Source organism: Phyllobates terribilis, unplaced genomic scaffold (genome assembly GCF_046119375.1).
Source record: "Phyllobates terribilis strain yellow unplaced genomic scaffold, ASM4611937v1 Scaffold_5__5_contigs__length_657084704, whole genome shotgun sequence".
Classification (NCBI taxonomy): Eukaryota; Metazoa; Chordata; class Amphibia; order Anura; family Dendrobatidae; genus Phyllobates; species Phyllobates terribilis.
The window spans coordinates 262,349,890-262,876,906 of record NW_027362765.1 but is presented as its reverse complement, the minus strand read 5'-3'; the positions used below and the strand labels follow the sequence as shown (position 1 = coordinate 262,876,906).

Genomic DNA, 527,017 nt, shown 5'->3' with positions numbered 1-527,017 from the left:
CATTTGTTTTTGGTGTTACTGTAGTAATAAGGATATGATTTTGTTTACACAAACTCACTATATTCAATCAGGGTTTTTTACAGAATGGGATGCTATGAACTAAAGGTGTATTCTCAAGTTGTCACTTGAGCAGCTCACAGTTCTGCAGTTTTTTTATTTTCAGGTTTCTGCACAGCTGGCACTCCTCCTTGAGTGGCAGTTTACATCTGTAGCTGAGTTGTAGCATTAGCAGAAAGTGTTCTGAGTTTTATAGTTCTAATGTAACACATTCAACTATAAGTTGTTTGTTCTGGAAGGTACACTGCTATCACTATATTTACATATGGAGATAACAGTGTATTTGAAAAAGTACTTTGCCCAGGAAAGTATTGATTAAAAGAGCTGCTCTGAAAGCAGCTGATGGTGGGGACTAGTAATTTTGAAAGATTTCTAACAGCAGCTTGTTAGAAGCTGTGATGGAAGAGGAGGGATGTGAGCAGTTAACTGCTGTATAGAAATGAATGGACTGGAGAGTGATGGCTGGAATGTTAGGAGTTAACTCTTCTCTTGGAATATAACTACTGCACACACTTGGCCAGACTCTGGTGGCCGAGCTCCATGGAAACAAGCTTTACATGAAGATGAAAGCTCTCACAGCAGGAGAATGACAGCAGATAGAAAACTCGAGTCAATGCAAACTTGCTTATGTTCATGCGGACTAACTAAAGCGTTTAATAACTTGAAAAGTTCAAGTTAAGTGATATTGCAGTTGTGAATTACATTGAGCCCATTGGGGCTCAAAATCTAAACTCTCTCTCAGTATGTCTTTGGAGTGTGAGAGGAAACCAGAGTACCGGTAAGAGGCATTTACTAGGCTGTCAACCAAGCAAGCATTCCACAGATAGTCTTTTGTCTGCCCATATACCTTAGAAAATTGTGTAATGAATGATCATTTGTTCAACAGCTATCTTTTCTGATTACCCAATATACAGTGATGAGTAAAAAGGTAACAATGTTTTGAACTTTTGAATTTCAGGCTCCATAGCTCACCATCCACTACTGCTTCAAACATGAGACTACCTTAATTTTATAGACAATCATCTGGGCTATCTCATATATAAATTTGACTCACAACTATTTAGGATATAATTAGTTATGCAGATTCTTGTCATGTCACTGCATTGTTAAAGTTTTGCTCCAGGTGGTGGAAAAATCTTTTTCTTCCTGTATACTACAAAATACCACCTGTTCTCACATTCCCTAATAGCTCAGTGTGTTATTAAGTTGATTCTCAAGTGAAAGGTCACTGGTTCGAATCAAGGAGCAGCCGTGGAGAAGATTTCCCAAGAAAAGAGAAAAAGCATCATCCAGCTCATCGATAATGGTCTCTCAATCAAGAAAATTGCCAAACTGCATCATGTGAGTGCCATGACAATAGGAAGAATACGAAATGATGTCTGTCCATCTATTCAAAAGCCAAGAGGGTGACGTCCAGGCAAAATATTGGAATCAACAAGACTGCTCATCACAAGGTTTATCAGCTCTGGTGCAACAAACACGGCAATGGAGATGGCTTGTATGCTTTGCAATCGTGCAATCACAGACGTCCATGCAAGCACCATGCAGTGCACAGTACACAAGTCTGGAATGGTGGCCTGAAAAAAGGTGATTTGGAGCGATGAGACGAAAGTCAATAGATTAGGCTTTGATGGGTACAAATGGGTCTGGAAGAAACAAGACAAAAAGGGGCTGATGGATCGAGAAATTGAAGAAACTGTGAAGTTCAGTGGGTTTGGCATGATGAAATGGGGTGGTTTCACAGCCAAAGGCATTGGATACTTGACCAGTATCGATGGTCGTCTCAATGCTGAGCTATATGTGAGTATGCTAGAAGACGAGTTACTTCGTACACTTGAGTACTATGGATATGAAAAGTACGACATAGTATTCCAGCAGGTCGATGACCCGAAGCCTACGTCGAGATTGATGAAGAAATGGTTCAATGACAATGAAGTAGAGGTGCTGCATTAGCTCCCTCAGTCTTTAGAAGTCAAGCCAATCGAACACTTGGTAGAGTTGAAGAAAAAACTGTATATATACCCAAGTGAGTCGACCAGTATGCACCAACTTTGGGAACGTGTAGAAGAGACCTAGGATCTGATTTTGGTCGAGACATGTTTGAATCTGATCAAGAGCATGCCCAGAAGGATTCAGGCAGTGTTGTAAGCCAAAGGTGGATTTACAAGATACTAACAAAATAATAAAAGTTTAAATTTAGATTTTTAGGAGCAAAACAGTAACAGTGCAGTGACAAGACAAGAATCTGCATAAATAATGATATGTTAAACAGTTGCAATTCAAATTTATATATGAGATAGCCAAGATGATTGTTTATAAAATGATGGTAGTCTCACATTCAAAGCAGTACCGGTGGATGGTGAGATATGGAGCCTGAAAATCACAAGTTTAAAACATTGTTACCCTTTTGCTTGTTGCTGTACACTACATGTATACTCAATTCAGCAGAGCTTTTACACACGTGGTCAAAATTGTTGGTACCCCTCGTTTAATGAATGAAAAATCCACAATGGTCGCAGAAATAACTTGAATCTGACAAAAGTAATAATAAATTAAAAATCTATGAAAATGAACAAATGAAAGTTAGTCATTGCTTTTCAACCCTGCTTCCATAGAAATTTTTTAAAAATTAAACTCATGAAATAGGCCTGGACAGAAATGATGGTACCCCTGAAAATAATGTGACAAAAGGGACATGTTAAATCAAGTTGTGTCCACTAATTATCATCACAGGTGTCTACAATCTTGTAATCAGTCAGTGGGCCTGTATATACTGATACTCACTGTGCTGTTTAGTGACATGGTGTGTACCACACTCAACATGGACCAGAGGAAGCAAAGGAAAGAGTTGTCTCAGGAGATTAGAAAGAAAATTATTGACAAGCATGTTAAAGGTAAAGGTTATAAGACCATCTCCAAGCAGCTTGATGTTCCTTTGATTACAGTTGCACATATTATTCAGAAATTTAAGATCCATGGGACTGTAGCCAACCTCCCTGGATGTGGCCGCAGGAGGAAAATTGATGACAAATCAAAGAGATGGATAATACGAATGATGACAAAAGGTCACACAGGATAACTTCTAAAGAGATTAAAGGTGAACTTCAAGCTCAAGGAACATTAGTGTCAGATCGCACCATCCATCATTGTTTGATCCAAAGTGGACTTCATGGGAGACGTCCAAGGAGAACACTGTTGTTGAAAAAAAATCATAAAAAAGCCAGACTGGAATTTGCCAAACTACATGTTGACAAGCCACAAAGGTTATGGGAGAATGTGCTATGGACAGATGAGACAAACATGGAGGTTTTTGGCAAGGCACATCAGCTCTATGTTCACAGACAGAAAAATGAAGCATATCAAGAAAAGAACACTGTCCCTACTGTGAAACATGGAGGAGTCTCTTTTATGTTCTGGGGTTGCTTTGCTGCATCTGGCACAGGGTGTCTTGAATCTGTGCAGGGTACAATGAAATCTCAAGACTATCAAGGGATTCTAGAGAAAAATGTGCTGCCCAGTGTCAGAAAGCTTGGTCTCAGTTGCAGGACATGGGTCTTGCAACAGGATAATGACCCAAAACACACAGCTAAAAACACCCAAGAATGGCTAAGAGGAACACATTGGACTATTCTGAAGTGGCCTTCTATGAGCCCTGACCTAAATCATATTGAACATCTTTGGAAAGAGCTGAAACATGCCGTCTGGAAAAGGCAACCTTCAAACAGGAGACAACTGGAGCAGTTTGCTCATGAGGAGTGGGCCAAAATACCTGTCGAGAGGTGCAGAAGTCTCATTGACAGTTACAGGAATCGTTTGATTGCACTGATTGCCTCAAAAGATTGTTCAACAAAATATTAAGTTAAGAGTACCATCATTTCTGTCCAGGCCTATTTCATGAGTTTATTTTTTTTTACATTTCTGTGGAAGCAGTGTTGACAAGCAATGACTGACTTTCATTTGTTCATTTTCATAGATTTTTAAATTATTATTTCTTTTGTCAGATTCAAGTTATTTCTGTGACCATTGTGGGTTTTTCTTTCATTAAACGAGGAGTACCAACAATTTTGACCACTTGTGTATATGTTTTTTCACTAGAGAAAGTTATGTAAGTAACTGTCAGACACCTCTGGCAATTGCTTATCTAATGAGTGAACAAAACGTTTGGGCATTTGAATTCAGAGTCAAGATGCCCCCATACACATTAGATGGTTGGCTGGTCCAGTCGAAAAGTGTGGGTTCAACTGAATTTAATGTATATAGTGGCCTTAAAGATAGTGATACACATTAGTAATTTGGGTGACCTCTATCTCTCCTGACTAGCTCACACACAGAAATGGCTTAGTCAAGCTTTCCTCTGTTCTGTTCTCAATGAGAGAGCCACTGTCAGAATAATCTGACAGCAACTCGTCTCCCCACCAAACAAAATGATTGGTAATTGAACAGGCTTGCATTCCTTGTTCCCCTGACATCATATGTTGGGGGAGAGTCGGTAAGCTCCCATACACTCTAGCGGAACTACACATCCCCAAAAACTGTCTAGTGGCTGGGTACTGCATAAACACACCTATTATTTTGAATAGTAGTGAATCTAGAGTACCCTGCTGTGGCCACTTTAGTTGACAAAGCTGTGTAGTTATGATCTGCAACTGATCAATTCTGGCCGGCTGAGCACATAGAACAGGTGATTGGCGAGGGTGCCAGGTGTCGTAACTTCACCAGTCTAATATGGATGTCCTATCCTAAGGATAATTAATAGTAAAACCTCGGCACACCAATGATTGGAATATTTTGCTGATTTATTTTAGCAGTCCATATTAATGTGGACTGCTAAAATAAATCAGCAAAATATTCCAATCATTGGTGTACCGAGGTTTTACTATTAATTCTACGGTCTTGGATCCTACTCGTGCACCCTGGTCCAGTTGTGCTGCGTTTTTCACTTCATTATCTATCCTAAGGATAGACCATCAATATAAAGTACAAGAAAACACCCTTAAATAAAAAAAAAAATCTATGCAAGTTTGGTATCGCTGTAATTGTACTATCTTTGTAATAAAACTGGAGACTCATTCTGCCAAGTAATTTTTACCATACAATGAACACAGCAAGAACAACATCCCAAAAAAACAATGGCAGAATTGAATATTTTTCCCCATTTTAGCCCTCTTAGATTTTTAATATTTTTCAGTACATTATTTGGTAACAATGAATGATGTCATTCAAAACTACAACTCATCCACCAAAAAGCAAGCCCTCTTCTGGAAATTTCACAAGGAAAAAGTAAAATAGTTATGACTTTTGAAAGAAAGGGAGGAAAAAACAAAAGTGGAAAAATGAAAATTGCCTGCTGAGGCAAGGGTTAAGGGTAGATGACCTACAAAATAAATTATAGTGGTTTAAATTATTTCACTGTCTATGATCAAATATTAACCCTTTGTGCAAAATGATGTTCCTGTACGTCAGTACTGGGTTCTGTCTTTGAGGGGGGCTTAGGACCTAATCTCTCTCCACACGCAGTAGATGCCGGCTGTGTTATATTGGCCCCGGCAAAGCAATCTTGGGGCATCAATGGATTGCCAGGTTGCTATGGCACCTAGGGGCCTGCTAAAGGCCCTCATTGTTGCGGCCTTTGTACTCCTGTGAAGCTCAGTCATGTGCAGAACGCGATTTACACTATATGCAATAATGTAGTATGGTAGTTGATACACACATGGACAAACTTCTCTGTGCCCTTATGTTACAAAAAGAAAAACCTACAATGTTCACTGAAATAACTTGAAACTGACAAAAGTAATATTCAGTTGTAATTTACTGAGTATCAACTAATGAAAATCAGACATTGTATTTGAATTGTGGCTCAACTGAAAAATTTAAAACAAACTAATGAAAATGGCCTGGACAAAAATGAAGGTACCCCTGGAAAAGATTAAAAATAATATGACCTTAGGGACGTGTTAAACTAAGGTGTATCTGTTAGAACTTTCCTGTTTGTTTTTTTCTATCTTGCTGGTCACATGACCTTGTTTGCCTATTTAATCCTGCTCCGCCCTCCTGGCCTTGCTGGACTTCATTGTAATTTCTACTCTTAAGTTAGCCTGGTGCTTAGTTACCTTTCTCAGTCAGTTTAGCTTGGTCTTCGGACCTTTATGTTCTATGTTGTGTGTTTGTCTTTTACTGCTACTATTTCTGCTAGGAGGTGCCCAACTTTATCCCAGTCCCTAGTTCTTGTAGGGATCCCTCCCTTGCATCTATAGGTCTTCGTACAGACTAGCCGAGGACTTTAGCGGGTCTGATCGCAGGATCAGGTTCCCCGTTACATCGTAGGGATCTAGCTTAGTTCTATTGTAGGGACAGATCTCCTTTCTTTCATTAGTGCTTGTAGCAGATCATAACAGTAAGTCCAGCCTAAAAAATATCTCTAAGGAAAGACTTCCAGTTTCCATCATGGTGTCGGTTCAGGATTTGGCTCAACGCCTGCAGGGACTCTCTCTGGAGGTGGCCGAGCTCCAACAACACGTGAGTAGCTGTTCTGGAGCACATTTTGTGGAGCCAAAGGTACGTTTGCCTGATTTATTCTTTGGTGATCAACAGGAATTTTTTTCCTTTAAAAATGCTTGTTTATTGTATTTTCGTTTGAGACCCAGATCCTCTGGTGATGAATCACAGCGCATAGAGTTCATAATGTCACTTTTGCGCAAAGAACCTCAGGGATGGGCCTTTTCTCTCCAACCTAGTGATCCATGCTTTAGATCAGTGGATAGTTTTTTTTCTGCTTTGGGTTTGTTGTATGATGATCCTGATCGTGTCTCATCAGCTGAGACTGAATTAAGACATTTGAGGCAGGGATCAGGTAATGTGGAAAAATATTGTTCTCACTTCCGTCGGTGGTCTGCCCAGGTGGGGTGGAACGATTCAGCTTTGAAAAGTTTGTTTCTTGCGGGGCTAGGTGAAAGGGTTAAGGATTTGCTGATTGCTTATCCCACACCTGGAAACTTGCAGGAGGCAATGCAATTAGCTATACGGGTGGACAGGAGACTGCGTGCAAGGGTTAATGAAAGTAAATCTTCTGCCATGTGAGCTCCGAGTCTTGAGAGGGTCTGTACTGACATTGGAGTGCCGATGGAAATTGGGGCGATGGCACCCCGCTCTCAGGAAAAAGTTTAAAGGGAACCTGTCACCAGTTTTTTAGTGTGTGAACCAATGCCACCAGCTTTCTGAGCGCCTATACTTCATTACACAAATGTGTCCATCACCCTCTAACTCCCCCTGTATACCACAAAAAATACCTTTTTATTTTCCCCGTGCTCTATGTAAATGCCTTTGGTACGGTCCGATGGTAGTCATCTCCTCGACATCTGTGCAGTCTCCTTATCCCCAAAAGTCGTCCTCCGGCTTTGATTGATGTGGATGACATGTCCTGCATCATCCAGATAGCTGAAAGAAATCACGTGCCTGCACATTAGCATTGTTGGCTCGCATAGATGCACTTTGCTCTGCCCTACTGTGTGTAGCACACAAAGTATTACTGCACATGCGCCCAGGAAAGGTTATTCAGGCTCCTTTTACCCAGAAACTATTTGCCAAAATGACGTTTCCTGGGCGCATGCACAGTGATGCTTTGCAGGCTGCCCACAGTAGGGTAGAGCAAAGTGAAAATGCTTGAGCAGACAATGTTAATGCAAATCAAAGCAGGAGGACAGCCTTTGGGGGTGGCACAGACACCGAGGAGATGATGCCCATTGGACTGTACCAAAGGCATTAACATAGGGTGCGTAGAAAATAAAAAGGTATTTTTGGTGGTATACAGAGGGAGTTAGGGGGTGATGGACACATTTATGTAAAGCTGTACAGGCTCTCAGAAAGCTCGTGGCATTGGTTCACACAGTAAAAAACTGTTGACAGGTTCCCTTTAAGGTCTATGGGACTGTAGCCAACCTCCCTGGACGTGGCCACAAGAGGAAAATTAATGACAGATTGAAGCAACAGATAATACAAATGATATCCAAAGAGCCTAAATCTATGAGCCCTGATCTAAATCCTATTGATCATCTGTGGAAGGAGCTGAAACAGCAGTCTGGAGAAGGCACCTTCTCTCCTGAGACAACTGGACCAATTTTCTCACAAGGAGTGGGACCAAAATACCTGTGTTGTGGATAGGTGCAGAAGTCTCATTGACAGTTACAGAAATCATTTGTTTGCAATGATTACCTCAAAGGTTGTGTAACAAAATATTAAGTTAAAGGCACCATCTTTTTTGTCCAGGCCATTTTCATTAGTTTTTTTTTTCATTTTCTGTTGAACCACAATTCAAAAGCAATGTCTGATTTTCATTAGTTGATATTCAGTAAATTTTAAATGAAAATTACTTTTGTCAGTTTCAAGTTAGTTCAGTGACCAAAGTGTTTTTCCTTATTTTAGCAGAAGGGTAGCAATAATTTTGAGCAAGTGTGTAGGTATAAGTCCTTGGAGTGAACTAAATAAAATAAAAAATAAAGTTTTGAAAAATATATATGAAAAAAAAAATTAATATCACCCTTCTTCCATTATAAATAAACTAAAAATATAAAAAATAGAAACATATTTGGCATTACCTTGTCTGTAAAAGGCAAATTTATCAAAATGTAAAATTAATTAGCCCATACAATAAACACCATAAAGGAGAAGAATAAAATCAAATTGTGTTTTTTCGGTCACCACATCTACCTAAAAAGTGCAATAAAAAGCAATCAAAAATTCAAAATGTCATATGTGCTACAAATTGGTATCAATAAAACACTCATACCACTCTAAAAAACAAGCTATCTCTCAGCTCTGTTGATGGAAAAATAAAACCATTACAAGTCTCAAAAAATGGTGACGCAAACAACATTTTTTTTAGAAACATATTTTTAATGTTTTATATAAATAAAATAAAAATCTATTAAAGTTTGCTATCACCATAATTATACTGACTAGGTGATCCAAGTATCCAAGACTATTGTAAAAACAAAACTCAAAAATCAGTGGCAGAATTGCATTTTTTTCACCATTTCCTCCCACTTGAAATTTTTTTCCAGTTTCACAGTTAAATTCTATGGTAAAATGGATGGAGTCATTCAAAACTGCTACTCACCCCACAAAAAACAAGCCAACATACAGCTATGTTGTGTTACGCATCTGCCTCCGTTAGATTTTCTTGTGCTCCATGTTGGGCTTTCTAAGTAGCCCGACATGCTCCCATGTGTTGTATTTCCTAGGCCTATATAAGGCCTCCGAAGACACACACCTGTTTCTTGGTATATTATGAAGAATTGCTACTAACTCTTTTAGTTGTCTGTGCACAGTTCTAGGCCACAGTTATCAGGACATCTCCTGGCTGTTTGTGCTTTCCCGTCCATGAGTTACTTGCCTATGACGCGCCCCCTGGGCTTGTGCTGTGCAGGGGATACCCGGAGCCAGATCGCTGGGGGTTGTAGTCATCCGTGGCTGTGACCCGGTCCGTGCCCAGGGTGGTCAAACCAGTGGCAGTCTGAGTGTGATAACAAATGTCAGACTACGCCACCCGTGGATTGCGGTCAGTGGGGACCACCGCTGCGCTGCAGACCGCTGAGGCTGATGTTGTATGCGCAGCCAAGTATGGGATAACTCCCCACAGGAGAAGTATTGCCTCAGGGCAGCTAGTGTGGATGATGGGAGCGATGGTGTGAGCGTCCCAATATTGATGGTGCTGGTGCGGCGATGAAACACATAGACGTGTGGTGCAGTTCAGGGTCTTTACTGATGGAATAACACAGACCCTCCCGGGAGTACTGGTTAGCAGTAGGGGCCTGGTCAGTCTGTAAGCAAGTAGGATCTCCCCTGGCCAGGTGGAGTTGTAGGCCTCCCCGACTATCTGCACTCTTTCCTGGCTACCTTGCTCTATGCGGGTAGAAGTAGCCCACGTCCCTGAGTATACCGTGTGGTGCTCACCCGTATGGCCGGTGACTTGGGGCCTTCCGTTAGCCTCCGCTTCACGATGGCGGTGCTGGTCCCTTGCTTGTGACCGTGCCTCCGGGCTTCTATGGCCAGAGGACATGGAATCCCCTGCCGGTTGGATTCTGCTGCTGGACCTGGATGTCCCCACAGCCTCGGACTCCGTGTCCGAGTTTAGTGTCTTCAGCCAAGGCGACCTTTCTAGCTTCCAGCCTCTGGCACTCGCTCCTGCTCCTACAGAGCTCCTAGTTCTTGCTTTCCCTGTGTCTGCTGTCCTCTAGACCAGACTGCGTCTCTGTCTGGGACTCTCTCTCCTAATCCCGCCCCAGACCCAGTTTATAAGGGCAGATTCCTCCCCTCCCAGGTCTGGGCGGGCAGTGTTGCATGCTTAGGGCTCCTGACCAGAGAAACCTCCCACTTGCTCTCAGACATAATATTTCTATTACTGTGGCAACCAGACCCCTGGGGTGCCACATTCCCCCCTAGTAAATTTTAGTACTCCGGGACTAAACACATTTTTAAAAAAACATAAATACAAGGTATAACAATAACACATTTGCAAGAAGCTTTAGTTCTTTAAAGGTCACGGCGTGTCCGCAACCGGGTGTCCATATCACCCAAGGTGAAGTTTGTGAAACAAGATGGTGTCCATGTCACCCAAGGTGAAGCTTTAAGCGAAGAAGGGGACCTGTCCAAAGCAAACCCCTTGCGTTGGCCCTGGGCGTGGCTGCAATGCTGAAGCTAACTACTTTGGGCCGCAAGGAGGCCACGTCAGACAGGTTTTCTTTTCCGCGGCCGTCTTCGCAAGAGGCACCAAGGTGCAACTATCTACAAAAGTGTTCCGGTTATCCAGCGTCCATAACCTGTTAGTCCATATAAATCTGCAGGGTAACTGAGAAACATAATTAATAACAGGCAACAACAAAAACCATCAACATTTCTCAATAAACAGGTAAATTTACAGTGCATTACTTTATATTTTCCAGCGAGCGGGCATCTGACCTCTAGTGACTCTAGTGGACCTACGGAGTTCACTAACTGGTTCTGCACTACAGGGTGTAGGAGGTGTTATGGGTAAGCTGGGCAGCTGTCTGCGCACTCTTTGGCTCACTAGGGGCACGGCAGGCTCACTACTAGCAGAGGGTTGATCCTCCTGCGCTGCTGGTGTGGACTCTTCTGCCTCCTGGGCCGGCTGCTCTTCCAGCTCTACCTGGTCTTCTGTAGGCACTTGAGGGGCTGGCTGGAGAAAGGTGAGGACGGGCACCACGATAGCGTTGTTTACTTGTGTCCAGGACCGGGGAAAGTCTCCGAGTACGGTGCTGATCATTTCCTCCTTTTCCTCTACGGGTTGAGGGTCTTCCTGATCTTCATCCGTGCTTTGCAACTTCTCGGGGCACTTTTTCAGGTGGTCTCTGGAGACAGTGGCTGTGGTCTCTCCTCCATCCTTGCTGATGACGTACACCTTTGGATTATTGCGGCTTGAGGGCAGTACGGTGTACGGGTCCTTTTCCCACTGGTCGTCCAACTTATGGAGCCGCCTTTTTCTTTTCAAGACCTGCTCTCCAGGTACCAGGGGAACAGCGGGAGCATGTTGGTTATAAGTCCTCTCCTGCCTTTCTCTTGATTGACAGAGACTTCGCTCGACGCTCTCCTGTACTTTCCGGTACTGCTGCTGCCGTTCTGTATCCCAGTCAGTCTCTGGCGAGGTGTCCTCGGGTATCAGGACTCCCATATCCAGGTCAACAGGCAGCTTACCAGGTCTTGCTCGCATTAGGTAAGCCGGGGTACAGTTGGTGGAACCTACCGGGATGTGGTTATACAGGTCCACCAGATCGGGCAGTTTCTCAGGCCACAGACTGCGTTCTTCCAGGGGCAATGTTTTTAGCTGATCTATCACCACCTGGTTCATCTTTTCGCAGAGTCCATTGGTTTGGGGGTGATAGGGCGTTGTTCTTATCTTCTTGCAGCCATACAGGTTGCAGAACTCCTGGAAGACCTCCGCTTCGAAGGCTGGTCCTTGGTCCATCAGCACTTGGTCCGGGTACCCGTGTGGGCGGCAGAAGTGCAGCTGGAAGGCTCTGGCTGCTGTCTGAGCCGTCAGGTCTTTGACAGGGACCACCACCAGGAACCGGGAGTAGTGATCCACGATGGTTAGGGCGTAGACATACCCGCTTCTGCTTGGAGCCAGTTTCACAAGGTCCAGGGCTACCAGTTCCAGTGGCTGTCTGGTGATGATGGGCTGCAGGGGAGTCTTCTGGCTGGCACGGTCCTTTCTTCTTAGGTTGCATGGGCCACAATCTCTGCACCACCTCTCGATGGCTCCTCTCATGCCTATCCAGTAGAACCGTTCACACAGCAGGAAATCCAGCTTCTTCCATCCGAAGTGCCCTGCCCCATTGTGGTAGGCCTCCAGCACCATAGCTGCGTCCCGTCTCGGTACCACAACCTGCCAGATCAGTTCATGTGTCCGGGAATTGACCATTCTGCGGCACAACTTCTCCTTGTAGAGAAACAGTCTGCTCTTCTCCGTCCACAGTTGCTTGGTCTCTTCCGGAGCGTCTGTGTCCAGGCGGGCATCAGCCTGGGTCAGCATCTCCTTCACCAGACGGACTGCGGGGTCACTGTCTTGCGTCTCCGCCCAGTTGTAGTGGGGTAAGGGGTTGAACGTAGCGGATCGCTGGCCCCTCACACTGTGGGAATACTGGGTAATCCCATGACGGTGAAACGCAGGGAGTTCGATCTCTTCCAATTCTTCTGGATCCTCCCCTTCGTCCGGTAGGTTTGGCATCCTGGACAGGGCGTCCGCGTTGGTATTGGAGCGCCCTGCCCGGTATTTGATTGTGAACTCATAATTGGACAGGCGGGCCATCCATCTCTGCTTCAGGGCACCCAGTCTTGCAGTGTCCAGGTGTGTCAACGGGTTGTTGTCCGTGTACACGGTGAACCTGGAAGAGGCAAGGTAATGCTTGAAACGTTCGGTTACTGCCCACACCACTGCCAGGAACTCTAGCTTGAACAAGCTGTAATTCTCAGAGTTTCTTTCCGTGGGTCGCAGTTTTCGGCTGGCGTAAGCAATTACCCATTCTCTGCCCTGCTGGATCTGGGACAGTACGGCTCCTAGCCCGATGTTGCTTGCGTCCGTGTGGAGGATAAAGGGCTGGCTGTAATCAGGGTACGCCAGGATTTCATCCCCCGTGAGGGCCATCTTCAGCTGGCGGAATGACTCCTCTTCCAGCTTTTCCCATCTGAAGGGTGGCTTCTGGTTTTTGGCCTTCCTGGACTGGCCTATCAGGAGGTCCTGCATAGGAGCTGCCTTCTTGGTAAAACCGGGAATGAATCTTCGGTAGTAGCCTACCAACCTGAGGAACTGCCGCACTTCCTTTATGCTGGATGGTCTTGGCCAGTCCTTAATCACGGTGATCTTGTCTGTGTCGAGGGCTACTCCGTCAGCACTCACCACGTGTCCCAGGTACTGTACCTTTGGCTTCAGTAGATGACACTTTGAGGGTTTTACCTTTAAGCCATAGTTTGCCAGGGCTTCAAACACTTCTGCCAGGTGTTCCAGATGGTCCTCATAAGTCTTGGAATAAACGATGACATCGCCCAGGTATAACAGGACCGTCTCGAAGTTCCGGTGTCCCAGACAGCATTCCATCAACCGTTGGAAGGTTCCTGGTGCGTTGCAGAGCCCGAACGGCATACAGTTAAATTCGCTGAGTCCCATCGGGGTGGTGAATGCGGTCTTCTCCCGGTCCGCCTCTACCACAGGAACCTGCCAGTATCCGCTAGTGAGATCCAAAGTAGAGAAGAAGTTAGCAGATTTTAATGCAGCTAAGGACTCTTCTATCCTTGGTAACGGGTACGCATCTTTGTGTGTGATACGGTTGACCTTCCTGTAGTCTACACACATTCTCATGGTGTTGTCTTTCTTTTTCACTAAGACTAGTGGAGCTGCCCAGGGGCTACAGCTGTCCCTAATTACCCCAGCCTCCTTCATGTCCTTTAACATCCCCTTGGCGTGCTGATAGTGTGCAGGGGGTACGGGTCGGTATCTCTCCTTTATGGGAGGATGGTCTCCCGTTGGGATGTGATGTTCTACCCCCTTTACTCGCCCAAAGTCTAGCGGGTGTTTGCTAAACACTGTCTCGTACTCCTGAAGCACCCGGTAGACTCCCTGTTTTTGGTGTGAGGGAGTGGAGTCGGTACCCAAATGCAGTTGCTGACACCAGTCCTCCATTGGTTTCTTAGAGCCGTTACCTTCCTCTGGTTGAGATGGAGGCAAGGGTTCCACGGCCTGTACAGAGTTCTGGTTGATGGTGAACAATTTGGCTAGCGTTGCATACCGGGGCAGGTATACTTCTCTCTCCCCGATATTTATGATGCGGACGGGCACCCTCCCATGGCGTACATCGACCACCCCCCGTGCTGTCAAAATGGTGGGCCTACTGTCTGAGTAGACGGGTTCTACCATTGCTTGGTAGTCTCTACCTCTTAGACCAATAGCTGCCCGGCACCAAATCATCATCTCACTCTTTGGGGGCATGGCAATAGGGAACGGGTCACACATTCTCACGCTACCTATCTCACCACCAGATAATTCCACTTGTTGCCGCTTCATCAGTGCCCGTATCTCTTTTTGGAGCACACGCTGCTGGCTGGAACTGGCATTCTTGCCAACCTGCTGCAAAATAAGAATCACCTCTGCAAGACAGTTTTCAATTACGTTAGTACCTAGGGTTATTTTTGGGTGACTCTCGCGACGGTCAATGTCCACAATGATCAGTCCTTGTGCCGGCAGTTCAACTTTACCGACCTTGATGGTCACTTCCTTAAATCCTATCTGTGGCACGGGCTGATCATTGCTGGCGATAATGCTCAGGTCGTCATCTGGGTAGCGGGTTATGTCCGAGTCATTCCAGTACCGCTTAAAGAGCACGTACGGGATGGTGGTGAACTGTGACCCGGTGTCTAGTAGGGCACTGGACGTTGTACCTGTCGCTGGGTCTCCCTCTGGCCGGTGGGGTCCTCCTCAGTCGGCGCCACAGGACGTCCTCCGGTCCGGATGCCAGCTGGATCTTTCCTGGAGAAGAGACCTGTAAAGACTGCACAGTTCTGGTTAGCGCGGCAACGCTCTTAGTCAGCTCTTGGACCTGATGGTGCAGGTCTGTAGCCGGGTCATTGTTCAAAGCCTGCGCATCAGCTCCTACAGGCCCTGCAGACAAGGGCGCCGCGTCCTGGTGATAAGTGATAGCAGGGCACCTGTGGGTCACAGCGCCACCTGGTGCCGGTTCTCGGAGCACCCGGATGGCTCTGTCCTTGAACTGTGCAAAGTCCAGGTCAGGGTCCTGTAAGGCCATTCCCCGCAACTGGGTTCGGTGGGCATTGCACAGTAGACCCTCAATAAACTGTTCGGTCAACAGCTTGTCTTCATTTCCCACGCTGTCAGGGTCTGCCTGCTTAATGGCTCTCAGGACCTCTTGTAGGTTTAGAGCATAGTCTCTTATACTTTCGTGTGCCCGCTGTTTGCACCCGTAAAATCTGAGTTTTATCTCGGCTGAGGTTCGGGTGTCAAATGTGTCTTTCAGCAGGGCTAGTATTTCTCTGACAGTCCTCTTCTTCCCAGGTGACCAGGACTTTACCTCCCTTTGGGCTGCCCCGATTAACTGGGCCACCAGGATGCTTACTTTTTGCTCTTCCGTGAGGGGGTATACCTGGAAGAGGCTATCCAGTTTTTCCCTAAAGTCACTCAGGGTATGTGACTCCCCTGAGTACTGGGGTAGCCAGGTTGCCCCCGGGATATAGGGCATGGTGAATGGCATGACCGCTGCAGCGGTTGCGCTGGCGGCCGCTGTGGCAGTGGAGCTCCCCTCGGTATCCGACATCCTTCTACCCCCCTAGTGGACCGTGGCCTACCTTGCGATGCTCTTCTTCCGTAGGCCGCGGCTCCGCAGTCAATCGTCGGGGAAGAGGACCTGGCGTCGCGCTCCGATGACGTCAGCGTCGCTCTTCCTCCCTTCCAGGACCTTGCTCAGCGTCAGTGCGTGGGGCGGAGCTTCGGATCTCGCGCGCTTTCGGCGTCCACGCCCCTCTTCTTCCCGTGCGGCGTCCCGAAGATGGCGTCCGAAGGCGGGAAGCAGCTGCGGATGGCGGGAAGACGGCAGAAGACGGCGGGAAATAACCCAAGATGGCGTCCGATGGCGGGAAACGTCTCCGGACAGCGGGAAACTTCACCACAGGTAAGTATAAAAGTCTTTTTCAGGCGCGCAGTACCCGGTGGTTGCGGGCACGAAATTCTGCCGACTAAGCCAAAGTTGACGCGCCCCCTGGGCCTGTGCTGTGCAGGGGATACCTGGAGCCGGATCGCTGGGGGTTGTAGTCCTCCATGGCTGTGACCCGGTCCGTGCCCAGGGCGGTCAAACCAGTGGCAGTCTGAGTGTGATAACAAATGTCCGACTACGCCACCCGTGGATTGCGGTCAGTAGGGACCGCCGCTGCGCTGCAGACCGCTGAGGCTGATGTTGTATGCGCAGCCAAGTATGGGATAACTCCCCACGGGAGAAGTATTGCCTCAGGGCAGCTAGTGTGGATGATGGGAGTGATGGTGTGAGCGTCCCAGTACTGATGGTGCTGGTGCGGCGATGAAACACAGAGACGTGTGGTGCAGTTCAGGGTCTTTACTGATGGAATAACGCAGACCCTCCCGGGAGTACTGGTTAGCAGTAGGGGCCTGGTCAGTCTGTAAGCAAGTAGGATCTCCCCTGGCCAGGTGGAGTTGTAGGCCTCCCCGACTATCTGCACTTTTTCCTGGCTACCTTGCTCTATGCGGGTAGAAGTAGCCCACGTCCCTGAGTATACCGTGTGGTGCTCACCCGTATGGCCGGTGACTTGGGGCCTTCCGTTAGCCTCCGCTTCATGATGGCGGTGCTGGTCCCTTGCTTGTGACCGTGCCTCCGGGCTTCTATGGCCAGAGGACATGGAATCTCCTGCCGGGAGGATTCTGCTGCTGGACCTGGATGTCCCCACAGCCTCGGACTCCGTGTCCGGGTTTAGTGTCTTCAGCCAAGGTGAGCTTTCTAGCTTCCAGCCTCCTGCTCCTACAGAGCTCCTAGTTCTTGCTTTCCCTGTGTCTGCTGTCCTCCAGACCAGACTGCGTCTCTGTCTGGGACTCTCTCTCCTAATCCCGCCCCAGACCCAGTTTATAAGGGCAGATTCCTCCCCTCCCAGGTCTGGGCGGGCAGTGTTGCATGCTTAGGGCTCCTGACCAGAGAAACCTCCCACTTGCTCTCAGACATAATATTTCTATTACTGTGGCAACCAGACCCCTGGGGTGCCACACCTACCTTTCCAGTTACCTTGTTACCTGTCTGTGGCGGACTTTACCTGCTTGTGTATGGTATCCAGTAACTTTGCTGCCTGTCAGTGGTCTTCAGGACTTCACCTGCTTGTCTGCGGTTTCCAGTGACCTTACTTCTTGTCAGTGGAGGGCTTCACCTGCTTGGTGGCATCTTTCAGGACGACTTCTTTCTGCTTGCGGCTTCCAGGACCCCTTTAAGACTTTATGCCTGCTTCTATTTGTCCTCCTCTAGCTTTCAGGATTTCAGGACATCTCCTATCCACTTGTGGCTTCCAGGACCTTTTTAAGACTTTCAGTTTGCTTCTACATGTCAACATGTAGCTTCCAGGACGTCTCCTGTCTGCTTGCAGTTTCCAGGACCTCTTTAAGACTTTCCGTTTCTCTTTATGTGTCCGCCTGTGACTTCCAGTAACTCCTGTACTCAAGTGCTACACACGCCTGCTGCACTGACGCTGTGGCCCGAGTGCTCACCTGGACCTTGGGCTTAGAGGATCCACCTCACCTAGTGAGCCCGCATTATGTAACATGTTGAAGGAAAAATTAAAAAGTTAAAAAAAACAAAAAACTTTTGGATGAAGGGAAGAGAAAAATGTAAATGTGATAACACAAATTGGCTTCTTAGGCATGGGTTTAAATTATTTTGTTAGATGAACCTTTAACCCCCTTCCTAACATTCAAGGCATTCTAAATGCTACCCTAAATAAAGAAAAGGTTGAAGCATTTGTGATTAATAGTAGTGCAAGTTTCAGTGAAATAAAATCATTAGTGGAAGATGTTACATGTTTCTATCTGTCTCTCATGACATCAGCAGATATAAACTTATCTTGTCTGGCCTTGTACGTGTTCATGACTCTATAGTTCTTGTTTACATCATTCTAGAAATTATCTCCAGTCTACTGTCCTGCCTTCTATTTCATATTCCAATTGGGTTACAATTGATTTACAGGGAACAATAAATAGAAGAGATAACAAATACCTGAGAGATGGACTCTGTTTATGCCAATTATCTCCTGTCACTTACAAGGTTTGTGTGCAAACCTTGATCTTCATATGTGGTTACGTACTGTTGAGATGGGTTTAAGATTGAGAATGAGAATATTGTGGCACCCCGAGGTCTGGTTGCCACAGTGGCAGCAATGTCATGTCTGAGAGCAGGTGGGAGGTTCCCTGGTTAGGGACAATTAGCATGCAGCACCTCCTGCCTCAGTCCGGGGAGGGGAGAATTCTGCCCTTTATAAACTGGATCTGGGGCGGGGTTAGACTGAGTTCCAGGAGTCCAGAGAGAGATAGGGACAGGTCAGCAGCAGGCTGAGGAGTCCCTGTAGGCAGAGGGGGAACACGAGGCCAGGAGGGGAACTAGCAGAGTTCGTCCTGGCCAGAGACTTGCAAAGCCGGACACTGGAGTCCGAGGCTGTGAGGGTTATAAGCCCAGCAGCAGAAAACCACCACGCAGGGGACTTAAAGTCCTCTGGCCCAAGGAAGCCCGGAGGCTCAGCCACGCGAGAGGGACCACTACTGCCCTGGAGGGGTGAGAAGCACGGAAGGCCCGAGTCGCCAGTTATACGGGTGAGAACAACATGGTACACTCATCGACGTGGGCTACCACCATAATACAGCGGGATAGCCAAGAAAGAGTGAAGTCAGCACGGTAGGCCTACAAACTCCACCCCGACCAGCGGGATTTCCCAGTTGCTCTCAGACTGACCAGGCTTCCATTGTTAACCTGTATTCCGGACGGGTCCCTTAATACCACCAACAGTAAAGACCCTAACTTGCATGACAGACTCCATGTGGTTACTGCTGCTCCCGTGCACCATCACCACCAAAATCCCTACTTTCTGCCCTGAGGCTATACTCCTCCCATGGGGAGTTATACTACACTCTGCTGCACCCACAACACCAGCCTCAGTGGTCTGCCCTGCAGCGGCAGTTCACCCTGACCGCAATCCACAGGTGGCGTAGTTGGACATTAGTATATAGACTGCCATTTAGTTTGACCACCCTGAGCCACGGGACCGGGTCACCGCCATGGTGACTACAACCCCCAGCATCTACAAAAAGGCCCGGTTCCGGGTTCCTCACGCGGCCCAGGGGGTGCGTCTACTTTTGGCATAGTCGGCAGGATTTCGTGCCCGCCACCAACTGGTACTGGGTGCCTGAAGAAAGACTGTAAAACTTACCTTGGTGGAGTTTCCCGCCATCCGCAGCCGTTTCCCGCCATCCGCAGCCATTTTCCTGCCATCGGGCGCCATCTTTGGGACGCCGCACGCGAAGAAGAGGGACGTGGATGATGAAAGCGCGCGAGAACTGGAGCCCCGCCTTACGCACGGACGCTGCGCAAGGTCCTGAAAGGAGGAGAGCGGACGCCGACGTCACCAGGACGCGATGCAAGGTCCTCAACCCTGACGATCGCTTGCGGAGCCCCGGCCTACAGAAGAAAAGCAATGGAAGGTAGGCCACGGTTGACTAGGGGGGAAGAGGATGACGGAAGCAGAGGGAACTGTCACCGCCAGCGCGGCCGCTGCCGCAGTAATGCCGTTCACGATGCCTCATATCCCTGGAGCGGCTTGGTTGCCCCAGTACTCAGGGGAGTCGCATACCCTGAGCGACTTTAAAGAGAGACTGTATAGCCCATTCAAGGTATACCCCCTGACGGAGGAACAAAAAGTGACCATACTGATAGGCCAGTTAACCGGCGCGGCCCAACGAGAAGTAAAGTCCTGGTCAGTCAGCTAGTGTGGATGATGGGAGTGATGGTGTGAGCGTCCCAGTACTAATGGTGCTGGTGCGGCGATGAAACACAGAGACGTGTGGTGCAGTTCAGGGTCTTTACTGATGGTATAAAGCAGACCCTCCCGGGAGTACTGGTTAGCAGAAGAGGCCTGGTCAGTCTGTGAGCAAGCAGGATCTCCCCTGGCCAGGTGGAGTTGTAGGCCTCCCCGTCTATCTGCACTCTTTCCTGGCTACCTTGCTGTAAGTGGTTACAAGTAGCCCACGTCCCTGAGTATACCGTGTGGTGCTCACCCGTACGGCTGGTGACTTGGGGCCTTCTGTTAGCCTCCGCTCCTGGATGGCGGCGCTGGTCCCTTTCTTGTGACTGAGCCTCCGGGCTTCTATGGCCAGAGGACCTGGAATCCCCTGCCGGCTGGTTTCTGCTGCTGGGTGTATATCAGGCCCCACAGCCTCGCCAGGGCGAGCTCTGCTCAGCTCCAGCCCCTGGTCTTCAGCTACTGTTCCTACAGAGCTCCTGCTGTATCTTTCCCTCTCCAAGCTCTAACTGACTTAATCCCGCCCCAGACCCAGTTTATAAGGGCAGATTTCTCCCCTCCCAGGTCTGGGCGGGCAGTGTTGCATGCTTAGGGCTCCTGACCAGAGAAACCACCACTTGCTCTCAGACATAATATTTCTATTACTGTGGCAACCAGACCCCTGGGGTGCCACATAACCACCATCCCCTATGTGCTTTTCAAGCGGTATTGGAATGACACGGATATTACCCGCTACCCAGATAATGACTTGAGCATCATCGCTAGCAATGGTCAGCCCATGCCGCAGGTGGGGTTCAAGGAGGTGACCATCAAAATTGGTAAAGTTGAACTGCCGGCGCAGGGACTGATTATTGTGGACATTGACCGTCGTGAAAGTCACCCTAAAATAACCTTGGGTACTAACGTTATCGAAAATTGTCTTTCAGAGATAATTGTTATCCTACAGCAGGTTGCTATGAATGCCAGCTCCAGCCAGCAGCGTGTCTTACAAAAAGAAATCAGAGCCCTTATGAAGCGGCAACAGGTAGAACTGTCTGGTGGTGAGATTAGTAGCGTTAGGATGAGTGACCCGTTGCCTATCGCCATGCCCCCAAAAAGCGAAATGATGATCTGGTGCCGGACTGCAATCGGGTTAAGAGGTAGAGACTACCAAGCTATGGTAGAACCAGTTTACTCAGACAGTAGGCCCACCATTTTGACAGCACAGGGGGTGGTTGATGTCCGCAATGGGAGGGTACCAGTCCGCATCCTAAACATTGGGGAAAGAGAAGTATACTTGCCCCGGTATGCCACTCTAGCTAAATTGTTCACCATTAACCAGAACTCTGTAAAGGCTGTGGAACCGTTGCCTCCATCTCAACCAGAGGAGGGTAACGGCTCCAAGAAACAAATGGAGGACTGGTGTCAGAAACTGCATGTGGGCACCGACTCCACTCCCTCACACCAAAAACAGGGAGTCTACCGGGTGGTTCAGGAGTACGAAAGAGTCTTTAGTAAACACCCGCTAGACTTTGGGCAAGTAAAGGGGGTAGAACACCAAATCCCCACAGGAGACCATCCACCCATAAAAGAGAGATACCGGCCTGTACCCCCTGCACACTATCAGAATGCCAAGGGTATGTTGCGAGAGATGAAGGAGGCTGGGGTGATCAGGATTAGCTGTAGCCCCTGGGCAGCTCCTCTAGTTTTTGAAAAGAAGAAAGATGGCACGATGAGGATGTGTGTAGATTACAGAAAGGTCAACAGAATAACACACAAAGATGCGTACCCGTTACCTAGGATAGAGGAGTCTTTGGCTGCATTAAAATCTGCTAACTTCTTCTCTACTTTGGATCTCACTAGCGCGTACTGGCAGGTTCCTGTAGCAGAGTCGGACAAGGAGAAGACTGCCTTCACCACCTCGATGGGTCTCAGTACATTCAACTGTATGCCGTTCGGACTCTGCAACGCACCGGGGACCTTCCAGAGGCTGATGGAGTGCTGCCTGGGGCACAGGAATTTCGAGACGGTCCTACTCTATCTGGACGATGTCATTGTATATTCTAAGACCTATGAGGACCATCTAAAGCACCTGGCAGAGGTGTTCGATGCCCTGGCAGGCTTCGGCCTAAAGGTAAAACCCTCCAAGTGTCATCTACTGAAGCCAAAAGTACAGTACCTGGGACACGTGGTGAGTGCTGACGGAGTAGCCCCAGACCCTGACAAGATCACGGTGATAAAGGACTGGCCAAGACCCTCCAGCATAAAGGAAGTGCGGCAGTTCCTCGGGTTGGTAGGCTACTACCGAAGATTCATCTCCGTGTTCACCAAAATGGCAGCCCCCTCCTGTTAGGTCAGTCAAAGACTAAAAGTCAGAAGCCGCCCTTTAAGTGGGACAAGCTGGAGGAGGAGTCTTTCAGCCAGCTGAAGATGGCCCTCATGGGGGATGAGATCCTGGCCTACCCTGATTACGGCCAGCCTTTTATCCTCCACACCGACGCCAGTAATGTGGGGCTAGGAGCCGTACTGTCCCAGATCCAGCAGGGCAGAGAACGGGTAATTGCTTATGCTAGCAGAAAGCTGAGACCCACAGAGAGAAACCCCGAGAATTATAGCTCCTTCAAGCTAGAGTTCCTGGCAGTGGTGTGGGCAGTCACCGAACGCTTCAAGCATTACCTGGCTTCTTCTAAGTTCATTGTGTACACGGACAACAACCCGTTGACACACCTGGACACTGCAAGACTTGGTGCCCTAGAGCCGAGATGGATTGCCCCGCTGTCCAATTATGAATTTACCATCAAATACCGGACAGGGCGCGCAAATGCCAACGCAGATGCATTATCCAGAATGCCTCACTTGCAGTACGGGGGAGAGGATCCAGAAGAACTGGAATAAATTGAACTCCTTGCATTCCACCGTCATGGGGTCACCCAGTGTTCCCACTGCATAAAGGAGAAGTGTTGTGCCACCGCTACGTTCAATCCCTTACCCCACCACGGCTGCGCAGAGACACAAGATAGTGACCCCGCAGTCCGCCTGGTAAATGAAATGCTGACCCAGGCTGATGCCCACCTTGATCCGGTTCTCCAGAAGAGACCAAACAGCTGTGGAAGGAGAGGAGCAAGCTGTTTCTCTACGAGGGGAGTCTGTGCCACAGAACCGTCAACTCTCGAACACACGAGCTGATCTGGCAGGTAGTGGTCCCAAGGCGGGATGCGGCTATGGTCCTAGAAGCATACCATGACGGCGCAGGGCACTTTGGATGGAAGAAGCTGGAGTTCCTGTTGCGTGAGCAGTTCTTCTGGGTAGGCATGAGAGGGGCTATAGAGAGATGGTGCAGAGACTGTGGCCCGTGCAACCTAAGGAGGAAGGACCGCGCCAGCCAGAAGACTCCCCTGCAGCCCATCATCACAAAGCAGCCCCTTGAGCTGGTGGCCCTGGACCACATAAAGCTGGCTCCAAGCAGATCGGGATACGTCTACACCCTCACAATCGTAGATCACTACTCCCGGTTCCTAGTGGTGGTCCCTGTCTAAGACTTAACAGCTCAGACGGCCGCCAGAGCCTTTCAGCAGCATTTCTGCCATCCACACGGGTATCCGGAGCAAGTGTTGACTGATCAAGGTCCAGCGTTCGAGGCTGAATTCTTCCAGGAATTCTGCAACCTGTATGGCTGCAAGAAGATAAGGACAATGCCTTACCACCCCCAAACTAACAGGATGTGTGAGAAAATGAATCAGGTAGTAATAGACCTGCTCAAGACGTTGCCCCTGGAGCGCAGCCTGTGGCCTGAGAAACTGCCGGATCTGGTGGACTTGTATAACCAAATCCCAGTGGGTTCTACCAACTGCACCCCGGCTTACCTAATGAGAGCAAGACCTGGTAAGCTGCCAATTGACCTGGAGATGGGAGTCCTGACACCCGAGGACACCTCACCAGAAGCAGACTGGGACACAGAACGACAGCAGCAGTACCGGAAAGTACAGGAGAGTGTGGAGCGAAGTCTGTCTCAGGCAAGAGAGAGGCAAGAGAGTAATTACAACCAGCATGCTCCCGCAGCTCCCCTGGCACGAGGAGAGCAGGTCTTGAAGAGGAAGAGACGGCTCCACAAGTTGGATGACCAGTGGGAGGAAGACCCGTACACCGTACTGCCCTCAAGCCATGAAAACCCAAAGGTATGTGTCATCAGTAAGGATGGAGGAGAGACCACAGCCACTGTCTCCAGAGACCACCTGAAGAAGTGTCCCGAGCAGCTGCAAATCGCTGATGAAGACCAAGATAGCCCTCAACCCACAGAGGAAAGGGAAGAAATGGTCAGTACAGTGCTCGGAGAATTTCCCCGGTCCTGGACACAAGTCAACAACGCTATAGTGGTACCCGTCCTTACCTTTCTCCAGCCAGCCCCTCAAGGGCCTGCAGAAGAGCAAGTAGTGTTGGAAGAGCAACCGGCCCCGGAGGCAGAAGATTCCGTACCAGCAGCCCAGGAGAATCAACCCTCTGCTAGTAGCGAACCTGCCATGCCCGTGGTTAGCCAAAGAGTACGCAGAAAGCTGCCCAACCTACCCGTAACATCTGCAAACACCTCTAGTGCAGACACGAGCACACCCCATACACAGGGGGTGGAAACAGGTGACCCGAGTAGAGTACCACCAGACAGTGGGTTACGTAGGTCCACCAGGAGCACTAAAGGTCAAATGCCCGCTCGCTGGAGAATCTAAATGCAATGTATATATATACCTGTAAATTGCTAATGTTAAAATGTTTAATGTCTGTGTTGCCTGAATATTAATTATGTTTTTCTAGTTACCCGACAGAGTTCATGGACTAACAGGTTATGGACAGTGAATAACCGGAACTACCTTGTAGATAGTTGCCCTGGTGCCCTCTTGTGAAGATGGCCACAGAAGAAAAACCTGTCCGGCGTGGCCCCCTTGTGGTCCAAAGTAGATAGCTTCAGCCTTGCCGCCACGCCCAAGGCCAGGAACTTGGGGTTTGTGGGGACAGGTCCCCGCACCGTTCAAGACTTCACCTTGTTGGGTGACATGGACACCCGGTCACGGAAGCGCCGTGACCTCTAAAGACTAAACTTCTTGTACATATGTTGCTGTATTATTGTTTATACCGTTATGTTGTGTTTTTGCAAAATGTGTTTAGTCCCGGAGTACTAAATTTCACTAGGGGGGAATGTGGCACCCCGAGGTCTGGTTGCCACAGTGGCAGCAATGTCATGTCTGAGAGCAGGTGGGAGGTTCCCTGGTTAGGGACAATTAGCATGCAGCACTTCCTGCCTCAGTCCGGGGAGGGGAGAATTCTGCCCTTTATAAACTGGATCTGGGGCGGGGTTAGACTGAGTTCCAGGAGTCCAGAGAGAGATAGGGACAGGTCAGCAGCAGGCTGAGGAGTCCCTGTAGGCAGAGGAGGAACACGAGGCCAGGAGGGGAACTAGCAGAGTTCGTCCTCGCCAGCGACTTGCAAAGCCGGACTCTGGAGTCCGAGGCTGTGAGGGTTATAAGCCCAGCAGCAGAAAACCACCACGCAGGGGACTTCAAGTCCTTTGGCCCAAGGAAGCCCGGAGGCTCAGCCACGCGAGAGGGAAAACTACTGCCCTGGAGGGATGAGAAGCACGGAAGGCCCGAGTCGCCAGTCATACGGGTGAAAACAACACAGTACACTCAGGGACGTGGGCTACCACCATACTAAAGCGGGATAGCCAAGAAAGAGTGGAGTCAGCACGGTAGGCCTACAAACTCCCCCCCGACCAGCGGGATTTCCCAGTTGCTCTCAGACTGACCAGGCTTTCATTGTTAACCTGTATTCCGGACGGGTCCCTTAATACCCCCAACAGTAAAGACCCTAACTTGCATGACAGACTCCGTGTGGTTACTGCTGCTCCCGCGCTCCATCACCACCAACATCCCTACTTTCTGCCCTGAGGCTATACTCCTCCCGTGGGGAGTTATACTACACTCTGCTGCACCCACAACACCAGCCTCAGTGGTCTGCCCTGCAGCGGCAGTTCACCCTGACCGCAATCCACGGGTGGCGTAGTCGGACATTAGTATATAGACTGCCATTTAGTTTGACCACCCTGAGCCACGGGACCGGGTCACCGCCACGGTGACTACAACCCCCAGCATCTACAAAAAGGCCCGGTTCCGGGTTCCTCATGCGGCCCAGGGGGTGCGTCAATATGAATAAGGATATTTTACCCAAAATAGTCTTATATTAGTTTATCTTTAATTTGCTTATGCTAGTAATAACGCAGTTTGTATTATATAATTAAAAATGAATTTAGATGCCACTGTTCATTTTTATTTAAGTGGTGAAAAAAAATCCAAAGTTTGTTAAAAAAAAAAAAAAAAGTTGCCGTTTTCTGTGACCCTTACCGTCTCCGTTTTTCGGGATCTGGGGCCAGGTGAGGGCTTATTTTTTGCGTGGCGAGCTGATGTTTTTACTGATACCATTTTGGGGTAGGTATGATGTTTTGATCACCCGTTATTGCATTTTATTATTATTTATGTTGCGGCGACCAAAAAAAAACTTAATTCTGGCATTTTCATTTTTTTTTCTCATTAAGCCGTTTACCGACCGGATTATTTCTTTTTATATGTTGATAGATCGGGCGATTCTGAACTCGGGGATACCAAACATATGTACAGTACAGCCCAAAAGTTTGGACACACCTCATTTAAAGATTTTTCTGTATTTTCATGACTATGAAAATTGTACATTCACACTGAAGGCATCAAAACTATGAATTAACACATGTGGAATTATATACTTAACAAAAAAGTGTGAAACAACTGACAATATGTCTTATATTCTAGGTTCTTCAAAGTAGCCACCTTTTGCTTTGATGACTGCTTTGCACACTCTTGGCATTCTCTTGATGAGCTTCAAGAGGTAGTCACCGGAAATGGTCTTCCAACAATCTTGAAGGAGTTCCCAGAGATGCTTAGCACTTGTTGGCCCTTTTGCCTTCACTCTGCGGTCCAGCTCACCCCAAACCATCTCGATTGGGTTCAGGTCTGGTGACTGTGGAGGCCAGGTCATCTGGCATAGCACCCCATCACTCTCCTCCTTGGTCAAATAGCCCTTACACAGCCTGGAGGTGTGTTTGGGGTCATTGTCCTGTTGAAAAATAAATGATGGTCCAACTAAACGCAAACCGGATGGAATAGTGACGCGCCCAGGGGATAGGGGCGACTCGGCACCCGGGCCTTGTTGTCGGTTTTGGGGGATGCAGCGTTTGCCGGCTCCCGGGGCCGTACCCTGGGGTCACTCTTTAAAAAGCAAGGAATGGTGGGAAAGGTGTATGGGATAGGGAAAGTTTGTGACGCCACCTGTGGTGTCTGGTGAGGATCACCAGCGCTGCTACAGTCCTCTGAGGCTGGTAGTCGGGCAGCTTAGTTGGTTCTGCTCCCCACAGGTGGAGCGGGGCCTCAGGGTAGCGTAGGAGAAGGGATGCAGGACAGGGGGGACCCAGCTGGGTCAGAAGAAGAATAGGCACACACACGACAGTTCACTTCAGTACCTTTACTGGTGGTGTTTCAGGCACGATCCAGGGCACTGTAGGGTGAAGGGTGCATTTCAGGACTCTCCCCAGTGAGCGGGTGTGGGGCCTCCTGTTTCTTGCCTTTTCCTGTTAAGTTTATGACCTGCCTGAAGCTATGCCTAACTTGGTCTCTGTCTTGCACCTGCTGACCTGGTGGTAGGGCCTTCTGTTGGAGAACACACTCCCTGGTCTCTTGGGCCTCTGTGATTCCTGACCCTGGTATAACGGTCAGCTTCTGGTGTTCCTGGGACATGTAGTTCGCCAGGGGTTCCGGTTGTTTCTGCTGGTCCTAGAGATCCTTGCAGACGCGGACCCAGTGTCCGGTATATGGCTGTGGGGTGTACTGGTTAAGCTCCTCTGCCCCCTACGTAGCTCGCTACTCCACTTGCCTTCGGCCGCGCTCGGGGCACTCACTAGTCTTCACACTGGCAGTAGGCCTCGCTACTCTTCACCGCTCTTATGGCGTCGGCACGCCTTAGGCTCACTAGTCTGAGCTCTCTGAGTCTGGGCTGGACTGCCAACCTCTCTGGCTGCAGCAGACTTTAGACTTAGACTGTAGAATCCAGACTTAGACTGTAACTGGACTCCTTACAGACTTCAGACTTACTCCAGACTGAACTGCCTAGCTCCATCTTCCCTTTTTATATCCCTAATGGGCTCCCTCTGGTGGTCTGAGGTGGAAGGTGGAGGTGTGTGTATGCTGTGAGGGCCTCTTGTGGAGGAATCCGTCCATGCACCCCTCTAGGATCTGTGGCACCAATGCGCAGCAGGGGCGCCACAATAGCATGCCGCTGCAAGATGCTGTGGTAGCCATGCTGGTTCAGTATGCCTTCAATTTTGAATAAATCCCCAACAGTGTCACCAGCAAAGTACCCCCACACCATCACCATCACACCTCCTCTTCCATGCTTCACGGTGGGAACCAGGCATGTAGAGTGTATCCGTTCACCTTTTCTGCGTCGCACAAAGACACGGTGGTTGGAACCAAAGATCTCAAATTTGGACTCATCAGACCAAAGCACAGATTTCCACTGGTCTAATGTCCATTCCTTGTGTTCTTTAGCCCAAGCAAGTCTCTTCTGCTTGCTGCCTGTCCTTAGCAGTGGTTTCCTAGCAGCTATTTTACCATGAAGGCCTGCTGCACAAAGTCTCTTCTTAACAGTTGTTGAAGACATGTGTCTGCTGCTAGAACTCTATGTGGCATTGACAGGGTCTTTAATCTGAGCTGCTGTTAACCTGCGTTTTCTGAGGCTGGTGACTCGGATAACCTTATCCTCAGAAGCAGAGGTGACTCTTGGCCTTCCTTTCCTGGGGCGGTCCTCATGTGAGCCAGTTTCTTTGTAGCACTTGTTGATTTTTGCAACTGCACTTGGGGACACTTTCAAAGTTTTCCCAATTTTTCGGACTGACTGACCTTCATTCTTAAAGTAATGATGGCCACTCATTTTTCTTTACTTAGCTGCTTTTTTCTTGCCATAATACAAATTCTAACAGTCTATTCAGTAGGACTATCAGCTGTGTATCCACCAGACTTCTGCACAACACAACTGATGGTCCCAACCCCATTTATACGTCAAGAAATCCCACTTATTAAACCTGACAGGGCACACCTGTGAAGTGAAAACCATTTCCGGTGACTACCTCTTGAAGCTCATCAAGAGAATGCCAAGAGTGTGCAAAGCAGTCATCAAAGCAAAAGGTGGCTACTTTGAAGAGCCTAGAATATAAGACATATTTTCAGTTGTTTCACACTTTTTTGTTAAGTATATAATTCCACATGTGTTAATTCATAGTTTTGATGCCTTCAGTGTGAATGTACTATTTTCATAGTCAGGAAAATACAGAAAGATCTTTAAATGAGAAGGTGTGTCCAAACTTTCTGTCTGTACTGTATATGTGATTTTTTTTTATCGTTTTATTTTGAATGGGGCAAAAGGGGGTGATTTAAACTTTTTTTTTTTTTTTAATTTTTTTATATTTTTAAAAACATTTTTTTTTACTTTACACATGCTTCAATAGTCTCCATGGCAGACTAGAAGCTGCGATTTTCTGATCACCTCTGCTACACACAGGCGATGATCAGATCGCCTTTATGCTGCAGAAATGCTCACTGGCTATGAGTGCCGACTGCTCATAGTTTCCCGGCAAGGACAGCCGCAGGGGTCTCATGCAGACCCCGGGATGTCATGCAAACCCATTAGCTTCTCGCAATTTACAGTGTATACAGAAAGATATCAATCAGTGGTGTGGACGGGGATACACAGAGCTCAGCATTCAGAGAACTGCTAGATCTGCAGCAGATAAAATATGACAGCTGATCAGATCAGCTGTCATGTCCCCGGAAAGGTGTGGGCTAACCGCCGGAGCTCTCATCAAAGCGAGAGACCCGACATGTGCCGTACATGTACAGCACATGTTGGAAAGGGGTTAACACATGGCTAATTTTGCACTAAATTAGTTAAAAACAATATAAGGCCGTTATTGGCTTCACCACTTCAATTTAAAAGGAATCTGTCACCAGGTTTTTGCTTCCTAATCTGAGAGCAGAAAGATTACAGAGACTCTGAATCCAGTGATGTGTCACTTACTGGGCTGCTTGCTGCTGTTTTGATGAAATCTCTATTTTATCTGCTGCAGATCTAGCAGTTCTCTGAATGCTGAACTCTGTATATCCCTGTCCACACCACTAATTGGCAGCTTTCTGTGTACACTGTAAATTGCAAGAAGCGAATAATCAGTGGTGAGAGGGTTACACAGAACAAGAGGACTACAAGCCACAAAACAACTAGTCCTCTAGTGATAATCTGCTGCTGATAAGTGATTTTATTGAAATTGCAACAAGCAGCCCAGTAAGTGACACAAATCTGACATCAGGGTCTCTCTCTGCCCCTACACTCTGCTGCTCTCAAATTACATGGCAAAAACCGGCTGACAGATTCCCTTTAAAGCTCTGCCTGGCCCTTTCATAGCCATCATACGGATTCCCTGCAACTTCTTTTCCAATGCTGTTTAGGTACCCTGCTGGTCTCTATACTTTCTTTTTGATCTGGAATGCTGTACAGGCATGTGACCGCTGCAGGCAACCACTGCTCACAAACAGCAAAGTTCTTGTCACCACATTAAAAAATGTAATTGATTTTAACCCCTTATCAACATCCTCAGTACATGTATGGCGCAAGATTGCGGGTTTTTTTAATCGCTGCAATACCAAAAAAAATGCTGTATCATATGTATCCCAAAATGGTATCCATAATAATGTTGTCTCGCCCTGCAAAAAATAAGCCCTAACACAGCTCTATCAGCAAAAAAAATGAAGGCGTTATGGTTCTCGGAATATGGTGACACAATCAACACAATCACAATATTTTTTTTTTTTCAAATTTTTGATTTTTTTTTCACCATTAAAATAATAAATAAGAAGATAAGTTTAATATCGCCGTAATCAAACTGATGAGAAGAATCATATTGCCAGGTCATTTTTACTACATATTATACGCCAATAAAAACAATTCCCATAAAACAATGTCAGAATTGTGGGGTTTTTTTTGCAATTTCACCGCACTTGAAAATTTTTTGCTGTTTTTCAGTACAGTATATGGTAAAATTAATGGTGTCATTCAAAGGCCGGTGTCCCGCTAGCGTATGGCATTCGATGCAAGAGCATCGGATACGATATGCTGATGACATTCGGCTCCTGCTCTGCTGCGAGTGTGAGCTGAGTGTCAGTGCTCCGTGCTCCGATCCTCTCGCACAGAGGGGATCGCAGCACAGCTGCGGAGGGGACGGAGAGATCAATTTTTCCATCTCCTCTGCTGCTGGTATCAATGGCAATCGCACTGCACTCGGGTGTTATCCAAGTGAAGTGCAATGTTTCACAAGCACCCATAGGCTTATATTGGTGCTTGCGATCCAAGTTGAGGATGCAATTGCAGCATGCCGCGATTGTTTTTGCATGCCGAGTCGTCATGAGAAAATAATCACAGATGTGCCCTGCCCCAAAGGGTAACATTGGGGAGTGTCCAATCCATTTTTTTTTAACGGATTAAACTCGTCCTATTGTATCGCAAGTGAGAGCATGCCCAAAAGGAGAAATCGCCCTGCAAAAAAACAAGCCCTCATGTGTCTATGTGGACAGAAAAATAAAAAAAGTTATGGCACCTGGAAGAAGAGGGGGAAAAAACAAAAACACAAAAATGGAAATTGGTCATTTCGACAAGGAGATAAATCTACTGAATTATTATGAACCTTATAGTGGGTCAAGTAATTACTCTTTGTAACCTTTCACATATAGTATATAAATAATAAACTTTCCATGGAATGCACAGGTCTTCTTTACTAGTGATGAGTAGTGTTGAGCGATACCTTCCGATATCAGGAAATATCGGATCGGATTCGATCGGGCCGATACCCAAAAAGTATCGGATATCGCCGATTTACGATACCGGAAACCAATGCAAGTCAATGGGACACAAATATCGTAATGAAAATAAACCCTTTCTTTCCTTGTAGGTTAATTCTACATGAAGGAAAACAACTAACAATAATGTAGACTGTATTGGGGGAGGTGGTTGCCCAAATCAATGGGAACAGTGCTCACAGTGAAACATGAAAAGCCGGCAATTCAGCAGCGGCATACACCGGTACCCGACAATTTAGAACAGAAAGAATAGAGCTTCACACATAGATTAGACAGATAGAAACATGTCAGTCACATATATAAGAAGTACAGTGACAGTGTTGCTTACTGTACTTGTCATTTAGTGTAAAGGATTTATTTAAAAAAATATTAGTGTTTTCATGCACCGTCTCTTTAAAAAAGCCGGCCGGCAATTCAGCAGCGGCGTGGGGTTCCCCGTAATTTTAGTCTCTAGCGGAGGTTAAGCAGACAGCTGGGGCAGATGTTTGAAGCCTGGGAAGGGGGTAATACCCACGGAGCTTCCCAGGCTACTAATATCAGCCCCCAGCTGAATACCTAGCCTTTACTAGCTATTAAAATGGAAGACCCCCCCCCAAAAAATGACGTGGGGTCCCCCCTGTTTTAATAGCTAGCAAAGGCTAGACAGACAGCTGGGGGCTGATATTAATAGCCCAGGAAGGGTGCCATGAATATTGGCCCCCTCTCAGGCTAGAAACACCAGCCGTCAGCTGCCCCAGAAATGGCGCATCCATAGGATGTGCCAATTCTGGCATTTAGCCTCGCTCTTCCCACTGCCCTGTAGCGGTGGCAGTGGGGTAATAGGACTGGGGTTGATGTCAGCTTATAATGCCAGCTGACATCAAGCCCAGGTTAGTAATGGAGAGGCGTCTATAAGACACCCCCATTACTAACCCCATAGTGAAAGTTAAAAAAAAAACACAAACACCCAGAATAAAGTCCTTTAATTGAAATAAAGACACAATTCTTTATTGTTCTAAATTAAACCATACTTACCATCACGCCCATTCCAGCTGAAGCCAACGATCTCCTGCAATAAAAGAAAAATAATAAAGCAACATCATCCTTACCTTTCGATGGTTCCCAGGACAGCTCCAGCTCTGCTACATCGAGATGACAGGCTGGAGCGCAGCAGAAAGCTGCCATCCAGCCTGTCATCCTGCAGACACTGAGAAGCGCAGGCATGCTTGCGCTCCTCAGTGTCAGGCTGTGAAGGCATCCAGATGAGCCGAGTCTCTCACGCTCACCGCTTGCGCAGGAGAATTCTCCCACGCTGTCAGTGACGTGCATGAGGTGAGCTGAGTTAATTGTCGGCTCATCGGGATGCCATCACAGCCAGACACTGAGGAGCGCAAGCATGCCTGCGCTTCTCAGTGTCTGCGGGATGACAGGCTGGATGGCAGCTTTCTGCTGCGCTCCAGCCTGTCATCTCGATGTAGCAGAGCTGGAGCTGTCCTGGGAACCATGAAAAGGTAAGGATGATGTTGCTTTATTATTTTTCTTTTATTGCAGGAGATCGTTGGCTTCAGCTGGAATGGGCGTGATGGTAAGTATGGTTTAATTTAGAACAATAAAGAATTGTGTCTTTATTTCAATTAAAGGACTTTATTCTGGGTGTTTGTGTTTTTTTAAAATACTTTACTAGAAATTCATGGCGGTCATGTCTAATATTGGCGTGACCCCATAAAATTCGGCCTTAGGGCCAGCTGATAATGCCAAGCTGGCCCTAACCCCTTGATTACCCAGTGAGCCACCACACCAGGGCCCTGGATGAGTTGGGTACAGCGCCAGAAGATGGCGCTTCTATGAACGCGCCATTTTCCGGGGTGGCTGAGGACTGCAATTTGCAGCGGGTGGGGCCCAGAAAGCTTGGGCCTCCCTGCGCTGCAGATTCCAGTCCCCAGCTGCCTAGTTGTACCTGGCTGGACACAAAAATAGGGCGAAGCCCCACGTATTTTTTTTTTTAATTATTTCATGAAATTCATGAAATAATTAAGAAAAAAAGGGCTTCCCTATATTGTTGTGTCCGGCCAGGTACAAATAGTCAGCTGGTGGTTGGGGACAGCCCGTTCCTGCCTGCTGTACCTGGCTGGACACAAATATAGTGCGAAGCCCCACGTCAATTTTTTTTTAAATTATTTCATGAAATAATTAAAAAAAAAGGGCTTCCCTATATTGTTGTGTCCGGCCAGGTACAAATAGGCAGCTGGTGGTTGGGGGCAGCCCGTTCCTGCCTGCTGTACCTGGCTGGACACAAATATAGGGCGAAGCCCCACATCAATTTTTTTTTAATTATTTCATGAATTTCCTGAAATAATTTAAAAAAAATTGCCGTGGGGCTTCGCACTATATTTGTGTCAAGCCAGGTACAGCAGGCAGGAACGGGCTGCCCCCAACCACCAGCTGCCTATTTGTACCTGGTTGGACACAACAATATAGGGAAGCCCTTTTTTTCTTAATTATTTCATGAATTTCATGAAATAATTAAAAGAAAAAATACGTGGGGCTTCGCCCTATTTTTGTGTCCAGCCAGGTACAACTAGGCAGCTGGAGGCTGGAATCTGCAGCGCAGGGAGGCCCAAGCTTTCTGGCCCCCCCCCCCGCTCCAAATTGCAGTCCGCAGCCACCTCGGAAAATGGCGCGTTCATAGAAGTGCCATCTTCTGGCACTGTACCCAACTCATCCAGGGCCCTGGTGCGGTGGCTCACTGGGTAATAAAGGGGTTAGGGCCAGCTTGGTATTATCAGCTGGCCCTAAGCCCGAAATTCATGGGGTCACGCCAATATTAGACATGACCGCCATGAATTTCTAGTAAAGTATTTAAAAAAAACACAACACCAGAATAAAGTCCTTTAATTGAAATAAACACACAATTCTTTATTGTTCTAAATTAAACCATACCTACCATCACGCCCATTCCAGCTGAAGCCAACGATCTCCTGCAATAAAAGAAAAATAATAAACCAATCTCATCCTTACCTTTCGATGGTTCCCAGGACAGCTCCAGCTCTGCTATATCGAGATGACAGGCTGGATCGCAGCAGAAAGCTGCCATCCAGCCTGTCATCCCGCAGACACTGAGAAGCGCAGGCATGCTTGCGCTCCTCAGTGTCAGGCTGTGACGGCATCCAGATGAGCCAAGTCTCTTACGCTCACCGCATGCGCAGGAGAATTCTCCCACGCTGTCAGTGACGTGCATGAGGTGAGCTGAGTTCATTGTCGGCTCATTGGGATGCCATCACAGCCAGACACTGAGGAGCACAAGCATGCCTGCGCTTCTCAGTGTCTGCGGGATGACAGGCTGGATGGCAGCTTTCTGCTGCGATCCAGCCTGTCATGTGACTGTAGCAGAGCTGAAGCTGTCCTGGGAACCATGGAAAGGTAAGGATGATGTTGCTTTATTATTTTACTTTTATTGCAGGAGATCGTTGGCTTCAGCTGGAATGGGCGTGGTGGTAAGTATGGTTTAATTTAGAACAATAAAGAATTGTGTGTTTATTTCAATTAAAGGACTTTATTCTGGGTGCTGTGCTTTTTTTAAATACTTTACTAGAAATTCATGGTGGTCATGTCTAATATTGGCGTGACCCCATGAATTTCAGGCGTAGGGCCATCGGATAAAACAAAGTTGGCCCTAACCCCTTTATTACCCAGTGAGCCACCGCACCAGGGCCCTGGATGAGCTGGATACAGCGCCAGAAGATGGCGCTTCTATGAACGCAACATTTTCTGAGGTGGTTGCGGACTGCAGTTCGCAGCAGGGGGGTCCACAAAGCTTGGGCCACCCTGCGCTGTGGATTCCAGCCCCCAGCTGCTTAGTTGTACCTGGCTGGACACAAAAATAGGGCGAAGCCCCACCTATTTTTTTTTTTTAAACTTATTTCATGAAATTCATGAAATAATAAAAAGAAAAGGGCTTCCCTATATTGTTGTGTCCGGCCAGGTACAAATAGGCAGCTGGGAGTTGGGGGCAGCCCGTTCCTGGATTCTGTACCTGGCTGGCATACAAAAATATGGCAAAGCCCACGTCAAAATTTTTGGGAAAAATTAATTAAAAAATAAATAATAATTTAGGGACTGCATCTTTACTAACCCCTCAAGTGTTATTTAGTGTTAAAATAAAGGATTTATTAAAAAAAAAAATTGGCGTGGGATCCCCCATAATTTTAGTCTCTAGCGGAGGTTAAGCAGACAGCTGGGGCAGATGTTTGAAGCCTAGGAAGGGGGTAATACCCACGGAGCTTCCCAGGCTACTAATATCAGCCCCTAGCTGAATACCTAGCCTTTACTAGCTATTAAAATGGGAGACTCCCCCCAAAAAATGACATGGGGTCCCCCCTGTTTTAATAGCTAGCAAAGGCTAGGCAGACAGCTGGGGGCTGATATTAATAGCCCAGGAAGGGTGCCATAAATATTGGCCCCCTCCCAGGCTAGAAACACCAGCCGTCAGCCGCCCCAAAAATGGCGCATCCATAGGATGCGCCAATTCTGGCACTTAGCCTCGCTCTTCCACGCTGCCCTGGTGCGGTGGCAGGGGGTAATAGTGGTGGGGTTCATGTCAGCGCCAGCTGCCATTAAGCCCAGGTTAGTAATGATGGGCGTCTATAAGACACCCCCATTACTAACCTACAAAGTATTAAAAAGAAAAAACACACACTACACCCAGAAAAAAATAATTTATTTGAAATAAAACACACCATTTTATTTAATTCTTAGTTTACTAAAAAAAAATAGTTACCTGTCCATGTTCCTGCGCTGATCTCCCATGCACAGCTGTCACATCTGGAGATGGTGACAGCTGTGCATGGTTGCTGTAAGCTCACACTGCCGGGAACACGTCCACTCCCGGCAGCGAGAGCCACTGACTGAGGTCACCGGAGTGCATTCAGTCTGCGCAGCTCCGGAGACCTCCTTTACGGCACTGCTGTACCGTGGGAATTTCTCACGGTACAGCAGGGCCGAAAAGGAGCTGACCGGAGCAGCGCTGCCTGAACTCCGGCGAACCCGCTTATGCAATGACGGGGCTGCTTTATGGCCCAGTCATTCTAGCGGCGGCAGCGGTTCAGAGCGGTCACATTCTATGTGGCTGCTCTAAACTGGAGATCATCGTGGGACACTTGTGGACTACTACGGAGGGTTAAGGATAAGGTTGTGGTTTATTATTTTATATTTTATTACAGGAGATCGATGGCTTCGGGAATTAGGTGTCTAGGTGAGTATAGGTGTATTTTTTTATTTTTTACTTTATTTTAGGTGGCGATCGGTGGGGACAGGTAATGTACAAACTAATTTATTTTAGGTAACCACTGGCCACTAGTGTTGAGCATTCCGATACTGAAATATCGGGTATCGGCCGATATTCACTGTATCGGAATTCCGATACTTAATTCCGATACTTTTATAATATCGAATACCGGAATCGGAAGTTCCCATAATGCCTGCGCTCTGCAGTGTCTGTGAAGGATGACAAGCTGGATGGCAGCGCTCAGCTGCGATCCAGCTTGTCATCAGAATGCCATCCCAGCGTGGGAGAATTCTCCTGATTGTTTAAAAGCCGGCGCGCGGTAAAAAGCCGCCGGCTTTTAAACAATCACGCAGCCCCATACTGCTTCCCCGCAGCCTCCCACCCCGATCCTCCGCTCCCCTCGCCACCTCCAATCCCAATCGTAAATTAGGACCGGGCGGGGAGCGCAGCACCAAGGAGCGAAGGACCCGGGCGGGGAAGCCGGCAGTGAAAAGACTTCACTGCCGGCTTTCCCGTTCTGTGCTGCGCTTTCCCGCCGGTTATTTCAAATGAACAGCTGAGGTATCAGGTGATGCCGATCAGCTGTTCATTTGAAGTAGCCGCGGTGCCCTCAGAGGGTTCATGTGAGTTCATGCTTGACTGCATGAACTCACATCAACTTTCCCACGGCCGCACAGGTCAGCCACTCCTCCCAGACCCGTCATGATTAGTGTGTGCGGGGTGTGTGTGCGGGGTGTGTGTGTGTGCGGGGTGTGTGTGTGTGCGGGGTGTGTGTGTGCGGGTGTGTGTGCGGGTGTGTGTGCGGGGTGTCTGTGCGTGCAGGCAGACATAGGCCGATGTGACACTACTACTCCCATCGGCCTATGTCTGTCCCCCGTCCACTCCTGCCAGCAGGATCAGCTCGATGGGAGCAGTAGTTCCCATCAGCCTGATCCTGCTATTTAAATTGCCCTACTGTGTCCCCAATAAATTTTAAATACATGTCATTGGTGGCCAGTGGTTACCTAAAAGAAATTAGTTCATACATTACCTGTCCCCGCCGATCGCCACCTAAAATAAAGTAAAAAATAAAAAACTACACCTATACTCACCTAGACACCTAATTCCCCGAAGCCATCGATCTCCTGTAATAAAATATAAAATAATAAACCACAACCTTATCCTTACCCCTCCGTAGCAGTCCACGAGTGTCCCACGATGATCTCCAGTTCAGAGCAGCCACATAGAATGTGACCGCTCTGAACCGCTGCCGCCGCTAGAATGACGGGGCCGTAAGGGTTCACCGGAGTTCAGGCAGCGCTGCTCCGGTTAGCTCCTTTACGGCACTGCTGTATCGTGAGAAATTCCCACGGTACAGCACTGCCGTAAAGGAGGTCTCCGGAGCTGCGCTGCCTGAATGCACTCCGGTGACCTCAGTCAGTGGCTCCCGCTGCCGGGAGCGGACGTGTTCCCGGCAGCGTGAGCTTACAGCAGCCATGCACAGCTGTTACCATCTCCAGATGTGACAGCTGTGCATGGGAGATCAGCGCAGGAACGTGGACAGGTAACTATTTTTTTTTTAGTAAACTAAGAATTAAATAAAATGGTGTTTTATTTCAAATAAATTATTTTTTTCTGGATGTAGTGTGTTTTTTCTTTTTAACACTTTGTAGGTTAGTAATGGGGGTGTCATATAGACGGCCATCATTACTAACCTGGGCTTCATGGCAGCTGGCGCTGACATGAACCCCACCACTATTACCCCCTGCCACCGCACCAGGGCAGCGTGGAAGAGCGAGGCTAAGTGCCAGAATTGGCGCATCCTATGGATGCGCCATTTCTGGGGCGGCTGACGGCTGGTGTTTCTAGCCTGGGAGGGGGCCAATATTCATGGCACCCTTCCTGAGCTATTAATATCAGCCCCCAGCTGTCTGCCTAGCCTTTGCTAGCTATTAAAATAGGGGGGACCCCACGTCATTTTTTTTGGGGGGGTCCCCCATTTTAATAGCTAGTAAAGGCTAGGTATTCAGCTGGGGGCTGATATTAGTAGCCTGGGAAGCTCCGTGGGTTTTACCCCCTTCCCAGGCTTCAAACATCTGCCCCAGCCGTCTGCTTAACCTCCGCTAGAGACTAAAATTATGGGGGATCCCACGCCATTTTTTTTTTAAATAAATCCTTTATTTTAACACTAAATGACATTTGAGGAGTTAATAAAGATGCAGTCCCTAAATTATTATTTATTTTTTAATAAATTTTTCCCAAAACTTTTGACGTGGACTTCGCCATATTTTTGTATGCCAGCCAGGTACAGCATCCAGCTTCTATGAACGCGCCATTTTCCGGGGCGGCCGCGGACTGCAATTTTCAGCGGGGGGGGGGCAGAAAGCTTGGGCCTCCCTGCGCTGCAGATTCCATCCCCCAGCTGCCTAGTTGTACCTGGCTGGACACAAAAATAGGGAGAAGCTCCACGTTTTTTTTTTTTTAATTATTTCATGAAATTCATGGAATAATTAAGAAAAAAAGGGCTTCCCTATATTGTTGTGTCCGGCTAGGTACAAATAGGCAGCTGGTGGTTGGGGGCAGCCCGTTCCTGCCTGCTGTACCTGGCTGGACACAAATATAGTGTGAAGCCCCACGTCAATTTTTTTTTAATTATTTCAGGAAATTCATGAAATAATTAAAAAAAAATTATGTGGGGCTTCGCCCTATATTTGTGTCCAGCCAGGTACAGCAGGCAGGAACGGGCTGCCCCCAACCACCAGCTGCCTATTTGTACCTAGCCGGACACAACAATATAGGGAAGCCCTTTTTTTCTTAATTATTCCATGAATTTCATGAAATAATTAAAAAAAAAAATGTGTGGCGCTTCGCCCTATTTTTGTGTCCAGCCAGGTACAACTAGGCAGCTGGGGGCTGGAATCTGCAGCGCAGGGAGACCCAAGCTTTCTGGGCCCCACCCGCTGCAAATTGCAGTCCGCAGCCGCCCCGGAAAATGGCGCGTTCATAGAAGCGCCATCTTCTGGCGCTGTACCCAACTCATCCAGGGCCCTGGTGCGGTGGCTCACTGGGTAATAAAGGGGTTAAGGCCAGCTTGGCATTATCAGCTGGCCCTAAGCCCGAAATTCATGGGGTCACGCCAATATTAGACATGACCGCCATGAATTTCTAGTAAAGTATTTAAAAAAAACACAAACACCCAGAAAAAAGTCCTTTAATTGAAATAAAGACACAATTCTTTATTGTTCTAAATTAAACCATACTTACCACCACGTCCATTCCAGCTGAAGCCAACGATCTCCTGCAATAAAAGTAAAATAATAAAGCAACCTCATCCTTACCTTTCCATGGTTCCCAGGACAGCTTCAGCTCTGCTACATCGAGATGACAGGCTGGACCGCAGCAGAACGCTGCCATCCAGCCTGTCATCCCGCGGACACTGAGAAGCACAGGCATGCTTGCGCTCCTCAGTGTCTCTCTGTGACGTCATCCAGATGAGCCGAGGTCATGTCCAATGAACTCAGCTCACCTCATGCACGTCACTGACAGCGTGGGAAAATTCTCCTGCACTCAGCGCTTCAGCGTGAGAATTCTCCCACGCTGTCAGTGACGTGCATGAGGTGCGCCGAGTTCATTGGACATGACCTCACCTCATGCACGTCACTGACAGCGTGGGAAAATTCTCACGCTGAAGCGCTGAGTGCAGGAGAATTCTCCCACGCTGTCAGTGACGTACATGAGGTGAGCCAAGTTCATTGTCGGCTCATCTGGATGCCGTCACAGCCAGACACTGAGAAGTGGAAGTATGCCTGCGCTTCTCAGTGTCTGCGGGATGACAGGCTGGATGGCAGCGTTCTGCTGCGGTCCAGCCTGTCATCTCGATGTAGCAGAGCTGGAGCCGTCGTGGGAGCCATGGAAAGGTAAGGATGAGGTTGCTTTATTATTTTTCTTTTATTGCAGGAGATCGTTGGCTTCAGCTGGAATGGGCGTGATGGTAAGTATGGTTTAATTTAGAACAATAAAGAATTGTGTGTTTATTTCAATTAAAGGACTTTTTTCTGGGTGTTTGTGTTTTTTTTAAATACTTTACTAGAAATTCATGGTGGTCATGTCTAATATTGGCGTGACCCCATGAATTTCGGGCTTAGGGCCAGCTGATAATGCCAAGCTGGCCTTAACCCCTTTATTACCCAGTGAGCCACCGCACCAGGGCCCTGGATGAGTTGGGTACAGCGCCAGAAGATGGCGCTTCTATGAACGCGCCATTTTCCGGGGCGGCTGCGGACTGCAATTTGCAGCGGGTGGGGCCCAGAAAGCTTGGGCCTCCCTGCGCTGCAGATTCCAGCCCCCAGCTGCCTAGTTGTACCTGGCTGGACACAAAAATAGGGCGAAGCTCCACGTTTTTTTTTTTTAAATTCATGAAATTCATGGAATAATTAAGAAAAAAAGGGCTTCCCTATATTGTTGTGTCCGGCTAGGTACAAATAGGCAGCTGGTGGTTGGGGGCAACCCGTTCCTGCCTGCTGTACCTGACTGGACACAAATATAGGGCGAAGCCCCACATCAATTTTTTTAAATTATTTCATGAATTTCCTGAAATGATTTAAAAAAAATTGACGTGGGGCTTCGCACTATATTTGTGTCCAGCCAGGTACAGCAGGCAGGAACGGGCTGCCCCCAACCACCAGCTGCCTATTTGTACCTGGTTGGACACAACAATATAGGGAAGCCCTTTTTTTCTTAATTATTTCATGAATTTCATGAAATAATTAAAAAAAAAAAATACGTGAAGCTTCTCCCTATTTTTGTGTCCAGCCAGGTACAACTAGGCAGCTGGGGGATGGAATCTGCAGCGCAGGGAGGCCCAAGCTTTCTGCCCCCCCTTCCCCCGCTGAAAATTGCAGTCCGCAGCCACCCCGGAAAATGGCGCGTTCATAGAAGCTGGATGCTGTACCTGGCTGGCATACAAAAATATGGCGAAGCCCACGTCAAAAGTTTTGGGAAAAATTAATTAAAAAATAAATAATAATTTAGGGACTGCATCTTTATTAACTCCTCAAATGTCATTTAGTGTTAAAATAAAGGATTTATTTTAAAAAAAATTGACGTGGGGCTTCGCCCTATATTTGTGTCCAGCCAGGTACAGCAGGCAGGAACGGGCTGCCCCCAACCACCAGCTGCCTATTTGTACCTGGCCGGACACAACAATATAGGGAAGCCCTTTTTTAAAAAAATTATTTCATGAAATAATTAAAAAAAAATTGACGTGGGGCTTCGCACTATATTTGTGTCCAGCCAGGTACAGCAGGCAGGAATGGGCTGCCCCCAACCACCAGCTGCCTATTTGTACCTGGTTGGACACAACAATATAGGGAAGCCCTTTTTTTCTTAATTATTCCATGAATTTCATGAAATAATTTAAAAAAAAAATGCGTGGGGCTTCGCCCTATTTTTGTGCCCAGCCAGATACAACTAGGCAGCTGGGGGCTGGAATCTGCAGCGCAGGGAGACCCAAGCTTTCTGGGCCACCCCCGCTGCAAATTGCAGTCCGCAGCCGCCCCAGAAAATGGCGCGTTCATAGAAGCGCCATCTTCTGGCGCTGTACCCAACTCATCCAGGGCCCTGGTGCGGTGGCTCACTGGGTAATAAAGGGGTTAAGGCCAGCTTGGCATTATCAGCTGGCCCTAAGCCCAAAATTCATGGGGTCACGCCAATATTAGACATGACCACCATGAATTTCTAGTAAAGTATTTAAAAAAACACAACACCCAGAAAAAAGTCCTTTAATTGAAATAAACACACAATTCTTTATTGTTCTAAATTAAACCATACTTACCACCACGCCCATTCCAGCTGAAGCCAACGATCTCCTGCAATAAAAGTAAAATAATAAAGCAACATCATCCTTACCTTTCCATGGCTCCCACGACAGCTTCAGCTCTGCTACATCGAGATGACAGGCTGGACCGCAGCAGAACGCTGCCATCCATCCTGTCATCCCGCAGACACTGAGAAGCGCAGGCATACTTCCACTCCTCAGTGTCTGGCTGTGACGGCATCCAGATGAGCCGAGGTCATGTCCAATGAACTCAGCTCACCTCATGTACGTCACTGACAGCGTGGGAAAATTCTCCTGCACTCAGCACTTCAGCGTGAGAATTTTCCCACGCTGTCAGTGACGTGCATGAGGTGAGCTGAGTTCATTGGACATGACCTCACCTCATGTATGTCACTGACAGCGTGGGAGAATTCTCACGCTGAAGCGCTGAGTGCAGGAGAATTTTCCCACGCTGTCAGTGACGTGCATGAGGTGAGCTGAGTTCATTGGACATGAACTCGGCTCATCTGGATGACGTCACAGAGAGACACTGAGGAGCGCAAGCATGCCTGCGCTTCTCAGTGTCTGCGGGATGACAGGCTGGATGGCAGCTTTCTGCTGCGGTCCAGCCTGTCATCTCGATGTAGCAGAGCTGGAGCTGTCCTGGGAACCATCGAAAGGTAAGGATGAGGTTGCTTTATTATTTTTCTTTTATTGCAGGAGATCGTTGGCTTCAGCTGGAATGGGCGTGATGGTAAGTATGGTTTAATTTAGAACAATAAAGAATTGTGTCTTTATTTCAATTAAAGGACTTTACTCTGGGTGTTTGTGTTTTCTTTTAACTTTGACTATGGGGTTAGTAATGGGGGTGTCTTATAGACGCCTCTCCATTACTAACCTGGGCTTGATGTCAGCTGGCATTATAAGCTGACATCAACCCCAACCCTATTACCCCCTGCCACCGCACCAGGGCAGCGTGGAAGAGCGAGGCTAAGTGCCAGAATTGGCGCATCCTATGGATGCGCCATTTCTGGGGCGGCTGACGGCTGGTGTTTCTAGCCTGGGAGGGGGCCAATATTCATGGCACCCTTCCTGGGCTATTAATATCAGCCCCCAGCTGTCTGCCTAGCCTGTGCTAGCTATTAAATTAGGGGGGACCCCACGTTATTTTTTTGGGGGGGTTCCCCCATTTTAATAGCTAGTAAAGGCTAGGTATTCAGCTGGGGGCTGATATTAGTAGCCTGGGAAGCTCCGTGGGTATTACCCCCTTCTCAGGCTTCAAACATTTGCCCCAGCTGTCTGCTTAACCTCCGCTAGAGCCTAAAATTAAGGGGAACCCCACGCCAATTTTTTTTTAAATAAATCCTTTATTTTAACACTAAATGACAAGTACAGTAATCAACACTGTCACTGTACTTCATATATATGTGACTGACATGTTTCTATCTATCTAATCTATGTGTGATTCTCTATTCCTTCTATTCTAAATTGTCGGGTACAGATGCTGAATTGCCGGCCGGCTTTCTTAAAGAGACGGTGCATGAAAACACTATTATTTTTTTAAATAAATCCTTTACACTAAATGACAAGTACAGTAAGCAACACTGTCACTGTACTTCATATATATGTGACTGACATGTTTCTATCTATCTAATCTATGTGTGAAGCTCTATTCTGTCTGTTATAAATTGTCGGGTACCGCTGCTGAATTGCCGGCCGGCTTTTTTAAAGAGACGGTGCACGAAAACACTAATATTTTTTTTAATAAATCCTTTACACTAAATGACAAGTACAGTAAGCAACACTGTCACTGTACTTCATATATATGTGACTGACATGTTTCTATCTATCTAATCTATGTGTGATTCTCTATTCTGTCTGTTATAAATTGTCGGGTACAGATGCTGAATTGCCGGCCGGCTTTTTTAAAGAGACGGTGCACGAAAACACTAATATTTTTTTTAATAAATCCTTTACACTAAATGACAAGTTCTGTAAGCAACACTGTCACTGTACTTCTTATATATGTGACTGACATGTTTCTATCTATCTAATCTATGTGTGAAGCTCTATTCTGTCTGTTATAAATTGTCGGGTACAGATGCTGAATTGCCGGCCGGCTTTTTTAAAGAGACGGTGCACGAAAACACTAATATTTTTTTTAATAAATCCTTTACACTAAATGACAAGTACAGTAAGCAACACTGTCACTGTACTTCATATATATGTGACTGACATGTTTCTATCTATCTAATCTATGTGTGAAGCTCTATTCTTTCTGTTGTAAATTGTCGGGTACCGGTGTATGCCGCTGATGAATTGCCGGCTTTTCATGTCATTCTACATTATTCTTAGTTGTTTTACTTCATGTAGAATTAACCTACAAGGAAAGAAAGGGTTTATTTTAATTCCGATATTTGTGTCCCATTGACTTGCATTGGTTTCCGGTATCGGAATCGGCGATATCCGATATTTTTTGGGTATCGCCCGATCCAATCCGATACGATATTTCCTGATATCGGAAGGTATCGCTCAACACTACTGGCCACCAATGAAATGTATTTAAAATTTATTGGGGACACAGTAGGGCAATTTAAATAGCAGGATCAGGCTGATGGGAACTACTGCTCCAATCGAGCTGATCCTGCTGGCACGAGTGGACGGGGGACAGACATAGGCCGATGGGAGTAGTAGTGTCACATCGGCCTATGTCTGCCTGCACGCACACACCCGCAGACATCGCACAGACACCCGCACACACCAATCATGACGGGTCTGATGGTCTGCGAGGTGTGGCTGACCTGTGCGGCCGTGGGAAAGTTCATGTGAGTTCATGCAATGCAGTGAAGCATGAACTCACATGAACCATCTGAGGGCACCGCAGTGACTTCAAATGAACAGCTGATCGGCATCACCTGATACCTCAGCTGTTCATTTGAAATAACCGGCGGGAAAGCGCAGCACAGAACGGGAAAGCCGGCGGTGAAGTCTTTTCATTGCCGGCTTCCCCGCCCGGGTCCTTTGCTCCCCGCTCCTTGGTGCTGCGCTCCCCGCCCGGTCCTAACTTACAATCGGGATCGGGATGGGAGGTGGCGAGGGGAGCGGAGGATCGGGGTGGGAGGCTGCGGGGAAGCGAGTATGGGGCTGAGTGATTGTTTAAAAGCCGGCGGGCGGTAAAAAGCCGGCGGGCGGTAAAAAGCCGCCGGCTTTTGAACAATCAGGAGAATTCTCCCACGCTGGGATGGCATTCTGATGACAGGCTGGATCGCAGCTGAGCGCTGCCATCCAGCTTGTCATCCTTCAGAGACACTGCAGAGCGCAGGCATTATGGGAACTTCCGATTCCGGTATCCGATATTGTAAAAGTATCGGAACTCAGTATCGGAACTCCGATACCGCGAATATCGGCCGATACCCGTATTACAGTATCGGAATGCTCAACACTAGTGATGAGCGAACGTGCTGGGATAATGTGCTATCCGAGCATGCTCGGGTGTTATCCAAGTATTATGGGTGTGCTCTGATGATATGTTTGAGTCCCTGCGTCTGCATCAAAGCATGCGGGGATTGCCTAACAAACAGGCAATCCCTGCAGGTATTGTGGCTGTCTAACACGGAAAAACATGCAGCTGCAGGGACTCAAACATATCAGAGCACACCCAAGATACTTGGATAACACCAGAGCATTCTCGGATAATAAGTTATCCGAGCACGTTTGCTCATCACTAGTCTTTTCCTTGACAAAGATCAAAACACTGAAAAAGTTTAATGACCAATTTTAAAACAATGCTTACATTTCATCTTGACCCATGGGTGGTGAAAAGGTTTGCAAATTTTTTCATAGATCAACTTGAAAGATAGATACTGTATATTTTGTCCAATCAAAAATAGTAACCAATATCACACATACCATGGTATAGCATGAGAGAAACATAACCTTTCATTTTATGGAGGGGTAATAAACATAAGGAAAGATAGCAGTAGTATGTGAATAAAATATCATTTTTATTGGTTTAAGTTTTTAAAATGGTGTGCTTACATCAATCATAAAATTAGACGCTATATCCTAGTAATTTATCCAGGTATATATCATGTGTTGCGGCAATGCACCAAACAAAACTGATTTATTATAGGGCAGTCACGATCCAATGTTAAGTCCTGACTAGTGTTGAGCGATACCTTACGATATCGGGAAATATCGGATCGGATTGGATCGGACCGATACCGAAAAAGTATATCGCCGATTCCGATACCGGAAACCAATGCAAGTCAATGGGACAGAAATATCGGAATGAAAATAAACCCTTTCTTTCCTTGTAGGTTAATTCTACATGAAGGAAAACAACTAAGAATAATGTAGAATGTATTGGGGGAGGTGGGGGAGACAATAAAGGCATAGAGGTTTAGCCCAATCAAATGGAATAGCAGGAATTAATATTTTTTTTAAGACGTTCTGAGTTACGGAAATATTGACTATGTTAAGTATTTTTATATTTTGTCAGATATTTATGTTTCACTACTTCCATGCTCTTCACCTTCTTTTTTACGTCTCCCACACTTTCTCCTTCATCATCCTCAGCATCTTTTTCATCCTCTTCTTCTTCACCTTCTTCATCTTCTTCTTCTTCACCTTCTTCGTATTATTCTTTTTTTTTAAATTCTTCATATTCTACTTCTTCATCTTCTTCATATTCTTCTTCTTCATCATATTCTTATTTGTGACAGGCATTCCTGTAGTTGTTATCTATAAAAGGTTGGACATTACACTTTTCGTTCTGCCCGTCACAAAAGATTTACAACAGGATTTGTCCGCGTTCAGTTTGGCCTGCAGCAGCAGGTCTTTTCCAGGGGCACCACGAGGAGGAACGGACTCACCCCCATACACTGCTTAGTCATCTTCTGCTTATAATTTAGATATTATCTTTTGCTCTGATTTTTAGTCTTATGCTTAATGTTCTTCCGCTTTTTGTCCTGCAGCTTCTTGTATTTCTGCTTCTTGGTTTTCTGTCTCTTGTTCTTCTGTATCTTGGTGCTTGTCTTCTCTTCTTTGTCCTCTTGGTCAACTTCTTCAGGGTCATCTTCTTGGTCTTCTTCGGGGTGGTCTTCAGGGTCGTCGTCTTCGGGGGTCCTCGTCTTCGGGGTCCTCGTCTTCTTCGGGGTGGTCTTCAGGGTCCTCGTCTTCTTCGGGGTGGTCTTCAGGGTCCTCGTCTTCAGGGTCATTGTCTTCGGGGTCCTCGTCTTCTTAGGGTTGGTCTTCAGGGTCCTCGTCTTCAGGGTCCTCGTCAGGGAGATCCAGAGTGATTACCAAGAACCATTTCAAAAAGCTTGAACTTGGAAATGTAGCAGAAGGAGCAAGAAAGCTGAGGAACTACCGAGAACCAGCTGACGGTACTGGAACCCGGATGGGTAGCAGAAGGTACAAAAGCCAATGGAACTGCCGAAGACCAGCTGACGGTACTGGAACTCGGTTACTAAGCAGGAGGTACCTGTGCCAGAAAGCACTACCAAGGACCAGCAGACGTTGGTGGAACTTGGATACCGAGAAGGAGGCACCTAATCCAAAGGCACTGCCGAGAACCAGCTAACGGTACTGGAACCCGGATGGGTAGCAGAAGGTACCCATGTAAAAAAAAGTTCAAGGCCGCGAGCCGGCCGCAGTTACCAAAACCCACAGTCCTACAGGGGGTGCTTATCCTATTGGCACTATGGAACCAGCCTTCATTGCCTGATCCCGCAGCCCACATAGGAATCACCTAAACTGCAGGCACCATAGAGTCGACTAACCCGACCGCAACACGACAGGACAACGCATTGGAGGCAAAGTGACGTTGACACTACCCGGAAACAGCTGGCGTGCTGGAACCAGGCTGGGCAGGAGGGAGTACCCGTGCCAAAGTCACTGCCGAGAACCAGCTGACGGTACTGGAACCCGGATGGGTAGTAGAAGGTACAAGAGCAAATGGAACTACCGAGGACCAGCTGATGGTACTGGAACCCGGATGGGTAGCAGAAGGTACAAGAGCCAATGGAACTGCCGAAGACCAGCTGACGGTACTGGAACTCGGTTACTAAGCAGGAGGTACCTGTGCCAGAAAGCACTACCAAGAACCAGCAGACGTTGGTGGAACTTGGATACCGAGAAGGAGGCACCTAATCCAAAGGCACTGCCGAGAACCAGCTGACGGTACTGGAACCCGGATGGGTAGTAGAAGGTACAAGAGCAAATGGAACTACCGAGAACCAGCTGGCGGTGCTGGAACCCAGGGTAAATACTAAAAGCAGAGTGGAGCCAGAGGTGTAATTGGAGCAAGTTTTAAATCAGTAGTACAGTGGATGTGGACAAAGCAGGAGAATTTGCCGGACACACAGCAGGGGCACAGCTGACGTTACTGAACCCCAATAACACTGGAGCAAGCGTTGACTGTGCAGACGGCACTTCTGAGCAGCAACTAGCGGTATTGGAGCCCAGGGTAAATACTAAAAACAGAGGAGCCAGAGGTTTATTTGGAGGAGGTTTTAAATCAGTAGTACAGTGGATGTGGACAGAGCAGGAGAAATTGCCGTCCGCACAGCAGGGGAACAGCTGACGTTACTGAACCCCAATAAAACGGCAGCAAGTGTTGACTGTGCAGATGGCACTTCCGAGCGCCAACTGGCGGTGTTGGAGCTCAGGTATAATACTGAAAACAGAGGAGCCAGAGGTGTAATTGGAGCAACTTTAAAATCTGTAGTAGTGAGAATGTGGACAGAGCAGGAGAAATTGCCGTCCGCACAGCAGGGGAACAGCTGACGTTACCGAACCCCAATAACATGGCAGCAAGTAGTGACTGTGCAGACGGCACTTCCGAGCGCCAACTGGCGGTGTTGGAGCTCAGGGATAATACTGAAAACAGAGGAGCCAGAGGTGTAATTGGAGCAACTTTAAAATCTGTAGTAGTGAGAATGTGGACAGAGCAGGAGAAATTGCCGTCCGCACAGCAGGGGAACAGCTGACGTTACTGAACCCCAATAACATGGCAGCAAGTGTTGACTGTGCAGACGGCACTTCCAAGCGCCAACTGGCGGTGTTGGAGCTCAGGGATAATACTGAAAACAGAGGAGCCAGAGGTGTATTTGGAGAAAGTTTTAAATCAGTAGTACAGTGGATGTGGACAGAGCAGGAGAAAGTGCCGTCCGCACAGCAGGGGAACAGCTGACGTTACTGAACCCCAATAACACGGCAGCAAGTGTTGACTGTGCAGACGGCACTTCCGAGCGCCAACTGGCGGTGTTGGAGCTCAGGGATAATACTGAAAACAGAGGAGCCAGAGGTGTAATTGGAGCAACTTTAAAATCAGTAGTAGTGAGAATGTGGACAGAGCAGGAGAAATTGCCGTCCGCACAGCAGGGGAACAGCTGACGTTACTGAACCCCAATAACACGGCAGCAAGTGTTGACTGTGCAGACGGCACTTCCGAGCACCAACTGGCGGTGTTGGAGCTCAGGGATAATACTGAAAACAGAGGAGCCAGAGGTGTAATTGGAGCAACTTTAAAATCTGTAGTAGTGAGAATGTGGACAGAGCAGGAGAAATTGCCGTCCGCACAGCAGGGGAACAGCTGACGTTACTGAACCCCAATAACATGGCAGCAAGTGTTGACTGTGCAGACGGCACTTCCAAGCGCCAACTGGCGGTGTTGGAGCTCAGGGATAATACTGAAAACAGAGGAGCCAGAGGTGTATTTGGAGAAAGTTTTAAATCAGTAGTACAGTGGATGTGGACAGAGCAGGAGAAAGTGCCGTCCGCACAGCAGGGGAACAGCTGACGTTACTGAACCCCAATAACACGGCAGCAAGTGTTGACTGTGCAGACGGCACTTCCGAGCGCCAACTGGCGGTGTTGGAGCTCAGGGATAATACTGAAAACAGAGGAGCCAGAGGTGTAATTGGAGCAACTTTAAAATCAGTAGTAGTGAGAATGTGGACAGAGCAGGAGAAATTGCCGTCCGCACAGCAGGGGAACAGCTGACGTTACTGAACCCCAATAACACGGCAGCAAGTGTTGACTGTGCAGACGGCACTTCCGAGCACCAACTGGCGGTGTTGGAGCTCAGGGATAATACTGAAAACAGAGGAGCCAGAGGTGTAATTGGAGCAACTTTAAAATCTGTAGTAGTGAGAATGTGGACAGAGCAGGAGAAATTGCCGTCCGCACAGCAGGGGAACAGCTGACGTTACTGAACCCCAATGACATGGCAGCAAGTGTTGACTGTGCAGACGGCACTTCCGAGCGCCAACTGGCGGTGTTGGAGCTCAGGGATAATACTGAAAACAGAGGAGCCAGAGGTGTAATTGGAGCAACTTTAAAATCTGTAGTAGTGAGAATGTGGACAGAGCAGGAGAAATTGCCGTCCGCACAGCCGGGGAACAGCTGACGTTACTGAACCCCAATGACACGGCAGCAAGTGTTGACTGTGCAGACGGCACTTCCGAGCGCCAACTGGCGGTGTTGGAGCTCAGGGATTACAGTTCAGGTGGTAGAAACATGAACAGAACCGGAGACCTGGATACTTTTGCCAACAATTATTTATTCTGGAAGAGGACTGGCAAATTCATGAGAGATCCAGGCCTTGTTCATTTTGAGAAAAGTAAGCCGGTCAACGTTATCGGAGGATAGTCACATGCGACGGTCTGTTAGTACACCACCTGCGGCACTAAAGACGCGTTCCGATAATACACTAGCAGCAGGGCAAGCTAGCACCTTCAATGCATACTGACTTAGCTCTGGCCATGTATCTTGCTTACAGACCCAAAACTTGAAGGGAGAAGAGCCGTCTGGGAGTACACTAAGAGGGCAAGACATGTAGTCTGTCACCATCTGACGGAAACGTTGCCTCCTGCTGACTGGAGCCGTCTGTGATGGTGTAGACATTTGTGGCGGCGGGGACACAAAACTTTGCCACATTTCGGCCATACTGGTCTTGCCTTGTGCTGAGGCGCTGCTTCTGCTCCCTCTTTGTGCAGAGCTTCCTCCACTGCCTCGACGCACTGAGCTGCTTTGTAAAGCACTAGCAGCACTGCTCTCGGTTGGAATGGAGAACATGATGGAATGCACCAGTGCGTCTTGGTACTCCCGCATTTTACGCTCCCGGTTCAACGGTGTTATGAGGCTTTGTAAGTTGTCCCAGTAGCGAGGATCTATGAGGGTGGACACCCAATAATCAGCCGTGTTGAGAATGTGGGCGATGCGGCGGTCGTTTCGAACTGGCCAAGAAACGCTGTCCCCTGCTTGAGGCATGATCTCTGCCTGCTCTGCATCACCCCACCCTCGCTCTAGATACTGACTACTAGAGCATTGTGTACCTCCCTCCTCTGGACAGATGTCTTCCTCATCCATTGACTCCTCCTCATCCTCCTCACAAAGTGTCCCCTGCCTAGGCCTTTGTGAGGAACCACGTTGCGCAGACTGTAGAGAAGCAGATGGCATTTGTGACTCCTCATCCTCCACCTCTTCCAAAACCTCGTCCCTTAGTGCTTGCAGTGTTTTTTCAAGCAGGCAGATAAGGGGGATAGTCATGCTGACTAGTGCATCATCTGCACTCGCCATCCGCGTGGAATAATCGAAGGCACGCAAAACGTGGCAAATGTCCTTCATAGAGGCCCACTCAGTGGTGGTGAAGTGTGAACGGCGCGCACTGCGACTTGTTTGCGCCTGCTGCAGCTGGTACTCCATTACTGCTGCCTGCTGCTCACACAACCTCTCCAACATATGTAACGTTGAATTCCACCTGGTGGGTAGGTCACATATCATGCGATGTTCCGGAAGACGTAATCGGCGCTGCAGAGCTGCAATGCGTGATCTTGCATTGCTGGAACGCCGCAAGTGAGCGCACTCTATGCGGACCTTGTGAAGCAGTGCATCAAGATCCGGATAGTCCCTCAAAAAACTCTGCACGACCAAGTTGAGCACATGTGCCAGACATGGGATGTGAGTGAGGTTGCCTAGGCCCAGAGCTGCCACCAGATTTCGGCCATTGTCACACACTACCATGCCTGGCTGGAGATTCGCTGGCACAAACCACACGTCGCTCTGCTGCTTGATGGCATTCCAGAGCTCCTGCGCTGTGTGGCTTCGATTCCCCAAAGAAATTAATTTTAATACGGCCTGTTGACGTTTGGCCACGGCTGTGCTCATATTGGTCACCATAACAGGTAACCATTCATGGGTCGATGTGGAGGTAGACCGTGACGGCTCCTGCAGTGCTGATTCAGAGGAACTGGAGTATGAGGAGGAGTCAATGTGTACAGACTGGATTCCTGCAATCCTTGGAGTTGGCAGAACACGTACAGCGCCACTCTCAAGATCTGTACCCGGCTCCACAACATTTACCCAATGGGCAGTGAGGGAAAGGTATCGTCCCTGTCCATGCTTACTGGTCCACGCATCGGTGGTCAGGTGGACCTTGCTACTGACGGCGTTTTGTAGCGCATGTTTAATTTTTCCCTCCACATGATGTTGCAGGGCAGGGACGGCTTGCCTGCTGAAATAAAATCGGCTGGGCACGTTGTATTGTGGGACTGCCAATGCCATAAAGTTACGGAATGTGTCAGTCTCCACCAGCCTGAATGATAGCATTTCAAGGGCCAGTAGTTTAGCAATGCCAGCATTCAGAGCCTGTGCTCGGGGGTGGTTTGCCGAGTATGGGCGCCTTTTCTCCCATGCCTGTGCTAACGATGGCTGTAGACTGGCCTGGGAGTGTGAGGATGACTGGGAAAGTGGTGCTGTGGGTGGAATTACACTGTGTCTCTGTACAACAGTGCCAGAGATTCTTCCATGGCGATCCTGTGAGGAAGCCAAACCAGCTGTGTGTGAGCTGGAGGAAGAGGCTACAACACGAGCTGAAGAGGTGGTAGGTGGCGCTGTAGGTTGGCCTAGGTCTTCAGTGTGCTTTTGTAACTCCACCACGTGCTTGGTCCGCACATGTTTCCACATATTTGTGGTATTGAGGTTGCTGACACTTTTCCCTCTTTTCACCTTCTGATTACACAGCTTGCATTTGACAAAGCAAATGTCATCTGCAACTGTGTCAAAAAAGGACCAGGCACTGCAAGTCTTGGGAGCGCCCGCTTTGGATTTTGGAAGAACCATGCTCCTAATGGGTGCCGAAGTGGAGGCTACAGGCAACCAAGTCTGCCCCCTCCCTCTCCCTCCTTTTTGGGCTGTTCGGGGAATCTCTTCCTCAGAGCTGCTCCCACCACCTTCCTGTCCCTCACGCCATGATGGGTCAAGGACCTCATCATCTACACCACCCTCTTCAAACAACTGCTTCTCCTGGGTAGTCTCGACAGCACAGTACGCACCAGAAAGTGGCACCTGAGTCTCATCATCAGATGCGTACTGAGGTGTGCTGCTGACCATAGGCACTGGCCCACCCGCCTCTTCAGATTCAGAGAGACAAAACGGTTGCGCATCACTGCATACTACCTCTTCTTCAAATTCTCGAATTCTGCTTGGCTGGCCCCCTCTTTCCAAGCCAAGAGATTCAGAGAACAGAAGTAGAGATGGCTCCTGTCCAGGGCTCTCTGACTGCCTGGGCAATTTGGCAGGTGGTGAAGAGACAGATGGGTGCTCTTCAGTGCTCAGGACCTGAGAGGATCTGGAACTAATTGAAGTCGATGCATTAGCTGCCATCCATCCGACAACGGCTTCAATTTGGTCCTCCCGCAGCAGTGGGGTACGGCTAGCTCCTACAAAGCTGCGCATAAAGGACTGTTCCCTGGTAAAACTGGTGCCCGCAGCAGGCACAGAATCCCCACGTCCTCTCCCTGCAGGCACAGAATCCTCACGTCCTCTCCCTGCAGAAACTCCACGCCCACGCCCACGCCCACATGCCTTACTCCCTGCCTTCTTCATCTTGGTTTACTGATAAAGATAGGCAGAAAAGTACTAAGGGCTTAGTGTGCTTATTCCTGAACAGCTGCTAACAGGTATAAGAAACACTAATTTTATAAAGTGTGGACTAGACTTTAATATGAGCTAATGTGGCCTACACAACTGTAAAGTGGAGTGTTTGGTGAACTTTATTTAGGTTTTTTTTGTCACAAAAAGACACTGGATGTGCCTAAAGATGTAATAACGATAGTATCACAAACTTTTTGTAGCTATTACAATGTAGGAAGGTAACCTACAATGCAATAGATGAGGCTGCAAAAAATAGGCTAATACTAATCTGGCTGGAGCTGCAGGGCCCAATGCTGCAGAAAGGCTCCTCTAACTACTCCTATATAGTGTGTTTGGAACCAATTTAGCTGAATACGGATGGAACCACCACACTAATAGGAGAAATCAGGAAAAATTATGAATTGGCAAAAAAGGACAATGTATGAGGCAGTGACACACACTGAGTGCACTACAACCAGACGTGGTTGAAGCACACACTACAGGGTGAGCTGCACTCACACACCAGACCTTGCAGACAGCGGTGAACAGTACAGATGCAGAGCACTGTGCACTAGCGCTGCAAGACCAAAAAAATTTCTCTATCTACTCCTATATAGTGTGTTTGGAACCAATTTAGCTGAATACGGATGGAACCACCACACTAATAGGAGATATCAGGAAAAATTATGAATTGGCAAAAAAGGACAATGTATGAGGCAGTGACACACACTGAGTGCACTATAACCAGACGTGGCTGAAGCACACACTACAGGGTGAGCTGCACTCACACACAGAGACCTTGCAGAAAGCAGTGAACAGCACAGAGAACTGTGCACTAGCACTGCAAGGCACAGCGATTTATAAAGTAGCTTGGGTAAAGCAGAATAGACCAAATAGGTAGCTAAAACTGTCCCTCAGAACAACAGCATCCTATCCCTAACTGAATTCACAGCAGAGTGAGCTCAAAATGGCGGCGGCGGCTTTTATAGTGCATCATGACATCATTTCAGCAGCCAATCACAGCCATGCCATTAGTTAAGATGCCTACATGCCTAACAGGATGTGCCCACACTTCTTAGGATCCTCATTGGCTGAATAAAATGAAAATGGCTCATTGCATTATGGGAACTTCCGATTCCGGTATACGATATTGCAAAAGTATCGGAATTAAGTATCGGAATTCCGATACCGCGAATATCGGCCGATACCCGATATTTCAGTATCGGAATGCTCAACACTAGTCCTGACATGTAGTGGGCAGTAAATTAATCAATTACTGTAACCTGTCCAAGAGGGATTAATAGCCAAGGTCCTCTTAGTAAACATTTCTGTAATGCTGTTTCCTTATGTGACGCGCCCCCTGGGCCGTGGGGTACTCGATAGCCGGGCCGGTCGATGCTGGGGGATGTCACGGTGGCAGTGACCCGGTCCGTGACTCAGGGCGGTCAATTAAAGGAAAAGGTAACAGGGGAATAAAGTTTTTAGAGATAATGTTCGTGACGCCACATGTGGTATGCGGCTATATGGGGCCGCCGCTGCGGTGCAGATCGTCTGGTGCTGATAGTGATGCAGCACAGTTGGTTCAGCTCTCCACAGGCAGAGCTTAGCCCCAGGGCAGGATATAGTGATGCTATGAGGTAGATGTTGTTGGTGCGGTGTAGTGCAGGTGATGGCGCAGATAATGACCAGTCCACAGCTTAATGACGGTTTCCTCTTATCTTAACTTGCGGTTTGTTAAGCAGACCGGGGCACGGGTACTACCTGGTAGTAGAGGTCTGGGCGGCCTGGAAGCAAGTTGGGGATCCAAGTTGTAGTCCTTCCCTCTGCGCTAATCTCTTTGGCCCTGCTGCTTGAGCTTTGCTGCGGCCCTCGTCCCTGAGTAAAACGTCTTTATTCTCACCTGTATGACAGGCAGCACGGGCCTTCCTTAAGTGTCGCTCCCACATGGCGGTGCTGGGCCCTATGGTGCTGCTGTGTCGCCGGGCGTCTAATGGGGCCAGGAGACCTGCAGTCTCCTGAAGTCTGGATTCTGCCGCTGGGCCTTCAGTGCCCCACAACTTCGGACTCTGGTGTCCGGTCCTTCTGCGCTTCTCTCTGGGGTGAGCTTGTACACAGCTCCACTCCCCAGGTCCTTCCTCGTCGCTGTCCAATCTTCAACTCCTCTCAACTCACTCTAACTAACCCCGCCTCCAGATTCCTGTTGCTAAGGGGAGGAGCTCCCCTTTCTGGTCTGGAGCCAGGAAAGTGTTGTATGCTGGTAAACCTGATTAGGGGACCCCTCCTTGCTTCCAGGCATGGCAATGCCACTGTGGCAACAGGACCCTTGGAGTGCCACATTCCCCCCTAGTTAAATTCAGTGCTCCCGGACTGAGGACACCTTTAGAATTAAATAATTAACAACAATAACAATTCACATTTCCAACAATTTACAAAGTCTCAAAAAGCAAAAATCACAAAAACCCAACAAAAAATGGTAGCAGTCATTGCGGCGCTTAGTCTTTACGCCACTGTCCGGGAATTGTCTTTTTCCGGGTAACTGAAGTTTGGTTGGTGGGAACCGCCTCAACCCACTTCATGTATCGTCCCTGGGCATGGCTTCAGGGTACTCTGCTGGTGGGCCTGGTTTTCGGCCACGCCTGCGGTTTATTTTCAAGGCCAACAATTAACTTTATTCAACATTGTCCTGACCACACCTAGTCCTGTGGTCCATTTGTCCATAAATTAAATAACTATATATATCCAGGATTACTTAACGGTTGCAACTATATAACATATGCTATTATTTTACTACTTTTTAGTCCCTATAACGGGCAGGGAGCTCTAGGGAGCTAGAGTCTCTGCGGCTTCCGGTGAGGCTACTTGGGGAAAGGTCAGGACAGGTACCACGATTGCTTGGTTCACCTGCGTCCAAAACCGGGGAAATTCTCCAAGGATGGTTTGAACCGTTTCTTCCACCTTTTCTGTCTGCTGGGGGCTGTTTTGATCTTCCTCTTTGTGTCTCAATTGATCAGGGCATATCTTCAGGTGGTCTCTTGAGACTGCCGCTGAAGTCTCTCCTCCATCTTTACTGATGAGGCACACCTTGGTGTTGTTGAAATTTGAAGGTAAGACGGTGTATGGCTCAACCTCCCACTGATCATCCAATTTGTGAACTCGTCTCTTCCTTCTGAGTACATGTTCTCCAGGTGACAAGGGAACTGCAGGTGCGTGCTGATTATAAGTTCTCTCCTGCCTCTGCCTCGCCTGGGACAAACTTTGTCTCAGGTGTTAAAACTCCCTTGTCTAAGTCAATGCGTAGCTTGCCAGGTCTTGCCCTCATCAGGTAGGCGGGTGTACAGTTGGTGGAGTTTACCGGGATATGGTTATATAGGTCTACCAAATCTGCTAGTTTCTCTGGCCACAGGCTATGTTCTTCAAGGGGCAACATCTTCAACGGGTCTATTACCACCTGGTTCATTTTTTCGCACAACCCGTTGGTCTTGGAATGATACAGTGTCGTCCTGATTTTTTTGCAGCCGTACAGGTTACAGAATTCTTGAAACACTTCTGCTTCAAAGTTTCGACCTTGGTCGGCCAGCACTCATTCAGGGTAACCGTGCGGGCGACAAAAGTGTTGTTGAAACGCTTTGGCTGCCGTCTTAGCCATCTGATCTTTCACTGGCACTACTACCAGGAATCGAGAGTAGTGGTCTACTATGGTGAGAGCGTAGACATAGCCTGACCGGCTTGGGGCTAGCTTCATGTGGTCCAAGGATACCAGTTCAAGTGGTTGTTTGGTGATTATGGGCTGCAGGGGAGCCCTCTGGCTATCACGGTCTTTCCGTCTCAGGTTGCATGAACCACATTCTCGACACCATCTCTCGATTGCATTCCTCATGCCAACCCAGTAGAATCACTCATGTAGCAGGACTTCCAACTTCTTCCACCTGAAGTGTCCTGCTCCATCGTGGTACACCTCTAAGACCATTGGCGCATCCCGCTTCGGTACTACCACCTGCCAGACCATTTTGTGTGTCCGGGAGTTGATGCGTCTTCGACACAGCTTTCCCTTGTAGATGAACAGCTTGCCCTTCTCCTTCCACAACTGTTGGGTCTCCTGTGGAGCATCTGGGTCAGGGTGCGAGTCAGCTTGTGTCAGCAACTCCTTTACTAGGTGGACAGCCGGGTCACTATCCTGCATCTCTGCCCATCCAAGGTGGGGCAATAGGTTAAACGTGGCCTCTCTGTTGGTGGAGCTCTTGTCCCTCACACAGTGGGAGTACTGGGTCACCCCGTGACGATGGAAAGCGAGTAATTCTATCTCCTCCAGCTCTTCCGGGTCTTCTCCCCCATCTGGCAAGTTGGGCATCCTGGACAACGCATCAGCATTAGCGTTTCTATGCCCCGCCTGATACTTGATGGTAAACTCGTAGTTGGACAGTCAAGCCATCCATCGTTGCTCTAGGGCACCGAGCTTCACAGTCTCCAGGTGCGTCAGCGGGTTGTTATCCGTGAAGACTGTAAATCTGGAGGAGGCGAGGTAGTGTTTGAAGCGCTCTGTTACAGCCCAGACTATGGCTAAAAACTCCAACTTAAAGGAAGTATAGTTGTCGGGGTTCCTTTCCATAGGACGGAGCTTCCTGCTGGTGTAGTCAATCACTCTCTTTCTGCCCTGCTGTACCTGGGACAGCTCCGCTCCCAATCCCACATTGCTGGCATCCGTATGGAGTATAAAGGGTTGGCCATAGTCGGGGTAGGCCAGGACTTCATCTCCCGTAAGAGCCACTTTCAGTCGAGTGAAGGATTCGTCTTCTGTTTTACTCCACGTGAATGGAGGATTTGGGTTCTTGGCCTTCTTGGACTGGCCCACTAGGAGGTCCTGCATGGGTGCCGCTATCTTGGTGAAACCCTTGATGAATCTCCTGTAGTAGCCTACCAGCCCGATGAACTGCCGCACTTCCTTAATAGTGGAGGGTCTTGGCCAGTCCTTGATTACGGTGACTTTTTCAGGGTCTGGTGCTACACCTTCGGCGCTTACCACATGACCTAGGTACTGCACCTTGGGCTTCAACAGGTGGCACTTGGATGGCTTTACTTTCAGGCCATAACCAGATAGGGCTTCGAACACCTCGGCCAGGTGCTCCAGGTGGTCTTCATATGTCTTTGAGTAGATGATTACGTCGTCTAGGTACAGCAGGACGGTTTTGGAGTTTTTGTGTCCTAGGCAACACTCCATTAACTGCTGGAAGGTTCCTGGGGCGTTGCAGAGCCCGAATGGCATGCAGTTTAACTTGCTGAGGCCCACTGGTGTTGTAAACGCGGTCTTTTCTCTGTCCGCCTCTGCCACAGGAACCTGCCAGTACCCATTGGTGAGATCCAAAGTGGAGAAATAGTTAGCAGATCTCAATGCTGATAATGATTCCTCAATTCTGGGTAATGGGTAGGCGTCCTTATGTGTAATGCGGTTAATCTGCCTGTAATCAACACACATCCTCATTGCACCATCTTTCTTTCTAACGAGAAATAATGGAGCTGCCCAGGGGCTACAACTATCTCTGATCACCCCAGCCTCCTTCATCTTCCGTAACATTCCTTTGGCACATTGATAGTGAGCTGGGGGTACAGGCCGGTACCTCTCTTTAATAGGCGGGTGATCTCCCGTGGGGATATGATGTTGGACCCCTTTTACCTGCCCAAAATGTAGTGGGTGTTTGCTGAAGACTCGCTCATATTCTTGGACCACCCGGTATACTCTATGCTTTTGGTGCAAAGGGGTGGAGTCAGTGCCCACTTGTAGCTTCTGACACCAATCCTCCATCTGCCCCTTGGAGCCATTATCCTCCGCCGCTTTGGATGGAGGCAAGGGTTCCACTGTCTTTATTGCGTTGTTACTGACAGTGAATAGCTTAGCAAGGGTAGCATACCGGGGTAAATGGACCTCTTTCTCCCCACAATTCAGGATGCGTATCGATACTCTCCCCTTGCAGACATCGACTACCCCCCTGGCTGTCAAGATGGTGGACCTACTATCAGAGTACATGGGTTTTACCAGGGCCTGATAATCTTGACCCCTGAGACCTATTGCTGCCCGACACCATACTAACATTTCACTCCTAGGGGGCATTGCAATGGGGAATGGATCACTCATTCTGACACTGCCGATTTCTTCTCCAGACTGCTCTACCTGTTGTCTTTTCATCAGGACTCTGATTTCCTTCTGCAGAACTCGCTGCTGACTGGAACTGTTGCAACAAAAGAATAATTTCCCCAAGACAATTCTCTATCACATTGGTGCCTATAGTTATCATAGGATGACTTTCTCGGCAATCAATATCAACAATAATCATTCCTTGTGATGGCAATTCTACTCGGCCAACTTTTAAGGTCACCTCTTTATACCCCACCTGAGGCAAGGGCTGACCATTGCTGGCATAGATGCTAAGATGTTCATCTGAACAGCGAGTAATGTCTGAATCAGTCTAGTATTTTTTATAAAGGATATATGGCGCCGTTGTCACCTCGGACCCAGTGTCCAGCAGTGCGTTCATCAGGATGCCATCAAGCACAACAGGTAGGACCGGTCGTCCTCCCACGTTCTTGTCTCGCCAGCTTTGTGGGCCTGGTCGTCTTGCTCCTGGGGGTTGGCCCTCTGCCCCAGAGGTTGCTCGTTTTAAATCGCAGAATCTTGCAAAGTGCCCCGCCTTTTGATAGCGGCGGCAGATGGGTTGTCCGTCCTGGTTGTAGCGATCGGTGGAATTCTTCTCTGCCGTCGCCACGGGACGTCATCTGGACTGGAAGCCAGCTGGATCTTTTCCTTCGGAGACACTTGCATGGCCTGCACGGTTTTGTTTAGTGTAGCCATACTTTTGGTCAGCTCCTGGACCTGAAGGTGTAGGTCTGCAGACGGGTCATTATCTAGGGTCTGCGCGTCAGCCTTCACGGTTGCTGGGGAAAAGGACACCACCTCCTGGTGGTATGTGATAGCTGGGCGCCGAAGGGATGCAGTGCCACCTGGGGTTGGGTCTCGTAGCATCCGGATGACTCAGTCTTTAAATTGCCCAAAGTCCAGATCAGGGTTTTGTAGAGCCATAATGCGCAGCTGTGTCCCGGTGGGCGTTAGACAGGAACTCCTCGATAAATTGCTCAGTTAGCAATCTGTCCTCGTCTCGCACACTGTCGAGGTCTACCTGTTTAATGGCCCACAGCGCCTCCTGCAGGTTTAGAGCATAGTCCCGTACACTGTCCTGCACCCTTTGTTTGCACCCATAGAACTTCATTTTAATCTTTGCTGCTGTGCGGGTGTCAAAGGTATCCTTCAACCGGGCCAGTATTTCCATAACAGTGCCTTTGTCCCTGCCCGGCCAGGACTTCACCTCTCTCTGGGCTGCACCGATTAGCTGGCCTATGAGGATGCTGACTTTTTGCCCCTCAGAGAGGGGGTACACTTTAAACCAGGGGCGGACACAGACTGTAGTGGGCCCCTGTGCAAGAATTTTTTGGGGGCCCCCCTGCTGCCCTTCATAGGGGGCATGAAGGGCCCCCCGTGCATCTCTCACCCCCCCGTGCATCTATGATTCCCCCCACTCCTAGTTAATTAATTGTATTTAAAAAAAATAAAACTTGTTATACTTACCCCCAGGGCCGGTTCCAAGTTTTTGTGGGCCCTGGGCGACAAAGTTTCAGTGGGCCCCTTTAACACATACCATGATTCATGATGCACAGATACCACAGAGAAATATATACATATAGTACAAGGCCAAGGATTTCACTTACTACATTACATGAGCGATATCCTCAGCGCACAGTGCAGACCGGACAGTATAGTCCTCCATACAGTATTATGGGCACCATATAATGCTCCATACAGGATATTGACCCCCTTATAATGCTCCATACAGGATACTGGTCCCCATATAATGCTCCATACAGGATACCGGTCCCAATATAACGCTCCATACAGGATACTGGTCCCCATATAACGCTCCATACAGGATACTGGTCCCCATATAACACTGCATACAGAATACTGGCCCCCATATAACGCTCCATACAGAATACTGTCCCCCATATTACGCTCCATACAGAATACTGACCCCCATATAACGCTCCATACAGAATATTGTCCCCCATATAACGCTCCATGCAGGCTGTTCCCCTCTTATAATGCCCCATTACACGAGCGATATCTATTGTAAATTTTACAATAGCTCAGAAACCGGCGAATCCTCACAGCGCACAGTGCAGACCGGACAGTATAGTCCTCCATACAGTATTATGGGCACCATATAATGCTCCATACATGATACTGACCCCCTTATAATGCTCCATACAGGATACTGGTCCCCATATAATATTCCATACAGGATACTGGTCCCCATTAGAGATGAGCGTTGTTCTACTCGAACTGTTCGCCAATCTCAAATTCGAGCTGTTTTGGGCGGTGTTCGAGCCGGTCGGCGAACACGAACAATTTGAGAAAAATTCGGCTGTTCGAGGTTATGTTCGATAACTGTTCGTGCACCAAAATCATAACTGGATTTTTTCTCAGTAATGATGAAAATTAATGTTAATACGCAGTTTGAGTGTACAGCGGGGCGGGGGGAGGGGCAGGGGATGGATCTCTGCAGGAACAATGAAGATCTCCATTTTTTTTTCTCTTTCCCGCATTTGCAGTGGGGAGGTGCAATCTGTCAGCCTATCAGCAGCGCACACACGGAGCGAAGTGCTTTTTTTCACACAAGCAAGGGCATGTGTGATTGGCAGTGTATGTCACATGTCCTTGCCCTATAAGACCAAGCCATTTTCCCCGTCGCCACCATTTTCTCACTGCTGCAGCTGCGTGTTAGACGGCACCGCTGTTGCTGTGTGCGCTATACCTTGTTAATTTCAAGCCAATTTTCGCACAAATATACAGATAGCTTGGGAGTAGGGAATAGTTGTGATTGCAGTCCTTTTAAGGACTAGGTTACAGCATTTCCTACGACTTTTATCAGGCAGGTCTGTGCTCTTAAATAGATAGATTGTGGGAGTAAAGACTAATTGTAATTGGAGTCCTTTTCAGGACTAGGTTACATCAGTTCCTATCAGTTTTTGCCAGGCAGGTCTGTGCCAGTGCTGTGCAAGTTTTTTTCACAGCATTTGGCTGAATCTAGCAAAGCTAATCCTTTTTGGCCTATTGCAGAGTGTGTTAGTCAGTGGAGTAGCCTATCTGTGTTGCAAGATATACCACCTGTGTATAGAATACCAATTTTTTTACTGCACCTAGTGAAGTAAAATCTTTTGGGCATAGCATCATTCTATTAGTCCATCTATACTGACCTCCATCAGGTTGCAAACTGAATATAATTTTTTTCTGCATCTAGCTCTGAAAAAATATTTGGGCTTCTAGCAGTGTGTGGGACTTGGTCTATTAGTCCATCTATACTGACCTCCATCAGGTTGCAAATTAAAAATAATTTTTTTCTTCATTTAGCTCTGAAAAAATATTTGGGCTTCTAGCAGTGTGTGGGACTTGTTCTATTAGTCCTTCTATACTGACCTCCAGCAGGTTGCAAATTGAATATAATTTTTTTCTGCATCTAGCTCTGAAAAAATATTTGGGCTTCTAGCGGTGTGTGTGGGACTTGGTCTATTAGTCCATCTATACTGACCTCCATCAGGTTGCAAATTAAAAATAATTTTTTTCTGCATCTAGCTCTGAAAAAATATTTGGGCTTCTAGCAGTGTGTGGGACTTGGTCTATTAGTCCATCTATACTGACCTCCATCAGGTTGCAAATTAAAAATAATTTTTTTCTGCATCTAGCTCTGAAAAAATATTTGGGCTTCTAGCAGTGTGTGGGACTTGGTCTATTAGTCCATCTATACTGACCTCCATCAGGTTGCAAATTGAATAAAAAAAATTTCTGCATCTAGCTCTGAAAAAATATTTGGGCTTCTAGCGGTGTGTTGGACTTGGTCTATTAGTCCATCTATACTGACCTCCATCAGGTTGCAAATTAAAAATAATTTTTTTCTGCATCTAACCCAGCCAATAGTTTTGGCCTAATACCACAGTTTGGCCACTCAGCTCTGCTCGGTTACCATCCATTGTTTTTTTGTGCAAACAACTCCAGAGTTGTGAATTAGTTAACCACCAAAATGAGTGGAAAAAGGCCTGCTGCTGGTGGAAAGGGGAATAGGCATGTTGGGAAGGGGAAAAAAGGTTGTGTCCGTGGGGTAGGTGCAGAAGAAAGACCATCTTCCAGCCAAACTAAAATGTCTACTTCTTTTAGCGGACAATGTGATAAGATCCCTTTCTTACGGCCACGCCAATCGCTACAAATTCCAGATGAGGCACAAAAACAGCAGGTGCTTCAACGGATATCAAGTGCTCCTTTAAGTGGGCTCTCCTCCACATCAACTTCAACATCACAAATACTCCAGTCCTCAAAGGTGTCACCCAAATCGCACTTGCTTCCTCACAGCTCCCAAATCTCCAGCTGCCCGTCTGAGTATGAGGTAGAACAGATGGTTGAGTCTGCAGAGCTGTTTACTCATACTATAGCCTGGGAATCAGAGGTCGACTCCAGCGCTTCTGTGAATCCAGACGAGGAAATGATCTGCACTGATGCCCAGAATCTTTATGAGTCGGATCCAGGACCAGACGCAGAAGGTTCTGACCATAATGTAGACCCTCATTCCCAAACTGTAACTCCTGTTGGTGGAGACAATGAGGAAGACGATTATAAGACTCAAATACCTGATTGGAGCGACAACTTTAGTTTTTTGTCAGGGCAGGAACAGGTTGGCTCTGAGGACGACGGGTGTGATAACGCACAGGGTGATGATGATGAGGTCGGAGATCCCACTTACTGTCAACCCACAGTCAGCCAAGAGATGAGGTCAGCAGAGGAGGTGGAGGAAGATGCTAGTGACGACGAGGTCAGGTTGCGCCTTCCTGGACAGAGACGTAGTACTGGAAGCACGTCAACAACTGCATCCTCAAACACAACTCTGCCTCTCACCACAAGTCGTGGTGGCTCTTCAGGTCGCATGGGTGCTAAGCCTTGCATAGCCTGGGCATTTTTTCAGATCGATAAAGATGACCCAACTCGTGTTATCTGTAACATTTGTCAGCAAAAGCTAAGTAGAGGCCAAAAAATACATAGTTTGAGTACTTCATGCATGAACCGGCACATGGACATGAAGCATAAGTTGCAGTGGGAAGCTCAGTGTGCTACAATGCGGTCTAGCCGGCCGGGCCAACCACCGTCTGCCATATCTTGTGCATCCGCGGCCTCTTCATCCTCTGTGACTGGGGGGACAGCAGTCACACCTGTTTTGGGGCGCAGACCTGCCACCTCTTTACCCGCAACAGCCAGCGTGATTGGCAGGTCATCATTTTCTTTGGAGGTGGTAACACCAGCTGGTCTTGAGCGCTGTCCGACATCGATAGCACCACCTTTGGATCAAGGCAACCTAACATGTCCGCCTGCATCTTCCTCACAGACCGGCAGTTTGCCGGGGACACCCTTATCAACCCCGTCTAAGCACAATAGCCAGCCCTCGGTCCCTCAGATGTGGACAAGTAAAAGACCATTTCCTCCTAGCCATGAGAAAGCTAAGAGGTTGAATTTCACCATCTGCAAGCTCTTGGCTACAGAAATGCTGCCTTTCCGCCTGGTGGACACAGAGGATTTTCGAGACCTTATGTCCGTCGCAGTGCCCCAGTACCAGATGTCCAGTCGGCACTACTTCTCAAAGAAAGGTGTGCCTGCGCTCCACCAGCATGTCGCACACAACATCACCGCTTCTTTGAGAAACTCTGTGTGTGACAGGGTGCATTTCACCACAGACACTTGGACGAGTAGGCATGGACAGGGGCGTTACATGTCGCTGACTGGGCACTGGGTAACTATGGTGACAGCAGGACAAGGGGCTGCTGTCCAAGTCTTGCCGTCCCCACGAGTTGTGCGTCAATCCTCTTTATGTCATTTTTCCTCCACTGCTTCTGCCTCCTCAACCTCCTCTCGGTCTTCCACCTGCACCCAAAGCCTGTCTGGTCATGCCACAAGCTTTCTAACTGCGCAGAAGGGATCCTGCACACCTCCTTACTATGCTGGCAGTAGGGCTCAACGTCATCAGGCGGTTTTTACATTGAAATGTCTGGGAAATGTGAGTCACACAGCTGAGGAGTTGTGGTCAGCTCTGGAGAACCAATTTCATGAATGGTTCTCTCCACTGGACCTGAAACCAGGGAAGGCCGTGTGCGACAATGCTGCAAACCTGGGTGCGGCCCTTCGCCGGGGCAATGTCACACACGTGCCTTGTATGGCTCACGTGTTGAACCTGGTTGTCCAGCAATTTTTAGCCCACTATCCCAGACTAGATGGCCTTCTGCAGAGGGCACGGTCGCTGTGTGCTCAATTCCGCCGTTCGCATCCCGCAGCTCAGCGACTTACATCTCTACAGAAGTCGTTGGGCCTGCCACTTCACCGGCTAAAATGCCATGTGCCTACCCGGTGGAATTCAACTCTGCACATGTTGCAGCGACTGTGGCAGCACCGACAAGCCCTGGTGCAATACGTTCTGACGTATAGCCTGGGCCAACGAGATTCAGAGGTGGGGCAAATCACGCTGGAGGAGTGGTCTCAGATCAGGGACCTATGCACCCTTCTGCACAGTTTTGAAATGGCGACGAAGATGTTTAGTGCTGACGATGCCATTATCAGCATGACTATTCCGGTGATTTACATGCTGGAGCACATGTTAAACAGAATTCGGAGTCAGGTGGTGGCACAAGAGGAGGTGGAGGAAGTAGAGGAGGAGGAGTTGTATGCGGAAGGGCTAACATCTGCAAGGTCCAGACGGTCGGCAGCACCAGGGCGGCAGGCATGTGAGGGTGGGGGAGATGATTTTACCAGGGCGCATGGTAGCAGCCAAACTAGTGAGGAAGGTGCAGGAGCCCAGGAAGAAGTGGAGGACGAACTGATGGAAGACTCATCAGATGAGGGAGACCTTGATCACATTTCTGTTGTGCGAGGTTGGGGGGAGAGGACAGAGGAAGGAAGCATGATTGTTACCTCGCCACCAACACAACAGGGACTTGGTGCTCCTGGATGCGCAACACACATGAGTGCCTTCTTGCTGCACTACCTGCAACATGACCCTCGAATTGTGAGAATTAGAAATAATCCTGACTACTGGGTTGCCACACTGTTAGATCCCCGGTACAAAAGTAAATTTGCAGAAATTATTCCTGCCATAGAAAGGGATGCACGCATGCAGGAGTATCAGCAGAGACTGTTGCAGAATCTTACATGTGCTTTTCCACAAAATACCAGTGGTGCACGTAGTGAATCTCACAGTTCCAACTTGCCAACCGTGGTCTGTATGGAATTGTTCAATAAAGGGCCCAAAATTAAGATAACATAGATGGGAGAGGTCTCTATGAATAGGAATTCCTAAGTATTTGATACCCTGTGAGGGCCAGGCAAAGGGAAAGTTGGACTGGATGGAATCCTATATGGATTTAGGGAGGGAGACATCGAGGGCCTCAGACTTCGCTGCATTGATTTTAAAATTTTACCATGTAACAAAGTGATCTATTTCAGCCATAACAGCAGGGATGGATATATGTGATTGAGTGATATATACTAGGACATCATCAGCAAATAGAGAGCACTTGTACTCGGTGCCTCCCACCTCAATCCACCTAATATTGGGGTTATGGCGAATTGATGAGAGCAGGTGCTCCGTCACTAGGATGTATAAGAGAGGGGACAGAGGACATCCCTGCCTTGTCCCATTGGTGATTGTGAAAGGTGATGAAAATGTTCTGACGCACCCCCTGGGCCTTGGGACACCCGGAGCCGGACCCTTTTTGGTGGATGCTGGTGGTTGTAGTCTTCGTGGCGGCGATCCGGTTCCGTGGCTCAGGGCGGTCAAACCAGTGGCGGAACTATTTATGTGGTTTTGATGTTTAAATGTCCGACTACGCCACCCGTGGATTGCGGTCAGAGTGAACCGCCGCTACAGGGCAGACCGCTAAGGCTGGTGTTGTGGGTGCAGCAGAGCGTAGCATAACTCCCCACGGGAGGAGTATAGCCTCAGGGCAGTGTATGCGGAGGATGGGGGTGATGGTGCAGGGCAGCAGCAGTAACGACACGGAGTCAGTGATGCAGCTCAGGGCCTTTACTCACAGTTCTTATTATCCAGACCACGTCTGCAGGTAACGGCTGCCCACGTCGTACTGTGCTCACCAGGTGAGGGGCTCAGACAACTCCCAGATAACTTTGGAGCGCTTCACAGGACCCCCTTTGTGTGTCCTTTGTCTGGCCTTTCTTACCAACACTTCTGTCCGGCTGCCTCGGGCCTCCTCTTGGTAAACTTGGCGCCAGTTTCCCTGACCCTATGTGGTGCCTTCCTAGCGGGTGGAGCAAGGGGCTGCGCCACATAAAATGTCAGAGCCTCCGGTTTCTAGCTGAGGGTCGTTTCCTGCCTCCACTAGTTCGGGGACCGGTCTCCCCCTTTGGCCTGACCCCTCCACGCAGGTGGATTCGGGCGTGCGGTGGCGACTCGCCCGTCCGCACCCCTGGGATCCCTTCATTCCTCGTTCCTGGAGCCTTCTCCGCTCCTCTTCCTTCCTTCTCCCTCTTGCAGGCCTGGGCCTCTGTTACTAGGCCCGCCTCCGGAGCAGAGCTCATGCAGAGCCCCTGCTCCCTGCCACTTCTGCTCAGACTTCTCTGCACTGAACTAAGATGGTGCCCACCTTTTATACTCCCTTCTCAATGCACCCAGGAACTGCTTCCTCCCTGCTCCTGCACTGCAGGGTTCCCCTTCCTCAGTGTTCCCTCCCCCCACTCCAGCCAGGGACAGGGACTGTCGTGCCCATCTCAGGGGCATATTGGTCGCCCTGCCCCACGGCAATGTGGTGTAATGCATGCAGGTGTCGGGTCCTGATCCACACTCCATCCTTATCTGAGAGTGAGATATCACACCTCTGGGTGAGGTGCAATACGTCTGTAGCAACCGAGCCCTCGGTGCTACAGTTCCATTTATCTTCAGCCTAGGTGACGTATTGTGATACAGGGCCGTGATTTTGGCTATAAAAGGGTCCCCTAGACCCCTACCCCAAGCTTTTTAAGAGAATCATATATGGCGTGCCAGGAGACTCTATGGAATGCTTTCTCAGCATCCAACGAGAGTATCTACTTACAAATTTTTAACTGCATCTAGCCCAGGAAATACTTTGTGCCTAGTAGCAGTGTCTGCTAGTCAGCGGATTATCCCGGCTGTTAAGCAAGCTACACCACCTGTAGTTTGGACACTTAATTTTTTCAAAGGAAATGCTTCGGGACCACGGGATACTTAGTGAAGAGCATCAGGAGGCACCCCAAGGCATAGGGGCTGGGACTGGCACTAGGATGCCTTGCGGTGGACAGCCGAGCTCGATCCTTATAAAAGCTTTTTAACTGCAGCAGCTTTAGTGGACGCTACTGGAGCTGGAATTACGCGGCTGCTGGCATGAGACTTGCCCTCCAATAGATCCTTGTAAATGGATTTAAAGTGTATTCATTCAAATTAGAGGGACAATTTAAATTAAAAAGCTTAGAGCTGCCTCCACCACAGGGGGGCTCTCTCGACCCACCAGCGGACAGGCACCAGTATTGGGAGAGGGGGGCTGGCCGTCAGGGTTCACCGCGGCTCTGGCACAAACCCGGCGACACGGAGGTGGCACGGGCAGGAGCGGACTGGCCGTCTCGGCTTCTCACTTTTTGGATTTTAGAAGGGCATGACATGCCTATATCTGTGTCTCCCCCTCCTTTTACTCCTCCACCTCTTTTCTTTTCGCATGACTATATGTACTTGTCACTTTTCCATGTGTTAGTTGTGTCTTCTGAGCAGTTTGTCAGCTTTTGGACACCTTTGAAGGTGTTTTCTATGTGTTTCTATGTGTTTTTGTTTGCCTGCCATTGGTTTTAACGGTGTTCGAAGGTGTTCGACGAACAGTTCGACGAACAGTTCGGCGAACACACGGGTGTTCGACGAACCGAACCGAACTCGAACACTACGGGGGTGGCTCAACACTACTTATCACCTGCCCAATACAATCCCAACAATGAAACATAGTGGTGGCAGCATCATGCTATGGGGGTGTTTTTCAGCTGCAGGGACAGGATGACTGGCTGCAATTGCAGGAAACATGAATGCGGCCAAGTACAGAGATATCCTGGATGAAAACCTCTTCCAGAGTGCTCTGGACCTCAGACTTAGCCGTAGGTTCACCTTCCAACAAGACAATGACCCTAAGCATGTGGTACCCTAGTGGTCCGGTTGCCACAGTGGCATTGCCTCCTTCACAAGGGGTGATGCCATGCCTGGAAGGAAGCAAGGGTCCCCTAGTCAGGTATACTAGCATGCAACACTTTCCTGGCTCCAGACCAGCAAGGGGAGCTCCTCCCCTTAGCAACTGGAATCTGGAGGCAGGGTTAGTTAGAGTTAGTGAGAGGAGTTGAATACAGGACAGCGACGAGGAAAGACCTGGGGAGTGGAGCTGCACGGCAGTTCACCCCAGAGAGGAGCGTAGAAGAACCGGACACCGGAGTCAGAGGTTGTGGGGCACTGAAGTCCCAGCAGCAGAAACCGGAGGGCAGGAGACAGCAGGTCTCCTGGCCCCATCAGACGCCCGGAGGCTCAGCAGCACCATAGGGCCCAGCACCACCACATGGGAGCGACATTCCAGGAAGGCCCGAGCTGCCTGCCATACGGGTGAGCACAAAGACGTTTTACTCAGGGACAAGGGCCGCAGCACAGCTATAAGCAGCAGGGCCAAAGAGATGAGCGCAAAGGGAAGGCCTCTAACTTCACCTGGCGAGGTAGATTCCCAACTTGCTTCCAGGCCGCCCGGATTTCTACTACCAGCTAGTACCCGTGCCCCGGTCTGCCTAACCACCGCAAGTAAAGATAAGAGGAAACTGCCATTAAGTTGTGGACTGGTCATTATCTGCGCCATCCCCTGCACTACACTGCACAGCAACATCTATAACATCACCATTTCCTGCCCTGGAGCTAAGTCCCAACTCTGCTGCAGAGGATCTGCAGAGGATCTGCACCGCAGCGGCGGCTCCATATAGCCGCATACCACAGGTGGCGTCACGAACATTAAACTATAAGGCTGGGTGCCCACGTAGCGTTTTTCAAGCGTTTATGCTGCGGAATTTCCGCAGCGTAAAAGCTTGTTAAACGCTAGGTAATCCGCACCCTATGCTCCCCAAGGGGATTCCGCATGTTCTATGCACATGCTGCGGATTTTTCCGCAACGTTTATGCTGCGTACAAAAATCCGCAGCATGTCATTTAATTTTGCGGTAGCGCAGCGGAACTCCCGCCATTGACTTGCATTGAAACGCATAGAAACCGCGACTGTACATTTCTACAAGCGGCTTCTATGCGTTTCTATGTGCGGATGGTACCCAGTTCTGGAGGAGAGGAGACTCTCCTCCAGACCTGTGTACCATTGTACCTGTAGAAAAAGAATAAAATAACAAATAAAGTTATATTCACCTGTCCGGCGTCTTCTCTCTGAATGCCGGCATCGCTTGAGGACCTGCGGTGACGTCACAGTCATGTGACCGCAGGCCCTTCACCGCTCTGTCTCGCGATATGCCGGCAGCCGGGAACCAGACAGGAACAAGCGCTGCAGCCACGCCGGGGCCTCGGGGGTGAGTATAGCTTTATTTGTTTTAATTTTTACGGTTCACACTGTATAAATCCATGCTGGTTGCATGGATTTATACAGTGTGACCTAGTTGTCAAGCACTTTCCAAGTGATGCTAATCGCCTGGAAAGCGCTTGTCAATCTGCATGCGGAAACGCATGTGAATCTGCATGTGGATCCGCATGTATTCTGCAGGAAAAACGCATGCACAATCTGCATGTGTTTTTTCTGCCAGGGAGATGCAGAAATGCTGCAGAAATTTTCTGCTTCATTTCTGCATCGTGGGCACATAGCCTAAAAACTATAATCCCCTTTTATTGACCGCCCTGGGTCACGGACCGGGTCACTGCCACTGTGACATCCCCTGCACCGACCGGCCTGGCACTGAGTACCCCACGGCCCATGGGGCGCATCAACTTGGCGTCACGAACAGGATTCACGAAGCCCGGTATAACCGGGTCCTGTGTGCCACAAAGACTGTGTATAACTGTATAAACTGCAGCCATTACTGTAGCACATGCGAAGGTAATGATATGTGGGGTGTCCCATCGTGGGCGGAGCCTCGGAATAGATGCCAAAATAGGCCCCTCCCACTTGCATAGACTGTATCAGAGTTGTCTGTCACTGAGGCTGAAAGGTGCCAGCCTTCCCCTTTGCATCAGACTGAAGGGGGAGATTGTCACCTTCCCCTGCAGAGGGCTGTGTGATCCCATCCATCCATCCATCCATCCCAGCTGTTGCAGCTCTGTGCTGTGTGATCCCATCCATCCAGCTGCTGGGGCCCTCTGCTGTGTGATCCCATCCATCCAGCTGCTGCAGCTCTGTGAATACAAGTGTAAGAAGCTGTGCAACAAGAGTGCAGCTGTACAGTGACCTGCAGAGCAGCGGACTGGTACGTCAGCAGAAACCCAGGACCTGGCTGAGGTTCACTAGGGGGGAGGAAGATGCCCAACCTGGAAGAGGATCTAGCTGTGGGCGCGGCCGCCGCCACTGTGATGCCGTTATCAATGCCATATATAACAGGCGCGGCATGGTTGCCCCAGTACTCAGGGGAGTCACACACCCTGACCGACTTTGGGGAGACACTGCGCAGTTTGTTTAAAGCAGGGGCGGACCTACGGCCTGTGCAGCCGGTTCATTGAACGGGGGCCCCCAAGGGAGAGGGGGCCCCTCCAGCCTCCAGCAGGGCCGCCATCAGGGCATGACTGCCCTGACTCCATCATGGGGCCCGGCCGGTTGGGGCCCCCCTCTTGTGCGTCTCCTCATGGGGCCCCCCCGCAGGACCCCCCACCGTCACATGACCGGAGATGTCCCTGCGCTCAGCATGGGCCCCCGGCCCCATGCTGAGCGCTGGGACATCTCCGGTCATGTGACGGCGCCGGCACAATACTTACCACTCCCCGTGCCTCCGCAGCGTCTTCCGCGTCCTCTGACTGTGACGTCTCAGGTCAGAGGACGCGGTGATGTCTTTACACCGCGCGCGCTCTCTCCTGACCTGTCACAGTGCAGAGCGGGAAGACGCGGATGACGCTGGAGTCCGAAGCAGCGACAGCAGCAGGTAAGAAGTGAGGTGAGTATTGGATTTTTTTATTTTTTTCATGTATGGGGGCATGGGGCATTATATGGTGGGGGGAGAGTGGGTGTGACATCCTGCATGGGGCATTATATGGGGGGGGTGACATCCTGCATGGGGCATTATATGGTGGGGGGAGAGTGGGTGTGACATCCTGCATGGGGCATTATATGGGGGGGTGACATCCTGCATGGGGCATTATATGGGGGGGGTGACATCCTGCATGGGGCATTATAAGGGAGGGGGGTGTGACATCCTGCATGGGGCATTATATGGGGGGGTGACATACTGCATGGGGCATTATATGGGGGGGAGTGTGACATACTGCATGGGGCATTATAAGAGGGGAAGGGGGGAAGTGACGTCCTGCATGGGGCATTATAAGGGAGGAGGTGTGACATCCTGCATGGGGCATTATAAGAGGGGGAGGGGGGAATTGACATCCTGCATGGGGCATTATATGGGGGAGGGGGAGGGGGGAATTGACATCCTGCATGGGGGCATTATATGGGGGTGGGGGGAGGGGGGAATTGACATCCTACATGGGGGCATTATATGGGGGTGGGGGGAGGGGGGAATTGACATCCTACATGGGGGCATTATATGGGAGTGGGGGTGTGTGACATCCTGCATGGGGCATTATAAGGGAGGGGGTGTGACATCCTGCATGGGGCATTATAAGAGGGGGAGGGGGGAATTGACATCCTGCATGGGGCATTATATGGGGGAGGGGGAGGGGGAAATTGACATCCTACATGGGGGCATTATATGGGGGTGGGGGTGTGTGACATCCTGCATGGGGCATTATAAGAGGGGAAGGGGGGAAGTGACGTCCTGCATGGGGCATTATAAGGGAGGGGGTGTGACATCCTGCATGGGGCATTATAAGAGGGGGAGGGGGGAATTGACATCTTGCATGGGGCATTATATGGGGGAGGGGGAGGGGGGAATTGACATCCTGCATGGGGGCATTATATGGGGGTGGAGGGGGTGTGACATCCTGCATGGGGCATTATAAGAGGGGAAGGGGGAAGTGACATCCTGCATGGGGCATTATAAGAGGGGAAGGGGGAAGTGACATCCTGCATGGGGCATTATAAGAGGGGAAGGGGGGAAGTGACATCCTGCACGGGGCATTATAAGGGAGGGGGGGTGACATCCTGCATAGGGCATTATAAGAGGGGGAGGGGGGAATTGACATCCTGCATGGGGCATTATATGGGGGTGGGGGGAGTGTGACATCCTGCATGGGGCATTATATGGGGGTGGGGGGAGTGTGACATCTTGCATGGGGTATTATAAGAGGGGAAGGGGGAAGTGACATCCTGCATGGGGCATTACAAGGGAGGGGGGGTGTGACATCCTGCATGGGGCATTATAAGGGAGGGGGTGTGACATCCTGCATGGGGCATTATAAGAGGGGGAGGGGGGAATTGACATCCTGCATGGGGCATTATAAGGAGGGTGGGTGTGTGACATACTGCATGGGGCATTATAAGGGGGGGGTGACCTCCTGCATGGGGCATTATAAGGGAGGGGGTGGCCTGACATACTGCCTGGGGCATTGAAAAGGGGGGAAGTGACATCCTGCAAGGGGCATTATATGGGGGGGAGAGGTGACATCCTGCATGGGGCATTTTATGGGGGGTAGAGGTGACATCCTGCATTGGGCATTAAAAGGGGGGTGTCATCCTGCATGGGGCATTATAAGGGGGAACAGCCTGCATGAAGCGTTACATGGGGGCCAATATTCTGTATGGAGCGTTATATGGGGGTCAGTATTCTGTATGGAGCGTTATATGGGGGACAGTATTCTGTATGGAGCGTTATATGGGGGTCAGTATTCTGTATGGAGCGTTATATGGGGGTCAGTATTCTGTATGGAGCATTTTATGGGGGCCAGTATCCTGTATGCAGTGTTATATGGGGACCAGTATCCTGTATTGAGCATTATATGGGGACTAGTGTTGAGCCACCCCCGTAGTGTTCGAGTTCGGTTCGGTTCGTCGAACACCCGTGTGTTCGCCGAACTGTTCGTCGAACTGTTCGTCGAACACCTTCGAACACCATTGAAACCAATGGCAGGCAAACAAAAACACATAGAAACACATAGAAAACACCTTCAAAGGTGTCCAAAAGCTGACAAACTGCTCAGAAGACACAACTAACACATGGAAAAGTGACAAGTACATATAGTCATGCGAAAAGAAAAGAGGTGGAGGAGTAAAAGGAGGGGGAGACACAGATATAGGCATGTCATGCCCTTCTAAAATCCAAAAAGTGAGAAGCCGAGACGGCCAGTCCGCTCCTGCCCGTGCCACCTCCGTGTCGCCGGGTTTGTGCCAGAGCCGCGGTGAACCCTGACGGCCAGCCCCCCTCTCCCAATACTGGTGCCTGTCCGCTGGTGGGTCGAGAGAGCCCCCCTGTGGTGGAGGCAGCTCTAAGCTTTTTAATTTAAATTGCCCCTCTAATTTGAATGAATACACTTTAAATCCATTTACAAGGATCTATTGGAGGGCAAGTCTCATGCCAGCAGCCGCGTAATTCCAGCTCCAGTAGCGTCCACTAAAGCTGCTGCAGTTAAAAAGCTTTTATAAGGATCGAGCTCGGCTGTCCACCGCAAGGCATCCTAGTGCCAGTCCCAGCCCCTATGCCTTGGGGTGCCTCCTGATGCTCTTCACTAAGTATCCCGTGGTCCCGAAGCATTTCCTTTGAAAAAATTAAGTGTCCAAACTACAGGTGGTGTAGCTTGCTTAACAGCCGGGATAATCCGCTGACTAGCAGACACTGCTACTAGGCACAAAGTATTTCCTGGGCTAGATGCAGTTAAAAATTTGTAAGTAGATACTCTCGTTGGATGCTGAGAAAGCATTCCATAGAGTCTCCTGGCACGCCATATATGATTCTCTTAAAAAGCTTGGGGTAGGGGTCTAGGGGACCCTTTTATAGCCAAAATCACGGCCCTGTATCACAATACGTCACCTAGGCTGAAGATAAATGGAACTGTAGCACCGAGGGCTCGGTTGCTACAGACGTATTGCACCTCACCCAGAGGTGTGATATCTCACTCTCAGATAAGGATGGAGTGTGGATCAGGACCCGACACCTGCATGCATTACACCACATTGCCGTGGGGCAGGGCGACCAATATGCCCCTGAGATGGGCACGACAGTCCCTGTCCCTGGCTGGAGTGGGGGGAGGGAACACTGAGGAAGGGGAACCCTGCAGTGCAGGAGCAGGGAGGAAGCAGTTCCTGGGTGCATTGAGAAGGGAGTATAAAAGGTGGGCACCATCTTAGTTCAGTGCAGAGAAGTCTGAGCAGAAGTGGCAGGGAGCAGGGGCTCTGCATGAGCTTGCTCCGGAGGCGGGCCTAGTAACAGAGGCCCAGGCCTGCAAGAGGGAGAAGGAAGGAAGAGGAGCGGAGAAGGCTCCAGGAACGAGGAATGAAGGGATCCCAGGGGTGCGGACGGGCGAGTCGCCACCGCACGCCCGAATCCACCTGCGTGGAGGGGTCAGGCCAAAGGGGGAGACCGGTCCCCGAACTAGTGGAGGCAGGAAACGACCCTCAGCTAGAAACCGGAGGCTCTGACATTTTATGTGGCGCAGCCCCTTGCTCCACCCGCTAGGAAGGCACCACATAGGGTCAGGGAAACTGGCGCCAAGTTTACCAAGAGGAGGCCCGAGGCAGCCGGACAGAAGTGTTGGTAAGAAAGGCCAGACAAAGGACACACAAAGGGGGTCCTGTGAAGCGCTCCAAAGTTATCTGGGAGTTGTCTGAGCCCCTCACCTGGTGAGCACAGTACGACGTGGGCAGCCGTTACCTGCAGACGTGGTCTGGATAATAAGAACTGTGAGTAAAGGCCCTGAACTGCATCACTGACTCCGTGTCGTTACTGCTGCTGCCCTGCACCATCACCCCCATCCTCCGCATACACTGCCCTGAGGCTATACTCCTCCCGTGGGGAGTTATGCTACGCTCTGCTGCACCCACAACACCAGCCTTAGCGGTCTGCCCTGTAGCGGCGGTTCACTCTGACCGCAATCCACGGGTGGCGTAGTCGGACATTTAAACATCAAAACCACATAAATAGTTCCGCCACTGGTTTGACCACCCTGAGCCACGGAACCGGATCGCCGCCACGAAGACTACAACCACCAGCATCCACCAAAAAGGGTCCGGCTCCGGGTGTCCCAAGGCCCAGGGGGTGCGTCAGAACATTTTCATCACCTTTCACAATCACCAATGGGACAAGGCAGGGATGTCCTCTGTCCCCTCTCTTATACATCCTAGTGATGGAGCACCTGCTCTCATCAATTCGCCATAACCCCAATATTAGGTGGATTGAGGTGGGAGGCACCGAGTACAAGTGCTCTCTATTTGCTGATGATGTCCTAGTATATATCACTCAATCACATATATCCATCCCTGCTGTTATGGCTGAAATAGATCACATTGTTACATGGTAAAATTTTAAAATCAATGCAGCGAAGTCTGAGGCCCTCGATGTCTCCCTCCCTAAATCCATATAGGATTCCATCCAGTCCAACTTTCCCTTTGCCTGGCCCTCACAGGGTATCAAATACTTAGGAATTCCTATTCATAGAGACCTCTCCCATCTATGTTATCTTAATTTTGGGCCCTTTATTGAACAATTCCATACAGACCACGGTTGGCAAGTTGGAACTGTGAGATTCACTACGTGCACCACTGGTATTTTGTGGAAAAGCACATGTAAGATTCTGCAACAGTCTCTGCTGATACTCCTGCATGCGTGCATCCCTTTCTATGGCAGGAATAATTTCTGCAAATTTACTTTTGTACCGGGGATCTAACAGTGTGGCAACCCAGTAGTCAGGATTATTTCTAATTCTCACAATTCGAGGGTCATGTTGCAGGTAGTGCAGCAAGAAGGCACTCATGTGTGTTGCGCATCCAGGAGCACCAAGTCCCTGTTGTGTTGGTGGCGAGGTAACAATCATGCTTCCTTCCTCTGTCCTCTCCCCCCAACCTCGCACAACAGAAATGTGATCAAGGTCTCCCTCATCTGATGAGTCTTCCATCAGTTCGTCCTCCACTTCTTCCTGGGCTCCTGCACCTTCCTCACTAGTTTGGCTGCTACCATGCGCCCTGGTAAAATCATCTCCCCCACCCTCACATGCCTGCCGCCCTGGTGCTGCCGACCGTCTGGACCTTGCAGATGTTAGCCCTTCCGCATACAACTCCTCCTCCTCTACTTCCTCCACCTCCTCTTGTGCCACCACCTGACTCCGAATTCTGTTTAACATGTGCTCCAGCATGTAAATCACCGGAATAGTCATGCTGATAATGGCATCGTCAGCACTAAACATCTTCGTCGCCATTTCAAAACTGTGCAGAAGGGTGCATAGGTCCCTGATCTGAGACCACTCCTCCAGCGTGATTTGCCCCACCTCTGAATCTCGTTGGCCCAGGCTATACGTCAGAACGTATTGCACCAGGGCTTGTCGGTGCTGCCACAGTCGCTGCAACATGTGCAGAGTTGAATTCCACCGGGTAGGCACATCGCATTTTAGCCGGTGAAGTGGCAGGCCCAACGACTTCTGTAGAGATGTAAGTCGCTGAGCTGCGGGATGCGAACGGCGGAAGTGAGCACACAGCGACCGTGCCCTCTGCAGAAGGCCATCTAGTCTGGGATAGTGGGCTAAAAATTGCTGGACAACCAGGTTCAACACGTGAGCCATACAAGGCACGTGTGTGACATTTCCCCGGCGAAGGGCCGCACCCAGGTTTGCAGCATTGTCGCACACGGCCTTCCCTGGTTTCAGGTCCAGTGGAGACAACCATTCATGAAATTGGTTCTCCAGAGCTGACCACAACTCCTCAGCTGTGTGACTCACATTTCCCAGACATTTCAATGTAAAAACCGCCTGATGACGTTGAGCCCTACTGCCAGCATAGTAAGGAGGTGTGCAGGATCCCTTCTGCGCAGTTAGAAAGCTTGTGGCATGACCAGACAGGCTTTGGGTGCAGGTGGAAGACCGAGAGGAGGTTGAGGAGGCAGAAGCAGTGGAGGAAAAATGACATAAAGAGGATTGACGCACAACTCGTGGGGACGGCAAGACTTGGACAGCAGCCCCTTGTCCTGCTGTCACCATAGTTACCCAGTGCCCAGTCAGCGACATGTAACGCCCCTGTCCATGCCTACTCGTCCAAGTGTCTGTGGTGAAATGCACCCTGTCACACACAGAGTTTCTCAAAGAAGCGGTGATGTTGTGTGCGACATGCTGGTGGAGCGCAGGCACACCTTTCTTTGAGAAGTAGTGCCGACTGGACATCTGGTACTGGGGCACTGCGACGGACATAAGGTCTCGAAAATCCTCTGTGTCCACCAGGCGGAAAGGCAGCATTTCTGTAGCCAAGAGCTTGCAGATGGTGAAATTCAACCTCTTAGCTTTCTCATGGCTAGGAGGAAATGGTCTTTTACTTGTCCACATCTGAGGGACCGAGGGCTGGCTATTGTGCTTAGACGGGGTTGATAAGGGTGTCCCCGGCAAACTGCCGGTCTGTGAGGAAGATGCAGGCGGACATGTTAGGTTGCCTTGATCCAAAGGTGGTGCTATCGATGTCGGACAGCGCTCAAGACCAGCTGGTGTTACCACCTCCAAAGAAAATGATGACCTGCCAATCACGCTGGCTGTTGCGGGTAAAGAGGTGGCAGGTCTGCGCCCCAAAACAGGTGTGACTGCTGTCCCCCCAGTCACAGAGGATGAAGAGGCCGCGGATGCACAAGATATGGCAGACGGTGGTTGGCCCGGCCGGCTAGACCGCATTGTAGCACACTGAGCTTCCCACTGCAACTTATGCTTCATGTCCATGTGCCGGTTCATGCATGAAGTACTCAAACTATGTATTTTTTGGCCTCTACTTAGCTTTTGCTGACAAATGTTACAGATAACACGAGTTGGGTCATCTTTATCGATCTGAAAAAATGCCCAGGCTATGCAAGGCTTAGCACCCATGCGACCTGAAGAGCCACCACGACTTGTGGTGAGAGGCAGAGTTGTGTTTGAGGATGCAGTTGTTGACGTGCTTCCAGTACTACGTCTCTGTCCAGGAAGGCGCAACCTGACCTCGTCGTCACTAGCATCTTCCTCCACCTCCTCTGCTGACCTCATCTCTTGGCTGACTGTGGGTTGACAGTAAGTGGAATCTCCGACCTCATCATCATCACCCTGTGCGTTATCACACCCGTCGTCCTCAGAGCCAACCTGTTCCTGCCCTGACAAAAAACTAAAGTTGTCGCTCCAATCAGGTATTTGAGTCTTATCATCGTCTTCCTCATTGTCTCCACCAACAGGAGTTACAGTTTGGGAATGAGGGTCTACATTATGGTCAGAACCTTCTGCGTCTGGTCCTGGATCCGACTCATAAAGATTCTGGGCATCAGTGCAGATCATTTCCTCGTCTGGATTCACAGAAGCGCTGGAGTCGACCTCTGATTCCCAGGCTATAGTATGAGTAAACAGCTCTGCAGACTCAACCATCTGTTCTACCTCATACTCAGACGGGCAGCTGGAGATTTGGGAGCTGTGAGGAAGCAAGTGCGATTTGGGTGACACCTTTGAGGACTGGAGTATTTGTGATGTTGAAGTTGATGTGGAGGAGAGCCCACTTAAAGGAGCACTTGATATCCGTTGAAGCACCTGCTGTTTTTGTGCCTCATCTGGAATTTGTAGCGATTGGCGTGGCCGTAAGAAAGGGATCTTATCACATTGTCCGCTAAAAGAAGTAGACATTTTAGTTTGGCTGGAAGATGGTCTTTCTTCTGCACCTACCCCACGGACACAACCTTTTTTCCCCTTCCCAACACGCCTATTCCCCTTTCCACCAGCAGCAGGCCTTTTTCCACTCATTTTGGTGGTTAACTAATTCACAACTCTGGAGTTGTTTGCACAAAAAAACAATGGATGGTAACCGAGCAGAGCTGAGTGGCCAAACTGTGGTATTAGGCCAAAACTATTGGCTGGGTTAGATGCAGAAAAAAAATATTTTTAATTTGCAACCTGATGGAGGTCAGTATAGATGGACTAATAGACCAAGTCCAACACACCGCTAGAAGCCCAAATATTTTTTCAGAGCTAGATGCAGAAATTTTTTTTATTCAATTTGCAACCTGATGGAGGTCAGTATAGATGGACTAATAGACCAAGTCCCACACACTGCTAGAAGCCCAAATATTTTTTCAGAGCTAGATGCAGAAAAAAATTATTTTTAATTTGCAACCTGATGGAGGTCAGTATAGATGGACTAATAGACCAAGTCCCACACACTGCTAGAAGCCCAAATATTTTTTCAGAGCTAGATGCAGAAAAAAATTATTTTTAATTTGCAACCTGATGGAGGTCAGTATAGATGGACTAATAGAACAAGTCCCACACGCTGCTAGAAGCCCAAATATTTTTTCAGAGATAAATGAAGAAAAAAATTATTTTTAATTTGCAACCTGATGGAGGTCAGTATAGATGGACTAATAGACCAAGTCCCACACACTGCTAGAAGCCCAAATATTTTTTCAGAGCTAGATGCAGAAAAAAATTATTTTTAATTTGCAACCTGATGGAGGTCAGTATAGATGGACTAATAGACCAAGTCCCACACACCGCTAGAAGCCCAAATATTTTTTCAGAGCTAGATGCAGAAAAAAATTATATTCAATTTGCAACCTGCTGGAGGTCAGTATAGAAGGACTAATAGAACAAGTCCCACACACTGCTAGAAGCCCAAATATTTTTTCAGAGCTAAATGAAGAAAAAAATTATTTTTAATTTGCAACCTGATGGAGGTCAGTATAGATGGACTAATAGACCAAGTCCCACACACTGCTAGAAGCCCAAATATTTTTTCAGAGCTAGATGCAGAAAAAAATTATATTCAGTTTGCAACCTGATGGAGGTCAGTATAGATGGACTAATAGAATGATGCTATGCCCAAAAGATTTTACTTCACTAGGTGCAGTAAAAAAATTGGTATTCTATACACAGGTGGTATATCTTGCAACACAGATAGGCTACTCCACTGACTAACACACTCTGCAATAGGCCAAAAAGGATTAGCTTTGCTAGATTCAGCCAAATGCTGTGAAAAAAACTTGCACAGCACTGGCACAGACCTGCCTGGCAAAAACTGATAGGAACTGATGTAACCTAGTCCTGAAAAGGACTCCAATTACAATTAGTCTTTACTCCCACAATCTATCTATTTAAGAGCACAGACCTGCCTGATAAAAGTCGTAGGAAATGCTGTAACCTAGTCCTTAAAAGGACTGCAATCACAACTATTCCCTACTCCCAAGCTATCTGTATATTTGTGCGAAAATTGGCTTGAAATTAACAAGGTATAGCGCACACAGCAACAGCGGTGCCGTCTAACACGCAGCTGCAGCAGTGAGAAAATGGTGGCGACGGGGAAAATGGCTTGGTCTTATAGGGCAAGGACATGTGACATACACTGCCAATCACACATGCCCTTGCTTGTGTGAAAAAAAGCACTTCGCTCCGTGTGTGCGCTGCTGATAGGCTGACAGATTGCACCTCCCCACTGCAAATGCGGGAAAGAGAAAAAAAAATGGAGATCTTCATTGTTCCTGCAGAGATCCATCCCCTGCCCCTCCCCCCGCCCCGCTGTACACTCAAACTGCGTATTAACATTAATTTTCATCATTACTGAGAAAAAATCCAGTTATGATTTTGGTGCACGAACAGTTATCGAACATAACCTCGAACAGCCGAATTTTTCTCAAATTGTTCGTGTTCGCCGACCGGCTCGAACACCGCCCAAAACAGCTCGAATTTGAGATTGGCGAACAGTTCGAGTAGAACAACGCTCATCTCTAGTGATAAGCAGTGCCTGGTTTTCTCCACACATACCGCTTAGAACTTTTTGGTGATAATTCTATCTTCGTCTCATCAGACAAGAGAATCTTATTTCTCATAGTCTGGGAGTCCTTCATGTGTTTTTGAGCAAACTCTATGCAGGCTTTCATATGTCTTGCACTGAGGACAGGCTTCAGTCTGGCCACTCTGCCATAAAGGCCCGACTGGTGGAGGGCTGCAGTGATAGTTGACTTTGTGGAACTTTCTCCCCTCTCCCTACTGCATCTCTGGAGCTCAGCCACAGTCATCTTGGGGTTATTCTTTACCTCTTTCACCAAGGCTCTTCTCCCACGATTGCTCAGTATGGATGGGCGACCAGGTCTAGGAACACTTTTGGTGGTCCCAATCTTCTTCCATTTAAGGATTATGGAGGCCACTGTGCTTGTAGGAACCTTGAGTACTGCAGAAATTCTTTTGTAACCTTGGCCAGATCTGTGTCTTGCCACAATTCTGTCTCTGAGCTCCTTGGGCAGTTCCTTTGAGCTCATGATTTTCATTTGGTCTGACATGCACTATGAGATGTGAGGTCTTATATAGACAAGTGTGTGCCTTTCCAAATCAAGTCCTATCAGTTTAATTAAACACAGCTGGACGAGGATCACAAGGAAATGGAGAGCATGTGACTTAAATATGAGTGTCTGAGCAAAGGGTCTGAATACTTATGACCATGTGATATTTTAGTTTTTCTTTTTTAATAAATTTGCAAAAATTTCTACATTTCTGTTTTTTTTTCAGTCAAGATAGGGTGCAGAGTGTACATTAATGAGAAAAAAGTGAACTTTTTTAGAATTTACCAAATGGCTGCAATGAAACAAAAGAGTGAAAAATTGAAAGGGGTCTGAATACTTTCCGTACCCACTGTATATGGTAAATAACATCTAGTATAGATTACAAGAAGATCCTATTCCTAAATCCAATACTTTGTTGTATAAATATTGTTTTATGATTTTTTTTCAATTTATTTGGCTACACACAACACCTCTAACGGAAACAAAAAATAATGCTTCATAATCTTTTCCATAGACCATATATCAGTGTTTTTTTCATAGTGTCTATGGCAAAGGTTGCTGTTATCTAATGATTTTCTGATTATCTCAAGATAAAATATAATAAGCAAACAACATTTTATTAATGGATAACTAAATAAATTTAAGGATTTTCAAGACTATTGGCAAGTGTTATCATATCACTTAGCATTCTTAGATTTATCTATAGCTCATCCTTTTTTCCTAGCAGACTTCAAAAATGCCTTCTTATAAGAAAGATGGATTGTGAAATATTGATAATCAAGGCAGCATTGTGTAATGATAATAATAATCAGGGCTGTCATCGGTACAGGGTGTGATGCAATGAGAGGACTTGGCAGGTTGTTAAAGCATGAGACATTTTCCATGCTTTAGCAGGCACCATGTACAGACCTTTGTCACACTAATGGTGGATGGAGATCCTCATCACAGAGTTGAGGAAAGTATCTTCTGTAGAAAATCAATGTGCAGCTATGGGTAGAAGTTGCAAAAAAAAAAAAAAAAGATTTTACTGCGTGTCTTTACACCTTGTCCAAAAACAAGGTTTTAAACATTTTGGTTTTAGTCATCTCTCTATGGCTCTCTTGCTTCACATCTTCACTGTACTCACAGACTCTAAGCTTTACTAAAAAACAGACACATAAAGGGAAGAAAAATAAGCAGTGGAGTGTTTAGTGTGTATTCTTACATCATTATGATCAAAAATCACTGCAAATACACAGTGGATTTTACAAAATCATGATGAAAATTGGGATTTGTGTGTCACATATGAACATACCCCAGTCATCTGCATCACAAATGGTCCATTTGTCTCTGATGTTATAGTCTTAGCAGTTTGTGAATAACCCTGCTGAACTGACTTTTTTCCCCTACCTGAAAAGCTAATATATGTCCTTAAAACATTTCATAAACAGCATGAGGTCCTAGAAACAATAGAAAGTGCCACATGGCAAGAAAGTTGTGTAAGGCAGCGCTAGTCATCATACTGGGGGATACTCACTGCATCGGGTCAATTAAGCACACCAGCCACGTTTTTCAGTTTTCACACTTCAGCAGTTTATTGCACTTCATAACTGCTTATCACACAGTCCATCTTAGTGGCTCACCGGCATATTACATACATAACATTCGGGAGCCTTTCCAGCGACAGACATGTCCACTTGGCTCCAGTTACAGCCCTCAGCTAGGCAACAACATAAATGTCCATATAACGCAGTGTTTTTACCTTGGCGGGTTTTTAGATGCTTCAGGTCTATTCTGTCACTCCTGTGGCTTTATGGCTTCCCAGATGGGGGGCTCCAGCCCTCGTACCATCCAAGGCTACTGGTATGCTTACACAGCCAACATCCAGCCTCTGCCTTTCAGGCTTCAATAGGCCTCACTCTCTAGTGGTGTCCCACACAGGAACAGACCTCAAGCCTTACACACACCTGTGTCAAGACAACCAAGGTTTATATCCTGTAGTACACACCCACAGGACCTGTGCTGATGTCACAGTCATGTGATCAGACATTCTGTGCATACAGGACCTGCACTATGTCACAGTCATGTGACCAGTCACCTGAGGGGGAAGGTACATGGTCAGGCAAAACACATCCTGAGCCATTACCGTAATGCCAAGCAAGCCGCTGCATTACATATCCCCCCCCTCTGTTCATACTTGTTGGGTTGAACACATAGTATACACAATTACCTCATAACCCACAGTTCACACCAAGTCCATGTACTTGACAATTGCGTTGCTCAGTCCCTGGAACATTAGTCATCGACATTAGCCCATCCCTTAGGAACCTATCATCCGTCATTGTCACCGACTTCGTCACGTCACATTTCTGGGTCATAACCTTGTCAGACCTCCCCCGCTCCCAGCGGTCAGTCATAACCTTGTCAGACCTCCCCCGCTCCCAGCGGTCAATCCAGCAGTGTGACTCACATGCCCTGGTATCTAAGGTCTGGTTCGACTCCGTACTGTCCCGTCCTCTATTGGGTCGTTTGTATGGGCCCCTCAAACCTGAGTTACTGGAGGTCTCACTACCTCTAAACCCACGCCCACTACTCTCAGGACATCTTGAAAGGTCCTAACTTCAGCTGTAGCTGTTCTGTTATTTAGGGGGCCCTTTCTCTGTCTGGTCTCACAATTTCTAGACGGCTGCCATCTTCTGCTGCTCAGATGATGCTGTCTATCCACTCGCAGTCTAGCAAGATTCAACTGTTCTACCTCTCGCAGGTAGGTCATTCGGTACTCCATCAGCATGCGCATATATTCCAGGCTTTCTTCCGTTCCTACAGCGGAGAATGACACCATGCCGTCTTCATCTGGCATCCAGTCCTGACGATCACGTGGACTGCTTACTTTCATCACATCAGACTTCTTTACCATCATCTGCATGGCTCGGCCATTTCTCCCAATGAGCTTTCTCACCAGAACATGAGGCACCCGGATGACCTCTTCCCGCAGACTGTTAACTTTTCTCATAAGCTCCAGTTGTCTAATGGCTTGTTCCGTCTTCAACCGGAGAAACCGCTTCGTGCGAATACATCGCCAGTGCATGTCACTTAGGATCGCCACACTCTTCGCTGTGACTTTGGTCGTGGACAGGACCCCCAGCTGTTTAGCTTCTGAGGTAGAGTACACCTTACAGGCTCCCACGGCCTTCTTAAACTCTTCTTGCCCGGACTCACTTGTGCATTCTTCCCTCAAATCCTCAGGTACATCTATGAGGCATTTGTACCGGGACATTTCTGTCTCACCAGTGGTCCCCAAAAGAACATCTAGCTCAGGTTTCAGGGGCAACTGACTTTCAGCTTCTTCACCCTGTATGCTTCCCCTGAGCTGACTCACAGCTACAAACTCAAGAATTTCCATCTTGACCACTTCCATCTCATATTTATCATCTGTTGACACACTCTTAGCTCTCCTCAGGTCCACCTTCTCATGGTATAAGGGAGTGAGTGCGACTTGTTGGCCCTTCTCCTTCTCCAAGGTGGCCTCGTTCACTGAGTGATACTTTGCTAGGCGACCTTTGAGCTCGAAAACTTCTTCCTCTAGCTCAGCTACTCGCCTCTTAGAAGCCCATCTCTGAAGCTCTTCCTGCTTCAACTGCTCCTTTAACAGTAGAGTTCTCTCAGACCTCTCTGTCTCCAATGCGCCCACTCGGCTCTCAACAGCCAGTCTCTCAAGCTTTTCTTGCTTCAAATGGGCTTGTAGCGACTCCTTGAGCTTCTTGATCTCGGCTCCTATATCCACCGAACCACCCGAGCTCGTATTATTCAAGGAGGTATCTGTTTCATACCTCCCATCTCCAGTGGCCAACTCCTGGCCCTGGTCTGTGGCTTCTCCGATAGACTCCTCCATCTGTTTCTGCTCAGCTTCCATCTTGCTGATTCTTTCCTTAAGGCAAGACTCTGCCCTCTGGAGATTATCACAGAACGTCTGCAGCTCCTTCACCTGAGCTTCCAGACCTAGGGTCTTTCTGCGGAGATCACCATTTTCATCACGGGTGTCCTGCAGAGTGGTCTCAACCACTTGGCGCCATGTGCTCTGCATCCGCCTTATCATCCTCTAGTTTTTCTTTAACCCTGAGGAGATCCTCATAGTCTCTCTTGATTTGTTGCAGTTACCTATTGAACTTTTCATGCCTCTTTTCTGCCTCTTTCAGGGCGGATAGCTCCCAGTCTCGCTGGTACAGAGAATCGACCAGCCGCTCCTTCTCCTGCCTTAGAGGCTTTACTTGGTCCTGGTGATGCGCCCCCTGGGCCAGTGTTGTTTGGGGGATACCCGGAGCCGGATCAGATGGGGGTTGTAGTCTCCGAGTGTAGGTGACCCGGTCCGTGCCCAGGGTGTCAAGCTCAGTGTGTGGCAGTCCTACAGATGTTGCTGGATGTTCTTTAGTGTCGACTACGCCACCCGTTGATTTGCGGTCAATACGGCCGCCGCTGCAGCAGGGTCCGCTGAGGCTGGTGGTGTGTGTGCAGCTTCTGGTAGTATAACCCCCAACGGGAGGGGTATAGCCTCAGGGGGTCAGCTGTAGAGGGTGGTGGTTGTGGTGGTGCAGTGAGGATGGTAATAAGACTCAGAGTCGGGCTGTGCAGTTCAGGGTTTTTACTTACTGCTGTTGTGCTGGTCACTCCGGCCTTGAGTGACCGCCCGAGCCGTGCTGCGTCCACCAGGTCCTGGACTCGGCCAACCCCCAGGTAATTCTGGAGCGTGATCCTGAGCTCCCTTTCTGACGTTCCTTTTCTCTGGCCTTCCCCACCAGGGATCCACTTATGTCCGGCTCCCTCGGGCCTCTTGTTGGTAAAACCCTTGTCTCTGGGTTCCCTGACCCTATACTCGGTGTGCCTTCGCAGTGGATTTAGTGAGGGGTCGTGGCAGATCCTGCCCACAACCTCCGGTCTCTGGCTGAGGATTAGTGCCCTCCACCAGCTTGGGATCCGGTACCCTTGTGCCAACCCTTCACCCTTCTGGTTGTATTTGGGCTCTTGGGGTTCCCTCTTCTTCCCCTCTGGGTCCTTCTCTTCTCCTCTCTCTCTTCTTTCAGGACTGCTTGACCCTCTACAAAAGACTGACTGGTAACTGTCTGCCTGTCTGACCCTGATCTAAGATGGTTCCCACCTTATATACTCCCTCTATGTGTGAGCTCAGGTGACCAGCACCCAATGAGCTCCTAGCATTACCCAGACTGCTCCCCCTATCTGCCCCTACACTACTGGGATGTTCCACCCCCCTCCCACTCCAGCCAGGGACAGACACTGTCGTACCTGCACATATACCTAGTGGGAGTACCATTGATCTGTCCCCCGGAAATGGGATGTATGTAGTGCATGCAGCCTACTGAGCTCAGTTCCACACTCCATCCTTACCCGGGAGTGGAATACCACACCTCTGGCTTGAGGTGCAATACCCCTGTAGCAGCCGAATCCTCAGGGTGCTACACTGGCATTGCTGCAGCTCCCTCATGAGTTCACCATATTCCTTCTTGGAGTCACACAGCTCCCGGTTGAACTCTTCGCGCAGTCGTTTTAGGTTTTGGTCACGCCCAGAAACTTCATTCTGCAGTGCCTCCTTCTCACTGTGCTGTCTCTGTATCTCCAGGGTTTGCACCACAGTCATCTTCTCTTTGATCGTCAGTTCTGTCTGGTGTGACGTCTCACCGAGTTCTTCCGCCTGTTTCCTGAACTTCTTGGCATCTTCTTCAGCTTCGGCTTGGGCTTGACTCATTTCCATCACTTGTATTTTAAGGCGTTCGGCTTCAGCACTTATGTCAAGCTGTCGTCGATGTTCGGCCTCTAGGGTCTTTTGGAAGCCTTCGGTCTCCTCAGCTAGTTGCTGCTGCATCTGCTCCTTGTCTTCTTGGAGTTTCTTAGCTTGCTCCATGGCCAGTTCGTTCTGTTTCTGCAGTATCTCCGCTTCGGCTTTCAGACGGGTGGTTTCTTGAACAGCTTGCATCTTCTCTTTGAGCATCTTTTCAGCTAAGGCTCGCTGCTCATTTAGGTTGTCCTCGGCGAGCTTGCGTAGTCGGGCAGCCTCCTGGGCCTCTACGCTCAGTCAGGCAGCCTACTCTGCTGCCTGTTTCATCTCCTCGGCTTCCTCGACAAGGAATTTTTGTGTGTTGTCTTTGTCAGTCTCTAATTGAAAAACCTCCTCCTTGATTTTGTAGAACGCTTCCTTCCATTGGTTAACCTCCTCGTCTGCTTCTACAGGAGGATCCACACTTGGAATAAAGGCACACAGTACTACATTTTCTTTATTTTCACTTTCAGCAACGACTACAGGAGCAACCTTCCTGTGGCCCTTGCGCCGTCGACAACGAGAGGGGGACTCTCTTTCTACTTTTGTAGTGTCACCGTCAGTTGTAGGTTCTGCATCACTCCCTATTGTGTCGTGGACCAACAAGTCACCTTCCACCTTGACGTCACCCCCTTCTACTGGAGCTACTCCATTATCAACGGTCACATTGTCATTTTTAGGCAGTACCAACCCACCACCAGTAAATTTTTTTGATTTTCTATACTCCACGCTGTTTTGAACAACCTCCCATTTTTAGACTCCGCCCCCTTTTAAACAACCACACCGGTAGGGGAATTTTTACAAGAAAAATCAACAATAGTCTTAGAACTCAGTTCACAACAGCTCTTACCACATCCCCGGGCACTCTGGGACAACAAGGGCGCCCCCGAAGAGTTCAATGAATGGTCCGCTGCCGCCTCTCTGTAACGGGCCAACAGCTCCTGCCCTTCCTGCACCACGACCTCTTGTCGTTTCTCCCATACCTGCTGTTGTTTCTCAAATGCCTGCTGCGAGTCCTGTTGTTGTTTCTCAAATGCCTGCTGCGAGTCCTGTTGTCGTTTCTCAAATGCCTGAGGCGAGTCCTGTTTTCGTTTCTCAAATGCTTGCTGCGAGTCCTGTTGTCGTTTCTCAAATGCCTGCTGCTGCGATTTTAACAGGCACTTTAATCGCTCAATAGCTTCAGACTCATTTGCTGCTCCCTTCACAGCCATCTTTATCTGCACCTGCATTTCTTCAGGACACTCCATTTTCCTGCAGGACGCTTGCAGCCAGTCATCTAACCCCTTCTCCATTCCGTCTGGAGATACTGCACCATTCACACTAGACACTGCTCTCCCCAGAAAATTTTCGTGGCCCTACCGAGCCACAGCAAACCAGGTTTGAGTGCGACGACTATTTTCGTAACCCCTGCCGAGTTACTGCAAGATACTTTAATCTTCGTGAGCCCGCCGAGCCACAGCAAAACCGGGTTTGAGTGCGACGACAATCTTCGCAACCCCACCGAGTTGCAGCCAGATGCTTTAATCTTTGTGACCCCGCCGAGCCACAGCAAGATGCTTGCATCCACACGCGTCGTTCAATGCCGTTACCTCTAGCAACAAGGCTGCCGTTGCCCCTAGCAACCGGGCTGCAATTGCCCGCATTCTCGAACCACATGTAAGGCAGCGCTAGTCATCATACTGGGGGATACTCGCTGCACCGAGTCAATTAAGCACACCAGCATCGTTTTTCAGTTATCACACTTCAGCAGTTTATTGCACTTCATAACTGCTTATCACACAGTCCATCTTAGAGGCTCACCGGCATATTACACACATAACATTCGGGAGCCTTTCCAGCGACAGACACGTCCACTTGGCTCCAGTTACAGCCCTCAGCTAGGCAACAACATAAATGTCCTTATAACGCAGTGTTTTTACCTTGGCGGGTTTTTAGCTGCTTCAGGTTTATTCTGTCACTCCTGTGGCTTTATGGCTTCCCAGATGGGGGTCTTCAGCCCTCGTACCATCCAAGGCTACTGGTATGCTTACACAGCCAACATCCAGCCTCTGCCTTTCAGGCTTCAATAGGCCTCACTCTCTAGTGGTGTCCCACACAGGAACAGACCTCAGGCCTTACACACACCTGTGTCAAGACTACCAGGGTTTATATCCTGTAGTACACACCCACAGGACCTGTGCTGGTGTCACAGTCATGTGATCAGACATTCTGTGCATACAGGACCTGCACTATGTCACAGTCATGTGACCAGTCACCTGAGGGGGAAGGTACATGGTCAGGCAAAACACATCCTGAACCATTACCGGAATGCCAAGCAAGCCGCTGCATTACAGTTGGTACACGACTTCACAGTTACTGATGAATGCCAGATAGCCGGTGCCAGCAGTAGCTGCTCAGTCAGTCACCTAACCTCTACAGTCTCCTCTAGGATCCTCCACCTTCCCATTAAGCTGTACTTTCTTACCATAAAGCTATAGTTCCAACCATTTCTTTGCAAACTGCAGAGTCAGCACACAGGAGGAATATGCTATGTTTTCAGATTAAAAATGGAGGGATCTACAGCCTGATGAGTAATGCTAATTTATCACAATGCCTTCATTACTTAGCAGATTTACAATTTCCCAAGTTGAGTGACTCTCAGAGGTCTTTTTAGATGCCGATATTACCTTGGATAGAGTGAGTGCCGTTATTCATGATATGGCCTCTGGTAAGGCTCCAGGAGCACCTGATGGACTATCGTTGAAGCTATATGATAAAAACCATGAGATTCTGGAGCCCAATCTTTTCAAGGTCTTCTAATGGGCCTTGTTTAGGGGAGCTCTGCCTGACTTCTGCTATGATGCTAACATTATAGTCTTGTTGAAAGATGGAAAAGATCCCATACATTGTGGTTCTTACAGACCTGTCTCTTTAGTAAATGTTGATTGTAAAATTCTTACTAAAATACTAGCTATGAGGATTAACAAAGTTATTTTAGACCTGATACATCCAGACCAAAGTAGCTCAATGCCAGGTAATAGCACCTTGATTAATATTAGAAGGGTTCAATCAATTGTCCAATACAGTGCATTAGTGCCAAACAATACAGTAGATTCGTCTTGGTTTCCTTAGATGTTTTGAAAGCATTTGATTCATTGAAGTCACCTTTCTTCTTTGCTTGTCTCCAAAAATTTACATTCGGCCTTGAATTCTATAAGTGAATTCACATGTAACATGTTTACCTTAGAGCCATGGTCGTAGTGAATAATACTCCATCCTCATCCTTTTCATTAAAAAGGGGAACCAGCCAGGCCTGTCCCCTATCCCCAGCCTTATTCACTCTAGCTATTGAAGCCCTAGCAATAAGAATTTGCTGCTCTCCATTAATAAAAGGCATTTCCATAGCTGACCCAATTGATACCATCGGCCTGGATGTAGATGATATGATTATCTTCTTGGATCTGGTTAGCAAAACGGTATCTTGACCATTGACAAATTCAGTAGACACTTTGGCCTTTTTATAAATTGTCAGAATTGATGCCCTTTGCCCATAGATCTTTCCAATACCTGGACATGCTTTCACCTCTATCTGTAGTAGACCATTATAAATATTTGGGGATGAATATCCTAAAAGATAGTGGAAATGACCTGTCACCTAATATTTTTCCTTTGCTTAACTATGCTAGACTCAAATTTAATGTTTTGGGGTAAATTACCACTGTCAGTGCCGGGTCATATACAGTATATCTAATTAAAATGATACTACTCCCAAAATTTAGCTATGCCTTATGACACTGTGCAGTCTCAACTCCTAGATCCTTCTTTACAGCACTTAACATGCTGTCATGTACATTCATACGGGGAAATATGTTTTGGAAGCCCCAAACTCAAGTTGTCCATTGTCCAGATACCTAAAAATTTGGGAGGAGCAACCTTCCCAAATTAATTTTATTACTTTGCAGGTCAACTGATGGATTTGGGTATCTGTCTGACTGACAGGTAGATGCTTAACATTGAATACCACCTATCACAAGTGGCAAAAGCAAATTGCTTGCTGGGCTTTTTGGAATCGTCTAAACCCCCGCACCCCCAGATTAGTGTCTATATATAAATTGGCGCTCCTGGTTTAAGACAGTTAAATGGATGTAAGAGCTGGAATACCTTCATGGCAGAACTTATTCTTCACTTCACTGACATCCCAGTCATACTACAAGTTTTGGACTAATAATATACTTTCATTAGGTAACTTTTATGATCAAAATATATTTTTATCCTTTGAGAAACTACGAACCAAAACACAATGTACCACACTCCCAGTTTTTTAGATATCTTCAACTCAGGTCTGACCCCCAATCACATTTTCAGTGTCAAGGAACAGAAATATTGATATCAGCCTTCTCCTTAATGGGGATCCTTAAATCAAAGGGTCCACAAGGACTCACATCTACGACATAAACATATGTCAGTCAGTGTATCATCCACTCCTTTTTCAGTAGAAGACAAATGGAAAATCATTAATCCTTACTATGCAGGTGAAGTTTGGGAAGCTGTAATATTCTTCTCCTTATGTATATCATTACACATATAATGCAATGATCCAACTCTATATTATTCACTAATCCTACCTATCCCCACTAAGGTTTTTTCAGACTGGTAGATTATCCACAACCAAGTCCCTACGTTGCCATGCTTTGAACGTAGATTCTTGGCCCATGATATGAGCCTATCCAATCATTTCTTCCTTTTAGCTGGCTGTAGTCTCCTTTTTACCTTCCTTAAAGAGGTTCACTGAGAATGAGATACAATGGCGTCCCAAATATAATTCAAACTGCAGCCCGTCCTAGTCAAGTATCAGCACAGACTGAAGACTGAAGACATACAGCTCCCGAGACCTGTGTGACAAGAACTGTATCACTCATACCTCAGTCAGCTGCCAGGAGCATGGCTGTCATATGTGAAGAAATATATTCCTTTTGGGCTTAGTCAGTCTCAGTGCACTGCTATAACCTGTCAGATTGACGGGGGAGGAGGAAGAAGCTGGAGATCTTGCCGAACACAACGTTGGTTAAAACTTATTTCTTCACATATCGCAGCCATACTCTTGGCCACCAAAGGCCTATATGTGATACAGCTCTTGTCAGTTGAGACGCATCTCTGGAGCTGCATGTCTTCAGTCTGCAGCCTGTCCTTACACGTGGCTAAGACGGGCTGCAGTTTGAACTCCATTTTATCTCATTCTTGGAGAACCACTTTAATAACCATCCCCATTCGATTTGATTTAAAAATGTACCTATTTGGTATATTTGAGGAAGAAACATGGCAACACCTTACAAAAACATTATTACGAGAGGATCTGTTCCTATGAAATTGATAGCTATAGCTGGAAGGGTGATTCCTCTCCAATCTTACAATCCTAGATTGGTTTAGGTAACACAATAGTCCCACATGAGAGAACAATCTATTACAACAGGCATTGTCCACAGAAGTTTTTCAAGGTATGTAGTCTCTGGAATTCCTTACTCCTGACAATCACCTCAGGCTGAACTTTCAGTTATTATTGTGATACATCAACTGTTAGAGGCCGTAACATCCTTTATCTACTCTATTTATCTAACCTAATCTACAAGTTGTAGGCTACACTTCTCCACCTGAGAAATATATTGGAACAGTATAGCTCTGGCAGCTTGTGTTAGAGTTTATGTTTTTATGTTTTATGCTTTAGGTTTCTCCGTGTGGAGACCATCCAGTTGACATAGGGTGACTTATGGACCATACAATGCTCCTCGTGTGCCTCCTGAGCGCCGCCCTGCTTACCATGGTCAGTGTGCGGCGTCTCTTTGCATTAGGTTGGTTCGCTGAGGTTTGTTTTCTGCTGCACTCCTTTGCACTGCCACAAAAGCATGATGTTTCCATCTGGCCTTGATGGAGTGTGGCTGGGATCTGCAGGAATCCCTGTTGTGTCCTGCAAAGATTTGACTCCCCGGCCTATCCCATGCGAGCAGGCTCTATTTATAGCAGCTCCTCTCTTCACCCCTTGCTCGAACATGGTTTCTGCTCTCTTAGTCTATGTGCATGTGACGCGCCCCCTGGGCCATATTCGTTAGTGGGAATATCCGGAGCCGGATCAGATGGGGGTTGTAGTCTTCCGAGTGGCTGTGACCCGGTCCGTGCCCAGGGTGTCAAACTGAGTTGTATGTGGCAGTCATACAGATGTTATAAGTTCTTTATTGTCGACTACGCCACCTGTTGTGTTGCGGTCACTGTGGCCGCCGCTGCAGCAGGGTCCGCTGAGGCTGGTGGTGTAGGTGCAGCTTTGGTGATATAACCCCCAACGGGTGGGGTATAGCCTCAGGGGGATCAGGTGCAGAGGATGGGAGTTGTGGTGATGCAGTGTAGACGGCAATCAGAGACAGAGTCGGGTTATGCAGTTTAGGATGTTTACTCACTGCTGATGTTCCGGTCACTCCAGCTTCGAGTGACCTCCCGAGCCGTGCTGCGTCCACCAGGTTCTGGATCCAGCCAACTCCCAAATAAGTCCGGAGCGTGACCCTGAGCTCTCCTTCTGTCCTTTCTCTGGCCGTCCCCACTATTGATCCACCCAGGTCCAGCTCCCTCGGGCCTTCTGTTGGGAGACCCTTGGCCTTGGGTTCCCTGACCCTCCTCGTGGTATGCCTTCATGGTGGATGTGGTGGGTGACCGTGGCAAACGCTGCCCACGGTCTCCGGTCTCTGGCTGGGGAGTGTTTTTGCCCCCACCAGCTTGGGTTCCGGTACCCTGATGCCGACTCTTCACCCGGGGATTTAATTTGGGGTCTTAGAGTCCTCTCTTCTGCTTTCCCCTCTGGGTCTCTCTTTCTCCTCTCTCACTCTGGGTCTCTCTTCTCCTCCGCTCGCTGACTTTCTCTCTGCAACTGACCCTGTTCTTAGTTGGTGCCCACCTTATATACACCCTCTATGTGTGAGCTCAGGTGACCAGCACCCAATGAGCTCCTATCTTTACCCAGGCTGCTCCCCCTATCTGCCCCTACACTACTTGGGATGTACCACCCCCCTCCCACTCCAGCCAGGAACAGACTCGGTCGTACCTGCACATTTCTAAGTGGGAGTACCGTCGGCCTGTTCCTCGGAAATGGGATGTATGTAGTGCATGCAGCCTACCGAGCTCAGATCCACACTCCATCCTTACCCGGGAGTGGAATATCACACCTCTGGGTTGAGGTGCAATACCCCTGTAGCAGCCGAATCCTCAGGGTGCTACATTCCCCCCTGGTAAATCACAGCACGTCCTCGGGCTGTAAGACATAAACAACACCAAAACATACAAATTTTTGCATAAAATATAAAACATATAAAACAACATATATTAGCATATAAAACATTCTCGTCGCCTCTGGCTCCTCCTCCGGTCACTGTGCAACGTGTGACCGGGTAAAGTGCGACAGTCTCTCTGGAAAACTGGTTTTCCTGTAAAACCGGTAGGGGGCGCTTTAGGACGCGCAACTATTTACAAGGATATGGCCGCTCTCAGTCCTCGGCCAGGTAAGGAGGGAAAGGGAATGGCTGCTCACAGTCCTCAGCCTGTGGGATTAAGGGTAAACGGGTAAACAGTTCACTCAGCTGGTCCCAACGGGGACTATATTTGCAGTAACAGTTTCTTTATACCCCGATCGGGTAACTATTTACAGCACCTACTCCGCTGTACTCAACAACGTCTTCCTCCTGCTCCTTCTTTGGGGATCTCAGCTTCAGACCCGTCCGGATCCTCTTGCTCCTCCTCCTCACATCGCAGCTCCTCCTCTGTCAGGCGATGCACATGGAGGGCGTAAGGTCCTTTGGCACACTTGTGCCGGGTAAAGGTGACCTCGTCCCCGATATAAAGGTCACGACCTCTGTGCCCCTCCGGCAGATGGGACTCCACATCTCTGCGCGTGACAAAGACGTCGCCGGGGGTGTTGTGGTCTCTGATGAAGCCCCACCCATGCTGCATGTTGAACTTAATTACAGTCCCGGTGGTGCGGGGACTGTGCGCTGCACGGGGGTCCCTCCTGGTTCGGCTCTTCTGCTCGGCGCTCCTTATTTGGGCCTGTTGTTCCCGGACCCGCCTCTCTCTCCGCTCCCTCGCAAACTCCTCGAGCTGCTGTCGGCAGCACGCAGCACGCTCCGCTGCAGCTGCCCTGGTTTCTTGAGTGAACCCCATTAGGTCTTCTCCGGTGGGGTCCCACTCAAATTGGGTCTCTTCAAGCGGGGGCGAGATCCTTATCACGGGCTTCGGAGCCAGAATCAGGGGTGCACACATGGCCCCAACTCTCCTCTGGTGCTCCAGTTCATAATATCTCTGGGGCCAGATGAAAGGCTGCCCGTCCGGCCACGTGTGCTGGGCAAACAAGTCCTCTCCCAGACGCGGCACCCTTGGTTTTACGGGTGCGGGCGCGGTGGTGGTGGCGCCCGGGTTGCCCAGGCCTTGCGGCCAGGCCTGGGGCACCTGGAAGGTGAAGGGCACCGTCAGGACGGCGGCGCCCTGGGCTACCTGGCCTTGCGGCCAGGCCGGAGGCTCCGCGGAGGTCGGGGGCGCTGTTGGTGATGCGACGCCCGGGAATTCTAGGCCCTGCGACCAGGCTGGTGTTACTTCCTGTTTTGCCACGCTCGGGGTCGGTGCGCATGGCGTCACAGGGGTCGCGGCGGCGGCTTCCGGTTGGGGCCTAGTCTGCGTCGGTGACATGGCGTTTTCGGGCACAGCAGGGGGACTTACGGGCTCTGCGACGGGGAGCTGGGGCAGGTAAGCGGTGTCCTGGTTTGGGGTATAGACGTCCCCTTTACCTGCCTCCATGCGTTCGGCTCCCTTCTCGGCGCCGTCTCCGGCCTTGGGTCCTCCCGCGCCATCCTCAGAGGCGGTTTGTCTCCTCATCTTGGCTGGCGTGCTCCGGGTCTTGGTTTGCTGGGCCATCTCTCGGCTCCACTCCGCCAATGTCTCTCGCTGTACCCGGGCCATCCTCCGTGCGAGGCCCTCCAGGGCAGTCTGTGCACACTCCCGGTCTCGGGGGAGCTGTGCGAGGACCTCCACTAGGCCTAGTGGGGTCGTGGTTTCCAGCAGGCTCCTGACCAACGGGTCGGTGCTGCTCTGCTCTTCTTCCAGCAGGCTCCTGGCCAGCGGGCCGGTGCTGCTCTGCTCTCTGGCCATCTCCGGGTGAGCTTCTCTGCTACTCCTCTCCAGGCTTATTGCCTCCGGGTGCGCTCGCTCTAGACTGCTCCAGGCGGCACCCATCTTTGTTCTCTCCTTTCGTCTCCTCCCACCTCGAGGGCGGTCCCGGGGCCACTTGGTGATTGTCAGCTCCAGGGGCGGTTCTTTCACGCTGACAGACACCTCTAGCATCACAGTCTCTGTTGGTGGGGGCGGTTTCCACTTTTGGCGCCATTTTCGGTCCTGGCCCACGATGGGAGGTGGCCTCTCGCCACCCTCTGGCACGCCCATAATGGCGTCCGCTCTTCCAAGGTGAGAAACCTTTGGAAATGGCGGGAATCGCTTCCCCTTGGCGGGAAACTCTGCAGATGGCGGGAAAACGCTGTTAATGGCGGACAACCGGCTGGAATCGACTGGTGATGGGGTCCGATGGCGGAGACCCTCCGGAACCGGCAGGAGACTTCTTTTTGAGGTAAACTCGCACTTTTCTTCAGGCACGCAGTACCCGGGTGTTGTGGGCACGTAATCCTGCCGACTACGCCAAAGTTGACGCGCCCCCTGGGCCATATTCGTTAGTGGGAATATCCGGAGCCGGATCAGATGGGGGTTGTAGTCTTCCGAGTGGCTGTGACCCGGTCCGTGCCCAGGGTGTCAAACTGAGTTGTATGTGGCAGTCATACAGATGTTATAAGTTCTTTATTGTCGACTACGCCACCCGTTGTGTTGCGGTCACTGTGGCCGCCGCTGCAGCAGGGTCCGCTGAGGCTGGTGGTGTAGGTGCAGCTTTGGTGATATAACCCCCAACGGGTGGGGTATAGCCTCAGGGGGATCAGGTGCAGAGGATGGGAGTTGTGGTGATGCAGTGTAGACGGCAATCAGAGACAGAGTCGGGTTATGCAGTTTAGGATGTTTACTCACTGCTGATGTTCCGGTCACTCCAGCTTCGAGTGACCTCCCGAGCCGTGCTGCGTCCACCAGGTTCTGGATCCAGCCAACTCCCAAATAAGTCCGGAGCGTGACCCTGAGCTCTCCTTCTGTCCTTTCTCTGGCCGTCCCCACTATTGATCCACCCAGGTCCAGCTCCCTCGGGCCTTCTGTTGGGAGACCCTTGGCCTTGGGTTCCCTGACCCTCCTCGTGGTATGCCTTCGTGGTGGATGTGGTGGGTGACCGTGGCAAACGCTGCCCACGGTCTCCGGTCTCTGGCTGGGGAGTGTTTTTGCCCCCACCAGCTTGGGTTCCGGTACCCTGATGCCGACTCTTCACCCGGGGATTTAATTTGGGGTCTTAGAGTCCTCTCTTCTGCTTTCCCCTCTGGGTCTCTCTTTCTCCTCTCTCACTCTGGGTCTCTCTTCTCCTCCGCTCGCTGACTTTCTCTCTGCAACTGACCCTGTTCTTAGTTGGTGCCCACCTTATATACACCCTCTATGTGTGAGCTCAGGTGACCAGCACCCAATGAGCTCCTATCTTTACCCAGGCTGCTCCCCCTATCTGCCCCTACACTACTTGGGATGTACCACCCCCCTCCCACTCCAGCCAGGAACAGACTCGGTCGTACCTGCACATTTCTAAGTGGGAGTACCGTCGGCCTGTTCCTCGGAAATGGGATGTATGTAGTGCATGCAGCCTACCGAGCTCAGATCCACACTCCATCCTTACCCGGGAGTGGAATATCACACCTCTGGGTTGAGGTGCAATACCCCTGTAGCAGCCGAATCCTCAGGGTGCTACACATGCAGCCTTCCGTTTCCAGCTTCCCGTTAACGACCCAGCCTGTTTACCCGTCGTGGCTGACCTCTCCGCTCCTGATTTCGGTTACATTTTCTGATCCTGTGCTGCCTGTCCTGACCTCGGACCATCTGACTTCACCTCTGTCTCACCCCTCCCCGTATCTGACGCGCCCCCTGGGCCGTCGGGTACTCGGTGCCGGGCCGGTCGTTGCTAGGGGAGATGTCACAGTGGCGGTGACCCGGTCCATGACCCAGGGCGGTCAGTAAAAAGGGGATATTTACAGGGGAATTAAAGTTATTATATACAGTTTGTGACACCACTTGTGGTATGCGGCTAAAGGGAGCCGCCGCTGCGGAGCAGGTCCTCTGGAGCTGTTGTTAATGCAGCAGAGTTGGTTTAGCTCTCCACAGGTAGAGCTTAGCTCCAGGGCAGTGTAGACGTTGCTGTTATGGTGTAGTGCAGAGGATGGTGCAGTTAATAATCAGTCCACAACTTAATGGCGGTTTCCTCTTATCTTTTACTTGCGGTGGTTAGGCAGACCGGGGCACGGGCACTAGCTGGTAGTAGAGGCCTGGGCAGCCTGGAGGCAAGTTGGGGGATCCACCTAACCAGGTGGAGTTGTAGGCCTTCCTTTTGCGCTACCTCTTTGGCCCTGCTGCGTATAGCTATGCTGCGGCACTAGTCCCTGAGTAAAACGTCTTTATGCTCACCCTTATGGCAGACAGCTCGGGCCTTCTTGGAGTGTCGCTCCCACGTGGCGGTGCTGGGCCCTATCGTGCTGCTGTCTCCTGCCCTCTGGTTTCTACTGCTGGGCTTTCGGGCCCTACAACCTCGGACTCCGGTGTCCGATTCTTCTGCGCCTCCCTCTGGGGTGAATTGCCATGCAGCTCCACTCCCTAGATCTTTCCTCGTCGACGTCCTGTCTTCAACTTCTTTCTGTTCTCCTCACACTAACTAACCCTGCCTTCAGATCCAGTTGCTAAGGGGAGGCGCTCCCCTTGCTGGTCTGGAGCCAGGAAAGTGTTGCATGTTAGCAAAACCAGATTAGGGGACCCCTCCTTGCTTCCAGGCATGGCATCACCCCCTTGTGATGGAGGCAATGCCACTGTGGCAACCGGACTCCTGGGGTGCCACATATCCATGCTTCGGGCCCCATGGTCAGCTGCTGCAGTCCCGGGCACTGCCCTGGAGTGGCTCCTGGCAAGTGCCTGTGGCCAAGCCTAACCTCACCACCAGAGGCTCTAGTGAACACCAGGTAGTCTCTTATCACGCCCCTCTAGGGTAAGCCCGGCCTATGGTGCAGTGGATCCTCACCCACCAAAGTTACAAGAAGCAACATCAGAAACTCCATTTGCAGATATGTGTATCAGGGCGATTGCTCCATTATGAGTGTGTCGCGTCCCCAGGGCAATGGGGTACTCGGAGTCCGGGCCGATAGATGCTGGGGGAAAGGGATATCTCACAGTGGCTGGCCCAGTCCGTGGCCCAGGGTGGTCAACTAAAAGGGGGGAAAGTTTATAGGGGGTTTATAGTTCGATCATGATGCCACCTGTGGTTTCTGGTAATTTGTACCAGCGCTACTGCAGACCTCTGAGGCAGTAGATAAGGCAGCTGGGATGGAACGACTCCCCACAGGTGGAGCGGGCCTCAGGGCAGAGTAGAGTTTGATGGTGGGTGGTGATGCTAGGACCAGTAGTGCAGGCGGAATGGCGCAGCAGGAGTAACTGACAGAGACAGGGGATTCGCTTCAATACCTTTACTGGTGCAGATGTCAGGTACGGTCCAGGGTACTCAGTAGGATGGGTGCACTTCAGGACTTCTCCCCAGTGAGCAGGTATAAGGCCTCCTGGTCTGTGTCTGCCTCTCTGTATGCTCCTGGCCAGCCTGCAACTGGGCCTAGCTTATGAGTCATGCTGTTTCTTCACCTGTCGCTTGGTAGTAGTACCTTCTGCTGGCAACCACTATCCCTGGTAACGCTGGGGCCTTCGTGGTTCCTGATCCTGTTAAGGGTTTAGCTTCAGGTCGGCCAGGGACTTGTAGTCCTCCTGGAATGCCGGTGATCCCTACTGGGTATAAAAGACCCTGTAGGCGCGGACCTGGTGTCCGGTTTGTATATTCGGGGTGAGCCTATGATGCTCCTCTGCCCCATCAACTCCTCTCTCCTCTCCTCCTCGCCGTTGGCCACACTTGGGGCCCTCAGAACATAGCAGCAGACGTGCTGCGTCTTCGCTGCTCTCAAAGTCAGCACGCTCTCAGACTCTCTGACTCTGTCTGACTGACTGAACTGCCTGGCTCTACCCTCCATATATATATCCCTAACGGGCTCTCTCTGGTGGTATGAGGTGGAAGGGTGGAGGTGTTTGTATGTAATGAGGGCCTCTTGTGGAGAAGTCCATCCATACACCCTGGGTCCCGTGGTACCTGTGAACAGCAGGGTGCCACATTTCCCCCTAGTACAATTCAGTACTCCCAGACTGAAGCATTTTGTAAAACAGGTTAACAACAATAACAACAATAATAATAATAGAATTACAGTATGTCCCCTAACCAGGTGTCCATTTCACCGGGTGTCCATTTCACCGATGATGTAACAAGAGTAACATGAGGGACCCGCCTGAAATCCCTCAGCGTAGGCCCTGGGCGTGGCTACAGGGCATAGTTGATCCAGGTGCTGGACCACATCTCGGCCATGCCAAACGGGTTTTTGTTCTGTGGTCAAATAAGGGGCACTTTGATAAGTGCAAACTATATACATGGACAGTTTTTGGCTGCTCACAGTCCTCAGCCTACAAGTCTTTGTACCCTGATGGGTAACTAAATGCACACATATTATTGACAGTTTACATAGCAAACAATAGGCAATAACCAACTAGGTAACTATTTACATGGTAGACACTTCCTGCTTATTCCCTAAACCTGGCAGGGATTTGTCCTTGTGTGCTGGTTGTGGACCTTCGTAGCACTGGGGTGTCACTAGTGTCTGTGAATGCACTCTCTGTTAATCTAGCAGGTGTACGTGCTGGTAGATTATAAAACTGCCTTAATCTCTCGGTGGGACTGGCAAATACACTGTCCACTGGGCCTTCAGGCTCTGTCTCAACAGGTGATCCTCCTCTTACTGGGGACTCTTCCTGTTCCTGAGCAGGTTCTTCTAGAGCGCTCACAGGTTCTTGTGGCTGATAGAAGTGTATTATGGGTATAATCACTGCTCCATCAAGTTGAGGCCAGTCCGCAGGGAAATCTCCTAGAACTGTGTGAAGCACTTCTTCCTTGGGTTCTTCCGGTGCTATAGGAGGTACTTCTTCTTCCGTTGTCTTCAGTAGACTTGGGCACACTTTCAGGTGGTCTCTTGAGACTGTTGCAGTTGTTTTACCTCCATCTTTGCTAATCAGGCAAGTTTTACTGTTGTCAAACTTGGAGTTCAGTACTGTGTAGGGCTCTCTTTCCCACTGGACATCGAGCTTGTGACTTCTTCTCTTCCGCTTTAGCACTATCTCTCCAGGTGCCAAGGGTTCTGCTGGTGCATGTTTATTGTACTGCTCTTCCTGTCTTTCCCTTACTCTGTTCAGACTGTCTTCGACACAGGCCTGTACTCTCCTGTACTGCTCTTGCCGATTTGTATCTCAGTCTTCAGTGGACATATCTGCTTCTGGTTCCACCACTCCGAGTTCCAGGTCCATGGGCAACTTTCCGGGTCTTGCTCTCATGAGGTACGCTGGGGTACAATTAGTAGAACTCACAGGTATGTGATTGTACAGATCTACCAGGTCAGGTAGTTTGTCTGGCCACTGGTTCCTTTCTTCCAAGGGTAAGGTTTTCAGCAGGTCTATGACGATGTTGTTTATTTTCTCACACAAACCATTGGTCTGAGGGTGATACGGCGTAGTCCGGATCTTTTTGCATCCGTACAGATGACAGAATTCTTTAAACAGCTCGGCTTCAAAGGCAGGGCCTTGATCCGTCAGCACTTTGTCCGGCTATCCATGGGGCCTGCAGAAGTATGCTTGGATCATTCTTGCTGCAGTTTCTGCTGTCAGATCCTTGACAGGGGCTACCACCAGGAACCGGGAATAATGATCTACCATGGTCAGTGCATAGGAATAGCCTGACCTGCTGGGTGACAGCTTGACGTGATCCAGGGCGACGATCTCCAGGGGCTGGGTTGTCTTGATGGACTGCAATGGTGCTTTCTGGCTGCCATAGTCTTTTTTTCTGAGGCTACAGGGCCCACAATTCCGGCACCACCTCTCTATGGAACTCCGCTTTCCAACCCAATAAAACCGGTCCTTCAGCAGGGTTTCCAGATTCTTCCAGCCAAAGTGACCTGCTTAGTTATGGTAGGCCTCTAATACCATCTGGATGTCTGTCCTGGGTACTACGATCTGCCACACCATTTCATGGGTCTTGGGATTGACATACATTCTGCACAGCTTCTCTCTGTAGATGAACAGCCGGCTTCTTTCATTCCACAGGTGTTTGGCTTGTGGAGGAGTATCCTTCTCCAGGTGAGAACCTTCCTGGGTGATCAGTCTTTTGATAAGGCTGACAACCGGGTCACTGTCCTGGGTCTCCTTACAGCTGTGGTGGGGTAGAGGATTCAGCGTCCTTCCCTGACGTCTTCTGGTGACGTGTTGCTCATGGACCACTCCGCTTTGGTAGAAAGCAGGTAATGCAACTTCCTCTAAATTATCCACTTCATCCTTGGTGTCTGACTGGTGAGGCATCCTTGACAGGGCATCCGCATTGGTGTTCTTGTGACCTGCCCGATACTTGATGGTGAACTGATAATTTGACAGTCTGGCCACTCAACGCTGTTCCATGGCTCCCAACCTGGCTGTTTCCAGGTGTGTCAAGGGATTGTTGTCAGTAAAAGCTGTAAACTTAGTTGAGGCTAGGTAATGCTTGAATCGTTCAGTGATAGCCCAGACCAAGGCCAGGAACTCCAGCTTGAAGGAGCTGTAATTCTCCGGGTTCCTCTCAGTAGGGCAAAGCTTCCTACTGGCATACGCAATTACCTTCTCTCTGCCATTTTGCTTCTGGGACAACACAGCTCCCAGTCCCTCGTTGCTGGCATCGGTGTACAGCAGAAAAGGCTGGCTGTAGTCAGGGTAAGCCAGGATTTCTTCACCAGTCAGGATTTCCTTCATTACTGCAAAGGATTCAGCCTGCTCTTTGCCCCACTGGAATGGGGGACTCTTTCCTCTTTTGGACTGTCCTACCAGAAGGTCTTGTAGAGGTGCTACCTTTTTGGTATAGTCCTTTATGAACCTCCTGTAGTACCCGACAAGTCCCAGGAATTGCCATACCTCTTTGATGCTTCTCGGTTCAGGCCACTTCTGGATGGCAGTGACCTTTTCCGGGTCTGGTGCTACTCCCTCCGAGCTGACTACGTGTCCCAGGTACTGAACCTTCTGCTTGAGCAAGTGGCATTTAAAAGGTTTTAGTTTCATCCCATACCGGGACAATGCTTCAAAAACTCCGCCAGGTGCTTCAGATGGTCTTCATACGTCCTCGAGTACACAATAACGTCATCCAGGTACAGCAGCACTGTCTCAAAGTTCCGGTGTCCAAAGCCACACTCCATCAGCCTCTGGAACGTTCCGGGGGCGTTGCAGAGCCCAAACGGCATACTGTTGAATTCACACAGTCCCATCGGTGTGGTGAAGGCCGTCTTCTCCCGGTCTTCCTCAGCAACAGAGACTTGCCAGTACCCGCTAGTGAGATCCAATGTAGAGAAGTAATTGGCAGATTTTAGTGCAGCCAGGGACTTCTCTATACGGGGCAAAGGGTATGCGTCTTTATGTGTTATGCGATTAATTTGTCTATAATCTACACACATCCTCATGCTACCGTCCTTCTTTCTGACCAGGACCAGGGGAGCTGCCCAGGGCCTACAGCTATCCCTTACTACCCCTGCCTTTTTCATGTCACGCAACATTTCCTTGGCTTTCTGGTAGTGTGCTGGTGGTATGGGTCGGTACCGCTCCTTAATGGGTGGATGGTTACTGGTGGGTATGTGATGTTGTACCCCTTTAACCCTTCCAAAATCAAGTGGGTGTTTACTAAACACTTGTTCATATTCCTGAACCACTCTGTAAACACCGTGTTTCTGATGGACAGGAGTGGCGTCAGTCCCAACATGGAGCTGTTGACACCAATCCTCAAGCTGAGCTTCGGAGTCATTGTCCTCCACTGTAACTGGTGGGGTCAAGGATTCCACTATGTGTATGGCATCATTATTTACAGTATACAATCTGGCAACAGTGGCGTATCGTGGCAATTTAACTTCCTCCTCCCCACAATGTAGGAGACGTATGGGTACCCTCCCATTGCGTACATCAACTACCCACCCAGCATTTAAGAGTGTAGGTCTGTGCTCTGAGCTAATGGGCTCCACTACCACCTGGTAGTTCTGTCCCTTGCGACCTATTGCTTCCCTACACCAAATCAGCATCTCACTCATTGGGGGAATCACAATGGGTATCGGGTCTGTCACCCGTACATTACCAATCTCACCACCTGTTAGCTTTACCTGTTGCTGGTACAGGAGGGCTCGAATCTCTCTCTGGAGCACCTTCCTCTGCTCTGGTTTGGCAGTGTCAGCAATCTGTTGGAGTAAAAACAACACTTCTCCCAAACAGTTACCAACAATATTTGTACCAAATATGATATACAAGTCAGTATCACCAGGGTTAGATTCTATGACAATTAGTCCTTGGTCCTTTAGTTCCACTCTCCCCACCTTCACTGTCACGTCCTTAACCCCTACTAGGTTAAGAGGAAGGCCGTTAGAGGCATACACAGAGAGGTTCGGGGCTGGTGGGTGGAGTTCATCTATGGACCAGTACCTTTTGTAGAGGACAACAGGTATGATGGTTACATGTGAGCCGGTGTCCAGTAACACAGGTGTTGCTATGCCGTCCAGCATGATGGACAGGAAAGGCCTTCCTCCTACGAACCGGTGGTACCAGCTTGATGGGCCTGGTTGATTTACTCCTGGGTGTCGGCCCTCGGCCCCAGGGTTTGCCCGTTTAAAGGACAGTTCTGCGCGGTGTGGCCTGCCTTGTGGCAACGGTAGCAGATGAAGTCTCCTGGAGGGCGATGTTGGTCGTTGGTCTTCCCACGGGGTGGCGTTGTCCTCCTACGGGGTGGTGTTGTCCTCCTTCTTCTCCTCATCCAGGGGACATCCTCAGGACTGTCGGCGAGTAGGATCCTTCCTTCCGGCTCAGGCTCCGTCTGTAGCTGCAGGGTGCTCAGGACAGTGGCCAGGGTTTTACTTAGCTGACGCACTTCAGAGCGCAGGCTGTCCAGCTCGCTAGGGGGCTCTGTTTGCATCTTTGCTTCAGCCGTTAATGAAGGAGCAGTGGGTGCTGCGGGAACTGGAGTGGACCCACCCTGATAACGCGGGATAGCAGTCCCTGATGTTTCCAAGGGCTGAAGGCCCTTAATAGCCATGTCCTTCAGGGTGTCAAAGGTGGCATTTGGATGATCTAAGGCCCACCACCGTACGGTTCTGCTCTCCTCCTGGGACCTCAACCCCTGGATGAATTGTTCTATCAGCATTTTATTCTCATCTTGTATGCTGGCTGGACTAACCTGTTTCAGGGCCCGCAAGGCTTCCTGTAAGTGCCATGCATAGTGTTAGAACCCTCCTGTTAGTTTTTTCTATCTTGTGTTTTGCGGTCATGTGACCATCTGCCTATATATTCCAGCTCCGCCCTTCTGGCTTTGCTGGACTTCAGTGTTGTTTGACTGTTTTGCTAGCCTGGTGCTTTGATGCCTTTTGCTTGGTCCTCTGGGACCTCTAGTACTTTTTGTCAGTTTGTCTTTTGTTTTCTACAACAATTTCTGTTTAGGAGGTGTCCCAATTTTGTCCCAGTCCTTAGTTCTTTTAGGGACCCCTCCCTTAATTCTATAGGTCTAGCCGAGGACCAAGGCGGGTCTGTTCACTAGGAACAGGCAGCCCGCTACATCGTAGGGATTCAGCTTAGTCTTACTGTAGGGACAGCTTTCCCCTATCTTTCCTTAGTTCTTGTTGGAGATCATAACAGTATGTCCAGCCAAGCCAAAAGGGCGGAGCTGGAATATATAGGCAGATGGTCACGTGACCACAAAACACAAGATAGAAAAAACTAACAGGAGGGTTCTAACACATAGTCCCGGATACTGTCTTCAGGTTTCTGGGTGCAGTGGTAGAAACTCATCCGGAGATCTGTCTCAGTGCGGTTTTCAAAGACAGTTTGCAGTCTCTTAAAGATAATGGATACTGATTCCTGGTCTGCGGCTGGCCAGGTTTCAACTTCCCGCTCTGTGGCACCAGTCAATTGTCCCAGCACAACAGCGGCTCTCTGTTTACCAGTCATTGAGTACATATCCAGTACACCGCATATTTTCCGTTTGAATCCAGACAGGGTGTCTGGTTTGCCGTCATACTGGGGAAGCCATTTTGCTCCAGGGATATAAGACAGGGCCATGGGTATCAACGGAGTCACGACCCCTGCTGCCGCTCCGGCCTGTGCAGCGCCAGGCATCAGGAGCGTTATCCGGTGCTCCAGCGTCTCGCTGGTCGTCGGCCATGGTTGCGCCCCCCTAGTGAACCGTAGCCTACCTCCTGTTTCTTTAATTGGGTAGGCCGCAGCTCCACAGACGACGGTCTCCTTCCAGGACCTGACGCTTCCTGGTGCTGCGTCAGAGCGAGAGGCAGGGCTTGAGCTTCGCGCACTTCCAGCAGTCACGCCTCTCTGATTCCCGCGCGGCAACACGGTAATGGTGGCGATGTTCACCCCAGTTAAAGCACAGTTCAAATACGGCACACAGTACCCGGTGGCAACGGGCACGAAATCCTGTTCGTGATGCCAGAAGTTGTCGCGCCCCCAGGGCAATGGGGTACTCGGAGTCCAGGCCGATAGATGCTGGGGGAAAGGGATATGTCACAGTGGCTGACCCGGTCCAAGGCCCAGGGCGGTCAACTAAAAGGGGGGAAAGTTTATAGGGGGTTTATAGTTCAATCGTGATGCCACCTGTGGTTTCTGGTAATTTGTACCAGCGCTGCTGCAGACCTCTGAGGCAGTTGATTAGTGTTGAGCCACCCCCGTAGTGTTCGAGTTCGGATCGGTTCGTTGAACACCCGTGTTTTTCGCCGAACTGTTCGTCGAACACCTTCGAACACCGTTAAAACCAATGGCAGGCAAACAAAAACACATAGAAACACATAGAAAACACCTTCAAATGTGTCCAAAAGCTGACAAACTGCTCAGAAGACACAACTAACACATGGAAAAGTGACAAGTACATATAGTCATGCGAAAAGAAAAGAGGTGGAGGAGTAAAAGGAGGGGGAGACACAAATATAGGCATGTCATGCCCTTCTAAAATCCAAAAAGTGAGAAGCCGACACGTTCAGTCCGCTCCTGCCCGTGCCACCTCCGTGTCGCCGGGTTTGTGCCAGAGCCGCGGTGAACCCTGACGGCCAGCCCCCCTCTCCCAATACTGGTGCCTGTCCGCTGGTGGGTCGAGCGAGCCCCCCTGTGGTGGAGGCAGCTCTAAGCTTTTTAATTTAAATTGTCTCTCTAATTTGAATGAATACACTTTAAATCCATTTACAAGGATCTATTGGAGGGCAAGTCTCATGCCAGCAGCCACATAATTCCAGCTCCAGTAGCGTCCACTAAAGCTGCTGCAGTTAAAAAGCTTTTATAAGGATCGAGCTTGGCTGTCCACCGCAAGGCATCCTACTGCCAGTCCCAGCCCCTATGCCTTGGGGTGCCTCCTGATGCAATTCACTGAGTATCCCGTGGTCCCGAAGCATTTCCTTTGAAAAAATTAAGTGTCCAAACTACAGGTGGTGTAGCTTGCTTAACAGCCGGGATAATCCGCTGACTAGCAGACACTGCTGTAACATACCTGGCGGCGTCCTTGCATAGTGGTCCATCTCCCACTGTGCAGGAGCGCGCACTTGATCTCCTGTCCAGAATGTCTCTCTGGCTTCCCTCCATGCTGTCTTGTTTGTGTCTGTGTCTGTTTCTGCTGCTTAAGGGCGGCGCCCGATCACTTCCTGCCTTTTGTACCTGCTGTGGGTCACACCCCTTGTGCGTCCTCAGCCTATCGCTGTCTGTCTCTTGGTATATAGCTCAGCAGCTCCCTTCTATCCCTGCCTGAGCATATGTGTTTCTTTCAGTGTGTGCTTGCACTCTGAAGGTGCCAGGTCCCGTCTTTGTTTCCCTGTCCGCCTTTCCTGGAGGCTTGTTTCCAGGCCTGTCTGAACTAAGTCCTGTATGTTTCCTGCCTTGCGGTGTCAGCTCCCGTGTCTGAACTGTGTCCTGTATGTCTCCTGCTTTACGGTATTAGTTCCCGTGTCTGAACTAAGTCCTGTATGTTTCCTGCCTTGCGGTGTCAGCTCCCGTGTCTGAACTGTGTCCTGTATGTCTCCTGCTTTACGGTATTAGTTCCCGTGTCTGAACTAAGTCCTGTATGTCTCCTGCCTTGCGGTGTCAGCTCCCGTGTCTGAACTGTGTCCTGTATGTCTCCTGCTTTACGGTATTAGTTCCCGTGTCTGAACTGTGTCCTGTATGTCTCCTGCTTTACGGTATTAGTTCCCGTGTCTGAACTAAGTCCTGTATGTCTCCTGCCTTGCGGTGTCAGCTCCCGTGTCTGAACTGTGTCCTGTATCTTGTCTGTCCTGTCTGAACACGCTCCTTGCCTGTTCGTCCCGCCTCTCTGGGGGCAGTATTCCCAGACCCGCTCCTGTATCCCGCTGCAGTGTCGGTCTCCTCCGTACACTCAGTTCCAGTCTGAACTCTCTCCTATCCTTTACCTGTTTTGTCTATGTCCATTCCCTTCCTTTTCCTGCAGAGTCTGTACTCGTACCTAACTCCTGCTTGTTGTCTCTGTACTCCCGTTTGTGAGTTTTTGGTCCACTCGCTACTTCACTGCAAGTACCCTGTGGGTGTCTGGCTCTGTCTTTCCCTTCCTGTCTGTTCCGTGTGAACAGAGTCCTGTCCTGCCCTGCTTCTGCCCGCTGCTCCTGCAGTCCTGTCCTGCCCTGCTTCTGCCCGCTGCTCCGGCAGTCCTGTCCTGCCCTGCCTGTACCCTATCCTGCCTGTATTGTTCCTGAGTCCCAGTGTGTACTGGGCCCTATCCTGCCTGTATTGTTCCTGAGTCCCGGTGTGTACTGGGCTCTATCCCGCCTGTGTTCCTACCTGCTAGTGCCTCCCCGTCTGCACTCTAGCTGTGCTTGCCTTTACCCGCCTGCCTGCATACCCGCCTGCCTGCATACCCGCCTGCCTGCATACCCGCCTGCCTGCATACCAGTCTGTTCCTGTATTTCCCTGTGTGGGTCAACAGCCGTGTCCGGGGTCTGTCCTGGAGTAGCACCTGGTCCCTCTGCTCGGTTCCTCCTTGGTGCACTGGCGTCGTATGCCGTCGTGCCACCTTGGTCGGATCGGGTAGATACTTAGTTACGCCCCTCCAGGCATACACTCTCCGGCACGGTCCAGTGGAATCACTACCAATCACATGCACACGCCGCTCTAGCCCGGGCGTGTGCATAACAGCATGCTCAGGCCATGGTTCCCGTTGAGCCCCACGGCCTTCGCTCTCTGAGAAGTTTCCAGCGAAGACTTGCATTAAAATAAATAAATAAATTTTTTTTCCCTTAGCTGAGTTCCAGGCGAATTACGCACCGTCCAGATGGATCTATCAGCTCTCGTTCCTGCGGATCCGCCACGTTACTATGGGGATCCAAGACAGTGTCGTGCATTTGTGGAGCAATGCATGCTACACTTTAAGGCCTACCCTCTTTATTTTCCTTCCGATTGGGCTAAAGTGGCCTTTATTATGTCTTACCTGGCGGGGGATGCCTTGGAATGGATCAACCCCCTATATGAGACACAGGATCCGATCCTCCGGGACCTAATGGCCTTCCTGGTGGCCTTTCTAATGGTCTTCGATGATCCTAACCCGGAGGCTCCTGCTGAAGCTTCACTTCCCAATATCCCGGAGCAGCCCCAATGGGTAATGTGTGTGGGTAGCGTAATAGTTCTCCAGCCCAATGAGACTACTGCCCACCCAGAATCCGCACAGGGTGACTACGCTTTCCGGAATACTTCTTCCAACCTCAAGAGGCAGTCCAGACGTGCTAGACTTAGAGGCAAGCAGTCACGCCTGGGTCTGTTCTCCCTGAGACCTCCTGAACCCTTCGGGGTGCTACCTGGTAACGAAAGGACAGAGACTCTCCTATACTCTGTACCTGATACCTCGCTCGCTTCGTCCAGTGAGTCCAACCTGGTGTACTCCGAAGCAGAGGTTACTCCCGAGTCTCTACACCCCTCCGACCAGGCGGAGGACCTCCAGTTGTGTTTAGAACCCTTCGGGGTGCCACCTGGTGGTGAATGGACAGAGACTTTCCTATACTCGGTACCCGATACCTCGCCTGCTTCCTCCAGTGAGTCCGACCTAGTGTTCTCCGAAGCAGAAGTTACTCCCGAGTCTCTACACCCCTCCGACCAGGCGGAGGACCTCCAGTTGTGTTTAGAACCCTTCGGGGTGCCACCTGGTGGTGAATGGACAGAGACTTTCCTATACTCGGTACCCGATACCTCGCCTGCTTCCTCCAGTGAGTCCGACCTAGTGTTCTCCGAAGCAGAAGTTACTCCCGAGTCTCTACACCCCTCCGACCAGGCGGAGGACCTCCAGTTGTGTTTAGAACCCTTCGGGGTGCCACCTGGTGGTGAATGGACAGAGACTTTCCTATTTCCTGTACCTGATACCTCGCCTGCTTCCTCCAGTGAGTCCGACCTAGTGTTCTCCGAAGCAGAAGTTACTCCCGAGTCTCTACACCCCTCCGACCAGGCGGAGGACCTCCAGTTGTGTTTAGAACCCTTCGGGGTGCCACCTGGTGGTGAATGGACAGAGACTTTCCTATTTCCTGTACCTGATACCTCGCCTGCTTCCTCCAGTGAGTCCGACCTAGTGTACTCTGAAGCAGATGTTTTCTCTGAGCCTCAGTACTCTTCTGACCCGGCGGAGGACCTCCAGTTGTTTCCTGAATCCTCCGGGGTACCACCAGATAACAAAGAGACAGTGACTTTTCCTCATTATGTACCTGATAACCCGTCTATTTCTTCCTGTGAGCTTGACAAGATGTACCTCGAAGCAGAGATTACCCTCAAGTCTCTGTCCCCCTCCAACCCAGTGAACGACTGGTCCTCGAATTCCCTGCGGAAGATTCTGGCAGGCCTGAAGAAGAGGGGGCGTAAGGGGGGAGGTACTGTAACATACCTGGCGGCGTCCTTGCATAGTGGTCCATCTCCCACTGTGCAGGAGCGCGCACTTGATCTCCTGTCCAGAATGTCTCTCTGGCTTCCCTCCATGCTGTCTTGTTTGTGTCTGTGTCTGTTTCTGCTGCTTAAGGGCGGCGCCCGATCACTTCCTGCCTTTTGTACCTGCTGTGGGTCACACCCCTTGTGCGTCCTCAGCCTATCGCTGTCTGTCTCTTGGTATATAGCTCAGCAGCTCCCTTCTATCCCTGCCTGAGCATATGTGTTTCTTTCAGTGTGTGCTTGCACTCTGAAGGTGCCAGGTCCCGTCTTTGTTTCCCTGTCCGCCTTTCCTGGAGGCTTGTTTCCAGGCCTGTCTGAACTAAGTCCTGTATGTTTCCTGCCTTGCGGTGTCAGCTCCCGTGTCTGAACTGTGTCCTGTATGTCTCCTGCTTTACGGTATTAGTTCCCGTGTCTGAACTAAGTCCTGTATGTTTCCTGCCTTGCGGTGTCAGCTCCCGTGTCTGAACTGTGTCCTGTATGTCTCCTGCTTTACGGTATTAGTTCCCGTGTCTGAACTAAGTCCTGTATGTCTCCTGCCTTGCGGTGTCAGCTCCCGTGTCTGAACTGTGTCCTGTATCTTGTCTGTCCTGTCTGAACACGCTCCTTGCCTGTTCGTCCCGCCTCTCTGGGGGCAGTATTCCCAGACCCGCTCCTGTATCCCGCTGCAGTGTCGGTCTCCTCCGTACACTCAGTTCCAGTCTGAACTCTCTCCTATCCTTTACCTGTTTTGTCTATGTCCATTCCCTTCCTTTTCCTGCAGAGTCTGTACTCGTACCTAACTCCTGCTTGTTGTCTCTGTACTCCCGTTTGTGAGTTTTTGGTCCACTCGCTACTTCACTGCAAGTACCCTGTGGGTGTCTGGCTCTGTCTTTCCCTTCCTGTCTGTTCCGTGTGAACAGAGTCCTGTCCTGCCCTGCTTCTGCCCGCTGCTCCTGCAGTCCTGTCCTGCCCTGCTTCTGCCCGCTGCTCCGGCAGTCCTGTCCTGCCCTGCCTGTACCCTATCCTGCCTGTATTGTTCCTGAGTCCCAGTGTGTACTGGGCCCTATCCTGCCTGTATTGTTCCTGAGTCCCGGTGTGTACTGGGCTCTATCCCGCCTGTGTTCCTACCTGCTAGTGCCTCCCCGTCTGCACTCTAGCTGTGCTTGCCTTTACCCGCCTGCCTGCATACCCGCCTGCCTGCATACCCGCCTGCCTGCATACCCGCCTGCCTGCATACCAGTCTGTTCCTGTATTTCCCTGTGTGGGTCAACAGCCGTGTCCGGGGTCTGTCCTGGAGTAGCACCTGGTCCCTCTGCTCGGTTCCTCCTTGGTGCACTGGCGTCGTATGCCGTCGTGCCACCTTGGTCGGATCGGGTAGATACTTAGTTACGCCCCTCCAGGCATACACTCTCCGGCACGGTCCAGTGGAATCACTACCAATCACATGCACACGCCGCTCTAGCCCGGGCGTGTGCATAACAACTGCTACTAGGCACAAAGTATTTCCTGGGCTAGATGCAGTTAAAAATTTGTAATTAGATACTCTCGTTGGATGCTGAGAAAGCATTCCATAGAGTCTCCTGGCACGCCATATATGATTCTCTTAAAAAGCTTGGGGTAGGGGTCTAGGGGACCCTTTTATAGCCAAAATCACGGCCCTGTATCACAATACGTCACCTAGGCTGAAGATAAATGGAACTGTAGCACCCTGAGGGCTCGGTTGCTACAGAGGTATTGCACCTCACCCAGAGGTGTGATATCTCACTCTCAGGTAAGGATGGAGTGTGGATCAGGACCCGACACCTGCATGCATTACACCACATTGCCGTGGGGCAGGGCGACCAATATGCCTCTGAGATGGGCACGACAGTCCCTGTCCCTGGCTGGAGTGGGGGGAGGGAACACTGAGGAAGGGGAACCCTGTAGTGCAGGAGCAGGGAGGAAGCAGTTCCTGGGTGCATTGAGAAGGGAGTATAAAAGGTGGGCACCATCTTAGTTCAGTGCAGAGAAGTCTGAGCAGAAGTGGCAGGGAGCAGGGGCTCTGCATGAGCTCTGCTCCGGAGGCGGGCCTAGTAACAGAGGCCCAGGCCTGGAAGAGGGAGAAGGAAGGAAGAGGAGCGGAGAAGGCTCCAGGAACGAGGAATGAAGGGATCCCAGGGGTGCGGACGGGCGAGTCGCCACCGCACGCCCGAATCCACCTGCGTGGAGGGGTCAGGCCAAAGGGGGAGACCGGTCCCCGAAACTAGTGGAGGCAGGAAACGACCCTCAGCTAGAAACCGGAGGCTCTGACATTTTATGTGGCGCAGCCCCTCGCTACACCCGCTAGGAAGGCACCACATAGGGTCAGGGAAACTGGCGCCAAGTTTACCAAGAGGAGGCCCGAGGCAGCCGGACAGAAGGGTTGGTAAGAAAGGCCAGACAAAGGACACACAAAGGGGGTCCTGTGAAGCGCTCCAAAGTTATCTGGGAGTTGTCTGAGCCCCTCACCTGGTGAGCACAGTACGACGTGGGCAGCCGTTACCTGCAGACGTGGTCTGGATAATAAGAACTGTGAGTAAAGGCCCTGGACTGCATCACTGACTCCGTGTCGTTACTGCTGCTGCCCTGCACCATCACCCCCATCCTCCGCATACACTGCCCTGAGGCTATACTCCTCCCGTGGGGAGTTATGCTACGCTCTGCTGCACCCACAACACCAGCCTCAGCGGTCTGCCCTGCAGCGGCGGTTCACTCTGACCGCAATCCACGGGTGGCGTAGTCGGACATTTAAACATCAAAACCACATAAATAGTTCCGCCACTGGTTTGACCACCCTGAGCCACGGAACCGGGTCGCCGCCACGAAGACTACAACCACCAGCATCCACCAAAAAGGGTCCGGCTCCGGGTGTCCCAAGGCCCAGGAGGTGCATCAGAACATTTTCATCACCTTTCACAATCACCAATGGGACAAGGCAGGGATGTCCTCTGTCCCCTCTCTTATACATCCTAGTGACGGAGCACCTGCTCTCATCAATTCGCCATAACCCCAATATTAGGTGGATTGAGGTGGGAGGCACCGAGTACAAGTGCTCTCTATTTGCTGATGATGTCCTAGTATATATCACTTAATCACATATATCCATCCATGCTGTTATGGCTGAAATAGATCACTTTGTTACATGGTCAAATTTTAAAATCAATGCAGCGAAGTCTGAGGCCCTTGATGTCTCCCTCCCCAAATCCATATAGGATTCCATCCAGTCCAACTTTCCCTTTGCCGGGCCCTCACAGGGTATCAAATACTTAGGAATTCCTATTCATAGAGACCTCTCCCATCTATGTTATCTTAATTTTGGGCCCTTTATTGAACAACTCCATACAGACCACGGTTGGCAAGTTAGAACTGTAAGATTCACTACGTGAACCACTGGTGTTTTGTGGAAAAGCACATGTACACTGTGTTCCAAATTATTATGCAAAAAGTGTTTAGGAGTGATAAGGGAAGAATTTGTTTGTTTGTCAGTTAAACTCATTGATGGTGATGTGTGTCAGGGCTCTTTCTTTATATCACTGTAAGCAATTGCAGACACCTGTGCTAATTAGTTTGGCAGGTGTGTCCAATGAAATGCAAGACTACTTAAGAAGGCTGTCTCACATTATTAAGCAGCCTACATTTTCTGCCAAAATGGGAAAGAAAAAGGATGTGTCGGCTGCTGAGAAGCAACAAATTGTGGAGTGTTTAGGTCAAGGCATGACTACAATCAACATTGTGCGATGATCAGGATGAAGTGTCTTGGCAATCAAGAAGTATGTAGCTGATTCACAGTACACACGTGTGCGTGCTGATAAGGGCAAATTGAGGACTCTTTCCTACAGGCAATTACGTCAGGTTAAAAGAGCAGCGGCAAAAAAGCCTTGTCATAGCAGCAGACAAGTTTTTGAAGCTGCTGGTGCCTCCAACGTCCCCCGAACAACAAGATGCAGGGTCCTTCAGAGGTTTGCAGCTGTGCATACGCCATCCTGTCGACCTCCTCTATCCACTTCACACAAGCAGAAACGGCTCCAGTGGGCTAAACATTACATGAAGACTGATTTCAAAACTGTTTTGTTCACGGATGAGTGCCGTGCAGCGCTCGATGGTCCAGATGGATGGAGTGGAGGATGGCTGGTTGATGGACACCCCACGCAAACACGGCTACAGCGCCAACAAGGAGGAGGTGGAGTAATGTTTTGGGCTGGAATCATGGGGAGAGTGATTGTCGGCCCCTTTAGGATCCCTGAAGGCGCTAAAGATGAACTCCATAATGTATGTGGATTTTCTCAAACAGCAGTTCCTGCCATGGTTCAAGAAGAAGAACCGTGTATTTCACAGCAAGATCATTTTTTTGCATGATAATGCACCATCTCATGCTGCACATAAAACATCTGCATCTCTGGCTGATATGGGCATAAAAGGGGACAAACTTATGGTGTGACCCCCATGCTCCCCTGACCTCTACCCCATTCAGAACCTCTGGAGCATCATCAAAAGGAGTGTCTATGATGGCGGGAGGCAGTTCACATCTAAGCAACACCTCTGGGAGGGTATTCTGTCCTCATGCAAAACAATTGAAGCAGAAACCATCCAAAACCTGACAAATTCAATGGACGAGAGAGTTCAGAAGCTCCTTTCGAACAAGGGGTCCTATGTGAAAATGTAACATCACCTAGAATAAAGTTTTGAGTTGAAAACTGTTTGATTTCAGTTTCTAATAACCTGCTAATGCTTATAATTTCAAAAATGACCATTTTTTTGGTCTTTATTAAAATGAAAAGGTTGATCGAAAAGTTTGGGGGATCTAAGAGTGTGGCAACCCAGTAGTCATGATTACTTCGAATTCTGACAATATGAGGGTCATGTTGCAGGTAGTGCAGCAAGAAGGCACTTATGTGTCTTGCGCATCTCGGAGCCCCAAAATTATTTTCCGGGCTAGATGCAGCTAAAAATTATTATTAATTTTAAATCTGGTGGAGCTTAGTATAGATGGCCTAATAGGATCAGTGCTGCACACTGCTACAAAGCCCAAATTATTTTCCAGCCAAGATACAGATAAACATGATTAGTAATTTTAAATCTGGTGGAGCTTATTATAGATGGCCTAATAGAATCAGTGCTGCACACTGCTACAAAGCCCAAATTATTTTCCAGCCAAGATACAGATAAACATGATTAGTAATTTGAAAGCTTAAAACGGTTGGTAGGGTGATTTTAACCAATCATCAAGCTTTTACTCTCCCCAGGATGACACAGGGGTAGAAAAGTCGTTTCGGATCCATGATTTGTTCATCTTTATGAATGTGAGTCTGTCTACATTATCAGTGGAGAGCCGCGTGCGCTTATCTGTCAGCACACCACCAGCAGCGCTGAACACACGTTCAGACAGAACGCTGGCTGCGGGGCATGACAAGATCTCCAAGGCGTAAGTGGCTAGCTCCGGACATTTATCCAGATTGGAAGCCCAAAAAGAGCAAGGGTCCAGTGACACAGTCATGGCTTCAATGTTTACTTGGAGATACTCCTGTACCATCGTCTCTAGGCGTTGACTATGTGTCAGACTTCTTGTCTCCTGTGGCCTTGCAAAGGATGGGCTAAAAAAGTGGTGAAATGATTCCGCAAAATTGATGTTACCAGCAGATACTGTGGTTCTGTTACGGTTTGAGTGCTGAACACTTGACGGTCCCACGGTTGGCAAGTTGGAACTGTGAGATTCACTACGTGCACCACTGGTGTTTTGTGGAAAAGCACATGTAAGATTCTGCAACAGTCTCTGCTGATACTCCTGCATGCGTGCATCCCTTTCTATGGCAGGAATAATTTTGGCAAATTTACTTTTGTACCGGGGATCTAACAGTGTGGCAACCCAGTAGTCAGGATTATTTCTAATTCTCACAATTCGAGGGTCATGTTGCAGGTAGTGCAGCAAGAAGGCACTCATGTGTGTTGCGCATCCAGGAGCACCAAGTCCCTGTTGTGCTGGTGGCGAGGTAACAATCATGCTTCCTTCCTCTGTCCTCTCCCCCCAACCTCGCACAACAGAAATGTGATCAAGGTCTCCCTCATCTGATGAGTCTTCCATCAGTTCGTCCTCCACTTCTTCCTGGGCTCCTGCACCTTCCTCACTAGTTTGGCTGCTACCATGCGCCCTGGTAAAACCATCTCCCCCACCCTCACATGCCTGCCGCCTTGGTGCTGCCGACCGTCTGGACCTTGCAGATGTTAGCCCTTCCGCATACAACTCCTCCTCCTCTACTTCCTCCACCTCCTCTTGTGCCACCACCTGACTCCGAATTCTGTTTAACATGTGCTCCAGCATGTAAATCACCGGAATAGTCATGCTGATAATGGCATCGTCAGCACTAAACATCTTCGTCGCCATTTCAAAACTGTGCAGAAGGGTGCATAGGTCCCTGATCTGAGACCACTCCTCCAGCGTGATTTGCCCCACCTCTGGATCTCGTTGGCCCAGGCTATACGTCAGAACGTATTGCACCAGGGCTTGTCGGTGCTGCCACAGTCACTGCAACATGTGCAGAGTTGAATTCCACCGGGTAGGCACATGGCATTTTAGCCGGTGAAGTGGCAGGCCCAACGACTTCTGTAGAGATGTAAGTCACTGAGCTGCGGGATGCGAACGGCGGAAGTGAGCACACAGCGACCGTGCCCTCTGCAGAAGGCCATCTAGTCTGGGATAGTGGGCTAAAAATTGCTGGACAACCAGGTTCAACACGTGAGCCATACAAGGCACGTGTGTGACATTGCCCCGGCGAAGGGCCGCACCCAGGTTTGCAGCATTGCCGCACACGGCCTTCCCTGGTTTCAGGTCCAGTGGAGACAACCATTCATGAAATTGGTTCTCCAGAGCTGACCACAACTCCTCAGCTGTGTGACTCACATTTCCCAGACATTTCAAAGTAAAAACCGCCTGATGACGTTGAGCCCTACTGCCAGCATAGTAAGGAGGTGTGCAGGATCCCTTCTGCGCAGTTAGAAAGCTTGTGGCATGACCAGACAGGCTTTGGGTGCAGGTGGAAGACCGAGAGGAGGTTGAGGAGGCAGAAGCAGTGGAGGAACTTTGACATAAAGAGGATTGACGCACAACTCGTGGGGACGGCAAGACTTGGACAGCAGCCCCTTGTCCTGCTGTCACCATAGTTACCCAGTGCCCAGTCAGCGACATGTAACGCCCCTGTCCATGCCTACTCGTCCAAGTGTCTGTGGTGAAATGCACCCTGTCACACACAGAGTTTCTCAAAGAAGCGGTGATGTTGTGTGCGACATGCTGGTGAAGCGCAGGCACACCTTTCTTTGAGAAGTAGTGCCGACTGGGCATCTGGTACTGGGGCACTGCGATGGACATAAGGTCTCGAAAATCCTCTGTGTCCACCAGGCGGAAAGGCAGCATTTCTGTAGCCAAGAGCTTGCAGATGGTGAAATTCAACCTCTTAGCTTTCGCATGGCTAGGAGGAAATGGTCTTTTACTTGTCCACATCTGAGGGACCGAGGGCTGGCTATTGTGCTTAGACGGGGTTGATAAGGGTGTCCCCGGCAAACTGCCGGTCTGTGAGGAAGATGCAGGCGGACATGTTAGGTTGCCTTGATCCAAAGGTGGTGCTATCGATGTCGGACAGCGCTCAACACCAGCTGGTGTTACCACCTCCAAAGAAAATGATGACCTGCCAATCACGCTGGCTGTTGCGGGTAAAGAGGTGGCAGGTCTGCGCCCCAAAACAGGTGTGACTGCTGTCCCCCCAGTCACAGAGGATGAAGAGGCCGCGGATGCACAAGATATGGCAGACGGTGGTTGGCCCGGCTGGCTAGGCCGCATTGTAGCACACTGAGCTTCCCACTGCAACTTATGCTTCATGTCCATGTGCCGGTTCATGCATGAAGTACTCAAACTATGTATTTTTTGGCCTCTACTTAGCTTTTGCTGACAAATGTTACAGATAACACGAGTTGGGTCATCTTTATCGATCTGAAAAAATGCCCAGGCTATGCAAGGCTTAGCACCCATGCGACCTGAAGAGCCACCACGACTTGTGGTGAGAGGCAGAGTTGTGTTTGAGGATGCAGTTGTTGACGTGCTTCCAGTACTACGTCTCTGTCCAGGAAGGCGCAACCTGACCTCGTCGTCACTAGCATCTTCCTCCACCTCCTCTGCTGACCTCATCTCTTGGCTGACTGTGGGTTGACAGTAAGTGGGATCTCTAACCTCATCATCATCACCCTGTGCGTTATCACACCCGTCGTCCTCAGAGCCAACCTGTTCCTGCCCTGACAGAAAACTAAAGTTGTCGCTCCAATCAGGTATTTGAGTCTCATCATCGTCTTCCTCATTGTCTCCACCAACAGGAGTTACAGTTTGGGAATGAGGGTCTACATTATGGTCAGAACCTTCTGCGTCTGGTCCTGGATCCGACTCATAAAGATTCTGGGCATCAGTGCAGATCATTTCCTCGTCTGGATTCACAGAAGCGCTGGAGTCGACCTCTGATTCCCAGGCTATAGTATGAGTAAACAGCTCTGCAGACTCAACCATCTGTTCTACCTCATACTCAGACGGGCAGCTGGAGATTTGGGAGCTGTGAGGAAGCAAGTGCGATTGGGGTGACACCTTTGAGGACTGGAGTATTTGTGATGTTGAAGTTGATGTGGAGGAGAGCCCACTTAAAGGAGCACTTGATATCCGTTGAAGCACCTGCTGTTTTTGTGCCTCATCTGGAAATTGTAGCGATTGGCGTGGCCGTAAGAAAGGGATCTTATCACATTGTCCGCTAAAAGAAGTAGACATTTTAGTTTGGCTGGAAGATGGTCTTTCTTCTGCAGATGTTACTGTTGCTTTAACACCTACCCCACGGACACAACCTTTTTTCCCCTTCCCAACACGCCTATTCCCCTTTCCACCAGCAGCAGGCCTTTTTCCACTCATTTTGGTGGTTAACTAATTCACAACTCTGGAGTTGTTTGCACAAAAAAACAATGGATGGGAACCGAGCAGAGCTGAGTGGCCAAACTGTGGTATTAGGCCAAAACTATTGGCTGGGTTAGATGCAGTAAAAAATTATATTCGATTTGCAACCTGATGGAGGTCAGTATAGATGGACTAATAGAACAAGTCCCACACACAGCTAGAAGCCCAAATATTTTTTCAGAGGTAGATGCAGAAAAAATATATATTCAGTTTGCAACCTGATGGAGGTCAGTATAGATGGACTAATAGAGAAAGTCCCACACACTGCTAGAAGGCCAAATATTTTTTCAGAGGTAGATGCAGACAAAAAATTATTTTGAATTTGCAACCTGATGGAGGTCAGTATAGGTGGACTAATAGAACAAGTCCCACACACTGCTAGAAGGCCAAATATTTTTTCAGAGCTAGATGCAGAAAAAAATTATATTCAGTTTGCAACCTGATGGAGGTCAGTATAGATGGACTAATAGAACAAGTCCCACACACTGCACCTCCCCACTGCAAATGCGGGAAAGAGAAAAAAAAATGGAGATCTTCATTATTCCTGCAGAGATCCATCCCCTGCCCCTCCCCCCACCCCGCTGTACACTCAAACTGCGTATTAACATTAATTTTCATCATTACTGAGAAAAAATCCAGTTATGATTTTGGTGCACGAACAGTTATCGAACATAACCTCGAACAGCCGAATTTTTCTCAAATCGTTCGTGTTCGCCGAACGGCTCGAACACCGCCCAAAACAGCTCGAATTTGAGATTGGCGAACAGTTCGAGTAGAACAACGCTCATCTCTACAGTTGATAAGGCAGCTGGGATGGAATGGCTCTCCACAGGTGGAGCGGGCTTCAGGGCAGGGTAGAGTTTGATGGTGGGTGGTGATGCTGGGGCTTGCAGTGCAGTCGGGATGGCGCAGCAGGAGTAACTGAGAGAGACAGGGGATTCGCTTCAATACCTTTACTGGTGCGGATGTCAGGTACGGTCCAGGGTACTCAGTAGGATGGGTGCACTTCAGGACTTCTCCCCAGTGAGCAGGTATAAGGCCTCCTGGTCCGTGTCTGCCTCTCTGTATGCTCCTGGCCAGCCTGCAACTGGGCCTAGCTTATGTGTCGTGCTGTTCCTTCACCTGTCGCTTGGTAGTAGGACCTTCTGCTAGCAACCACTCTCCCTGGTAACGCTGGGGCCTTCGTGGTTCCTGATCCTGTTAAGGGTTTAGCTTCAGGTCGGCCAGGGACTTGTAGTCCTCCTGGTATGCCGGTGATCCCTACTGGGTATAAAGGACCCTGTAGGCGCGGACCCGGTGTCCATTTTGTATATTCGGGGTGAGCCTATGATGCTCCTCTGCCCCCTCAACTCCTCTCTCCTCTCCTCCTCGCCGTCGGCCACACTCGGGGCCCTCAGAACATAGCAGCAGACGTGCTGCGTCTTCGCTGCTCTCAGCGTCAGCACGCTCTCAGACTCTCTGACTCTGACTGACTGAACTGCCTGGCTCCACCCTCCATATATATATCCCTAACGGGCTCCCTCTGGTGGTATGAGGTGGAAGGGTGGAGGTGTTTGTATGTAATGAGGGCCTCTTGTGGAGAAGTCCATCCATGCACCCTGGGTTCTGTGGTACCTGTGAACAGCAGGGTGCCACAAGTGGGCTGTGACATGGGAATTTAAGGGGTAAAGTTTCTCCTTGTGAAGAGCTCCAAGTTGGTTTATAAAGAATTACTGGTCATGCAATGTTCCCCTAGGAATTTAAGTTGCAAATAGCCTCTTCAGAGAGGAATAGGACAGGAATACTAGTGCCACCTGTTGGAGGATGCAATCTTAAAAATCAATATCAGCTCTTTAAGTGGCCAAATGATTTATTATAAGAAGCCAAACCAGAAACTTCTTTGCTGACACATGTTTTGGGATCATTGCACCCAGTGGGTAAAATAGGAGAACTGGTTTGGCTGAGTGAGTGCAGCTGTAATTACTCACCTGCTTTCTGATTGACAGAAAACAGGCTGATTAATGATGCAGGGGGAGTGATTATTGCCATGCTGAATGTATAATGAGGGATATTTGCTCCCTACACTGCCCAGATGACTAGAAGCGAGCAGCCACAGTGAGGATATAAGTTAGATTTCTCTCTGTTTCAGTAGCGCTGGTAAGGCCACAGCCCCACTATCAGTATTTGGTCAGTATTCGGTCAGTATTTCTTCTCAGGAATGGAAGCCAAAACCAGGTGAGGAACAATCAGAGAAAAGGTATAATAGAAACAAGTGCACCAATTCTGCATTTATCACCCACTCCTGGTTTTGCTCCCACTCCTGAGAAAAAATACTGACTGAATACTGACCAAATACTGATAGTGGGGCCGTGGTCTTAATAGCATTTCAGGACGGAGAGGTTCTGTTTAAGGCCACGGCCCCACTATCAGTATTTGGTCGGTCAATCTGGCACACCTTGGATGCCTATTAATTTGCTATAGTGAAGGTTATTGCAAGGATATTGAAGCCATTTTAGGCTCAGAGAAAGAGCCACCACTAAGGAACAGCAGCAGCTGAGATCAAAAGCAATGCACCAGTGCATTAGTTATGTAGAAATTTTTTTTTTAATCTAGGCTGGATGATTGATTTACATCTGTTAGCCAATATCTTGGCAAGGCTTCAACAGTCCATGTTCAGGAGAGAGACAAAACTCCTGCTTTGGGTCGATGATCTGATCTTCATTGAAGAGAGGTCGATGTAGAATTCTCTGAATACCCCACCACTTCCCACTTTTGCAAAATGGTTTCAGCTCATAGATCAGTGAATGGAAATCATTTTCCACTATCTTCCATGTTCCCCACTTTGAGGAGAAATTTAGACTAATTGTATTCTATTCCAAAGTATCTTTTCGTATTCAAATACAGTACATAACATGCTTTGTTTATCATTGTGAAGAAATTAAATATAAAAGATGAAAGTGAAAAACTTCAATATGGGTATGTGCCCATGATCCGGACGAGAAGCGCTTTGGATGTATTCAATACATTTGTTAGGATCATTCAGCCATGGAGGGTCCTTGTTGGAGTCGGGGTATCCCCGTAACAAGAAATACACAGACACGTAGTGTATAATCAAGTACTGGGAAGCCCCTGAGCGCGTCTCCCTCTATGGGTGCTGTCCCTTTATTTATAATAATAATCATTTTTTTTTTTTTTTTTTTTTTGTCAGACATGCGCAGTAAAATGCCTTTGTTTCACAGGCAGCGAAATGATGATTCATAACAGTGGAATGTTGATAAGAAAGTTTCATAAACAAAAAAGTGATAATTAGTAGAAGGTTGCTGAGACAGCTAAAACAAGTTACAATCTAGTTTCTGGGCGTCAGTCCAAATGTCCAGATAAGGGAAGAATAACTTCATCTGTGTCTTACATCGTAGTCTTGCGTGAAGTACAACTCCCATCATCCTCTCAGTCCCCCCTTTGATTCTTCCTTATGGACTTTTGGTAGAAAACCTGGTCCGGGAGTTCTTTTCTTTCATATTCTTGAGTCCGTGTTACAAAGCTTATTTATGCATATTAAAATAATTTTTAATCCTATTTTAAACACTACATATATGACTACTATAATTAGCACAATCTGTAATATACCTTGCAGAATTCCAGCCACCCAACCTCCAATACCCTTAAACCAGTTCTTTGGGTTGAGAAAGGAGAAGGTGTCTGACCACCAGCTATCTTTATTTTGGTCATTGTGTCTGTCATATTCATCCCGTAATCGTTGTATATCTGCCAGCTTGAACCTCATACTCATTGTACTGTTTGGATCTATGTAATGACAACAGGTTGGACCAATAATTTGACACATTCCTCCCTGGGCCGCAGTTAGGTAGTCTAACACTACAGTATGTTGATTAGTAACAATTATAAGTTGATTTTGTACAGCTATACTAGTATTAAGTATATCCATAATATCCCATATCTGATCATCTAGATAGTCGGTGGCCTGAACTAATTTATCCCACATCTGCATCAACATTGGATACACAAAGAAAGTGCTGAATATTTTATTAGGAATTCCCATTTGGACCACATGTGGCCTACCTGAAGGTCTAGGCGAGTTGTCGGCTGCTCTTTTGTATAGTGTGTGTTTAGGTACTGCTTGCATATCTACCTGCTGATTCTGAACTATAAATGTGGCCGGTGTTAAGCGTCCTAGAGTACATGTACCTTTTATTCCTACTGGGAGCCATTTGTATGCTCCATTTCCACAAATCCAGAAGGTTCCTTCAGGCAGATCCCATATTGCAGAGTGTTGGAGCACCAACCTATGTACCAAATCTAAAAATTTAGATACATTCTGAAGTATACACCAAGGGGGTTTTTGACCTAATGGACTACAATATCCTGCATCTGGATTTTCACAAGTCGGTGTACCTGGGTCATATGCACTTGACTCATTACATAATATATTACCTGGTATCTTTGAACATGTATCATTGTTTCCATCGGGGAATAATTGTGAATATTTCCAACCATTATTGTGTATGTATTTTTCTACTATATCAGGTTTAAAAGGTTGAGAAGAAGATACTGTGCTACTAAAACTGAGTTGTATATTTTCTGTAGGAATTAACCCTAAGTCTGTTAGTCCCGTCTTATTTCTAGGAACCCATACACCTCCTTTAAACGCTAAATATTGTAAGTTGTTTATTTTTCCAGTCATATTACCTTGCCACCAGGGAAATCCCACCCACCCCACAACTGGGATGGCAACAGTGGTGTTCCATAATCTAGAATTAACGGTTTGGTTATTTGCTAATTTGTCTGAGCAATTAGTCCATGTAAACACTTCCTCAGGGGTCATGGGTACGGCCAGGAAGGGTATGCTCGTGGCTGATATTGGAGAATGCGTACAAATCCAACAGTCTGCTATTTTCTGTCCGCCATCGAGCAGCCCGTTTACCAATGTCTCATGATGTTTTATAAATTTATTATCTGTAGGTTTTGGGGAACTTAGTTTATCCCACAGGTCTCCCTGATCTATCGTTATAGCTAACACAAGTACAATCACCACTATTTCTTTTTGCAATGGCTTGCATGTACCCATGCTGATTTTCCTTCCAATTTTACTGCAGTTGGAGTTGTCAATAACACCTGATATGGACCCTCAAATCTGGGTTCTAGCGTTCTTCTGTTATGTCTTTTTACGTAGACTTCGTCTCCTGGTTGCAGCTTGTGCGTTCCCTCAATGGAATCTGGATCTGGAATGGAAGAGAACACTAAAGAGTGTATTTTAGACACATGCTTACATAAATTTTGTACATAAGCAGTTAAGCTTTCAGTTTCTAACATTAAAGTCTGTGGGAAATACAATCCTGTATTGGCAACTCTACCAAACAATATTTCATGGGGGGTGAGTTTTCTCTTTCCCTGGGGGGTGTTTCTGACTGAATACAATGCTATTGGGAGACACTCAGTCCATGGTTTCTGTGTTTCTGCCATGGCTTTCTGTATTTTTAACTTAAGTGTTCCATTCATTCTCTCAACCTTACCAGAACTCTGTGGGTGGTAAGGGGTGTGTAGTTCACTTTTTATACACAACATTTTCATTACATTCTGAAAGATCTCTCCAGTAAAATGTGTACCTCTATCTGACTCGATCACTTCTGGGATACCATAACGGGGTACCAGTTCATGTGCTATTTTTACTGCAGTGACTTTAGCCGTGGCTGTATGAACTGGATAAGCCTCTGGCCACCCCGAAAACATGTCCACACATACCAGTACATACTCATAGTGTCCATGCTTAGGCATCTGGATGTAATCGATCTGAAGTCTCTGGAACGGATATAGTGGTCTTACATGGTGCTTCTGGGGGGTCTTAACAGTCTGTCCTGGATTGTGGGCTAAACAGATTTCACAAGAACCACATTTTGCTCGAGCTACCTGGCCGAACCCTGGGGCTAACCACTTCTGTCTGACCCTCTGTATCATACCGTTTGCAGACACATGTGTAGGTCCGTGGGCTTCACTGACCACAACAGGGTACCATGCTCGGGGGAGACAAAGCTCATCTCCTTTTCTCCATAGTCCTTCTTTTTCTTCTGCCCCCTGTTTCTGCCACTCTTCTTTTTCTTCTCTACTCACCTGCTGGTGGGCTTCTTTGAGCCGTGTAATTAAGTCAAATTCTGATACTGCACTAATAGTGTGGTCAGTTGTCAGAGGTTTTACTGCAGCTCGCTTAGCAGCCTTGTCGGCTCGGTCATTACCCCTAGCTATCTCGGTGTTGAGTCTTACATGTGCAGGTACTTTTATTACTGCTACTTGTTTGGTTGAGGCAGCTGATTCTAGGATTTGTCTAATCATTTGTCCATGTTTTACTGGTTGACCTGAAGCTGTCATGTAACCTCTAGCTCTCCATATACATCCAAAATCATGTACAATACCATATGCATATCTAGAATCGGTAAAAATATTAGCGTTTTTTTCTTTTGCTAACTGTAATGCTCGTATTAGAGCTAATAGTTCAGCTTCCTGGGCTGAACAGCTGGCCTGCATTGGCTCAGCTTCAATAACATCATAATCTGATACAATGGCATAACCTGTGTGAAAGTTACCAGTTTCATCTGCATACCTACTACCATCTATATACATATGTAGGTCTGGATTGTCAAGAGGGGTGTCCTGTACATTAGGTAGCCCTTGTGTTTCTTGTTCTATACACTGTAAGCAATCATGTATTATATTGTCTTGTTCGTGGTATTGTAAAAAATTTTCATCTTCGTCTTCCTGACCTCCTTCCACTCCCCCCTTTGTCTCTAGTGGTAACAGAGTGGCTAAATTTAGAGACTATATGCGGCGAAAAGTGAGGTTTGGTGGCATTAGTAAGGAGCATTGTAATCTAAGATGTCTAGCCATTGAAATGTGTTTTGGCAATACCTGATTCAGTATGCCATGTACATCATGTGTAGTTTGTACTATTAGGGCATGGTCTAGTACTATTTCTGAGGCTTTTTCTACCAAAAGAGAGACAGCTGCTACTACTCTGACACATGATGGTGCAGCTTTGGTAACATTATCTAATTGAGCAGAATAGTATGCGACAGGTCTTTGTTTATTTTCATGTTTCTGTGTTAGTACTCCTGTAGCATGATTAGACATTTCCGCAGCCATTAATTGGAATGGTTTGGCGTAGTCTGGGATTCCCAAGGCCGGGGCTGACATGAGACCTTTCTTGAGGTCTTGAAAGGCTATGAGTGCTGATTCAGTTAACTGGAAAGGTTCGATTTTTAAACAATCATATAGAGGTTGCATAAGCTGACTAGCATGTATAACCCATTGTCTGCAGTGTGATACTATTCCCAAAAATGCTCTTAATGTTTTGTAGTTTTTGGGAGGAACAAGATCTCTAATGATTTTTAGTCTGTCGGCGGTGAGGTGCCGAATACCTTGTGAAATGCAGTGTCCTAGAAATACTACCGTAGTCATACAAAGTTGTACTTTTTTCTTGTTAACTTTACAGCCCATGTCTGCTAGAAATATTAACAACCTTATTGTGTTGCTGTTTGCGGACTCTTGAGCAGGGGCGCATAACAATAGGTCATCAACATATTGGAGAATTACAACCTCATCCGTAGGTTTGAAATTTTGAAGAACTGATCTCATAGCTTCTGAGTACAAGGTAGGTGAATGTATCATACCCTGTGGTAATCTTGTCCATGCTAATTGTCTATTCTTAAATGTAAATGCAAACAGTTTGTAACAGTCTGGGTGTAATGGTACTGAAAAAAATGCATTTGATAAGTCTATGACAGAAAATACTCGTGCTGTTGCTGGGATCTGTGATAGCAACGTGTGTGGATTTGGCACAACAGGAGTAATAGGTTCCAAAATTTTATTTATCTCTCTTAGATCATGTACCATCCGGTACCTAGCAGCTGACCCCTCAGTAGATTTCTTTTTTACGGGGTACAACGGTGTATTGGCTGGTGACTTTACTTCTATCAGTACTCCAGTTTTTAGATAATCTTTTATCTGTTCTCCTATGGCGTGTTCTTGTTGGGCACTAATAGGATACTGTCTCAATTGGGGTAGTGTCACACCTGGAACAGGAGTGACTTTTACTGGAGCTATTGGCATTAGTCCTACATCGGTGTCATGTTGTGCCCATAATTTTTCTGGTACCTCAGAAAGATCTAAAATAATTTGGGTAGGGGCAGGATCTTTCTCATCCTCTAAGGCTTGGACTTTTACAATGTTTTCTAGAGACTCTTGGTCATCAGGCACCAAAATTTGGACTCTACCATCCTCCAAAAATTGGATATTCATTTCTGTCTGCTTTAATAGGTCTGTACCTAGAAGACAAGTAGGTGCCCCTTTGACAAAAAGAAATTTAGATAAAAATATTTTAGATCCTATCTTTGTTTCAAGGGGAATACTATATGGGAGTGGCCTGATTCCTCCATCATACCCTTCGGTATAGGTTACATCATCTGATAAACAATCAGCATTTGGTAAGGCGTCTTCATTGAGGACGGAGGAAGTTGCTCCGGTATCTATTAGAAAAGGGCATTGTTTTCCTGCTACTTTTACCTGAATTATTGGGCGCCTTCCAGTCAAAGTGGTTTGCATCACGTCTAGTCACTCGCTTGCTGCAGGAGCAGAAGCCTGTACTGTCTTTTCTTGTGATTCTCTTGGGACATAGGTACCATCTTCTATATCCCTGGCTTTTTTCCTGCATTCTCTAATCCAATGTCCTGGTTTCTTACAGTAGTGACATGGATTAGTTTTCTTATCCAAATTCCCTTTGTCATAGGTCTGATTTGATCTGTTGTTTTTATTGACCAGACTATTATTTGCTGCTACTCTGATGGGTTTGGATGCTGCCTCACGCATATCCATTTCTATCCCTAATAGTTTTTGTCTGACTATCTGGGGATCATCTAGGGTTCTCCAATCAGGAGTTGCAGCCTTGAACTTTTCCCTAAGTTTTGGGTTAAGATTCTCTATAAAAGTTTTTGTCATCAGTCGAATGACTCCTTCATTGGTAAGGTCCATTACCTCGTCTCTGTAACTGTTTTCTACCGCTAAGTAGTATTCATCTACAGGCTGTCCTGACTTCTGGGAGACAGTTCCTGAAGTCCCTCTCATTCGTTGTTTAGTTCTCATAAACTCCATAAGTCTGATCATAAAATTCTGTCCTGACAGTGCGGTATTTGGATCCTCACCATCTACTGGTTGAGGTCTATGAGGTTCTATAACTGTCATCAATTCCTGATACAACCCTGGTGTCATTTTCATTCTACATAATTCTGTCCCATCTGACCATGTTCCATTATGGGTGTGTATTATCTGCTGTATGTACGTAGCAAATCTTAGTGGGCATTGTATTGGATCTGGTGCATTCTGAAGTAGGGACATTCCCTCAGCGGGGGTCCATGGAAAATATTGTCTAGTCTGATGGTATCTAGTTACTCTACGCGGTGGATTGCCACCATCTTCTTCTCTGTATGGTCGACTGAGGATACGCACTGGTGCCAACATATCATGTGGTCGTGGTGCTCCACATCCTGCACATGTGTCTCTCCAGTCTGGATTCTGGAGTCCACAGTTTGTACATGTCCATCCACCCGGACCCCGAAAATCAGGATACGGTGTGGGTTCTGACCTGGGCTGATATGGTGGTGCCAATGGGTTCATTTGTTTACTGTTTTCTGTTTGTACAATGGGACCCTGTCTGACTGGAGTTCTCCATAATCCATTGTCTTTATTAAAAGTCCAATGGTCTGTCTCTGCTGTTTTTGATAGTTCGACCATGGCCTCTACTTGTTCCTGCCATCCTTTGTCTCTTATCACTCCTGCTTTTCTAACCCGAATGTCCTCCCATAGTTTCCTGTTAAACCTGTCATGCCTTGCTACCTGAAAAGTTTTGCAAACTTTCCCTAAATTCTTAGTTGCTTCTACACCACACCTTTCTTTCACGATTGTATAGACATCTTGTTCATCATTTGTGGTCTTAGTCTGTTTGTTGCCCATTTTTCCTGACTATTCTTACCTTAGGAGGCTTTTTGGGTTAGATAAAATATATTCTATATTCTACCTTTCCTCGTTACCTATTCTGTCCTAAGGAGCCAGTATCTGAAACGGTTTCTCTGGACCGTTTTGTCTGAAGTGTAGAGTAATTCTAACACACATATATATGGCAACAAGGGCAAGACCAACAATACATAAAATGAACCATACAGTCTCCATTATATATCGTGTCCCTGGAGTATTATCATTACTTCCATGGGCTCATTCTGTCAATCTCTTATCCGTCAAAAAGGAGGACAAAGGTTCGGGAGTTAAGCGTGAGCGAAGGTTTCCCCGAAAGGACACAACCTTATGACTCAGTTAGGCAATCTCCGTAATACTTATGTCATCTACCTTAGTGCGGCTTATGAGGCTATTCCCGACATCCACATCTCTTTCATACCATCCGTTTCATAACCTTCTCTGACCTCTCCTTCGGCAGATCCTACAGTATATACATGAATGACCCGAGCTATAGGTATCCTTCTCTACTAGTTCCTCAATCCCAACACAAGATATGCATGAAATTTACGGACTATCGCAGAGCAGATGTAAGAGAACTAACAGTGTCTCTTACCTGGCCAGGTTTGTCATCTGCTGTTCCGATGTCCCAATCTCAGCGGTTACTCGTGCCGGTCGATGAACTTGAAGGAATACGCAGACCTCGGGTCCCTGTTTCGGGCGCCAGGAATTGTTAGGATCATTCAGCCATGGAGGGTCCTTGTTGGAGTCGGGGTATCCCCGTAACAAGAAATACACAGACACGTAGTGTATAATCAAGTACTGGGAAGCCCCTGAGCGCGTCTCCCTCTATGGGTGCTGTCCCTTTATTTATAATAATAATCATTTTTTTTTTTTTTTTGTCAGACATGCGCAGTAAAATGCCTTTGTTTCACAGGCAGCGAAATGATGATTCATAACAGTGGAATGTTGATAAGAAAGTTTCATAAACAAAAAAGTGATAATTAGTAGAAGGTTGCTGAGACAGCTAAAACAAGTTACAATCTAGTTTCTGGGCGTCAGTCCAAATGTCCAGATAAGGGAAGAATAACTTCATCTGTGTCTTACATCGTAGTCTTGCGTGAAGTACAACTCCCATCATCCTCTCACATTGTAGTGATCAAATTTCTCTTGCGGACACTAGCGACTCCGCAAGAGAATTTGACATGCTGCAGTCCTGAAAGATGCGCCGCATGTCCGTGTCCGCGGGTGATTCACAGTCTCAGATGCACGCATAGTGGACATGGGACTGCTAGAAATCTCATCCACTATGCTGTAACATCTAGCCGCTGCGGGTTTCATGCTGCATAAATACGTAGCTTCAAAACCACAGCGGCTCCTGATCATGGCCACGTACCCTAACTGTAAATTGAAATGCCAAAAATGTTATATATAAATAAAACGCAAAGAAATAGTTGCATAAAATATACACATTTTTATTTCAGGAATTATTGACATGGCTGTGTTACATTTGAATTATCCCCCCAAAGAAGAAGCAAGCCGCGAAACATGCGCGTCGGGGTGTTTTCATCAGCCAGGTCATATAATGATTTATTATTAATGATTAACTTTATTATTCTTTCCACCATTTTTTGATCACTGTTATTGTTTGTTACCTTATTCTATGGCCCTATGGAGGTGCTAGCATTCTGTGATTTCATTGATTGCACTTTATATACAGTATATGGCAGCTTATTTGCACACTGGTTCATATGCACTGTATATAAAAGTATATTTTGCACTTGCAATATCTGTGGCCTTGAGAAGGCGCTTGCATTACTTGCACTATCAATTGCACCTTATAATTGTAGCTTGTTTGCACCGTTGCCCATATGCACTGTATGTAATTTGATTTTGATACATTTCTCAATTCTTATAATTCGATATATTTAATCAACATAATTATGGTTCAGTGATTTTTGTGATTTCGAGCACTTGCTATATATGGTGGATATATCATGTTATAACTGGCTTGTGCAGTTCTTTTCTGTTCTAGTTTCCTTCCCACTTTTTATGTATTTTATGTTGTATTTTAAGTATATGTCAATAAAAACTCCATGTTTTATTATACTGGCGCTAATCTTCCAAGTCGTTTATAGGTTTATAATGCTTTATATGGAAGTGCTCTTGAAATTTTTGGGCTAAAAAATTTGGGGGGATTATTTATCTTTTTATATATATTTTACCAAATAATTTCTTACTAAGAAAGGGGCATAAGATTGTGCATTAGAAGTTAGTGAAAAAACTATGCAACCTGGCTTTTTAAAGTAAGTTACTGTATGTATTTTCTGTCTTAATCAAAATTAGTGCCATCCTTGCTACATGTTTATTACATATCACAATTTATTAAAGGAGTCGCTAAGGCATCCAATATTGGTGACTTATCCTCAGGATAAATCATAAATCTTAGGTCGGCGAGGTCCAAGACCTGCCCAACACCTCCACCGATCATCTGTTTCCAGCCGCGGTAGGAGACAGATGGAAACAGTGAATGGGGCTGAACAGCATAGCTCTGTGTAATGTGTAGAGGCAGCTGCCAAGAACTGCATATCAGCTCATGTTCAAGAGCATAGGAGTTGATGTGCAGTTCAGGGCAGTGGCAACTACACATTGAAAGGAGCTGTGCTTTTCAGCTCCATTCACTTTTTGCATCCGGCACCCGATGGAGCCAATAACAGCTGACTTGTGGAAGTGCTGAGTGTTGAACCTTCTTTCGATTTGATATTGAAAACCTATCCTGTAAATTAGATGACAGACTACTTATAAGTGGGTTCTCAATTTATTAAGAAGCAAACACATCTTTATGAATTTGGTGGATCCTTTGTTGGATTTAGGAAACTGAAATCTTCAACTTCTGTCATCTATGTATTATTAGCTGAATTATTAGGCTGTAAAGTACAACACATGGGAAGCAATAAAGATTAGCAACATGAACCTGGATAAAATAAAAGGCTTGAAATAAGTATATCCATCACAAGTCAGAATTTTTTTTATATATCTTCAGATACATCTTCAAGGTTAAGACCATTTGATTTCAAACTTTTTTCCAACCGATAAAGAAAGGTTCCAAATCTTTAGAAGCTGAATAAAGACAAGGAATGGGAAATGTATTGCATTAACACTTATTACTAAATATAGTATTGGGATACCATTACAGATATTACACATTTTGCTGGATCATTACTGAGCCTAATGTACAAGACTAGATTCACCAAATGTAGGCCGAACCTCCAAGTTGTACAAAGTTGTAATATAGCACCCCGCCTTATCTAAGCCTTTTATTTCATATTGGGTCATTTGGTGTTTTTTGTCCAATTCTTAATGCCATATTGCAGAGTTTTTCTCCTCCACAAGTTATGCTTTTAGGTGGAAATATCATTACTATTGCACCACACTAAGCTCAATACAGTGGTATTCAGAGTTTCTACTTCTCTGCCATGTGCATGGCGTCTTAACAGAGATGGATAATTTGGGCGGCACTACTTTTTCTTTAAATCCATGTATTTTTGGCTATAAAGCAATAGGGTATTGTAAGGTGGCTAATGGTTGCATGGTCAATGGGAGGTATGTGTCACAGAGATGGCTGTCCTCTGATGTAACCCAGAGTGTTTCTCTATGCACATAAACACTAAAAGGATCGTTTGGTGCACCTGGGACCGGGTAACGGGTAGTTTAGAGAGATGGGTGGGTTCAGGTGCCCACATACCTCACCTCTGGGTGTGGTTAACAGCCTATAAAATGGAGGCTGTTGTTTGGCACATGCCTCCTGTTTGCCTCCCATCGCAACCAAGTGAGTACGATCCCTACAGTATTATTAAAAATATAATTTTGTTTGGCTACTTGTGCTTCCATGTATATCAGTGCATCGCCAGCTGCAGAATGACATTCACAGTGAAAACCAATACAGATCTCACATGACATCCTTATCTGTGATCTACTGAACAATCTTCTGAGATGATTTACAAACAAATTTAAAGTTGATTCTCATTTGGTCATAATTCAGTGTTAAAAAGATTGTTTAGGAGAGCTGAGATAAGGACCAGCATAATTAGATGAGTTTTCATGGATTTCACTGAGAACAGCATTCTGCGGCTGAGAATGTACTATTTACAGCATTAATGGTGGAAAAATTAAAGGCCTGAATCAATGATTGACTGGATCCTGCTTGAGGGCATATGTTTGGTTGGGGGGCGCTTGCTACTTTACAATTTACAATCACATGCTCTTGACCAGTACAATAAATACCTTTGTCTTTGGGATGTACTTGAAATTCTCATAGGCCACACCATTAACCAGAACTTTTGTAGGAACAACTGGTACACCAAACACTGCTGCATCCTTCAGTTTCAGTCTCTCTGCTTCAGGTTTTATTTGTATCACTTCATTTTTAAGAATATTCTGTGATTTAGAAAAGAGTGTGAGAATAGTAAAAATCAGCTGAAACAAAAAAAAGTGAATTAATCCATTGAAGCATTGTAAAAATATATATCTTACATTTTGTGCCATGAAGAGAATTATGCTATAATCGCCCTTCTTATGTGTGTCTAAACTGTCTCCATCATCCCAGTATAGATCTCCTTTAGCAGCCCCATTTGCTGTAAGTGCTACAAATAGGAATAGACTGTTCTTGCGGGTTTCTTCTGTAGTCATTCCTGGCTCCTGTGGATCAAATATGATAATGCATATAACAGGAAGAAACATTATTTTTGTTAAATACTTAAGCAGGTTAGTCATATATAGCTGCAGTAGTATGAAAGCCAATACTGAGCAGTCACAATATGGGACCAGTGACCATGAATAAATAATTATTAATGAATCAGACATTTCAAGGGGTAGACGGGAACCTGTGTAGCAGGGCATGTAAAAAAGTTGCATTTTCACACAATCAGATTTTGGTTCAACTGACCTTTTATTTTCAGTTTTTAAAGCAGGAATAAAAGAAAATAAGTGAAAGAAAAATATATGGTTCATAAAAGTATCCTCATTAATGTGTACTACATGGCACCAAACTGTGCTGTAGTTATAGCTGATGCTTTCATAGTTTTCATGTATGCCATTTTACACTATGGAAGTCACTGGTAAGTAATAGTCATAGTAATGACTATCTTTGTCAGTGTTTCCCTTGCCACTTCTCTCCACTTCCCTTGATTATGTTCATGAGGCTAAGACAGAACTAGGTGGGAATGGGGGATGCCGTCCGCCAGTGTTGAAATCACCTATCTTCTAGAACTTAATTAGGCTTCTATACCCCTTTAAATGTTATTGCTATAACCGGGGTTTTCTCAGTAACTGAACAGGGAAAGGTGGCAGTGGTCTAAGTCTACATTGAAAGAGGTGAAAGCAATTTATGAATTTCAAAAATATTTTTGCATACATTTGTGGGAGTGGTGAAGATGGTGTTCCGCTTTCTGATGCCCCAGGTGGTTAAATGTATTTTATAGTAATGTATGTGATCTGAAAGAAAACCTACTGGGGCTGTAGTATAGCCTAGATAGGGTTAACTGTAACGGCTGGCCCAGATTGGAGAGGGCAACTGAGAGTTGGTGTCAAGAACAGGAAATTCAAGTTGTGGGCTGCTAGGGCCAACACGAGCCTGTTACTTGGGGCAGTGGATTGCCATATAACCATTCCGTGCGAATCCATCTGTTGGCCCTGGGACCTCGAGAAGTATGTTGGGGCCTTTGGGCCCACTAAGCCCAAAACTGCAGGGAATGATGGACTCAGTCACTCAGAGGTGGAAGGTACTGGAATCAGGGAGCACTGCTTTTTGTGGAGAAGAATTCCTAGTGCTAGATGAGTTAGCAAGAGGGATGCTCTACCCAGACCGAGTACTAAGGCCGAAGGTATGTCCGGTACCTATGGGAAAGACTGTAGCCTATTGTGCCCTATCCTACACACTTTATTGTAATGACTAGTGTTGAGCGAGTATGTTCTATTAACCCTTTCGCAGAGTATGCTCGGGCCGAGCTCCGAGTATTTACAGCTGCTCGGTGATATGGTTAAATCGCTCCCGTGTGCATGATTTGCTACTGTTTGACAGCTTTATTACATGTGAGGAATGTCTATTTCTTACACATTCCTCACATGTAATAAAGCTGTCAAATAGTTGCAAATCATGCACACGGGAGCGATTTAACCTTATCACCGAGCAGCTGTAAACACTCGGAGCTCGGCCCAAGCATACTTGGAACAGAACATACTCGCCCAACACTAGTAATGACCGCAAACTGCTCAGTAAATGTTTAACTATTATAAAGTATTTGGTGTCCTTTGGATTGTGTGCTGCGGTTTTGGAATATGGAAGCCTGGAGTCAGTGGAGGCCTATAGCCCACAAGTAAGTGTGATGCACCCCACTCATAGCTTCACACCTGGACTGGAACACGATTTTCCTGTAGGGTACCAGAGCGTGCAGAAGCAGCAGCTCATCCACTACTACCCCACTCAAGCACCTTACACATTCAAATGGAGTGGCTGATAATGCTGGAAGAAATAGGGTGCTGTGCATATCACCTGTCACCTGTCACACAGATATGTGATAGGGTAACCCTGTATTGAAAGTACACCTGACACAGATAATAGGGAAATAATGAGAGATATGTATTATCATTAGGAATGCTACGATTGAGTGCTCTGTGTGAGCCTTCAACTTACCTGTGAAGGTATAATGTAGCCACCTCTAATATGTGTGTTTATTGTGTCCAAAGGTGCTGATAGAGTAAACCATTCCCCTTTACTTTCAATCGCAACAGCCTGTAAAATAAATAAATGTCAAAATTGAAAAATAACAATATAAAAAAACTATAAAATTATTTGACTTTGATGGCGATGAGCGCATAAATTCACTATTCAGACAAGGTGCCTTATATGCTGGTAGATAGTAAGTGGTTCATAGGGGTCACAAACAGCAGCCACTGGTTACCAATGTGGCCACGAGACAAGGGTCCTGCAAACCAGTTCACTAATCTCTAGACTTCTGTTGAAAAACATATACAATTATTATTTAAAAATAATGTATTGCTTATATTTTTAATTAGTAAAAGCAGCAAGTAAAAAAATATATATTTTTTTCTGTTTTGAATTTCAGTGCATTGTTATGAAGACTGCCATCTTACCTGAGCTTCTGTTAACCCCTTTCCCACCTAGGACGCACTCCTAAATACTAGGTGGGATCCCCGAACCCTATGCGGGCTCCGGCACTAAGCCCACATGTTACCGGGCACATGACAGCTGATCTGTACAGGTGTCATGTGCCCCTAACAGCCACAGATGGAATCGCGATCCACCCATGGCTGTTAACTAGTTAAATGCCACTGTCAATCTCTGAAAGCAGCATTTAACATGGCCGCGGCTAAAGGACGTCATAAGTCCTGCCGCACATCGGCGCCCGTGTCACATGACAGTGGGTCGCCGATGGGTTGGCATGACAACCCGGGGTCTGCAGGAGACAACATTGCAATAAAATGCAATAACAGGCAATCAAAAGATCATATCTACACCAAAATGGTATCAATAAAACGTCAGCTTGGCGCACAAAAAATAAGCCCTCATCAGGCCCCAGATGCCGAAAAATGTAGACAGTACGGGTCTTGGAAAGTGGCGTCATTTTTTTTTTTTTTTGCAAACTTTGGATTTTTTTTCTTCAGCTATACATTTTTGTTATCTATGAACTCATAATGACATGGGGAATCATAATGGCAGGTCAGTTTTAGCAGTTAGAGAACATGGTGAAAAAAAAAAAATTGTGGAATTGCACTTTTTTTCACCGCACTTTGAATTTAGATAGACAAGAGGCCCACAGACCTCTTTCCTTCCGACGTCACCGGCACTGCATTTGATTTGTCAGGGCAGGCACAATGCCATCTGTGCGACGTGACGCATAGACGACATCACGCCAGTCCTTGCTAATTCAAAGCCACACTGAAAGCTAAGAGATTTGCGGGCCTCTCGTCTAGATGCCAGGTACCACTGACCCGGACAATGGACCGTAATGCAGCAAATCGATCCACACATCTCAAAAAGCTTGTAATTGCTCAGGAAATACATATAGGGTAGAGGAGAGAGAGAACTCTGCATGCCATAAGAGCTTACACTCAATAGGAGGTACAGAGAGAGGGGACCCTGCTGATCATAAGAGCTTACCCTCTATGGCAGAGATAGAGAGAACCCCGCTGACCATAAGAGCTTACACTTTACAGGAAAGAGAGGACCTTGCTGATCTTATAAGCTTACACTCTAAAGGAAAGAGAGAACCCTGCTGATATTATGAACTTACACTCTAAAGGAAAGAGAGGAACCTGCTTACCATAAGAGCTTGTGACTCGCCCCCTGGGCCGTGGGGCACCCGGAACCGGGCTTCGGTGCGATGATGGGGGTAGTAGTGGCAACCCGATCCCGTGGCTCAGGGTGGTCAAACCAGTGGCAGTCTTTATAGGGTTTTTATGGTTTAATGTCCGACTACGCCACCCGTGGATTGCGGTCAGGATGAACCGCCGCTGCAGGGCAGACCGCTGAGGCTGGTGTTGTGGGTGCAGCAGAGTGTGGTACAACTCCCCACGGGAGGAGTATAGCCTCAGGACAGTGTAGAGTGATGATGGTGGTTGTGGTGCAGGGCGTCCCAGTACTAGCAGTGCTGACGCGGTGAGAAAGCACAGAGACAAGGTGTTGCAGTTCAGGTTCTTTACTCACAGTTCTCATCCAGGTCACTTGTGCACAGATAGGACCGCCCGAGCCGTGCTGCGTCCACCAGGCAGGGGGCTCGATTAACCCCCAGGCAATTCTGGAGTGTGGCACAGGACTCCCTTCTATCCTTTCGTCAGCCGTGCCCCACCAGTGACACTACCTCTGTCCAGCTGCCTCGGGTCTTCTCCTGGGAGGACTGGGTGTCCACTTCCCTGACCCTATGTGGTGTGCCTTCCTAGTAGGTGTAGTGAGGGGTCGCACCAGTAAATGACCAGGACCACCGGTTCTTGGTTAAGGATTAGTCACCTCCACCAACTTGGGATCCGGTACCCTGTTCTGCCAACCCGTCACCCGTAATCTCCTGGGTCCTTAGGGTTCCTTCCGCCTTCGTGTCTCTGGGCCTTTCTACACTTTGGGTACTTCTCTTTCTTTGCTGTTCCTTTCTGTTTCTGTTCCTTTCTTTTCCTTTTAGTTTATGTTCTTCTCTTCTGGCTCCGGCCTTCACCCTAGGCCTGCCTCGTGGAGCTGGGCCCAGACTGAGCCACAGCTCCCTGTCAGCCCTCTCTGGCTGAACTCCTTCTCTCCCTCCACTGACTGAACTCAACTGAACTAAGATGGTGCCCACCTCTTATATATCTCCCTCTCTGTGTATGAGCCCAGGTGACTTGCAACCAATGGGCTCCTGCCTATGCCCAGAAACCGTCCCCTCCTGCTCCTACATCACTGGGTTTTCCTCCCCCCTCCCCACTCCAGCCAGGGACATGATCTGTCGTGCCTGCATTACTGTACTAATGGGAGCACCGTTGAGCTGTCCCCCGGAAGTGGGGTGTGTGTGATGCATGCAGCTAACTGAGTCCCGGTCCACACTCCATCCTTACCCGGGAGTGGGATATCACACCTCTGGTTGAGGTGCAATACCTCTGTAGCGACTGAACCCTCAGGGCGCTACACTTGCACTCTACAGCAGAGAGAGGACCCTGCTGACCATAAGAGCTTACACTGTACAGGAGAGAGAATCCCACTGACCATAAGAGCTTGCATTCTACAGCAGAGAGAGGACCCTGCTCACCATAAGAGCTTACACTCTATAGAAGAGAGAATCCCACTGACCATAAGAGCTCACACTTTACAGGCGATGGAGAGAGAAGACCCTGCTGACCATAAGAGCTTACACTCTACAGGAGAGAGAAGACCCTGCTGACCATAAGAGCTTACACTCTACAGGAAAGAGAAAGACTTATCAGTGACTCTGGAGATTGAAAACGACTCCGCTGTACAAACTGTGCTCTGCTGGGAACTGCTGATCTGTGATGGCTGAGATACTGACCACCACTGCACAAGGTATTATAATCCGTAAGATGTTATAGCTGTAGAGTATTATGGGAAAGTCTGCACAGCCACACAAAAAGACATGTGCTTGCTCTCTGATGCTTCAGCAGTGTGGGAAATGGCAAGTTTTTTATCTTTGTTTTGTGAACTGCAAATCGAATCTCAGTGTTAGAATTTGCATGAAACAGAATCAAACTCGAACCCCTCGGATCGATCTGGTCTTCTCTACAAGTAACCTGAGGCATCTTGGGTCATACAGTTGGCATTAAAAGAATATCAGAGGGAATTTCTATAGTTGTCTCATTAAAATCTTACTTAAGAATAAGGATATGTGTAGATTTTTAAACATAATCTAGCATTATTCTAAATATAATGACTGTAAATATTACCTTCAGAGGAAAATGGTTAATCACAATTTAAGACCAATTCTGCAATATAATTACTGCTACAGATATTAACCCAACAAAGATATTTATAATATACATGTCCAAAGAGCGGCCTTTTAATTTAATTTTAAGTCCTCATCTGTATGCCACAGACCTCCTTACCTTGCACATATTATTCTAATAGTGGAGGTCCCAGACTCATTCTGCCAGCTTGCAATGTCAAACCAATGAGTGCCAAGTCATCCACAATTAATTCACATATTATTATAGATTTTGGAGAGGAACTACAGATATGTTTTCTCTTTACAAACCTAATATTAAAATAGACTTTCCTTTTCAAACATTTATGACAAATCATTTTATCTGATATGGTAAAACGTTACTAAAATTTTAAGTCCAAAATTGTTGAAAAACTAAAATACATACCGTAACCAGATTATACCACACCCCAGCAGGAAAATATCCCTTTACGTCAGTTTTTCCCTCTTCCAAGACAGGAGTGATATATAATGCTTCTCCCCAAAGAAACTGGCGATCAATTGTCCAGGTATTTCTATCAGTGGGAAACCTAGTGAAGAAATGCAAACCATTAATGTATGTTACTTTTCAATAAGTATAATAAGGAAAATTCCAAAATCCCAGAAATGTAAATGTACTTACTCCATAAAAAGAGCTCTCGCCACAGTATCTCCTAAAGTATGAGCCTTGTGGAATAGTGTGTACAGATAGGGAAGCAGCCTATAGCGCCTTAGCACAGCTCTCCTGATAGCTTTTTGGGATTTTTTGCTATATACATATGGCTCCTGTGACTGAAAATACATAAATAAGAGGAATGTTACCATTGTGCATGTTCAGGGTAAAGCCAGGGGATCTCACAGAGATCCCACCGTAGCCACCAGGTTGTCAATGAGCGGCCAGGGCTGACCAGCCAGAGGATCTTGCAGAGATCCCACCGCTGTCTCCTTTTTGCCATGAATCAGCACTCTGCTGCCTTCGATCGTCAAGACAATTACGCAATTGACTGATGAATGATGGACGATGCCACGGCTGCTTTTGCTTCTGGGCAGGTTATTGTACACTTCACTTCCTAGTTAATGTATAATATATACACATCCGATTCCAATGATTGGAATATATATATAGTTCGGTATGGTCACCCTTAAGCTCTTCAATAACCCAAGAAAAACGAGCTGCCACAACCAATCGTTTCTACAGGTTGATTGAACACCTGTTACCGGTAACGTATGGCCTTACGAGGCTTCAGGGATGCAGTTTATAGAGCAAGAGGAACAAAGCTATTCAATTTTATATAATTAATTCGAAAAGTAGGCAGTGTTTATAAAAATATACAAAAGACATTACAAAATGGGGTAAAATAATACAGTATATACAATCACATAAAATAAAAGGGGATAACAAAAGAAAATACTAGACCTGATGTCACAGAAATGGTGCAGATCTTAGCAGAGTGAAGTGCTCCAGTTGAAATATGGAACAAACCTATAGCGAGCGGTATCTCTCAGAACTGAACAATGATTATAATTCAGAATCTGCTTTTATTATATAAAAGTCACTCCCACACCACATACCTCCCCTTGGCAAGCTCAGATTGGGGCTGGTCAATGTGATACGGCTAGGTCCCAAAAATTGTGGGATCCCCGATTTACAGGATATCTACCCACCTGGAGGTCCCAAGCGTGATACATTAATGCCATATTTCCCATCATGCTGGTGTTGATGTAATGCAACCAATGTATTTTTTAGGCAGATTCAGACGTCATGTACACATACCCTCAGGGTTTGTGCACAAGACGTGTTTTTCAGGCGGATTCCACTGTGGAAATGGAAACAGTCTGAAAAATCTACCAGAGGACGCTCAAAAGAATGAACATATTAATTTCTATGAAAGAACGACTTGCTGTTCAAGATTTGAATGTCTTAATTGCTTCAAGTTTCTAAAAGCCTGTGGTTAAAAAAAGTAACATGTCCATTCTTCTGCCGTTTTCCATGCAGAAAACTATCTCTCACCTCTATGAGCTGTTATTGCACGTTCTTTCTTTGCACAAAGAGTGCAGAAGCTAGAAATTCTCTAAAATTTTGCATACTGCAAAAGCATACTTTGACTATCTTCTGTGGATTTGGCTGCAGAAAATCTGGAGTGTATTAAAATATCAGCGAAACAGATAAGACCTTTAACAGATCTTATATTAAAGAGATTGTCCACTACTATATCATTGATGACTTATCTTTAGGATAGATCATCAATGTCGGATCGGTCGGGGTCCGACACCCGGCACCCCCTGCCAATCAGCTGTTCTGCCGCAAGCCGCAAATGCTTAATTGCAGAGCTTCTCCGTCTTCTGATAGTGGCCACGGCTGAGTACTACACATCTGCCTCCAATTCAAATGAATAGGAGCCGGAAGTGCAGTACCCGCTGCGGCCACTATCAGAAGACGGAGCAGCTCCGTAATAGAGTATTTCCAGCCGCTGCTGACACCCAGAGCAGCTGATTGGCAGGGGTGTCGGACCACATGCGATCAGACGTTGCTTACATATCCCAAGAATAGGTCATCAATGATATGGTACTGAACAACCTCTTTAACATTGTCAATTTCCATCCCAAAATTTTCTGCATACAGGGCAACTTTTAGGTAGATTACCACAAGTAGAAAATTCAGTAGATATTCGGCTGCATATTCAAGTGTCAAAAATCTACACAACTTCTCTGCAGAGTTCCTTTAAAAACTGTGTGCAAGTTTAACTTGAAAAATTGAGGTTTTGAAGGCGAAGAGCGGTCAAACAAAATATGGATTTGATTTAGATTTCTCTTTTGTTCTTTCACTTTGCATTTTGTTAATTGGAAAAATAAAATATTAACACTACTATTTTTTAAAGCATTCTTGCTTTGCAGCATTTTTTCCAAATCTGCCTTCTGCACAGTACTGTATGTCAACGTATTTTCTTACCACTGCATCCATTGTGTTGTGATTCCTCATAAATGGATAAAAAGCTCCAACTTGACTCCACCGCACACAAAGTTCTTCTGTTACATCTCCCACAAATCCACAAAGATCAGTTCCAACTAAAGGAACCCCGTACATATTAAACAGTAATATAGCTGCAAAGCAACGAAACAAAAACCCACATTAGAATTATTACAGCAAGCAGGGTCTTTTCATGTCCAATGTCAATTCAAGGAGAGAATGCCTAGACAACCCCTTAAAGGAAATATCAGGAATAATATTAAAAAACATCATACCAGGTATAGAATAATACAACTGTTCCCAGGTGCTCTCAACATCTCCTGTCCAATGACCTGCATATCGACCATGACTGGCAAATGTGGATCGAGAAATCACAAAGGGACGTTTTCCTCTAATTTTTATCAAAGCACTGCCATAATAGATGAAAAAAGCACAATTAATTAAACACATGTAAATTTTGATGCACGTTTGCAGCCTATTTATGTAGTTCATACTTCTTAAACATTGATTTGTTGAGACCCAATACATTAAGACTGGCATTTCTTATGCCATTCGTCTTAATGACGACTGTAGGAATAAGATGTGCCAAATTCATCGAAGGGCATTTTTCAGTAGGATCAACCCTCCTAACCAGTTTAAATGGGCATGCAGGTTATAGAAAGTTGAATCAAATGATACCTTGACAATTGCAATCCAATGCCTTATTCAAGATAAACCCACATTTTTCTTATTATATAAATGAGCTGATAAGATCTATGGGTGGGACAATGATCTCACCAAAATTCTGCCTCCAGTATCCAGTGTCTTCAGCTACAATAATCTTTTCAAATTCCTTTGATTTCTACAACTTGCATCTACTGCTCCTCAGACCTGCTGGTTAACCCATCGTTTGCTGTAAGCATTGCAAGCTGTTATTTAGTGACTAGTCACATAAAGCTGCATTCGCCTTTGATTTCTGCAATCTGCATCTCCTGCTACCTGTTATTTAACTCATTGTCTGTTGTATGCCTTACAATTTGCAATCTAGAGACTGTTCACATTACGATTAATCATCTCCACAAACAACCCTTATCTACATCCTAATTCAGACCTACCATTTAAAAAAAAAATCAGATAATTTTTATTGAAAAAAAACACTTTGTTACATTTTCCATTTTCCAAAACGTAACAAAACAATAACACGAAAAGGGAATATAATAATACTCAATGCACTAACCATATAACACAATTTGAAAGTTGCATTTTTCTTATGTGTACATCGTGAGTCAAGCCTATTATCAAACTAAATGCGAAGTAACAATATTTACTATTTTTAAGGAAAGAAAAATTGACAAATTTTATTCCCTCTCCTCAGTAGTTAATGATGGGCGGACCTGTGGATGTTTGGGTCCGTCAGGTGCAGCCGAACATTTAAAAAAAGAATGGTACCCGAACTCGAACCCAAGCCTGGACCCCATTCAAATGAATGGGGGTCCTGAACATCCAGTGTTTCTCCGGTTACCGCCGATCAGAGGGCTGCGATTCCCATCCTGTCCCATAGATGACAGCGTGTGAGCCAGCTGCTCTAATAGATGCGCCTTTTCTGAGGCGGCTGTGGGCTGCTATTTTTAGGCTGAGGAGGGCCAATGTCCATGGCCCCTTCCCAGTCTGAGAATATCAGCTCCCAGATGTCTGCTTCAGCTTGGTTGGTTGTCAAAAATGAGGGGGGAACCCATGCCGTTTTTTTTTATTATTTATTTAGATAATTAACAAAGCTGGCATGGTACTGTCTATTTTTGATAACCAGCCAAGATAACGCTGACAGCTGGGGGCTGCAGCTCGCAGCTGTCAGCTTTAACCGAGCTAGATAGCAAAAATAGAGAGACCGCACGTCATTTTTTTTTTTTACACAGTGTGACAGGCCAATCACAGCCATGCCAATACTTGACATGGCTGTGATTGAGCCAGAAGTGGTCACACAACTCGAACAGTAGCATGGATTCCAGGAGAAGTCCTTGTTCTGCGTCCATGCACGAACACTAGGTGTTCGGTACAGACACCAAACGTTACTGTTCGGGTTTGCCCATCCCTACCAGTAGCATATATTTATATCCAAAAGCTATATTCTGCCTCTACTAATATTCATTTACAGTAGATATATCATAAAAGTGCTAAAAACATCAGCATTATCTGTTCTCTTACACCTACCATATTACATTTCACTGCTGTCCAGTGTTTAGCTACACTCCTGGCTCTGAGGCTTTTGGTATGTTCTGTTCTGCTTGCTTGCCTGCCACCCATCATAGCCCATTATCTAGGTCCTTGCTGCTGTACAATCACCCTCAGTCCATATGTACAACCTGACCTGAGGCTCATTGGATCCTCCTCACCAAGAGAGCCCTAATAAACTTATTGTGGTGTTAAGCTATTGGAGTAGCACTGCTGGAATCCAGTGGCCAGAGGAGCACAAGCAAGAAATGGCAGGCAGTAGTAGAAGTTCTTGCAAGTAGCAGTAGGAGTTGTAGCAACAATCCGTAGTGAAGTAGAAACAGTCTAGGTAAGACAGTTCTTAGAACAAGGAACTGGAGACTGAAGTAGACTAAACAGCTAGACACAATACTCAATCAATGAGTGAGGGATCCATGTGGCTTTAAGTAGGCACAAACAGGAAACAAGATGGATTCCACAGGTTCAGAATCTGTCATCTTAAAAAAGGGCAATTTTAGGACACAACAGCAGCCTCCAGTGGTAAGAGGTGAAATTGCAGCATAAGATCAAGGTGAACAATTGCAGCCAATGGTGGTCAAACTGAAGAAGGACAATAGGAATCCTGACAAGTGGTCCCCATCACGGTTTTTTTAACCATCCCTAAACTTCTCTACACCTCTCCATACATCATGATTGGATAAAACCTTCTGGAAGCTCTACTTTCCAAAAGGTTTTGGGAGGTCTCAGCATCAGCCAAGAGATATGCATATTTTCTGGGAACCTTGAAGGTTTCCTATTTTTCCAATAGCCCACCAATTTCCTGGAAAGTTGGTAAGAACAGTGCTTTGAAAAACTTTTCCACATTTTTTCACGTTACACTCACAAGCTTAAATGTTTTCCAGTTAATTTTATGTGATATGCCAACACAAAGTATTTGTGAACGTGTAAAAGAAATGCTACATGGTTTTCTAAATATTTTAAAAATATAAATCTGAAAATTGTGATGTACATTTGTATCCAGCCCACTTGAGTTAATCCTTTGCAGAAGCACCTTTCTCAGCAATCACTGCTGCAAGTGTTTTGGGCTATGTCTCTACCAGCTTTCCACATCCAGAGGCTGAACTTTCTGCCCATTCTTCTTTGCAAACCAGCTCTAGCTCATTGAGATTGGATGGAGAACATCTGTGACCAGCAACTTTCAAGTCTTGTTACAGATTCTCAATTGGATTTAGGTCTAGACTTTTTCTGGAACAATCAAGCATGTGAATATGCTTTAATCTAAACCATTCCATTGTAGCTCTGGCAGTATCTTTAAAGGGAATCTGTCACCCCCCTGGGCGATATCAGACCACTACTATGGCCATACCTGTATGGCCATAGTAGTGGTCTGAGTACTGAGAAATCTTCTTTAATAAAATCTGTTTTGCAGAGGCTTGGCGTCTGGGGGAAGCCAAGCCAACCCCTCCTATCTGCGTATTCTACACGCAATTTGCCACCTCTTTTGGAAATTAATATATTCCCCCCCTCTCCCCGTAACGTCACAGGGCGCTGTGACAGGCCCTGTGATGTTCCCTGCGCTGATACCCATCCCGGTCATGCGCAAAGCGTGGCTCCTTTGGAGCCGCGCTTTGTTTCCCTACGGCGCTGTTTGGCTGCGCCCTTGTGTAACTGTGACGAAGCCTCGCATTGTCATACAAGTGCACAGCCAAACGGGGCTGGAGGGAAACAAAGCGCGGTTGCAAGGGAGCCGCGCTTTGCGCATGCGCGGGATGGGTGTCAGCGTAGGGTACATCACAGGGCCTGTCACAGCGCCCTGTGATGTGACGGGGAGTGGGGGGAATATGTTAATTTCCAAAAGACGTGGCGAATTAAGTGTATGATAAGCAGGTAGGGGGGGTTGGCTTGGCGTCCCCCAGACGCCAAGCCTTTGCAAAACGGAAAAGAATTAAAGAAGATTTCTCAGCACTCAGACCACTACTATTGGCCATACAGGTAAGTATAGATTCACTTTTCTATAACCTGTATGCCCATAGTAGAGGTCTGATATTGCCCAGGGGGGGTGACAGATTCCCTTTAAGGTCGTTGTCCTGCTGGAAGGAGAACCTACGCCCCAGGATTGCCCTCTATTTAGCTTGATCCAAAGTTCTACTGTAGTTGTAAGGGGAAGACCGGGGTGTAAGTACTTTCAGAGCAAGGGATCCGGAACTGCTGGGGCCATACCTCTTGTTACAGGGGGAAGACAGACTGCAAGCAGAGGAGTCATGTGACAGGGAAGCAGGGGGTGTGTCGAGAAAGAGAGCTGGGAGGTCAGGTGACAGAGGGACTTCTGGTGTGACGAGAGAGAGGGAGAGACGAGGACGTTTGCGCGGGAAAGCGGAGCTGAGTCCTGCGGAGCAGAGCAGTGTGTGAGGGTCCAGGTTCCTGGCTACAGGACTTGGAGCAATGGATCCGAGTGCAGTGGACCGGAGGAGTCAAGCTGACTGTAGGGAGAAGAGACGCAGCGTCCGTGGAGCTGAGCACGTGAGGTGCCGTGTTATGGACTAGGGGCTCAGCGGGTAAAACCGGAGACCGCCCCTGCCGCCAGAAGACGGAGCATTGTTTGGGAGGTGAAGCCTGAAGACAGCATCACCAGCACCAGCTGGCAACTGCCTTGTAGAGGATACAAGTCAGCTAAGTGAAAAAACTGTCGTTTGTTACCGGTTTGACTCTGCTACATCTAGTGAAACTATAAACTGTCAGTTACAGACTAATACCTGCTATTTCCCCATATTTTCCCCTGTTACTCCCTGCGTGGAGATTCATCTTGTTATCATAAACTTTCCCTGTTTATTAACCCTGTATTGGCTGCTCTGTGCTTCTGTGTCGCTGCATCTAAAGTACCTGTGTTACATTTGGCGTAGTCGGCAGGATGCAGTCGTTAGACACAGACACTGCAGAGCAGTCCATCCTGGGAGACCCTAAATCTAGCTTGCCGCTGGGGCCCATGCTCAGCAATCTCCCAAAGTTCACCGGGGACAATATGATGCTGTGGGACTGGATTGAGAGAGTTAGGAGTATGTTACGTATGCACCCGATGACCCCAGCTATGCAAGCCGAAATAGTCTTACTGGCCCTGGACGGCGAGGCCCGACAGTCCGTGATGTACCGCCCTCCCCATGACCGGGATACTGTAGAAAAAGTGGTGCGTATACTGGAGGAAATGCATGGGAATCCCACCAATGTAGGAGAGCTGAGGATACGACTGTTTCACCAAGTGCAGCAGGAGGGGGAGACTGTGATGCAGTTTGTTAATGCCTTACAGAGGGTGCATGCCTATGTCAGTAGAAAAGACGACATGGGGAATTTGGGAATGGGCCCCCCTGACGTGATCTTAAGGGACCAGTTTGTGGCAGGCCTCAAGGATGTGCAGCTGAAGCAGGCCTTGCGGGAGCGCCTGCGCGCTAACCCACGTATGACTTTTCTAGAAGTGGGGGCAGAGGCACGTATGAGAGAGCAGGAGATGGGGGTGACGGCCCTGGCAGGGATGGTCCGGAGTAATGAGGTACCCACCCCGCCTGCAGCTGAACCGGAATGGGCTCGAGAGATGGGGAAGGAGATACAGGAAATGCGGGATGAATGGTCCAGTCTCAAGAAGACCCCTGCCCAGACACCAGAGATACCCAGATCGATTGCCCCAGTTATGGAAAGAATTGAATTCAGGACCCCCCCTGCAGGAGAGTTCCATAGAGGAGGGAGGCAGCCCTACACAGACAGAGACACGACCTGCTGGAAGTGTGGAGGCGCAGGACATTACGCCAGGGGCTGTGCTAGCCGAGAGCGGCCCCTGTCGCGACAGCCGTTAAACTAGCAGGCTCCGTGTTCAGGGGACACAGCACGGAGCCTGAGGAAGGGGAAAGAAAAAAAGGAAGTCCCAAGGACCTAGTCTGGGCCGAAATAAGCAGTCGGGCTGTTCACTGTCTGGTTGACACAGGATCCCAGATGACTACGATGACAGAAGCCTGCTTTCAACAGCGATTTCCAGAGAAAGCGCGGCCTGAATGGGGACCAGTAATTAGACTCACGGCAGGTAATCAATTACCCATTCCGGTCGCAGGGGTGGTGTGGATGAAGATACGAGTGTGTGGAAAAGATGTGGGAAAAAAAGGAGTCATCCTGGTCGCAGGGGGAACCGGAAGTGGATCGGGCAAATTCTGCTTAGTGAGCCAAAGGAGATTCCTCTAGACCAGTGGGACCCGCAAACTCCCCAAAGGAGGGTCTTTCAACAACTAATCCGAGCTGCCCAGGCTCAGGAGACGTCGAGTGAAGGGAAGATCCTGGGGAAAATAATAGTGCCAGCAGCTACGGCGCTCACCTTACCACCCGGACAAACTGTACTCACATTACCCGCACGGGCCTGCACACCTCTTGAGGGGGTCGAAGTTCAGATAGGATCAACATCGATGGACAAAATACCCCCCGGACTCTTGGTGGCTCGGATACTGGCCACCGTCCAGGGTGGCAATGTTATAGTGCGGTGTGTTAATCTGGGCGAAGATGATCTCACACTCCCTCCCAGGGCAGAAATAGCCCAGATTCTGGGAATGCCAGAGAAGTTGGTGCGACCTGATGTTATACAGCTGTGCGCTGTACGAGGACACCCCTGGACTCTGGAGGTCACCGTGCCGCCGGAACACCACCGGGCTAGTGCAAAGGGGTTACAAAGAATGGTAGAACGAAAGCGGGCTGAATTGACGGGACTTACACCTCGACAGGTGCAGCAGGTTGAGGATGTGCTGGAGCGGTACCAGGAAGTCTTTGCTCGCCATGAGGATGATTTTGGTTGCACCGAAGCCATTACCCACGAGGTTCCTACTGGGAGGGCTGCCCCAGTGCGGGAGAGATACCGGCAGATACCTCCCCAGATGTATAAAGAGGTTAAGGAGATGCTAGCCCATATGTTACAGAATGGTGTGATACGGGAGAGTCAGAGTCTGTGGGCAGCCCCGATTGTCCTGGTCCGGAAGAAAGATGGGACCCTGCGGTTCTGTGTGGACATTAGACGACTGGATGCCTGTACAGTACGGGACTCTTACCCACTACCCCGAATAGAAGAGTCCCTGTCGGCCTTAGGGAAGGCAAGATACTTCTCCTTGGATTTGGCCAGTGGGTACTGGCAGGTGCCCGTGGCCGAACATGACCGTGCGAAGACGGCGTTCATATTACCCATGGGACTGTTCGAGTTCAATCGGATGCCCTTCGGCCTGACTAACGCCCCCGGGACGTTCCAGCGTCTGATGGAGAGGTGCCTGGGCTTTTTGAACTTCGAGGCGACACTGATTTGCCTTGACGACATAATTGTCTATGCCGCCACCTTCGAGGAGCACCTCCAGCGACTGGAGCAAGTACTGAGTCGCTTACAGAGTCATGGCCTAAAGGTGAAGCCCCAGAAGTGCCACCTGTTTCGAATATCTCGGTCATACTGTGTCCGGAGAACGAGTCATGCCCACCCAGGAAAAGATGGCCGCCGTACAGGAGTGGCCTACCCCAAAGACAGTGAAGGACCTTCGGGCCTTCCTGGGACTTGCCGGGTAGTACCAAAGATTCGTGAAGAACTTCACCCGCATAGCCAACCCATTGCTGGAGCTACTTAAGGGAGTGCCGGTGGGCTCCAAGAATCAGGCGATTCGGTGGGGAAGCAGCCAGGAAGAGGCCTTCCATGCCCTAAAAATGGCCCTGACTGCGACCCCAATACTTGCCTATGCGGATTTCTCCCAACCCTTCATACTCCACACTGATGGGAGCCTGCATGGTCTGGGAGCCGTGTTATCCCAAGTACAGGATGGGAAAGAGCACGTGATTGCATACGCCAGCCGCTCCCTTCACGACTCCGAGAGGAACCCAGATAATTATAGCTCTTTCAAATTAGAGTTGCTGGCTCTGGTTTGGGAAATGACCGAGAAGTATGCGGAGTATTTGTCCGGGTCCGAAGTACTGGTGAGAACAGATAACAACCCGCTGGCCCACCTGGAGAATGTGAAATTGGGGGCCCTGGAGCAGGGGTGGGTGGCCCGCATGGCCAGGTATCGGTATAAGATCGCCTACCGGCCTAAGGCAGAGAATACTCACGCCGACGCCCTCTCCAGAGTGACATATGAATGGCCTGATCATGACCGCGATGAAGATTTGGAGGCGGATGAGACCCCTAGCTTGCAAAGTTTCGTGGGACCGCTGGCTGCGGTGCAGGGACAGATCGGAGAGACGGCGGAAGAACAAGTGCTAGGATGGCCAAGAGATGACTGGATCCGACTTCAACAGACTGACAGAGAAGTTGCTCAATTACGTCAATGGGTGGCTTTGCGGCAAGTCCCCAATCGAGAAGAGAGGAGTACCCTGTCCTCGGGAGCACTGAAAATGCTGGGACAATGGGAGAGACTGTGTTTGCGAGACGGGCTGTTGTACCGACAGGTGCAGCTACTGCGAGAGTTCGGAACCACCTGGCAAGTGGTGATCCCAGAGAAGTTGGTCGGAGTAGTGGCTAAGGAGGCTCATGAACGAGGGGCTCACTTCGGACCAGAGAAGATGTTTCAGTGGTTGCAGAGGCTGGTGTATCATCCCCGACTGCGAGCAACAATAGAAGACACTTGTCGAAGATGTCGGAGCTGTGAGCTGGTAAAGCCCCGGAGCAGCGGGTCCCCATACAAACTATTGTGACTTCTTCCCCCTTGGAGGTGCTGATGATCGACTATTTGACTGTTGGACCGGCGCATCTCGGGTATGAACATTGCCTGGTAATGACAGACCACTTCGCCAAGTTTGCGGTAATGACCCCGACCAGAGACCAGACAGCCGAGTCAGCTGCACAGGCCATCTGCCGAGACTTCATTCGGGTGTACGGATGCCCAAAGAGGATTCATTCCGATCAAGGCACCTGCTTCCAAGGCCGGGTGATGGAAGAGCTGCCCCGGTTGTATAAGATTGAGAAGTCACGGACTACTCCTTACCACCCTCAAGGAAATGGGGCATGTGAACGCTTTAATCGGACACTGATCCAAATGCTCCGCACGTTGGAGGAAGATCGGAAGGTATGATGGCCTGAGTTTGTGGCCGAGCTGGTGTGGGTCTACAACAACCGAGTGAATAGTACGACGGGGTTCACTCCTTAAACCTAGCTGTTCGGATGAAAGGGGCGAGAGATCACAGAGTTAGAGCTGGACCCCGAGGAGGACTACCCACGGGACGGGGGTGTCTTCCTGGGTCCGAGAACATCGGCATCGACTGCAGACCCTCCGACGGTTGGTACAACAAAAGTTTCAGGAGCTCAAACATCATGAGACATTGCCTCTTCGAGGGACAGCTCTGAGGCCCAGGGAGCAGGTGTTGGTTCGGGACAGGCGGCCCCGGGGCAAATTGAGTAGGCGGTGGGAACTGACCCCGCACCGAGTGAAGCGCAGGATTGGCGCTGAAGAACCTGTGTATGAAGTTCAACCCGAGGGGGCTGAAGGAGCCCCTACCAGAGTGGTTCATCGTAGTATGCTGCGACCTTGTCTGTCTAAAGATGAAGGTGGAGAAGAATCACCTGCTTCTAGAGAGGGACCAGTCACAGTTGCCCCAAGCCACGATGTGGACGAAGAAGAGTTGTTGATTCTACCTCCGAGCCCCAGCACTCGATTACCTGCAGTCCCCAGTGCAGGCGGTGAGGGAACAACATCGGTTGAAGCCACCGGGCAGACGGAGATTGGTAATCCGAGTGACCCTGCACCCCCCATCGGTCAAACTGAGTTACGCCGGTCAGAACGGACAACAGCAGGAGTGCCTCCTCACAAGATCAATTCATATGGTACCGTATCATCTAGGAAGTCCAAGAATGTGAACGTTTGATGAAGGAACTCTCGCCCGTGGAATGGCGAGTTAAAGGAGAGTGGGATTGTAAGGGGGAAGACCGAGGTGTAAGTACTTTCAGAGCAAGGGATCCAGAACAGCCGGGGCCGTACCTCTTGTTGCAGGGGGAAGACAGACTGCAAGCAGAGGAGTCATGTGACAGAGAAGCAGGGGGTGTGTCGAGAGAGCTGGGAGGTCAGGTGACAGAGAGACTCCTGGTGTGACGAGAGAGAGGGAGAGACGAGGACGTTTGCGCGGGAAAGTGGAGCTGAGTCCTCCGGAGCAGAGCAGTGTGAGAGGGTCCAGGCTCCTGACTACAGGACTTGGAGCAAGGGATCCGAGTGCAGTGGACCGGAGGAGTCAAGCTGACTGTAGGGAGAAGAGACGCAGCGTCCTTGGAGCTGAGCACGTGAGGTGCCATGTTATGGACTAGGGGCTCAGCGGGTAAAACCGGAAACCGCCCGCTGCCGCCAGAAGATGGAGCATTGTTTGGGCGGGGAAGCCTGAAGACAGCATCACCAGCACCAGCTGGCAACTGCCTTGTAGAGGATACAAGTCAGCTAAGTGAAAAAACTGTCGTTTGTTACCGGTTTGACTCATCGGTTTGCTACATCTAGTGAAACTGTAAACTGTCAGTTACAGACTAATACCTGTTGTTTCCCCATATTTTCCCCTGTTACTCCCTGCGTGGAGATTCATCTTGTTATCATAAACTTTCCCTGTTTATTAACCCTGTATTGGCTGCTCTGTGCTTCTGGGTCGCTGCATCTAAAGTACCTGTGTTACATAGTCTCATCTGACCAGCGCACATTCTTCAACATGCTAGTGTAAAGGACATATTGATATTCATGCCATAGTTACTTCACTTTTGTTGCTTGCTTCTAAAATCATGTTATTGTACTCCTTGCATTTTCACAGAACATTCTGAAGGCTACACTCTGCTCCTGTTCTAACTAGGTTACACCGGGATGTGTAACCTTGTGTAACTTTCCATCACGCGCCCAGCTTATGATAATATGACCATGTGTGTTTCCGTAATAATTGTACTAACATTGGCTTAAGCTTGTAGCTTGGCTGTAGGTGATTGGTTATTGATATACTCAAAACAATATTTAATGATAAGAAGAATAAACTGGGTTAGAAATTCTCCGAATCCTCCCATACAGAGCTCTGTCTCCGTCTGGTTTTCTGTTGGATTGCGCAATCAACCTTGTAACATAGAAATTTGACACTCACTTGGTCATCCCCCACAAAAGCCACGGTAAGTGCACGAGTTCTTTACTAGTGATACTAACCGTTTGGCATGGTTTCCACGTGGTGTGTGGTTGCTTGCAGTTTCTCCAGAAGTCTTGGTTGGATATAGTCAAAGGTGAGACTATAGGGGTGTAGTCCCATTAGGGGTCTGATATTGATTACTTTTAAAACAATAACACCTCGGATTGACAAATGAATATTGTATGAATATCCCTTAATTTCTGACAAAGATTCTTAGGAGACTGAACACTATTAGTATCATTCACGGCAGGTGATCGAAGATTGGGTAGGACACGTACATAGATATTGTTATGTTCTGCTACCAAAGCTAAGGAAAGAGAGGAGATCTGTCCCTACTATAAGACTCAGCTGAATCCCTACGATGTAACAGGGAACCTGATCCTGCGATCAGACCTGCTAAAGTCCTAATCTAGTCTGTACGGAGACCTATAGATTTGGGGAGGGAATCCCTACAAGTACTAAGGACTGGGAGGAATATGGGACACCTCCTAACAGAAATAGTAGCAGACAGACGAACAAACAAAATAGATAGAACCTAGAGGTCCGTAGACCAAGCAAACTAACAGAGTTAGATACAGAGCACAGGCTAGCTAGAAAGTAGATATACAATGAAGTCCAGCAAAGCCAGAAGGGCGGAGCAGGATTAAATAGGCCAACAAGGTCATGTGACCAGCAAAGGAAAAAAAACCTAACAGCAAGGTTCTAACAGTACCCCCCCTTCTAAGAGGATCCTCCGGATCCCCTAGGACCAGGCTTATCAGGAAATCTCCTGTGAAACGCTCTGATAAGTCTGGACGCGGAAACATCATCTGACCTCACCCAAGAGTTATCCTCGGGTCCGAAACCTTTCCAGGCCACAAGATACTGCAAACTACCTCTATACCGTCTAGAGTCAAGGATGCGAGAAATTTCATATTCCCCGTCCTCCACCACCGGAGGAACAGAGGCAGAGGCGTCACCATCCGACACAACAGCTTTTTTTAACAGAGAGACATGAAAGACCGGATTAATTCTCCAGGAGGTAGGAACCTCCAACCTAACAGCAGATTGGTTGACAACCTGAAGCACCTTAAAGGGCCCTACAAACTTGGGACCCAATTTCTTAGAAGGAATCCTCAACCGCAGATTCCTAGAGGACAACCAAACCATGTCACCAACAGCGAACAAAACCTCCTGTCGTTTCCTATCAAAGTAGTCTTTAGATTTTCTGTTGGCCTCCTGAAGATTACCACGCACATCCGTCCAAACTCTTTCCAAATCACCGGAAAAATTCTCCTCCTCAGGCACGGCAGATCCCAACTTGGAGAACGACCCAAACGACGGATGTCTCCCAGAACAACAAAAAAAAGGCGAACAACCAGCAGAAGAAGATGTATGATTGTTCAGAGCAAATTCGGCAAGTGGCAGAAACTCAGACCACCCCTCTTGATTGTCTGCCACAAAACAACGCAAGAACTGCTCAACATCCTGGTTTTTCCTTTCTGTCTGGCCATTAGATTCAGGATGATATCCGGACGAAAACGACAAATGAATTCCCAACCTGTCACAAAAGGCACGCCAAAAACGAGCCACGAACTGAGGACCCCTATCAGAAACAATGTCAGTAGGAACGCCATGAAGTCTGACAATTTCCTTGACAAAGGCCTTAGCGAGAGTTTTAGCGCAGGGCAGTTTGACGAAGGGAACCAAGTGACACATCTTGCTAAAACGGTCCACGACCACCCAGATGACAGTAAAACCCTCAGAGGGGGGAAGGTCAGTTATAAAGTCCATAGCCAAATGTGTCCAAGGAGCACTGGGGACCTCCAAAGGACAAAGCAACCCCGCAGCAGGAGTATGTGAGGACTTAGATCTAGCACATATAGTACATTGGCGCACCCACTTAATGACTTCCTTCTGCCATCCAGGCCACCAAAAACTGCGACCCACCAGTCTCTTGGTCTCAGAGATTCCGGGATGACCTGCCAACCGAGATTCGTGACACTCAACAAACAAATCTCTCCTAAAGGTCCCAGGCACAAACAACCTCCCATGAGGAGTGTTAGATGGGGCATTCTCCTGAGCTTTAAGAATCTCATCTTCCAAAACGGAGTCTAAAGCAGCTATCACAACACCTTCTTGTAAAATGTTTTCCTCTTTCTCAGCACCGACTATGGGAGAAAAACTGCGAGACAAGGCATCCGCCTTAACATTCTTAGTACCAGGGATGTAAGTAACGGAGAAATTAAACCGCGAGAAAAACAGTGCCCACCTAGCCTGACGGGCATTCAGGCGCTTGGCAGCGTCAAGATATATCAGATTTTTATGATCCGTAAGAACCTGAACGGGAAATTCCGCACCTTCCAAGAAGTGGCGCCAGTGTTCAAATGCGAGTTTAATAGCCAATAATTCCCGATTACCAATATCGTAATTCAATTCAGTCTCCGAAAATTTTTTTGAAAAAAATGCACAGGGATGTAATCCATCCCCGTTATCCTGAGACAATACTGCGCCAACCCCCACAGAGGAAGCATCAACCTCAACCAAAAACGGCCTAGTAACATCAGGCTGCATAAGGATGGGAGCAGAGGTGAACCTCTCCTTGAGATACACAAAAGCTTCAATGGCCTCAGAAGACCACTGAACCGCATCAGCACCTTTCCTGGTGAGATCAGTCAGAGGTTTGACAATACTAGAAAAATTTTTTATGAATTTTCTATAGTAATTGGCGAAACCCAAAAACCTCTGTATTGATTTCAAACCAATAGGCCTAGGCCATTCCTGCACAGCCTGAACCTTAACCGGATCCATCTCAAAACCTTTGCTGGAGATAATGTAGCCCAAAAAACTAATTCTCTGTACAGCGAACTCACATTTCTCCAGCTTAGCAAAAAGCGAATTGTCCATTAATAACTGTAATACCTCACGTACGCTCCGCCAATGAGACTCCAGATCTGGCGAATAAATCAAAATGTCATCCAAATACACAACCACATTTTTACCGATCAAAGGTCTAAGGATGTCATTAATCAGATTCTGAAAAAATGCAGGAGCATTAGTAAGACCAAAAGGCATAACCAGATTCTCAAAATGACCCACAGGAGTGTTAAAAGCAGTCTTCCATTCATCACCCTCCTTCATGCGCAACAGATTGTATGCCCCCTTAAGGTCAATTTTAGAGAACCACTTGGCCCCCAATAACTGGTTAAACAGATCAGGAATCAATGGCAGTGGGTAAGGATTGCGTACCGTAATTTTGTTAATCTCACGAAAATCCAGACAAGGACGTAAACCGCCGTCCTTTTTTTTTACAAAAAAAAATCCAACCGCCACAGGAGACTTAGAGGGCCTAATGTGACCGGCGGCCAAACTTGTCTGTATGTATTCCTCCAAAGCCTTCCTCTCAGGAATAGTAAGGTTAAATAAACGACTTTTAGGAAGAGTCGCTCCAGGGACAAATTCAATAGAACAATCATAGTCTCTATGGGGAGGCAAAACCTGCGATTCTTTCTCAGAAAAAACTCTCCAAAAATCCTGAATAGGAACAGGCAATTCTCCCCTATCCAAAGCTGCAATACGCCCGTTACAACACTTGTCATAACATTTATGGCTCCAGGATTTAATTTCACTGGTAGACCAATCCAGTACAGGATTGTGAAATTTTAACCAGGGCAAACCCAATATTACTGGAGAAGGCAAGTTATTCAACACTACCAAATCCAATTTCTCATGGTGAACACCATTAATAGTGAGAGGAAATTCACTGACCTTGAGAGTAATATTCTTCAAAGGGGAACCATCCACCGAAACCACAGCAATGGGGGATGATAAAGGTTCAGGTTTTAAATTGAGTTTTTCCACGAATCCCCCATCAATAACATTCAGTGTAGACCCGCAATCAACAAACACCCGAAATTCCATTAATTTTTCCTGAGCAATCGTGGAAGCAGCTAAAAATATACCCTTGGAATTTAAACAGGCAATACGGGCATGACTGACCATTTTTTTTTCTTTCTTCATACGAAGCTCACAGCCTTTAATCAAATGACCAGATTTCCCGCAATAGAAACACAAGCCTTCAGAAAAACGACGGTGTTTTTCTTGAGAGCGAGGTGCCACCGATCCAATCTCCATCGGTTCACCACTGTTAGTACACACATTATCATAACCAGAAACTGACATAGCAGAGGATTTGCTCTCATTAACCCTTGCACGCAGTCTCCTATCCACCCGTATAGCTAATTGCATAGCCTGTTGCAAATCCTCAGGTGTAGGATAAGCAATTAGCAGGTCTTTAACCTTTTCACTGAGCCCAGCAAGAAATAGACTTTTCAGAGCAGAATCGTTCCACCCTGTTTGAGTGGACCAACGACGAAAATGTGTACAATATTTTTCCATATTACCTGATCCTTGTTTTAAACGTCTCAACTCAGTCTCAGCTGATGCCACACGGTCAGGATCATCATATAATAGTCCTAAAGCAGAAAAAAAACTATCCACTGATCTGAAGCATGTATCACTAGGTTGCAAAGAAAAGGCCCACTCCTGAGGCTCTTTGCGCAAAAGTGACATTATGAACCCTACGCGCTGGGATTCATCCCCAGAGGACTTGGGTCTCAAACGAAAATACAATAAGCAAGCATTTTTAAATGAAAAAAATTCTCGATGTTCACCAAAAAATAAATCCGGCAAACATACCTTAGGCTCCAAGAAATATGCTCCAGGACAGTTACTCACGTGCTGACGGAGCTCGGCCACTTCCAGAGAGAGTCCCTGCAGGTGTTTAGCCAAATCCTGAACCGACACCATGATGGAACAAAAAAAAAAATCTTTCCTTAGAGAATTTACAGGCTGGACTTACTGTTATGTTCTGCTACCAAAGCTAAGGAAAGAGAGGAGATCTGTCCCTACTATAAGACTCAGCTGAATCCCTACGATGTAACAGGGAACCTGATCCTGCGATCAGACCTGCTAAAGTCCTAATCTAGTCTGTACGGAGACCTATAGATTTGGGGAGGGAATCCCTACAAGTACTAAGGACTGGGAGGAATATGGGACACCTCCTAACAGAAATAGTAGCAGACAGACGAACAAACAAAATAGATAGAACCTAGAGGTCCGTAGACCAAGCAAACTAACAGAGTTAGATACAGAGCACAGGCTAGCTAGAAAGTAGATATACAATGAAGTCCAGCAAAGCCAGAAGGGCGGAGCAGGATTAAATAGGCCAACAAGGTCATGTGACCAGCAAAGGAAAAAAAACCTAACAGCAAGGTTCTAACAGATATACGTATATCGAGTGTCCGGAGGGTTGCAGACGCGGGCCCACCTCCTTTCACCTAGTTCCGTACGTGACTTCTCCAAGGGTGGACGAGTCAGTGGAACAGCTGAGACCGGCCGGACTCATACTGTGCACAAATCAAGGATCTTTGTCAGTCGGAAGGCAGTAGTGATTAATCAATGTTTCCGTGGAGCAGAAAGAATGTGTCTCCCCCTCAGGAGGGAGAGGATGTGATGACCATCATGGTCGGTCGAGAAGGGAAAAGATCATTTAAGAATGCACCGAAAATGTTTAAGTTGTTAAACTTTCCCTTGGAGGGGAGACTTCAACCTACATTGTGGGACGAAGGAATCCAGGGGAAAAGGGGAAGACTAGCTGACTGTGGATTGTTGGATGATGCTGAAAAATTTAGGAAAGTTGCACATGAGATTTGTGGTGAAGGATATGTTGAAATAGAGGAGGAGATGAAGCCTGGTTATTTTAATTATTTTTATGTCAAGAAGGGTAAATTATCTAGCACTGTAACAGAGACTGGCTGTTTTGTGCTACAAAATGAAGCTGAGGGGGAAAAGGTGAAGGAGGAAGCAGATTCCCCTTCCCAACTTATGTGTCCACAGACCGAATCTGAAGCCCCTAAAGAAACATCCCCTACCCCCACTAAGGTAGCCTTACCACAGCCTTTGAACCCAGAAACTGAGCAATTTATACCTAAGGAGATTAAATACCCTACACTTCCCACTGATGGCCAGCCACCACCATATAACCCAGATGGCTGGCTTTGTAATGTGTGCTGGGTCACTAATCCGGGATGGCACGAGATGTGTTATAATTGTGGAGCACGCAGACCCGGAGATGTAGCACCAACTTTCCCATTACTTAATGCTGACGGCGGGTATTATAAACCATTGCCCCCACCTGCTCCCGCCATGATTCATACTCCATTTAGAGAGACCCAAGGTCCTCCGAACTCTACCCTATTCACCCTCTCCCAAACTGGGGAAATAAAACACGGACACGAGTACCAGGAAGTGGCGTCTGTTTTACTGAATGGTCCCTCGGAATATTCCACTATATTGAGAATAGGCATAATGAGTATACCAAAACAGAAAGTTGGGATCATTGTAAACGCAGCAAATGCAAAACTACAGCATGGGGGGGCTAGCTGCAGAAATATGTCGTATTGGGCGACCTATAATACAAACCGCATCCAACGATCACATCCGTGACCACGGTCCGTTAAGGGAAGGAGAGGTGATGGCTACGAGAGCGGGACAGCTATCATGTCAGTATGTTATACATGCAGTGGGACCAAGATATGACCCCCTGGATCTACCCAGGTCACAACACCTGCTAACAGAAACAATTCAGAACATTGTAGCATACGCATCACAGCTTCATGCGGTCCCAACTCTAGCCCTGCCATTTATTTCCACTGGTATCTTTGGATATCCGAAACGGGACGCGGCAAAAATAATAGTTGGGACTATAAAGCAATATATCGCCATGAATCCAACTAAACTAAGAGAGATAAGACTCTTGGCCATCGACAGGGATCTCGTCGATTATGCCGCTCAACTAATCAAACCCAATATCTGGTCTCCCCCTGCGTTCCCCTACCTCCAAGATCTCCCAACAATCAGTATTCATGATGATTTCCCTCCGCCTCCACCTCCACATCCTCTCTCAGAGATGGAAGAAGCGGACCAGAATACTGGCCCACCCAAATATACCCCGTTTTCCCCAGCACAGACGGATACTCTGTGTAACCTTCTCACGGATCCCGAACACTCCCCCATGGCTTTTTACAGGGGCATGTCTGCAAATAGAGAGATATATTCTACAACAAGGCAAGATCTTCTACACCTGCTCTATGTAAAAGCCGGTGAAGGATATTATCCGATGGTAGAGGCTGCTATCCCATATAACAGAGCATTAGACGCCAATACGTACGAGAGTGGGGTTGACTTTTGTCAAGCCCTTAAAATATGGGCTCAGGATAAGTTGGCTGATCAATCCACTACCCTCACAGACGTCAGTCAAGAGAAGGGGGAGTCGGCTGAAAAGTTTTATGGGCGCCTTATGCAGGTCTATAAGGACCTTGGGTTCTCCTTACATACTAAAACTCATTGCCAGCTGTTAGTGTCTGCCTTTATCCAGGGTTTACGTACTGAAATCAAGGATGCAATATTGGCTGTAAGACCAGATGTTTAGTCAGCCACCCCAGGAGATGCCCTAAAGGTAGCAAAAAGCTTCCAGAAAAATGTCGCCCGGTCCGCTTCTGCAGTTAAGCCTAAATCCAAACCCGCTGCAGTGGCAGTTGCGACACCCGCAGTACCCGTAACACAGTATCCTCCCTTACAGCCCCACTATTATCCCATGGTGGTGCCTAATCAACAAGTAATGTATCCCGGGAGAAGACCAGTAGTGAATTCCCGTCTTCAATGTTGGAGATGTGGCCGGACAGGACACTTCCAAAGGGACTGTCACACCCCTGCTAGCCAGTGTACCGCCCAAGCCCCCATATCCAGAAATAGGACGCCCGGCCCACGAGACTCACAAGAAAATGTCCCCCAAGACCGTCCATACTGAAATGGAGGCCAACCAGAGTCTGCCATCGTGATGTCCGTAACCACCCCCGGGCTCTTTTTTCATCTGTCATTCTCCCAGTAGGAGGAAATCCGGTGAAGTTCATGGTAGACACTGGGGCGGCCAACTCCATTCTACAATCCTCTGAACTGCCCCAGGGTCTCCCGGTCCAATTTTCTAACGACAATCTAATATTGATCGGTGTGGATGGCAGACCTAACAAACATACTCTCACCAAACCTATTCCAATTGGCCCATTCCCGGAAGTAATGGCACAATTTGTCATATCCCCGACCTGCCCAGTGAATCTTTTAGGGGCAGACCTCTTGTCTAAATTCCGATCCCGAATTCAATACCAGGGACAATGGTCAGATGATCCTTACTATAAAGGATCCAAATTCTGATACACACATAGAGGAGGTCTGCATCTTACGAGCACTACCCACGGTTATGGTTAACGTATCAGATACGAATGAAAATCTCCCAAACGATCCCATACATAGGGGAAATTCCATCTCATCTGTGGTCACAAGGCCCAGACAACATTGGGAGATTGCCGGCAGAACCAATACAGGCGTACCTCAAGCCCGGAGCGCTCTTTCCCAAGGTTCGCCAGTACCCGCTCAAACATGCACAAGAACAAGGTCTACACCAGCAAATTCAGACCTTGTTAGAGAAAGGGGCACTAATTCCCTGCGTCTCCCCGTGCAATACGCCGTTGTTCCCTGTAAGGAAGAAATCCCAACCGGAGCAGCCGCTCGCTTATTGATTAGTGCAGGATTTGAGGGCAGTAAATGCAGCTACAGTCTTGGAAACTCCTGTGGTGCCTAACCCACATACGCTTCTCTCACAAATACCATCTACCGCAGCCTGGTTTACAGTAATCGATTTGGCAAACGCCTTTTTCAGTATTCCACTACATAAAGACTGTCAGTTTCTGTTAGTATTTACATATCAGGGTAGGCAATTGACTTGGACGGTGATGCCGCAGGGAGCACAGAATAGCCCCAATCAGTTTACAAAGAACATGTCCAGCTGTCTGCTGCCGTGGCAGCTGGACAACCCTGAGGTAGTGCTATTACAATACATTGATGATCTTCTTTTGTGCGCCCCCACGGAGCAAATGTCCATCAGGACCAGTGTTAGCCTCCTCAAGCATCTAGCAAAACTGAATTGTCGAGTCTCAGCCTCGAAACTTCAGCTTTGCCTTGGTCAAGTGGTTTTCTTAGGCCATTGCCTTACTCAGGGTGCCAGACATCTCACAGAAGAAAGAAAAATGGCCATCTATCTACTACCATTCCCAAAGGATCCCATAGAGCTGCAATGGTTCCTCGGACTATGTACATATTGCAGACAATGGATCCCAGACGCCTCACGTCTGATGCAACTCCTATATGATGCACTAAAAGAAGACACTCTGGCTGATGTAAACAACAAGGACCACCAAGAACTGCTGCAACAAGCCTTTGAGCAGCTAAAATCAAGGATAATGACAGCCCCTGCACTTGGAAACCCGGATTATGCTCAACCTTTCCATTTGTATGTCTCCGAGACAGGAGGGCATGCAGCCGGGGTACTCACACAGAGACACTGTACAAAGCAGCGCCCGGTCGGTTATTACTCAGCGCGTCTGGACCCGGTAGCCAGGGCCTCCCCCAGCTGTCTACGAGCGATTCACGCCACACAACAGTTACTTAAAAAAATGGCAGATATCACCCTGGGACATGAGACTCACATTTATGCTCCACACGATATTGCGGCTGTTTTAGCTTTACAGCAACCTAAACATCTGTCCACACAGAGACAGCGGCGGCTGCAGTGTTCGTTGATTTTACCAGAAAATGTGAAGTTACATCGGTGCACCACCATCAACCCGGCCACCCTGCTGCCAGCACCTGAAGGAGAGGGGAAAGAGGCTCCACCACATGATTGTCTGGAACAAATTACTGCGGAGTCAATTCCACTTGCTTTAGTGGGGGAAGTACCCTTGGACGACCCAGAACTCACATTATATACGGATGGATCCAGATATGCTGATACCTCTGGCAGGTTTCATACTGGATATGCTGTCACAACTGAAGATACATTGGTAGAGGCTGCAGCCTTACATCCCAGTATGTCAGCACAGGAAGCAGAGCTCAAAGCTCTGATTGCTGCTTGTTAACAGGCCAAAGGAAAACGTGTGAATATATTTACCGACTCAAGATAAGCCTTCGGGATTGCACATGACTTTGGGGAGATCTGGGCAAAGAGAGGCTTTGTCACGACTGCAGGTTCTCCTGTAAAAAATGCTGAAAGCGTCAGACAATTGATGGAAGTGGTACAACTACCAAGACAGTTGGCTGTTGTAAAGGTAAAAGCTCATACCCGACAAGACGCCCCTGAAGCAAGAGGTAATGCACTTGCTGATCTCCATGCTAAACAAACAGCTCTTCTCCAGACATCCATGTCCATGGCTGTTACACGACAGCAGACCAAACAGCAAAATTCAGTGCCAACTCAGGATCAACCTGCAGAAAATAATCAACCGGTCCCTCCAATAACAAAACTACGCTCCACACAGCAGAAAGTCTCTAAAGAGGAACGCCAGTCATAGAAGGAAGCAGGTGCTAAATTGATAGATGGGCTATGGAAAAAGGAACAACTATATTGTTTGCCTCGACTCCTATATCCTGCCATTGCAGCCTGGGCCCATGGACCGGTGCATCGATGGAAAAACCAAGCTTTGCTACTGGTACAGAAACTTTATTGAGCCTGTTTATACTTATCTGCAAGCATGGCTAGTATGTAGATACATATATACATGTACAACCTAGGACACTTCCCTTTACAGAGCCCCAGGAATTTCCACTGTGTTGAGCGCAGAGAACAAAGGTTGCACAATATGCCAAACCTGCAACCCAGGTAGATTACAGAATGTACCGACAAAACACCTTGCTAAACCAGAGTATCCGTTCCAACGATTACTGGTTGATCATATCACTCTCCCTAAAGCAGGACGATATGAATATTGCTTAGTGGTAGTGGATATGTTTTCCAGCTGGCCAGAAGCATTTGCCGTTCCAAACATGACTGCCAAGACCACCGCCAAGAAGCTGGTCTCTGAAGTTGTTTGCCGGTATGGAGTCCCAGAAGTTGTCGAGAGTGATCAGGGACCAGCCTTTTCCTCATGTGTATATAAAGAAATACTTACCATGATTGGATCAACAGTGGCATTACATACTCCTTACCATCCACAGTCAAGCGGCAAGGTGGAGAGATTGAATGGCACACTGAAAAGGCAATTGACCAAAATGATGCAGGAGACTACGGCCCAGTGGCCTGAGCTCCTTCCCATTGCACTATACCACATACGTACCACCCCCATAGGGAAACATAAATTGTCACCCTATGAGATACTATTTGGGTCACAACCAGCTATAGCTCGATTTACCCCACAACAATTATCAGAAGAGACGGATTATGTTGTACAGTATGTGATTCAGCTTGCCAAAGCACTAACTAACACCCATGCGTTAGTATCATCTTCTATTCCAGATCCAGCTGATGCAGAAGGTTGTCATACTCTCAGGCCTGGAGATTATGTGTATGTGAAGAGGCATGTTCGGAAACACAGACTAGAACCATTGTATGACGGACCATACCAAGTGCTACTGACAACCCCAACAGCAGTAAAACTTGAAGGGAAGTCAACATGGATCCATGCTTCACACTGCAAACGCCAACCATCCTGAGATGTTTTATGATAATATGTATGGTTAAATCTGTCAATATCTGGAATAGCCTACAACAGAATACTGACCTTTTTAATAACAAGTTCATTACTCACCACCAGATTTTGGTACAAGAATTGAGTCAATTAGAGAACAACCAAATCAGTGACTGTTGGATATGTACTCACTCACCAGTTTCAGCCACTAGTATGCCCTTTCTGGCGGTCCCAGTCACTCTAGAAGAAATACTAAACTGGCCCAATTGTAGCGACATCCTTGCTGATAATGACGCGCCCAGGGGATGGGGACGAGTCGGCGCCCGGGCCTTGTTGTTGCCTGACCTTGGGGGATGTCGCAGTGGACGGCTCCCGGGCCCGTACCCTGGGGTGACTCTTAAAAGAAGGGGAAAGTTATATGGGATAGGGGAATGTTCGTGACTAGAGATGAGCGTTGTTCGACTCGACCTGTTCGCCAATCTCAAATTCGAGCTGTTTTGGGCGGTGTTCGAGCCGTTCAGCGAACACGAACGATTTGAGAAAAATTCGGCTGTTCGAGGTTATGTTCGATAACTGTTCGTGCACCAAAATAATAACTGGATTTTTTCTAAGTAATGATGAAAATTAATGTTAATACGCAGTTTGAGTGTACAGCAGGGTGGGGGGAGGGGCAGGGGATGGATCTCTGCAGGAATAATGAAGATCTCCATTTTCTGTCAGCCTATCAGCAGCGCACACACGGAGCGAAGTGCTTTTTTTCACACAAGCAAGGGCATGTGTCATTGGCAGTGTATGTCACATGTCCTTGCCCTATAAGACCAAGCCATTTTCCCCGTCGCCACCATTTTCTCACTGCTGCAGCTGCGTGTTAGACGGCACCGCTGTTGCTGTGTGCGCTATACCTTGTTAATTTCAAGCCAATTTTCGCACAAATCTACAGATAGCTTGGGAGTAGGGAATAGTTGTGATTGCAGTCCTTTTAAGGACTAGGTTACAGCATTTCCTACGACTTTTATCAGGCAGGTCTGTGCTCTTAAATAGATAGATTGTGGGAGTAAAGACTAATTGTAATTGCAGTCCTTTTCAGGACTAGGTTACATCAGTTCCTATCAGTTTTTGCCAGGCAGGTCTGTGCCAGTGCTGTGCAAGTTTTTTTCACAGCATTTGGCTGAATCTAGCAAAGCTAATCCTTTTTGGCCTATTGCAGAGTGTATTGTTAGTCAGTGGAGTAGCCTATCTGTGTTGCAAGATATACCACCTGTGTATAGAATACCATTTTTTTTACTGCACCTAGTGAAGTAAAATCTTTTGGGCATAGCATCATTCTATTAGTCTATCTATACTGACCTCCATCAGGTTGCAAATTGAATATAATTTTTTTCTGCATCTAGCTCTGAAAAAATATTTGAGCTTCTAGCAGTGTGTGGGACTTGTTCTATTAGTCCATCTATACTGACCTCCATCAGGTTGCAAATTGAATATAATTTTTTTCTGCATCTAGCTCTGAAAAAATATTTGGCCTTCTAGCAGTGTGTGGGACTTGTTCTATTAGTCCATCTATACTGACCTCCATCAGGTTGCAAATTAAAAATAATTTTTATCTGCATCTACCTCTGAAAAAATATTTGGGCTTCTAGCTGTGTGTGGGACTTGTTCTATTAGTCCATCTATACTGACCTCCATCAGGTTGCAAACTGAATATAATTTTTTTTCTGCATCTAGCTCTGAAAAAATATTTGGCCTTCTAGCAGTGTGGGACTTTCTCTATTAGTCCATCTATACTGACCTCCATCACGCTGCAAATTCAAAATAATTTTTTGTCTGCATCTAGCTCTGAAAAAATATTTGGCCTTCTAGCAGTGTGTGGGACTTTCTCTATTAGTCCATCTATACTGACCTCCATCAGGTTGCAAATTAAAAATAATTTTTATCTGCATCTACCTCTGAAAAAATATTTGGGCTTCTAGCTGTGTGTGGGACTTGTTCTATTAGTCCATCTATACTGACCTCCATCAGGTTGCAAACTGAATATAATTTTTTTTCTGCATCTAGCTCTGAAAAAATATTTGGCCTTCTAGCAGTGCGGGACTTTCTCTATTAGTCCATCTATACTGACCTCCATCAGGTTGCAAATTAAAAATAATTTTTTATCTGCATCTAGCTCTGAAAAAATATTTGGCCTTCTAGCAGTGTGTAGGACTTTCTCTATTAGTCCATCTATACTGACCTCCATCAGGTTGCAAATTCAAAATAATTTTTTGTCTGCATCTAGCTCTGAAAAAATATTTGGCTTTCTAGCAGTGTGTGGGACTTTCTCTATTAGTCCACCTATACTGACTTCCATCAGGCTGCAAATTAAAAATAATTTTTATCTGCATCTACCTCTGAAAAAATATTTGGCCTTCTAGCTGTGTGTGGGACTTGTTCTATTAGTCCATCTATACTGACCTCCATCAGGTTGCAAACTGAATATATTTTTTTTCTGCATCTAGCTCTGAAAAAATATTTGGCCTTCTAGCAGTGTGTGGGACTTTCTCTATTAGTCCATCTATACTGACCTCCATCAGGTTGCAAATTAAAAATAATTTTTATCTGCATCTAGCTCTGAAAAAATATTTGGCCTTCAAGCAGTGTGTGGGACTTTCTCTATTAGTCCATCTATACTGACCTCCATCAGGTTGCAAATTAAAAATAATTTTTTGTCTGCATCTAGCTCTGAAAAAATATTTGGCCTTCTAGCAGTGTGTGGGACTTTCTCTATTAGTCCATCTATACTGACCTCCATCAGGTTGCAAATTCAAAATAATTTTTTGTCTGCATCTAGCTCTGAAAAAATATTTGGCATTATAGCAGTGTGTGGGACTTTCTCTATTAGTCCATCTATACTGACCTCCATCAGGCTGCAAATTAAAAACAATTTTTATCTGCATCTACCTCTGAAAAAATATTTGGCCTTCTAGCTGTGTGTGGGACTTGTTCTATTAGTCCATCTATACTGACCTCCATCAGGTTGCAAACTGAATATAATTTTTTTCTGCATCTAGCTCTGAAAAAATATTTGGCCTTCTAGCAGTGTGTGGGACTTTCTCTATTAGTCCATCTATACTGACCTCCATCAGGTTGCAAATTAAAAATAATTTTTTGTCTGCATCTAGCTCTGAAAAAATATTTGGCCTTCTAGCAGTGTGTGGGACTTTCTCTATTAGTCCATCTATACTGACCTCCATCAGGTTGCAAACTGAATATATTTTTTTTCTTCATCAACCTCTGAAAAAATGTTGGGCTTCTAGCTGTGTGTGGGACTTGTTCTATTAATCCATCTATACAGACCTCCATCAGGTTGCAAACTGAATATAATTTTTTTCTGCATCTACCTCTGAAAAAATATTTGGGCTTCTAGCTGTGTGTGGGACTTGTTCTATTAATCCATCTATACAGACCTCCATCAGGTTGCAAACTGAATATAATTTTTTTCTGCATCTACCTCTGAAAAAATATTTTGGCTTCTAGCTGTGTGTGGGACTTGTTCTATTAGTCCATCTATACTGACCTCCATCAGGTTGCAAACTGAATATAATTTTTTTCTGCATCTAGCTCTGAAAAAATATTTGGCCTTCTAGCAGTGTGTGGGACTTTCTCTATTAGTCCATCTATACTGACCTCCATCAGGTTGCAAATTAAAAATAATTTTTATCTGCATCTAGCTCTGAAAAAATATTTGGCCTTCTAGCAGTGTGTGGGACTTTCTCTATTAGTCCATCTATACTGACCTCCATCAGGTTGCAAATTAAAAATAATTTCTTGTCTGCATCTACCTCTGAAAAAATATTTGGGCTTCTAGCTGTGTGTGGGACTTGTTCTATTAGTCCATCTATACTGACCTCCATCAGGTTGCAAACTGAATATAATTTTTTTCTGCATCTAGCTCTGAAAAAGTATTTGGCCTTCTAGCAGTGTGTGGGACTTTCTCTATTAGTCCATCTATACTGACCTCCATCAGGTTGCAAATTAAGAATAATTTTTATCTGCATCTAGCTCTGAAAAAATATTTGGCCTTCTAGCAGTGTGTGGGACTTTCTCTATTCGTCCATCTATACTGCCCTCCATCAGGTTGCAAATTAAAAATAATTTTTTTCCTGCATCTAGCTCTGAAAAAATATTTGGCCTTCTAGCAGTGTGTGGGACTTTCTCTATTAGTCCATCTATACTGACCTCCATCAGGTTGCAAATTCAAAATAATTTTTTGTCTGCAACTAGCTCTGAAAAAATATTTGGCCTTCTAGCAGTGTGTGGGACTTTCTCTATTAGTCCATCTATACTGACCTCCATCAGGCTGCAAATTAAAAATAATTTTTATCTGCATCTACCTCTGAAAAAATATTTGGCCTTCTAGCTGTGTGTGGGACTTGTTCTATTAGTCCATCTATACTGACCTCCATCAGGTTGCAAACTGAATATAATTTTTTTCTGCATCTAGCTCTGAAAAAATATTTGGCCTTCTAGCAGTGTGTGGGACTTTCTCTATTAGTCCATCTATACTGACCTCCATCAGGTTGCAAATTAAAAATATTTTTTTGTCTGCATCTAGCTCTGAAAAAATATTTGGCCTTCTAGCAGTGTGTGGGACTTTCTCTATTAGTCCATCTATACTGACCTCCATCAGGTTGCAAACTAAATATATTTTTTTTCTGCATCTACCTCTGAAAAAATATTTGGGCTTCTAGCTGTGTGTAGGACTTGTTCTATTAGTCCATCTATACTGACCTCCATCAGGTTGCAAACTGAATACAATTTTTTCTGCATCTACCTCTGAAAAAATATTTGGGCTTCTAGCTGTGTGTGGGACTTGTTCTATTAGTCCATCTATACTGACCTCCATCAGGTTGCAAATTGAATATAATTTTTTTCTGCATCTAACCCAGCCAATAGTTTTGGCCTAATACCACAGTTTGGCCACTCAGCTCTGCTCGGTTCCCATCCATTGTTTTTTTGTGCAAACAACTCCAGAGTTGTGAATTAGTTAACCACCAAAATGAGTGGAAAAAGGCCTGCTGCTGGTGGAAAGGGGAATAGGCGTGTTGGGAAGGGGAAAAAAGGTTGTGTCCGTGGGGTAGGTGTTAAAGCAACAGTAACATCTGCAGAAGAAAGACCATCTTCCAGCCAAACTAAAATGTCTACTTCTTTTAGCGGACAATGTGTCTTACGGCCACGCCAGTCGCTACAAATTCCAGATGAGGCAGAAAAACAGCAGGTGCTTCAACGGATATCAAGTGCTCCTTTAAGTGGGCTCTCCTCCACATCAACTTCAACATCACAAATACTCCAGTCCTCAAAGGTGTCACCCCAATCGCACTTGCTTCCTCACAGCTCCCAAATCTCCAGCTGCCCGTCTGAGTATGAGGTAGAACAGATGGTTGAGTCTGCAGAGCTGTTTACTCATACTATAGCCTGGGAATCAGAGGTCGACTCCAGTGCTTCTGTGAATCCAGACGAGGAAATGATCTGCACTGATGCCCAGAATCTTTATGAGTCGGATCCAGGACCAGACGCAGAAGGTTCTGACCATAATGTAGACCCTCATTCCCAAACTGTAACTCCTGTTGGTGGAGACAATGAGGAAGACGATGATAAGACTCAAATACCTGATAGGAGCGACAACTTTAGTTTTTTGTCAGGGCAGGAACAGGTTGGCTCTGAGGACGACGGGTGTGATAACGCACAGGGTGATGATGATGAGGTTGGAGATCCCACTTACTGTCAACCCACAGTCAGCCAAGAGATGAGGTCAGCAGAGGAGGTGGAGGAAGATGCTAGTGACGACGAGGTCAGGTTGCGCCTTCCTGGACAGAGACGTAGTACTGGAAGCACGTCAACAACTACATCCTCAAACACAACTCTGCCTCTCACCACAAGTCGTGGTGGCTCTTCAGGTCGCATGGGTGCTAAGCCTTGCATAGCCTGGGCATTTTTTCAGATCGATAAAGATGACCCAACTCGTGTTATCTGTAACATTTGTCAGCAAAAGCTAAGTAGAGGCCAAAAAATACATAGTTTGAGTACTTCATGCATGAACCGGCACATGGACATGAAGCATAAGTTGCAGTGGGAAGCTCAGTGTGCTACAATGCGGCCTAGCCGGCCGGGCCAACCACCGTCTGCCATATCTTGTGCATCCGCGGCCTCTTCATCCTCTGTGACTGGGGGGACAGCAGTCACACCTGTTTTGGGGCGCAGACCTGCCACCTCTTTACCCGCAACAGCCAGCGTGATTGGCAGGTCATCATTTTCTTTGGAGGTGGTAACACCAGCTGGTGTTGAGCGCTGTCCGACATCGATAGCACCACCTTTGGATCAAGGTAACCTAACATGTCCGCCTGCATCTTCCTCACAGACCGGCAGTTTGCCGGGGACACCCTTATCAACCCCGTCTAAGCACAATAGCCAGCCCTCGGTCCCTCAGATGTGGACAAGTAAAAGACCATTTCCTCCTAGCCATGAGAAAGCTAAGAGGTTGAATTTCACCATCTGCAAGCTCTTGGCTACAGAAATGCTGCCTTTCCGCCTGGTGGACACAGAGGATTTTCGAGACCTTATGTCCATCGCAGTGCCCCAGTACCAGATGCCCAGTCGGCACTACTTCTCAAAGAAAGGTGTGCCTGCGCTCCACCAGCATGTCGCACACAACATCACCGCTTCTTTGAGAAACTCTGTGTGTGACAGGGTTGTTATGTTCTGCTACCAAAGCTAAGGAAAGAGAGGAGATCTGTCCCTACTATAAGACTCAGCTGAATCCCTACGATGTAACAGGGAACCTGATCCTGTGATCAGACCTGCTAAAGTCCTAATCTAGTCTGTACGGAGACCTATAGATTTGGGGAGGGAATCCCTACAAGTACTAAGGACTGGGAGGAATATGGGACACCTCCTAACAGAAATAGTAGCAGACAGACGAACAAACAAAATAGATAGAACAAAGAGGTCCGTAGACCAAGCAAACTAACAGAGTTAGATACAGAGCACAGGCTAGCTAGAAAGTAGATATACAATGAAGTCCAGCAAAGCCAGAAGGGCGGAGCAGGATTAAATAGGCCAACAAGGTCATGTGACCAGCAAAGGAAAAAAAACCTAACAGCAAGGTTCTAACAGTACCCCCCCTTCTAAGAGGATCCTCCGGATCCCCTAGGACCAGGCTTATCAGGAAATCTCCTGTGAAACGCTCTGATAAGTCTGGACGCGGAAACATCATCCGACCTCACCCAAGAGTTATCCTCGGGTCCGAAACCTTTCCAGGCCACAAGATACTGCAAACTACCTCTATACCGTCTAGAGTCAAGGATGCGAGAAATTTCATATTCCCCGTCCTCCACCACCGGAGGAACAGAGGCAGAGGCGTCACCATCCGACACAACAGCTTTTTTTAACAGAGAGACATGAAAGACCGGATTAATTCTCCAGGAGGTAGGAACCTCCAACCTAACAGCAGATTGGTTGACAACCTGAAGCACCTTAAAGGGCCCTACAAACTTGGGACCCAATTTCTTAGAAGGAATCCTCAACCGCAGATTCCTAGAGGACAACCAAACCATGTCACCAACAGCGAACAAAACCTCCTGTCGTTTCCTATCAAAGTAGTCTTTAGATTTTCTGTTGGCCTCCTGAAGATTACCACGCACATCCGTCCAAACTCTTTCCAAATCACCGGAAAAATTCTCCTCCTCAGGCACGGCAGATCCCAACTTGGAGAACGACCCAAACGACGGATGTCTCCCAGAACAACAAAAAAAAGGCGAACAACCAGCAGAAGAAGATGTATGATTGTTCAGAGCAAATTCGGCAAGTGGCAGAAACTCAGACCACCCCTCTTGATTGTCTGTCACAAAACAACGCAAGAACTGCTCAACATCCTGGTTTTTCCTTTCTGTCTGGCCATTAGATTCAGGATGATATCCGGATGAAAACGACAAATGAATTCCCAACCTGTCACAAAAGGCACGCCAAAAACGAGCCACGAACTGAGGACCCCTATCAGAAACAATGTCAGTAGGAACGCCATGAAGTCTGACAATTTCCTTGACAAAGGCCTTAGCGAGAGTTTTAGCGCAGGGCAGTTTGACGAAGGGAACCAAGTGACACATCTTGCTAAAACGGTCCACGACCACCCAGATGACAGTAAAACCCTCAGAGGGGGGAAGGTCAGTTATAAAGTCCATAGCCAAATGTGTCCAAGGAGCACTGGGGACCTCCAAAGGACAAAGCAACCCCGCAGCAGGAGTATGTGAGGACTTAGATCTAGCACATATAGTACATTGGCGCACCCACTTAATGACTTCCTTCTGCCATCCAGGCCACCAAAAACTGCGACCCACCAGTCTCTTGGTCTCAGAGATTCCGGGATGACCTGCCAACCTAGATTCGTGACACTCAACAAACAAATCTCTCCTAAAGGTCCCAGGCACAAACAACCTCCCATGAGGAGTGTTAGATGGGGCATTCTCCTGAGCTTTAAGAATCTCATCTTCCAAAACGGAGTCTAAAGCAGCTATCACAACACCTTCTTGTAAAATGTTTTCCTCTTTCTCAGCACCGACTATGGGAGAAAAACTGCGAGACAAGGCATCCGCCTTAACATTCTTAGTACCAGGGATGTAAGTAACGGAGAAATTAAACCGCGAGAAAAACAGTGCCCACCTAGCCTGACGGGCATTCAGGCGCTTGGCAGCGTCAAGATATATCAGATTTTTATGATCCGTAAGAACCTGAACGGGAAATTCCGCACCTTCCAAGAAGTGGCGCCAGTGTTCAAATGCGAGTTTAATAGCCAATAATTCCCGATTACCAATATCGTAATTCAATTCAGTCTCCGAAAATTTTTTTGAAAAAAATGCACAGGGATGTAATCCATCCCCGTTATCCTGAGACAATACTGCGCCAACCCCCACAGAGGAAGCATCAACCTCAACCAAAAACGGCCTAGTAACATCAGGCTGCATAAGGATGGGAGCAGAGGTGAACCTCTCCTTGAGATACACAAAAGCTTCAATGGCCTCAGAAGACCACTGAACCGCATCAGCACCTTTCCTGGTGAGATCAGTCAGAGGTTTGACAATACTAGAAAAATTTTTTATGAATTTTCTATAGTAATTGGCGAAACCCAAAAACCTCTGTATCGATTTCAAACCAATAGGCCTAGGCCATTCCTGCACAGCCTGAACCTTAACCGGATCCATCTCAAAACCTTTGCTGGAGATAATGTAGCCCAAAAAACTAATTCTCTGTACAGCGAACTCACATTTCTCCAGCTTAGCAAAAAGCGAATTGTCCATTAATAACTGTAATACCTCACGCACGCTCCGCCAATGAGACTCCAGATCTGGCGAATAAATCAAAATGTCATCCAAATACACAACCACATTTTTACCGATCAAAGGTCTAAGGATGTCATTAATCAGATTCTGAAAAAATGCAGGAGCATTAGTAAGACCAAAAGGCATAACCAGATTCTCAAAATGACCCACAGGAGTGTTAAAAGCAGTCTTCCATTCATCACCCTCCTTCATGCGCAACAGATTGTATGCCCCCTTAAGGTCAATTTTAGAGAACCACTTGGCCCCCAATAACTGGTTAAACAGATCAGGAATCAATGGCAGTGGGTAAGGATTGCGTACCGTAATTTTGTTAATCTCACGAAAATCCAGACAAGGACGTAAACCGCCGTCCTTTTTTTTTACAAAAAAAAATCCAACCGCCACAGGAGACTTAGAGGGCCTAATGTGACCGGCGGCCAAACTTGTCTGTATGTATTCCTCCAAAGCCTTCCTCTCAGGAATAGTAAGGTTAAATAAACGACTTTTAGGAAGAGTCGCTCCAGGGACAAATTCAATAGAACAATCATAGTCTCTATGGGGAGGCAAAACCTGCGATTCTTTCTCAGAAAAAACTCTCCAAAAATCCTGAATAGGAACAGGCAATTCTCCCCTATCCAAAGCTGCAATACGCCCGTTACAACACTTGTCATAACATTTATGGCTCCAGGATTTAATTTCACTGGTAGACCAATCCAGTACAGGATTGTGAAATTTTAACCAGGGCAAACCCAATATTACTGGAGAAGGCAAGTTATTCAAAACTACCAAATCCAATTTCTCATGGTGAACACCATTAATAGTGAGAGGAAATTCACAGACCTTGAGAGTAATATCTTTCAAAGGGGAGCCATCCACAGAAACCACAGCAATGGGGAATGATAAAGGTTCAGGTTTTAAATTGAGTTTTTCCACGAATCCCCCATCAATAACATTCAGTGTAGACCCGCAATCAACAAACACCCGAAATTCCATTAATTTTTCCTGAGCAATCGTGGAAGCAGCTAAAAATATACCCTTGGAATTTAAACAGGCAATACGGGCGTGACTGACCATTTTTTTTTTCTTTCTTCATACAAAGCTCACAGCCTTTAATCAAATGACCAGATTTCCCGCAATAGAAACACAAGCCTTCTGAAAAACGACGGTGTTTTTCTTGAGAGCGAGGTGCCACCGATCCAATCTCCATCGGTTCACCACTGTTAGTACACACATTATCATAACCAGAAACTGACATAGCAGAGGATTTGCTCTCATTAACCCTAGCACGCAGTCTTCTATCCACCCGTATAGCTAATTGCATAGCCTGTTGCAAATCCTCAGGTGTAGGATAAGCAATTAGCAGGTCTTTAACCTTTTCACTGAGCCCAGCAAGAAATAGACTTTTCAGAGCAGAATCGTTCCACCCTGTTTGAGTGGACCAACGACGAAAATGTGTACAATATTTTTCCATATTACCTGATCCTTGTTTTAAACGTCTCAACTCAGTCTCAGCTGATGCCACACGGTCAGGATCATCATATAATAGTCCTAAAGCAGAAAAAAAACTATCCACTGATCTGAAGCATGTATCACTAGGTTGCAAAGAAAAGGCCCACTCCTGAGGCTCTTTGCGCAAAAGTGACATAATGAACCCTACGCGCTGGGATTCATCCCCAGAGGACTTGGGTCTCAAACGAAAATACAATAAGCAAGCATTTTTAAATGAAAAAAATTCTCGATGTTCACCAAAAAGTAAATCCGGCAAACATACCTTAGGCTCCAAGAAATATGCTCCAGGACAGTTACTCACGTGCTGACGGAGCTCGGCCACTTCCAGAGAGAGTCCCTGCAGGTGTTTAGCCAAATCCTGAACCGACACCATGATGGAACAAAAAAAAAAAAAAATCTTTCCTTAGAGAATTTACAGGCTGGACTTACTGTTATGTTCTGCTACCAAAGCTAAGGAAAGAGAGGAGATCTGTCCCTACTATAAGACTCAGCTGAATCCCTACGATGTAACAGGGAACCTGATCCTGTGATCAGACCTGCTAAAGTCCTAATCTAGTCTGTACGGAGACCTATAGATTTGGGGAGGGAATCCCTACAAGTACTAAGGACTGGGAGGAATATGGGACACCTCCTAACAGAAATAGTAGCAGACAGACGAACAAACAAAATAGATAGAACAAAGAGGTCCGTAGACCAAGCAAACTAACAGAGTTAGATACAGAGCACAGGCTAGCTAGAAAGTAGATATACAATGAAGTCCAGCAAAGCCAGAAGGGCGGAGCAGGATTAAATAGGCCAACAAGGTCATGTGACCAGCAAAGGAAAAAAAACCTAACAGCAAGGTTCTAACAAGGGTGCATTTCACCACAGACACTTGGACGAGTAGGCATGGACAGGGGCGTTACATGTCGCTGACTGGGCACTGGGTAACTATGGTGACAGCAGGACAAGGGGCTGCTGTCCAAGTCTTGCCGTCCCCACGAGTTGTGCGTCAATCCTCTTTATGTCAAAGTTCCTCCAATGCTTCTGCCTCCTCAACCTCCTCTCGGTCTTCCACCTGCACCCAAAGCCTGTCTGGTCATGCCACAAGCTTTCTAACTGCGCAGAAGGGATCCTGCACACCTCCTTACTATGCTGGCAGTAGGGCTCAACGTCATCAGGCGGTTTTTACTTTGAAATGTCTGGGAAATGTGAGTCACACAGCTGAGGAGTTGTGGTCAGCTCTGGAGAACCAATTTCATGAATGGTTGTCTCCACTGGACCTGAAACCAGGGAAGGCCGTGTGCGACAATGCTACAAACCTGGGTGCGGCCCTTCGCCGGGGCAATGTCACACACGTGCCTTGTATGGCTCACGTGTTGAACCTGGTTGTCCAGCAATTTTTAGCCCACTATCCCAGACTAGATGGCCTTCTGCAGAGGGCACGGTCGCTGTGTGCTCACTTCCGCCGTTCGCATCCCGCAGCTCAGCGACTTACATCTCTACAGAAGTCGTTGGGCCTGCCACTTCACCGGCTAAAATGCGATGTGCCTACCCGGTGGAATTCAACTCTGCACATGTTGCAGCGACTGTGGCAGCACCGACAAGCCCTGGTGCAATACGTTCTGACGTATAGCCTGGGCCAACGAGATCCAGAGGTGGGGCAAATCACGCTGGAGGAGTGGTCTCAGATCAGGGACCTATGCACCCTTCTGCACAGTTTTGAAATGGCGACGAAGATGTTTAGTGCTGACGATGCCATTATCAGCATGACTATTCCGGTGATTTACATGCTGGAGCACATGTTAAACAGAATTCGGAGTCAGGTGGTGGCACAAGAGGAGGTGGAGGAAGTAGAGGAGGAGGAGTTGTATGCGGAAGGGCTAAAGCATCTGCAAGGTCCAGATGGTCGGCAGCAGCAAGGCGGCAGGCATGTGAGGGTGGGGGAGATGGTTTTACCAGGGCGCATGGTAGCAGCCAAACTAGTGAGGAAGGTGCAGGAGCCCAGGAAGAAGTGGAGGACGAACTGATGGAAGACTCATCAGATGAGGGAGACCTTGATCACATTTCTGTTGTGCGAGGTTGGGGGGAGAGGACAGAGGAAGGAAGCATGATTGTTACCTCGCCACCAACACAACAGGGACTTGGTGCTCCTGGATGCGCAACACACATGAGTGCCTTCTTGCTGCACTACCTGCAACATGACCCTCGAATTGTGAGAATTAGAAATAATCCTGACTACTGGGTTGCCACACTGTTAGATCCCCGGTACAAAAGTAAATTTGCAGAAATTATTCCTGCCATAGAAAGGGATGCACGCATGCAGGAGTATCAGCAGAGACTGTTGCAGAATCTTACATGTGCTTTTCCACAAAACACCAGTGGTGCACGTAGTGAATCTCACAGTTCCAACTTGCCAACCGTGGGACCGTCAAGTGTTCAGCACTCAAACCGTAACAGAACCACAGTATCTGCTGGTAACATCAATTTTGCGGAATCATTTCACCACTTTTTTAGCCCATCCTTTGTAAGGCCACAGGAGACAAGAAGTCTGACACATAGTCAACTCCTAGAGACGATGGTACAGGAGTATCTCCAAGTAAACATTGAAGCCATGACTGTGTCACTGGACCCTTGCTCTTTTTGGGCTTCCAATCTGGATAAATGGCCGGAGCTAGCCACTTACGCCTTGGAGATCTTGTCATGCCCCGCAGCCAGCGTTCTGTCTGAACGTGTGTTCAGCGCTGCTGGTGGTGTGCTGACAGATAAGCGCACGCGGCTCTCCACTGATAACGTAGACAGACTCACGTTCATAAAGATGAACAAATCATGGATCCGAAACGACTTTTCTACCCCTGTGTCATCCTGGGGAGAGTAAAAGCTTGATGATTGGTTAAAATCACCCTACCAACCATTTTAAGCTTTCAAATTACTAATCATGTTTATCTGTATCTTGGCTGGAAAATAATTTGGGCTTTGTAGCAGTGTGCAGCACTGATTCTATTAGGCCATCTATAATAAGCTCCACCAGATTTAAAATTACTAATCATGTTTATCTGTATCTTGACTGGAAAATAATTTGGGCTTTGTAGCAGTGTGCAGCACTGATCCTATTAGGCCATCTATACTAAGCTCCACCAGATTTAAAATTAATAATAATTTTTAGCTGCATCTAGCCCGGAAAATAATTTTGGGGCTCCGAGATGCGCAAGACACATAAGTGCCTTCTTGCTGCACTACCTGCAACATGACTCTCATATTGTCAGAATTCGAAGTAATCATGACTACTGGGTTGCCACACTCTTAGATCCCCCAAACTTTTCGATCAACCTTTTCATTTTAATAAAGACCAAAAAAATGGTCATTTTTGAAATTATAAGCATTAGCAGGTTATTAGAAACTGAAATCAAACAGTTTTCAACTCAAAACTTTATTCTAGGTGATGTTACATTTTCACATAGGACCCCTTGTTCGAAAGGAGCTTCTGAACTCTCTCGTCCATTGAATTTGTCAGGTTTTGGATGGTTTCTGCTTCAATTGTTTTGCATGAGGACAGAATACCCTCCCAGAGCTGTTGCTTAGATGTGAACTGCCTCCCGCCATCATGGACACTCCTTTTGATGATGCTCCAGAGGTTCTGAATGGGGTAGAGGTCAGGGGAGCATGGGGGTCACACCATAAGTTTGTCCCCTTTTATGCCCATATCAGCCAGAGATGCAGATGTTTTATGTGCAGCATGAGATGGTGCATTTGTAGCACCCTGAGGATTCGGCTGCTACAGGGGTATTACACCTCAAGCCAGAGGTGTGGTATTCCACTCCCGGGTAAGGATGGAGTGTGGAACTGAGCTCAGTAGGCTGCATGCACTACATACATCCCATTTCCGGGGGACAGACCAATGGTACTCCCACTAGAGAAATGTGCAGGTACGACAGCGTCTGTCCCTGGCTGGAGTGGGAGGGGGGTGGAACATCCCAGTAGTGTAGGGGCAGATAGGGGGAGCAGTCTGGGTAAAGCTAGGAGCTCATTGGGTGCTGGTCACCTGAGCTCACACATAGAGGGAGTATATAAGGTGGGAACCATCTTAGAACAGGGTCTTTTGTAGAGGTTTGGTCCGACAAGCAGAGCAGCTCAGCCAGCTCCAAGGCCAAGAGAGTGAGAGAGAGGAGAAAAGAAGGACCCAGAGGGGGAGAAGAGGGAACTCCAAGAACCCAAAATTAGACCAGAGGGTGAAGAGTTGGCACAAGGGTACCGGATCCCAAGCTGGTGGAGGGCACTAATCCTTAGCCAGAGACCGGAGGTCGTGGGCAGGATCTGCCACGACCACCCACTACATCCACCCGGAAGGCAAACCAAGAATAGGGTCAGGGAACCCATAGACAAGGGTTTTACCAACAAGAGGCCCGAGGGAGCCGGACTTAGGTGGATCCCTGGTGGGGAAGGCCAGAGAGAAGGACAAGTCAGAAAGGGAGCTCAGGAACACGCTCCAGAATCACCTGGGGGTTGGACGAGTCCAGGACCTGGTGGACGCAGCACGGCTCGGGTGGTCACTCAAGGCCGGAGTGACCAACACAAAAGCAGTAAGTAAAAACCCTGAACTGCACAGCCCGACTCTGAGTTTCATTACCATCCTCACTGCACCTCCACAACCACCATCCTCTGCAACTGACCCCCTGAGGCTATACCCCTCCCGTTGGGGGTTATACTACCTGAGCTGCACACACACCACCAGCCTCAGCGGACCCTGTTGCAGCGGCGGCCGTAGTGACCGCAAATCAACGGGTGGCGTAGTCGACACTAAAGAACATCCAGTAACATCTGTAGGACTGCCACACACTGAGCTTGACACCCTGGGCACGGACCGGGTCACCGCCACTCGGAGACTACAACCCCCATCTGATCCGGATCCGGGTATCCCCCAAACAACACTGGCCCAGGGGGCGCGTCACATTATCATGCAAAAAAATGATCTTGCTGTGAAATACACGGTTCTTCTTCTTGAACCATGGCAGGAAGTGCTGTTTGAGAAAATCCACATACATTATGGAGTTCATCTTTAGCGCCTTCAGGGATCCTAAAGGGGCCGACAATCTCTCTCCCCATGATTCCAGCCCAAAACATTACTCCACCTCCTCCTTGTTGGCGCTGTAGCCATGTTTGCGTGGGGTGTCCATCAACCAGCCATCCTCCACTCCATCCATCTGGACCATCGAGCGCTGCACGGCACTCATCCGTGAACAAAACAGTTTTGAAATCAGTCTTCATGTAATGTTTGGCCCACTGGAGCCGTTTCTGCTTGTGTGAAGTGGATAGAGGAGGTCGACAGGATGGCGTATGCACAGCTGCAAACCTCTGAAGGACCCTGCATCTTGTTGTTCGGGGGACGTTGGAGGCACAAGCAGCTTCAAAAACTTGTCTGCTGCTATGACAAGGCTTTTTTGCCGCTGCTCTTTCAACCTGACGTAATTGCCTGTAGGAAAGAGTCCTCAATTTGCCCTTATCAGCACGCACACGTGTGTACTGTGAATCAGCTACATACTTCTTGATTGCCAAGACACTTCATCCTGATCATCGCACAATGTTGATTGTAGTCATGCCTTGACCTAAACACTCCACAATTTGTTGCTTCTCAGCAGCCGACACATCCTTTTTCTTTCCCATTTTGGCAGAAAATGTAGGCTGCTAAATAATGTGAGACAGCCTTCTTAAGTAGTCTTGCCTTTCATTGGACACACCTGCCAAACTAATTAGCACAGGTGTCTGCAATTGCTTACAGTGATATAAAGAGCCCTGACACACATCACCATCAATGAGTTTAACTGACAAACAAACAAATTCTTCCCTTATCACTCCTAAACACTTTTTGCATAATAATTTGGAACACAGTGTACATGTGCTTTTCCACAAAACACCAGTGGTTCAAGTAGTGAATCTTACAGTTCTAACTTGCCAACCGTGGTCTGTACGGAGTTGTTCAATAAAGGGCCCAAAATTAAGATAACATAGATGGGAGAGGTCTCTATGAATAGGAATTCCTAAGTATTTGATACCCTGTGAGGGCCAGGCAAAGGGAAAGTTGGACTGGATGGAATCCTATATGGATTTGGGGAGGGAGACATCGAGGGCCTCAGACTTCGCTGCATTGATTTTAAAATTTGACCATGTAACAAAGTGATCTATTTCATCTGCATCTCTGGCTGATATGGGCATAAAAGGGGACAAACTTATGGTGTGACCCCCATGCTCCCCTGACCTGTACCCCATTCATAACCTTTGGAGCATCATTAAAAGGAGTGTCTATGATGGCGGGAGGCAGTTCACATCTAAGCAACAGCTCTGGGAGGGTATTCTGTCCTCATGCAAAACAATTGAAGCAGAAACCATCCAAAACCTGACAAATTCAATGGACGAGAGAGTTCAGAAGCTCCTTTCGAACAAGGGGTCCTATGTGAAAATGTAACATCACCTAGAATAAAGTTTTGAGTTGAAAACTGTTTGATTTCAGTTTCTAACAACCTGCTAATGCTTATAATTTCAAAAATGACCATTTTTTTGGTCTTTATTAAAATGAAAAGGTTGATCGAAAAGTTTGGGGGATCTAAGAGTGTGGCAACCCAGTAGTCATGATTACTTCGAATTCTGACAATATGAGGGTCATGCTGCAGGTAGTGCAGCAAGAAGGCACTTATGTGCCTTGCGCATCTCGGAGCCCCAAAATTATTTTCCGGGCTAGATGCAGCTAAAAATTATTATTAATTTTAAATCTGGTGAAGCTTTAGTATAGATGGCCTAATAGGATCAGTGCTGCACACTGCTACAAAGCCCAAATTATTTTCCAGTCAAGATACAGATAAACATGATTAGTAATTTTAAATCTGGTGGAGCTTATTATAGATGGCCTAATAGAATCAGTGCTGCACACTGCTACAAAGCCCAAATTATTTTCCAGCCAAGATACAGATAAACATGATTAGTAATTTGAAAGCTTAAAACGGTTGGTAGGGTGATTTTAACCAATCATCAAGCTTTTACTCTCCCCAGGATGACACAGGGGTAGAAAAGTCATTTCGGATCCATGATTTGTTCATCTTTATGAACGTGAGTCTGTCTACATTATCAGTGGAGAGCCGCGTGCGCTTATCTGTCAGCACACCACCAGCAGCGCTGAACACACGTTCAGACAGAACGCTGGCTGCGGGGCATGACAAGATCTCCAAGGCGTAAGTGGCTAGCTCCGGCCATTTATCCAGATTGGAAGCCCAAAAAGAGCAAGGGTCCAGTGACACAGTCGTGGCTTCAATGTTTACTTGGAGATACTCCTGTACCATCGTCTCTAGGCGTTGACTATGTGTCAGACTTCTTGTCTCCTGTGGCCTTGCAAAGGATGGGCTAAAAAAGTGGTGAAATGATTCCGCAAAATTGATGTTACCAGCAGATACTGTGGTTCTGTTACGGTTTGAGTGCTGAACACTTGACGGTCCCACGGTTGGCAAGTTGGAACTGTGAGATTCACTACGTGCACCACTGGTATTTTGTGGAAAAGCACATGTAAGATTCTGCAACAGTCTCTGCTGATACTCCTGCATGCGTGCATCCCTTTCTATGGCAGGAATAATTTCTGCAAATTTACTTTTGTACCGGGGATCTAACAGTGTGGCAACCCAGTAGTCAGGATTATCTCTAATTTTCACAATTCGAGGGTCATGTTGCAGGTAGTGCAGCAAGAAGGCACTCATGTGTGTTGCGCATCCAGGAGCACCAAGTCCCTGTTGTGTTGGTGGCGAGGTAACAATCATGCTTCCTTCCTCTGTCCTCTCCCCCCAACCTCGCACAACAGAAATGTGATCAAGGTCTCCCTCATCTGATGAGTCTTCCATCAATTCGTCCTCCACTTCTTCCTGGGCTCCTGCACCTTCCTCACTAGTTTGGCTGCTACCATGCGCCCTGGTAAAACCATCTCCCCCACCCTCACATGCCTGCCGCCTTGGTGCTGCCGACCGTCTGGACCTTGCAGATGTTAGCCCTTCCGCATACAACTCCTCCTCCTCTACTTCCTCCACCTCCTCTTGTGCCACCACCTGACTCCGAATTCTGTTTAACATGTTCTCCAGCATGTAAATCACCGGAATAGTCATGCTGATAATGGCATCGTCAGCACTAAACATCTTCGTCGCCATTTCAAAACTGTGCAGAAGGGTGCATAGGTCCCTGATCTGAGACCACTCCTCCAGCGTGATTTGCCCCACCTCTGAATCTCGTTGGCCCAGGCTATACGTCAGAACGTATTGCACCAGGGCTTGTCGGTGCTGCCACAGTCGCTGCAACATGTGCAGTGTTGAATTCCACCGGGTAGGCACATTGCATTTTAGCCGGTGAAGTGGCAGCCCCAACGACTTCTGTAGAGATGTAAGTCGCTGAGCTGCGGGATGCGAATGGCGGAAGTGAGCACACAGCGACCGTGCCCTCTGCAGAAGGCCATCTAGTCTGGGATAGTGGGCTAAAAATTGCTGGACAACCAGGTTCAACACGTGAGCCATACAAGGCACGTGTGTGACATTGCCCCGGCGAAGGGCCGCACCCAGGTTTGCAGCATTGTCGCACACTGCCTTCCCTGGTTTCAGGTCCAGTGGAGACAACCATTCATGAAATTGGTTCTCCAGAGCTGACCACAACTCCTCAGCTGTGTGACTCACATTTCCCAGACATTTCAATGTAAAAACCGCCTGATGACGTTGAGCCCTACTGCCAGCATAGTAAGGAGGTGTGCAGGATCCCTTCTGCACAGTTAGAAAGCTTGTGGCATGACCAGACAGGCTTTGGGTGCAGGTGGAAGACCGAGAGGAGGTTGAGGAGGCAGAAGCAGTGGAGGAACTTTGACATAAAGAGGATTGGCGCACAACTCGTGGGGACGGCAAGACTTGGACAGCAGCCCCTTGTCCTGCTGTCACCATAGTTACCCAGTGCCCAGTCAGCGACATGTAACGCCCCTGTCCATGCCTACTCGTCCAAGTGTCTGTGGTGAAATGCACCCTGTCACACACAGAGTTTCTCAAAGAAGCGGTGATGTTGTGTGCGACATGCTGGTGGAGCGCAGGCACACCTTTCTTTGAGAAGTAGTGCCGACTGGGCATCTGGTACTGGGGCACTGCGACGGACATAAGGTCTCGAAAATCCTCTGTGTCCACCAGGCGGAAAGGCAGCATTTCTGTAGCCAAGAGCTTGCAGATGGTGAAATTCAACCTCTTAGCTTTCTCATGGCTAGGAGGAAATGGTCTTTTACTTGTCCACATCTGAGGGACCGAGGGCTGGCTATTGTGCTTAGACGGGGTTGATAAGGGTGTCCCCGGCAAACTGCCGGTCTGTGAGGAAGATGCAGGCGGACATGTTAGGTTGCCTTGATCCAAAGGTGGTGCTATCGATGTCGGACAGCGCTCAACACCAGCTGGTGTTACCACCTCCAAAGAAAATAATGACCTGCCAATCACACTGGCTGTTGCGGGCAAAGAGGTGGCAGGTCTGCGCCCCAAAACAGGTGTGACTCCTGTCCCCCCAGTCACAGAGGATGAAGAGGCCGCGGATGCACAAGATATGGCAGACGGTGGTTGGCCCGGCCGGCTAGGCCGCATTGTAGCACACTGAACTTCCCACTGCAACTTATGCTTCATGTCCATGTGCCGGTTCATGCATGAAGTACTCAAACTATGTATTTTTTGGCCTCTACTTAGCTTTTGCTGACAAATGTTACAGATAACACGAGTTGGGTCATCTTTATCGATCTGAAAAAATGCCCAGGCTATGCAAGGCTTAGCACCCATGCGACCTGAAGAGCCACCACGACTTGTGGTGAGAGGCAGAGTTGTGTTTGAGGATGCAGTTGTTGACGTGCTTCCAGTACTACGTCTCTGTCCAGGAAGGCGCAACCTGACCTCGTCGTCACTAGCATCTTCCTCCACCTCCTCTGCTGACCTCATCTCTTGGCTGACTGTGGGTTGACAGTAAGTGGGATCTCCAACCTCATCATCATCACCCTGTGCGTTTTCACACCCGTCGTCCTCAGAGCCAACCTGTTCCTGCCCTGACAAAAAACTAAAGTTGTCGCTCCAATCAGGTATTTGAGTCTTATCATCGTCTTCCTCATTGTCTCCACCAACAGGAGTTACAGTTTGGGAATGAGGGTCTACATTACGGTCAGAACCTTCTGCGTCTGGTCCTGGATCCGACTCATAAAGATTCTGGGCATCAGTGCAGATCATTTCCTCGTCTGGATTCACAGAAGCGCTGGAGTCGACCTCTGATTCCCAGGCTATAGTATGAGTAAACAGCTCTGCAGACTCAACCATCTGTTCTACCTCATACTCAGACGGGCAGCTGGAGATTTGGGAGCTGTGAGGAAGCAAGTGCGATTGGGGTGACACCTTTGAGGACTGGAGTATTTGTGATGTTGAAGTTGATGTGGAGGAGAGCCCACTTAAAGGAGCACTTGATATCCGTTGAAGCACCTGCTGTTTTTGTGCCTCATCTGGAATTTGTAGCGATTGGCGTGGCCGTAAGAAAGGGATCTTATCACATTGTCCGCTAAAAGAAGTAGACATTTTAGTTTGGCTGGAAGATGGTCTTTCTTCTGCAAATGTTACTGTTGCTTTAACATCTACCCCACGGACACAACCTTTTTTCCCCTTCCCAACACGCCTATTCCCCTTTCCACCAGCAGCAGGCCTTTTTCCACTCATTTTGGTGGTTAACAAATTCACAACTCTGGAGTTGTTTGCACAAAAAAACAATGGATGGGAACCGAGCAGAGCTGAGTGGCCAAACTGTGGTATTAGGCCAAAACTATTGGCTGGGTTAGATGCAGAAAAAAATTATATTCAATTTGCAACCTGATGGAGGTCTGTATAGATGGATTAATAGAACAAGTCCCACACACAGCTAGAAGCCCAATATTTTTTCAGAGGTAGATGCAGAAAAAAATATATTCAGTTTGCAACCTGATGGAGGTCTGTATAGATGCATTAATAGAACAAGTCCCACACACAGCTAGAAGCCCAATATTTTTTCAGAGGTAGATGCAGAAAAAAATATATTCAGTTTGCAACCTGATGGAGGTCTGTATAGATGGATTAATAGAACAAGTCCCACACACAGCTAGAAGCCCAATATTTTTTCAGAGGTAGATGCAGAAAAAAATATATTCAGTTTGCAACCTGATGGAGGTCTGTATAGATGGATTAATAGAACAAGTCCCACACACAGCTAGAAGCCCAATATTTTTTCAGAGGTAGATGCAGAAAAAAATATATTCAGTTTGCAACCTGATGGAGGTCAGTATAGATGGACTAATACAACAAGTCCCACACACAGCTAGAAGCCCAATATTTTTTAGAGGTAGATGCAGAAAAAAAATATATTCAGTTTGCAACCTGATGGAGGTCTGTATAGATGGATTAATAGAACAAGTCCCACACACAGCTAGAAGCCCAATATTTTTTCAGAGCTAGATGCAGAAAACAATATAGTCAGTTTGCAACCTGATGGAGGTCTGTATAGATGGATTAATAGAACAAGTCCCACACACAGCTAGAAGCCCAATATTTTTTCAGAGGTAGATGCAGAAAAAAATATATTCAGTTTGCAACCTGATGGAGGTCAGTATAGATGGACTAATACAACAAGTCCCACACACAGCTAGAAGCCCAATATTTTTTCAGAGGTAGATGCAGAAAAAAATATATTCAGTTTGCAACCTGATGGAGGTCAGTATAGATGGACTAATACAACAAGTCCCACACACAGCTAGAAGCCCAATATTTTTTCAGAGGTAGATGCAGAAAAAAATATATTCAGTTTGCAACCTGATGGAGGTCTGTATAGATGGATTAATAGAACAAGTCCCACACACAGCTAGAAGCCCAATATTTTTTCAGAGGTAGATGCAGAAAAAAATATATTCAGTTTGCAACCTGATGGAGGTCTGTATAGATGGATTAATAGAACAAGTCCCACACGCAGCTAGAAGCACAATATTTTTTCAGAGCTAGATGCAGAAAAAAATTATATTCAATTTGCAACCTGATGGAGGTCAGTATAGATGGACTAATAGAATGATGCTATGCCCAAAAGATTTTACTTCACTAGGTCCAGTAAAAAAATTGGTATTCTATACACAGGTGGTATATCTTGGAACACAGATAGGCTACTCCACTGACTAACACACTCTGCAATAGGCCAAAAAGGATTAGCTTTGCTAGATTCAGCCAAATGCTGTGAAAAAAACTTGCACAGCACTGGCACAGACCTGCCTGGCAAAAACTGATAGGAGCTGATGTAACCTAGTCCTGAAAAGGACTCCAATTACAATTAGTCTTTACTCCCACAATCTATCTATTTAAGAGCACAGACCTGCCTGATAAAAGTCGTAGGAAATGCTGTAACCTAGTCCTTAAAAGGACTGCAATCACAACTATTCCCTACTCCCAAGCTATCTGTAGATTTGTGCGAAAATTGGCTTGAAATTAACAAGGTATAGCGCACACAGCAACAGCGGTGCCGTCTAACACGCAGCTGCAGCAGTGAGAAAATGGTGGCGACGGGGAAAATGGCTTGGTCTTATAGGGCAAGGACATGTGACATACACTGCCAATGACACATGCCCTTGCTTGTGTGAAAAAAAGCACTTCGCTCCGTGTGTGCGCTGCTGATAGGCTGACAGATTGCACCTCCCCACTGCAAATGCGGGAAAGAGAAAAAAAAATGGAGATCTTCATTGTTCCTGCAGAGATCCATCCCCTGCCCCTCCCCCCACCCCGCTGTACACTCAAACTGCGTATTAACATTAATTTTCATCATTACTGAGAAAAAATCCAGTTATGATTTTGGTGCACGAACAGTTATCGAACATAACCTCGAACAGCCGAATTTTTCTCAAATTGTTCGTGTTCGCCGAACGGCTCGAACACCGCCCAAAACAGCTCGAATTTGAGATTGGCGAACAGTTCGAGTAGAACAACGCTCATCTCTAGTGATATATACTAGGACATCATCAGCAAATAGAGAGCACTTGTACTCGGTACCTCCCACCTCAATCCACCTAATATTGGGGTTATGGCGAATTGATGAGAGCAGGTGCTCCGTCACTAGGATGTATAAGAGAGGGGACAGAGGACATCCCTGCCTTGTCCCATTGGTGATTGTGAAAGGTGATGAAAATGTTCTGATGCACCCCCTGGGCCTTGGGACACCCGGAGCCGGACCCTTTTTGGTGGAAGCTGGTGGTTGTAGTCTTCGTGGCGGTGACCCGGTTCCGTGGCTCAGGGTGGTCAAACCAGTGGCGGAACTATTTATGTGGTTTTGATGTTTAAATGTCCGACTACGCCACCCGTGGATTGCGGTCAGAGTGAACCGCCGCTGCAGGGCAGACCGATGAGGCTGGTGTTGTGGGTGCAGCAGAGCGTAGCATAACTCCCCACGGGAGAAGTATAGCCTCAGGGCAGTGTATGCGGAGGATGGGGGTGATGGTGCAGGGCAGCAGCAGTAACGACACGGAGTCAGTGATGCAGTCCAGGGCCTTTACTCACAGTTCTTATTATCCAGACCACGTCTGCAGGTAACGGCTGCCCACGTCGTACTGTGCTCACCATGTGAGGGGCTCAGACAACTCCCAGATAACTTTGGAGCGCTTCACAGGACCCCCTTTGTGTGTCCTTTGTCTGGCCTTTCTTACCAACCCTTCTGTCCGGCTGCCTCGGGCCTCCTCTTGGTAAACTTGGCGCCAGTTTCCCTGACCCTATGTGGTGCCTTTCTAGCGGGTGTAGCGAGGGGCTGCGCCACATAAAATGTCACAGCCTCCGGTTTCTAGCTGAGGGTCGTTTCCTGCCTCCACTAGTTTCGGGGACCGGTCTCCCCCTTTGGCCTGACCCCTCCACGCAGGTGGATTCGGGCGTGCGGTGGCGACTCGCCCGTCCGCACCCCTGGGATCCCTTCATTCCTCGTTCCTGGAGCCTTCTCCGCTCCTCTTCCTTCCTTCTCCCTCTTCCAGGCCTGGGCCTCTGTTACTAGGCCCGCCTCCGGAGCAGAGCTCATGCAGAGCCCCTGCTCCCTGCCACTTCTGCTCAGACTTCTCTGCACTGAACTAAGATGGTGCCCACCTTTTATACTCCCTTCTCAATGCACCCAGGAACTGCTTCCTCCCTGCTCCTGCACTACAGGGTTCCCCTTCCTCAGTGTTCCCTCCCCCCACTCCAGCCAGGGACAGGGACTGTCGTGCCCATCTCAGAGGCATATTGGTCGCCCTGCCCCACGGCAATGTGGTGTAATGCATGCAGGTGTCGGGTCCTGATCCACACTCCATCCTTACCTGAGAGTGAGATATCACACCTCTGGGTGAGGTGCAATACCTCTGTAGCAACCGAGCCCTCAGGGTGCTACAGTTCCATTTATCTTCAGCCTAGGTGACTTATTGTGATACAGGGCCGTGATTTTGGCTATAAAAGGGTCCCCTAGACCCCTACCCCAAGCTTTTTAAGAGAATCATATATGGCGTGCCAGGAGACTCTATGGAATGCTTTCTCAGCATCCAACGAGAGTATCTAATTACAAATTTTTAACTGCATCTAGCCCAGGAAATACTTTGTGCCTAGTAGCAGTGTCTGCTAGTCAGCGGATTATCCCGGCTGTTAAGCAAGCTACACCACCTGTAGTTTGGACACTTAATTTTTTCAAAGGAAATGCTTCGGGACCACGGGATACTCAGTGAAGAGCATCAGGAGGCACCCCAAGGCATAGGGGCTGGGACTGGCAGTAGGATGCCTTGCGGTGGACAGCCGAGCTCGATCCTTATAAAAGCTTTTTAACTGCAGCAGCTTTAGTGGACGCTACTGGAGCTGGAATTACGCGGCTGCTGGCATGAGACTTGCCCTCCAATAGATCCTTGTAAATGGATTTAAAGTGTATTCATTCAAATTAGAGAGACAATTTAAATTAAAAAGCTTAGAGCTGCCTCCACCACAGGGGGGCTCGCTCGACCCACCAGCGGACAGGCACCAGTATTGGGAGAGGGGGGCTGGCCGTCAGGGTTCACCGCGGCTCTGGCACAAACCCGGCGACACGGAGGTGGCACGGGCAGGAGCGGACTGAACGTGTCGGCTTCTCACTTTTTGGATTTTAGAAGGGCATGACATGCCTATATCTGTGTCTCCCCCTCCTTTTACTCCTCCACCTCTTTTCTTTTCGCATGACTATATGTACTTGTCACTTTTCCATGTGTTAGTTGTGTCTTCTGAGCAGTTTGTCAGCTTTTGGACACCTTTGAAGGTGTTTTCTATGTGTTTCTATGTGTTTTTGTTTGCCTGCCATTGGTTTTAACGGTGTTCGAAGGTGTTCGACGAACAGTTCGACGAACAGTTCGGCGAACACACGGGTGTTCGACGAACCGAACTCGAACACTACGGGGGTGGCTCAACACTATTCGTGACGCCACCTGTGGTGTCTGGTGAGGATCACCAGCGCTGCAACAGTCCTCTGAGGCCTGTGTTCAGGCAGCTTAGTTGGTGCGGCTCCCCAATGGTGGAGCGGGGCCTCAGGGCAGTGTAAGTGTAGGGATGCAGGACAGAGAGGACCCAGCCGGGTCAGAGGAAAAATAGGCACACACACGACAGTTCACTTCAGTACCTTTACTGGTGGTGTTTCTGGCACGATCCAGGGTACTTCAGGGTGAAGGGTGCATATCAGGACACTCCCCAGTGAGAGGGTGTGGGGCCTCCTGCTTCTTGCCTTTCCTCAATAAGTCTCTGACCTGCCTGGAGCTAGGCTTAACTTGGTCTCTGTCTTGCACCTGCTGACCTGGTGGTAGGGCCTTCTGTTGGAGATCACACTCCCTGGTCTCTTGGGCCTCCGTGACTCCTGACCCTGGTATTACAGTCAGTTTTTTGGTGTTCCTGGGACATATAGTTTGCCAGGGGTTCCGGTTATTCCTGCTGGGGATATAGGCCCCCTGTAGGCGCGGACCCGGTGTCCGGTAAATGGTTTTGGGGTGAGCTGGTTAAGCTCCTCTGCCCCCTATGTTGCTCTCTTTCCACTCGCCTTCGGCCGCGCTCGGGGCCCTCACTAGGCTTCACACTGCAGCAGGCACACTGCGCTTCACCGCTCTTTTGGCGTCGGCACGCCCTAGGCTCAATAATCTGAGCTCATTGAGTCTGAACTGACCTGACAACCTCTCTGGCTGCAGCAGACTGACTAACTGCCTAGCTCCACCTTCCCTTTTTATATCCCTAACGGGCTCCCTCTGCTGGTCTGAGGTGGAAGGTGGAGGTGTGTGAATGCTATGAGGGCCTCTTGTGGAGGAAGCCGTCCATGCACCCCTCTGGGATCTGTGGCACCAATTCGCAGCAGGGCGCCACAATAACGCTACTAAGTTTAGTAAATTATGGAACACCACTATAGGTATACCAGTAGGTGGGTGGGTGGATCTCCCCTGGTGGCAAGGAAATCTTACTGCCACCAGTAAACACCTACAATATCTTGCCCTTAAAGGAAACACATGGGTACCCAGGAAGAAGTCTTCCTTGACCAATTTAGGCTTCATACCAACTAAGGGTCTACAAATCAGTTTTAATGCTACCTCTAGTACGGCAGATGCTTTTAAACCGTCATTATTGGAAAGATACATTCATAATCACTCATGGGTACATGCAAATCTGTTTATAAAAGGCACGAATGACACGTTATGAAATATCTGGTAACGTCCCTTGTAATGAATCTTCTGAATATAAGCCTAGTGATCCAACATGTGACAATCCGGATGTTGGATATTGTAGCCCCCTGGGACAAATGCCTTCATGGTGTATGTTGTCAAATATCACTGTTCTTATCGATTTGATACATAAATTAGTATTACAGCACTCTGCTTTATGGGATCTGCCACCAGCCACATATTGGGTCTGTGGAAATAATGCGTATAAATGGCTCCCAGTCGGAGTAGGGGGGACTTGTACGTTGGCCCGACTAACTCCAGCCACTTATCTTATTCCCCATAGTAAAGTAGATATGAGAGCCATCCCTCTTCATACCATCTATAAACGTGGCAAGAACAATACCCCACGCCCATCAGGAAGACCTCATTTGGTACAAATGGGTATACCCAATAAGATAGTTAGTACTGTTTTCCTCTACCCTATGGTAACATAAATGTGGGACAAATTAGTGGAAGTCACAGACTACTTAGATGACCAAATTTGGAGTATATTGGAAGTAATTAATACTACTGTTGCGGTGCAGAATCAGCTTATTATAGTGACCAATCAATATACCTTAGTGCTGGACTATTTGACAGCATCTCAAGGAGGGATGTGTCAGGTTATAGGTCCAGCCTGTTGTCACTATATTGACCCCGACTCTACCATACGGTTAAAGACTAAAATGGAAGACATTAGTAAACTCAGGGAAGAATGTAACAAACACAACGAATTGACCAAAGACAGTTGGTGGTCTGATACATTCTCCTTTTTGAATCCTGCTAATTGGTTTAAAGGGATTGATGGATGGATTGTTGGAATTTTACAAGGAGTGTTGCATATTGCTGATTGCATTTTGTTAATATATGTCTTACTAAAACTAGTCTTTTATTGTATCCCAATTTGCATGAGGAAAACCTGACAGTCGTCAGAGAGCAAGGAGGACACTGTCAACCGACATCCAGGGTTACTATACATAGATTTTCCAGATTTAACCAGCATTGAAGGCCTAGACGGCAAGGGAATGATGACCTTTACCCGCTCGTCCCGACCATCTTCACGTCTGAAGTTCAGAGCTCTACAATTATATCAACAAACAAGTGGGATGGGCATGCCGCAACGGCCTCAATTGGTAACATGGGCACTAATTGACTGAAGACCAATGTCCCTCAGGCTCTACATGACCTTGGGAAAGCACCTCTATTGTTGACAATAACATAATTTTTAGGGGGGAAATGTAAAGGACATATTGATATTCATGCCATAGTTACTTCACTTTTGTTGCTTGCTTCTAAAATCATGTTATTGTACTCCTTGCATTTTCACAGAACATTCTGAAGGCTACACTCTGCTCCTGTTCTAACTAGTTTACCCAGGGATGTGTAACTTTGTGTAACTTTCCATCACGCGCCGAGCTTATGATAATATGACCATATGTGTGTTTCCGTAATAATTGTACTAACATTGGCTTAAGCTTGTAGCTTGGCTGTAGGTGATTGGTTATTGATATACTCAAAACAATATATAATGATAAGTAGAATAAACAGGGTTAGAGATTCTCCGAATCCTCCCATACAGAGCTCTGTCTCCGTCTGGTTTTCTGTTGGATTGCGCAATCAACCTTGTAACATAGAAATTTGACACTCACTTGGTCAACCATGAAGGGTCGTTGTTGCCCTCCCCACAACACTAGTTTGTCTACCCACATAGCTTTTTGCAAACTGCAAACAGGACTTCTAATGACTTACGTTCAAAAATGGCTTTCTCCTTGCCACAAAGGACAGATTTATGGAGCATATGACTAATAGTTCTGTGGACAGATTCTCCAATCTGAGCTGTGGATCTCTCCAGCTCCTCCAGAGTGACCATGGGCCTCTTGGCCGCTTCTCTAATTAGTGCTATCTTTACTTGGGCTGTCAGTTTAGATGGACGGCTATGTCTTAGTAGGTTTGCAGTTGTGCCATACTCCTTTCTTTTTTGGATTATGGATTGAATAATGCTCTGTGACATGGGCTACTGTATTTTATTATAACCTAATTCTGCTTTACTCTTCTTGACAACTTTATTCTTGACCCATCTGGTGTGTTCCTTGGTATTCATGATGCTGTTTGATCCCTAATGTTCTCAAATAAATCTCTGAGGTCTTCACGGGACAGCTGTAGTTATACTGAGATTACATTACACACAAATAGATTCAATTTGCTAATTATGTGACTTCTTGGGGTAATTGGTCATTTAGGATTTTATATAGGGGTATCAGACTACAGGGGGTTAAATACAAATGCACGTAACAATTTTCAGATTTATATTTTAAAATAATTAGAAAACCATATATGACTTCCTTTACACTTTATAAATACTTGCTACATTGTGTTGGTTTATCACATAAAAACATGTGGAAAAGTTCATTATGAATACTTTTTCAAGGTACTGTATAACCCATTATGCATTTTATTATCACTAAAAGCTTAGAGATTGAATCTGTGGTCTAATTAGATTGTAAATGCTACGTGGTATTACCATGGGTTTAGTTTCTGTTATGTAGTGTATTTTTTTCCATATCTCGTTAACTTACTTATGAGATGCTATGGCTTCATGGAACCCATACATGTTATGAAGGTTGTAGTGTGATGAGAGATATTGGTTACTGGAAGCACAGATTGTAGTATCTCTTAGTACACCTCCTACTACCCCTGTAATTAAAGTGAATAGAGAAAAATTAATGTAAGATACCTGACTATTTCCAACCAGTTCTCACACCTATTTCATTGGTATAAAAGTGAGAGTTAAGTGTATACTGTATATCACAAATTGCAAGATAATGTTACCTGCCCGCTATAGGAGAAATAGGCCAAGAGAGCATGCATGTGCATCCCTGAGGTATGGGGTCTTACAGAGAGTCATTCATTATTCTCTAACATCTTCACAAGTAGCAGTATACATCTTAGCCTGCTATCTTCAGCTTCTGACCTCACAAACAAGTTCATTGCCCTAAACACAAGATCATACTTGACAATCATTGTAAGGGATAGAGGAAAGAAAGAGAATGGATAAAAATACATTTTCTTCCTTTCTGGAACACATACGAAAGCTCAAATTTATTTTATTCATACAATGATAAAACCTGAGGAATGAGGAATCTTAATAAAAAAAATGAGGAATCTTTAAAAAACTTTATTAAATATGTTCTTTTTCTGGTGACTTGTCTTTAACTACATAATTGAATAGTATTAGAGGGTTCTTGAAAGGACCATGCCACTACATAGATAGTTCTTATGTATTAGAGTTTTTTCCTTATTTAAAATAGTTGCTCAAGCTGGTTACCTATAGGAACACATTTTTTTATTTACATAATGTAACTTAAATGGCGGTTGTTAATGCAGAAAATGTTTGGGCCTTCAGTTTTTTTTGTCATCAAACTTCCAGGCTGTTCTGTATTGTGGAGAGTGAAGAACCATTATAGCCCACTATAAACATTGGATCCCCCTAATGAAAGGTAATTATCCCCACTGTCTCCAATGATAATATTTTAGCGGCTAATATAAAAAAGCACCACCTTATTTACATATGTTGAAATCTAAAACCTCATGCATATGTGAAACATATATATTTATACAGGTGCATCTCACTAAATTAGAATATCATCAAAAAGTTTATTTATTTCACTTCTTCAATACAAAAAGTGAAACTCATATATTATATAGAGTCATTACAAACAGAGTGATCTATTTCAAGTGTTTATTTCTGTTACTGTTGATGATTATGGCTTACAGCCAATGAAAACACAAAAGCCATTATCTCAGTAAATTAAAATAATTAACAAAAAACACATGCAAAGGCTTCTGAAGTGTTTAAAAATGTCCCTTAGTCTGTTTCAGTAGGCTCCCTAATCATGGGGAAGACTGCTGACTTGACAGATGTCCAGAAGGCAGTTATTGACACTAAGTAAATGCAAAGTAAATTTTGCATTTCATTGGGAAATCAAGGTCGCAGAGTCTGGAGGAAGAGTGGAGAGGCACACAATCCAAGCTGCTTGAGGTCTAGTGTGAAGTTTCCACAATCAGTGATGGTTTGGGGAGCCATGTCATCTGTTGGTGTAGGTCCACTGAGTTTTATCAAGAAGACCAAAGTCAGCGCAGCCATCTACCAGGAAATTTTAGAGCCCTTCATGCTTCTCTCTGCAGACAAGCTTTTTGGAGATGGAAATTTCATTCTCCAGCAGGACTTGGCACCTGTCCACACTGCCAAAAGTACCAATATCTGGTTTAAAAACAACAGTATCACTGTGCTTGATTGGCCAGCAAACTCGCCTGACCTTAACCTCATAGAGAATCTATGGGGTATTGTCAAGAGGAAGATGAGAGACACCAGACCCAACAATGCAGACGAGCTGAAGGCTGCTATCAAAGCAACCTGGGCTTCCACAACACCTCAGCAGTGCCACAAGCTGATCGCCTCCATGCCACACCGCATTGATGCAGTAACTGATGCAAAAGGAGCCTCGACCAAGTATTGAGGGCATTTACTGAACATACATTTCAGTAGGCCAACATTTTGGATTTTAAAAACATTTTCAAGCTGTTGTTATAAAGTATTCTAATTTACTGAGATAATTACTTTTGTGTTTTCATTGGTTGTAAGCCATAATCATCAACATTAACAGAAATAAACACTTGAAATAGATCACTATGTTTGTAATGACTCTATGTAATATATGAGTTTCACTTTTTGTATTGAATTGAAACAAATTAACTTTTTGATGATATTCTAATTTAGTGACATGCACCTGTATGTGTATATATATCTTTCTGTGTATCTATAATATAACCGGGGATGCGTCCCTCTGTCTGAAGCCTCGATAGACTGCGCAAGCTCGACACGCCTGCATAGTCTGGACCCCACAGAGGCACGCATCACCATCCTAAATGAAGATGTGGATTGTGGCGCCGGAGATCGCGGTGTGCGTAAGCACTGAGCGCATACCGCAATCTACAGCACCATAACAACTTACCTATCCGGGAGGCCAGTTGCCGCGGTGTCTCTTCGGGCAGAAGGCCGGGATCCACTGTCGGTACTGCTGCATGCGCATAGCGCGCTTCCGGCGCCGTTTCATTGAAGACACATTGCAAGTGTCACAGTTCTCCCCCGCCCTCTCATGACATCACTTATAATTTAAATATGTAACGTACCACCACACTTCGCTGCCATTTTAAAGACGGAAGATTTCTGCGTCACACAGTGCCTCCAGTCTCTATCTTAAAAAAAAAACATTTTGTACTATATATAGATATATATATTACACATATATCTATATATATATATATATATATATCTAAAGAAGATACTATGTACAAATATACATATATATATATATCTACTATATAGAATAGTCATCAGAGTACTCCAACACAGTCAGCGGAGCAATCCCGCACAAAAAACGTCAGTGGAGTAATCCCGCACAAAAAACGTCAGCAGAGCAATGCCGCACAAAAAAAGTCAGAGGAGCAATCCCACACAAAAAACGTCAGCGGAGCAATCCCGCACAAAAAACGTCAGCGGAGCAATCCCGCACAAAAAACGTCAGCAGAGCAATCCCGCACAAAAAACGTCAGCAGAGCAATCCCGTACAAAAAACGTCAGCGGAGCAATCCCGTATAAAAAACGTCAGCAGAGCAATCCCGTACAAAAAACGTCAGCGGAGCAATCCCGCACAAAAAAAGTCAGCGGAGCAATCCCGTACAAAAACCGTCAGCGGAGCAATCCCGTACAAAAAACGTCAGCGGAGCAATCCCGTACAAAAAACGTCAGCGGAGCAATCCCGTACAAAAAACGTCAGCGGAGCAATCCCGCACAAAAAACGTCAGCAGAGCAATCCCGCACAAAAAACGTCAGCAGAGCAATCCCATACAAAAAACGTCAGAGGAGCAATCCCGCACAAAAAACGTCAGCAGAGCAATCCCGTACAAAAAACGTCAGCAGAGCAATCCCGCACAAAAAACGTCAGCGGAGCAATCCCGCACAAAATACGTCAGCAGAGCAATCCAGCCACTTTCTACTGAATATATATATAAAATACGTCAGCAGAGCAATCCAGCCACTTTCTACTGAATATATATACAGAACAGACCAAAAGTTTGGACACACCTTCTCATTTAAAGATTTTTCTGTATTTTCATGACTTTGAAAATTGTACATTCACACTGAAGGCATCAAAACTATGAATTAACACATTTGGAATTATATACTTAACAAAAAAAGTGTGAAACAACAGAAAATATGTCTTATATTCTAGGTTCTTCAAAGTAGCCACCTTTTGATTTGATGACTGCTTTGCACACTCTTGGCATTCTCTTGATGAGCTTCAAGAGGTAGTCACCGGAAATGGTTTTCACTTCACAGGTGTGCCCTGTCAGGTTTAATAAGTGGGATTTCTTGCCTTATAAATGGGGTTTGGACCATCAGTTGTGTTGTGCAGAAGTCAGGTGCATACACAGCTAATAGTCCTACTGAATAGACTGTTAGAATTTGTATTATGGCAAGAAAAAGCAGCTAAGTAAAGAAAAACGAGTGGCCATCATTACTTTAAGAAATGAAGGTCAGTCAGTCCGAAAAATTGGGCAAACTTTGAAAGTGTCCCCAAGTGCAGTTGCAAAAACCATCAAGCGCTACAAAGAAACTGGCTCACATGAGGACCGCCCCAGGAAAGGAAGACCAAGAGTCACCTCTGCTTCTGAGGCTAAGTTTATCCAAGTCACCAGCCTCAGAAATCGCAGGTTAACAGCAGGTCAGATTAGAGACCAGGTCAATGCCACACAGAGTTCTAGCAGCAGACACATCTCTACAACAACTGTTAAGAGGAGACTTTGTGCAACAGGCCTTCATGGTAAAATAGCTGCTAGGAAATGTCTGCTAAGGACAAGTGACGCGCCCCTGGGCCTGTGTCGCGCTGCGTTGCGCACGCGGGAGCTTACCCGGATCTCTTGAGGGTTGTAGTCTCGTGGCGGTGATCCGGTCCGTGCCCAGGGAGTCGGACTAAGTGGCGCTGTATTAGCGGTAGATGTTGGACGACTACGCCACCCGTTGAGTACAGCTAAGGAGCTGCTGCTGCAGGGCAGACCGCTGAGGCCGGTGGTAGGATTGTGCAGCGTGATAGTATAACCCCCAACGGGAGGGGTATGGCCTCAGGGCAGCCGACGTGGATGATGGGGGTAGCAGGAACCACTCAGAGACGGTACGGTGTAGTTCAGGGTCTTTACTGGTGACAACGATAGACCCTCCCGGAGTACTGGCTAGCGATTGGGGCCTGGTCAGTCCTTGAGCAGATGGGATCTCCCCTGGCCAGGCGGAGTTGTAGGCCTCCCAAACTAACGATACTCTTCTGGCTACCTTGCTAGAAGCGGGTATAAGTAGCCCACGTCCCTGAGTGTACCGTGTGGTGCTCACCCGTATGGCCGGTGACTCGGGGCCTTCTAGTAGCTTCCGCTCCACGACGGCGGTGCTGGTCCCACGCGTGTGACCGTGCCTTCGGGTTTCTGGGCCAGAGGACCTGCAATCCCCTGCCGGTCGGTTTCTGCTGCTGGATAGGAGTTAGTCCCCACAGCCTCGGACTCCGGGTCCGGTGATAACTTCTCAGTCAGGGCGAGCTCTGCAGCTGCCAGCCCCTGACTCCTTGTAGCACTGCTCCCACAGAGCTCCTGATGTTCTTTTCCTATATCTGCTTCTCTTCTCTGTCTCTACTTCTGGCATGGCCCAGGAGCTGGGCCCAGCCGGGGCCACAGCTCCCTGTCAGCCCTCCTGGCTGAACTCTCCCTCTGAACTCTCTAACCCTGCCTCAGCCCCAGGTTTATATAGGGGAAGTTCTTCCCCTCCCAGGACTGGGCAGGAGGTGTGGCATGCATAGGATTCCTGACCAAGAGACCTCCCACCTGCTCTCAGACATAACACTGCTGTTACTGTGGAAACCAGACCCCTGGGGTGCCACACAAGCAACAAGCAGAAGAGACTTGTTTGGGCTAAAGAACACAAGGAATGGACATTAGACCAGTGGAAATCTCTGCTTTGGTCTCATGAGTCCAAATTTGAGATCTTTGGTTCCAACCACCGTGTCTTTGTGCGACGTAGAAAAGGTGAACGGATGGACTCTACATGCCTGGTTCCCACCGTGAAGCATGGAGGAGGAGGTGTGATGGTGTGGGGGTGCTTTGCTGGTGACACTGTTGGGGATTTATTCAAAATTGAAGGCATACTGAACCAGCATGGCTACCACAGCATCTTGCAGTGGCATGCTATTAAATCCGGTTTTACGTTTAGTTGGATCATCATTTATTTTTCAACAGGACAATGACCCCAAACACACCTCCAGGCTGTGTAAGGGCTATTTGACCAAGAAGGAGAGTGATGGGGTGCTATGCCAGATGACTTGGCCTCCACAGTCACCAGACCTGAACCCAATCGAGATGGTTTGGGGTGAGCTGGACCGCAGAGTGAAGGCAAAAGGGCCAACAAGTGCTAAGCATCTCTGGGAACTCCTTCAAGATTGCTGGAAGACTACCTCTTGAAGTTCATCAAGAGAATGCCAAGAGTGTGCAAAGCAGTCATCAAAGCAAAAGGTGGCTACTTTGAAGAACCTAGAATATAAGACCTATTTTCAGTTGTTTCACACTTTTTTGTTAAGTGTATAATTCCACATGTATTAATTCATAGTTTCGATGCCTTCAGTGTGAATGTACAATTGTCATAGTCATGAAAATACAGAAAAATCTTTAAATGAGAAGGTGTGTCCAAACTTTTGGTCTGTACTGTATATATATATATATATATATATATATATATATATAATACCTCAGCAGAGCAATCCAGACACTTTATACTAAATATATACCGTACAGACCAAAAGTTTGGACACACCCTCTCATTTAAAGATTTTTCTGTATTTTCATGACTATGAAAATTGTACATTCACACTGAAGGCATCAAAACTATGAATTAACACATGTGGAATTATATACTTAACAAAAAAGTATGAAACAACTGAAAATATGTCTTATATTCTAGGTTCTTCAAAGTAGCCACCTTTTGCTTTGATGACTGCTTTGCACACTCTTGGCATTCTCTTGATGAGCTTCAAGAGGTAGTCACCGGAAATGGTCTTCCAACAATCTTGAAGGAGTTCCCAGAGATGCTTAGCACTTGTTGGCCCTTTTGCCTTAACTCTGCGGTCCAGCTCACCCCCAAACCATCTCGATTGGGTTCAGGTCTGTTGCCTGTGGAGGCCAGGTCATCTGGCGTAGCACCCCATCACACTCCTCCTTGGTCAAATAGCCCTTACAAAGCCTGGAGGTGTGTTTGGGGTCATTGTCCTGTTGAAAAATAAATGATGGTCCAACTAAACGCAAACCGGATGGAATAGCATGCCGCTGCAAGATGCTGTGGTAGCCATGCTGGTTCAGTATGCCTTCAATTTTGAATAAATCCCCAACAGTGTCACCAGCAAAGCACCCCCACACCATCACACCTCCTCCTCCATGCTTCACGGTGGGAACCAGGCATGTAGAGTCCATCCGTTCACCTTTTCTGCATCACACAAAGACATGGTGGTTAGAACCAAAGATCTCAAATTTGGACTCATCAGACCAAAGCACAGATTTCCACTGGTCTAATGTCTATTCCTTGTGTTCTTTAGCTCAAACAAGTCTCTTCTGCTTGGTGCCTGTCCTTAGCAGTGGTTTCCAAGCAGCTATTTTACCATGAAGGCCTGCTGCACAAAGTCTTCTCTTAACAGTTGTTGTAGAGATGTGTCTGCTGCTAGAACTCTGTGTGGCATTGACCTGGCCTCTAATCTGACCTGCTGTTAACCTGCGATTTCTGAGGCTGGTGACTTGGCTAAACTTATCCTCAGAAGCAGAGGTGACTCTTGGTCTTCCTTTCCTGGGGCGGTCCTCATGTAAGCCAGTTTCTTTGTAGCACTTGATGGTTTTTGCAACTGCACTTGGGGACACATTCAAAGTTTACCCAATTTTTCAGACTGACTCACCTTCATTTCTTAAAGTAATGATGGCCACTCGTTTTTCTTTACTTAGCTGCTTTTTTCTTGCCATAATACAAATTCTAACAGTCTATTCAGTAGGACTATCAGCTGTGTATCCACCTGACTTCTGCACAACAAAACTGATGGTCCCAACCCCATTTATAAGGCAAGAAATCCCACTTATTAAACCTGACAGGGCACACCTGTGAAGTGAAAACCATTTCCAGTGACTACCTCTTGAAGAATACCAAGATTGTGCAAAGCAGACATCAAAGCAAAAGGTGGCTCCTTTGAAGAACCTAAAATATAAGACATATTTTCAGTTGTTTCACACTTTTTTGTTAAGTATATAATTCCACATGTGTTAATTCATAGTTTTGATGCCTTCAGTGTGAATGTACAATTTTCATAGTCATGAAAATACAGAAAAATCTTTAAATGAGAAGGTGTGTCCAAACTTTTGGTCTGTACTGTATATATATATAATATGTCAGCAGAGCAATCCAACCACTTTATACTCAATATATATATAAAATACGTCAGCGGAGCAATCCCGCACAAAATACATCAGCGGAGCAATCCCGCACAAAAAATGCCAGCGGAGCAATCCCGCACAAAAAATGTCAGCCTAGCAATCCCGCACAAAATACGTCAGCGGAGCAATGCCGCACAAAAAACGTCAGCGGAACAATCACGCACAAAATACGTCAGCGGAGCAATCACGCACAAAATACGTCAGCGGAGCAATCACTCACAAAATACGTCAGCGGAGCAATCCAGCCACTTTATACGGAATATATACACTGCTCAAAAAAATAAAGGGAACACTCAAATAACACATCCTAGATCTGAATGAATGAAATATTCTCATTGAATACTTTGTTCTGTACAAAGTTGAATGTGCTGACAACAAAATCACACAAAAAATCATCAATGGAAATCAAACCAATGGAGGCCTGGATTTGGAGTCACCCCCAAAATTAAAGTGGAAAAACACACTACATGCTGATCCAACTTTGATGTAATGTCCTTAAAACAAGTCAAAATGAGGCTCAGTATTGTGTGTGGCCTCCACGTGCCTTTATGACCTCCCTACAACGCCTGGGCATGCTAATGATGAGGTTGCGGATGGTCTCCTGTGGAATCTCCTCCCAGACCTGGACTAAAGCATCTGCCAATTCCTGGACAGTCTGTGATGCAATGTGATGCTGGTGGATGGAGCGAGACATGATGTCCCAGATGTGCTCAATCGGATTCAGGTCTGGGGAACAGGCAGGCCAGTCCATAGCTTCAATGTCTTCATCTTACAGGAACTGCTGACACACTCCAGCCACATGAGGTCTGGCATTGTCCTTGCATTAGGAGGAACCCAGGGCCAACTGCACCAGCATATGGTCTCACAAGGAGTCTGAGGATCTCATCTCGGAACCTAATGGCAGTCAGGCTACCTCTGGCGAGCGCATGGAGGGCTGTGCGGCCCTCCAAAGAAATGCCACCCCACACCATTACTGACCCACTGCCAAACCGGTCATGCTAAAGGATGTTGCAGGCAGCAGATCGCTCTCCACGGCATCTCCAGACTCTGTCACGTCTGGCACATGTGCTCAATGTGAACCTGCTTTCATCTGTGAAGAGCACAGAGCGCCAGTGGCGACTTTGCCAATCCTGGTGTTCTGTGGCAAATGCCAAGAGTCCTGCACGGTGTTGGGCTGTGAGCACAACTGCCATCTGTGGACGTCGGGCCCTCATACCACCCTCATGGAGTCGGTTTCTAACCATTTGTGCAGACACATGCACATTTGTGGCCTGCTGGAGGTCATTTTGCAGGGCTCTGGCAGTGCTCCTCCTGTTCCTCCTTGCACAAAGGCGTAGGTACCGGTCCTGCTGCTGGGTTGTTGCCCTCCTATGGCCCCCTCCACGTCTCCTTGTGTACTGGCCTGTCTCCTGGTAGCGCCTCCAGCCTCTGGACACTATGCTGACAGACACAGCAAACCTTCTTGCCACAGCTCGCATTGATGTGCCATCCTGGATGAGCTGCACTACCTGAGCAACTTCTGTGGGTTGTAGAGTCCGTCTCATGCTACCACGAGTGTGAAAGCACAACCAACATTAAAAAGTGACCAAAACATCAGCCAGAAAGCATTGGTACTGAGATGTGGTTTGTGGTCCGCACCTGCAGAACCACTCCTTTATTGAGTGTGTCTTGATAATTGCCAATAATTTCATCTATTGTCTATTCCATTTGCAGAACAGCATGTGAAATTGATTGTCAATCAGTGTTGCTTCCTAAGTGGACAGTTTGATTTCACAGAAGTTTGATCTACCTGGAGTTATATTCTGTTGTTTAAGTGTTCCCTTTATTTTTTTGAGCAGTGTATATATAATACATCAGCGGAGCAATCCAGCCACTTTCTACTGAATATATATATAAAATACGTCAGCGGAACAATCCAGACACTTTTTTGACAATATCTAACGTCAGCAGAGCTAAATATTTTAATTAAAGTTTACAACCTTATTCGTTCCGTAATTCAATAATAATGGCCCCCAAACGCCAGCAAGTTCTTTCTGAGGAGGAAACTCGGGCAAAAAAATCAAAAAGGGCTGAAGCTCAAAAGGTTTGTAGAAGTAGGGGTAAAAAAACAGCACTTTAAATTGCAGCGTGAAAAAAATACTGTCAGAAGAAGGGCTGACCGTCATAATCATAATCTCACCCAAAAAAAGCGTCAACAGATGCGCAAAGCTGACGCTTAGAGGCATAGGTCTGCCCCAGAGAGTATGACAGACAGTGAGCTTCAGCAGCATCGCAAAGCTCATGCTGAGAGACAAAGAGTAGCCCGTACTAAACAATGCCAATTGAATATAGCATGACTTTCGTGAGAGAAAAAGTAAATACTATGCACCCCGGCAGAATCAATGCTCCGACTGGCAGAGGGAAAATTGCAACCATTTTCCACAGCACAGATGGTGCACCCCCAGAAAACCCTGACATTACCATTCATCCAAAAAGTGGGATTTTACAAAATATATCTATTCTGTGTAGACTCTGTGACCCAATGTTCTACCCTTTGCTTTACCCTTATGGGGACTCTGGGTGGACTACAGAACTTAAAAAACAGTTGGTCGAGGAAATGTGACTCAACTTCAATGGTAATCATACCACTTTGCCATTCGTGATGGTACTTTTAACCAGTTCCTTAATGCAGGAAAGCTGACACACCAATTTATGGTTGATGCCTATTGCAAAACTGAGGCAAACCGTTTGAAATGGGTGGGCAAAAATCAAAGTACTGTAAGAGCGGAAGAATATGACGTCCTTCACCAATTCGTGACCAACCACTGTTTCATGAACATAAATATCCTACCTGGAAAAAAGTCACATTGCCATCAACTTTCCAAGGCAGTCCAAGAAATATGGCACAAAACTACCAAGATGCCATGGCAATGGTCAGGAAATATGGCAAACCAGACCAATTTGTAAAAGTAACGTGCAATCCAAAATGGAGGGAAATCAGGGAAAACTTACTTCCCAGTCAGCAGCCATGTGACAGGCCCGATTTAGTAGCTTGAGTATTTAACATGAAACCAAAATTGCTACTTCGAGACCTAACCACATACCACAGATTTGGACGTGTTAATGGTATGGTGTATGTAATTGAGTTCCAAAGAAGAGGGCTCCCTCAAGGACACATATTGGTGTGCAAATTGAAGTGGTCAGTGGGGCGCTAGAAACTGGATAAGGCGCTGGAAAAGGATAAAACAAACCTCTTTATTGAAGTTCTAATGCCCACAACGCGTTTCTGCAGCGGTCTGCTGCCTTCATCAGGTGGAGTTATGGGAAAATGGCAGAAACAGGCACTTTTATACATAAAGCAAAGGAACTAAATGGGAGGTGCCAAGGGAGAATTTGGTACTTAACCCCTTAATCACCATTAAAAAAGACAATTACAATTTAATAACAAAGGGGACTTAAAAAAGCATTATGGGTGAATAACTACACATTATAAACTTACTATGAAGATGCAAGATGCAGACATTAACGGCAATGCTTTAAAAATACATACATATAAAAATGCATATATAAATGAGGGTAAATAAGCATATTACATAAAAATTGGTGAGGCATATCCTGAGTATACCCCTCAACCAGTTTTTATCCCCCCAAAAATATATAAATATTAATAATTCATCTGCACACATTATCAATCGCTAAATTCAAACCTTCCGGATATAATGTACCCAATTTAAAAATCCAAAAATTCTCTCTCTTCATAAGATAATTAAGCCTATTTGTTACATTATCAGGTACTTGTTCTAAAATCGTGAGTTTCAAGCTAATGGGATCTCTCTGGTGGGCAGTCACAAAGTGCTTGGAAACACTATGCTGCACATACCCATTCTTAATATTAGAGCGATGTTTATTAAGGCGGGCCTGCATTCTTTGTATGGTTCGGCCCACGTATTGCAAACCACATCCACACTGCAACAAGTAGACCACATAGTCAGAATGACAGTCTACATTATAGGTGATGGGGAATTGTTCACCAGTGGTTTGCGAGCAGAAGGATACTGCCCCATGATTAATGGTACTACAGCATAAACAGCCAGGAGATCTGCAAGCAAAACAACCTACTCCTACTTGCCTTTGCCTCCCATATCTCCGTACTGAAGCTGCAGATTTCAATGTCGTGTTACTGGGCGATATGAAGGACCGTAAATTCTGATTCTTCCTATAAACAATCCTGGGTTTACATGGCAAATGTTTGGACAAAAGCGGATCCCCCAACAGGACGCACCAATAACGACTTAATAGTTCCTGTATGTACACTCTAGATTTATTGAAAGTAGTCACTAAACTCCAATCTTTATATCCTGTATTCGTATGCTCACAGTTAGGGCCAGAAAATCGAGCCAGACATGATTCCTGACAGAGCGGCTTAATTCTTTTATGTGCATCCCTAATCAATTTCTTAGGATACCCCTTCCTCAAGAATCTTTTTTCAAGGACATCAGCCTCCTTTTCAAAATCTTCATCCTGCGTACAATTTTTCCATATACGCCAATACTGGCCATACGGAATGTTCTTAATCCACCTTGAAAGGTGGCCACTGTCAAATCTGAGGTAGCTATTCACATCCACGGTTTTGAAATGGGTGGATGTGAGAACCCTCCCCGAATCATCCAGTTTCAAAACTAAGTCAAGAAACTGTATGGAGTCACTTGACATGGATACAGTGAACTTAAGACCCCATGGGTTCTTATCCAAAATTTCAAAGAAATCCTGGCCTGATTTTTCTGTCCCTTCCCAGATGAAGAACAGATCATCGATGTAATGACGATATAATCGTATATGGCCTTGGGTTAGAGGAGAAGACGTGATGAACAAGGATTCAAAGCGTCCCATGAAGATATTTGCGTAGCTGGGAGCTACCCTCATCCCCATTGCACAGCCCTTTATTTGCTTATAAAAATTATCTTCGAATGAGAACACATTATTATTTAATATGAATTCTATTGATTTCAAAATAAACTCTTTTTGAAAAAGGGGAATACTACCATCTTCCATTAAGTAATGGCGCACCGCTTCTATACCTAGTTCGTGGGAGATATTACTGTAAAGAGCTGCAACGTCTGCTGTGATAAGGATACAGTTCTTCGCAGACGGCAAACTTCTAACCGTGGCAATTAAAGTTGAGGAGTCTTTAAGATAGGACCCCAATTCACATACATATTTCTGAAGAAACAAGTCGATGAAATGTGCTAGATTGGATGTAATGGAATTTAGACATCCACTTCTAAAGGATAGGAGATTGCACCATACTGATTATTTACTTGGAACTGTCCATTGAATTGGCCACGTCTGCAAGTTATATGGATATGTAACATTAGCAATTCAATGTATTTTGTGCATCTCATGTACATTATAATCATTTAGTGGGATTTTTTCCATTTTTTTTTTTTTGTTTCATAATTGTTTTTTATCTGTTTTAGCCATAACAGGTTCTCATTCTATATATTATCATGTCTGCAAGCTACATGGACATGTAATAGTAGCAATCTATTGTTATCTGTGCATCCCATGTACATTTTAATCATTTAGTGGGATTTTTTCCATTTCTTTGTTTCAGAATTGTTTTTTATCTGTTTTAGCCGTAACAGGTCCTTGTTCTATATATAGTCATACGTCCACCCTATAATATATATTTTGTGGTAGTTCCATTTACACTCACGCAGTCAATATGGACTACTTGTCCCATGGGGAGTCCAGGAGAGGGAGGCTCATCTTGGAAGCTATTCACACACCTAATAGCCCCCATGTGGAGGGGATCTGCACCACACATCGGGATACCTTGAGCGAATCAGATAAGAAACGCATGTACGATCTATTTTTGGAGTTTGAAAACAGATCCAAGATCGAGATTGTTAATAAATTGGATATACTGTTTCTCAAACAATATGTGCTTAACAGAATCACGCCCAGAGGTTTAAGGGTGAAAGTATCATCCTCTTTTCCCCAGGACGTTGAGTTCACTAAACATTGGGATGAATGTCTCACTGATTGCTCCATGAATCTTATGGAGCTCCTCATTAGGAAAAGAACAATCCTGGTGGATAAGGCTATGGACGAGATGGGTGATTTAAGGAATAATTTGGAACTATACTCCTGTCATAGGGACTTCCAGGAATTTGATCCCGTTCTTAAAAGTAGATTATTGAGGTTTGAAGGTGATATTGTGAAGAAAAAAGGGAATAAATATTTAAGAGATAAAATGGAAAGCTCCGCGCTTCCTCAGCCTGGGATCTCTTCCCAAACACGTCACACTGTAGGTGAAGGTGACACTACAAGTAAAATGGTAGCACAGCGGGCAAAAATACCCACTATTGGTCCGTCTGGAATCTTAAAAACTAAAGAGCAAAGGGATAATTATGAGAAGCATAAGAATACCTTGCTAGGAAAGAATAGAAGTGTACCCAAAACTGCTGTATTCTCTATTCCATCAGGTACACCATTAAATCAGCATAAGATGCAAGGCAGTGATGGCATTATACAGACTGCAGCATTATCACATCCGTTTGTTCCACCCTTGGATTTTGGCTGTAATGATGGTTTGGGGAATTCCATGAGGTTGGACAATGTGTCCGTGCTCCCCATAGAGTCAATAATACCGGAGTCACAGGGCACTATTGCTGCATGTAATGTCAGTGACAAAGGAAAAATCACTGCCTCCGATATTAATAATTCCATGGTTATGCTTAACAACACACCTGAAGTTGCACATAACACAATGGAACCCTTCATTATGTCATGTACGAGTAGTTCCATTACCTCCTTCCCCAACATTATACCTTTAACAAATCAGGGTGCTGCACTGGCATCAGGTCACGAATGTTCATTTAGTAATACGTGTTATGTTCTGCTACCAAAGCTAAGGAAAGAGAGGAGATCTGTCCCTACTATGAGACTCAGCTGAATCCCTACGATGTAACAGGGAACCTGATCCTGCGATCAGACCTGCTAAAGTCCTAATCTAGTCTGTACGAAGACCTATAGATGTGGGGAGGGAATCCCTACAAGTACTAAGGACTGGGAGGAATATGGGACACCTCCTAACAGAAATAGTAGCAGACAGACGAACAAACAAAATAGATAGAACATAGAGGTCCGTAGACCAAGCAAACTAACAGAGTTAGATACAGAGCACAGGCTAGCTAGAAAGTAGGTATACAATGAAGTCCAGCAAAGCCAGAAGGGCGGAGCAGGACTAAATAGGCCAACAAGGTCATGTGACCAGCAAAGGAAAAAAAACCTAACAGCAAGGTTCTAACAATACGAACACTGTGGATGCTTCCTCATGTCTCACAATTCACCCGACCTCGCAAGACTTTAATAGGTTAATAGGACCAGACATGAGTCAGGAATTATTTGAATCAGGAGATAATAATACTAATTTGGTCGAACCCATTGTGGATACCACATGCACCATGGACTCGCCAGCATTAGATGTAAAAAATTCTGCCTTGTTTCTAACTGCGCCCATGTTAGATACGGCTAACATAGCAATGAGATCTACACCATTATTTGGCCCATTTAAGCCACCAATAACAATGAAAGATTCAAAAATCACTCAGCTTTTTCAAGTGGCACCAGGGCGCCACCCAAAAAGAAAAAGAGGACACGTGGATGTAGAGGAGGTAGAGGAGGTAGAGGGATCTCAGGTAATAGCCGTGACCTCGGAATCCCTAATCACCAAGAAAACAAAGGTATAGGTGAGGTAGCATCCAGCTCACAAATTTCGGAGACTAGTGATCTAAGATCCTGTGGTATATTTAATCATTCTAGTCACATGCTTACAGAAGGTGAAACTTCCTTATTGGCTAAAGGATTGTCATTTTGTCCAGATGCTGAATTGAATAGTTTTGATCTTTTCTTAGATCTGAACGAATTCTTTCGTAAATTGACTATTAAGCGACATTTTTTAATAGAGGAATGTGGCAAGAAATTACTAGCTCCCAATGCTTCCATAGGTTTTTCCAATTCACCTGATGAGGTAACCATCCCTACTGATCAATATAAGCATATGGCGGTCAGGGGAGGCTCTAATAAGTTTTACCCGATGCACCACAAGGGCGCACATATAGAATCTTTCCAACAATTGGTCCTCAGAGATCTACGCTCGATTGAGCGGCGTAGGAAACCAGACAATTTGATGAAAAGTGAAAGGAAAGCAATGCAGACTTTGAAGAACAATAATAACATTATAATAAACAGTGCCGATAAAGGAGGAGGAGTCGCGATTAAGGACAGATCCTGGTACTTGTGTGAGGGTCTTAGGATACTTAGCGACGACCAATACTACCATAAATTGGACATTGATCCTTCTATCTCCATCTTTGTTAATTATAATTATTTGATTAAGGAAGGTTATGAAAAGGGCATTCTGAATAAGAATGAAAAAAGGTTCTTAGATATCTCAAGTTACCGGACCCCCATTTTTTACCTAAATTACACAAGGATCCTTGTAATCTGCCTGGGCGCTCCATCATATCCGGGATAAATTCCATTACGTCCAATCTATCACACTTCATCGACTTGTTTCTCCAGAAATATGTATGTGAATTGGGGTCCTATCTTAAAGACTCCTCAACTTTAATTGTCACAGTTAGAAGTTTGCCGTCTGTGAAGAACTGTATCCTTATCACAGCAGACGTTGCAGCTCTTTACAGTAATATCTCCCACGAACTAGGTATAGAAGCGGTGCGCCATTACTTAATGGAAGATGGTAGTATCCCCCTTTTTCAAAAAGAGTTTATTTTAAATCAATAGAATTCATATTAAATAATAATGTGTTCTCATTCGAAGATAATTTTTATAAGCAAATAAAGGGCTGTGCAATGGGGACGAGGGTTGCACCCAGCTACGCAAATATCTTCATGGGACGCTTTGAATCCTTGTTCATCACGTCTTCTCCTCTAACCCAAGGCCATATACGATTATATCGTCGTTACATCGATGATCTGTTCTTCATCTGGGAAGGGACGGAAAAATCAGGCCAGGATTTCTTTGAAATTTTGGATAAGAACCCATGGGGTCTTAAGTTCACTGTATCCATGTCAAGTGACTCCATACAGTTTCTTGACTTAGTTTTGAAACTGGATGATTCGGGGAGGGTTCTCACATCCACCCATTTCAAAACCGTGGATGTGAATAGCTACCTCAGATTTGACAGTGGCCACCTTCCAAGGTGGATTAAGAACATTCCGTATGGCCAGTATTGGCGTATATGGAAAAATTGTACGCAGGATGAAGATTTTGAAAAGGAGGCTGATGTCCTTGAAAAAAGATTATTGAGGAAGGGGTATCCTAAGAAATTGATTAGGGATGCACATAAAAGAATTAAGCCGCTCAGTCAGGAATCATGTCTGGCTCGATTTTCTGGCCCTAACTGTGAGCATACGAATACAGGATATAAAGATTGGAGTTTAGTGACTACTTTCAATAAATCTAGAGTGTACATACAGGAACTATTAAGTCGTTATTGGTGCGTCCTGTTGGGGGATCCGCTTTTGTCCAAACATTTGCCATGTAAACCCAGGATTGTTTATAGGAAGAATTGGAATTTAAGGTCCTTCATATCGCCCAGTAACACGACATTGAAATCTGCAGCTTCAGTACGGAGATATGGGAGGCAAAGGCAAGTAGGAGTAGGTTGTTTTGCTTGCAGATCTCCTGGCTGTTTATGCTGTAGTACCATTAATCATGGGGCAGTATCCTTCTGCTCGCAAACCACTGGTGAACAATTCCCCATCACCTGTAAAGTGGACTGTCATTCTGACTATGTGGTCTCCTTGTTGCAGTGTGGATGTTGTTTGCAATACGTGGGCCGAACTATACAAAAAATGCAGGCCTGCCTCAATAAACATCGCTCTAATATTAAGAATGGGTATGTGCAGCATAGTGTTTCCAAGCACTTTGTGACTGCCCACCAGAGAGATCCCATTAGCTTGAAACTCACAATTTTAGAACAAGTCCCTGATAATGTAACAAATCGGCTTAATTATCTTATGAAGAGAGAGAATTTTTGGATTTTTAAATTGGGTACATTATATCCGGAAGGTTTGAATTTAGCGATTGATAATGTGTGCAGATGAATTATTAATATTTATATATTTTTGGGGGGATAAAAACTGGTTGAGGGGTATACTCAGGATATGCCTCACCAATTTTTATGTAATATGCTTATTTACCCTCATTTATATATGCATTTTTATATGTATGTATTTTTAAAGCATTGCCGTTAATGTCTGCATCTTGCATCTTCATAGTAAGTTTATAATGTGTAGTTATTGACCCGTAATGCTTTTTTAAGTCCCCTTTGTTATTAAATTGTAATTGTCTTTTTTAATGGTGATTAAGGGGTTAAGTACCAAATTCTCCCTTGGCACCTCCCATTTAGTTCCTTTGCTTTATGTATAAAAGTGCCTGTTTCTGCCATTTTCCCATAACTCCACCTGATGAAGGCAGCAGATTGCTGCAGAAACGCGTTGTGGGCACTAGAACTTCAATAAAGAGGTTTGTTTTATCCTTTTCCAGCGCCTTATCCAGTTTCTGGCGCCCCACTGACCACTTCAATTTGCACACTGTTCACTTTTCCCTTGGGAGTTGTGGCTGGAGGCTGCAGAGAACTGGATACAATTTCAGCTGCAGGACTTGTAGGACCTGCGATGATGTCATCACCCATGTGACCCCACCTGGAATCACATGATTGGAAGCTCCATCTGCTAATCCAGAGGAGACACTGAAGGCATTGTGGCAGCGCTATCAGCACCAGCAGCTGTTTAACCTGGGTTGTGCGGTCTGCACAACCCACTCAGGTGAGCAGACCACTGTGTCTGCATGTATATTCCACTTCCATACAGGTTCACACAAGCACTGCGCTTTTCCACCCCACCCCCTTTTTTGTCTTTCATGGACACATATTGGCATTTATGGCCCCGGAATACAAAGCTTGGGAAAAAGAAAGAATTGACAAAATTCATCCAACACTCATCCGAAGCTTTATGAAATTGTAAAATCTTGCATGATACACGGTCCATGTGGTCCACTTAATCCAAATGCACCATGTATGGACAATGGGGACTGTACTAAATGTTTTCCAAAGGATTTCTGTTCCGAAACTAATAGCAATGTAAATGGATACCCTAAATATCAACACCAGGATGATAACAACTTTGTTGAACTTGGTGGAAACAGGGTTGATAATAGGTGGGTTGTACCTTACAATCCTTATCTTTCCTTAAAATACAATGCCCACATAAACGTTGAGATTTGCAGTTCTATACAAAGTGTAAAATATTTGTTCAAATACGTTTACAAAGGGCATGATTGTGCAAATATCCAGTTTGTTACTGCTGCCACAGAACAAGAAGCCACGGTTGAATGGGATGAAGTAAAAAATTACTTAGAAACTCGATATATAAGTGCACCTGAAGCATGCTGGAGACTCAGGGAATATAAAATGCACCATCAAACTGATCATGTGGAAAGATTAAATGTCCACCTTGAGGACAAGCATACAATATGCTTCATAACAGGTAAAGAAGCTGAAGCTGTGCAGCAGAAAAACACCAAGTCTAAACTTCTTGCTTGGCTTAAACTGAATCGGGAAGATCCTAATGCCCAACAATATTTATACATTGAAATCCCTGAACATTACACTTGGGATGAAAAGAATGTTAAATGGAAACCACGTTGCAAATGTCTAAAAACCACAATTGGTCCATTAGACAGAGAAAAATACTTTTCTCCAAATTCTCCTTCTCAATGTTAGAGGCGCAACATCTTTTGAGGATCTCAGAACAACTGAAGGAAACCGTTTTGCTACTTTCCAAGAAGCCTGTATTGCAAGAGGTTTAACTGATGATGACTCTGAATGGGATACTTGCCTAACAGAAGCTGCCACTTATCAAATGCCAATACAACTTAGACAATTGTTTGCATTTATTTGCATCATGTGTGAGCCGTCTAATGCTGCAGCATTGTTTCAAAGGCACAATAAAAATCTAATGGAAGACTATACCAGACGTTTCCCTCATGTAGAAAAGGCCCTCTATATGACATTACATGAAATTGAGTCTGTGTTACGGACACATGGAAAGTCAGAGAAGCTTTTGAGAATCCAAATTTGGAAAAACGTCTATTTTTTATTGACGGACCTGGTGGAAGTGGTAAAACATTCCTGTATAATACAATCATGCATTACGTTCGGAGCAAAAATTAATTGCTGCTACTTTGCTGGAAGGAGGCAGAACTTCCCCATAATCTGTTTAAACTGCCTATACCAATTAATGAAACGTCGACGTGCAATATTCATCATGGCAGCAATACTGCCAATGAGTTGAAAAACGCCAAACTCATAATCTGGGACGAAGCTTCTATGGCTCCAGCTCATGCTGTAAATGCAGTTGACAACTTCTACAAAGAACTCATGGCTGAAGATCTAAAAGTTCCCTCCAGAAAAATATTCGGAGGTGCGGTGTTTGTTTTTGGTGGAGATTTTCGACAAATCCTTCCTGTTGTACCACTTGGCAGCAGAACCGAAATAATTTCAGCATGCATGAAGAACAGCAATTGTTGGAGGAATATTGAAGTCCTCAAATTGGACCAAAACATGCGTACCAATGAGGACAATGTCCCCCAAGAACATCAAGGCTTTTCCCAATGGATTTTAAACCTTGGAGATGGAAAACTTCAAGAACCAGGACTAGAGGAAGGTATCTTTGAAATTCCTTCTGTCTGCATTGAAAATGGATGTATTGTTGATGCTGTCTTTCCTCAAGTCATACAACCAGTAGATGAAAGCATTGCAAACCGTGCAATCCTAACTCCAAAAAACCAACATTCACATGAACTGAATGAAAATGTTCTTAGACGAATTCAGTCTGAATTGAAATGCTACACCAGTATTGATTCCATTCAGCAAGATACTTCAAATGCTGAGGAAGCAGCAAACTATCCAATGGAGATCTTAAACAGCTTAACGCCTGGTGGTATGCCTCCTCATAGATTACATTTGAAAGTTGGAGCAGTAGTCATGCTATTAAGAAACCTTAACTCAACAAGAGGTCTTTTCAATGGCACCAGAATGGTTGTGAAGCAAATGATGTCAAAAGTCATTGACTGTGAAATCCTCACCGGATCATTTAAAGGTACAAGGTTATTCATTCCCAGAGTTATTCTGGCACCAAGCAATCCTGATCTTCCTTTTACTTTAAAACGTAAACAGTTTCCCTTAAGACTTGCTTATGCTATTGTGGCACCCCAGGGGTCTGGTTTCCACAGTAACGGCAATGTTATGTCTGAGAGCAGGTGGGAGGTCTCTTGGTCAGGGATCCTGTGCATGCCACACCTCCTGCCCAGTCCTGGGAGGGGAAGAACTTCCCCTATATAAACCTAGGGCTGAGGCAGGGTTAGTGAGTAGAGAAGAAGTAGAGACAGAGAAGAGAAGCAGCATAGGAAGAAACAACAGGAGCTCTGTGGGAGCAGTACTACAAAGAGTCAGGGGCTGGCAGCTGCAGAGCTCGCCCTGACTGAGAAGCTATCACCGGACCCGGAGTCCGAGGCTGTGGGGACTAACTCCTATCCAGCAGCAGAAACCGACCGGCAGGGGATTTCAGGTCCTCTGGCCAAGAAACCCGAAGGCACGGTCACACGCGTGGGACCAGCACCGCTGTCGTGGAGCGGAAGCTACTAGAAGGCCCCGAGTCACCGGCCATACGGGTGAGCACCACACGGTACACTCAGGGACGTGGGCTACTTATACCCGCCTCTAGCAAGGTAGCCAGAAGAGTACAGTTAGTTTGGGAGGCCTACAACTCCGCCTGGCTAGGGGAGATCCCATCTGCTCAAGGACTGACCAGGCCCCAATCGCTAGCCAGTACTCCGGGAGGGTCTATCTTTGTCACCAGTAAAGACCCTGAACTACACCGTACCGTCTCCGAGTGGTTCCTGCTACCCCCATCATCCACGTCGGCTGCCCTGAGGCCATACCCCTCCCGTTGGGGGTGATACTATCACGCTGCACAATCCTACCACCGGCCTCAGCGGTCTGCCCTGCAGCGGCAGCTCCTTCGCTGCATTCAATGGGTGGCGTAGTCGTACAACATCTACCACTAATACAGCGCCACTTAGTCTGACTCCCTGGGCACGGACCGGGTCACCGCCACGAGACTACAACCCTGAACAGATCCGGCTCCGGGTAAGCTCCCGCGTGCGCAACGCTGCGCGACACAGGCCCAGGGTTGCGTCAACTTTTGTCGTAGTCGGCAGGATCTCGTGCCCGCAACCACCGGGTACTGCGTGCCTGAAAAAGACTGTTCAAACTTACCTGTGGTGAAAATTCCCGCCATCCGGCGCCATCTTCCGCTTCCTTCCCGCCATCGGTGGAGTTTTCCCGCCATTCGGCGCCATCTTCGGCCTTCTTCCCGCCAGCCGTGGAGTTTTCCCGCCATTGGACGCCATCTTGAGGACGCCGCGCGGGAAGAAGAGGGGCGTGGACTCCGAAAGCGCGCGAGAAACTGAAGCCCCGCCTCACGTCCGGACGTTGCGTAAGGTCCTGGAAGGAGCCCAGCAGACGCCGACGTCACAGGAGCGCGACGGAAGGTCCTCAACCCTGACGATCCACTGCGGAGCCGCGGCCTACGGAAGAGGATCATCGCAAGGTAGGCCACGGTCCACTAGGGGGGAGAAGGATGTCGGATACGGAGGAGAGCTTCACCGCTTCAACCCCCGCCAGCGCCACCGCTGTTGCGGTCATGCCTTTCACCATGCCCTATATCCCGGGGGCAGCCTGGCTACCCCAGTACTCAGGGGAGTCACATACCCTGCATGACTTTAGAGAAAAGCTGGATAGCCTCTTCCAGGTGTATCCCCTCACAGAGGAGCAAAAAGTGAGCATCCTGGTGGCCCAATTAACCGGGGCAGCCCAAAGGGAGGTAAAGTCCTGGCCACCTGGGAGGAGGACTGTCGCAGAGATACTAACCCGGCTGAGGGACACCTTTGATACCCGCACCTCAGCCGAGATCAAGCTTAGATTCTACGGGTGCAAACAGCGGGCACATGAGAGTATAAGGGACTATGCCCTGAACCTACAAGAGGCCCTGAGAGCCATTAAGCAGACCGACCCTGACGGCGTGGGAGACGAGGACAGGCTGTTGACTGAACAATTTATAGAGGGTTTATATTGCAATGCCCACCGAACCCAGTTGCGGGCAATGGCCTTACAGGACCCTCATCTGGGATTTGCACAGTTCAAGGACAGAGCCATCCGGGTGCTCCGAGAACCAGCACCAGGTGGCGTTGTGACCCACAGACGCCCCACTACCACTTACCACCAGGAGGCGGCGCCCTTGTCGGCAGGGCCTGTGGGAGCTGATGCACAGGCTTTGAACAATGACCCGGCTCCAGACCTGCACCATCAGGTCCAAGAGCTAGCTAAAAGCGTTGCTGCGCTAACCCGAACTGTGCAGTCTTTACAGGTTTCCACTCCAGGGAAGATCCAGCTGGCATCCGGACCGGAGGACATCCCGTGGCGTCGACCAAGGAGGACCCCACCGGCCAGAGGAAGACCCAGCGACCGATACAACGAGGACGGACAACCCATCTGCCGCCGCTGCAATCAACCCGGACATATGGCAAGGTACTGTCCTTTAAACTGGCACAACCTGGGGTAGAGGGCCAACCCCCAGGAAAAAGATCATCAGGCCCATCGAACTGGCGCGACAGATATGTGGGAGGACGTCCAGTCTTGCCTGTGGTACTGGATGGCATCCCTATGAGTGCCCTATTGGACACCGGGTCACAGGTCACCACTATCCCGTACGTGCTCTTCAAGCAGTACTGGAATGACTCGGATATCACCCGCTACCCTGACGACGACTTGAGTATCATCGCCAGCAATGGTCAGCCCGTGCCACAGATAGGATTTAAAGAGGTGACCATTAAAATCGGTAGAGTCGAACTGGCAGCACAGGGACTGATCATTGTAGACATTGATAAACACGAGAGTCACCCAAAGATAACTCTAGGAACTAATGTAATTGAAAATTGTCTTGCAGAGGTGATTTTCCTTTTACAACAGGTTGCCAAGAACGCCAGCTCCGGCCAGCAGCGAGTGCTCCAGAAAGAGATCCGGGCACTGATGCGACGGCAACAGATAGAACTCTCCGGTGGTGAGATTGGTAGCGTAAGAATGTGTGACCCTTTCCCTATTGCCATGCCCCCAAAAAGTGAAATGATGATTTGGTGCCGGGCAGCTATTGGTCTGAGAGGTAGAGATTACCAGGCAATGGTAGAACCAGTTTACTCAGACAGTAGGCCCACCATTTTGACAGCACGGGGGGTGGTCAATGTACGCCATGGGAGGGTGCCCGTTCGCATAATAAATATCGGGAAGAGGGAAGTGTACCTGCCCCGGTATGCCATGCTAGCCAAATTGTATACCATCAATCAAAATTCCATACAGTCCGTAGAACCCTTGCCTCCATCTTCCCCGGAGGAAGGTAACGGCTCTAAAGAAACAATGGAGGACTGGTGTCAGCAACTACATTTGGGTACTGACTCCACTCCCTCACACCAGAAACAGGGAGTCTATCGGGTGGTTCAAGAGTACGAGAGAGTGTTTAGTAAACACCCGTTAGACTTCGGGCGAGTCAAGGGGGTAGAACACCACATCCCCACGGGAGACCATCTTCCCATAAAAGAGAGGTATCGACCCGTACCCCCTGCACACTACCAACACGCCAAGGGGATGCTTAGGGACATGAAGGAGGCTGGGGTGATCAGGGATAGCTGTAGCCCCTGGGCAGCTCCACTAGTCTTAGTCAAAAAGAAAGACAACACCATGAGGATGTGTGTAGATTACCGGAAAATTAACCGTATCACACACAAGGATGCGTACCCCTTACCAAGGATAGAGGAGTCTTTGGCTGCTTTAAGATCTGCTAACTTCTTCTCTACCTTGGATCTCACTAGCGGGTACTGGCAGGTTCCTGTAGCAGAGGCGGACCGGGAGAAGACCGCATTCACCACCCTGATGGGACTTAGCGAGTTTACCTGTATGCCGTTCGGACTCTGCAACGCACCGGGAACCTTCCAACGATTAATGGAGTGCTGTCTGGGCCACAGAAACTTCGAGACGGTCCTGTTGTACCTGGACGATGTCATCGTATATTCCAAGACTTATGAGGACCACCTGAAACACCTGGCGGAAGTGTTCGAAGCTCTGGCAAGCTACGGCTTAAAGGTAAAACCCTCCAAGTGTCACCTCTTGAAACCAAAGGTGCAGTACCTGGGACACGTGGTGAGCGCTGACGGAGTGGCTCCCGACCCTGATAAGATCACCGCAATTAAGGAATGGCCAAGTCCCTCCAGTGTAAAGGAAGTGCGGCAGTTCCTCGGGTTGGTAGGCTATTACCGCAGATTCATCCCCGGTTTCACCAAAAAGGCAGCTCCTATGCAGGACCTCCTGATAGGCCAGTCCCGGAAGGCCAAGAACCAGAAGCCGCCCTTCAAATGGGAGAAGTTAGAAGAAGAGTCCTTCCGCCAGCTGAAGATGGCCCTCACGGGGGATGAAATCCTGGCGTACCCTGATTACAGCCAGCCCTTTATCCTCTACACCGACACAAGTAACATCGGGCTAGGAGCCGTACTGTCCCAGATCCAGCAGGGGAAAGAACGAGTAACCGCTTACGCTAGCCGAAAACTGCGACCCACCGAAAGAAACCCTGAGAATTACAGCTCATTTAAGGTAGAGTTCCTGGCAGTGGTGTGGGCAGTCACCGAACGCTTTAAGCACTACCTCGCTTCTTCCCGGTTCACCGTGTACACGGATAACAACCCGTTGACACACCTGGACACGGCAAGACTCGGTGCCCTAGAGCAGAGATGGATGGCCCGTCTGTCCAACTACGAGTTCACAATCAAATACCGGGCAGGACGCTCCAATACCAACGCGGACGCCCTGTCCAGGATGCCAAACCTACCGGACGTAGGAGAAGATCCAGAGGGACTGGAAGAAGTCGAACTCCCCGCGTTCCACCGTCATGGGACTATCCAGTATTCCCATCGGGTAAGGAGTAAGCAAGCCGCTACGTTTAACCCCTTGCCTCACTACAACTGGGAGGAAACGCAAGACAGTGACCCTGCCGTCCGGCTGGTGAAGGAGATGCTGACTCGGCCAGAGGCTCGCCTTGACCCAGACGCTCCGGAGGAAGCCAAGCAACTGTGGGCTGAGAAGAGTCGACTGTTCCTTTACAAGGGGAAGTTGTGCCGCAGAATGGTTAACTCCCGGACGCATGAACTAATCTGGCAAGTAGTGGTGCCACGGAGAGACGCAGCCATGGTGATGGAGGCATACCACGACGGGGCTGGACACTTCGGATGGAAGAAGCTGGAGTTCCTGCTGCGTGGGCGGTTCCACTGGGTAGGCATGAGGGGAACCATCGAGAGGTGGTGCAGAGACTGTGGCCCGTGCAACCTAAGAAGGAAGGACCGTGCCAGCCAGAAGACTCCCCTGCAGTCCATCGTCACCCGGCAGCCGTTGGAACTGGTAGCCTTGGATCATGTAAAACTGACCCCAAGCAGAAGTGGCTCTACGTCTACGCGTTAACCATTGTGGATCATTACTCCCGGTTCTTGGTTGTCGTCCCCGTTAAGGACTTAACGGCTCAAACAGCAGCTAGAGCCTTCCAGCAGCACTTCTGCCATCCACACGGGTACCCGGACCAAGTGCTGACGGACCAGGGACCTGCCTTTGAAGCGGAGGTCTTCCAGGAATTCTGCAATCTGTATGGCTGCCGGAAGATAAGGACGACACCCTATCATCCGCAAACTAATGGACTTTGTGAGAAAATGAACCAGGTGGTAATGGATCTCCTGAAAACGTTGCCCCTGGAAGAACGCAGTCTGTGGCCTGAGAAGCTGCCCGATCTGGTGGACCTATACAACCACATCCCGGTAGGTTCCACCAACTGTACCCCGGCTTACCTAATGAGGGCGAGACCTGGTAAGTTACCTGTTGACCTGGAAATGGGAGTCCTGACACCCGAGGACACTTCACCAGAAGCAGACTGGGACACAGAGAGGCAGCAGCAGTACCGGAAAGTACAGGAGAGCGTGGAGCGAAGTCTCTGTCAGGCTAGGGAAAGACAAGAGAAAACTTACAACCAGTATGCTCCCGCTGTTCCCCTGGTACCCGGAGAGCAGGTCTTGAAGAGGAAAAGACGGCTCCACAAGTTGGACGACCAGTGGGAGAAGGACCCGTACACCGTACTGCCCTCAAGCCACGAGAACCCGAAAGTCTGTACCATCAGTAAAGACGGAGGGGAGACCATAGCCATTGTATCCCGGGATCACCTGAAGAAGTGTCCTGAACAGCTACGGAACCCTGAAGAGGAACAAGAAGATCATCGACCCGTAGAGGAAAGGGAGGATATGGTTAGTACTGTGCTCGGAGACTTCCCTCGGTCCTGGACTCAAGTCAATGGTGCAGTTGTGGTACCCGTCCTCACGTTCCTCCAACCAGCATCCCAAGTGCCTACGGAGCAACAGGTAGAGCTGGAAGAGCAGCCGGTCCAGGAGGCAGAAGACTCCACACAAGCAGAACAGGAGGATCAACCCTCTGCTTATAGTGAGCCTGCCGTACCCCTAGTGAGCCAAAGAGCCGGTAGACAGCTGCCCAGTTTACCCTTGACAGCTCCTACACCCTGTAGTTCAGGGCTAGACAGTCAGCTCCGTAGGTCCACTAGGGCCACTAGAGGCCAGTTACCCGCACGTTGGAGGATTTGAAGTGTATAAATTGTTTTATTTGTGGTTACCTGTTTTTCTTGTTGCTTGTGTATAATTATGTGTTTCTAGTTATTTATAGGAGTCCTTGGTGGATTTACCGGGAATCCTTGTACATGGTTGGAGCGTAACCTAGGAATGGACTAAAGACTGTTAAGGACTCGGGGCAGGACAGACCCCTACCTGGTTACGTCTCCCTGTTTTGGTGAAATGGACACCTTGCTTTTCTTCAAAGACTGCACCCGGTTGCGGACACGCCGTAACCATCTTTATGTGTTTTTCTTATTGTATTATTATTGTTTATACCTTGTTATGTTTTTCTAAAAATATGTTTAGTCCCGGAGTACTAAATTTCACTAGGGGGGAATGTGGCACCCCAGGGGTCTGGTTTCCACAGTAACGGCAATGTTATGTCTGAGAGCAGGTGGGAGGTCTCTTGGTCAGGGATCCTGTGCATGCCACACCTCCTGCCCAGTCCTGGGAGGGGAAGAACTTCGCCTATATAAACCTAGGGCTGAGGCAGGGTTAGTGAGTAGAGAAGAAGTAGAGACAGAGAAGAGAAGCAGCATAGGAAGAAACAACAGGAGCTCTGTGGGAGCAGTACTACAAAGAGTCAGGGGCTGGCAGCTGCAGAGCTCGCCCTGACTGAGAAGCTATCACCGGACCCGGAGTCCGAGGCTGTGGGGACTAACTCCTATCCAGCAGCAGAAACCGACCGGCAGGGGATTTCAGGTCCTCTGGCCAAGAAACCCGAAGGCACGGTCACACGCGTGGGACCAGCACCGCCGTCGTGGAGCGGAAGCTACTAGAAGGCCCCGAGTCACCGGCCATACGGGTGAGCACCACACGGTACACTCAGGGACGTGGGCTACTTATACCCGCCTCTAGCAAGGTAGCCAGAAGAGTACAGTTAGTTTGGGAGGCCTACAACTCCACCTAGCTAGGGGAGATCCCATCTGCTCAAGGACTGACCAGGCCCCAATCGCTAGCCAGTACTCCGGGAGGGTCTATCTTTGTCACCAGTAAAGACCCTGAACTACACCGTACCGTCTCCGAGTGGTTCCTGCTACCCCCATCATCCACGTCGGCTGCCCTGAGGCCATACACCTCCCGTTGGGGGTGATACTATCACGCTGCACAATCCTACCACCGGCCTCAGCGGTCTGCCCTGCAGCGGCAGCTCCTTCGCTGTATTCAACGGGTGGCGTAGTCGTACAACATCTACCACTAATACAGCGCCACTTAGTCTGACTCCCTGGGCACGGACCGGGTCACCGCCACGAGACTACAACCCTCAACAGATCCGGCTCCGGGTAAGCTCCCGCGTGCGCAACGCTGCGCGACACAGGCCCAGGGGTGCGTCACTATGACCATCAACAAAAGTCAATGGGAAACACTGGATTCAGTTGGCATATATTTGCCATCTCCAGCCTTCAGCTTCAGCCATGGCCAACTTTATGTCGCCTTTTCAAGGACAAAATCCTTCCAACAAATCAAAGTCAAAGTTTTTGCTACTGATCAACAAGGCAACTTAAAGAAAGACCACAGAGTTTACACCAAAAATGTTGTTTACAGAGAAGTTTTTGCACAATAATTTTTTTTTCCAGGTAATTATTTTAATAAAATTTAAAATGTTATATATGACAGTGAATGTGTCTTTCTGTTCAAAGCCAAAATGGGTGGTGCCTGTGCAGTGTGGTGCCTGAGTCAGAGCGAGTGCATACTGCACTACGATGCCATTTTAGTGAAGACACTGTGTGTGCAAATTCCCAGACACAGTTTCTTCAAGAAAATGGCGCCAGATATTGTGAGATGCGCATACGTTGACTCAGGCACTATTTTATGGGAGCAGCACATGACAGGATGGGGGCGCTGGATGGGAGCACCACATTACAGAATGGGGGCGCAGGATGGGAGCAGCACATGACATGATGGGGGCGTAGGATGAGAGCAGCACATGACAGGATGTGGGCACAGGATGGGAGCAGCACATACCAGAATGGGGGCGCAGGATGGGAGCAGCACATGACAGAATGAGGGCGCAGGATGGGAGCACCACATGGCAGGATGGGGGCGCAGGATGGGGGCACCACATGGCAGGATGGGGGCACCACATGACAGGATGGGGGCGCAGGATGAGAGCAGCACATGACAGGATGAGGGCGCAGGATGGGAGCAGCACATGACAGGATGTGGGCGCAGGATGGGAGCAGCACATGACAGGATGTGGGCGCAGGATGGGAGCAGCACATACCAGAATGGGGGCGCAGGATGGGAGCAGCACATGACAGGATAGGGGTGCAGGATGGGAGCAGCACATGACAGAATGGGGGCGCAGGATGGGAGTAGCACATGACAGGATGGGGGCGCAGGATGGGAGCAGCACATGACAGGATAGGGGCGCAGGATGGGAGCAGCACATGACAGAATGGGGGCGCAGGATGGAAGCAGCACATGACAGAATGGGGGCGCAGGATGAGAGCAGCACATGACAGAATGGGGGCGCAGGATGAGAGCAGCACATGACAGAATGGGGGCGCAGGATGGGAGCAGCACATATCAGAACGGGGACACAGGATGGGAGCAGCACATGACAGAATGGGGGTGCAGGATGGGAGCAGCACATACCAGAATGGGGGCACAGGATGGGATCAGCACATGACAGGATAGGGGCGCAGGATGGGAGCAGCATATGACAGGATGGGGGCGTAGGATGGGAGCAGCATATGACAGGATGGGGGCGTAGGATGGGAGTAGCACATGACAGGATGGAGGCGCAGGATGGGAGCAGCACATTACAGGATGGGGGCGCAGGATGAGAGCAGCACATGACAGGATGGGGGCGCAGGATGGGAGCAGCACATGACAGGATGGGGGCGCAGGATGGGAGCAGCACATGACAGGATGGGGGCGCAGGATGGCAGCAGCACATGACAGGATGGGGGCGCAGGATGGCAGCAGCACATGACAGGATGGGGGCGCAGGATGGCAGCAGCACAAAACAGGATGGGGGCGCAGGATGGGAGCAGCACATGACAAGATTAGGGCGCAGGATGGAAGCAGCACGTGACAAGACGGAGGCCATATACCAATATAAATGCTCGCCACCTGGGCGTAGAACGGGTTCAATAGCTAGTATGTATATATTATATATATATATATATATACATACAGTACAGACCAAAAGTTTGGACACACCTTCTCATTTAAAGATTTTTCTGTATTTTCATGACTATGAAAATTGTACATTCACACTGAAGGCATCAAAACTATGAATTAACACATGTGGAATTACATACTTAACAAAAAAGTGTGAAACAACTGAAAATATGTCTTATATTCTAGGTTCTTCAAAGTAGCCACCTTTTGCTTTGATGACTGCTTTGCACACTCTTGGCATTCTCTTGATGAGCTTCAAGAGCAAAAGGTGGCTACTTTGAAGAACCTAGAATATAAGACATATTTTCACTTGTTTCACACTTTTTTGTTAAGTATGTAATTCCACATGTGTTAATTCATAGTTTTGATGCCTTCAGTGTGAATGTACAATTTTCATAGTCATGAAAATACAGAAAAATCTTTAAATGAGAAGGTGTGTCCAAACTTTTGGTCTGTACTGTATATATGTATACATGCACACACACATACACATATTAAAGGTTTCATACGCTGTATGTATGAGGTTTCAGAGTTTAACACATGTAGATAAGGCCTTCTTCACACGTCCGGTACTGGCAAAAATAATACTGGTGTCAGTGTCTCATCAGTGCCTCATCAGTGTTTTGGATCATTGTGTCATCAGTGAGCCATCAGTGTCTCATCAGTGCTTTGGATCAGATTGCCATCAGGGTTTTTCTGGTATGGATAAAGAAAGAATGAAATTACAAAGCTTCTCCTATATTTTGCAATGTTAAACACGTACAGCGCACGGATGGTATACTGATGCCATCCATGTGTTGTATGTGTTTTTCACGGACCCATAGACTTGTTTTGGCCCTTGTCATCCGTGTTGCCGAAAGAAAACAGATATGTGAAGATCACCATAGGTTATAATGGGTACGGGTGGTATCTGTGAATAAAACAGATGCCACACGTACTGGAAACACAGACATGTGAAGGGGGCCTAAGGTAGTGCTTTTTATATTTAACGCTAAAATATTATCATTGGACATGGTGGGGATAATTACTTATTCGGTGATGCAATGAAGTCAGGTGCTCTATGTTCTGTGCTATCTCCTCCTCTAAAAAGCCACTCATTATACTTCCAGTTGTACCAGTGCAGCGCGCGACATTAGTAGAGAGGACTCTGTAGCGCTATACCATGCAAACATGAAATATGAAATTTGAATTACATTGCTCTAGAAAATAGGAAAAATTGAGAATACAGGGTGGTCCAAAAGTAGGCGGACAGAAAGTGTAATAAGGTTATGAAGGGGGAGATTTATCAAACATGGTGTAAAGTGAAACTGGCTCGGTTGCCCTTAGCACCCAATCAGATTCCACTTTTCATTCCTCACAGACTCTTTGGAAAATGAAAGGTGGAATCTGATTGGTTCCTAAGGGCAACTGAGCCAGTTTCACAGATCTAGTTTTCACAGATAGATCTCCCCCATATCTGTTTCCTTTTCAGATAATTCAGATAACACATAATGGCAAATAATTTAAATATATATCAAAGAAAATGGATTTTAACAGAGTATTGGAAATCTCAAAATGCTGAAACCGTTAGAGCAAATTGGGTTGAAACATTTGGTACTCAAGCCCCAAAGAGACAAACCATTTACTGCATTAGTGACAAATTCAATGCCACTGGCTCAATCCTTAATGCTCCAAAAACTGGTCGACCCAAAACAGTCTGTACAGAAGATAATAAACAACTTGTTGCTGAAACATTTGTTCAGAGTCCAAAAAAGTCCACCAGAAGAGCCTCTTTGGAATTGGGAATTTCACGAGCTTCTATCATGCGAATCCTGAAATCTATTGGGTGGAAAGCTTATTGTCCATGTCTAATTCATGGTTTATTGGAGGATGATCCAGACAGGCGGCTGTAATTTAGTGTTTGATAAATCTCCCCCTTCATAACCTTATTACACTTTCTGTCCCCCTACTTTTGGACCACCCTGTACTTAGCGCATAAATTGGTCAATTCATGTGTACCCGGCAGCCACAATAAGGAGATTCTGGTTGCTGGTAACCTACCTAGTGTGAATCCTCTCTTAGGCTGCAGAGATATTAATATTTGTATACATAGGCTCTCTGACTGAACTCTCCACCTCTCAGCCTCAGGCGGCTTTAATTATAGCAGGATCCTACCTTCCCATATAGATGTAGGCTTTAGCCTAAGAGAGGATTCATATTAGATATGTTCCCAGCAACAAGAATCGCCTTATCATGGCTACCAGGTACACATGAATGGGCCAATTTATGCGCTAAGTATTCTTAATTTTTCCTATTTTCTACAGTAGTAATGCAATTCAAATTTCATATATTTCATGTTTGCATACTATAGCACTACAGAGTGCTACTTTATTTGTTAGTAATATATGGAGATGGCTACTCTTAGTAAGCACCTGTACACACCTGTTTTCTGTTTGGAGGTGACAGTCAGTCTTTTGATATTAGTAGAGAGTAGCCAGATAGGAGATCATGTCTGGCCATTGTGTGTATGCTCACAATGAACGGTGTGACCGTGTCGCACAGTCAGTGTTAGTGCGCATCTACACACACACAGGGAAGTATTCACTCTAGAAATGAGCATTGTCCATCCGAAACAGGGGAAGTCCCCAAGATGCAAAATGAGGGGGCGTAACAGTGTAAAAAGCTCTTGACCACACCAAGACACCAGTTTAAAAGGCACCTTGGGGGTGACAGACTAGAAGCTAAAAATTAGTCGATATGTAATAGTAAAACCTCATTTTATAAAGAAATACATTATTCCACTAGTTCTGCAGTATATATTGAAAATAATGTATTCCTAAACTTTATTTAGAGAGTGAAACTTACTTGGCACATATGGAGGATTTTCAATTGTGTCGTTTGGACAGTTATCCACAGAACCATGTACATTGTTAGCTGGTTCATTCATATCCTGTGACAAAAAATATGTATTAAGAGTTTGGATCCTCTGAATAGCTTAACTAATGTCTTTAGAGTGTTTTTTCAACTATTTATATTTTTTTCTGTGGGAAGGTAGTCATTATCTTTATTGCCATCCTTCTGGTATGACGTCATTTGGGCATTGCTCACCAGGAGAGGTATGCAGAATAGGTCCCTCCTCCAGAAGAGCTCCCTGATATCTGGATATTTTACAAGATTAGTACCGTGAAGAGGCATCCCGTAGATATGGCATCTCAAACATCTGACAAGAACCCTACTCTACAGGGTGGGCCATTTATATGGATAGACCTAAATAAAATGGGAATGATTGGTGATATCAACTTCCTGTTTGTGGCACATTAGTATATGGGAGGGGGAAAACTTTTCCAGTTGGGTGGTGATAATGGTGGCCATTTTGAAGTCGGCCATTTTGGATCTAGCTTTATTTTTTCAATGGGAAGAGGGTCATGTGACACATCAAACTTATTGAGAATTTCATAAGAAAAACAATGGTGTACTTGGTTTTAACGTAACTTTATTCTTTCATGAGCTATTTATAAGTTTATGACCACTTATAAAATGTGTTCAAAGTGCTGCCCATTGTGTTGGATTGTCAATGCAACCCTCTTCTCCCACTCTTGACACACTGATAGCAACACTGCTGAAGAAATGCTAGCACAGGCTTCCAGTATCCGTTGTTTCAGATGCTGCACATTTCGTATATTCACAGCATAGACAATTGCCTTCAGATGACCCCAAAGATAAAAGTCTAAGGGGGTCAGATCGGGAGACCGTGGTGGCCACTCAACTGGCCCACGATGACCAATCCACTTTCCAGGAAACAGTTCATGTAGGAATGCTCGGACCTGACACCCATAATGTGGTGGTGCACCATCAAGTTGGAAAAACTCATGGAACGTGCCATCTTCAGTGCATAAAGAGGGCAACACATCCTCATGTACCAATTTCAGATAACCAGTGGAATTGAGGTTTCCATTGATGAAGAATGGCCCCACTATCTTTGTACCCCATATAGCATACCATACCATAAATTTTTGTGTTCCAACAGTCTTGGAGGGATCTTTCCACTGTGGGTTAGTGTCAGACCAATAGCGGTGGCTTTGTTTGTTAACTTCACCATTCACAAAAAAGTTTGCCTCATCACTGAACATAATGTTCTGTGTAAACTGAGGGTCCTGTTCCAATTTTTGTTTTGCGCATTCTGCAAATTCAGTGCGCCGATCTAGGTCATCCTCGTTGAGATGCTGCAGCAGCTGGATTTTGTAAGGGTGCCATTTGTGAGTAGCTAATATCCGCCGAAGGGATGTTCGACTGATGCCACTCTCCAGTGACATGCGGCAAGTGCTACGCTGTGGGCTCTTGCTGAATGAAGCTAGGACAGTCACTGATGTTTCTTCATTAGTGACAGTTTTCTTGCATCCACATTTTGGCAACTCCAACACTGAACCTGTTTCACAAAATTTGGCAAGCAGTTTGCTAACTATAGCATGGGAGATGGGTGGTCTCGTAGGGTGTCTTGCATTGAAATCTGCTGCAATGACCCGGGTACTGCGTTTACCAGACATCAACACAATTTCTATCCTCTCCTCACGTGTTAACCTCTGCCACATGTCAATGGCTGTAAACAAAGAGGAACTTGTAAATAACTCATGAAAGAATAAAGTTATGCCAAAACCAATGACATCATTGTTTTTCTTATGAAATTCTCAATAAGTTTGATGTGTCACATGACCCTCTTCCTAGTGAAAAAATAAAGTTGGATCCAAAATGGCCGACTTCAAAATGGCCGCCATGATCACCACCCATCTGGAAAAGTTTTCCTTCCCCCTCCAATATACTAATGTGCCACAAACAGGAAGTTGATATCACCAACCATTCCCATTTTATTAAGTTGTATCCATATAAATGGCCCACCCTGTATATACAAAATGGGCAATAGCTCTGAAATATTTATGTTTGTGGATGAATGTTTCTGGTTTGGCTGTCAATGCAATTCAAGCTTTTAAGAAAAGTTGGCCATTCATTTGAAGGGTAGCCAACCATAGGTCATACTAAACAGACACCTCTCTTACTTCTGGATAACGTCTATAAAAAAAAGAAAAAAAAAGTTCTGTATGCCTGTTTTTATATGAATTTGTAGGCATATAGAGGTGCAGTACTGACCACATGCACTACAAATAGAGTAAAAAATATGCTACGTATGACCCGTTCAACTACAATCTCCTGACAACTTGAAGACATTTATAATAGTAAATAGTAAGAAATAATAGGAAATTGAGATGATCTTCAGGAACAAAAGGTGAAAAAATGTTCAAATACAGACAAGCCAATTTCGTAAGCAGATTTGATGTTGTAATATCTGTAAAGGGCACTCCAAAAAGGAGCAATGTAAAAAGTCTGAAAACATATGTTTATTGGATATGTCAGGTTTTATTTTTTAACCCCTTCATGACTGGCAATTTTCAGTTTCTTTTTTTTTTTTTTTTTCATTTTCGTTTTTTCCTTCCCTTCTTCCAAAGTCATAACTTTTTTATTTTTCGGTCCACATAACTATACAAGTGCTTGTTTATTGTGGGACAAGTTGTTCTTTTAATTGACACCATTCATTTTATCATGTGATTCACTGGAAAGTGGGAAAAAAAATCCAATAGCATTGAAATTGCAAACATGTATAGTTTTTTATTTTTATTTAACCCCTTAAGGATGGAGCCACTTATGTACTTAATGACCGGGCTAAATTTTACAATTCTGACCACTGTCACTTTATGAGGTAATTACTCTGGAACGCTTCAATGGATCCCCCTGATTCTGCGACTGTTTTCTCATTACATATTGGACTTCATGACAGTGGTAAAATTTCTATGATATGACTTGCATTTACTTGTGAAAAAATTGGAAATTTGGCGAAAATTTTGCAATTTTCAAACTTTGAATTTTTATGCCCTTAAATCAGAGAGATATGTCACACTAAATAGTTAATAAATAACATTTCCCACATATCTACTTTACATCAGAACAATTTTGGAACCAAAATGTTTTTTTGTTCGGAAGTTATAAGGGTTAAAATTTGACAAGCGATTTCTCATTTTTCCAACAAAATTTACAAAACCATTTTTTTAGGGACCACATCACATTTGAAGTGACTTTGAGGGATCTATATGACAGAAAATACCCAAAACTGACACCATTCTAAAAACTGCACCCTTCAAGGTGCTCAAAACCACATTCAAGAAGTTTATTAACCGTTCATATGCTTCACAGGAACTGAAGCAATGTGGAAGGAAAAAATGAACATTTAACTTTTTTTCACAAATTGGTTACTTCAGACCCAATTTTTTTTATTTTCACAAGGGTAACGAGAGAAAATGAACCACAAAATTTGTTGTGCAATTTCTCCTGAGCACACCGATATCCCATATGTGGGGGAAAACCACTGTTTGGGCACTCGGCAGGGTTCGGAAGGGAAGCAGCACCATTTGACTTTTTGAATGTAAAATTTGCTTGAACAATAGCTGACGCAATATCGTGTTTGGGGATCCCCTGATGTGCCTAAACAGTGGAAACCCCTGACAAGTGACCCCATTTTGGAAATTATACCCCTCAGGGAACTTATCTAGATGTGTGGTGAGCACCTTGAGCCGCTAGGTGCTTCACAGAAGTTTATAACGTAGAGCCATGAAATTAAGAAATCAAATTTTTTTCCACAAAAATTTACTTTTAGCCCCAATTTTTTTATTTTCACAAGGGTAACAGGAGAAAATTTGTTGTGCAATTGCTCCTGAGTACGGACATACCCTATATGTAGGGAAAAACTATTGTTTGGGTGCATGGCAGGGCTTGGAAAGGAAGGAGTGACGTTTGGAAAGCAGACTTTGATGGAATGGTCTGCGGGTGTCATGTCGTGTTTGAGGAGCCCCTGATATGCCTAAACAGTGGAAAACCAAGACAAGTTACCCCATTTTGGAAACTACACCCCTCAAGGATTTTATCCAGGGATATAGTGAGCATTTTGAACCCACAGGTACTACACTGAATTTGACCACATTAGGTCGTCACACTAAAAATGTTAATTTTTTTCGCGAAAATGTAGTTTTAGCCCCAAATTTGTAATTTTTGCAATGAATAATAGAAGAAAACAGACCACATAATTTGTTATGCTATTTCTCCCGAATGTGATGATGCCCCATGTGTCATCAGAAATTACTGTTAGGCCACACGTCAGGGCTGAGAAGGAAGGAGCACTATTTGGCTTTTGAGCATAGATTTTGGTAGAATAGTTTGTGGCCGACATTTGTGGAGCCCCTAAGGTGCCAGAACAGCAGAAACCCCCCCCGAAATGACCCCATTGTATAAATTACACCTCTCAATAAATTCATCTACTGCTGCAGTGACTATTATGTAACATCCACACCAGGCTTTATTCTGGAGAATTCCAAATATGTCAGTTTAGTGCCCATACATTGTGCCCCCATACATTTCTCCTGGTTACACACCCCATAAATTAAGTGTTCTCACCACTACAATAATGGCAAACATGTGGCCGCCTACTGTGGTTTAGGCACAATGGGGCTCAGAAGGAGGGGGCATTTTGATTTGAGAGTGCAGAATTCACTGGATTTTATTTGAGGAGGCAGGAGGCATGTTGCTTTTCCAGAGTCTTTGTTCTATCAGTAACGTGGGACCCCCTATAGTCCCAGTGACCGATGATGGACCTGAGAGGGGGTTGGTTTTGTGTGGGATAAATAAGGGTTTTATTGGTAAATTTTGGGGTACATAATTTTTGATTGCTTCCAGAATAAGACTGGATCGCCAGTCTAAGCTGAGAACTTACGGTGGAGTTTCCGTGTAAATCCCACAAAAATGCGATTCAGAGGAAACCCCCAACGGAACCACCCACCACAAAGAGGCAAATGGAGACACTTTGGAGTCTGTTTGACGTCTGCTCTGGTGGTCTCCATCTTTTTAGGCGCACATAGATCTAAAAAAAAGCCTAAAATGATGGTAAGCTGCTGAAACAAAGACCAGTCCAAACAGACTCCATCAACCTCATAAGTGAATGGCTCTATCTGGGTATTTGTCTGAATTGCGATTTTGGTGAATTTACACGGAAACCCCAACGTAAGCGCTCAGTGGACAGCGCAGGATAAACGTGAGCCGAGCCTTATTCCGATTTTTTTGGAGGCAGGATGAAGAAATAGACAGCAGTACCAGAATAGTTCTTATTTTTATATTTGCGCAGTTCACCGTGTGGTATAAGTGATAAGGCGGATTTATTCTTCAAGTCGGTGTGATTACAGCTATACCAGATTTATATGTTTTTTTTTAGGTTTTGTTCCTATCACACAGTAAAAATGTTTTTTTTTATAAAAAGTAGATATTTTCGTCGCCATATTCTGAGAGCTGTAACTTTTTTATTTTTTGCCGAACAGAGCTGTATGATGGATTATTTTTTGCGGGACAAGTTGCAGATTTTTTTGGTACCATTTTGGGGCACATAATATTTGATCGCTTTTTATTCAGATTTTTCAGACACAGAATGAACAAAAAACAACAATTTATTGTTTTTATTTTTTTATTTTTTGGCCGTTCGCCGTGCGGTAAAAGTGATAAGACCGATTTATCCGCCGGGTCGGTACGATTACAGCGATACCAGATTTATATTTTTTTTTATGCTTTGCTATTTTTACAGACTAAAAACAGTATTTTATAAAAAAAGAACTTGATTTTGCATTGTTACCTGCATAGGTAATTACTTACAACCCACAACATCAGATCTTCACAGCCGAATGAGCCATATTATGGCTTGTTTTTTGCGGGACTGTTTGGCGTTTTTATTTATATAACGTTTTTTTACATACGACTTTTTGATTGCTTTTTATTCACTTTTTTGTGAGTCATTATGATGAAAAAGTATCATTTTTGGCGTGTTTTTAATTATTTTTTTACGGCATTTGCCAAACGAACTAAATAATGCACAGTTTTATAGAGCGAGTTGTTCCGGATGCGGCGATAGCAATTATGTGTAACTTTTTTCGTTTTAGTTTTATCACAAACACTGCGTTTTGAGCGGCGAAACGGATTTTAGTGACTTGTGTGCACTTTTTGTGTGGTTTTTTTTACTCTTTTTTACATATTTTATTTCACCTTTTTTTACTTTTTCACCAAGTCGCACTGTGGGATATGTGTGATTGTCACTTTGATTGTCGGTCTCATACACTGCAGTACCTCTGTACCGGGCGGCGCTCTTCACTTATTCCACAGCAACACATTTTAACGGCGCTGTGGAATAAGTACCATTAATGACCGCCGTAAAAATGCGCTATGGCGATCGTCAAAGGGTTAAGTTGTGAAAAATAAATTCTGAAATTTAAAAAAATAAAAATAAAAAATGTTGCTTGTGCTGCCATTTTCTGAGACCCATAACATTTTAAATTTTTTGGATATGATGCTGTGTGAGGGCTTATTTTTTTTGCAACCCGAGCTGACGTTTTTAATACCATTTTGGGGTAGATACAATGTTTTGAATGTCTCTTATTGCATTTTATTGCAATGTCGTGGCAGTCCAAAACAGTGTTTCTGGCGTTTTGATTTTTTTCTCATTATATCATTTACCGATCGGATTAATTTATTTTGTATTATGTGTATTTTTTTTTTTGTTTGTTTTATTTTTAATATGACAAAATGGAGTGATTTGAATTTCTGTATTTTTTTTCATATTTTTAAAAACATTTTTTTTACTTTCTACTGTATTTAAGAGTCCTCTTAGGGGATTTGAAGCTGCAATTATCTGATAGCTTGTACATCAGCACTGCTATGTATAGTGAAAATCATAATCTCTTATGAATGCCAGCTACAGACTGCCGCGGCTGTCATGGAAACCCGCGATCATGTACGGGCTCGTCTATGGGCTGGTGAAATGACTCGCTCCGCTGCTAGAACGTGTTAAATGCTTGGCTCCACTCTACTTATGGCTTTTAGAGGCACATGATGGCTGAAAAGATCAGCCTTCATCTGCTAGGAAAGATACGGGCTCGACGTGACATAAATGTACGTCATATGTCCTGAGAGTGTTAATAAATTCACACAAAACTTCAGACCTGATTTATGACGCGCCCCTGGGCCTGCTGTGTCGCGCAGCATCTCGCGCTCGGGGGCTTACCCGGAACCGGATCAGATGGGGGTTGTAGTCTCCGAGTGGCGGTGACCCGGTCCGTGCCCAGGGTGTCAAGCTCAGTGTGTGTGGCAGTCCTACAGATGTTGCTGGATGTTCTTTAGTGTCGACTACGCCACCCGTTGATTTGCGGTCAATACGGCCGCCGCTGCAGCAGGGTCCGCTGAGGCTGGTGGTGTGTGTGCAGCTTCTGATAGTATAACCCCCAACGGGAGGGGTATAGCCTCAGGGGGTCAGTTGTGGAGGATGGTGGTTGTGAAGGTGCAGGATGGATCAGCAAGAAGACTCAGAGTCGGGCTGTGCATTTCAGGGGTTTTTACTTACGGGTGTTCTTATGGTCACTCTGGCCTGAAGCGACCACCCGAGCCGTGCTGCGTCCACCAGGTCCTGGACTCGGCCAACCCCCAAGTAATTCTGGAGCGTGGTCTTGAGCTCCTGTCTGACTTTCCCTCTCTTCTGGCCGTTCTCACCAGGGATCCACCTATGTCCGGCTCCCTCGGGTCTCTTGGTGGGTACACCTCCTCTGGGTTCCCTGACCCTATACTTGGTCTGCCTTCCTGGTGGATTTGGTGAGGGTCGTGGCAGATCCTGCCCACGACCTCCGGTCTCTGGCTAAGGTGTGCTTTTCTCTCTCTGCCAGCTTGGGATCCAGTACCCTAGGTGCCAACCCTTCACCCTGTTGCTTGTATTCTGGGGTCTTGGGGTTCCTTCTCCTTCTCTCTGGGTCCTTCTGACTCCTCTCTCTCTCTTGGCCTTGGAGCTGGGCCCAGCCGGAACCACAACTCCCTGTCAGCCCTTCTGGCTGAGTTTCTCTGCTCTGCTCCTCAGACTGACTCACTCTACAAAAGACCCTGTCCTAAGATGGTGCCCACCTTATATACTCCCTCTATGTGTGAGCTCAGGTGACCAGCACCCAATGAGCTCCTAGCCTTACCCAGACTGCTCCCCCTATCTGCCCCTACACTACTGGGATGTTCCACCCCCCTCCCACTCCAGCCAGGGACAGACACTATCGTACCTGCATATATACTGGTGGGAGTACCGTCGATCTGTCCCCCGGAAATGGGATGTATGTAGTGCATGCAGCTAACTAGCTCAGTTCCACACTCCATCCTTACCCGGGAGTGGAATATCACACCTCTGGCTTGAGGTGTAATACCCCTGTAGCGGCCGAGTCCTCAGGGTGCTACATTCCCCCCTGGTAAATCACAGCACGTCCTCGGGCTGTAAGAGAATAAACATCCAAAACATACAATTTTTTTTTTTTTTCATAAAACATAAACATATAAAACATCATATATTATCAGCATAAAACTTTTCATATAAACATTCTTGTTCCTCCGGCCACGGTGCAACTTGTGACCGGGTAAAGTGCAACAGTCTCTTCAAGAAAAAAAACAGTTTCCTATAAAACCGGTAGGGGGCGCCTTAGAAAGCGCAACTATATACAAGGGAAGGTGGCCGCTCTCAGTCCTCGGCCAGGTATAAGGAAGGAATGACCGCTCTCAGTCCTCGGTCAGTGGGATTAAGGGACACACGGGTTAACAGTTTACACTTGTCCCAACGGGGACATATTTAAAGCAGCAACAGTTCACTGTACCCCGACGGGTAACTATTTACAGTCTCTTTACCGTACTTTAACGACGGCGTCCTCCTGCTCCTTCTTTATCTTCAGACCCGTCCTCCTCACACCGCAGCTCCTCCTCTGTCAGGCGATGCACATGGAGGGCGTAGGGTCCTTTGGCACACTTGTACCGGGTGAACGTGACCTCGTCCCCTACGTACAGGTCACGACCTCTGTGTCCCTCCGGCGGATGGCTCTCTACGTCTCTGCGGGTTACAAGGACGTCGCCGGGGGTATGATGGTCTCTTATGAAGCCCCACCCATGCTGCAGGTTGAATTTAATCACAGTCCCGGTGGTACGGGGACCATGAGCTGCACGGGGGTTCCTCCTGGTCCGGCTCTTCTGCCCTGCGCTCTGTTCCTGCAGCCGCTGCTCACGGATCCGCCTCTCTTTCCGCTCTTGCTCAAAGGCTGCCAACTGCTGGCGGCAGCACTCCACTCGCTCTGCTGCAGCTGCCCGCGTTTCTTGGGTGAGCCCCATGGGGTCTCCTCCGGTGGGGTCCCACTCGAATTGTGCTTCTTCTAGCGGGAGTGGGGTTCTCCTGACGGGCTTCGGAGCCGGAATCAGGGGCTCGCACAGGGGCCTTGCTCTTTGGAGTTCCAGTTGGTAGTGCTCCTGGGGCCATACAGAGGGCTGCCCATCCGGGCACGTGTGCTGGGCAAATAGATCTTCGCCCAGGTGCGGCACTCGAGATGTTGAGGGCGCGTTGATGGTAGCGGCGCCCGGGTTGACCAGGCCTTGCGACCAGGCTTGGGGCACCCTAAAGGTAAAGGGCACCGTGGGGACGGCGGCGCCCGGGGGTACTCGGCCCTGCGACCAGGCCGGTGGCTCCGCGGAGGTAGGGGGCGCTGTTGGAATTGCGGCGCCCGGAGGTACTAGACCTTGCGACCAGGCCGATGGTATTTCCTGTTTGGTCGCGCTCAGGGTCGAGGCGTGTGACGTCACAGGGGTCGCGGCCGCGGCTTCTACTTGAGGCCTAGTCCGGCACGGTGACGATGCAGCGACGGGCACGGCAGGGGGAATTTCGGGCTTTGCGACGGGGAGCTGGGACAGGTACACGGTTTCTCAGCTCGGGGTAGTGACGTCCCCTTTACCTGCCTCCAGTTGTCCAGCTCCCTTCTCGGCGCCGTCTCCGGCCTTCACTCCTCCTGCACCATCCTCGGAGGCGGTCTGTCTCCTCGTCTCAGGTGGCGTGCTCCGCTGGCGGGTTCCAGCCTGCTGGGCCATCTCCCTGCTCCATGCGGCCAGTACGTCCCGCTGCACTCGGGCCATCCTCTGAGCCAAGCCCTCCAGTGCGGTCTGTGCACGCTCCCGGTCTCGGGGGAGCTGTGCCAGGATCTCCACCAGGCCTTCTGGGGTTGTCGCTTGCAACAGGCTCCTGACCACTGGGTCGGTGCTGCCTGCCTCCCCTTCCATCTCCGGATACGACTTCTCCGGAGTCCTCTCCAGACTTCTTGTCTCCGGGTGCGCTCTCTCCAGACTCCTCCAGGCTGCACCCATCTTCTCTCTTTTGTTCCGTCTCCGCCCACATTGAGGGTGGTCCCGGGGCAACCTTGTGATTGTCAGTTCCAGGGGCAGTTCTCTCACGCTGATGGACACTTCCAGCATCACAGTCTCTGTTGGTGGGCGCGGTTTCCGCTTTTGGCGCCATTCTTCGACCTGGCCCATGATGGGAGGTGGCCTTTTGCCACCCTCTGGCACACCCATAATGGCGTCCGCTCTTCCAAGGCGGGAAATCTTTGGAAATGGCGGGAAAAAGCTGCAAATGGCGGACAACCGGCGGGAAACGACCTGTGATGGGGTCCGTTGGAGGGGACCCTCCGGAACCGGCGGGAGACTTCTTTTTGAGGTAACGGTGAATTTTTCTTCAGGCACGCAGTACCCGGTTGTTGCGGGCACGTAATCCTGCCGGCTACGCCAAAGTTGACGCGCCCCTGGGCCTGCTGTGTCGCGCAGCGTCTCGCGCTCGGGGGCTTACCCGGAACCGGATCAGATGGGGGTTGTAGTCTCCGAGTGGCGGTGACCCGGTCCGTGCCCAGGGTGTCAAGCTCAGTGTGTGTGGCAGTCCTACAGATGTTGCTGGATGTTCTTTAGTGTCGACTACGCCACCCGTTGATTTGCGGTCAATACGGCCGCCGCTGCAGCAGGGTCCGCTGAGGCTGGTGGTGTGTGTGCAGCTTCTGATAGTATAACCCCCAACGGGAGGGGTATAGCCTCAGGGGGTCAGTTGTGGAGGATGGTGGTTGTGAAGGTGCAGGATGGATCAGCAAGAAGACTCAGAGTCGGGCTGTGCAGTTCAGGGGTTTTTACTTACGGGTGTTCTTATGGTCACTCTGGCCTGAAGCGACCACCCGAGCCGTGCTGCGTCCACCAGGTCCTGGACTCGGCCAACCCCCAAGTAATTCTGGAGCGTGGTCTTGAGCTCCTGTCTGACTTTCCCTCTCTTCTGGCCGTACTCACCAGGGATCCACCTATGTCCGGCTCCCTCGGGTCTCTTGGTGGGTACACCTCCTCTGGGTTCCCTGACCCTATACTTGGTCTGCCTTCCTGGTGGATTTGGTGAGGGTCGTGGCAGATCCTGCCCACGACCTCCGGTCTCTGGCTAAGGTGTGCTTTTCTCTCTCTGCCAGCTTGGGATCCGGTACCCTAGGTGCCAACCCTTCACCCTGTTGCTTGTATTCTGGGGTCTTGGGGTTCCTTCTCCTTCTCTCTGGGTCCTTCTGACTCCTCTCTCTCTCTTGGCCTTGGAGCTGGGCCCAGCCGGAACCACAACTCCCTGTCAGCCCTTCTGGCTGAGTTTCTCTGCTCTGCTCCTCAGACTGACTCACTCTACAAAAGACCCTGTCCTAAGATGGTGCCCACCTTATATACTCCCTCTATGTGTGAGCTCAGGTGACCAGCACCCAATGAGCTCCTAGCCTTACCCAGACTGCTCCCCCTATCTGCCCCTACACTACTGGGATGTTCCACCCCCCTCCCACTCCAGCCAGGGACAGACACTATCGTACCTGCACATATACTGGTGGGAGTACCGTCGATCTGTCCCCCGGAAATGGGATGTATGTAGTGCATGCAGCTAACTAGCTCAGTTCCACACTCCATCCTTACCCGGGAGTGGAATATCACACCTCTGGCTTGAGGTGTAATACCCCTGTAGCGGCCGAGTCCTCAGGGTGCTACATTTACCTTTGTCATGTCGGGCTATTTGTCATTTTGGGGCTATTGTACATAGATTGATGACAAAAGAATGCTAGTTTTAGTACAAAACTGTTACGTAACTAAAAGTAGAAAAAAGTAAAGGGGTCAAAATATTTTTTGAAAGGTCAGTGGCAAAAAGGAGCAAAATATTAAGAAATATAGATGGCACAGTTCCTCTGACACTGAGTCACAGATGTGATTCTTAGTCACTACTCATGGACAAGCCATGAGGCAGGGTAGTCAAGAGGTCCGGGGTCAGTTACCAAGAGGGCTAATCATAAATAGAGAGGAAAGACAAAGGCATAGACAGGTCACAGTCTAAGGTCAGAATTCCAGAAAGGTAAATTGAGCAAGACTAAGGGGCTAGGCAAACAGATGGTCAAATGCAAGGTCCAATGACAGGCAGCAAAAGATCAGAAACAGAGCACTGGAAAACAAGACACACACACCACTAAGCTAAAGTGTTACGGATCCTCTTTGCTGCGATGCAAGGAGGGACCAGAGGGGCGTAACTAAGTGCCAACCCGGACCGACCCTGGCCCCACGGCTGCTTAGTCGACTCCGTGAACCAAGGAGGGAGCGGGAAGGTGAACCAGGTGCCACTCTGGACCGACCTTGTGTGAGAGCAGGCGACTCCCACGGGTCAGGTGGCTGAAGCTGACAGGTACAGCGGATGAGCACTGCAGGTAGCCAGACAGGTGATCCGGGTAGGCAAGCAGGCAGGCACGGCAGGTGGCCTGACAGGTGATGCAGGTAGGCAAGCTGGCGGACATGGCAGGTAGACAGGCTGGCAGGCACGACTGATAGATCGGCAGGCGAGCACGGCTGATAGACAGGCAGGTGGGCATGGATGATAGACAGGCTGGCAGGCACTGGAACCTGAGGGGACTCTTTAGGACGGCGCATCCTATGCACAGTGGCCGGGAAGCTGCGTGTGGTGCGTGCACCCAGGGCAGCACCAGGGGAGCAGGAGGACGCCGGACCGGGACCGCGGCGGTGAGGGGAACGGCATCTGTGCCCGGCAGGAGGCAGAGATGCCGATGCTACATAAAGCTATGATTGGTAATAACACTAATAGCCAGCTAAATAGATAGGTAATCACCCAGAACGGGAGACACCTGGCACAAACCCAGCACACCCTTGCCTCAGATTGGTCAGCTGAGCTGTCACAATACAGACAGCTCAGTTCGACCCTGATATTATAGGGTGACTGAGCTGCCACTCACTGTGTTCAAGACACAGTGAGTGGTGGAATCGTGACAGTTCCACTAGGTAAGTGTTTGAGCTTTTCTCCAGTCCATCTTCATGTCATAATTGGCTCCACATTATTATTATTTATTATTATAGCGCCATTTATTCCATGGCGCTTTACATGTGAAAAGGGGTATACATAATAAAACAAGTATAATAATCTGAGACAATAGAAGTCACTGACTAGTATAGGAGGAGAGAGGACCCTGCCCGCGAGGGCTCACAATCTACATTGATGCTGTGTTACTTAGAAAACGTGTTCTCTTATCCTTACAGCTCAATAAATAATAATTATATGGGAAAAGCCTGAGCCACCCTACCTATTATATTTAATTATATAGTGCCTAAAATATTCTATAATGTACATTTATTTTACTCAGAGACAATGTTAAATTGTTATGGAAGATTTAGGAAAGAAAATCAAACTTTTGGCATAAACATTTTGACATTTTGATAGTGCCTATACAGAATGTCAATGATATGTCATGTTGTAAATAGATTTGGACTTGGATTGAATTTACTGTATATTATGAAACTTAAAAGAGTGCAGGTAAACTGGATGAATTACCATATTTTTCGGACTATAAGACGCACCGGACCATAAGATGCACCTAGGTTTTAGAGGAGGAAAAAAAATAAAAAAATTTAAGCAAAAAATGTGTTCATGATGCAGTTTTCTGCTGACACTGGTATAGGGGTAATATCCCCCAATTCTGACAATATCCCCTACCCTGGTATATATGCCCCCCCCTTCCTTTTATACGTGGTCCCCATCCCCATCCTGGTATGCCTGGCATCGCTCCATCCTGGTATGCATGGAACCCCTCCATCCTGGTATGCATGGCACCCCTCATCCTTATCCTGGTATGCATGGCACCCCTCATCCCTGTCCTGGTATGCATGGCATCCCTCATCCCTGTCCTGGTATGCATGGCACCCCTCATCCCTATCCTGGTATGCATGGCACAGCAATCCCCATCCTGGTATGCATGACACAGCAATCCCCATCCTGGTATGCATGGCACAGCAATCCCCATCCTGGTATGCATGGCACCCCTCATCCCTATCCTGATATGCATGGCACCCCTCATCCCTGTCCTGGTATGCATGGCCCCCTCATCCCTGTCCTGGTATGCATGGCACACCTCATCCCCGTCCTGGTATGCATGGCACCCCTAATCCCCATCCTGGTATGCATGGCACCCCTAATCCCTATCATGGTATGCATGGCACCCCTAATCCCTATCCTGGTATGCATGGCACCCCTAATCCCTATCTTGGTATGCATGGCACCCCTCATCCTTATCCTGGTATGTATGGCCCCTCATCCTAATCCTGGTATGTATGGCCCCCTCATCTTTATCCTGCTATGTATGCCCCCCCTCAGAGTTATCCTGGTATGTATGGCCCCCTCATCTTTATCTTGTTATGTATGGCCCCCTCATCTTTATCCTGTTATGTATGGTCCCCTCATCCTTACCCTGGTATGTATGGCCCTCTCATCCTTACCCTGGTATGTATGGCCCCCTCATCCTTATCCTAGTATGCATGGTCCCCCTAATCCCCATCAGGCTGCACATAAAAAAAAAAATAACCACTCATACTCACCTTTCTTCTCTCCTCCAGCGCTGTGTCCTGTCTGCCCGCACTGATCTCTCCATGTGAGTCGCGCATGGCGTCACTGCTGTGTGCGCGGGGAGCAGTGACTTCATCCTGCTTAATAGCCGGCACACAGTGTAGCCGCGCTGCGGCTCCTGCTGCTACCGGGCTATCTCGTGTGCTCGCTTATTAGAGGGCATGAATATTCACCCCTCTCCACTCCCATGGGCGCGGAGAGAGGTTGAATATTCATGCCCTTTAACAGCGGGCACAGGCGATTCCGGAAGTAGCAGGAGCCGCGCTGCGGCTACACTGTGTGCTGCTATTAAGGAGCATGAATCTTCAGTGCTCCCCACGCCCCATGGGCGTGGGGAGCAGTGAATATTCATTTTCTTTAGCAGCGGGGACAGTGTAGGCTGTAGCGGGTGGCTGCTGCCTCCTGTGCCCCGCTCCTCCACCACTACCGCTCCCCCCACACCCCACATATATATATATATATATACACCCCCCCCCCCAACATTCAGACTATAAGATGCACCCCCCATTTTCCTCCAAAATTTTGGAGGAAAAAAGTGCGTCTTATAGTCGGAAAAATACGGTACATAGTTTTACAGAAAAACTGAGAATAACCTTTGTATGGAAGAACCTTTTTATTTTGACGAGTGTCACACTAGTCTAGAATTGGTATTTCATATAGAATACAATTATTCACTAAACAGATATATAAGGATTAGTGTTGAGCGAGCATGCTCGACACTGCTCGGTACTCATCCGAGCATCTCACTACTCGGGATGTTCCACGGTTCAAATCTCTGTATTATCCTGCTTTTGGCATTTTTTCCGTAAAAAAAAAACAGTAATAGTGTCTCCCTTACTGTTCAGACACCAATATATCTGTTTAAAAGAGTCTGGTGTAGGCCAGAGAAATAGAACTGTGGTTTTGCAGTTCCACGGTTCAAATCTTTGTATTATCCTGCTTTTGGCATTTTTTCTGTAAAAAAAAAACAGTAATAGTGTCTCCCTGACTGTTCGGGCACAAATATATCTGTTTAAAAGAGTCTGGTGTAGGCCAGAGAAATAGAACTGTGGTTTTGCAGTTCCACGGGTCAAATCTCTGCATTATCCTGCTTTTTGGCATTTTTTCCGTAAAAAAAAACAGTAATAGTGTCTCCCTCACTGTTCAGACACCAATATATCTGTTTAAAAGAGTCTGGTGTAGGCCAGAGAAATAGAACTGTGGTTTTGCAGTTCCACGGTTCAAATCTTTGTATTATCCTGCTTTTGGCATTTTTTCTGTAAAAAAAAAACAGTAATAGTGTCTCCCTGACTGTTCGGGCACAAATATATCTGTTTAAAAGAGTCTGGTGTAGGCCAGAGAAATAGAACTGTGGTTTTGCAGTTCCACGGGTCAAATCTCTGCATTATCCTGCTTTTTGGCATTTTTTCCGTAAAAAAAAACAGTAATAGTGTCTCCCTCACTGTTCAGACACCAATATATCTGTTTAAAAGAGTCTCGTGTAGGCCAGAGAAATAGAACTGTGGTTTTCCTCTTCCACGGTTCTAATCTCCTTTTTATTACCCTTTTTCCATTGATAGTGCGAGTGTAAGTTATTTTACTTCATTTACAATGGGAAAGGTGCGTGGCAAGGGATGTGGAACTGGACGTTCTGGTGATGGTGCGTGTAGAGGACGGGGCCGTGGCCAAGGTGAAAATGTGCCACAACCAAAAGCCACATCTTCTCGCTCCCACTTCTTGACCGAATTACTAGGGAAGCACACTACAACACCAGCATTGCGAACTGATCAGTGTGAACAGGTTATTAATTGGATAGCAGATAATACTTCCAGTTACCTGGGCACCACCACCTCCGGTCTGTCTTCCACAAGGTCAAGTTTTAGTAGCCATGAGTCTCGACTGCATACTCCTCCTCACCCTGATGCTCCTTCCTCCCACCAAACAGACACCAGACAGCAACTGATCCCACACTTGGACACTCTGAAGAGCTGTTCACTGGTCCATTTCCATATTTGTGCCCCTCGCCTGCTCCGCTTGAAGTGGTGGAAGAGGAGATCTCATGAAGCGATGCCCAAATATTTGAACAGCCATGGCCACAGGAAGTCGACGCTGGCAATTTGTCACAAGAGGTGGACGATGACGAGACACAATTGCCACAAAGTGAGAAGGAGGATCGTGGTGCGCAAGTGGAAGAGGAGGAGGTGGTGGATGATCTAGTAACTGACCCAACGTGGCAGGAGGACACGCAGAGAGAGGCCAGCAGCACACAGGGGGAGGGAGGCAGAGTACCCCAACAGGTAGGAAGAAGCAGTGTGGTGGCCGCACACAGAAGGCGGGCAACAGTTCCCCGTAACACAAACACGAGGGACGTTGCCAGTACAACCGGTAGGTCTTCCAGAGTCTGGAATTTTTTTAAAGACTCTGCTGATAACCCCAAAAAGGCCATTTGTACCATCTGCCATGCCAGCATCAGCAGGGGTGACAAAACAATCAGCCTGACCACCACCAGCATGATCAGGCACATGGCAGCAAAGCACCCGACTTTGTGGGGCAAACCCCAGGGTCCAGGACCAGGGTCAGCGGGTGTCACCACTGCTTCTTCCGCTGTTGTGCGTGTAATAGAACCCCCTGTTGTGCGTGCAAGGCAATCCCCTGTCCTTACTGCATGCAAAGATGCCCCCTCCTCTCAGTCTTCACTTGTTATGGCAGTTTCTCAAGAAACAGCATCAACGTCCACGTCCACGTCCCACCGCAGCGTTCAATTGTCCATATCCCAGAGCTTTGAACGAAAGTGCAAATTCGCAGCCAATGCCCCACAGGCCACAGTCCTAAATTCGCACATTTCACGACTGCTTGCGTTGGAAATGCTGCCTTTTAGGCTGGTGGAGACGGAATCCTTCCGCAACCTTATGGCGGTGGCCGTCCCCCGATACTCGGTCCACAGTCAACACTATTTTGCCTGGTGTGCCATCCCCGCACTACACAAGCACGTGTCCCAAAACATCTGTTGTGCCCTCAACAACGCAGTTACTGGGAGAGTCCATCTGACAACGGACACGTGGACAAGTGCTTGTGGCCAGGGACGGTACATCTCCCTGACGGCACACTGGGTAAACATAGTGGAAGCCGGGACCCAGTCGAACCTTGGGACGGTACACATCCTCCCCACACTGAGGATTGCGGGCCCTATGTCAGTCAGAGTTGCCCCCACAGTGTACAGCTCCTGCGCATCACCCTCCTCCTCCTCATGTTCAGCCTCCATCTCAGATATCACCACATCAGTTGCAAGCTGGAAGCACTGCAGTACTGCCTCCGCCAATCGGCAACAGGCTGTGCTGAAACTCATAAGCTTAGGTGATAAACCTCACACTGCTTGTGAGTTGTGGACAGCTGTGAAAGAGCAGGCAGATCTGTGGCTGAGACCGCTGAACCTACATCCAGGCATGGTTGTGTGTGACAATGGCCGTAACCTGAGGCGAGATCACACACGTACCATGTCTGGCTCATGTGCTTAACCTCGTGGTTCAGCAGTTTCTTAAATCGTACCCAGAGTTGCCAGATCTGCTCATGAGAGTACGCCGCCTGTCAGCTCATTTTCGCAAGTCGGCTACAGCTTCCGCCGCCCTTGCTGTGTTGCAGCAGCGTTTGCAGCTTCTGGCACACCGACTGGTGTGTGATGTCCCCACACGTTGGAACTCTACCCTCCACATGTTGCAAAGCATTTGTGAGCAGAAGAGAGCAGTTGTGGAGTACCAGCTGGAACAAGGCCGTCGATATTCAGGTCAGACTCCACACATAAGACCTCAGGAGTGGACCTGGATGTCTGACATATGTACCATCCTGACAAACTTTGAGGAGTCCACCAAGATGGTGAGTGGCGATGACGCCATCATTAGCATCAGCATCCCACTTGTCTGTCTTTTGCAACGCTCTCTGCAGAGAATTAAAGAGGAGGCATTGCAGCCAGAGTATGATGAAATGGATCAAGAAGCCGTAATGGGCGATTACACACAGCCCAGCCTCATCTCATCCCAACGTGCATTGCGGGACAATGAGGGAAAGGAGGAGGAGAAGGAGGAGGAGGAAGAACAGGAGCGGGTATCATGCACTGTAAACGGTAGTACCTGTACAACTGTCATACAGTCGGTTCAGCATGGGTGGCCTGGGAACAGGGGGGAGGAGGAGGAGAGCATGGTCAGTCATCATCTTTGTGAGGACACGGAAGTCTTGCCCATTACCAGTCTGGCATGCATGACTGACTTTATGTTACTCTGCCTTAACTGTGACCCTCGCGTTGTTAAAATGTTGGATGACAGTCATTACTGGTTGGTGACACTTTTAGACCCCCGCTACAAGGAGAACTTTCACTCTTTTATTCCTGAGGTGGAGAGGTCTACAAAAATGTGGCAGTACCAGAAGGACCTTGCTACAGAACTGTTAAAAAAATTCCCATCTGAATACGCTAGCGGCAGAGGTCACAGTTTGTTGACCAACCAAGGCATACAGGCGAGAGAGACGCAACTTCAATCCAGCAGAGGCAGGGGAACACTGTCAACATTCTGGGACAGTTTTCTGAGACCCGCCCAGCTTACAGGCCCTGAGGCACAAGGAGTGGAAAGTTTCAAAAGATGGTGAGGGAGTACCTTGCCGACCATAACAGCGTCTTCCGTGATTCCTCTGTGCCTTTTAATTATTGAGTATCAAAGCTGGACACTTGCAATGAACTCGTTCTGTACGCCTTGGAGATCCTGGCCTGCCCTGCCGCTAGTGTGTTATCGGAGCGTGTTTTTAGTCCCACTGAGGGAATTATAACTGATAAGCGCACTCGCCTGTCAACTGACAATGCTGACAAGCTGACCCTTATCAAAATGAACAAGGGCTGGATTGGGCCAGACTTCTCATCACCACCAAATGACAGCAGAGTAACATAAAGTCAAATCCACTGTGTTATTTTGGGAGGTGTATTCAAATGCACCGCTTCACACCCACACATGGGTATACGCTTCCTCATTTCAGCTGTTTTTTGCTCTTCTCCTTATCCTCAGCCACCACCACCACTATACCACCAGGGTGACAGTGGTCCGTGTTGCCAGCATTGCAAGTTCCTCCGTCCTAATTTTTTCAACTTTTGCTTGGAAGGCATAGGCAAAGACTATGTGAGACCCACTCCCCAATAATGGGAATAATGTTTTTAATATGCTGTACTCTTGTAAGGAGCATTAAAATCGTCTTGTTAAGCTACTGCGACCTCCACGTCTCTTCCAAGGGGCATTAAAATCGTCTTGTTAAGCTACTGCGACCTCCACCGTTCTTCCATGGGGCATTGAAAATGTCTTGATAAGCTACTGCGACCTCCACGTCTCTTCCAAGGGGCATTAAAACCGTCTTGTTAAGCTACTGCAACCTCCACCACTTTTCCAAGGGGCATTAAAACCGTCTTGTTAAGCTACTGCGACCTCCCCGTCTCTTCCAAGGGGCATTAAAACCGTCTTGTTAAGCTACTGCGACCTCCACCACTTTTCCAAGGGGCATTAAAACCGTCTTGTTAAGCTACTGCGACCTCTACGTCTCTTCCAAGGGGCATTAAAACCGTCTTGTTAAGCTACTGCAACCTCCACCACTTTTCCAAGGGGCATTAAAACCGTCTTGTTAAGATATTCCGACCTCCACGTATCTTCCAAGGAGCATTAAAACCATCTTGTTAAGCTACTGCGACCTCCACCACTTTTCCAAGGGGCATTAAAACCGTCTTGTTAAGTTACTGTGACCTCCATGTCTCTTCCAAGGGGCATTAAAACCGTATTGTCAAGCTACTGCGACCTCCACCACTTTTCCAAGGGGCATTAAAACCGTCTTGTTAAGCTACTGCTACCTCCACCACTTTTCCAAAGGGCATTAAAACCGTCTTGCTAAGCTACTGCGACCTCCACCACTTTTCCAAGGGGCATTAAAACCGTCTTGTTAAGCTACTGCGACCTCTACCACTCTTCCAAGGGGCATTAAAAATGTCTTGCTAAGCTACTGCGACCTTCATCACTTTTCCAAGGGGCATTAAAACCGTCTTGTAAAGCTACTGCGACCTCCATGTCTCTTCCAAGGGGCATTAAAACCATCTTGTTAAGCTACTGCGACATCCACGTCTCTTCCAAAGGGCATTAAAACCATCTTGTTAAGTTACTGCTACCTCCACCACTTTTCCAGGGGGCATTAAAACCGTCTTGCTAAGCTACTGCGACCTCCACCACTTTTCCAAGGAGCATTGATATTGTCATTTTATTCCACTGTAACCTCCACCACTCTTCCAAGGGGCATTAAAACTGTCTTGTTAAGCTACTGTGACCTCCACCACTCTTCGAAGGGGCATTAAAACCGTCTTGTTAAGCTACTGTGACCTCCATCACTCTTCCAAGGGGCATTAAAACCGTCTTGTTAAGCTACTGCGACCTCCACCATTCTTCCAAGGGGCAATAAAAATGTCTTGTTAAGCTACTGCGACCTCCACGTCTCTTCCAAGGGGCATTAAAACCATCTTGTTAAGCTACTATGACCTCCACCATTCCTCCAAGGGGCATTAAAACCGTCTTGTTAAGCTACTGTGACCTCCACGTCTCTTCCAAGGGGCATTAAAACATTAAAACCATCTTGTTAAGCTACTGCGACCTCCACCATTCTTCCAAGGGGCAATAAAAATGTCTTGTTAAGCTACTGCGACCTCCACGTCTCTTCCAAGGGGCATTAAAAACGTCTTGTTAAGCTACTGCGACCTCCACGTCTCTTCCAAGGGGCATTAAAATCATCTTGTTAAGCTACTGCGACCTCCACCACTTTTCCAAGGGGCATTAAAACCGTCTTTCTAAGCTATTCCTACCTCCACGTCTCTTCCAAGGAGCATTAAAACCGTATTGTTAAGCTACTGCGACCTCCACCACTTTTCCAAGGGGCATTAAAACCGTCTTGCTAAGCTACTGCGACCTCCACCACTCTTCCAAGGGGCATTAAAACCATCTTGTTAATCTACTGTGACCTCCACCACTCTTCCAAGGGGCATTAAAAACAACTTGTTAAGCTACTGCGACCTCCATCACTTTTCCAAGGGCTATTAAAACCATCTTGTTAAGCTACTGCGACCTCCACGTCTCTTCCAAGGGGCATTAAAATCATCTTGTTAAGCTACTGCGACCTCCACCACTTTTCCAAGGGGCATTAAAACCGTCTTGCTAAGCTATTCCGACCTCCACGTCTCTTCCAAGGGGTATTAAAAACATCTTGTTAAGCTACTGCGACCTCCATCACTTTTCCAAGGGCTATTAAAACCGTCTTGTTAAGCTACTGCTACCTCCACCACTTTTCCAAGGGGCATTAAAATCATCTTGTTACGCTACTGCGACCTCCACCACTTTTCCAAGGGGCATTAAAACCGTCTTGCTAAGCTATTCTGACCTCCACCACTTTTCCAAGGGGCATTAAAAACATCTTGTTAAGCTACTGTGATCTCCATCACTTTTCCAAGGGCTATTAAAACAGTCTTGTTAAGCTACTGCGACCTCCACGTCTCTTCCAAGGGGCATTAAAATCATCTTGTTAAGCTACTGCTACCTCCACCACTTTTCCAAGGGGCATTAAAACCGTCTTGCTAAGCTACTGCGACCTCCACCACTTTTCCAAGGAGCATTAAAACTGTCTTGTTAAGCTACTGCGACCTCCACCACTCTTCGAAGGGGCATTAAAACCGTCTTGTTAAGCTACTGTGACCTCCACCACTCTTCCAAGGGGCATTAAAAACATCTTGTTAAGCTACTGTGACCTCCATCACTTTTCCAAGGGCTATTAAAACCGTCTTGTTAAGCTACTGCGACCTCCACGTGTCTTCCAAGGGACATTAAAACATTAAAACCATCTTGTTAAGCTACTGCGACCTCCACCATTCTTCCAAGGGGCAATAAAAATGTCTTGTTAAGCTACTGCGACCTCCACGTCTCTTCCAAGGGGCATTAAAATCATCTTGTTAAGCTACTGCGACCTCCACCACTTTTCCAAGGGGCATTAAAACCGTCTTGCTAAGCTATTCCGACCTCCACGTCTCTTCCAAGAAGCATTAAAACCGTATTGTTAAGCTACTGCGACCTTCATCACTTTTCCAAGGGCTATTAAAACAGTCTGGTTAAGCTACTGCGACCTCCACGTCTCTTCCAAGGGGCATTAAAACCGTCTTGTTAAGCTATTGCGACCCCCACCACTTTTCCAAGGGTCATTAAAACTGTCTTGTTAAGCTTCTGCGACCTCCACGTCTTTTCCAAGGGGCATTAAAACCATCTTGTTAAGCTACTGCGACCTCCACGTCTCTTCCAAAGGGCATTAAAACCGTCTTGTTAAGCTACTGCGACCTCCACATCTCTTCCAAGGGGCATTAAAACCGTCTTGTTAAGCTACTGCGACCTCCACCACTCTTCCAAGGGGCATTAAAACTGTCTTGTTAAGCTACTGCGATCTCCAACCCTCTTCCAAGGGGCATTAAAACCATCTTGTTAAGCTACTGCGACCTCCACCACTTTTCCAAGGGGCATTAAAACCATCTTGTTAAGCTAATGCGACCTCCACGTCTCTTCCAAGGGGCATTAAAACCGTCTTGTTAAGCTACTGCGACCTCCACGTCTCTTCCAAGGGGCATTAAAACCGTCTTGTTAAGCTACTGCGACCTCCGCCACTTTTCCAAGGGGCATTAAAACTGTCTTGTTAAGCTATTCCGACCTCCATGTCTCTTCCAAGGAGCATTAAAACCATCTTGTTAAGCTACTGCAACCTCCACCACTTTTCCAAGGGGCATTAAAACCGTCTTGTTAAGCTACTGCGACCTCTACAACTCTTCCAACGGGCATTGCATTTCCTCCTAATTTTAGTCAGCTTTTGCTTTTCAATGCATAGGCGAACACTAAGAGAGACCCACTCCCCAATAATGGGTAGAAGGTTTTTAGCACGCTGTAATCCACGTCTGCTTCAAGGGGCATTGCAGTTCCTCATAATTTTTGGAAAGCCTTCCATTCACTGCTTAGGCCAACAGTGTACAGGAGACCCAGTTGCTATAAATAGAAAAAACGGTTTAGTTAAGGCCCTCTGACTTCCATGCCACTTCCAAGGGGCATTGGAGTGCCTCGAAACTTTTGGTAGGCATTGCACTCACTGTATGCCCTATAACTGTGTAGCCGAACCGCTCCTTTTGGTACAGAAACATATCCTACAAGACATGTGTGGTTGACTGGCCTGATATTGATGTGAATGGTCCCTGTTCCTCCTGCTCTTTCTCCTTTGCCACCATCTCATCCATCATTCATCACCTGAAGCTTTGTTTTAACGAGAGTCATAGAACTGGGATAGTAGCAGGAAAACATCCAGCAATCCTCGGAGGAGGTAGGATGTGCGCCAAAACGCTGACCACCTCAGGCCTAGCCGCTACTACATACATGCACTTGCATTCCAAGGAACAGAAAACTAAGGCGATGATGGCCTCATGATCTTGAATAATTTACTCGTTGTGTAGGAGGCCGACCACAGATGCTGTCTACCTTCTGAACTTTGTGTTGAAGCCTGATTGACCCAGGACCCGCAATCCTCTATGTCTGGAGGACGTGTTGCATCCCAGTGTCCAACTGTGTCCCGGCTTCCACAATATTAACCCAGTGTGACGGCGTCAGTCATATGGACCATCCCTGGCCACATTCACTTGTCCACATGTTTGTGGTTAGGCTGTCCTTCAAATAGGGGCAGCTGGGGACCGTGTGTGGGCACCCGGCCGTGGGGCGGCTTGAGACCGAGTATGGACACCCAGTCGCCCCCTGGCGGCTGGGGACCGAGGGTGGACACCCGGCCGCCGGGCGGCTGGGGACTGAGTATGGATACCAGGCCGCCAATGCAGCCATGATATGGTGGCCGGCGTCTGCCTCCACATGCCTAAAAGGCCCAATTTCAAGTGCAAGCAAGCTAGCAGTATGGTATTGCAGCCTGGGGGTGGCTGGTTGGCAGGCTGCATACTTGCGCTTGCATTGAAAGGAATGGGGGAGGTACAATTGAACACTGCCCTGGGACAAGGACTTGTACGGGGATATTTGCAAGTCTGCATCTTCTGATGGGGCAAGGATCACTTCTGATGGGCACACTTTTAGGCAGTGACCTGGGTGTCAGAGATGCTTCCAGGGGTCTTCCCCATGCTGTTCCCATGTCTTTTCAGCACTGTATGCATGTGTCACACAGCACATGACCAGATAAGGTTGTAAAATGTTAAAATGACATTTCCCGGTGAATGCATTTGTCACGGTTGAAAGCAATACAAAAGTGCAAAAACGCATAAAAAATGCTACTTGTGAACATAGCCCAAGGTGTGGAGGAGTATTTTTGTTTTTGGTTATTTATTTTACCTTATACACAAGTCTTTACCCTGGAAAGGAAGTTCCTTAACATATTTCACAGGAAAACCGTTTCAGTTTCGTTTTTAAACGTTTTATTGTGAGCCCGTAAAAGTGGTTTGATACCTCTGACCACGTTGTTGACAGCAGTGACCTGGGGGTCAGAAATGCTTCCTGGGGCGATCCCCATGCTGTGCCCATGTCATTTGAACACTGTCACTATCGTTTTGGGCACTTTTTAGGCTTTATACAGACTGCCAGGGGTGCTGCCGCAAAAATGCTCGGGTCTCCCATAGACTAACATTGGGCTCATTGCTCGGGACGAGCACCCGAGTATCACGGTGATCTCGACCCGAGCTTCGAGCACCCGAGCATTTTAGTGCTCGCTCAACACTAATAAGGATAGTTGACAGGTTGTTTTTAAAGGCATGCTTGCATCATTATGGAGTGCCATGCAATTGTGATAAGGCAAGGAGAGGCACATCTGCTGCACATGTAGATGTCTGTCCAATTATACATTTCAATAAAGCTCTGTGCTTACTGTTTTCAAAATGCAAATTGCCTCTGCAGAGAGGAAGAGGACTTGAACCCTAGTGCCACCTACTGGAAGTAGCAATCCTTAAAGTCAACACCGACCCTTTACCGAGCCTTGCCATGTGACTTTGGATAAAAGCCAAACCAGAATCTCAATTTGCAGATATTGTGTTTTGGGGTGATTGTACAATGCACAAAGCATTGCAGAGTGTTAGATCAATGATCAGGGTAGGGAAAATTGATGTCCCATGGCGGGACAGGGTAAAAAAAAAATGTTAAAAAATTGTAAAAATATATATATAAAAAAAAAATCACAAAATAAAGAATAGTGTTGAGCCACCCCCGTAGTGTTCGAGTTCGGTTCGTCGAACACCCGTGTGTTCGTCGAACACCTTCGAACACCGTTAAAACCAATGGCAGGCAAACAAAAACACATAGAAACACATAGAAAACACCTTCAAAGGTGTCCAAAAGCTGACAAACTGCTCAGAAGACATAACTAACACATGGAAAAGTGACAAGTACATATAGTCATGCGAAAATAAAAGAGGTGGAGGAGTAAAAGGAGGGGGAGACACAGATATAGGCATGTCATGCCCTTCTAAAATCCAAAAAGTGAGAAGCCGACGCGGCCAGTCCGTTCCTGCCCGTGCCACCTCCGGGTCGCCGGGTTTGTGCCAGAGCCGCGGTGGACCCTGACGGCCAGCCCTCCACTCCTAATACTGGTGCCTGTCCGCTGGTGGGTCGAGCCCCCCGCGGTGGGGGGGGAGTAACATCTGCAGAAGAAAGACCATCTTCCAGCCAAACTAACATGTCGACTTCTTTTCGTGGACAATGTGATATGATCCCTTTGTTACGGACACGCCCATCGCTACAAATTCCAGATGAGGCACAAAAACAGCAGGTGCTTAAGCGGATATCAAGTGCTCCTTCAAGTGGGCTCTCCTCCACCTCAACTTCAACATCACAAATACTCCAGTCCTCAGAGGTGTCACCCCAATCGCACTTGCTTCCTCACAGCTCCGAAGTCTCCAGCTGCCCGTCTGAGTATGGGGTAACACAGATGGTTGAGTCTGCACAGCTGTTTACTCATACTATAGCCTGGGAAACGGAGGTCTGCTCCAGAGCTTCTGTTAATCCAGACGAGGAAATGATCTGCACTGATGCCCAGAATCTTTATAAGTCGGATCCAGGACCAGATGAAGAAGGTTCTGAGCATAATGTAGACCCTCGTTCCCAAACTGTAACTCCTGTTGGTGGAGACAATGATGAAGACGATGATGAGACTCAAATACCTGATTGGAGCGACAACTTGACTTTTCGGTCAGGGCAGGAAGAGGTTGGCTTTGAGGACGACGGGTGTGATAACACACAGGGTGATGATGACAAGGTTGGAGATCCCACTTACTGTCAACCCACAGTCAGCCAGTCGATGAGGTCACCCGGGCCTTTGCCTGGCCTTTGGGATGTCGCGGTGGTCGGCTCCCTGGCCCGTACCCTGGGGTCACTCTTTAAAAGGGTGGATAATTGTTAATTTTATAAGAGTTTGTGACACCACCTGTGGTATCTGGTGAGAAGCACCAGCGCTGCAGCAGTCCACTGAGGCCCATGATAAGGCAGCTCGATGGTATAGCTCCCCACAGGTGGAGCTAGGTCTCAGGGCAGCGTATGCAGGGGGAATGCAGGACAGGCGAGACCCAGCTGGGTCAGAGCAAGAACGGAAACGGACACGGTAGTCACTTCAGTACCTTTTACTGGAGGAAATTCAGGCACATCCTGGAGCACTGTAGGGTGAAGGGTGCATATCAGGATCCTCCCCAATGAGCGGGTGTAGGGCCTCCTGTTTCTTGCCTCTGCGCAGTAAGTTTCTGACCTGCCTGGAGCTAGGCCTAACTTTGTCTCTGTCCTGCACTGGCTGACCTTGTGGTAGGGCCTTCTCTTGAAGTTCACGCTCCCAGTATGCGGGGCCTAAGCGTCTCCTGGCTCTGTTACGTATCAGCACCTTAGCGATCCTGGGACTTGTAGTTCTCCAGGGATTCCGGTTATGCCTTACTGGGTCATAGAGATCCCGGTAAGCTTGGATCCGGTGTCCGGTAAATGCTTCGGGGTGAGCTGGTTAAGCTCCTCTGCCCCTTATGTACTAACTCGCCACTCGCCTTCGGCCTACTCGGGCCCTCAATAGGCTATACACACTAACGGCAGCTTGCCGCGCTTCACCGATCTTATGACGCCGGCACACCTTAAGCTCTATCTGGGCTCCCTAAATCTAGCTAGCAGGAGCCTCGTGCTCCACTGCTGAACTATTAACTGAGTTCTCTAGACTAGACTGAGCTCCACTGCAGACTGACCTCTCTTAGGCTTCTCTACTGCAGGAACTCTTCAGAGGAACTGAACTGCCTAGCTCCACCTTCCCTATTTATATCCCTAACGGGCTCCCTCTGCTGGTCTGAGGTGGAAGGTGGAGATGTGTGAATGTTTATGGGGGCCTCTTGTGGAGGATTCCATCAATACACTCTTCTAGGATCTGTGATACCAAGCGCAGCGGGGCGTCACAGATGCTATTGACGACGAGGTTAGGTTGCGCCTTCCTGGACAGAGACGGAGTACTGGAAGCACGTCAACAACTGCATCCTCAACCACAACTCCGCCTCTGACCACAAGTCGTAGTGGCTCTTCAGGTCGCATGGGCTCTAAGCCTTGCATAGCCTGGGCATTTATTCAGATCGATAAGGATGACCCAACTCGTGTTATCTGTAATATTTGTCACCAAAAGCTAAGTAGAGGCCAAAAAATCCATAGTTTTAGTACTTCATGCATGTACCGTCACATGGATATGAAGCATAAGTTGCAGTGGGAAGCTCACTGTGCTACAATGCGGCCTAGCAGGCTGGGCCAACCACCGTCTGCCCCATCTTGTGCATCCGCGGCCTCTTCATCCTCTGTGACTGGGGGGACAGCAGTCACACATGTTTTTGGACGCAGACTTGCCACCTCTTTACCTGCAACAGCCAGTGTGATTGGCAGGTCGTCAGTTCATTGGGAAGTGGAAACACCTGCTGGTGTTGAGAGCTCTCTGACATCGAGAGCACCACCTTTGGATCAAGGCAACCTAACATGTCCGCCTGCATCTTCCTCACAGACCGGCAGTTTGCCAGGGACACCCTACTCAACCCCGTCAAAGCACAACAGCCAGCCCTCGGTCCCTCAGATGTGGACAAGTAAAAGACCATTTCCTCCTAGCCATGAGAAAGCTAAGAGGTTGAATTTCACCATCTGCAAGCTGTTGGCTACAGAAATGCTGCCTTTCCGCCTGGAGGACACAGTGGATTTTTGAGACCTTATGTCCGTCGCAGTGCCCCTGTACCAGATGCCCAGTCGGCACTACTTCTCAAAGAAAGGTGTGCCTGCGCTCCACCAGCATGTCGCACACAACATCACCGCTTCTTTGAGAAACTCTGTGTGTGACAGGGTGCATTTCACCACAGACACTTGGACGAGTAGGCATGGACAGGGGCGTTACATGTCGCTGACAGGGCACTGGGTAACTATGGTGACAGCAGGACAAGGGGCTGCTGTCCAAGTCTTGCCATCCCCGCGAGTTGTACGTCAATCCTCTTTATCTAGAAGTTCCTCCACTGCTTCTGCCTCCTCAACCTCCTCTCGGTCCTCCACCTGCACCCAAAGCCTGTCTGGTAATGCCACCTGCTTTCTAACTGCGCACCTCCTTACTATGCTGGCAGCAGGGCTCAACAGCATCAGTGTTTACTTTGAAATGTCTGGGAAATGTGAGTCACACAGCTGAGGACTTGTGGTCAGCTCTGGAGACCCATTTTCATGAATGGTTGTCTCCACTGGACCTGCAACCAGGGAAGGCCGTGTGCGACAATGCTGCAAACCTGGGTGCGGCCCTTCGCCGGGGCAATGTTACACACGTGCCTTGTATGGCTCACGTGTTGAACCTGGTTGTCCATAAATTTTTAGCCCACTATCCCGGACTAGATGGCCTTCTGCAGAGGGCACGGTCGCTGTGTGCTCACTTCCGCCGTTCGCATCCCGCAGCTCAACGACTTACATCTCTACAGAAGTCGTTGGGCCTGCCAGTTCACCGGCTGAAATGCGATGTGCCGACACGGTGGAATTCAACTCTGCACATGTTGCAGCGACTGTGGCAGCACCGACAAGCCCTGGTGCAATAGTTTCTGACGTATAGCCTGGGCCAACGAGATCCAGAGTTGGGGCAAATCACGCTGGAGGAGTGGTCTCAGATCAGGGACCTATGAAGTTGACGCGCCCCCTGGGCCATGGGGTACCCGGAGCCGGGCCGGTAGACGCTGGGGGTTGTAGTCACTGTGGCGGTGACCCGGTCCGTGACCCAGGGCGGTCAATCCAACGGTAATTTGTATATATGGATTTTATAATGTCCGACTACGCCACCTGTGGAGTGCGGCCAAAGGGGCCGCCGCTGCGGAACAGTCCTCTGAAGCTGGTGGTTTTGCTGCAATGGTATTATTACTCACCACAGGAAGAGTGTAGCTTCAGGGCAGTGTGGGTGGATGATGGTGGTTGTAGTGCAGGGAGTCAGTAATGAACACAGAGTCCGTGTGATGCAGTCCCAAGATCTTTACTCACAGTTGTTGCAGTCCAGATTACAGGTACCAGAGCTATCTCACCCGTCGTGCTGTGCGTACTCAGTGAGGGGCTCAGTCCACCCCCAGATAGCTCCGGAGTACTTAGCAGGACCCCCTTCTGTGTGTCCTTTCTCTGGCCTTCTCCCTGCACCTCACACCCAGTGACACTTCTATCCGGTATCCTCGGGCCTTGGCGGGCGACTTGTGTTCCGTCCCCTGGGTCCTATGTGGCTACCTTCTTAGTGAGACTGGTGTGGACTTTTGCCTGCAGTACATGAAATGCTGCAGCCTCCGGTTTCTAGTTGAGCCTTGCTGTTTCTCCTCTAGTTGAGGGACCGGTTCCCCTTATCTGGCCTGACCCCTCTACCTCCTGGTAGCAGCGGGAGTACAGGTGGCCTTCTGCACGGCCCGTAGCCCTAGGGTCCCTTCGGTTTCTGGAGCCTTCCTGCTCCCACTCCTCTCTTCTCTCCTTCAGTCCTGGGCCTCCCAGGCTAGGCCCGCCTCCGGAGCAGAGCTCATGCCGAGCCTCTGCTCCTGTCACTTTTCCTCCTCTGACTGGCTTGCTCTTTCTAAGATGGCTTCCTATTTATACTCTCCCTGTCATGTGCTCCCCTAAGCTGCTCCCCTAAGCACCCACTACATAGGATCCTCCCACCAGCTAGGGACCTGGGACTGTGCTCTCCCTTAGGAGCAATCTCGCCCTAACCCCACTGCGGGTATGTGTTGGATGCAGGTGTTAGGGTTCCGAGTAGTGTTGAGCCACCCCCGTAGTGTTCGAGTTCGGTTCGGTTCGTCGAACACCCGTGTGTTCGCCGAACTGTTCGTCGAACTGTTCGTCGAACACCTTCGAACACCGTTAAAACCAATGGCAGGCAAACAAAAACACATAGAAACACATAGAAAACACCTTCAAAGGTGTCCAAAAGCTGACAAACTGCTCAGAAGACACAACTAACACATGGAAAAGTGACAAGTACATATAGTCATGCGAAAAGAAAAGAGGTGGAGGAGTAAAAGGAGGGGGAGACACAGATATAGGCATGTCATGCCCTTCTAAAATCCAAAAAGTGAGAAGCCGAGACGGCCAGTCCGCTCCTGCCCGTGCCACCTCCGTGTCGCCGGGTTTGTGCCAGAGCCGCGGTGAACCCTGACGGCCAGCCCCCCTCTCCCAATACTGGTGCCTGTCCGCTGGTGGGTCGAGAGAGCCCCCCTGTGGTGGAGGCAGCTCTAAGCTTTTTAATTTAAATTGTCCCTCTAATTTGAATGAATACACTTTAAATCCATTTACAAGGATCTATTGGAGGGCAAGTCTCATGCAGCAGCCGCGTAATTCCAGCTCCAGTAGCGTCCACTAAAGCTGCTGCAGTTAAAAAGCTTTTATAAGGATCGAGCTCGGCTGTCCACCGCAAGGCATCCTAGTGCCAGTCCCAGCCCCTATGCCTTGGGGTGCCTCCTGATGCTCTTCACTGAGTATCCCGTGGTCCCGAAGCATTTCCTTTGAAAAAATTAAGTGTCCAAACTACAGGTGGTGTAGCTTGCTTAACAGCCGGGATAATCCGCTGACTAGCAGACACTGCTACTAGGCACAAAGTATTTCCTGGGCTAGATGCAGTTAAAAATTTGTAAGTAGATACTCTCGTTGGATGCTGAGAAAGCATTCCATAGAGTCTCCTGGCACGCCATATATGATTCTCTTAAAAAGCTTGGGGTAGGGGTCTAGGGGACCCTTTTACAGCCAAAATCACGGCCCTGTATCACAATACGTCACCTAGGCTGAAGATAAATGGAACTGTAGCACCGAGGGCTCGGTTGCTACAGACGTATTGCACCTCACCCAGAGGTGTGATATCTCACTCTCAGATAAGGATGGAGTGTGGATCAGGACCCGACACCTGCATGCATTACACCACATTGCCGTGGGGCAGGGCGACCAATATGCCCCTGAGATGGGCACGACAGTCCCTGTCCCTGGCTGGAGTGGGGGGAGGGAACACTGAGGAATGGGAACCCTGCAGTGCAGGAGCAGGGAGGAAGCAGTTCCTGGGTGAATTGAGAAGGGAGTATAAAAGGTGGGCACCATCTTAGTTCAGTGCAGAGAAGTCTGAGCAGAAGTGGCAGGGAGCAGGGGCTCTGCATGAGCTCTGCTCCGGAGGCGGGCCTAGTAACAGAGGCCCAGGCCTGCAAGAGGCAGAAGGAAGGAAGAGGAGCGGAGAAGGCTCCAGGAACGAGGAATGAAGGGATCCCAGGGGTGCGGACGGGCGAGTCGCCACCGCACGCCCGAATCCACCTGCGTGGAGGGGTCAGGCCAAAGGGGGAGACCGGTCCCCGAACTAGTGGAGGCAGGAAACGACCCTCAGCTAGAAACCGGAGGCTCTGACATTTTATGTGGCGCAGCCCCTCGCTACACCCGCTAGGAAGGCACCACATAGGGTCAGGGAAACTGGCGCCAAGTTTACCAAGAGGAGGCCCGAGGCAGCCGGACAGAAGTGTTGGTAAGAAAGGCCAGACAAAGGACACACAAAGGGGGTCCTGTGAAGCGCTCCAAAGTTATCTGGGAGTTGTCTGAGCCCCTCACCTGGTGAGCACAGTACGACGTGGGCAGCCGTTACCTGCAGACGTGGTCTGGATAATAAGAACTGTGAGTAAAGGCCCTGAACTGCATCACTGACTCCGTGTCGTTACTGCTGCTGCCCTGCACCATCACCCCCATCCTCCGCATACACTGCCCTGAGGCTATACTCCTCCTCCCGTGGGGAGTTATGCTACGCTCTGCTGCACCCACAACACCAGCCTTAGCGGTCTGCCCTGTAGCGGCGGTTCACTCTGACCGCAATCCACGGGTGGCGTAGTCGGACATTTAAACATCAAAACCACATAAATAGTTCCGCCACTGGTTTGACCGCCCTGAGCCACGGAACCGGATCGCCGCCACGAAGACTACAACCACCAGCATCCACCAAAAAGTGTCCGGCTCCGGGTGTCCCAAGGCCCAGGGGGTGCGTCAGAACATTTTCATCACCTTTCACAATCACCAATGGGACAAGGCAGGGATGTCCTCTGTCCCCTCTCTTATACATCCTAGTGACGGAGCACCTGCTCTCATCAATTCGCCATAACCCCAATATTAGGTGGATTGAGGTGGGAGGCACCGAGTACAAGTGCTCTCTATTTGCTGATGATGTCCTAGTATATATCACTCAATCACATATATCCATCCCTGCTGTTATGGCTGGCCCTCACAGGGTATCAAATACTTAGGAATTCCTATTCATAGAGACCTCTCCCATCTATGTTATCTTAATTTTGGGCCCTTTATTGAACAATTCCATACAGACCACGGTTGGCAAGTTAGAACTGTAAGATTCACTACGTGAACCACTGGTGTTTTGTGGAAAAGCACATGTACACCACGTTCCAAATTATTATGCAAAAAGTGTTTAGGAGTGATAAGGGAAGAATTTGTTTGTTTGTCAGTTAAACTCATTGATGGTGATGTGTGTCAGGGCTCTTTATATCACTGTAAGCAATTGCAGACACCTGTGCTAATTAGTTTGGCAGGTGTGTCCAATGAAAGGCAAGACTACTTAAGAAGGCTCTCTCACATTATTAAGCAGCCTACATTTTCTGCCAAAATGGGAAAGAAAAAGGATGTGTCGGCTGCTGAGAAGCAACAAATTGTGGAGTGTTTAGGTCAAGGCATGACTACAATCAACATTGTGCGATGATCAGGATGAAGTGTCTTGGCAATCAAGAAGTATGTAGCTGATTCACAGTACACACGTGTGCGTGCTGATAAGGGCAAATTGAGGACTCTTTCCTACAGGCAATTACGTCAGGTTGAAAGAGCAGCGGCAAAAAAGCCTTGTCATAGCAGCAGACAAGTTTTTGAAGCTGCTTGTGCCTCCAACGTCCCCCGAACAACAAGATGCAGGGTCCTTCAGAGGTTTTCAGCTGTGCATATGCCATCCTGTCGACCTCCTCTATCCACTTCACACAAGCAGAAACGGCTCCAGTGGGCCAAACATTACATGAAGACTGATTTCAAAACTGTTTTGTTCACGGATGAGTGCCGTGCAGCGCTCGATGGTCCAGATGAATGGAGTGGAGGATGGCTGGTTGATGGACACCCCACGCAAACACGGCTACAGCGCCAACAAGGAGGAGGTGGAGTAATGTTTTGGGCTGGAATCATGGGGAGAGAGATTGTCGGCCCCTTTAGGATCCCTGAAGGCGCTAAAGATGAACTCCATAATGTATGTGGATTTTCTCAAACAGCACTTCCTGCCATGGTTCAAGAAGAAGAACCGTGTATTTCACAGCAAGATCATTTTTCTGCATGATCTCATGCTGCACATAAAACATCTGCATCTCTGGCTGATATGGGCATAAAAGGGGACAAACTTATGGTGTGACCCCCATTCTCCCCTGACCTCTACCCCATTCAGAACCTTTGGAGCATCATTAAAAGGAGTGTCTATGATGGCGGGAGGCAGTTCACATCTAAGCAACAGCTCTGGGAGGGTATTCTGTCCTCATGCAAAACAATTGAAGCAGAAACCATCCAAAACCTGACAAATTCAATGGACGAGAGAGTTCAGAAGCTCCTTTCGAACAAGGGGTCCTATGTGAAAATGTAACATCACCTAGAATAAAGTTTTGAGTTGAAAACTGTTTGATTTCAGTTTCTAACAACCTGCTAATGCTTATAATTTCAAAAATGACCATTTTTTTGGTCTTTATTAAAATGAAAAGGTTGATCGAAAAGTTTGGGGGATCTAAGAGTGTGGCAACCCAGTAGTCATGATTACTTCGAATTCTGACAATATGAGGGTCATGCTGCAGGTAGTGCAGCAAGAAGGCACTTATGTGTCTTGCGCATCTCGGAGCCCCAAAATTATTTTCCGGGCTAGATGCAGCTAAAAATTATTTTTAATTTTAAATCTGGTGAAGCTTATTATAGATGGCCTAATAGGATCAGTGCTGCACACTGCTACAAAGCCCAAATTATTTTCCAGTCAAGATACAAATAAACATGATTAGTAATTTGAAAGCTTAAAACGGTTGGTAGGGTGATTTTAACCAATCATCAAGCTTTTACTCTCCCCAGGATGACACAGGGGTAGAAAAGTCGTTTCGGATCCATGATTTGTTCATCTTTATGAACGTGAGTCTGTCTACATTATCAGTGGAGAGCCGCGTGCGCTTATCTGTCAGCACACCACCAGCAGCGCTGAACACACGTTCAGACAGAACGCTGGCTGCGGGGCATGACAAGATCTCCAAGGCGTAAGTGGCTAGCTCCGGCCATTTATCCAGATTGGAAGCCCAAAAAGAGCAAGGGTCCAGTGACACAGTCGTGGCTTCAATGTTTACTTGGAGATACTCCTGTACCATCGTCTCTAGGCGTTGACTATGTGTCAGACTTCTTGTCTCCTGTGGCCTTGCAAAGGATGGGCTAAAAAAGTGGTGAAATGATTCCGCAAAATTGATGTTACCAGCAGATACTGTGGTTCTGTTACGGTTTGAGTGCTGAACACTTGACGGTCCCACGGTTGGCAAGTTGGAACTGTGAGATTCACTACGTGCACCACTGGTATTTTGTGGAAAAGCACATGTAAGATTCTGCAACAGTCTCTGCTGATACTCCTGCATGCGTGCATCCCTTTCTATGGCAGGAATAATTTCTGCAAATTTACTTTTGTACCGGGGATCTAACAGTGTGGCAACCCAGTAGTCAGGATTATTTCTAATTCTCACAATTCGAGGGTCATGTTGCAGGTAGTGCAGCAAGAAGGCACTCATGTGTGTTGCGCATCCAGGAGCACCAAGTCCCTGTTGTGTTGGTGGCGAGGTAACAATCATGCTTCCTTCCTCTGTCCTCTCCCCCCAACCTCGCACAACAGAAATGTGATCAAGGTCTCCCTCATCTGATGAGTCTTCCATCAGTTCGTCCTCCACTTCTTCCTGGGCTCCTGCACCTTCCTCACTAGTTTGGCTGCTACCATGCGCCCTGGTAAAACCATCTCCCCCACCCTCACATGCCTGCCGCCTTGGTGCTGCCGACCGTCTGGACCTTGCAGATGTTAGCCCTTCCGCATACAACTCCTCCTCCTCTACTTCCTCCACCTCCTCTTGTGCCACCACCTGACTCCGAATTCTGTTTAACATGTGCTCCAGCATGTAAATCACCGGAATAGTCATGCTGATAATGGCATCGTCAGCACTAAACATCTTCGTCGCCATTTCAAAACTGTGCAGAAGGGTGCATAGGTTCCTGATCTGAGACCACTCCTCCAGCGTGATTTGCCCCACCTCTGAATCTCGTTGGCCCAGGCTATACGTCAGAACGTATTGCACCAGGGCTTGTCGGTGCTGCCACAGTCGCTGCAACATGTGCAGAGTTGAATTCCACCGGGTAGGCACATCGCATTTTAGCCGGTGAAGTGGCAGGCCCAACGACTTCTGTAGAGATGTAAGTCGCTGAGCTGCGGGATGCGAACGGCGGAAGTGAGCACACAGCGACCGTGCCCTCTGCAGAAGGCCATCTAGTCTGGGATAGTGGGCTAAAAATTGCTGGACAACCAGGTTCAACACGTGAGCCATACAAGGCACGTGTGTGACATTGCCCCGGCGAAGGGCCGCACCCAGGTTTGCAGCATTGTCGCACACGGCCTTCCCTGGTTTCAGGTCCAGTGGAGACAACCATTCATGAAATTGGTTCTCCAGAGCTGACCACAACTCCTCAGCTGTGTGACTCACATTTCCCAGACATTTCAATGTAAAAACCGCCTGATGAATCATAGAATCATAGAATCATAGAATCATAGAATGGTAGAGTTGGAAGGGACCTCCTGGGTCATCTGGTCCAACCCCCTGCTCAAAGCAGGATTCACTAGATCATCTCAGACAGATGTCTGTCCAGCCTCTGTTTGAAGACGTCCATTGAAGGGGAACTCACCACCTCTCGTGGCAGCCTGTTCCACTCATTAATCACCCTAACTGTCAAAAAGTTTTTTCTAATATCTAATCTGTGTCTCCTCCCATTTAGTTTCATCCCATTGCTTCTAGTCTTTCCTTGTGCAAATGAGAATAAAGATGATCCTTCTACAATGTGACAGCCCTTGACATATTTGTAGACAGCTATTAAGTCTCCTCTCAGTCTTCTTTTTTGCAAGCTAAACATTCCCAAATCCTGCAACCGTTCCTCATAGGACATGGTTTGCAGACCAGTCACCATTCTGGTCGCTCTTCTCTGAACTTGCTCCAGTTTGTCTATGTCTTTTTTAAAATGTGGTGCCCAAAACTGTACACAGTATTCCAGATGAGGTCTGACCAAAGAGGAGTAAAGACCGATAATGACTTCACGTGATCTAGACTGTATGCTTCTGTTAATACATCCCAGAATTGTATTTGCCTTTTTAGCTGCTGCATCACACTGTTGACTCATGTTCAGTCTATGATCTATTAGTATACCTAAGTCTTTTTCACATGTACTGTTGCTTAGCTCTATTCCTCCCATTCTGTATATGCTTTTTTCATTTTTATTGCCCAGATGTAGTACTTTGCATTTTTCCCTGTTAAAAAACATTCTGTTGGTTGCTGCCCACTGCTCCAGTTTATTTAGGTCTTTTTGAATCCTCTCTCTCTCTTCTCTAGTATTAGCTATCCCTCCTAGCTTTGTGTCATCAGCAAATTTAATCAGTTTACCCTCAATTCCTTCATCTAAATCATTGATAAAGATGTTGAACAATACAGGTCCCAGGACGGAGCCCTGTGGTACCCCACTTGAGACATTCATCCAGCTGGATGTGAAGCCATTTACAACCACCCTTTGAGTCCGATCACTAAGCCAGTTATGAATCCACCTAACAATTGCCTGGTCCATTGCATACTTGGTCATTTTTTCAATAAGGATGGTGTGAGATACTTTGTCAAGTAAGGATAGTAAGCATAGTAAGGAGGTGTGCAGGATCCCTTCTGCGCAGTTAGAAAGCTTGTGGCATGACCAGACAGGCTTTGGGTGCAGGTGGAAGACCGAGAGGAGGTTGAGGAGGCAGAAGCAGTGGAGGAACTTTGACATAAAGAGGATTGATGCACAACTCGTGGGGACGGCAAGACTTGGACAGCAGCCCCTTGTCCTGCTGTCACCATAGTTACCCAGTGCCCAGTCAGCGACATGTAACGCCCCTGTCCATGCCTACTCGTCCAAGTGTCTGTGGTGAAATGCACCCTGTCACACACAGAGTTTCTCAAAGAAGCGGTGATGTTGTGTGCGACATGCTGGTGGAGCGCAGGCACACCTTTCTTTGAGAAGTAGTGCCGACTGGGCATCTGGTACTGGGGCACTGCGACGGACATAAGGTCTCGAAAATCCTCTGTGTCCACCAGGCGGAAAGGCAGCATTTCTGTAGCCAAGAGCTTGCAGATGGTGAAATTCAACCTCTTAGCTTTCTCATGGCTAGGAGGAAATGGTCTTTTACTTGTCCACATCTGAGGGACCGAGGGCTGGCTATTGTGCTTAGACGGGGTTGATAAGGGTGTCCCCGGCAAACTGCCGGTCTGTGAGGAAGATGCAGGCGGACATGTTAGGTTGCCTTGATCCAAAGGTGGTGCTATCGATGTCGGACAGCGCTCAACACCAGCTGGTGTTACCACCTCCAAAGAAAATGATGACCTGCCAATCACGCTGGCTGTTGCGGGTAAAGAGGTGGCAGGTCTGCGCCCCAAAACAGGTGTGACTGCTGTCCCCCCAGTCACAGAGGATGAAGAGGCCGCGGATGCACAAGATATGGCAGACGGTGATTGGCCCGGCCGGCTAGGCCGCATTGTAGCACACTGAGCTTCCCACTGCAACTTATGCTTCATGTCCATGTGCCGGTTCATGCATGAAGTACTCAAACTATGTATTTTTTGGCCTCTACTTAGCTTTTGCTGACAAATGTTACAGATAACACGAGTTGGGTCATCTTTATCGATCTGAAAAAATGCCCAGGCTATGCAAGGCTTAGCACCCATGCGACCTGAAGAGCCACCACGACTTGTGGTGAGAGGCAGAGTTGTGTTTGAGGATGCAGTTGTTGACGTGCTTCCAGTACTACGTCTCTGTCCAGGAAGGCGCAACCTGACCTCGTCGTCACTAGCATCTTCCTCCACCTCCTCTGCTGACCTCATCTCTTGGCTGACTGTGGGTTGACAGTAAGTGGGATCTCCGACCTCATCATCATCACCCTGTGCGTTATCACACCCGTCGTCCTCAGAGCCAACCTGTTCCTGCCCTGACAAAAAACTAAAGTTGTCGCTCCAATCAGGTATTTGAGTCTTATCATCGTCTTCCTCATTGTCTCCACCAACAGGAGTTACAGTTTGGGAATGAGGGTCTACATTATGGTTAGAACCTTCTGCGTCTGGTCCTGGATCCGACTCATAAAGATTCTGGGCATCAGTGCAGATCATTTCCTCGTCTGGATTCACAGAAGCGCTGGAGTCGACCTCTGATTCCCAGGCTATAGTATGAGTAAACAGCTCTGCAGACTCAACCATCTGTTCTACCTCATACTCAGACGGGCAGCTGGAGATTTGGGAGCTGTGAGGAAGCAAGTGCGATTTGGGTGACACCTTTGAGGACTGGAGTATTTGTGATGTTGAAGTTGATGTGGAGGAGAGCCCACTTAAAGGAGCACTTGATATCCGTTGAAGCACCTGCTGTTTTTGTGCCTCATCTGGAATTTGTAGCGATTGGCGTGGCCGTAAGAAAGGGATCTTATCACATTGTCCGCTAAAAGAAGTAGACATTTTAGTTTGGCTGGAAGATGGTCTTTCTTCTGCACCTACCCCACGGACACAACGTTTTTTCCCCTTCCCAACACGCCTATTCCCCTTTCCACCAGCAGCAGGCCTTTTTCCACTCATTTTGGTGGTTAACTAATTCACAACTCTGGAGTTGTTTGCACAAAAAAACAATGGATGGTAACCGAGCAGAGCTGAGTGGCCAAACTGTGGTATTAGGCCAAAACTATTGGCTGGGCTAGATGCAGAAAAAAATTATTTTTAATTTGCAACCTGATGGAGGTCAGTATAGATGGACTAATAGAACAAGTCCCACACGCTGCTAGAAGCCCAAATATTTTTTCAGAGATAAATGAAGAAAAAAAATATTTTTAATTTGCAACCTGATGGAGGTCAGTATAGATGGACTAATAGACCAAGTCCCACACACTGCTAGAAGCCCAAATATTTTTTCAGAGCTAGATGCAGAAAAAAATTATTTTTAAATTGCAACCTGATGGAGGTCAGTATAGATGGACTAATAGAACAAGTCCCACACGCTGCTAGAAGCCCAAATATTTTTTCAGAGATAAATGAAGAAAAAAATTATTTTTAATTTGCAACCTGATGGAGGTCAGTATAGATGGACTAATAGACCAAGTCCCACACACTGCTAGAAGCCCAAATATTTTTTCAGAGCTAGATGCAGAAAAAAATTATTTTTAATTTGCAACCTGATGGAGGTCAGTATAGATGGACTAATAGACCAAGTCCCACACACTGCTAGAAGCCCAAATATTTTTTCAGAGCTAGATGCAGAAAAAAATTATTTTTAATTTGCAACCTGATGGAGGTCAGTATAGATGGACTAATAGACCAAGTCCCACACACCGCTAGAAGCCCAAATATTTTTTCAGAGCTAGATGCAGAAAAAAATTATTTTTAATTTGCAACCTGATGGAGGTCAGTATAGATGGACTAATAGACCAAGTCCCACACACTGCTAGAAGCCCAAATATTTTTTCAGAGCTAGATGCAGAAAAAAATTATTTTTAATTTGCAACCTGATGGAGGTCAGTATAGATGGACTAATAGAACAAGTCCCACACGCTGCTAGAAGCCCAAATATTTTTTCAGAGATAAATGAAGAAAAAAATTATTTTTAATTTGCAACCTGATGGAGGTCAGTATAGATGGACTAATAGACCAAGTCCCACACACTGCTAGAAGCCCAAATATTTTTTCAGAGCTAGATGCAGAAAAAAATTATTTTTAATTTGCAACCTGATGAAGGTCAGTATAGATGGACTAATAGACCAAGTCCCACACACTGCTAGAAGCCCAAATATTTTTTCAGAGCTAGATGCAGAAAAAAATTATTTTTAATTTGCAACCTGATGGAGGTCAGTATAGATGGACTAATAGACCAAGTCCCACACACCGCTAGAAGCCCAAATATTTTTTCAGAGCTAGATGCAGAAATTTTTTTTATTCAATTTGCAACCTGATGGAGGTCAGTATAGATGGACTAATAGACCAAGTCCCACACACTGCTAGAAGCCCAAATATTTTTTCAGAGCTAGATGCAGAAAATTTTTTTATTCAATTTGCAACCTGATGGAGGTCAGTATAGATGGACTAATAGACCAAGTCCCACACACTGCTAGAAGCCCAAATATTTTTTCAGAGCTAGATGCAGAAAAAAATTATTTTTAATTTGCAACCTGATGGAGGTCAGTATAGATGGACTAATAGACCAAGTCCCACACACTGCTAGAAGCCCAAATATTTTTTCAGAGCTACATGCAGAAAAAAATTATTTTTAATTTGCAACCTGATGGAGGTCAGTATAGATGGACTAATAGAACAAGTCCCACACGCTGCTAGAAGCCCAAATATTTTTTCAGAGATAAATGAAGAAAAAAATTATTTTTAATTTGCAACCTGATGGAGGTCAGTATAGATGGACTAATAGACCAAGTCCCACACACTGCTAGAAGCCCAAATATTTTTTCAGAGCTAGATGCAGAAAAAAATTATTTTTAATTTGCAACCTGATGGAGGTCAGTATAGATGGACTAATAGACCAAGTCCCACACACTGCTAGAAGCCCAAATATTTTTTCAGAGCTAGATGCAGAAAAAAATTATTTTTAATTTGCAACCTGATGGAGGTCAGTATAGATGGACTAATAGACCAAGTCCCACACACCGCTAGAAGCCCAAATATTTTTTCAGAGCTAGATGCAGAAAAAAATTATATTCAGTTTGCAACCTGATGGAGGTCAGTATAGATGGACTAATAGAATGATGCTATGCCCAAAAGATTTTACTTCACTAGGTGCAGTAAAAAAATTGGTATTCTATACACAGGTGGTATATCTTGCAACACAGATAGGCTACTCCACTGACTAACACACTCTGCAATAGGCCAAAAAGGATTAGCTTTGCTAGATTCAGCCAAATGCTGTGAAAAAAACTTGCACAGCACTGGCACAGACCTGCCTGGCAAAAACTGATAGGAACTGATGTAACCTAGTCCTGAAAAGGACTCCAATTACAATTAGTCTTTACTCCCACAATCTATCTATTTAAGAGCACAGACCTGCCTGATAAAAGTCGTAGGAAATGCTGTAACCTAGTCCTTAAAAGGACTGCAATCACAACTATTCCCTACTCCCAAGCTATCTGTATATTTGTGCGAAAATTGGCTTGAAATTAACAAGGTATAGCGCACACAGCAACAGCGGTGCCGTCTAACACGCAGCTGCAGCAGTGAGAAAATGGTGGCGACGGGGAAAATGGCTTGGTCTTATAGGGCAAGGACATGTGACATACACTGCCAATCACACATGCCCTTGCTTGTGTGAAAAAAAGCACTTCGCTCCGTGTGTGCGCTGCTGATAGGTTGACAGATTGCACCTCCCCACTGCAAATGCGGGAAAGAGAAAAAAAAATGGAGATCTTCATTGTTCCTGCAGAGATCCATCCCCTGCCCCTCCCCCCGCCCCGCTGTACACTCAAACTGCGTATTAACATTAATTTTCATCATTACTGAGAAAAAATCCAGTTATGATTTTGGTGCACGAACAGTTATCGAACATAACCTCGAACAGCCGAATTTTTCTCAAATTGTTCGTGTTCGCCGACCGGCTCGAACACCGCCCAAAACAGCTCGAATTTGAGATTGGCGAACAGTTCGAGTAGAACAACGCTCATATCTAGTCCCGAGCCATACGCCTTCCTTACCTGAGGGTGAGATACCACACCTCTGGGTGAGATGCAGTAACTCTGTGGTGACTGCACCCTCAGGGGCGCCACACACCTTTCTGCACAGTTTTGAAATGGCGACGAAGATGTTTAGTGCTGACGACGATGCCATTATCAGCATAACTATTCCGGTGATTTACATGCTGGATCACACATTAAACAGAATTCAGAGTCAGGTGGTCAGACAAGAGGAGGTGGAGGAAGTAGAGGAGGAGTCGTATGCGGAAGCGATAACATCTCCAAGGTCCAGACGGTTGGCAGCACCAAGGAGGCAGGCATGGGAGGGTGGGGGAGAGGGATTAAACAGGGCGCATGGTAGCAGCCAAACTGTTGAGGAAGGTGCAGGAGCCGAGGAAGAAGTGGAGGATGAACTGGCGATGGGCATGGAAGACTCATCAGATGAGGGAGACCTTGATCACATTTCTGTTGTGCGAGGTTGGGGGGAGAGGGCAGAGGAAAGAAGCATGATTCTTACCTCGCTACCAACACAACAAGGACTTGGTCCTCCTGGATGCGCAAGACACATGAGTGCCTTCTTGCTGCACTACCTGCAACATGACCCTCAGATTGCAGAATTCGAAGTAATCTCGACTACTGGGTTGCCACACTCTTAGATCCCCGGTACAAAAGTAAATTTGCCGAAATAATTCCTGCCATAAAAAGGGATTGACGCATGCAGGAGTATCTGCAGACGCTGTTGCAGAATCTTACATGTGCTTTTCCACAAAACACCAGTGGTGCACGAAGTGAATCTCACAGTTCTAACTTGCCAACCGCGGGACTGTCGAGTCTTCATCACTCAAACCGTAACAGTAACACAGTATCTGCTGGTAACAGCAATTTTGTGAAATCGTTTCACCACTTTTTTAGACCATCCTTTGCAAGGCCACAGGAGACAAGAAGTCTGACACATAGTCAATGCCTAGAGAGGATGGTGCAGGAGTATCTCCAAGTGAACATCGAAGCCATGACTGTGTCACTGGACCCTTGCTCATTTTGGTATTCCAATCTGGAAAAATGGCCGGAGCTCGCCACTCACGCCTTGGAGATCTTGTCATGCCCTGCAGCCAGTGTTCTCTCTGAACGTGTGTTCAGCGCTGCTGATGGTGTGCTGACAGATAAGCGCACGCGGCTGTCCACTGAGAATGTAGACAGACTCACGTTCATAAAGATGAACAAATCATGGATTCGCAAGGACTTTTCTAATCCTGTGTTATCCTTGGGAGGCTAAAAGCTTGAGGATTTGGTAATATCACCTCACCAACCGTTTTAAGCAACTGTGGGGCAATTGATGCCACTTAACCCTAGAACGCATGACCATAAAAATCTACACTTTCATATACCTGGGGCCTTTTAGGCCCGTGTGCAAATAACATTGAATAACTCAAACTCAAATGACAAACAACTATATACATGAAGAATACCTAGAGTTTCAAAATTCTAACTAAAGTAATCTTGCAGAAAATAGAAAACAATTAACAGGGCGGGACTGCGAGGCCCCAGGTATGCGTTCTAGGGTTAAGTGGTGTCTGTGCCACAATTTTGGGAAAAAATGGAAACTCTTTTTGGAGTCCCCTTGCTGTGTCTTACGTGACGTTGGCATCGTCAATTCCAGGTGGGTTGGGTCGCTCCCCCCCCCCTTTTAACTGTAAGAAACTGCATACACTATGGCTTGGGGTAACACAGATGATTGAGTCTGAAGAGCTGTTTACTCAGAGGTCTGCTCCAAATCTTCAGTGTCTGCTAGTCAGCGTAGAATTTTTAACTGCATCTAGCCTAGGCAATACTTTGGGCGTAGTAGCCCAGCTGCGAAGCAAGCTGCACCGCCTGTGTATCTAATAAGAATTTTTAAATGCATCTAACCTAGGCAGACTGTGGGGACCCCCAACCAAACCCTGACGCTCAGCCCCCCTACCGCCCCCCTTTCCTTGACAATACAATAATGTAACTCTTACAACAGGATGGGTGAGGATCGGTCACAGCTTTATTAACTCTTTATACTCATTCCATTAGAAAGACATTTTATTTCTAAAATAATTCAGCTTGTTGCAGCATGCCCTGGGTCTCCACTCCGGCAACTTGGCCAACAAGTGTAACTCTCCAGCATGTCCTTTCTATTTCCAGGCCACGGAGGATCCTGCGTACTCGTATGCAGGACTCTGACCCCCACCCATCACTCTTAACGCTTGTTCCACTCCGTCCTGGAGTCCTGACAGGAATATGTCCAGTCCAATATCCATTAAGTGAACACCGTCGGGCCGTATGAGGCCTGCTTTATCTCCTTCCAGTTGTCGGTGTCGTACCACTACACCGCCTGTCTCTTCTAAATTTTGCCATCCGAATATTTATTACCCGCCTTGTCCGTTCGATGGCCGTGATGTCTCGCGCACCTTGCCATACCGCTATCGGCACAATCTCTGACCATACTATAGCTAGTTTTGTGAAAAATTCTCTGAAGCGCTCAGTGTCTAGTTTCATTATTGCCATTAGTTATGCGCTCTTGTGATGACCTAGGTTGTTTCCCCCGGCCTGTATAACTAAGATGACCAGACATCTTGCCTCTCTCCCTAGCTTGATTACCTCCATTAGTACCTGTGGCCATAGCAGGCCTCTACTACCTCTCCAGTTGAAATATGTGTTATGAAACTCTAATTTCCTCCCGCCTGGGCGGACTTTCGCCCTTTAATCTGCCCAATATATATACGAGTGGCCTATCACCCACACTGTAGGCTTAGCGTCACCTGTAAAAGAAACAAACCACGTTAGGATAACAAGTCCGGTCTTATGTATCTTGCCAAACACGTGGATCACCATCTCTCTATCCTCTGAACTTCCGTTTCTGGCAGTCCTGCTCTTGCTGCTTCTGTGGCCGCGCCTATGCGGAATGAGTGTGTCCCGTAATCTTTGGGGTGGTTCCCTGCCGATGTTATGCATTTATTAAATATAGCTTGGAACTGGTATCTTGATAATGGCGTCCCATCAATGTGTGATAGGAACAAATTACTTTGTGATCTGATGGTTAGATATGGTTTTACTATTGTTACCCGACTCAGTGTACCGTTTGTGGGTTGTAGAAGTACCCAAGTGCCCCTGCCCGCTGGAACCATTTTCGATTTGTGTATGCGTAGACGTATTGCATTATTGCCTATGACTACGTCCTGGTGTAATAAGCCTCCACTGGTGCTAATTTTGGATTGAGGGACTAATTCGCTTATGCATAGCGCCCCGAAGAAGGCGATCACAAATGCAGTAGACAGTAGTGTTGCTTCAAATTGTGAGTGTCATGTTAATGGTGTTAGGGATATGATGTGAGAATCAGTTTTAGTGACACGGGACGGGACGTCTACACTCCTGACTTGGCTGACCCCTTTTCCACCCTTTTATGGATTGTCTGATGATGAATCTTTGTCACATCTCCCCAATTCAGTAGTTGGAAGTGAAATGCTACTCCGGTCAGACACCGCTGCGCTGACGCCCCTGATATGCCCCTCATCATTAGCTGGTGGAGAAATTCTATGGTGACTTGTGATCTGGCTTGTTCACATTGGTCAACCCGTCTGCCTGCTACTAGTCGTGTCCACTCTTCCCATGCCTTACCGTATGCTTGCCACGTCGACGGGGCAACTGACGCTCTGATTAATGGCATCAACTATTCGCCACTAGATCCCATAGGGAAGGTGGGCAACTGTTGTCCCGATGGGTGGGCATTGTGGAAGAGCTCTGTGAAAATCTGCCAATTGAATTGTTATAAAGCGTTAGCAGCAGCTTTAGACCCCTCAGCATAGTGGCTAGCGCGGACCCATACATTGTGTTTTAGGCACAGGAATGCTAGCCTGGGTAGTAGGCCTAGCACTGGGAGAGACGATGATGCCATCTTATTAATGCAGTGCGCTAAGCTGGTGTTTTTTGTTATGAAGCGTATATTTTTGTAAGCCAGGAGCGCGCCCCATATTTCTATTGCTACCACTATTGGGAAGAAAAATTATTTTCAGGGCTAGATGCAGCGAAAAATTATTATTAATTGAAAAGCTGGTGGAGCTTGGTATAGATGGCCTAATACAATGAGACACACACACTGCTAGAAGGCCAAATATTTTTTCAGAGTTAGATGCAGAAAAAAATTATATTCAGTTTGCAACCTGATGGAGGTCAGTATAGATGGACTAATAGAACAAGTCCCACACACTGCTAGAAGGCCAAATATTTTTTCAGAGGTAGATGCAGACAAAAAATTATTTTGAATTTGCAACCTGATGGAGGTCAGTATAGATGACTAATAGAACAAGTCCCACACACTGCTAGAAGGCCAAATATTTTTTCAGTGCTAGATGCAGAAAAAAATTATATTCAGTTTGCAACCTTATGGAGGTCAGTATAGATGGACTAATAGAACAAGTCCCACACACAGCTAGAAGCCCAAATATTTTTTCAGAGGTAGATGCAGAAAAAAATTATATTCAGTTTGCAACCTGATGGAGGTCTGTATAGATGGATTAATAGAACAAGTCCCACACACAGCTAGAAGCCCAATATTTTTTCAGAGGTAGATGCAGAAAAAAATATATTCAGTTTGCAACCTGATGGAGGTCTGTATAGATGGATTAATAGAACAAGTCCCACACACAGCTAGAAGCCCAATATTTTTTCAGAGGTAGATGCAGAAAAAAATATATTCAGTTTGCAACCTGATGGAGGTCTGTATAGATGGATTAATAGAACAAGTCCCACACACAGCTAGAAGCCCAAATATTTTTTCAGAGGTAGATGCAAAAAAAAATTATATTCAGTTTGCAACCTGATGGAGGTCAGTATAGATGGACTAATAGAACAAGTCCCACACACTGCTAGAAGGCCAAACATTTTTTCAGAGCTAGATGCAGAAAAATATTATATTCAATTTGCAACCTGATGGAGGTCAGTATAGATGGACTAATAGAACAAGTCCCACACACAGCTAGAAGGCCAAATATTTTTTCAGAGGTAGATGCAGAAAAAAATTATATTCAGTTTGCAACCTTATGGAGGTCAGTATAGATGGACTAATAGAACAAGTCCCACACACAGCTAGAAGCCCAAATATTTTTTCAGAGGTAGATGCAGAAAAAAATTATATTCAGTTTGCAACCTGATGGAGGTCTGTATAGATGGATTAATAGAACAAGTCCCACACACAGCTAGAAGCCCGATATTTTTTCAGAGGTAGATGCAGAAAAAAATATATTCAGTTTGCAACCTGATGGAGGTCTGTATAGATGGATTAATAGAACAAGTCCCACACACAGCTAGAAGCCCAATATTTTTTCAGAGGTAGATGCAGAAAAAAATATATTCAGTTTGCAACCTGATGGAGGTCTGTATAGATGGATTAATAGAACAAGTCCCACACAGCTAGAAGCCCAATATTTTTTCAGAGGTAGATGCAGAAAAAAATTATATTCAGTTTGCAACCTGATGGAGGTCTGTATAGATGGATTAATAGAACAAGTCCCACACACAGCTAGAAGCCCAATATTTTTTCAGAGCTAGATGCAGAAAAAAATATATTCAGTTTGCAACCTGATGGAGGTCTGTATAGATGGATTAATAGAACAAGTCCCACACACAGCTAGAAGCCCAATATTTTTTCAGAGCTAGATGCAGAAAAAAATTATATTCAATTTGCAACCTGATGGAGGTCAGTATAGATGGATTAATGGAACAAGTCCCACACACAGCTAGAAGCCCAATATTTTTTCAGAGCTAGATGCAGAAAAAAATTATATTCAATTTGCAACCTGATGGAGGTCAGTATAGATGGACTAATAGAATGATGCTATGCCCAAAAGATTTTACTTCACTAGGTGCAGTAAAAAAATTGGTATTCTATACACAGGTGGTATATCTTGCAACACAGATAGGCTACTCCACTGACTAACACACTCTGCAATAGGCCAAAAAGGATTAGCTTTGCTAGATTCAGCCAAATGCTGTGAAAAAAACTTGCACAGCACTGGCACAGACCTGCCTGGCAAAAACTGATAGGAACTGATGTAACCTAGTCCTGAAAAGGACTCCAATTACAATTAGTCTTTACTCCCACAGCCTATCTATTTAAGAGCACAGACCTGCCTGATAAAAGTCGTAGGAAATGCTGTAGCCTAGTCCTTAAAAGGACTGCAATCACAACTATTCCCTACTCCCAAGCTATCTGTAGATTTGTGCGAAAATTGGCTTGAAATTAACAAGGTATAGCGCACACAGCAACAGCGGTGCCGTCTAACACGCAGCTGCAGCAGTGAGAAAATGGTGGCAACGGGGAAAATCGCTTGGTCTTATAGGGCAAGGACATGTGACATACACTGCCAATGCGGGAAAGAGAAAAAAAAATGGAGATCTTCAGTATTCCTGCAGAGATCCATCCCCTGCCCCTCCCCCCACCCCGCTGTACACTCAAACTGCGTATTAACATTAATTTTCATCATTACTGAGAAAAAATCCAGTTATGATTTTGGTGCACGAACAGTTATCGAACATAACCTCGAACAGCCGAATTTTTCTCAAATTGTTCGTGTTCGCCGAACGGCTCGAACACCGCCCAAAACAGCTCGAATTTGAGATTGGCGAACAGTTCGAGTAGAACAACGCTCATCTCTAATAAAGAACAGAAAATATGAAAAAAATATTATACCAATAAATTCATATATTAATGTAAAAAAAACAAATAAAGTACACATATTTGGTATTTCGGAGTCAGGAACAACACTATCTATAAAACTGTCACACTAGTTAACCTCTTCAGTGAACAACGTAAAAAAATAAATTAAAAAAGTGTCAAAAAAACTATGCTTTTTCATAATGTGTTCAAACAAAAAGTGGAATACAACACGATCAAAAAGGCAAATGCAAATAAAAATAGTATAGCTGAAAATATCATCTTGTCCCGCAAAACAAAGTCATCATACAGCTCCGTCAGTGGACAATTAAAAAAGCTATAGCTCTCAGAATATAGTGATGCAAAAACAATTATTTTTTCTAAAAAATAGTTTTTATTGTGTAAAACTGGCAAATCATAAAAAAATGTTCACATACTTGATATTGTTATGTGGTATAAAATGCAATCAAAAAGTCGAAAGTTAATAAAAATGGTATACTGAAAATGTCTTGTCTTGCAAAAAACAAACTGACATATACCTCCATCAGAGGAGAAATAAAAGCTCTCGGTATATAGCGATGCAAAAATAAATATTTTTTTGTAAAAACTTGTTCTTAGTGTGTAAAAGCAGAAAAACATAAAACAAGGGATACATGTGGTATCGCTGTAATTTTACTGACCCGAAGAATAAAGCTGTCTTATCATTTTTACCACACGGTGAACGGCATAAAAAAATAAAATAAAAAAAAAAACAATTCCTGAATTGTTGGTGTTTGTTCACTCTGTCTCCCAAAAGTCGGAATAGAAAGCGACCAAAAAATTTTATGTGCCCAAAAATAGAACCAATAAACACGTCAACTCATCCCGCAAAAAACAAGCCCTCACATGACTCTGTCGGCAGAAGTATAGAAAAATTGTAGCTCTCAGAATATGACGATGCAAAAACTTGTTTTTGCAAAAAAGGCGTTTTTTAGTGGGTGACAGCAGCTAAACATAAAAAAACTATAGAAATCTAGTATCACTGTAATCGCACGAACCCAAAGAATAAAATCATCTAATCACTTATACAGCATGAGAAAAAGCGTAAAAAATAAATAAAACCAATTCTTGACCTGCTGTTCATTTTTTCATTCTGCCTCCCAAAGATAGCGGTCCGTACCTTCTGAGTCTCGCCGTGTGGCTAAGCAGTACTGTACAGCCACATATGGGGTATTGCCACGTGCAGCAGAAAGTGTGACAAATTTTGGTGGCATTTTTACCAATTTCCCAGTGTAAAAATGTAAAATCCAGGGCTAAAACAAAATTTTTGTGGTAATAATGTAAATATTTTTTTCGTTGACGTGAAATGGTATAAGGTTATGTGACACACTTGTGGTGTCAATATGATCACTGCACCCTTAGATGAATTCATTGAGAGGTGCAGTTTGTAAAATGGGGTCACTTACGGGAGGGTTCTGCTGTCTGGCACCTCAAGGTCTCTGCCAATGTGACATGGCACTCGCAAACCATAACAGCAAAGTATGCACTATAATATAGTGCTCCTTCCCTTCTGAGCTTTGCATTGTTCCGCAAAAGTAGTTTTTGACCACATATAGGGTATTCGCATACACAGGAGAAATTGCGTAGCAAATTATACCATTCCTTTTCAAAAGTTTTCCTTGTGAAAATGAAAAATTTTGGGCTAAAGCAACATTTTTTATGGGAAAAATCTTAATTTTCATTTTCACCTCTCAACTTTATCAAATTCTGTGAAGCACCTGTGGGTTCAAACTGCTCACCACACCTCTAGATAAATTCCTTGAGGGGTGTAGTTTCCATAATAAGGGCAAATGCTTGGGGTTTCCACTGTTTATGCACATCAGTGGCTCTGCAAACACAACATGGCATCCACTATCTATTCCAGCCAATTTTGCCTTCCAAAAGTCAAATGGTGCTGCTTCACTTTCGAGCCCTGCCGTGCCCAAAGAGTAGTTTTCCACCACATATAGGGTATCGCCATATTTAGGAGAAATTGCACAACAAGTTGTCCTGTCCATTTTCTCCTGTTACCCTTGTGAAAATAAAAAGATTTTGGGCTAAAGCAACAATTTTGTGGGAAAAATTAGATTTTTTTTTATTTTCACGGCTCAAAGTTATAAAATTCTGTGAAGCACCTGGGGTTCAAGGTGCTCACCACACATGTAGATAAATTCCTTGAGGAGTGTAGTCTGGAAAATTGGGTCACTTGTGGGGGATTTCCACTGTTTAGGCATGTCAGGGGCTCTGCAAATACGACATGGCATCCGCTATCGATTCCAGACAATTTTGAGTTCCAAAAGTGAAATGATGCTCCTTCCCTTCTGAGTTCTGCTGTGCACCCAAACAGTAGTAGTTTACCACCACATATGGGGTATCGGTGTGCTGAGGAGAAATTTTCACAAATAAACGCAAAAAATATCAACCTAAGTATACCAATAACATATAGTATAATGTCATGAAAAAATTATCTCAGAATCACTGGGATCCATTCAAGTGTTCCAGAGTTATTACCTTATAAAGTGACACTGGTCAGAATTTAAAAAAATGGCCTGTTCAAGAAAGTGAAAACAGGCTTCGAGGCGAAGGGGTTAAAAAGGAATCCAGATAGGTGAAAAAAGACCCAAATGCAGGTTAAACAATTTCTGTCTGCAGTGCATCTAATGCACATTAACAGTTACCTATGGGTATGAATATGATCGTGTTGTTTTTTTAATTGAGTTATTTTGCCTCATAAAATCCCAACCTCTGTATTTTTCCTAATTGTAAATGGCTTGATTTACCAAAAATTGCTTTCAGTGCTGTCTTGCTACTGTAAAGTTGATGACGTATTCTTATGTAAGGTTTAATCACAGTTAACGGTATTATTGGAGATTTGTGATGTAATAAATGATCTGTCCAGTAGAAGGCAGCGGAGAGGCCAGAGTTGCAGTGCTGGGGTTTGGCAGTTGGTGACTGTTGCTAGGGGAGTTCAAGGAGACAGTGAATTTATGCATCATTGGAAAAAAGTCAGGTTAGAGCGGTGCGGCCCTGGATCTGTTTTTGGTGAATCTGGGACGTGTTCTCGGCTTGACATGAGCCAAATCATTGAAATCAACAAAGGACATAGCATCTTGGGCTAGGCCACATGAAGCCTTATTTCTAAGGACTTAGAAAAGCCCTGCGTTTGAGAGATTGGCATTCTCTAAGAGCTTCAAGTCAGCGTTTCTGATTATTCGGGACTCAGCCCAACAAGGACATGTCTCAGGACATACCGGTACCATTTACAGCTGAATATGTAAATGGGCAAGCAGAAGATATGGATGAACTCTTTATGTATGAAATGACCAAGTTCTCCAAAAAATATGATGTAGTGGTCATGGGAGATTTCAACTATCCAGACATTTGTTGGGAATCTCTCTCAAGTAAAGCTAACAGGTCAAGCTAATTCTTATCCTCTCTTGCTGACAACTTTATCTTCCAAAAGGTAGGGGAGAAAACAAGGGGATCTGCTACTTTGGATCTAATCCTTATAAACAGGGAGGAACTCTAGGAGGCAGCGATCATGCTATTATAGAATTTTGGATTACTAGAGGGGGGAAGATGTGAAGACTCAAACTTCAAGGTTAGATTTCAGAAAGGCAGATTTTAAGCGACTCAGAAAGAGAATATGAGGGATCCAATGGCTGGATGTCCTTAAGGACAAAAATGTCCAGGAAGGATGGGAAATTTTTAAAAATGAGATTCTCAAAGCACAATCGTTAACAATCCCGAAGAGTAGGAAGAATGGGAAGCATTTAAGGAAACCAGGATGGATGAACACAGAACTTAAACACATGCTAATAAGAAAGAAAGAAATGTTTATCAAATGGAAAGAGGGAGGCATATCTAAAGAAGATTATAATGCAGTCTGCAGATCCTGTAGGGCACGTATCAGGTTAGCTAAAGCTGACAATGAATTAAGGCTTGCAAGAGATGTCAAAAGCAATAAAAAAGGATTTTGGGGGTATGTCAAAAGTAAAAGAAAAGTCAAAGATGCTATAGGATTTTTACAGGATGAAAATGGTGAAATGGTAAGAAAGAATGTTGAGAAGGCCGAACTTTTTAATTCCTATTTTGCATCTGTTTTCTCTCAGAAAGAAAATGTAACATCAACTGATCTTCACTGTCCTATTAAAGGAATAGAAGAATCCAAGTTATCAGGAAACAGAGAAATTGTGAGGGAATATTTAGCTAACATAAATGAGTTCAAGTCTCCAGGTCCAGATGAATTACACCCCAGAGTACTGAAGGAGATCGTAGAAGAAATTTTAGAACCACTCTCCATAATCTTTGAAAATTCTTGGAGAACAGGAGAAGTCCCAGAAGACTGGAGAAGAGCAAATGTTGTTCCTATCTTCAAAAAGGGGAAGAAGGTGGACCCAGGGAACTATAGGCCGGCGAGTCTGACTTCTATACCAGGAAAGATCTTTGAACAAATTATTAAACAACATGTATGTAAGTACCTGGATAAGAATGAAGTGATTAACCAGAGTCAGCATGGGTTTGTAACTAACAAGTCATGTCAGACTAACTTAATTTCCTTCTATGACAGAATCACTGACTGGGTGGATCAGGGAAATGCTGTAGATATAGTATATATTGACTTCAGCAAAGCATTTGACAAAGTATCTCACACCATCCTTATTGAAAAAATTACCAAGTATGGAATGGACAAGGCAACTGTTAGGTGGATTCATAACTGGCTTAGTGATCGGACTCAAAGAGTGGTCGTAAATGGCTTCACATGCAGTTGGATGAATGTCTCAAGTGGGGTACCACAGGGCTCTGTCCTGGGACCTGTATTGTTCAACATCTTTATCAATGATTTAGATGAAGGAATTGAGGGTAAACTGATTAAATTTGCTGATGACACAAAGCTAGGAGGGATAGCTAACACTAGAGAAGAGAGAGAGAGGATTCAAAAAGACCTAAATAAACTGGAGCAGTGGGCAGTTACTAACAGAATGGTTTTTAACAGGGAAAAATGCAAAGTACTGCATCTGGGCAATAAAAATGAAAAAAGCATATACAAAATGGGAGGAATAGAGCTAAGCAACAGTACATGTGAAAAAGACTTAGGTATACTAATAGATCATAGACTGACCATGAGTCAACAGTGTGATGCAGCAGCAAAAAAGGCAAAGACAATTCTGGGATGTATTAACAGAAGCATACAGTCTAGATCACGTGAAGTCATTATCGGACTTTACACCTCTTTGGTCAGACCTCATCTGGAATACTGCGTCCTGTTTTGGGCACCACATTTTAAAAAAGACATCGACAAACTGGAGCAAGTTCAGAGAAGAGTGACCAGAATGGTGACCGGTCTGCAAACCATGTCCTATGAGGAACGGTTACAGGATTTGGGAATGTTTAGCTTGCAAAAAAGAAGACTGAGAGGAGACTTAATAGCTGTCTACAAATATCTCAAGGGCTGTCACATTGTAGAAGGATCATCTTTATTCTCATTTGCACAAGGAAAGACTAGAAGCAATGGGATGAAACTGAATGGGAGGAGACACAGATTAGATATTAGAAAAAACTTTTTGACAGTGCGGGTGATCAATGAGTGGAACAGGCTGCCACGAGAGGTGGTGAGTTCCCCTTCAATGGACGTCTTCAAACAGAGGCTGGACAGATATCTGTCTGAGATGATTTAGTGAATCCTGCTTTGAGCAGGGGGTTGGACCAGATGACCCAGGAGGTCCCCTCCAACTCTACCATTCTATGATTCTATTCTATGATTCTATGATTCTATGTATGAGCATATATAAATAACTTTATGGAGGTCTAGTTAGTTAGGAGAAAAGGCCTCTTCTGTAAGAGACTCTTCAAAAAAACTGCTCCGAGTAGGAGATTACTAAAATACTGGCATAACACTGTCGTTTTATGGATATATGCATAGTAATGGTTAATCACATGTATTTTTGCTTGCATATAACTGTACCTGTGTATACTCTTAGTCGGTGTTATTTAGAGTAACTGCTGTCATTCTATTTGTTATATATATGCTGATTACCTACCATCCTTTCTATTGTTTTATAAACTGGTTAGTAAATGTTCATATCATATTATCTAATCTTTGTGCTTGTCTGCTGATTGCTGCTGTACCCCTCATCCTGTAGCCGCCCCTTGTCCACGTTTCATTAGGCGCTGCGAGCAGGGTACAGCATCACAATGCAGAACGCAAACGGGGATGGTAGTGCGGAACAGGCCGCAGGGTCCACGTGATCACCTGTCCCAGTCGTTCTCCCGTCGACTCTATACGCTCCGAGCCTGACCTTGTCAGCAGGGTCCATATTGAGACAACTTGCAAAATTTTATTGCGATAACATGTCAATTGAAGAATGGGCCGATCATATGCAAAGTACATGCTGACTGTAAAACCTAGCTGAGGAGCTGCACTCTGACATCACGCTGCACTCACTGGAAGGAGAAGCCCAGGAAACGGTGACACGGCGTTCCGCGTCAACACGAAAAACTCTAGAAGTCATTTTGGCCATATTAGAGGAGGTTTACAGAGAGAGAGGCTCGGCAGCTAGTTTCCAGATGTGCTTCTTTAATCGGTGTCAGCAAGAAGACAAAAGCATCTCCCAGTATATAAATGCTTTACGGAGAATGTTACAAACCTGACCAAAAAAATGCAAGGCTGGAGCCTCTATTCTCATTGATCCTGACACCATTCTGAAAGAACAGTGTGTTCAGGGACTGATGGATACATCGCTGAGGCGGATATTGCAGGATCAGATACGGGCAAATGAGACACTTCAGTTTGCTCAAATTGCCGCAGAAGCTTTGGCTCGTGAAGGCAAGGATGAAATGGGCCCCAGCCCTGTGCGGATGTATGGCCCTGGAGGACAGGGAGTCCAGGCTGGAAATCAGCAGTCCGACTCCTTGGCTGGGATGAGGGCCGTAATCCAGGAACTAACCTGGAAAGTGGATCAGCTAAGAAGGTCTCACGCCCCGTCGCCCCATCAAGTGGGGTCGGGAAAGCCGGTCCATTCAACATATGACTCATCATCCCGACAGATGAGGTGGGAAGAACTGAGACATCCGACAAACATCCCTTCGTATAGTTCACCAGATGAGACCCGGGACCAGACCGCCCCAGCATGGCCTGACCCACCCCCAAGGACAATCTCGTCTCAACCAGGACCATACCCGAGAACACTTGAACACTCTCTACCCCGGGGACCAATATGCTTGAGGTGCCGAAAAAGAGGGCATGCCTCCTGGAACTGCCCCCAGCTCAGACAACAGATGGTAGAATGCGAACCAGGACATTTAAATGAGGATCACCTCCAGTGGTAGGGTGCACTGGAGGAAATGACTCATGTAGGCAAGGCCTGAACTTCTCTAAGAACCTGGTGTCCGGAAGTCCAGTGATGGACGCACTGATTGAAGACAAGACCATGCGCGGCCTAGTGGATACAGGAGCCGAAGTCTCCACAATGCCACTGGAGTACTTCAAAACCCATTTTGGTCACTTTATCAAAGCTGAGCGAGGAAAGCTGATTAAGCTGACCGCTGTTAACCAGACGAAGATTCCAGTCCATGGGTTAGCATGGCTGCACGTGAAGATTGGAGACCTAGATGTGGGTCAAAAAGAGATTGTGCTAGTGGATGGGGATTCACGGTCAGGAACCTTGATTATATTAGGAATGAATATCCTGCATGATCTGGACCGGTTGATGTTTCACAAAGATGGCCCGGGATAGTGGCAGAGAGTCACCAAACATCGGCCTACACGGAAGACATTGCAGAGACCAAGCCGGATATGTGAGATTCGCTAGTGTTCCCGATGATGAAGTGATGGGGATTGTGACCATCCCACCATGGTGTCAAAATATTATCTCGCCTCATCAGTATCAGATCATTCAGATGGATATGGATAGCCACTGAAGACTCAATGGAATATTGAGCCCCAGAAGCCAACAGGAAGCGGACAAGGCCTGATGATCACACGTACTATGACAACAGTGGTGGATGGACAAGTGGCCGTCCGGTGTGCCAATGTACATGATTATCCTGTTGTACTTCGTGCAGGCAAAAAAGTTGCGGATTTGGAGGAGAGACAGTCCCCAAAGCCCAACTGGCCCTGATTGCTGAGGAACAAAAACCATGGGCGGTGTCTGTGTCCGAAGCTCAGGGGACAGAGCCGACTCTGGAAAGGAATGTCCAGAAGATCCTTTAGGGCAGCACGGTGGCTCAGTGGTTAGCACTGCAGCTTTGCAGCGCTGGGGTCCTGGGTTCAAATCCCACCAAGGACAACATCTGCAAGGACTTTGGATGTTCTCCCCATGTTTTCGTGGGTTTCCTCTAGGTTCTCCGGTTTCCTCCCACATTCCAAAGACATACTGATAGGGGAATGTAGATTGTGAGCCCCAATGGGGACAGTGCCAATAATGTCTGTAAATTGTCTGAATTGTAAAGCGCTGCAGGATATGTTGGCGCTATATAAATAAAAAGATTATTATTATTATTTAAGATCCTCTAAATAATATAACTGGACACCAGTTAGTTTGCCTCCGAACAAATTCAACTGATTGAAGACCTGTTACGGGAGTTTCAAGCTGCTCTCTCCAGAAATTAAGATAATTTTGGATGTACAACCCACATTGAGCACGAGATTTCGACAGGAGACACACCTCCAGTCAATAAGCGATTTCGACAAATTCTCCCTAACCTGTACCAGGTTGTAAAAGCTATACTATCACAGATACTGAGTAGTGGAGTAGTGCAGGAGAGTTAGTGTCCATGGGCCACACTGATAGTGCTCGTCTGGAAGAAGAACAGAAGCTTGAGATTCTGTGTCGACTATTGCAAGTTGAATAGTGTCACCGTACGAGATGCTTACCCTTTGCCTAGAGTAGAAGAGTCCGTGACAGAGCTTCGACAGTATTTCTCCACGTTAGATCTGACAAGTGGCTACTGGCAGGGTCCGGTGGCTGAAAGAGGCAAGCCCAAGACAGCTTTCATTTTACCAGTGGGTCTGTACAAGTTCAACAGAATGACTTTCGGACTCACCAATGCACCTAGGATATTTCAGTGGTTAATGGAACACTGTTTGAGTGAACTGAATTTTGAATCCACCTTGATCTATCTGGACAACATCATCGTTCATGCATCCACATTTGAGAAACATATACCAAGACTACAACAAGTGTTGACCCATCTACAGGCCCATGGTGTGAAGTTGAAGCCCTGAAAGTGTCATTTGTTTCAGACAGAATTGAATATCTAGGGCAAGTGGTGTCTTCGGGTGGAGTCCACCCAGCTGGAAGCAAAGTGGAAGCTGTAAGAAACTGGCCTCCTCTACGGCCCCTTTGAAAGCTGTGAGTCTTCCTGGGACTAACAGGATATTATCGACGTTTCATCTCGAACTTTGCTAAGATAGCCGAACCTCTTCACAAATTATTGAAGGGGACCGCAAAAGGCCCAAAGAATCAGCCCATTGCCTGGGGACCCTCACAACAATGAGCCCTGAATCAGCTGAAAGAAGCCTTGACCAATGCCCCGGTGTTGGCATATGGCACATATGATTGTCCATTCATTCTATATATGGACAGAAGTCTTCATGGACCAGCGGTGCAACCCTGGATCTGTTTTTGGTAACTCTGGGACGTGTTGTTTGGCTTGACATGAGCCGACTCGCTGAGGACAACCAAGTACACAGCATCTTGGGCTAGGCTATGCGAGGCCTTATTTCTAAGGACTTAGAGAAGCCCTGTGTTTGAGAAATCAGCATTCTTTAAGAGGTTCAAGTCAGCCTTTCTGATTATTCCGGACTCAGCCCAGCAAGGACACTTCAGTATCAGGACGTACAAGTACCATTTAATACTGAATATATATATATATATATATATATATATATACAGTGCCTACAAGTAGTATTCAACCCCCTGCAGATTTAGCTGGTTTGATAAGATGCAAATAAGTTAGAGCCTTCAAACTGCAAACGAGAGTAGGTTTTATGAACAGAAGCATAAATCTTACAAACCAAAAAGTTATGTTGCTCAGTTGAATTTTATTAAATTTTAAACATAAAAGTGTGGGTCAATTATTATACAACCCCTATGTTTAATATTTTGTGGAATAACCCTTGTTTGCAATTACAGCTAATAATCGTCTTTTATAAGACCTGATCAGGCCGGCACAGGTCTGTGGAGTTATTTTGGCCCACTCCTCCATGCAGATCTTCTCCAAGTTATCTAGGTTCTTTGGGTGTCTCATGTAGACTTCATTCTTGAGCTCCTTCCACAAGTTTTCAATTGGGTTAAGGTCAGGAGAATGACTAGGCCACTCCAACACCTTGACTTTTTCCCTCTTGAACCAGGCCTTGGTTTTCTTGGCTGTGAGCTTTGGGTCGTTGTCTTGTTGGAAGATGAAATTACGACCCATCTTAAGATCCTTGATGGAGGAGCGGAGGTTCTTGGCCAAAATCTCCAGGTAGGCCGTGCTCTCCATCTTCCCATGGATGCGGACCAGATGACCAGGCCCCTTGGCAGAGAAACAGCCCCACAGCATGATGCTGCCACCACCATGCTTGACTGTAGGGATGGTATTCATGGGGTCATATGCAGTGCCATCCAGTCACCAAACGTCACGTGTGTTGTCGGCACCAAAGATCTCGATCTTGGTCTCATCAGACCATAGAACCTTGAACCAGTCTGTCTCAGAGTCCTCCAAGTGATCATGAGCAAACTGTAGACGAGCCTTGACATGACGCTTTGAAAGTAAAGGTACCTTACGGGCTCGTCTGGAACGGAGACCATTGCGGTGGAGTACGTTACTTATGGTATTGACTGAAACCAATGTCCCCACTGCCATGAGATCTTCCCGGAGCTTCTTCCTTGTTGTCCTTGGGTTAGCCTTGACTCTTCGGACAAGCCTGGCCTCGGCACGGGAGGACACTTTCAAAGGCTGTCCTGGCCGTGGAAGGCTAACAGTAGTTCCATAAGCCTTCCACTTACGGATGATGCTCCCAACAGTGGAGACAGGTAGGCCCAACTCCTTGGAAAGGGTTTTGTACCCCTTGCCAGCCTTGTGACCCTCCACGATCTTGTCTCTGATGGCCTTGGAATACTCCTTTGTCTTTCCCATGTTGACCATGTCTGAGTGCTGTTCACAAGTTTGGGGAGGGTCTTAAATAGTCAGAAAAGGCTGGCAAAAGAGATCTTTAATCCACACATGTGAAGCTCATTATTCTTGGTGCCTGAACTACTTCTTAATACTTTTGGGGGACCAAACAGAATTCTTGTGGTTTGAGGGGTTGAATAATAAATGACACTCTGAAGTAACTTTTAACGTTTTTTAAAAAAAAAAAAAAAAAAAAAAAAAATTTGCTGCAGTGCATTTCCCACTTCCAGGCTGATCTACAGTACAAATGTCACAATGCCAAGTTAATTCCACATGTGTCAACCAGCTAAATCTGCAGGGGGTTGAATACTACTTGTAGGCACTGTATATATATATATGCACATATATAAATAACTTTATGGAGGTCTAGTTAGTTAGGAGAAAATGACTCTTCTGTAAAAGACACTTAAAAAAACTGCTACAAGTAGGCGATTACTAAAGTACTGGCACAAAACTGACATTTTATGGCTATACAGTACAGACCAAAAGTTTGGACACACCTTCTCATTTAAAGATTTTTCTGTATTTTCATGACTTTGAAAATTGTACATTCACACTGAAAGCATCAAAACTATGAATTAACACATGTGGAATTATATACTTAACAAAAAAAGTGTGAAACAACTGAAAATATGTCTTATATTCTAGGTTCTTCAAAGTAGCCACCTTTTGCTTTGATGACTGGTTTGCACACTCTTGGCATTCTCTTGATGAGCTTCAAGAGGTAGTCACCGGAAATGGTTTTCACTTCACAGGTGTGCCCTGTCAGGTTTAATAAGTGGGATTTCTTGCCTTATAAATGGGGTTGGGACCATCAGTTGTGTTGTGCAGAAGTCTGGTGGATACACAGCTGATAGTCCTACTGAATAGACTATTAGAATTTGTATTATGGCAAGAAAAAAGCAGCTAAGTAGAGAAAAACGAGTGGCCATCATTACTTTAAGAAATGAAGGTCAGTCAGTCCGAAAAATTGGGCAAACTTTGAAAGTGCAGTTGCAAAAACCATCAAGCGCTACAAAGAAACTGGCTCACATGAGGACCGCCCCAGGAAAGGAAGACCAAGAGTCACCTCTGCTTCTGAGGATAAGTTTATCTGAGTCACCAGCCTCAGAAATCACAGGTTAACAGCAGCTCAGATTAGAGACCAGGTCAATGCCACACAGAGTTCTAGCAGCAGACACATCTCTACAACAACTGTTAAGAGGAGACTTTGTGCAGCAGGCCTTCATGGTAAAATAGCTGCTAGGAAACCACTGCTAAGGACAGGCAACAAGCAGAAGAGACTTGTTTGGGCTAAAGAACACAAGGAATGGACATTAGACCAGTGGAAATCTGTGCTTTGGTCTGATGAGTCCAAATTTGAGATCTTTGGTTCCAACCACCGTGTCTTTGTGCGACGCAGAAAAGGTGAACGGATGGACTCTACATGCCTGGTTCCCACCGTGAAGCATGGAGGAGGAGGTGTGATGGTGTGGGGGTGCTTTGCTGGTGACACTGTTGGGGATTTATTCAAAATTGAAGGCATACTGAACCAGCATGGCTACCACAGCATCTTGCAGTGGCATGCTATTCCATCCAGTTTGCGTTTAGTTGGACCATCATTTATTTTTCAACAGGACAATGACCCCAATTACACCTCCAGGCTGTGTAAGGGCTATTTGACCAAGAAGGAGAGTGATGGGGTGCTACGCCAGATGACCTGGCCTCCACAGTCACCAGACCTGAATCCAATCGAGATGGTTTGGGGTGAGCTGGACCACAGAGTGAAGGCAAAAGGGTCAACAAGTGCTAAGCATCTCTGGAAACTCCTTCAAGATTGTTGGAAGGCCATTTCTGGTGACTACCTCTTGAAGCTCATCAAGAGAATGCCAAGAGTGTGCAAAGCAGTCATCAAAGCAAAAGGTGGCTACTTTGAAGAACCTAGAATATAAGACATATTTTCAGTTGTTTCACACTTTTTTGTTAAGTATATAATTCCACATGTTTTAATTCATAGTTTTGATGCCTTCAGAGTGAATGTACAATTTTCATAGTCATGAAAATACAGAAAAATCTTTAAATGAGAAGGTGTGTCCAAACTTTTGGTCTGTACTGTATGCATAGAAAGGATTAATCGCATGTATTTTTGCTTGCTTATAACTGTTAATTCTGTTAACTGTATCTTTTTTATACTCTTAGTCGGTGATATTTAGAGTAACTGCTGTCATTGTATTTGTTGTATATACACTATTTACCTACCATCCTTTGCATTGTGTTATAAATTGATTAGTAAATGCTCATATTTTATGTAATCTTTGTGTGTGTCTGCTGATTGCTGCTGTACCCCTCGTCCTGTGGCTGTTCCTCGTCCACGTTTCATTTATGTATGCACAGTTTTGCACCCCTTTCTAACTGAAGTGTTACATTGCATGGCCCAAACCAAGTAGCCATTGTGAAAGGTAGTCAATGTTTAGAGACAATTTTCAGAGGTTTGTCGGACATTTTCTCTGTCCATCATTGAGTTACATCACCATGGTCACTCAACTGCTGCAAATTTGTCAGATTTATACAAGATAAATTATTAAAAATATCTCTTAGATCAGGTCAAGCTAATATATTTACTTTGAAAATCCATATGAGCATAGATGTTAAATAATTACTGTATTTTTCAGACTATAAGACGCACTTCTTTCTCCAAAATTTTGGAGGAAAGTGGGGGTTGCGTCTTTGTTACAATACTGGCGTAATACTGCTGGAAACCAGTGGCCGAAGGAGCACAAGCAGGAACAGCAAGAGGTAGTAGAAGTTTTTGAAGTTAGCAAGGTGTTGTAAGAAACAATCCGTACTAGATGAATTTAGAACAATCTGGGTAAGAATGTTTAGGGGCTGGAGACTGAAACTAAGTTAATAGTTAGACACAATGCTAAAGCAATGAGTGAGAGGTCCATATGGCTTTAAGTAGGATAACAGGAAACAAGATGGATTCATAGATTCAGATCCCGCCATCTTGGGAAAGGGCAATTGCAGAACACAACAGCAGCCTCCAGTGGTAAGAAATGAAACTGCAGCACAATTATCAAAGTGAAAAATAGCGGTCACTAGTGGTCAAACTGTAGAAGACAACAGAAATACTGACAGTCTTATAGTCCGGATGTAAGGTTGTGGATGATTGTTCAGCTGTGGCTAGTGAGGTGGGGAGCAGCAGTGGCGGAGGAGTGGATCACAGAAGGCAGGAGCCACCTGCTGCGGCTGGCTGTGCTCGCTGTTAAAGAAAATGAATATTCACTGTTCACTGAATATAAACTGTAGAAGGCAACAGAAATCCTGATATTACTCCCCCTTTCAACAGCGGCCTCCGGAGGATGCTTTGCTGCTTTGCTTGGCTTATTTGAGTATTTTTGGTGAAACTCTTTAAGCAGTCGAGGAGCACTGAGATTTTCTACAGGTTTCCAGGAGTTAACTTCAGACCGCACCCTTGCCACTTTATTAAGTACTGCAACTTGAGATGGAATTTTCAGAGGCTGCAATAATCCCATTGGTGATGTGCGGGAGTTTTATACATAGCACAGGTGTTACAGGAAGATACATATTGTTTAACATCTTTTTGGCAATTGGGCCACTAAAAGAAACTAAACAGAAATTCTTGTGTTTTTTTTAATTCCTTTGTGTCCTGCTAACTTGGAGTCATGGATTAGTTTTAATATTTTAAGTCTCACAGTTTCTGGAACATAGATGCAATGATTATGGGTCTATACTTTATTTTGATAGGTAACAGATATATCATCTGGTGGATGCAGAAGAATTGGGTCTGTCTCGTATGCTTCCCCTATTTCTTCCAGCAAGTCTTTGTTATAGATCACCCCCAGGAAGTTGGACTCCGGCAGAATGGTTGTTGGTGGTGCTGCTGTAGAAGGATCTTTGGAGAAGATCCTAGATAAAGCATCAGCCTTACTGTTACGTGAGCCAGGTCTGTAAGAGATAACAAAGTTGAATCAGTTAAGAAAGAGACTCCATCGAGCCTGGCTGGAAGACAAACATTTGGCAGACCTGATAAATTCAAGGTTACGATGGTCAGTTAGAACAACAATTTGTTGAGCTGCTCCTTCTAGATGATGTCTCCATTCCTTGAAAGCAGCAATGATAGCTAAGAGCTCTTTGTTCCCCACATCATAATTCTTCTCTGACACGGTCAAACTTCTAAATAAATAAGCACAAGGATGTAGCAAATCTTTTGTTCCTGTTCTTTGTGATAGAATGGCCTCTACTGCACTGTCTGTAGCATCCACTTCTACAAAAAAGGTATGTTCAGGATTGGGATAAATTAGTATAGGAGCTGTGGTGAACTTCATCTTCAGGCAAGAAGTGCTTGAGGAGACCATACAAACAATATGCCTTTCTTTGTAAATTCAGTGATTAGTGCAATTATACCTGAAAAATTCTTAATGAAACGTGTGTAAAAATTGGCAAAGCCCACAAATCGTTGGACTTCTTACACGTTTTTTCGCGTTGGCCACTCAGTGGTAGATTGAATCTTGCTAGAGTCCATTTGCAATCCTTGAGTAGAGATTATATAGCCCAAGAACTGGATCTCTGTTAGAGGAAACTCACATTTTTCCAGCTTAATATAAAGATGGTGGGTTCTTAGATGCTCTAGCACAGCTTTCACATGATAAAGTGTCAATAACGTGATCTGAATGCCTTTTTCCATTCATTACCTGGTCTAACACGAACCAAGTTGTATGCCTCAAAGATTCAGTTTTGTGAATAACTTTGCATGACGAACACTGTCCAGCAATTCAGGATTCAGGGATCAAAAGCAGGAGGTAACAATTCTTTACAGTAATTTTATTCAATTCTCTGTAATCAACCAGGGTCTCAAGGAGCTGTCTTTCTTTTTAACAAAAAATATAGGTGCACCTGCTGGTGATGAAGATTGACGAATAAACCCTTTAGCTAAATTTTCATCTATGTATTCCTTGATTGTTTTTAATTCCTGCTCGGCCAGTGGGTAAATGCTTCCAAAGTGTATAGCTGCTCCACGCAATAGATCAATTGGGCAGTCATATGGCCGATGAGGAGGGAGCTTGTTGGCAATTTTTTGGTCACATACATCATCAAATTCCTTATATATAGATGGTAGTTTAGAAGATTGTTTAGGATCCTCTACAACCTCTTCATTTGGTGAAGCCTGTGGGGAGTGAACAGTAGTTGGAAAAGACACTTCTTTGGTTTCCCAATTGATTGTGGGATTTTGAGTCTGTAGCCATGGCAACCCTACGATTATTGGAATATGTGGAGATGAGATTAGTAAGAAGGATAAGACCTCATGGTGATTAGGTTCCATAACTATCTCTACGGGTTCAGTCTCTTGATTCACTGGTACCGAATTTACTGGAGATCCGTCAACAGTTTCCATGATAATAGATAACAGTCTGTTTTGAATTTTTACCCCATGTTCCATTGCAAAAGAGATGTCCATAAAATTTCCGTTTGCTACTGAATCAACATGGAAATCCATTGAGAATCAACTTGAAACTTGCTAGAAAGGTAGCAATGAGAGTCATTGTGTTCTTTTTAATGTTGGGTGCAATAGAAGAAATTGAATGGATGACAGCATTCACTGGAGGCGCTGGTTCAGAGAAGACTGATACTTTGTCTGAAAAGTTGGGATCCGCTACTACTGCCACTGTTTTACGTAGCCGAGAAGGACAATTGATGAGAAAGTGGTCATTCTTGCCACAATAAAACACAGATTTTCCTGAAGTCTTCTTTCTTTTCTCTCAGCACTTTCACGTTTTAACAGGCTGTCGACCTGCATGGATTCAACTTCAGTTATGTGAGGACTCTTTACCTCAAAGTCTCTGGAACTGGTGGTTGAAGCAGGTGGGTAACGATTACTGTTGTGAGACCAGTTTGAATTCCACTTTTCCAATCTTCTCTCTAATAATCAGTTGCCTATACGAATACAATGGTGAATGAAGTCATCAAAATTTGTGGAAGCATCGGCACAGGCTAGTTCATCTTTGAGTGCACTGGAGAGTCCATTCTTAAAAAAAGATAATTTTGCAGCATTATTCCATTTGATCAATCACCCACCATCTGAATTCTGTGGCATACTCTGCAGCAGAGCGTTTACCCTGACATAGCGCTATCAGAGTAGCTGAAGCTGTTGCACAACGATTAGGGTCATCAAACACCTGGCTCATGGCTGCTAGCAAAGCCTCCAAGTGGTAGTAGAAGTTCTTGAAGTTAGCAAGGAGTTGTAAGAAAGAAATAATCCGTAGCTGAATTTAGAGCAGTCTGGGGAAGAACGTTCAGGAGCTGGAGACTGAAACTAAGCTAATAGCTAGACACAATACTCAAGCAATAAGTGAGAGGTCCCATGTGGCTTTAAGTAGGCCCAAACAGGAAACAAGATGGATTCCATAGATTCAGATCCTGCCATCTTGGTAAGGGGCAATTGCAAAACACAACAGCAGCCTCCAGTGGTGAGGAATGAAACTGCAGCACAATTATCAAAGTGAACAATAGCTGCCACTAGTGGTCAAACTGTAGAAGGCAACAGAAATACTGACAGTCTTATAGTCCGGATGTACGGTTGTGGATGGTTGTTCAGCCGTGGATGGTGAGGTGGGGAGGGGCAGTGGCGGAGGAGCGGATCACAGAAGGCAGGAGCCGCCTGCTGCGGCTGGCTGTGCTTGCTGTTAAAGAAAATGAATATTCACTGTTCCCCACACTGTCCCTCCCACCTCTATACACTGAAGCCGGCGGTGAGAGGGATCATGCGTGTGTAGAGGAGTGAATATTCATGCTCTTTAATAGCAGGCACATGTGATCGTCAAGCAGCTGCAGGAGCCGCAACTGCAGCTAACAGTGTGCCCACTATTAAAGAGCATGAATATTCGTTGCCCTCCACTCCCATGGAGCAGACAGTTGCTGGCATCAGAACAAACCGCCGATGGAATAGAGGGAAGGTGAGTAGAATCCATTATTACTTTTATGTGTGCTGTTTCAGGGGGCCATGTATACCAGGATAGGGATAGGGGGGTGCCATATATAACAAGATGGGGGGGTGTAATATATACCAGGATGGGGACGAGGGGTGCCATATATACCAGGATGGGAATGGGAATGCCATATATAACAGGATGGGGGAGTGTCATATATACCAGAATGGGGATGGGGGGTGTCATATATACCAGAATGGAGATAGGGGCGTACGATGTATAAAAGGATGGGGGATGGGGAGGGAGGCATGTATATCAGGATTGGGGGCCATGCATACCAGGATGGGGATCATATATAACAGGATGAAGGGCCATATATAACAGGATGAAGGGCCATATATAACAGGATGGAGGGCCATGTATAACAGGATGGAGGGCCATGTATACCATGATTGTGATTGGGGCATGTATACCAGGGTGGGGATAGGGGTCTTGTATACCAGGATGGAGATGGGGACCATGTATACCAGGATGGGGATCGTAGACCATGAATACCAGGATGGGGGGCCATGTATACCATGATGGGGGCCATGTATACCAGAATGGGGGCCATGTATACCAGAATGGGGGCCACATATATCAGGATGGCGGGGAGCATATATAGCAGGATGCAGGATATTAGTTCAGAATTGGGAGACATTACCCTTATAACAGTGTCAGCAGGAGACTTCCCCCCCATAACAGTGCATCATGACCACATATATTGCTTCAATTTTTTTTCTGTTTTCCTCCTCTAAAACCTAGGTGCGTCTTATGCTCTGGTGCATCTTAGGAAGGAAAACTTTCATAAAAAAACTATTGAAAAGTGTAAGCAGTCTGTATAATGAAATCTAGTGACACATCCCTTTTAGGTTTAGCTATAAATAAATGTCTAATACTAGCAAAAAAAATAAATAAACAAAAGTACGTGGAAATGATTATTACTTACAATCCACATGCCATCAAAAGGCACTTCATCATGAAAATCCTTCAACATTTCATACCACCATTTATGTGCTTCTGGGTTGGTGAAGTCAACAAACACTGTTAGGCCAGGCCAAACCTAGATAGAATACATACATGCGTACAATTAGAGCACGTAAATTGTTGCAATACATTATAACAAATCCATAACTGTGTTTCTTATTTAACCACTGAACGACCTTGGAATTTTGCGTTTTTACGTTTTCATTTTTTTCTTCCCAGAGCCTTAGCCTTTTTAGTCATGTGAGGGCTTATTTTTTGCGGGACAAGTTGTACTTTTAAACGCCATGACTGGTTTTACCATATCGTGTAGTGGAAAACGGGAAAAAAATTCCAAGTGTGGTGAAATTGCAAAAATGCAATTCCACAGTTGTTTTTTTTTTTTTTGTTTACCACATTCACTGAATGCAAAAACTAACTGACCTGCCATTATTATTCTCCAGGCCATTACGAGTTCGTAGACACCAAACATGTATAGGTTCTTTTTTATTTAAGTGGTAAAAAAAATCCAAAGTTTGCTAAGAAAAAAAAAAGAATGGCGCCACTTTCCGAGACCCGTAGCGTCTTCATTTTTCGGGATTTGGGGCTGGTTGATGGCTTTTTTTTTGTGTCGAGCTGACGTTTTTATTAATACCATTTTGGGATACATGCAATGTTTTGATCGCCCGTTATTGCATATTATTGCAATGTTGCGATGACCAAAAAAACATAATTCTGGCGTTTAGAATTCATTTCTCCTTATGTCGTTTACCGATCGGATTAATTCTCTCTTTATATTGCAAGATCGGGTGATTCTGAAAGCGGCGTTACCAAATATGTGCATGTGGGATTCTTTTTTCATTATTTTATTTTGAATTGGGTGAAAGGGGGGTGATTTAAACTTATATTTTTTTAAATTTTTTAAAAACTTTTTTTTTACACTTTCTGCATGCTTCAATAGTCTCCATAGGAGACTAGAAGCAGCTGTTGTGAGATTGCCTCTACTGCATACAGGCGATGAGCAGATCGCTTGTATGCAGCAGAAATGCTCACTTGCTATGAGCGCCGACCACTGGGTGGCGCTTATAGCAATCGAGACATGACACCTACAGGGGTCTGCTGCAGACCCCGGGTTGTCATGCCCACCCATCGGTGACCCACAATCATGTGACGGGGTCACCAATGGGCGGGGCTAATGCCGTACTTCCGACGCGGCAATGTTAAATGCCGCTGCCAGAGATTGACAGCGGCAATTAACTGGTTAACAGCCATGGGTGGATCGCGATTCCACCCGCGGCTGTTGCGGGCACATGTCAGCTGTATAAATCAGCTGACATGTGCCTGGTTCAGAGCAGGTACTAATACGCCCCAGGCCAGAAAGGGGTTAAAATTGAATCATTATAAATGTATAAATCATAATGTGAGCTCAAGATAAGATGTTTAGGTCAGCTGTGTAGGGATAGCATTAAAACAGGCTGTCCACTTTGGAGCTCAAAAAAAAAAAAAGAAGTGATACACGCTTCACCAATCAAAAATTATACAAAAGAAAATAGGATTCTGGCAACCGCTTCCGTTTTAGAAGGAATCTCCAAGTTGAGTCGCAGTAGTCCAACAGGATGTTTTCATTAATGATGACGATTATTATACTTTCTTCTTTTATAAAAAGCATAAATTTATTAAAATAAAACAATTAAAATGTATAAATATATTCACACACAATGCGTTTCAGCTTAGCAAAGCCTTCATCAAGAGTCTGGAGGTGTATGCCTCCTAGTGAAAATGTATATCTTCACCCATTTTCATGGGTAGGGCACTTTATACAGAGTGACCTATCAAGAAAAAGGAAAACTCCCACTATCTATCTCCATCTCTGATTACTTTGCCGTGTTAGGCTGTGTACCCACGATGCGTTTTTAATGTGTTTCCGCAGCGTTTTTGCAGCTGCGTAAATGCATTAAAAACGCATGGTAGAAGGGCAGCAATGTTCCCCAATGATAATCCGCATGTGCTGTGCCCATGATGCGGAAATTTCCGCTGCGGATTATCATTGCGGAAAAAAACGCAGCACTACCAATTATTTTGCGGAAGCGCTGCGTTTTCGCCGCCATTGACTTGCATTAGAACGCGCCAATTCCGCAAGACTGCATCTGTACTTGCGAAATTGGCGCGTTCTAATGTGCGGATGGTACCCGAGAGCGGAGAAGAGAAGACTCTCCTCCACACCCAGGTACCATAGAAACTGTAAAAAAAAGAATAAAATAAAAAATAAAGATTATATTCACCTTCCGACGGCCCCCGGACTCCTTCCCTGTGCTTGCCTACAGATCGAGCAGGACTGAAGGACCAGCGCTGACGTCACAGTCATGTGACGGCAGGTCTTTTCAGTACCGCGATCTGACGGCAGCCAGAACAGGAGCGCTGCAAGTCTCGGGGGCCATCGGAAGGTATGTATTAGTTAATTTTTTTATTTTTAACCACTCTCTCGGTCACACTATATAAATCCATGCCGTTTGCATGGATTTATATAGTGTGACCTAGTTGTCACAAGCACTTTCCAAGTGATGCTAATCGCTTGGAAAGCGCTTGTCAATCCGCATGCGGAAATGTCAGTGAATAACGCTTCACTTCCTCTTGTCCCTGGCAGGAAAACGCATGTACAATCCGCATGTACAATCCGCATGTACAATCCGCATGCGTTTTTTTCTGCCAGGGAGATGCAGAAACGCTCAGGACAAAAATCCTGAGCATTTCTTCATCGTGGGTACATAGCCTTAAGGTTGGTCAGCGGATTATTGTCTGTGTAAATGGTAAACTTCACTGAAGCCAGGTAGTGTTTGAAGCGCTCTGTTACAGCCCAGACTATGGCTATCAACTAGTGGCTACCATAAGTGCGGTTTTACGAACTGCAAATCATGTCTGGTTTCATCAAAAAAATTAACATTTACGGATAAATATAGTTCAAAGGTATATCCAATAAAAGACTGAAGAAAGATAATTAGCTCATATCACCTGATACTCACAGGAATCCCAGGCTCACGGATTAGTGTCCAGCATACACTTGCAAGGATATATAAGGAAGGTAAAATCCGGTGCCACATGCGATAAATCCTTTTATTCCAAAATTAAAAATCACAACATGCCCCTAGGAGGGGAACAACTGGACGCGTTTCGAGGACACAGCCCCTGACTGACGAATAAGGGGCTGTGTCCTCGAAACGCGTCCAGTTGTTCCCCTTCTAGGGACATGTTGTGATTTTTAATTTTGGAATAAAAGGATTTATCGCATGTGGCACCGGATTTTACCTTCCTTATATATCCAATAAAAGGGTTTCTGAATTGTAACATTGATTATATTATTTACATGATGGTGTGCACTATTTGTAATCTAAAATATATCGGATCAACTACTAGGAAATTTAAAGTACGCCTGAGGGAACATTTATATGATATTTCCCATCAATCTAATCGTAGTATGTCTGGTGCTTCCAGACATTTTATTAATTGTCATAATAAATGCACTAAAGGCCTATTAGCTTATGCTATAGAACATGTTCCCCACCACATCCGTGGCGGAGACAGACAAAATACTCTCAGAAATAGGGAGGCGTTTTGGATTTTTGTACTGGATACTAGAATTCCCTCAGGCTTAAACTATAGAAAAGAGTTCATGTTACATTATTGACTTGGTGTCTCATTTTTGTTTTAAAATTCCCATTGCTTTTTAATTCACCACTCTTACAAAAGGAGAAAAAAAAAAAGAAAGAATTTTTTTTTTTTGTTATCTTGGGTTGTCACACACCGGCCACACCTTTTCTTGATTAGTGCCAGCATAAGAAGGGTTCCTCCCCTTATGTCTGACACTTATTCATACCAAGTTTAAGAGCGGTCTTCACTCGAAACGCGTCTGGTAGCGAACCCCTCCTTGGTGCCCCTGTGTTTCTCTTCTAGTATTGTTCTTCTACCAGCAGGAGTTACATTATCGCCATCTGGATATTTTTTAAAAATTCTAAATAAAAGACATTTGTTTTTACTATTGGAGTCTGTGGAGCTGGATCATCGTTTTTCCTATTACCTGTCTACTGAGCGCAAGCAGCAGTGCTGATCACTGATCCCGGAGACACCCAGCTGGCTCATGGAAATGAGCTGTTTTTTTTTTCTTTTCTCTTTCTACAGTCAGAGTACACGGGTTCTATCAGGGCCTGATAATCTTGACCCCTGAGTCCTATTGCTGCCCGACACCATATTAACATTTCACTTAGGGGGCATTGCAATGGGGAACGGATCACTCAGCCTGACACTGCCGACTTCTCCTCCAGACAGCTCTACCTGTTGTTTCTGCATCAGGGCTTTGATCTCTTTCTGCAGAACTCGCTGCTGACTAGAACTGGCATTGTCTGCGACCTGTTGCAACAAAACAATAATTTCCCCAAGACAATTCTCTATCACATTGGTGCCTCATAGGTTATCATAGGGTGGCTTTCTCGGCAATCAATATCTACAATAATCAACCCTTGTGATGGCAATTCTCCTCAGCCAACCTTTATGGTCACCTCTTTATACCCCACCTGAGGCAAGGGCTGACCATTGCTGGCAAAGATGTTAAAGTGTTCATCTGGACTGCGGGTAATGTCTGAATCAGTCCAGTATCGTTTAAAAAGGATATATGGCATCGTTGTTACCTGGGAACCAGTGTCCAGTAACATGTTCATTGGGATGCCATCAAGCACGACAGGTAGGACCGGTCGTCCTCCCACGTACTTGTCTCGCCATCTTTGTGGGCCTGGTCGCCTTACTCCTGGGGGGTTGGCCCTCTGCCCCAGGGGTTGCTCGTTTAAATCACAGAATCTTGCAATGTGCCCCGCCTTTTCACAGCGGCGGCAGATGGGTTGTCCATTCTGGTCGTAGCGATCGCTGTCTCTCCCTCTGGTCGGTGGAATTCTTCTCTGCCATCGCCACAGGACGTCATCTGGACTGTAAGCCAGCTGAATTCTTTCCTTTGGAGACATTTGCATGGCCTGCACGGTTTTGGTTAGTGTAGCCACACTTTTGGTCAGCTCCTGGACCTGAAGGCGTAGGTCTGCAGAGGAGTCATTATCTAGGGTCTGCGCGTCAGCCTCCACAGATGCTGGGGAAAAGGACGCCACCTCCTGGTGGTATGTGATAGCTGGGCGCCAGAGGGGTGCAGTCAGTGCCACTTGGGGTTGATTCTCGCAGCACCCGGATGGCCCAGTCTTTAAATTGCGCAAAGTCTAGATCAGGGTTTTGCAAAGCCATAATGCGCAGCTGTGTCCGGTGAGCGTTAGACAGGAGCCCCTCGTTCGGTTAGCAATCTGTCTTCGTCTCGCACACTGTCGGGGTCTACCTGTTTAATGGCCCGCAGTGCCTCCTGCAGGTTTAGAGCATAGTTCCGTACACTGTCCTGCACCCTTAATTGGCACCCGCAGAACTTCATTTTAATCTCTGCTGCTGTGCGTGTGTCAAAGGTATCCTTCAACCGGGCCAGTATTTGCTTAACAGTGCTTTTGTCCCTGCCCGGCCAGGACTTCACTTCCCTCTGGGCTGTACCGATTAGCTGGCCTATAAGGATGCTGACTTTCTGCTACTCAGACACTTGGAACAAACTGCGCAGTCTCTCCTCAAATTCGCTCAGGGTGTGCTACTCCGGCAGCGGCCGCGCTCGCAGCTGGATCCTCTTCCAGGTTGGGCATCTTCCTCCTCCCCTAGTGAACCTCAGCCAGGTCCTGGGTGCCTGCTGGCGCACCAGTCTGCTGCTCTGCAGGCGAGGGGGATCGCTTACCCGGCGGTTCCGGATCTGGGCCTCCTTATTCCCCTCTGCTGACGTCAAATGACGTCATTATACAGCTCAGCAAAGTCTATGGCACACAGTACCCGGTTATACCGGGCTTCGAGTTCTGTTTGTGACGCCAAGTTGACGCACCCCCTGGGGCTGTGGGGTACTCCGTCGGAGGGCCGGTCCTTTTCGGGGTAATCACGGTGGCAATGACCCGGTCCATGGCCCCGGGCGGTCAAATAACGAAAAGGGGAATAAAGTTTTTGGGATAGTGTTCGTGATGCTACCCGTGGTATGCGGCTATATAAGGCCGTCGCTGCGGTGCAGATCCACTCGGGCTGATGGTGATGCAGCAGAGTTGGTTCAGCTCTGCACAGGCAGAGCTAAGCTCCAGGGCAGTGTAGATGATTTTATGAGGTAGATGTTGTCGGCAGGGACAGTGTCGTGCAGGGCTGGGGGCGCAGATAATAACCAGACAACACATTAATGGCGGTTTCCTCTACCTTTACTTGAGGTTTGACGGAGCAGACCGGAACACTGGTAATGGAGATCTGGGCGGCCTAGAAGCAATTTGGGGATCCACCTCGCCAGGTGGAGTTGTAGGTCTTCCCTCTGCGCTATCCTCTTTGGCCCTGCTGCTTAAAGCTATGCTCCGGCCCTCGTTCCTGAGCAACCGTCTATTCCTCGCCCGTATGGCAGGCAGCTCGAGCCCTTTACAGGTGTCGCTCCTTCGTGGCAGCACTGGGCAGAAGGATGCTGCTGAGCGCCGGGAACTTGGTGGGGCAAGTAGACCTGCATTCTCCTGCCCTCCGGATTTAGCTGCTGGGCCTTCAGTGCCCGAACAACCATGGACTCCAGTGTCCAGTTTCTTGTGCTTTCCTCTGGGGCGAGCTTCGTCATAGCTCCCTTCCCCAGGTTCTCCCTCGTCGCTCTCCTGTCTCCAACTCCCTTCAACTGACTTTTTCCTTCCCCGTCTCCAGGCTCCAATTTAAAGGGGAGGAGCTCCCCCTTCTGGTCTGGAGCTGGGAAATGTGTTGGATGCTGGTGTTACCTGATAAGGGGACCTCTCCTTGCTTCTAGGCATGGCATCACCCCCTGTGAGGGAGGCAATGCCGATGTGGCATCCGGACTCCTGGGGTGCCACATAAAATACACCCATAGGGATTTACTCCACTGTACCCTCCACACGCCTGTATGATGACCCTAGTATACCCCACCTCCACTCCCACGGCAAAGTATGGTGACCCCAATACAAAATGATTCCCCAAGTGACACACCCCTACATGTAGTACTGTATAATGAGCCCACATACAGTATAATGACCCCCTCTAGCCCTCCAAACAGTATAATAGTCCCCACATAGCCCTCCACACACTATGATGGACACCCACACAAACCTTCACACTGTATAATTACTTGCAAACAGTATAATGGCCCACACATAGCCCTCTATAAAGTATAAAGGCTCACACATAGCCCTCCAAATATTATAATGTCCCCCACATAGCCCTCCAAATATTAGAATAGTTCCCACATAGTCCACCATATCGTTTAATGGGCCCCTTAGTCCTCCATATTGTATACTGCACCCCAAAATCCATCATATAGTATACTGTATCCAATAGTCCTCCATATAGTATAATGCACTCCCCATAGTCCTCCATACAATATAATGCTCTCCCCATAGTCCTCCATACAGTATAATGCTCTCCCCATAGTCCTCCATATAGTATAATGTACTTCTCATAATCCTCCATACAGTATTATGCACTCCTCATGGTCCTTACAGTATAATGCACTCCCCACAGTCCTCCATACAGTATACTGCAGCCTATAGTCCACACAGTATAACGCTTCCCATAGTCCTCCATACAGTATAATTCACTCCCCATAGTCCTTCATACAGTATAATGCACTCCTCATAGTCCATACAGTATAATGCACTCCCCATAGTCCTCCATACAGTATAATGCACCCTATAGTCCACACAGTATAACGCACTCCCCATAGTCCTCAATATAGTATAATGCACTCCCCATAGTCCACCATACAGTATAATGCACTCCCCATAGTCCGCCATACAGTATAATGCACTCCCCATAATCCTCCATACAGTGTAATAGTGTAATTCACTCCCCACAGTCCTCCATACAGTATACTGCAGCCTATAGTCACACAGTATAATGAGCTCCCCATAGTCCTCAATATAGTATAATGCACTCCCCATAGGCCTTCATACAGTATAATGCACTTCCCATAGTCCATGCAGTATAATGCACTCCCCATAGTCCTCTATACAGTATAATGCACTCCCCATAGTCCTCCATACAGTATAATGTACTCCTCATAGTCCTCCATACAGTATACTGCACCCTATAGTCCATAAAGTTTAATGAGTTCCCCATAGTCCTCCATACAGTATAATCCACCCCCATAGTCCTCTGTGCAGTATTATGGCCACCACAATTTATTCATTGATTTGAAAAAAAAAATACAATACTCACCTCTCTTCCTAGTTCCCCCGCTGCTCTGGTCTCTGTAGTGAGGATTCTGAAGCGCCTGTACATCTCAGCACAGTATGTAGTGACGTCATCGCAGCCACTGTGCTGAAATGTCAGACGCCAAGGGGGAATGATGGGAGAGGAAGCGTCAGCTTTCAACTGTATCGGCATCCAGGAGGGGGGACCCGGTGTCAGCGCCCCCCGGCTCACTGGCCCAATAGCAGCTGCGTGGCCTGCTTCCATTAGCGTTATGCCACTGATTGCTGCCAATCGCTGCTGTTAACCTCTTAAAAGCTGTTAATTACTGACAGCAGCATTCAAGCAATGTGATATGGCCTGTGTATTTTCTTGGGCATCAACTGGCCTCCCAGCGACATGATCATGGGGATCCCATGGGTTGGCATTACAGCCGGATGCCAGCTGAAGGCCCCCGTGCCTATCATGTTAATTCTCCTATGACATTCCAGCCTGTGGAATACTATATATATCAATACCATGTAATTGCTCTAAATAGTATAAGCAATCAAATGATCAGAGGTTCAAGAACCCTTAGAAGACTAACAAAGTGAGAAGTAAAAAAAAATATGTATATAAAAAAAAATAATAATTCAGACTACTCACTTTTCCCCAGTTAAAAATAAAAAAAAATGTAAAAATAATAAATATAATATATTTTCTATACCCACATTTGAAAAATATAAAATTAATTACCCAATTACCCTGATCGGAAAGCACTGTAAAGAGAAAAAAAAATTCAGCCACCCAGATTTACGTTTTTGTGGTCATCACAACACTGCAAAAAATGCAATACGAAGCGATCAAAAGATAGTATGTATCCCAAAATGGTATGACTAAAAACAACAGCTTGCCATGCAAAAAAACAAGCCTTCACACAGCTTCATTGATGGAAGAAAATGGCAGCTCAAAACACATTTTTTTTTTCCAAAGTACAACATTTTTAAGCCAATAAAGTGGTAAAAAAAAAGTGATACATGTTTGCTATCTCTGTAATTGTATCCACATTCAAAACTACAACTCCTCCCACAGAAAACTAACCCCACAAGTTTATGTCTGCAGAAAAATGAAAAAGCTATCTATATATCCAAAAAGTCTACGAAAAAATTGGATGAATCCATATGGAGTTAAAGGTTTTTCCAAATTTGTACCGAGCGCCTTGTGCTTATTCTTTTAGGCCATATTCACACATTCAGTTTTTGGTCAGTGTTTTGGTGAAAAATGCAGAAGTGGTGCAGGTGTTTCTATTATACTTTTCCTCTGATTGTTCCACTTCTGATTTTGGCTTACAAATACCGTATATACAGTACAGACCAAAAGTTTGAGTATAAAGTGGTTGGATTGCTCTGCTGACATATTATATATATATATATATATATATATATATATATATATATAGTATAAAGTGTCTGGATTGCTCTGCTGAGGTATTATATATATATATATATATATATATATATACAGTACAGACCAAAAGTTTGGACACACCTTCTCATTTAAAGATTTTTCTGTATTTTCATGACTATGACAATTGTACATTCACACTGAAGGCATCGAAACTATGAATTAATACATGTGGAATTATACACTTAACAAAAAAGTGTGAAACAACTGAAAATATGTCTTATATTCTAGGTTCTTCAAAGTAGCCACCTTTTGCTTTGATGATTGCTTTGCACACTCTTGGCATTCTCTTGATGAGCTTCAAGAGGTAGTCACCGGAAATGGTCTTCCAACAATCTTGAAGGAGTTCCAAGAGATGCTTAGCACTTGTTGGCCCTTTTGCCTTCACTCTGCGGTCCAGCTCACCCCAAACCATCTCAATTGGGTTCAGGTCTGGTGACTGTGGAGGCCAGGTCATCTGGCGTAGCACCCCATCACTCTCCTTCTTGGTCAAATAGCCCTTACACAGTGTGGAGGTGTGTTTGGGGTCATTGTCCTGTTGAAAAATAAATGATGGTACAACTAAACGCAAACGGGATGGAATAGCATGCCCCTGCAAGATGCTGTGGTAGCCATGCTGGTTTAATATGCCTTCAATTTTGAATAAATCCCCAACAGTGTCACCAGCAAAGCACCCCCACACCATCACACTTCCTCCTCCATGCTTCATGGTGGGAACCAGGCATGTAGAGTGTATCCGTTCACTTTTTCTGCGTTGCACAAAGACACGGTGGTTGGAACCAAAGATCTCAAATTTGGACTCATCAGACCAAAGCACAGATTTCCACTGGTCTAATGTCCATTCCTTGTGTTCTTTAGCCCAATCAAGTCTCTTCTGCTTGTTGCCTGTCCTTAGCAGTGGTTTCCTAGCAGCTATTTTACCATGAAGGCCTGCTGCACAATGTCTCCTCTTAACAGTTGTTGAAGAGATGTGTCTGCTGCTAGAACTCTGTGTGGCATTGACCTCGTCTCTAATCTGAACTGCTGTTAACCTGCGATTTCTGAGGCTGGTGACTCGGATAAACTTATCCTCAGAAGCAGAGGTGACTCTTGGTTTTCCTTTCCTGGGGCAGTCCTCATGTGAGCCAGTTTCTTTGTAGCGCTTGATGGTTTTTGCAACTTCACTTTCAAAGTTTGCCCAATTTTTCGGACTGACTGACCTTCATTTCTTAAAGTAATGATGGCCACTCGTTTTTCTCTACTTAGCTGCTTTTTTCTTGCCATAATACAAATTCTAACAGTCTATTCAGTAGGACTATCAGCTGTGTATCCACCTGACTTCTGCACAACACAACTGATGGTCCCAACCCCATTTATAAGGCAAGAAATCCCACTTATTAAACCTGACAGGGCACACCTGTGAAGTGAAAACCATTTCCGGTGACTACCTCTTGAAGCTCATCAAGAGAATGGCAAGAGTGTGCAAAGCAGTCATCAAAGCAAAAGGTGGCTACTTTGAAAAACCTAGAATATAAGACATATTTTCAGTTGTTTCACACTTTTTTGTTAAGTATATAATTCCACATGTGTTAATTCATAGTTTTGATGCCTTCAGTGTGAATGTACAATTTTCAAAGTCATGAAAATACAAAAAATTCTTTAAATGAGAAGGTGTGTCCAAACTTTTGGTCTGTACTGTATATATATATATATACACACACACATACTTTAAAATCCCTGGCGGCGTGCTGGCATGGCTTACCACCTTCCACCATGCAAGACCGCCATCTTACCTATCATTCCAGGCTGCACACTTTGCTCCAGTACCTGCTGTGTCTCTTGTCTGATTGCTTAGGGCGGCGGCGCGGTTACTGCCTGATTCTTATAGTTACTGTGTGCGCACTTCTAATGCCTCCCCAGCCTATTGCTGTGAGTCACTGGATACTTAAACCCCCTCCACCCAGTAGTAGGTGCTTGAGCAACACTTTCTTTCAGTGTGTTCTGTGCAACTGAGTTGTCAGGTCCTGTCCTGTATCTTGTCTGTTTTCGCCACCCTGGGGGCTGTATACCCAGGCCCGTTATCTGTATCTGTGACTTCTAGTCTGTTTCCGCCACCCTGGGGGCTGAGTTCCCAGGCTTGTTCCTGTATCTTGTTCCGGGTTCAGTTCCGGAACTGTGCCCTAGCCCGTTACCTGTTTGTCTCTATGTCCGTACCTTCCCTTTTCCTGCAGCATCTGAACCTGCACCTAACTCCAACTTGTTGTCTCTGTACATCTGTTTGTGAGTTTTGTGTCCACTCGCTACTTCATTGTAAGTACCTTGTGTATCTGGTTCTGTTTGTCCCGTTTCCCTGCCTCCGTATCTACCTCCTGTGTTCTAACTATCTTTCTGTATTTTCCAGTCTGTTCCATGTGAACAGAGCCCTGCCCTGTCTGCCTGCACCTTCTGCTCTGTTCTGCTCTGCTTGTTCACCGCACTTGGGGTTTCGCTCTGCTCTGCTTGTTCACCACACCTGTGGTTTCGCTCTGCTCTGCTTGTTCACCGCACCTGCGGTTTCGCTCTGCTCTGCTTGTTCACGGCCCCTGCGGTTTCGCTCTGCTCTGCTTGTTCACCACATCTGCGGTTTCACTCTGCTATGCCCCGCTTGTCCTCCGCGCCTGCTGTTCTGCTCTGCTAGTCCACCGCACCCGCGGCTCTGTTCCTGTATCCCAGTCTGTACTGGTCCCTATCCAGCCTGCGTTCATACCTGCCAGTATCTCCCAGTCGGCATACCAGCCGTGCCTGCCAGTACCTGCCTGTCTGTATACCAGCCGTGCCTGTCAGCACCCGCCTGTCTGCATACCAGCCGTGCCTGCCAGTACCCGCCTGTCTGCATACCAGCCGTGCCTGCCAGTACCCACCTGTCTGCATACCAGCTGTGCCTGCCCGTTCCTGCATTCCCCGGTGTGGGTCAACAGCTATGACTGGGATCTGACCTGGAGAAGCACCTGGTCCCTCTGCTCGGTTCCTCCCTGGTTCACGGAGTCGACTGAGCCGCCGTGCGACCTTGGTCGGACCGGGTTGATACTTAGTCACTCCCCTCCAGGCACTCCTCGGTTCATGGTCCAGTGGGATCACTAACCACGCTCACGCCAGTTAGTCCGGGCGCGAGCGTAACACATACATACATGCATAATGATATTACACCCGCGCCTGCTCATGAAATAGGAGTTGGGGAATTGCTAAGCAGCAAGTGGACAATACACCCCTATTATAAGTGTACTACGTTGGTGAAGAACACAAACATGTAAGAAAATCATTCAATAGCCACTGCGCTAAGGGAAGCCAAAACCCCAATTGCTTCACATGTAGAAAACTGCAGCAGCGGGCGACCAAAGTGGATGGTGCTTAATTAAAAGTGAATGGAGGTCAATTGGTTGCGACCACTTCTTTAGGTGACTACAAATAACATGTAGATACATATACATAAATGGCAAAGAAAGAATCAGTCTGTATGACTGCTAAACACTAGTGTTGAGCGAGCACTAAAATGCTCGGGTGCTCGAAGCTCGGGCCGAGCTCGCCGTGATACTCGGGTGCTCGACCCGAGCAACGAGCCCAATGTTAGTCTATGGGAGACTCGAGCATTTTTCGGTGGCACCCCCGGCAGTCTTTTAAAAGCCTAACAAGTGCCCAAAACGATAGTGACAGTGCTCAAATGACATGGGGACAGCATGGGGATCGCTCCAGGAAGCATTTCTGACCCCCAGGTCACTGCTGTCAACAAAGTGGTCAGAGGTATTAAGCCACTTTTACAGGCTCACAATAAAACGTTCAAAAACGAAAGTGAAACTTTTTTCCTGTGAAATATGTTAAGGAACATCCTTTCCAGGGTAAAGACTTGTGTATAAGTTAAAATAAATGACCAAAAACAAAAATACTCCTCCACACCTTCGGCTATGTTCACAAGTAGCATTTTTTATGCGTTTTTGCACTTTTGTATTGCTATCAACTATGACAAATGCATTCACCGTGAAATGTCATTTTAACATTTTACAACCTTATCTGGCCATGTGCTGTGTGACACATGCATAAAGTGCTGAAAAGACAAGGGAACAGCATGGGGAAGACCCCTGGAAGCATCTCTGACTCCCAGGTCACTGTCTAAAAGTGTGCCCATCATAATTGATCCTTACCGCATCAGAAGATGCAGACTTGCAACTATCCCCATGCAAGTTCTAGTCCCAGGGCAGTGTTCAATTGTACCTCCCCCATTCCTTGCAATACAAGCTCAAGTATGCAGCCTGCCACCCACCCACCCCCAGGCTGCAATGCCATACTGCTTGCTTGCTTGAACTTGAAATTGGGCCTTTTAGGCATGTGGAGGCGGAATCTGGCCACCACGTCATGGCTGGGTTGGCGGCCTGGAATCCATACTCAGTCCCCAGCCGCCCGGCGGCCGGGTGTCCATAATCGGTCCCCAGCCGCCCCGCGGCCGGGTGTCCACACACAGTCCCCAGCCGCCTGGGGGCAGCCGGGTGTCCATAAACGGTCCCCAGCCGCCCCTATTTCTCCTTGGAACATCCCCTCACACACTTTTCTTAGCCCGGCCTGCTTTAGGCAGCATTGGACGAGCCCACCAGAGAACCAGACTCCTCCGGTGGGCCCTGACTTCTCCATCGGTGGAGTTGAGAGTGCCAAGGTGAGGAGCATGATGATGATGACAGAAGTTAGCATCTGCTATGTTTTCTTTTAATGCAAGTGTAAGTGTGCAGCCTGCCACCCACCCACCCCCAGACTGCAATTCCATACTGCTAGTGTTATGTTCTGCTACCAGAGCTAAGGAAAGAGAGGAGATCTGTCCCTACGATAGAACTCAGCTAAATCTCTACGATGTAACAGGGAACCTGATCCTGCGATCAGACCTGCTAAAGTCCTAAGCTAGTCTGTACGGAGACCTATAGATATGGGGAAGGAATCCCTACAAGTACTAAGGACTGGGAGGAAAATGGGACACCTCCTAACAGAAATAGTAGCAGACAGACGAACAAACAAAATATATAGAACATAGAGGTCCGTAGACCAAGCAAACTAACAGAGTAGATACAGAGCACAGGCTAGCTAGAAAGTAGTTATACAATGAAGTCCAGCAAAGCCAGAAGGGCGGAGCAGGATTAAATAGGCCAACAAGGTCATGTGACCAGCAAAGGAAAAAACCTAAGAGCAAGGTTCTAACAGTACCCCCCCTTCTAAGAGGATCCTCCGGATCCCCTAGGACCAGGCTTATCAGGAAATCTCCTGTGAAACGCTCTGATAAGTCTGGATGCGGAAACATCATCCGACCTCACCCAAGAGTTATCCTCGGGTCCGAAACCTTTCCAGGCCACAAGATACTGCAAACTACCTCTATACCGTCTAGAGTTAAGGATGCGAGAAATTTCATATTCCCCGTCCTCCACCACCGGAGGAACAGAGGCAGAGGCGTCACAATCCGATACAACAGCTTTTTTCAACAGAGAGACATGAAATACCGGATTAATTCTCCAGGAGGTAGGAACCTCCAACCTAACCGCAGATTGGTTGACAACCTGAAGCACCTTAAAGGGCCCTACAAACTTGGGACCCAATTTCTTAGAAGGAATCCTCAACCGCAGATTCCTAGAGGACAACCAAACCATGTCACCAACAGCGAACAAAACCTCCTGTCGTTTCCTATCAAAGTAGTCCTTAGATTTTCTGTTGGCCTCCTGAAGATTACCACGCACATCCGTCCAAACTCTCTCCAAATCACCGGAAAAATTCTCCTCCTCAGGCACGGCAGATCCCAACTTGGAGAACGACCCAAACGACGGATGTCTCCCAGAACAACAAAAAAAAGGCGAACAACCAGCAGAAGAAGATGTATGATTGTTCAGAGCAAATTCAGCAAGTGGCAGAAACTCAGACCACCCCTCTTGATTGTCTGCCACAAAACAACGCAAGAACTGCTCAACATCCTGGTTTTTCCTTTCTGTCTGGCCATTAGATTCAGGATGATATCCGGACGAGAACGACAAATGAACTCCCAACCTGTCACAAAAGGCACGCCAAAAACGAGACACGAACTGAGGACCCCTATCAGAAACAATGTCAGTAGGAACGCCATGAAGTCTGACAATTTCCTTGACAAAGGCCTTAGCGAGAGTTTTAGCGCAGGGCTGTTTGATGAAGGGAACCAAGTGACACATCTTGCTAAAACGGTCCACGACCACCCAGATGACAGTAAAACCCTCAGAGGGGGGAAGGTCAGTTATAAAGTCCATAGCCAAATGTGTTCAAGGAGCACTGGGAACCTCCAAAGGACAAAGCAACCCCGCAGCAGGAGTATGTGAGGACTTAGATCTAGCACATATAGTACATTGACGCACCCACTTAATGACTTCCTTCTGCCATCCAGGCCACCAAAAACTGCGACCCACCAGTCTCTTGGTCTCAGAGATTCCGGGATGACCTGCCAACCGAGATTCGTGACACTCAACAAACAAATCTCTCCTAAAGGTCCCAGGCACAAACAACCTCCCATGAGGAGTGTTAGATGGGGCATTCTCCTGTGCTTTAAGAATCTCATCTTCCAAAACGGAGTCCAAAGCAGCTATCACAACACCTTCTTGTAAAATGTTCTCCTCTTTCTCAGCACCGACTATGGGAGAAAAACTGCGAGACAAGGCATCCGCCTTAACATTCTTAGTACCAGGGATGTAAGTAACGGAGAAATTAAACCGCGAGAAAAACAGTGCCCACCTAGCCTGACGGGCATTCAGGCGCTTGGCAGCATCAAGATATATCAGATTTTTATGATCCGTAAGAACCTGAACGGGAAATTCCGCACCTTCCAAGAAGTGGCGCCAGTGTTCAAATGCGAGTTTAATAGCCAATAATTCCCGATTACCAATATCGTAATTCAGTTCAGTCTCCGAAAAATTTTTTGAAAAAAAGGCACAGGGATGTAATCCATCCCCGTTATCCTGAGACAATACTGCGCCAACCCCCACAGAGGAAGCATCAACCTCAACCAAAAACGGCTTAGTCACATCAGGCTGCATAAGGATGGGAGCAGAGGTGAACCTCTCCTTGAGATACACAAAAGCTTCAATGGCCTCAGAAGACCACTGAACCGCATCAGCACCTTTCCTGGTGAGATCGGTCAGAGGTTTGACAATACTAGAAAATTTTTTATGAATTTTCTGTAATAATTGGCGAAACCCAAAAACCTCTGTATCGATTTCAAACCAATAGGCCTAGGCCATTCCTGTACAGCTTGAACTTTAACCGGGTCCATCTCAAAACCTTCGCTGGAGATAATGTAACCCAAAAAACGAATTCTCTGTACAGCGAACTCACATTTCTCCAGCTTAGCAAAAAGCGAATTGTCCATTAATAACTGTAATACCTCACGTACGCTCCGCCAATGAGACTCCAGATCCGGCGAATAAATCAAAATGTCATCCAAATACACAACCACATTTTTGCCGATCAAAGGTCTAAGGATGTCATTAATAAGATTCTGAAAAAATGCAGGAGCATTAGTAAGACCAAAAGGCATAACCAGATTCTCAAAATGACCCACAGGAGTGTTAAAAGCAGTCTTCCATTCGTCACCCTCCTTCATGCGCAACAGATTGTATGCCCCCTTAAGGTCAATTTTAGAGAACCACTTGACCCCCTTTAACTGGTTAAACAGATCAGGAATCAATGCCAGTGGGTAAGGATTGCGTACAGTAATTTTGTTAATCTCCCGAAAATCCAGACAAGGACGTAAACCGCCGTCCTTTTTTTTTACAAAAAAAAATCCAACCGCCACAGGAGACTTAGAGGGCCTAATGTGACCGGCGGTCAAACTTGTCTGTATGTATTCCTCCAAAGCCTTCCTCTCAGGAATAGTAAGGTTAAATAAACGACTTTTAGGAAGAGTCGCTCCAGGGACAAATTCAATAGAACAATCATAGTCTCTATGGGGAGGCAAAACCTGCGATTCCTTCTCAGAAAAAACTCTCCAAAAATCCTGAATAGGAACAGGCAATTCTCCCCTATCCAAAGCTGCAATACGCCCGTTACAACACTTGTCATAACATTTATGGCTCCAGGATTTAATTTCACTGGTAGACCAATCCAGTACAGGATTGTGAAATTTTAACCAGGGCAATCCCAATATTACTGGAGAAGGCAAGTTATTCAAAACTACCAAATCCAATTTCTCATGGTGAACACCATTAATAGTGAGAGGAAATTCACAGACCTTGAGAGTAATATTCTTCAAAGGGGAACCATCCACAGAAACCACAGCAATGGGGGATGATAAAGGTTCGGGTTTTAAATTGAGTCTTTCCAAGAATCCCCCATCAATTACATTCAGAGTAGACCCACAATCAACAAACACCCGAAATTCCATTAATTTTTCCTGAGCAATCATGGAAGCAGCTAAAAATACACACTTGGAATTTAAACAGGCAATACGGGCATGACTGACCATTTTTTTTTCTTTCTTCATACGAAGCTCACAGCCTTTAATCAAATGACCAGATTTTCCGCAATAGAAACACAAGCCTTCAGAAAATCTACGGTCTTTTTCTTGAGAGCGAGGTGCCACCGATCCAATCTCCATCGGTTCACCACTGTTAGTACACACATTCTCATAACCAGAAACTGACATAGCAGAGGATTTGCTCTCATTAACCCTTGCACGCAGTCTCCTATCCACCCGTATAGCTAATTGCATAGCCTGTTGCAAATCTTCAGGTGTAGGATAAGCAATTAGCAGGTCTTTAACCCTTTCATTGAGCCTAGCAAGAAATAGACTTTTCAGAGCAGAATCGTTCCACCCTGTTTGAGTAGACCAACGACGGAAATGAGTACAATATTTTTCCACATTACCTGATCCCTGTTTCAAACGTCTCAACTCAGTCTCGGCTGATGAGACACGGTCAGGATCATCATATAATAGTCCCAAAGCAGAAAAAAAACTATCCACTGATCTGAAGCATATATCACTAGGTTGCAAAGAAAAAGCCCACTCCTGAGGCTCTTTGCGCAAAAGTGACATTATGAACCCTATGCGCTGGGATTCATCCCCAGAGGACTTGGGTCTCAAACGAAAATACAATAAGCAAGCATTTTTAAATGAAAAAAATTCTCGGTGTTCACCAAAAAATAAATCCGGCAAACATACCTTAGGCTCCAAGAAATGTGCTCCAGGACAGTTACTCACGTGCTGACGGAGCTCGGCCTCCTCCAGAGAGAGTCCCTGCAGGCGATGAGCCAAATCCTGAACCGACACCATGATGGAACAGAAAAATCTTTCCTTAGAGAATTTGCTGGCTGGACTTACTGTTATGTTCTGCTACCAGAGCTAAGGAAAGAGAGGAGATCTGTCCCTACGATAGAACTCAGCTAAATCCCTACGATGTAACAGGGAACCTGATCCTGCGATCAGACCTGCTAAAGTCCTAAGCTAGTCTGTACGGAGACCTATAGATATGGGGAAGGAATCCCTACAAGTACTAAGGACTGGGAGGAAAATGGGACACCTCCTAACAGAACTAGTAGCAGACAGACGAACAAACAAAATATATAGAACATAGAGGTCCGTAGACCAAGCAAACTAACAGAGTAGATACAGAGCACAGTCTAGCTAGAAAGTAGTTATACAATGAAGTCCAGCAAAGCCAGAAGGGCGGAGCAGGATTAAATAGGCCAACAAGGTCATGTGACCAGCAAAGGAAAAAACCTAAGAGCAAGGTTCTAACAGCTAGCTTGCACTTGAAATGGGGCCTTTTAGTTTGGAGGAGGCCGAAGCTGGCCACTACCTCATGGCTGCTTCGGCAGCGAGGTATCCATACTCAGTCCCCAGCCGCCCATATTTGTCCTGGTGTGCCTTATACATAAGATTAAGCGCGTATACCAAAACATTACCTGTGCCCTCCCCAGTGCATTTAGTGGGAAGGAGAGCCTATTCCACTGTAGTGTGTGCATGCCAAACCCCTGTTCATGGTACATGCGAAGATGCCTCCCACCTTGCACCTGTCGTTGCAGACTTGCAACTATCCCCATTCAAGTCCTTGTCCCAGGGCAGTATTCAAATGTACCTCTCCCATTCCTTGCAATGCAAGCGCAAGTATGCAGCCTGCCTGCCACCCACCCACCCCCAGGCTGCAACACCATACTGCTTGCTTGCTTGCACTTTAAATTGGGCCTTTTAGGCATGTGGAGGTGGAATCTGGCCACCACGCCATGGCTTTGTCGGCGGCCTGGTATCCATACTCAGTCCCCAGCCGCCTGGTGGCCGGGTGTCCCCGCTTGCTCCCCAGCCTCCAGGGGGTGGCCGGGTGTCCATACTCGGTCCCCAGCCACCCCTATTTGTCCCGGTAACCTTTCCCACACTTTTCTTAGCCTGGCCTGCTTTAGGGCAGCATTGGCCGAGCCCACCGGACTATCAGACTCCTCCGGTGGGCCCTGGTTTCTCCATCAGGGGAGTTGAGAGTGCCAAGGTGAGGAGCATGATGAGGATGATAGAAGTTAGCATCTGCTTTGTTTTGTTGTAATGCAAGCGCATGTATGTAGTAGCGGCTAGGCCTGAGGTGGTCAGCGTTTTGGCGCATATCCTACCTCCTCCGAGGATTGCTGGATGTTTTCCTGCTACTTTCCAAGTTCTATGACTCCCATTAAAACAAAGCTTCAGGTGATAAATGATGGATGAGGTAGTGGCAAAGGAGAAAGAGCAGGAGGAACAGGGACCATTCACATCAATATCAGGCCAGTCAACCAGATATGTCTTGTAGGATATGTTTCTGTAACAAAAGGAGCGGTTCGGCTACACAGTTATAGGGCATACAGTGAGTGCAATTCCTACCAAAAATTTCGAGCCACTCCAATGCCCCTTGGAAATGACATGGAGGTCAGAGGGCGTTAACTAAACCTTTTTTTCCATTTATAGCAACTGGGTCTCCCGTGCACTGTTGGTCTAAGCAGTGAATGGAAGGCTTTCCAAAAATTATGAGGAACTGCAATGCCCCTTACAAGAGCTATTTGTGGCACCCCAGGGGTCTGGTCACCACAGTAATAGAGATATTACGTCGGAGAGCAAGTGGGAGGTTTCCTGGTCAGGATCCCTTAAACATGCAACATCCTCCTGCCCCAATCCTGGGAGGGGAGAATTCTGCCCTTATAAACTGGATCTGGGGCGGGGTTGAGTGAGTCAGAGAACAGTCAGAGTCAGAGTGAGAGCAAGGGAAAGTAACAGCAAGGAGCTCTGTAGGAGCTAGGAGCTAAAGACCAGGGGCTGGAAGCTGAGCAGAGCTCGCCCTGGCAGAAGACAATAGGAACCGGACACAGGAGTCCGAAGCTGTGAGGACTTATATATTCAGCAGCAGAAACCAGCCGGCAGGGGATTTCAGGTCCTCTGGCCATAGAAGCCCGGAGGCTCAGTCACAAGCAAGGGACCAGCACCGCCGTCGTGGAGCGGAGGCTAACAGAAGGCCCCAAGTCACCAGCCATACGGGTGAGCACTACACGGTACACTCAGGGACGTGGGCTACTTCTACCCGCTTACAGCAAGGTAGCCAGGAAGAGTGCAGACAGACGGGGAGGCCTACAACTCCACCTGGCCACGGGAACTCCTGCTTGCTCACAGACTGACCAGGCCTCTTATGCTAGCCAGTACTCCCGGGAGGGTCTACCTTATAATCATCAGTAAAGACCCTGAACTGCACTGCAAAGACTCTGAGTCATTCCTGCTGCGCTCGTGCACCATCACCCCCATCATCCACACTCACTGCCCTGAGGCTATACTCCTCCCGAGGGGAGTTATCCCATTCTATGCTGCGCACACAACACCAGCCTCAGCGGTCTGCCTCGCAGCGGTGGTACTCCCTGACCGCAATCCACGGGTGGCGCAGTCGGACAATTAACCTCAAAACCTAAGAAAGACTGCCACTGGTTTGACCAGCCTGAGCCACGGGACCGGGTCACCGCCACGGAGACTACAGACCCCAGAGACCCGGCACCGGGCATCCCACACACACGTGTACACACGGCCCAGGGGGCGCATCACATGCAGTACAGCATATTACAAACATAAGTCCCATTATTGGGGAGTGGGTGTCCCATGGTATTTGCTTATGCTTTCCAAGCAAAAGCTGCCAAAAATTAGGACGGAGCAACTTGCAAAGCCCTTTACAAGAGCCATGCAGTACAGCATATTACAAACATAAGTCCCATTATTGGGGAGTGGGTGTCCCATAGCATTTGCTTATGCTTTCCCAGCAAAAGCTGCCAAAAATTAGGACGGAGCAACTTGCAATGCCCCTTACAAGAGCCATGCAGTACAGCATATTACAAACATAAGTCCCATTATTGGGGAGTGGGTGTCCCATGGTATTTGCTTATGCTTTCCCAGCAAAAGCTGCCAAAAATTAGGACGGAGCAACTTGCAATGCATCTTACAAGAGCCATGCAGTGCAGCATATTACAAACATAAGTCCCATTATTGGGGAGTGGGTGTCCCATGGTATTTGCTTATGCTTTCCCAGCAAAAGCTGCCAAAAATTAGGACGGAGCAACTTGCAATGCCCCTTACAAGAGCCATGCAGTACAGCATATTGCAAACATAAGTCCCATTATTGGGGAGTGGGTGTCCCATAGTATTTGCTTATGCCTTGCAAGCAAAAGCTGCCAAAAATAAGGACGGAGGAACTTGCAATGCTGGCACCCTGGTGGTATAGTGGTGGTGGAGGCTGAGGATAAGGAGAAGAAGATTAAACAGCCGAAACGAGGAAGCGTATACCCATGTGTGGGTGTGAAGCGCTGCATGTGAATACACCTCCCGAAATAACACAGTGGATTTGACTTTATGTTACTCTGCTGTCATTTGGTGGTGATGAGAAGTCTGGCCCAATCCAGCCCTTGTTCATTTTGATAAGGGTCAGCTTGTCAGCATTGTCAGTTGACAGGCGAGTGCGCTTATCAGTTATAATTCCCCCAGCGGCACTAAAAACACGCTCCGATAACACGCTAGCGGCAGGGCAGGCCAGGACCTCCAAGGCGTACAGAGCGAGTTCATTCCTAGTGTCCAGCTTGGATACCCAATAATTAAAAGGCACAGAGGAATCACGGAGGATGCTGGTACGATCGGCAAGGTACTCCCTCACCATCTTTTGAAACTTTCCACTTCTTGTGAGAGTACCCCGCGCCTCAGGGCCTGTAAGCTGGGCGGGTGTCAGAAAACTGTCCCAGAACGTTGACAGTGTTCCCCTGCCTCTGCTGGATTGGAGTTGCATCTCTCTCGCCTGTACGCCTTGGTTGGGCAACGAACTGTGACCTCTGCCGCTAGCGTGTTCAGATGGGAATTTTTTTAAGAGTCCTGCAGCAAGGGCCTTCTGGTATTGCCCCATTTTTGTAGACCTCTCCACCTCAGGAATAAGAGAGTGAAAGTTCTCCTTGTAGCGGGGGTCTACAAGTGTCACCAACCAGTAATGACTGTCACCCAACATTTTGACAACGCGAGGGTCACGGTTAAGGCAGCGTAACATAAAGTCAGCCATGCGTGCCAGACTGGTAACAGGCAAGATTTCCGTGTCCTCACCAAGATGATGACTGACCATGCTCTCCTCCTCCTCCTCCTCTTCCTCCTCCCCCCTGTCCTCAGGCCACCCACGCTGAACCGACGGTATGACACTTGTACAGGTACTACCGTCTACAACGCATGATAGCAGCTCCTGTTCTTCCTCCTCCTCCTCCTCCTCCTCTCCCTCATTGTCCCCCAATGCACATTGGGATGAGATGAGGCTGGGCTGTGTGTAATCGCCCATTACGGCTTCTTGATGCATCTCATCATACTCTGGCTGCAATGCCTCCTCTTTAATTCTCTGCAGAGAGCGTTGCAAAAGACAGACAAGTGGGATGCTGACACTAATGATGGCATCATCGCCACTCACCATCTTGGTGGCCTCCTCAAAGTTTGTCAGGATGGTACATACGTCAGACATCCAGGTCCACTCCTGAGGTCTTTTGTGTGGAGTCTGACCTGAATATCGACGGCCTTGTTGCAGCTGGTACTCCACAACTGCTCTCTTCTGCTCACAAATCCTTTGCAACATGTGGAGGGTAGAGTTCCAACATGTGGGGACATCACACACCAGCCGGAAGCTGCAAACGCTGCTGCAACACAGCAAGGGCGGCGGAAGCTGTAGCCGACTTGCAAAAATGAGCTGACAGGCGGCGTACTTTCACGAGCAGATCTGGCAACTCGGGGTACGATTTAAGAAACCGCTGAACCACGAGGTTAAGCACATGAGCCAGGCATGGTACGTGTGTGATCTCACCTCGCCTCAGAGCCGCCACCAGGTTACGGCCATTGTCACACACGACCATGCCGGGATGTAGGTTCAGCGGTCTCAGCCACAGATCTGCCTGCTCTTTCACAGCTGTCCACAACTCACAAGCAGTGTGAGGTTTATCACCTAAGCTTATGAGTTTCAGCACAGCCTGTTGCCGCTTGGCGGAGGCAGTACTGCAATGCTTCCAGCTTGTAACTGATGTGGTGATATCTGAGATGGAGGCTGAACATGAGGAGGAGGAGGAGGATGCGCAGGAGCTGTACACTGTGGGGGCAACTCTGACTGACATAGGGCCCGCAATCCTCGGTGTGGGGAGGATGTGTTCCGTCCCAAGGTCCGACTGGGTCCCGGCTTCCACTATGTTTACCCAGTGTGCCGTCAGGGAGATGTACCATCCCCGGCCACAAGCACTTGTCCACGTGTCCGTTGTCAGGTGCACTCTCCCAGTAACTGCGTTGTTGAGGGCACGGCAGATGCTTTGGGAAACGTGCTTGTGTAGTGCGGGGATGGCACACCGGGCAAAATAGTGTCGGCTGGGGACCGAGTACCGAGGGATGGCCACCGCCATAAGATTGCGGAAGGATTCCGTCTCCACCAGCCTAAAATGCAGCATTTCCAATGCAAGCAGTCGTGAAATGTGCGAATTTAGGACTGTGGCCTGTGGGGCGTTAGCTCCGAATTTCCGCTTTCGTTCAAAGGTCTGGGATATGGACAATTGAACGCTGCGGTGGGACGTGGACGTGGACGTTGATGATGTTTCTTGAGAAACTGCCATAACAAGTGAAGACTGAGAGGAGGGGGCATCTTTACATGCAGTATGGACAGGGGATTGCCTTGCACACACAACAGGGGGTTCTATTGCACGCACAACAGTGGAAGAAGCAGTGGTGACACCCGCTGACACTGGTTGTGGACCCTGGGTTTCGCCCCACAAAGTCGGGTGCTTTGCTGACATGTGCCTGATCATGCTGGTGGTGGCCAGGCTGGTAGTTTTGTCACCCCTGCTGATGCTGGCATAGCAGGTGGAACATATGGCCTTTTTGGGGTTATCAGCAGAGTCTTTAAAAAAATTCCAGACTCTGGAAGACCTACCGCTTGTACAGGCAACGTCCCTCGTGTTGGTGTTACGGGGAACGGTTGCCTGCCTTCTGTCTGCAGCCACCACACTGCTTCTTCTTGCCTGTTGGGGTACTCTGCCTCCCTCCCCCTGTGTGCTGCTGGCCTCACTCTGCATGTCCTCCTTCCACGTTGGGTCAGTTACTAGATCATCCACCACCTCCTCCTCTTCCACTTGCGCACCACGATCCTCCTCCTCACTTCCTGGCAATTGTGTCTCGTCATCGTCCACCTCTTGTGACAGATTGCCAACGTCGACTTCCTGTGGCCGTGGCTGTTCAAATATTTGGGCATCGCAACATGGGATCTCCTCTTCCACCACTTCAAGCGTATCAGGCGAGGGGCCCAAATATGGAAATGGACCAGTGAACAGCTCTTCAGAGTGTCCAAGTGTGGGATCACTTGCTGTCTGACGACACTCGGCATGGTGGGAGGAAGGAGCATCAGGGTGAGGAGGAGTATGCTGTCGAGACTCACGGCTACTAAGAGTTGACCGTGTGGAAGACAGACAGGAGGTGGTGGTGCCCAGGTAACTGGAAGTATTATCTGCTATCCAATTAATAACCTGTTCACACTGATCAGTTCTCAATACTGGTGTTGTTCTGTACAGCGATTTGACCCGTGGAACTGCGAAACCACACTGGGATGTCGGGCCTACACAAGACTATTTTCAACAGATATATTTTTGTGTCACAACAGTCAGGAGACACTACTGTTTTTCTTTACGGAAAAAACTACCAAAAGCTGAATAATAGAGATTTTTTACCGTGGGATGGCAAAACCACAGTTATTGTTTACTGGGGTATACCACACTTTTTTAAATAGAGATATTTGCGGCTGAACAGTGAGCGACACACTCAAACTGCTTTTTTTTTAGATACCAAAGGCCCAAAACTGGATAGTACAGCGATTTGACCCGTGGAACTGCAAAACCACACTGGGATGTCGGGCCTACACAAGACTATTTTCAACAGATATATTTTTGTGTCACAACAGTCAGGAGACACTACTGTTTTTCTTTACGGAAAAAACGACCAAAACCTGAATAATAGAGATTTTTTACCGTGGGATGGCAAAACCACAGTTATTGTTTACTGGGGTATACCACACTTTTTTTAAATAGAGATATTTGCGGCTGAACAGTGAGCGACACACTCAAACTGTTTTTTTTTTTTAGATATAAATGGCCCAAAATGGATAATACAGAGGTTTGAACCGTGGAAGTGCAAAACAACACTTCTGTTTCTCTAGCCTACACCAGACTATTTTCAACAGTTATATTTGTGTCTGAAAAATCAGAGACACGCTTTTTTTTGGGGGGGGGGGACACACCAAAAGGTTAATAAGACGGGTATTTGTACAGTGTGAAGGAGGAAAAAAAAAGGAGGATTTAGATGAAAAAAAAAGGATTTTTCCTGGCCCCCGACACCTGGTGCTAAGTCCAGCAATTTCAGCAACAGGAGCACACAGGACTGTAATGCAGCGTTTGCTGGTATAACCACTGTGCCTCCTATACAGCCTGCCTGCCTGGTATCTGGGATGGATATTAGTCCTGAAAAGGACTGTTTGTTTGTTCTGGCAGCCTTTACAGACCCTACACTAACTATTTTGCAGTTTATATCTCTCCCTAAATCAGCAGCGCTGTCCCTACACTGTCTAATCCGGAGCGACTGTGTCCAAGATGGCGGCGCCCCGTTTTAAATACTCGAGGTGACGTTGTGCGGCCAGCCAATCACTGTAATGCCCAAAACCAACATGGCTGCAGCATTACAGTGACTGGCTGGCAATCCCTGCATGTTCATTGGCTCTGTAAAGAGCGCCAAACATGCAGGACGGAGACCCGACCTCCCGCTCGAGTAACCCGGAAATGCTCGGTGCTCGCCGAACATCCCGAGTAGCGTGATGCTCGGGCGAGTACCGAGCAGTGTCGAGCATGTTCGCTCAACACTACTTAACACCAATAAAACTTGCACAAATCGTGTTTGATAGGGCCCAGCATCATTTAAACTGATCGCGGTGGTGACAACATGCGGCTGCAGCCGCCGTATAGGAGAGTGTCGTGAGTCATATGAAATATTAAATTGACGCGCCGGCGTTGTGTATGCTGGGTCTTGCCCTGCTTGACGTCATGCAGCAGGGCGGGCCCAGCATCATTTAAAATGGCTGCGGCCGGGGGCCTGTGGCGGTGGCAATATAAACATACGGCCGCAGTGGTGGCAAACAATAGTTGATTGTGAATTATAATGGGGGCAATTCATGGGCCCCACCGAAGCCTCGGGCCACGGGCGGTAGCCCAGATTGCCCTCACTATAATCCACCTATGCTTACAAGTTAACCTTGGATGAAATACACAGTAGGGCACCAAATTTTACACATTACTGCATGAACTGCATGAATCTAACATTTCTAATGCAATTAGAAGTGAACGTGTACAGGTTTTCTCTGGGGGGCTTTGGAAGCACTTGTCCAATATTTTCGTCTTCTGTATCTCAATGGTTATATTATTGCCATTTTTAATTTTTTATAAGGAATTTATTAGTTAATTAAATGTACCATGATATAAAGCAGATACAATAAAATAATAGCAGATACTATATAAAGTTGGTTTTAAAACGTAAAAAGTTTTATACCTTGCCCACAAGTGGCTGGCCAGTTTCATTGGTAACATAAACTCCTCTGTTAAGTCCATCTTCATAGGGTAGATATCTTCCTTTAGGGCTAGAAAGGCCAATAGCTGGTTCCTAATAAACAGGCATAGAAAAAGGCATAAGCAAAGAAAATTATATAATAAAAGAAAAGAAAAGATACACAGGATCTGGAATTATTTTTTAATTCATATTCCAATGCCCAATATAAACATGTTTCTAATAAACTTCTTTGAGGTCCTAGGGTGGAATACAAGTAGACACCTTAGACTCATAACTCAATTTAGATTTTGTCAAAGGGTCTACAATTAAAGAGTAAGCCCTCGTTTAAATCTTTTTTTTTTTATAAATCAGTATAAGTTAAAATAAGAAAATTTATTACAAAGTTTATCAGAGAAACCTGCTTCTGTCTCCTCCTGGACTGATCATTCGCCCTTAATTCACAGGGAAAATCTGTTGTCACTGAAGAAAGATTTTCACATTACTAAGGGATGGGATGAAAATTGCTTCTCATATAATTATATGGAGAGTAAGAATGAGGAGGGAGGAAATAGATGCAAACACAGACGTCTTGCTGCAAGTTCTCCTGAATTGACACATAGGCCACGGTCCCACTATCAGTATTTGGTCAGAGAAAAAGTAGAATAGAAACAAGTCACCAATTCTGCATTTATCACCCACTCCTGGTTTTGCCTCCCACTCCTGAGAAAAAATGACCAAATACTGATAGTCGGGCCGTGGCCTTACACTTTAAAGGGGATGTCCAGTCAGGATATACGGATGATCTATCCAAAGAGTAGATAATTAATACAAGCTCAATAGGGGTCTAACACCCGTCACCCCTACCGACCAACTGTTAAAGTTTCAAGTGGCAAGTTTCCTCTTCACGAAATATGACGTAAACTTACGTCATATGTTAGGTCCCTGTCTTTGATGCGGGCTTGGCTTTCCCTGCACATGATGGCTGATTTCACAATGGATCCAGTCCTTAGTGGGTGATAACTATTGCGTATACATAAGGATGGTTTATTATATGTAATACAGCCATGATTAAGACTTTATGATTAAAATGCGTTGGTTGAATTATTGTTGAATGATGCTATTTTAATGTCCATGTTCCAATTATAAAGCAGCAAGTTTTTCTAAGACTGAAAACCGAGTGCTGGAAATCCTCTTTTTTCCTATAATGGCTATGTGTTCTATCCATAAAATACACGGATAGAACACATACGAGAAATTGGGACATACGAAAGGGACAGAGCAGAGGTCTTATGGATTTGTGTCAACGCTTGCAGAATATCAAGGTGAAGGACTTATACGCACAGTTTAGCGCCAAATATTGTAGGACTTTTTTTTCGAAGATTATTTAGAAAGTTACTGTAATTTGTATTTATGAAGTAAACGAACAATGAAAAAAAATCACAAAAGTGTAAATTTAAAGCTTTCAATTCTTACCACAATTACAATGTATTTCATGTCATTTTGATGCAATTCATTCACCATTTCTGGCAAATCTCCAAAGCGCTTTGGGTCAAAAGTAAAGTCTAGGTATGCATCCATATAGTCAATGTCATTCCACTGCACATCCTAGGAAATATGAAACAAATACCTGAATATTGGTTACAGAACAGTTTTGATTACAGATGGAATTTACATGTGCGATGGTTAATATAGTGTTTATGCTTTAAACTCTTTAAAGTTTAACATCTGCATTCCAATGATTGCTATAAGTTTACTTAATTATAATAAGGGAACAGTCAGATGGCCGTATAACAAAGATGACGATTGCATCACAATGCTCGGACTGGCCGGTGGCTCTTCTGACCCGAGCGTGACAGCATGTATTTCTATGCAGCTTTCACACTTTGGCCAGTAGAGCTGCCAGCCAGTCCGTGCATTGCAATGCGATCGTCATCCGTTTTGTATGGCCTTCTTACTGTGCTCTAATAGTAAGCATCTTTTGCGCAACCCAGCACTTCACTAACACTGTCTGCTCTCCAGTGTGCAAGAAGACTAAATGAGATAAAAACAAGCACAAGAGGAGAGCAGACAGAACAGCAGAGCTAAGACAGTTTACGGTAATCTGTGCATCAGAATAGAGTCTTGCAGTCCTATGTAAAGCCATAGATCTGAAAACTTTGCGATACTGGAATGTATTATCATCTGTAGCTTCACACAGGACTGCCGGTAAACTGAGCTCTTCTACACGGACATCAGCATTCCATATATTCATGTGAAATCACAATACTGTAATATCAGAGTGTTCACCGATATAGCAGAGCCGAGTTTGTGCTGCAGTTCTGCTACATCTGTGCGCAATGTGATTTTACAAGGCTTCTGGTTTCATCTAGAACCAGGCTCGGACTGGCCCAAAGGTGAACAGGTAAATCCCCTGGCGGGCCCGTTTGCAATAATGGCTCTCTCCCAATTATATAATCTATAATTGGCACAATTCATGTGATTCTCTATGTGCAGACAGAGGCAGCATCTCATCATTCATGTAACAAACTACCCAGTTTATAAATATATGGAAGAAAGGTAGATTTGGGATTGGAGGTAATGTAATATTTAGATGTAGCTGAGCAGTGGTCCCTGAGAGTTAATATTACTGGTGCTCCCTTGGCACCTTAGGCCAACACTACCTAAAACTAGAGCACAAATTCAACTTCGCTACATCTGAGCACTCTGATTTTACAATATTGTCTGTAGTTTTACCGAAAACGATAACAGAAACTAAACTCTGCTACACCTTTGCACATTATTATTTTACAAAATTTCTGGTTTCACTAAGGACGTTTGTGTAAAATCATAGAGTGCACAGATATAGCAGAATCGAGTTTGTACTGCAATCCTAGATAAAAGCACAAATATTGTAAAACCATAGTGTGCATAGATGTAGTAGTGTTGAGTTTGTCAACTGTCTATTATTTGTTAAGTTAGAATACGGTGAAATGAAGCTCTACTACTTTGGTATAGGCACAATGCAATCCTTATTGCTAAATCCCACTGTATTCCTGTTGCCCCCATTAGATAAAAGTGAGTTAAACAAGACAATTTTGGCACAATAGCCCCACCATCTTATGTTGATTTGGATCCTGACTCTACCCCCACAGATGTCAGGAGAAATTTCAACAACCGACCCTTTTGTTCAGCCGGGAAAAGTTGCTGCCACAGGTGTCTGGCAGCTGCTCTCATAGAGAACATAGGAAAGCTCAGCTGGGAAAGTAAGCTGTCAACCGAACCATAGTTTATAGTAATATCCACCTAGTATACAGTGCCAGATACAAAAGTGATACACACCTAATATACATAACTAAATCACAAAAGCAATAGCTACCCAATATACAGTGCCAGATACAAAAGTAATATCCTCCTCATATAAAAGGATCAGACACAAAAGTAATAACCTAAATACAATTGAACCGAACCATATGGAAGGATACCATATTATATACACAGGGTACTCCTACTGAGATGCATAGCCTATAGAAATATATGGAGTATAACCCCCCCAAAAAAGAAAAATATAGAACAATATTAAATAGTATTTAAAAAGACAAATTTTATTCAGTATAAATATTAAAAACAATATACTCTTAACAAATTAGTAGGTCACCGGGGATGGAAAACACAAATATAATGCGACAATTCTGTATAGGAGTGCACATGAGATCATCTGATAGCATTGAAGTAGGGGTTACACTCTGATATAAATGCAGCCAGCCACATAAAGGGAACATACATAAATAGTCTACCCAAATGGCAGTATATATGATCAGAAAAGCCCAAGAGATGGCATGGAATCTACAGGTATACAGATTCAGTAACTGTTCCAGCCATTCTCATAAATGTGTGAGACAATCATAGTGGTGTCTTCAGCAAATAAGGTGGCTCACCCATGTGCAATGTATACTCCAATGTCGCGTTGAGGCCCCCTAATAACCACCTAATATACAGTACCAGCCACAAAAGCAATAACCACCTTATATTCATAACTAATCACAAAAAGTAATAACCACCCAATATACAGTGGCAGATACAAAAGTAATATTCTCCTCATATAAAAAGACCAGACGCAAAAGTAATAACCACCTTAAATACAGTGCCATCCATTTAACAGTGTATATAATATAACTCATGCCGGGCCAGTGTCAGCATCTGTGGACCCCCTAAGGTGCCAGAACAGCAGAAAAACACAAAAAGTGACCCCATTGTAGAAATTGCAATTAATTCATCTACGGCTGAAGTAACTATTTTGTATCATCCACGCCAGGCTTTATTCTGGCAAATAGCAAAAATGAGAACTTAGTGCCCATACACTGTGCCCCCATACAGTGTAGAGCCCCCATATATTGTAGCACCCTCATACATTGTGCCCAGCTTGTGCTTCTGGAGACACGCACCCCATAAATTGTTAAATGCTGTCTCCCCACTACAATAATGCTAAACATGTGGGTGCTTACTGTAGTTCAGGCACAGTGCGGCTCAGAAGGAGGGAGGCATTAGGATTTGGAAGCACATATTTCACTGGATTTTTTTCAATAGGTGTTGGAGACGAGTCACTTTTCCAGAGTCTTTGTTCTACCAGTAATGTGGGAACCCCCTATAGCTCTAGTAACAGATGATGGACCTGAGTGAGGGCTGGTTTTATGTGGGATAAATTAGAGGTAACATTTTGGAGTACATAACATTTTTGGATCGCTTTCAGTATAAGGCTGGATCACCTTCTTGTGTTCTATGCTGAGCGCTTATGTCAAGGTTTCTAGGTAAATCCCACAAAAATGCAATTCAGTCCCCCCGACGGAATCACCCACCATAATGAGGCAGAGAGAGAGACTTTGGATCCTTTTTAGATTCCGTTCTTGTGGTATCCATCTTTTTAGGCATTCACAAAACTGTGGTCGTCCACTCTTGTGCACTTAAAAGACACCTAAAATGATGGGACACTGCCGGAACAGAGACCAGTCCAAAGGGACTCCACATACCACACAAGTGTGTGGTTCCATCGGGTTTTGTTTGAATTGTGATTTTGGGGATTTACACAGAAACCCCGACGTAAGCGCTCAGCGGAGAGCGCAGGATAAACGTGAGCCGTGCCTTGTTCTGATTTTTGGGAGGCAGAATGAACATATAGACAGCAGTACAAGAATAGTCCTTATTTTTATTTTTGCACAGTTCCTCGTGCGGTATAAGGGATTAGATGACTTTGGGTCGAAGCGATTACAGCGCTACCAAATTTATATTTTTTTTATGTTTTGCTGCTATCACACAGTAAAAATGCTTTTTTATAAAGAACAGTTATTTCATCACAATATTCTCAGACCTATAATTTTTTATTGTTTGGCGAAAGTGCAGTATGAGGGCTTTTTTTTGCACGACAAGTTGGAGATTTTTTTGGTACCATTTTGGGGCACATAATATATTTTAATCGCTTTTTATTGAGATTTTTCAGACACAGAATGAACAAAAACAGCAATTCAGTTTTTGTTTCAATCTACTTTTTTTTAGCATGGTTCAATGCTGTAAAATTCATAAGACCAAATTGTTCGTCATGTCAGTACAATTACAGCGATACCAGATTTATATAGTTTTTTTTATGCTTTGCTACCTTTACAGACTAAAAACAATTGCATCACCATATTTTGAGACCTATAACTTTTTATTTTTTTCTTCTGAATGAGCCATATTAGGGTTTTTTTGTGGGACAATTTGGCAATTTTATTTATACCACTTTTTTTTACATATGACTTTTTGATCCCTTTTTATTATGTGTCACCCAGGGGGATATAGGGGACTCGGTAGCCGGGCCTTTTACTTTGTTTAGGATGTCACGGCAGTCGGCTCCCGGGCCCGTACTCTGGGGTCTCTCTTAAGGGGGTTCTTTAGTGTAAAGTTTGTTTTGTGACTCCACCTGTGGCTTCCGGTAACGGTTACCGGCGCTGCTGCAGACTTCCAGGGGTGATGGGATGGCAGCTGGGATGTTTCCGCTCCCCACAGGCGGAGCGAGCCATCGGGGCAGTGTAGATGGAAGGGGTGCAGGTGAGAGATGGCCAGGTCAGGGGGAATGACGGACACTCACACAGGGGATTCGCTTCAGTACCTTTACTGGTGTAACGGCAGGTATGGTCCAGGGTACTTGCTAGGAAGGGTGCACTTCAGGACTTCTCCCCAGTGAGCGGGTATAAGGCCTACTGATCCATGTCTCCCTCTCTCTAAGCTTCTAGCCAGCCAGAAACTTGGCTTAGCTTCTGTGTCGTGCTGCTCTCTCACCTGACCGCTTGGTAGTAGGACCTTTCTTTGGCAACCACTATCCCTGGACGCCGGGGCCTTCGTGGTTCCTAGTCCGGTTATTGCTGGTAGCTTCAGGATGAACAGGGGTCTGGAAGCCTCCTGGTAAGCTGGTTGTCCCTACTGGGTATAGAGGACCCTGTAGGCACGGACTCTGTGTCCGGTTTGTGTCTTGGGGTGAGCCTATGATGCTCCTCTGCCCTCCTCAACTCCTCTCTCCTCTCCTTACTGCCTCCGGCCACACTCGGGGCCCTCAATTCAGCAGCAGACGTGCTGCGTCTTCACTGCTCTCAGTGGCAGAACACTCTCTGAACTACTCACTGCCTAACTCCACCCTCCATATATATATCCCTAACAGGCCTCCCTCTGGTGGTATGAGGTGGAAGGGTGGAGGTGTCTGCATGTAATGAGGGCCTCTTGTGGAGAAGTCCATCCATGCAGCCTTTTGGGTCCTGTGGTACCTGTGAACAGCAGGGTGCCACAATTACATTTCTTGTGTGTCAGTATGATGAAAAAGAGAAATTTTGTTGATTTTTTTTTACGGTATTCACTGTATGAAATAAATAACATTCCATTTTTATAGATCAGATCATTCCGGACACAGCAATACCAATTATGTGTACTTTTTTTTATCTTTATTTTATTACAAACGCTGTGTTTTTAGTGGTGAACTGTCTTTTTGTGATTTTTGTGTGCTTTTTTTTGTATTTTGTTTCTTACACACATTTTATTTTACTATTATCTTTCACTTTTTCACTAAGTCTCACTGTGGGACATGAACAATTTTTACTCTGATCGCTGGTCTCATACATTGCAGTACTCGTTTACTACAGTGCATGAGACCAGCTTATAGCTGGACCTCACAGGCCCCCATACCCTGGGGTCATCAGATGACTCAGGGTACCATGGCAACGATCGGCTCTGGCGATTTCGATCACGGGGGGGGGGGTCGATCCTGCGATAGGAGGTCTTATAACCCCCCTTTTAACCACTTAGTTATCACTGTCACGATTGGCAACGGTGCTTTAGGGGTTAATCAGCCCCGATCGGCTCAAAAACTGACCAGGGTCGATACTGCAGGATGACAGCTGTCATGTGCAGCTGTCACTCGCGGGAATTTTGGCTGCGTGGTGACACTATTCTGTTATTTCCGTTTGACTTTTTAAAACGGCAATGAAGAACTAAGTGCTATTTACGCCGGCCGTTTTAATGCATATTGTTGGTTGTTAAGGGGTTAATAACAATTTAGTGCATCAGTCCTTATAGAAAACTATGGGCTCAGTTTCCACATCAGTTTCCCTCTGATGCTTTTGTGTCACGCTGGAGGGAAAGAAAGCGGACAGCTGGACAAAGGGCAACAAGACCTTAGTAGAAACTAATGTATATAATGTGCAGTTACTATCAAAGAACAGAATATTATAATTTGTTACCAGAGGCATTTTAGCATCTTTCATTTCTTTCATAGCTTGTCTAGTCATTTTAGAGCTGGTGTAACCCCAGCGGCAGAGGTGGAATCCAAGGCCCCAAAATGGAGGCATAAAGGGATACCCTGTAATGCAAAATGAGAGCATCCATAATTATTTTATTTATTACATAGAAAATAATACAGTTGAAAAAAAGATACTTATACATCAAGTTTAGCTAACGGATGGAAAAGATGAATGAAGGAAATGGGAATTAATACATTAGATTTTTTCTCCTATCCACAGGAAGGTATAAGATTATAAGACATGAGCCATTCTATCCTAAAATGGAGAAATTTCTCTCCTGAGCCGTAATGGCAACAACACTGAATCAACAAACATTAGAACGCTATACAGTGGTGTGAAAGTGTTTGCCCCCTTCCTGATTTCTTATTCTTTTGCATGTTTGTGACATTTAAATGCTTCAGATCACAAAACAAATGTAAATATTAGACAAAGATAACACAAGTGAACACAAAATGCAGTTTTTAAATGAAGGTCTTTATTATTTAGGGAAAAAAAAATCCAAATCTTCAGGGCCCTGTGTGAAAAAGTGACTGCCCCCCCCCCAAAACATAAATTAACTGTGGCTTATCACATTGCAATGCATACTGGTCACCCACAGCATTAGCATATACGTTCTGTCTTGTGCAATCTGTGATGAAAGTCACATGACCGAAACGTCTTCACTTTTTGGATTGCCTGCACGTTAAATAAATATATTCAAAATATTCTCCAATTTACTACAAGTGCCAAGTTTTTTCAATACTGAACATTCAGTGACCTGCCTTCATTTTAAATACTGCGCTTGCGCAGTTAATATTGTGGTCTTTAAAAAAAAAAAAGTAACTTCAGCAAAATGGCGCTGGTGGCGGCGCATGCGCAGTAGCATGATAAGGCCAGAACACCAAATAAAGCCCCACCCACAGGCACGCCCGGAGCACAAGCATCTCATTAACTCCAAACTGCAAACACAGATTAAACAACAACCACAAGACGGATTTCTTCACCTCCAGTATCATTTTAATCAGTGTAACAGCACCAACCTGACAATGCCTGTAGGATTCCTTTAACTCTTAGGATAAAAAAGGCTTGCTGCCTTCAGAGATTTAATGAAAGTAGTGAAAAAAAATATAGGGCGGCGATCACCATAAGAGCTTATGTTTTACTAGATGGTGGCCCGATTGTAACGCATCGGTTGTTCTAGAATATGTATGCGGGCGACCGGGCGCAATCAGCAGAGCGGTGTTTAAATTTGGTGCCAATATCGCTGATTGGTCGTGGCCGCCGGCCGCGACCAATCAGCGAATCGTATTAGTGAGGACCGGGGAGCGGCGCTGCCTGTGCGGGTACTTCCGCTGCGAGCAGCCGGGAGATGACCGGCTGCTCGCAGCAGAAGTATCCCGACCGGTGGCGCCGCTCCCCGGTCCTCCCTTCACATTTGCTCCCTTCACACACACACTTGCTCCCTTCACACTTAAATTTGATTTCCATTGATGATTTTTGTGTAATTTTGTTGTCAGCACATTCAACTTTGTACAGAACAAAGTATTCAGTGAGAATATTTCATTCATTCAGATCTAGGATGTGTTATTTGAGTGTTCCCTTTATTTTTTTGAGCAGTGTATATCTTTTTACTCTGATTTATTATTTATTCATTAGCGGTATATATTATTAATGCATATTCAATAAAGAGTATTTTTTAAGTTCTATTTGCTTAGCCCCTTCTGGCCCTTTAGTATCATGGGTTTTGGTGTTTTTTTTGTTTGTTTGATATAGCTGGTTTCTTATCTGGCCCACTTATTATACAATGTGTGCAGAATTATTAACCAATTTGTATGATTAATTTTATTATTGAACAACTACAGAGCTATCGGTTTAGTCCAAAAGGTTAATAGAAACCTGAATAAGAAAGTAAAAGCGAAGTTTTGTCTTTCTTAGGCCGGTTTCACACGTCCGTATATTTCCGGTACAACGACTTTGCACTCCTTGTGAGAGTACCCCGCGCCTCAGGGCCTGTGCGATGGGAGGGGCTGAGAAAACTCTCCCAGAACTTTGACAGTGTTCCCCTGCCTCTGCTGGATTAGAGTTGCGTCTCTCTCGCCTGAACTCCTTGGTTGTCCAACGAACTGTGACCTCTGCCGCCAGCGTTTTCAGATGGGAAATTTTTTTAATAGTTCCGCAACAAAAGCCTTCTGGTACTGCCCTATTTTTGTAGACCTGTTCACCTCAGGAATAAGAGATATAAAATTCTCCTTGTAGCATGGGTCTAGAAGTGTCACCAACCAGTAATGACTGTCACTCAAAATTTTGAGAACGTGAGGGTCACAGGAAAGGCAGCGTAACAAACTCAGCCATGCATGCCAGATTGCTAACAGGCAAGACTTCCATGTCCTCACTAAGAGGACGACTGACCATCCTCTCCTCCTCCTTCTCCTCCTTCCTGTCCTCAGGCCATCCATGCTGAACAGACGGTATGACATTTGTGCAGGTAGTACCATCTACAGTATAGCGCATGAAACTAGCTCCTGTTCTTCCTCCTCCTCCTCATTGTCACCCAATCCATGTTAGGATGAGATGAGGCTGGGCTGTGTGTAGTCACCCTGTATGGTTCCTTGCTCCATCTCATCGTGCTCTGACTGCAATGCATCCTCTTTGATTGTGAGCATAGTGCATTTCAGAAGACAGAGAAGCGGGATGGTAACACTAATTATGGCGTCATTGCCGCTCACCATCTTGGTGGAGTCCTCGAAGTTTTGGAGGATGGTACAGATGTCTGACATCCATGTCCACTCCTGAGGTCTAATATGTGGAGTCTGAACTGAATACCGATGGTTTTGTTAATGCTGGAAGTCAACAACTGCCCTCTTCTGCTCACAAATCCTTCCCAACATCTGCACTGTAGAGTTCCAACACGCGGGGACATCACACACCAGTCTGTGAGCCGGAAGCTGCAGACGCTGCTGAAGCAAGGCAAGGGCGGCTGAAGCTGTAGCTGAGTTTCTAAAACGGTCACACAGGCGGCATACTTTGACAAGCAGATCTGGCAGCTCCGGGTAGGTTTTGAGAAACCACTGAGCCACGAGGTTAAGCACATGGGCCAGGCATGGTACATGTGTGAGCTCGCCTCGCCCCAGAGCCACCACCAGGTTCCAGCCATTGTCACACACGACCATGCCTGGCTGTAGGTTCAGCAATGTCAGTCAGAGATCTGCCTGCTCTTTCAGAGCTATCCACAACTCTTCAGCATTGTGCAGTTTGTCACCTAAGCATATTAGCTTCAGCACAGCCTGTTGCCGCTTGGCTGAGGCAGTGATTTCAGCTTGTGACTGATGTGGTCATTTCGGAGATGGAGGCTGAAGAGGAGGAGAAGGCTGAGGAGGATGAGGTGCAGGAGCTGTAGACTATGGGGGCAACCCTGATTGATCTAGTGCCCGCAATCCTTGGCGTTGGGGGGGATGTGTTCCGTCTCAAGGTCCGACTGGGTCCCGGCTTCCACTATATTAACCCAGAGTGCCATCAGTGAGATGTACGATCCCTGCCCACAAGCACTTGTCCACGTGTCTGTGGTTAGGTGGACTTTCCCTGTAACTGCATTGTTGAGGGCACGGCTAATGTTGTGGGACTCATACTTCTGTAATGCAGGGATGGCACACCAGGAGAAATAGTGGCGGCTGGGGACCGAGTACCAAGGGATGGCCGCCACCACCAGGTTCCGGAAAGCTTCCATCTCCACGAGCCTAAAAGACAACATTTCGAGCGCAAGCAGTCACGAAATGTGGGAATTTAGTAGTGTGGCCTGTGGGGCATTGGCTGCGTATTTGTGTTTGCATTCCAAGGACTGGGGTATGGAGAACTGAACGCTGCGCTGGGACAAGGACGTGCTTGCTGATGGTGCTAGTGGAGAGTGTGCAACGACAGGTGCAGGGCAGGACGCATCTTCCCATACACTATGGACAGGGGATTGGCTTGCATGTACAACAGCGGAAGAATCAGTGGTGTCACCCGCAGACACTGTTCCTGGACCCTGGGGTTCGGCCCACAAGTCGGGTGCTTGACTGCCATGTGCCTAATCATGCTGGTGGTGGTCAGGTTGGTAGCTTTGCTACCCTTGCTGATTCTGGTCTGGCAGGTGGTGCAAATGGCCTTTTTGGGGTTATTGGAAGAGTCTTTAAAAAACAAAAAGACTCGGGAAGACCTAACAGTTGTACTGGCAACTTCCGTCGTGTTGGTGTTACGTGGAACGGTTTCCCGCCTTCTGTCTGTGGCCACCACACTGCCTCTTCCTGCCTATTGGGGTGCTCTGCCTCCTTCACCCTGTGTGCTGCTGTCCTCGCTCTGCATGTCCTCCAGCCAGGTTGGGTCAGTTACTACATCATCCACCACCTCGTCTTTCACTTCCGCACCCTGGTCCTCCTCCTTACTTTCTGGCAATTGAGTCTCATCATTATCCACCTCTTATGACACTTTCCCACCATCGCCTTCGTATGACCATGGCTACTCAAATATTTGGGCATAGCTACATGCAATCTCCTCTTGCCCCACTTCAAGTGGACCAAGCAAGAGGCCCTGATCTATAAATGGAAAAGTGAACAGCTCTTTGGAGTGTCCAAGTGTGGGATCAGTTGTCTCTGGGCACTCGGCATGGTGGGAGGAAGTAGATCAGGGTGAGGAATATGCAGTCCAGACTCACGGCTACTGAGACTTGACCGTGTGGCAGACAGGGTGGTGGTGGCTAAGTGACTGGAAGCATTATCTGCTATCCAACCAATAACCTTTTGACACGGCTCTGTGTTCAATAGTGGTGTTCTGCGGTCCCCTATTACTTGGGACAGGAATGTCAGGCGAGAAGATGTGGGTGTTTGTTGTGGCCCAATTTCAGTTTGTCCACGGCCTCGGCCTCTGCATGAACCATCAGACAATACCTTCCACGCTCACTACAAATGGCTGAATTTGGAGCAAACTTATATGTGATTCGTGTGACGGACAAACAAAAGTTTTAAATAACTGACCAGTAGGTAACTATTTTTAACAGCGCCGACCTCGTGTCAATAAGTTCACTGACACACTGCAAAAAATTTCAATGGAGGCCAGAAATGGTAATATTTTCAACGCAATTATATGTGATTCGTGTGATGGACAAACCACAGTTTTAAATAGCTAGATTTTTACTGCTGTAATATGGAAAGGACCTGGCTGTATTCTGCAGTGTCAACAAGCAAATGGTGCAGAAAAATGTGTTCTCTGGATTGCTTTTTAAGCAAATAATAAATAAGATAAAAAAAAAAAAATTATTCTGGCCCCTGATACCTGAGCCTATTTCTACAAATATCTGTAAAAGCACCTGCAGTCTGCTATATACCCTGCCTGCCTAGCACTGATATCTCTGCAGCTGGATTAGTCCTCAGAAGGACTGTTAGTTGAGATGGATATGTAGAGAATCTTGTAGAATACCTACACTAACTAATAAGGAAATCTCTCCCTAGCTCAGCAGCACCTCTATCTACACTGCCTGATTGCGGAGTAGACTGTGACGAGCACGGCGGTGCCAGGTCTAATATAGACCTGATGACGCTGTGCGGCCAGCCAATCACTGTAATGCCACAACCAACATGACTGCGGCATTACAGTGTGTGGCAGACAATCCCTGCATGTTGATTGGCGCTTAAAGAGCGCCAAACATGCAGGGAGGGGACCCGAGTTCCCGCCAAGCAACCCCGGAAATACTCGGCGAACGCAGAGCATCTCGAGAAGTAAGATGCTCGGGCGAGTACCGAGCAGTAGCGAGCATGCTCGCTCATCACTATATCTTATGATGAGTGTTGTCCTACTTTTTCCTTCACTACATTCAATATTTTACAACTCTGTTTATAATAGTTGAGCACCACATTTTTGTGCACCAGTATTTACCACTCTCCTAAGTTTACGCTTCTTAGGCCACGGTCACACATTCAGTAATTGGTCAGTATTTCACATCAGTATTTGTAAACCAAAACCAGGAGTGGGTGATAAATACAGAAGTGTTGACGTGTTTCTATTATACTTTTCTTCTCACTGTCCCACTGTAAGAGGGAAGACCGGGGTGTAAGTACTGTCAGAACAAGGGATCCGGAACTGCCAGGGCTGTACCTTTGGTTGCAGGGGGAAGACAGACTTCCAGCACAGGAGTCAGGTGACTGGGAAGCTGGGGGTGTGTCCAGAGTGAGAGCTGGGAGGTCAGGTGACCGTAAAACTGGTGGCGTGGCTAGAGAGAGGGAGAGACGAGGACTTTTGTGCAGGAAAGTGAGAGCAGAGTCCCGCTCAGGAGAGCAGTGTGAGAGGGTCCAGGCTCCTGGCTCCAGTACTGGGAGCAAGAGCTGATTGCAGTGGACCGGAGGAGTCAAGCCGACTAGAGAAGAGACGCAGGGTCTGTGGAACTGTCGATAACAACCGGTTCGACTCTGCTATATCTAGTTAAACTGTGAACTATCAGTTAAAGACTTTTGCCTGCTACTTCCCTTGTTTTCCCCGATATTTTCCCCTGTTACTCCCTGTGTGGAGATTGACCCTGTTATTATAAACTTCGTCTGTTTATTAACCTTGTATTGGCTGCTCTGTGTTTCTGTGTCACTGCATCTAAAGTACCCGTGTTACACCACTCCTGATTTTGGCTTACGAATACTGATGTAAAATACTGACCAAATACTGAAAGTGTGAACATGGTCTTACAATGACTATCATTCCATATGAGTCTGTGACAACTTTTTGGCTTTTCTTTTTTCTATGTGGACTTTAGAGATTTAACCATATTTTCTTCAGAGTCAATGTCTCTTTCTCTTTTGACGGTATGTTACATGGAGCAATTGTTTTCCATAGTTTTATACAGGTCATTCATATACTTTTGTAGCTTAATCATGTTCTTCATTAGACTCCTCCACTCAAGACTAAAGTAATGAATTTTTTTTAATCAAGATTCTCTATGTTCCTTTACTACTTTAGTTGCTCTAATTTGTATGTTATGCAATTACAGGGCATCCTCTCTATGAAAGAAAATACATATGCCAGATAAATCGCAGTATGAATTTTTAGGAGATGATCCACTCCAAAATCCCCCTGAAAAGAAAGCCTAGTGGAAAAAATAAAGTGCATGTCATTTCTTTGAAGTAGGTCCTGATGGAATTCACTCCACATTTGGCACTGTTAAATAAAAAGGCTACAAAAAAGCATATAAGGAAAAAAAACTCTTCAAAACTACTTCAGGAAAGGAGACACTCCTTCAAAAACGCCTCCAAAAATGTTATTTCCTGAAGCGGTTTACACTTGAAAAACGTATTAGATTTGTCAAGCTCAAAAAAACTCAATGTGAACATAGCATTAGAAGCCGCTGATTGACATTACATGCTGCTGTTTAGTTTGTGATCCACAAGTACACCGGGATCCTTCTATATAAGTGACTCACCTAATTTTATTCAGTCATCTTGCGTTTCTTCCATTTTTTAATGATTGTGCAAACAGTTGTTACCTTCTTACCAAGCTGCTTGCCTATTGTCCTGTAGCCCATCCCAGCCTTGTGCAGGTCTACAATTTTGTCCCAAAGACAGCTCTTTGGTCTTGGCCAAGGTGGAGAGGTTGGAGAGTGAATGATTGAGTGTATGGACAGGTGTCTTTTATACAGGTAACGAATTCAAACAGGTGCAATTAATACAGGTAATGAGTACAGAGTAGGAGGGCTTCTTAAAGAAAAACTAGCAGGTCTGTGAGAACCAAAATTCTTGTTGGTTGGTAGGTGATCAAATAATTAATTTGCATTTTATTGCATGAAATAAGTATGTAAAAATCATACATTTTGATTTTCTGGATTTTTTTTTAGATTCTGTCTCTCACAGTTAAAGTGTACCTATGATAAAAATTACAGATCTCTACATTCTTTGTAGGTGGGAAAACATGCAAAATTGTCAGTGTTTCAAATACTTATTTTCCCCAGTGTATATCATTAATACATAAGTTGAATAATAGTGGACCCAACACTGAACTTTTGTAACATAATGCCATTTTTCGTGTTAGCAATAACATAAACCTATACCATAGATAGCTTATAAGTATTTTTTATTTTTAAATAATAAAATATTTTCTACTACATCAAATATCTGGAACGACACATCCCTAACATACTTTTGCATACCTTTGACAAACTTCTAAATGTGATAGGGTCATTTATTTAAAGAATAGCCATTGCTTTGATTTTTCTCTCATATATCAATAATATAGGTGAAAATAAGTAACTTTGCAATATATTTTATCAGAGATATTTGCTTCTTTCTTTGCCAGGAATGATAATTCACTCTCAAAATTCTCAATTCACGGGTAAAATCTGTATTCAGTGATACAGATTTTATGATTACTGACATAAGATATGACAATTGCTGCTGATAAGGTTCTATGTAGATGGGAGGAGAAGAATGGAGCAGCAAGAGGCAGAGGTACTCATGTACATAGACTATTATCAGTAGCAATTGTCATATCTCAGTAATGTAACAATCTGTCTTCACTGAATACAGATTTTACCCGTGAATTGAGAATTTGGAGAAAAAAATTGTCAGTCTAGGAGGAGAAAGAAGCAGATTTCTCTGATTAAATATATCTCAAAGTTGCTTATTTTCATGTGTACTACTGATTTACGAAATAAAAATTAAAACGACGGTTACTCTTTAACTACCACTGCCAAAAGCCATAGCCAGTTTCTACTTTTGATCAGCGACAACTCCCGCAGTTGACGCAACGATGTAAATGTTTGAATAGCATGTAATTCATAGTACATATTATGGATGGCTACATAAATAATGCATATTTTCCAAAGCATCAAACCTAATAGTTAATATTTCTCAGGTCAATTAAAATGTCAATGCAAGTTCTGTGGTGAGTGAAGATTCTTATCTGTAGCTTGAATGTTGGATTTTGTATCAACAACAAAATTACCTCTTTTTTTTTCTTCAGAAATCAAATTGGTATCAAATATTTCAAGAAAAAAACATATGAATAAAACAGATCGCATACAAATTGTATACATTTTTCTTACCAATAACATCCTGGTATTGCTTGACAACTGATTTTGGGTCCGGACCCAAAAAAACATAAAAATCCAAAATCCCTCCTGTAGTTCTCCAGGTCAAAGCAGGAGTGGGTTGTAGTATGATATCTAGATAAATATTAACAAATATTATTTTGTGTACAATGTTATGTAGTGTTTATCATTATTATCTAAAATATTATAGAAGGAATATTCTGTATGTATTACGTCATTAGAACTTTTCATCCTCACAGATAATCAATTTTTAACTGTTTTTTTTCCATTCTACATTACATACTTACCCATAGCATTGCTGTTAAGCAGGAATACTCCATGAGCTGAACCATCTTTTTCAAATGCAACATAGAAAGGATGAGTTCCATACAGGTTTGCATCTTTCTAGAAGTATGAGAATCAAACAGACACTGTCAAACATACAGAAAATGATAAAATAAAAGGTTCTATCGACGCACTGTTCTGTGTTTTACATCCATGCCGAAGTTGTTCTAGCTGTGCCTCCGGCGGTTATGTGGCATTATTATATTATGTGACTGACGCAGCCAATCAGCAGCAGTGGATCAGTGGTAACCATCACTCTTCCATGAGATAGAACAGTTGTTTTATTTTATTTCTTTTCATAAGTGAATAGTACACATTGAAATAGGAAACTGTAATATATCTTAGTAGAGAAATCTGCTTCTTTCTCCTTCTGCACTGATCTTTCCTTCTCAAAATTCTCAGTTCACGGCTAAAATCTGTATTCAGTGAACATATATTACCCCATTTGTGAGATAGGAGATGACAGTTAGAGCGCATAACGTTCTATGGAGAAATGTAACTGCTGCTTCAGGAGATCTTGCAGCAGAATGTCTGCCTCTAGTTCCTTTCATCTCCATAGAATTTTATGAACACCAACGGTCATCTCCTATCTCAGTTATTTTAAAAGTCTGTGTTCATTGAATACAGATTTTACAGTTTGTGCCATGAATTGAGAGTGAAAGTTCAGTCCAGGAGCAGAAAGAAGCACATTTCACTGATAATATATATAACAAATAGGGATGAGCGGACGTGTGGAATCTCTCTCTTTCCGCAGTTCAGCACCAGTTTTACAGTTCGGGTTCGTTCATCTCTAATTAAGAAGTTTCTTATTTTCATTTGTACTAAAGATTTATGAATTAAACATTTGATAAATATGGAATGTGAGGATTCGCAAGTCTTTGTGAAAAGCCTGGATAAACCCTTTTGCAAACTAAAGTATAAATATAAATATATGGTAGAGCAAGAAAGATAGATAGATAGTGTAGGAAAGGCATGTAGGATAAGGTTAAAACCTAGAACTAAGCACTAGAGGTCCTGATTAGAGGCACCTGGCTAGCTATGACTAGAAATAGGCAGAGTGTTCACTTGTCGCGGCCAGCTAGGGGAGCTAGGCAGTGATGAGCGCAAGTGCTCATTACTAGAGTTTGCCAAGGGTGCTTGGGTATGCACTGAGTAGCGCGGGTGCTCATGTGAGATGTTTGCGTCCCGTGCGGCTGCCTGTTTTGCGGCTGTTAGATAGCCACAAAACACGCCGGAATTGCCTAGCAAAAGAATTAAATTGTTACTGGTCTCGGAAAATGGCAGCACAACCCAAATACATTTTTGTTTTGCACATTTCTGATTTTTTTTTCACCACTAAAATAATAAAAAACTGGATGTGTTTGGTATCACTATAATCAAATTGATGAGGAGAATTATATTGCAAGGTAATTTTTACCACAATATGTACACTGTAAAAACAATTCTCAGAAAACAATGTCAGAATTGCGTTTTTTTCCACAATTTCACCGCACTTGGAATTTTTTTTCCATTTTCCAGTACTCTGTGTGGTAAAATGAATGGTGTCATTCAAAAGTACAACTCGTCCCGTAAAAAACGTATGTCTATGTGGGCAAAAAAATAAAGGAGTTATGGCTCTGGGAAAAAATGGAAACAAAAAAATGGAAATTGGCCGTGGCATGAAGGAGTTTAAAGAACTGTGCAAGTTTATGGAGTCCGGTGCCTGTGTGAACTCTAGTGCCTACCTGAGAGAGTGAATCCGTGAGATAGATAGATAGATAGATAGATAGATAGATAGATAGATAGATAGAGGCATAGATAGATCGATAGATAGATCGATAGATAGATAGATAGATAGATGAATAGATAGATAGATAGATGCTCAATGAATAGTTACCACCTTCCTTACCCGAGGTATTAAGTCTCTATTCCAAAATGTTAATTTTGTCCAGTTCAGGTCAAGGTTAATTGAAGTAAGATGTTCACCCAGTCCATAAAGAAAGTTTGAAGGAAGGGAGGTGGACATCTGAATAAATTGGTCTGCAAACAGCAATGGAGCCAGAGAAGTGTTTAATCTAAAGGAAACAAAAATGAAGAGATCTGTAATAACACTGAGAAGTTATCATTAGCGTTTTACATTTTCTTCGCTCTGCTTAGCATTAGGATATGTTGTCAACCATCAGCACCAGACAGACCCTTTCGACTTATAATGGGATATATCAGATTTCAAACATGGTGTCTGTCATTTCACCATGATGCATTATTTGTTCTACTAAAAATAATCAAATCTGCAATGCAGCCTCCAAAGTAGATGTGAACCTAGCCTCATTCTTTTTTTGTCATAAAGAAATACTCAAATGGCAATAAATGTTTTTAGGGCCATGTTCACAAGGCACAAATGCGTCATAGGCATATCTCCAGCTAAGTGGGCTCAACTCATTCCCACTTGAGTAAGAAAATCTAGATCAGGATAGTTTCTCTTATTTTTTTACAATTTTTTTTTGTTTTTATTGACGCGTTTATTTTTACTTTATATATTTTTTTATATTATTCATTGTGTTTATTATTTTGATGAGTTTTCTATTTTTTCTATACTGATGCTAGAAAATAAACATATGTAAACTATGCAAGTGCAGAAGATCTTTTCTTAAATCCAACCCATTAATATCAATGGGCTACAAATGACACTTGTACCTATTATATTCTACGGGGCTGTGCACATGTCACATTTTTTCGTCGATGGGAATAATTGGAGAAGTCCAATTTTGATCTGAGTGTCAAACCAAGGCGACAAAGCAAGTTTTCGGGAACCTGAAAAAAAATCAGACCACCCTTGGGTGACTTTCAAGTGCGGTCTGATTTTCACAGACTGACAGAATGGAGAAGGTGGATACATTTTTTTTCCCTCTCCACATCTGAGAAAAACTGATAACATTCTGATCAAAATCTGATCAGAGTAATCAGACCTTTTTTCTTGGATGTGGAGAAAACGGTCGGGTGACCCTACCCTCAGAGAAATAGGGCTAGATTGTAGAGAGGGTAACTACATCGTGGCTTCCACAAATTGAGGTCCCAGAGGTTGGCTCCATCATCTCAGTTTAAGCATATGCCAAAATATTAAGCATCAATTTTGTTCAGATTACATGAGATTGCCCAAAGTCACCACTAATATCTATCCTTGGCGTGGCCACTCTGTCTCATTGAGCCAGGTTGCTATTCTAACAGCAACACTTTAGCCTATATTATTTTCTTCTAAACCGACATTATAACAGATCTGTGATATTATATAACACCGCGATCATCATGCTGTGAATGAGCTGAGCCAGCATTCATCAGCAGACTTTACTTGAATTCCTCACATACCCAGTTCTCCCTAAAAACCCTTACAAGCATATCAGGCACATTTCAGCATGATTAAAGTGCACTTTAGAGGTAAGCAGACCATTCCTATTATGCTCCGCTACTTCTCTGGTCCAATTTCGACTAAATTAACATTTGTTTACAATATTGTAAAAGATGCTTTTAGCCATCTGTCTTGCAGTTTTAAATTACAGAGTTTGTGGACAGGCATGTGGTTCAGTAGGAAATATACATGAAATTGGCATTCTAATATTGTACAAAAGCATATTACCCAGTGCTGAGGAGTAAAATATTCCTCTGCATTTCTAATGTAGATTGATTGGAAAATTTGTATGTATCCCCAGTCTTATATGGACAAGACACAGCAGTAAATATTGAAAATACTCTTATGCTTAGTTGCTCATATAAAAGCTCATCCATATTTATAAACTTGGCTTTACCAAATGTATATATATATATATATATATATATATATATATATATATATATATATATACACTGCTCAAAAAGATAAAGGGAACACTCAAATAACACATCCGAGATCTGAATGAATGAAATATTCTCATTGAATACTTTGTTCTGTACAAAGTTGAATGTGCTGACAACAAAATCACACAAAATCATCAATGGAAATCAAATTTATTAACCAATGGAGGCCTGGATTTGGAGTCACCCCCAAAATTAAAGTGGAAAAACACACTACAGGCTGATCCAACTTTGATGTAATGTCCTTAAAACAAGTCAAAATGAGGCTCAGTATTGTGTGTGGCCTCTACGTGCCTGTATGACCTCCCTACAACGCCTGGGCATGCTCCTGATGAGGTTGCGGATGGTCTCCTGTGGGATCTCCTCCTAGACCTGGACTAAAGCATTCGCCAACTCCTGGACAGTCTGTTGGTGGATGGAGAGAGACATGATGTCCCAGATGTGCTCAATCGGATTCAGGTCTGGGGAACGGGCGGGCCAGTCCATAGCTTCAATGCCTTCATCTTGCAGGAACTGCTGACACACTCCAGCCACATGAGGTCTGGCATTGTCCTGCATTAGGAGGAACCCAGGGCCAACCGCACCAGCATATGGTCTCACAAGGGGTCTGAGGATCTCATCTCGGTACCTAATGGCAGTCAGGCTACCTCTGGCGAGCACATGGAGGGCTGTACGGCCCTCCAAAGAAATGCCACCCCACACCGTTACTGACCCACTGCCAAACTGGTCATGCTGGAGGATATTGCAGGCAGCAGATCGCTCTTCCCGGTGTCTCCAGACTCTGTCACGTCTGTCACATGTGCTCAGTGTGAACCTGCTTTCATCCGTGAAGAACACACGGCACCAGTGGTGACTTTGCCAATCCTGGTTTTCTGTGGCAAATACCAAGCGTCCTGCATGGTGTTGGGCTGTGAGCACAACCCCCATCTGTGGACGTTGGGCCCTCATACCACCCTCATGGAGTCGGTTTCTAACCGTTTGTGCAGACACATTTACATTTGTGGCCTGTTGGAGGTCATTTTGCAGGGCTCTGGCAGTGCTCCTCCTGTTCCTCCTTGCACAAAGGTGGAGGTAGCGGTCCTGCTGCTGGGTTGTTGCCCTCCTACGGCCCCCTCCACGTCTCCTGGTGTACTGGCCTGTCTCCTGGTAGTGCCTCCAGTCTCTGGACACTACGCTGACAGACACAGCAAACCTTCTTGCCACAGCTCGCATTGATGCGCCATCCTGGATGAGCTGCACTACCTGAGCAACTTCTGTGGGTTGTAGAGTCCGTCTTATGCTACCACGAGTGTGAAAGCACAACCTACATTCAAAAGCGACCAAAACATCAGCCAGAAAGCATTGGTACTGAGATGTGGTCTGTGGTCCCCACCTGCAGAACCACTCCTATATTGAGGGTGTCTTGATAATTGCCAATAATTTCCATCTATTGTCTATTCCATTTGCACAACAGCATGTGAAATTGATTGCCAATCAGTGTTGCTTCCTAAGTGGACAGTTTGATTTCACAGAAGTTTGATTTACTCGGAGTTATATTCTGTTGTTAAAGTGTTCCCTTTATTTTTTTGAGCAGTGTATTTTTTATGTTTTATTTACTTTTACATAATAAAACACTGAAAAATTATTTGTTTTTCTGTCCCTATATTTTGAGAACCATAAGTGTATGTGTATACATTGAGAATTTGCAGCAGTTTTTTCTGCACCAAAAACTTTACAGAAAAAAAACAATTCTTAACATACATGCATTTTTTATGCAGCTTTGACACTTTTTTGCATGCATTTTATGTGTTTTTAATTGCATTTTTTTTTCTCATTCATTTGAATAGGTAAAAAAGCTACAAAAACGCTGAAAAAATTGACATGCTGCAGAGTTGATAAAAACGCATAGATGGTTTAAATCCGCAAGAAAAAAATAAGCAGCATGTGCATGAGATTTCAGAAATCTCATTAACTTTGCAGGTACTATAAATGATACATTTTTTCTGTGGAAAATAACCCATCAAAAACTCAGAATGTAAACAAACACCAACTGTTTTTATTTTTTTCCATCAACAGGACAGTATGTGTTTATTTGCAGCAAGATGAGTTGATGATCTTATTAGTACCATTCTGGCTTATGTTCAACTTATGATCAATAAATAATCAAATACTCACCTCTCCCCGCTCCCCTGATACTCCGGTCTCCTCAGCGTCTTCTGACCCTCTGCATTTCTCAGCATAGAAGGAGCTCTGTAGTGACGTCATCGAGACCTCTGCTCTGAGACGTCATAGAGCTCAGACGCAGAGGGAGAATGATGGGAGAGGGTATGAAACAGTTGAAAGCAGTCTGATGCCCCCCCCCCCCCGACTCACGGACCCCACATGTCAAATGCTGGTGTCCCCAACTGCGAGTGGGCCCCCTCATTTGTCCAGGACCCTGTCACTTGCCCAGATGTGCCCTGTGGTGACTCCGGCCCTGTAGTTCATGTTCCCCAAATCTGTCTCCGGTGACTGTGGATAGCAGGAAAGTAACCAATATTCACGTGTGCTGGATACTGACGTCAATGCTCATCAGAGCCGCCAAGTCTCGCTGAACTCAGCGGGAGCAAGTGATGATGATGAGCGTTGTTTTGAGTACCCAGCGCCTGTGAATAGCGGTCACTTTACAGCTATGCATAGTAGCCAAACATGGACTAAATCAGAGCTTAGTGGGAACATTTTGGATAATAAATTGGTGAACGAGGGAGTGTATTTTGTTTTTGTTTCCATTGCTTTATGTTTCTCAGGTATCCTTTTCTGGACTGCTTCACGTTCGGTGGATTATGCCTGACCTGCATGGGCTTTTTTTTTTCTTCAATAAATTGGTGAACGAGGGATAGTGTAGGAGAGTCTTTATTCAAATAAAGTGTTTTTTTCTGTGTTTTTATTTTTGATTACTGGGTTAGTGATGGGGGTTTCTGACAGACACCTCTCCATTACTAACCCCAGGGGTTCATTGCAGCTGTGATTTTTGACAAATCACATCTGATATCAACTCTAACTACCATTACCCCGATTGCCACCGCAAAATTCACATCAGTTCCTTTTCTACAGTGACAGGGTTATTAGCAACTAAATGTCAAAACTGGCCATGTTGCTGAAAGCAAGCCATTTAGAGCTTTTGTTTGTTAAACTGTTCTGATAAAATGAAAGCTTTTCTGTGTTTGGCTACAATGGGTACCAATGCCAGAATTTCTATTAGACCACGGCTCCACTATCAGTATTTGGCCAGTATTCGGTCAGTATTTTTTCTCAGGAGTAGGAGCCAAAACCAAATACTGATAGTGGGGCCGTGGCCTTAGCTTTACTAAATGTGCCTTGGTAAAACAAAAACAAAAAAAACTGCTCTATTCAGGGTGCAGATATTCCTCAAAGATTCCTAATTTCTTGATCTTTACTAGGAAACATACTACAACACCTTAATGTTTACACACACTGTTTAGCATGTATCTAGCTGTGGTTAATGGGAGAACTTGCAGACAATTCTTGCATTCTTTCTTTGACAATACGGTTTAACAATAATTAACAAATGTAATACAAGCGGCCAGGTACAATGTCTAAACCCTCATAAAACAATTCCTTATTTTCCTCAAAGATCTTCAAACTTTACTCTCTGAAGTGAATTCCACGTGACACAGAATACAGTGATAATTAGTAGTAATAAACTGGATCGTTTCATTTTTACAGACACTCCGGAATACCCACATAATTTGCCATGTTTGTAAAAGGATTCTAAAATTTATGAAAGTCATTGCAGACCTTCGGGTATATTCAAGTGTCCTGTGATGTATGGTCAGTAGTGATGAGTGAGCACTAAAATGCTTGGATACTCGTTACTTGGGTCGAGTAAATCGTACTGCTCGGGGGCTCAACCCGAGTAACGAGCCCAATGTAAGTCAATGGGAAGCTCAAGCATTTGTCCGGCGCCCCTGCCCCCACTTCCCAGAGGTCTGGATGAGGTCTGAAAATTGGTAAAATCGATGGAAACAGTGCTGAAATGACATGGGAACAGCATGGGGAAGACCCTTGGAAGCATCTCTGAATCCCAGGTCACTGCTGTGAACAATGCTGTCAGAGTATTATGCCACTTTTACGGACTGAAAATAAAACATACAAAAACTTAGCTAAAATGGATTTTCCTGGAAAAAATGTTAAGAAACATTCTTTCCAGGGTAATGACTTGTATATAAGGCAAAATAAATAACCAAAACCAAAAATGCTCAACCACATCATGGGCTATATTCACACGTAGTGTTTTTCCTGCGTTTTTGCACTTTTGCATTGTTTCAGCGGTGAAAAATACATTCACCAGTAATAGAGATGAGCGTTGTTCTACTCGAACTGTTCGCCAATCTCAAATTCGAGCTGTTTTGGGCGGTGTTCGAGCCGTTCGGCGAACACGAACAATTTGAGAAAAATTCGGCTGTTCGAGGTTATGTTCGATAACTGTTCGTGCACCAAAATCATAACTGGATTTTTTCTCAGTAATGATGAAAATTAATGTTAATACGCAGTTTGAGTGTACAGCGGGGTGGGGGGAGGGGCAGGGGATGGATCTCTGCAGGAACAATGAAGATCTCCATTTTTTTTTCTCTTTCCCGCATTTGCAGTGGGGAGGTGCAATCTGTCAGCCTATCAGCAGCGCACACACGGAGCGAAGTGCTTTTTTTCACACAAGCAAGGGCATGTGTCATTGGCAGTGTATGTCACATGTCCTTGCCCTATAAGACCAAGCCATTTTCCCCGTCGCCACCATTTTCTCACTGCTGCAGCTGCGTGTTAGACGGCACCGCTGTTGCTGTGTGCGCTATACCTTGTTAATTTCAAGCCAATTTTCGCACAAATATACAGATAGCTTGGGAGTAGGGAATAGTTGTGATTGCAGTCCTTTTAAGGACTAGGTTACAGCATTTCCTACGACTTTTATCAGGGAGGTCTGTGCTCTTAAATAGATAGGTTGTGGGAGTAAAGACTAATTGTAATTGCAGTCCTTTTCAGGACTAGGTTACATGAGTTCCTATCAGTTTTTGCCAGGCAGGCCTGTGCCAGTGCTGTGCAAGTTTTTTTCACAGCATTTGGCTGAATCTAGCAAAGCTAATCCTTTTTGGCCTATTGCAGAGTGTGTTAGTCAGTGGAGTAGCCTATCTGTGTTGCAAGATATAACACCTGTGTATAGAATACCAATTTTTTTACTGCACCTAGTGAAGTAAAATCTTTTGGGCATAGCATCATTCTATTAGTCCATCTATACTGACCTCCATCAGGTTGCAAACTGAATATAATTTTTTTCTGCATCTAGCTCTGAAAAAATATTTGGGCTTCTAGCAGTGTGTGGGACTTGTTCTATTAGTCCATCTATACTGACCTCCATCAGGTTGCAAATTAAAAATAATTTTTTTCTTCATTTAGCTCTGAAAAAATATTTGGGCTTCTAGCAGTGTGTGGGACTTGTTCTATTAGTCCTTCTATACTGACCTCCAGCAGGTTGCAAATTGAATATAATTTTTTTCTGCATCTAGCTCTGAAAAAATAGTTGGGCTTCTAGCGGTGTGTGGGACTTGGTCTATTAGTCCATCTATACTGACCTCCATCAGGTTGCAAATTAAAAATAATTTTTTTCTGCATCTAGCTCTGAAAAAATATTTGGGCTTCTAGCAGTGTGTGGGACTTGGTCTATTAGTCCATCTATACTGACCTCCATCAGGTTGCAAATTAAAAATAATTTTTTTCTGCATCTAGCTCTGAAAAAATATTTGGGCTTCTAGCAGTGTGTGGGACTTGGTCTATTAGTCCATCTATACTGACCTCCATCAGGTTGCAAATTAAAAATATTTTTTTTCTGCATCTAGCTCTGAAAAAATATTTGGGCTTCTAGCAGTGTGTGGGACTTGGTCTATTAGTCCATCTATACTGACCTCCATCAGGTTGCAAATTAAAAATAATTTTTTTCTTCATTTAGCTCTGAAAAAATATTTGGGCTTCTAGCAGTGTGTGGGACTTGTTCTATTAGTCCTTCTATACTGACCTCCAGCAGGTTGCAAATTGAATATAATTTTTTTCTGCATCTAGCTCTGAAAAAATAGTTGGGCTTCTAGCGGTGTGTGGGACTTGGTCTATTAGTCCATCTATACTGACCTCCATCAGGTTGCAAATTAAAAATAATTTTTTTCTGCATCTAGCTCTGAAAAAATATTTGGGCTTCTAGCAGTGTGTGGGACTTGGTCTATTAGTCCATCTATACTGACCTCCATCAGGTTGCAAATTAAAAATAATTTTTTTCTGCATCTAGCTCTGAAAAAATATTTGGGCTTCTAGCAGTGTGTGGGACTTGGTCTATTAGTCCATCTATACTGACCTCCATCAGGTTGCAAATTAAAAATATTTTTTTTCTGCATCTAGCTCTGAAAAAATATTTGGGCTTCTAGCAGTGTGTGGGACTTGGTCTATTAGTCCATCTATACTGACCTCCATCAGGTTGCAAATTAAAAATAATTTTTTTCTTCATTTAGCTCTGAAAAAATATTTGGGCTTCTAGCAGTGTGTGGGACTTGTTCTATTAGTCCTTCTATACTGACCTCCAGCAGGTTGCAAATTGAATATAATTTTTTTCTGCATCTAGCTCTGAAAAAATAGTTGGGCTTCTAGCGGTGTGTGGGACTTGGTCTATTAGTCCATCTATACTGACCTCCATCAGGTTGCAAATTAAAAATAATTTTTTTCTGCATCTAGCTCTGAAAAAATATTTGGGCTTCTAGCGGTGTGTGGGACTTGGTCTATTAGTCCATCTATACTGACCTCCATCAGGTTGCAAATTAAAAATAATTTTTTTCTGCATCTAGCTCTGAAAAAATATTTGGGCTTCTAGCAGTGTGTGGGACTTGGTCTATTAGTCCATCTATACTGACCTCCATCAGGTTGCAAATTAAAAATAATTTTTTTCTGCATCTAGCTCTGAAAAAATATTTGGGCTTCTAGCGGTGTGTGGGACTTGGTCTATTAGTCCATCTATACTGACCTCCATCAGGTTGCAAATTAAAAATAATTTTTTTCTGCATCTAGCTCTGAAAAAATATTTGGGCTTCTAGCAGTGTGTGGGACTTGGTCTATTAGTCCATCTATACTGACCTCCATCAGGTTGCAAATTAAAAATAATTTTTTTCTGCATCTAGCTCTGAAAAAATATTTGGGCTTCTAGCAGTGTGTGGCACTTGGTCTATTAGTCCATCTATACTGACCTCCATCAGGTTGCAAATTAAAAATAATTTTTTTCTTCATTTAGCTCTGAAAAATATTTGGGCTTCTAGCAGTGTGTGGGACTTGTTCTATTAGTCCTTCTATACTGACCTCCAGCAGGTTGCAAATTGAATATAATTTTTTTCTGCATCTAGCTCTGAAAAAATAGTTGGGCTTCTAGCGGTGTGTGGGACTTGGTCTATTAGTCCATCTATACTGACCTCCATCAGGTTGCAAATTAAAAATAATTTTTTTCTGCATCTAGCTCTGAAAAAATATTTGGGCTTCTAGCAGTGTGTGGGACTTGGTCTATTAGTCCATCTATACTGACCTCCATCAGGTTGCAAATTAAAAATAATTTTTTTCTGCATCTAGCTCTGAAAAAATATTTGGGCTTCTAGCAGTGTGTGGGACTTGGTCTATTAGTCCATCTATACTGACCTCCATCAGGTTGCAAATTAAAAATATTTTTTTTCTGCATCTAGCTCTGAAAAAATATTTGGGCTTCTAGCAGTGTGTGGGACTTGGTCTATTAGTCCATCTATACTGACCTCCATCAGGTTGCAAATTAAAAATAATTTTTTTCTTCATTTAGCTCTGAAAAAATATTTGGGCTTCTAGCAGTGTGTGGGACTTGTTCTATTAGTCCTTCTATACTGACCTCCAGCAGGTTGCAAATTGAATATAATTTTTTTCTGCATCTAGCTCTGAAAAAATAGTTGGGCTTCTAGCGGTGTGTGGGACTTGGTCTATTAGTCCATCTATACTGACCTCCATCAGGTTGCAAATTAAAAATAATTTTTTTCTGCATCTAGCTCTGAAAAAATAGTTGGGCTTCTAGCGGTGTGTGGGACTTGGTCTATTAGTCCATCTATACTGACCTCCATCAGGTTGCAAATTAAAAATAATTTTTTTCTGCATCTAGCTCTGAAAAAATATTTGGGCTTCTAGCAGTGTGTGGGACTTGGTCTATTAGTCCATCTATACTGACCTCCATCAGGTTGCAAATTAAAAATAATTTTTTTCTGCATCTAGCTCTGAAAAAATATTTGGGCTTCTAGCGGTGTGTGGGACTTGGTCTATTAGTCCATCTATACTGACCTCCATCAGGTTGCAAATTAAAAATAATTTTTTTCTGCATCTAGCTCTGAAAAAATATTTGGGCTTCTAGCAGTGTGTGGGACTTGGTCTATTAGTCCATCTATACTGACCTCCATCAGGTTGCAAATTAAAAATAATTTTTTTCTGCATCTAGCTCTGAAAAAATATTTGGGCTTCTAGCAGTGTGTGGGACTTGGTCTATTAGTCCATCTATACTGACCTCCATCAGGTTGCAAATTAAAAATAATTTTTTTCTTCATTTAGCTCTGAAAAAATATTTGGGCTTCTAGCAGTGTGTGGGACTTGTTCTATTAGTCCTTCTATACTGACCTCCAGCAGGTTGCAAATTGAATATAATTTTTTTCTGCATCTAGCTCTGAAAAAATAGTTGGGCTTCTAGCGGTGTGTGGGACTTGGTCTATTAGTCCATCTATACTGACCTCCATCAGGTTGCAAATTAAAAATAATTTTTTTCTGCATCTAGCTCTGAAAAAATATTTGGGCTTCTAGCAGTGTGTGGGACTTGGTCTATTAGTCCATCTATACTGACCTCCATCAGGTTGCAAATTAAAAATAATTTTTTTCTGCATCTAGCTCTGAAAAAATATTTGGGCTTCTAGCAGTGTGTGGGACTTGGTCTATTAGTCCATCTATACTGACCTCCATCAGGTTGCAAATTAAAAATATTTTTTTTCTGCATCTAGCTCTGAAAAAATATTTGGGCTTCTAGCAGTGTGTGGGACTTGGTCTATTAGTCCATCTATACTGACCTCCATCAGGTTGCAAATTAAAAATAATTTTTTTCTTCATTTAGCTCTGAAAAAATATTTGGGCTTCTAGCAGTGTGTGGGACTTGTTCTATTAGTCCTTCTATACTGACCTCCAGCAGGTTGCAAATTGAATATAATTTTTTTCTGCATCTAGCTCTGAAAAAATAGTTGGGCTTCTAGCGGTGTGTGGGACTTGGTCTATTAGTCCATCTATACTGACCTCCATCAGGTTGCAAATTAAAAATAATTTTTTTCTGCATCTAGCTCTGAAAAAATATTTGGGCTTCTAGCAGTGTGTGGGACTTGGTCTATTAGTCCATCTATACTGACCTCCATCAGGTTGCAAATTAAAAATAATTTTTTTCTGCATCTAGCTCTGAAAAAATATTTGGGCTTCTAGCAGTGTGTGGGACTTGGTCTATTAGTCCATCTATACTGACCTCCATCAGGTTGCAAATTAAAAATATTTTTTTTCTGCATCTAGCTCTGAAAAAATATTTGGGCTTCTAGCAGTGTGTGGGACTTGGTCTATTAGTCCATCTATACTGACCTCCATCAGGTTGCAAATTAAAAATAATTTTTTTCTTCATTTAGCTCTGAAAAAATATTTGGGCTTCTAGCAGTGTGTGGGACTTGTTCTATTAGTCCTTCTATACTGACCTCCAGCAGGTTGCAAATTGAATATAATTTTTTTCTGCATCTAGCTCTGAAAAAATAGTTGGGCTTCTAGCGATGTGTGGGACTTGGTCTATTAGTCCATCTATACTGACCTCCATCAGGTTGCAAATTAAAAATAATTTTTTTCTGCATCTAGCTCTGAAAAAATATTTGGGCTTCTAGCGGTGTGTGGGACTTGGTCTATTAGTCCATCTATACTGACCTCCATCAGGTTGCAAATTAAAAATAATTTTTTTCTGCATCTAGCTCTGAAAAAATATTTGGGCTTCTAGCAGTGTGTGGGACTTGGTCTATTAGTCCATCTATACTGACCTCCATCAGGTTGCAAATTAAAAATAATTTTTTTCTGCATCTAGCTCTGAAAAAATATTTGGGCTTCTAGCGGTGTGTGGGACTTGGTCTATTAGTCCATCTATACTGACCTCCATCAGGTTGCAAATTAAAAATAATTTTTTTCTGCATCTAGCTCTGAAAAAATATTTGGGCTTCTAGCGGTGTGTGGGACTTGGTCTATTAGTCCATCTATACTGACCTCCATCAGGTTGCAAATTAAAAATAATTTTTTTCTTCATTTAGCTCTGAAAAAATATTTGGGCTTCTAGCAGTGTGTGGGACTTGTTCTATTAGTCCTTCTATACTGACCTCCAGCAGGTTGCAAATTGAATATAATTTTTTTCTGCATCTAGCTCTGAAAAAATAGTTGGGCTTCTAGCGGTGTGTGGGACTTGGTCTATTAGTCCATCTATACTGACCTCCATCAGGTTGCAAATTAAAAATAATTTTTTTCTGCATCTAGCTCTGAAAAAATATTTGGGCTTCTAGCAGTGTGTGGGACTTGGTCTATTAGTCCATCTATACTGACCTCCATCAGGTTGCAAATTAAAAATAATTTTTTTCTGCATCTAGCTCTGAAAAAATATTTGGGCTTCTAGCAGTGTGTGGGACTTGGTCTATTAGTCCATCTATACTGACCTCCATCAGGTTGCAAATTAAAAATATTTTTTTTCTGCATCTAGCTCTGAAAAAATATTTGGGCTTCTAGCAGTGTGTGGGACTTGGTCTATTAGTCCATCTATACTGACCTCCATCAGGTTGCAAATTAAAAATAATTTTTTTCTTCATTTAGCTCTGAAAAAATATTTGGGCTTCTAGCAGTGTGTGGGACTTGTTCTATTAGTCCTTCTATACTGACCTCCAGCAGGTTGCAAATTGAATATAATTTTTTTCTGCATCTAGCTCTGAAAAAATAGTTGGGCTTCTAGCGGTGTGTGGGACTTGGTCTATTAGTCCATCTATACTGACCTCCATCAAGTTGCAAATTAAAAATAATTTTTTTCTGCATCTAGCTCTGAAAAAATATTTGGGCTTCTAGCAGTGTGTGGGACTTGGTCTATTAGTTCATCTATACTGACCTCCATCAGGTTGCAAATTAAAAATAATTTTTTTCTGCATCTAGCTCTGAAAAAATATTTGGGCTTCTAGCGGTGTGTGGGACTTGGTCTATTAGTCCATCTATACTGACCTCCATCAGGTTGCAAATTAAAAATAATTTTTTTCTGCATCTAGCTCTGAAAAAATATTTGGGCTTCTAGCAGTGTGTGGGACTTGGTCTATTAGTCCATCTATACTGACCTCCATCAGGTTGCAAATTAAAAATAATTTTTTTCTGCATCTAGCTCTGAAAAAATATTTGGGCTTCTAGCAGTGTGTGGGACTTGGTCTATTAGTCCATCTATACTGACCTCCATCAGGTTGCAAATTAAAAATAATTTTTTTCTTCATTTAGCTCTGAAAAAATATTTGGGCTTCTAGCAGTGTGTGGGACTTGTTCTATTAGTCCTTCTATACTGACCTCCAGCAGGTTGCAAATTGAATATAATTTTTTTCTGCATCTAGCTCTGAAAAAATAGTTGGGCTTCTAGCGGTGTGTGGGACTTGGTCTATTAGTCCATCTATACTGACCTCCATCAGGTTGCAAATTAAAAATAATTTTTTTCTGCATCTAGCTCTGAAAAAATATTTGGGCTTCTAGCAGTGTGTGGGACTTGGTCTATTAGTCCATCTATACTGACCTCCATCAGGTTGCAAATTAAAAATAATTTTTATCTGCATCTACAGTACCTCTGAAAATATATTTGGGCTTCTAGCAGTGTGTGGGACTATTTGTATTAGTCCATCTATACTGACCTCCATCAGGTTGCAAATTCAAAATAATTTTTTTCTGCATCTAACCCAGCCAATAGTTTTGGCCTAATACCACAGTTTGGCCACTCAGCTCTGCTCGGTTACCATCCATTGTTTTTTTGTGCAAACAACTCCAGAGTTGTGAATTAGTTAACCACCAAAATGAGTGGAAAAAGGCCTGCTGCTGGTGGAAAGGGGAATAGGCGTGTTGGGAAGGGGAAAAAAGGTTGTGTCCGTGGGGTAGGTGTTAAAGCAACAGTAACATCTGCAGAAGAAAGACCATCTTCCAGCCAAACTAAAATGTCTACTTCTTTTAGCGGACAATGTGATAAGATCCCTTTCTTACGGCCACGCCAATCGCTACAAATTCCAGATGAGGCACAAAAACAGCAGGTGCTTCAACGGATATCAAGTGCTCCTTTAAGTGGGCTCTCCTCCACATCAACTTCAACATCACAAATACTCCAGTCCTCAAAGGTGTCACCCAAATCGCACTTGCTTCCTCACAGATCCCAAATCTCCAGCTGCCCGTCTGAGTATGAGGTAGAACAGATGGTTGAGTCTGCAGAGCTGTTTACTCATACTATAGCCTGGGAATCAGAGGTCGACTCCAGCGCTTCTGTGAATCCAGACGAGGAAATGATCTGCACTGATGCCCAGAATCTTTATGAGTCGGATCCAGGACCAGACGCAGAAGGTTCTGACCATAATGTAGACCCTCATTCCCAAACTGTAACTCCTGTTGGTGGAGACAATGAGGAAGACGATGATAAGACTCAAATACCTGATTGGAGCGACAACTTTAGTTTTTTGTCAGGGCAGGAACAGGTTGGCTCTGAGGACGACGGGTGTGATAACGCACAGGGTGATGATGATGAGGTCGGAGATCCCACTTACTGTCAACCCACAGTCAGCCAAGAGATGAGGTCAGCAGAGGAGGTGGAGGAAGATGCTAGTGACGACGAGGTCAGGTTGCGCCTTCCTGGACAGAGACGTAGTACTGGAAGCACGTCAACAACTGCATCCTCAAACACAACTCTGCCTCTCACCACAAGTCGTGGTGGCTCTTCAGGTCGCATGGGTGCTAAGCCTTGCATAGCCTGGGCATTTTTTCAGATCGATAAAGATGACCCAACTCGTGTTATCTGTAACATTTGTCAGCAAAAGCTAACTAGAGGCCAAAAAATACATAGTTTGAGTACTTCATGCATGAACCGGCACATGGACATGAAGCATAAGTTGCAGTGGGAAGCTCAGTGTGCTACAATGCGGCCTAGCCGGCCGGGCCAATCACCGTCTGCCATATCTTGTGCATCCGCGGCCTCTTCATCCTCTGTGACTGGGGGGACAGCAGTCACACCTGTTTTGGGGCGCAGACCTGCCACCTCTTTACCCGCAACAGCCAGCGTGATTGGCAGGTCATCATTTTCTTTGGAGGTGGTAACACCAGCTGGTGTTGAGCGCTGTCCGACATCGATAGCACCACCTTTGGATCAAGGCAACCTAACATGTCCGCCTGCATCTTCCTCACAGACCGGCAGTTTGCCGGGGACACCCTTATCAACCCCGTCTAAGCACAATAGCCAGCCCTCGGTCCCTCAGATGTGGACAAGTAAAAGACCATTTCCTCCTAGCCATGAGAAAGCTAAGAGGTTGAATTTCACCATCTGCAAGCTCTTGGCTACAGAAATGCTGCCTTTCCGCCTGGTGGACACAGAGGATTTTCGAGACCTTATGTCCATCGCAGTGCCCCAGTACCAGATGCCCAGTCGGCACTACTTCTCAAAGAAAGGTGTGCCTGCGCTCCACCAGCATGTCGCACACAACATCACCGCTTCTTTGAGAAACTCTGTGTGTGACAGGGTGCATTTCACCACAGACACTTGGACGAGTAGGCATGGACAGGGGCGTTACATGTCGCTGACTGGGCACTGGGTAACTATGGTGACAGCAGGACAAGGGGCTGCTGTCCAAGTCTTGCCGTCCCCACGAGTTGTGCGTCAATCCTCTTTATGTCAAAGTTCCTCCACTGCTTCTGCCTCCTCAACCTCCTCTCGGTCTTCCACCTGCACCCAAAGCCTGTCTGGTCATGCCACAAGCTTTCTAACTGCGCAGAAGGGATCCTGCACACCTCCTTACTATGCTGGCAGTAGGGCTCAACGTCATCAGGCGGTTTTTACATTGAAATGTCTGGGAAATGTGAGTCACACAGCTGAGGAGTTGTGGTCAGCTCTGGAGAACCAATTTCATGAATGGTTGTCTCCACTGGACCTGAAACCAGGGAAGGCCGTGTGCGACAATGCTGCAAACCTGGGTGCGGCCCTTCGCCGGGGCAATGTCACACACGTGCCTTGTATGGCTCACGTGTTGAACCTGGTTGTCCAGCAATTTTTAGCCCACTATCCCAGACTAGATGGCCTTCTGCAGAGGGCACGGTCGCTGTGTGCTCACTTCCGCCGTTCGCATCCCGCAGCTCAGCGACTTACATCTCTACAGAAGTCGTTGGGCCTGCCACTTCACCGGCTAAAATGCGATGGCCTACCCGGTGGAATTCAACTCTGCACATGTTGCAGCGACTGTGGCAGCACCGACAAGCCCTGGTGCAATACGTTCTGACGTATAGCCTGGGCCAACGAGATTCAGAGGTGGGGCAAATCACGCTGGAGGAGTGGTCTCAGATCAGGGACCTATGCACCCTTCTGCACAGTTTTGAAATGGCGACGAAGATGTTTAGTGCTGACGATGCCATTATCAGCATGACTATTCCGGTGATTTACATGCTGGAGCACATGTTAAACAGAATTCGGAGTCAGGTGGTGGCACAAGAGGAGGTGGAGGAAGTAGAGGAGGAGGAGTTGTATGCGGAAGGGCTAACATCTGCAAGGTCCAGACGGTCGGCAGCACCAAGGCGGCAGGCATGTGAGGGTGGGGGAGATGGTTTTACCAGGGCGCATGGTAGCAGCCAAACTAGTGAGGAAGGTGCAGGAGCCCAGGAAGAAGTGGAGGACGAACTGATGGAAGACTCATCAGATGAGGGAGACCTTGATCACATTTCTGTTGTGCGAGGTTGGGGGGAGAGGACAGAGGAAGGAAGCATGATTGTTACCTCGCCACCAACACAACAGGGACTTGGTGCTCCTGGATGCGCAACACACATGAGTGCCTTCTTGCTGCACTACCTGCAACATGACCCTCGAATTGTGAGAATTAGAAATAATCCTGACTACTGGGTTGCCACACTGTTAGATCCCCGGTACAAAAGTAAATTTGCAGAAATTATTCCTGCCATAGAAAGGGATGCACGCATGCAGGAGTATCAGCAGAGACTGTTGCAGAATCTTACATGTGCTTTTCCACAAAATACCAGTGGTGCACGTAGTGAATCTCACAGTTCCAACTTGCCAACCGTGGGACCGTCAAGTGTTCAGCACTCAAACCGTAACAGAACCACAGTATCTGCTGGTAACATCAATTTTGCGGAATCATTTCACCACTTTTTTAGCCCATCCTTTGCAAGGCCACAGGAGACAAGAAGTCTGACACATAGTCAACGCCTAGAGACGATGGTACAGGAGTATCTCCAAGTAAACATTGAAGCCACGACTGTGTCACTGGACCCTTGCTCTTTTTGGGCTTCCAATCTGGATAAATGGCCGGAGCTAGCCACTTACGCCTTGGAGATCTTGTCATGCCCCGCAGCCAGCGTTCTGTCTGAACGTGTGTTCAGCGCTGCTGGTGGTGTGCTGACAGATAAGCGCACGCGGCTCTCCACTGATAATGTAGACAGACTCACGTTCATAAAGATGAACAAATCATGGATCCGAAACGACTTTTCTACCCCTGTGTCATCCTGGGGAGAGTAAAAGCTTGATGATTGGTTAAAATCACCCTACCAACCGTTTTAAGCTTTCAAATTACTAATCATGTTTATCTGTATCTTGACTGGAAAATAATTTGGGCTTTGTAGCAGTGTGCAGCACTGATCCTATTAGGCCATCTATACTAAAGCTTCACCAGATTTAAAATTAAAAATAATTTTTAGCTGCATCTAGCCCGGAAAATAATTTTGGGGCTCCGAGATGCGCAAGGCACATAAGTGCCTTCTTGCTGCACTACCTGCAGCATGACCCTCATATTGTCAGAATTCGAAGTAATCATGACTACTGGGTTGCCACACTCTTAGATCCCCCAAACTTTTCGATCAACCTTTTCATTTTAATAAAGACCAAAAAAATGGTCATTTTTGAAATTATAAGCATTAGCAGGTTGTTAGAAACTGAAATCAAACAGTTTTCAACTCAAAACTTTATTCTAGGTGATGTTACATTTTCACATAGGACCCCTTGTTCGAAAGGAGCTTCTGAACTCTCTCGTCCATTGAATTTGTCAGGTTTTGGATGGTTTCTGCTTCAATTGTTTTGCATGAGGACAGAATACCCTCCCAGAGCTGTTGCTTAGATGTGAACTGCCTCCCGCCATCATAGACACTCCTTTTAATGATGCTCCAAAGGTTCTGAATGGGGTAGAGGTCAGGGGAGCATGGGGGTCACACCATAAGTTTGTCCCCTTTTATGCCCATATCAGCCAGAGATGCAGATGTTTTATGTGCAGCATGAGATGGTGCATTATCATGCAGAAAAATGATCTTGCTGTGAAATACACGGTTCTTCTTCTTGAACCATGGCAGGAAGTGCTGTTTGAGAAAATCCACATACATTATGGAGTTCATCTTTAGCGCCTTCAGGGATCCTAAAGGGGCCGACAATCTCTCTCCCCATGATTCCAGCCCAAAACATTACTCCACCTCCTCCTTGTTGGCGCTGTAGCCGTGTTTGCGTGGGGTGTCCATCAACCAGCCATCCTCCACTCCATCCATCTGGACCATCGAGCGCTGCACGGCACTCATCCGTGAACAAAACAGTTTTGAAATCAGTCTTCATGTAATGTTTGGCCCACTGAAGCCGTTTCTGCTTGTGTGAAGTGGATAGAGGAGGTCGACAGGATGGCGCATGCACAGCTGCAAACCTCTGAAGGACCCTGCATCTTGTTGTTCGGGGGACGTTGGAGGCACAAGCAGCTTCAAAAACTTGTCTGCTGCTATGACAAGGCTTTTTTGCCGCTGCTTTTTCAACCTGACGTAATTGCCTGTAGGAAAGAGTCCTCAATTTGCCCTTATCAGCACGCACACGTGTGTACTGTGAATCAGCTACATACTTCTTGATTGCCAAGACACTTCATCCTGATCATCGCACAATGTTGATTGTAGTCATGCCTTGACCTAAACACTCCACAATTTGTTGCTTCTCAGCAGCCGACACATCCTTTTTCTTTCCCATTTTGGCAGAAAATGTAGGCTGCTTAAAAATGTGAGAGAGCCTTCTTAAGTAGTCTTGCCTTTCATTGGACACACCTGCCAAACTAATTAGCACAGGTGTCTGCAATTGCTTACAGTGATATAAAGAGCCCTGACACACATCACCATCAATGAGTTTAACTGACAAACAAACAAATTCTTCCCTTATCACTCCTAAACACTTTTTGTATAATAATTTGGAACGCAGTGTACATGTGCTTTTCCACAAAACACCAGTGGTTCACGTAGTGAATCTTACAGTTCTAACTTGCCAACCGTGGTCTGTATGGAGTTGTTCAATAAAGGGCCCAAAATTAAGATAACATAGATGGGAGAGGTCTCTATGAATAGGAATTCCTAAGTATTTGATACCCTGTGAGGGCCAGGCAAAGGGAAAGTTGGACTGGATGGAATCCTATATGGATTTGGGGAGGGAGACATCGAGGGCCTCAGACTTCGCTGCATTGATTTTAAAATTTTACCATGTAACAAAGTGATCTATTTCAGCCATAACAGCATGGATGGATATATGTGATTGAGTGATATATACTAGGACATCATCAGCAAATAGAGAGCACTTGTACTCGGTGCCTCCCACCTCAATCCACCTAATATTGGGGTTATGGCGAATTGATGAGAGCAGGTGCTCCGTCACTAGGATGTATAAGAGAGGGGACAGAGGACATCACTGCCTTGTCCCATTGGTGATTGTGAAAGGTGATGAAAATGTTCTGACGCACCCCCTGGGCCTTGGGACACCCGGAGCCGGACCCTTTTTGGTGGATGCTGGTGGTTGTAGTCTTCGTGGCGGCGACCCAGTTCCGTGGCTCAGGGCGGTCAAACCAGTGGCGGAACTATTTATGTGGTTTTCATGTTTAAATGTCCGACTACGCCACCCGTGGATTGCGGTCAGAGTGAACCGCCGCTACAGGGCAGACCACTGAGTCTGGTGTTGTGGGTGCAGCAGAGCGTAGCATAACTCCCCACGGGAGGAGTATAGCCTCAGGGCAGTGTATGCGGAGGATGGGGGTGATGGTGCAGGGCAGCAGCAGTAACGACACGGAGTCAGTGATGCAGTTCAGGGCCTTTACTCACAGTTCTTATTATCCAGACCACGTCTGCAGGTAACGGCTGCCCACGTCGTACTGTGCTCACCAGGTGAGGGGCTCAGACAACTCCCAGATAACTTTGGAGCACTTCACAGGACCCCCTTTGTGTGTCCTTTGTCTGGCCTTTCTTACCAACACTTCTGTCCGGCTGCCTCGGGCCTCCTCTTGGTAAACTTGGCGCCAGTTTACCTGACCCTATGTGGTGCCTTCCTAGCGGGTGTAGCGAGGGGCTGCGCCACATAAAATGTCAGAGCCTCCGGTTTCTAGCTGAGGGTCGTTTCCTGCCTCCACTAGTTCGGGGACCGGTCTCCCCCTTTGGCCTGACCCCTCCACGCAGGTGGATTCGGGCGTGCGGTGGCGACTCGCCCGTCCGCACCCCTGGGATCCCTTCATTCCTCGTTCCTGGAGCCTTCTCCGCTCCTCTTCCTTCCTTCTCCCTCTTCCAGGCCTGGGCCTCTGTTACTAGGCCCGCCTCCGGAGCAGAGCTCATGCAGAGCCCCTGCTCCCTGCCACTTCTGCTCAGACTTCTCTGCACTGAACTAAGATGGTGCCCACCTTTTATACTCCCTTCTCAATGCACCCAGGAACTGCTTCCTCCCTGCTCCTGCACTACAGGGTTCCCCTTCCTCAGTGTTCCCTCCCCCCACTCCAGCCAGGGACAGGGACTGTCGTGCCCATCTCAGGGGCATATTGGTCGCCCTGCCCCACGGCAATGTGGTGTAATGCATGCAGGCGTCGGGTCCTGATCCACACTCCATCCTTACCTGAGAGTGAGATATCACACCTCTGGGTGAGGTGCAATACGTCTGTAGCAACCGAGCCCTCAGGGTGCTACAGTTCCATTTATCTTCAGCCTAGGTGACGTATTGCGATACAGGGCCGTGATTTTGGCTATAAAAGGGTCCCCTAGACCCCTACCCCAAGCTTTTTAAGAGAATCATATATGGCGTGCCAGGAGACTCTATGGAATGCTTTCTCAGCATCCAACGAGAGTATCTAATTACAAATTTTTAACTGCATCTAGCCCAGGAAATACTTTGTGCCTAGTAGCAGTGTCTGCTAGTGAGCGGATTATCCCGGCTGTTAAGCAAGCTGCACCACCTGTAGTTTAGACACTTAATTTTTTCAAAGAAAATGCTTCGGGACCATGGGATACTTAGTGAAGAGCATCAGGAGGCACCCCAAGGCATAGGGGCTGGGACTGGCAGTAGGATGCCTTGCGGTGGACAGCCGAGCTCGATCCTTATAAAAGCTTTTTAACTGCAGCAGCTTTAGTGGACGCTACTGGAGCTGGAATTACCGCGGCTGCTGGCATGAGACTTGCCCTCCAATAGATTCTTGTAAATGGATTTAAAGTGTATTCATTCAAATTAGAGAGACAATTTAAATTAAAAAGCTTAGAGCTGCCTCCACCACAGGGGGGCTCGCTCGACCCACCAGCGGACAGGCACCAGTATTGGGAGAGGGGGGCTGGCCGTCAGGGTTCACCGCGGCTCTGGCACAAACCCGGCGACACGGAGGTGGCACGGGCAGGAGCGGACTGGCCGTGTCGGCTTCTCACTTTTTGGATTTTAGAAGGGCATGACATGCCTATATCTGTGTCTCCCCCTCCTTTTACTCCTCCACCTCTTTTATTTTCGCATGACTATATGTACTTGTCACTTTTCCATGTGTTAGTTATGTCTTCTGAGCAGTTTGTCAGCTTTTGGACACCTTTGAAGGTGTTTTCTATGTGTTTCTATGTGTTTTTGTTTGCCTGCCATTGGTTTTAACGGTGTTTGAAGGTGTTCGACGAACAGTTCGACGAACAGTTCGGCGAACACACGGGTGTTCGACGAACCGAACCGAACTCGAACACTACGGGGGTGGCTCAACACTAACCAGTAAGTGTAATTTTACCATTTTACTACTTTATCTGGCCATGTGGTGTGTGAGACATGATCAAACACATCCTGTTTCAATTATGAAAGAGGGACTCTGAAAGTGACAAAGTCTATTTTTACAGGGCCATCAGGTGGCCCTTATTATTGTTAGAGGGCCAGCAATTGGCCCTCACTATTGTTAGAGGGCCATCAGCCAGCTATGCTTTGCAGAGCCGTATATTGCTACTACAATATCACGTACCCATCTGAGGTGGTCAAATTTTGTTTTTCTTATATATTCTGTAAAGCTTGAAATTTGGATGTCCAGCAGGTGGCCCTCACAAGTTATGGATGTCCAGCAGGCGGCCTCACAATTTATAGAGTGCCAGTGATGCGCTCCCTGGGCCGTGGGGTACTCGGTAGCCGGGCCCGTCGATGCTGGGGGATATCACAGTGGCAGTGACCCGCTCCGTGACCCAGGGCGGTCAATAAAAGGGATTTAAAGAAAAGGGAATAAAGTTTTTCTATAATGTTCGTGACGCCACCTGTGGTATGCGGCTATATGGAGCCGCCGCTGCGGTGCAGATCCTCTGGAGCTGATGATGACGCAGCAGAGTTGGTTCAGCTCTCCACAGGCAGAGCTTAGCTCCAGGGCAGTAAGTGATGGTTCATGAGGTAGATGTTGCTGTGCAGTGTAGTGCAGGTGATGGCGCAGATAATAATTCTAGGACACAGTGGGGTGCAGTCTCCAAGGTTTACTCACAGTTGTTGCACTCCAGGTTACCAGGACCAGGGTAACCTCCCTCGCTGTTCTGTGTTTACCAAGGCAGGGGTTCAGCAAACTCCCAGGTGTTTCAGGAGTACATAATTTGACCCCATTCTGTGTGCCTTCCACGGTTGTCCTCCTGCACTGGCTCTCACCCTCCTGCCCTGCGCCTCGCAACCAGTGTCCCAAGCCGGTAACCTCAGATTTTGGCGGGCAACCTGCAGTCCCCTGAATCCTATATGGCTACCTTTTTAGCGATGTAGTTGCGGTTGTGAGCAGCTGCACCCTGAAAGTAAAGAAGCCTCCGGCTTCTAGCTGAGCCTTGTAGTTCTCCACTAGTTAGGGGCCGGTCCCCTTTGCGGTCTGATCCCTCCACATTCCTGCAGATTCGGGCGCACAAGTGGCTTCCGCACTCGCTGTGCCCCTGGGATCCCCTCACTCCGGGAGCCTTCCTCTGCTCCCTTCCTCTTCAGCCAGTCCTCCTGGGCCTCTCTGTCTAGGTCCTCTTCTCTGAGCAGAGCCCCTACAGAGCTCCTGCTCCCACACTGTCCTCAAACTGATCTCTAACTGGACTCCTCAGACTGAACTGTCTCCCAGGATGGCTCCCCTTTTTAAACTCCTGCTGAAGTGCTCCCCTGTACTGCTTCCTCCACCCACACTCACTACATGGTTCCCCCTCACTCGGTTCCCCCCACTTCCAACCAGGGACAGGGCTCAGCATAAGACAGTGCATCTTGCCCTGCCTGCTGGTCTGGAAGGGTGTAGTGTTGGATGCATGTGGGTGGGTCCCGGGCAGTACTCCATCCTTACCTGAGAGTGAGATACCACACCCCTCGATGAGATGCAGTACCTCTGTGGCGACTGAACCCGCAGGGGCGCCACACCAGCAGTCGGCCTCCACTATTTTTAGAGGGCCAGCAGGCGTCTTGGTGACAGATGAGACCAAGATAGAGCTTTTTGGTAAAGCACATCATTGAACTGTTTACTGTAAATGGAATGAGGCCTTCAAATAAAACAACATAGTACTTACAGTCAAATATGGTGCAGGTTCAAAGATATTCAAGGGTTGTTTTGCTTCCTCTGGCTCAGGGTGCCTTGAATGTGTGCAAGGCATCATGAAATATGAAGCTTCACAAAGGATTTTGGGTCGCAATGTAGTGCTCAGTGTCAGAAAGCTGGGTTTGCATCCTAGGTCATGGGTCTCCTTGCAGGACAATGACCCGAACATACTTCAGGAAGCACCAAGAAATTGATGGAAACAAAGCACTGGAGAGTTATGAAGTGGTAATTCCAGCTCCAGTAGCATCAAGTCTCCCAACACTACCTCTTACATACCAAAGCTACAGAGAAACTGTGAATGGACACATTAAATCAGTAAATTTTCTTAACTTTGATTAATTTCTGTCAAATGTGGAAAATTTCTGCCAACTTAGATGAATTTCTGTCAACTATGATAAATTTCTGTCAACTTTGATTAATTTCTGAGTACAGATCAACGTAAAAATTATGAATTAGTCAATGAGTGTATGGAACAAAAAATCAATCTAGTTATGGACTGTGGAAGAGATGTAGGCAACCAGAATGAACACTCATTTCCAGCAGATGTTACCACCCAGCACCTGTCGCTATTGTAAGTGCAGCTAACAGCGGTATCAATAAGGAATAGATAGCAATAATCCCTGGCTGGATCTGTGTAATACGCTATCCAGAGTGTGATAGCTCACCCATACATGAATTGTAAAAGAGAGGTAATATTGGGGGTTTTTTTTGCTTGTGGCAGAACCAAACTGTGGAGGAATGCAAGCAACCTTGCCTGCTTTGATGAATTTCTCAGTGCAGATTGTATTAAAAAAATGAATCTGTCAATGATTTTTGGAAAAAAGCAATCACGTTATAGACAGTGTAAGAGATGTATGCGACAAGAATGAACACTCATTTCCATCTGATGATAGCTGCTTTTACAATAAGGACAGGTGTTAGGTAACAGTGGTATCAATAGGGAATAGAATAGATTTTTTTTTCAGCAGCTGCACGCAGTATAAGGCAATAATCCCTGGCTGGATCCATGTAGTACGCTATTCATAGTGCGATAGCTCACCCGAATACGAATTGCAGATAAGAGAGATAATATTGTAGAATATAAAATAGATTATAAACATTCCCAAAGGGGTTTTTTTGGTACATGGCAGCACCAAACTGTGAATGAACGCAAGCAACCATGCCTGCTTTGATGAATTTCTAAGTACAGATCACCGTTAAAAATTATGAATCGGTCAATGAGTGCATGGAGAAAATCAATCAAGTTATGTGTTACGCTCGCGCCCGGACTGACTGCCGTGAGCGTGATTAGTGATCCCACTGTACCATGAACCGAGGAGTGCCTGGAGGGGCGTAACTAAGTATCAACTCGGTCCGACCAAGGTCACATAGCGGCTCAGTCGACTCCGTGAAACAATGAGGAACCAAGCAGAGGGACCAGGTGCTACTCCTGGTCAGACCCCGGTCACAACTGTTGAGCCACACCGGGGAATGCAGGAACAGGCAGGTTAGGCTGGTAAACAGACAGGTGGGTACTGGCTGGCACGGCTGGTATGAAGACAGGTGGGTATTGGCAGGCATGGCTGGTATGCAGACAGGAGGGGACTGGCAGGTAGGAACGCAGGTAGGATAGGGACCAGTTCAGACTGGGACACAGCAACGGAGCCGCAGGTGCGGTGGACAGCAGAGCAGAGTGAAACCGCAGATGCGGTGAACAAGCAGAGCAGAACCGCAGATGCGGTGAACAAGCAGAGCGTAGCAAAACCGCAGGCGCTATGAGCAACTAGAGTGGAGCAAAACCGCAGGCGCGGTGAACAAGCAGAGCGGAGCAAAACCGCAGGAGCGGTGAACAAGCAGAGTGGAGCAAAACTGCAGGTGCGGCGAACAAGCAGAGTGGAGCAAAACCGCAGGTGGGGTGAACAAGCAGAGCGGAGCAAAACCGCAGTCGCGGTGAACAAGCAGAGCGGAGCAAAACCGCAGGAGCGGTGAACAAGCAGAGTGGAGCAAAACTGCAGGTGCGGCGAACAAGCAGAGTGGAGCAAAACCGCAGGTGGGGTGAACAAGCAGAGCGGAGCAAAACCGCAGTCGCGGTGAACAAGCAGAGCAGAGCAAAACCGCCGGGGCGGTGAACAAGCAGAGCGGAGCAGAACTGCAAGTGCGGTAAACAAGCAAAGCAGAGCAGAATCGACGGAGCGGTGAACAAGCAGAGCGGAGCAAAACCGCAGGCGCGGGGAACAAGCAGAGCGGAGCAAAACCGCAGGCGCAGTGAACAAGCAGAGTGGAGCAAAACCGCAGGTGCTGTGAACAAGCGAAGCAGAGCAAAACCGCAGGTGCGGCGAACAAGCAGAGCGGAGCAAAACCGCAGGTGCGGTAAACAAGCGGAGCAGAGCGGAGCAGAGCGGAACCGCCGGAGCGGTGAACAAGCAGAGCAGAATAGAACCGCAGGTGAAGGCAGACAGGACAGGGCTCTGTTCACATGGAACAGACTGGAATATACAGGAAGATGGTTAGAACACAGGAGGTAGATACGAAGGCAGGGAAAGGGGACAAGTAGAACCAGATACACACAAGGTACTTACAATGAAGTAGCGAGTGGACACAAAACTCACAAACAGAAGTACAGAGACAACGAGTTGGAGTTAGGTGCAGGTTCAGACACTGCAGGCAAAGGGAAGGTACGGACATAGAGAGAAACAAGTAACGGGCTAGGACACTGTTCAGACAGGAACTGAACCGGGAACAAGATACAGGAAAGAGCCTGGGAACTCAGCCCTCAGGGTGGCGGAAACAGACTAGAAGTCAGAGATACAAGTAGCGGCCCTGGGTACTCGGCCCCCAGGGTGGCGGAAACAGACTAGAAGTCACAGGTACAGGAAAAGGCCCTGGGTACTCAGCCCCCAGGGTGGCGGACAGACTAGAGTCAGGACAAGACCTGGCAACTAACAGTTGCACAGAATACAGACTGTAAGAAAGTGATGCTCAGGTACCTCCTACTGGGTGGATGAGGTTTAAGTATCCAGTGACTCACAGCAATAGGCTGGGGATGCATTAGGACTGTGCACACAGTAGCTATAAGGAACAAGCAGAAAGCCGCGCCGACGCCCTAAGCAATCAGACAAGAGACATGGACAGAGCAGGTACTGGAGCAAAGAGTGCAGCATGGACTGACAGGTAAGATTGCGGTCTTGCATGGTGGGAAGTGGTGCACCATGCAAGCACGCCACCAGGGATGTTACATTATGCACTGTGGAAATATGTATGTGAACAGAATGAACACTCATTTCCAGCTGATGGTATCTAGCACCTATCCATATTGTAAATGCAGCTAACAGTGGTATCAATAGGGAATAAAATAGTTTTTTTTTCCCAACAGCAGCACAAAGTATAAGGTAATAATCCCTGGCTGGATTCGTGTAATGTGCTATCCATACTGCGATAGCTCACCCGTACACGAATTTCACATAAGAGAGGTAATATTGTAGAATAAAAAATGTATTTTAACCGGCTTCGAACAGTTTTTTTAGTACGTTGCAGCACCAAACTGTGGAGGAACGCAAGCAAACCTGCCTGTTTTGATGAATTTCTGAGTGCAGATTGTATTAAAGAACATGAATCTGTCAATAAATTTTGGAAAAAAAGCAACCAAGTTATAGACAGTGCCAGAGATATATGCAACCAGAATGAACACTCATTTCCAGCTGATGATACCTAGCACCTGTCCCTATTGTAAAAGCAGCTAATAGCAGTATCAATAGGGAATAGAATATATATATATATATATTTCTTTGCAGCATGCAGTATAAGGAAATAATCCTTGACTGGATTTGTGTAATACGCTATCCATACTGCGATAGCTCACCCATACTCGAATTTCAGATAAGAGAGATAGAATTGTAGAATAAAAAATAGATTTTAACTAGCTCTGAACAGTTTTTTGGTACGTGGCAGCACCAAATTGTGGAGGAACGCAAGCAACCCTGCCTGCATCGATGAATTTCTGACTACAGATCACTGTAAAAATTATGAATTGGTCAATGAATGTATGGAAAAAAAAACAAACTAGTTATGGACTGTGGAAGAGATGTATGAGACCAGAATGAACACTCATTTCCAGCAGATTTTACCACCTAGCACCTATCCCTAGTCTAAATGCAGCTAACAGCGGTATCAATAGGAAATAAAATAGATGTTTTTTGCTTGGTTGTAGCATTAAGGAATATAAGGCAATAATCCCTGTCTGGATGCGTGTAATACGTCATCCATGGTGCGCTAACTCATCCGTATATGAATTGCAGATAAGAGAGGTAGTATTGTAGAATATAGAATCGATTTAAATTGGCCTTCCCTATGAGTTAAGTGCAAGGGTTACCAAAAAATTAGGATGCACTCCAATACCAATTTGAAGAGACATAGTGAAGGGCCTCCGAAAAATTGCATTAAAAATTATTAAGGAGTAGGTCTCCTATACTGTTATTGCATATGCAGTAAGTGCAAGGTCTACCAAAAATTAGGACGCACTCCAATACCAATTTGAAGAGACGTAGTTGAAGTCCTCAGTCATAATTTTTTTTCCAGCATGGGCTGAAAACCATTTACCCCTGGTATTTTATAGAATGTTAGAGGAAGGCCTCTAAAAATAGTTCTAAAAATAGGAGGATGACATAAAGTAGACAAAATCCTGAAGTGTATACCCATGTCTGGGTGTGAAGGGTGCATGGGAATAGACCCCCTAAAAAAAAAACACTGGATTTGAGTTTATGTTCCACTGCTTTCATCTGATGGTGTTGAGAAGTCTGGCCCAATCTAGCCTTTGCTCATTTTGATAAGAGTCAGCTTGTCAGCATTTTCAGCTGACCGGTGGATGCGCCTATTAGTTATAATACCCCCGGAGGCACTAACAACTCTGCAGAGGTGTGCAATTTGTCACCTAAGCAGATTAGCTTCAGCAGAGCCTGTTGCCACTTGGCCAAGGCAGTGCTGCAGTGCTTCCAGCTTGCAACTGATGAGGTAATTTCGGAGATGGATGCTGAAGAGGAGGAGGCGCAGAAGCTTCTGTAGAATGCAGGGGAAACCCTGATTGACCTAGGGCCCGCAATCCTCAGTGTTGGGAGGACGTATTCCATCCTGATGAAGGTGGCCCTGTCCACCGAAACGCATTGTGTGTTAATAAACCAGTTATTTTAATTTAATTTTTGCCCTGTTATTGTCGCTCTGATACCGCTATTCACATTCACTGATTGTTCTGGTGGTGCTATGGCTCCCTCTACCTCTGCACTACTGTTCTTGCTATGCATGTCACCTTGCCAGGTTGGGTCAGTGACTTCATCGTTCTCCACCTCGTCTTCCATTTCCGCACCCTGGTCCTTCTCCTGACTTTCTGGCAATTGTGTCTCATCATCATCCACCTCTTGTGACAGTAATTGCACTTTCCCACCATCGCCTTCGTGTGACTGTGGTTTCTCAAATATTTGGGCATCGCTACATGCGATCTCCTCATGCCCTGCTTGAAGCGGACAGAGTGAGAGGCCAGAATGTATAAATGGAAATATGATCAGCTCTTTAGAGTGTCCAAGTGTGGGATTACTTGTCTCCGGGCACTCAGCATGGTGGTAGGAAGGAGGATCAGTGTGAGAAATATGTGGTCCAGACTCACGGCTACTGAGACTGGATCATGTGGAAGACAGGGTGGTGGCAAACTGACTGGAAACATTATCTGCTATCCAACCATCAACCTTTTCACACTTGTCTGGCTTCAAGAGTGGTGTTCCGCGGCCACCTATAAAGTGGGACAGGAAGGTAGATCGACATGATGTGGGTGCTTGTTGTGCTCCCTCAGCAGGCACAGTTTCATCTTGCCCACGGCCTCAGCCTCTGTGTGCACCATCAGCATCATGTCCACTTTCCTGTCCATTTTAAATGGAGCATAATATTTTGCAGTTTGCAATAAATGTAAGGATTATTACCGCAGTAATATTTGATCACGTCTGATGACCAATTTCTTATGCCGTGGCGGTATAGCGATGCTATTGGTCAGTGGCCAAGTCTGGATATATTTTCAATGCATAACTGTCACACTTCAAATGGAGTATACTATTTGGCAGCTTCCAAAAAAAATCAGGATTCATACTGCAGTATGATTTGACCACCTGAGATGATGGACAAGTTTCTCTGCTTCCACAATACAGCAATGCTATTCAAATCAACCAAATCTGGCTGTGTGCTGTTAACAAGCAAATGGAGCAGTAAAAATGGTGTATTATATTGTTTTTCACCAAAATTATCAGAATTAAGAGCAAAAAGAATATTATTAGTCCTGATATATAGGGCTATTGATATGAGCAGCAGCAGCAGAAAGAACGTGCAATGCTCCCTATTCTGTACTATACTAGGTCTCCACAAACTCTGCCTAACTATTTCTATCAGCAGTATTAATCAGAATGACCCTTACAATGACTGTTAGTGTAGATGAAATTATTAATAGAGGTGTGGAATCCCTGTTTAAAATAAGCGCCAATTCTCTCCCTCGCTCAGCTGCAGCTCTCTCTACTCTGTCTGTTTGATCGGTAGACTGTGACGAGCATAGGGTCCCGGGTCTTATATAGACCTGATGACACTATGCGGCCAGCCAATCACTGTAATGCCACAATCAACATGGCTACAGCATTACAGTGACTGTCAGGAAATGCCTGCATGTTAATTGGCTGCCTAAAAAGCACCAAACATGCGGGGCGGGGACTCAAGCTCCTGCCCGAACATTCAAAAAATACTCGCCAAGTAACAAGCATCTCAAGCACTGTGATGCTCGGGCGAGTAGCGAGTAGTGACGAGCATGCTCGTTCATCACTAATGGTCATTAAAACAATTTTTTTTGTCACAATTGTCTATAATTTTTGCATAGCAGTAGAATTATTGACATGGTTTTTTAAAAATGCAGCAAAAAATGTGATATGACCACGATGTATGAATAAACCTCAAACTTTACCAATTTCTGTTATATGCTAAAAAAAATTCAAGAAAGATGAGAAGATACCAAGCACAATAGGGTATTATCTGGTGGAGAAATTGGTCTAAGCTCCCGCACCATGCATCCCCTCTGCCTGACAGCACCCACATAGAATGATGGGAGTGGAAGGCTGGAGGCGTCTGCTGACACTCCCTCCTCCATCATCAGCGTGAGCAATGATGATGGAGGAGGGAGCATCAGCAAGTGCTTCCACCTCCATCATTCCCCCTCTGCGTCTGACATGTCAGAGCAGTGGGCGTGATTACATCATTATAGCGCTGCTCTGAGTGAGATGTGCGGCGCTACACACCGCACACTGAGGAGACTGGAGCATAGGGTGGAATGAGGAGGGGTGAGTATTGTATTTATTTTTTTAAATCAGTGACTGGTGGCCATAATAGAGTATGGGAGGTATATTATATTGTATAGAGGGCAACGGGGTGCATTATATTGTATGGAGGACCATAAGGGGTGCATTGTATTGTATGGAAAACCATGGTGGGTGCATTATATTATATGGAGGACCATGGGGTTGCATTATACTGCATGGAAGACCATGGGGGTGCATTATACTGTATGGAGAACCATGGGGTGCATTATACTGTATTGAGGACCATGGGGACCATTGAGGGTGTTGAGACACCCATTGATCCTAAGAACAGAGGGTTTCAAAGTCCCCCTTGAGAATGGAATAGTAGTGAGCATGTGTGACCACCACTCTTATAGACAATGGATAAAGCAGTGGTCACACATATTCACTAGCTCTCCATTCACAAGGGAGACCTTGCAAATTCTCAGGGGAGCATTGCATGGCCTATAAATCTCAATTTGATGACTTGGCACTCTCCACAAGACAAGGAGAAACTTTACCCCTTAGAACCCCTGTCAAAAGCCTCCTACCTAGCCAAATTGCCTCCACTGCTTTGCCCCAATGAGGGCCAAACACCCCAAAACACGTGCCTTCAAACAGAGTTTTCTGGTTTGAATTTTTATACTAAGTCATGTTGCAAGGCACTTTAGAGGGTCAATATGGACTTTTAGTATTTGAACATCGAATAGGTGGCATTAGGGTTTCTGTCCTTTTCCTCTCTGAAATGGAAATTTGCATATTTAAATTTCCAGAGGAACACTGCATGGATTATAAATCTATACACAGCGGGAGGCCGCACGTAGCTATCTCTAAACAGCGGGAGGCCGCATGGCGCCATCTATACACAGTGGGAGGCCGCACGTAGCCATCTATACACAGCAGGAGGCCGCACGTAGCCATCTATACACAGCAGGGGGCCGCACGGCGCCATCTATACACAGCAGAAGGCCGCACGTAGCCATCTATACACAGCAAGAGGCCGCATGTAGCCAACTATACACAGCATGAGGTCGCACGTAGCCATCTATATACAGCATGAGGCCGCACGTAGCCATCTATACACAGCGGGAGGTCACACGGTGCCATCTATACACAGCGGGAGGCCGCACGTAGCCATTTATACACAGCAGGAGGCCGCATGTAGCCATCTATACACAGCAGGAGGCCGCACGTAGCCATCTATATACAGCAGGAGGCCGTACGTAGCCATCTATACACAGCAGGAGGGCAGGAGGCCGCATGTAGCCATCTATACACAGCGGGAGGCCACACGGTGCCATCTATACACAGCGGGAGGCCGCACGTAGCCATCTATACACCGCAGGAGGCTGCACGTAGCCATCTATACACAGCAGGAGGCCGCACGTAGCCATCTATAAACAGCAGGCCGCTGCACGGCAGCCATCTATACACAGCAGGAGGCTGCACGTAGCCATCTATACACAGCAGGAGGCCACACGTAGCCATCTATACACAGAGGGAGGCCGCACGCAGCCATCTATACACAGCAGGAGGCCACACAGCACCATCTACACACAGCAGGAGGCCGCACAGCGCCATCTATACACAGCGGGAGGCCGCACGTAGCCATCTACTCACAGCAGGGGGCCACACATAGCCATCTATACACTGCAGGGGGTCGCATGTAGCCATCTTTACACTGCAGGAGGTCGCACTGCGCCATTTATACACAGCAAGAGGCCACATGTAGCCATCTATGCACAGCAGAAGGCCGCACGTAGCCATCTATACACAGCGGGAGGCCGCACGGCACCCCCCAGATACAGCTGGAGGCAGCACGTAGCCATCTATACACAGCAGGAGGCCGCATGGCGCCCCCCCAGATACAGCAGGAGGCCGCGCGTAGCCATCTATACACAGCAGGGGGCCGCAGATAGCCATCTATGACAGCAGGGGGCCGCACGTAGCCATATTTACACAGTGGGAGGCAGCACGGCGCCATCTATACACAGCGGGAGGCCGAATGTAGCCATCTATACACAGCGGGAGGCCGCACATAGCAATCTATACACAGCGGGAGGCCGCACGGCGCCCCCAGATACAGCGGGAGGCCGCACATAGCCATCTATACACAGCAGGAGGCCGTACGGCGCCCCCCAGATACAGCGGGAGGCCGCACGTCGCCCCCCTAGAGACAGCGGGAGGCCGCACGCAGTCACGCACACACACAAACATGTACAGACATATACATACACGCATAAACACATTTGAAACACAAAAATACATATAAACAGACATCACACAATGATATCTGCCTGCACACACACACTCACTCACTCACTCAATCACTCACCATCCCCCGGCTCGGCTCCAGTCGTCCAGCTCCTCTCCGGTGCAGCAGTGCAGAGCGCACACTGTGTGATGTCACACTAGCAGACACAGCCGTGCACAGGGCCGTGTCTCCTAGCTGTGACGCGGCTAGGCCAGCACACAGGGAAGTTAACAGGTGCAGTGCTGGCCCGGCTGAAGAAGAAGCAGCGGCCGTGCGCAGCTGCTGGGGGAGCGGTCCGGGGCCCCCCCCGCCTCTACCTACCGGTATGTGCCGCATTGGCGTCCACATATTATAATGAGGGCAATCTGGGCATGGCCCCCCGGAGCCCCAAGCCCCGGGCAGTAGCCCAGATTGCCCTCATTATAATCCGCCTATGCTCGGAGCTGACACCCATAATGTGGTGGTGCACCATCTTGTTGGAAAAACTCAGGGAATGTGCCATCTTCAGTGCATAAAGAGGGCGACACATCATCATGTAGCAATTTCAGATATCCAGTGGCATTGAGGTTTCTATTGATGAAGAATGGCCCCACTATCTTTGTACCCCATGTACCACACCATACCATCAAGATATGAGATGTGCAGCATCTTAAACAATGGATACTGTAAGCCTGTGCTAGCATTTCTTCTGCGGTGTTGCTATCAGTGTGTCAAGAGTGGGAGAAGAAGGTTGCATTGATAATCCAATACAATAGGCAGAACTTTGAACACATTTTATAAGTGGTCATAAACTTGTAAAAAACTCATGAAAGAATTAAGTTACGTTAAAACCAAGCACACAATTGTTTTTCTTATGAAATTCTCAATAAGTTTGATGTGTCACACGATCCTCTTCCCATTGAAAAAATAAAGTTGGATCCAAAATGGCCAACTTCAAAATGGCCGCCATGGTCATCACTCATCTGGAAAAGTTTTCCCCCTCCCATATACTAATGTGCCACAAACAGGAAGTTGATATCACCAACCATTCCCATTTAATTTAGGTGTATCCATATAAATGGCCCACCATGTAGTTTCGAATAATCTGATTTTACAATTAATTTACATTTTCCTACAGAAAAATGTAGGAATTAATATGTTTATTACAGTGCATTATACATTTCTGCTTTGCAATACTTGTTGAGTTACAGTTACAGTTCAGGCCATAGATGTTAATCATGCTCTTGTTTCTCATTGTCCCATTATATGACTTATAGATAATATTAACTTATTTTTTTATTCTTGACCTCTTAACTATTATTTCATAGTGAACAAAACAAGCAGCCAGTAATCAGTACATCAGTAAAACAAAGCCAACTCACAAGTTTTCTCCATTACTCTTCCGATTGATGATTATGCCGAAGGGTTCTTCAATGATTTTTACATCATATTGCTTATTAGTTGGTGAACCATTAACATGCGGTGTTTCAATTGGAACTTCATAACGTTTTTGAGCAGGATCTTTTATCTTGAATAAAATATAATAGAGAATATACATAACATACAAATATCAAAAGTTATCTATAGATAAAGTGTAAATACAATGGGATCAGTTTCTGTTTACAGCAATTAAATCTTTGATTACAAAAATCTTATTAAAAATGTGTGTGTGTACATGAAAAAAAACACTATTTGTAGACATTATTACTTGTGTCCAGAATTTTTCCGAAATTTTCCATTGGTTAATAAATGTGATTTCCATTGATGATTTTTGTGTGAGTTTGTTGTCAGCACATTCAACTTTGCACAGAAAAAAATATTCAACGAGAATATTTCATTCATTCAGATCTAGGATGTGTTATTTGAGTGTTCCCTTTATTTTTTTGAGCAGTGTATATATATATATCCAACTGAACTAACAGTACTTCTGAGGACTAATCCAGCTGCATATATTCAGTGGCGATAGCAGGAGTTAGGCAGGCAGGCAGTGTATGTGGCAGACTGCAGTGCATGATACAGCACAAGAGGGTTCATTGAACGTCCTGTTAGTATAGGTATTCCACAACATATATGTATATATATATATATATATATATATATCTGAACTAACAGTCCTTCTGAGGACTAATCCAGCTGCATATATTCAGTGGTGATAGCAGGAATTAGGCAGGCAGGCAGTGTATGTGGCAGACTGCAGTGCATGTAGTGCAAGAGTGTCCATTGAACTTTCCTGCTGCTGCTGTTCTTACAGATATTTGTAGACGTAGCCCCAGATATCAGGGGCCAGGGAATTTTTTTTTATCTTAATCCTGGTTATTTGCTTAAAAAGCAATCCAGAGTACACAATTTTTCTGCTCCATTTGCTTGTTCTCACTGCAGAATAAAGCCAGATCTGTTCCATATTTCAGAGATAAAAATCCACAAATTTAAACTGAACGTGGAAAATATTGGCCTCCTTTTCCATTCTGTTGCATTGTGTAAGTCAAGCTATTCACACTAGGTGTCTGTGAAGGATAGTATTAGCAAATAACAGGCCTGCTATTTAAAACCGTGGTTCTCTATCAGACATAACCCCTATAAGAGTATTCCAAAAGCAGACATTTCTTCCATTTTCATTCCGTTGCAGTATGTCGCTCAAGCTATTCTCACTAGGTGTCTGTGAAGGATAGTATTAGCAAATAATAGACCTGCTATTTAAAACCGTGGTTCTCTATCAGACATAACACCTATAAGAGTGTTCCAAAATCAGACATTTCTTCCATTTTCATTCCGTTGCAGTGTGTCGGTCAAGCTATTCACACTACGTGTCTGTGAAGGATAGTACAACCCCTGGCAAAAATTATGGAATCACCGAGCTCGGAGGATGTTCATTCAGTTGTTTAATGTTGTTGAAAAAAAGCAGATCACAGACATGGCACAAAACTAAAGTCATTTTAAATGGCAACTTTATGGCTTTAAGAAACACTAAAAGAAATCAAGATAAAAAATGTGGTACTCAGTAAGGGTAATTTTTTTCAGACCAAGCAGAGGGAAAAAAATCATGGAATCACTCAATTCTGAGGAAAAAATTATGGAATCATGAAAAACAAACACACAAAAGAACACTGCAATACATCACTAGTATTTTGTTGCACCACTTCTGGCTTTAATAACAGCTTGCAGTCTCTAAGGCATGGACTTAATGAGTGACAAACAGTACTCTTCATCAATCTGGCTCCAACTTTCTCTGATTGCTGTTGCCAGATCAGCTTTGCTGGTTGGAGCCTTGTCATGGAGCATTTTCTTCAACTTCCACCAAAGATTTTCAATTGGATTGAGATCCGGACTATTTGCAGGCCATGACATTGACCTTATGTGTCTTCTTTCAAGGAATGTTTTCACAGTTTTTGCTCTATGGCAGGATGCATTATCATCTTGAAAAATTATGTCATCATCCCCAAACATCCTTTCAATTGATGGGATAAGAAAACTGTCCAAAATATCAATGTAAACTTGGGCATTTATTGAAGATGTAATGACAGCCATCTCTCCAGTGCCTTTACCTGACATGCAGCCCCATATCATCAATGACTGTGGAAATTTGCATGTTCTCTTCATGCAGTCATCTTTATAAATCTCATTGGAACATCACCAAAGAAAAGTTCCAGCATCATCACCTTGCCCAATGCAGATTCGCGATTCATCACTGAATATGACTTTCATCCAGTCATCCACAGTCCACGATTGCTTTTTCTTAGCCCATTGTAACCTTGTTTTTTTCTGTTTAGGTGTTAATGATGGCTTTTGTTTAGCTTTTCTGTATGTAAATCCCATTTCCTTTAGGCGGTTTCTTACAGTTTGGTCACAGACATTGACTCCAGTTTCCTCCCATTTGTTCCTCATTTGTTTTGTTATGCATTTCCTGTTTTGGAGACATATTGCTTTAAGTTTCCGGTCTTGACGCTTTGATGCCTTCCTTCGTCTACCAGTATGTTTGCCTTTAACAACCTTCCCATGTTGTTTGCATTTGGTCCAGATTTTAGACACAGCTGACTGTGAATAGCCAACATCTTTTGCAACATTGCATGATGATTTACCTTCTTTTAAGAGTTTGATAATTCTCTCCATTGCTTCAATTGACATCTCTTGTGTTGGCGCCATGATTCATGTCAGTCCACTTGGTGCAACAGCTCTCCACGGTGTGATCACTCCTTTTTAGATGCAGACTAACGAGCAGATCTAATTTGATGCAGGTGTTAGTTTTGGAAATGAAAATTTACAGGGTGATTCCATAATTTTTTCCTCAGAATTGAGTGATTCCATGATTTTTTCCCTCTGCTTGGTCTGAAAAAAATTACCCTTACTGAGTACCACATTTTTTATCTTGATTTCTTTTAGTGTTTCTTAAAGCCATAACTTTGCCATTTGAAATTACTTTAGTTTTGTGCCATGTCTGTGATCGGCTTTTTTTTTCAACAACATTAAACAACTGAATAAACATCCAACGAGCCCGGTGATTCCATAATTTTTGCCAGGGGTTGTATTAGCAAATAACAGGCCTGCTATTTAAAATCGTGGTTCTCTGTCAGACATAACACCTATAAGAGTGTTCCAAAATCAGACATTTCTTCCATTTTCACTCCGTTGTAGTGTGTCGGTCAAGCTGTTCACACTAGGTGTCTGTGAAGGATAGTATTAGCAAATTACAGGCCTGCTATTTAAAATTGTGGTTCTCTGTCAGTCGTATCACATATAACTGCATTCCAAAATCAGCCATTTCTCGTAAACGTGGAAAATTTTGTCCTCCATTAAAAATGGGCAAGGTGCATGGCAAGGGACGGGGACGTGATGGTGATGGTGCATGCAGAGGCCGAGGCCAAGGGCGTGACCATGGGCAAGCTGAAATTGTGCCACAACAAACACCCACATCTTGTCGCTCGACCTACCTGTCCCAATTACTAGGGGACCGAAGAACACCACTATTGAACACAGAGCAGTGTCAAAAGGTTGTTGGTTGGATAGCAGATAATGCTTCCAGTCACTTAGCCACATGGTCAAGTCTCAGTAGCCGTGAGTCTGGACTGCATATTTGTCACCCTGACCCTCCTTCGTCCTACCATGCTGAATGCCCAGAGACAACTGATACCACACTTGGACACTCAGAAGAGCTGTTTATTTTCCATTTGTAGATTCGGGCCTCTCGCCCGGCCAGCTTCAAGCGAGTCAAGAGGAGAATGCATGTAGCGATGCCCAATTATTGGAGCAGCCACGGTCACACAAAGGCGATGGTGAGAAAGTGCAATTACTGTCGCAAGAGGTGGATGATGATGATGAAACACAATTGCCAGAAAGTCAGGAGGACCAGGGTGCGGAAGTGGAAGACGAGGTGGTAGATGATATAGTAACTGACCCAACCCGGCAGGGGGACATACAGAGTGAAGTCAGCAGCACAAGGGGTGGGGGGGAGGCATAGAACCACAACAGGCAGGAAGAAGCAGCATCATGGCCACAGACACAAGGCAGGAAAGCATTCCTAGTAACGCCAACACGACGGAAGTTGCCAGTACAACTGTTAGGTTTTCCCAAGTCTGGTTATTTTTTAAAGACTCTGCAGATAACCCCAAAAAGGCCATTTGCACCGCCTGCCAGGCCAGCATCAGCAGGGGTAGCAAAACTAGCAACCTGACGACCACCAGCATGATCAGGCAAATAGCAGCAAAGCACCTGACTAAGTGGGCCGAACCCTAGGGTCCAGCAACAGTGTCTGCGGGTGATACCACTGCTTGTTCCGCTGTTGTGCGTGCACGCCAATTCCCTATCCATGGCGCTTGCCATGATGCCTTCCGCCCTGCACCTGTCATTGCACACTCTCAACTAGCACCATCAGCAAGCACGTCGACGTCCTTGTCCCAGTGCAGCGTTCAGTTGTCCCTACCCCAGTCCTTGGAACGTAAGCGCAAATACACAGTCAACGCCCCACAGACCACACTAGTAAATTCACACATTTCGCAATGCTTGCACTCAAAATGTTGCCTTTTAGGCTCATGAAGACAAAAGCTTTCCGCAACCTAATGGGGGTGGCCATCCCTCAGTACTTGGTCTCCAGCTGCCACTATTTCTCCCAGTGTGCCGTCCCCGCATTACACGAGCACGTGTGCCACAACATTAGCCGTGCCCTCAACAACGCAGTTACAGCGAAAGTCCACCTAACCACGGACACGTGGACAAGTGCTTGTGGGCAGGGATGGTACATCTCGCTGACGGCACATTGGGTTAATATAGTGGAAGCCGGGATCCAGTCAGACCTTGGGACAGAACACATCCTCCCGACGCCGAGGATTCTGGGCCCTGGGTCAATCAGGGTTGCCCCCATAGTCTACAGCTCATGCACCTCCTCCTCCTCTTCAGTCTCCATCTCCGAAATGACCACATCAGTCGCAAGCTGGAAGCACTGCAGCACTGCCTCGGCCAAGCGGCAACAGGCTGTGCTGAAGCTAATGCTTAGGTGACAAACCGCACAATGCTGAAGATTTGTGGACAGCTCTGAAAGAGCAGGCAGATCTGTGGCTGACACCGCTGAACCTACAGCCAGGTATGGTCGTGTGTGACAATGGCCGAAACCTGGTGGTAGCTCTGAGGCCAGGCGAGCTCACACAAGTACCATGCCTGGCCCATGTGCTTAACCTCGTTGTTCAGCAGTTTCTCAAACCCTACCCGGATCTGTCGTATCTGCTTGTCAAAGTTCGCCACCTGTGTGCCCATTTTAGAAAGTCAGCTACAGCTTAGGCCGCCCTTGCCATGCTTCAGCAGCGTTTTCAGCTTCCAGCTCACCGACTGATCTGTGATGTCCCCACATGTTGGAACTCTACATTGCAGATGTTGGGAAGGATTTGTGAGCAGAAGAGGGCAGTTGTTGACTACCAGCATCAACAAGGCCATCTGTATGCAAATCAGACTCCACACATAAAACCTCAGGAGTGGACATGGATGGCAGACATTTGTACCATACTCCAAAACTTTGAGGGCTCCACTAAGATGGTGAGTGGTGATGATGCCATAATTAGCATCACCATCCCGCTTCTCTGTCTTCTAAAACGCTCTGTGCTCACAATTAAAGAGGATGCATTGCAGGCGGAGCACGATGAGATGGAGCAAGGAACCATACAGGGTGATTACACACATCCCAGCCTCATCTCATCCCAACCTGGATTGGGTGACAATGAGGAAGAGGAGGAGGAAGAACAGGAGCTAGTTTCCTGCACTATAGATGGTACTACCTGTACAACTGTCATATCGTCTGTTCAGCGTGGATGGCCTGAGGACAGGGAGGAGGAGGAGGATGAGGAGGAGAGCATGGTCAGCCATCCTCTTGGTGAGGACACGGAAGTCTTGCCTCTTTGCAGTCTAGCACACATAGCGGAGTTTATGTTACGCTACCTTCCCCAAGACCCTCACGTTGTCCAAATTTTGGGTGACAGTCATTACTGGTTGGTGACACTTCTAGACCCACGCTACAAGGAGAACTTTCTGTCTCTTATTCCCTTGCAGGACAGGCCTAATAAAATGGGGCAATACGAGAAGGCCCTTGTTGCGGAATTATTTAAAAAATTCCCATCTGAAAATGCTAGTGGCAGAGGTCACAGTTCGTTGGACAACCAAGGAGTACAGGCAAGAGAGACACAAATGCAATCCAGCAGAGGCAGGCGAACACTGTCAAAGTTCTGGGATAGTTTTCTCAGACCCTCCCATCGCGCAGGCCCTGAGTCATAGGGTAGTCTCCCAAGGAAGGAAAAGTTTTGGAAGATGGTGAGGGAGTATTTTGCCGACCGTACCCATGTCCTCCATGATTCCTCTGTGCCTTATAATTATTGGGTATCCAAGCTGGACACGTGGGATGAACTGGCTCTCTACGCCTTGGAGGTCCTGGCCTGCCCTGCCGCTAGCGTTTTATCAGAGCGGGTTTTTAGTGCTGCTGGTGGAATTATAACCAATAGGCGCATCCACCTGTCAACTGAAATTGCTGACAGGCTGACTCTTGAACAAGGGCTGGATTGGCCCAGACTTCTCAACACCACCGAATGATATTAGCGTAACATAAACTTAAATACAGTATCTTTTTTTTGGGCGGTCTAACTCTATTGCCATGCACCCCTGTCTTCACACCCAGACATGGGTATACGCTTCCTGATTTTATATATTTACTCTTGTCCTCCTCCTTCTCTGCATCCTCATCCTCCACCACCATATCACTACCATATGTACCATATGTACAATATCAACATATCTACGTCTCTTGCAAGGGGCTTTGGAGTTCCTCCAAATTTTTGGCAGCTGTTGCTTCAATGCATAGGCAAACAGTATTGGAGACACACTTCCTAATAATGGGAGCATTCTTTGCAGGAGGCCCTCCCATCTCTACATTTCTTGCAAGGGGCATTGAAGTTCCTCCAAATTTTTGACATCCATTGCCTTACTGCATAGGCAAAACAGTATGGGAGACACACTTCCTAATAATGGGAACATTGTTTTCAGGAGGCCCTCCGACCTCTACGTCTCTTGCAAGGGGCATTGGAGTTCCTCCAAATTTTTGCAAGCCATTGCTTCACTGCAGAGGCAATAACAGTATAGGAGACCCATTTGTTAATAATGGGAACAACAATGCATAGCCGACTGCTGGCCCTTTAAGAATAGTAAGGGCCTCCTGATGGCCCTATAAAAATAGTCTTTGTGACTTTCAGAGTCCCTCCATTGTAAATGAAACAGGAAGTGTCTGATGATGTGTCACACACCACATGGCCAGATAAGGTTGTAAAATGTTAAAATGACATTTACTGGTAAATGTTTTTTCACCGTGGGTTGAAAGCAATGCAAAAGTGCAAAAACACATCAAAAACGCTACTTGTAAACATAGCCCAAGGTGTGGAGGAGCAATTTTGTTTTTGGTTATTTATTTTGCCTTATATACAAGTCATTACTCTAGAAAGAATGTTCCTTAACATCCATTTTGGTTTCATTTTTGTATGTTTTATTGTGAATCCGTAAAGTGGCGTAATACCTCTGACAACGCTGTTGACAGCAGTGACCTGGTAGTCAGAAATGCTTCTAGGGGTCTTCCTCATGCTGTTCCCATGTCATTTGAGCACTGTTCCCATTGATTTTGGCAATTTTTAGTCCCTTTGAAGACCGCCAGGGGGAGCCGCTGTAAAAATGCTCGAGTTTCCCATAGACTTACATTGGGCTCGTTACTCGGTCCGAGCACTCGAGCATTCCAATTTGCTCGACTCGCACAACGAGTACCCAAGCATTTTAGTGCTCGCTCATCACTAGTCATAACGTCTGGAACTTCTAATCTGAAGGTGGCTCCCAAGAAGATATGTGTTGCTGGTCACTTCTTTACCGTATCAAGCTACTATAATTGTTCTGACTTTAACTACCTAAGGTGAAAACCTCCACTATACTTGGTGAAATCAATGTTACTGCATGTACAATACTACTTTATGTGACGCTTTGCATGTTGTACAATTGTTTATACTATACAGAGGGTTATTTGTGTGCTTTTTTCCCCATAAAATACAGTACCCATCAAAAATGGGAACACGTCTGTTTGTGTAATGGTTTTCCTTGTTCCTATTGGAATGTACACACTGTAAATTCAGACTGAATGTAGTAAAACCATGAAGGAACACATATAGAAACAAGTAGTAAGAAAACGTGTGAAACAAATCAGAGTACATGTAAAACCTTAGATTCTGCAAATCACCCCTCCCCTCCATCATCCAATGACAGCTTTAAATACCGTTGGCATTCTCTCATTTTTGTTTTCTGAGGCTGGTAATTCTGATGAATTTATCCTCTGCATTGAAGGAAATTCTTGGCCTTCATTTCCTGGGACAGTCTTCATGAAAGATAATTTCATCATAGAGATTGATGACTTTCATGACTGCACTCGAGGATACCTTCAAAGTTCTAGGAAGTTTCTGGATTGACTGACCTTCATGTCTTAAAATAATGATGCACTGTCAATTCTCTGTACTTAAAGGGGTATTCCCATCTCCAAGATCCTATCCCAATATGTACACTGCTCAAAAAAATAAAGGGAACACTCAAATAACACATCCTAGATCTGAATGAATGAAATATTCTCATTGAATACTTTGTTCTGTACAAAGTTGAATGTGCTGACAACAAAATAACACAAAAATCATCAATGGAAATCAAATTTATTAACCAATGGAGGCCTGGATTTGGAGTCACCCCCAAAATTAAAGTGGAAAAACACACTACAGGCTGATCCAACTTTGATGTAATGTCCTTAAAACAAGTCAAAATGAGGCTCAGTATTGTGTGTGGCCTCCACATGCCTGTATGACCTCCCTACAATGCCTGGGCATGCTCCTGATGAGGTTGCGGATGGTCTGCTGTGGGATCTCCTCCCAGACCTGGACTAAAGCATCCGCTAACTCCTGGACAGTCTGTGGTGCAATGTGACGTTGGTGGATGGAGCGAGACATGATGTCCCAGATGTGCTCAATCAGATTCAGGTCTGGGGAATGGGCGGGCCAGTCCATAGCTTCAATGCCTTCATCTTGCAGTAACTGCTGACACACTCCAGCCACATGAGGTCTGGCATTGTTCCGCATTAGGAGGAACCCAGGGCCAACCGCACCAGCATATGGTCTCATAAGGGGTCTGAGGATCTCATCTCGGTACCTAATGGCAGTCAGGCTACCTCTGGCGAGCACATGGAGGGCTGTGCGGCCCTCCAAAGAAATGCCACCCCACGCCATTACTGACCCACTGCAAAACCGGTCATGCTGAAGGATGTTGCAGGCAGCAGATAGCTCTCCACGGCGTCTCCAGACTCTGTCACGTCTGTCATATGTGCTCAGTGTGAACCTGCTTTCATCTGTGAAGAGCACAGGGCGCCAGTGGCGACTTTGCCAGTCCTGGTGTTCTGTGGCAAATACCAAGCGTCCTGCACGGTGTTGGGCTGTGAGCACAACCCCTATCTGTGGACGTCGGGCCCTCATACCACCCTCATGGATTCGGTTTCTAACCATTTGTGCAGACCAGACACATGCACATTTGTGGCCTGCTGGAGGTCATTTTGCAGGGCTGTGGCAGTGCTCCTCCTGTTCCTCCTTGCACAAAGGTAGCGGTCCTGCTGCTGGGTTGTTGCCCTCTTATGGCCCCCTCCACATCTCCTGGTGTACTGACCTGTCTCCTGGTAGCGCCTCCAGCCTCTGGACACTACGCTGATAGACACAGCAAACCTTCTTGCCACAGCTCGCATTGATGTAACATCCTGGATGAGCTGCACTACCTGAGCAACTTCTGTGGGTTGTAGAGTCCGTCTCATGCTACCATGAGTGTGAAAGCACGACCAACATTCAAAAGCGACCAAAACATCAGCCAGACAGCACTAGTACTGAGATGTGGTCTGTGGCCCCCACCGGCAGAACCACTCCTTTATTGAGTGTGTCTTGATAATTGCCAATAATTTCCATCTATTGTCTATTCCATTTGCACAACAGCATGTGAAATTGATTGTCAATCAGTGTTGCTTCCTAAGTGGAAAGTTTGATTTCACAGAAGTTTGATTTACTTGGAGTTATATTCTGTTGTTTAAGTGTTCCCTTTATTTTTTGAGCAGTGTAGTAGGTGTAATAATAGTAATATTAGCAAATATCTCCAATTAAAAATGTAGGATATTTTTTCTGATTTGCTATCTCTTTCCTCATGTGCAGGCATCACGGACCTGGGGTATCCATGGTTACATCCACTGATAAAGTCACAGTTAGTTAGCTAGTTGCTAGTGGACGTAACCATGGATACCTAAGGTCCTGTGATGCCTGCACATGATGTAAGAGAAATAGCAAATCAGAAATACTATACTACATTTCTAGTTGGAGATATTTGCTAATATTATTATTATTACACCTACTACATACTGGGATAGGATCTTGGAGATGGGAATACCTCTTTAAAGGGGTTGTCCAGTTCTAGGACAACTCCTTCTTAAACTAAATGTTTGACCTTGATAAAAAAAAAAAACTATACTCAAATCCTGTGCTGGCTCAGTGGGTCCCAAGGCTGTGGAGCAGTGGAATGATACGTGGTGCCCGACCCCCAATCAGTGCTGGCGTCACTGTCCCCACCTACTGTCAAAATGAACATGAAGAGGAAATCCGGTATCAGCTAAAGCCCTGGCTTGCTCTTCATGTTCAGTTTGTTCAAAGGCAGGGACAGTGATGCCAGCCCTGACTGGGCACCGGGCATCATGTGTCATTCCAACGCATCACGGCCCCGGGACCGCGAGTGCTGACACCGCTGGGACAGAGCCGGCACGGGAGGTGAGTATAGGTGTTTTTATTTTACCAGGGCCGAACATTTAGCTTAAGAAGAGGTTGTCTTAGTAGTGGACAACCCCTTTAAGTAGCTCTTGCCATATTCTGTCTTAAAACAGTTGTGGGATAGGGCTCAGCACTATATGGAACTGTTTACCAACTTCTGCAAAACACACCTGATGATTGAAAACACTTTCTGAATGGCGGTGATTCCACAAATGACCTTTTGACAAGGCATACCTGTTCATTGGAATCCTTGGATTTCTCAAAGTACCCTCTTTTGGCCTGATGAAGCTGCTTGAGAGAATGCCATGAAAAGCTGTCACCAGGGCAAAAGGGAGTACTTTGAGAAATCCAAGGTTTAACACATACAAATATATGAAAAAGTTTGGGCACCCCTATTAATCTTAAGCTTAATGTTTTATAAAAATTGGTGTTTTTGCAACAGCTATTTCAGTTTGATATATGTAATAACTGTTGGACACAGGAATGTTTCTGCCTTGAAATGAGGTTTATTGTACTAACAGAAAATGTGCAATCTGCATTCAAACAAAATTTAAATACTCCTACCTACTTTTTACTGACTTACTAAAGCACTTTTTTTGGTTTTGTAACCTCATTGAGCTTTGAACTTCATAGCCAGGTGTATGCAATCATGAGAAAAGCTACTTAAAGTGGCCACTTGCAAGTTGTTCTCCTGTTTGAATCTCCTCTGAAGAGTGGCATCATGGGCTCCTCAAAACAACTGTCAAATGATCTGAAAACAAAGATTATTCAACATAGTTGTTCAGGGGAAGGATGCAAAAAGCTGTCTCAGAGATTTAACCTGTCAGTTTCCACTGTGAGGAACATAGTAAGGAAATGGAAGAACACAGGGACAGTTCTTGTTAAGGCCAGAAGTGGCAGGCCAAGAAAAACATCAGAAAGGCAGAGAAGAAGAATGGTGAGATCAGTCAAGGACAATCCTCAGACCACCTCCAGAGAGCTGCAGCATCAACTTGCTGCAGATGGTGTCACTGTGCATCAGTCAACTATACAACGCACTTTGCACAAGGAGAAGCTGTATGGGAGAATGATGCGAAAGAAGCCGTTTCTGCAAGCACGTCACAAACAGAGTCGGCTGAGGTATGCAAAAGCACATTTGGAGAAGCCAATTTCTTTTTGGAAGAAGGTCCTGTGGACTGATGAAACCAAGATTGAGTTGTTTGGTCATACAAAAAGGCGTTATGCATGGCGGCAAAGAAACACAGCATTCCAAGAAAAACACTTGCTACCCACAGTAAAATTTGGTGGAGGTTCCATCATGCTTTGGGGCTGTGTGGCCAATGCCGGCACCGGGAATCTTGTTAAAGTTGAGGGACGCATGGATTCCACTCAGTATCAGCAGATTCTTGACAATAATGTTCAAGAATCAGTGATAAAGTTGAAGTTACGCAGGGGATGGATCTTTCAGCAAGACAATGATCCAAAACACCGCTCCAAATCTACTCAGGCATTCATGCAGAGGAACAATTACAATGTTCTGGAATGGCCATCCCAGTCCCCAGACCTGAATATCATTGAACATCTGTGGGATCATTTGAAGAGGGCTGTCCATGCTCGGCGACCATCAAACTTAACTGAACTGGAATTGTTTTGTAAAGAGGAATGGTCAAAAATACCTTCATCCAGGATCCAGGAACTCATTAAAAGCTACAGCAAGCGACTAGAGGCTGCTATTTTTGCAAAAGGAGGATCTACTAAATATTAATGTCACTTTTCTGGTGAGGTGCCCATACTTATCCACCTGTCAAATTTTGTTTGAATGCAGAGTGCACATTTTCTGTTAGTACAATAAACCTCATTTCAAGGCAGAAACATTACTGTGTCCAACAGTTTTTACATATATGAAACTGAAATAGCTGTTGCAAAAACACCAATTTTTATAAAACATTAAGCTTAAGATTAATAGGGGTGCCCAAACTTTTTCATATAACTGTATTCTGGTTTGTTTCACACATTTTTTCTTTACTTCTTGTTTCCATGTTTCTTTGTGGTTTTTCTGCCTTCAGTCTGAATCTACATTGTGCACATTCCAATAAGAATGAGGAAAACCATTGTATGAACAGGTGTGTCCAAATTTTTGATTGGTACCGTTTACCAGTGATGATAAATCATTTATTTAACTTGTATACTATCATAAAAACTTACAGTAAATCGCAGTCTGACGTCTGTCTCATAGAAAACCTCAAGTTGTAAGACCATTACATCATTAGGCATGAATGTTTTGCTTGAGCGTTCAAGCATTGAAGAAAATCCATTCTCTGAGTTGATAACCTTGGTTGCTTTGTAGCTTGGGTAGTTGACAGGGAAAAAACATGAGGGTTGTTCAGATTCTTTACTGTCAATTACATTACTGTAACAGCATCCACGGGCTTCACATTCAACTTTGCTTAAAACCTTTTCTGGGGCACAGTCAAAACGGTTTGATGGTTCTAAACAACATTTTGAAGGGTGTAGGTCTTGTTCAAAACATGGCGTACACAACAGAAAAAGTAGATATAGACTCAGTCCTGTATTCTTACAATGGGGTTTCTTATTTACTCGCAAAAATTTCAGCATGATGATTTGAGAGGCAATTTTCTCTGAAATTGAACACATACATTTTAGATATACAAAATACTACTTTTAGAGCCAAAATTATTAAATTAAAGGAACTTGTTACATTTAAATGTCTGGCCTGCAGGAAGGATGTTATAGAGCTGTAAAGAAAAATAAAAAAAAAATCACTGAAATCTTTAAGCAATGCTACCTAGTGATTGACAGTCTTCTTTTTATTATTTTGAATACAGAAATAGCTAAGGACTTCCCACAGAACTCCTAAACATTGAAAGAGGACTGCACACTGATCGATTGCAGCAGGCTCTCGACTGATCCCTTTTACAAATCCAGACTTCGGCTAGTTTTTGTGGCATTTTACCAATGTTCACGCAATGTTGCGTTGTTTAAAGGGGTTGTCCACTAATGGACAACCACATATTAATGGCCCCAGGATGCTTCAAAATGTAAAAAATATATAACTTACCTCTTGTACCAGCACCACTCCTCCTTAACCCCTTCAGGACCCAGCCTATTTTGACTCTAAAGACCTTGGCATTTTTGTCAATTCTGACCAGTGTCCCTTTACGAAGTAAAAACTCTGGAACACTTCAACGGATCCTAGCGATTCTGAGATTGTTTTTTCATGACATATTGGGCTTCATGTTAGTATTAAATTTAGGTCGATAATATTTGCGTTTATTTGTGAAAAAATCAAAAATATGGGAAAAATTTTGAAAATTTTGCAATTTTCAAATTTTGAATTTTTATTCTGCTAAACTAGAGAGTGATGTGACACAAAATAGTTAATAAATAACATTTCCCACATGTCTACTTTACATCAGCACAATTTTGGAAAAAAAAAAAATTTTTGTAGGAAGTTAGAAGGGTTCAAAGTTCATCAGCAAATTTTCTTTTTTCCAGCAAAATTTGCAAAGCCATTTTTTTTAGTGACCACATCACATTTGAAGTCCCTTTGAGGGGTGTACATGACAGAAAACACCCAAAAGTGACACCATTCCAAAAACTGCACCCCTCAAGCTACTCAAAACTACATTCATGAAGATTATTAACCCTTCAGGTGCATCACAGGAACTAAAGCAACATGGAAGAAAAAAATGAACATTTTAATTTTTCTAACAAAATTTTTTTTCTAGCCTAAATTTTTTAATTTTCACATGGGTAACAGGGTAAAATGCATACTAAAATTTGTTGGCCATTTTCTCCTGAGTAAACCAATACCTCATATGTGGTCATAAACCACTGTTTGGGCACACGACAGGGCTCAGAAGGGAAGGAGCGCCATTTCACTTTTTGATTGGAAAATTAGCTCCAAAAGTCAAATTGCACTCCTTCCCTTCTAAGCCCTGCCATGCGCCCAAACAGTGGTTTATGACCACATATGAGGTATCGGTGTACTCAAGAGAAATTGCCCAACAAATTTTAGGATGCATTTTATCCTGTTACCTATGTGAAAATTAAAAAAAATAGGCTAAAAGAAATTTTTTGTAAAAAAAAAAAGTATTTTTAATTTTTACGGATTAATTTGTGAAGCACCTGGGGGTTCCAAGTGCTCACTATGCATCTAGATAGGTGCCTTGGGGGGTCTAGTTTCCAAAATGGGGTCACTTGTGGGGGAGCTCCAATGTTTAGGCACACAGGGCCCCCTCCAAACGCAACATGGTGTCCGCTAACAATTTTAGCCGAAATTGTTAGCGGACACCATGTTGCGTTTAAAGAGCTCCTGTGTGCCTAAACATTGGAGCTCCCCCATAAGTGACCCATTTTGGAAACTAGACCCCCCAAGGCACCTATCTAGATGCATAGTGAGCACTTGGAACCCCCAGGTGCTTCACAAATTGATTCGTAAAAATGAAAAAGTGGAAAAAAAATACTTTTTCATTTTTACGGATTAATTTGTGAAGCACCTGGGGGTTCCAAGTGCTCACTATGCATCTAGATAGGTGCCTTGGGGGGTCTAGTTTCCAAAATGGGGTCACTTGTGGGGGAGCTCCAATGTTTTGGCACACAGGGCCTCTCCAAACGCAACATGGTGTCCGCTAACAATTTCGGCTCAAATTGTTAGCGGACACCATGTTGAGTTTAAAGAGCTCCTGTGTGCCTAAAAATTGGAGCGCCCCCATAAGTGACCCCATTTTGGAAACTAGACCCCCCTAGGCACCTATCTAGATGCATAGTGAGCACTTGGAACCCCCAGGTGCTTCACAAATTGATTCGTAAAAATGAAAAAGTGGAAAAAAAAATACTTTTTCATTTTTACGGATTAATTTGTGAAGCACCTGGGGGTTCCAAGTGCTCACTATGCATCTAGATAGGTGCCTTGGGGGGTCTAGTTTCCAAAATGGGGTCACTTGTGAGGGAGCTCCAATGTTTTGGCACACAGGGCCTCTCCAAACGCAACATGGTGTCCGCTAACAATTTGAGCCGAAATTGTTAGCGGACACCATGTTGCGTTTAAAGAGCTCCTGTGTGCCTAAACATTGGAGCTCCACCATAAGTGACCCCATTTTGGAAACTAGACCCCCCAAGGCACCTATCTAGATGCATAGTGAGCACTTGGAACCCCCAGGTGCTTCACAAATTGATTCGTAAAAATGAAAAAGTGGAAAAAAAATACTTTTTCATTTTTACGGATTAATTTGTGTAGCACTTGGGGGTTCCAAGTGCTCACAATGCATCTAGATAGGTGCCTTGGGGGGTCTAGTTTCCAAAATGGGGTCACTTGTGGGGAAGCTCCAATGTTTCGGCACACAGGGGCTGTCCAAACACGACATGGTGTCCGCTAACAAATTCTAACCATGTTGCGTTTGGAGAGCCCCTGTGTGTGTAAACATTGGAGCTCCCCCATAAGTGACCCCATTTTGGAAACTAAATCCCTCAAGGCACCTATCTAGATGCATAGTGAGCAGTTGGAACCCCCAGGTGCTTCACAAATTGATTCGTAAAAATGAAAAAGTGGAAAAAAAATACTTTTTCATTTTTACGGATTAATTTGTGTAGCACCTGGGGGTTCCAAGTGCTCACAATGCATCTAGATAGGTGCCTTGGGGGGTCTTGTTTCCAAAATGGGGTCACCTGTGGGGAAGCTCCAATGTTTCGGCACACAGGGGCTGTCCAAACACGACATGGTGTCCGCTAACAAATTGGAACCATGTTGCGTTTGGAGAGCCCCTGTGTGTGTAAACATTGGAGCTCCCCCATAAGTGACCCCATTTTGGAAACTAGATCCCCCAATGCACCTATCTAGATGCATAGTGAGCAGTTGGAACCCCCAGGTGCTTCACAAATTGATTTGTAAAAATGAAAAAGTGGAAAAAAAATACTTTTTCATTTTTACAAATCAATTTGTCAAGCACTTGGGGGTTCCAAGTGCTCACTATGCATCTAGATAGGTGCCTTGGGGGTTCTAGTTTCCAAAATGGGGTGACTTGTGGGGGAGCTCCAATGTTTCGGCACACAGGGGCTGTCCAAACACGACATGGTGTCCGCTAACAAATTGGAACCATGTTGCGTTTGGAGAGCCCCTGTGTGTAAACATTGAAGCTCCCCCACAAGTGTCCCTATTTTGGAAACTAGACCCCCCAGGGAACTTATCTAGATGTAGTGTATGTGAGTTTGGTGTGTGGTGTGGTGTATACACCACACACACACAAACAACCTCACATACACTACAACACACACACCAACCTGACATAGGTTGGTGTGTGTTGTAGTGTACGTGAGGTTGTTGTGTGTGCGTGATGTTTTGTATGTCATGCTAGTGTGGGTGAGTTCTGTAGGGAAGGTCAGGATGTGTTTAGTCCGGGGACATGTGATGAATTTTGAAACATTCATTCAAACACAGTCCCGGTTTATCAGGACACGTTTCACATTGGAAACGGGTGACCTTTCTTATCCCCCTTTTATGGCAGACCCGGCACCTTTTTCTTACCGTGGCCTCACCAGGAAAATGTTGCCCTGGTACCACACGGGAGACTCGAGTTCCAGGGGTGCTGGGGCCCGCTTCTTCTTCGCTTCTAAAAATCAGGGCCTTTATCACTGCCTCCTGGAAGTTGAGGAAGGTGTTGGTGGTCTGGCCTGCACATCGTGACAGCACGTATGCGTTATACAGTGCCATTTGAACGATGTGCACGGCCAGTTTTTTATACCAGACTTTCGCCTTCCTCATCGCACTGTAGGGCTGGAGGACTTGATCAGAAAGATCAACTCCCCCCATGTGCTTGTTGTACCCCAGGGCACAGTCCGGTTTGCGGACCGGTGCTGGGGTACCTCTAACGTTGGTGGCCGTGGTGCCGGGACCATGGATTGTGGTCAAGAAAAAGACGTCCCTTTTGTCTTTGTACTTCACCACAACCATGTTGCCGCTACATTGAGCTCGGCTCTCACCCTTTGGGAAAACCTGCTCAATTAGCGTCAAAGGGAGACCCCTCTTGGTTCTGCGCACAGTACCGCAAGCGGCGGTAGCTCTGGCAGAGAGGGACTGAAATAGGGGAATGCTTGTATAAAAGTTATCAACGTATAGATGGTAACCTTTATCAAGCAGTGGGCGGATCAAATCCCACACTATTTTCCCACTTACCTTCAGAGCAGGTGGATATTCTGGGGGCTGAATCCTCGAATCCTTTCCTTCGTAAACTCTAAAGCTGTGAGTGTACCCTGAGGCACTCTCGCACAGCTTGTAGAGCTTTATTCCGTACCTGGCCCTCTTACTGGGCAGGTATTGTCGGAATTGAAGCCTCCCTTTGAAGTGGATGAGGGATTCATCCACAGAAATTTCCCTTTGGGGAACGTACACTTCAGCAAACTTGTTGCTGAAGTGTTCTATGACCGGACGAATTTTGAACAGTCTGTCAAAATTCGGGTCATCACGGGGAAGGCTGTCCGCGTTATCCCTGAAATGTAAAAATTTGTGAATGACCTCAAATCTTTTGCGGGTCATCACCATTCCGAACACTGGAGTTTGATATAAAATATCGGTACTCCAGTATTGACGGATTTCTGGTTTCTTCACAATCCCCATGTGAAGTACCAGTCCCCAATATTTCAACATTTCTACTGAGTCAACGGGACTCCAAGTAGAAAACATTGAATTGGGGTTTGCAGACAAAAATTGTTGGGCGTAAATGTTAGTCTGCTCCACCATGAGACTGACAATGGCCTCAGAGAAATAGACTTTGAAAAAGTCTATTTCCCTGAGGTTTGCTGTCTCGAACTGGATTCCTGATTGGGGAAGGAAATCAGGAATCCGTGGAGCGTAATTTTCAGGGACGGGGGTCCACACGGGGGCACTGGTGCTAGGTTGGGCGTGACTAGCACCAGGTTGAGGGTTACTTACAGATGGCTGTGGGTCTTCTTCCACGGCCTCCGTACGATGCCTTGACCTCTGACGTCGTCTTGGTGCCGGCTCGGTGTCACTGGAGGAGGAAGAATGAGAGGAATAGAGGAACGTGGGGTCCTCTCCCTCACTATCAGCTTCGGAGGCAATAAAGGAATATGCCTCCTCAGCTGAGTACGCCCTAGGGCGGGACGGGCGGGACATTTTGTGTGCTGTGGGTAAAAAAAAAAAATCTAAACTTTATTATTAGTGTGAGTGTACGTGTGTATGTGTGAGTGCTTGGTGTAAATCACGTGTGGAGGCGTATGGGGCGCAGGAGGGGGCGCGCTCAGGCGTACGGGGCGCAGGAGGGGGCGCGCTCAGGCGTACGGGGCGCAGGAGGGGGCGCGCTCAGGCGTACGGGGCGCAGGAGGGGGCGCGCTCAGGCATACGGGGCGCAAGAGGGGGCGCGCTCAGGCGTACGGGGCGCAGGAGGGGGCGCGCTCAGGCGTACGGGGCGCAGGAGGGGGCGCGCTCAGGCGCACGGGGCGCAGGAGGGGGCGCGCTCAGGCGCACGGGGCGCAGGAGGGGGCGCGCTCAGGCGCACGGGGCGCAGGGGGGGGCTGAGGAGATGGAAGAGCCAACAGCAGCAGGGGGGGTATCACTGGGGCAGAAGGGGCAGAAAGGGGGGCAGGAGCCGGCAGCAGCAAGGGGGGTAGGGGCCGGCAGGCAGTAGCTGGCAGCAGCAGGGGGGGTGATCACTCGGACGAGGGAGGGGGCTGGTGATCACTGGGGGGGGTGATCACTGGGGGGGTGAGATCACTAGGACTGGGGGATGGTGGGTGAGATCACTAGGACTGGGGGATGATGGTGTGATCCCTGGGACTGGGGGATGGTGGTGTGATCACAGGCACAGGAGATTTACACTGAGTCTGCTGCTGCCTGTGATCACAGTCCACCGGCTGTCAGAAGGAGAGCAGCAGCCGGTGGATGAAGACGTGGGAGAGGGAGGGAGCGGAGGTCGGGGTACAGGTGAGAAATTGGGACTGGGGTGGAAGGGGGGTGGAGGGGGGGTTGGGGGGGAAGTGGGGGCTGGAAATCTGATAAGGGGGGGGATACTACCGGCAGCGGATCAGCAGCGGAGGCAGCGGCGGGTGCAGGGGGTCGGCGGCAGATCAGCAGCGGTGGCAGCGGCGGGTGCAGAGGATCGGTGGCGGCGATGGAGGTGGCAGACGATCGGCGGCGGGGCAGATGATCTGTGGCAGCAGCGGATCGGCGTGACCAAACTCCTCTGGCTCCACGGAAGGGATGGATCTGGAAAGTTTGGTCAGCTATAGTAAATACACCGCTCGACATCTGATTGGAGCTAGTGTCCATGTGACGCTAGCCCCCAATCAGATCTGGGGGGGTGACACAGAGGTGACACTCCCCCCAGCCAATGGCTGATGCTATAAGCATCAGGCCATGCCCAGAAAGTAAATATTTCACCAATTTCCATTGGTGAAATATTTCATTCATTCCGATTGGCAGTTTCACTAAAAGTGAAAGTGAAACTGCCAATCGGAGGGGTTTTAGGCACGGGGGGGTTAATCCACCCCCTGTGGGGTCAACTACAGGTTGTCTAGTTGCAGTAGCAACTGTGACACCTGAGCGACCCCGCTCGCGGGCGCTGCAGGGGCTCTTTCCCTCCATGTCACAGACGCTGTGACATGGGTCGGGAACGAACTGTTTTCCATGTCACAAACGGTGTGACACGGGTCGGGAAGGGGTTAATGAGCCCTGTGCTCCTCTCTGGTCTTCTGACATAATATCACATGACCACTGCACCACTGATCAATGTATGTGACTCGCCCCCTGGGCCGAGGGGCACCCGGAACCGGGCTTCTGGGGGGGTTGTAGTATCCGTGGCGGTGACCCGGTCCTGTGGCTCAGGGTGTTCAGGCCAATGGCGGTATTTTGTGGGGGTTTTTATGTTAATTGTCCGACTACGCCACCCGTGGATTGCGGTCAGTGCGGACCGCCGCTGCAAGGCAGACCACTGGGGCTGATGGTGTATGCAGCTGAGGTAGTGTGACTCCCCACGGGAAGAGTGTAGCCCCAGGGCAGAGAATGTGGATGATGGGAGTGATGGTGCGCGGGCGTCCCAGCACTAGTAGTGCTGGTGTGGCGATGAAGCACAGAGACGTGGGGTTGCAGTTCAAGTTCTTTACTCACAGTTCTTTATGTCCCAAGTCATTCCGCAGGCAATGACTGCCCAAGCCGTGCTGCGTCCACCAGGCAGGGGGCTCGGTCAACCCCCAGGCAATTCCAGAGTGTGTCACAGGACTCCCTTCTACTCCTTTCTCTGGCCATGCCCCACCAGTGACACTACGTCTGTCCAGCTCCCGCGGGCCTTCTCTTGGGAGGGCTTCGTGCTCACCTCCCTGACCCTATGTGGTATGCCTTTCTAGTAGGTGTAGTGAGGGGTCGCACCAAGATATGATCGCGACCGCCGGTCCTTGGCTGAGGATTAGTCGCCTCCACCAACTTGGGATCCGGTACCCTGTTCTGCCAACCCGTCACCCGCAATCTCCTGGGCCTTTGGGGTTCCTTCTGCCTTCATGTCTCTGGGCCTCTCTTGATGTTCTGTTCCTTTCTTCCTTTCCTTTCTGTTCCTGTTCCTTGCTGTTTCTGTCTTTTCTGCTGGCTCTGGCCTCACAGGCTAGGCCCGCCTCCGGAGCAGAGCTCCACAGAGGCCCTGCTCTGTCACTTCCTCTCTCAGACTGAACTGACTACTGATCTAAGATGGTGCCCACCTTATATACCGCCCTCTCTGTGTATGAGCCCAGGTGACTTGCAACCAATGGGCTCCTACCTATGCCCAGAGACCCAATCCCTATCTGCTCCTACATCACTGGGTTTTCCTCCCCCCTCCCCACTCCAGCCAGGGACAGATGCTGTCATGCCTGCATTTCTGTCTAATGGGAGCACCGTTGAACTGTCCCTCGGAAATGGGGTGTGTGTGATGCATGCAGCTAAACGAGCCCTGGTCCACACTCCATCCTTACCCGGGAGTGGGATATCACACCTCTGGCAGAGGTGCAATACCCCTGTAGCGGCCGAACCCTCGGGGTGCTACATATGGAAAAATCCAATGTCTAATTGTAGAAATAATGCTTATTATTGTATATATTGCATCAACTACTATTTACTACTGTTTAATAGTGCATGAGTTTCTGGCTCCACCAATAGTGTTATATTGCCAATACTTCACTGTTAAAAAAAAAAAAAAAAAAAAACACGAAGTTCCTGTTCACTCAGTGTGTGTGTGTGTGTGTGTAACTGACGAACATTTTTCTTTCTTTCACTTTCATTTTGCAAGCTGACAGACAAGATGGTAAGATCTTAAGCTATAAGAAATGGCAGTTGTAATGTAAGCTGTGTTATCTCTGTTCCTGAATAGAGATGAGCGAACCTTTTAAGGTTCGATTTGGCTCAGATGGACGAATTTAACGATGTTCTCCAAACAGTTCGTCGAACATATCCGAATCCCATTGCATTCAATGGGAGGCAAACCCAAACGCATAGACAACACCTTCAAAGGGGCACAAAAGCTGCCAAAACAGCTCAAATTATGGGCAGATACCTGGAAAAATGGCATCAATTGACCCACAGCACAAATCTTATAATGGCACAGCAGCAGTCATGGGCCATGGGACATGCATGAGGTATCAGGGTCTGGGCCAACATTTACAGCTTTGTAAGTTCAAATTAAGACGAGGTGGGTGAGGGATTGGTGTAGGCCTGCTGTGCTGGGAGCCCTGATACCACATGCTCAAGCTGCTTTTCTGCTCATCCACACTCAGGTGGAACAAATATAACTTTTGCAGACTACTATTTCTAGAAAAATGTAATGATAGTAACACAGATAGTTCACTGAAAGTAAGTGCAGGCCTGCCGGTCTGGGAGCCCTACTGCTACAGGCAACACACATGAAGGAGTTTCCACATTTTAAAAAAATATTACCATACACCACTAAAATGGCATTAATTTCACCAGAGTAGAAATAGTATAACGGGGACTGACACGCCTTCCACTAGAGGAAACACAATAGATGGAGACCCAACCAGGAGTCTCCACATTTCAAAAAATTAGGGGCAGACACCACCAAAGTGGCATCAATTTCACCAGAATAGAAATAGTATAATGGTGACTGACACCCTTCCACTAGAGGAAACACAATAGATGGAGACCCAACCAGGAGTCTCCACATTTCAAAAAATTAGGGGCAGACACCACCAAAGTGACATCAATTTTACCAGAGTAGAAACAGGAGTCTCCACATGTCAAAAAATGATTGATAACATCAGCAGCAGTAGCAACAGCAGGCACAGAAGCCAGGACAAAGATGTCACAGACTGCAATAGCGCAAGATCAATGCAGCAAACTAAAAACTACGCCATCACCTCGATTGCACAGTCTGCGATTGGGGTGCAAAAGTCTTTGGAGATCCATGACTTGCTCATCTTGATGAAAGTTAGGCGGTCTACACTTACAGGGGACAGCCGGATGTGCTTATCTGTCAGGACACCACCAGCAGCGCTGAAGACATGTTCTGAGAGAACATTGGCCGCCAGGCATGATAAGACCTTCAAGGCGTGACAAGCGAGCTCAGGCCACTCTTCCATTTTTGAAGACCAAATTGCAAAAGCGTCCAAACCCTACCTGATGGTATTGATATTGAGCTCGAGATACCCCAGCATCATCCTTTCCAGTCGTTCACTACGTGTCAGACTTGTACTCTGTGGCGCTGGTACACAGGCTGGTCTAAAAAATGTGTGAAACGACTCACAGAAATTGCTTCTGCCACTTACACTGCTGCTGCTAATTTTTTCGAGTTGAAGAATTGACGTTCCCAGGTTGGAAGTCTACAACTGCGATGCACACTGTGTGCCTCACTGTTTTCTTGAGGAAAACCACCCTTAAGGTTGTCTACAAGCGAATTTTGATACTCCAGCATGCGCACGTTCCAGGGTGGGAAGCATCTGACAAGATTTACTCTTGTGCCATGGATCTAACAGAGTGGCAAGCCAGTAGTCAGCACTATTTTGAATCTTAACAATACAGGGATCATGTTGCAGATAGAGCAGAAAGAAGGCACTCACGTGTTGCACTATTCCATAAGGTCCAAGCCCATGATGTGTTAGTGGCGGGGTAACATTGAAGCTTGCTTCCTCCGTCCACTCCAGCCAACCACGGACAACAGAGAGGGGATCGTTATCCTCTTCATCTCCTGACTGTTGCGCACCCATAACCTCTTCCTCCTCGTCCACTTCCATTTGTTCCTCGGCTCCTGCACCTCCACTAACAGTTTGTCTGGTACCACGAGCCTCCCTCGATCTCTTGTAATCCACCCTCCCTTGGCACCCGTCTGTGTGATGATAGTCTGGAACTTAGAGATATTGTTATGCCTTTCACATCCTCCTCTGCTTCCTTCTCTTCCTCTAGGATCACCACCTCCTCCCGCAGACTATTCAAAGTGTGCTCCAGCATGTAGATGACAGGAATAGTGATGATGATGATTACGGCATCGTTAGCGCCATCTATCTTAGTAGCCATTTCGAAACTGTGCAGAAGGGTGAGGAGGTCCTTAATCTGTGCCCACTATGCAAACGTGATTTGCACCATGTCCGTACTTCGTTGGCCCAAGCTATGCAAAATGAGATACTGTGTCAGGGCTCGTCGCTGCTGCCACAGTCACTGCAACATGAGCAGAGTGGAATTCCACCTTGTCGACACATTGCATATCTACCGGTTAACCAGTATGGCCAAAGACCTCTGTAGCGATGCAAGTCAATGACAAAGCACAAAGTCGGGATAGTGGCGGAGAAATTGCTGTACCATCAGGTTGAGGATGTGAGCCAAGCAAGGCACATGTGCGAGCTTGCCCCGGCGTAGGGGCGCCACCAGGTTCGCACCGTTTTCGCACATAGCCTTCCCTGGCTCCAGGTTCAGTAGAGACAGCCATTGCTCAAACTCAGCCTGGATAGTTGTCCACAACTCTTCAGCTGTATGACTGCGATCTCCAAGGCATTTTAATTTTAACATAGCCTGATTGCAGTGAGCCCTAGCTGTGCAGTACTCAGGTGGGGGGGATTCTCTCTGCACTCTTGGAACACATGTCTCAGTAAGGCGCAGGTGGAGGCGCTAGAGGAGGAGGGGGGAGACAGAAGCAGTGGAGAAAGTGTTACATACAGAGGTCTGTCCCGCAAGCCTTGGGGATTCCAAGACTTGTGGAGCTGCCCCTTCCCCGACTGCCCACACAGCCACCAGTGTCATCCAGTGAACAGTCAGCGAAATGTAACACCCCTGACCATGCTTGCTTATCCAGGTGTCTGTGGTGAAATGCACCCTGGCAGACATAGATTTTTTCAAGGAACGGGTGATGTTGTCTGCGACATGCTGGTGTAGCGCAGTAACAGCTTTCTTAGAGAACTAATGTTGACTGGGCAACTGGTACTGGGGGACTGCGACAGCCACCAGCTTTCGGAAACCATCTGTATCCACCAGGCGTAAAGGCAGCATTTCCGTGGCCAACAAATTGGAGATGGTGGAGTTCAAGTTCTTAGCTTTGGCATGTGTAGGAGGAAACAATCTTTTACGTGACCACAACTGCGGGACCGAGGGTGTGAGTGAGGTGCAGGCGGACATGTTACGGTGGATTGAGAAAGATGTGGTGTGCTCGGTAAAACAAAAACAGCAGGCATGTCCACTTCCGTAACAGCTGATGGGCTCTCACTCACCCCGACTGGTGCGGGTAAACAAGCGGAGGTTCTGCGGCCAGAGACATGTGTGAGAATACTTGACATGGTGACAAAAAAGGAATAAGCAGTAGATGCGGTTGATGGGGCAGCTGGTGGTTGGCGAGACCCGCTAGTCCACCTTTTAACGCAGTGAGATTCCCAGACTAACACTTGTTGATTGTGCATGTGCCCGTTCATGCATGTAGTTGTCAAATTATTGCAATTTTTGCCTCTACTGAATGTTTTTTTGCAAAGTTGGCAGATAACGTTAATTGGGTCATTCTTTGCGGTCTCAAAAAAGGTCCAGGCTAGGCAACCCTTGCCGCCCCTGTGAACTACAGATCCGCGACCACTGCTGGTCACAGCCACAGTTGTTGCTGAGGATCCAGTGCTTGTCGTGGTTGCATCACTCTGTGTCTGTGTGGGAGGCCACAACATAACCTCCTTGTCTTCCTCCTCCTCCACCTCCTCTGCTGAGCTATTCAACTGCATGCCTCTAGGTTCACACCAAGTGGAATCTACAACCTCATCCTCTCTGTTCTCGCCCTCCTCGTCTTGAGCATCACCCTCTTTCTCTTCCTGCCCTGACAGCACAGTACAGTCCGCTTGCATTTCAGATATCTGAGTCTCATCAGGATCACCTACCCCCGAGGATTAATGTCTGGTGACAAGGGTCAGGATTCTGCTCGGACCCTGCTTAATCCTGACCCTGATCCAATAGAAAAAAAAATTTGGGCATCGGTGCAGATGCTTTCCTCTTCTTGTCAGCCCTCTTTCCATGTTATCACACCCTTGTGGGGTGTTATAAAACAATTTGCGGGAGCTTTTGTCATCGCAAGCTGCTGCAAATCTCGCACACGCTCGCCGCACATTTCGGCAGCATCACTACACCTCTGCAGCCAGGTGTACACTTCCCAGCTTCAGAGGCGCCCTGCGAATGACCGGAATATAACCCCGCCCACACCATACACTATATGTACATGATCTATTGACAGTGAGCTACTTATCACAGAAGGGGGTGGAGTCGAACAGGGCTCACATGACTAGCTAGTCCCAGCAATGTTAATCACAAGGTGATTAACACAAACAGGCAATCCCTGCATGTGTTGCAGCTGTCTAACAGCTGTGAGACATGCAGCCGCGGTGATAAAACCTATTTTTCGAGCATGCCGAAGATACTCGGTTAGCACCCGAGCGTGATTGGATAACCCCTTATCCGAGTACATTCGCACATCCCTAGTGGGCAATTAAAACATAATTTAGCTGCTTGAATGAGTATATTAGTATATATAGTAATTAGTGTTGAGCGAACATGCTCGATACTGCTCGGTACTCGCCCGAGCATCACGCTACTCGGGATGTTCGGCGAGCACCGAGCATTTCCGGGTTACTCGGGCGGGAGCTCGGGTCTCCGCCCTGCATGTTTGGCGCTCTTTACAGAGCCAATGAACATGCAGGGATTGCCAGCCAGTCACTGTAATGCCGCAGCCATATTGATTGTGGGCATTACAGTGATTGGCTGGCCGCACAGCGTCACCTTGAGTATTTAAAACCGGGCGCCGCCATCTTGGACACAGTCGCTCCGGATCAGACAGTGTAGGGACAGCCAAAGCAACAACGATCAAAAAGCCAATATACATCATTAAAATTAATTTATTAAATATTCCATTTCATAAAATTTTTTTTGTCATATACAGATAGTCGGTACAAAAAATGGTGCAAAACAACACACAGTGTGCAAAAAATTCCACCGCAATATGGGACACACAGGACCCAGGTTGTACTGCCTAATAGTTATTAAATAATCATCCAAGTAGCATGGTGTTTGTACATAAGCCAATATAATCTGACTAATAAAGACGGTTCATATACTAGATGATCTCATTATTAAGAAAAAAAGGCTCATATCTTGAAACATTATAAGGTCCCAGAGAAATAAATAATGTTGGTACACGTCACAGGATCATGTTATACCTATATCAAACCACCATGTGTGTATCTCTATGCATATAATGCATATAGTAACAGTATATATATGTGATAACAGTATGTAAACCTACAATACATTGGTATTTTACATAGTGGTTCCGTATATGATGACAATATCACTTGGTATATATATCAACATGTGTCAAAATTAATACCTAGACACCAAACCGCTGCTATGTTAGGCTTCCAACGTGGGTCCTGCTCCCACCCCAACACGCGTTTCGGCGCTGCTTCGGCAGTCTCGCTCTGCTCTGACCCTTTGCTCGCTGCTCCGACAGTCTCGCTCTGCTCTGACCCTTTTCTCGCTGCTCCGGCAGTCTCGCTCTGCTCTGACCCTTTGCTCGCTGCTCCGGCAGTCTCGCTCTGCTCTGACCCTTTGCTCGCTGCTCCGGCAGTCTCGCTCTGCTCTGACCCTTTGCTCGCTGCTCCGGCAGTCTCGTTCTGCTCTGACCCTTTGCTCGCTGCTCCGGCGGCCTCGTCCTGCTCTACTCTTGCTCACCGCTGTTGAAAATAGTCTGGCATAGGCTCGACAAATCCCAGTGTGGTTTTGCAGTTCCACGGGTCAAATCTCTGTACTATCCAGTTTTGGGCCTTTGGTATCTAAAAAAAAAAAAACAGTTTGAGTGTGTCGCTCACTGTTCAGCCGCAAATCTATATATTTAAAAAAGTCTGGTATACCCCAGTAAACAATAACTGTGGTTTTGCCATCCCACGGTAAAAAATCTCTATTATTCAGGTTTTCTTAAATTTTACGTAAAGAAAAACACTAATAGTTTCTCCCTGATTGTTCAGATTGTTTAAAAGAGTCGGGTGTAGGCCAGAGAAATAGAACTGTGGTTTTCCTCTTCCACGGTTCTAATCTACGTTTTATTACCCTTTTTCCATTGATAGTGCAAGTGTAAGCTATTTTACTTCCTTTACAATGGGCAAGGCGCGTGGCAAGGGACGTGGAAGTGGACGTTCTGGTGATGGTTCGTGCAGAGGACGGGGCCGTGGCCAAGGTGAAAATGTGCCACAACCAACAGCCACATCTTCTCGCTCCCACTTCTTGACCGAATTACTAGGGAAGCACAGAACAACACCATTATTGAGAACTGATCAGTGTGAACAGGTTATTAATTGGATAGCAGATAATACTTCCAGTTACCTGGGCACCACCACCTCCGGTCTGTCTTCCACACGGTCAACTCTTAGTAGCCGTGAGTCTCGACCGCATACTCCTCCTCACCCTGATGCTCCTTCCTCCCACCATGCCGAGTGTCGTCAGACAGCAATTGATCCCACACTTGGACACTCTGAAGAGCTGTTCACTGGTCCATTTCCATATTTGTGCCCCTCGCCTGATATGCTTGAAGTGGTGGAAGAGGAGATCCCATGTAGCGATGCCCAAATATTTGAACAGCCACGGCCACAGGAAGTCGACGCTGGCAAATTGTCACAAGAGGTGGACGATGACGAGACACAATTGCCAGGAAGCGAGGAGGAGCATCGTGGTGTGCAAGTGGAAGAGGAGGAGGTGGTGGATGATCTAGTAACTGACCCAACGTGGCAGGAGAACATGCAGAGTGAGGCCAGCAGCACACAAGGGGAGGGAGGCAGAGTACCCCAACAGGCAGGAAGAAGCAGTGTGGTGGCCGCAGACAGAAGGCGGGCAACCGTTCCCCGTAACACCAACACGAGGGACGTTGCCAGTACAAGCGGTAGGTGTTCCAGAGTCTGGAATTTTTTTAAAGACTCTGCTGATAACCCCAAAAAGGCCATATGTTCCACCTGCCATGCCAGCATCAGCAGGGGTGATAAAACTACCAGCCTGACCACCACCAGCATGATCAGGCACATGGCAGCACAGCACCCGACTTTGTGGGGCGAAACCCAGGGTCCACGACCAGTGTCAGCGGGTGTCACCACTGCTTCTTCCACTGTTGTGCATGCAATAGAACCGCCTGTTGTGTGTGCAAGGCAATCCCCTGTCCATACTGCATGTAAAGATGCCCACTCCTCTCAGTCTTCACTTGTTATGGCAGTTTCTCAAGAAACAGCATCAACGTCCACATCCACGTCCCACCGCAGCGTTCAATTGTCCATATCCCAGACCTTTGAATGAAAGCGCAAAATTCGCAGCTAACGCCCCACAGGCCACAGTCCTAAATTTGCACATTTCACGACTGCTTGCGTTGGAAATGCTGCCTTTTAGGCTGGTGGAGACGGAATCCTTCCGCAATCTTATGGCGGTGGCCGTCCCTCGGTCCCCAGCCGACACTATTTTGCCCGGTGTGCCATCCCCGCACTACACAAGCACGTGTCCCAAAGCATCAGCCGTGCCCTCAACAACGCAGTTACTGGGAGAGTCCACCTGACAACGGACACGTGGACAAGTGCTTGTGGCCAGGGATGGTACATCTCTCTGACGGCACACTGGGTAAACATAGTGGAAGCCGGGACCCAGTCGGACCTTGGGACGGAACACGTCCTCCCCACACCGAGGATTGCGGGCCCTATGTCAGTCATAGTTGCCCCCACAGTGTATAGCTCCTGCGCATCATCCTCCTCCTCCTCCTCCTCATGTTCAGCCTCCATCTCAGATATCACCACATCAGTTACAAGCTGGAAGCACTGCAGTACTGCCTCCGCCAAGCGGCAACAGGCTGTGCTGAAACTCATAAGCTTAGGTGATAAACCTCACACTGCTTGTGAGTTGTGGACAGCTGTGAAAGAGCAGGCAGATCTGTGGCTGAGACCGCTGAACCTACATCCCGGCATGGTCGTGTGTGACAATGGCCGTAACCAGGTGGCGGCTCTGAGGCAAGGTGAGATCACACACGTACCATGCCTGGCTCATGTGCTTAACCTCGTGGTTCAGCGGTTTCTTAAATCGTACCCCGAGTTGCCAGATCTGCTCATGAAAGTACGCCGCCTGTCAGCTCATTTTCGCAAGTCAGCTACAGCTTCTGCCGCCCTTGCTGTGTTGCAGCAGCGTTTGCAGCTTCCGGCACACTGACTGGTGTGTGATGTCCCCACACGTTGGAACTCTACCCTCCACATGTTGCAAAGGATTTGTGAGCAGAAGAGAGCAGTTGTGGAGTACCAGATGCAACAAGGCCGTCGATATTCAGGTCAGACTCCACACATAAGACCTCAGGAGTGGACCTGGATGTCTGACATATGTACCATCCTGACAAACTTTGAGGAGGCCACCAAGATGGTGAGTGGCGATGACGCCATCATTAGTGTCAGCATCCCACTTGTCTGTCTTTTGCAACGCTCTCTGCAGAGAATTAAAGAGGAGGCATTGCAGCCAGAGTATGATGAGATGGATCAAGAAGCCGTAGTGGGCGATTACACACAGCCCAGCCTCATCTCATCCCAACGTGCATTGGGGGACAATGAGAGAGAGGAGGAGGAGGAGGAAGAACAGGAGCTGCTATCATGCGCTGTAGATGGTAGTACCTGTACAAGTGTCATACTGTCGGTTCAGCGTGGGTGGCCTGAGGACAGGGGGGAGGAGGAGGAGGAGGAGAGCATGGTCAGTCGTCATCTTGGTGAGGACACGGAAATCTTGCCCGTTACCAGTCTGGCACGCATGGCTGACTTTATGCTATGCTGCCTTAACCGTGACCCTCGCGTTGTCAAAATGTTGGGTGACAGTCATTACTGGTTGGTGACACTTTTAGACCCCCGCTACAAGGAGAACTTTCACTCTCTTATTCCTGAGGTGGAGAGGTCTACAAAAATGGGGCAGTACCAGAAGGCCCTTGCTGCAGAACTCTTAAAAAAATTCCCATCTAAACACGCTGCGGCAGAGGTCACAGTTCGTTGCCCAACCAAGGCGAACAGGCGAGAGAGATGCAACTCCAATCCAGCAGAGGCAGGAGAACACTGTCATCGTTCTGGGACAGATTTCTGACACCCGCCCAGCTTACAGGCCCTGAGGCGTGGGGTACTCTCACAAGGAGTGGAAAGTTTCAAAAGATGGTGAGGGAGTACCTTGCCGACCATACCAGCGTCCTCCATGATTCCTCTGTGCCTTTTAATTATTGGGTATCCAAGCTGGACACTAGGAATGAACTCGCTCTGTACGCCTTGGAGGTCCTGCCCTGCCGCTAGCGTGTTATCGGAGCGTGTTTTTAGTGCCGCTGGGGGAATTATAACTCATAAGTGCACTCGCCTGTCAACTGACAATGCTGACAAGCTGACCCTTATCAAAATGAATAAGGGCTGGATTGGGCCAGACTTCTCATCACCACCAAATGACAGCAGAGTAACATAAAGTCAAATCCACTGTGTTATTTCGGGAGGTGTATTCACATGCACCGCTTCACACCCACACATGGGTATACGCTTCCTCATTTCGGCTGTTTTATGTTCTTCTCCTTATCCTCAGCCTCCACCACCACTATACCACCAGAGTGCCAGCATTGCAAGTTCCTCCGTCCTTATTTTTGTCAGATTTTGCTTGGAATGCATAAGCAAAGACTGTGGGAGACCCACTCCCCAATAATGGGACTTATGTTTGTAATATGCTGTACTGCATGGCTCTTGTAAGGGGCATTGCAAGTTGCTCCGTCCTAATTTTTGGAAGCTTTTGCTTGGAAGGCATAAGCAAATCCTATGGGAGACCCACTCCCCAATAATGGGACTTATGTTTGTAATATGCTGTACTGCATGGTTCTTGTAAGGGGCATTGCAAGTTGCTCCGTCCTAATTTTTGGAAACTTTTGCTTGGAAGGCATAAGCAAATACTATGGGAGACCCACTCCCCAATAATGGGACTTATGTTTGTAATATGCTGTACTGCATGGCTCTTGTAAGGGGCATTGCAAGTTGCTGCGTCCTAATTTTTGGAAGCTTTTGCTTGGAAGGCATAAGCAAATACTATGGGAGACCCACTCCCCAATAATGGGACATATGTTTGTAATATGCTGCACTGCATGGCTCTTGTAAGGGGCATTGCAAGTTGCTGCGTCCTAATTTTTGGAAGCTTTTGCTTGGAAGGCATAAGCAAATCCTATGGGAGACCCACTCCCCAATAATGGGACTTATGTTTGTAATATGCTGTACTGCATGGCTCTTATAAGGGGCATTGCAGTTCCTCATAATTTTTGGAAAGCCTTCCATTCACTGCTTAGGCCAACAGTGCACAGGAGACTCAGTTGCTATAAATGGAAAAAAAGGTTTAGTTAAGGCCCTCTGACCTCCATGTCATTTCCAAGGGGCATTGGAGTGCCTCAAAATTTTTGGGAGGCATTGCACTCACTGTATGCCCTATAACTGTGTAGCCGAACCGCTCCTTTTGTTACAGAAACATATCCTACAAGACATATCTGGTTGACTGGCCTGATATTGATGTGAATGGTCCCTGTTCCTCCTGCTCTTTCTCCTTTGCCACTACCTCATCCATCATTTATCACCTGAAGCTTTGTTTTAACGGGAGTCATAGAACTTGGATAGTAGCAGGAAAACATCCAGCAATCCTCGGAGGAGGTAGGATATGCGCCAAAACGCTGACCACCTCAGGCCTAGCCGCTACTACATACATGCGCTTGCATTCCAACAAAACAAAGCAGATGCTAATTTCTATCATCCTCATCATGCTCCTCACCTTGGCACTCTCAACTACCCTGATGGAGAAGCCAGGGCCCACCGGAGGAGTCTGGTTGTCTGGTGGGCTCGGCCAATGCTGCCCTAAAGCAGGCCAGGCTAAGAAAAGTGTGGGAAAGGTTACCGGGACAAATAGGGGTAGCTGGGGACCGAGTATGGACACCCGGCCGCCCCCTGGAGGCTGGGGAGCAAGCGGGAACATCAGGCCACCGGGCGGCTGGGGACTGAGTATGGATACCAGGCCGCCGACGCAGCCATGGTGTGGTGGCCAGATTCCGCCTCCACATGCCTAAAAGGCCCAATTTAAAGTGCAAGCAAGCAGTATGGTATTGCAGCCTGGGGGTGGGTGGGTGGCAGGCTGCATACTTGCGCTAGCATTGCAAGGAATGGGAGAGGTACAATTGAACACTGCCCTGGGACAAGGACTTGAACGGGGATAGTTGCAAGTCTGCAACAACAGGTGCAGGATGGGAGGCATCTTCGCATGTACCATGAACAGGGGTTTAGCATGCACACACTACAGCGGAATAGGCTCTCCTTCCCACTAAATGCACTGGGGAGGGCACAGGTAATGTTTTGGTATACGCGCTTAATCTTATGTATAAGGCAGACCAGGACAAATAGGGGCGGCTGGGGACTGAGTATGGATACCTCGCTGCCGAAGCAGCCATGAGGTAGTGGCCAGCTTCGGCCTCCTCCAAACTAAAAGGCCCCATTTCAAGTGCAAGCTAGCAGTATGGCATTTCAGTCTGGGGGTGGGTGGGTGGCAGGCTGCACACTTACACTTGCATTAAAAGAAAACAAAGCAGATGCTAACTTCTGTCATCATCATCATGCTCCTCACCTTGGCACTCTCAACTCCCCTGATGGAGAAGCCAGGGCCCACCGGAGGAGTCTGGTTCTCTGGTGGGCTCGTCCAATGCTGCCCTAAAGCAGTCCGGGCTAAGAAAAGTGTGTGGGGGGATGTTCCAAGGAGAAATAGGGGCGGCTGGGGACCGTTTTTGCACACCCGGCTGCCCCCAGGCGGCTGGGAACTGTGTGTGGACACCCGGCCGCGGGGTGGCTGGGGACCGAGCATGGACACCAAGCCGCCGGGCGGCTGGGGACTGAGTATGGATTCCAGGCCGCCAACGCAGCCATGACGTGGTGGCCAGATTCCGCCTCCACATGCCTAAAAGGCCCAATTTCAAGTGCAAGCAAGCAAGCAGTATAGTATTGCAGCCTGGGGGTGGGTGGGTGGCAGGCTGCATACTTGCGCTTGCAAGGAATGGGGGAGGTACAATTGAACACTGCCCTGGGACTAGAACTTGCACGGGGATAGTTGCAAGTCTGCATCTTCTGATGCGGCAAGGATCACTTATGATGGCCACACTTTTAGACAGTGACCTGGGTGTCAGAGATGCTTCCAGGGGTCTTCCCCATGCTGTTCCCATGTCTTTTCAGCACTTTATGCATGCGTCACACAGCACATGGCCAGATAAGGTTGTAAAATGTTAAAATGACATTTCCCGGTGAATGCATTTGTCACAGTTGAAAGCAATAGAAAAGTGCAAAAACGCATAAAAAATGCTACTTGTGAACATAGCCCAAGGTGTGGAGGAGTATTTTTGTTTTTGGTTATTTATTTTACCTTATACACAAGTCTTTACCCTGGAAAATAAATTCCTTAACATATTTCACAGGAAAAAAGTTTCAGTTTCGTTTTTGAACGTTTTAGTGTGAGCCCGTAAAAGTGGCTTAATACCTCTGACCACGTTGTTGACAGCAGTGACCTGGGGGTCAGAAATGCTTCCTGGGGCGATCCCCATGCTGTCCCCATGTCATTTGAGCACTGTCACTATCGTTTTGGGCACTTGTTAGGCTTTTAAAAGACTGCCGGGGGTGCCACTGCAAAAATGCTCGGGTCTCCCATAGACTAACATGGGGCTCGTTGCTCGGGTCGAGCACCCGAGTATCACGGCGAGCTTGGCCCGAGCTTCGAGCACCCGAGCATTTTAGTGCTCGATCAACACTAATAGTAATGTATCAAGTGAAAATATATCGCTCAAAAATTCAGGACTGTAATACGTGGCTTCACACCATACTAGCACTGTTCATATAGAAAAGAGTGTGGACAACCACAAGAAAATGAATTAATACTGTCATTGGTTGACTGATTTTTGTGATGTCTTTAATTATTTATAAATAAAAATTGACAGTATTAATTCATTTTCTTGTGGCTGTCCACACTTTTTTCTTCATCATCACTATTGGACATCATACTGCGTGGGGGCTGTGATGGACATCATAGTGTATATTGAGGCCTGTTGTGGATATTATACTGTATGGGCAGTTGTGGTAGCTATCATACTGTGTAGAAGGACAATGTGAGGAGAGAGGCAATTATACTGTATTGGTGACCGGGGGCCATAATACTGTATGGGGTGCTGTGGGGGGCATCATACTAAAAATGGGGCTGTGGTGAACATCATACTGCATGGGAAGCTGTGATGGATATCATAGTGTATATTGGGGGCTGTTGTGGATATTATACTGTATGGGTGGCTGTGGTGACCATCATACTGTGTAGGAGGACAGTGTGAGGAGGGGGTACAGTTTGGAAAGGACAAAGTGGTGGGCAAGATGAGGACATAGTGTGAAAAAGGGCACAGTATGAATATGGAGAGGGAGCAGTGTGAAATGGGGGCACAGCATGGAGAGAGATTGGCATGGTGGGGGACAGGGACAGTGTGGAGCTATAGACAGTGTAAGGAAAAACAGTGGAAAGTGTTACAAAACTGCAACTCCACACTAGGGCAGAAGAAGGAAAAGCTGTCCCTGCACTAGGTCTAGACTGAAGCCCTATGGTGGAGTGGGCAACCTATTCCTAGCGAATAGACCCACCGACGTTTCCTAGACTAAACTCAAAAGAAGACCTAAAGGAAGAGGGGAAGGAGACCCTGAAAGAACTAAGGACTGGGAAAAAAACAAACAGGTGACCTCCTAACTAGTGATGAGCGAGTATGTTTTGTTAACCCTTTCGCCGAGTATACTCGGGCGAGCACCGAGTATTTACAGCGTGCTCAGTGATATGTTTGAATCACTCCCGTGTGCATGATTTGCGACTGTTTGACAGCTTTAATACATATGAGGAATGTGTAAGAAGCAGACATTCCTCACATGTATTAAAGCTGTCAAACAGTCGCAAATCATGCACACGGGAGTGATTCAAACATATCACCGAGCAAGCTGTAAATACTCGGTGCTCGCCCGAGTATACTCGGCGAAAAGGTTAACAAAACATACTCGCTCATCACTACTCCTAACAGGTACCTAGAGGAAGCTGCAGAAACGAAAAAGGGAATAAAGGAATCTACAGCAGGCAGAACTAGAGGATCCAAGAACTGCACAAAACTAAACACAGAACGTACTATTTCCAAACCTCCTAGCCAGAACTCTCGCGGATTAACACTGTTGTCCAGCAAGGACTAGGAGGCAGGTGCTGAGTAATAAAGGGTGATACAATCACCTGACCTTAGTCCAAACCAATACCAGGGGAAAAAGACCAACAGTCAGAAAACCACAACAAAATGCCGGATGGTCCCAAAGAAACAGATTCTAACAGAAAGGGGACATCGATGATATAGTCCATGGTTCATAGGGGCTAACGATGTCGCAGTTATAGCTGATTATGTCAAACAGTGGGGCGGTTATAGCTGGTAATGTCAGACAGTGGGGTGGCTATATCTCATTAAGGTGGACAATGTGGCGAGTGTAGCTCATAAGTGCAGACAGTGTGGAGGTCATAAACCATAGGACTCTTATTTAGGTCATAATATGGACAGATATTTTATGCAGAGGGCATTTTAATAGCACTTTTATTTTTAAGGGCACCATGCCGGGATATGCTGCAGAAGAACAAAGAAGAGGGAAGTCTGCAGAAAAGAACTGTGGTTGTGAAAAGTCACCATGGCATCTGGACAAGATGAAGATGAAAAGAAAGACACTACTCAATCAGAGAAGATATAATCTATAATGTACCTGTATGTAAATGTTTACTTGTTGATACTGACTACTACTGACTACTCATCAGTACTGTGGATTCTGTATGGTCCACAGTTTGATAATGACCAACAACAACAACTTCCAGCATCTCCTTACTATTGTTACCGACATACTGGCAGTTGTACGTTATGACAAATGCATATGGGCCTCACTTGACATTACATTTGATTGATTTTATAGGCTTGGTGATGAATTCATGAACTAATGGTGGTTCTGGTGATGTATTCATGTACTGATGATGGTACAAGTGTTATATTTATTTACTGATAGTGGTTCTTGTGATGTATTCATGTACTGATGGAAGTTCTGGTGATGCATTAATGTTCAGATAGTGGTTCTTGTGATGCATTTATCTACTGATGGTGGTTCTGGTGATGTATTCATGTACTGATTGTGGTTCTAGTGACCTAGTAATTTACAGATGATGATTATGGTGCCATTTGTATGTACTGTTGATGGCTCCAGTGATGTGTTCATTAACTCCTTTATCCTCCAAGGCTGTTTGCACATTATTAACCAGGTCAATTTTTACAATTCTGACCAGTGTCACTTTATTAGGTAATAACTCTGGAGTGCTTCAACGGATCCCACTTTTTCTGAGAATGTTTTTTCGTGACATATTATACTTTATGATAGTGGTAAAGTTTCTTCGATATGACTGGAAATTTGGCGAAAATTTTGAAAATTTTCCAATTTTCAATTTGAATTCTTATGCCCTTAAATCAGAGAGATACAGTACAGACCAAAAGTTTGGACACACCTTCTCATTTAAAGATTTTTCGGCATTTTCATGACTATGAAAATTGTACATTCACACTGAAGGCATCAAAACTATGAATTAACACATGTGGAATTACATACTTAACAAAAAAGTGTGAAATAACTGAAAATATATCTTATATTCTAGGTTCTTCAAAGTAGCCACCTTTTGCTTTGATGACTGCTTTGCACACTCTTGGGATTCTCTTGATGAGCTTCAAGAGGTAGTCACGGGAAATGGTCTTCCAACAATCTTGAAGGAGTTCCCAGAGATGCTTAGCACTTGTTGGCCCTTTTGCCTTCACTCTGCGGTCCAGCTCACCCCAAACCATCTCGATTGGGTTCAGGTCTGGTGACTGTGGAGGCCAGGTCATCTGGCACAGCACCCCATCACTCTCCTTCTTGGTCAAATAGCCCTTACACAGCCTGGAGGTGTGTTTGGGGTCATTGTCCTGTTAAAAAATAAATGATGGTCCAACTAAACGCAAACCGGATGGAATAGCATGCAGCTGCAAGATGCTGTGGTAGCCATGCTGGTTCAGTATGCCTTCAATTTTGAATAAATCCCCAACAGTGTCACCAGCAAAGCACCCCCACACCATCACACCTCCTCCTCCATGCTTCACGGTGGGAACCAGGCATGTAGAGTCCATCCGTTCACCTTTTCTGCGTCACACAAAGACATGGTGGTTGGAACCAAAGATCTCAAATTTGGACTCATCAGACCAAAGCACAGATTTCCACTGGTCTAATGTCCATTCCTTGTGTTCTTTAGCCCAAACAAGTCTCTTCTGCTTGTTGCCTGTCCTTAGTAGTGGTTTCCTAGCAGCTATTTTACCATGAAGGCCTGCTGCACAAAGTCTCCTCTCAACAGTTGTTGAAGAGATGTGTCTGCTGCTAGAACTCTGTGTGGCATTGACCTGGTCTCTAATCTGAGCTGCTGTTAACCTGCGATTTCTGAGGCTGGTGACTCGGATAAACTTATCCTCAGAAGCAGAGGTGACTCTTGGTCTTCCTTTCCTGGGGCGGTCCTCATGTGAGCCAGTTTCTTTGTAGCGCTTGATGGTTTTTGCAACTGCATTTGGGGACACTTTCAAAGTTTGCCCAATTTTTCGGACTGAATAACCTTCATTTCTTAAAGTAATGATGGCCACTCGTTTTTCTTTACTTAGCTGCTTTTTTCTTGCCATAATACAAATTCTAACAGTCTATTCAGTAGGACTATCAGCTGTGTATCCACCTGACTTCTGCACAACACAACTGATGGTCCCAACCCCATTTATAAGGCAAGAAATCCCACTTATTAAACCTGAAAGGGCACACCTGTGAAGTGAAAACCATTTGGGGTGACTACCTCTTGAAGCACATCAAGAGAATGCCAAGAGTGTGCAAAGCAGTCATCAAAGCAAAAGGTGGCTGCTTTGAAGAACCTAGAATATAAGACAAATTTTCAGTTGTTTCACACTTTTTTGTTAAGTATATAATTCCACATGTGTTAATTCATAGTTTTGATGCCTTCAGTGTGAATGTACAACTTTCAAAGTCATGAAAATACAGAAAAATCTTTAAATGAGAAGGTGTGTCCAAATTTTTTGGCCTGTACTGTATGTCACACAAAATAGTTAAGAAATAACATTTCCAACATGTCTACTTTACATCAGCACAATGTTTGAAACAATTTTTTTTTTGTTGGGAAGTTATAAGCGTTAAAAGTTGACCAGCGATTTCTCATTTTTCCAACAAAATTTACAAAACCATTTTTTAGGGACCACATCACATTTTAAGTGATCTTGAGGGGTTTGACAGAAAATACTTGAAGTGACACCATTCTAAAAACTGTACCCTCAAGGTACTCATAACCACATTTGAGAAGTTTATTAACCCTTAAGGTGCTTCACAGGAATTTTTGGAATGTGGAAGAAAAAAATGAACATTTAACTTTTTTTCACAAAATTTTTACTTTAGACCCAATTTCTTTTACTTTTCCAAAGGTATCAGGAAAAAATGGACCCCAAAATTTGTTGTGCAAGTTCTCTTGAGCCTGCCGATACCCCATATGTGGGGGGAAAACCACTGTTTGGGCACACGGCAGGGCTCGGAAGGGAAGGAGCACCATTTGACTTTTTGAATGCAAAATTTTCTGGAATAATTAGCGGACACCATTTCGCATTTGGGGAGCACCTGGTGTGCCTAAACAGTGGAAACCCCCCACAAGTGACACTATTTTGGAAACTAGACCCCTCAGGGAACGTATCTAGTGCACCTTGAACCCCCGGGTGCTTCACAGAAGTTTATAACATTGAGCAGTGAAAATAAAAATTTCACATTTTTCCCACAAAAATGTGTTTTAGCCCTATATTTTGCATTTTCATAAGGAGAACAGGAGAAATTGCACCATACAATTTGTTGTGCAATTTATTCTGAGTACACCGATTGCCAATATGTGGAGGAAAGTCACTGCTTGGGCGCATAGCAGGGCTAGGAAGGGAAGGAGCACCATTTGACTTTTTGAATGCAAAATTTGCTGGAATAATTAGCAGATGCCATGTTGCATTTGGAGAGCCCTGATGTGCCTAAATAGCAAAACCCCCAAAAGTGATGCCATTTTGGAAACTAGACCCCTCAAAGAATATATCTAGATGTGTGGTGAGCACCTTGAACCCACAGGTGCTTCATAGAATTTTGCAACGTTGATCTGGGAAAATGAAAAATATATACTTTTTCCGCAAAAATGTTGTTTTAGCCCCCATTTATTTCATTTTCACAATCAAAATGGACCCCAAAATTTGTTGTGCAATTTCTCCTGAGTATGCTGATACTTCATATGTGCTCAAAAACTACTTTTGAGGCACAGTGCAAAGATCAAAAGGGAAGAAGCGCCATGTTGGAGTTGAGATTTTGCTGGACTGGTTTGACGGTGCCATGTAACATTGGCAGAGCCCCTAAGGTGTGAGAACAGCAGAACTCCCCATAAGAGACTCCAGTTTACAAACTACACATCTCAATTAATACATCTACACTGTGTTCCAAATTATTATGCAAATAATATTTTCTCAGATTTTCCCAAATTACCTATATGAATTGCAGTCATTGTAATTTTCCAGTCAAATAACTATTAGAGTACAATTGAAAGGTTTTTGTACAAACTGCCTATGATAACAGTATATTTTTTAAAAAATAAAAAACTCAAACTGCACTCAAAATGCATGTTCCAAATTATTATGCACAGCAGAGTTTTCAACCTTTTCATTTTAATAAAGAACAAAAAATGGTCATTTTTGAAATTATAAGCATTAGCAGGTTATTACAAACTGAAATCAAACAGTTTTCAACTCAAAACTTTATTCTAGGTGATGTTACATTTGCACATAGGACCCCTTGTTCGAAAGGAGCTTCTGAACTCTCTCGTCCATTGAATTTGTCAGGTTTTGGATGGTTTCTGCTTTAATTGTTTTGCATGAGGACAGAATACCCTCCCAGAGCTGTTGCTTAGATGTGAACTGCCTCCCGCCATCATAGACACTCCTTTTGATGATGCTCCAGAGGTTCTCAATGGGGTTGAGGTCAGGGGAGCATGGGTGCCGCACCATAAGTTTGTCCCCTTTTATGCCCATAGCAGCCAGAGATGCAGATGTGTTATGTGCAGCATGAGACGGGGCATTATCATGCCCCGGATGGATGGAGTGGAGGATGGCTGGTTGATGGACACCCCATGCAAACACGGCTACGGCGCTAACAAGGAGGAGGTGGAGAATGTTTTGGGCTGGAATCATGGGGAGAGAGATTGTCGGCCCTTTTAGGATCCCTGAAGGGGTAAAGATGAACTCCATAATGTATGTTGAGTTTCTCAAACAGCACTTCCTTCCATGGTTCAAGAAAAGGAACCGTGCATTCCGCAGCAAGATCATTATCATGCATGAGTTTTTATGTTTGGCTGCTGTCACACACTAAAAGATGTTTTTTTTGCATAAACTAGTTTTTGCATCGCCATATTTTGAGAGCTATAATTTTTCCATATTTTGGCTGACATAGTCATGTAAGGGCTTGTTTTTTGCGGAACAAGTTGACGTTTTTATTAGTACTATTTTTGGGCACATGACATTTAATCGCTTTCTATTCCGATTTTTGGGAGGCAGCATAAACTAAAACCAACAATTCAGGAATTTTTTTTTATGCCGCTCTGCGTATGGTGAAATTGATAAGGCAGCGTTATTCTTCGGGTCGGAACAATTACAACGATACCACATTTATATAGTTTTTTTATGTTTTGGTGCTTTTACACAATAAAAACTATTTTATAGAAAAAAGAATTATTTTTGCATCGCTTTATTCTGAGAGCTATAACATTTCTATTTTTCAGCTGATGGAGCTGTATGGCAGCTTGTTTTTTGAGGGACAAGATTACGTTTTCAGCAGTACCATTTTTATTTACATTCGTCTTTTTGATCGCATTTTATTCCACTTCGTTGGTATGATTATAAAGCATCGTTTTTTGTCTAATTTTTTATTTATTTTATTTTCTTTGTTCACTAAAGGAGTTAACTAGTGAGACAGTTTTATAGGTTGGGCCGTTCTGGATTCGGCGATACCAAATATGTGTACTTTTATTGTTTATTTTTATTTTTTTCATAATAATATCTATTTATGGGTACAATACATATATGCATGATCTAACTACCTTGCTAGTGCCTTGTGACCCGGATGTCATCATGATGACATGGTAAAGATAGAAACCCCAGGATGATGTCGTGGGATCTCCGATCCTAGAGCAGAGGGGTTTCTGTCCCTCTACCTGCTCGCTAAATGCTGCGATCGCAACATTTAGGGGGTTAAAGTGCTGGGTGCTGTGCGGGCAAAACTCCTGGCACTGAGTGCTGGGTGTCAGCTGTCAGAATCAGCTGATACCCATAGGCGATCACGCGCTCACAACCTCTCTGCATGCAAAATCGCCTAGACGTATCCATACATCCAAGGTCGGTAAGTACCAGGCGACCCGGACGTAAGGATACGTCTTAGGTCATAAAGGGGTTAATGATGATGATTTTGGTTTCGTATTCATGTACTGATAATGGTTCTGGTGATGAATACAGCACCAAAACCATCATCAATACACGAATACATCACCAGAGCCATCAATAGTATATGAATACAGCACCAAAACAACCATCACTACATGAAGATGTCACCACAACCACCATCAGTACAGGAATACGAGACCAGAGCCACCATCAGTACATGAATATGTCATCAGACCCCCTATCCATACAGGAATATGTAACCAGAACTACCAATAGTTTGCTACAAATTGTATTTCTTGCATGACGGATATAAAAACCATCATACATATCCCTTTATGATGGGGTATGTTTAGCTTCAACTGGGGTAATGGCCACCTTAATTGAAACCAAATGGCTCCCATACTTGGTTAAGCAATATTAGTTTCCTCGTCTCCTGACGAAGCCACGCAGGCGAAACGTGCGTTGAGGCGCGCTATCCATTCCCCCGCTGCAGCTCCTCCACACTATTTATCACCATGTCTCAAGGTAATACATCTCAGTATATGATCTGTACTTTTTGATTGCATTTATGGCAGCTTGCATAGATCTTTAGGATTGCTTTATTAGATGTCCTTGTGGCTCTTGAGCTTTATTATACAGCTCCATTGTCTCTCTTATAAGTGGGACTAAAGTTACTTCGAGCACATCTGACTATACACCTGGATGTGCTTGTTGTGGATGTTCTGCTGCTGGGGTTATGGTCTCTTTTTTCTTTTTGGCTACTTCCATCTAACCTCTAGTTTTGCGTCTTACCTTAGCCAAATACAATGTGTTTATATATGTTGTTCACTATTTATTCTTGCATAATAAAATTTATATATACTTTTTCATCAATAGCTATATCTCTGGCTGCTTTTGTTTGAGAGTGGTGCCCTTTATATACACTTTTGTGGATACTGGTTATACTCCTCTCTACTCTTCGGTATTAGATTTTGGTATAAAGCTATTTTTATAGGGCTAAATATTAGCTTCCATGACTGTCCTTGGGTTTGATATATAAAATATAGGATGTCAGGGATAAATATCACTATTTTTCCCTGATATCGTGTAAATGGTCTGCTAGCAATGAATAACGCCATATCTAACTGTGAAAACACACTCCCTATTCTAAAGTACACCACTTTTGCTTATATTGCTTGTATTTCCAGCAAAACAGGTCACAATTCTAGTGGAAATTGTTGTCAGAGCTTGTTACTTGACCCATCGGAGGAGGGGGGGGTGTTAAGGGTTCTGTTAGCTTAGTCTCTGACCCATTCTTTTACATGGTGGCTAGAAGTTCATGTGGGGAGGTGGGGACCATTGACTTCATCTGCCTAGGGCACCAAAATACCTTGTCCGGGCCCTGACTAACACTTCTTGCTACCCTATCTAGTGAGGCTAATGCCCTTTTAGTAACTAACACACTGGACACACAGATTCCATGTTTGGGATTCGGTCCTGCTAAGCCCTTATTCACACAGATGTCACTATGGCAAGGTTTTAAAACTAGAGATTAGGACCATCCCAACTTTGGGTACACCTTGACTGGTGGAATGGCTTTTATGCTTTTTTTTAACAAAAACTGATTTTCTAAGTACCCAATGTTATTTATATGCACTATTGCTTTACTTATTTACTTAAAGCAGGGTCTATTTATTTTGTTTCTGTCTTGGGTTTTGTCTGTTTAATGGCCAATGTGAACACGCTCCTATTTTATATGCATACCAACTTACATTCTAGTTCATTTTTTTTTTCAGTTTAGTTTCTCTTACATTTAGAGATGAGCGGTGTTCGACTCGAACTGTTTGCCAATCTCAAATTCGAGCTGTTTTGGGCGGTGTTCGAGACGTTCGACGAATCCGAACGATTTGCAAAAAAATTGGCTGTTCGAGGTTATGTTCAATAACTGTTCGTGCACCAAAAGTGTAACTGGATTTTTTCACAGTAATACTGTTAATCAATGTTAATAGACAGTTTCAGTGTAGAGTGGGCGGGGGGAGGGGCAGGTGATGGATCTCTGCAGAAATAATGCCGATCTAATTTTTTACTGCATCTAACCCAGGAAATCCTTTTGGGCCTAGTAGCAGTGTCTTATAGTCATTGGAGTAGCCCAGCTGTGAAGCAAGCTACACCGCCTGTGTATCTAATAAAATTGTTTTACTGCATCTAACCTAGCCAATCCTTTTGGGTTAGTACCTCAGTTTGTCCACTCAGCTCTGCTCGGTTTCCATCCATTGTTTTTTGTGCAAACAACTACAGAGTTGCCAATTATTTAGCCACCAAAATTAATGGCAAAAGGCCTGCTGCTGGTGGAAAGGGGAATAGGCATGTTGGAAAGGGAAAAAAAGGTTGTGTCTGTGGGGTAGGTGGTAAAGCAACAGTAACATCTGCAGAAGAAAGCCCATCTTCCAGCCAAACTAAGATGTCTACTTCTTTTGGTGGACAATGTGATATGATTCCTTTCTTACGGACATGCCAATCGCTACAAATTCCAGATGAGGCAGAAAAACAGCAGGTGCTTCAACGGATATCAAGTGCTCCTTCAAGTGGGCTCACCTCAACTTCAACATCACAAATACTCCAGTCCTCAGAGGTGTCACCCAAATCGCACTTGCTTCCTCACAGCTCCCAAGTCTCCAGCTGCCCGTCTGAGTATGGGGTAATACAGATGGTTGAGTCTGCAGAGCTGTTTACTCATACTATAGCCTGGGAATCAGAGGTCTGCTCCAGAGCTTCTGTGAATCCAGACGAGGAAATGATCTGCACTGATGCCCAGAATGTTTATGAGTCGGATCCAGGCCCAGATGAAGAAGGTTCTGAGCATAATGTAGACCCTCGTTCCCAAACTGTAACTCCTGTTGGTGGAGACAATGAGGAAGACGATAATGAGACTCAGATACCTGATTGACTTTTCGGTCAGGGCAGGAAGAGGTTGGCTCTGAGGACGACGGGTGTGAGAACACACAGGGTGATGATGACGAGGTTGGAGATACCACTTACTGTCAACCCACAGTCAGCCAGTCGATGAGGTCAGCAGAGGAGGTGGAGGAGGATGCCAGTGACAACGTGGTTAGGTTGCGCCTTCCTGGACAGAGACGGAGTACTGGAAGCACGTCAACAACTACATCCTCAACCACAACTCTGCCTCTGACCACAAGTCGTGGTGGCTCTTCAGGTCGCATGGGCTCTAAGCCTTGCATAGGCATTTTCTGAGATCGCAAAGGATGACCCAACTCATGTTATCTGTAACATTTGTCACCAAAAGCTAAGTAGAGGCCAAAAAATCCATAGTTTGAGTACTTCATGCATGAACTGTCACATGGATATGAAGCATAAGTTGCAGTGGGAAGCTCACTGCGCTACATTGCGGCCTAGCGGGCAGGGCCAACCACCGTCTGCCCCATCTTGTGCATCCGCAGCCTCTTCATCCTCTGTGACTGGGGGGACAGCAGTCACACATGTTTTTGGACGCAGACCTGCCACCTCTTTACCCACAACAGCCAGTGTGATTGGCAGGTCGTCAGTTCATTTGGAAGTGGAAACACCTGCTGGTGTTGAGCGCTTTCTGACATCGAGAGCACCACCTTTGGATCAAGGCAACATAACATGTCCGCCTGCATCTTCCTCACAGACCGGCAGTTTGCCAGGGACACCCTATTCAACCCCGTCAACAACAACAGCCAGCCCTCGGTCCCTCACATGTGGACAAGTAAAAGACCATTTCCTCCTAGCCATGACAAAAGCTAAGAGGTTGAATTTCACCATCTGCAAGGTGTTGGCTACAGAAATGCTGCCTTTCTGCCTAGTGGACACAGAGGATTTTTGAGACCTTATGTTCATCGAAGTGCCCCAGCACCAGATGCCCAGTCGCCACTACTTCTCAAAGAAAGCTGTGCCTGCATTACACCAGCATATCGCACACAACATCACCACTTCCTTGAGAAACTCTGTGTGTGACAGGGTGCATTTCTCCACAGACACTTGGACGAGTAGGCATGGACAAGGGCGTTACATGTCGCTGACTGGGCACTGGGTAACTATGGTGACAACAGGACAAGGGGCTGCTGTCCAAGTCTTGCCGTCCCCACGAGTTGTGCGTCAATCCTCTTTATATAGAAGTTCCTCCACTGCTTCTGCCTCCTCAACCTCCTCTCGGTCCTCCACCTGCACCCAAAACCTGTCTGGTAAGGCCACCCGCGTTCTAACTGCGCAGAAGGAATCCTGCACACCTCCTTACTATGGTGGCAGCAGGGCTCAATGGCATCAGGCGGTGTTTACTTTGAAATGTCTGGGAAATGTGAGTCACACAGCTGAGGAGTTGTGGTCAGCTATGGAGACCGAGTTTCATGAATGGTTGTCTCCACTGAACCTGCAGCTAGGGAAGGCAATGTGCAACAATGCTGCAAACCTGGGTGCGGCCCTTCGCCGGGGTAATGTCACACACGTGCCTTGTATGGCTCACGTGTTGAACCTGGTTGTCAAGCAATTTTTAGCCCACTATCCTGGACTAGATGGCTTTCTGCAGAGGGCACAGTCGCTGTGTGCTCACTTCTGCCGTTCGCATCCCGCAGCTCAATGACTTATATCTCTACAAAAGTCGTTGGGCCTGCCAGTTCACCGGCTGAAATGCGATGTGCCGACACGATGGAATTCAACTCTGCACATGTTGCAGCGACTGTGGCAGCACCGATGAGCCATGGTGCAATACATTATGAAGTATAGCCTGGGCCAACGAGATCAAGAGGTGGGGCAAATCACGCTGCAGGAGTGGTCTCAGATCAGGGACCTATGCACCCTTCTGCACAGTTTTGAAATGGTGACAAAGATGTTTAGTGCTGACGATGGCATTATCAGCATGACTATTCCGGTCATTTACATGCTGGAGCACACTTTAAACAGTATTCGGAGTCAAGTGGTGGGATAAGAGGAGGGGGAGGAAGTACAGGAGGAGTCGTATGCGGAAGGGATAACATCTCCAAGGTCCAGACGTTCGGCAGCACCAAGGCGGCAGGCATGGGAGGGTGGGGGAGAGGGATTAACGAGGGTGCATGGTAGCAGCCAAACTGTTGAGGAAGGTGCAGGAGCCGAGGAAGAAGTGGAGGACGAACTGGCGATGGGCATGGAAGACTCATCAGATGATGGAGACCTTGATCACATTTCTGTTGTGCGAGGTTGGTTTTTTTACAGTTTTTTATGGCACCCGGGTCCGGAGGAGAGTCTCCTCTCCTCCACACCTGGATACCATCCGCACATTGAACGCATGTATTCCGCATGTGCTTTTCTAGTGAAGTGGAATACATGCGTTCTAATGCAAGTCAATGGCAGCGAAAACGCAGCGCTTCCGCAAAATAATTGGTAGTGCTGCGTTTTTTTCCGCAATGATAATCCGCAGCGGAAATTTCCGCAGCATGTGCAAAGCATTGGGGAACATGGCAGGCCTTCTACCATGTGTTTTTTAAGCATTTCTGCAGCGTTTTTGCTGCTGCGGAAACGCTTAAAAAACGCATCGTGTGCACACAGCCTTAAAGAGTTTTTTTTCCCCTTTAGCAGCAATCCAACCTACAGCTCAATGCACTTCCAAAGGGAAGGGAACTGCTTACTATCCGATTTTCCCTAAAGAGATAGGTGGAAGTCATTTGGACATTAAAAAGGCTGTCTTTGCATTACAGAGCTGAAAACCTGTTCAATTGACTCCGAGGGAACCTCACTTTGATCTGCACATATTTTCCAGGCAATTAGGGTTTTTTCAAGTTATGGATTTGTGCTAATTTATTCTCCAAGAATCAAATTTTTGGGTGGAATTTAGCAAAGTCAGTGAATTTGAATTTCAAAAGATCCGCTCATCTATAATACTTAACCATCGTTTCAATGTCAATCGGTACTGGAAATGATTTTTGGGGTACAGGAAGTGATTTTGCTGCACTTGTACAAAAAATGGTTTCAAATGTGTATATATCCTTTTCATATAACTTAATTTCCAATTTCCTCATTTATTCTCATTACTATTTAAGGGAATTTGTCTGCAGGACTTCACCCACCAAATTATTTATATGTGCATGCAGCTTTTTCAAAGTCAAGTCCAGCAATACCTTTACATGGCCAGTCCATTCTTCCATTACTGAGAAATTAGGGTTTAAATTGATATGTAAATGAAGTTGAAGAGCTATTGTAGATCAAAAGCCTCTGCTGTCACTGGAGTTCTAATTCCCACCCAGCTCCGCCTCCTCTTGCTTGTCTGATGACACCTTTGCCTGAAGTCACCCAGCATAATAACTGTCAGTCAAGAAAAAGGAGGTGGCACTGGGTGGATAATAGAGATGGAGTGAGAGAGGCTTTAGATCTTCAGCCCAATTTGCATATTAATTCAAATGCTGATTTCTTGGAAACAGAGGAATGGATTGGCCATGTAAAGGTATTGCTGGGCTTGTCTTCAAAAGAGCTACATGTGCATATTTTAATAGTGAAATCCCACCCACAGATGACCTTTAGAGGGTATTACTAAAAAAGTGGCCAAGGGGAAAAAATGCCATAAGAAGCATTATTTATTAACTATTACATTCCACACCAGTTCAGTTTTAATGCTTTGGTGCTCCGTTGGTCTTTTTTTACTTAACGCAACACTGACATCATGTTCTTTTTCGTACTACCAGATGACCTCTTTAACTTTATATATCTAAAGTTGCCTAAATGAACTTTAGAACTTGATTTTTAGTTAAATAAAAAAGAAGAAAAATATCATTACAAAATGTGACACTGTACTGGCAATTTTTAATCTCATCCTTATAATCATTAAACCTTTCATGTCCTTTGATGTAAGTTTACACCATGTTTGGGAAGGGGTTCACGACCTTTGATGTAAACTTCTGTCCCTGCCAGGAGCAGTGCCTGCACCACAGCAGGCCATTTAACCCCCTAAATGTTGCAATTGATATTGATCGCAAAATTTAGGAGGCTAGGAGAGCCTTACTAGTAGCACAAAGGCTCTTCTAGAGCAAAATAGCTCCTCACGCTGCCAAAAGAAATCCAGAAATTTCTGCAATCCCAAATCCTAACACCTTTTTTTCTGAGCGCCACAGTGTACCTAAACCACAGTTAGCATCCACATTTGGCATTTCTGTAGTGATGAGAGCCCGCTTAATTTATAGGGTCCAGGTCTCCAGAAGCACAATCTGGGTGCAATGTAAGGGCACTACAATGTACAGTCATGGACAAAAGTATTGAGAATGAGACAAATAGTCATTTTTCCAAAGTTTACTGCTTCATTTTTTGTAATGGCAATTTGCATATACTCCTGAATGTCAAAGAGTGATCAGCTTAATGCAAGCATTAGTGTGCAGCCTGCCACCCACCCACCCCCAGGCTGCAATGCCATACTGATAGCTTACACTTGAAATGAGGCCTTTTAGTTTGGAGGAGGCCGAAGCTGGCCACTACCTCATGGCTGCTTCGGCAGCGAGGTATCCATACTCAGTCCCCAGCCGCCCCTATTTGTCCTGGTCTGCCTTATAGATAAGATTAAGCGCGTATATCAAAACATTACCTGTGCCCTCCCCAGTGCATTTAGTGGGAAGGACAGCCTATTCTGCTGTAGTGTGTGCATGCCAAACCCCTGTTCATGGTACATGCGAAAATGCCTCCCACCCTGCACCTGTCGTTGCAGACTTGCAACTATCCCCGTTCAAGTACTTGTCCCAGGGCAGTGTTCAATTGTACCTCTCCCATTCCTTGCAATGCAAGCGCAAGTATGCAGCCTGCCACCCACCCACCCCCAGGCTGCAATACCATACTGCTTGCTTGCACTTGAAATTGGGCCTTTTAGTCATGTGGAGGCGGAATCTGGCCACCACTTCATGGCTGTGTTGGCAGCCTGGAATCCATACTTAGTCCCCACCGCCCGGCGGCCGGGTGTCCACACTCGGTCCCCAGCCGCCCCACGGCTGGGTGTCCACACACGATCCCCAGCCGCCTGTCGGCAGCCGGGTATCCATAAACGGTCCCCAGCCGTCCCTATTTCTCCAGTCAACTTCCCCCCACACACTTTTCTTAGCCCGGCCTGCTTTAGGGCAGCATTGGACGAGACCACCAGAGAACCAGACTCCTCTGGTGGGCCCTGGTTTCTCCATCAGGGGAGTTGAGAGTGCCAAGGTGAGGAGCATGATGATGATGATAGAAGTTAGCATCTGCTTTGTTTTCTTGGAATGCAAGCGCATATATGTAGTAGTGGCTAGGCCTGAGGTGGGCAGCATTTTGGCGCATATCCTACCTCCTCCGAGGATTGCTGGATGTTTTCCTGCTACTATCCCAGTTCTATGACTCCCATTAAAACAAAGCTTCAGGTGATAAATGATGGATGAGGTAGTGGCAAAGGAGAAAGAGCAGGAGGAACAGGGACCATTCACATCAATATCAAGCCAGTCAACCACATATGTCTTGTAGGATATGTTTCTGTAACAAAAGGAGTGGTTCGGCTACACAGTTATAGGGCATACAGTGAGTGCAATGCCTACCAAAAATTTTGAGGCACTCCAATACCCCTTGGAAATGACATGGAGGTCAGAGGACCTTAACTAACCGGTTTTTCCATTTATACCAACTGGGTCTCCTGTACACTGTTAGCCTAAGCAGTGAATGGAAGGCTTTCCAAAAATTATGAGGAACTGCAATGCCCCTTACAAGAGCCATGCAGAACAGCATATTACAAACATAAGTCCCATTATTGGGGAGTGGGTCTCCCATAGTGTTTGCTTATGCCTTCCAAGCAAAAGCTTCCAAAAATTAGGACGGACCAACTTGCAATGCCCCTTACAAGAGCCATGCAGTACAGCATATTACAAACATAAGTCCCATTATTGGGGAGTGGGTCTCCCATAGTATTTGCTTATGCCTTCCAAGCAAAAGCTTCCAAAAATTAGGACGGACCAACTTGCAATGCCCCTTACAAGAGCCATGCAGTATAGCATATTACAAACATAAGTCCCATTATTGGGGAGTGGGTCTCCCATAGTATTTGCTTATGCCTTCCAAGCAAAAGCTTCCAAAAATTAGGACGGACCAACTTGCAATGCCCCTTACAAGAATCATGCAGTACAGCATATTACAAACATAATTCCCATTATTGGGGAGTGGGTCTCCCATAGTATTTGCTTATGCCTTCCAAGCAAAAGCTTCCAAAAATTAGGATGGACCAACTTGCAATGCCCCTTACAAGAGCCATGCAGTACAGCATATTACAAACATTATTCCCATTATTGGGGAGTGGGTCTCCCACAGTATTTGCTTATGCCTTCCAAGCAAAAGCTTCCAAAAATTAGGACGGACCAACTTGCAATGCCCCTTACAAGAGCCATGCAGTACAGCATATTACAAAAATAAGTCCCATTATTGGGGAGTGTGTCTCCCATAGTATTTGCTTATGCCTTCCAAGCAAAAGCTTCAAAAAATTAGGAGGAAATGCAGTGCCCGTTCGAAGACTCGTGGAGTTCCCAGTAGCTTAACAAGATGTTTTAATGCCCCTTACAAGAGACGTGGAGGTCAGAGTGGTATAACAAGATGCTTTTAATGCCCCTCAGAAGAGACGTGGAGGTCAGAGTGGTATAGCAAGATGCTTTTAATGCCCCTTACAAGAGACGTGGAGGTCAGAGTGGTATAACAAGTGTCACGGGTGTGTCGCCACGAAGATCGTCACGAGTACACAGCCTGACTTCTCGCAGCTGACTTGTTGGTGCTTTGTGTTTTTCGGCAGTGAGGGAGTTAATTCTCTCTCTCTCTGTGCTAGACGAGGTCCAGCCTCGCCCAGCTGCAATCAATACTGCTGTAGTGAGACTCCTTCAAATGCCTGCTGGTCTGTTTGGGAAGTGTCGGTGAAAGCATTTCATTCAGACTAACAGAGCGGATCGTGGTGTTTGGAGTTTCTGAGATAAGTGTATTTGGAGTGTTTTTTCCCTTCCTCGCTTTATCATTTATCTCCTTTCCCGTTGGTGTTCCCTCTGTTGTAGTTGTGTAGTTGTTGTATGCAAGGTGGTTTTGGTTTTTCCCTTGTACTGTCTCGTTCGTCTAAGTACTGTGTGTGGGCATATTATTACTTGTCCCCTTTTGTTGTGATCGGGGTCCTTCTCAGGACTAGATTACTTAGGTGCAGGGATCCTCAGGAGGTAGGGGTTACGCTGGCGGCCTGGACCTCTGTACCTTTAACAGTACCTCCAGGTTGAGGGACTAGTCAGGGCCCCAGCTTAGGGTCAGCTTAGGCCCCCTACCTCCAGTATACAGAGACAGCGTGACAACAAGATGCTTTAAATGCCCCTCAGAAGAGACGTGGAGGTCAGAGTGGTATAACAAGAAGCTTTTAATGCCCCTCAGAAGAGAAGTGGAGGTCAGAGTTGTATAACAAGACACTTTTAATGACCCTTACAAGAGACGTGGAGGTCAGAGTGGTATAACAAGACGCTTTTAATGCCCCTCAGAAGAGACGTGGAGGTAAGAGTGGTATAACAAGATGCTTTAAATGCCCCTCAGAAGAGACGTGGAGGTCAGAGTGGTATAACAAGAAGCTTTTAATGCCCCTCAGAAGAGAAGTGGAGGTCAGAGTTGTATAACAAGACACTTTTAATGACCCTTACAAGAGACGTGGAGGTCAGAGTGGTATAACAAGACGCTTTTAATGCCCCTCAGTAGAGACGTGGAGGTCAGAGTGGTATAACAAGATGCTTTTAATGCTCCTTACAAGAGACATGGAGGTCAGAGTGGTATAATAAGACGCTTTTAATCCCCCTCAGAAGAGACGTGGAGCTCAGAGTGGTATAACAAGATGCTTTTAATGCCCCTTACAAGAGACGTGGAGGTCAGAGTGGTATAACAAGACGCTTTTAATGCCCCTCAGAAGAGACGTGGAGGTCAGAGTGGTATAACAAGATGCTTTTAATGCCCCTTACAAGAGACATGGAGGTCAGAGTGGTATAATAAGACGCTTTTAATCCCCCTCAGAAGAGACGTGGAGCTCAGAGTGGTATAACAAGACGCTTTTAATGCCCCTTACAAGAGACGTGGAGGTCAGAGTGGTATAACAATAGCAAAAAGAACTTCGGCACTCCATACATGAAAATATAAGAAATATTGTATCTAGACTAATGTCATTTTGAAAAATGAAGGTTTTTTGCACATAATTTGGCCAATTTATGTGTGCCCATCAACCACGACAAGGTCACCTTCGTATGATGGGAAACTACGCTACGCTACAACTGGATATGCCACTCTTGGGCTGTAAGCCTGTATGGACAATATGTCTCTGCTTGGGCTTTTAACCTACAATGTATGGACTGGTAGAGCTAGTTAAAACCACCTGTGACCGAATGGGAGGGACACATGGTCAGAAAAAAGGCTGTCAAACTTCTAATAGTGTGAACACGTACCTGCTGCAATGCTCCAGGAGCGGGATCCCAAAAATGATTAATAGAAAAAAGAGAGGGGTCGCTCACTGGTCTATTCGGGTGCTCTGAAGAAAAGAGTAATCTCAATAGCAAAAAGAACTTCGGCACTCCATACATGAAAATATAAGAAATATTGTATCTAGACTAATGTCATTTTGAAAAATGAAGGTTTTTTGCGCATAATTTGGCCAATTTTTGTGTGCCCATCAACCACGACAAGGTCACCTTCGTATGATGGGAAACTACGCTACGCTACCACTGGATATGCCACTCTTGGGCTGTAAGCCTGTATGGACAATATGTCTCTGCTTGGGCTTTTAACCTACAATGTATGGACTGGTAGAGCTAGTTAAAACCACCTGTGACCGAATGGGAGGGACACATGGTCAGAAAAAAGGCTGTCAAACTTCTAATAGTGTGAACACGTACCTGCTGCAATGCTCCAGGAGCGGGATCCCAAAAATGATTAATAGAAAAAAGAGAGGGGTCGCTCACTGGTCTATTCGGGGGCTCTGAAGAAAAGAGTAATCTCAATAGCAAAAAGAACTTCGGCACTCCATACATGAAAATATAAGAAATATTGTATCTAGACTAATGTCATTTTGAAAAATGAAGGTTTTTTGCGCATAATTTAGCCAATTTATGTGTGCCCATCAACCACAACAAGGTCACCTTCGTATGATGGGAAACTACGCTACGCTACCACTGGATATGCCACTCTTGGGCTGTAAGCCTGTATGGACAATATGTCTCTGCTTGGGCTTTTAACCTACAATGTATGGACTGGTAGAGCTAGTTAAAACCACCTGTGACCGAATGGGAGAGACACATGGTCAGAAAAAAGGCTGTCAAACTTCTAATAGTGTGAACACGTACCTGCTGCAATGCTCCAGGAGCGGGATCCCAAAAATGATTAATAGAAAAAAGAGAGGGGTCGCTCACTGGTCTATTCGGGTGCTCTGAAGAAAAGAGTAATCTCAATAGCAAAAAGAACTTTGGCACTCCATACATGAAAATATAAGAAATATTGTATCTAGACTAATGTCATTTTGAAAAATGAAGGTTTTTTGCGCATAATTTGGCCAATTTATGTGTGCCCATCAACCACGACAAGGTCACCTTCGTATGATGGGAAACTACGCTACGCTACCACTGGATATGCCACTCTTGGGCTGTAAGCCTGTATGGACAATATGTCTCTGCTTGGGCTTTTAACCTGCAATGTATGGACTGGTAGAGCTAGTTAAAACCACCTGTGACCGAATGGAAGGGACACATGGTCAGAAAAAAGGCTGTCAAACTTCTAATAGTGTGAACACGTACCTGCTGCAATGCTCCAGGAGCGGGATCCCAAAAATGATAATAGAAAAAAAGAGAGGGGTCGCTCACTGGTCTATTCGGGTGCTCTGAAGAAAAGAGTAATCTCAATAGCAAAAAGAACTTCGGCACTCCATACATGAAAATATAAGAAATATTGTATCTAGACTAATGTCATTTTGAAAAATGAAGGTTTTTTGCGCATAATTTGGCCAATTTATGTGTGCCCATCAACCATGACAAGGTCACCTTCGTATGATGGGAAACTACGCTACGCTACCACTGGATATGCCACTCTTGGGCTGTAAGCCTGTATGGACAATATGTCTCTGCTTGGGCTTTTAACCTACAATGTATGGACTGGTAGAGCTAGTTAAAACCACCTGTGATCGAATGGGAGGGACACATGGTCAGAAAAAAGGCTGTCAAACTTCTAATAGTGTGAACACGTACCTGCTGCAATGCTCCAGGAGCGGGATCCCAAAAATGATAATAGAAAAAAGAGAGGGGTCGCTCACTGGTCTATTCGGGTGCTCTGAAGAAAAGAGTAATCTCAATAGCAAAAAGAACTTCGGCACTCCATACATGAAAATATAAGAAATATTGTATCTAGACTAATGTCATTTTGAAAAATGAAGGTTTTTTGCGCATAATTTGGCCAATTTATGTGTGCCCATCAACCATGACAAGGTCACCTTCGTATGATGGGAAACTACGCTACGCTACCACTGGATATGCCACTCTTGGGCTGTAAGCCTGTATGGACAATATGTCTCTGCTTGGGCTTTTAACCTACAATGTATGGACTCGTAGAGCTAGTTAAAACCACCTGTGACCGAATGGGAGGGACACATGGTCAGAAAAAAGGCTGTCAAACTTCTAATAGTGTGAACACGTACCTGCTGCAATGCTCCAGGAGCGGGATCCCAAAAATGATTAATAGAAAAAAGAGAGGGGTCGCTCACTGGTCTATTCGGGTGCTCTGAAGAAAAAAGTAATCTCAATTGCAAAAAGAACTTCGGCACTCCATATATGAATATATAAGAAATATTGTATCTAGACTAATGTCACTTTGAAAAATGAAGGTTTTTTGCGCATAATTTGGCCAATTTATGTGTGCCCATCAACCATGACAAGGTCACCTTCATATGATGGGAAACTACGCTATGCTACCACTGGATATGCCACTCTTGGGCTGTAAGCCTGTATGGACAATATGTCTCTGCTTGGGCTTTTAACCTACAATGTATGGACTCGTAGAGCTAGTTAAAACCACCTGTGACCGAATGGGAGGGACACATGGTCAGAAAAAAGGCTGTCAAACTTCTAATAGTGTGAACACGTACCTGCTGCAATGCTCCAGGAGCGGGATCCCAAAAATGATTAATAGAAAAAAGAGAGGGGTCGCTCACTGGTCTATTCGGGTGCTCTGAAGAAAAGAGTAATCTCAATAGCAAAAAGAACTTCGGCACTCCATACATGAAAATATAAGAAATATTGTATCTAGACTAATGTCATTTTGAAAAATGAAGGTTTTTTGCGCATAATTTGGCCAATTTATGTGTGCCCATCAACCATGACAAGGTCACCTTCGTATGATGGGAAACTACGCTACGCTACCACTGGATATGCCACTCTTGGGCTGTAAGCCTGTATGGACAATATGTCTCTGCTTGGGCTTTTAACCTACAATGTATGGACTGGTAGAGCTAGTTAAAACCACCTGTGACCGAATGGGAGGGACACATGGTCAGAAAAAAGGCTGTCAAACTTCTAATAGTGTGAACACGTACCTGCTGCAATGCTCCAGGAGCGGGATCCCAAAAATGATTAATAGAAAAAAGAGAGGGGTCGCTCACTGGTCTATTCGGGTGCTCTGAAGAAAAGAGTAATCTCAATAGCAAAAAGAACTTCGGCACTCCATACATGAAAATATAAGAAATATTGTATCTAGACTAATGTCATTTTGAAAAATGAAGGTTTTTTGCGCATAATTTAGCCAATTTATGTGTGCCCATCAACCACGACAAGGTCACCTTCGTATGATGGGAAACTACGCTACGCTACCACTGGATATGCCACTCTTGGGCTGTAAGCCTGTATGGACAATATGTCTCTGCTTGGGCTTTTAACCTACTAGCTCTACCAGTCCATACATTGTAGGTTAAAAGCCCAAGCAGAGACATATTGTCCATACAGGCTTACAGCCCAAGAGTGGCATATCCAGTGATAGCGTAGCGTAGTTTCCCATCATACGAAGGTGACCTTGCCGTGGTTGATGGGCACACATAAATTGGCCAAATTATGCGCAAAAAACCTTCATTTTTCAAAATGACATTAGTCTAGATACAATATTTCTTATATTTTCATGTATGGAGTGCCGAAGTTCTTTTTGCTATTGAGATTACTCTTTTCTTCAGAGCACCCGAATAGACCAGTGAGCGACCCCTCTCTTTTTTCTATTAATCATTTTTGGGATCCCGCTCCTGGAGCATTGCAGCAGGTACGTGTTCACACTATTAGAAGTTTGACAGCCTTTTTTCTGACCATGTGTCCCTCCCATTCGGTCACAGGTGGTTTTAACTAGCTCTACCAGTCCATACATTGTAGGTTAAAAGCCCAAGCAGAGACATATTGTCCATACAGGCTTACAGCCCAAGAGTGGCATATCCAGTGGTAGCGTAGCGTAGTTTCCCATCATACGAAGGTGACCTTGTCGTGGTTGATGGGCACACATAAATTGGCCAAATTATGTGCAAAAAACCTTCATTTTTCAAAATGACATTAGTCTAGATACAATATTTCTTATATTTTCATGTATGGAGTGCCGAAGTTCTTTTTGCTATTGAGATTACTCTTTTCTTCAGAGCACCCGAATAGACCAGTGAGCGACCCCTCTCTTTTTTCTATTAATCATTTTTGGGATCCCGCTCCTGGAGCATTGCAGCAGGTACGTGTTCACACTATTAGAAGTTTGACAGCCTTTTTTCTGACCATGTGTCCCTCCCATTCGGTCACAGGTGGTTTTAACTAGCTCTACCAGTCCATACATTGTAGGTTAAAAGCCCAAGCAGAGACATATTGTCCATACAGGCTTACAGCCCAAGAGTGGCATATCCAGTGGTAGCGTAGCGTAGTTTCCCATCATACGAAGGTGACCTTGTCGTGGTTGATGGGCACACATAAATTGGCCAAATTATGCGCAAAAAACCTTCATTTTTCAAAATGACATTAGTCTAGATACAATATTTCTTATATTTTCATGTATGGAGTGCCGAAGTTCTTTTTGCTATTGAGATTACTCTTTTCTTCAGAGCACCCGAATAGACCAGTGAGCGACCCCTCTCTTTTTTCTATTAATCATTTTTGGGATCCCGCTCCAGGAGCATTGCAGCAGGTACGTGTTCACACTATTAGAAGTTTGACAGCCTTTTTTCTGACCATGTGTCCCTCCCATTCGGTCACAGGTGGTTTTAACTAGCTCTACCAGTCCATACATTGTAGGTTAAAAGCCCAAGCAGAGACATATTGTCCATACAGGCTTACAGCCCAAGAGTGGCATATCTGTTAGAACCTTGGTCTTAGGTTTTTTTTCCTTTGCTGGTCACATGACCTTGTTGGCCTATTTAATCCTGCTCCGCCCTTCTGGCTTTGCTGGACTTCATTGTATATCTACTTTCTAGCTAGCCTGTGCTCTGTGTCTTGCTCTGTTAGTTTGCTTGGTCTACTGACCTCTATGTTCTATATATTTTGTTTGTTCGTCTGTCTGCTACTATTTCTGTTAGGAGGTGTCCCATATTCCTCCCAGTCCTTAGTACTTGTAGGGATTCCTTCCCCAAATCTATAGGTCTCCGTACAGACTAGCTTAGGACTTTAGCAGGTCTGATCGCAGGATCAGGTTCCCTGTTACATCGTAGGGATTAAGCTGAGTTCTATCGTAGGGACAGATCTCCTCTCTTTCCTTAGCTCTGGTAGCAGAACATAACAGTAAGTCCAGCCAGCAAATTCTCTAAGGAAAGATTTTTCTGTTCCATCATGGTGTCGGTTCAGGATTTGGTTCATCGCCTGCAGGGACTCTCTCTGGAGGTGGCCGAGCTCCGTCAGCACGTGAGTAACTGTCCTGGAGCACATTTCTTGGAGCCTAAGGTATGTTTGCCGGATTTATTTTTTGGTGAACACCGAGAATTTTTTTCATTCAAAAATGCTTGCTTATTGTATTTTCGTTTGAGACCTAAGTCCTCTGGGGATGAATCCCAGCGCGTAGGGTTCATAATGTCACTTTTGCGCAAAGAGCCTCAGGAGTGGGCCTTTTCTTTGCAACCTAGTGATACATGCTTCAGATCCGTGGATAGTTTTTTTTCTGCTTTGGGACTATTATATGATGATCCTGACCGTGTCGCATCAGCTGAGACTGAGTTGAGACGTTTAAAACAAGGATCAGGTAATGTGGAAAAATATTGTACTCATTTCCGTCGTTGGTCTACTCAAACAGGGTGGAACGATTCTGCTCTGAAAAGTCTATTTCTTGCTGGGCTCAGTGAAAGGGTTAAAGACCTGCTAATTGCTTATCCTACACCTGAAGATTTGCAACAGGCTATGCAATTAGCTATACGGGTGGATAGAAGACTGCGTGCAAGGGTTAATGAGAGCAAATCCTCTGCTATGTCAGTTTCTGGTTATGAGAATGTGTGTACTAACAGTGGTGAACCGATGGAGATTGGATCGGTGGCACCTCGCTCTCAAGAAAAAGACCGTCGATTTTTTGAAGGCTTGTGTTTCTATTGCGGAAAATCTGGTCATTTGATTAAAGGCTGTGAGCTTCGTATGAAGAAAGAAAAAAAAATGGTCAGTCATGCCCGTATTGCCTGTTTAAATTCCAAGGGTGTATTTTTAGCTGCTTCCACGATTGCTCAGGAAAAATTAATGGAATTTCGGGTGTTTGTCGATTGTGGGTCTACTCCAGGGGTGTCCAAACTTTTTTCTAAGAGTGCCAAATTTGATGAAGTGAACATGTGCGAGGGCCCATCATTTTGCTTGACATTCTTTGGACCATTAAAATGAATGCAAATAAACTTTTTTTGCAAAGTTTATTGAAAACGGCATACTTTTTATTTTGTGACTTGGATGACAAATCTAAACAGGTGTTTAATCAATCTGCCTTAAAGGGGTTAACCCAGACATACCCCCATTCTCACCCAGGAAGCCCCTCCCCGACTTGAGCATCGAAGCAGTTTATGCTCCAATGTCCTACTTTTGCCCTGCACTAAATTGCGCAGAGGAAAGGCATTTTCTGGAGTTCTAGTGACATACCCGGCTCTCCACGGGGCTGGCAGAAAGCCCAGTGACGTCACCGGCACTGATGGGCGGGCTTTATCACCAGTAAACCAGCTAGAGCAGCGCTAAAGCCTGCACATTAGAGCCGGTGAAGCCTCCTACCGGCAGTGTGTCATTGTAAATAGCACAGGGCAAGGGAGCACATCGGAGCATGAGATGCTTTGATGCCCATGGCAGGGGGGCTGCCTGGGTGAAAAAGGGGGTATGTCTGGGTTCTGAACTTGGACAACCCCTTTAATATAATAAAAACAGGAAACTGAGATATCTCAGGAACATTTTAAAGTACATTACACAAAGTAATGTAAGGTTGTCTGTCAACTTATAAGTTCAAAAAATGTGAACAGGAACATAACAGCAAGTATACATGTGTTCAAATATATAACTGTCTATCCAACTGACATTAATTGAGATTTTACAACATATTAATCTCAATTAAAAAAAAGAAACTAGCCTGCACTAATGTGAAGGGTGAAACTGGGATCTGGACTGCAGCACATAGACTAGGTCTGGTTCAATGGCCGTGGTTTTGATGCGCAAAATGTCACGCAGGTGAGAGTCACTTAGTCTTGTCCTCACGCGGTTCTTGTTAAAGTTCATAACAGAGAATGTCTTCTCACACAAATATGTTGAGCCAAACAAGCTCAGGGTTTTCTTAGCCAATGTTCGAATCTCTTGAAACCGGCTCTTATCCAGTTGGCGGTAAAAGTTAACAAGAGAGAGCTGTTGATGACGACTGCGTAACTCGCTGTCACAATGTAGCTCAATGAGCTCGAGCTGCAACTGATCAGGAGCATTGTCGGGGTCAACAGAGAATGGAGAGGAGAAAATGCTGATCTCCTTTTCAATAGCTGCAAAATCTTGAAAGCGCCGTTGAAACTCCCCAGCCAGAGATGTGATGTCTGCTGCATACCTGCTTATTTGCGCATGGATATCATCCTGTGGAAAACTGTTAATTATTTCCTGTAGCGCTGAAAAATGGATGGTATTGGGCGGTGTTTGTGACAACTGCCTTAGGAAAAGTTGCAGCTTTGTTCCAAAGGCTTTGAGGTGTGAATAAAGTTGGTTCACCGCTGCATCTTTGCCCTGAAGATTCATGTTCAGTACATTCAGATGCTTTGTTAGGTCGACTAGAAACCCCAAATCAGCCAGCCAAATTGGATCAGATAGTTCTCGCATCGTTTGTCCCTTTGTTTCCAAGAATTCTCCTATTTCCTTTCTGAGAGAGTAGAAACGTTGCAGTGCAGACCCCCGACTGAGCCATCTTACATCGTTATGATATGAAACATCTTCATATTCAGCCTGGATATCCAGTAGAAACTGTTTAAACTGGCGGTGGCACAGGGCTTTAGAGCGGATAAAATTAATGGTCTTTAGTACCGGTTTCATAACATGATCATATTGGAGATGTTTAGCACAGAGAACTTGTTGATGAATGATGCAATGAAGTTTAATAGCTTTGCCTCCTTCTTCGCTCACCTTGTTACAGATTAGGGTTGATAATCCACTTCGTTCACCAGTCATGGCAGGTGCCCCATCAGTAATAATCCCAGTAACTTTGTTCCAAGGCAGTTTCATGTCATCTATGGCAGAACTAACAGAATCAAATAAATCTTTCCCTCTTGTTTGATCCTTGAGGCTCTGGAGGTCAAGTAGCTCTTCAGTCACATTCATTTCATCGTCCACCCCTCTTAAAAAAATCAGCAACTGAGCCGTGTCAGATAGGTCCGTGCTTTCATCACAGGCTATTGAAAAGAAGTCAAAATCAGCTCCTTTTGACATTAACTGTCTCTTAATATCCGATGAAATTTCTTCAATTCTCCGTGCTACAGTGTTACGAGCCAGGCAAATGTTGGAAAACTCTTGCTTCTTCTCGGGACAGACATTCTCTACCATTTTCATAACACATTCTTTGATAAAGTCACCCTCTGCAAAAGATTTGCAATTTTTAGCAATTAACGCTGCCACCTCATAGCTCGCCTTTGTGGCATTTTCATTTGACTCACGGGCTCTTGCAAAAAATCGCTGTTGTGACAATAAAACAGCTTCAAGTTGCTTATACTTTTCACTTCGGTCGTGCCCTGTTAGCTTGTCGTATGTGCTATGTCTCGTCTGATAGTGTCGCTTGACATTAAATTCTTTATAAACAGCAACGGTCTCTTGGCATATCAGACAAACACAGTGATTCTTTATTTCAGTGAAAAAATATTCTACTTTCCACTTGTCCTGGAAGCGGCGGCCCTCACTGTCAACTTTTCGTTTCTTATTTGTAGTTGCCATTATAAAAATTGGCCAGAAGGGGAGAGATTAAAAGGCGCAGAGGGTGGAACAGCAAAAATAAGATACTGCTATATGCTTTATAACACAGGCAGAGAATAGCAAGCTGTGCAACAGTCGCACATCAGATAATGGAATTATAGCACAGTGACAGGCAGTCAGGGGTTAATGAAGGGTATGACAGCTTGCTACCACAAGCTTGTGTGAGAGCCCTGCTGGCCTAACCTTTCTGGAGGTGTAAGGTGGCGCAGGGACTTATATATAACTTAATATATATATTATTTATATAATTTTACACAACTAAGCTGAGGTCTTCAGCCTATCTGACCTCTGAACGTCTTACAACCCCTGGGGGCTGGAGATCTCGCACGTCGCGAGATCTTGGCTGGCCGGTTGCCGCCGCTCAGTACTCCGGCGCAGGGAGAAGGAAAGCCGAAATCTCGCGATGTCCGAGATTTCGGCTCTTCTCCCTGCGCCGGAGTACTGAGCGGCGGTGGCGACGAGAGCGGCGGTGGCGACGAGAGCGGCAGCGGCCGCAAGGTACATGCTGCTGGATACCTGGGGGCCTTATTAGTCCGGACCGCGGGCCGCAAATGGCCCGCGGGCCGGACTTTGGACATGCCTGGTCTACTCTGAATGTTATTGATGGGGGATTCGTGGAAAGTCTCAATTTAAAACCTGAACCTTTATCATCCCCCATTGCTGTGGTTTCTGTGGATGGTTCCCCTTTGAAGAATATTACTCTCAAGGTCTGTGAATTTCCTCTCACTATTAATGGTGTTCACCATGAGAAATTGGATTTGGTAGTGTTGAATAACTTGCCTTCTCCAGTAATATTGGGATTGCCCTGGTTAAAATTTCACAATCCTGTACTGGATTGGTCTACCAGTGAAATTAAATCCTGGAGCCATAAATGTTATGACAAGTGTTGTAATGGGCGTATTGCAGCTTTGGATAGGGGAGAATTGCCTGTTCCTATTCAGGATTTTTGGAGAGTTTTTTCTGAGAAGGAATCGCAGGTTTTGCCTCCCCATAGAGACTATGATTGTTCTATTGAATTTGTCCCTGGAGCGACTCTTCCTAAAAGTCGTTTATTTAACCTTACTATTCCTGAGAGGAAGGCTTTGGAGGAATACATACAGACAAGTTTGGCCGCCGGTCACATTAGGCCCTCTAAGTCTCCTGTGGCGGTTGGATTTTTTTTTGTAAAAAAAAAGGACGGCGGTTTACGTCCTTGTCTGGATTTTCGTGAGATTAACAAAATTACTGTACGCAATCCTTACCCACTGCCATTGATTCCTGATCTGTTTAACCAGTTAATGGGGGCTAAGTGGTTCTCTAAAATTGACCTTAAGGGGGCATACAATCTGTTGCGCATGTAGGAGGGTGACGAATGGAAGACTGCTTTTAACACTCCTGTGGGTCATTTTGAGAATCTGGTTATGCCTTTTGGTCTTACTAATGCTCCTGCATTTTTTCAGAATCTGATTAATGACATCCTTAGACCTTTGATCGGTAAAAATGTGGTTGTGTATTTGGATGACATTTTGATTTATTCGCCGGATCTGGAGTCTCATTGGCGGAGCGTGCGTGAGGTATTACAGTTATTAATGGACAATTCGCTTTTTGCTAAGCTGGAGAAATGTGAGTTCGCTGTACAGAGAATTAGTTTTTTGGGCTACATTATCTCCAGCAAAGGTTTTGAGATGGATCCGGTTAAGGTTCAGGCTGTGCAGGAATGGCCTAGGCCTATTGGTTTGAAATCGATACAGAGGTTTTTGGGTTTCGCCAATTACTATAGAAAATTCATAAAAAATTTTCTAGTATTGTCAAACCTCTGACTGATCTCACCAGGAAAGGTGCTGATGCGGTTCAGTGGTCTTCTGAGGCCATTGAAGCTTTTGTGTATCTCAAGGAGAGGTTCACCTCTGCTCCCATCCTTATGCAGCCTGATGTTACTAGGCCGTTTTTGGTTGAGGTTGATGCTTCCTCTGTGGGGGTTGGCGCAGTATTGTCTCAGGATAACGGGGATGGATTACATCCCTGTGCCTTTTTTTCAAAAAAATTTTCGGAGACTGAACTGAATTACGATATTGGTAATCGGGAATTATTGGCTATTAAACTCGCATTTGAACACTGGCGCCACTTCTTGGAAGGTGCGGAATTTCCCGTTCAGGTTCTTACGGATCATAAAAATCTGATATATCTTGATGCTGCCAAGCGCCTGAATGCCCGTCAGGCTAGGTGGGCACTGTTTTTCTCGCGGTTTAATTTCTCCATTACTTACATCCCTGGTACTAAGAATGTTAAGGCGGATGCCTTGTCTCGCAGTTTTTCTCCCATAGTCGGTGCTGAGAAAGAGGAGAACATTTTACAAGAAGGTGTTGTGATAGCTGCTTTGGACTCCGTTTTGGAAAATGAGATTCTTAAAGCACAGGAGAATGCCCCATCTAACACTCCTCATGGGAGGTTGTTTGTGCCTGGGACCTTTAGGAGAGATTTGTTTGTTGAGTGTCACGAATCTCGGTTGGCAGGTCATCCCGGAATCTCTGAGACCAAGAGACTGGTGGGTCGCAGTTTTTGGTGGCCTGGATGGCAGAAGGAAGTCATTAAGTGGGTGCGTCAATGTACTATATGTGCTAGATCTAAGTCCTCACATACTCCTGCTGCGGGGTTGCTTTGTCCTTTGGAGGTTCCCAGTGCTCCTTGGACACATTTGGCTATGGACTTTATAACTGACCTTCCCCCCTCTGAGGGTTTTACTGTCATCTGGGTGGTCGTGGACCGTTTTAGCAAGATGTGTCACTTGGTTCCTTTCGTCAAACTGCCCTGCGCTAAAACTCTTGCTAAGGCCTTTGTCAAGGAAATTGTCAGACTTCATGGCGTTCCTACTGACATTGTTTCTGATAGGGGTCCTCAGTTCGTGGCTCGTTTTTGGCGTGCCTTTTGTGATAGGTTGGGAGTTCATTTGTCGTTCTCGTCCGGATATCATCCTGAATCTAATGGCCAGACAGAAAGGAAAAACCAGGATGTTGAGCAGTTCTTGCGTTGTTTTGTGGCAGACAATCAAGAGGGGTGGTCTGAGTTTCTGCCACTTGCTGAATTTGCTCTGAACAATCATACATCTTCTTCTGCTGGTTGTTCGCCTTTTTTTTGTTGTTCTGGGAGACATCCGTCGTTTGGGTCGTTCTCCAAGTTGGGATCTGCCGTGCCTGAGGAGGAGAATTTTTCCGGTGATTTGGAGAGAGTTTGGACGGATGTGCGTGGTAATCTTCAGGAGGCCAACAGAAAATCTAAAGACTACTTTGATAGGAAACAACAGGAGGTTTTGTTCGCTGTTGGTGACATGGTTTGGTTGTCCTCTAGGAATCTGCGGTTGAGGATTCCTTCAAAGAAATTGGGTCCCAAGTTTGTAGGGCCCTTTAAGGTGCTTCAGGTTGTCAACCAATCTGCTGTTAGGTTGGAGGTTCCTACCTCCTGGAGAATTAATCCGGTATTTCATGTCTCTCTGTTGAAAAAAGCTGTTGTATCGGATTGTGACGCCTCTGCCTCTGTTCCTCCGGTGGTGGAGGACGGGGAATATGAAATTTCTCGCATCCTTAACTCTAGACGGTATAGAGGTAGTTTGCAGTATCTTGTGGCCTGGAAAGGTTTCGGTCCCGAGGATAACTCTTGGGTGAGGTCGGATGATGTTTCCGCGTCCAGACTTATCAGAGCGTTTCACAGGAGATTTCCTGATAAGCCTGGTCCTAGGGGATCCGGAGGATCCTCTTAGAAGGGGGGGTACTGTTAGAACCTTGCTCTAAGTTTTTTTTTTCCTTTGCTGGTCACATGACCTTGTTGGCCTATTTAGTCCTGCTCCGCCCTTCTGGCTTTGCTGGACTTCATTGTATATCTACTTTCTAGCTAGCCTGTGCTCTGTGTCTTGCTCTGTTAGTTTGCTTGGTCTACTGACCTCTATGTTCTATATATTTTGTTTGTTCGTCTGTCTGCTACTATTTCTGTTAGGAGGTGTCCCATATTCCTCCCAGTCCTTAGTACTTGTAGGGATTCCTTCCCCAAATCTATAGGTCTCCGTACAGACTAGCTTAGGACTTTAGCAGGTCTGATCGCAGGATCAGGTTCCCTGTTACATCGTAGGGATTAAGCTGAGTTCTATCGTAGGGACAGATCTCCTCTCTTTCCTTAGCTCTGGTAGCAGAACATAACAATATCCAGTGGTAGCGTAGCGTAGTTTCCCATCATACGAAGGTGACCTTGTTGTGGTTGATGGGCACACATAAATTGGCCAAATTATGCGCAAAAAACCTTCATTTTTCAAAATGACATTAGTCTAGATACAATATTTCTTATATTTTCATGTATGGAGTGCCGAAGTTCTTTTTGCTATTGAGATTACTCTTTTCTTCAGAGCACCCGAATAGACCAGTGAGCGACCCCTCTCTTTTTTTCTAGAGTGGTATAACAAGACGCTTTTAATGCCCCTCAGAAGAGACGTGGAGGTCAGAGTGGTATAACAAGACGCTTTTAATGCCCCTTACAAGAGCCATACAGTACAGTATCTTAAAAATATTATTCCCATTATTGGGGAGTGGGTCTCCCACAGTCTTAGCTTATGCCTTCCAAGCAAAAGCTAACAAAAATAAGGAGGAGGAACTTTCAATAATGGCAACACGGACCACGGTCACCCTGGTGGTATAGTGGTGGTGGAGGCTGAGGATAAGGAGAAGAACATAAAACAGCCGAAATAAGGAAGCGTATACCCATGTGTGGGTGTGAAGCGGTGCATGTGAATACACCTCCAGAAATAACACAGTGGATTTGACTTTATGTTACTCTGCTGTCATTTGGTGGTGATGAGAAGTCTGGCCCAATCCAGTCCTTGTTCATTTTGATAAGGGTCATCTTGTCAGCATTGTCAGTTGACAGGCAAGTGCGCTTATCAGTTATAATTCCCCCAGTGGCACTAAAAACACGCTCCGATAACACGCTAGCGGCAGGGCAGGCCAGGACCTCCAAGGCGTACAGAGCGAGTTTATTCCAAGTGTCCAGCTTGGATACCCAATAATTAAAAGGCACAGAGGAATCACGGAGGATGCTGGTACGGTCGGCAAGGTACTCCCTCACCATCTTTTGAAACTTTCCACTCCTTGTGAGAGTAACCCGCGCCTCAGGGTCTGTCCGAAGGGAGGGTCTGAGAAAACTGTTCAAGAACGTTGACAGTGTTCCCCTGCCTCTGCTGGTTTGGAGTTGCCTCTTTCTCGCTTGTGCGCTTTGGTTGGTCAACGAACTGTGACCTCTGCCGCTAGCATGTTCAGATGGGAATTTTTTTAACTGTTCTGCAGCAAGGGCCTTCTGGTACTGGCCCATTTTGTAGACCTCTCCACCTCAGGAATAAGAGCGTGAAGTACTCCTTGTAGCGGGGGTCTACAAGTGTCACCAACCAGTACTGACTGTCACCCAATATTTTGAGAACGCGAGGGTCACGGTTAAGGCAGCGTAACATAAAGTCAGCCATGCATGCTAGACTGGTAATGGGCAAGATTTTGGTGTCCTCACCAAGATGACGACTGACCATGCTCGCCTCGCCTCAGAGCCGCCACCAGGTTACGGCCATTGTCATACACGACCATGCCTGGATGTAGGTTCAGCTTTCTCAGCCACAGATCTGCCTGCTCTTTCATAGCTGCCCACAACTCACAAGCAGTGTGAGGTTTATCACCTAAGCTTATGAGTTTCAGCACAGCCTGTTGCCGATTGGCGGAGGCAGTACTGCAGTGCTTCCAGCTTGTAACTGATGTGGTGATATCTGAGATGGAAGCTGAACATGAGGAGGAGGAGGAGGAGGATGATGCGCAGGAGCTGTACACTGTGGGGGCAACTCTGACTGACATAGGGCCCGCAATCCTCGGTGTGGGGAGGATGTGTTCGTCCCAAGGTCTGACTGGGTCCCAGCTTCCACTATGTTAACCCAGTGTGCCGTCAGGGAGATGTACCGTCCCTGGCCACAAGCACTTGTCCACGTGTCCGTTGTCAGGTGGACTCTCCCAGCAACTGCGTTGTTGAGGGCACGGCAGATGTTTTGGGACATGTACTTATGTAGTGCGGGGATGGCACACCGGGCAAAATAGTGTCGGCTGGGGACCGAGTACCGAGGGACGGCCACCGCCATAAGGTTGCGGAAGGATTCCGTCTCCACTTGCCTAAAAGGTAGCATTTCCAACGCAAGCAGTCGTGAAATGTGCGAATTTAGGACTGTGGCCTGTGGGGCGTTAGCTGCGAATTTCCGCTTTCGTTCAAAGGTTTGGGATATGGACAATTGAACGCTGCGGTGGGACGTGGACGTGGATGTTGATGCTGTTTCTTAAGAAACTGCCATAACAAGTGAAGACTGAGAGGAGTGGGCATCTTTACATGCAGTATGGACAGGGGATTGCCTTGCACACACAACAGGGGGTTCTATTGCACGCACAACAGCGGAAGAAGCAGTGATGACACCCACTGACACTGGTTGTGGACCCTGGGGTTCGCCCCACAAAGTTGGGTGCTTTGCTGCCATGTGCCTGATCATGCTGGTGGTGATCAGGCTGGCAGTTTTGTCACCCCTGCTGATGCTGGCATGGCAGGTGGTACAAATGGCCTTTTTGGGGTTATCAGCAGAGTCTTTAAAAAAATTCCAGACTCTGGAAGACCTACCGCTTGTACTGGCAACGTCCCTCGTGTTGGTGTCAGTTACTAGATCATCCACCACCTCCTCCACTTCCACTTGCGCACCACGGTGCTCCTCCTCACTTCCTGGCAATTGTGTCTCGTCATCGTCCACCTCTTGTGACAAATTGCCAGCGTCGACTTCCTGTGGCCGTGGCTGTTCAAATATTTGGGCATCGCTACATAGGATCTCCTCTTCCACCACTTCAAGCGTAGCAGGCGAGGAGCACAAATATGGAAATGGACCAGTGAACAGCTCTTCAGAGTGTCCAAGTGTGGGATCAATTGCTGTCTGACGACACTCGGCATGGTGGGAGGAAGGAGCATCAGGGTGAGGAGGAGTATGCGGTCGAGATTCACGGCTACTAAGAGTTGACCGTGTGGAAGACAGACCGGAGGTGGTGGTGCCCAGGTAACTGGAAGTATTATCTGCTATCCAATTAATAACATGTTCACACTGATCAGTTCACAATACTGGTGTTGTTCTGTGCTTCCCTAGTAATTCGGTCAAGAAGTGGGAGCGATCAGATGTGGCTGTTGGTTGTGGCACATTTTCACCTAGGCCACGGCCCCTTCCTCTGCACGCACCATCACCAGAACGTCCAGTTCCACGTCCCTTGTCACGCGCCTTGCCCATTGTAAAGGAAGTAAAATAGCTTACACTTGCACTATCAATGGAAAAAGGGTAATAGAAAGTAGATTAGAACCGTGGAAGAGGAAAACCACAGTACTATTTCTCTGGCCTACACCCGACTCTTTTAAACAATCAAAACAATCAGGGAGAAACTATTACTGTTTTTCCTTACGGAAAAAATACCAAAGCCTGAATAATAGAGATTTTTTACCATGGAATGGCAAAACCACAGTTATTGTTTACTGGTGTATACCAGACTTTTTAAAATATATAGATTTGCAGCTGAACAGTGAGCGACATACTCAAACTGTTTTTATTTTTAGATACCAAAGGCCCAAAACTGGATACTACACAGATTTTACCCGTTGAACTGCAAAACCACACTGGGATTTGTCAGGCGTACACCAGACTATTTTCAACAGATATATTTTTGTGTCAGAACACTCAGGAGACACTACTGGGTTTTTTTACTGCAAAAAATGCAAAAAGCAGGATAATAGAGATTTTTTACCGTGGAACAGCAAAACCACAGTTTTAATTTACTGGTGTATACCATACTTTTTAAAATATATAGATTTGCGGCTGAACAGTGAGCGACACACTCAAACTGGGTTCTTTTTAGAAACCAAAGGCCCAAAACTGGATACTACACAGATTTTACCCGTTGAACTGCAAAACCACACTTCTGTTTCTGTGGCCTATACCAGACTCTTTTCAACAGATATATTTGTGTCTGAAAAATCAGAGACACACTTTTTTTGTGGGGGGGGGGACACCAATAGGTTAATAAGACGGGTATTTGTACAGTGTGTAGGAGGAAAAAAAAAAGAGGATTTAGATGAAAAAAAGGATTTTTACTGGCCCCCGAGACCTGCAGCTAAGTCTAGCAATTTCAGAAACAGGAGCACACAGGACTGTAATGCAGCGTTTGCTGGTATAACCACTGCGTCTCCTATACAGCCTGCCTGCCTGCCTGATATCTGGGATGGATATTAGTCCTGAGAAGGACTGTTTGTTTGTTCTGGCAGCCTTTACAGACCCTACACTAACTATTTTGCAGCAAAAATCTCTCCCTAGGTCAGCAGCGCTGTCCCTACACTGTCTGATCCGGAGCGTCTGTGTCCAAGATGGCGGCGCCCGGTTTTAAATACTCAAGGTGACTCTGTGCAGCCAGCCAATCACTGTAATGCCCACAAACAACATGGCTGCGGCATTACAGTGACTGGCTGGCAATCCCTGCATGTTCATTGGCTCTGTAAAGAGCGCCAAACATGCAGGGCGGAGACCTGAGCTCCCACCCGAGTAACCCGGAAATGCTTGGTGCTCGCCGAACATCCTGAGTAGCGTGATGCTCGGGCGAGTACCGAGCAGTGTCGAGCATGCTCGCTCAACACTAATGGGCACTATAGCGTACAGGCACTACAATGGAAAATTTGCAATTTTTACTCCGCAACATCCAGTACTGCTTGTTTCTGGAAAACACCCAAAGAGTCAAAATTGTCACTACACCTGTAGATAAATTCCCAGAGGGGTGTAATTTCCAAAATGTGGTCACTTAAGGAGGGGATTCTGCTCTTCTGCCACTTACAGTAGGTGCTCTGTATATGGAGTCCCCAAACTAATCTACTATAATTTGTTCTCAAAGAGTCAAATAGCACTCCTTCCCTCCTATGTCTTGCCGTGTGCCTAAGAAGTACTATATAGGCACATATGGGGTACTGCCACGTTCAGCAGAAATTGAGTGACAAATTTTGGTGCCATTCTTACCTATTTCCCCTTGTGAAAGTGTAAACTCTGGGCTTAGAACAACATTTTAGTGGTTAAAATGTAATTATTATTTTCTTTACTGCCCAATAGTATAAAATTCTTTGACACACCTCTGGTGTCAATATAATCACTGCACCCTTAAATTAATTCATTGAGAGGTGTAATTTGTAAAATGGGGTTACATATAGGGGGAGAGAAAAAAGTTCAGCTCACCTGCTTAGTAGTGTTGAGCCACCCCCGTAGTGTTCGATTTCGTTCGGTTCGTCGAACACCCGTGTGTTCGCCGAACTGTTCGTCGAACACCTTCGAACACCGTTAAAACCAATGGCAGGCAAACAAAAACACATAGAAACACATAGAAAACACCTTCAAAGGTGTCCAAAAGCTGACAAACTGCTCAGAAGACACAACTAACACATGGAAAAGTGACAAGTACATATAGTCATGCGAAAAGAAAAGAGGTGGAGGAGTAAAAGGAGGGGGAGACACAGATATAGGCATGTCATGCCCTTCTAAAATCCAAAAAGTGAGAAGCCGACACGGCCAGTCCGTTCCTGCCTGTGCCACCTCTGTGTCGCCGGGTTTGTGCCAGAGCCGCGGTGGACCCTGACGGCCAGCCCCCCTATCCCAATACTGGTGCCTGTCCGCCGGTGGGTCGAGGCCCCCCACGGTGGGGGGGGGGGAGTAACATCTGCAGAAGAAAGACCATCTTCCAGCCAAACTAAGATGTCGACTTCTTTTCGTGGACAATGTGATACGATCCCATTCTTACGGACACGCCCATCGCTACAAATTCTAGATGAGGCACAAAAACAGCAGGTGCTTCAACGGATATCAAGTGGTCCTTCAAGTGGGCTCTCCATCACCTCAATTTCAACATCACAAATACTCCAGTCCTCAGAGGTGTCACCCCAATCGCACTTGCTTCCTCACAGCTCCCAAATCTCCAGCTGCCCATCTGAGTATGGGGTAACACAGATGGCTGAGTCTGCCCAGCTGTTTACTCATACTATAGCCTGGGAAACGGAGGTCTGCTCCAGAGCTTCTGTTAATCCAGATGAGGAAATGATCTGATCCGATGCCCAGAATCTTTATAAGTTGGATCCAGGACCAGATGAAGAAGGTTCTGAGCATAATGTAGACCCTTGTTCCCAAACTGTAACTCCTGTTGGTGGAGACAATGATGAAGACGATGATGAGACTCAAATACCTGATTGGAGCGACAACTTGACTTTTCGGTCAGGGCAGGAAGAGGTTGGCTCTGAGGGCGACGGGTGTGATAACACACAGGGTGATGATGACGAGGTTGGAGATCCCACTTACTGTCAACCCACAGTCAGACAGTCGATGAGGTCAGCAGAGGAGGTGGAGGAGGATGTGACTAGCCCTGGGGATGGGGATGACTCGGTACCTGGGCATTTGCCTGGCCTTGGGGATGTCGCGGTTGTCGGCTCCCTGGCCCGTACCCTGGGGTCTCTCTTTAAAAGGGTGGATAATTGTTAATTTTATAAGAGTTCATGACGCCACCTGTGGTATCTGGTGACAAGCACCAGCGCTGCAGCAGTCCACTAAGGCCGGTGATAAGGCAGCTCGATGGTATAGCTCCCCACAGGTGGAGCTAGGTCTCAGGGCAGCGTATGCAGGGGGAGTGCAGGACAGGCGAGACCCAGCTGGGTCAGAGCAAGAACGGGAACGGACACGGTAGTCACTTCAGTACCTTTTACTGGTGGAAATTCAGGCACATCCTGGAGCACTGTAGGGTGAAGGGTGCATATCAGGATCCTCCCCAATGAGCGGGTGTAGGGCCTCCTGTTTCTTGCCTCTGCGTAGTAAGTTTCTGACCTGCCTGGAGCTAGGCCTAACTTTGTCTCTGTCCTGCACTGGCTGACCTTGTGGTAGGGCCTTCTCTTGGAGTTCACGCTCCCAGTATGCGGGGCCTAAGCGTCTCCTGGCTCTGTTACATATCAGCACCTTAGCGATCCTGGGACTTGTAGTTCTCCAGGGATTCCGGTTATGCCTTACTGGGTCATAGAGATACCGGTAAGCTCGGATCCTGTGTCCGGTAAATGCTTCGGGGTGAGCTGGTTAAGCTCCTCTGCCCCTTATGTACTAACTCGCCACTCGCCTTCGGCCTACTCGGGCCCTCACTAGGCTATACACACTAACGGCAGCTTGCCGCGCTTCACTGATCTTGCGGCACCGGCACACCTTAAGCTCTATCTGGGCTCCCTGAATCTAGCAAGCAGGAGCCTCGTGCTCCACTGCTGAACTATTAACTGCATTCTCTAGACTAGACTGAGCTCCACTGCAGACTGACCTCTCTTAGGCTTCTCTACTGCAGGAGCTCTTCAGAGGAACTGAACTGCCTAGCTCCACCTTCCCTATTTATATCCCTAACGGGCTCCCTCTGCTGGTCTGAGGTGGAAGGTGGAGATGTGTGAATGTTTATGGGGGCCTCTTGTGGAGGATTCCATCAATGCACTCTTGTAGGATCTGTGATACCAAGCGCAGCGGGGCATCACAGATGCTATTGACGACGAGGTTAGGTTGCGCCTTCCTGAACAGAGACGGAGTACTGGAAGCACGTCAACAACTGCATCCTCAACCACAACTCTGCCTCTGACCACAAGTCGTAGTGGCTCTTCAGGTCACATGGGCACTAAGCCTTGCATAGCCTGGGCATTTATTCAGATCGATAAGGATGACCCAACTCGTGTTATCTGTAATATTTGTCAGCAAAAGCTAAGTAGAGGCCAAAAAATACATAGTTTGAGTACTTCATGCATGTACCGTCACATGGATATGAAGCATAAGTTGCAGTGGGAAGCTCACTGTGCTACAATGCGGCCTAGCCGGCTGGGCCAACCACCGTCTGCCCCATCTTGTGCATCCGCAGCCTCTTCATCCTCTGTGACTGGGGGGACAGCAGTCACACATGTTTTTGGACGCAGACCTGCCACCTCTTTACCCGCAACAGCCAGTGTGATTGGCAGGTCGTCAGTTCATTGGGAAGTGGAAACACCTGCTAGTGTTGAGCGCTCTCCGACATCGAGAGCACCACCTTTGGATCAAGGCAACCTAACATGTCCGCCTGCATCTTCCTCACAGACCAGCAGTTGCCGGGGACACCCTACTCAACACCGTCTAAGCACAACAGCCAGCCCTCGGTCCCTCAGATGTGGAAAAGTAAAAGACCATTTCTTCCTAGCCATGAGAAAGCTAAGAGGTTGAATTTCACCATCTGCAAGCTGTTGGCTACAGAAATGCTGCCTTTCCACCTGGAGGACACAGAGGATTTTCAAGACCTTATGTCCGTCACAGTGCCCCAGTACCAGATGCCCAGTCGGCACTACTTCTCAAAGAAAGGTGTGCCTGCGCTCCACTAGCATGTCGCACACAACATCACCGCTTCTTTGAGAAACTCTGTGTGTGACAGGGTGCACTTCACCACAGACACTTGGACGAGAAGGCATGGACAGGGGCGTTACATGTCGCTGACTGGGCACTGGGTAACTATGGTGACAGCAGGACAAGGGGCTGCTGTCCAAGTCTTACCGTCCCCACGAGTTGTGTGTTAATCCTCTTTATCTCGAACTTCCTCCACTGCTTCTGCCTCCTCAACCTCCTCTCGGTCCTCCACCTGCACCCAAAGCCTGTCTGGTAATGCCACCTGCTTTCTAACTGCGCAGAAGGAATCCTGCACACCTCCTTACTATGCTGGCAGCAGGGCTCAACGCATCAGTGTTTACTTTGAAATGTCTGGGAAATGTGAGTCACACAGCTGAGGAGCTTTGGTCAGCTCTGGAGACCCAGTTTCATGAAAGGTTGTCTCCACTGGACCTGCAACCAGGGAAGGCCATGTGCGACAATGCTGCAAACCTGGGTGCGGCACTTCGCCGGGGCAATGTCACACACGTGCCTTGTATGGCTCACGTGTTGAACCTGGTTGTCCAGCAATTTTTAGCCCACTATCCCGGACTAGATGGCCTTCTGCAGAGTGCACGGTCGCTGTGTGCTCACTTCCGCCGTTCGCATCCCGCAGATCAACGACTTACATCTCTACAGAAGTCGTTGGGCATGCCAGTTCACCGGCTGAAATGCGATGTGCCGACACGGTGGAATTCAACTCTGCACATGTTGCAGCGACTGTGGCAGCACCGACAAGCCCTGGTGCAATACGTTCTGACGTATAGCCTGGGCCAACGAGATCCAGAGGTGGGGCAAATCACACTGGAGGAGTGGTCTCAGATCAGGGACCTATGCACCCTTCTGCACAGTCTTGAAATGGCGACGAAGATGTTTAGTGCTGACGATGCCATTATCAGCATGACTATTACGGTGATTTACATGCTGGAGTACATGTTAAACAGAATTCGGAGTCAGGTGGTGGGACAAGAGGAGGTGGAGGAAGTAGAGGAGGAGTCGTATGCGGAAGGGATAACATCTCCAAGGTCCAGACGGTTGGCAGCACCAAGGCGGCAGGCATGGGAGGGTGGGGGAGAGGGATTAACCAGGGTGCATGGTAGCAGCCAAACTGTTGAGGAAGGTGCAGGAGCCGAGGAAGAAGTGGAGGATGAACTGGCAATGGGCATGGAAGACTCATCAGATGAGGGAGACCTTTATCACATTTCTGTTGTGCGAGGTTGGAGGGAGAGGGCAGAGGAAGGAAGCATGATTCTTACCTCGCTACCAACACAACAAGGACTTGGTCCTTCTGGATGCGCAAGACACATGAGTGCCTTCTTGCTGCACTACCTGCAACATGACCCCCGGATTGTCAGAATTCGAAGTAATCCCGACTACTGGGTTGCCACACTCTTAGATCCCCGGTACAAAAGTATATTTGCCGAAATAATTCCTGCCATAAAAAGGTATTGACGAATGCAGGAGTATCTGTTGCAGAATCTTACATGTGCTTTTCCACAAAACACCAGTGGTGCACGTAGTGAATCTCACAGTTCTAACTTGCCAACGGTGGGACTGTCGAGTCTTCATCACTCAAACAGTAACAGTAACACAGTATCTGCTGGTAACAGCAATTTTGTGGAATCGTTTCACCACTTTTTTAGACCATCCTTTGCAAGGCCACAGGAGACAAGAAGTCTGACACATAGTCAATGCCTAGAGAGGATGGTACAGGAGAATCTCCAAGTGAACATCGAAGCCATGACTGTGTCACTGGACCCTTGCTCATTTTGGTATTCCAATCTTGAAATATCGCCGGAGCTCGCCACTCACGCCTTGGAGATCTTGTCATGCCATGCAGCCAGCGTTCTCTCTGAACGTGTGTTCAGCGCTGCTGGTGGTGTGCTGACAGATAAGCGCACGCGGCTGTCCACTGAGAATGTAGACAGACTCACGTTCATAAAGATGATCAAATCATGGATTCGCAAGGACATTTCTACCCCTGTGTCATCCTTGGGAGACTAAAAGCTTGGAGATTTGGTAAAATCACCTCACCAACCGTTTTAAGCAACAGTGGGGCAATTGATGCCACTTAACCCTAGAACGCATGACCATAAAAATCTACACTTTCACATACCTGGGGCCCTTTAGGCCCGTGTGCAAATAACATGGAATAACTCAAACTCAAATGACAAACAACTATATACATGAAGAATACCTAGAGTTTCAAAATTCTAACTAAAGCAATCTTGCAGAAAATAGAAAACAATTAACTGGGCGGGCCTGCAAGGCCACAGGTATGCGTTCTAGGGTTAAGTGGTGTCTGTGCCACAATTTTGGGAGTCCCCTTGCTGTGTCTTACGTGACGTTGGCATCGTCAATTCCAGGTGGGTTGGGTCGCACCCCCCCCTTTTAACTGTAAGAAACTACATACACTATGGCTTGGGGTAACACAAATGGTTGAGTCTGAAGAGCTGTTTACTCAGAGGTCTGCTCCAAATCTTCAGTGTCTGCTAGTCAGCGTAGAATTTTTAACTGCATCTAGCCTAGGCAATACTTTGGGCGTAGTAGCCCAGCTGCGAAGCAAGCTGCACCGCCTGTGTATCTAATAAGAATTTTTAAATGCATCTAGCCTAGGCAGACTGTGGGGACCCCCAACCAAACCCAGATGCTCAGCCCCCCTACCGCCCCCCTTTCATGGACAACCCAATAATGTAACTCTTACAACTGGATGGGTGAGGATCGGTCACAGCTTTATTAACTCTTTATACTCATTCCATTAGAAAGGCATTTTATTTCTAAAATAATTCAGCTTGTTGCAGCATGCCCTGGGTCCCCACTCCGGCAAGCTGGCCAACAAGTGTAACTCTCCAACATGTCCTTTCTATTTCCAGGCCACGGAGGATCCAGCGTACTCGTATGCAGGACTCTGACCCCCACCCATTACTCTTAACGCTTGTTCCACTCCGTCCTGGAGTCCTGACAGGAATATGTCCAGTCCAATATCTATTAAGTGAACACCGTCGGGCCGTATGAGGCCTGCTTTATCTCCTTCCAGTTGTCGGTGTCGTATCACTACACCGCCTCTGTCTCTTCTAAATTTTGCCATCCGAATATTTATTACCCGCCTTGTCCATTCGATGGCCGTGATGTCTTGCGCACCTTGCCATACCGCTATCGGCACAATCTCTGACCATACTATAGCTAATTTTGTGAAAAATTCTCTGAAGCGCTCAGTGTCTAGTTTCATTATTGCCATTAGTTATGCGCTCTTGTGATGACCTAGGTTGTTTCCCCCGGCCTGTATAACTAAGATGACCGGACCTCTTGCCTCTCTCCCTACCTTGATTACCTCCATTAGTACCTGTGGCCATAGCAGGCCTCTAATACCTCTCCAGTTGAAATATGTGTTATGAAACTCTAATTTCCTCCCGCCTGGGCGGACTTTCGCCCTTTTTTGTGCCCAATATATATACGAGTGGCCTATCACTCACACTGTTGGCTTAGCGTCACCTGTAAAAGAAACAAACCACGTTAGGATAACAAGTCCGGTCTTATGTATCTCGCCAAACACGTGGATCGCCATCTCCCTATCCTCTGAACTTCCGTTTCTGACAGTCCTGCTCTTGCTGCTTCCGTGGCCGCACCTATGCGGAATGAGTGTGTCCCGTAATCTTTGGGGTGGTTCCCTGCCGATGTTATGCATTTATTAAATATAGCTTGGAACAGGTATCTTGATAATGGCGTTCCATCAATGTGTGATACGAAGAAATTACTTTGTGATCTGATGGTTAGATATGTTTTTACTATTGTTACCCGACTCAGTGTACCGTTTGTGGGTTGTAGAAGTACCCAAGTACCCCTGCCCGCTGGAACCGTTTTCGATTGGTGTATGCGTACACGTATTGCATTATTGGCTATGACTACTTCCTGGTGTAATAAGCGTCCACTGGTGGTAATTTTGGATTGAGGGACTAATTCGCTTATACATAGCGCCCCGAAGAAGGCGATCACAAATGCAGTAGACATTAGTGTTGCTTCAAATTGTGAGTGTCATGTTAATGGTGTTAGGGATAAGATGTGAGAAATCAGTTTTAGTGACACGGGACGGGACGTCTACATTCCTGACTTGGCTGACCCCTTTTCCACCCTTTTATGGATTGTCTGATGATGAATCTTTGTCACATCTCCCCAATTCAGTAGTTGGAAGTGAAATGCTACTCCGGTCAGACACCGCTGCGCTGACGCCCCTGATATGTCCCTCATCATTAGCTGGTGGAGAAATTCTATGGTGACTTGTGATCTGGCTTGTTCACATTGGTCAACCCGTCTGCCTGCTACTAGTCGTGTCCACTCTTCCCATGCCTTACCGTATGCTTGCCACGTTGACGGGGCAACTGACGCTCTGATTAATGGCATCAACTATTCGCCACTAGGTCCCATAGGGAGGGTGGGCAACTGTTGCCCGATGGGTGGGCGTTGTGGAAGAGCTCTGTGAAAATCTGCCAATTGAATTGTTATAAAGCGTTAGCAGCAGCTTTATACCCCTCAGCATAGTGGCTAGCGCGGACCCATACATTGTGTTTTAGGCACAGGAATACTAGCCTGCGTAGTAGGCCTAGCACTGGGAGAGACGATGATGCCATCTTATTAATGCAGTGCGCTAGGCTGGTGTTTTGTGTTATGAAGCGTATATTTTTGTTAGCCAGGCGCGCGCCCCATATTTCTATTGCTACCACTATTGGGAAAAATTATTTTCAGGGCTAGATGCAGCTAAAAATTATTATTAATTTCAAAGCTGGTGGAGCTTGGTATAGATGGCCTAATACAATGAGTCCCACACACTGCTAGAAGGCCAAATATTTTTTCAGAGCTAGATGCAGATAAAAATTATATTCAATTTGCAACCTGATGGAGGTCAGTATAGATGGACTAATAGAGAAAGTCCCACACACTGCTAGAAGGCCAAATATTTTTTCAGAGCTAGATGCAGATAAAAATTATATTAAATTTGCAACCTGATGGAGGTCAGTATAGATGGACTAATAGAGAAAGTCCCACACACTGCTAGAAGGCCAAATATTTTTTCAGAGCTAGATGCAGATAAAAATTATATTCAATTTGCAACCTGATGGAGGTCAGTATAGATGGACTAATAGAACAAGTCCCACACACAGCTAGAAGCCCAAATATTTTTTCAGAGGTACTGTAGATGCAGATAAAAATTATTTTGAATTTGCAACCTGATGGAGGTCAGTATAGATGGACTAATAGAACAAGTCCCACACACAGCTAGAAGCCCAAATATTTTTTCAGAGGTACTGTAGATGCAGATAAAAATTATTTTGAATTTGCAACCTGATGGAGGTCAGTATAGATGGACTAATAGAGAAAGTCCCACACACTGCTAGAAGGCCCAATATTTTTTCAGAGGTACTGTAGATGCAGATAAAAATTATTTTGAATTTGCAACCTGATGGAGGTCAGTATAGATGGACTAATAGAGAAAGTCCCACACACTGCTAGAAGGCCCAATATTTTTTCAGAGGTAGATGCAGAAAAAAATATATTCAGTTTGCAACCTGATGGAGGTCAGTATAGATGGATTAATAGAACAAGTCCCACACACAGCTAGAAGCCCAATATTTTTTCAGAGGTAGATGCAGAAAAAAATATATTCAGTTTGCAACCTGATGGAGGTCTGTATAGATGGATTAATAGAACAAGTCCCACGCACAGCTAGAAGCCCAAATATTTTTTCAGAGGTAGATGCAGATAAAAATTATATTCAATTTGCAACCTGATGGAGGTCAGTATAGATGAACTAATAGAACAAGTCCCACACACAGCTAGAAGCCCAAATATTTTTTCAGAGGTACTGTAGATGCAGATAAAAATTATTTTTAATTTGCAACCTGATGGAGGTCAGTATAGATGGACTAATACAACAAGTCCCACACACAGCTAGAAGCCCAATATTTTTTCAGAGCTAGATGCAGACAAAAAATTATTTTGAATTTGCAACCTGATGGAGGTCAGTAGGTCAGTATAGATGGACTAATAGAGAAAGTCCCACACACTGCTAGAAGGCCAAATATTTTTTCAGAGCTAGATGCAGATAAAAATTATATTCAATTTGCAACCTGATGGAGGTCAGTATAGATGGACTAATAGAACAAGTCCCACACACAGCTAGAAGCCCAAATATTTTTTCAGAGGTACTGTAGATGCAGATAAAAATTATTTTGAATTTGCAACCTGATGGAGGTCAGTATAGATGGACTAATAGAGAAAGTCCCACACACTGCTAGAAGGCCCAATATTTTTTCAGAGGTAGATGCAGAAAAAAATATATTCAGTTTGCAACCTGATGGAGGTCAGTATAGATGGATTAATAGAACAAGTCCCACACACAGCTAGAAGCCCAATATTTTTTCAGAGGTAGATGCAGAAAAAAATATATTCAGTTTGCAACCTGATGGAGGTCTGTATAGATGGATTAATAGAACAAGTCCCACACACAGCTAGAAGCCCAATATTTTTTCAGAGGTAGATGCAGAAAAAAATATATTCAGTTTGCAACCTGATGGAGGTCAGTATAGATGGACTAATACAACAAGTCCCACACACAGCTAGAAGCCCAATATTTTTTCAGAGGTAGATGCAGAAAAAAATATATTCAGTTTGCAACCTGATGGAGGTCTGTATAGATGGATTAATAGAACAAGTCCCACACACAGCTAGAAGCCCAAATATTTTTTCAGAGGTAGATGCAGTTAAAAATTATATTCAATTTGCAACCTGATGGAGGTCAGTATAGATGGACTAATAGAACAAGTCCCACACACAGCTAGAAGCCCAAATATTTTTTCAGAGGTACTGTAGATGCAGATAAAATTATTTTGAATTTGCAACCTGATGGAGGTCAGTAGGTCAGTATAGATGGACTAATAGAGAAAGTCCCACACACTGCTAGAAGGCCAAATATTTTTTCAGAGCTAGATGCAGATATAAATTATATTCAATTTGCAACCTGATGGAGGTCAGTATAGATGGACTAATAGAACAAGTCCCACACACAGCTAGAAGCCCAAATATTTTTTCAGGGGTACTGTAGATGCAGATAAAAATTATTTTGAATTTGCAACCTGATGGAGGTCAGTATAGATGGACTAATAGAGAAAGTCCCACACACAGCTAGAAGGCCCAATATTTTTTCAGAGGTAGATGCAGAAAAAAATATATTCAGTTTGCAACCTGATGGAGGTCAGTATAGATGGATTAATAGAACAAGTCCCACACACAGCTAGAAGCCCAATATTTTTTCAGAGGTAGATGCAGAAAAAAATATATTCAGTTTGCAACCTGATGGAGGTCTGTATAGATGGATTAATAGAACAAGTCCCACACACAGCTAGAAGCCCAATATTTTTTCAGAGGTAGATGCAGAAAAAAATATATTCAGTTTGCAACCTGATGGAGGTCAGTATAGATGGACTAATACAACAAGTCCCACACACAGCTAGAAGCCCAATATTTTTTCAGAGGTAGATGCAGAAAAAAATATATTCAGTTTGCAACCTGATGGAGGTCAGTATAGATGGACTAATACAACAAGTCCCACACACAGCTAGAAGCCCAAATATTTTTTCAGAGGTACTGTAGATGCAGATAAAAATTATTTTGAATTTGCAACCTGATGGAGGTCAGTATAGATGGACTAATACAACAAGTCCCACACACAGCTAGAAGCCCAATATTTTTTCAGAGGTAGATGCAGAAAAAAATATATTCAGCTTGCAACCTGATGGAGGTCAGTATAGATGGACTAATACAACAAGTCCCACACACAGCTAGAAGCCCAATATTTTTTCAGAGCTAGATGCAGACAAAAAATTATTTTGAATTTGCAACCTGATGGAGGTCAGTATAGATGGACTAATAGAGAAAGTCCCACACACTGCTAGAAGGCCAAATATTTTTTCAGAGCTAGATGCAGATAAAAATTATTATATTCAATTTGCAACCTGATGGAGGTCAGTATAGATGGACTAATAGAACAAGTCCCACACACAGCTAGAAGCCCAAATATTTTTTCAGAGGTACTGTAGATGCAGATAAAAATTATTTTTAATTTGCAACCTGATGGAGGTCAGTATAGATGGACTAATACAACAAGTCCCACACACAGCTAGAAGCCCAATATTTTTTCAGAGGTAGATGCAGAAAAAAATATATTCAGTTTGCAACCTGATGGAGGTCAGTATAGATGGACTAATACAACAAGTCCCACACACAGCTAGAAGCCCAATATTTTTTCAGAGGTAGATGCAGAAAAAAATATATTCAGTTTGCAACCTGATGGAGGTCTGTATAGATGGATTAATAGAACAAGTCCCACACACAGCTAGAAGCCCAAATATTTTTTCAGAGGTAGATGCAGTTAAAAATTATATTCAATTTGCAACCTGATGGAGGTCAGTATAGATGGACTAATAGAACAAGTCCCACACACAGCTAGAAGCCCAAATATTTTTTCAGAGGTACTGTAGATGCAGATAAAATTATTTTGAATTTGCAACCTGATGGAGGTCAGTAGGTCAGTATAGATGGACTAATAGAGAAAGTCCCACACACTGCTAGAAGGCCAAATATTTTTTCAGAGCTAGATGCAGATAAAAATTATATTCAATTTGCAACCTGATGGAGGGCAGTATAGATGGACTAATAGAACAAGTCCCACACACAGCTAGAAGCCCAAATATTTTTTCAGAGGTACTGTAGATGCAGATAAAAATTATTTTTAATTTGCAACCTGATGGAGGTCAGTATAGATGGACTAATACAACAAGTCCCACACACAGCTAGAAGCCCAATATTTTTTCAGAGCTAGATGCAGACAAAAAATTATTTTGAATTTGCAACCTGATGGAGGTCAGTATAGATGGAGTAATAGAGAAAGTCCCACACACTGCTAGAAGGCCAAATATTTTTTCAGAGCTAGATGCAGAAAAAAATTATATTCAGTTTGCAACGTGATGGACGTCAGTATAGATGGACTAATAGAGAAAGTCCCACACACTGCTAGAAGGCCAAATATTTTTTCACAGCTAGATGCAGATAAAAATTATATTCAATTTGCAACCTGATGGAGGTCAGTATAGATGGACTAATAGAATGATGCTATGCCCAAAAGATTTTATTTCACTAGGTGCAGTAAAAAAATTGGTATTCTATACACAGCTGGTATATCTTGCAACACAGATAGGCTACTCCACTGACTAACACACTCTGCAATAGGCCAAAAAGGATTAGCTTTGCTAGATTCAGCCAAATGCTGTGAAAAAAACTTGCACAGCACTGGCACAGACCTGCCTGGCAAAAACTGATAGGAACTGATGTAACCTAGTCCTGAAAAGGACTCCAATTACAATTAGTCTTTACTCCCACAATCTATCTATTTAAGAGCACAGACCTGCCTGATAAGTCGTAGGAAATGCTGTAACCTAGTCCTTAAAAGGACTGCAATCACAACTATTCCCTACTCCCAAGCTATCTGTAGATTTGTGCGAAAATTGGCTTGAAATTAACAAGGTATAGCGCACACAGCAACAGCGGTGCCGTCTAACACGCAGCTGCAGCAGTGAGAAAATGGTGGCAACGGGGAAAATGGCTTGGTCTTATAGGGCAAGGACATGTGACATACACTGCCAATGACACATGCCCTTGTTTGTGTGAAAAAAAGCACTTCGCTCCGTGTGTGCGCTGCTGATAGGCTGACAGATTGCACCTCCCCACTGTAAATGTGGGAAAGAGAAAAAAAAAATGGAGATCTTCATTGTTCCTGCAGAGATCCATCCCCTGCCCCTCCCCCCACCCCGCTGTACACTCAAACTGCGTATTAACATTAATTTTCATCATTACTGAGAAAAAATCCAGTTATGATTTTGGTGCACGAACAGTTATCGAACATAACCTCGAACAGCCGAATTTTTCTCAAATTGTTCGTGTTCGCCGAATGGCTCGAACACCGCCCAAAACAGCTCGAATTTGAGATTGGCGAACAGTTCGAGTAGAACAACGCTCATCTCTACTGCTTAGAGCACGGTCAAAAAATAACTCAAAGCAGAAAGTCCAGGAAGAAACCAGCACTGGCTTCATCCATAAAAAATACTTTTATTCCAATAAAGTTAAAATCAGTAACAATTCACACAGCAGTACTCCAATGGCACCAGTGATTAAAGACCGAATAGCTCAGAAACGCATTGTCTTATCTTTTCATGGTTTCCCTCTATGTCTCATGGAGTACTGTTGTGTGAATTCTTCCTGATTTTATCTCTAGTGGAATAAAAGCCTTTTTTATGGATGAAGCGAGTGCTGATCTCTTCCTGGATTTACACATATAGGGGAGTTCTGCTGTTTTGCCACCTCAGGGACTCTGCCAATGTGACTTGGCACCCGCAAACCATATCAACAAAATCTGCACAATAATATGATACACCTTCCCATCTGAGCTTTCCACTGTGCCTGAAAAGTATTTCCCAATTGTATGAAGGGTATTGGCGCGCTCAGGAGAAATTGCACAACAAACTGAGGTCTAGTTTTTCCTATTAACCCTTATAAAAATTAAAAACTTGGAGCTAAAACAACATTTTAGTGGTAAAAATGTAATTCTTCTTTCCTCATCACCCAATTGCATAAAATGTTGTGAGGCACATGGGGTGTCAATATGCTGACTGAACCCCTAGAAGAATTCATTGGGCAGTATAGTTGGTAAAGTGGGGTCACTTATGCCGGATTCTGCTTTTCTGGCATGTCAGGGCCATTGCCAATGTGACATGGAACCCTCAAACCATTCTAGCAAAATCTGTACTCTAATATGGCACTCCTTCATTTCTGAGCTTTGCACTCTGCCTCAAAAGTAGTTTTTGACCACATATGGGGTATTGGCGTACTCAGGAGAATTTTCGTAACAAATATTAACATTTGCTTTCTCCTATTACCCCTTTCTGAAAATTAAAAACTTGGGGCGAAAACAACATTTTAGTGAAAAAAATGGCTATTTTCCATTTTTTCACCCCAAAGTTTTACAATACTGTGAATCACCTGTGGTTTAAAAATTCTCACTACACATCTAGATGAACATCTCGAGAGGTGTAGTTTCCAAAATTGGGTCACTTGTGGTGGTTTCTGCTGTTTTGGCTTGTCAGGGGCTCTTCAAATGTGACATGGCATCCGCAATCTATTCCAGCCAAAATAGCGCTCCAAAATTCCAGCGTTGCTTTTTCTCTTCCGAATCCTTCCATGCACCCAAACAATAGTTTGTTTTTAATTACATATGGAGTATCAGTGTACTTAGGAGAAATTTCACAACAAATTGTATGGTCCATTTTCTCCTGTTCCCCTGTAAAAATGAAAAATGTGGGGCAAAAATAAAATTTTTGTGGGAAAAATGTATTGTTTCATTCTCACGGCTCAAAGTGATAAAATTCTGTGAAGCATCTGTGAGTTCAACGTGCTCATCACACCTCTAAATAAATTCCTTGATGGGTGTAGGTTCCAAAATGGGGTCACTTGTAGGGGTTTTCTAATGTTGAGGCACCTCAGGGGCTCTAACAATGCGACATGGCATTTGCTATCCCAGCTAATTTTGCTTTCCAAATGTCAAATGGTGTTTCTTCTCTTCCAAACCTTGACATGCGCCCAAATAGTAGTTTTCCACCACATGTGGGGTATCTGTGTACTCAAAAGAAAACGCACAACAAATTGTATTTCCATTTTCTCCTGTTACCCTTCTGAAAATTCTAAATATGGGGCAAAACCAACATTTTTGTGGGAAAAATATATTGTTTCATTTTCACGGCTCAACGTTATAAAATTCTGTGATACACCTGTGGGTTCAAGATGCTCACCACACTTCAAAATAAATTCCTTTAGCGGTGTAGTTTCCAAAATGGTGTCAATTGTGGGAGTGTTCCACTGTTTAAGCACCTCAGTGGCTCTGAAAATGCAACATGCCATCTGCTATCTATTCCAGTCTGTTTTGCGCTCCATAAGTCAAATGGCGCTACTTCCCTTCCAAGCCTTGCCATGCGCCCAAGCAGTAGTTTTCCACCACATGTGGGGTATCGGTGTACTCAAGAGAAAACGCACAACAAATTGTATGGTCTATTTTCTCTTTTTTACCCTTGTGAAAATAAAACAATTATTGCTAAAACAATATTTTTGTGGGGAAAATGTCTTGTTTCATTCTCACTGCTAAACATTATAGAATTGTGTGAAGCACCTGTGTGCTCAAGGTGCTCAATACACCACTAAATAAATTCTTTGAGGGGTGTAGTTTCCAAAGGAGAGTCACTTGCGGGGGGTTTCCACTGTTTAGGCACCTCAGGAACTCTGAGAACTCGACATTCCAGCTAATTTTGTGCTCTAAGAGTTAAATGGCGCTCGTTTTCTTCCGAGCGCTGCCATACGCCCAAAGAATAGTTTGTCACCACATATTTGGTATCAGTTCACTAAGGAGAAGTTGCTCAATAAATTTTGGGGTTTGTTTTTTCCTGTTACCCTTGTGAAAATAAAAAAAAATGGAGCTAAAGCAACATTTTTGTGGCAAAAATGTGATTTTTTATTTTCACGGCTCAATGTTAAAAAATTCAGTGAAGCACCTGCGGCTTCACCACAGAGCTAGATAAATTCCTTAAGCAGTATAGTTTCCAAAATGGGGTCACTCCTTGTTGGGGGTTTCTACTGTTTAGGTACATCAGGGGCTCAGCAAACACAACATATTCCAGTCAATTTTGGAAAATAGCGCTCCTTCCCTTCCGAGCCCTGACGGGCATCCAAACAGTAGTTTTCCACCACATATAGGGTATCGATATACTGAGGAGAAATCGCACAACAAATTGTATGGTCCATTTTCTCTTGTTACCCTTGTGAAATTTAAAAATTTGGGGCAAAACCAACATTTTTGTGGGAAAAATGTATTGTTTCATTTTTACGGCTCAAGGTTATAAAATTCTGTAAGTAACCAAAGTTTCATTAGGTACATCATAATGGAAAAGACCACCCGATCCCAATTAGGGTCCCATATATAGGGAAGGTGATTATCAATGCAACTCCATAGAATGTAGATGAAAAAATAGACAAAGATCTGAGTTTTTTGGCAAAAAAAAGTAAGAACACACTTTATTGAACACATAAGACAAATGACATAAAAAAGGACGACTTAGACAACCAAACTGGGCAGCTTGTCAATAAAAAGATAATGCAATCACTGATATAAATAGTAATAGGGCTAAAGTGCAAATAGTGCCAATCTCAAATGAGAAATCATATATACACAACACATAACACTTCATTAATATGTAAACGGCCTAATAACCATAACAAAATGGTCATGTGGTATGTGTGGCGCCCCTGCGGGTTCAGTCACCACAGAGGTACTGCATCTCACCCAGAGTTGTGGTATCTCACTTTCAGGTAAGGATGGAGTACTGCCCGGGACCCACCCACTTGCATCCATTACACTCCACTTCAGAGGGAAGGATGAGATTGCTCCCAAGGGAGAGCACAGTCCCTGGTCCCTAGCTGGAGAGTGGAACCATGTAGTGGGTGTGGGTGGAGGAAGAAGGACAGGGGAGCACTTGAGAAGGAGGATATAAAAGGGGAAACCATCTTGGGAGAGTGTGTTCAGTCACAGGAGGACAGTGAGAGGAGAAGGAGGGGAGCAGGAGCTTTGCTCAGGGAAGCGGGCCCAGTTGAGAGGCCCAGGTTTGACTGGAAGAAGAGGATGGGAGCAGAGGAAGGCTCCAGAACAGAGGGGATCCCAGGGGCATGAGAAGTGCGGATGCCACCCATGCGCCCGAATCTGCAGGAATGTGGAGGGATCAGGCCGCAAAGGGGACCGGCCCCTAACTAGTGGATAACTACAAGGCTCAGCTAGAAATCGGAGGCTTCTGTACTTTCAGAGTGCAGTTGCTCACAGCTATATCGCCGAAAAGGTAGCCATGCAGGATACAGGGGACTTCAAGTTGCCCGCCAAGATCCGAGGTTACCGGCTTAGGACAATGGTTGCGAGGCGCAGGGCAGGAGGGTGAGAGCCAGCGCAGGAAGACGGCTGAGAAGGGCATATAGAATGGGGTCCTTGCAGGCACTCTTGAAACACCTGGGAGTTTGCTGAGCCCCTGCCTGGTGAACGCAGCGCGACATTGCAGGTCATAATCCAGAAAGTGCAACCTAAGGAACTTAACAACTGTGAGTAAACTCTGAAGACTGTGTGAGGACCTGGCCACTTTCTAAATACTTTTCCAGCACTGAGCACCCCTTTTCGTCAATCATAATTTTGTGTTTTGTTAGAAATTAGCTTGCTGTGTTTTGTTAGTGATTTGTTTGCTCATCAGTTCAACCTCAGGTATCTATTCCATTCAGTGACCATATCTCCGAGACCTTGGGTCATTGTTCTTTCCGTCACCACAGGTAGTCTCACATGCAAACCCAGGGGATGGGTTCCACCTGAGAAAATATCTCCACTAAGGCACAGTTAGCTGGGGGAGGGAGGGGTGTGCTCTTCTGCCGATTCAGGGGGCTGAACCCTGTGCAGGAGAAAGGGAAGATGCATTGCTAGTCGGACTGAGAGCTGGGTAGTATCACGGGCTGTGGTCGTGATATCCATCATCCGAAGGAGCATATGCTGTGACTGCCAATATACCGGCAGGAGATACAAAAAGCTGTGGGCCAACCAAAAGTTGGGGGACAGTGGGTATCACCTGGTACGGGGCAGTGGAACTACTGATCCCAGGCTGGAAACTCAAGGACTAAGAGAATTGCCTGTTGGACATTTACCTGGAATTGCTGTTCACCGAGGTCGGAAGGAATAAAACTAATTGCATCGATAACCTGCCTAGGTGATTATTAAAATCCACAACCGCACATCTTTACAGACTGCACCCCACTGTCTCTGTCAATTATTATTGCTGCGCCATCATCCCCTGCACTACACTGCACAGCAATAACAACAACATCTACACTGCCCTGGAGCTAAGCTCTACCTGTGGAGAGCTAAACCAACTCTGCTGCACTAACATCAGTTCCAGAGGACCTGCTCCGCAGCGGCGGCTCCCTTTAGCCGCATACCACAGGTGGTGTCACGAACTGTATATAAGAACTTTAATTCTCCTGTAAATATCCCCTTTTATTGACCGCCCTGGGTCACCGACCAGGTCACCGCCACTATGACATCTCCCCCTAGCAACGACCGGCCCGGGACCGAGTACCCCACGGCCTAGGGGCCGTGTCACTTGCAAGATGCTCGGGTGGATGCTCGGGTCCCCTCCCTGCATGTTTGGCACTGTTTACAGAGCCAATGAACATGCAGGGATTGCCTGCCACTCACTGTAATGCCGCAGCCATATTGGTTGTGACATTACAGTGATTGGCTGCCCGCACAGCGTCATCAGGTCTATATCAGACCTGGCGCCGCTGTGTTCGTCAGTCTACGCCGCAATCAGGCAGTGTAGGGAGAGGTGCTGCTGAGCTAGGGGGAGATTTGCTTATTTATTAGGTAGTGTAGGTAGAATAGAAGTATATTACACATATCCATCTCAACAAACAGTTCTTTTGAGGACTAATCCATCTGCAGAGATATCAGGCAGACAGTGTATATAGGCAGGCAGTGTATATAGCAGACTGCAGTGCATGTAGCACAAGAGGCTCCATTCCAGTTCTGTCTGTTGCTGCTGCTGTTAGACATTTCTAGACATAGGCCCAGGTCTCAGGGGCAAGGAATCATTTTTTTTTGTATCTTAATCCTCATTATTTGCTTAAAAAGCAATCCAGAGAACACCGTTTTTCTACGCCATTTGCTTGTTGGCAGAGCAGAATACAGTCAGGTCCTTTCCATATTACTGCGCTAAAAATCCAGGTATTTAAAACTGTGGTTTCACCAACACGGATCACATATACGTTTTCAGAAAATACTGCCAGTTCTGGCCTCCATTAAAAATTTGTTTCAGTGTGTCAGCGAAGTTTTTGACACCGGTTTGCTGTTCAAAATAGTTACCTACAGGCCAGGTATTAAAAACTGTGGTTTCTTTGTCACACGGATCACATATAACTTCGCTCCAAATTCAGCCATTTGTAGTGAGTGTGGAAGATATTGTCCTCCATTTAAAATGGGCAAGGTGCGTGGCAAGGGACGGGGAATTGGACGTGATGGTGATGGTGATGGTGCATGCAGAGGCCGAGGCCATGGGCAAGCTGAAATTGTTCCACAACAAACACCCACATCTTCTTGCCCGAAGTTCCTGTCCCAATTCCTAGGGGACCGCAGCACACCACTATTGAACCCAGAGCAGTGTCAAAAGGTTGTTGGTTGGATAGAGGATAATGCTTCCAGTCACTTTGCCACGACCACCACCACCCTGTCTTCCACACGGTCAAGTCTCAGTAGCCGTGAGTCTGGAGTGCATATTTCTCCTCCTGATCCTCCTTCCTCCGCGACGGTGAGAAATTGTCACAAGAGTTGGACGAAGATGAGCCAAAATTGCCAGAAAGTCAGGAGGAGGACCAGGGTGCGGAAGTGGAAGACGAGGTGGTGGATGATATAGTAACTGACCCAACCTGACAGGAGGACATGCAGAGCGAGGACAGCAGCACACAGGGGGAGGGAGGCAGAGCACCTCAACAGGCAGGAAGAAGCAGTGTGATGGCTGTTGACAGAAGGCAGGCAACCGTTCCCCGTAACACTAACACGAAGGAAGTTGCCAGCACAACTGTTAGGTCTTCCCGAGTCTGGTTGTTTTTTAAAGACTGAGCCGATAACCCCAAAAAGGCCATTTGCACCACCTGCCAGGCCAGCATCAGCAGGGGTGGCAAAACAACCAGCCTGACCACCACCAGCATGATCAGGCACATGGCAGCAAAACACCGGACTTTGTGGGCCGGTCCAGGAGCAGTGTCTCCGGGTGGCACCACTGCTTCTTCCGCTGTTGTGCATGCAAGCCAATCCACTGTCCATAAAGCATGCAAAGATGCCCTCTGCCCTGCACCTGTCATTGCACACTCTCAAGTAGCAGCATCAGGAAGAACGTCCACGTCTTTGTCCCAGCACAGCGTTCAGTTGTCCATACCCCAATCCTTGGAACGCAAGCGTAAATATGCAGCCAACGCCCCATAGGCCACATTACTAAATTCCCACATTTCGCGACTGCTTGCGCTCGAAATTTTGCCTTTTAGGCTCATGGAGACAGAAGCATTCTGCAACCTGATGACAGCGGCGGCCATCCCTCGGTACTAGGTCCACAGCCGCCACTATTTCTCCCGGTGTGCCGTCCCCGCATTACACAAGCACGTGTCTCAAAACATTAACCGTGCCCTCAACAACGCAGTTACCGGGAAAGTCCACCTAATCACGGACACATGGACAAGTGCTTGTGGGCAGGGACTGTACATCTTGCTGACGACATGCTGGGTTAACATAGTGGAAGCAGGGATCCAGTCGGACCTTGGGACAGAACACGTTCTCCCGACGCCAAGGATTGCGGGCCCTAGGTCAATCAGGGTAGCCCCCACAGTCTACAGCTCCTGCACCTCATCCTCCTCAGCCAACCCCTCCTCTTCAGCCTCCATCTCCAAAATGACCTCATCAGTCACAAGCTAAAAGCACTGCAGCACTGCCTCGGCCAAGCAGCAACAGGCTGTGCTGAAGCTAATATGCTTAGGTGACAAACCGATGTTGAAGAGTTGTGGACAGCTCTGAAAGATCAAGCAGATCTGTGACTGACACCGCTGAACCTACAACCAGGCATGGTCGTGTGTGACAATGGCCGGAACCTGGTGGCGGCTCTGAGGCGAGGCGAGCTCACACACGTACCATGCCTGGCCCATGTGCTTAACCTCGTTGTTCAGCAGTTTCTCAAAACCTGCCCAAATCTGCCAGATCTGCTTGTCAAAGTACGCCGCCTGTGTGCCCATTTTAGAAAGTCACCTACAGCTTCCGCCGCCCTTGCAGTGTTTCTGCTGCTTTTGCAGCTTCCGGCTCACAGACTGGTGTGTGATGTCCCTATGCATTGGAACTCTACACTGCAGATGTTGGGAAGGATTTGTGAGCAGAAGAGGGCAGTTGTTGAGTACCAGCATTAAAAAGGCCGTCGGTATTCAGTTCAGACTCCACACATAAGACCTCAGGAGTCGACATGGATGTCAGATATATGTACCATCCTCCAAAACTTTAAGGACTCCACCAAGATGGTGAGCGGTGATAACACCATAATTAGTGTCATCATCCTGCTTCTCTGTCTTCTAAAACACTCTCTGCTCACAATCAAAGAGGATGCATTGCAGGCGGAGCACAATGAGATGGAGCAAGGAACCATACAGGGTCATTACATACAGCCTAGCCTCATCTCATCCCAACGTGGATTGGGCGACAATGAGGAAGAGGAGGAGGAAGAACAGGAGCTAGATTCATGTGCTATAGACGGTACTACCTGCACAACTGTCATACCGTCTGTTTAGCGTGGATGGCCTGAGGACAGAGAGGAAGAGGAGGAGAGCATGGTCAGTCGTCCTCTTGGTGAGGACACAGAAGTCTTGCCTGTTAGCAGTCTGGCACGCATGGCTGACTTTATGTTACGCTGCCTTTCCCATGACCCTCGCATTCTCAAAATTTTGTGTGACAGTCATTACTGGTTGGTGACACTTCTAGACCCACGCATCAAGGAGAACTTTCTATCTCTTATTCCTGAAGCGGATAAGTCTACAAAAATGGGGCAGTACCAGAAGGCCCTTGTTGCGGAACTATTAAAAAACTTCCCATCTGAAAACGCTGGTGGTAGAGGTCACAGTTCGTTGGACAACCAAGGACTATAGGCGAGAGAGACACAACTCCAATCCAGCAGAGACAGGGACAATTTTCTCAGCCCCTCCCATCGCACAGGCCCTGAGGCACGGGGTACTCTCACAAGGAGTGCAAAGTTTGGGAAGATGCCGAGGGAATACCTTGCCGACCATACCATCATCCTCCGTGATTCCTCTGTTCCTTATAATTACTGGGTATCCAAGCTGGATACGTGTAATGAACTGGCTCTCTACGCCTTGGAGGTCCTGGCCTGCCCTGCCGCTAGCGTTTTATCAGAGCAGGTTTTTAGAGCCGCTGGTGGAATTATAACTGATGAGCGCATCCACCTGTCAACTGAAAATGCTGACAGGCTGACTCTTATAAAAATTAACAAGGGCTGGGTTGGGCCAGACTTCTCAACACCACCGAATGATAGCAGCGTAACATAAGCTCAAATCCAGTGTCTTTTTTTGGGAAGAGTATTCCCATGCACCTTTTCACACCCACACATGGGTATACGCTTCCAGATTTTGACTATCTGCTCTTGTCCTCCTCCTTCTCCTCATCCTTATCCTCCACCACCATATCACCAGGGTGACCGTGGTCCGTGATGCAACACCCACATAATTTTTTAAAGGGTGTTTATGATGCCCGTAAAAAAAAAAAAAATGTATACAGTATGTTCATGTATACCGCCCAGGGGTAAATATTTGTCAGCCCATACACTTAGTGCATGGGCATTACAAGTATAGGAGACCCACTCCTTTCTAATAGGAACATTTTTTCATGAGCCCCTCCTCCACGTCTGTTCCAAGGGGCATTGGAGTGCCTCCCAAGTTTTGGCAGCCCTTGCATTCACTGCATAGGCCAACACTATTGGAGACCCGCTTCCTAATAATGGGAACATTTTTTCATGAGGCCCTCTATGTCTCTTCCAAGGGACATTGGAGTGTCTCCAAATTTTTGGCAACCCTTGCATTCACTGCATAGGCAAACACAATGGGAGACCCACTTCATAATAATGGTAAAAAAAAATTTCAGGAGGCCCTCCTCTGTCTCTTCCAAGGTGTATTGGAGTAGGTCAAAATTTTTGGCATCCCTTGCATTCACTGCATATGCTCTCACAAGGAGTGCAAAGTTGGGAAGATGCCGAGGGAGTACCTTGCCGACCATACCATCGTCCTCCGTGATTCCTCTGTTCCTTATAATTACTGGGTATCCAAGCTGGATACGTGTAATGAACTGGCTCTCTATGCCTTGGAGGTCCTGGCCTGCCCTGCCGCTAGCGTTTTATCAGAGCAGGTTTTTAGATCCGCTGGTGGAATTATAACTAATGAGCGCATCCACCTGTCAACTGAAAATGCTGACAGGCTGACTCTTATAAAAATTAACAAGGGCTGGATTGGGCCAGACTTCTCAACACCACCGAATGATAGCAGCGTAACATAAACTCAAATCCAGTGTCTTTTTTTGGGAAGAGTATTCCCATGCACCTTTTCACACCCACACATGGGTATACGCTTCCAGATTTTGACTATCTGCTCTTGTCCTCCTCCTTCTCCTCATACTACTCCTCCATCACCATATCACCAGGGTGACCGTGGTCCGTGATGCAACACCCACATAATTTTTTAAAGGGTGTTTATGATGCCCGTAAAAAAAAAAATGTATACAGTATGTTCATGTATACCGCCCAGGGGTAAATATTTGTCAGCCCATACACTTAGTGCATGGGCATTACAAGTATAGGAGACCCACTCCTTTCTAATAGGAACATTTTTTCATGAGCCCCTCCTCCACGTCTGTTCCAAGGGGCATTGGAGTGCCTCCCAAGTTTTGGCAGCCCTTGCATTCACTGCATAGGCCAACACTATAGTAGACCCACTTCCTAATAATGGGAACACTTTTTCATGAGGCCCTCTACGTCTCTTCCAAGGGACATTGGAGTGTCTCCAAATTTTTGGCAACCCTTGCATTCACTGCATAGGCAAACACAATGGGAGACCCACTTCATAATAATGGTAAAAAAAAAATTCAGGAAGCCTTCCTCTATGTCTCTTCCAAGGTGCATTGGAGTAGGTCAAAATTTTTGGGAACATTGTTTTCAGGAGGCCCTCCTCTAAGTCTCTTCAAAGGGGTATTGGGGTGTGTCCAAATTTTCAAAAGGGTTTTGGGGTGTGTCCAAATTTTGGGCAGCCCTGGCACTCACTGCATATGTAATAACAGTATAGGAGACCCACTCTTTAGTAATGGGAACAACAAAGCATAGCCGGCTGATGGCTCTCTAAGAATAGTGAGGGCCGACTGCTGGCCCTTTAAGAATAGTAAAGGCCGGCTGATGGCCCTATAAAAATAGGCTTTGTGACTTTCAGAGTCCCTCCTTCATTAAGGAAACAGGATGTGTCTGATGATGTCTCACACACCACATGGCCAGATCAGGTTGTAAAATTTGAAAATGACATTTCCAAGTGAATGCATTTGTCACGGTTGAAAGCAATGCAAAAGTGCAAAAACGCATCAAAAACGGTACGTGTGAACATAGCCCAAGGTGTGGAGGAGTATTTTTGTTTTTGGTTATTTATTTTGCCTCATATACAAGTCATTACCCTGGAAAGGATGTTCCTTAACATATTTCCCAGGAAAATCCATTTTGGTTTCGTTTTTGTGTTTTATTGTGAGTGCGTAAAAGTGGCGTAATAACTCTGACAACATTGTTCACAGCAGTGACCTGGGAGTCAGAAATGCTTCCAGGGGTCTTCCTCATGCTGTTCCCATGTCATTTGAGCACTGTTCCCATCGACTTGGGCAATTTTTAGGCCCTGTGCAGAACGCCGGGGGAAGCAGACTGAAAAATGCTCGAGTTTCCCATAGACTTACAGTACAGACTAAAAGTTTGGACACACCTTCTCATTTAAAAATTTTTCTGTATTTTCATGACTTTGAAAACTGTACATTCACACTGAAGGCATCAAAACTATGAATTAACACATGTGGAATTATATACTTAACAAAAAAGTGTGAAAAAACTGAAAATATGTCGTATATTCTAGGCTCTTCAAAGTAGCCACCTTTTGCTTTGATGACTGATTTGCACACTCCTGGCATTCTCTTGATGAGCTTCTAGAGGTAGTCACCCAAAATGGTCTTCCAACAATCTTGAAGGAGTTCCCAGAGATGCTTAGCACTTGTTGGCCCTTTTGCCATCACTCTGCGGTCCAGCTCACCCCAAACCATCTCGATTGGGTTCAGGTCTGGTGACTGTGGAGGCCAGGTCATCTGGCGTAGCACCCCATCACTCTCCATCTTGGTCAAATAGCCCTTTCACAGCCTGGAGGTATGTTTAGGGTCATTGTCCTGTTGAAAAAGAAATGATGGTCCTACTAAACGCAAACCGGATGGAATAGCATGCCGCTGCAAGATGCTGTGGTAGCCATGCTTGTTCAGTATGCCTTCAATTTTGAATAAATCCCCAACAGTGTCACCAGCAAAGCACCCCCACACCATCACACCTCCTCCTCCATGCTTCACGGTGGGAACCAGGTATGTAGAGTCCATCCATTCACCTTTTCTGCGTCGCACAAAAACACGGTGGTTGGAAACAAAGATCTCAAATTTGGACTCATCAGACCAAAGCACAGATTTCCACTGGTCTAATGTCCATTCCTTGTGTTCTTTAGCCCAAACAAGTCTCTTCTGCTTGTTGCCTGTACTTAGCAGTAGTTTCCTAGCAGCTATTTTACCATGAAGGCCTGCTGCACAAAGTCTCGTCTTAACAGTTGTTGTAGAGATGTGTCTGCTGCTATAACTCTGTGTGGCATTGACCTGGTCTCTAATCTGAGCTGCTGCTAACCTGAGATTTCTGAGGCTGGTGACCTGGATAAACTTATCCTAAGAAGCAGAGGTGACTCTTGGTCTTCCTTTCCTGGGGTTGTCCTCATGTAAACCAGTTTTTTTGTAGCGCTTGATGGTTTTTGCAACTACACTTGGGGACACTTTCAAAGTTTGCCCAATTTTTCGGACTGACTGACCTTCATTTCTTAAAGTAATGATGGCCACTCGTTTTTCTTTACTTAGCTGCTTTTTTCTTGCCATAGTGCAAATTCTAACAGTCTATTCAGTAGGACTATCAGCTGTGTATCCACCTCACTTCTGCGCAACACAACTGATGGTCCCAACCACATTTTTAAGGCAAGAAATCCCACTTATTAAACCTGACAGGGCACACCTGTGAAATGAAAACCATTTCCGGTTACTACCTCTTGAAGCTCATCAAGAGAATGCCAAAAATGTGCAAAGCAGTCATCAAAGCAAAACGTGGCTACTTTGAAGAACCTAGAATATAAGACATATTTTCAGTTGTTTCACACTTGTTTGTTAAGTAGATAATTCCACATGTGTTAATTCATAGTTTTGATGCCTTCAGTGTAAATGTACAATTTTCAAAGTCATGAAAATTCAGAAATATCTTTAAATGAGAAGGTGTGTCCAAACTTTTGGTCTGTACTGTACATTCGGCTTGTTGCTCGTGTCGAGCACCCGAGCATTCCAATTTGCTTGACCCGAGCATCGAGCACCCGAGCAATTTAGTGCTCGCCCATCACAAATACAGATGTATCTCACTAAATTAGAATATCATAAAAAAAGTTAATTTATTTATATTTTTCAATACAAAAAATGAAACTCATATAATATATAGAGTCATTGCAAACAGAGTGATCTATTTCAAGTGGTTATTTCTGTTAATGTTGATGATCATGGCTTACAGCCAATGAAAAAGTCATTATCTCAGTAAATTAAAATAATTAACAAAAAAACCTGCAAAGGCTTCCTAAGCGTTTTAAAAGGTCCCTTAGTCTGTTTCAGTAGGCTCCACAATCATGGAGAAGACTGCTGACTTGACAGATGTCCAGAAGGCAGTCATTGACACACTCCACAAGGTCCCAGAGTTCCAATTTTCATTTGGAAATCAAAGTCCCAGAGTCTGGAGGAAGAGTGGAGAGGCACACAATCCAAGCTGTTGAAGTCTAGTGTGAAGTTTCCACAATCAGTGATGGTTTGGGGAGCCATGTTATCTGTTGGTGTAGGTCCACTGTGTTTTATCAAAACCAAAGTCAGTACAGCCATCTAGCAGGAAATTTTAGAGCACTTCATGCTTCTCTCTGCCGACAAGCTTTTTGGAGATGGAAATTTCATTCTCCAGCAGGACTTGGCACCTGTCCACACTGCCAAAAGTACCAATACCTCGTTTAAAAACAACAGTATCACTGTGCTTGATTGGCCAGCAAACTTTCCTGACCTTAACCCCATACAGAATCTATGCGGTATTGTCAAGAGGAAGATGAGAGACACCAGACCCAACAATGCAGATGAGCTGATGGCTGCTATCAAACCAACCTGGGCTTCCATAACACCTCAGCAGTGCCACAGGCTGATCGCCTCCATGCCACGCCACATTGATGCAGTAATTGATGCAAAAGGAGCCTCGACCAAGTATTGAGTGCATTTACTGAACATACAGTTCAGTAGGCCAACATTTCGGATTTTAAAATAATTTTTCAAGCTGTTGTTATAAAGTATTCTAATTTACTGAGATAATGACTTTTGTGTTTTCATTGGCTGTAAGCCATAATCATCAACATTAACAGAAATAAACACTTGAAATAGATCACTCTGTTTGTAATGACTGTATATAATACATGAGTTTCACTTTTTGTATTGAAGAACTGAAATAAATTAACTTTTTGATGATATTTTAATTTAGTGAGATGCACCTGTACATAATTTGAACCAGTGGTGTCCACTCATGTGAATTATTAATTATTTTTTTTGCCGAATTCACTAATTCTCCTTTGTGAAAATGAAAAATGTGGGGCAAAAACAACATTTTTGTGGGAAAAACGCATTGTTTCTTTTTTCACGGCTCAGCGTAATTTGTATGGTCTATTTTCTCCTGTTACATTTGCGAAAATGCTAAATTTGGAGCTAAAGCTAACTTTTAGCGAGAAAAAGTAAAATGTTAATTTTTTTCCTTTCAAATTGCTTTAATTCCTGTGAAGCATTTGAAGGGTTAGTAAACTTATTGAATGTGGTTTCGAGTACTTTTAGGGGTACAGTTTTAAAAAATGGTGCCACTTTTGGGTATTTCTGTCACATAGGCCCTCAAAGCCGCTTCAAATGTGATGAGATCCCAAAATAAATTGGTTTTGTAAATTTTTGTGGAATTAGTTTAGCAATTGTTGATCAACTTTTAACCCTTCTAATTTCCTAACAAAAACAAATTATGTTTAAAAAATGATGCTTATGTAAATTAGACATGTGGTAAATGTTATTTATTGATTATTTTGCATTATATAACTATCTGGTTTAAGGGTTTAACAATCAAAAGTTTGAAAATTGCTAAGTTTTCAAACTTTTTGCCTGAATTCCGATATTTTAACAAATAAACACAAAAAATATCGACGTAAATTTACCACTAACATAAAGTACAATGTGTCTTAAAAAAGCAATCTCAGAATCACTGAGATATTTTGAAGCGTTCCAGAGTTATTACCACATAAAGTTACACTGATCAGAATTGTAAAATTTAGACTGGTCAGGAAGGTGAAAATGCTGGTGGGTGAAGGGTTTAATGTTAATGGGAATCAGCTAGTGATGTTTTTACGCAACTTGGAAATAATACTTTATAGATAGATCATTCATAGATAGAATAATAGATAACTACTAATGTCACAACTAAGTGTGATATTTTTTGTGCAATGATTGGCTTCTAAAAGGATTGTAGGTAGGTCCAGTTTTCTAACCCTGCTTCCCGAAAGGTTTAAAGTACAAAACCACTTCCTTTACATGACTTGTTCAATTAATTATTAAAAATTCTAAAGATTTCACATGAGTTAACCTTTGTAAATTTGTAATGACAGATAGGTCATCATTATAAATTAGTGTTTTGGGTTTTTCCTTATTCTACAAAAGTTACAAAATAACTTTTAATGGACGGATGTGAATGATAACAACTCCTATACCATACTGCAGAAGATGTTGGCACTGCACATAAGTAACATAAAATTAAATAAAAGTCTGCATTAATGTTTGAGCAGTACAACAATATTTTTACACTTGTTCTCCATATACTAATGAAAATCATTTACTAAAGTTTTTTTGCTAGTAGTTTTTACTTTATATTTTACAAATACATCTTATACTGTCTAATAGTTTATAAAAAAAAAATAACATACATCAATTTAGAATAAATTCTAGGTGTTTAAAAACATATAATAAGATGTTGCATCAACATACCAATCCAGGCTTCACCTTTTCTGCCTTCTGCTTACTATTAAAGCTGTTACTTTAATAGTAGTAGATCATGTGATAACCCAGGCAAAAGTGCTGATATAGCAGGAAAGATGAAAGCTAGGACACAGAGCCCTAGCTTTGTAGAGATAAACATGTAGCAATAAACATTTTATCAGTTCTGATCAAACAAGCAACTTAAGGTGTACCGTATTTTTTGGACTATAGGATGCACCGGACCATTAAATGCACCCCAAATTTTGGGATAGAAAATGGGAAAATATTTTTTGTAAGATGGGGGTCTGTCTTATAGTTCGAATAGATCGCTTACTTGGGGGGCTGTGAAGCGGGGGACACTGGACGTAGGGTCCCTCAGGAAGACAGCAGAAATGGAGAATTACAGAGGGCCCTGGATGGGAGAAGGCGGTGCCCCAGCAGCAGGGGGTTGCGGTGGTGGTGGAGCTGCATAGCAGGAAGCAGGGTCCCTTCCTTAGGAACCCGGCTGCGGCAGGAGCAGTGGGATGCTGTGGGCCTGGTGTCAGCGGTGAAGCAGAGTGCAGTACACTGCTTTTCCGGCAGCCATCTTCCAGAAGCCGTGGTCTACAAGAACATGGCTGCCCGAGCTGCCGCTTGCGCAGACTGGGATCTCGGCGGCCATTTTCCTGAGGCCTACGGCTTTAGGAAGATGGCTGCCGGAGGCAGCGCATGCGCAGTTGAGATCTCGGCTGGGCTGAGATCTCAGTCTGCGCATGCTGCCGCCGGGAAAGCTCTGACCGCCGATACTGGGCCCACAGCATCACACAGCTTCTGCAGCCACTGGCTTACAGACGGAGGGACCCTGCTGCCTTGCAATCCAGCTCCACCACCACCGCAACTCCCTGGAAAGCCTGTTTTCGGACCATAAGATGCACCCCCATTTTCCTCCAAAATGTGGGAGAAAAAAGTGCATCTTATGATCCAAAAAATGCGGTCATTATATCATTTATGATCAATGTATTAGTTTTGCAGTTTGGCAATCAATGTTTGCACTTTGCTTTCCCTAGAATTTATCTTGCTTTTGAATCTATCACAATTGCCAGATAGCTTCACACACAATTATAGTTTGGCAAGGGCAAAAAACGTGCAATTATCAAACCATATAAAACCCAAAACAAAATAAGCAACTCTGTAGTAAATAAATAAATTGCAGTAGTAAATGAAAATAAAATAGGGTGCTTAGTTAACATAATTTTGACACCATTTTTTAGCTCAGTAGCAGACAAATTTGGAAACTATGCAATGTAAGTAATTAGTTATTTATGCAATGTACTTTTTTTCTTTTACTATAAGATATCACTGAATCAATCAATAAATCTTCATTGTTCTACGGTCAACAGCATATGTTTCTGAAATTTTTCTACAATTCCTTTATAACTACATGACGTATAAACAATAAAGACTGTTGGGCTTTAGCTCTTTTCAATTATAGAATATGTGTACATACAATCAGCTAATTCTCATAAATTATTTTGTCCTGATAAGATAAGTAATTGAAGGTGTTGGAACAACAAAAATTACCTCAAACCATATATCTTTAAAAACTATTGTAAAATAAAAAGAAAGTACAAAAACACAGGACTTGTCGCAAACATAATTTTACTGATACATTTTCTCTGGTTTGCTATAAGATTTTGCTTAGGCATTCACCTTGGATCTAAATCCTTTGTCTTCAACATTAACCCCCTCATAGAATTACCACTCCCCCAAGTTCCATTTCCCAAATCAGTTTCAATTTATGCATTAGATGATGAGCAAGAGACAATGCATATATACTGTACATGGACAAAATTGTTAGTATTCTTCTGTTAAAATAAGAAAAACCCACAATGGTTACTGAAATTATTTTAAATTGACAAATGTAATCTTCAATTTACATATACTAAATATCAACTAATGAAAATCAGACATTGCTTTTGAATTGTGGTTCAAAAGAAAAATTATAAAAAAAAAAACTAATGAAAATGATTTGGACAAAAGTGATGGTACCATTGGAAAATATTGAAATGAATTTGACCATAAGGACATGTTCAACTAAGCTGTTTCCTGTAATTAGCATCACAGATGTCTATAAACGTATAGTCAATCAGTACATCTATTTAAAGGGTGAAAAGTAGTCACTTTGCTGTTTGGTATCATGTTGAGTGCCACACTGAACACAGACCAAAAGCTAAGGAAAGAGTTGTCTCAGGAGATTAGAGAGAAAATTATATACAACAATGTTAAACATAAAGGCTATAAGATCATCCCCAAACAGCTTGATGTTCCTGTTACTGTACTGTAGTTCATATTATTCTGAAGTTTAAGGTCTATAGGAGTGTAGCCAACCTCCCTGGACATGGTCGCAAGAGGAAAATTGATGCCAAATTAAAGAGACAAATAATACAAATGATAGCCAAAGAGCCTAGAACAAGAGAGCCTTCCAAAGAGATTAGAGGTGAAATCCAAGGTCACGATACAACAGAGTCAAATGGCACCATTTGTCGCTGTTTGGGCCAAAGTGAACTCCTTTGAAGAAAACCAAGAAGGATGTACGGATCGTAAAAAAGCAAGAAAGTGTAATGTGGTAGCCGTGGGCAAGGCACTTGTCTCTTGCGCCCCGACACGTTACATGAAAGTGGGAGGCTTTCCTGGGTGTGTGGACTTGTGCTGTGAGGGTGCTAGGCCGTATGTAACCGATGACACTGGTTTGTCAGGACCAGATGTTAACCAGTTCATGAAAGGAGACCAGCAGTTCTAACAAACAGTACTTTACTAAACAGCCATTGCATGTCAACAATGTACACAGGATAGCAGGTACATGACTTCTCACATTTTTCTTCATTAATATGTGAGATGTGTGTCAGTTCACCAGAGTGATATAATTGTGTAAACCTGTATCCACACCAGTATAATACTGTACTTGTTGAAAGGTTGTGTATATATTTTTATGTAAGGTTTTAACTCTGTGAATGATTTAAAATTCATTGTATTACATGATTATATAGGGATGTAAGAATAAGCAGTTAATATATTGTTTATAGGGAGTTCAGTGCATGCTGTTACAGGGGGGTAACGGTGAAATTTGCCCAACAACCAAAGGAGAGTTGGTGATTGGTCTAGCTCCAGTGTGGGAAGGGTTTAGTTAATGTGCTCAGGGGATTTCTCAGTTGACAGCTGAAAGTACGTGACAGGAAGAAGTGGAACGACCATCTTGGGGTAGTCTGGAATATGTCTTGAACAGGAGAGGACATGCTGGAAGGGAATTCAGCAGCATCTGCTTGTGAGAACACTCAATTGACACCAGCAAAGCGGCATATTGAAGCCGAGCTTGCGCGCAACCGGACCCTGCCAGAAACGCTGTTAATAGATGATAAAGGCCGAGACCTACAGTGGAGGGGTGTTGGACACCGCTGAGATTAAGCCACAAGCATCAATGATACCGCCCACCAGCAAAAAGGGCACCGCAGTCAGTAGCTGTTCACTCATCACATAACATTTGGGCGCTAAAATATTTAAGGCTGAAATATAGCCTGTAGTTAGTTAGTTAGGTATGTTGACTGCTTCACACAACATTTGTTGCTAATACCAGCGTCCAGAACTTTCGGATTCACTGCCACAGTTTCTGTTTGTTTAATAACTAAAAATCCCAATCCACTGTGCCGACATGGCACACAATGGACTCCAGACCACACTTGAACTCCATTTTGTTACAGGAGAAAGTTTCTGCAGAGCATTTTAATACTGGACAGTTATTCAACTGCGTAAGACTTTATTGACAGCTAAACTGCCGTCACTGTAGTTTTTTTGGGGTATCTTCGATACAGTTGAGAACGGAATGTTCATCTGAATTTGTTGTAGACACCACAGGAAGGGAGAGGGAAATTTGGTTGGGGAAATAGAGGAAATATTTGTAAGATTGTAAACTTAAGTGCTGTACCGCAGGCTGGCCTTTATGCTACACTCATAGAATTAATCCAATTCTCAGGGTGTAAAACGGTAATAGGCGGCTGATTTAGACAGGCACGCTAGCAGGCAAATGTATAGAAAAATAGTAAACACAGATTGCTTACGTGCCATGCTGTATAGCACAGAGGTTCCAGCCATTGGACAATGTCTGCATAATCTTTAAATGTTTTCTATTGTCCGGGTAAAAGTATTCACTTAAATAAGTAAAATAGTTCTTTTGGGAACGAACTGTGTAAGAGTTGGTTTTCTCGCCCGTGGCTCCGCTGTGTCCTGAAGAGCACTCACGGTACATGCCATACAACTTGGGGTAGTCGGCAGGACGCAGCGATCATTATGGATGGGAAAATGGCAGGAACCAATTCCCCAGAGTCGGCTCAGGGCCCTGTTCTGGGTGTCTCAGCCCAGCAACACCAGCCTGACCCCGTGGTATCTGCCCAGGTAGGGTACCTTCCAGCAGGGACCCTCCTCCATCACATGGCCAAGTTCAATGGCAATAACATGGGCTTTCAGGATTGGATGGAGAGGATTCGGAGTGCAGTCAAGGCGTGTAACCTGACTCCGGAGTGATGCCAGGTGCGCTCTGAATCTGAGAGGGACACCATAGAGAAGATATTTACTCTGCTGGACAGGGTCCATGGGACTCATGTGCAGGTGGCACAGCTAAGGAGCAAATTCTTTAACCAGCCACAACATGAAGGGAAAACACTAATGCGTTACGCAAACGCCCTTCAGGAAGCAATGCAGGAGATCCGGAGACGCAACCCAGCAAGAATGGGCTCCTTTCAGGAGCAGGATCGGCTCCTAAGAGACCAGTTCTTTGCTGGGATAGTTGATAAGTTCTTACAGGACAAACTTCGAGAGTTTACTCGAGGTAACTCGGCTCTGACGTTTGATGACATTTACTTGGCTGCCTTAGAACGGGAGGAAGAGCCAAATCCAGTAATCAAGAAGTCAGTGAGTAGTGCCCTAATTACAGAAAATCAGACCAGATCAGGAGAGGGAGGGGTCCAGACTCTGATGGCAGCAATGCAAGAACAAATACGGGATCTTCGCTAAGAGGTAGCCCAGATAAGAACTCAGTCCCTCCATGTATCGACAGTGGCTCCGCGGTCTCAAGGCCCTACGGCAAGGCCGGCCAGGATGCAAAAGCCCAAGGATTGTGTCACATCGGGACCACGACCCTGTTGGGGGCACCAATGTTGGCGCAGCCGACGATACGGTCATATCGCTAGGGACTGCTCTGCACAGATATACAGTACAGACCAAAAGTTTGGACACACCTTCTCATTTGAAGATTTTTCTGTATTTTCATGACTATGAAAATTGTACATTCACACTGAAGGCATCAAAACTATGAATTAACACATGTGGAATTATATACTTAACAAAAAAGTGTGAAACAACTGAAAATATGTCTTATATTCTAGGTGTTACGGGGCCGGGTGGTGGAACCTCTGTGTCGAGGTGCAAGGAGAGACCCAGAGGGGCGTGACTAAGTATCCACCCGAACCGACCCTGGTCGTACGGCAGCTAACGACGCCGTGACCAGGGAGGATCCCGGCTGAGGGACCAGGTGCTATTCTGGGGACCACCTTGTAAGAGAGCAGGTGGCTCCCACGGGTCAGATGGCTGGGACTGACCGGTATGGCGGATGGACACGGCAAGCAGGCGGAAGTCTCTGGTAGCTGGCAGGTGGACACAGTTCGAGAAAGCAGGGCAGCTAGCAGTCTATAGGTTTTACCAGGAAGATGGTCACAACAAGTGATGGCAGGGTCTCCAGGCAGGCTGGCAGGAAACAGGCAGGTGCTCCCAGGTGAGCGGGCAGACAGATGAGGCGGGTAACTGACAGGTAACTGGTGGGCTCTCCCAGGTGAGCGGTCTGACAGACGAGGCAGGTAGCAGTCAGGTAACTGGTGGACGCTCCCAGGTGAGCAGTCTGACAGACGAGGCAGGTAACAGTCAGGTAACTGGTGGACGCTCCCAGGTGAGTGGTCTGACAGACGAGGCAGGTAACAGGCAGGTAACTGGTGGACGCTCCCAGGTGAGCGGTCAAACAGACAAGGCAAGTAACAGGCTGGCAGGCAGGACGAGAAGTCTGGCTAGCAGCTGAACCTGAGGGCTGAAGCACAGGTGAGACACAGTGCAAACAACTTTGCTCGGGCACCTCCATTTTGGAGGAGGTGCCTTATATATGGGAAGTCCTCCGGCAATTGGCCGGGGACCCCTTAGGACGACGCGCGCGGCCCCTTTAAGAGAGGGGGAGCGCGCGCGCGCCCTAAGCACAGTGCCCGGGAAGGAGCGCGCGCCGGCAGCAGCGAGGGAAGGAGCATAGGAGGACGCCGCGCGCTGAACAGGAAGGTGAGAGGGACGGCGTCTCTGCCTAGCAGGAGGCAGAGACGCCAATGCTACACTAGGTACTTTAAAGTAGCCACCTTTTGCTTTGATGACTGATTTGCACACTCTTGGCATTCTCTTGATGAGCTTCAAGAGGTAGTCACCGGAAATGGTCTTCCAGCAATCTTGAAGGAGTTCCCAGAGATGCTTAGCACTTGTTGGCCCTTTTGCCTTCACTCTGCGTTCCAGCTCACCCTAAACCATCTCGATTGAGTTCAGGTCTGGTGACTTCTTGGTCAAATAGCCCTTACACAGCCTGGAGGTGTGTTTGGGGTCATTGTCTTGTTAAAAAATAAATGATGCTTTGTTACGGGCACAGGATGAACAGGCCGCGACGAAGTCTACAACGTCCTTACGCAGGGTAGGCCACCAGTAATGCCGGGAAATGAGCTGGAAGGTCTTCTTTTGGCCAGCATGGCCAGCTAGTTTAGAAGAATGTCCCCAGCGAAGAACCCTCTCCCGATCTGATACTGCTACAAACGTCTTACCGGGTGGATGACGAGTCAGATCCAAGGGGGCCACATTCATCACCTTGGAGGAGTCAATGATGTGCGTAGGCTCCTCCTCTTGATCGGAGGACAGGAAGGACCGGGACAAGGCATCAGCTTTGACGTTCTTGTCCGCCGGGCGGAAATGAAGAATGAAGTCGAAGCGGGCAAAAAACAACGACCACCGGGCCTGGCGAGGATTGAGTCTCTGGGCATTTTGGAGATATGCCAGGTTTTTGTGATCCGTGTAGATGATTACCGGGTAGAGAGCCCCTTCTAGCAGATAGCGCCACTCCTCCAGTGCCAATTTGACGGCTAGCAATTCACGGTCTCATATGGAGTAGTTGCGCTCAGACGAGGAGAAGATTTTGGAGAAGAAGCCACAGGTTACCATTCTCCCGGTAGAAGATTTTTGGGTGAGTACCGCTCCGGCTCCGGAGGAGGAGGCATCAACCTCCAGGTAGAATTGTTTATTATAGTCCGGACGATGCAGGACGGGGGCAGAGGCGAAGGCTCTCTTTAAGGAAAGGAAGGCCTCCTCGGCTTCAGGCGACCATACCTTGGGATTTGCCCCCTTACGGGTAAGCGCAGATATGGGAGCAGTCCGGGACGAGAAGTGTGGGATGAAAAGACGATAGTAATTAGCGAAGCCCAGGAATCGCTGTATCGCCTTCAAACCCTCTGGACGGGGCCATTTTAGAACAGAAGAGAGCTTCTCCGGATCCATTTGTAGACCTGTCTGGGAGTTAACATAGCCCAAGAATGGAAGGGAGGTCTGGTCAAAGAGGCACTTCTCGTATTTGGCATAGAGGTGGTTCTGCCGGAGCCTAAGCAGGACCTGACGAACATCCCTCCGGTGTGTGGGGAGATCCAGAGAGAAGACCAAGATATCGTCCAGGTAAACCACTACGCAGGAGTACAGGAGGTCACGGAAGATGTCGTTGACCAGCTCTTGAAAGACAGCGGGGCGTTACAGAGACCAAAAGGCATCACAAGGTACTCATAGTGACCGTCCTGGGTATTGAATAGTGTTGAGCCACCCCCGTAGTGTTCGGGTTCGGTTCGGTTCGTCGAACACCGGGATGTTCGAGGAACTGTTCGTCGAACTATTCGTCGAACACCTTAGAACACCGTCGAACACCGTTAAAACCAATGGCAGGCAAACAAAAACACATAGAAACACATAGAAAACACCTGCAAAGGTGTCCAAAAGCTGACAAACTGCTCAGAAGACACTCTCTTTAAAAAAGCCGGCCGGCAAATTCAGCAGCGGCATACACCGGTACCCGACAATTTAGACAAGAAGGAATAGAGCATCACACATAGATTAGATAGATAGAAACATGTCAGTCACACATATAAGAAGCACAGTGACAGTGTTGGTTACTGCACTTGTCATTTAGTGTAAAGGATTTATTAAAAAAAATATTAGTGTTTTCATGCACCGTCTCTTTAAAAAAGCCGGCCGGCAATTCAGCATCTGTACCCGACAATTTATAACAGAAAGAATAGAGCTTCACACATAGATTAGATAGATAGAAACATGTCAGTCACATATATAATAAGTACAGTGATAGTGTTGCTTACTGTACTTGTCATTTAGTGTAAAGGATTTATTTAAAAAAATAATAGTGTTTTCATGCACTGTCTCTTTAAAAAAGCCGGCCGGCAATTCAGCAGCGGTACCCGACAATTTAGAACAGAAAGATAGAGCATCACACATAGATTAGATAGATAGAAACATGTCAGTCACATATATATGAAGTACAGTGATAGTGTTGGTTACTGTACTTGTCATTTAGTATTAAAATAAAGGATTTATTATTAAAAAAATTGGCATAGGGTTCCCCTTAATTTTAGGCTCTAGCGGAGGTTAAGCAGACGGCTGGGGCAGATGTTTGAAGCCTGGGAAGGGGGTAATACCCACGGAGCTTCCCAGGCTACTAATATCAGCCCCCAGCTGAATACATAGCCTTTACTAGCTATTAAAATGGGGGACCCCCCAAAAAAAATGACGTGGGGTCCCCCCTAATTTAATAGCTAGCAAAGGCTAGGCAGACAGCTGGGGGCTGATATTAATAGCCCAGGAAGGGAGCCATGAATATTGGCCCCCTCCCAGGCTAGAAACACCAGCCGTCAGCCGCCCCAGAAATGGCGCATTCATAGGATGCGCCAATTCTGGCACTTAGCCTCGCTCTTCCACGCTGCCCTGGTGCGGTGGCAGGGGGTAATAGGGTTGGGGTTGATGTCAGCTTATAATGCCAGCTGACATCAAGCCCAGGTTAGTAATGGAGAGGCGTCTATAAGACACCCCCATTACTAACCCCATAGTCAAAGTTAAAAAAAACACAAACACCCAGAATAAAGTCCTTTAATTGAAATAAAGACACAATCCTTTATTGTTCTAAATTAAACCATACTTACCATCACGCCCATTCCAGCTGAAGCCAACGATCTCCTGCAATAAAAGAAAAATAATAAAGCAACCTCATCCTTACCTTTCCATGGTTCCCACGACAGCTTCAGCTCTGCTACATCGAGATGACAGGCTGGACCGCAGCAGAACGCTGCCATCCAGCCTGTCATCCCGCAGACACTGAGAAGCGCAGGCTTGCTTGCGCTGCTCAGCGTCTCTCTGTGACGACATCCAGATGAGCCGAGTTCATGTCCAATGAACTCGGCTCACCTCATGCACGTCACTGACAGCGTGGGAAAATTCTCACGCTGAAGCGCTGATTGCAGGAGAATTTTCCTACGCTGTCAGTGACGTGCAGGAGGTGAGCTGAGTTCATTGGACATGAGCTCACCTCATGCACATCACTGACAGCGTGGGAGAATTCTCCTGCACTCAGCACTTCAGCGTGAGAATTTTCCCACGCTGTCAGTGACGTGCATGAGGTGAGCCGAGTTCATTGGACATGACCTCGGCTCATCTGGATGCCGTCACAGCGAGACAGTGAGGAGCGCAAGCATGCCTGCGCTTCTCAGTGTCTGCGGGATGACAGACTGGATGGCAGCGTTCTGCTGCGGTCCAGCCAGTCATCTCGATGTAGCAGAGCTGAAGCTGTCGTAGGAACCATGGAAAGGTAAGGATGAGGTTGGTTTATTATTTTTCTTTTATTGCAGGAGATCGTTGGCTTCAGCTGGAATGGGTGTGATGGTAAGTATGGTTTAATTTAGAACAATAAAGAATTGTGTCTTTATTTCAATTAAAGGACTTTATTCTGGGTGTTGTGTTTTTTTTAAATACTTTACTAGAAATTCATGGCGGTCATGTCTAATACTGGCGTGACCCCATGAATTTTGGGCTTGGGGCCAGCTGATAATACCAAGCTGGCCCTAACCCCTTTATTACCCAGTGAGCCACCGCACCAGGGCCCTGGATGAGTTGGGTACAGCGCCAGAAGATGGCGCTTCTATGAACGCGCCATTTTCCGGGGTGGCTGCGGACTGCAATTTGTAGCGGGGGGGGGCCCAGAAAGCTTGGGCCTCCCTGCGCTGCAGATTCCAGCCCCCAGCTGCCTAGTTGTACCTGGCTGGACACAAAAATAGGGCGAAGCCCCACGTACTTTTTTTTTAATTATTTCATGAAATTCATGAAATAATTAAGAAAAAAAGGCCTTCCCTATATTGTTGTGTCCGGCCAGGTACAAATAGGCAGCTGGTGGTTGGGGGCAGCCCGTTCCTGCCTGCTGTACCTGGCTGGACACAAATATAGTGCGAAGCCCCACTTCAATTTTTTTTAATTATTTCATGAAATTCATGAAATAATTAAGAAAAAAAGGGCTTCCCTATATTGTTGTGTCCGGCCAGGTACAAATAGGCAGCTGGTGGATGGGGGCAGCCCGTTCCTGCCTGCTGTACCTGGCTGGACACAAATATAGTGCGAAGCCCCACTTCAATTTTTTTAAATTATTTCAGGAAATTCATGAAATAATTTAAAAAAAATTGACGTGGGGCTTCGCACTATATTTGTGTCCAGCCAGGTACAGCAGGCAGGAACGGGCTGCCCCCAACCACCAGCTGCCTATTTGTACCTGGCCGGACACAACAATATAGGGAAGCCCTTTTTTTCTTAATTATTTCATGAAATAATTTAAAGAAAATTGACGTGGGGCTTCGCCCTGTTTTTTTTGTCCAGCCAGGTACAACTAGGCAGCTGGGGGCTGGAATCCGCAGCGCAGGGAGGCCCAAGCTTTCTGGGCCACCCCCGCTGCAAATTGCAGTCCGCAGCCACCCCGGAAAATGGCGCGTTCATAGAAGCGCCATCTTCTGGCGCTGTACCCAACTCATCCAGGGCCCTGATGTGGTGGCTCACTGGGTAATAAAGGGGTTAGGGCCAGCTTGGCATTATCAGCTGGCCCTAAGCCCGAAATTCATGGGGTCACGCCAATATTAGACATGACCACCATGAATTTCTAGTAAAGTATTTAAAAAAAACACAACACCCAGAAAAAAGTCCTTTAATTGAAATAAACACACAATTCTTTATTGTTCTAAATTAAACCATACTTACCATCACGCCCATTCCAGCTGAAGCCAACGATCTCCTGAAATAAAAGAAAAATAATAAAGCAACATCATCCTTACCTTTCCATGGTTCCCATGACAGCTTCAGCTCTGCTACATCGAGATGACAGGCTGGACCGCAGCAGAACGCTGCCATCCAGCCTGTCATCCCGCAGACACTGAGAAGCGCAGGCTTGCTTGCGCTCCACAGTGTCTCTCTGTGAGGGCATCCAGATGAGCCGAGTTAATGTCCAATGAACTCGGCTCACCTCATGCACGTCACTGACAGCGTGGGAAAATTCTCCTGCACTCAGCGCTTCAGCGTGGGAGAATTCTCACACTGAAGCGCTGAGTGCAGGAGAATTCTCCCACGCTGTCAGTGACGTGCAGGAGGTGAGCTGAGTTCATTGGACATGAGCTCACCTTATGCACGTCACTGACAGCGTGGGAAAATTCTCCTGCACTCAGCGCTTCAGCGTGGGAGAATTCTCACGCTGAAGCGCTGAGTGCAGGAGAATTCTCCCACGTTGTCAGTGACGTGCAGGAGGTGAGCTGAGTTCATTGGACATGAGCTCACCTTATGCACGTCACTGACAGCGTGGGAGAATTCTCCTGCACTCACCGCTTCAGCGTGAGAATTTTCCCACGCTGTCAGTGACGTGCATGAGGTGAGCCGAGTTCATTGGACATGAACTCGGCTCATCTGGATGTCGTCACAGAGAGATGCTGAGCAGCGCAAGCAAGCCTGCGCTTCTCAGTGTCTGCGGGATGAGAGGCTGGATGGCAGCGTTCTGCTGCGGTCCAGCCTGTCATCTCGATGTAGCAGAGCTGAAGCTGTCGTGGGAACCATGGAAAGGTAAGGATGAGGTTGCTTTATTATTTTTCTTTTATTGCAGGAGATCGTTGGCTTCAGCTGGAATGGGCGTGACGGTAAGTATGGTTTAATTTAGAACAATAAAGGATTGTGTCTTTATTTCAATTAAAGGACTTTATTCTGGGTGTTTGTGTTTTTTTTAACTTTGACTATGGGGTTAGTAATGGGGGTGTCTTATAGACGCCTCTCCATTACTAACCTGGGCTTGATGTCAGCTGGCATTATAAGCTGACATCAACCCCAACCCTATTACCCCCTGCCACCGCACCAGGGCAGCGTGGAAGAGCGAGGCTAAGTGCCAGAATTGGCACATCCTATGAATGCGCCATTTCTGGGGCGGCTGACGGCTGGTGTTTCTAGCCTGGGAGGGGGCCAATATTCATAGCTCCCTTCCTGGGCTATTAATATCAGCCCCCAGCTGTCTGCCTAGCCTTTGCTAAGCTATTAAATTAGGGGGGACCCCACGTCATTTTTTTGGGGGGGTCCCCCATTTTAATAGCTAGTAAAGGCTATGTATTCAGCTGGGGGCTGATATTAGTAGCCTGGGAAGCTCCGTGGGTATTACCCCCTTCCCAGGCTTCAAACATCTGCCCCAGCCGTCTGCTTAACCTCCGCTAGAGCCTAAAATTAAGGGGAACCCCACGCCAATTTTTTTAATAATAAATCCTTTATTTTAATACTAAATGACAAGTACAGTAACCAACACTATCACTGTACTTCATATATATGTGACTGACATGTTTCTATCTATCTAATCTATGTGTGAAGCTCTATTCTGTCTGTTATAAATTGTCGGGTACCGCTGCTGAATTGCCGGCCGGCTTTTTTAAAGAGACGGTGCATGAAAACACTATTATTTTTTTTGATAAATCCTTTACGCTAAATGACAAGTACAGTAAGCAGCACTATCACTGTACTTCGTATATATGTGGCTGACATGTTTATATCTATCTAATCTATGTGTGAAGCTCTATTCTTTCGGTTCTAAATTGTCGGGTACAGGTGTATGCCGCTGCTGAATTGCCGGCTTTTCATGTTTCACTGTGAGCACTGTTCCCATCGATTTGGGCAATCACTGTAATGCCACAACCACCATGGCTGTGGCATTACAGTGAGTGGCAGACAATCCCTGCATGATTGGTGCTCTAAATAGCGCCAGACATGGAGGACACGCTTTTGGTGCACGGACAGTTATCGAACATAACCTCGAACAGCCGAATTTTTTGCAAATCGTTCGGGTTCGTCGAACAACTCGAACACCGCCCAAAACAGCTCGAATTTGAGATTGGCGAACAGTTCTAGTCGAACACCGCTCATCTCTAGTATTGAATGCTGTCTTCCACTCGTCTCCTTGACGGATACGGACCAAGTTATATGCCCCTCGTAGATCCAGCTTGAAGAAGATCCTGGCGCCCTTGAGACGGTCAAACAATTCGGAGATGAGCGGCAGGGGGTATTTGTTTTTTATAGTGATTAGATTGAGTCCTCTGTAGTCTGTACAGGGACGCAGCGAGCCGTCTTTCTTTTTGACCAAGAAGAATCCGGCTCCAGCCGGGGAGGTAGATTTTTGGATAAATCCCCTAGACAGATTCTCCTCAATGTATTCAGACATGGCCCGGGTTTCGGCCGCAGACAACGGGTAGATACGACCACGGGGAGGAGTGGCGCCAGGTACCAGGTCGATCGGGCAGTCATATGGCCTATGGGGTGGCAACGTCTCTGCTTCCTTTTTACCGAAGACGTCCGCATAGGACCAGTATGGAGCCGGGAGACCGGGAAGATTAGCTGGAGTAGGCGGAGGGCGAGCTGAGCGGACCAGAACCTGGCAGGTCCTATGGCAGTCTGGACCCCACCAGAGTACTTCGTCGGATCGCCAGTTCAATACGGGTTCATGTGTCTGGAGCCAAGGTAGACCTAGCAACAGGGAGTGAGAGAGTCCGGATAGCACATGGAAGGAGATCTTCTCAGAGTGCAGCATTCCCACCTGCAGAGTTAAGGGTTCAGTGACGAGCAGGGTGGGTACTGGAAGGAGTTTACCATCCACGGAGGCAACTGACAAAGGATCAGGGAGAGGCTTGCTGGGAATACGGTACCTCTCTACTAAGGACTGGGAGATGAGGTTCCCAGCCGTTTCAGGGTCCAGGTGAGCGTTTTCAAAGTGCCGATCCTCTCCCCAGGAGAGAGAGACAGACAAAGTCAGGGAGGGAGAGGACTTACTTTTGTCTAGGATGACCTCTCCGAGCGATCCTAGACACCGGCGTTTCCCGGCCTCTCCGGGCAGGAGCAGATCAGGTGCTCCTTGCTGCCACAATAGAAACAGCTCCCCTCGGCCCGGCGTGACTCGTGGCGGGATTTGACCAACTTGGTCTGGTCGACCTGCATGGGCTCGAGTGAGTGCGCCCGGGGAGTGACTGAAGAAGAGACAGGTCTCTGGAAGTTAGGAGCAAGGCGGGGAAACTTTCTCTCGTGGGTGGTTTCCTTGATACGTTCCTGGAACCGGATGTCAATCCGGGTAGCAAGTGACACTAGGTCGTCCAGGGTGGTAGGGATGTCCCGACCGGCAAGTTCATCTTTATTCCGACCGGAAAGACCCTTCCAGAAGACGGACAGCAGGGCTTCGTTATCCCAGGCAAGTTCAGAAGCGAGGGTACGGAACCGTATGGCATATTGGCCTACGGTGAGACTCCCTTGGCGGAGACGTAGCAGAGAGGAGGCTGATGAGGTCTTTCGTCCCGGTTCATCAAAGACTTTCGGCAAAGCAGTGAGGAAAGCCGACAAGTTGGATACTAGGGGATCCCCTCTCTCCCACAGGGGATTTAGCCAAGCCAGTGCCTCTCCAGTGAGATGGGACATGATGAAAGTCACTTTGGCCCGGTTGGTGGTAAAGTGATGCGCCAAGAGTTCAAAGTGCAGGGTGAACTGGTTTATGAAGCCCCGAGCTTGAACGGGGTCGCCTCCGAAATGAGGAGGTGCAGAAAGCCGGGGTCCGGAGCAGGATGCCATGGTATTGATGGGCAGCGGTGCTGCCGGTGTGCGAGTCGTGCATCTAGCAGTGGTTGCTGGTGGAGCAGTCAGTGTGTCCAGGCGGGAGTGGACATTCCGCAGGTGGTTCAGGATGGACTCCTGCTGGGATCTCTGACGGGAGACTTCCTGGTATAGGTCAGAGAGCGAGGGAGCTTGGGTGTCACCGGGTTCCATGGCCCGAGCAAACTGTTACGGGGCCGGGTGGTGGAACCTCTGTGCCGAGGTGCAAGGAGGGACCCAGAGGGGCGTGACTAAGTATCCGCCCGAACCGACCCTGGTCGTACGGCAGCTAACGACACCGTGACCAGGGAGGATCCGGGCTGAGGGACCAGGTGCTACTCTGGGAACGACCTTGTAAGAGAGCAGGTGGCTCTCACAGGTCAGATGGCTGGGACTGACCGGTATGGCGGATGGACACGGCAAGCAGGCGGAAGTCTCTGGTAGCTGGCAGGTGGACACAGTTCGAGAAAGCAGGGCAGCTAGCAGTCTATAGGTTTTACCAGGAAGATGGTCACAACAAGTGACGGCAGGGTCTCCAGGCAGGCTGGCAGGAAACAGGCAGGTGCTCCCAGGTGAGCGGGCAGACAGATGAGGTGGGTAACTGGCAGGTAACTGGTGGGCGCTCCCAGGTGAGCGGGCAGACAGACGAGTCAGGTAACAGTCAGATAACTGGTGGACGCTCCCAGGTGAGCGGTCTGACAGACGAGGCAGGTAACAGTCAGGTAACTGGTGGATGCTCCCAGGTGAGCGGTCTGACAGACAAGGCAGGTAACAGGCAGGTAACTGGTGGACGCTCCCAGGTGAGCGGTCAAACAGACAAGGCAAGTAACAGGCTGGCAGGCAGGACGAGAAGTCAGGCTAGCAGCGGAACCTGAGGGCTGAAGCTCAGGTGAGACACAGTGCAAACAACTTTGCTCGGGCACCTCCATTTTGGAGGAGGTGCATTATATATGGGAAGTCCTCCTGCAAATGGCCGGGGACCCCTTAGGACGACGCGCGCGGCCCCTTTAAGAGAGGGGGAGCGCGCGCGCCCTAAGCACAGTGCCCAGGAAGGAGCGCGCGAAGGCAGCAGCGAGGGAAGGAGCGCAGGAGGACGCCGCGCGCTGAACAGGAAGGTGAGAGGGACGGCGTCTCTGCCTAGCAGGAGGCAGAGACGCCGATGCTACACTAGGTACTTTAAAGTAGCCACCTTTTGCTTTGATGACTGATTTGCACACTCTTGGCATTCTCTTGATGAGCTTCAAGAGGTAGTCTCTGGAAATGGTCTTCCAACAATCTTGAAGGAGTTCCCAGAGATGCTTAGCTCTTGTTGGCCCTTTTGCCTTCACTCTGCGTTCCAGCTCACCCTAAACCATCTCGATTGAGTTCAGGTCTGGTGACTTCTTGGTCAAATAGCCCTTACACAGCCTGGAGGTGTGTTTGGGGTCATTGTCTTGTTAAAAAATAAATGATGGTCCAACTAAACGCAAACCGGATGGAATAGCATGCCGCTGCAAGATGCTGTGGTAGCCATGCTGGTTCAGTATGCCTTCAATTTTGAATAAATCCCCAACAGTGTTACCAGCAAAGCACCCCCACACCATCACACCTCCTCCTCCATGCTTCACGGTGGGAACCAAGCATGTAGAGTCTATCCGTTCACCTTTTCTGAGTCGCACAAAGACACGGTGGTTGGAACCAAAGATCTCAAATTTAGACTCATCAGAGCAAAGCACAGATTTCCACTGGTCTAATGTCCATTCCTTGTGTTCCTTAGCCCAAACAAGTCTCTTCTGCTTGTTGCCTGTCCTTAGCAGTGGTTTCCTAGCAGCTATTTTACCATGAAGGCCTGCTGCACAAAGTCTCCTCTTAACAGTTGTTGAGATGTGTCTGCTGCTAGAACTCTGTGTGACATTGACATGGTCTCTAATCTGAGCTGCTGTTAACCTGCGATTTCTGAGGCTGGTGACTCGGATAAACTTATCCTCAGAAGCAGAGGTGACTCTTCGTCTTCCTTTCCTGGGGCGGTCCTCATGTGAGCCAGTTTCTTTGTAGCGCTTGATGGTTTTTGCAACTGCACTTGGGGACACTTTCAAAGTTTTCCCAATTTTTTGGACTGACTGACCTTCATTTCTTAAAGTAATGATGGCCACTCGTTTTTCTTTACTTAGCTGCTTTTTTCTTACCATAATACAAATTCTAACAGTCTATTCAGTAGGACTATCAGCTGTGTATCCACTTGACTTCTGCACAACACAACTGATGGTCCCAACCCCATTTTTAAGGCAAGAAATCCCACTTATTAAACCTGACAGGGCACACCTGTGAAGTGAAAACCATTTCCGGTGACTACCTCTTGAAGCTCATCAAGAGAATGCCAAGAGTGTGCAAAGCAGTCATCAAAGAAAAAGGTGGCTACTTTGAAGAACCTAGAATATAGAACATATTTTAGTTGTTTCACACTTTTTTGCTAAGTATATAATTCCACATGTGTTAATTCATAGTTTTGATGCCTTCAGTGTGAATGTGCAATTTTCAAAGTCATGAAAACACAGAAAAATCTTTAAATGAGAAAGTGTGTCCAAACTTTTGGTCTGTACTGTATGTTGAGCCAGCATTAAACTCCCAGCTTCCGCAGTAGTAAGGAGTCCATTAAAAGCCAAGCCCCGGGTGAGCTGATCATGATCTATACACCAGTAGCCCTGTTATGGATCCCGAATTAGAAGGCCAGAAGGTACACTGTCTAGTTGATAAAAGGTCAGAATGCACTATTATGCCCTTTGAGTTCTTCGAAAGGCATTATTTTGGGCACATGATGGAGCCAGCAGATGGAAACGTCATCAGGCTGATGGCGACTAACAATCGTGAAATGGACATGCAAGACATAGTCTGGATGCGAGTCCAATGGTTCGGGCAGGACATTGGCAAGAAGGGGATAGTGCTCGTAGACCATCTCCGCAAGAAAGGATTGGATGTGATGCTGGGGATGAACGTATTAAGGGATCTAGACCACCAGAGAAGGCCAAAGAAGGGCCTATATATATTGGCAGCAGGCCACCACCCCCGGCCAACTCAGAAGATTTTTCAGCAGATGGCGAGAATCTGTAGCCTATAGAAGAGCCCCATGTGCGATCAGCCTGTCAGACGAGTGAGGGTGCCATCGGAGAATCCGGTGAACTTCCTGGCACAGCAGGAACAGATATTGATTCTGCGGGAGGGAGTTGGGCACTGACTAAGTGGACTGGAGGTTCGGATCGAGCCCGCCACTCAGGAAGAGACATTGGACAGACCACTGGTAGCTTAGGCCCTCGCCACTGTGAAAGACTGATGTGTGCTTGTTGTATTAATTGTTGTATTAATGTTATAGACAGCGAGTTAACCATCCCCGGAGGTGCCCTGCTGGCCAAAGTCTATGTGTCTGATAGAAAAGTCCTGCCTAAAAGAGACTTCACGTTACAGCCAGATAGGAGGTCGGCCTGGACTTATGCCATAGACGTCCAACGAAGGCTGGCTCTAACAGTGGAGTAAAATGGGTGGGCAATAATGGACCTGATGGGGGTGGAAAGCCAGGCCTTGACTCCAGGACAACAAAAGCTTCTCGAAGAAACTCTGTGGGAATTTCAGGAGGCGCTCTCAAGACATGATGAAGACTTCGGGTGTGCTACCGCCATTGAATACAAAATCCCTACCGGTGATGCTGTGCCAATTCGAGAAAGAAACCGGCAAATTCCCCTAAAGATGTAGCAGGAGGTGAAAGATATGGTGGCGAGAATGTTAGAGAATAAGGTGATCCAGGAGAGTCAAAGTCCTTGGGCTACTCCAGTGGTCTTGGTGCAGAAGAAAGACGGGTCCCTCTGGTTCTGTGTGGATTACCAAAGATTGAATGCCAGACCGTCCGGGATGCCTACCCTCTTCCGCGGATCGAAGAGTCGTTATCCTCCCTGAGTCATGCAAAGTTCTTCTCAACTTTTGACCTGGCTAGTGGGTACTGGCAGGTACTGATAGTCGAGAAGGACAAGGCGAAGACGGCCTTCATCTTACCCATGGGACTTTACGAGTTCAACAGGATGCCATTTTGCCTGTCTAATGCCCCAGGGACATTCCAATGGTTGATGGAGCGTTGTTTGGGTGATCTCAACTTTGAGCCAGTATTGATATACTTGAACGATGTGGTGGTGTTTGGGGCCTCCTTCAGGGATCACTTGCAGTAGCTGCGATAAGTCCTGGGGCAGTTGCGAGACCACAACCTCATGATCAAACCCAGGAACTGCCAACTGTTTTGACATCGAATCGAGTACTTGGGACATGTGGTCACCCCAGAGGGGGTACAGCCAGCTACCAGCAAGGTAGACGCCATTCAAAAAAGGCCTCGGCCGAATATCCTCCGGGAAGTGCGAGCTTTTTTAGGCCTGGCCGGATACTATACAAGGTTTATACCCTAGTTTGCCCATTTGGCTGGCCCACTATATGACTTCCTGAGGGGCACGATAGAGAGGCTCAAGACTTGACCCATCAAGTGGGGATCATGGCAGCAGGAGGCCTTTAAAGCACTGGAGAAGGCCCTGACCAGCACTCCAGTCTTGGCGTATGCGCGTATGCGTACAGCAGCTGATCTCTGAGAGAGTCGGAGTGCAACCCTAACAACTATAGCTCCTTTAGGTTGGAGCCTTTGGCACTAGTGTGAGCCATGACAGAAAAAATTGCAGAGTGTCTGACAGGTGCCGAAGTGACTGTAATGATGGACAGTAATCCATTAGCGTACCTGGAAAATACCAAATTGGGGGCACTTTAACAAAGGTGGATGGCTCACCTTTCCAAGTACCAATATGGCATCTGGTTCCAATTGGGAAGAGAGAACGGCAATGCTGATGCACCCTCCCGAGTTTCGGTAGGATCGCCAATCCAGGATGTCGATAAAGAGCTGGAGGATACTGAAGCCCCAAATTTCAGCCTGCTACCTACATTCTGAAACTTGGCACATTCAAGTGGGGTGTGTTACGGGTCCGGGTGGTGGAACTTCTGTGCCGCGGTGCAAGGAGGGACCCAGAGGGGCGTAACTAAGTATCAACCCGAACCGACCCTGGTCGGACGGCGGCTAACGACTCCATGACCAGGGAGGATCCGGGCAGAGGGACTCGGTGCTACTCTGGGAACGACCTTGTAAGAGAGCAGGTGGCTCCCACGGGTCAGATGGCTGGGACTGTCCGGTATGATGGATGGACACGGCAAGCAGGCAGAAGTCTCTGGTTAACTGACAGGTGGTCACGGTACGTGACAGCAGAGCAAGTAGTAGTCTCTAGGTTTACCAGGCAGGTGGTCACAGCAAGTGACGGCAGAGCCTCCAGGTAGGCTAGCAGGAAACAGACGGGTGCTCCCAGGTGAGCGGGCTGACAGACAAGGCAGGTAACAGGCTGGTAACGGGTGGGCGCTCCCAGGTGAGCGGGCTGACGGACACAGCAGGTAACAGGTGGGTGCTCCCAGGTGAGTGGACTGACAGGCTCGGCAGGTAACAGGCAGATAACAGGCTGGCAGGCAGGACGAGGAGTCAGGCTAACAGCGGGACCTGAGGGTTGAAGCAGAGACAAGTAACTGTGCAACAACTTTTGCTCGGGAACCTCCATTTTGGAGGAGGTGCCTTAAATATGGGAGGTCCTCCGGCAATTGGCCGGGGACTCCTTAGGACGGCTTGCGCGGCCCCTTTAAGAGAGAGGGAGCGCGCGCCCTAAGCACAGTGCCCGAGAAAGAACGCGCGCCGGCCGCTGCAGGAAGAGGAGCGCAGGAGGACGCCGCGCGGGGAGCGGGGAGGTGAGAGGGACGGCGTCTCTGCCTGGCAGGAGGCAGAGACGCCGATGCTACAGGGTGGCTTGCGAGATGCCGATGTTATTATGGAAGGCTTTAGCTGATTGGGGAAACATTCAGGATGACTGTCCAGACCTACGGAGAATGAAAGACTGGGTACGGATCAGGGTCTGGCCACGGGTGAAAGAGAAGGCCAGAAGCTGCTGAGGCAGTGGGATAAGTTGAGTGTTAGCCAGGGGCTGTTGTGTCGAGCTGTTTACTTACAATCTGAGTTGCAAGTAGTGATTCCCATGTCTTTGGGCCTGGCGGTAGACCCATTAGAGGGGTGCCCATTTTGGGAGTGATAGATATACAAATGGCTCCAGCGCCTGCTATATTGCCCTGACTTGAAAGATATGGTAAATGAGGCATGCTTCAGGTGTCGGCCGTGCGAACATTTTTTTTCACAAATAAATGCAAGTGATAACGAAGAAATTTTACCACTATCATTAAGTACAATATGTCAAAAAAACAATCTCAGAATCAGGGGGATCCGTTGAAGCATTTCAGAGTTCTTACCTCATAAAGTGACAGTGGTCAGAATTGTAAAAGTTGGCCTGGTCATTAACGTGCAAACCACCTTGGGGGGTAAAGGGGTTAATCCTATTCTCAGGTTGTAAAATGGTAATAGATGGCTGGTTTAAACAGGCACGCTAGCAGGCAAATGTATAGAAAAATAGTAAATACAGATTGCTTAGGTGCCATGCTGTATAGCAGAGGTTCCAGCCGTTGGCTAATATCTGCATAATGTTTAAATGTTTTCTATTGTCTGGATAAAAATATTCACTTAAATAAGATAAATAGTTCTTTTGGGAACGAACTGTGTAATAGTTGGTTTTCTTGCTCCTAGCTCTGCCATGTCACTCCCGGTACATGACTTACAAATACAGTGCATCTGTGTACAAAATCTCATTAATTCCTCGGTCTCACACATTTCTGCTTCTACTGATCTCTTTTCCTTCACCACCACCCAGCTTAGTACCACAGTACAGTCAGTGAAAATCATTTCCTCCTCTGGTGTTTCCACTTCTGATTCTCCTCAAAGAGGAGAGGGTTGCCAAAATGATCAGACTCAACTTCAAGATCTCTGATGCTTAGGGAACTCCCGCCTCAGACGCTTATTTAGTCTCATGGCCCGTTACCTTTAAGAGCTGTTAGCTACTCGGGGCCGTGTTGCTCGGCGTACCTTCTCTGGACCCATCTAACTTGGTTGCTCTTCTCTCTGATCAGTCCTCTAAGCTGGCATTGTCCATCTCTCGGCATCTCTGTAACTCTCTCTGTCCATCTGTTCCTCAGAATCATGCTATCTCTGTCCCTATCTCCTTTCTCTCTTGCCAAAGAACACCCAATGCATGTGTCATTGCTCGCACTGGACCTTAGGCCCTTTCTCTGTACATTCTGCTCTCTTTCAGGAAACTGTCCCTTGTACTAGACCCTCCCACTATAGGCTGATACCAAACATTAACTATAACTGTCCCTCCTCACTGTCTGTTGCTAGGCAAAACTCAGGATTTAGTTTGTGTTTTAAATTTTTCTGTTGAACCACAGTTAAAAAGCAATATCTGATTTTAATTAGTTGATTAGTTGATATCAGTAAATTTATGTGGAAAATTAGTTTTGTCAATTTCAAGTTATTTCTGTGACCATTGTGGATTTTTCTTACTTTAATAGAAGATTACCAGCAATGTTGTCCACGTGTGTATATAAAAGATTTTTTTACTGAGCACCAAGGGGAGAAAAATTTGCTTTCACACTCCAATAGTTCATCTTCAACATCTATTTTTTGATTAGTGATTATTTTCATTTGCTGTGCAGGGGAAAGTGGTTGATTTAATATAATTTCTATCTATTAAAAATTCATGTGTCTAGCAAAATATTTAGATTTGAGAGTCCTCAGTGGTTGATACCTTTTAATGGCTGACTGAAAAGATGGTAACAAATTGCAAGTTTTCGAGATTACTCAGGTCTCTTCTTCAGGCATAGTATAACACAAAATCTGAAGAGTCACATATTTATACACAATAAGGCTGAGTTCACACGATGCGTTTTTCATGCGTTTCCGCGGCGTTTTTGCAGTTGCGTAAACGCCACGGAAACGCATGAAAAACGCATGGTAGAAGGGCAGCAATGTTCCCCAATGGAAATCCGCGTAAACGCTGCGGTCAAAAATCCGCAGCATGTCAATTAATTTTGCGGAAACGCTGCTCTTTTGCCGCCATTGACTTGCATTAGACCGCATGGAATCCGCATCACTGTATATGTTGATGCGCTTTTCATGCGGTCTAATGTGTGGATGGTACCCGGGTGTGGATGAGAGGACTCTCATCCAGACCCAGGTACCATTAAAAAAAAAAGAATAAAATAAAAAATATATATATTCTCACCTTCTGACGGCCCGCGCTGCGTCCTGCCGGCTTCCCGCGCACTTCGCGGTTGAATGAAGGACCTTCGCTGACGTCAGAGTCATGTGACGGGTCACGTGACGCTGACGTCGGAAGGTCCTACAGTCTTCACTGCCGGCAGCCGGGACCGATGAAGCCGGACACCGGGGGCCATCAGATGGTAACGTATAGATTTATTTTTTATTTTTTGACATCACACACTATATAAATCCATGCCGGTTGCATGGATTTATATAGTGTGAAGTTGACAAGCACTTTCCAAGTGATGCTAAAATCGCTTGGGAAGCGCTTGTCAACCCGCATGCAGAAATGAAAGTGAAGACCGCTTCATTTCCGCATGTCCCTGGCAGGAAACCGCATGTACAATCCGCATGCGTTTTTTCCTGCCAGAGAGATGCAGAAACGCTCAGGAAAAAGTCCTGAGCATTTCTGCATCGTGTGCACATACCCTAAGACACACAAGAGAAAAAAAAATGCAATAGGTAAGACAGGTGATGAAAAGGTACGTTCAGCTGTATCACATCTAATGTAGTGTACTTAATTATATGTACCAAATGTCCAGCTGGGGGTCTTTATGTAGGGGAGACAGGGTAAAAGCTTAGGACAAGGATGAATCATCATCGCCACACAATAAAAGAAAAAAGAATAGATCTACCTGTAGCCAAGCATTTTTGTTCCCCTGATCACAGCTTAAAACATATGAAATTACTGGTATTAAAAGGTAACTTCAAATCTCAGAGAGAAAGGAGAGTCTCAGAATATAAACTGATGATGACCTTTAACACTTTCAGAGCAGGAATGAATGTGTCGCATGGATTTATGTCATTCTACATCAACTAAGGAATGTGCTTCTCAGACTCTCAGACCTGTGAGGCCATCACAACACTGGACACAGGACAATAAAACCTTCACACTCCTTATCTATTAACTGCTAAAATATTTATAGCCAGAACTGTTTATTTCTTCCATAATAACTCTGCTTTTCATCACCTGTCTAACCTATTGCACTTTTTTTTCTCTTGTGTGTCTTATTGTGTATAAATATGTGACTCTTCAGATTTTGTGTTATACTATGCCTGAAGAAGAGACCTGAGTAGTCTCGAAAGCTTGCAATTTGTTACCATCTTTTCAGTTAGCCATTAAAAGGTATCAACCACTGAGGACTCTCAAATCTAAATATTTTTCTATCTACTGGCTAACAAGGTACAAGAATATATATTTTCCCTACATGTGTCTAGCAAAACTCATTTAATCAAAAACGGTGTTTGAATGGGTAGAGGTCAGCAGTACAATCCGCTTGAGTTCTTTAATACCACAAAACCTTGATTTTTTTAGACTAAATTTTGTGCATCAGCATTTATGGTAGAACAAGAAAGGGACTTAAGGTGGAGTTACATTACTAATTTGTGATTTCAATGTCTACCAATCAGTGAATACTTACGGATTGGCAGTTTCATAGCCTGGTTAGACAGGGAAACCGCGCTTAAAAAGGACCTTTCACCAAACTTTTTTCTGTTGAATTGGACACATGATGTAATAGTTACTGCAAAGTGGAATAAAATGTTTTTGTTTTTTTTTATTTCGCCTCTTTGTTGCGGAGATATTAACAATTAAAGTATTTGGCACCTAATGAGTTAATTTATTTTAACTTCCAAGTGGATGTTATTACAGTTTTCACTGGGTGTGTGTACTTCTTCTCCTTGTATGATGCTGACCAGCCATAACCTGGCAGCAACCTTCAGGAGAAAGAAGAACACACCTCCAGAACAGATTTCTCAGTGAGTGAGATGTAATGATATAGCTCTGGATCTCCTGAGCTAAACTCCTGCAAGAGTAGAAAGTGCAAATGGCTAACACCTTTCAGATTAAAGGCCCCGTCACACATAACGAGATCGCTAGCGAGATTGTTATTACGTCACGGTTTGGGGATCGCTGGAGAGTCGTTTCATGATCGCTGGGGAGCTGTCAAACATGCAGAACTTCTCAACTATTTCGGCCGCCTCAGCAATCTAACTGACGATCTCAGCGGTCGTTGGGATGCTTTCACACAGCAGCTATTTCAACGATCCACACCTTGATAGGGACTGTCTGCGCACAAAGGCGTGCATAAAATTACGCAAAATCAGGACTCAGTCGAATGAACGGATATCAACAGCCCGGAGAATTCTGCTAGGATCTGCAATCCAGCACGAGGTCAGAAACAAAGGATAGAATCGCTATTCTGTTGCCTTTTTTATGCATGGCGGAAAATGAGAACGCTGTAGCGACCACCAATCGGGGACGAGGGGCGCGGAAAAGTCCAATTTATGCACGCCTACGTGTCTCAGTTCTGAATCGCTAACGAGGTCGTTGATAAGGTGTCAAATACAGTGATGCACACTGCCCAGCGGGAGCGCAACGACCCAGGAATGGTCCAGGAAGCTTTGTAACGATCAGCGATCTCACAGCAGGGGCCTGATTGTTGCTACCTGTCAAATCGCTAGCGATCTCGTTATGTGTGACGGGGCCTTAAGGCTCTGTGGAGGGAGGGGCAGCAAAGATGAGTTTACATTACAAACACTGTGTCACATTACAAACACTTCTATCAGATTTCGTCCTCTACTAGTACTGCAGTTCTGCTTTAAAGCCCCTCCCCCACACTGTCTGTCTGGGCAAGAGCTAAAAGTGTCAGTATCACACTAAGGCCACAGCCCCACTATCAGTATTTGGTCAGTATTCGGTCAGTATTTTTTCTCAGGAGTGGGAGCCAAAACCAGGTGAGGAACAATCAGAGAAAAAAGTATAATAGAAGCAAGTGCACCAATTCTGTATTTATCACCCACTCCTGGTTTTGTCTCCCACTCCTGAGATTAAATACTGACCGAATACTGACCAAATATCGATAGTGGGGCCATGGCCTTACAGTCATGGCCAAAAGTGTTGGAACCCTTGAAATTGTCCCAGAAAATGAAATATTTCTCCCAAAAAATTATTGCAATTACACGTGTTGTGTTATACACATGTTTATGTAACACCACTGTCTGCTTCTCTGCTTGGCTTCCCACCCCCCGCTATGCAGGGACACCGACGTACTCACCACTCCAGGCAGTACAGTGAGCTCCTTGTCCTCTGCTTGCTGTGTGTAACATCCCTGGCGGCGTGCTTGTATGGCTTACCACCTCCCACCATTTAAGACCACAATCTTACCTTTCAGGCCAGGCTGCACATTTTGCTCCAGTACCTGCTGTTTGTATGTCTCTTGTCTGCTGGCTTAGGGCGGCGGCGCTGTTACTTCTTGATTCTTAAAGATACAGTGTGCGCAGTCCTAATGCGTCCCCAGCCTATTGCTGTGAGTCACTGGATACTTAAACCCCCTCCACCTAGTAGGAGGGGCCTGAGCAACACTTTCCATCTGCGTGTTTCTTGCAACTGAGTTGCCAGGTCCTGTCCTGTATCTAGTTTGTTTCTGCCACCCTAGGGGCTGTATACCCAGGCCTGTTACCTGTACCTGTGACTTCTAGTCAGTTTCCGCCACCTTGTGGGCTGAGTTCCCAGTCTCGTTCCTGTATCTTGTTCCTGGTTCAGATCCTGTCTGAACAGTGTCCTAGTCCGTTACCTGTTTGTCTCTATGTCTGTACCTTCCCCTTTTCCTGCAGTATCTGAACCTGCACTTAACTCCAACTCGTTGTCTCTGTACTTCTGTTTGTGAGTTTTGTGTCCACTCGCTACTTCATTGCAAGTACCTTGTGTGTATCTGGTTCTGCTTGTTCTGTTTCCCTGCCCCCGTATCTAACTCCTGTGTTCCAGCTATCTTCTTGTGTTTTCCAGTCTGTTCCTTGTGAACAGAGCCCTGTCCTGTCTACCGAATCTGCGGGTTTTGCTCTGCTCTGCTTGTCTACTGCTTCTGCGGGTTTTGCTCTGCTCTGCTTGTCTACCGCATCTGCGGGTTTTGCTCTGCTCTGCTTGTCTACCGCATCTGCGGGTTTTGCTCTGCTCTGCTTGTCTACCGCATCTGCGGGTTTTGCTCTGCTCTGCTTGTTTACCGCATCTGCGGGTTTTGCTGTGCTCTGCTTGTCTACCGCATCTGCGGGTTTTGCTCTGCTCTGCTTGTCTACCGCATCTGCGAGTTTTGCTCTGCTCTGCTTGTCTACCGGATCTGCGGGTTTTGCTCTGCTCTGCTTGTTTACCGCATCTGCGGGTTTTGCTCTGCTCTGCTTGTCTACCCCATCTGCGGGTTTTGCTCTGCTCTGCTTGTCTACCGCATCTGCGAGTTTTGCTCTGCTCTGCTTGTCTACCGGATCTGCGGGTTTTGCTCTGCTCTGCTTGTCTACCGCATATGCGGGTTTTGCTCTGCTCTGCTTGTCTACCGCATCTGCGGGTTTTGCTCTGCTCTGCTTGTCTACCGCATCTGCGGGTTTTGCTCTGCTCTGCTTGTCTACCGCATCTGCGGGTTTTGCTCTGCTCTGCTTGTCTACCGTTTCTGTGGGTTTTCCTCTGCTCTGCTTGTCTACCGCATCTGCGGGTTTTGCTCTGCTCTGCTTGTCTACCGCATCTGCGGGTTTTGCTCTGCTCTGCTTGTCTACCGCATCTGCGAGTTTTGCTCTGCTCTGCTTGTCTACCGCATCTGCGGGTTTTACTCTGCTCTGCTTGTCTACCGCATCTGCGAGTTTTGCTCTGCTCTGCTTGTCTACCGGATCTGTGGGTTTTGCTCTGCTCTGCTTGTTTACCGCATCTGCGGGTTTTGCTCTGCTCTGCTTGTCTACCCCATCTGCGGGTTTTGCTCTGCTCTGCTTGTCTACCGCATCTGCGAGTTTTGCTCTGCTCTGCTTGTCTACCGGATCTGCGGGTTTTGCTCTGCTCTGCTTGTCTACCGCATATGCGGGTTTTGCTCTGCTCTGCTTGTCTACCGCATCTGCGGGTTTTGCTCTGCTCTGCTTGTCTACCGCATCTGCGGGTTTTGCTCTGCTCTGCTTGTCTACCGCATCTGCGGGTTTTGCTCTGCTCTGCTTGTCTACCGTTTCTGTGGGTTTTGCTCTGCTCTGCTTGTCTACCGCATCTGCGGGTTTTGCTCTGCTCTGCTTGTCTACTGCATCTGCGGGTTTTGCTCTGCTCTGCTTGTCTACCGCATCTGCGAGTTTTGCTCTGCTCTGCTTGTCTACCGCATCTGCGGGTTTTACTCTGCTCTGCTTGTCTACCGCACCTGCGGCTCCGTTCCAGTGTCCCAGTCTGTACTGGTCCCTATCCTGCCTGCTTTCCTACCTGCCAGTACCCGCCTGTCTGCATGCCAGCCGTGCCTGCCAGTGCCCACCTGTCTGCATGCCAGCCGTGCCTGCCAGCGCCCACCTGTCTGCATACCAGCCGTGCCTGCCAACACCCACCTGTCTGCATACCAGCCGTGCCTGCCAGTATCCACCTGTCTGTATGCCAGCCTAACCTGCCTGTTCCTGCATTCCCCGGTGTGGGTCAACAGCTGTGACCGGGGTCTGACCTGGAATTGCACTTGGTCCCTCTGCTCGGTTCCTCCCTGGTTCACGGAGTCGACTGAGCTGCCGTGTGACCTTGGTCAGACCGAGTTGATACTTATGTGTACACAGAAAAAACATGAGTACAATGGCATAAAGAGACTTTATTAATTTATAAAATAGCAGTGCATCATTACAAAAGGATTACAAAAGGTGCAAACATGCGGATGTATCAGCCCTAGTAAATAACTGAGCCTAAGAGTAAGGGGAAAGAAAAAGAGAGAAGAGGGGGGAAATGGAATAAATCCGTCCCCAAAAGGGCCCCAAAGAGCAGTAAACAGAAAAAAAACATAAATAGGAGTCAGGTGAACCTATATCTCAATGACTAACATAGCCAATTCCCGAGGGAGACAATGAATAACTCACCCAATAGGCAAAAAAAGCCGAGCTCAGAGAGGGGACCAGAGGGGACCAGCAGAAGGGCAGAGAACAATGGCCAGCACGAGCCCCGACGCCCGGTAGGTATCGCATTTTCAAGAGGCTTTATGCCATTGTACTCGTGTTTCTCCTGTGTACATATATGTTTCTGAGTAGGCATTATTAGACGGCGATGGGGTATGAGCTGTTCACTTTCCAGACCCCTTACCTGTTAGTTTTATGATGTGGGCCAAATTTTTTTTATCGAGTTGATACTTAGTTACGCCCCTCCAGGCACTCCTCAGTTCATAGTCCAGGGGGATCACTAATCATGCTCACGCCAGTCAGTCTGGGCGTGTGCGTAACATTGTGTGCAGTGAACTCCTGATCCTCTGCTTGCTGTGCATGTTTCCTAGCTGCATGCTCAAAGAAACAGTGCGTGCATTCATAATGTGTCTCCAGCCTATTGCTGGGAGGCATTTGGTACTTAAGGTACCTCCAGCTGTTGGGAGGTGCCTGAGCAACATTTGTTTGTAGTGTGTTTGTGCAACTACTGAGTTGCCAGGTGCTTTCCTGTTCCTGCCACACTGGGGGCTGAATACCCAGGCCTGAACCCTGAATCTGTATCTGTATCTGATCTTTACTGTTTCTGTCACCCTGGGGGCTAAATACCCAGGCCTGAACCATGAATCTGTACCTGTGTCTGTTCTTGTCTGAATTAGGACCAATCCCTGAACCTGTTTGTATCTAAGTGTGGATTTTCCTAAATTTCGTGTGTCTGAATCTGTACCTAACTCTAAAACCTGCAGTGTCTGAACTAATACCTTTCTCTAATCTGTTACCTCTGTGCAACATTAGTGGTTTGCATGTACACTTGCTACTTCATTGTAAGTACCTTGTATGAATCTGGCTCTTTCTATATTGTGTGTACCTGTCCTTATGTTCGTCCTGTGTGAACCTGACCCTGTCTGTTTTACATGAACATTCTCCTGTTTGTCCAGTGGGAACCCAGTCGTACCTGTTAGTGACCCAGTTCTTCCTGAAGCTGATCCTGCCCTTCCAGTCTGAACTGGGTCTTACACCTGATAGTCTGTACACCTCCTTGAGGGTCAACTGCCATGTGTTCAAGGTCTACACTGGAGTAGCACTTAGTCTCACCCCCCCCCCCCCCACCCCTCCCCGGGCTCTCCTCGGATCTCGGCACCGTCAGTTGCCGTGCATTTGAGGTCAGTCTGGGTGTGGCACTTAGTCAAGCCCTTATAGGCTTTCCTCGGTCCACGGCACAGTGGGACCACGATCCATGCTTGCTCTTAACAGTCTGAGCATGAGCATAACAGTTTATTTCCTTTGTGTGTATTGGAACAACAAAAAATAACAGAAAAAAGGCAAATTGGGCATAATTTCACAAAAAAAAACAAAATAGGCTGGACAAAATTGTTGACACCCGCAACTAAATATTTGGTTGCACACACTGGAATAAATAACTGCAATCAATCGCTTCCTATAACTATCAACAAGCTTCTTACACCTCTCAACTGGAATTACGGACCACTCCTCATTTGCAAACTGCTCCAGGTCTCTCATATTTGAAGAGTGCCTTCTCCCAAAAGCAATTTTAAGATCTCTCCACAGGTGTTCAATGGGATTTAGATCCAGACTCATTGCTGGCCACTTCAGAACTCTCCAGTGCTTTGTTTCCCTCCATTTCTTGGTGCTTCTTGAAGTATGTTTGGGGTCATTGTCCTGCTTGAAGACGCATGTCCTAGGACACAAACCCAGCTTCCTGACACTGGGCACTACATTGGGATCCAAAATCATTTGGTAAGATTTCATGATGCCTTTTAGACAGGCAAGGTATCCAGTACCATTGGAAAGTTTTACCCCACCCTGACTCTACTAGGGATAAAAAGTTTTTTTATACTTGTTTTTCCTAAATACAATGTCGGAGTTCTTGCGTATATCTACCGGAGGGACCGGATCATTACCTAAGATAAACCAATACTTTCTTAAAAGGTTTCTGCCGTTTTTATGGGATCTACTAAAAGTAGTCACAAAACTGTATCCACATTTGTTATCCTTAACAGATTCTTTGGATGCTTTCTTTTCCACCTCTTTATCCCTTATTTTCTTCATGCAATCAATCTGAAGGAGATTTTTTGTTGTCGTATATGCGTCCTTAAGATTGGATAACCCTTCTGCCTGAATCTCCTGTTCAAGATAAGTAATTCTTTATGGAAATCCTCATCTCTTGCACAGTTTTTACGGATATGCCAGTACAGTCCATACGGCACATTTCTTTTTGAAAAGGGTGGAAGTATATATCTCCCCATCACTGTTTTTGAGACAATTAAATCCAGAAACTCAATGTGGTTTTCCGCAAATGTGGACGTAAATTCCAGCCCCCATGTGTTTTTATCCAGATCGTCTATGAAAATTTGGGCTTCAACCTAAGATCTTTCATAGAAGATGATGTGGCCTACCGGCAGGAGGGACTGTCCTATATGCAGGGATTTGAATCGCATAGCTGGACGCGAGTCTCATCCCCATGGCACAGCCCCTGATCTGCTGGTAGGTCACACCCTCAAAGCTGAATATATTGTGATGAAGTATGAAATTAATACTGCTCAAAAGAAACTCCTTCTGGTAATTGGGAATATCACTATCTTGACACAGGAAAAATTCCACAGCAGTCAAACTAAGCTGGTGATCAATATTGGAGTAGAGTGGCATGTAAAAGTTTTTGCACCCCTGGTCAAAATTAATTTTATTTTGAACAGTTAAGCAAGTTGAAGATAAAATGATCTCTAAAAGGCTTAATTAATTATTTGTTTGTTTTATATTTTAGCTAAAAATTATTTTGTCTTTTTACAGCACAGGTGGGGCTTTAATGTGGTATTAAGTGTTGTATATACTGTATACAGTAGCAGCAATGCAATGCAAAATTTATATATTCAATTTTCACATACACCTTAGCGTGCTTAGCTTGAAGTTGTGTTAGTTTGTTTGTATGCTAGTGCAATGCCGTCTCAGCAACTTGCACATGTGCATTTATTTCATTTTAACTAGGAAGCTCTGATTTATTTCATTTTTGCATGAAAATTAAGACAGTGGATATACAGTGTGTACGGAAAGTATTCAGACCCCTTTAAATTTTTCACTCTTTGTTTCATTGCAGCCATTTGGTAAATTCTAAAAAGTTAATTTTTTTTTCTCATTAATGTACACTCTGCACCCCATCTTGCCTGAAAAAATAACAGCACTGTAGAAATGTTTGCAAATTTATTAAAAAAGAAAAACTGAAATATCACATGGTCATTAGTTTTGAGCGAGCACTAAAATGCTCGGGTGCTCGACCCGATCAACGAGCCCAATGTTAGTCTATGTGAGACCCGAGCATTTTTGCGGCGGCACACCCAGCAGTCTGTAGAAAGCCTAAAGAGTGCCCAAAACATTAGTGACAGTGCTCAAATGACATGGGGACAGCATGGGGATCGCCCCAGGAAGCATTTCTGACCCCCAGGTCACTGCTGTCAACAACGTGGTCAGAGGTATTAAGCCACTTTTACGAGCTCACAATAAAATGTTCAAAAACTAAACTGAAACTGTTTTCCTGTGAAATATGTTAAAGAACATCCTTTCCAGGGTAAAGACTTGTGTATAAGGTAAAATAAATAACCAAAAACAAAAATACTCCTCCACACCTTGAGCTATGTTCACAAGTAGCATTTTTTATGCGTTTTTGCACTTTTGTATTGCTTTCAACTGTGACAAATGCATTCACCGGGAAATGTAATTTTAACATTTTACAACCTTATCTAGCCATGTGCTGTGTGACCCATGCATACAGTGCTGAAAAGACATAGGAATAGCATGGGGAAGATCCTTGGAAGCATCTCTGACACCCAGGTCACTGTCTAAAAGTGTGCCCATCAGAAGTGAACCTTGCCGCATCAGAAAATGCAGACTTGCAACTATCCCCGTGCAAGTCCTTGTCCCAGGGCAGTGTTCAATTGTACCTCCCCCATTCCTTGCAATGCAAGCACAAATATGCAGCCAATCACCCACCCACCCGCAGGCTGCAATACTATACTGCTAGCTTGCACTTGAAATTGGGCCTTTTAGTTTGGAGGAGGCCGAAGCTGGTCACTACCTCATTGCTGCTTCGGCAGCGAGGTCTCCATGCTCAGTCCCCGGCCGCCACTATTTGTCCCGGGAACCTTCCCCACACTTTTCTTAGCCTGGCCTGCTTTAGGGCAGTATTGGACGAGCCCACCAGACAACCAGACTCCTCCGGTGGGCCCTGGCTTCTCCATCAGGGGAGTTGAGAGTGCCAAGGTGAGGAGCATGATGATGATGATAGAAGTTAGCATCTGCTTTGTTTTCTTAGAATGCAAGCGTAAGTGTGCAGCCTGCCACCCACCCATCCCCAGGCTGCAATACCATACTGCTAGCTTACACTTGAAATGGGGCCCTTTAGTTTGGAGGAGACCGAAGCTGGCCACTACTGACGCGCCCCTGGGCCTGAGTCGCGCAGCGTTGCGCACGCGGGAGCCTACCCGGAGCCGGATCTGATAGGGGTAGTAGTCTTGTGGCGGTGACCCGGTCCGTGCCCAGGGAGTCAAGCTGAGTGGCAGTCTTTTAGCAGTAGATGTAGGACGACTACGCCACCCGTTGAATGCAGCTATGGAGCTGCCGCTGCAGGGCAGACCGCTGAGGCCGGTGGAAGGATGGTGCAGCGTGGATGGTATAACCCCCAACGGGAGGGGTATGGCCTCAGGGCAGCCGACGTGGATGATGGGGGTAGTAGGAACCACTCAGAGACGATGCGGTGTAGTTCAGGGTCTTTACTGGTGACAAAGATAGACCCTCCCGGAGTACTGGCTAGCGGTCGGGGCCTGGTCAGTCCTTGAGCAGATGGGATCCCCCTTGGCCAGGCGGAGTTGTAGGCCTCCCCAACTAATTGTACTCTTCTGGCTTCCTTGCTAGAGGCGAGTAAAGGTAGCCCACGTCCCTGAGTGTACCGTGTGGTGCTCACCCGTATGGCCGGTGACTCGGGGCCTTCTAGTGGCTTCCGCTCCACGACGGCGGTGCTGGTCCCACGCGTGTGACCGTGCCTTCGGGTTTCTTGGCCAGAGGACCTGAAATCCCCTGCCGGGCGGTTTCTGCTGCTGGGTCTGGGTTAATCCCCACAGCCTCGGACTCCGGGTCCGGTGGTAACTCTTCAATCAGGGCGAGCTCTTCAGCTGCCAGCCCCTGATTCCTTTTAGCACTGCTCCCACTGAGCTCCTGATCTTTCTTTCCTATGCTGCTCCTCTTCTTCTCTCTACTCTACTCATTAACCCTGCCTCAGCCCCAGCTTTATATAGGGGAAGTTCTTCCCCTCCCAGGACTGGGCAGGAGGTGTGGCATGCATAGGATTCCTGACCAAGAGACCTCCCACCTGCTCTCAGACATAACATTGCTATTACTGTGGAGACCAGACCCCTGGGGTGCCACATTCCCCCCTAGTGAAAGTTAGTACTCCGGGACTAAACATACTTGTGTAAACATAACAAGGTGCAAACAATAACATTCTAATAGAGACAACACATAAGGTGGTCACGGCGTGTCCGCAACCGAGTGTAACTTTTGAGGAAAACAAGGGTGTCCATTTCACCAACACAGGGAGACGTAACCAGGTAGGGGTCTGTCCTGCCCCGAGTCCTTAACAGTCTTTCAGTCCGTCCTGGGTTACGCTCCAACTATATGCACAAAGGATTCCCGGTAAATCCACCAAAGACTCCTATAAATAACTAGAAACACATAATTATACACAAGCAACAATAAACAGGTAAACATTAATAAAATAGCTTGAACATTTTAGATCCTCCACCGTATGGGCAGCTGGCCTCTAGTGACCCTAGTGGACCTACGGAGCTGGTTGATTGGTCCTGAGCTACAGGGTATAGGGGCTGTCAAGGGTAAACTGGGCAGCCGTCTACGGACTCTTTGGCTCACTAGGGGTATGGCAGGCTCACTATAAGCAGAGGGTTGATTTTCCTGGTCTGCTTGTGTGGGGCCTTCTGCCTCCTGGACCGGCTGTTCTTCCAGTTCTACCTGCGTCTCCGTAGGCACTTGGGATGCTGGTTGGAGGAACGTGAGGACGGGTACCACAACAGCACCATTGACTTGAGTCCAAGACCGAGGGAAGTCTCCGAGCAGAGTACTAACCATATCTTCCCTTTCCTCTACGGGTCGAGGGTCCTCTTGTTCCTCTTCAGGGTTCCGTAGCTGTTCGGGACACTTCTTTAGGTGATCCCGGGATACAATGGCTGTGGTTTCCCCTCCGTCTTTACTGATTGTACAGATCTTCGGGTTGTCGTGGCTTGAGGGCAGTACGGTGTACGGGTCCTTCTCCCATTGGTCGTCCAACTTGTGGAGCCGTCTTTTCCTCTTCAAGACCTGCTCTCCGGGCACCAGGGGAACAGCGGGAGCATACTGGTTGTAAGTTTTCTCTTGTCTTTCCCTAGCTTGACAGAGACTACGCTCCACGCTCTCCTGTACTTTTCGGTATTGCTGCTGCCTCTCTGTGTCCCAGTTGGCTTCTGGTGAAGTGTCCTCGGGTGTCAGGACTCCCATCTCCAGATCAACAGGAAGCTTACCAGGTCTTGCCCTCATTAGGTAAGCCGGGGTACAGTTGGTGGAACCTACAGGGATGTGGTTGTATAGGTCCACCAGGTCGGGCAGCTTCTCAGGCCACAGACTGCGTTCCTCCAGGGGCAATGTTTTCAGGAGATCTATCACCACCTGGTTCATTTTCTCACAAAGTCCATTAGTTTGCGGGTGATAGGGTGTTGTTCTTATCTTCCGGCATCCATACAGGGTGCAGAACTCCTGGAAGACCTCCGCTTCAAAGGCAGGCCCCTGGTCCGTCAGCACCTGCTCCGGGTATCCATGCGGACGGCAGAAGTGCTGCTGGAAAGCTCTAGCTGCTGTGTGAGCCGTTAAGTCCTTGACGGGGACGACAACCAAGAACCGGGAGTAGTGATCCACGATGGTTAACGCGTAGACGTAGCCACTTCTGCTTGGGGTCAGCTTTACATGATCCAAGGCTACCAGTTCCAACGGCTGTCTGGTGATGATGGACCGCAGGGGAGTCTTCTGGCTGGCACGGTCCCTCCTTCTTAAGTTGCATGGGCCACAGTCTCTGCACCACCTCTCGATGGTTCCTCTCATGCCTACCCAATGGAACCGCCCGCGCAGCAGGAACTCCAGCTTCTTCCATCCGAAATGCCCAGCTCCGTCGTGGTATGCCTCCATCACCATAGCTGCGTCTCTTCTTGGCACCACTACTTGCCAGATTAGTTCATGCGTCCGGGAGTTAACCATTCTGCGGCACAACTTTCCCTTGTAAAGGAACAGTCGACTCTTCTCAGCCCACAGTTGCTTGGCTTCCTCCGGAGCGTCTGGGTCAAGGCGTGCATCTGGCCGAGTCAGCATCTCCTTTACCAGACGGACAGCAGGGTCACTGTCTTGCGTCTCCACCCAGTTGTAATGAGGTAAGGGGTTGAACGTAGCGGTTTGCTTACTTCTTACACGGTGGGAATACTGGATAGTCCCATGACGGTGGAACGCGGGGAGCTCAACTTCTTCCAGTTCCTCTGAATCTTCCCCTACGTCCGGTAGGTTTGGCATCCTGGACAGGGCGTCTGCGTTGGTATTGGAGCGTCCTGCCCGGTATTTGATTGTAAACTCATAGTTGGACAAGCGGGCCATCCATCTCTGCTCTAGGGCACCGAGTCTTGCAGTGTCCAGGTGTGTCAACGGGTTGTTATCCGTGTACACGGTGAACCGGGAAGAAGCGAGGTAGTGCTTAAAGCGTTCGGTGACTGCCCACACCACTGCCAGGAACTCTAGCTTAAATGAGCTGTAATTCTCAGGGTTTCTTTCGGTGGGTCGCAGTTTTTGGCTGGCGTAAGCAATTACCCCTTCTTTCCCCTGCTGGATCTGGGACAGTACGGCTCCTAGCCCGATGTTACTTGCGTCGGTGTAGAGGATAAAGGGCTGGCTGTAATCCGGGTACGCCAGGATTTCATCCCCCGTGAGGGCCATCTTCAGCTGGCGGAAGGACTCTTCTTCCAGCTTCTCCCATCTGAAGGGCGGCTTCTGGTTCTTGGCCTTCCTGGACTGGCCTATCAGGAGGTCCTGCATAGGAGCTGCCTTTTTGGTGAAACCGGGAATGAATCTTCGGTAGTAGCCTACCAACCCGAGGAACTGCCGCACTTCCTTTACACTGGAGGGGCTTGGCCATTCCTTAATTGCGGTGATCTTATCAGGGTCGGGAGCCACTCCGTCAGCACTCACCACGTGTCCCAGGTACTGCACCTTTGGCTTCAGGAGGTGACACTTGGAAGGTTTCACCTTTAGGCCGTAACTTGCCAGAGCTTCAAACACTTCCGCCAGGTGCTTCAGGTGGTCCTCGTAGGTCTTGGAGTAGACGATGACATCGTCCAGGTATAACAGGACCGTCTCAAAGTTCCGGTGTCCCAGACAGCACTCCATCAATCGCTGGAAGGTTCCTGGTGACTGCAGAGTCCAAACGGCATGCAGGTAAACTCGCTAAGTCCCATCGGGGTGGTAAATGCGGTCTTCTCCCGATCCGCCTCTGCTACAGGAACCTGCCAGTACCCGCTAGTGAGATCCAAGGTGGAGAAGAAGTTAGCAGATTTTAAAGCAGCCAAAGACTCCTCTATTCTTGGTAAGGGGTACGCATCTTTGTGTGTGATACGGTTAATTTTCCGGTAATCTACACACATTCTCATGGTGTTGTCTTTCTTTTTGACCAAGACTAGTGGAGCTGCCCAGGGGCTACAGCTATCCCTGATTACCCCAGCCTCCTTCATGTCTCTAAGCATCCCCTTGGCGTGTTGGTAGTGTGCAGGGGGTACGGGCCGATACCTCTCTTTTATGGGAGGATGGTCTCCCGTGGGGATGTGGTGTTCTACCCCCTTGACTCGCCCGAAGTCTAACGGGTGTTTACTAAACACTCTCTCGTACTCTTGAACCACCCGGTAGACTCCCTGTTTCTGGTGGGAGGGAGTGGAGTCAGTACCCAAATGTAGTTGCTGACACCAATCCTCCATTATTTTCTCAGAGCCGTTACCTTCCTCCGGATGAAATGGAGGCAAGGGTTCCACAGACTGTATAGAATTTTGGTTTATGGTGAACAATTTAGCTAGCGTGGCATACCGGGGCAGGTGTACTTCTCTCTTCCCGATGTTTATTATGCGAACGGGCACCCTCCCATGGCGTACATCAACTACCCCCCGGGCTGTCAAAATGGTGGGCCTACTGTCTGAGTAGACTGGCTCTACCATGGCCTGGTAATCTCTACCTCTCAGACCAATAGCTGCCCGGCACCAAATCATCATTTCACTTTTCGGGGGTATGGCAATAGGGAAAGGGTCACACATTCTTACGCTACCAATCTCACCGCCGGAGAGTTCCACTTGTTGCCGTCGCATCAGTGCCCGGATCTCTTTCTGGAGCACTCGCTGCTGGCCGGAGCTGGCGTTCTTGGCAACCTGCTGTAAAATGAAAATCACCTCTGCAAGACAATTTTCAATCACATTAGTTCCTAGAGTTATCTTTGGGTGACTCTCACACTTGTCAATGTCCACAATGATCAGTCCCTGTGCTGCCAGTTCGACTCTACCGATTTTAATGGTCATCTCTTTAAATCCGATCTGCGGCACGGGTTGACCATTGCTGGCAATAATACTCAAGTCGTCGTCAGGGTAGCGGGTTATATCCGAGTCATTCCAGTACTGCTTGAAGAGCACGTACGGGATGGTGGTGACCTGTGACCCGGTGTCCAGTAGGGCACTCATAGGAATGCCATCCAGTACCACAGGCAAGACTGGACGTCCTCCCACATATTTGTCACGCCAGTTCGATGGGCCTGGTGATCTTTTTCCTGGGGGTTGGCCCTCTACCCCAGGTTGTGCCAGTTTAAAGGACAGTACCTTGCCATATGTCCGGGTTGATTGCAGCGGCGGCAGATAGGTTGTCCGTCCTCGTTGTATCGGTCGCTGGGTCTTCGTCTGGCCGGTGGGGTCCTCCTTGGTCGACGCCACGGGATGTCCTCCGGTCCGGATGCCAGCTGGATCTTCCCTGGAGTGGAAACCTGTAAAGACTGCACAGTTCGGGTTAGCGCAGCAACGCTTTTAGCTAGCTCTTGGACCTGATGGTGCAGGTCTGGAGCCGGGTCATTGTTCAAAGCCTGCGCATCAGCCCCCACAGGCCCAGCCGACAAGGGCGCCGCCTCCTGGTGGTAAGTGATAGCTGGGCGCCTGTGGGTCACAACGCCACCCGGTGCCGGTTCTCGGAGCACCCGGATGGCTCTGTCCTTGAACTGTGCAAAGTCCAGATGAGGATCCTGTAAGGCTATGGCCCGCAACTGGGTTCGGTGGACATTGCAATATAGTCCCTCTATAAATTGTTCGGTCAACAGCCTGTCCTCGTTTCCCACGCTGTCGGGGTCGGTCTGCTTAATGGCTCTCAGGGCCTCTTATAG

The 527,017-nt window shown here is 46.4% G+C and overlaps 1 protein-coding gene across 2 annotated transcripts; it reads right to left on the bottom strand.

The window, feature by feature from the left end:
• Positions 1 to 135,189: 135,189 nt before the first annotated feature.
• Positions 135,190 to 487,207, bottom strand: LOC141272921 (lysosomal alpha-glucosidase-like). 2 transcript variants are annotated; one of them, XM_073684115.1, is made up of 21 exons: positions 487,119 to 487,207; positions 413,191 to 413,291; positions 398,199 to 398,632; positions 385,065 to 385,210; positions 350,049 to 350,214; positions 348,124 to 348,220; positions 347,831 to 347,950; positions 338,743 to 338,861; positions 332,480 to 332,611; positions 331,010 to 331,120; positions 303,212 to 303,325; positions 233,925 to 234,009; positions 200,129 to 200,246; positions 147,396 to 147,529; positions 147,103 to 147,254; positions 144,796 to 144,944; positions 144,562 to 144,703; positions 140,393 to 140,491; positions 138,235 to 138,399; positions 137,986 to 138,138; positions 135,190 to 136,821 (listed from the first exon to the last, which is right to left on the bottom strand). In XM_073684115.1, the coding sequence occupies exons 3-21, from the start codon at positions 398,607 to 398,609 to the stop codon at positions 136,759 to 136,761; spliced, it is 2,676 nt and encodes an 891-aa protein (XP_073540216.1). In that variant the 5' UTR covers positions 398,610 to 398,632; positions 413,191 to 413,291; positions 487,119 to 487,207; the 3' UTR covers positions 135,190 to 136,758. The 2 variants fall into 2 exon arrangements, with proteins under 2 accessions (XP_073540216.1, XP_073540215.1); XM_073684114.1 differs by lacking the exon at positions 413,191 to 413,291 and having other exon boundaries at positions 135,191 to 136,821.
• Between the last annotated feature and the right edge of the window lie 39,810 nt (positions 487,208 to 527,017).

Bases quoted from the DNA above. Each gene is read 5' to 3' on its own strand.
- LOC141272921 (XM_073684115.1), bottom strand. From the start codon at position 398,609: ATGCTGAAATTTTTGCGAGTAAATAAGAAACCCCATTGTAAGAATACA. The intron at 385,211-398,198 runs GTAAGTTTTTAT...ATTTTATTCAAG, and splicing joins ACGTCAGACTGCGATTTACT to ATAAAAGATCCTGCTCAAAA. The intron at 138,139-138,234 runs GTAAGATATATA...TCTAAATCACAG, and splicing joins TTCTCTTCATGGCACAAAAT to AATATTCTTAAAAATGAAGT.